Genomic DNA, 576,716 nt, shown 5'->3' with positions numbered 1-576,716 from the left:
CCCCCACCCTCCACTGGAAAGCAACCTGTCCAAAAGAAATGCAGTCCACGACCGGGGGGGGGGAGATTCCCCACATCTGACTTCCTGGAAGGAGGTGAAGGAAGAAGCAGCTGCAGCAGTCAGAGATGAGCAGATGGCTGTTTATTGCCTCTGTGTAGGTAGGTCTGCATATATATATATATATATATATATATATATATATATATATATATATAGTCTTTATTACGGTCCAGAGACCCAACAATTCATTAAAAACAGTTCACAGTTTTGACTGCCCGCCTTCAGGTTATATAAGCATTATGTACAGACTTAGGAAGAGAGATCATTTGTTCTTGCCACCACCGATAAAAACTTCGCCACTGCTAATGTTCTATCATTTATCCGGTCTTCCAGTATATATTTAAAGGGAAATGTATTCAAATCTGAACATTTGTATGATTTGAAATGGTGTGGGCAGGTTTGCTTTGCACAAACTTTTGCATTTTCTTTCTGCACGGTGTACAGAATAAGCATACTGCCATTGAATGTTGTCTGAATGCGCCTGGCATCCCACACGTCTGAATTTGCATGGTGTCCTCAGCGGTGCCAAAGCCTGAAGAATATGCCTCTTTTCCCTATTTCGAAACTTAATGGCCTGTGGACTGTGTTTTCTCCAAAGGAGAGCATCCATCGCAGCGCACTAAATCTCTGCCACACAACTGGAAAGCTGCCTTTTGCTCAAGCCTGGGTCTAGAATGGGAATTATTTAGGTCAAAGTCAAAGTGTATTTTAACTTGCTAACTCTATTTCTTCCTTAATTAGTGGCAAGAGCCATGCTGATCCAAAGCAATAAACTTCTCTCCCATGGTTTATCTATCCCAAATACATCTCCTTCCCATTTTTATGGGTGCTCTGTTGCACGTGTGAAGCTGAAGAGGGAACGGAGTATTCCCTTCCGGCCATTAATGGAAGTCACTAAATATCCTTTTCAGCCTGATTTCAACAGTTTTGCAGTCCATTTACATGGTAAATTTTGCCAGCGTTAAGAACATTTTTGCTTCAAAGAGCTGGGACTGGAGAAAGATACAGTCTATATACTTCATTTGGTGGATGTAATGACACTTCTCCCCCGTTTCCCCACAACTTTGAGAATGCTCAGAGGCATTTTGTGGTTTTCCTTCTGTGACTCAAGAGTAGTTCACACAACCCACTTCTTTTGTTTTGGCTTAAAATCATAGAATTGTAGCGTTGGAAGTGACCCCGAGGGTCATCTAGTCCAACGCCCTGCAATGCAGGAATCTCAGCTCAAGCATCTACAACAGATGGCCATCCAACCTCTGCTTAAAAACCTCCAAAGAAGGAGAGTCCATAACCTCCTGAATGAGTCCGTTCCACTGTCAAACAGCTCTTGCAGTCAGAAAGTTCTTCCTGAGGTTTACTCAGAATCTCCTTTCTTGTAACTTGAAGCCTTCTATTGGTTTCAAAGGTTGAATCATTTTCCCTGCAACTTCGCGCCTTCCATATCTTTTGGACTACAAATCCCATCAGTACCAGCCAGCAAGTACAGTTCATCACATTTGCACATCAGCTTGTGTGTGTGTTTTAAGTCCTCACATTCCGTCTGATTTACCATTTGGCCTTTAAGCTTCTGCCTTTCCTGACCAAGTCCCTCCTTTTTTTGCAAGCGGCTTCCCCTAACATAATGCAGTTCATATGTTATTTTCACTAGCACATGGTATTTTGGCTTTGTCCTAATATATGCATTTTTGCACACATCTCAAAATTCAGAGAAATGAAAATTTTGAAGGGCAGCTTTCTCTCGATTTTGCACATATTGTTCTCAGCATTGTAAAATTAGGCAGTTTGCGAATTGAACTAAATTGCCTCCCCATCAGTGCACAGGAATCCACCCCATGAAGTACAAGAACTGGTCTGCCTGAAGGAAATCAAGGAAAAAAGCACTCCTGTGAAGTTGTTGGGAGATTGGGAAAGCAGGTCACTGATCTCCCCGAATTAAACAGTTGATTATCCACAACAAGGACCAGTGTGGTGTAGTGGTTAGAGTGTCAGACTAGGACCTGTGAGACCTGGCTTCAAATCCCTCCTTGACCATGAATTGCTGGGTAACCTTGGGCCAATCGCTGCCTTTCAGCCTAATCTACCTCACAGGGTTGGTTTGGGGATTAAGCGAGAAGGGAGAGAACCCTGTAAGCTACCTGTAAGGTCCTCGGTTAGTTGCTCATGAGTAACCAGGCAAAACTCCGACTTTTCCTTTAGTAGTTTTATTGTGCATACTAAGTGCAGAGCTAAAAAGTTCATGTTGTGGGAATGTTTAGGAGTGTGGATGAGTATATATTATTTATATATCTCAATCCCAGCTTGTGTGAGCAAGCTCCAAACTTAGCAGAGTTTACATTCCCTTTTAAAACACAGCAGAAAACGTTTGCATAGGCTTGCTTAAGCCAGCTATATTCCTGGTATATTCCCCTTGTTCCCTCTTAAAAGCAAAGATACAAGACAGCACTGATTATTAGATTTAAAAGGAGTTTACTTACAGACATCCAAGAGTCACAGTACATGCTTCAAGGAGGCAGACAAACTTAGATAAATGTATTTACATGCAGTGAAGCTGCTTCCATGTGGGAACAGGCTTCACCTCTGCTTCTCTCAGCTGCAGGCTGAGAGAGAGCATGCTGCTTCTTCAAAGGATGAGGCAAAATGGAGAGTGATCTTTGGGATCTTCCTCCCAGGTAAGACCACACCTACTTCTGGTTCCTGTAACTCAGTCCAGGTAAGCAGGAAGTTAAGCCTGGAGGACTGAGTTACCTTCATGTCCTCTCTAGGAGTGTTGTGTTTGGCTGCTCTGTGTTTACATCCCACAAACCCCTTCTCAGACGAACACAACATACAAAAACATACAACTTTATTCAACCACCCAGAGTCCCAGCTTGACACGTAGATTCTGGAAACTCTCCCTTGGGAGGGGCTTCGTCAGGATGTCCGCAGCCATCTCATTGGTGCAGCAGTACGACAGTTCCACAAGTCCATCCTGGACTGCCTGACGTATATAATGGTACCTCACACCTATATGTTTTGTCCTGGCAAGGAACTTTTCACTCTGAGTCAGTTTTATGCAACTCTGATTGTCCTCCAGCAAACTGACAGCTTGCTTTCTCACCAAACCAAAGTCCTTGATGAGTTCATCGAGCCAGGCAATCTCTCGGCACGCTTCCGATGCAGAAATATATTCAGCTTCTGTGGAAGATAATGCTACACAGTTCTGTTTATAACTGCCCCACACAACAGGTCCATCCCCAAACATAAAAACATGACCACTTGTTGATTTATAATCAGCATTATCCCCAGCCCAATCTGCATCAGTGTACCCCACCAACTTAGGGTCACTGACAGCTGGCAACCTTAATTTACAGTTCACTGTACCCTTCAGATAACGCACCACCCTCTTCACACCAGCCCAATCATGCTCAGTGGGAGAACTCACTTTCCTGCTAAGAATCCCCACTGCATTGGCTATGTCAGGTCTACATGTGGTAACTAAATACAAAAGTTTACCAATTACCGACCTATATTCACTGTTATCTGGCAACGGCTTCGAATCCTGCTGATTCTTCAGGAAGTCTGTGGCCATGGGCGTTGCAACTGTGTTTGCATCTTGCAACTGCATGCATTCAATCAGTTCATTTATTTTCTGTCGCTGGCTGAGAAGAAACGAACCGTCTTCTTCTCTTTCCACTTGGATTCCTAGGTAGTACTTGACATCTCCTAGTTCTTTGACTCCCACCTCTTTGCTGAGGTGTTTCACAATTTGCACATAGTCTCTGTTATTAGATGTTGCGATAATCAAGTCATCAACGAAAGCCAATATATAAGAAAATTGTCCATTATTTGACTTACTGTACAAGCACTTGTCAGCGTTTCCTTGCTTGTATCCAAGTTGCACCAGCATACTGTGCAATTTCTGATTCCAAGCTCTAGGGGCCTGCTTCAGTCCATAAAGTCCTTTTTCTAATTTGCAGACTAGATGAGCCTCATTCGGTTTTATAAAACCCTTAGGCTGTTTCATATAAATCTGTTCTGTAATCTCGCCATGCAAAAACGCAGTCGAAATATCGATGTGACGCACGTCCATTTGCTTAGAGGCTGCTATGCTCAAAAGCATTCTTACGCTACTGTATCTTACAGTTGGTGCAAACGTTTCATCATAATCTTCACCATATTTCTGCGAAAATCCTTGTGCTACTAGCCTTGCTTTGTAGCGTTGCACTTCCCCTTCTGACCCCTTCTTAACCTTGAAAACCCACTTGCAGCCAATGGCTTTCTTACCCGGAGGTAGTTCTGTGAGGGTCCAAGTCTTGTTTTGATGCAGTGCATCCATCTCCTCCTGCGCGGCCTTCTTCCAGAGACTAGCTTCTGCAGTTGGCATCCGCTGAATCTCTTCCCATGTGGAAGGTTCCTGTGGTGACGCCGACCCTGCAAGGTAGGACAACCTTACCGGTGGAACACCTCTGTTGGTTCTGGATGAGCGTCTGACCTCTGGTTCTGGTTCCTGAACCGCATCAGCTTCTTCATCATCCTCCAACGCTGGCATGTCCCCTTCTGGATCCTCTTCGTCTCTGGAGCCGCCAGGATTCTGGTCCTCTGCGTCTTCTGGTGCATCACCTGTAGGGGGCGCTATGACACTAGAAGGCAGATTAGTACTTTGTGGGGTTACAGAAGGAAAGTGTATAAGTTCTTGAGTCCATTCTGACTCCTTGGAACAGTCAATGACAGTCTTCCTTGTGTCAACCTTTGCATGCTCATCAAAATAGATTGCATGTTGTGCGCTGACCTTACCAGTTTGTAAGTCCATCACTCTGTATCCTTTTCCTCCAGAGGCGTACCCAACCAGGATACCTGCCTGTGCTCTGGAGTCTAGCTTGTGTCTGTGTTCCTTGGGCACGTGATAGTAACACAGACTACCAAACACACGTATGTGTGACAAATTAGGCGTTCTTCCATGCCAAAGTTCAAATGGTGTGCGCTCTGCCCCCTTGGTGGGCAATCTATTCTGGAGATAAACGGCTGTATGGGCTGCATTTCCCCATAGCCTTTGGGGCAAGGATGCTTCCTTTAGCATGCATCTTGTCATTTCCATAATGGATCTGAATTTCCTTTCGGCTATCGAATTCTGTTGTGGGGTATATGCGACTGTGGTTACATGTATGATACCTTCCTTGGACATGAGATCTTGCATTTCACGTGAGCAGTACTCACCTCCATTGTCACTCATCAACACACCTGGAGCTCTCTGGAACTTGTTCTTGACCATGGCAATGTAGTCTCTGAACATTTCTACTGTCTCACATTTCTCTCTGATGAAATATGCAACACAATATCTCGAAAAATCATCAAGAAATATCAATATATATTTGTTGTTTCCAAGTGATGGAACATTGATTGGTCCACATAGATCTGAATGCACAATGTCCAAAACTTTAGTACTTCTTTGTTCTGCACAACGTGGAAAAGAAGGTTTTACAGCCTTTTCAGTTATACAACTTATGCATTTTGTTGGAGCCTGGTTGTTGCTCCCTTTTACCTGCAAACCTCTCACAAGATCCTTCTTTTGTAGATCCAGAATGACGTTTCTGTCTCTGTGTCCCAATCTTCGGTGCCACAGCGTTAAATCTGCTTCATCCTTCTGGCTGGAATGGGCAACTTTTGCAGACTGCTTTTCTGAAACATTAAGCTCATAAACCCCATTTGTTAGTCTGGCTTCAGCATACACTTCACCATCTTTGGTCACACTACATTGTCCATTCTCAAATGTGATCTTGAAGCCTTTCTTGTCCAAAGCGGACACACTGAGTAAATTGCAGTTCAATTCTGGCACATACTGAACATCAGACACTCTGGTTCTAAAAGACTCATTATCTACATTGAATTCCAAATGCACAGAACCTGCACCTTCCGACTTCAAAATGCGGCCATCAGCTATTTCGATCTCAGATTCTTGATCATTTAATTCATTAAAATATCCTTTTACAAAACAGTAATGGGAGCTCGCTCCAGAATCTAAAATCCACGTATTATGCACATTTTCATAATTCTGGACAGCTAAACTCCTCTCTTGTAACAGCATGGAGCACTTAAATCTTTCCTTCCTTTCTGCCTTTTGCTGAAAGGTCTGGGAATTCTTTGCTTTAGAAGCATAATTACAGTCACTTCTCCTAGAGTTGCGTTCTTGAGAATCCAAGCTTTCTCTGCATTCCTCTCTTAAGTGGCTGATTAATTCATTAAAAGTCAGATCTTTTGTGTGATCCATTAGGCTTCTAAATGAAGAAAATGCTGGTCCTAGCGATGCTAGCAAGAAAGTCACCTTAGTCACTTCATTAAGAGCTTCAGGAGTGAGAGCAATTCTTTGCACAATCTCTGAAAAACTCTTAACATGCTCTGTGAACTGCTCTCTGGAGTTCATCTTTAACTTGAGCAATTTATCTAGCAAATGCCTGTAGGAGTTCTGTGTAGATGCTCCATAAATCCGCTCAATGTCTTTTAAAATCTGGGATGCATCATCCTCAATGTTTATTAAGGATAGATGCTCATCGCGAAGTGCACTTAAAATTATGTGCTTGGCTTCGCTATTCTTCCTTTCCCAGGCTTCAATTTTGGCTAAATCTTCTTCTTTATCTCCTGTAGGCTTTTCATCTTTTATAGCCTGCAGAACGTTCCTTGCACTCAGATATACCATTAAGCGTTGCTTCCAGTGCACAAAATTATGGTCGTTCAGCAGCATATAGTTTGGCCTTGCTTCACTAACAAAAGCTACACTAGCCATCTTAAAAATCAAAAAGTTGAAAAAATTTCAAAAATCCAAAAATTTGTCAAAAATTCCAAAAATCAAAACCTCAAAAATGCTCAAAAATACAAAAACCTCAAATAAATCTTCACTGCCTCTGAGTACTGTAAACTCTGAGGGAGGGGAGGGGGTTAATCCCTTTTCAGCACAAAGAACAAAGACAAAGAAACATGTGCTCACCAGGAAGTACTTTAAAAAAAAATCCAACTCAACTCAAAAACACAATCCAATGCAATCCTTCAAAAATACACAAAAATATGCAATACTGGGCCCAATAACCCTTTGTGGGAATGTTTAGGAGTGTGGATGAGTATATATTATTTATATATCTCAATCCCAGCTTGTGTGAGCAAGCTCCAAACTTAGCAGAGTTTACATTCCCTTTTAAAACACAGCAGAAAACGTTTGCATAGGCTTGCTTAAGCCAGCTATATTCCTGGTATATTCCCCTTGTTCCCTCTTAAAAGCAAAGATACAAGACAGCACTGATTATTAGATTTAAAAGGAGTTTACTTACAGACATCCAAGAGTCACAGTACATGCTTCAAGGAGGCAGACAAACTTAGATAAATGTATTTACATGCAGTGAAGCTGCTTCCATGTGGGAACAGGCTTCACCTCTGCTTCTCTCAGCTGCAGGCTGAGAGAGAGCATGCTGCTTCTTCAAAGGATGAGGCAAAATGGAGAGTGATCTTTGGGATCTTCCTCCCAGGTAAGACCACACCTACTTCTGGTTCCTGTAACTCAGTCCAGGTAAGCAGGAAGTTAAGCCTGGAGGACTGAGTTACCTTCATGTCCTCTCTAGGAGTGTTGTGTTTGGCTGCTCTGTGTTTACATCCCACACATGTCTGTATCAAAAGTCGGCAGAATCCGGGAATGGCCCCTTCTGGTTCCGACCCCAACAAAAGAGTTTCGGTATACGAAAACCCCGCCTCCCATCCTTTCGTTTCACCCCTCGACGCCTTTGCGGCGACAGAAATTGTGTGCCTCCTTCATCACCCCTTGGGCCAGGGGAGTGCAGGGTCTCTCCAGCATTCTCAGAGCCTTGACCCTCCACCCCCTGAAACCCATGCCCCTCCCCACTGGAAGCCTCGCTGCTCCCTCCACTGCCAGAGGAGGTGCTGCTGGTCAGGTGGGGCCGGGGCTCTCTATAGCATCCCGAGAGCCCTTCCACCACTTTGCGCTGTGCCGGGGACAGTTCCCTGACACCACCTTAAGCTCCTTGGAGGAACGGTGGGATAGAAATGCAGTGAAATGAATAAATGCAGTGAAATGAACCAGAGGACTCATCTCTATGTGGTAGTCAGATAGAGCTATGAGCAGATATCAAAAGAGAATTCTCTGGGGCAGTGGGTGGGGGAGGTAAAACTTTAAAATGTGAAACCAGAACTTGACCTCAGAAGGAAACACGGTAAGGAAACATCACATTATGTGGAAAGAAAACCTCCCCTCTGCTGACGTTAAAGCCAGTCAGTATTTATCACCAAGTTGCAGAGTGTCATAGCAACTTGCAAAAGACAACACATCATGTAGGGTGACTCCCCCCCCCCTTTGAAATAATTAATGAGCGAAGAGCCATCATCTTGGTGTCCTGATTCAAGGAGGAGAGAAGTCATAATTCAGAAGGAGGGCAAACTGTATATATACAATTCCCTTCGCTCACTGCTGACATCCATAAATGACAGCATTAATTGCTCATCAAACATACAGAAGATCTTACTGTATGCATTTTGGACAGCCCTCAGCTGTCAGAAATTGACACCTGCCAGGATTGGTTCCCTTAACTCCATGCTTATTTTTTTCCTGAGGTGACAGGAGTCTGCGAAATTGACTAAGCCAGGCTGATGGTTATACATGAGAATGGAATGCTCTGAACAGAGGATGGTGTGCGATAGGTAACAGGTTGCAATTGCCACATAACTTTGGAACTCCCTTCCTAAAGAAGTTAAGCTGGCCTGCTGGCCTTATGCCGGCAGGTGGTGACATTTCTATTCCAACAGGCCTTTGGGAACTGACGGTTTTTGAGAAAAGGGCTGGTGCTGGGATGCTTTAATTGCTATTGTCTGTGTTTTAAATGGACCTTCTAAATATTATTTTAATTCTATTAGTGTTTAATTACATTTTAATCATGGTCTTTTCTATGTTTTTAGCTTGTTCTATTTTATCTGTGTAAGCCGCCTTGAGTCCTGGACTGGGGAAAGGGCAGCATATAAATATAAATATAAATAAATATAAATACCGTAGAATAGAAGTTTTGGGTGGTCAGCCAGATAAAGTGAGAATTGGTAAAAGGTATAGCTTTTACCATGGACTGCAAAAAGATCAAACTTATCCATCCTTAAAGAAATCAGCCCTGAGTGCTCACTGGAAGGACAGATCCTGAAGTTGAGACTCCAATACTTTGGCCACCTCATGAGAAGAGAAGACTCCCTGGAAAAGACCCTGATGTTGGGAAAGATGGAGGGCACAAGGAGAAGGGGACGAGAGAGGATGAGATGGTTGGACAGTGTTCTCGAAGCGACTGGCATGAGTTTGGCCAAACTGCGTGAGGCAGTGGAGGATAGGCATGCCTGGCGTGCTCTGGTCTATGGGGTCACGAAGAGTCGGACACGACTGAACAACAACAACAACAACAACAGCTTAAAATACAACGTAAGAATAGCCCTGCTGGGTCAGGCCAGTGGCCCATCTAGGCCAGCATGCTGTTCTCACAGTGGCCAACCAGATGCCTGAGCCCAGTTTCTCTACTTGTGATTCGCAGCAACTGGAATTCAGAGACATACTGCTTCTGACAGTGTAGGTACAACATCCTCCATGATTATAAACCTCCTTTAAAGCCATCCAAGCTGATGGCCATCACTACTTATCATGGGAGCAGATTTCCAAAGTTCCCTGTGAAGAGGGATCAAATATCAAACCACTTTGAGAATTGTAGCTCTGAGAGGTGAACAGGAGTCTCTTGACACCCTTAACAAACTACAGCTCCAAGGATTATTTGGGGGGAGCTATGACTGTTAAGTGGTATAATAGTGCTTTAAACATATGGTGTGGAGGGTCTTTAGCTCAGTTGCTCTTGGATTGTTTTACAGCCTTAATTAATGTGCTATAGCAGCTTACTTAACGGTGCTCTGTAGATTGGTTTTGCAAATATCAAAGTGCATCTAGCAAACTCAGGAGACTGTATGGGAGCATTCCCAGGGAAATCAGATTTTGTTCCTTGCTTGGCCTGAATTCACTCTCCTCTTCCCACTCCTAACTCCCAGATTATCACTCACTCTTCTATTTTTCTTTGATAAATGGTGTCCCCTACTGGTTTGATAAAACATATATAAATCACTAGACTCCTGGGGCCTTTCTGCAGGATCCTGAAAGCACACTGCTACTGGCTGCCTAGGGGAAACCTGCTTTGTAGACTCAGAACCCACCTTCAGTCCCAACCTTCAAAAAGGAACATAGTTTTCTTTCCTGCTACTCCTTTTTCTTTCTCCTCATATAGCAGACCTTGGTAGTACATTGTGCAACTGCCTCGCAAGCAGCTACATCCATTTTGGACACACACCCCTTCTTATAATTTCTTCTAGATCTTTATTCTTTTCATTATTTGCATCCCTCACAATCGGCAACAAATGGTGGCAGAAGTATTGGTTACATAAAGTTACCACTTCATGGAATCGTAGAGTCGCAAGGCATGCCAGGAGTCATCTCGTCCAACCCTCTTTAATGCAGGAATCACAGCTAAAGAATCCCTGAGCAATGACCATCCCACCTCTTAAAAAAAAAAAAAAAACTTGCAATGAAGGAGAATCCACCATCTTCCAAGGTCATCTGTTCCATCTCACCCTGTCTCACCCTGCCCAAAAACTGTGCTCCTCAGATGTGACAGTGCTAAGGGTACCACATGCTCCAGTGGTGCACTTACGATGCACTAGAAACTGGGCATTTAAATGTTACAGCTCCAGTGCTCTGGAATTAGTTACCAACTGAATTTAGACAGGCATCTATATTGAATAGTTAGTTAGTTAGTTAGTTAGTTAGTTAGCTAGTTAGTTAGTTATTTTCTATACCGCCTTTCATCCAAGGATCATGGGGCAGTTTACAAGATGAAAACACATAACACAGCAACAAACTAAACCAGGCTTCCTCAACCTCGGCCCTCCAGATGTTTATGGCCTACAACTCCCATGATCCCAGTGATCAGCATAGCTGTCAACCCTCCCTTTTTGCCTTCCCTTCTGGGGAGGCTGTCAACCTTCCCCCTATTCCAGCTATATAGGGAATTTCCCACAAAAAAGGGAAAGGTTGACAGCTATGGCCAGGGATGATGGGAATTGTAGTCTCAAAACATCTGGAGGGCTGAGGTTGAGGAAGCCTGAATTAAACAATACACCCCCCCCCCAAGTTTAAAAGGTCATTGATTGTTGAATTAGCCAAAAGCCTGGGAGAAGAGGAAAGTTTTTGCCTAGTGCCTAAAAATATGTAAGAAAGACTCCAGGTGAGCCTCCCTGGGGAAAGCATTCCACAAGCAGGGAGCCACCACAGAAAAGACCCTCGTCTTCTCATGGAGGAGGCACATGAAGAAATCCCTCCAACGATGGTTGCAGGGTCTGGGTCAGTTCATATGGAGAGAGGTGGCCCTTGAGGAATTGCAGTCCTGAACTGTTTATAGCTACTGAAGCCATTTTTACCTGAAAGACTGTCTTCCTTTCCATTGCCTGGTAACAAGTGGATGATTTTGATGATCAGCTGGCTTTTTCACTGGTAGCACCAATGTTGTGGAATGCTCTCCCTGCTGAAATACAAAAGGCGCCATTGGTATTAGTGTTCTGCCAATTCTTAAAGATGCACTTGTTTAGGCAAGCATTCCCCTGATCTCCTGACCCCACCTCCTGTTTTAATTGCTGTTTTAATTGTGCTGTTTTAATGGCCTTGTTTTATGGCACAGTTTAATTGTGGATGTTTATTTTCATGTTTCAACAGAATTTTGATTTATTGTATATTTTAATTATGTGTTTTTTTCATAATTGGGTTTATACTTGTAAATTGCTCAGATACCACTTTGGAAATTAAGACCCAAATAAATTTAACAATCACCACTGGCATATTTTTTGGTTCAAGAAGAATTTCCCTGAAGTGTAACTCGGTCATGTTATGGAATAACAATTGTACAGTTGTAGAAATTGTTTTCTTGGTTTTAATTTACTGCGTTTGTAACCTTTTAAAATTTAGTTTAATTGTATTGCACTCTGCGTCAGTAACCTTTGGTGGTGAAGTGGTTTATAAATCCGCAACCGAATCAATAAAATAAGTGTGTTCCATCTTAGTTTAGGCTGAGATGCACTGATGGACACCTACCAGCTGAAGGCACATTTTTAAACATTTCACAGTACCACCACCCTACACAAATGAATTTTCAGACAAATAGCACACAGTAAAACAGCTAGGGCAAGTATCCTTGTTCAAGGAGGCAGGAAACATGCTGCTGTTCTCTAGAATGTCACATGATGCTGTGTAGTAGTCAAAACTGCATACAAACAATCTGTATACTGTATTAGGAGAAATTCACACAAAAATGCTGATGAAGATTTTTTTATGTTGTTTTAAAACAAGATTAAAAATTGCAAATTGCTGTGCAAATGTGAAGAACCAACGTTAAGACTGTAAAATGAGAAACTTAAGTTGACAGATTTGTCCATCCGTCATTGCCATATGGAATAAGCTCTAATTGTTAACATTTTCCACACAGTTACGTTTTCAGGTTTGCAATTGTGGAGAGAAAAGGCTGTTTATACGTGTGAACTGTGAGGAAATTCAGGGTTCACTTACTTGTAAACAGAACGTGTAGGGAATGTGTGGATCTCAATCCAAGAGGCAAACGTAGATCTAGTGTTTCTGTTGGAAACTTTCTTCCACCCCATTCAAACACTCAAGGAGGCCCACTTCAGAAACCAGTTTGGCAGGAATGCTGGCAAGGAAAGATCAAGCAGTCCTGCAAACATGTTTGATTTCCTCCAAGTAAATCCATCTGGGATAGAATCTTAGGTGGAGGGTTTTTTGCTTAAGCCATTTTGCTTCTCAGATCATTCTCATTTATCAATTTGCAACAGAATCCCCTCCAAAGAATCCCAGAGAAAGTCCTAGGTGCAGATTCCCAAAGACAATAATAGTTCAAAACTGTAATGTGGATTTTTAAATCTCTCATCAGGCTCAGGGACATTACTCAATGATTGCAACCACTTTCCAGTTGGGAGACATTTTTGTTCCAACCAGCTTCCCCAGATGAATGACTATATCTGTGCCGTGGGTGTCCATTTTCTGTTTTTGAATTAGTACAGTGAATTAATGAATCTGTTCACTCCAAGCGCTGCATTTATTATACAGGTCACATTAAGGAAAGACGTAACAGGAGTCTTTTGAAGAGGTACTACTGGAGTTTATTATTTATCCCGAAAGGGAAGTTGGGAGCAAAAAAGAGAGAAAGAGAGGCAGGAAGCAGCCCAGCATTCAAGCTGGTTCACCCGGCCAAAGTCCTCTGCCTTTTCAGCAACGCCAAAGTCCGCCTCAAAAAGCCATTCACGTTAATTAGAGTTTTGTAAAAGGAGAAATCCCCACCCCCAAAAAAGATGTCAAATTTTATCTGGAGTGTTAGTGATGGATGGATGGAGTGAGGCTTTTGGGCCTCTTAATTGGGTCTGTTTGCTCAAGCGCCACAAACGCTTTTGACACGAAATGTTCTAATAACCCGGCAGCACAGGTGGCCCACGTTCCTGACAGCCCTGGTCTTCATGTCCGTTCCGTTCAGGGTCCGCACGACTGAACAGACGGCTTTGGGCCTTACAGTCATTAACCCTCATGTTCTCAGCCGGTCACCTAGCAACCAATTTAAGTAGCCGGGATCTGTTAACATCCATACCAGAAATCCACACAAATAAAAGAGGTTCTGGGGTAGACTGGGTTTTATCGACATAGATCTCATGAGGGTTTGGTGTGGCTTTTTTCTTCCTGATTAACAATGTGGGCTGAGTGAGAGGCAGTCAGCAAAAACCTCCCACTTTTGACACACATTCAAACATCTCTGCATATGTTTCTAGAAGTTCAGTTTGGTTTAGCTGGTCTAAACATCAAGAATGCAGTGTAAAGGTTATCAGGGCAACCGTTAAAACAAAGATACCCACAATTTGCATGCACACAAGTTGTGGTGCTTTCATTTATTTTATTTATTTCACAAAATTTGTGTGCTGCTTGATTGTATAACACACAAAAAAATCAAAGCAGTTTACGGAAAAGATAAAAGAATAAAAGTATCACTAAGAAAAATCAACAGCAATAATTGAGTCATTTCATATCAAGTGATCCAACTTATTTTACCCCATGTCATCCAGTTTTCTTAATATTTTGTACACTTGTTGAATGATCAAAACTAAGTTTAAATCTGATTTTTTTTTTTATCTCATCCCGTTTGTGAGTTATGAGGATTTGAATTTTTTTTTTAATGGACAATTTTGGCCTTGCCAGAGTACACAAAAACTTTAAAAGCTCAGCCCAATATTGAGATGCGTCAAAACTAAAGACACCAATTTCTTCAGAACTACGTGGGCTTTAATATTATATGCCAAATTTTAAAATTTAAGTTACATAATTTAAAAAGTGATTTTTTAAAATAAAAAAATGTATTGATTATTTAATATTTCTAAGAGCTACCTGCAAAATTCCATCTTGGAATCTCAATGGAATCATGTTTTTAAAATATATTTTGTACATACACGTCCGCCTTATTGGGTTCTATTTAGGATAAATGCGTCTTCTTGGAGTAAAATAGAATAAACAAGACTTCAAACTATAATATCAGTTACTTCAGGCATTTCTTCAAAAAGTCATTCAAAGGTATCTGAAAAGCTAGTCAGGCTTTTCTTTCAAAAATGTGTTCTAAAGCCGAGTGATAGGTTGCTATTGCATGTTAGAATTAACGCTTTGAAATAATTATTGTTAGCACTACCTATTACCTATTACCTCATGAACATTGCAACAAAATACATATCAAGCAAAAAGTATGACACTGCAGGAACTCTTTAACTGGTGCCAATATAAGACCCCTTCTATCCAGTTCTTATTTGCAACAAATGAGGAGTACAAAAAAGAAGAGTGAAAGTGGTGAAGGGAACACAAGGATTTCAATGTTTTGTTCCATCTACATCCATTCTAACAGAAATTGTGACCATTTCCTACCTCCCCACTCCTATAAACCTCAGCCTCTTGAAGACATGGGGTCGACTTGGTAGGGAGCGACAGCTTTGCTGCATGCCTTCCACGTGTAAACCTCTCAGGACCTGCAAGGCTTCCTCTCATTGTCTTTGGCTCTCCTCAAAGCGAGGGAGAGATGATTGATGGTTCGGAGACATTTCCATGTCATGTATTATTGACACTTTTAAACCTTGGCTTTATTGCTAACTCTTAAATTGTAGCTGTTGTTTTTTGTTCCCCGTGCAATAAACTAAAAGGCAAAGCAGCTAGATCGCACCGATTAGGAGCAGATAGCAGCTTGTATTACACATGCAAATAGGGGTGTTAATCGTTCATTAAGCAACCCTAAATTAAATATATATTTATTTTGTTGGGACAAGCTGTACCCTGCATTGCAAAAGAAGCGGGCGAGATAACCATCTTGGAACAGCATCTGGAGGGGGGGAGGGGAGGGAAGAAAGTTGCTGTTTTATCTAATCTGATGTTTTGCAACCTGTTACCTCACTCACTGCCAAAGCTGGCTGCTCATAGAAAGCAGGCAATTAATCATCCAGGGCTGATTGTTTTTGAATAGCAGTCGCTGATGCTTTGGCATATGAGGAAAGCCCGCTTATGAATTTGTCACCTTTGTAACCCAGCTATTTCTTCACCAAGCTCAGGGCATCGTGCATTGGTGATTGTTCTAACAACAATCTTGAGAGGTAGGCTAAGCTTGGAGATGATGATTGGCCAACATCACCGCAGGGCCAGGCCAGGAACACTTAGAACTACAAATGATTAATTGGTATATAAAGGATCGAAATAAAATTAAGAGGCAAATGTCAAGATGACATACCCACTCCCCAGCCTGAGTAGCAGCTGAACCTTCCTTCAACACGGAGGACAGAACAACATCTTCCACTGTACCTGAGAACTACAGGCTAGTTAGAAGGTGCAGGATAGGGTATTTATTGTTATAAATAATAAAGCTGTATAATGAAGCTGTATAATGAAGTCCCCTACCCCTGCTCTAGGGACGCGGGTGGCGCTGTGGGTTAAACCACATAGCCTAGGACTTGCTGATCAGAAGGTCAGTGGTTCGAATCCCCGCGACGGGGTGAGCTCCCGTTGCTCGGTCCCAGCTCCTGCCAACCTCGCAGTTCAAAAGCACATCAAAGTGCAAGTAGATAAATAGGTACCGCTCCGGCGGGAAGGTAAACGGCGTTTTCGTGCGCTGCTCTGGTTCACCAGAAGCGGCTTTGTCATGGTGGCCACATGACCCGGAAGCTGTACGCTGGCTCCTTCGGCCAGTAATGCGAGATGAGCTCCGCGACCCCAGAGTCAGACACGACTGGACCTAATGGTCAGGGGTCCCTTTACCCCTGCTCTACAATGACTATAACTCCTGGGAAAGTGAGGACTTTTAACTGCCTTCTTTTCCCACTAGCATTCAAGGCTGGCCCTATCATTAAGCAGAGTGAAGCAACTGCCTCAGGGGCAGCCCCTGACTATTCCTTCTGAGCCCCTGGTAATTGCCCTCTGATGCCACATGGCCTCTCCTATGTCCCCCCCCCCAAAAAAAAATTCAGCCTGCTGCCTCCAGAGTGTTGGAGGATGCTACCCCATCACAAGCATTAGATTTGACTGCTGGCCCAGGCAGCTTCTGTGTGTAGACTTGGTTAGGAGCACTGAAAGCAGGTCCTTAAATTTTGCTCCATAGAGCCACTGTTGGCAAGTGGAAACAGACCAGAGTTGCATCAGAAGTAAAATGACGTGGAAAAATTTGTTTAAACTGAAACAAAGAAATGGTGAAAATATACCGGTATACCGGTAATCTCTTCCATTACTAAAAAATATAAAAGAATGCATGAATGAAATGTAAGAGTGCATATTATAAATGGAAAACGAGATCAGATTGGCGAATAAAAATAATTAACCCTTAAGTAAGTAATTAATCCAACAGTTAACAAAAAAGCATTCATATTCCTAAGTCCTAAACTGCATCCTCCTAAAACTTCCACCAGTCCAAACTAGTTGAAAGCTTACTAAATTCCAGCCTTATAGCAATTTGACAAAGATCAGGAGTGGGAGTGGATTATAACTGCCAATCCAAGCAGGGATCTGAGGAACTGACTTCTGTGGTCTCAAAGGGAAAGTTGGGAAAGAATCATCCAGGATCCATTGTAAAGGAACCAGAAGGGTTAGAAGGGGAAATAAGTTCAGTTTTAAAAAAAAGGAGAAATGTTTAAAACTGGATGTCTGAACCTCAGAAGGGAATAAACAGAAAGTAAAATGGAAAAAAATGAAAAATGATTTTAGGGTTAAAAAGTAAATAATATTTCAAAAATGAATCAATTCAAAATGGTTCATGAGCCAATATCCAGACCCGAGAAGGCTGGCTTAGAGCAGCTTCAAAAGCTGAAATCTCTCAAAGGGAAGACAAAAAGGCATGTCACATTCAAAAAGCTCCCAAAACAAGCATTAATCTGTTAGCAAAACTTGGAGCTGAACAAAAAATTATTTTAAAAAATTATGCAATGCACAAGTGAGTTCTAGCATTGAGAGCAGTATTTTTTAACACTCCAAATTTCCTGCATTCTGATTTGTCCTTTTCTCTCGCCCCACATTTTTCTCACCAAAATTCAGTTTTGTATTTTTAAACGGTGAACACAAGCAGAAACCATGTAATTCCAAGCTGTATGGGGGTATGAAGAGAACTGCTAGCCACACATGGAAGAACAAAAACTGTATCTTCTTCCTTCACAGAGATGCATGGTCTCGACTTGACAATGGCCTTATCTGCTTCTCACATTCCAGACAGAAAAGCATTTCTGCCCTCAAGACAGGCATTCAGGACTACTACAGCCATGCACCAAAACTTCTTGGCTCAACATTTCTCTTCCATTCCACTCCACAGCTTTGTAGGGTGAATATCTTCACCCTGTGTGCAGATCCGTCCCCCCCCCCAAAAAAAACCTGAGCTCCCTGAAAGGTTCCATCTCTTCCTTTGTCTCAGGTAACAAAATGTCCTTGGCCAGCCCTCCAGACATGGCACCTGGGACAGCATCTCGGTGTCCTTCATTTAGTCCCATCAAGGTGAGTTGAACACACACTTTGCTCTCTTCATCTGAAACTAACAGGACTTAAAAGTGGACAAATTAAACTTTTCTTTTTAATCTCTCTCTCTTATAACCCTAGAACTCATGGACACCCAATGAAGCTGAATGTTGGAAGATTCAGGACAGACAAAAGGAAGTATTTCTTCATTGAACTGTGTAATTGAACTGTGGAACTCATTTCCACAGGAGGCAGTGATGACCACCAACTTAGATGACTTTAAAAGAGGATTGGAGAAATTAATGAAGAAAAGGGCCGTCGATGGCTACCAGCCACGATGGTCACGGTTAGAGGCAGCAGTGCTCCTGAATACCAGCATCTGGAAGCTACAGGAGGGGAGAGGGCTTTTGTGCTCAAATCCTGCTTGCTGGTTTTCCACAGGCATGTGGTCGGCCACTGTGAAAAGAGGGTGCTGGACTAGATGAGCCATTGGCCTGATCCAGCTGCCTCATCATATTGTCTTTTCTTCCTATAATATTGTTCATAGAAGCCAAAAAAACTTTGCAACCCGGAACTAAAGGCAGTTTACTCTCCAACACCCAGAGAAAGCCTTTAGCTGAGACATGGAAGGATTAGCAGAGCGAGTGCCTGCAAAGTCACGCGGTAAATAAAGCTGTTCCTTTTCATTCAAGGTAGCTACTGTCTAGCAGTACATAATTAATATCGACTTGAAAGGCAGACTTCCCAAGGGAACCTAAACAAGTGCTGATGCTACATGCCGATAAAAGGAACAATCTGGGTAGCTGGTGGTCTGTTTATGCCATAACCTAAATGAATATTTGTCAGTTCCAGTTGGAATCTCTTCTGTCTTCTGCATAAACACTTGGCCTTGGAATAAGGGGGAACCTATGGAAGATGGAACAGGAAACTCTGCTGGGTTGGAAAGAATCCAGCCGGCAGGAGAAACAGATGGTACCCGCTATTAAACCTTTGTCTTATTTATTGAAAGTATTTCTATACCATTTTTCATAGGAAAGTTTGCACAATGGTTTACAAGCAAGGTGCGGTGTCAAATCAACAAAATTAACAGTGCAAAATTGCACCAGATAAAAACGTCGTAAAACATCAAAATCCATGCAACAGAATAGCATACAATCTTCCCATAATTCAGAGTAGGGTAACTAGAGGTACCCTAAGCCTGGCTGAGTAAAAATGTAAAGATGTCTTAGCAATGATGCAACTAAGTATCCCAAATGGTATATGTACCAAATTGCCCAATAACAGGGAAGGAGAAAATATGATGGGCAAGTCCGTTGGAGAACATGAGAAAGCAAAGTAATGAAAAACTTTTATTATCAGCCTTGATCATAAAATGAAGGATGTTATTATGTCTTATTGTTTTCATTTTTAGCTTTGTAAAACTATAAAATCCAATAAAAATATTAAATATGAATAAAATTGATAATGGCAACAGAGCAACTTTGAAATGAACTGTTGTAAGGTGCATAAAGTCCCTGTTTGGGCTGACAGAGAAATGGGCAGCGGAACCCCTGCTGCATGGGGCCCCCGGTGGGTAGCCCAGAAACTCTGAACACCAGGACCCCACACCAACCAGGCTCATTCCACCTTCCAGGGAATTCTAAGAAATATACTGGGTGAGGAAAACACAATGGACCTCCAACAGAAATCTCATCACTTCGTCAGTCTCAGAGGTAGTCACAGGAGCTAAAGGGGTATAAAGTAAAGCTATGTTTACAGGGTAAAGAGGGTCTGAAACTCAGCAGGTAACAGCGCTGGAATCCTGTTGACTTCACAAACCTTTGGAACCAGATGACCTGAGCTGATCCTTCCTTCCTTCCTTCCAAGAAATCCAGCCAAATGAGGAAAGAATATATTTTAATTAGCTGTCGGCTGTAACGATAACAATGGAATCAAGTAAATGTTCTTAATTCTTAGCTTTTAATAAATTTAAATACAAAATTTAAATGTTGCATCTCTGGCTAGAAAGCAAACTGGCAGAGCATTAAAGGGTTACAAATTTAGCTGGAATGAGCACAAATCAGATTTTTTTTTATGATTGCAGCTAAGTAATAATCCCACAGGAGACAAAGTTCTTTTCTTCAAACTATGCCAACAAAGTAAGCTGGAGAACACACACACACACACACACACACACACACACACACACACCCCTTAGGAAACTTAAGAATATATTTGAAATTTTAAGTATTCTTTTTAATAATAATAATAATAATAATAATAATAATAATAATAATAATGAATTCACCCCACGACTCAGGAAACAATAATCAGATGACCTCAGCTCCAAAAATATTCCACTGTAGTGGCTATGCCAGGTTGGAGAGTTCATGTGGAAAATAAAAAGCTTTTTAATGTCTCCAAGTATCAGTCATCACTTCCAGATACCTCTAAATACAGCCATTCATTTCACGCTGCAGGATATTGTATCGAAAAGCAAGGCAAGGTACAGCCAATCCAGCACCTTCCATTGCTAACTCCACACAGCACACACATGGACCTCTGGCAAAGTGTGTTTTTCCTATTTGGAACAGGGCTTCTTCAGTGCTGGAGAAAGATTTGTGGAGCGAGTGCTCCTCTTGGATAGGGAAATTATTCACAGCCCTCTGCAATGCAGTCCTAACATTCCATGAGAGCTACATGTCAGAGATGCTCCTAGTGATTCAGCAACCACTTCCTTCTGTGATATGCATCAATCTTGTATGGATCAAAGCAATGCATAGCAATAGAGCTAGCCCTACCATTAGGCAGAGTGAGGAAGATGCTAGGGAGAAGGGAATGGCAGCAAGGTGTTGGGAAACAGAGCTGTGTGTGCCAGCACTCCCTAGGCTAGCGTGCTACCCCCACAGGTGCAGTGGAAAACACTGACCCCCCCCCCACCAGGGTAAAAAACAATTCAGTAGAGAGGGGGGAGGAATTTGATTCAGTTCACATTTAAAGGCAAAACTACCAAATTCGTACATTCTTGAAACAATGCAGTTCTCTAGCTAAGCAACGTGTACAAAAATGCTCAGCTCTCATCTGTGGCTCCTAGAAGTTGTCAGCAGGTGACAGCAGCCACATTCCAGGAACGACTATGACTGGCTGGCTAAACCAGGAGAGGCTAGGCGATGGGTCTCAAACCCTCAGTGAGTTAGGGACTTCCACTGCAGGTGAAGACAGGCTCTGGCAGATTGAGGGAAAGAGACCAATTGTGGGTCCAACGGTCAACGAGACAGTTTCTGCACTTGCTGTAGAGGGAAGTGAGGAAGAAGAAGAAGAAGAAGAAGAAGAAGAAGAGGAGGAGGAGGAGGAGGAGGAGTTTGGATTTGATATCCCGCTTTATCACTACCCGAAGGAGTCTCAAAGCGGCTAACATTCTCCTTTCCCTTCCTCCCCCACAACAAACACTGTGTGAGGTGAGTGGGGCTAAGAGACTTCAGAGAAGTGTGAGAAGCCCAAGGTCACCCAGCAGCTGCATGTGGAGGAGCGGAGACACGAACCTGGTTCCCCAGATTACGAGTCTACCACTCTTAACCACTACACCACATTGACTCACAGATGGAGCTCATCAACCTGGGAAGGTAGCCCATCTAGGAGAAGGAGAACTCTGATCCTAAACCTCTGCTGCGTTGAAGGATATATTCGGGAGAAGAAAAGGCTAAGGAGTAAACCCTAAACAAATCCAGAGTGGAGACCCTAAGATGGTTGGATGGTGCCTTGTGTGCCTCCTTCTGGCAACTTCTGCAGCCAAGCTGGTTCCAAACGTATTGCTCGGCTTTCCTTGGAACCATATCAGCCAGGTTGAGGGTATGGTTTTGTCATCTGGGTAGCCCAGGACCTCCATACACACTCAGACCCTCCAAGTGTCCCTATTTTCCAAGGATGTTCCTGATTTAGAGAAGCCGTCTCAGTTTCTGATTTGATCCCGTAATGTCCCACTTTTCCTTAGGATGTCCCTATTTTCATCGGAGAAATGTTGGAGGGTATGCACACTGCCCAGGCTTTCACCCCAGGGAGGTCACTTCACTGCTGCTAACACCCTGCTGTTTGACTTCACCACAGAGGTGCACTCCATTGTCTTTTGAGACAGACAAATACCAACAACATAAGGAGTGCGGGGCATGACAACGGTTGGGTCATCTTTGCTGCTTCCATTCAGTCCTGCAGCTCTTGTACCTTGGAATCACAACTTCTGGACCCTGTGCTTGTTTGTTGAGCCTGTACCACCATTAGCCTGAATAAATCTCTCTTCTTTTGTGATACGAGAATGGCAGGAACTTCTGGCTGGTGGGCCAATACTGGTCCATCAGGAGTTCTGATTTGGCACATGAAGTTGGTTTTGTTAAACCATGTGCACTTGTCAGTTAGTGGTGTGCGCACCTTGATGGGCAGGTTTGATATGCACAATGGAGCCCTGCACTGAGCAGGATTGAACCCCAGCTCACCACCTGATGGGTAGGAAATTGAGTCTTGCTTTCAGCTGCATGTGCAGCTGATCCCTTCACTGAACAGGACTGAACTCTCCTCACCCATCAGCTGAGCCCAAGGCAGTTCATTCCTGCCTTGGTTTGGCTGCATGTGCCAGTTCTCCATAGGGAACTGGCTCACATAGTCAATCCCTGTGCCAAACAGGGCCAATCAATCCCTGTGCATGCCAGTCAATTTCTGCAGAAAGCACAACTGAACTCCCGCTCAGCTGATGCACAGAGAATTTAATACTGCTCAGTTTAGCTGCGGGCACAGTGAAAAATGTTGGAAGGCATGTTCAGCCCCCCATGTACATTGGGACAAGAACAACTGTGGCCTACTTTACAAGGCTGCTATTAAGGATTGCTGAAAAAAATGTGTGTGAGGCACTTTGAACTTTCCCCCAAACACTATATAAACTACCCCCCTCCCCTAGGTAATAAAATCCAGCCACTGAAATCCAAATCTTTGGGAAAGGTGCTGAGTTGCAGATATTTACTTCCTCCGTGACATAAATGCTCATGTTTTAAAGTCTAGTTTACACAAGATAAGAGAGCAAACTTGGGCTGATGTCGCCGAATTGTTGCCTGAGGCGCTGCGTGGATGTCAGAGCGCTACCAACTAGGCCTGGAAGCATTAGTTGATTACTCAGTGTGATTAACCAATTAATAGCTTGATTACATAGTAAATATACAGCTCTGGCTAATTGGAACTGACAACCCACTGGGGGTCTTCGACTTCCACTGCTGGGGCTGACATGTTGCTTAATGCTCCACTTTCATACAGTGCTGCCTCCCACAGCCCAACTTGCACCCCTAACCTTTCTCCACCCCCTAATGAATAATTGTTTGTCTCCTAACATCTCTGAACATTCTTCACTGCGGCCTGCCTTGCCTCCAATAACGCCACTCTCTGGTTTCCCGAGTTTGTGTGCATGGAAGGGTTGAACGAGAAGCCTCAACAGTCAGGGAAGCATAACGTCAAGACCAAATAGCGCCAGATAATATCGCCCGACCACACTGGCCTAATTTAAGGCCTTGGTTTCCCCTGTCTTTCTTTAAGAAGGACAGCTCAGAGCTTGCACTAGGTGAACAAAAAGAGGAAGGCAAGTGGAAGTGTTATTCTAATGCTGCCATCTTGTGGGAGGAATGGAACATGGGACCGTCTGGCCTCTATGGTTGTCTTGCGAATTTTAGCGCCTGGTTGCTGCGAAAGTATCTCCATCACTATGGTTTTGCCTGAAGGGACTGGTCATCAGAGACAGGGATTTGCAAAAGAACCTTAATGGCATTTTAATGGCTGTGAAAGTGACCTGAGGGCAATTCACCTGTGGTGTGTGTATCAGATGAAGCTATCTGTGCCCTACGGAAGGGCTACTCCAAAGGCCTGTCTGTGTGGCTGCCTTTGCTGCGTTGAGCCCAGGAGGCTGGGCTCTCTCCAAACTCTGTGAATAGATTTCACTTTTGTAAAAGGTGGTGGCTGGCTGGGTAGGTGAGTGAGAGAGCTTCAATTGGTGCAATTTATCCAAAGCTCTAACAACACCAGGCTGATGCTGGCTCTGGTCTTATCAAATGCTGATGGCCTAGCTTAAACTGAGATGCTTTCTGGGTGGATAGTGGATATGATGCCACCATTTGAATTCAATTGTTTAGAGGCCAGTCATCAAGCATTCTAGCAGCAACTATTAATTTTAAGGAGGGAATGCCAATATTTGAAAAGTGAACTGCTCGCTAAAAAACTTCCTTGCCAGTCGTCATACTCCAAGTTGAAAACTCTGTGTTTTGGGATAACCTCATTCCTTGTTGCTTTGATATGTGATCTCCTCATTCTGATCAGTTTCATGGGATTCCCCCTCCCCATTGGGTGCTTCCATATGAGTGTTGACTGAGGAAAGGCAGCTTCTCAAGCATGTACCGGTAATTTTTTTTTGCAGAGCCTGTATTCCCCCTCCCTTTGCAAAATCTCTGCGACCCATTTGCAATTTAAGTCTGCACCTGGAAACACTCATTAGTAGTCAATAAAATTCTTCAGTAGGTGCTCTTGCTCAATTGAGATGAAAAACCGCTTTTGCTGGACAGCTCGTGTCATGTCCTTTGCATTGCACTTGGCAAAACTGCTTTTTGCGGTCCAACAAGTTTCTTGCAGAACCCCACACGAAATGAACAAAGCATTGGCAAAAAGAGCATGAAAGTGACCAAGTCCCATTTGGCTCAAGGAAGATTCCACACTAAAAATTCCCACTGATGGTGACAGGGCTCGTCCTTCATTATGAAGCTGTGCTTACCAAGTCCTTTGCGAAAAAGAAAAAAAAAGGCGGGGAAGGGGGGAAAGGGATTTGTATAGTTAAGCTAAATCCTTTGCTGCACCAAAGGCTGCAGACAAAATAGGATTGTTCTGTATTGTTGTTGGGTGCTTTTTGTTGTCGTTGTCGTTGTTCTTGTTTTAACCAATAGAACATAGATGGGAAGGCGCTCTGCCCAGAAGTTTCTACCATATGTATGAGGCAATCTGTAAAGTAATGTAAAGGTGAGTTTGTTGTGCGTGCTCTGGTAATTTTCCAGCTGCTATGTGGAAGTCTCCCCCCATCAGAGCACCACGCAAGGAAAACTAGCAGGTAAGAGCAAGCAAAGAGAACAGTAATGTTGATCAAAGGTGTTTTTGTTCCATCAGGTGGACCCTTGGGACAGCCTTTTCTTCACAATGTTGGAACAAGGAGCAGTGCAAGTGTGTGTTTTGGGAGCAGCCTTCCTGCTTGGGCTGCCACAGGGTCTAAAGCCTGCAGAGGACTTCTCATGGACAAAGCAGAGCCCATCTTCCTTTCATTACAGAGTTTTCCCAAAAGGCATATTCCATCTATGGCTGGTTTTCTTTTCTTTTTTGCTCGGGGGTGGTGAGAGATTGTGAATTTATCTAACGATCCAGGATTGCCTGCTTTTTTGAAGACAAGTCTTGTGGCACCTTGAAGATGAACAAATTTATTAGGGCTTTCATGGTGCACCTCCAAGCTGTCAGTATTCTGTGGTGGGGATTCAAACATATCCCAGAAACAGAGCTGGCCCATCCATGTGGCAGGAGGTGGTGACCAGCTTGGGCAGCAGTATCCCCAGGGGCAGATCTGGCCTCCAAGGAATGCACCACCTGCTACTGCTGCCGTGATGGCAGTGGTGATTGCAGTGGGCTTCTTGGAGGCCAGATCTGCCAACTCCTTGGCAGCCCCCCTCCCCAAGCAATTCTCTAGAGCAGGGGTCAGCAACCTTTTTCAGCCGTGGGCCCTCAGACCATGTGGTGGGCCAGACTATATTTTGGGGGTGGAAATGAACAAATTCCTATGTCCCACAAATAACCCAGAGATGCATTTTAAATAAAAGGGCACATTCTACTCCTGTAAAAACACGCTGATTCCCAGACCATCCACGGGCCGGATTGAAGTGATTGGGCCGCATCCGGCCCCTGGGCCTTAGGTTGCCTACCGCTGCTCTAGAGCATCCTCTCAGCCCATAGGAGCTGCTGTTGGTCTCCACCTACTCTTGAGAGACAGTGTGGTGTAGTGGTTAAGAGCATTAGACTTGTAATCTGGGGAACTGGGTTCACGTCTCCTCTCCTCCACATGCAGCTGATGGGTGACCTTGAGCTAGTCATACTTCTTTGAAGTCTCTCAGCCCCACTTTTACCTCACAGAGTGTTTGTTGTGGTGGAGGAAGTGAAAGGAGAACGTTAGCTGCTTTGGGACTCCTTCGGGTAGTGATAAAGCGGGATATCAAATCCAAACTACTACTCTTCCTCCTCCTCTTCTTCTTCCTGATGTAGCTCTTCACTCACCCCTTCTTTCCTGACATGCGCAAGGTAAGGGGAGAGCCATTTTGTGGTTTGCCTCAGGTGTGAAAATGTCTTTGGCTGGCCCTGCCCAGGTTTGTGTGATTAAAAGTAAATAGAAGTGCTCTGTCACCCCCGCTTAAATAAAAGAAAAAGAAATGGGCCTTTTTTGGACTGGGAAACGTGGCTAATGTGGCTTTTCGTTTTGGGACTTGTTTCCAAACAGGTAGATTTAGTTTGGGGCTGGAGATAACAACAAATAAACCAATGTTGCCAAAATCCAGTGCCAAAAATGTTTAACGTGCCAACCCTCATAAATGCAAGCTTGACAATACTTTGACATAAACAGCTAAATCTCTTCTTTAAAAAAATCTTTCTCAAATACCTTTTCCCTTTCTCTCTCCTCCCCATTCTGCAGAGAACACCAGAAACTGTAATAACCTAAACCAGATTAAGGAATCAGGCACAATCATGCCAGTGCACGTAAGGGAATTATTGGGCAACTACAATACGCTGCGTAGACAGACAGCAGTTCCCTGGATGTCAATATAAACAGCAGTTTGCTCTGATTGTGGTTTCTGCAACGCTGCATACATGTCATCCATTTAAAGCATGTGACTTCCCCCCAAAGAATCCTGGGAACTGTAGTTTAACACTTGCAAAGCTACAATCCCCAGCACCCTTAGCAAACTACAGTTCCCAGAATTCTTTTGGGGAAGTCATGTACACCATGGGGGAAATATGCTATAAATAGAAATGAAATGGTTTGGTGGGACTCCTGCATGCTGACTTGTTTTTTGCTGTGCTCATTTGTCGATATCTTCAGGATTCCTCTGGGGCGTTGGCAGTTCTGCCTGTCAAACGGAAGGCGCCTGGGACAAGGATGGAAAAGGCCCAAGTATCTGGGACTCTTTCGGGCCCCAGGCAGGGAAAGTCTTTATGAACCACACAGCAGATTTGTCATGCAATGGCTACTATACTGTTAAAGTAAGATTCCTCCCCAACCCTCCAAATTTTCAGGACTGAATTTCAACAAATTCAGTAAGCAGGATGCTGTTGGATGGATCACTAGCCTGACTCAGCCTTGCAGATCTCCAATTTGTAGCAAGACCTGTAGGATGTTTTTAAAGACGTGGGCAAAACTAACTTATTTCACCCTCTTTTCCCCTCTGCTTGTAGGATGACATTCAGCTATTGAAAGAACTGAGGGTTAATCACTACTTGTTCTCAATTTCCTGAAGTTTCAGTTTTGCTTTTAGAACTTATGACATATGTTTAAGAGAGTCTTAAGTCAAGTAGGGAAATGTGATGTAGAATGGTTGTGATTGTGCACTCTTACCTTTAAGGGCTAGTACAGAAAAAGTCATGGGTGCAGCCATCTTAGTGTAACGTTTCTTCCTCACTAGAGACACATCGCACAGCACTATGGAAGCTGCCTCCCAGCACTGAGCAAGCACGGTCTGAGGATCGTTAGTAGTGATGGGGGAGAGGGTGGTCTGCTATGTGTGCACCAGAATGGCAAATGGTGCAGTTGCTCCAAAGACTGACAACTCTTTCTTTCTCTTCCTTTAAAAATTAAGAGGAACAGCAGAATACTGTTGCTAATATACTCTGACTAATTCACAGTAATGGGCACAACCCATTTTTGTTATCATCTGAGCATTCACATGCTTGTAGATTCTGTTAAAGGGGGGGGGGAGACAGGAATCTAGAATTGGGCTTCCTTGTTTCAAAGTTCTTATGGGAGTTGTTGACATTTGTTCATAATTCCAACTTAGTGCAGAATGACAGCAATGCTGCTCAAATGTAGTTTTTGATGAAAATGCACAGCTGTACTTATCTCTTTCCTCAAATTTCAGAGCCTTTGACAACTCATTTGGAAATGGTGACTGAGATTGTTGTGCCAACAGTTTTCACCCTCTGCATTCTCATAAGTGCTGTTCTACTGCTGAATCTACTCAGGAAACATCATTAGCAAGCTTTTCATAAAACATCTTCATTTGAAAAAATGTTCCCACCCATTTGCAACTTTCCCATTAATTTCTCCATCTATTGGCTAACCAAAGTTCATCTTTTTGCTGATATGATCAGTCATCTTTTAAACCAGCACTTCCTTTGGGTCAATCGCGAGGGAAATAGATGTAACCATTAATTCAGTGAGAACACTTTATAACAAAATAGCAAATTTTTATTTTACATTCATAACCTAGCTTTTTTCCAACATGGAACTCAAGGACCTTTGGTAAGGTGGCTGCATCATGTGCCTTGAGACTATGCTGTGGGACTTAACTAGACACAGCAATCTCTGATCTAAATTAGGAGAGAAATTTAACATATTGTTTGTCTGCTTCTGAAGTAAAAAGTGGCCTTCAAAAATTAAGAAAGGCCACATAAAATGGCCCTTCTGGAATATATAAATAATATCCAAGAAGAGTTCAATGTTGAAAATCCCACACTAAACCTCACTTGCTGCTGCCCAAAACTCCTGCTTGTAAAAGAAAGAACTCATCTTGAATTTTAACATCAATTAGACTGATTGGATGACAGTTGTTGGGTTTGTTTTTTACATTTCTTACGAGATCAGGACCATGCTTGTGGTCCAACGCTGGGATATGCTTCTGGAATGGTGTAAAATTTGAAAAGTGTAACAAACACTGAGATCCACCAGTCTAATGTCTTTTCTGATTTAGCAAAACTACAGCCACCTGCTGAGGCTTTCATTAAGAAAACGTTATTTGAATTATAGAGAATTAGGTGCCAACTGGTTTAGGGTTACTCAATAGCTAGGTCAGTAGGTTACCTGTCAATAGAAGTGTCTTGCTTTTCAACAGTCCTCACTACCTCATTTTTCACTGCCACTCTCCCTGACATCCCCACTTTTCCTTTGCTAGCCCACAACCCTCCTCGCTTCCTCTCAGTCCCATCTACCTAACATAAATTCCAAGTATTGTGGACAAATGTGTATATTAACCCCTGGCACACTGTAGACAGCACATAAATGTTTAGCAGGAGCAAAGAATAAGCCTTAAACTTTTAAGGCTGCAGCTCTGCTTCATGTATTGACTTTGATATAAAGCTGGAGTGGATTCCAACAGATTCCAAAAGTCCACTTATTGGGAACATCATCACCATCATTTATTTATTTATTTATTCATTCATTCATTCATTCATTCATTAATTCTACCCTGCCCATCTGGCTGGGTTTCCCCAGCCGCTCTGGGGAACAAAAGATTATAAATACATTTAAACATCAGGCATTAATAACTGTCTTATGTAGATTTCATATTTCGCTATTTTATGTAAAGTACACCTGAGAGCACTCAGTGAAGGTAATAAAACATATTTCTTTACTGCTACCATCTTCAGTATCATCCAGAAGACCTGCAAGACCAAACAAAAGTGGTGACAGGTAGAGAAACCACAAGTGGACTATGAGGTTCTATATGGGATGTTAAGAGCAAAACATTGGACTTATCCACGAAGCTTTGTCTGGTTAAGTAAAAGAGGAGGCTTCTGTATTTTCCATGGGGCAGGGGGGGGGGACTTTCTCAGGTTTGGAAGCTCCCACAGTGAAGGAATAAGCTGAACTATGCAATTCAAGAAACCCGGAAACTCACTGACACGGAACACTTTCTTGCACAGAAAAAGAGGACAGAAGCCCTTCCACAGGATCTTAGTTATTCTAACTAAGACAAAAACACATAGTCCCTAGGTAGAATATGGAGACCTGGTCTATCTAGGATGTTCTTTCCAGGACCAAAATGTCCAATGTTTTTTCAGAGAACAATTTGGGATGAAATCTGGATCTGACACCTACATTCTCTTAACATCTGACCTCCACTACATCAGCTATAGCTGGAAGTGGAAAGATGGTACTTCTCCCTTTCTGAAGACCTCAAAGCAAAGCCATCAAAATGAATCAACCCATCAGCTGCATGGCCCTGACTGTAACCAATAAGGAACTTGTTTCCAAACTCACTGAAAGACGAGTCTACTAACTAGTTTGGGGAGTTATTTGAGCCAGCGCCCTTGTTGTTTACCTTTCCTCAGTATCACACACATACTTCACGGAAGAAAACCATCTTCTTCTCTTTCTAGAGAACGACACTCCTGTAAGCTACACCCCAGAAATTCCCTTCATTTTTGGAGGCCAAGAGGAACTGTAATCAGTGATCTCTCGTACATATAAATAGCCTCTCCCTTGCTGATATGCAAGTCTTCACACATGCCTCAGGTCCATTTAAACCACATGTAAGATGCGTCTGCATTGGCAATCACCAGTCTGCCATCAGCTCCAGTACTGGAAAATAAGATTCCCAATAATGGGACATTTGCAAGGCAGGCTACAGGAAGTGGAATGAGGTGGGGGGGACACACACACAAAGAAGCAAATACAAACACTGAAATTGAGATCAGAGACCCACTCACCTACACTGCTTGAGCTCATGTGTTCAGCTGGCATTGTGGTGCTCAGCTGCCATATTGTTTTCACTTTTTTCTCTCCTTGCCCACTGCTGATTTCCACTCTCCATACTTGAGGATTTGCACTGAAGGACAGTCAAGAAGAAAGCCAATTATAAGACAACCTGGCAGTTAACGCTCTACAGGCATTTAAATTCCAGGGTTCAAATACTGAGGCCTAGCTTACTTTTGGTAGAACTCCTTCACAAAACTTGTCCTGACTGGCAGCTGAAATACATTATTTTCATCCAGGGCATTTTTCTTGTAGTAATTTATACAGGACCTAGGAAGAGAGTTTAAAAAAAAAAAAATCAGCGCTCTGAAGAGATACCCAGGGAATGTTAACTATTGATCCCTACAAAGTTATTCCAAACCAGCCACATCCTTAATCTTTACAGTGATCAGCTGGCAAAAAGGTACGAGATACACTCAGGCAAAGCACAACCTACTTGGAAGGTATTTTCATAAGTGCCAGAATGAACATGAGTTGTGGAAAGAGCACATTCATGCTGAAAAACTTAGGGGCCTTTACAGGAAATAGCAGCAACAGAAATCCCTTCAATTGATTTTTGATTTCTTAAATAGGAGCAGAGAGACACTTTAATTTAGAGCTGTGGTTCTCAAAGTGGCTGGTACTGTCCTCTGGAGGGCGCTGAAAGGCAAGGGGGAAGCAGGGGGAAGTGTAAATGGCCATCAGACTTTGAAAAGCTGGTATCATCAAAATAGTTGAATTAACTGAACTAAATAGTTTTACAGGACTTTGAATAAATGTGCAATTAATTGTTATTGTTTTGAATTTTATTGTGCTATTATCTTCCTTAGTGGGTTGTACAAGCCACTATTCTGAATAATGGCAGGCATGATTTGTCTGGAGGCCAGAGTATGGATGCAGGCGTGTAACCTCTCTGCTATTAAAAGATAACTATCAATCCCTTTGGAGCAAGGCCATAGTAAAGAAGTTGACAAGTATAGGCCTCCATCCATCTAGCCTCATGTCACGTGACTTTAACTCAGCAAAGATCACTGTTAAACACAGGTTAACAGACATAGAAAGACAAAAGGATCTGAGTAAAGTTCCTCACTTTCTAATTCAGGAGGAACGGAGATACCTGTCCCGTCCAGCCAGATATTTATTCCAACTAGAAATACCCTCCCATAGAAGCCCACAATCACATAATGCCTTCAGCAGTTCTCCAAGGGAAGTACAAACGGACCCCATTGTGCGAGAGATACTGCCTGTGCGGATCTGGAGAGGTGGAAACTACTGGCCACATACTCTTGCGATGCTGCTTCTACGAGGAGATGCAAGGCGAGTTTATCCATTCGATGCTGGCTGAGCTACCTGGACGCTCGGACAATTTCTATATAGAGTGGCTTCTCTCAGATGAAAACACTAATGAGACAGCAAAGGTAGCCAGGTTCTGTGCTAGAGCCATAAAAATTCGGTCCGATCCCACACAACTTCAGGACAGAGCTAAAGACGAACCAGTGCTATAACCGGCTGTAGCCTACCTTTTAAAGTAGTGATATCTTCTTTTATCTAAAAATTTTAAAGCTTAAAGTTTACATTTATAGTTCATATTTTAGCATGTATTTTGGATTGTTTTTTATGGATATGTGCGTGCTGGTTGAGAACTGTAACAATCTAATCTATCTATCTGAATAATGGTTTTTAAAGAGTAGGCAGCACTGGGTATGAATTTATGTAACCATGGAGTTAGTGGCATGAAAAAATTTGGGAGCCACTGATTTAGAGCTTAGCTGTTAAGAATTAAACAGTACTCCCCCCCTTTATAAATATATTCTATGGCCAAAAAACTTGACACACAGCAACAGAGTAAGATCTCAATAATCCAATCACTATTAAATATTTGCCCCCAAGTTGTATTTTTGTGAAAGCTGCACTTCTCTTAAAACCACTTACAAATGGAGAAAGGAGTTAGCAGCAGTACACACTATGATACACAGGAAAATAAAAGAAGGGTTAAATAATAATAATTAATAATGCTATTATTATTATTATTATTATTATTATTATTATTATTATTATTATTATTATTATCATTTCTACCCCACCCATATTGGGATTGCAGTCTCCATCCTCAATTAAGATGGCCGTTTTCCCATTCCACATATCAGTATTCCAGAGAATTCACTTGTCCTTGCTATTAAGATTTGCTGGTAAACATTTACTGTGTCAAGAAGAAGAGGTTCTCTTGCTCGAGTTTAAGAAGTTCTACACAATTGTCCATGATCTCTAGCATATGGTGGAGTTTCTGGATGCGATGAACCTGCTCCTGCAGATCGACTGAAGTTGACATGAAGTAGTCCTTCAAGACAAAGAGGTGGCAAAGAACAAAAATCAATAGCCTTTAAGAGACACCAAATATATATAAATTGCTGGATTAAGACAGAATACAACACAAATACTTCAATACATGCAACACAGTGCTCACCCCTACTTTACTCAAGAAAGACTAAGCCAAAAGAATTGCTGCAGTTCCGCTCATAAAAGGTCTAGTTCGTTCATCATAGTAAACCATAATTAATGGTTTACTGTGAAAGCTGCTTTGCTCCCCCTGTTATCATGTGTTGGAAACAAACCATGATTCTTGGCCTAGTGTTCTGTCCAAACCAGGGATCATGGTCTGCCCCATTCCCTTAAACCCCTGAACTGTAACCAACGTTTGTTTTTGGCTCACTGACGATAGTCTGTTGGGAATGAAACAAACTACCATCTCCAGTTTGGAAACAATGCTAATCCGGGGATTATGGTTTGCTGCTTCTCGATAAAGCACAAGGGGAAACAAAGTGGCCAAGATCAGTGAGTTGTATCAAATGCTAGTCCTGCTCAGAGTAGACCCATTGAAATGGATGGGAATGACTAACATAGGTCCATTAATTCCAGTTGGTTTACTCAGAGCAGAACTAGCACTGTGCAGGCTGGGCCAGTCATTCACTACTGTTTTGCAGAGAGGAAAATTTTAAGTCTCTTACCAAGTGAGTACGGATTGCAAATTTCTTGCCTGAAACAAAGATAGTTCTGCTTAGCATAATTTTAAATACAAGGGAAACTAATAACAAAATAGCAGGCTTACCTTTCATTTATATATATATATGAAAAAACACAAATGGGGATATTACACAGAAAGTCACAAGCCTCCCTCCAAGTTTGCTCTGCAAAGAGCCCAAGACCAATGAGAAAACTTGAGATGAAACCCAGATCAGTAAGAGACCTTGCAAGTTGGCCACAGCAGAGTTTTAACTTCTTAACAAATTAAAAACACTTTTTTTCTTTTCTTTTTTGCATCCCAGCCTTTGGTTGACTTCTTATTGGAGAATTCTACTGTCTCTGTGTGTTTTGTTGCTGTTTTAAAGTTCTATTTGCTAATATAATTTATGTTTTATCGTGCTTATTATATTGTACCCCACTCTGGGATTATTTTTTATTGAAGTGTGGTTCAGAAAACTTTTTTAAAAATAGGGCAGTTTTGCAGCCACTAATATTTACAGGCAGCAGAAGGCCCCTCTTTCAGCAGCAATGCTACATACAATGTATTGATATCAATTAGGTCAGCAAAATTAGCCATGAATAAATGGGTCTAGGACAGGGGTCCCCAAACTAAGGCCCGGGGGCTGGATTCGGCCCAATCGCCTTCTAAATGCAGCCTGCAGACGGTCCGGGAATCAGAGTGTTTTTACATGAGTAGAATGTGTCCTTTTATTTAAAATGCATCTCTGGGTTATTTGTGGGGCCTGCCTGGTGTTTTTACATGAGTAGAATGTGTGCGTTTATTTAAAATGCATGTCTGGGTTATTTGTGGGGCATAGGAATTTGTTCATATTTTTTTTCAAAATATAGTCCGGCCCCCCACAAGGTCTGAGGGACAGTGGACCGGCCCCCTGCTGAAAGAGTTTGCTGACCCCTGATCTAGGAGCACGACCAGGAGTCTAGACCACCAAGTGCAATCAGATTCATTAAGGTATGTAAAAAAATGTAGAAGGAAATTGGTACTAGAATTATTGCCTAGTAGCACATATAAAAAGAAAGATGTACAGTGGCAAAAACGTTGGTTCAACCAATAATTTTAGTTGCTAAATACTTGGGAAAAATATTAAGATTCTAGTGCATAAATTGTATATTGTTACAAATATGGGAAGGAACATTATAATTTTTTTGGCAAAGTTACATTTAAACCTTGGCACACATTCATATTTAATTAGTAGTAGTAGTAGTAGTAGTAGTAATAATAATAATAATAATAATAATAATAATAATAATGTATTATTTATATGCCGCCCATCTGACTGCATTACCCCAGCCACTCTGGATGACTTCCAACAAACAAAGACAGTAAGACACAATAGTGTAATAAAACCAAACATTTGGGTCAAGAGCTCTCTATGGGAGGCGATTTAAGAAATGTGCTGAAGGCAATATTGAAAACTTATTAACTTATGCAGAAATTAATTTGTACATAAACGGTACTCATCATTGTACCCTCTTCCGATGGATCCCTAACAATTCTCTCTCTTCTTTCTTTTTTGTACTTATGTTTTAAATGCAAACCTCCTGCTCATTCATTTATTTATATTCCACCATTCCCACTGACGGGGATTTATGAACACTCTCTGCTCCTAAAAAAAATATCTGCAATCCCCCCCCCAAAAAAATAACATTGTCTTTTAAAAAGAGAAATCTTCTAAATATTATGTGAAGATAATGTAGAACAGCAATGTAAGGACAAGGACCATCTGGCAAACTCAGCTGATAGTTTGTTGAGTAAGTCAGTCACTTTTGTTGGTTTATATCCAAAAGTAGCATTCATGGAAACAGTCCTAACATGTAATTAAGTAATTTGCCCAACAGAATTTAAAATCCTTTTTCATGACATGCCCATCTAGATCTTTTTAATTGAAAGAGATTGATTTCAAAAGTGATGGATTGTTTGGATGCAGTCACCCAATATCATGATGGTTGTGCAAAACAGACTTACCTACAAAATAGCTAACATAATCTCTCTTCATCTTATCCACACCAATTTCTAGAAGCATTTGAATTGGAGTATGTCCACTAAGAGAAACTGTTTCTATGCTTCCATTATAAGATTGCTTAATCAGTTTGCTCAGTAAGCTGTTACTTCCTTGATGAACCTACAGAGACATAATCTGTATAAATAAATGTATACATCCTGTCTACTGATAAGATATAGTGAAGCACTATTACAGCACAAAGAGTAGTTTTAAGAGAACCCATTTCTGAAGGCTATACGAGTCAGTTCAGTGCATAACAGTAACATTCTGCCCTAATCGTTCAACCAAATACATTCACTGATACTCATTCCCTCAATTAGCAAAATCAGGTAGCAGAATACCTCTTAGTTTGGAAGTAAAGCAGGGTCACACAAAAGCAATAAGAGTGTGGTTTCATAGTTGGGAGCCTTTATAGTGCCTTCCAGATGTTAGTGGACTACAACTCCCATCAGCCCCAACCAGCACAGCAAATTGTCAGATTTGTTTTAACCCCTGCCCTGGGTACAAAGAAATACAACAGTTTGTAAAAAAAAAAATATTATTATTAAATTCACAGAGAGCACAACATGCAAGTTTCTAAGATGTATGGAATATTGAGGGGTGCCAAATAAAGGGAAATTGTGGGGTAGGGGAGAAAACTGGCTCTGCAAACCCCTAAGATAGTTAGTAACATGACAGAAAGGGGTTAAGGTGGGAGCAGGTCTATGACATGACATTAAAAAGCCCACCTACTGTCTCTGCACTGTATTTCAGGAGCAAGGAAAGGAAAACAGATTTTCTCTTTCCCATTTCTCCAGAACCCTCCCACCATGCTGGCTACTTAGGTTTCAGGTGCTTGGTTTCATAGGTACCAGCCTTAAAACAGGGCCCACCGAGAATATAAAAAGCTGCTTTTTACCACCACAGGCTGTTTGTCCATCTCACCCACTGTTGCCTAATTTTGAATGGCAGTGTTATTCCAGGGAATCGGGCAGAGATCCGCCATATGGATGCATTATCTTATCCTCAGCACAGCTGGGAAAGTTATCATAGGGGTCGGAAAGAAAAAAAAGGTGGTCTACTTATTCTCCCTGAAACTCCCCTGCCTGCCCCTACCCACACTTACAAAGCCTGAATAGGGCTGGCTGAACTAAAGCATTCCTCTTAGGGGCTGGAAGCAGACCTGCCATAAAGAAGTTTCCTGGTCACCACTGGCAACTAGAAATTGCTGCCAGGCAACCAGGCAGTGACTCAAGACTCCTCAATATGCAGCACATTCCCCAGCACGAGCCTAGTCCTTAAAAAAAACCCAAAGTAAATTCACTGGATATGCTCCGTTCAGTGCCAATTATATCAAATTAGATCTTTGTCCCAGAAGCCTCCTGCGTGACTTTGCGGAGAGCACTGTCATTTCATGATCAAGACTCTGTAAACTGAGATGAAGACTCAGGGTGAGCAGATTGTTCATGGTCTTTGGAAGGATCTTTAGCACCTTCTGTTTGCTTTTGCCTTGAGGCTGATTCATTAGGAAGGTGTAAAGTGAGCTCCAATAAGCCATTTACATTTGTAGAAGCTGCAACTGCCTTAAGAGAAAGTAACTTGGAAACTGCTTTGATAGGAATTCTGCAAGGGCTATACAAGACTGCTTACAGTTACTAAGCAAATAAAGAAAAAACATATCACTTAATTTATGGTTTCTAGGCATTAGTTGTTTGTAAGCTGAGTCCTGGCGGTAAAAAACAAACTTTGGTCCAAATTAAAAGGAGGAGAGAAAATGAGATCTGCCAGAGAGGTGCACCTGCAGTTGTGTTGTAAAGAGGTGCCGGTGGAGATTTCTTTTGCTTTGTCTACACAGCAAGGAGAAGCTCCTCTGTAACTCTGCCCAATATTTTAAGAACGATATTCCTCTGTGCTCCTTTGAAGATTCATCAAGGTAAATCCAAAACCAAAACCACCTTCTCTATTTTCCCCTTAAAGTTTTCTTTGTCCTGAGACTTTACTTTTGTAATCCCAGAGCAGCTGGTTTAAAACCAAAGCAAAAAAACCCAAACCTGTTCTCTTAAATCTGAGATGAGAGAATTGACAAGAAGTGCTTTTTAAAAAAAAGACTCGCGTCAATATGGAAGGAATTAAAATACAATGAGCCGAGAGGCAGGGGAAAGAGGAATTCTAATCTATGTACTCAGCATTTAATTAAAAAGGTATTTATTTCCCACCCACTTTAGCAGGTAGCCCCCTGGAGAGTTGGCTAAGGATCAATGAGGCTCTTGGCCTGAAAAAGGTTGGCCACTGCTGACAAGGGAACAATCCTATATTGTAGTTCCTCTGGCTGGGGCTTTACAAGATTTGGTGGAAGCCCAACATGAAAAATGGCTGCAATGTAGGCATCCTTTCCAAAGCAGTCCAACTGGTGGACTGTAGCACCAAGGAATGCCGAGTTAGCTTGTCATCTTTTTTTTTGTTATCTGGTTGTGCTTCTCCCCATCCCAAATACTTCCAGGATACCACAGCTGCTCAGCTAGCATAGTAGCTGTGCATCTTGTCTCCCCGCATACTTCCCAATAACATAATTACGATATAGCAAGGGTGGTCAGAAGGTGGACTGGGATCTACTGCAGTAGATTAACAACTGGGAATGAAATTCTTGGTGAACAATAGAAAAAAAACTTCTTGTGTTCCAAAACGAAACAAAGAAAGTGGTGGACTGGAGGAATGGATTTTTCAGCAGAAAAAAAGTGAGCTCAGGTTCTGGCATTTAAAACAAATTCCTGGGCACCAACGTATGCCCTGTTCCTTAACTCTAAGGCTATACCTGCTCCACTTTCTAAGACAGTACTTTGCACATGGTTCCAGTTTGCAGACAGCAGGATTACAGGGAAAAAGCAGATCCCAAAAGCTTGAAGTCAGACAATCCCTAGATAGGATTGGTTTGCCTAAGATGTAAGCTTTATTAATTACATACCCAGGTCTTCAATTCACCATGCTGGAGAGCTTTCATTACCAATGTGAAGCACTCCACCAATTCTTCATATGACGCAACATCTTGGGGGAGGGGGAGCAGAGCAAAGCATTAAATAAAATCAGTGTTAATTAAAAGTGGCTCAAATGAAAAACAAACAAATACACAGGACAATGCAGAAACCTTCAGCCATTTCTCTTACAGGCTAAAAAAATCTTAAAATAAAAGATACCTAGCATCATCCAGAAGCATACTTACTCTTCCATATTTTACACCAGATCTGCTCAACAAAATCAATGTCTCTTCTCCTGCTAAAATGTGTTTTCATGGTGCCATAAACTACAGCGGTGTCATCCTGGAGATTCTGAAAATAATTTTTAAAATCATCCTTCAAAATAAAGGCATGGATTTAATATTATTTCAGTTATTTATATCTTGCTCTTCAAATAAATCTATCACCGTGCATTTACAATAAAGAAGCAAAAACCACTACACCTTTTTTTAACCAACAGCAGTAACATATAAAAAAGCCAAATAGTTACAGGTACATATGGAAGGGTTCCTTTGGATCACACAATGTTAGGTTGGTAGTGGCACAAGGTTGGAGAAGGCTGAACAAAGGGAATCAACGGGAGCAGACATGCCACCCCAAACCCATCAGACTTTGTGTTAGACTAGTCTAATATGTCCCCATCACTGAAATGAGTTGCACTAGTGCACCCCAGGACCTGAAAAACTGCCCCAATATAGACCTGTAAGGTAACTTTGATCATCTGGAGAAATCCACTCATTGCATCACACCCTATGATATTTTTACCATAGGGTGGACCCCTGAAAACAAGCATTTCTGCTACTGCCCGTTTGGTGGCATGCCTACTTCTGTTTGCCCCATGTGAGAGCAGCAGCCATCATATGCTTCAGATGTCTTGTAGAGATATCTTTTTGCCCAGGCTTTTCTTGACCCTGACAATCAGACTCTTGCTTTATGTGTTAGAATTCCCCAATTCCTATTGTATCTGTTTTATATGATTTTATATTGCTCTTTTATCATATTTAGGCTGCATTTTTAAATGACATTTAAAAAATAATAGAAGAAGAAGAAGAGGTGAGTGTGAGGTGAGTGGGACTGAGAGACTTCAGAGAAGTGTGACTAGCCCAAGGTCACCCAGCAGCTGCTTGTGGAGGAGCGTAGACACGAACCCGGTTCCCCAGATTATGAGTCTAACCACTCTTAACCACTACACCACACTGGCTGTAATTGCACACCGCTTAGTGATTTAAAAATTATTATAAATGCTTTTAAATAAATAAATAGAAGTGGTTGGTACCAATCTGAATTGCAACAGGATATAGCCCAACTGTAACAAGGGACTGCTTCGATATTTTAGAAATGAAAAGGTATTTAAGTTTAAAAAGTAACAAAAAGCACAGTTGCACTGGAAGAGAGTTCTAAGAGCACAGTCCCTCCTATACACACCTATAAGGCTTAACTTCAATTAGCAAACAGATAAATAGTAAAAGTCAAGTTAACGAACAATTAACAGCCAACACATATCCAGCAACTACAGACTGAAACTGCCCTGGCAATGACAAACAATGAAAAATTTCACAGCCCTGAATACCTCAGCATCACTACTGTTTGGCATCTTCAAACCGTCCATTGTGTCCTTTAAATCTAAAGTGGGAGGGAGAGAGGATGACAGTACAAATCTATTGGCAAGGTACACATAGCAGAGTATCAATACATAATGCAAATGCCATTGATGTAATCCAAATACAGTAGTGCTGCTAAAGAACTTTGGCTGCAATGGACATTTACTGAACCCAACAAATTTACCTCTACTTCTATTGGAAGCACAAGAAGTTGCCTTACGACAAGTCTGACAACTGGGTCCATCTAGCTCAGTATTGTCTACACTGACTGGCAGAGGCTCTCTAGAGTTTCAGACAGAGGGCATTCCCAGCTCTACCTGCAAGTGCCATAGTTTGAACATGGGATCTTCTGTATGCAAAACAAATGCTCTACAACTGAGCTATGGTCCATGTCCAGCTTTTCACAGCAAACATTTCCAGAATACTACAAAGTTACCTTTCAAAAGTTTCTGTACTAGTTCAACAGCTGGTTTCCCCCCCACAGGTTTAGGCCAGTCATCCATGCCAGTCTTCAAGCTCTCAGCCAAACTCTTGACAGCACCGTGTAAACAAAACAAAAAGATCACTATTCAAGAGCTTTGTATTGGTTATGGTAGGGTGCACAGGGGTTAAGTTTATGGAACCAAATTGGTGACCCAATTTTTTTTTTTTTGGGGGGGGGGGAACCACTGTTTTAAATGTATAGTGGATCTGCCCCTAGAAAAACCATGTGTAAATTCTGCCAAAAAAAGTGTACTCAGGGTAGGATTTTGGTCCAACTAAGAATCAATTGTGTTTACTCAGACAAGACCCACTGAGATTATTGACCTTACTCCTTGGTAAGTGTGCTTAGGACTGTACTTGGGACTTCATACTTTGTTCCATTTCTTAAGAAAGAAAAGAAAAACCTCTGGAACTACCATGATCTTTACTGAGTGAGCTGACTTCCAAAACATTTATTTTTAAATTTGGAGTATTCTTACAAATATTAATTTGGTTTAAGGCAGCTGTTTAAAACCACACAACCATCCTTGTTACTATATGACCAATAGTTCTCTTCTGAAATGCGATTTTCATAGCTATACTTACCAGAAGGAACTGCAACTCCCTGTTCAGTTCATACACAGAACTCAAGGGGCTCCCAGATGCCATCTGAATCTTCTGAAAGTTAAAAAAAGCATAATTCTTGATCTGGATCCTTGCTAGAGCCCAGGAAGACTAATAATGCACTATCACTAGTTGAACTACCTAACATTAGTTTGTCAAGTTACAGGTGGGTAGCCGTGTTGGTCTGCCATAGTCAAAACAAAATAAAAAATTCTTTCCAGTAGCACCTTAGAGACCAACTAGTTTTGTTCTTGGTATGAGTTTTCGTGTGTATGCACACTTCTTCAGTATCTGAAGAAGTGTGCATGCACACAAAAGCTCATACCAAGAACAAACTTAGTTGGTCTCTAAGGTGCTACTGGAAAGAATTTTTTATTAGTTTGTCAATTTACACTATTCATAGTTAAGTCAGCAAAGTTTTACTCTGCTACTATAATATGTTAAGAGAGGTGATTTCCTTACCAGTGTGGCAGCAGAAGTCAGGGGAGGGAACTCCATCATCTTCTTTACAGAGTTCCAAGAAAAATCAGCGTATATATTTCTCTCCAATGGAATAAGGGTGTCCTCCAGTGAGAGGGAGTCTAACGAAGTGGTTTCAAGGAACTTGTAACGGGCAAAACCCTTTATTGTCAACTATAATAAATAAATAAATATGATGATGATGATGATGATGATGATGATGATGATAATAATAATAATAATAAATTTTTAAAATTTATTTATACCCCACCCATCTGGCTGGGTTTCCCCAGCCATTCTGGGCAGCTCCAAACAGAACACTAAAAACAGAATAAAACATCAGGCATTAAAAACTTCCCTAAACAGGGCTGCCTTCAAAAATCTTCTAAAAGTCAGATAGTTTTTTATTTCCTTGACATCTGATGGGAAGGTGTTCCACAGGGCGGGCGCCACTACCGAGAAGGCCCTCGGCACTGGACCTCAGTGTCTGGGCTGAACAATGAGGTGGAGACGCTGCTTCAGGTATACTGGGCTAAGGCCGTTAAGTAGAATTAACAGTTTACAGTTGCAGAATGCTGTTGCAAAGGTGACCTTCCAGAGCATATTTCTGAGGGAGAAGGGACCTGGGGGGGGGGGAGGCAGGTAAGGAAGGGGAAGTCTGATTATCTAACATTGGATGTCACCCATAGTTTAGAACAAGACAAACACCCAATTAAAAAGTTGTTACCATAAAAATCCCACTAAGGATTAAATCCCAAACCAGAGCTAGACCCAGATTGTTTAGGCTCTAGCCCTACAGAGGCTATGTCCTAAGACTAAATATCAGTATTTTAGGGGCCTAGGCAGTAAGTGACGAGGTTTCGCCAGTTGTGTGCATTTGAAAATTAAAGTAGTTCCAATATTTGTATAGGTGTGAATAATAATAATAATAATAATAATAAACTAGAGAAACTTACATCAGAAGAGTGATTCCTTATTCTGTGAGTATCTTTTAGTTCTTGCAAGTCTGCTGAATAATTTTTATTTGATATTGGACCTGAATAAAAAAAAAACCTGAATTTAGTAGTTTTCTAACTTTGGAAGAACAACATGTCAGTTTCCTCTTGGGATTTGCTTGCACCAGAAGATTCCCCTCATATCAGTATCCTACTGCCTTTCCCAACATTGAGAAGCTATGAAAAGAATCTAGATTATGGGTTTCTCTGAGACAAAAATTATTACTGGCAACCAGTAATACACACCCACTTGTCTACATCTCTTTAAAACAGCAAGTAAAGTACACCCACCAGGCCATCAAGATCAAATAGCTACATTTCCAGGTAATACCATTTGAATTAAGAAAAACCCAACTTGTTTACTGTACTACATGCTGTATTAACCAATATAGCCAACAACCACTTTCTGAAAAATATATTTGGGACTAGAGGTGATGAACTAAGACTTATGGACCAGAAATGCAGACACTGCATTTTAAAGACTAAAAAAAAAGGGGGGGGGGTTTACATTAATAGTCTTAACATCTCTACTTCCTCTCACTCAAATTCAGTGAAGAGGTTGCTGATAAGTAAGGTATCCAAGAGAAAATCTTACCATTGCAGGTAACTGTGTATAGATGGATCCCTGTAATCTTGTTTCCAGTGCAGAAAGGTTCAGCTCCTAGCCAGACAGTTTGTTTGGGGTCGGTGTGATCACATCGCACCCAGAGTGGAGGAAGCGGTGCTGACTCGTTTATGTTGGGGTGGGCCATGTTTGGATTTTGAGACATTGTGTAGAATGAAATCAACTGCCTGGAAACAAACTTAAAGACGTCAGAATTGTTCAATAACTGTCAGGAGTGTATTATGAGGGGATAATGCTTAATTCCTTTCTATGCCACAGTAGCCTGATTTAGAAGATAACCTCTTTGCTTAATAAACCAACAAACGCATGTGCTATCCTAAGAAAACACAATGGTGGTATACAATAAAAGCATTAAAACACCACAGAGTACAGAATAAATTATAAACACTGACTCAAATTAATTCTCTGAAAATGCTTAGAGAAGCAGAACTGTTTTCAGCAGGTGATGAAACATCAAAACTGCAGGTGCCTGACCTGATAGGAAGGAACATCTGCTCTATTCCTGGCTCAACCCTTCTTCCTTTTTGCTGGCATGCTGTGGCACATCTTAAATTAACTGCAGTTTCCTGCAATGTCCAAACTGGGGAGCTATAGTTACTGGTATTACTACCAGATTCAGAATGAGCAAGCATCTTAAACCAACTTCAAACCGTGAAATGTAACTATAGTTACCTAGTTCAGACATCATAGGAAACGATGATTAACTGAAGACTTTCTGGCTTATCACATTGCATTGAGAAAGGGGAGCATAAGGACAGGGGAAGTCTAGTACAAATCTCATCTTAAGAAGCTGAGATATGACAATCCAAACCAAGCCACTAACTTCTCAGCTGGATCGTTTGATCTTACAATAGCAAGCTATCCCAAATTAAAAAAAGCTAATTTATGTCTCACATGTAATAAAAGCTATTATCTTCATGCAAATTTAACATAGGCTCCTCTTAGAGGAGTTACAGGTGGCTGCCTACGAAGGCCAACATGAAACATTTTTCAGCATTTCACAGAAGTTTACACATTCAATTACAGCTTTTGACTTGCATAATAAACAGTCTTCTGTTGGTTGTTAAGAGAGTGCATTCTTTTCAATAAAAATATAAAAATTAGGATTCACACACCTTGCTCTTGGAAGAGGTAAAGCAAGTGCTGAAGAATTCTCTTTGGGGAAAGTCCTAGAAATAGAAGGGTCACCTATCTGCTGCTCTTCCAGTTCTTGCATTTCTTCACAAGGTCTCTATAAGAACAAGCAATTGTGTTAGAATGATTACCGCTCAGACAAAAACAAGCTCAATGTTTGTTTTAAAATAAAGGCACTAAACATACTACTTTCTCCATAATGAACATTGTATCACTCCTGTCCCAGAAGCTCTGCAAGGGATTTATACATCCTTCTTGAATCAAATAGACTTGCACATCAGCCTGGAAGAACAAACAGTTTAATTTCTGCAGCACAGCTTTGGGAAGCATTTAAATGACACTTGAGGAACAGAACATTATCTGCTATAATTAATTTAGAGCATCAATACATGAAGCAAATCTATATGAAGTGAGACTAAGAATGAGTTTTCTTCTGTCCATTTCCTCTCCCCTGACGAAAAGCTAATCTCCAAATCGCAGGCATATTTCCCCCTCCCCTGATCTCAGCGATCTCTTCAGTGGTGATCCAGAGTTGGACTTTTCACATTTAATGAAGGTTATCTCCTATTGAACTACATTGCAGCCTTAATCTACATAGCAACATACACATACTTAAAAAATTAGGCTGATGAATGTCAAGGAAGCAAAAGCACCAAAGCTACATAAAAAATCTTCAGATAAGGGTCTACAATATGGCAAAAATGAGAGAAGATCTATATTTTCCTTACAAGAAACTGTTAAGAGCTCATTCCAACATCTGCAACTTTCAAGGCACAGAATGGAATTTACTCAATAGCTGTTCTTATAGCATGAGTTGACTTGCCATTTCAAATCAATCAGATGAATTTATCAGATTCAGAAATACAATTTTAGGGTTTGTCAATCAGATTAATCCATAGATTTCTTCTCCTCCTTTTCTGAATGTAGATCTGAATTAGCACCCCTACAATTGCAGAACTATACATTTTCATCTACTGTTGTACAACAGAATGGGTGTGTTTTGGGAGAAATTATACATGCCTACCTCAAAGGTAAGTGGTCCTTGGTTGATATTCTTTTTTCCTTCCTCATATACTCTGTAACATAAGTAATTTATAGTATTTGGTTTTCTGAATTAACAAACAGACTTCAACAGAAATATTTTGCAGGCCAACCCTAATAATCTTCTGGTAACGCTGTCAGTATACAAATACTGCTAAAATCACCATCTGTCCTAAGGTTGCTATTCCAATCCCACCTCCAATCATTAAACATTAATTAAGCAGCAGTAGAAAAATGCTCACATCCATTTAATTTTTGCCTGTCAAGCTGTTACTTAAAAGCTCAGGACAAGACTCATTGTCAACACTGTCCCCAAGCGAGTGCAGCATTTTGCAGTTTCCCTTAAGCCCACTGCAGGAGAAAATAAAAAGGAACCTTTGGCACATAGTTAAACTATGGAACTCACTCCCACAGGAAGCAGTGATGGCCAGCAATTTAGATGGCATTAAAACAGGATTAGAATAAATTGTGGAGTACAAGGCTACCAATGGCTACTAGCCACAATGGCTATGTTCTACCTCCATTGAAGGTTCTTCACGGTAGAACCTCCACAGAATACCTCTGAATGCCAGTTGCTGAGAATCGCTGTTGTGTTCATATTCAGCTTGTGGGTTCCCCATAGGCATCTGAGGGGTCACTGTGAAACCAGGATGTTGGACTAGATGGGTTATTGGCCTGATCCAGCAGGTTCTTCTTATGTTCTCATGGCAGCAATGTGTGGGCTCCCACTGACTAAGAATCAAGCCTGTTTTGCACAGCCTTATCCCTTTGTGGGCTTGACCCCATCCTGTGCCTTGTATCTTGGTTAATTAGGGGCAAGCAGGAGGTAGAAAGAGCCAGACGTTAATTTCTAGGGAACCACCTGCAGGTTCCAAAGAACTGTTACAGGTATCCCAGAAGGCCCATTCCACAAAAGGAACTTGCAAAAAAATTAAATTCTGTAAGCTTATTTGATAAGTTGCAGACCTGATAGCAATATATAAATAGATACATTTATATTAAGCAGTGTACTGTATCATCCTTGGTACAGGATTATGATGACAAAGCCTTGACACCTGCCCATGCCTGCCCTTTTTCCACCCTTGTCCTGTTGTTGTTGTTCAGTCGTTCAGTCGTGTCCGACTCTTCGTGACCCCATGGACCAGAGCACGCCAGGCACGCCTATCCTTCACTGCCTCTCGCAGTTTGGCCAAACTCATGTTAGTAGCCTCGAGAACACTGTCCAACCATCTCATCCTCTGTCGTCCCCTTCTCCTTGTGCCCTCCATCTTTCCCAACATCAGGGTCTTTTCTAGGGAGTCTTCTCTTCTCATGAGGTGGCCAAAGTACTGGAGCCTCAACTTCAGGATCTGTCCTTCTAGTGAGCACTCAGGGCTGATTTCTTTGAGAATGGATAGGTTTGATCTTCTTGCAGTCCATGGGACTCTCAAGAGTCTCCTCCAGCACCATAATTCAAAAGCATCAATTCTTCGGCGATCAGCCTTCTTGATGGTCCAGCTCTCACTTCCGTACATTACTACTGGGAAGACCATAGCTTTAACTATACGGACCTTTGTCGGCAAGGTGATGTCTTTGCTTTTTAAGATGCTGTCTAGGTTTGTCATTGCTTTTCTCCCAAGAAGCAGGCGTCTTCTAATTTCGTGACTGCTGTCACCATCTGCAGTGATCATGGAACCCAAGAAAGTGAAATCTCTCACTGCCTCCATTTCTTCCCCTTCTATTTGCCAGGAGGTGATGGGACCAGTGGCCATGATCTTAGTTTTTTTGATGTTGAGCTTCAGACCATATCTTGCGCTTTCCTCTTTCACCCTCATTAAAAGGTTCTTTAATTCCTCCTCACTTTCTGCCATCAAGGTAGTATCATCAGCATATCTGAGGTTGTTGATATTTTTTCCGGCAATCTTAATTCCGGTTTGGGATTCATCCAGTCCAGCCTTTCGCATGATGAATTCTGCATATAAGTTAAATAAGCAGGGAGACAATATACAGCCTTGTCGTACTCCTTTCCCAATTTTGAACCAATCAGTTGTTCCATATCCAGTTCTAACTGTAGCTTCTTGTCCCCCATAGAGATTTCTCAGGAGACAAATGAGGTGATCCGGCACTCCCATTTCTTTAAGAACTTGCCATAGTTTGCTGTGGTCGACACAGTCAAATGCTTTTGCGTAGTCAATGAAGCAGAAGTAGATGCCTTGTCCTAGTGCTAGCCAATTCTCCCTTGTCCTAGCGCTAGCCAATTCTCACTCATTGCTTGGCCCAAAACCACCACTCTGGAGCAGTCACCAATTCCTTACTTAACTTACAAGATGCAACATAACTGCAAGAAGCAATTTTTAAAAACGTAATGTGTTAACAGGGCATTACATTTAATTATTTTTAATTAAATGTAATGCACTCTGGAGCAGTCACCAATTCCTTACTTAACTTACAAGATGCAACATAACTGCAAGAAGCAATTTTTAAAAACGTAATGTGTTAACAGGGCATTACATTTAATTATTTTTAAAACCCAAAGTTTCTGCACCACCCGACATTAAGAAATGCACCACAGTAGCCCCAAAATGGAAAATGAGTGAGGTCCCAACTAAAGAAGAATGGTAACTTAAACTGATGGAATATACGCAGCTTGCGGACATAACATACAGAACGAGAACAAGAAGAACATACGTTTAAAGAAGATTGGAAAAATGTTTATTTAATATATGAGGGGAAACTCTGCATACTTGAAAACGCTGGCAGCATTAAGATAAATTTTTGAACAAGTTTTGATGGATGTATTAATGGAATACTGAATGGTTTAGTTTATGTAAAATATACAGGGATTTATGATATGCAAACTGAACCATGGAGAGAGAAGATTGGAAGTCATTGACATTTTAAGGTTTTTTAATGAATATTTTAAATTGTAAAACAGAAAACTTAATAAAAATTATACACACACAAAAAGAAATGCACCACAGTATGACACAAGAACATTCAATTATTTATTGCACCCCCACCTTTCCTCCAAGGAGAGATATTGGATTCTTGTCTCATTACATATGCTAAAGCTGTTTTTGGTCATCTGCATACTATCCATTTAACTCAGCAGCAGCCCTACCTTACAGGGTTGTTGTGAAGGTAAGAGGCGAAGGCATCCCGCCCTCAAGACACTTGCAGCATATCATGAGGGGCAGGGAGGGAGAGAAGTCAAATGAAAAAGGTGCGAAGAGGAAAACACTCACCGCAGGAGGAGGCTGTGAAACCGAAGGAGCGACTCCTGAATCCGCTGGGAGCCCATCGCCGGTTCTCCCGGGCCACTCCCGCACATGCGCAGCAGCTCCCGCCGCTTCCTTTCGCTCAAGCTACAAACGAACTGCGCGCCAGAACTTCTTCCTTACAAATCGGCCTCGGACAAGTCTCCGGTGGGAATCCCTCCGCCGAAGTGAGGAGGTTTCCTCTCCGCCCCGCTCCCCCACAAAAATAATCCCTAGCATTTCTGAGGCGAACTCATGCAAAGAAAGGGAAGCGAAGACGCTCTTTCTTCAGTTAGTTTTCATCAAAGAAAGAGGCAGCGAGGAGATTTACGTCCAGGGGAGGAAAAAAAGAGGGTGCTGTGCGCGCGCGTCGAGAGTTGAATCCGCTGGAGGGGGAGGGGAGAAGGAGGGCGGAGCTGTGTGCGGAAAGGTGCGCAAGAAGCAAAAGAGGAGCGGCCGCGAGCAGTCCTTCCTTTTCCGGTCGGGGCCGAGTTGGTGAGAGAAGCCAGCGTGAGGGGCTCCTCCGCTAGTCGCCATCATGGTGAGCAGGGAAGGGGCCGGGGGCTCTGCCGGAGGTGAGGCTGGGGAGGCAGAGTTGTCGCGGGGAGGCCGCCATGGTGGGCGGAAAGGAGGAGGAAGAGAAGAAGAATGGGAATAAGCCGGACGGTGCGGAGGGGAGAAGCGGCGTTACAGGCCGGCCGGGCGCCATTTTGGAGCGGAGGAGCCGCCGCGTGGAGGCCTGGCTAGCTCGGGAGGGCAGGCCCAGTGCCCGCTCCGGTGGCTGCCTGGCTCTCTTGTCTTCCTCCCCGCTCCCACCGACCGCGGCCTGAGGGAGGGCCTTTAGCTAGGAAAGAGGGACGCAGCCTAGAGCCAATAATGATGGAGATGCGAAGGCCTGAAAGGGAATTTCCCCCCCACTTTGGCGCCTCGTTTTTCCCTCTCTCCCAACCACTGCTCATTGGATTGAGGGACTTTAATTTTAAGTCACACAAATGGAAGAGTCGGTGGCCGGCCTAGTCCGGGATCCTGTTCCCACAGCGGAAAATTGGCGATCAGCACCCGAGCGCAAGAGACATAGCTTTCATCGCTTAAAGATGCGCGGCAATGCGGATCTACGGCAGCAGAAGAGGGTCGTGCTGGAGTCCGTTCCTGACTATTCACCACATTGGCTGGGATTTGGGGCCCAGCAGCAACTGGAGAAGGGCACATTCCGCCCCCTCCCGTCTGCTGTAGACGTATATACAGTACTGTATTTCTAGTTCCAAATGCTTCTGAGCTCCCCAAAGGTGCTGCCGTCTTCGTGAGAGGACTGTTTCAGTAATACATTTTTTTTTAACACTCAGAAATTTCTGGGTTTTATATCAATTTACAACCACCACCACCCGCCTCTCAGATGACAAATTATCCTATGCTTGTAGGATAGAGTGCAGCACCTTTCATTTAAGACACTGTGTATTTTGCTGGAAATTTGCATTTACCAAGCCAGCATGTTTATACTTGGGCTTTCATTCTACCTGTGAGTAGACACCATTAAATCCAATAAACATGCATTGAATTGCTACATGCTTTTTTAAATACATGTGTCTGACAGCATATAAAATTAATTGCACTGAGTTACATATGACACATTGTAGTTGAAACAGTAAAATAAGTACTGTATTGCCTATGTTCCAGTTTTCCCAAAAACTTTCAATTTTTCTAACTTCGCCATTGGCCGTATAATGTCTAGAAACCATACATATAACTTAAATGATGTAAATATTTATGAAAATTGTTAATAGCAACAATACTATAGAACTTCTAAGTGCAGCTGATGTTGAGAGTGTTGCAGCTTCCCTAAAATTTGCACCAGGACTCTAGTTCAGTCTCTGCTCTTTGCAGTCTCTACACTGGCCCGTATGTTTCATCATTAATATTACCCATTAGAGGTTAAAAGTGTTAGATTAATTCATGCAAAATGGGCTTATCAATGCTGTGTGTTAAATACTATATTCTTGATGGCTAAATTGAACCTCGCATGTTCAGACAGAATATGCCTCTGAATACCAGTTGCATGTGGCAGGGGAGGATAAAAAGTACAGTAGCTGTTTTTTAACCTTGTTTGTCAGACTTTCAGAGGCATGCATTTGGCAAGTGAGGGAAACTGGATGCTGAAATTATAATAGAATACTTTTTTAAAGGATTAAAAACAAGCCACAAATAGTCTAAAACTACAAAATGATTTTAAAAATCAGATGAGAAAACAAGACTATCCATGGCAGCTTGACTTTTGTTTGTTCAAAGTAGTACAGTATATGTATTTGGAATGTGGAGGAAAACTGCCTACATTGTCTTCTGTAACTTGCTTAAGTGGTCAGCAGATCCAACAGTTTCATAGCAGTGCAGTAGAAGACCTGAGTAGTGGACAGGAATTGCATTCTATGGACAATCTAGAGGGCTACAGGTTCTCAATCCCTGACATCTGAGAGTCTAAAAAATAAGCCAAAATACTTTCACTCTATGTTCTTTCTTTATTTAACATAACACATTTTTATGTTAAGGTGCAAGAATGCATTATATTGCATGAGTGCACATATTGCTATGATGTTGTAATTTGCGTCCTATCCGGTCTTCAGGGGCAGTAGCCTGCTGTCCACTTGCTGTTGCCGTTGAGCTGACGACTTTCTGAAACTGAGCAATATTTGTGCTATCGCTGAACTGCAATAACACCAGTTGCTTGTATTTGATATTTTGCTTCTCTTCCCACCCCCAGGCTTGTACCCGTCCTTTAGTTTCGGTATATTCCGAAAAGGGAGAAGCTTCGGGTAAAAATGTCACTATGCCTGCTGTGTTTAAAGCTCCAATTCGTCCAGATATTGTGAACTTTGTTCATACCAACTTGCGGAAAAACAACAGGCAACCCTATGCTGTCAGCGAACTTGCAGGTAAGAGTTGTTCCAATACCACTGGGATTACTTATGGATTGAAAATTGTAAGATACTCATCTTATTTTTTAAAAAAGCTTTTGGGATATAATTTCTGAAAACCTGACTGGCTTGTTAATTCAAGTCAGTTTAAAAACTCATCCGTATAGCATAAAAATAAATATATACCTTGCTGAAATGATGACATTCCACTTCATTGGTCCGTGTTTTTGAGCTTTGTGATATCAGTGGAAGTTCTGATGTTGGCTGTTAACATCTTCAGTAAAATGACATAGAACATGATGATCGGTAATTATTTAATGGCATGCTTCTTTTCTTTTCAGGTCATCAGACCAGTGCTGAATCTTGGGGTACTGGAAGAGCTGTCGCTCGTATCCCAAGGGTTCGTGGAGGTGGAACTCATCGATCTGGCCAGGGTGCTTTTGGCAATGTATCCTTGACTGGCTGCCCTTTCTGATTATGTCCTCAAGAGCTAATCAATTGAAATATAATGATTTATTACCAGCATTGTGATAGGATGTGTTGTGTGTCTAGAAACTGGTTAGAAATAGAGGGATCATACTTGCCATGATGTCGTAATTTGCGCCTTACTCTGTATACAGTGACAGTTGCCTGCTGTCATTAGGCTGTTACAGATGGTTGATGATCAGCTAACTCTGAGCAAGACTGAAAGAGGGGGTGGATCTTCCACAAGAATATACTTTGGTTCCATCCTTTACACTTGACAAATAGATGTGTCGTGGAGGTCGCATGTTTGCCCCAACCAAGACTTGGCGACGCTGGCATCGTAGGGTGAACGTACCTCAGAAGCGCTATGCCATCTGCTCTGCTCTGGCAGCTTCATCCCTTCCGGCACTTGTTCTGTCCAAAGGCAAGTATGTTGTTTTATGTAGTGCCATTAATGTACTTACTAAATGTGACATAGTTGTAATTTTGGGAAGTTTGTATTTATAGCCCACGTTTATAGGAAATAGAGCACCTTTTACAGAGCCTGTAACTCCAGATGTTTTCAGGTTAACAGGCTTAGAGTGCAGGTTTTTTTTTTTTTTTGCTATTCTTGGTGTTCGTTAATGAACCCAGACATTTAATTGTGGTGGTTGTTTATTTGTCAGTGTGCACTAAAATCTAAAATGTCCTATCTTAACAGGCCACCGCATTGAGGAGATTCCAGAACTTCCTCTGGTGGTTGAAGACAAAGTCGAGGGCTACAAGAAAACAAAGGAAGCTGTTCTACTGCTTAAGAAGCTGAAAGCCTGGAATGATATCAAAAAGGTGTGCTGAGTGTTGACTGCAAAAATCAGGGATGGTAGAGGAGTGTGTGTGTTTAATCCAATAACTTTTTTGGGAAGCTTCTTATAGATAAAAGCATTCAGCAGTCTGATTACTGTTGCTTCTGCAAAATGATGAATTTTTCACTGGTCCGTGTTTCAGATGAACAGTGATGATTGTGAAGTTCTGAGTTGCAGAGGCACAGTTGTTACTTGGCTTTTACACAAAATGTTTGTTTCCACCCAGGTCTATGCCTCCCAGCGTATGCGTGCAGGCAAGGGAAAAATGAGGAACCGCCGCCGCATCCAGCGCAGGGGACCCTGCATTATTTACAATGAGGACAATGGCATCATAAAAGCTTTCAGGAACATCCCAGGTAGCTTTTGAATTACTATGCAAGATGCATGAGGGAGGTTGTAGGCTGGAGGGGTGTAAAAAATGATGATATTCCACTTCATTGGTCCGTGTTTATGAAACACATGATTTGGTGGAGGTTCTGACTACCCAGATTGAGGATGAATCTTTAGGTGGGAATATGGTTAAGAGCCGCATCGTGTTCCCTTTTATTTTCTAGGTCTAATGTATTAGGCAGTAAGAAAACAATTCATTAATCAGAATAGTGAACAGGTGTACTTAAAACACATAAACTGTGCTCTTATCTAACAGGGATCACCCTCCTTGATGTCAACAAGTTGAACCTTTTAAGACTTGCTCCTGGTGGCCATGTTGGACGTTTCTGCATTTGGACTGAAAGTGCTTTCCGCAAGTTGGATGACTTGTATGGCACCTGGCGTAAGCCAGCCACACTGAAGAGTGACTACAAGTAAGCTTGTTTTTATGTTCTGGTTGGATTTGTTTTGGCCTCACTAGTGGTTAGAAGTGTTGTTTGCCCTGCAAATAAATTGGGAGTTTCAATTATTGTAGTGGGCTTGGTGACTGTTCAGGATGCTCACTGGAAAATCCCATAATAGTTTCCATTCCTCCTTGATGCCTCCTTTTCAGGCCGAAAAACACCTTATCAAGGAGAGGGTGGCAGACAGTGGATGGCTCCCACTTCCCCAAGGCATTGGCTTGGGTGAGGAAGGGCTGTAGGAAATACAGTAGTGGAGATGGGTTCAAATCCCAGTTGGGGTAGGGGATGGTAGAAGCATGGTTGTGCATGATTGAGGTTGCCCTATTTGAGTGAGAAATTGTCATATTTTGTACTCTGCCATTTGGAATTCTGCCCAGGCCTACTTACAACAAATGGAAGGGCGCTCATGCAAATAATGAGTGCTACTTGTAATATTTACTCATCAGTAACTAAAAGGAGATGAAATGTATTTGTGTGAGAGAGTTCTCAGTGCTAAAACTAACATGCCTGTATTTAAATGCAGCCTGCCAATGCACAAGATGACCAATACAGATCTTGGAAGAATCTTGAAAAGCCAAGAGATCCAGAAGGCCCTCCGTGCACCAAAGTTAGTGTTTGTTTTAAATTTTCTTTTTTTTAAAAAAAAAAAAGATTAAAAGAATTTTCAACTTATATAGTAGTGCTTAAGTACTGCTGCAAGTGAGACACACTGGATGTTTTCTGGAACACAGATAAGGGGAAATGAAGCTTCAAGGGGGAATTTTAGATTTGAATCTTGCATTCTGTCATACTGTGTAGCAGTATTTTTCTAGTTGCTGCACACAGATTCTCTCCCTAGTATCTGTGTTTGGCATCCTAACAGAGCTTAGGAATCCTTTTTGTTAATGTTATGGAGCTGTATATAACCTAACCCATCTGGACTGCATGGTGGTGGTGGTGACTGAGCTATAAATAAAAGTGCTATGTACTCATCCAACCACCTTCTGCAGGAAAAAGATTCACCGCAGAGTTCTTAAGAAGAATCCACTGAAGAATTTGAGAGTTATGATTAAACTGAATCCATATGCGAAGACTATGAGACGCAACACCATTTTGCGCCATGCTAAGAATGTAAGTGGGGTAAAAATTGGATTGAAATTGGATTTCCTGTTTTCAAAACTTGGCGGAGTATAACCATCTTAATTTTTACCTACAGCACAAGCTCAGAGAAGAGAAAGCGGCAAAGGGCAAAGCAAAGGTTGAGGCTGCAGCTGCAGCTAAAAAGACAGAAATTGCAGCTAAAAGGAAGGAGACTGCAGCTAAAAAGAAGGAAACTGCAACTAAAAAGAAGGAAACTGCAGCATAAATAAGACAAGCATTGGCACTTCTCTGCTTCAGTGCTGAAAAGGGCTGTACTGTGGATTACAGTTAATAAAAAACAAATCTATCCAGAGTGCTGTCTTTACTAATCATTTGCACTGATGCCCTTCAGTCCTGAAAGAATGGAATAGAAATTCAGAAGCCAGTGAATACATTTTTATGGAATGGTTGAGCCAGAGGCCTAAGATTATTTGCATGTGTTATAAAGACATATCAAAACATACTTTTTGGATACCATGTTATTTATAGTACACCATAAACTTCTGAAGTGGAGTGATAGGACTTGTGAGTTACTCTTCAGAAGAATTCTGACAGACAAAACCTCAAGTTATAATGGATAGAATTTGGAGTCTGAACAAAATTAGAGGGGAAGGAGAGATGGAAGTTTTGAGGTGATGGATTTAATTAGGATGCAAACTCATTAAAACTTACATCAGTGTGGAATGGGCATTGGAGGGAGTTCTAGGGATAAAATATTGAAAAGGGCTTTTGAATGGGTATAAGTGGAAATACAACTTGCATTTAATGTGATACCACAAACACTTGACTAAAGACTGTTTTAAAGGTTGCTGCTGATTCTGCATCAGATTTCCTTTTATGTACATGATGCAGAGTGGGTTGCAGTTGACATGCAGTTTTGATTGCATGTTCTGGGAATAATTGTAGATGGCCCCTGACCACTGAATATATAGAATGGAAGGATGGGCTATAAATCATTTTTAAACTTAAGTGAGGAGAGTTCATTGCTATAGAAATAGTACCAATAATGCCAATATATTTCACATCTGGCATCAAGGTGTAGTTTGGTCAGAATTGAGTATACACTAAATACATGATATCTGGTAAAAGCCACCATAGCCACTAGAGGGGCATGAAAAATTGTCACGGGATTTTTAGACTACTCATGTACTATCTGAAGCCAAAGGGGCACCAATCGACAGATGTGAAATATATGGCAATATATTAAGCTATTCTACCCCACTAGCTGGCATTTCCGTGTGCTGCTCTGGTTCGCCAGAAGTGGCTTAGTCATGCTGGCCGCATGACCCAGAAGCTGTACACCGGATCCCTCAGCCAATAAAGCGAGATGAGCGCCACAACTCCAGAGTCATCCGCAACTGGACCTAACTGGTCCCTTTACCTTTACCCCACTAGCAGACCCTATGCTACATAAGGGGATCGGGCTACTACAACTGCAGATTTGCTATTTTAAATACAACAAAGAGGATAGCACAATTGGAAACTTTCCAGCTGAATCTGTTCCGTTATGCGCTACCACTCATCCAGATGCAGGAGAGGATCCAGAAAAGAAATTTCTTTCCCTCGCTTCCTTTTGCAATGAGAAATGCCGCTGCAATGGGTAAACCGGTCCGCTAAAGTAGGAGCAGACGTGACTCCCTGCCCGCGCCCACCCCGAAGTGCAGAATGGGAGATCCCGTAGGCGGTCCTCCCCTTTCTGTCGGAAAGCGGAGCGGCCAATAGAAAGGGATTCGGGGAAAAGGATTGCCGCGGTAACCATCCGGTGGAACTTTGAGCACTTCCGCCATCAAGCAAGATGGCGCTGCCTCCTTCCGGGTAGGCGAGCGGCCGCGACGAAGGTAGCGTCATCACTCCACGCGGCCTGAGTTGGTGGCGGCGGCGGCAGCATAAGCAGGATGCTGAGCCGCCTGCAGGAGCTGCGCAAGGAGGAGGAGACGCTGCTGCGGGTCAAGGCGGCACTGCACGATCAGCTCAACCGGCTCAAGGTCGGGGTGGGGGAGCCGGTTTGAAAGAACAGGAGCTGGAGGGGGGAGGGGTGGAGATGCTTTTCTGGGCCTGTCTCTATGGTTGCTGCGGGGGTGGGGTGGGGTGGAGTGGGGAAGGGGGTTCATTTGCATATGCAATTTAGGCCATTGGGTGTGTGCGTCTGCAGGTGCACGTGTGCACGCGTTTCCTCAACCCGTGTTTGGGTTCTTGGTGCAAACGCCTGGCGAGTGCAACCCGTCAGCAGGGGTGGAGGGACGTGCTGTCAGCGAGTTCAGGGCGGTGGGTTTTTTGACCCTCTCCCATGCAAAATGAGGCTTATTTGGTGACCACGACTGTGGGTTTGCTGGCAGAACCCAGGCTTTGGTTGTAACGGGTCAGCGCCGTGGTAGAGGATCTGCCATGCACTGCTTTCCTTTTGAGTGAAAATGTATTAGATTTTATTATGCATCTTATTGGAATTATTTCAGGTCCGGGGTGGGGCATATGTAGTCCTCCTCCCAAATGTTGGATGTCCCCATCAGTCCCAGCCATCGTGGTCAATGGCCAGGGGTGGTGTGAGGTGAAGGCTGATGTCACCTGGAGGGTTGCAGTTCTCCATCCCTAGGATAGACAGTACAGTACTGAGCTGGAGAGGCCCAGCGCCTGGTTCTGTATAAGGCAGCCTCCTATGTCACAGAGGATCCCATGCTTGAGAAAGTTGCAGTCTATGCAACTGGAGGGCACCAGATTGGCATATGCTGGGTTAGGTGGAGGTTCTTGGGCTAACATAGGAGGGCTCTTTATTTGTTTTATATGGGTCCATTTTATGTTTCTGGGTGTTCTCATTTGCCTCTGTAGCATGCATGTGTTTATGCGAAAAAGGGCATATCCACACCATACATTTCAGGTACATGGCTTCCCCCAAGAATCCTGGGAATTTGTTGTTGTTCAGTCGTTCAGTCGTGTCCGACTCTTCGTGACCCCTTGGACCAGAGCACGCCCAGGCACGCCTATCCTCCACTGCCTCCCGCAGTTTGGCCAAACTCATGTTAGTAGCTTCAAGAACACTGTCCAACCATCTCATCCTCTGTCGTCCCCTTCTCCTTGTGCCCTCCATCTTTCCCAACATCAGGGTCTTTTCCAGGGTGTCTTCTCTTCTCAGGGTGTCTTCTCTTCTCAAAGAGAAGAGAAGAATTTACAGAGCTACAATTCCTAGTGCCCTTAAACTATAGTTCCCAAGATTATTTGGGAGAAGTCATGTGCTTGAAATGTACGGTATGGATGTGACTTAAGCATCAAACCTTTCCTTCCTCTTCTCTTTATTCAGCTCTGTTTTCACAATAGTAGGCCTCTGTTTTTTCCTCATTTCAGTAGAGCCCTTAGGTAGGCCTGCCTTCTCCTGAGCTCTTGTGCACTATGCATCCTCTTCCTGCAACAATTCCTTTTTGTCATACTCAATAGTAGACCCATTGAAATGAATGGACTTGAGTTCCTTAAGTTCACTGATTTCTATGGATCCATTTTGTGTACAGCTCACATTGAATATCACTCATTCTCTCCCACCTGAAGCTCACTCTTCAAAGAAAATTCCCGTATTGCTCAATATTACTTACTAGGCAATATTGGCATTTGAATGGGTCCTACCCAACATTATGGCATACATAATAATTTAGACATTTACATATTTATATGCTGTCTTTCAGTCTCTCAAAGATCCCCAAGATGGTGAGGGTGAGGGAAGAGAGAAAACAGTAAGATTCATCTTGAAGCTTCCCCAAAGAAGAAATCCAATAATAATAATTATTATTATTATTATTATTATGCCCATCTGGCTGGATTTCCCCAGCCGCTCTGGGCGGCTTCCAACAAAAATCAAATACATTAAAATATCACACATTAAAAGCTTCCCTAAACAGGGAGTTGCTGTAAATCAGGCAGCCTTGCTCATTACAGTAACCAACCTAACATCAAAACAGCTTCCTTTAAAGCTCTGAACACAGCTTTGTGTGCGTAGCCCAGGAGTAAGAAGCTTTGGCTCTGCAGGTGTTCCGGGGGGGGGGGGAAGGGCCATAGCTTTGTGGTAGAATACTGTACTCAAGATCAATCCCCGGTATCTCCAGGTAGGACTGAGAGAGACTCCTGTCTGAAACCCCGGAGAGCCACTGCCAGTCATGGTAGACGATGCTGAGCAAGATGGACCAATGTTTTGACTCTGTATCAAGCAGTTTCCTGTATTGCAACTCCCAGCATCCCTGGCTATTGGCCATGCTAGCCAGAGCTGATGGGAGTTGTAGTCCAACAGCTGGAGGGCTACAGGTTCCCCGAACCTGGTGAGCTTTTCGTCGGTCTTCTAAACAAAGGAATGCTTATTCAAAGTTGCAATTTCTCCATAGACCAAGCAGTGTGACAGTTTGCTTCCTCTTCTGCATCTTGTAGCTATAAAAGGGCTCAGCCAGTGTTGCACCAGAGCGGTTGTTTGCTGTCTTTTGTTTTAAATGCCACAAGGTTTTGGGAGCATTAGTACAGCTTTCAGCTGAGTGCTAAGGCTCTGGTATGGAGGGACACACACACACACACACGGCAGTGTTATAAATAGAGAGCTAGGGAATGCACTTTCCGGAAGAGATTAGAGCTTAAGCTTCCTGGCATGTGCAGAGTGCTAGATGCTATGCTGATGCTTGCTCGCCATTGTTTTGGCACCGACAGTTACAGCTGGCTTCATTCCATGTGCCTGTTAAGTGTGCATTGCAAGCATGGAATTCAGCTTTCTTTTAAAAGTAATTATTTTTAAAAATCCCTTCCAACACTACAATTCTACGACCCTAAATTTCTAATCCTTGTGATGCAGTAGTTTTGTAAATCTGGGCGATGCTGTCTGCACATCCATCCCTGTGGACTTTTTTTTTTTAATGAAACTCGAATGCTTTGGAAGTGGGAATTTTAATTTTGTTTACAGCTACCAGTCTTCCCGTATCTCTGTTTGTTCCTGTTTGAGCTCTTTCTCCTCCACCTGCTGTAACCCACTACTTCTGTTCTTCATTCTAACTAACATGTCAACATGACTTTATATTCAAAGGAGCAGGACTAACTAACTCCATGCACCTGAATATGTTTGCTGTAAGCTGTTTCTTCTTCCTATGTTTCTTGATAATCCTACCTTCTAGTGAATCCAGCCAAATTGCTTTTTATTAGGGTGGAGAATTGCATAATTTACCTACAGGGAAATGGGCTGTAGCTCACTGGTAGAACATCCGCTTTGCAAGCAGTAGGTTCCAGGTTCAATCGCCAGGTACAGCTGGGAAAGACTCCTTACCTGAAATTCTGGAGAGCCGCTGCCGTTCCGTGTAGGCAATACTGAGTTAGGTGGACAAATGGTCTGACAGTGTAAGACAGCTTTTTACACTCCCAAGAGCTTAGAGAATTTGAATTTTGGTGTTCATAGAATCATAATTTGTAGAGTTGGAAGGGACCAAAAGAGCCGTCTAGTCCGACCTCCTGCAAAGCAGGAATCTTTTGGCTAGTGTGTGGTTTGAACCCACAACCCTGAGATTAGGAGTCTCATGCTCTACCGACTGAGCTATTTCACCAGCATCATGCTCATCTCCCCTGACTTTGGGTGGTGAACGAGAACAGACTTTGTCATCCTGGTGCCATCCAGATGTTTTGGGCTGCCAACTTCTATTGGTGCCAGCTGGAGAGAGCACCAGGTTGCCGAAGGATGAACTTGCAGGGGTTAACATTTTGGCTGTGCTGCTTTAACTGTTCTTTAAAACATTTCTAGGTGGAAGAGTTGGCCCTTCAGTCCATGATCAGCGCCAGGGAAGGGAAAATGACCGTACCTCCCGATACCGAGATGGAGGAGCATCAGAACGTAAGTTCCTGTTCCCCGCTGTTCTGTTTTGGGAGGAAGGCAGTGTCAGGTTGCCAAGAGAGACAACTGTCCCTGATTGAATGCTGGTGAGGAGGTGCAACATACCATCCACTAATCCTTTTAGTGTTTATTTCCCCCTGCCTGGAAAGGAGGCTGCCTCCTGTGCCAAAATGGATTTGAGCCAGCTGAATGGTCCCGGTAGCATTGCTGACATGCTAGGAGTGGGGGGTGGGGAGTAGCATCAGGGGATGGCAGAAACTGAAAAGGAACAGTTGTTTAAACTGTTCCTTTTCGGTTTCTGGCATCCCCTGGTGACCCCAGGGAGTCAAATGTAGTCATTGCTGCCACACAAAACAAGTGTGGAACGAGTATTCTGTGGCACCAGTGTCTGTTCCACAAATCGAAACAGCTAAGCAGGAACCTATGAGCTTTGGCAACCCTGCAAGTAAACTGGAAAGATGCATGTTGTTGCATCTCTCAAATAGGAGGGCGCTTCTGTTTTGCATTCTTTGTCCTGAAGTAACTGGGGTTTTTAATTTTATGCATGCTCACGGGACAGATGGACAACGAAGCTGCTATCAATCAAACTAAATTGCAGTTGCAAATGCATGTCAGCGAAGAGGAAGAGGAGGAGGAAGAGGAGGAGGAGGAATCCGATTCATGAAGAGGAGCATGCAGCAGCCTGACAGCCTTTTTCTCCCAAACTCAGGAACCTCCCTGCCCACCACCATTCAAGCAAATTACTTCATTGGACTTTGCTTGGTGCTACAGAGACCAAACAGTATTCACAAGTGCATCTGGGTTTCCCAAAGGCTTCCAGAGGTGGTGATGAACTGTGGCGGGTGTTGGGAGAATGCAGTGTCGATGCATCACTATGTAGCATGATTCCTTTTAAACACAAACACACTCTTTGAGCCAAGTAGCATTTGGGGAAAGTCCAACACGCAACTCCTCCCAAAGCAATAATCTACCCTTGGCAGCATCTGCTGCTGGTGAAAATAAGATGAAAAAGCATCAAGTCTAAGCCAATGGCACTATCCAACCTCAAATACTACAAACGGAAACAGTACTTTGGGACTTTTCTTGCATGTAGCATTTGCTGTGGCATTCACAAAAAAGCAACAATTTCCTTTGATTCCAACCCATGGTATGAAACTTTGAACATTTTATGTATTGTCTGCAAGTAATAATGGGGAACATTTTGAGACAGAAGCTTTTACTTCTGAAGTGGGCATATGGAACGGGGTTCCTTTCGGCAAAAGTCAGTGGATTGTATTTGTGTACAAAATAGAGAGGAGCCTGTTGATCTTCCTAAAATCAGGGGTTTCTTGCCTTGAATGAGGTGCTCAAGTATTATCCCCCCCCCTCTTACCACTTAGTTTGGCTACCACAGGCTTGATTGCAACAAGCCCATCTTCTGGAGTGTGTCTAAAATACCTTGGGCTTCCACCTAAGGGATTTTAAGATAGGTCCTGCTAGAAACAAGTGCTGTACTTGTGATCAAGGGTACTGAGTGCCTGCAATGGCTGCTGGTCCTCAGAGCTGAAGCGCTTCTCTTCCCAGCCTCCCTTAGCTCTGTGCTGCTATGGCAGAAGAAGCCGATTCTTTCCTACCTGCCAACCCAGCAGTGCTGCTTCCTTTTAGGGAAGGGGAAGTGCAGCCGGGTGTGCTCCTGGATGTTTTTCTTCTATGTCCTTTTCAGCCCCAGGTGCTTTCTCCTGCTTTTCCTCTTTCCCAAGTGCAGGCAAAAAAGTGGGCTTAGGCAAGACCAGAGAGGGGCCTGAGGCGTTTTGGTTCTCTGTTTCATGTGTCTGTGATCCAGTGTCAGGATTTCACACGTGCTGGTTTACGGCGTAATAGATGAACATCACCCAAGGGAGTGGGGCTAAACCCAGATGTACGACCATACAGATGTGTGCAAACAGCTGGGGGGTCTCCTTATCTGTCACAGGCTTTGAGGTGGAGTGAACAACTGCAAGCAGCACATATACTCCCAACTAATAGTCGGGTGGGTGGGTAGCGTTATAAATTGCCCCACTCTCCCCACTTGCAATTGCTAGTCACTGGCGTGCACAGATATTGGGAGTAGTAATATATTACCATTGTGGCTGATAAGACATTGATAGCCTTATCCTACATGAATTTGTCTAATCCTCTTTCCAAGCCACCCAAGTCGATGGCGATTGCTACATCTTGTGGTAGTGAATTCCATCGCTTAGCTACGCGCTGAAGAGGTTAGCTTGATGTGCCACGTCGAAGAATGGAAGGAAATCTACAAATTGAATGGGAGACAATGTGCCCAGGAGGAGGAGGAGGGTGCACAGATCTCAAAGGGCAGCACTGGAGAGGCAAACCTCTCCTTTTTCCCCTCTTTGCCCAAATGCCTTGAATCCGCCTTGATACCAACGAACCACAATTAATAACCCACTCCCTGAAGTAACTTCATGACATTTATTAGTGTAAGATGAAATACCTGAAATAATAAAAATGATTAAAAGAATATTCAAACACTTAAGTATGCACAATTTGTCATATCAAACATCAGCTGACCTAGAAGGGAAACCATTCTGATGTGTTTTACTATTATTATCATTTATTATTCATTCTTCAAAAAGTATTTGATTCATTGAGAGAAATAGTTCTTTCATCACCTGTTCTCAAAATACAGATACAGGCAGCCCCCCATTTACACGGGGGTTATGTTCCGAGGCACCATGCGCATCAGTGAAATTGCGCATAATTGAAACCCATTGAAAAAGCCCACAGATACCGTTCTGCCCTTTTTAATGACGTTTCAGGTCTTTATTGACATTTCCGGGTCACTTCCAGGTTTGGTCTCGCACATATTGAATGTGCATAAACGGGCAGCTGCCTCTACCAAATTAACTGGAAGGGGACAGATGTAGACCACTAAGCAAATCCCAAACATATGCAACAAGACACTTAAAAATAAATAGAAGTGTCAACAGATTTCTATGTGTTGACTGGGGGTGTGTGGCAGCAGTCTACGGCACGGGGTCCTACTCACATTTACCAAGAGTCTATTATACAAACCAAAATATCAGAGCCGTTATTCATAACTTCAATCTCAGATTAGCAGCAGCAAAGACATGCTTCAGGGGAGGCTGGACTTGGGGCATCTCTGAACTGTTCGGCCCGCAACACTGGCTAAGCAAGGCTTGGGGGAAAGTACCACCAAAGTCACAAAAGGCTCACGGTCAAAACAACCCAGCAGAGGTGAGAAGGAAGCAGCTCCAGCAGGATTTCCTACTTGTGAAAGGATATCCCAACATCCAGTGCCAAATTTGCCATATCGCTATCACTTAAAGCGTCACATGTTTGGTCAGTTAACAAATAAGGAATCAAACACAACAGCTGTTAATTTAGAACCCTAATGAGGAAATAAAAGAGACCGGGGAGAGAATTTGGCACATGCTAAAATTAGGGAGACACTTTTAAAGGGGAGGTTATGGGCCGGGGAATTGACACTTTTTTTTTTAAGTAGACAGAAGCTCTGAGAAACGGGACCAAGACAGCTTTAAACAGTTGGAACAGGAAGTAGCTTTGAACACAAATCCACCAGGCGCCATTCCAGTTTGCTTTCAGTGGGTCTTGCAGGGGGAAGTCCTGGTCAGACTCCACTTGGAATGAAGGTGGTGCGGGAAGAGCAGGAGCAGGAGGAATCGGCCGCAGGAGCTCTTGGTGTGTTGCTTGCCCTGGAGACTCCAAATTCAGACTCCTCCCACGTGGGTCGGGGTGCTAGGCTGGTTAAGGCCTATGGTGGCACACAGCCAGCCTGCAAAATCCACTTCCTCGGCTTCTGATCTCTTTATGAATGTGTGGACCTAGAGGATGCAAAAAGGGGGGGGGATTACAACAAAGAAAGCCCAACTTTGAGGCTCCCATGGGAGTTGTTAGATATTTAGCATGGAGCAGATTAAGGCAGCAAAATGTATTTTCCTTGCACAGCTAGAGGCCAGAGGGGACCCTTTTATACCAGCTTCCCTAAGACCGTGACTTCTGTCCAGCCTCTAGATATCAAAAGCTGGCACAAGGAATCTTGGAAAGCCCCAGAATACTGTTAGCAGAGAAAGGAGTTTCCACTCACCACCAGCTGCTTCAGATCTGCCCTCTCTGCTGGATTCTTGACCAAACTGCATAAAAGGAAAGAGTGTCATATTCCTCTTGCCACTTCAATTCTCTCTGCACCACAGGACGGACAATGCCAATCATTGCTCACCATCGGCACCGAATGACTACTCTTGTGTGGCTCCCAAACATTTCAAAGGGGCTTGTGCAAGAGAACTTCACCCTGGCTTGTGCTGTGGGCTGAATCTGGGGTGGGGAACTGGATCCTGACCAGTGGAGCAGATCCTTCACGCGCCCACAGGCCAGGTTTGACAGCTGCGATTCAAATGACCTGTTTTTGCCACGCTGCTGGAAGTCAAACCATGAGGGCAAAGCGGTATGTATAGCATTTCCTTTCTGCTGACAATCAGCTGACTGCTAGCCCTAGGTTCTGTGTGCAGCTCTACCCAAGCAGCAACAATCAGCTGATAGCCAGCGCTTGGGAAACATGGTGCAAAGTGCTTTGCAGCCACAGTTGAATGCAAGGCATCGCCAAAGTCCTTTTTCTCCATGCCCTGCCTTTACCTGTCCCACAGCTGATGTCATATACGGTGGCAGGTGGGTATGGTTTGGCCAAAATGGTCTCATAGGTCAAATGTGGGTGGGGCTTGGGAGGGCCTCATTAGGCCTATAGTCAGAGGTTCCCCACCCATGTTAAATTAAGGGGAAAGAGGACTGGCATTTGGGAGACCCAGAAGCATTTTGACCCCGTCTGCTTAGGATCCTTTCCAAAAAGCAAAACCACACTTTTCATTTACTAGTGTACCCAAAACAGACTTTGAAAAACACACGTAAAAAAACGTTTCCTCTGAAAATAAGCTGCTCAAGAACTGAACTCACCACTTGTTCACGAAGTCCTGGAATTCTGGACTGAAGACTCCACTGGGAAGCTTTGGAGGAGGCTGGGGGGGGGGCGGAATATGGCAAAGAGATGAAAGCAAGAAGAATAAACATTGCAACAGTATAACTCCCGAAACTTGCAGTTTATTTAATGGTTCTTTAGAAAGGCATAAAAAGGATGCAGTTGAGTTGAAGGGGTTTTAAGCACTCTCTTGACAAATAAGGCATTCACATGTGTGACATCAGAGAAAGGTCCAAGAGGCATTTTGCGTGGTGTGAAGGGGCTGACATAATCAGTTTGTTCAAAACTCCACCCACATACAAACATTAGCTGCCTTTTGAGACCGGAAGCACAGATTTAGTGTTGGCAGGCAAACTGGGGTTTTTTTTTTGGGGGGGGGGGAATACACATGCTGACAATGTCAAAGGACATGTTCATGGCATCAAGTGTCTAAAAGGGGTTTTACTTTTAAATTGCACACAAGAGCACATTTGTGAGTCACCAAAAGAAGTGCATAAAAGCTATGGGGTGGGCGGGCGTGCATGCATGTGTGCATCATGTAATGCAGTGTTTTTCAACCTTTTTTGGGCAAAGGCACACTTGTTTCATGAAAAAAATCACGAGGCACACCACCATTAGAAAATGTTAAAAAAAATTAACTCTGTGCCTATATTGACTATATATAAAGTAATTCTCTTGAATTTTTCAATTTTTCCCACGGCACACCAGGCAACATCTCGCGGCACACTAGTGTGCCGCGGAACAGTGGTTGAAAAACACTGATGTAATGCATACAGTGACTCTAAGCCCCAGAGTCTCAGGGCTGGAAATCAGGACTCTGAAAGGGGGAATAAAACACCGATCCTAATGCAGTGGTGCTTTTGCATGACAAGGTATTAAAACAAGCGAAGGCAATGTGCAGCCCTCTCACATTTGCAAACCCTGGGATGGTCTCTCTTGGATGCTGCATCCTGGAAAGGCAGTGTTTCAATATCTTGCAGCCCTTTTGTTTCGGGCTTGCCAAATGATTGTGGGTCCAAAAGTGCAATTTTTTAGGCTCCACATGACTTGAACATATTAGGCTTGGGATTGGCACCCTCCCCTCTTTCCCAGGGGAAATGGAACAGCACCACAACTGGAGGAGGAGAAAGATGGAGGATCAGGCCTTCCTGGAGGGGGTGCTGCAAAGGGTTCCCTCTCAGCCCCAAAACTGGCAGAGATTGTGGGGAAGAAGCCCCCGGAAGCAGCTTGTCTCACTTGAGTTAACTGGATTCTAAAGCAGGGGTGGGGAAACCTGTTCAGCCAGAGGGCCACATTCACTTCTGGGCAATCTCCCGAGGGCCACATTAGACTGAAGGGCAGGGCAAAAGTGGGCAGAGCAACAGATGTGGATTTTGCCCAGGTATGGGCACTGGGCTGGCAAGTGAGAAGCATAATCGGAGTTCAAGGACACATCCGAGCAGGACAAAAACACCCTGCATGTGAAGTAGAGCCCAGGTACGAGTGGGGCCTGTGGCCTGGAGAGTTCCAAGGGCCAGATAGAATGGCTCGGGGACCACATTTGGTCCTTGCAAAACTTGCCAAGATGCAAAATACAGAGTGATAGCAGCTGGCTTACCTCGTTGACAATATAGTCTAGGAGTTCAAATATAGCCATTGGTGGTCTGCTGTCTGAGCCATAAGCTGAAAAGTCACGACAGAGGTTGGAAGTTAATGAGACAACTCATTTCTCTTTCTAACTTTCTGTTGTTGTCCCTACCTTTTCTAGTAAGTTCTATTACCCCCAAAGCCATCGGTGGTTTTCAAATACTCATATGAAGTCCAGATATTCCCATGATTACAAAATGAGCACTGAGGTTTTGTTCTTCATTGCTGCTTTATTTCTTTTTTAAAAAACAAAACAACAACAACAACAACAACAACAATGCTGTCTGAAAGAAACATTTGGCAGTAGCTAGGTACCTCATTTCCTTAGTTCAGCCTTCTCCAACCTGGTGCCTTGCAGCTGTTTTGGAACTACAAGTTCCATCAACCCCAGCCAGCATATGCTGGCTGAGGATGATGGGAGTTGTAGTCCAAAACAAAGGCTGCTTTAGTTACAGTGAGCCCCTTGTGAAACGGGAAGCAGTCAGGAAAGAGGTTCCATTAATCTGAAAATAACCATGTCTGCAGAAGAAGCTCTGAATTAAAAAAAAAAAGTCTTCCAAGCGCCCCATTATGTCATAATTACTCTTGAGGAGAAGTTTGTGCAGTTTTTGCAGCCTCAATTTATTTATGTCTATTTATCTAACAAGGTTTATATACAGCTCGGACAACTAAAACCGGCTTAACATGAAGCAATGCAAAATACTGATTAAAAAAAATACTGATAAAAATCCAGCGTTAAGAACAAGCAGGCATAAAAATTATCTAAGTAAATAGATAGACACCAGCAGTCTTTTTAAAATGAAAAATATACATACATAATAATGGGTAGGTTTGCCTAAAACGGGCAGGTGCTGAAAATAATGAGGCACTGAGCTAGGAAGCTGCATGATGACCGGATTGCTGAAACACCATCCAGCAAAAGAAAATTATTCCCCAAAGTTGTGCTCAATTTGCCATCACACAAATGGCTACCAGTACTTTATAAATGAGTCTCAACTCCTATCCCGAGGAGAGTATAATTACACTTTGGGGAAGGGCCATAGCTCAGTGGCAGAGCATTTGCCTTGCATGCAGAAGGTCCCAGGTTCAATCCCAAATGGCATCTCCAGGCAGGACTGGGAAGTGTCCCCACCTGAAATCCTGGAGGCCCACTGCCAGTCAGTGTAGACTGAGATAACTGGACCCATGGTCTGATGCAGTATAAGCAGCTTCCTTTATTCCTAGGTATAATGTCTTCACCAAACCCAAGAAGGCCTCTATACAGAGACCAGCTCTGGGATGATGCCATGGTCTTCCTCCCTGTGTTCACTGACATGGTCCTCCTCCCTGTGTTAAACTGGACAGCTTACACCAGGGGCATGAAGAGGGAAAGTTTGCTACAGAAAGAGGGATCTTGGGTCTAGAGAGAGAAAGACAGCATAAATGACACCAGCTTGCTGACCACAAGACTGCCGCATTGTGAACTCTCCTGTTGCCTTTGTAGAGCTTTCCCTATAGGCAACAGAACCTTGGAATTTGGGTGGGTTTAGGTGAATTTCCAGATTTCCAGGCCCTGGGCACAGAATGCATCAGCCAATACAGTGGTACCTCTAGTTGCGGACATGATCCGTTCCAGGGTGCCGTTCGCACCCCGAGAAGTCCACAACTAGAGCGGCGCTTCTGCGCAAGCACGGAGCGCTATAGAGCAATTCTGCACCTGTGAAAAGCGTGCGGCAAAACCCGGAAGTATACACTTCGCAACCCGAAAAGCCACAGCATGAAGCAAACGCAACAAGAGGTATGACTGTATTATCTTACCGCTCATCGGCCGGCTGGGTGTTCTTTGCCTTGGGGATGCCTCAGAGACGGGAGAGTCGCCCCCTATGGGGCAGCCGAACATGAGTTCCAGCTCCTTCGAATCAGGTGGGGGGATTGGATACCTGCCGATGGCCATCTCGACCAGGGAGAGCCCCATGCTCCAGATGTCTGACTGGACCGAATAGTGAGTCCCTTGTAGTCTTTCTGGCTACATGCACAAAAAAACCCACAAAAGATAAGAACAGAAATAAATCTAAAAGCCCGAGACAGGGGAAATTTGCAATGTAAAAGAGAGCAAACCCCTGGCATGTGTGGCGAAGAAAACAAAATGAAGGAAGGCGTTTTAATTCTGCTTAGTCAGGCAGGCCCCTTTTCTTTGGCTTTCCTTTCCCCTACAGCAGGAGACTTGGAAGCCTGCAGGACCTTCAGAAGCCTTCAAGAATGCTGCACTGCTGAAGCCTTCATAAATATCAAAGAGAACTGCCAATTTTTAGTTGTAGTTTCTGCTGCTCGGCCTGCCATCTGCTGTTAAGCCTCTATGCCACAGGAAATTACGTGGAGCTCAACTTGAAACGAGCACAGCTCCTCCACTAGCCCTCTCTGAAGCTGATCCTGGGAATAACACCAACCACAAGTAATGGGAGAGGCAAGTCAGGTCCGGCTCTGAGGAAAGGGTCAAGTTTCTCCATCTCCTGCCAACCAACCGCATCTTAAGTTCATGAGCCACGGAATCCTGGCAAGGTTTGATTCTAGCAACGTCTGTCATAACTGCGTCCCTTCCAGCACTGCAAATGGCACACGGGTCATTCTGCGGCACATACACAACTGCAGAGCACAACAATGTGCAACTGTCACACATGGGAAAAAGCACACCACACAAGGACACGGAAGCGCTCTCTGCACATGGCCATTTTGTCCTGAGTAAACTGGACCATCACAGTTTCATCATCATCATCATCGTCGTTGTCTGTACTTACGGACATGTAGGACCTTGTGCCCACAAAGGAGTTAGCCATTGAATCTATCAGTTGTCCACTGACACCAAAATCACAAAGCTTGATCTCCCCTCTAGAGTTTACCAAAATGTTGGATGGCTTAACATCTGGGAGGGGGAAAAAAAGGTGAATGGACGATATTTTAATTACTTGTTTTCCTTCAGGCATTTCTGCCTTGGTTTCTTAATCTCTGGTTCTCAGTATGTATTAAAATGAAATGAGAGGGTGGTTCGAAAACAGATCATGAATGCAACAAACCAAAAAGTGAAAGGGAGAAATGCTTCCTTAATGCAGTCTTTTCCTTTTTATAGCGCAACAGAAAAAATTAATAATAATTCCTTTGGTAATTATTCCATTTACCTCATGACATACAGGAGACAAGATACTTTGACCTCCCACACCAGCCTTGCCCAACCTGGCACCCTCCAGATGTTTTGGACAACAATTCCTGTCAGCCCCAGCTCTCATGACTATGCCAGCTGGGACCGTTGGGAGTTGTACTCCAAGTCTTCTGGAGGGCACTGGGTTGGTGAAACACCAGTTGCAGCTGCAAGTTGTCCAATTCAGAGTTCACTGGCTTGTCCAATTCAGAGTTCAGTCACATTCCATTCTGGGCAACCTTCCAGGGGCCGCATGCCAGTGGTGGGCAGGGCCAGAAGCAACAGTGGGCAAGGCAACCAATGACATTTTACCTTTGTACTGTAGTTTTATTTCTACATGCACTCACAACACCCATCTCATCCTTCATCCAGACAAGCAAGAGGCACCATCACATTTCAAGGGCACTTTCCAGTCAAGCAAAAAGAGGGCCAAGTGTCTCAGGGGCAGTTCCAAGGGCTGCATAGAGAGGCCTGAAGCCCCCATTTGGCTCGCAGGTCTGAGTTTTCCCTTCCCTGCTTTACATGGTCAGGAGTTTTGCTACAGACCAAAAACGTTCCTGGGGTGGTGCAAGCTGATCTGGTCCAAACATATCCCAAACTCAGTCCAATTATGCAATAAAGGCTCCCTGCGGATTGCTCCAAGGATGACTGAACCTAAACAGCTTGTTCATGTAAGGAAGAAACACGACTTTGAAAAGAGCGTCCTGTGCCACTTTGCAGACCAACAGTAAGATCACAAAGGACTTTGCTTCTACAGAATCCAACCCCATCCGTTTATCTAAACTTGTACTGTCCAATCAGAGCTGGAGTGGCAGCAGAGGGGAAGAGGGCTTCCCTGGTCCTGGGACTTGACAGCCTTTGTATGGGAGATCCCAAGGGCTGAGCAGAGGGGGTCTTCTGCAAACAATGCCAAATGTTCCACACAAACACTGCACACACACACAGTCCCAGACTCTCTGCCCATGGCACCCCACTGACATAAGCATTTGCAAGCTACAGCTGCTTAGACAGATGGCACAGTCAGGACACAGAATATGTCCTCTGAAACGCCAGCCTCACTGCCTGTGTGCTGCCTGTCAACAGACTTCCTCCACTCATGAGGCTTCACATGTTTTCATTCCCTCCCAAACAATTTCCCTGGATCGAAAGCAAGAATTCCCAGCTGAATTCCTACAGTCTTTTTATCATGCAGGCATGCACGGGGGGGGGGGGGGGGGGGACAAGGCTTCTTGCCTTTGCTCTTTGATTTCACAACCCCAGAGTGGTGTTATGGGACAAAAGTCACAACCTCAGAATATCACTCAACTGGGGTTCACAATCCTGTCGAGCTACACAGCATCTCTCTTTCTCTCTGTCTAAGCTACCCCACAAAGATGCTGTGAAAGAACTAAGGGAGAGAAATTATGTATGCTTCCCTAAGGTCTTTGGAAGAAAGCTGGAATTAAAAAAACAGGGTTGTATTCAACCAGATGGGCAGGATATAAATAATAAAATTATTGATAATATAAGTCACTAAATGAGCAGAACGACTTCCATGAGTTCAATGTAACTCCTTTCTCTCTTCTTTCTGGATGCTCCCCAAATCTGTTCTGGGGGTTCCTCCAACCCTCTGGGGCAGATTTGGGGTGGCACAAGGAGAGGAAGAAGTTCTGTTGCGCTTTTGGAAGCCGTTCCACACATGCAACGATTCTGCTGCATTCAACGCATAATAAAGTAAGGACTGTTTGCACGCTGTAAGGACGCTCAGTGGTTGCTCATGAGGAATCAGCCAAGTGCAGAACTTCTATAAACTAAGTTCTTTATTGTGCAGATATTTACAACGGAGCAAAAATTCAAACGTCCATCTCATCCCTCCCCAGAGTCCGGGAATGAACCCTTCCGGTTCTTTGTCCAGCAAAAGAGGCGCGGGATCCTGAACCCCCGCCTCCCCCTTCCACATCTTTCCTGTCTGCGAACTCGGGGCGTGGGAAACTGTCCCTGTTCCCTGCTTCCCCCTTGGTGCTCAGGCTCTGCGATCTCTTCACAGTCCCTGCGCCGACTTCCTGCCTCTAACTCCCCCTCCCCACTGGAGGAGTGGTCCCTTCCTGCTGAGGAGGGGGATGACGAACTGGTGAACAAAGGGGGTGGTTCCCTGTACTGCAGGCTCTCCCGGGATGCTACCTGTCATCCCTGTCGTGGGGAGGGGGGTTTCCTGACACACACCAACAGGCAGGTGGCGAGATTATTGTCAACCACCTCCCACTTCAAATTCAGTCTTGATCTACCTTTCAACATACACAAAGCATCAAAAGCAGAGGAAACTACACCCTGATCTACCTGGCATATGGATGGCTGAGTCAACAGCGGTAGTAAATAAATGTCAGGTGGACTCTGGAAAACTTGGGTTCCCCCCCACCGCACAAATAAGTGAAAACCTTTGCAAAACACCAAGTTATGGGATGAAAAACCAAAACTTGATTGTGCAAAGGGATCCAAAGCAAGAAGTTCTTCAAGCCATCATCTTTGGACAAAATTTGGAAAACATGGTGGCTGCTGGAGCCCATTGCTCATCGGACCTCTTCGGCCAACTTTGATCCACCACACTTTCCCAACAAATCTATATGAACCGAAAGCATTCGGTGAGTCTTTTGGCTTTGCAGAAATCAAGGCTCGCTGGAGAAAAACATGGTTGTCTGAACCAAGCCACCACAAGCTTACATATGCAGCCCTGCTTCCTTAAATAAAGGCTGTCTGTAACTAGGCAACTGAAAACTATTTATGAATGCTCAGGCACTGGAAGCGAATCTTTTCATCTTTTCTGCTGTAGGCGGAGGACACCACTGTAGAATAGAGCACTTATCCAGTCATTAGCAATGCATTAAGCCTCATGAAATAAGTAGGCATCTCTGCAATCAATTCTTCTGGTAAGGAGGAAAAATGGAGCCGCTGAAAAGTGGTGGAGGTTCAAGGAAGCAGCAGCAGCAGCAGCAGCCTTTCATGATTTCTACTTGCAGGGCGGGGAAAGTCAAGGGCCCAGAGTTCCTTCCTCACTTCTTCTTTTAAGAAACCTTACAGTGGACAAGAGAAAACATCACTGATGTTTCCAGAGGGTTAGCTGTGCGAAGTCTTTTGCATCTACTGGGCTTCTGTGGTGGATGGGAAAACAGTAAATCTCAAAGCCCATCTCCGTGGTACAGTTGTCACATAGGAACATCTATGTATGTTAAACCTATGTGGATGTTCATACTCGTTGAGTGATGGGAGACTGGGATCATGCCAGTTCACCCTGATCCCTTTGGTGTACCACCAAACCTTTAATCCTCAACTAATTTGCACATTTCAGCACAGAGGACTCCCATCCTCATTGGACATCAACGTCTTGTGCTACCATTATCTAGTGCTGAATAACACACTTCCAGGGCAGTGTAGCTCTGTGTGTTCTTCCGCTATGGCCTCACTCCCTGTGACAGGAGCACAAAGGATGGAAGGAGGAGTTTCCACGTTCCAACAGCACTTCCAACAGCTTCACCTGCCACCTGGAGTTCTGAGTGCCAGAATTTCATTTGCCCAAGGAGCTGCTCAAGAAAGGGTGCAGATGAAAACTGACCAGCATGTTTGGCACACCTTGGGCGATACTCAGAGCAGAAATCAATAGATGCAAGTCCATTCATTTCAGTGGATCTAATCAGAGTACTGACTGCACTGGCTATCACTCCTTGAGTTTACAGGGCACAGGCAGCTGATTTGCTCCCTGAGACATATAGGACTTATATAAACGGTAACTCTAACATGTGAAGCACAGATGAAGCCAGTGGTGGGGTGGGTGCCCGATATGGTTGGGCTGGCTTGGTCCATTCCCTTACTGTACAGGAAGTTGCTGTGTCAGTCTGCTTCATCATAATATTGGGGTTCTCCATGACACCACTGCATGTTCCTGTAGAGCTCTGGCACCAGAAATGGAGACTTCCCACAATGGAGCAGTAGGGCCAAACCATCATGTGGGAAGACTTAAAAATTATGCGACTTCTGAGCCAAGGAGATAAGAGCTATACAACCTTTAGAAGACATCTGAAGGCAGCCCTGTATAAGGAAGTTTTTCAATGTTTAATGTTTCATTACGTTTTTATATATGTTTTAAGCCGCCCAGAGTTGCTGGGGCAACCCAGTCAGATGGGCAAGGTAAAAAATATATTACTACTACTACTACTACTACCAAGGGATGTGGGTGGCGCTGTGGGTTAAACTACAGAGCCTATGGCTTGCTGATCAGAAGGTCGGCAGTTCGAATCCCCGCGATTGGGTGAGCTCCCATTGCTCGGTCCCTGCTCCTGACAAAAGCACGTCAAAGTGCAAGTAGATAAATAGGTACCACTCCGGCGGGAAGGTAAACGGCATTTCTGTGCACTGCTCTGGTTTGCCAGAAGCGGCTTTGTCATGCTGGCCACATGACCCAGAAGCTGTACGCCGGCTCCCTTGGCCAGTAACGCAAGATGAGCGCCGCAACCCCAGAGTCGGACACGACTGGACCTAATGGTCAGGAGTCCCTTTACTTTTACCTTACTACTACTACTACGGAATTTTGTTCAGTCGTTCAGTCGTGTCCGACTCTTTGTAACCCCATGGACCAGAGCATGCCAGGCACGCCTATCTTTCACTGCCTCCCGCAGTTTGGTCAAACTCATGCTAGTCGCTTCGAGAACACTGTCCAACCATCTCATCCTCTGTTGTCCCCTTCTCCTTGTGCCCTCCATCTTTTCCAACATCAGGGTCTTTTCTAGGGAGTCTTCTCTTCTCATGAGGTGGCCAAAATACTGGAGCCTCAACTTCAGGATCTGTCCTTCCAGTGAGCACTCAGGGCTGGTTTCTTTAAGGATGGATAAGTTTGATCTTTTTGCAGTCCTTGGGGTCACGAAGAGTAGAATAGGTCATGGAATAGGCTGTCCCTATTTTCACTCTCTCTCTCTCTCTTTTACATTTCAGAATTTATTATAAAGTAAAACACTAAAAAAAACCAAGGGTTACACGTTTCATGGAAAGGAGTACAATCATAAAACAATAATGTTTTATTTTCACTCTCAGCTTTCAAAGGAATCTCAGGTGGCACCCAGCTGCAATCTCTTATCTCCACTGGTCTGGTATGTGTTGAAGCTTTCACATGAATGGTCATTACAGCCGAGAGAAGGGGCAGCCCTCTTGATCACGGTAGATTTTCACCGGTACAGTTTGCATCTACGCCCTCCCAGATGAAATATTTAGCACCTGCTTCTCCGAACCTCAAGTCCCTGCATCTCGGCTGCCATAACAACCTAGTGCTTTACTGCTGCAGAAGGAGCTGGCTAAGAGCCTAAGTAAATGCAGTCAATTAGACTAATGCAAGGGTACAGTGCTAATTCTTTATACTGTAGCTCCCTTGCCAGCACCAGGGCCCAAAGGCTCTTCAGCATATTTAAGGAACTTAGCAAGAGTCAGGATCTCCAGTCCTCTGCTGTGCCTTTCCCTCTGGGAGGGTAGGTAAGTCATTCCATCTAAGGGAAGGGCCATAGTTCAGTGGCCATAGTTCAGTGGTAGAGAGTCTGCTTTGCATGCAGAAGGTCTCAAGTTTGATCCCCAGCATCTCCAAGTAGGACTGGAAAAGATTCCTGTCTGAAAGTCTAGATCAGGGTTCCCCAAACTTGGGTCTGCAGCTGTTTTTGGACAATAAGTCCCATCATGCAAATTGTAGTCCAAAACCAGCTGGAGACCCAAGTTTGGGAAACCCTCATCTAGAGAGTCACTGTCAGTCAGAGTGGATGATACTGAGCAAAATGGACCAATAGGTAGACTCTGTATTAGGCAGCATCTAATGTTCTAATGTTTGTTTTCATGTTAGGAGGTGACTGAGTGAAACACAACACACTTAAAAAATGTGAACTGTATTATCCCATATTCTAGGATACCGAAATGAGTGTCTTGCCCCTTATAACTGGGCTCTATAGGATACCATCTCACCAGGAGGTCCACACCGTTCCATACAATGCAGGAACTGGACCTTTAATGGGGTGGCACCTCCCTTTTGAAACCCCCTCCCATTAAAAGGTAAAAAAGTAAATGACCCCTAGATGGTTAAGTCCAGTCAATCTGGTTAAGTCCAGTTATTGTCTTTCCAGTGCCTACTAAAGACTTCCAGTGTTGACTGCTTGTAGCCCAACAACATCCGGAGGGCAAAAGGTTGGACAAGGCTGGGTTTCCTGCACCGTCACCCAGTGCTCGTAACAAGGCAAACAGAATAAAACCTACGAATTCCAGTTTCTTTGGGGGAAGAATGCACAGAATCACCCCCTGCCAGCTGGGTGTGTGTCCTGCATGGGCAGCCTAATCCACAGGAAAGGAGATACACAAGTGGAGAGGAATTGCACTTTTCTGCAGTTTGTGAAATGCTCTCCCCAGGGAGGCTCACCTTTAGGTGCCAGGTGAAAGCATTCAACTTCAACCAGGCCTTTGGCTGACTGACACCCGGCATCATTTTAAATGTGTTTGCGGAAAGATGGAAAGAAGAAAGAATCCCTACCAGAGAGAAATGGCAAATCAAGCTCTTGGACTACGCCAAAATGCCAAAACTGACTGGAAAGCTCAGGGACCAAGAAGACAAAAACTTCAAGAAAGAATGGGAAAATTTTTATAATTTACTTAGGAGACCACTGTAAGCAGATGAAAACATTAGCAGGATTTTAATCTCACTTGTAATGTAACAAATACTATGGACAATATAGATAGATATAAAATATAGGTTATGATATAATATGAAATTAAAAACATTGATATTAGGACCCACGGGGGGGGGGGGAAGTCTTGAGATTCAGAGAAATCTCTTTATGTGGATATGTATTTGGTTTATATCTGTGAAATCAAATTTATATCTGTGAAATCAAATAAAACGGTTTACAAAATAATAATGTGTTTGCGGGGGGAAGGGGAGTTATTGATTTGTTTTGGTTTTTGTTCTTGTTTTTATTATGTATTTTGTGTTTTTATCTTGTATTTTTATTCTGTGAAACGCCCTGAGATATTTGGATGATGGGCGTCATACGAATTTAATAAGTAAATAAATGCAATGATCATCTCAGGGTAAAGAGCGGGTGGAATTTAAAAGTTTTTAACATACTTGGCCCTGCTGACTTGAATCACCAGACCAGTCCAAGCAGCCCAACATGACTGTTCTAGCAGTTTCATATAATTCTTTTTTTCCTTAGCCTTTTAATCTCCTCTTTATCTGAGCTCTCCGGTTTTATTGATTTCCATTGTCCGAACGTCCAATAATGGCTGTCAGGAAGAGAATAAGTTGACACAAACACACCTTTGGAATATTGGCTTTTGCAAACAGCCTCCTCCAGGTTTATAAACCCCCCAGGGGTGCTTGGCTGCAGGGGATCTATGGAAGGAGGGGGTATGTTGGGACACGGACACTATTAAGGAGCTGGGGAGCTGACAAAGGAGGCGAAATTCACACCGCATCTAAAGGTGAGAATTGTTTTTTTAAAATGCGTACATTGTAGGTACCTTTTTAACCTTGAAGCAGCAAGAGAAGCGAACAAGTTGGCCTTGGAAATAATAAAATGATGCAAAGCCCCAGTCTCCTCACCCCCTCCACCGACCATGCAAACAACTCTGCAAACAAGTGTCTCTGGTGCAATCCGCACTATGCATTTAAAGCACTATCATACAGACTTCAAACATTCATGTTTCCCCCCCCCCAAAGAATGATGGGAACAGTAGTCTGCTAAGGGTGCTGGAGTAGGTTCAGAGACACCTCAAAGAGCAGCAAATTCCCAGAGTTCCCCGGGAAGAGGGATTGATTGTTGAACCACTCTAAGAACTGTAGCTCTGTGAGGGGAGTTAAAGGTAAAGGGGATCCCTGGCCATTAGGTCCAGTCGTGTCCGACTCTGGGGTTGCGGCGCTCATCTTGCTTTACTGGCCGAGGGAGCCGGCGTACAGCTTCCGGGTCATGTGGCCAGCATGACCAAGCCGCTTCTTGCGAACCAGAGCAGCGCACGGAAACGCTGTTTACCTTCCCGCTGGAGCGGTACCTATTTATCTACTTGCACTTTTGATGTGCTTTCGAACTGCTAGTGCTAGGTGGGCAGGGTCCCCTAATAACTGACCATTCCCCTACAGTTCTCAGGATCTTTTCAGGGAAGCCATGATGGTTTAATAATGTGGTATAATATTGCTCTAAGCATATGATATGGTGCAAATAGGGCCTAAAGTATGTCCTTACAATTTGTAACTGGGATTCAAGAGCAGCCCTGCTGGGGTCAGGCCCAAAGTCCAACATCCTGTTTCAAACTTCAAGCAGCTGGCTGACTCCAGGAACCTCGAAATCAAGTTTAATTTTGCTTTTTTATTATGCTTGTGCCCTGCCTTTTTCTCCAAGGGATCAGGCATGGCTCTCCCTCCCCACCCCAGACCAATTTTATCCTCACAACTCCTCCGTCAGCCAGCCTTCGCCAAAGTGGTGCCCCCACCACATTTCCCAGGACAGCACCCACAGCTCTACCCATGACACACCACACTGGGTTCCCTATCAGTAAGAGAAAACAACAGAGGCCAACCAGAGTATACTGAGAAGTAAAGCAGCTAGTAAACCTGATCTTTATTGAAGGAACTGTTGCAACAGGGTCCCCACTTGCCACACGCAGGAAGGAAGTGAACCCTGAACAATGGTGCACAAGCCCTTATATAGACTTTTAAGTTGCCCACCCTGTAGCCCAAGACCACCTCCCAAAACATCATATATACATCCCAGAAGGAGGCAGTCTACAGCAGAAATCCTGTCTGCCAGGATACCTCATAATGGTCACTGATTGCATTACCTGGTCATTCTTTTACAATAGTTAATACTTTAGTTCCTGAACCCAGGTCACAGGCTCGCCCTATTCATACACAGATACGCCCTTAAGACAGGATTTGTAAGCAAAAAGACAATGGGAAGGCTTTCCATAGTTGCCTCCCTTACTGCAGAGGAATATTTGAGGTCACTGGGAGAGTCAAAATGGCTTCAGGATTGCTCTCCCATACTATTTCAGACACATGGTTCATATGTTTAGATATGTGTGTGTTTATGAATATTTATTCTATATTTGAGACCTTAAAATTCTTTTAACACACCTCCGAATGGGCTGAGCTCAACCCTAGTTGTCCTCAGAGTAGACCCACTGAAAATTAATGGGCCTAACTTAGTCATGTTCATTAATTTCAGTGGGTCTAATATCATCCTATGAGCTGACCTCACAGACACCTACAGGTAAATGAAGCTAAAATGCATAGACAAAGGAATGCAGAATATACCTGATCGTGAAGAAGGAAGATTGCATCCTTACCTCTGTGCATGATCTTATGCTTCTCTCTCAAGTATGTTAGACCTTTTATGACCTGCATCCAAAACCAAAAGTTTCAATTAAAACAAAAAAAGGAACGGAAATGAAAAGTCATATATTGTATAAAATACAAGGGGAAATGACATTATTTCTCCTTGATTGGGGAGCCTGCTCTGCTCTGCTCTTCCTCCATGTACGAATTGTGCTTGAAATGAATTTAGAATTGCAGGACAACTCCTCAAATTTGGCTCCACTTGCTTGTAGAATACAGCAGAATTTAATTTTTTAAAAAACACAATTTGATTTTTAAAAAGCAACACACACGCCCCAAATTAAAAACACACAAGCTAAGAAGCAGTTAAAAACCAGCTGAAAACATTGTAAACAAGTAGGGCAATAAGAACAGCAACAGAACCCCCTAAACAATATCCCAACCCAAAAATCTGTTCAGCTGCCTCAGCTTTCATAGATTGAATCAGTCAGGGCCCTGCCCTCCTAGGCCAGGTGGAAAGGGAGCAGGTCTGTGGTCTTTGGATGAAGGGCAGTATACAAATTTAATTAATAAATAAAAATAAGCAAAATAAACTTTAGGGAGGTTTGGGAAGCTGTTTTCCAAGGTTGAAGTGGAGGAGACAGATGCAGAGACAGCAATGAGCATGGGGAGGGTATCTCCTTGCATCACATACTTCTCTCTCTCTCCCATCCACCTGCCCTCTGACCTCAGGTTGCATCACATGCTGGGGAACAGGAAGGACATATTAGACCACAACAAATGAGTTCTCCGTGAGTGACTGTAGTGGCTGTCCCACCCAAAAGCTGCCGCAGTCAACTAAAGGCTTCTGGTGACAATGGGACTTCTATGTGGGCTATATTTCCTGTGCCAAGTGTGTCTTTCTATAGACAGCCTATTTAAAAGGGGGAAAGCAATACATTTAGAAGCACGAGTCATAGCTGTCCATCTCATTTCAGTTTGCCTCAAGCAGAAACTTTCAACCAGCTGTCTCTGCCTTCTGGACTTGACCTGCTATCACTGACTGCATTTCGATTCCACTTGCCTGAATGCCAAAGCAACATACTTACGGCAATGCTAACTTTGCCCAGAATCTGTTCGGGGATTCTGCCAGCCTTTTTCAGGACTTGATCCAAGGAGCCGCCGTCCTATTAAGAAGGGAAAAAAATGTTTAAACATTCAGAGCGTTAATCATGTTTATCCTCAAAGTGTCAAAGACACTCTGAAAGGCCTGAAGGGGGCCGGAAAAAAGGCAGCTTGACATCTGATAGCAGAAAAGGAACAGCTGGACCATGTTTTTGATGAAATCAAATGGCAAATAGTTCTGCAAAAGGAGAGAACAAAGGAAGGCCACACAGAGCAATTTCTTACCCACAACTTGAGGACGTAAAGGGCACACAACTTCCTGTAACTCATCCCATTAACCCCTGAACTCAGGTGACACATTTAAGGTGCGTAAATAGTGATGGCATGCAGGGAAACCCCTTTCCACCAGCATGTTTCTGTGCCATAAAGCCATTATTTGCCCAAGTGTGGACGTTGGCAGGTGTGTCCCTCTTGTTACCCGCACACCCTCTAGAATTTGCACTGCATAAGATTATAGCTAAATTAACAACACATTATCTTACTTCCACGTTTCGAAACAAATTAATCAACAGGTTACTGGTCATCACACAGCATGAGAATGCAAGAGCCCTGCTGTATCAAAATGGGGCAGGGGCCTAACATCCTCTAACATCCTTTTCCCAACAGCATGTCAGCCTGTTGGGTTTTCCAGAGGCAGGGGTGCCGACTTGCCCCCCCCCCACCTGAGGTGCTGCCATCGCGCTTGCTCTTCTCCTGTGCTGCCAGGTGGAGGCTGGAGCTGCGGCATGCGGAGGGTGCCTGGCGGCAGTGGTTGAGGGGTTGGCCCCCTCAATAGGGGGGGCACGGCCCCCTGCCCCCAAATACTGGGGGACTGGAGCCCCTTGAGCCCCATATACCTGGCACCCCTGTCCAGAGGTCCAAGCAGGTCACAAAAGCAAGAGCCCTTCCCCACGGGTCCTCAGCATTTCCAGGGTATACTGCCTTTGAAAATGGAAGTTCTATACAGCTGTGGGCAGAGCATACCTTCTTCCGCCAGGCAGAATTAATTAGGTAAGGAGTGGGACACCCATGACCTGCCAAAACATGGGGGTTTTTTTGGGGGGGGGATGGAGCAAGGAAGGCAAGCAAGACATAACCAAGCAGCACTATCCTTAGACATCAGTCTTTAAAAGAAAATCTCTTCCCTTGCTTATCGGGGCCTGTTACAGAATGCAAACACACCCTTTCCAAGTTAAATATATACTGCTGTTGCTAAGAGCTGGAGGCAGAAGGGGAGAGGAACGGTGTAAGTCACATTAATGAATTAATTTTTTGCAAAGCACAACCATTTTGAGGAAAGAACAGGCTTTAAAAAGAGCCAACCTCTCTTCCAAAACACAACCCCCTCCCAATCAAAATCTTTATTTTAATTGTTTTCACAAACAGAGCCGGGAAGCGTCTGTTTCCTGGGTGGTGGAGAGGTTCGTGGTGTTCCAGACTTCCTGAAGTGCTTGATTTAACAAGGGACAAACAGTCTCTGCAGTTAATTTATTTACTAACCCTCTAACTTTCCTCTAAGGAAGAGACAGTGTGGGTGAGACGCAGGGATAAAAAAAGCAGCCCAAACAAGGAGCAGGCTGGGTGGTCCGGGACACTTTAAAGCTCCTCATCTGGGTAGTGTCATTGTGAATGGAATAGTAAAGTTATTTCATAGAACAGAATCACAGAATTGTAGAATTGGAAGGGACCCTATTATTATTATTATTATTATTATTATTATTATTATTAAATACTAGATATGCTTTTTATATCATTTTGATTCCATGGCTAGTTTAATTACTTAATAAGCTTTTTATGTTTTTAGCTAACGTTTCTTTCACGTATATTTGTTTTAATTTTTGTGAGCCGACTTAAGCCCTGGCTCTGGAGGGGGAAAGGTAGGATACAGATAAGGGTTTTCGAAACTTGGGTCTCCAGCTGTTTTTGGACTACAATTCCCACCATCCCTGACCACTGCTCCTGCTAGCTAGGGATGATGGGAGTTGTAGTCGAATGACAGCTGGAGACCCACGTTTGGGAAACCCTAAATAGATAGGTAAGCTGTAGGTTACACCTGCAAAAAAAAACAAAAAAACCCCAAACCCCACCAGCCTGGAAGGGTCCTTTTTACCTCCTGCCCTCTCTCTCTCATACACCTTTATTTTAAGTTAATCACTGCTCTTCCTGTAGAGTACATTTTCTGTGAATATAGAATAAAACAACAACTCACGTCCTTCTCATTTCATAAGAAACATTAGCAACAGAAAGGGCAAATAAAACAAAGACTTCTGTTAGAGTAGGACAGAAATAACCAGGAATCGTGGTGCTCAGAATGCCAGCTATTTTTGTAGGCACCATTTCATTTAGCCCCAAAGCTGGGACTTTGTGGTTTTTTGGCGGGGGGGGGGAGGGGGGGTTGCACAACAACATTTGGTCACACATGTGAAATTGTTTGACGCCTCCGCTTGGGTTGAAGATAGGGAGGGTTTTGACTGACCTTTAATGGGTGGGGAGACTAGTGCTCTAAAACTAGGGGTTCCATCTGGCTCGAAAAAGGCTGACAGATGTCGAGAGCAAAGTGTCATTTGTTTTCTCTCTATCAGAGTGAAAATAAATGTTAAAATAATGTTAAACCTGAAACATGGGGCGGGGCGGGGGGGGGGAGAGACAGAGAGAATGGAGGGAGAACTTTCTAGTTTTGTTAAAAAAATGGAAGACGGGAGCAACCCCAGGCAGCCCATGCTCACTGTTTCCTTCCCTGTAGGTGAGAACAGCAAATGCAGCAGTGAATGCCAAATCAAAATGCAAGGTGAAGTGGAGCAGTATGGAAGAGATACTACGTAGATTTGTATTTAGGGTGAAGCTCATAGTTTATATTTCTCGCTTTGGGTAGAGCACACACAAGGAAGAACTTGTCTTAGAAAGAGCAGTAAATCCTACAACTGTCTCTACAGGAGGGGCCATAGCTCAGTGACAGAGCACTTGCGCTGCATGCAGAAGGCCCCATGTTAAATCCCCAGCATCCCCAGGAAGGACAGGAGAAGACTCATGTCTGAAACCCCAGAGAGTAGCTGCCAATCAGAGCTGACAATACTGAGTTAAGATGGACCAGTGGTCTGAGTCAGATTCCTCTTAGTCACAGGTCCTTCCATACACAAGCTGTGCTTCCGTCCAATAGCCACCAAGAGATCTGATGAAGCTCTTGAGCAGGACACACAGTTAAAGCACTCCTTGGATGGCTTTCAGAAGTGATTAGACAAATTCATGGAAGAGGAAGCTTTAGGGATGCACCCAGTGCTAGTCCTACTCCAGAGCAGATCCTGACATTCACACACACACACACACACCCCAAGTTTGTCATGTTAATTCATTTCAATGGGTCTATGCTGAGTAGGTTTAGCAGTGGATATGGCCTTCAAGTCATGATGGCTCTGTTCCGTCTCTACTGTCAGAAGCACAGAACAAATGCTGGCTTTCACAAGTTGGGGAAATTGCTGTTGCACTTGGATCCTGTTTTTCTGCTTCCCTTTGGGGTATCTGGTTGACCACTGCAAGAACTGGATTCTGGGCTAGGTGAGCCTCCTTGGACCTGATCCAGCAGGGCTGTTGTTATCTGCCTCTGATTAACCAAAGCAGGTCAGTGTTTGGTGTAAACGAGCTCTATGTGTTAATCATGCAAAGCACCATGTTTTGTGCCCTAACCCTGCCTTGTGAGGACCCAAAAGTCTGGTACTTTGAGAATGCACAAATAGCTTTTCTGTATCCAACCTCATGGAATTGTAGGGTTGGAAGGGATCATGGGGGTTTTCCAGTTCAATCCCCTGCAATGCAGGAATCTTTTGCCCAACGTGGGGCTCAAACCCATGACCCTGAGCTTAAAGAGTCTCAAGCTTTACCAACTGAGCTATCCACCTCTCCATGCAACTCATGATCTTAGAAGACACACAATGGGAGAAACCGTAATCAGGGAACAAGCCCAAAGGCTGGGAGTGGGGAGAAAAGGCTTACTTACCATGTGCTCCATGCAGATGCTGATCTCGCCGTCACTGTAAAATGCTCCATAAAAACCCACAATATAGGGAGAATTACATTCGTGCAAGACTTGTAGCTCACGGATGATCTGGTTCCGGATTGCCGGCTTGATTTCCAGGTGAATTAACTGCAAAATGATAATTGCCATAAGTTTCCAGGGCATTTAAAAGAAAATAAGTATATCCCAGATGCAGAGTGTGCTCTACGAAGGCAGAAAAGTCATACCAAACACAGATTGACTCTAAGAGCTGCAAAGCTGCGTTTCATGGAGGAATCCCTTGCGAAGTCTGAATGTTAAAAGCCACAGAGGACAACGATCCGAATATCCTCCTCCCAGAATTATGGGCTGTACTGACTGATCTCTGTGGATGCATACCAAAAACATACTAGACTTTTACTCAAGATTTTGCCAGCTGGTAGAAACTGGCTATGGCAACTGTGAAATAAATAACTATGTGGGTATTTGATTGCTTTTTACATGCATTTATTTTATTTTAAGTTTGTACTGAATAAAGTAATAATAATAATAATAATAATAATAATAATAATAATAATAATAATAAATGTTTTGATATGTTGCTGCCCCGGGCTCCTTTGGGATTCCTAGTTTTTATTTCTTTCATTTCCCTGAATTCCCAATTTTATTTGGTTTAAAGTAAATTTGTACTACTATTTAACTGGTTTTATGTTGTCTTTTTGTTTTAGTCATACATTGGTACCTCGGGTTAAGAACTTAATTCGTTCTGGAGGTCCGTTCTTAACCTGAAACTGTTCTTAACCTGAAGCACCACTTTAGCTAATGGGACCTCCCACTGCCGCTGCACCGCCAGAGCACAATTTCTGTTCTTATCCTGAAGCAAAGTTCTTAACCTGAAGCGTTATTTCTTGGTTAGCGGAGCCTGTAACCTGAAGTGTATGTAACCTGAAGCATATGTAACCTGAAGCGTATGTAACCTGAGGTACCACTGTACTGTTTATTGTTTTTATACATTACTTAGAGATTTTTAAATATTAATCAGTTTATACATACGTGCTTTTTAATAAAATAAATTATAAATAAGACTACAGAATGGGTCAACAGGGAGAGACACAGGGCAAATTGTTCAATGGGAAGGTAGCCAAAACAGCTTTCCTCATCTTGTGCTGGTTGTGCTGGGACTGATGGGAGTTGTAGTCCAAAACAGCTGGAGAGCACCAGGTTGGGGAAGGGCTGGTCCATAAGGTCAGTAACAATGCTTACCTTCCTTGCCATAATGAGGCCAGAAGGTTTGTGCGAGACTTTGAAGACCACCCCGCCATTTCCTGCACCCAGCTCGCTTATTTTCTCAAAATCATCGTCCTTCAGCTCCCCAACTTTTTGTTTCTGGGTAAGGAAGGCCTCGAGGCGTTTTCGCTGCTGCTCATCAAGTTCTAACTCTTCCAACTTTTTTTGCAGGGCTTCCAAATTTGTCCTGGGAGGAGAAAGAGAGAGAAAGCAAAGAAATAGCCATTAACTGAACTCTGGAGTCACCTTCACAGCCACTGCTAAATGAGAAAGTGGAGAAGGAGGAGCCAACGCAATTCAGCATGGCCAGCTCTACCATTAGGAAGAGTGAGGCAATTGCCTCTGGTGGCAGTTGCTGTAGAACAGAAGCAGTAGCAGGACCCCCCGATCTGTGGATCCTTAGCACAGTATTGCAACATACCATATACACTGCACCAATCTCAGAATGGCTTGGGGAAATGCTGAGGTTGGGACTTGGATGAATCCCCACCTCTTGGGAAAGACATTCCACAATTGTGGCACAGACACAGAAAAGGCATTCCACGAGCCCATGGAACAAGGTATGCAGGGCTCCAACTGTTTAGGACAGGGGTCAGCAAACTTACCATGCCTCGGGCCAGTGTATCCAGCACTGATCGTGCGGTGGGCCGGACGGTGGTGGAGCACGCGCCCATATGCGTGCGCACACGCTATTTCAGGCACACTTCCGGGTTGGAGGAGCACCAGAAAAACTTGTGCGCATGTGCACAGGCTCCTCTGACCCAGGTATGCACCGGAAATAACGCTTGTGCATGTGCGCAAGCTATTTCCGGTGCTCCTCCGACCCAGAAGTGGGCAGCTGCGCCACACCACATCGGCAAGAGCCGGCGGTGGGGGTCGCCACGGGCCAGATAAATGAGTCCCTCGGGCCGTATTTGGCCCGCAGGCCTTAGTTTGGAGACCTCTGGTTTAGAATTTCTAAGTCAAAATGTGTAGATTCTTGCCAGAAACATGAACATTCTAAACCAGGTCATCTGAATTCTGCACCACAGGAAGGGCAATTCTGTTTCTCTCGTCACGTGTGCCATGGAAATCGGCATAATTACTCTTATTTTTATATTTGTTCCTCAGCTTTACTGTTTTGCAGAATGTATTGTTTTGCTAGTCACAGGGAGGGGCAAATATCTTAGTGGGATACTGAAAACACACACATTCTAGAAATCCTCTATTCACCTCACTCCCTGCAAGTTTCAGAGATTTCGGAAGCTTTTGCCAACGGGCTTCCAAGCATCTATCTGCAACCATAAGACCCGGACACTTTACCTCTCTTTTTAACCGAAAGCTGAAATTGTCAGGAATCTGAAAACCTGCTGAACCCAATACCACATTCTGCTTGCCTCCTTCCCCCTCCCCGGAACTGGACATGCAGAACTTGCATGTTTGGTGGCAGCAGATGCAAGATGAACAGGAAAAAGAAAAGTCTGTGCATAAGAATATCTCTAGCTGGATTCAAGCCAGCCACCCCTTTGGGACAGGAAACCAAGTTAATCTTTGACTCAACTCTTCCATTGTCCATGTGGCCCCGTTGACTCAGCAGTGCTAACTCATGTTCCAGTGAGCAATCACTACAGAAAGGGTTCTCGGATAGAACGTGCAATCATACCCTGTAGAGCTTGTGTAAATATTTCAGATGCGTATCTGTGCCAATTCAAAGGCAATTACATAACCATGGGCACGCTGCATGGAAGCTTCTCGCTTGCGCTTCTCCCTCGCCCACCCTTCCCACATAAATAAAACGTGTCTGCTCACTGAAAGGAAAGGAAAACCAAGGAAACACAAGAGGGCAGCGTCCCTTCCAGAGTCCACACCGATCTCTGACACCTCTGGTTGCTACAAGTCATTTCCTGCCGAATTTGAACTGACTCCCTTTTACCAAGTACAACAGCTGATCTAAAAGCCACTTGATTTGCCAAGCACCCAAGTGAGTCCTGCCAGCGACAAAACAGCGGCCAGCTTGCATTTCCCTTCATCCATGAAGTTTGGAGGATGTATCAACAAAGAACTACGCTCAAATGAAGAGGATGTGGCTAAGCAAGGGCTGAATCTGTCTACACGTGCGGAACAATAATCAGTGTTAGAAATTCAGATATATAAGCTAATTGCCAAAAGGCATTTTAAACCTGGGTTACAGTCACCACAACGGAATGTCTAGGCGCCATTTATTTTTACAATGAAATGTTGTTGTTAATTTCATTTCTATACCGCTTTATATTTTAAAGAAAAAATACCAAAGTGGTTTACAACACATTGAAACATCAAATAAAATAATCCAGAAAAAAACCAAATTCAAGCTTCAAGGAAAATATTTCAGATCCTTCTCTAAGTGACATTTTGCTTTTCCCATATTTTGTTACCTACTTAATTTATATAGTTGCCCCATAGCAGAGGTACTATGGGAAGCCAGTGTGGTGTAGTGGTTAGAGTTTCGGATTAGGACCTGGGAGATCAGGGTTCAAATACCCACTCAGTCAGGAAGCTCACTGTGTGTCACTTAGTCACAGCCTCTTAATCTACCTGCTAGATCAAGCCAAAGCCCGTCTAGTCTAGCATCCTGTTCATGCAGTGGCCAACCAGATGCCCCATTGGGAAACCTGCAGGCAGGACCAGAGTCCAACAGCATTCTCCCTGATTGTGAAACCCAGCAAATGGGCTTTCTTCAGAGGCATATCCCTTATATACCCACTGTGGTCTGCAGGAGAGCTTCTCCTTTTAGTAAGCTGCTTTGAGGTTTTATTACAGGTTGTGAAATAAAATAAATAAATAAAAGTCCCAAAGATCTCAGAAACCCGCTCCACAATAACTCCGAGCAGGGCTTTCAGTGTGGCTGTCCCTGTTCAGTTGTTGTGACTAGTAGCTAGCTAACTTCTGGCCAGAAGTGAACCCTGTAGTGGCAAACCGGTTGTAAGCTACAACTGCCCACATGTGTTTCCCAAGTTTGCAGACTAGTACATTTCACAAACAAAAAGGGAGTAGGGTTCATGCAACATATATGAAATGCCTGTAATAGCCTTGTTCCACCTGCCACATGCCTCTCCTTCTGTTACAACAGAAAGACGGGAAACCGAGCATCTCCTGAAACAGAAAATCTGCATCTGTTTCAGGCCTGGGACACAAAGAATGCAAGAGGATTGTGTTTTCCTAGCCAACCCCCCCCCCCCTTAAAACAAAGAAACAGAGTTCCTCTCTCACAGACCCTGCAAAACAACTGATGCATCAGCTAAAAGCAAGAAGAAGTAGAGGTGGAAACAGCTGCCTTCTTCCCCTTTATCCCAACAGTCAGAAAACAAAATTAGAAGCGGCTCTCATTAAGAGGAGGAGCAGAGCACTTGTCTTATCTCAGGGCAGTAAATATTTGCATGTCAGTGCAATCTGATTATGCACTTCCTGCCCTGTAAGTTTTCTGACAGGGCAGGAGAGCAGAAAAAGCAGCTCACGCTTCTGAAAGAGCATCCGCTGGCAGGGCCCACCTGGTCAGCTGAACTCCTTGGCTCAGAGCCAGCTGAGCTAGGACCCGGGAGCTTCCACAGCAAAAGATCAGGTGGAGCCAGAGACAGAATATCCTGGTCAAATGACAAGAGCCATGCAAGAAAAATCGCCAGCACCATTCGCAGAGATTTGCACAGATACAGTTGACCCATGCTTCACATTTAAAACGCTTCATTCTAAACTGTTTGTTTTGGCCACTGTAGGTTGAAAATGCAATGCAATTCCAGGTCAGAATGTCAATTTATTTACAGATAATATGTGCATTTATGAAATAAAATAAACTTCTCCCGTAAATTGCGGGGTGTAAGTTGCGTTTGTGAAAAACAGCCACGCGGTTCTTGTGCTGAATCTGGTTTTGGGGGATGCACCATTTCCCAGCTTTCTGCTCTGGCATAAGGTAAAGGTAAAGGGACCCCTGCCCATTAGGTCCAGTCGTGTCCGACTCTGGGGTTGCGGTACTCATCTCACTTTACTGGCCGAGGGAGCCGGTGTACAGCTTCTGGGTCATGTGGCTGGCATGACTAAGCCGCTTCTGGTGAACCAGAGCAGCGCACGAAAACACCGTTTACCTTCCCACCGGAGCGGTACCTATTTATCTACTTGCAGTTTGACGTGCTTTCATGCAGGAGCAGGGACTGAGCAATGGGAGCTCACCCCGTCGCAGGGATTCGAACCGCCGACCTTCTGATCAGCAAGCCTGAGGCTCTGTGGTTTAACCCACAGCGCCACCCGCTCTGTGGCTCTGTGCTCTATGCTCTGGCATAGAGAGAAGCAAATAACAACAAAGCCAAATCTGCCACACAGAGTGCAGGGTGGTTGCCTTCAAGCAGGAGTAGGATGGAACACAGGGAAGAAAGGGAGGAACCCACGTTCCACAAATTCCGCAATTTAGCAAGCCATTCTAAGGGCCCAAGGAGATTAATGCCCACCCACTCCAGATAAGAAGCAAAACAGGCCTTTCCCAGTTATGCCTTTGTTATTCAACAGTTAGAACAACATGCTAGGCCATGGGTGGTGACCGTCAGGCTCCGGGATCAAATGGAACCCCCCCCCCAGGTGTCTTGAGCTGGTCCCTAGAACTCTCTTCGGACCACACCTCTCCCTAACCACACCCCCTTTCACCTGGCTTCCATAGACATCCTCCTTGAATGGCCATATAAGCAGGTGACCATCACTGCCTCTTGTGGTCAATTTTACATCATGCCTGCAGTTTGCTCTTTAAAGATACAGTGTATATATATTGTCATGGTTAATTGCATGAATCGTATCATGTCTAGCTGCGTTTCAAATCTACTGACACAGATTTGGGGGTACAGGCGCAAAGGCACGAGTGCTCATCTAAAGCACCTACGCACCTGTCTGTTTTTGAAAAGGTAGGAGGTGTTTGACAGTACCATTTGCATGAACAATTGCAACTGGGAAAATTGCTGGTGAGGGAGAGTGAAAACTCTGAAATTCTGCAGATAGCTCCGTGCATCTTGAAAAGCAATACATGCTCGCTTCCACATGGTGGCTGAAACAAGAGGGCAAGGTAATTTTTAAAATTGCTTTTCAAGAGCAGCATCTCAAGAAATAACAGAAGCCAGCTCAGCCTTGAGGAGCCTGGGAAACATCTCAGACACAGATAGATCTTTCTGATCTTTCGCTTCCTTGTCCTCTTCACTAGCATTCCTGGGCAGAGGCATCCCTAGCACCCTTGACAAGGAGCTGTACTGGCACCACTACCCGAAAAGAAAAAAAACCACTTTACTGCAGTAGCCATCAGCTGAGCAAGTCCCACATAAGTACCAAGGCTCTGCTAGGACCACCGCCTTCTCCTCCTCCTGGGTCCCCTCCCCCCATCCAACTGGGTACACATAGCAGCAACGCAGCTCCTTAGGCCAGGGGTCCCCAAACTAAGGCCCAGGGGCTGGATGCGGCCCAGTCACCTTCTCAATCCAGTCCGGGAATCAGCGTGTTTTTACATGAGTAGAATGTGTGCTTTTATTTAAAATGCATCTCTGGGTTATCTGCGGGGCATAGGAATTTGTTCATTTTTTTCCCTTCAAAATATAGTCTGGCCCCCCACAAGGTCTGAGGGACTGTGGACCGGCCCCCTGCTGGAAAAGTTTGCTGACCCCTGCTCTAGGCTGTGCTCTCACCTAGCAGCAAGCAGGGGTGGGCAGGCAAGCAAGCAGGTCCTACTCAGGCTCCTACCACCTGGGCTCTGACATTTTTGATGCTAGTGCAGTGGGCAAATGTATTGATGAACACACTGAATAAAAGAGTGTGTGAAACGATATTGTTAGGAGAATCTGCTTATTCTATGTGTCAAGAAGGTTTGTGCAGGAAAAAAATCTCAGGCTTGGAGCAGCTTGATAGAAAGCAGACACTGAATTCTTCCTGCTGAATCAGGCACCCAAGCTCTGATAACGCAGGCATGCTTTCCCTTCCAAGAACGTTGCTTAATTTCTACACCTGCGTCAAGCTAAAGCAAGGGAACGCCTCTATATGAGCCTTTATAAATTATAGGCCTGTGGACTCCACTTTTGTTGATTCCCCAGCAACCACTGTTGCGACCAAATAAAAGCTGTCTTGAACATTACCATCTGGATAGCTCGGTTGGTAAGAGCGTGGTGCTGATAACGCCAAGGTTGCAGGTTCGGTCCCGGCTGCGTATTCCTACATTGCAGGGGATTGGACTAGGCAATCCTCAGGGTCCCTTCCAACTCTACAATTCTATCATAACCAGAGTGGTTAACTGCAGGAAATCCACTACACTAGCATGCAGGCATTTAAATCTCTTCTCTGACGATATACAGCTGACTCTTTTAACGTTTTCATTTTGGCTCCTAGGAATTTGAAGCATTTCCCCCCCAGGCCTGCTTTGCAGGAGAATCTCCTCCAGAGATTGAAGATTAAGCTAATCAGCTTCCTGGAGCCCTCCTTGCCCCTGACATTAGTGCATGCGCACACACTCCTGGTGGAATGTCTAAGAAGAGATGAAATCTCTCAGAGAGGCCATAAATTGTGTCAGTCACTGAGGAATGCCAGCCAACAGCGTTCCAAAGGAATTTGCTCTTTTCCTGTTCAGACAGGGCTGTGAGTAGGAGAGAGACCTTCCGTCCATCCGAGAGCAGATGTTTGCTAGGAATTTCTGAGCGGCAAATGGTCCCTTTCCCCCTTCGAACAGCTGCTGCTTTGCTGCAGGGTTACAGCCAGCAAAGACTTCTGGCATGCGGTTCTCAGAGGCACCGTGTCCTGGGATGCAACCCTTTTGCGGTTGGGGTGAGGAAGGAAGGGAAATTTGCCTGCTTGGAAGGCAGGGGGAAAGTTCACCATTCAGTTCCAATAATAACATTAATTGGGGAGCGCTTGCACAAGGAATGCTTCCCTTCCTGACAGACTCAACCAGTGTCTTTGGTGCTGCCTTTTGCCAACCTGGTGCCCCTCCAGATGTTTGGGAAGACAACTCCCATCAGCCCCAGAGTTGTCCTCCCAAACATCTGAGGGGCACCAGGTTGGCAAGGCTGCCTTAGCATATGAATAAAAATGGAACAGAATCTTCTGGAGCTGACAGAAGCCAGCACCGCAGAAGAGGTTTTGCCAAAGGAAAGTGGTTTCTGGCCAGAGAAATTAGCCACAAGAGAAACCACCGCATACCAGATGTCAGGAAAATACCATGGGGAGGTTGCTGCTTTTGGGTCCTGCTGTGGAGTTTCCAGAAACATCTGTCTGTCTGCTGTCAGGTGTGGAAGAGAATGCTGGGCGAAAGCAATCTTTTGCCCACTGCAGAAAGACTTCCCTCACACTTATCAGTCACTTTCCCTGGGCTGGAAGTGAGTAGAGAAGCCTGGACCTACCTGCCTACCCCCCCCCCTCTCTCTCTCTCTCTCTCTCTCTCTCTGTGTGTGTGTGTGTGTGTGTGAGAGAGAGAGAGAGAGAGAGAGATGTGTGAGTAGAAAAATTGACAACAAAGACACACAGTGCAGGATTGCACTTGCAACTTTCTGCAGCTGCCCACACCTGCAACACTCTTTAAAAATTCCAAATGTGCCCTCACATCCCTGGAGGGTCGGTTGACCTCTGCTCTTTGCACTGCCTCATCCTGAGTCAAACTGTTTTGTTACCTGACCCAGCACTGCCTACACTGACTGGCAGTGGCCCTTGAAGAGTTCAGACCTTCCCAGTCCTATCTGGAGATACTGGGGTGAAATCTCAGGAATGCTAAAGCATGTGCTACATCAGGATGCTCTGACCCTTCCTAAAAGGTCCTCTGCAGTGTTCAAAACTCCCATTGTTCTAGGCATATTTTGCGACAGGGAATTTCATTAGCTCAAGCTGTTTCTGAGCTCTGGGTACAGAGGTATCTCAGTCATACCTCATGTTGCATCCGCTTCATGTTGCGTCTTTTTGCATTACGTTCCGCGGCAACCTGGAAGTACCAGAATGGGTTACTTCCGGGTTTCGCCGCTCACGTATGAGCAGAAGCGCCAAATCGCGCTGCGCGCCTGCGCAAACACAGCACTTTGAGTTGTGGGCATTTCACGTTACGGGTGGGCCTCCGGAACGGATCCCATCCATAACACAAGGTACCACTGTACTGCACCTAAGATTTCAGATTAAAACTGCAGAGTGGAAGGAAAGGAGGACCTTTGTCTGCTCCCCATTTCCAGCTACTCTCTGAAGACTGGAGAAGAGACCCTCTTAAGAATATTGGGGAGGTGGGCAGGGGAAGGACTAGACCATGTGAAAAATGAACATAATATTTCAGCTGCAGTTCATTCATTTTCAGCTTTGTATTCTTGTTATAAAAAACTGTGCCTAGACATTCCGTTGTTGCGTCCATAACCTAGGTTTAAGGTGCCATTTAGCTCCTAGCTTTCATATCTCAGTTTCTAACGCTGGTCCTCTGTATCTAAAAAATGTGTACTTATCTCCCAACAGTGGATTTCCTTCCAGTGCAATTTAACAACATGAAAACGCATCAAAATGGTTCGTGTTATCACACAGATATGTATCCAAATATCAAACACAAATCTTTTCTCAGTCTGTACAGCATGAGACTCTTAATCTCAGGGTCATGGGTTCGAGCCCTATGTTGGGCAAAAGATTCTTGCACTGCAGGGGGTTGGACTAGATGACCCTTGTGGTCCCATCCAACTCTACAATTCCATTATTCTATGAATGGCGTTGCCTGCAGGTTGAACCCAGGAGCCCTTGCACCCAAGGGAGGCAACATGCTTCCTGAATCCAGAACTTGTCTTAGAGGTTACCCTGGTGAATGATGCCTGGAGATGATTCCCCCTCCTTTTTTTTTGCATCATCACCAACATACAGTAAATAATTGCTCATAAATTTCAATTTTAAAGAATCTCATGTGGCAACACATATAAGGGTTAAGAAACACTGCCAACACACTTTCCCTTGTACATTTCTACCTAGTTCTTTATAATTAAAATGGACACTGATGAGAATATTTTATTTCTCCTGGGGGTAGATTGGAAAGCTGGCCTGCCAATCTGTGCTTGGAACTGAATAGGGATTTAAGGTGGATTTGAAAAGCGCATTTAATAACACACAGTTCCACCATTAGCTTGGAATTATGCTAAATTCATAATGCCCTGCTTGCAAAGTACACCCTGGCACAACCAGGGTGGACTGGTTAACATATCATCAGTAGGGAATGGAAAAGGAGACTGTTTTAAACAAACTAGATGGGGTTTTTTTCTCTCAAGGCAATAAGCACTTAGAAGACAAAAATGTAAGTGAGGCCATTTTAGAGACAGGAGATGATGAAAAGAGAGACTGTCATTTTACTAAATGGACTCATTTGGCACCTGAAGAATTAACCAATGTGTTATAAGCACAAGCTTTCTGTGAACTAAAGTACACTCTATCAGATGCATGATGTGTTAACCTTAGGGCAGCTCTCTCTCTCTCTCTCTCTCTCTCTCCCCCCCCCCACCCACACACCCCACTAGGGACTAAGTAGACGCATGTTCAGATTCTCACACAGCCACAAAGCAAACTAGGCAGCTATGGGTGGATCACAATCTCTCAGCATGTCCAGCCTCACAGGGGTGTTGTAAGGATAAAAAGCTAAGGGAACCTTATAGCTTCTTCTTCTTCTTTCTTCTTCTTCTTCTTCTTCTTTTAAACAACTGTGTTGGTACTGCTTGGAAGGATTTGTATGCTGACATAAATAATTCTGATAAAATGATTTGTACTTTTTTGGAGAAAAGACACAACATAAATGAAAGATACACATGCATACATAATTTTGTCCATGGACAAAAGGACAGGTCTGTGCCTCAAGGGGATTACAGTCCAGAAATAGACACAATGGACAAAACAGGAAGGAAATGGAGGCAGGGCATAAACAGGGGAAGAATGTGTGGTTGTTGCAGTTACACAGGCTTCGTTACAGTATGAGGGGTGGTGCCCAAGGCTTTGTACACAAATGTGGGTTTTCAGGGAAGATGTGAAGAAAGCGAAATTGGCAGCCTCAGAGAGGCATTACAGAGGAGGAGCTGCATTAATAGATCATTGGAGCAATGCTTTATGCCGAGGTGGCTAAAGCTGTGTCCACTAGATGTTACTCAACCGCAATTCCCATCAGGACCTGTCACCTTCCCAGGGGCAGGGGCAATCCTGCAGGTCAGTGACAAAGCATCTGCTTTGCATGCAAAAGGTCCCAGGTTCAATCCCCACCATTTCCAGATAAAGCTGGGAGTGTCTTCTGCCTGAAACCCTGGAGAGATGCTGCCAGTCAGTGAGTACATTACTGAGCTAGATCAGGTACCGTATCATCAACCTTTTCATACCCAGGACCCACTTTTAACCCGTATCTTAATCTTCCACCATGTACTCACATGGAGGTAGTGTGCTCTTGTTGTGATCCGGCTGGGAACAGGTTGCAACCAGTATTTGAAATTAACCAGGTGCCAGGTGACTAACATGGGTCCAGTTGCAACCATGTGGAGATCTTTGGACGCCAGGTTGGCGACTGACATCTCCATCTAGCTGGCCACTCCAGCCTTCTTAAGCAGGTAAACAGAACAGCTTATTTATTGCATTTATATCCCACCTTTTTCTCCAAGGAGTACATGGTTCACCCCCCCCCTCAGTTAATCCCTACAACAACCCTGTGAGGTAGGTTAAGGGGCTGTGACTAGCCCAAAGTCACCCAGTGAGCTTCCAGACTGAGTGGGGATTTGAACCCTGATCTCCCAGGTCCTAGCCTGTCACTCTAACCACTACACCACACTGGCTTCCTAGAGCAGTGTTTTTCAACCACTGTTCCGCGGCACACTAGTTGCCTGGTGTGCCGTGAGATGTTGCCTGGTGTGCCGTGGGAAAATTACTTTATATATAGTCAATATAGGCACAGAGTTAATTTTTTTAACATTTTCTAATGGTGGTGTGCCTCGTGATTTTTTTCATGAAACAAGTGTGCCTTTGCCCAAAAAAGGTTGAAAAACACTGTCCTAGAATACTTCTGCTGTGGGGCAGCTAAATATATTAAGTAGGTAACAAAATATGGGGAAAGCGAAATGTCATTTAGAGAAGGATCTGAAATATTTTCCTTGAATTTTGATTTTGTTCTGTTCTGGATAGTTTCATTTGATGTTTCAATGTGTTGTAAACCGCTCTGAGGTGTTTTTCTTTAAAGTATAAAGCAATATAGAAATGAAATGAATAAATGTAATAAATTTCATTGTAAAAATAAATGGTTCCATAGACATTCTGCTGTGGCGACTGTAACCCAGGTCTAAGGTGCCTGTTGGCAATTAGCTTATATATCTGAGTTTCTAACACTGATTGCGACCAACTAGTGGGTCCAGAACCACCAGCTGAAGACCAATGAGCTAGACTGACCAGTGATCTGACCTGGCAGAAAACAGCTTCTTATATCCCTATGTACCATGGTTAATGGTCCAGGATGCTTGGAATTGCAGCCCAGTTACATCTGGAAGGCACCAGGTTGGCCACCTTGCTTACACCCAAGTCCCCTGCCCTTCGCCGGAAGCACAAGGCCTCTTCTGAAGCAATAGCTGCCTCTCTGAGAGCTGCTTGCAAGGCACATGCTTCCCACCGAAGACAAAATTATATTTATGGAGGAACAGAAGAACAGACGTGCATAGCAAAAGCATTAAGAACAAAATGATGTTGAGAGCAACAACAAAAATGTTATATAATAGAGCAGTACCAACATAGAAAGGAGACGTTGGGAGCTGGCCTAGTTTTATCTCTGGCGTTACCAACTCTGAGCTGCATAATTAAAGCTCTCCAAATAAAATCAACACATTCCTATCCAACGACTACACTAGGCAGCCTTCCCCAACCTGGTGCCCTTCAGACGTTTTGGACTACAACTCCCAGCAGTCTCAGCAGCCCGCTGCACACCAGATTGGGAAAGGCTGGTCTAAAGAACGAAAAATACTTTCTTTCCCTCCTGAATGAAGCATACCATGAAAATGATTTTTAAAAGGCAGCACCGGTGGGTGGTCATAAATTTGGCAAGTTAAAATGCAGAGCCAGCCCTCTCCAACATCTTTACACCAGAAGCACAAAAGCATTTGCCTACTCTGGTTGTTAACCTGGCACTGGGCTAGGAAAGGTAAGGATCCAACAAGCAAGCATGATGTCTCAACGCTCTAAGCAACTTATCAGCATCCTCAGGCTGTTCAAGCTAAAAATAATTCATAACAGGGCCAGACAGTGTTCTAGCTGTATCTTTCTCAGATTCTGTCAAAACTATGCCAGAGCTGACATGAGTGATCTCATCTGCAGAAGGCACCTATGGGGCCTTTGAGAGTTAAACAGGTTGATCCATTGGACTTCTGCAGCACAGGCCTTTCACCACTGAGAAGAGCTGCATTTGCTGGCCTTGTGCAAAATCAATGGTGGTGGTGAAGTGAGCTTTCTCCACAGCAGTAGTATAAGCTCTAAAATGGGCGCTACTCTGTGCTTGATCATATTCCCTTTGAGTTTTCCACCATCTGCTCTCCAACAGTCAACCTTGCAGTTTCATTGATATGGTGGAGAGCTAAAAACCAAAGAGCTAAATTGACTCTATAGCTTGGCTAATAACATTAGGATGCAGTTGTCTCAATGACCCAGGTCACCTCCTGATCCAGGAGTAGGCTATGGCCTCAGTAAGACTGTTGGCTTCATCTGTGGGAATTTCTGAGGGTCTACCAGTCTTCAGGGTCAAACCATTAAAACTGGTCCTCCACATCTATGGAGCTTAATTGCAGCAGACAGCCCAGACCTGATCAAATAGTGATTTGTCCATTACCACAGACTGCCACAACTGGCAGGGACGAGGAAAAGGGCCTTCTTGGTGGCTGCTCCCAGACTCTGGAACACCCTCCCTACAAAAGCTAGACTGGCTCCCTCCTTGTTGTCCTTCTGCCAGCAGGTGAAAACCTCTGTTCCCACAGGCTTTTGGAATTGACTGCTTTTAATGAAACGGCTGCTGACGAGCTGTTTTTATTGTAACTGTTTGTAAGTTTTCATCACGATTGTATATATGTATATAGTTTTAATTCTATTAATGTTTACGGTAATTGCTTTTTAATGATTGGTTTTCCTATGTTTTTAGTGACTCTAGCTTTTATCTGTAAGCTGCCTTGAATCTCGTCAGAGGGAAAGGTGGGGTATAAATAAATACGTAACAACAATAGGCACAGACACGGAGAACCAAACAATTCCTGAAGTGGGTATCTGACAAAGGAGATGGACCATAGAAACCCCACCTCTTCAACACTCAAGCAAAGGCTTATGCAGCACCCCAATCTGAGAGGCTCAGCCTGAACCCCTTAAGCAAACCAGGTCTCTGTTATACATTCCACACCAGCATTTTCCAGGTAGACATAACGCATTGTATGAAGATCCCCCCCCTCCCAAGATACTATATATCAGCAATGTCCAACCAGTCGGCCACGATCGACAGGTAGATTGCCGGGATGTCCCAGGTCGATCGCGGGATATTTGAAAGTGTTCACCCGGTTGCTCCTGAGCGATCTCCACGCACCCTGCCCCTGGCGCTAATTAACATCGCTGCTGAGACAGCTTGTATTTCCTCCGTCAACAAGTGTGGTATTCCCCTCCTAAAAAAAGCTGAACAACTCTGACCTCTGGTCATCCTCCTAAAAAAAAAAGCAAAAGCTGAACAACTCTGGTCCCCAACCCCCCCAAAAGCTTAAGAACTATTGGCAATGACAATGGGTAGCAATGGGTAGATCACTGCCAGTTTTATTACACTGGGAGTAGATTGCATTCTCTAGAGAGTTGGACGTGCCTGCTATATATCATTTGCACTGGGTGGCTACAAGTTCTAAAGTTCTGAGAAATTGAGAAAAGTGTTTCTCTATCCACTCCATGTATCTACCTATTCTATCCTACGCAATACATCATTTTATAAACCTCTCTTATGACTTCTGTTTAGTCTCCCCCCAAATTAATATGTCCAACATTATTTAGCCCATCTGCATTGGAAAAGTGCTCCAACCTTTTGATGGTGTTTGGTTGCCCTCTTTTCCACCTTTTTCTAGAACTAAGATATCCCTTTTGAGAGCAGGCAACCAGAACTGCACAAAGAATTCCAAACACAAGCTGCGCCATCAAGGCAGAATGACACCGGCTGTGTTTTCATCCAGCTTCCTAATACTTCCCAGCACAGAATTTGTCTCACTCATTTCAGCCGGGTACCAAACTGGCACTCTCACTGAGCTATCCACCATTTCCCCCAATATCTCTATCAAGGTCAGGCACCACCAGAGCCCATCAGTCTATCTGAACGCGCATCACTTTGCAATTTGTTGTTGTTGTTCAGTCGTTCAGTCGTGTCCGACTCTTCGTGACCCCATGGACCAGAGCACGCCAGGCACGCCTATCCTTCACTGCCTCCCGCAGTTTGGCCAAACTCATGTTAGTAGCTTCGAGAACACTGTCCAACCATCTCATCCTCTGTCGTCCCCTTCTCCTTGTGCCCTCCATCTTTCCCAACATCAGGGTCTTTTCTAGGGAGTCTTCTCTTCTCATGAGGTGGCCAAAGTACTGGAGCCTCAACTTCAGGATCTGTCCTTCTAGTGAGCACTCAGGGCTGATTTCTTTGAGAATGGATAGGTTTGATCTTCTTGCAGTCCATGGGACTCTCAAGAGTCTCCTCCAGCACCATAATTCAAAAGCATCAATTCTTCGGCGATCAGCCTTCTTTATGGTCCAGCTCTCACTTCCGTACATTACTACTGGGAAAACCATAGCTTTAACTATACGGACCTTTGTCGGCAAGGTGATGTCTTTGCTTTTTAAGATGTTGTCTAGGTTTGTCATTGCTTTTCTCCCAAGAAGCAGGCGTCTTCTAATTTCGTGACTGCTGTCACCATCTGCAGTGATCATGGAACCCAAGAAAGTGAAATCTCTCACTGCCTCCATTTCTTCCCCTTCTATTTGCCAGGAGGTGATGGGACCAGTGGCCATGATCTTAGTTTTTTTGATGTTGAGCTTCAGACCATATTTTGCGCTCTCTTCTTTCACCCTCATTAAAAGGTTCTTTAATTCTTCCTCACTTTCTGCCATCAGGGTAGTATCATCAGCATATCTGAGGTTGTTGATATTTTTTCCGGCAATCTTAATTCCGGTTTGGGATTCATCCAGTCCAGCCTTTCGCATGATGAATTCTGCATATAAGTTAAATAAGCAGGGAGACAATATACAGCCTTGTCGTACTCCTTTCCCAATTTTGAACCAATCAGTTGTTCCATATCCAGTTCTAACTGTAGCTTCTTGTCCCACATAGAGATTTCTCAGGAGACAAATGAGGTGATCCGGCACTCCCATTTCTTTAAGAACTTGCCATAGTTTGCTGTGGTCGACACAGTCAAATGCTTTTGCGTAGTCAATGAAGCAGAAGTAGATGTTTTTCTGGAACTCTCTAGCTTTCTCCATAATCCAGCGCATGTTTGCAATTTGGTCTCTGGTTCCTCTGCCCCTTCGAAATCCAGCTTGCACTTCTGGGAGTTCTCGGTCCACATACTGCTTAAGCCTGCCTTGTAGAATTTTAAGCATAACCTTGCTAGCGTGTGAAATGAGTGCAATTGTGCGGTAGTTGGAGCATTCTTTGGCACTGCCCTTCTTTGGGATTGGGATGTAGACTGATCTTCTCCAATCCTCTGGCCACTGCTGAGTTTTCCAAATTTGCTGGCATATTGAGTGTAGCACCTTAACAGCATCATCTTTTAAAATTTTAAATAGTTCAGCTGGAATATCATCACTTCCACTGGCCTTGTTGTTAGCGAGGCTTTCTAAGGCCCATTTAACTTCACTCTCCAGGATGTCTGGCTTTGCAATTAACTTACACTTAACCTCATTTGCCATTTTGTTACCCACTCACACAATATAGGCGGATCGTCCTGGAGCTTTCCAGATTCCGCTTGGGTTTTCACCATCCTGAACAATTTGCTGACATTTGCAAACTTGGCCATCCCAAACATCACCCAAATGACTACAGACCATTTAAGAATGTTAAATTAGCACCAGCTTCTTACAGTAGCTCAGCACTTCCTTCCTTCCTTCATTGTGAAACCCACTTTTGCCTTCTACTTCCTCATCCTACCCTAGTAACTAACTGATAAGAGGTCCTACCCTTTTTATCTCAGGTCTGCTAAGCTTACTTAGCAGCCTGAGTTTGCACACGGGTTGAGTCAGAACCTATGTTCAATTCTCAATAGCATTTGACCATTTCCAGAAGACTGATTCATTGTTCCATTGACCTTGGCACAATTTTTGCCACTGTGATTACTTGTGGAAGTATTCTGAAGGGGGAAATGGCACACCAGAAAAGGTCTGGTGTGGATTTTAAAATAAATATTGTTATTTGCAGCTGTTTAATCTTTATTTTGAATAGCAAGTCACCTTGATGTTATCTATCTATCTATCTATCTATCTATATAATTTTAAAATGGTATTGTATGTTTTCACATTGAAAAATGCCCGGATATTTTATGATATGGTGGTAGAGATAGAACTTTACAAATAAATAAGAAAAAAAATCTACCCTGCCTTTCTATAGCACAGCAATTTTTTATTGTTGTTTTCGAGAATAGAATACAGAAAAGAGAAAAGAAAAATAATTTTTAAAATAAAAATAAAAGCTTACAATTGGTGTCACCCTGCCTTTCTGAGGGGAGCCTCTCACTTTGAAGAGCTGTATGGATAAAGGTAAAGGGACCCCTGACCATTAGGTCCAGTCGTGTCCGACTCTGGGGTTGCGGCGCTCATCTTGCTTTACTGGCCGAGGGAGCCAGCGTACAGCTTCCGGGTCATGTGGCCAGCATGACAAAGCCACTTCTGGTGAACCAGAGCAGCACACAGAAATGCCGTTTACCTTCCCGCTGTTTACCTATCTACTTGCACTTTTGACGTGCTTTCGAACTGCTAGGCGGGCAGGAGATGGGACCGAGCAACGGGAGCTCACCCCTTCGCGGGGATTTGAACTGCCAACTTTCTGATCAGCAAAGCCCTAGGCTCTGTGGTTTAACCCACAGCGCCACCCGCAACATTTTTCTACATATACAGGAATAATTTAAAAATGGACTCGTGGATGTAAAGACATAGTGTGGGTGGTTATGACCAACAACAATTCATGTACATGTATGAAAAATGGAAAAGGATTATAGGACCCTGACAAAACAACAACAGAGCTCTCACTTTAGGAAAGGCTGAATCAATCCATGTCTGGACAGTGTCACTTTTGCATGATTCTGTTGTGTACGGTTTCTACATCAATCTGCGATTAAGAAAAACTAAAGGAAAACTGTATTAAAAGTACATACTTTTAAAATTGCATTTTTACTTTTAACCTTGCATTTCTAAATGCAGGTTTATAAGCTTTTTTGACCCTGGGACTATGAGAGAGCATTCCGAAAGTACAAAAGCCAGCTGATAAATTCCAATTAGCACGCCCCCCCCCAAAAATTTTCCTGTCAATCCTGAAAGTGTCAGTTTGTATCAGAGTTTGGAAATACAATATCGGATTCTGTGAATTCCATTGCGTACATCTCAGCACAGCAATGGAGAGGAAATTGGGGACCTGTTGTACTTGTGTTATTCATTCCCCCACCCTTCACTAGGCAGAAGGCTTCAATATAGAACTTTCCAGGCACTCAGAGTTGTCAATTCACAGGTAATCCTGACGATCAAAGGCAGTAGTTTTGATTAATGCAAACATCTTGGCACCATTTCAAATGAGAGGCTAAGGCAATGAGCTGTTTCATCCCACACTCCACCCTTCATCCCCAGCGCCCGGATTGTGATGTGCAAACAGAAGAACATCTTCAGTTCTGTTATCTGGAGATGTCAGAGAACATCCACTTTGTTGGAATAGTCTGTAGTCAGCATAGCAACAGCACAGTATGGCGATTCCGTGGGGTTATGCAAACATATTATTGCAGGTGTCTTACTTGCGCGTTTAAGTAACATCTCCTGCAAACAATTAATGCAGTTTTGGCGGCCACAAAACTGTCACTGCAACCTGGAGGGTGCGGAAAGGCTCTGCCAACTCACAAATAAATTTTTAAAAGTGTCTATTTTTCACAGGCGCTGCTTTTAGCGATGCAGCAGCTACAAAACATTCCGGAAAGTCCGCTACAACGGTCTTCAGCAGAGAAACCTGTAGCTAGGCTGAAATAGCGAGTCCTTGCACTAGGGCAGTTTACAACTTAACCTCCAGCCATAATTTCCTCTTTAGAAAAAAAAGTGGTTTAATAAGAGCAGATTCCGAGTCTCAGTAGTCCATTCACTCATTTCCTCCCTTTCTTTGAAAAGACCCCTACACACGAGCCCTAACCCACAAGAATATTTGTGTGCTCTTCAGCCTACAGTTTCGAACAACCACTTTAAAAGCAACTATTAATGCGAAAGGAAACGAGAGGCTCCTGGATTTCCGCCGGGCGTCTCTCTCTCCCCCCCTCCAAGTTCCCTCCGCGCCTCCATCTTCCACCGAAGTCCGGGGAAAGAAGAAACCCTCCCAAGGGGGCAGCGCGCTCCGAGGGCAGGGAAGCACCAGGGCGGCCCGGCGAAGGCACCCAGCCCGGCCCCGGCTGCCGCCGCCGCTCCGCTTGCCTCCCCCTCCGTCCCCACAGCCTGACTCACTCGGCCGCGCTGGTCCCGTTGATGGCGGAGCCGTCGGGCGCGGGGTGGAGCTGGATGGGCATGGGCTTCTTCTTCGGCATGGTCTCTCTCGTGCGCTCCGAGGAGGCTGCCCGCGAAAGCGCCGCGCTGCCTCCGCCCGCCGAGCCCCGCTCAGCTCCTCTTGCCCTGCGCTGGGCGCGCTCCCCCCTTGCGGCTCGGAAGCCGAGCGGAGGAGCCCGGGGCAAAGCAGGCGCCGGCTCGCTCTGCACCTTCCGGGGTTCTGGGAAGCTGCTTGGGCGCTCCGCCACCTTCTGGGCGGCGTTTACTGCGGCTGCTGCTCCTGTGCCGAGGCGAGCGCTCGCCTCCTGGGCGCTTTAAAGAACTAGGCGGGGAGAGAAGCGGCTCAGCGATGCAAGAGGGCGGAGGGTCCTCCCCCGACGAGCGAAGGGATCCGGCTTAGCGCAGGGCGCATGTGCCCAGAGCCGTGCGCATGGACGTTGTGGAGGGGTGAAGCCTCAGCCAAGCTTTCCTGCCCTTACTTTGCCCGGAATGCGTGGGAAATTGCGGCAGGGAGGGGCCGCGAAAGGCGCGCTCCGGGGCCAGAGCAGCCCGGGAAGAGCCGGTGCAGCAGAGCGGCAGATCTCGCATGCAAAACGGGACACACACACAGGTTCAATTCCCCCCCTTCCAAATCTCCCGGGGTGCTTCCTATCGTTCCCAGGAATCAGCGTTGACAATACTGTACTGACTCGATGAAAAATGAATGAATGAATAGTGAGTTACAACAAGTACCCGAACAAGGCAACTTGTTTCTGGGACAAGAACAGCGGCATAAAGTATCAGGTTCAATCCCCGCCGTGTCCAGGAAGGGTTTGGAAAACCCTCGTGCCTGAAACCCTAGAGCCAGTCTAGACAGTACTGCGCTGTATGGACCACTGATCTGGCTCGTTTCTCAGGTAGATTTTTAAATTCCTATAATTTCCTTTATTTTAGGAGACTTAAAGTAAGGCGCATCAGCTGTGCTTCTTTGCTGTTGCGTCTTCTTCGGTGGCACAAATTGACTTGGCACCAATCACAGCTCCAGAACATTACATGGACTCGAGCTGCTCTGCAGAGGTGCTTTTTTCCTTAGGGTCTAAGGAGGGGATCGGTTGAGGGTGAACAGCTGAATGTCAATGAGCTGTGGGATGGGTTGCACACACTCATAAGGATCTCTGGTGCAGCTTGGGGGTACTGCTCCTGGATCCAGAAGACTCAAGAAGTCTCTGTGCCCAAAGAAATGTCTTTTGTCAACTCAGGCTGATTTGCCCCCTGTGGCCTCTCCTGTACAGACAGAGCTTAGCCTGCATTATCCATGCTTCTGGTTGGACTACTTAAAACACACTTTCTGGGGTTGAGTCCTCCTGTTCCTCCTCTGATGAGGAGTCCAATGCCTGAAGCATAACAGGAATGCCCTTTTCAGGGAGACTTTGCTATTGTTTTGGCCATAGCCAAATATCTTCAGGATTTTAAGAACAAGAAGAGTCTGGCTGCTAGATCAGGCCAAAGGGAGCACATCCAGTCCAGCACTCTGTTCTCAGAGGCTAACCAAAGGGAAGCCCACAAGCAGAACCTGAGTACAACAGCATCCTCCCTACACCCGTTTTAGATCTTTTCTTTAACGAACTGATACTGCAAGCCACAGGTGAGGTAAAAATAGGTGCATTTTGTGATGTTGTGCCAAGGTGGCTGGATGATCCAATATCATGTTGCACCTCCTATTTGTCAACACAACTGACCTGGTATGTTTTCCCTTGCCAGGCTACAACCGCTTTATGCATTTCTTTCAGTGCCATTTCCTAGATGACAGGAAGGATTTTTACAGGGGGCAAATATGCGTTTATTTAGAAATGTCTCATTGCATTTATATGCTACCTTTCCTGCAAGGAGAACAAGGAGATATGCACAGTTTTCTTCCTTCTCGTGTTATCCTCACAGAAACCATGTAAGGTAGATTAGGATGAGAGACAGTGACCAGCCCAAGGCCAGCCAGTGAGCTTCATAACCAAATGGAGATTGAACCCTGGTCTCCCAGGTCCTAGTCCAACACACTTAACCACTATAGTGCTGTAAGCTGCCTTGACCCTATAGGATACACCAATGTGTGTGCACCTGAACCTATAGGACAGAGTTGGTACTCTTACATATACTTCTTTTTACAGTACTTCTTTTTCCAATTTCAGGTAGGTCTCTAAGGTGCTACTGGACAATTTTTACTTTTTTTATTTATTTATTTTTCCAATGTTTTCTAACATGAAATCTTCTGTTTAATATTTGGTATACCTACTTTTTAATTACAAAAAAGCATAACGAACTGCAGAAATTTGATATAAGATTTAGGATGAGCATTGCTTTTCTATTTTCTAGATTAATCTTGTCAATAAATAAAGGTCCCATAAAAGCATCAACCTAATTAAAAGCATTGCACAGATGCTAGAAGAAGCAAATTGTGATTACCGTGGAAGTTTTGCAGTAGTGTCCTAACCAGAGCCAAATGTCATGCCAGAACAATTAAGAAGGAAGAGAAGTAATGAAAGTAGCTGGGAGAACCTCCAAGGAACAAATTCAGACTGCGTGCATATATTTCTGTTTACTCTGCATCCGGTGTGCTCCCACTGCTGGTCTGGAAAGTGGTGCACACATAACATGAGCTACAATCCGTGTCTAAACAAAATAAAATAAAAAATTCCTTCCAGTTGCACCTTAGAGACCAACTAAGTTTGTTCTTGGTATGAGCTTTCGTGTGGTATGAGCTTGGTATGAGCTTGGTATGAGCTTTCGTGCACACTTCCATATTGCATCCTGTTCTCTTGGATACACACACACACTGCATTTTGCTGCATTTCCCCCTCAAGCCAGCTTCAATCCAAATTGAGGAAAAAGAACAACCTAGCTGAGTTTTAAGCTGGTAATGTGTAACAAGCCTCAGTGTAATAAGGCATATAGGCACTTGTCTCTCGTGGTATAATTCACTTTGCACTCTGAAGGCCAAATCATAGCTGTCAACTTTTCCCTTTTTTAAAGGGAAATTCCCTTATTCCGAATAGGATTCCTCGCAAGAAAAGGGAAAAGTTGACAGCTATGGGTCAAATTGGGTGAACAGATTCTTGGAATGATTGCTCCTCTTGAGTCGTGCTGATCCTGAATCTTGTCGTAAATAATTTCTGCTTGCCATGGACTTTTTAAAAGACACAAGCTCCCTGCCAAAACAAAAGGGGGTGGGGAGAGTAGAAACTTTGTGTTGTATTTACTCCAAGTAAAAGAGGTGTGACAGAGCAAAAGTGAGGACTTGTGGGTCAGAAATGGCAGTTCCTAGACTCGCACAGCTTGAGTCCAAAGTGTACAGTCTGACAGCTGCAGTCCTAACTCCACTTACACGGAAGTAAACCCCAACAAAATAAGATTTGCTTCTGAGGAGACACCTGCACTCAGCACTTAGGTAAACTACATTTATGTCCCATACTTCTTTCCACATTATTATTATTATTATTATTATTATTATTATTATTATTATATTTGTATACTGCCCTATACCTGCAGGTCTCAGTTACAACATAAAATCACAATATAAAAACACAAAATACATAATAAAAATAAGAACAACCCGCTAAACCTCCCTCCCCACCCCAACACATTTTAAAAGGGTATTTGAGGTAGGTTGGGCTGAGACGCAGTGGCTGGTCAAAAAACACCTTGTGAGCTTCGTGGCTGAGTTGAGTTTCGAACCCTGGTCTCCCAGGTCCTAGCCCAGCACTCTAACCACTACAGAACACTACCTCCACTGTTATATATGTGCTCTAGGATCTTCTGCAACATTCATGAAGTGCAATAAGGCTATCAATGGCTATTGTACTTCTCTTGTCAAAGGCAGAATCCCTCTGAATGCCAGATGCTGAATAAACACAGATGAGGAGAGGGCTGTTGCATAGGGCTGAGCGATGTCTGGTTTTCAACATCGTGATATATCACGACCTAAAGACCACAATTTATCGATATTTCATGATGTCTGAAATAAGGATGGAATGATGTAGAGTGAATGCCCTGGCAACTGCTCCTACTTAGGGATCTTAAAAGAAAACATTTTTACTTATATTTTTCCATATTGTTATAACTGTTATTTTATAGCACAGAACAACGGGGGTGGCAGGAATCATGACAGAAGTGATGACCAGCTTCACGGTTTTGCCCACGTCACAATTTTTTTACATAGCACACACACACACATATCACAATCTCGATATAGCACCATGTCGAATATTAGGAAACTGTGACCATGATGTGGACTTCAAACTGATTTTGGACGACATATCGCTACATCACCCAGCCCGACTGTTGTACTCATGTGCTGCTTTTGACTAAATGGGCCTTTGCCCTGGTCTAACAGGGCTCTTGTTATGTTCTGGGGATTCTGGGGCACAAATTCAAGACTGCCCAGCACAACCATGCAATGGGAAGTACAGTGGAACCTTGGTTCTCAAACGGCTTAGTTGACGAACAAATCGGCTCCCGAACGCCGAAAACCCAGAAGTAAGTGTTCTGGTTTTCAAACGTTTTTCAGAAGCCCAACATCCAATTTGGCTGTCGGCTATTGTTTCTGGGGCGCCTACACCAATCAGGAGCCATGCTTTGTTTTTTGAACATTTTGGAAGTTGAACAGACTTTCGGAATGGATTACATTCGAGAATCAAGGTACCACTGCATCAAAATACTTAATGTAATCCAGGGCAAAGCCCTCACACTGAAATCTGACCCCCTACCTATGTCATTTATTTAATTACTTGTTACATTCATCATACCTGGGTCTCCATCCACTCCTGTTTTATCCTCACAACAACCCTATGAGGTAGGTTAGACTGGAAGAATGGCTGGTCCAATTCAGCCAGTGAGCTTCATGGCTGTGTGGAAATTTGAAGCCTGGTCTCCTACGGCCTAGTCTCTTAACTAACCACTACACCACACTGGCTTTCATATTGTTCAATTTTCTAATGTTCATCACAAGATATAATGATTCTTTATTAAATTTGCTGGTCACTTAGCACACAAAGGTAAGTGACTTACATATATATGTGTATGTGGTCCGTATAGTTAAAGCTATGGTTTTCCCAGTAGTAATGTACGGAAGTGAGAGCTGGACCATACAGAAGGCTGATCGCCGAAGAATTGATGCTTTTGAATTATGGTGCTGGAGGAGACTCTGGAGAGTCCCATGGACTGCAAGAAGATCAAACCTATCCATTCTCAAAGAAATCAGCCCTGAGTGCTCACTGGAAGGACAGATCCTGAAGTTGAGGCTCCAGTACTTTGTCCACCTCATGAGAAGAGAAGACTCCCTAGAAAAGACCCTGATGTTGGGAAAGATGGAGGGCACAAGGAGAAGGGGACGACAGAGGATGAGATGGTTGGACAGTGTTCTCGAAGCTACTAACATGAGTTTGGCCAAACTGCGAGAGGCAGTGAAGGATAGGTGTGCCTGGCGTGCTCTGGTCCATGGGGTCACAAATTGTCAGACACGACTCAAGGACTGAACAACAACAACAACAATACTTCAATCAACTTATATTGTTTAAATGTAGCTATCCTTTTCAATATATTAAGAATGGAAATTTTATGTATTATATTTACGAACCCTGTCTCCTGTAAAAGATGATCTAAAAGAAAATAGCTATACTTCTAATAATATAATGCATATAAATATCTGGACATCAGATGGCACAATGTATACTGTAGGGGGGAGGGAAACAGAGGAGAAAGGGTTGATGCAACTGTGTTCAGGTTACAATTATTCTTATTTTTTGACTATTAGTTTCCTCTCAGGCACAGTTTAGCATTAGTTGGCCACTGGGGTAAAAGCGTGCATGAAGCAACTGCCTAGCAACAACGGAAAGGGGCCAAAGTAATGGGGAATTAAAGAATGCAAATGAGTCGACCAAGCATGTGTGTGGAGACAAACTGGTAGGTTGGAGCAAAGGAACTACCGGTACTATTACTCAGTACAGGCATACCTTGGAGATATTGCAGGTTCATTTCCAGACCACCGCAATTAAGTGAATATCGCAATAAATTGAGTCACACCATTTTTTTTGTTTCCCAGTGCATATAAAACTTACGTTTACACTATACTGTAGTCTATTGAGTGTGCAATAGTGTTGATGTTGTTGTTGTTTTTTTAAAATCCCAATGTACATGACTTAATTTAAAAATACTTTATTGCTAAAAAATGCTAACCATCACCTGAGCCTTCAGCGTGTCGTAATCTTTTTGCTGGTGGAGGGCCGTGCTTCAATGTTGATGGCTGCTGACGGATCACCTTGGTGATCGCTGAAGCCTGGGGTGGCTGTGGCAATTTCTTAAAATAAGACAACAGTGAAGTTTGCCGCATTGATTGTCTCTTCCTTTCACGAAAGATTTCTCTGTAGCATCCAATGCTGTTTGATAGCATCTTACGCACAGTGGAACTTCTTTCAAAACTGGGGTCAATCCTCTCAAAGCCTGCTGCTGCTTTATCAACTAAGTTTATGTAATATTCTAAATCCTTTGTTGAAATTTCAGCAATAAGGAGCAACTCCTGTCGTTTAGCGTAACCACCTCCATCCATAATCTTAGCTACAACTTCTGGATAGCTTGCTGCAGCCTCTACATCAGCGCTTGCTGTTTCAGCTTGCCCTTTTGTGTTATGGAGGTGGCTTCTTTCCTTAAACCTCATGAACCAACCTCTGCTAGCTTCAAACTTGTCTTCTGCAGCTTCCTCGCCTCTCTCGGCCTTCATGGAATTGAGGAGCGTGAGAGCTTTGCTCTGGATTAGGCTTTGGCTTAATTTAAGCAAACGTTGTGGCGGGTTTGATCTTCTATCCAGACCACTAACACTTTCTCCATATCAGCAATAAGGCTGTTCCTCTTCCTTATCACTCGCGTGTTCACCGGGGCGGCGCTTTGAATTTCCTTCAGGAACTTCTCTTTTGCATTCACAACTTGGCTGACCGTTTGGCGCAAGAGGCCTAGCCTTCGGGCAATCTCAGCTTTCGACATGCCTTCTTCACTGAGCTGAATCATTTCTAGCTTTTGATGCAGAGTGAGAGACGTGCGACTCTTCCTTTCCCTTGAATGCTTGGAGGCCATCGTAGGGCTATTAATTGATTTCAATATAGTTGTGTCTCAGGGAACCCAAACTCCCAAGGAAAGGGTGGAAGAAGGGTCTAGGGGCTTAGTCCATCCTCTGGTCCTCTTGGCTGCAGCAGGGGCAAGAGGGGGAAAACCCGGCTCCAGCCCTAGCCAGCTCCACCAGGGCTGCCAGGCGCTGCACCCACGTCCAGGCTCCTGAAGCCTCGTCTCCAACCCAGCAGCAGCAGCAGCAGCAGCACCTCCTGAAGTTCTTCACATTGTCAATAGGGGGAAAGTAGCGGCGTGGAAAAGAAGGAGGGAAGCGAGAACACAGAGATAAGACCTAAAGAGGCAGCCCATCGCTTCGCTTGTGTTATATAGGCGATTTTCGGGTTCAGATAAAAAAAAAGAAGATATTTTAAAGTGCTGCTTCCGGATAGAAGAAGTAAAACCTAGGCGGAGAAATAAACATGGAAATTCAAGATAACTGGAAGTTGGGCGCAGGCTGCTCCCCCGCATCTCAGAACAGAAGGGCACCAAGAAATCGAGAAGTTCGTATATTTTCTAACTCTTGCTTCTTTTGAAACATTTGATTTTAGAGTGCAATCCTGTACGTGTCTACTCAGAAGGAAGCCTCGTCGAGTTTAATGGGGCTTATTTCTGAGCAGAGGCAGGCCCAGAATTGCATTGCTAATTAGCTGCTGGAGCGTGTGTGTGTTTTAAATTATTATTATTATTATTATTAATAATAATAATAATAATTAGCCTAACCTATGCAAAATGTCAGTGCCGATATGCTCTACTATCTTCCACAATGGAAACTGGAGCAGTTGAAGAGCGAAGAGGGTTGCGTTCTCAGTCAGGGGCGAGCACGATCGAGCCGGGATTTTTATTGGGGGGGGGGAGGTTTTTTTTTCTTTTTTGGGAAATCAAAGGTTTTTTTTTTAAGGAAATTAAAGTTGGGGAGGCTTCTGCTGGGGGCGGGGGGTGGCAGAGCTTCAGATTATTTAGTGCTTTAAATGTTTTTGAAAAGTATTTGTGGATTCTCCCCCCGCCATGCCATCGACTTCCTTCTTCGGAACTGGGTTGCGCTGTAATGTTGCACTTGGAGGCCGCGTCAGGCTCAAGTGGTGGTTTTACAACAACCCTGCAACCCCACGATGCCGATGGGAGTCTCACACAACACCCTCGCTATGGGAGCCACCGCCCATACTTCATGTCAAAGAGCGCTTGGGTCTCCCAGCCCCAAATACCCCAGGTTAGGTAAATCTGTTTTTTTTATTCACACCCAGTAAGCCTTATCATCAATCTCCCCCCCCCCTTTTCTTTCCATTTGGGGTGGGAGGAGTTTCCTTCCCCGCCCCCAGGGAAGAAAACGAAACAAAAAGATGAACCCGGAAACTGCCTCTGCCACCTTCCGCCTGTTAGGTCTACTGTTGTCTGAAATCTATGGGAGAGGAGCGCGTGTCGCTGTTCTCGCGAGAAGATGCGGCTTCCCACCTCCAAACCCCCTCCCGTCGCATTGCTTTGGCGCGTTTTCTGGTCGGCGGGAGCGGAGGGCCAGTTTCTGAGGGAAGTTGTCCCTGAGGTAAGCGAAGCCATTCCGTTGGTATTGTCCGGTAAGGAGGGGGCTTCCTCTCCTCGGAGGGTTTGCGTGGAGGCGGCTCGAGGCCCAGGTTGGCTGGACTAGGAAGAGGAGCGGCGGCGGCGGCGGTGGTTTCCCTTCACCTGCCCTTCACGAGTACCTGGGCGAGGCCCAGAAAAGGGCTCCCAAAATCATGGTCAAGGGGATGAAGGAGCAGCTTCTCCCATCGGTGGGAAGGTTGCAGCATTTGGGGCTTTCAGAAGGAAGGAGGGTAAGAGACGACATGAAATCACGCGAGGTGGGGAGAGGAGCGGAAAGAAAGAGGCTCCCCCCCTCAAAAAAGGAAAATCTCTGAAGCTCGGGGACATCCCATAAAGCTGAGTGTTGGAAGATTCAGGGCAGGTAAAAAATAGGAAATCCCATCACGCAGCGCATCGTGAAGCTGTGGAACTCCCCCACAGGAGGTTTTTTAATGGCCACCAACTTGGGACAGTTTTAAAAAAGGATAGGGTAAATTCATGGAGGAGAGGGGCTATCCATAGCTGTGAGCTAGGAGGGTTATTTTATTTATTGCCTGCATTTTACCCTAAGGTCCCAGTCCCAGGGTGGGTTACAACAGCTTTAAAAGCCGTATTTATAGCAAACTTGGGTGGTTATGCTCTACCTTCACAGTCGGAGGTGATGATGCTTTTGGATACCAGTTGCTGGAAACCCGAGAGGGTGGAGAGTGGTTTTGCACTCGAATACTAAGTGGACACCCTAATGGAGTCGATTCATCCTGCTGGGAAAGATCTCTTCAGAACCGGAAAACAACAAGACGTCTTCAGTTGTTTCTGCAAAGTGAAGATAGTGTGGTATCTCCACAGGAATGCTGTTCCACTGAACAGGGGCGGCCACACTGAAAGCCCTGCTTGGAGTTACTGTGGTGCAGGGTTTCTGAGATCTTTGGGACTTTTTATTTATTTATTTTATTTCACAACGTGTAATAAAAACCTCTGAAGCCCAGTTGCTGGGTTTCCAAATGGGGAGAGTGCTGTTGCACTCTGGTCGTACGTTGGGGCTTCTGGTTGGCCACTGTAGGAACAGGTTGCTGCACTAGATGTGCTTTTCACTTGATCCTGCAGGGCTTTTATTAAGTTTGCCAGAATGATCAAGGGGGCTGGAGCACCTTCCCTATGAGGAAATGTTACAGTGCAGTGTTTTCAGGAATATGAAGTGATAACGCACAGCCTTCTGAATGAAAGCTGTGTTGCTCAATACTTTATTCCGAGACAGGCTTGTCATTTTCTAACATATAAAATTTATAACCTATAACTTTTATAATCTGTCTTTTTTGTTGTTACCTCACATAATGTGCCCTTTGTATGAACGTTATCCATGACTACTTTACTTCTTTATCCTTGTTCATCTTTTAACCAAAATTTTACAATTTTGCATTGCTACTTTTCCAGGATAGAGTGCTTTGGGTTGCAAGATGATAGATCCAATAGATTGCAATTTGTTTGATCTTCCTGATTATGAACAAATCCAGGATGAGACGTTTCTACCTCTACCACCTCCAGACTCTCCAGGAGGAGATCTTGAAGGCAACTTAGTGAATGGAGGTGACTGTTCACTTGAACTAAATGTTCACATTTTGAACCTTAATAGCACAGTCTATGCATGTTTACTTGGATGTAAATCCCATTGTATTCAGGGTTTTACTCTGAAAAGTGTAAACAAAATAAACAATTCTTTCCAGTAGCACCTTAGAGACCAACTAAGTTTGTTCTTGGTATGAGCTTTCGTGTGCATGCACACTTCTTCAGATACGTGTGCATAGCTTTGTGCCCTGAATCCATAAAACTACATTTGCTTCTAATACTAGACTTTATGAGGAGAGAACTTATTTTATGCACATAGGTTTTTTTTAAACAACCACAATAACCCCTATTTAAATTATATCTGGGTTTGTTTTTTTTATAAAAAAAAGACTGATTGAAAGTTACTTTGCACACTTATTCCTTAAGGTGGTTTAGCTTTGACACAACAGGCTGTAACATGTAGCATGTGGACTATAGCCTCAGGGTTCTCTCTAGGCCATGCCCCCCCTCCCAAAGTCATGCCCCTTGCTCGCTTTGCTCCAAAGCACTCATTGGGTGCTTTTACCTCACTGGAATGTGCCCTTGAACTGTAATAGCCACTTATTTGCAAGGATGGGGTCTGGCATGGCTGGAATGTAACCCACCATTCAAAGGTAAGACTTCTAACTGTTGCCCCTCCCAATTTACGTTTTGGATTTGCCACTGCTGTCATGTACCCCTGGAGGTTTGCCCATGAGGGAATGTGGCCTTGAGGCTGAAGGTTTCCTATCCCTGTTTAGCAGCAGGGGGATAAGACACCAAATATAAGACACCATTGCATGAATAAATACCTTTCCTGGAAAATGCCTGTGTGACTGTTACAGCATTCATATATAGAAATATATATAGGAATGTTTATTACTATGAATGTTTCAGTAAATCTAATCACATTCTCAGTGTTAGCATACGTATGTTGTTTTTCATTTGTCAGAACCAGACGAAAACAAATTGTCACAAGCCAAGGATTCTTCTGTGACTACAAGGCGATCTGTTAGACGGCAATTGGCTAAACTAGATGCTAACAGGTATTTAGTAAAAAAATTCTAACCCTATGTGTGCCTCTGTTCACTCTGTTGCATATTATTGCTCTTAATCCTTTTAATTGATGCCAAACTTCTAGAACTTGGACCTTTGAGATGCATCCCAATATAGATAAAGAGTTTTTACCTTTTGTTGACCTGTATGGTGTTCTCCTATGGTTACTAGAGTGGAACTTCCCTAGAGTGGAACTTTGGTTGCTGAGTCCCACCATCCATTGCTATTGTGTTTAGAGATCCTATTTTGCACAGAGGTCCAGTTGGCTACGGCATGGGACAGTGTCTTTTCAGTTACAGTGCCCAGGTCATGGAACTATTTTCAGGACCCCAGGGTGGGTTCCAACCATAAATACGTAGTCCCTTCTTTACCGGCACTTCAACATGCTACCAAAACCTTTTTGTCCCACCATAGCTTTGGTTTGGTTTGGGTTCCTATTGTCTTTTCAGTGATTTTAGTATCTGGCTTCTGGCATTTACCCCCAATTTTAGGAAATTTTTATTATTTTAATCATGTGAGCCATCTTATGATGACTGTTTTGAGGGGCCCAAAGGCAGGACATATGAATATTTAAATAAATGAATAAATTGGTGATCTTTGTAGATTAGCCTAGGCAATGGGTTGTGTATACCTTTGCCATTGTTGTGTTGCAGTGTCACATCATTTGCTTGGCAGTGAGTGAGGATAAAATGGAACTGAGCAGAAAACATTTGGAGACTATTGCTTAGTCAAAGGCCCTCTTCCCAACACAGTACTCAAATGGGTGCCAAAACATATCCAAATAATGGCTTGGCAACTCTATTTGTAAATGGTTTGTTTTAAGGAGGTTCAATTCAGTTTTGTTGGCTTAAGAAATATGTTTATACTATTGTACGTTGTGTGTGAGTGTGTAGCCATATGTATATATTTATTGTAGATTCTGCTGGAAGAAATCATCTACGGCATAGATAGCCAATATCATGTCCTCCAGACTACAGCTCCCATCACCCCTGACTATTGGCCGTACTGACTCGAGCTGAAGGGAATTGTAGTGCAAGAACACTATGTTGGCCATCCCTGGAGAGTTTGATAGCATTTTGATACCTCTTCAGAACCGGAAACATTTTCATACATGAAAATTATGTGCATTATCAAAAGCCATAACAGACCGTATATATACCATGCCTCTTGTACACATTGGCATTGTATTTCAGAGTTTTGGGTGGAATACCTGTTATTGAAAAAGAAAATTTAAAGTAACTGGAGACACTTCTAACATTCACAGGTTAGTTTCAGAGCGAGGACTTCCAGCTTTGCGGAATATGTTTGATAATGTAAAATTCAAAGGTAAAGGTTATGAGGTAAGCAATGCTGAGAAGTCTTATCTTGATTTTTGTGGCCATTGCATGCATATTATGTATTCTGGGAGATAAGCTGTGTGGAACATACAAACATGAAGTTTTTCAACAAAGGATTAGATTAAATGTTAGGGGTTCTAATACTAACATGGTTAGTTTTGTTGAACAGTTGTGAATTGGCACTCTGTCATGATGATGATGGCACAAAATTGACTATTTTAGGTAATTTACGTTTAACATTAGCCTTCCTTAATAGTATAATGGAAGCCAAAGCAAGGAGGAAGATTTGCCTCATTGTTGAAAAGATTGTTGTGTAGGCTCACTTAACTAATACATTCATCAAAATGAACCCTTTCCAGACAAGCTATTGTTTTACAGTATCTTAAAGACTGGAGAGGAGAGGCAATGCAAGTACAATTAAAAACCAGTAGGAGTATTTAATGTGATGGGTGTGCCATCTCCAGTCCAGTCTTCAACCACAAATCTACACCTGAATGGACCATCTCGGTGGAGCTCCTGTTCTTAAACCTCTGGAGACACAAGACTGAGAAACACTGGTCTACACTGGCTCGCAGTGGCTTTCCAGGATTTTAGACAGGGAACAGTCCCTGCCTTACCTGGAGATGTAGGTGTTTGGGATTTTTTTGCATGCAGAGCAATTGCTCTATAACTGAGCCACAGCAAATCCCCAAGAATCTTCAAGAAAGGGCCTTTAATCTGGTTTTTTTTTTTGCGCTAATAACAATTATTTTTGTCAGTTGGATACACTTTTGCATCCCAAATGTTCAACTTCAGTATTTAAGGCTTTGTAAAATAAAGTTTCAAATACTTTCTCAATGTGAGCATGCCCAATGTTTAAACTGTATCTTCTTCTTTATGTTCAGGAAGCAGACCTGAAGGCACTTGTGAGGCATATGGAGCACTGGGCTCACAGGCTATTCCCTAAACTTCCTTTTGAAGATTTTGTTGACAAAGTAGAGAGTTTAGGAAATAAACAACCAGTCCAGGTGAGTGTCAACCGATCTGAGTAAAAGTAATGCTTTACTGAAAGCAATAAATACAACTTGGATCTGTAACATATGGCACATCTTCTCATTCTAGGCATGCTTGAAGCGAATTAGACTTGACCTGCCCATATTGCATGAAGACTTCACAAGTAATGAAGGCATGTATGCATTGAAAATGTTAGCACTGCATCCTTTTCTCTTTTGATGGTCAGACATTTAGGTGCTACTGAGAACTGACAGCAAAATTGATGTCCTTTTAGGATTCAGCTGACCAGTCTTGCATGGTCTCGTTTTAAAAACTGGAATACATGTGTCTGCTGCTAAAATTACACGGCCGTAGTGCATCACAGGAAGTCTTTAACAGTTGAGGGATAACTTGTTGGTATTGAGTGCTCCTGAACTTGCACTTTTGCTTAAAGACATAAGAAGTGCCTTGCTAGATCTAAAGAGCTACCTAATCAAGCACTCTGTGCAGCAGATTCCAGTAGCACTGGAAATTAGCTAGAGAACTACTATGTACTTTCAGCCCCTCCCTAAAACAATGTATTTAATTTTTTTAAAAATAAGGAACATATGTCAGTTCCATAAGTTTGTGTATTTGTTGGGATCCATCTGCAGTCTAAACGCTGGATTGCACATTGTGCTTAAGACACAATAAGTTCTTTCCCAAATACAGGATTTAATCTGAACAGTCTCCTTAAGTGCTGTGCATTTTGCTATACGTTAATTGTAAACTTTTGTGGTGTCCTGGGAAGCTTGGACTCATATAGAGAGGAGCTAGGTAGAAATTTTGGCAATTGCTGCAAAAGTGCTGAAGCTTAATGACAATCTTTCCTAAAAGATTAGCGGAAAGGTCACTACTACCACTGACTTGACTTTAAAAGTGTAAACCATTAATATGCTGTTTTGCCTTCCTCTCCTGGGATATCAGAACAATTAAATAATTAAATAATTGTGGATGCAATGAATATTGGTTGCGTTTGTTAGTAATACAATGCAGCCCTAGGCAGCCACATATATTAACAAAATGGTTCCTGCCGACAGCCTCTGTCCAGTTATCAGATTTCTGTGCGATGGTTCCATACATATATGTTGAGTGACAGATAACACCATTTTGGTTTAAGGAAAGGTGAATGACATTTTGTTTCAGGAATTAGATACCTTTTCAATTCTACTTTTGACTGCTTTCTAATTAATAAGACGCAGGAATTAACACTTCTGCATCATTGGACAAGTAGCTTTCCTTCTATAATTTGCTACACCATTGAATGAGGGAACATTATTGCAGTGCCAGCAATATGATGATAAGTCTGGTATAATTTTTTTAAGCAGCTTAGCCTAGTGTAGTTTTTGCCTGGTAACTTCTGATAGCCTTTTTCCATTCAATATAGGTGAGGATGGGGGAAGCAATGAACCTAATCCAGCCACTGAAGAATTAGATTTATTTTCTGAAATCCAAAATGCAAGAGAAGACTTTGGTTTGCCCCAAAATAGCACACTGACAGAGGAGCAGCTGCAGAGAATTGAAAGGAACAGACAAATAGCCATGGAAAGAAGACAAGCAAAAACACAGTTCAACAGTCAGTCACAAGAAGGTAAATTCTAAAGTATGAATAGAGGCTATTTATGGTGATACTTTTGGATACTTGAATTCAAAAAAACCTGCTAAAAATCAGCATCTGGTTCTGTTTTGACAATTGCAAATATAAAAATTGAGGTTTACTTTAAATTTGTTTGTAAATGATTTCTTCTCTTTCAATACAGTTTCCCTCTCAATAGGTGAGCTGTGGTGTGCACTGTACAAGGGAAACACATCTACAGGGGGTTAGGTTCCAAAGCCGGTGCATTAGGCAAAATTCATGTATAGTCCAATTTACCTTAAATTACCTCCTCAGTCTGGCTTCAAGGCATCACCGCTTATCCCAGGAGTCTCCTTTGGTCCCTGTGCTTTCCCTGAGGAGCTGGATCAGTGGAGGAGGAAGTGGGGCTTTCCAACCTTCTCCATGCTTGTTGCTGGCCAGCAGGAATGCCTTTCCCCAAATGGCAGGAGGGAGGGGGGCAGGCAGGCAGGCAAAGGGAAAGGAAGGCAGAAAGAGAAAAAAGCTAGAACGAATCTTTACAGTTGCAGATGGGGTCCTAGTAACAGCTTTTGCAGGAGCTTGCTGCTGATCATCTATGATTGAATTTGTGTTATTTATGTGTGTGTGATGCGATTCCATTATACTTTCAGATTAGCAGGAAGTTCATGTGATTACTGGTTTATTGCTAGTTCTATATATGCACTGCCCTTTTACACTAAAACCTACCAACTTGACATAAACAGGGAAATTAAATCAAACAGCTGGTCTTTTTCTTCACCTGAACAAGATTCAGGTTACCTTGTTACTAGGTGGATGAGCTACCAAGGATTGCCACAAGAGTGGAATAGTTATTAGCAGGAATTTCTCTTCACCCCCATTGTTCAACTCAGTAGTGAGATTTATTGTGGTGGAGATTCACCAAGTGGCCTAAACCACGTTTCTTCATGAAGGTGTAGCAGACTATGACATATCAAAGAGAAGGAGAGTTTATGTAGGAACAAATGTCACAATTTGTTTTTTCCATACATTTGATGAACATACATTAGTGTCTTCGTCTCTTTTTACAATATTCTGTGGAAAGCTAGCAGCCAGAACATTCCTCTCCTTGCATTTCGAATTCATGTTTTTCAGTTTTAAATTTAACTATTTCCTTCAACTTGACCCCTGCCTTGTGATAATTGCTTCATTTTTCTTCCTAATAAAAGTTTGTTTTAAAGAAATTGATTGCTTCTCTCACGTCATAAAACTTCAAGTTATTGACTGGGTTAAGGGAGTAAGCCCAAGCAATTACGAGGAAAGGAGTTAATGCAAGAATGGTGACAGCCAATTTTTTTTGTTTCTAATAGAGCTGCATGTGACCCAGGCAGATGAAGAATGTAACATCATTGTGGCTCAGGAACAAGATGACCTGTCTGTTGTGGAAGGAGGAAATATACCTTTTCAGACTATTGAGAAGGAAATTGGAAGTATAGAAGATAAATGACCTTTAACTTTTGTATCAAGTGACCAAGGACCCACATCTTGAACTATACGTCACATATTCCTGTTATTTCTTCCTGTTGAAAGTGGTTTTTTTAATGGATTTCCCCCCCACTTGAACAACTGATCATTCTTCCCAGTTCCACTGGTCTCACTTACATGTAAAGATGAGCCAAACCATGGCTAGGCATGAATGAGCAAGTCTGCTGGTACAGGGTGGAAATTGTGGCTGCTTGACTCCTCCCCTGTAGTGCTATCCATGGTTTGTCTTAATGTTCTGTGCAAACCTAGACTTGTGGTATGTTGTCTCCAATCAAACCATGAGCAGTAAGCTAAGAACAAGATTTAGTTAACAGCTTGTGGCTTGTTTCTAGTGAGACATACAAGTCTAGGCTCAAATGAGTTAGTGCTGTAGCAGGACTTAGGGAGGAGTAAAGTGGCTGTGATTTTCACTCTGTACCACTATGCTTGCTTGCTCATGCTAAGCTATAGTTTGGCTTCATGTTGCAGGCTAACTTGGCCTTTCAGTGAGAGTTCTGTAATTCAGATTTTTTTTCCTTTATCCATCACTTTGGAAATGGTGTTTCTCAGTTTAAAGTGAGACAAGTTGAAGCTTGAATTAAAAGTAATGGCTGCTAATCCTTCAATGAGAAAGCACCATTCTCACAGTAGATGTTATTAAATGTTACATATAGAAAGCAGACCAAAGCAATGATAGTTCTGCCATTAAAATCTTTTATAACTTTCACATTGTGAAATACTTGTGCTATAAGTGTCCATATTTTACACTGGAAATGAAGATGTTGGAAATTTGCTGTGAAACGAGATATTGGTCTGCTACCAGAAGCAGCAACTAATATACTGCATAGGTAAATATTGTATAGGTTGGTCTCACAGAACAGAGGTAATGTTCAGTGGCATAGCATGAAAATTAGGGGATATCTATGTGCAAGCTTTTAAACACACTACTTATAAAAGTAGTGCTCATAAAAGGAAGCATGGTTTGGGATATCTGGAAGGTTACTTTGCAGTGTAACAAAATGGCATGATCCAGTGTTAGAATGAAAACTGAGTTGATTCAGATAAGCCTTCCCTCCATCTCATCCCATCCTGAATTCCTGCACATAGCTTGGTTTCCACATGACAGGTATGAAACACTAGTCTGAACTGAGAGGTTGAAGAAAGAAAAATAAAAAATCTCAACTAAACATAGTTCCTATATGCTTCATTGCTAAAGTTGTTACTCAAGAGTTTTGACAATGGTTTTGTAATTCAGAGGTACATTTGAGTACAACTCAATGGTGGAGAAAACAAAAAACAACCCATATGCTAAATACTGGATATAAATTAATGGGAAACGTTTAACATTCTTTTGCTGTATGGTCACTTTAAAGAGCTACTTAGTTGTCATATCAAATTATTATTTATTCCCTGAGGTACTTTGAAATATTTGCCATTTTATGTACTCAATTCACAGAAGGCAAAGGACTATTTCATTGCCATCCATGGCTACAAGTGTGTTTTAATGTATAGCTGCCCATATTATACCATGTTTTACCAAAAGCCGAGCCAACTGAAATAATGTAACACATTTAGAAATATTAGAATTTTTTTTAGGACAGGCCAAAGGAACAACATTTGTACGAGAGCTTTCATGCTCCACTATCTGCAGATACATCCAATAAGGCCAAATCCTTGATTTCCTCCAACAAGTGATACAGGCTCACACCCTGCGTCTGGCGATACTCCTCATATTCTTCCTCTATCATCTTTGTTTTGGCCTTGTCATGAGCAAGCTGGGCCTCCTCCACAGTCTTCGTTACTTCCCGTACCAAGTCTGTTCTAGATATGTGGGGACTTTGAGACAGTTCTAACTCTGGTGTCTTATAAGGCTTGCAGCTTGTTATATGTAACTGAATGCGATCGGTATGGCAACGAGAACTCTGTACGGAAATTTTTACCTGTGGGTGGAAAAAGCATACATTAAGATTCTATTTTGCCTCCTTGTGTTACAGGAGAGTAATTTCAACACAGTTACTTTACATACCGCCACATGGTCAAACAGGTTCAGAGTAACAGAATCCTCAGCTGTGGGAGCAGAGATAATTTTGCTAGGAAAGCGCTGGAGACAACCAGGTTTCCATTTGCAGCTCCCATCGGCTTGACAAGAGAGGACCAACCCTTCCTTATTTTTCAGATAGGCTGCCCCTTTAATTCCATACCTGTGACAGAAAGAGATTAGGTTCCCAAAAAAGTATCCAATTGCCAGTGAACTTTATCGTTAAAAAGCCTGAGGCAATTAATTGATTAACTAAAGTAAGTACCTCTTTTTAGAAAATTCAATAGAACTATTAGTAAAAAACAAAAACAAATGTAAAATAAGTATCAATTAGTATTACAATACGTGCTGTTTTTAACAAACGGGAAGACTAGGCAGTCTAGGAGCTCTGTTCCACCCTATGCCAGAGGCTCAAAGCATTGCCACATGGGGGCTGTATCTAAGTAGAGAACAGGCTCTGAACAGAGAAGGTCCCAGGTTGAATCCAGCATCTCCAACTGGATTTGGGAAAAAACTCCAGTCTGAAATGTTGGAGAGCTGCTACCAACATTTGGTTAGAAAGACAAGTGGTTTGACTGAATAGGGCAGCTTCCTAGATTCCTGAATTCAGCTTCCCCTCCTCCCAACATCATTTGAGAAAAATCTCCCCACAAAATCCCACTAGGTTAAATTATGCTTTCGCTACCTCATGAGAAGAGAAGACTCCCTGGAAAAGACCCTGATGTTGGGAAAGATGGAGGGCACAAGGAGAAGGGGACGACAGAGGATGAGATGGTTGGACAGTTCTCGAAGCAACTAGCATGAGTTTGGCCAAACTGCGGGGGGCAGTGGAGGATAGAGGTGCCTGGCATGCTCTGGTCCATGGGGTCACGAAGAGTCGGACATGACTGAACAACAACAAGATGCTGTAATCCTTCCCATGTGTTCCAGATCGCACAGAAACTTGCCATGTGGACTTTCTTGTCTGGCCTCAAGCTACAGTTGCCTTACCTTGGCACAAACACAAGCACACCATTCGTTCGGATTGAATAGATAATCCCGTCTGCTGTGCACTGCTCATCTCCGTCAAGACTCTTATCTCTGAAGTACATACACTGGAAAAGTTCAGTGGACTGCTTCTGAGCATGCTGGGCGGCCTATCCAAAGAAAGCAACTTAGATTAGAAAGGAGGGATTCCACTGTGTTGGTGCCACTACCAAAAAGGCCCTGCCTATGTTTTGATATCTGGTCAACCAGACAGCATAGCCCAAGACAATGACCTTAAAACCTATGTAGGTTCATATGGGTGGAGGCAGTTCTTAGGTAGCCGGGTCCCAGAACATGGGATGACTTCCTGTCTTGTCCATTCTCTTCCTGTTCTTTAAAGGTAAAGGGACCCCTGACCATTAGGTCCAGTCGCGGATGACTCTGGGGTTGTGGCGCTCATCTTGCTTTATTGGCCGAGGGAGCCGGCGTACAGCTTCCGGGTCATGTGGCCAGCATGACTAAGCTGTTTCTGGCGAACCAGAGCAGTGCACAGAAACGGCGTTTACCTTCCCGCCGGAGCGGTACCTATTTATCTACTTGCACTTTGACATGCTTTTGAACTGCTAGGTTGGCAGGAGCAGGGACCGAGCAACAGGAGCTCACCCCATTGCGGGGATTCGAACCGCCGATCTTCTGATCAGCAAGCCCTAGGCTCTGTGATATTTGCATAAATCATTGTGATTTATTTGCACTGGCCTGCTTCCAAAGCAAGTGGGATGACGAACCTCGCCCAAAATAACTTCCCATCTTCACTGCAGTGAATCAACCTTCACAGTACAGTAATTCCACATTCATACTACACAATTAAAGCACTCATGATTTCCCCAAAGGAGTCCGGGGGCTGTATTTTGTGATGGGTGTTGAGAATTGTTCACAGACCCCTAATCCCCTCCCACTGCTACAATTCCCAGAGTCCCCTGTGAAGAGGGATAGTTTTTAAACTACTCTGAGAGGAAAATAGGGACCTCCGAACAACTCTCTGCACCCTTAACAAATCACAGCTCCCATAATTCTTAGGGGGAAAGCCATGATTTTTTAAAAAGCAGTATCATAGTGCTTTAAGTGTATGGTGGCCTAAGTCAGATGTGCCTCTCTGGGAATCTATTGCATAAACACACCCAAATGCATGCTCACTAATCACATTACCCTGTTTCTGTTGTTGATGTGTCTACATAGCTCTTCAAGTTCTTTGTTGCTAAGCAAGTTCTCTTTGGTGCCTGATTTATCTCCTTTCGAAGTGGCCACCAACAGCAGCCGGTGGGCTATTATATCAGCATATCTTCTAATTGGTGAAGTGAAGTGGGTGTATTTATCCAGAGCAAGACCTGCCGCAAAATAGGATGGGATAATGGACACAAAGGCCATGAAGACAATAGTGGAGGAGTTGGAGCTAGGATTTTAAAAACACACATAAAGAAACAAACGACAGCAGTTACCATAGTGAAAGAACTCTTCTTTGGAGCAAGAGCCAGTTGAAAAATACAAGGCATTAGACATTGCCTGTGTGGCCATAGATCTCAGCAGCCTATTCACCAGGGGATCGGATGGGTCAACTGCCTTATCCAGGGAGTCAGCTAATGCTTTGTTCGACCTATCGAAATGAATAGATTAATGATTACAGAAAATCAATTCATTTGAACTTTTCAGTAATGTAGATGCTGATACAACTTTCACAAATGAACCCACACCACCAACCTGTCCTAAAACTAGTCTTGGACTTACCTGCACAGACAAACTCAGAGCAATTCCAGTTCTACACCAGTTGTTAAGGTGTTTAGCTCTAAGTTTTTAAAGATGCAGTGGATAGTGGATGGAAAAAAAAGTTTCCAAGCCACTCTCCTCCCCTGCCTTTGAAACTGCACTTCAGTCCAAAACTCAAGTTGCTGCAACAGAGCTCTTCTATGGCAAGCTCCAGCTGGCTGCCTTCTAACCCTGCAACCAGACTACTCTGAATACAGAAGGGTAGAGTAGCTGAAGAGATCGTAATAGCCTTTTTCCTAGCCCAAAGTGCCTTATCTGTAAATATACAACAATGAAAATGCTGCCAGAAGATAACTCAGGTTCTGGAGTGGCATATCAATGTCATAATTGTAAAATACGTTCTTAATGTTCTACAGCGCCCTGGGATCTTTTGATAAACGGCGGTATATAAATTAATTAAATAAACAACGCATAAACCCAGCCTGTTTCTGAAAATGCAGATCATTTGGGCACCCAGAGCAGCATTGTACTTTGAGATATTTTGGGGAAAAAACTACTCTGCAGGTTAAAGAAGGCCTGGACTAGTAAGCCCCCATTCTACTTGCCGTGTATCTATGACGAAGCCTTTTGTGCCAGCACATTCTCGGAGCTCTGAAAAAAACTCCTGCCGTGGGGGTGGGTGTTGGCGCAGGAGGGCTTGGTGAGGGAAAGTCTCCCATATCTTCTTGGCCACCCAATGGTTTGCGAGAATCATACATTCGGCAATCGTTTCGTGGACTTCCAGCGGCTGCCGAGGGATGAGGTCATCAATGTTCTTTTTGTCATCCAGCAGCACTCTGACCTCGATCCCTTCCAATTCCAGCGCTCCGCAGCTGTCCCTCTTAGCTCGAATATGCCGGGCTACATCGGTCAGCTTCCCTATGGCCCAGGTCAGCTCGTCTAACTTCTGTTTCCTTGTATCTTCGCCCATATCTTTGAGCTCCAGAATTTCATCGGCCCCTGTCAAGTCTCCATCCAGCAATGCCTGGGCTGCCTCATAACACAGTTTGTAGGAAGAGCGAATGATGGTTCTGTGGTACCAAACCTCCTTTATTTCATAGGAAGTGTTTTCAAGTTCCCAAATGACACTCACAGCATACCTTGAAAATAAAACGTTGCTGATTTAAAAATGACAACACTGACCATCATGTAGCCTCTTTCCATATGAACCTACCCAAACCCTGAGATCATCTTCTGAGGCCCTCCTTCGTATGCCTCCTCCTTGAGAGGTTCAGAGGGTGCCAACACGAGAACGGGTCTTCTCTGCAGTGGCTTCCCGTCTGTGGAATGCTCTCCTTTTTAACCAGGCCTTTGGTTGATCTGATTTACATCCTATGCCCTTTTGAATTTTCTTTTTTTGGGGGGGGGGTATTGGGTTGTTGTTTTTATTTTTATTATGTATTTTGTTGTTTTATATCTTGATTTTATTCTGTGAACCGCCATGAGACACCCCCCCCCCCCCGGTATAGAGCGGTATATAAATTCAATAAATGATAATAATAGTTTCAAGCAAAAGAGAAAGAGAGTTCAGTTGGTTTGACATTCTTAACATGGGTTGCTTTTATGAATCATAAACAGCCGTGTTAGCAAAATCCACTTGTTAGTCATTGGAAAAAAAACATGAAGTTCACCCCTAGTTTCCACCCTTTCAATTTTCAGTACAGGGGAGAAAAGACAATGGCCCAGTGACGGAGAAATTGATTTAATCGTTATATTTTAAGTACGTGCAGTTTAATAGATTCTAATAATGGCCAAACTTCTGTGCTCGCAAAACACGCTAGAACGTTTTATGCATGAAACTTTTCTCATATACTGAGAAAAGATGCAGAATATTAGAATGCAACAAGGGGTTATTTTGGTCCCCCAAAGAGTTGGGGCCAGGAAGAAGCAAAACACCAAGAACTTGTCCTAATACCCGAGATGCTAGGGCAAGTCAGTGCTAAGAGCTCACCTGTCAACATTCCCAAGAAGAGAACATAAGTTGGCACTCAAGACGGCAGGCAGCATGTCGTAACGACGATCTGCTAAGTAGTAAGTAGTAGCCCTGAGAAATTGGAGAAATAATTATTATAATGCTCCTGCGGCACATCTTTAAAGTTTCAGAGCATTTGGACGCATATTGCAACACGGTTGGTTTACCTAATGCGAATGCTAAACAATTTAGGATGGGCCATTTATAATGTAGACAAGAGATATTTGTCTCAGTGACACTAGTATATGCGTAAAATAACCATGCTTTAATCCCTTTTGCTGTGGGGCGACTTATATTGATATCTACTGTTAATTCAGAATAAGAGCAGTTGGCAGCTGTAAGAAACAAACACCCCAAGCAGACATGTTAAGATTAGTTTCAGCCTAAAACAGCAGCAAAAATATTAAAATCAATTTTGGGCAATTGTACATCTAAATAGAGCTTTCACAGTTACAAGAAAAGATTTCCCTCTGATGACACTTGAATGACTGATTCTGCCATCTCCTATGCTGCAGTATTTAGTCACTACTGTTCATTTCAGAAGTATATTACATTCTTGGTATTGGTTGTTGAAAACACTATCAAAAGAACGACCATTCATTTTTCGCCCTTGGAGATAAAACAATACACAGGTTCATACCATACATTTATAGCACTTTAACAGTCATGACTTCCCCTTCCTGGAAAGTAGTTTGTTAAGTCTGCTGGGAACTGCAGCTCAGCAAGGGGTAAACTATAATTCCCAGGACTCTTTGGGGGAAGCCATGACTGCCAAAGTGCTTTAATTCTATGTTGTGGATGTGATCACAATGAAATACTATTATTACGCTTCGCAATCTTGTTTTCAAATTGATTTTATTATGTTCTTTTATATAACCTTGTTAAAGGTACTTTGTTTTAACTGGATTATATATACAGTGGTACCCCTACTTCCGTGCCCCTCTTGTTATGTATCCTTTGGAATACACATGCAGCAAACCTGGAAGTATATTTCTGGGTTTCAGCACGCTTGCATGCGCAGAAGCACTCTATCGCACCGTGCGCACGCGCAGAACAGGCACCTCCAGTTGTGGAAACCTCTGGATCTGACTGGAGCTCTGGAACGGATCCCGTCCGCAACCGGAGGTACCACTATATTGTGACAATAAATATTAAAGCTTCCAGCTTCTACCCCAGAATCAAACCAACCTTGCTCTTGCCTCAATATCTGTGTAAGAATTTGCAGCCACAAAGTGAGTCACGTCTGCAATGTGAACCCCTAGCTCCAGGTTTCCATTAGGCAGGGTTCTAATGGACAGGGCGTCGTCCACATCTTCACAGCCTTTTGGATCAATGCTGAAGACTAAGTGGGTATCCCTCAGATCAACACGCCTGAGCTCTTCTTCTGGAGACACTTTCCACGGCTTCTCTGGGATAACAACTGGCATCTCACACATCTGCAGGAGGAAAGTCCTGCCTGTCAGAGATTTTAGATTGAAAAAGTAACACTTCATTCGTGTCCTCTCTAAGAGTCGGCGAGTAAAATCTGCTGAGGGCAGCTTTGCCCTCAGCTTATACTGAAATCACAGTACATCAGACCCCTACAGTGCAGGGACAGAGTTTGCTTTTCTAACATGACACCTTAAATTCAGCACTGCTCTAACACGACTCTGCAGTGCTTAGTACAGTTGTACCTTGGAAGCCGAATGGAATCCGATTCGAAAGTCCATTCAACTTCCAAAACGTTTGGAAACCAAGGAGCGGCTTCCGATGGGCTGCAGGAAGCTCCTGCAGCCCATCGGAAGCCACAGTGGACGTTTGGGTTCCAAAGAACATTCACAAACCGGAACACTCACTTCTGGTTTACGGCATCCGGGAGCCAAAAGGTACGAGTGCCAAGGCATTCGTCAACCAAGGTACAACTGTACTGTATTATAATAATAATTGTATTATTTGTACCCCACCCATTTGACTGGGTTGCCCCAGTCCCTCTGGGCGGCTATAGCGGTTTTAGTGTCTGACTAGGACCCTGGAGACCAGGCTTCAAATCCCCACTCAGCCAGGAAGGTCACCGTGTGACCTTGGGCCAGTCATCATCTCTCAGCCTAACCTACCTCACAGGGTTGCTGTGAGGATAAAATAGAAAGGAGAACCACGTACGTCACCTTTCCAAGAGGAAAGCCGGGATATAAGTATAATAAACAAACAAATAAAAGCTTCTTTTACCTCAAACCGATAACAGCAAGAGATAAACAGATGAACAGGCCTGCTACGTCAAGCAAATGTGGAACTTGATACTGGGTGCAGAATTCAGCACCCTGAGAGCATAGAGTTTTATTTACTGATTTTAAAAACAGGTTTCTAGCCCTCAGCTGTAGCAACAGGTTTGAAAGGGAGCAGGCAAAACCTGTTGAATGCCAGTTGGTAGTGGTTAGGCAGCATTGGCAAAGGTCTTACAGGCCTTTTTGAGTCTCTCCATGCCAGGTTCAGTTATAGTTTACTTCTATGCCACTTTTCATCACAGGTCAGCTCCCGAAAGTTAAAACACAAAGACATAATTCAAACAAGACAATGAAATGTAATTTACAGCAAATTAATTCGAAACAGACATACATCAATCACATCTATTTAATGGTGTGTGAATTCTTGGGAAGAGGTCTGTCTTTGTTTGGTGGGCAATCCTTAAGCTGCAAAGCCTCTGTCAAGAATCTCCACTTTCACTACGAAATACAATTCGCTGCAGAGCTCTTACAAATTCCATGACTAACAGAAGCAGAACAGTTTCCCTGCCTCAAAATAAGCAAATTTGCGCCATTTACAAAGGTTGCAGAATTCAATTGCTGCTTTTGTCTGAGGTTACCTTTGTATGGAAGGTTTGGAACAGCCTTGACCATAACAACAACAACAACAACAACAACAACAACAACAACAACAACAACAACACATTCACATAGACCATCACCCACAGTATCTATTACCTGAAATAGTATGGCATTTTTCCAGTACACCTAGAATTTGTTTCATGCAATTGAACGGACTACACTGTACCAATTGATGTTATTACCAAACCACTGGGAACAAGTATACAATTAGCATTTACCAGCTGAAGTATTAAAAGCAAATGCAGACCAACCTGCGCTTCGGAGAAAGGGCTCACAGAGATGCTGTTTTCCACCAGAATAGTCTGAATTTCTCCCTCAAGATCTCCTATCCGCCCTAAAACACGCACAAAATGCCCATTTGGATACACCGATGTCGACTCCCAAGAATCGATACGCACGATAACCCGGAAGTCCTGTTGTGAAATACCAAGCCAACAGAAAACCCATGATTAGCAAACGCAGATTAGAACTTGGTTGATATTTATGCACCAAGGAACAGTTTTACCTGTAGAGCCTCAGCTTGCTGCGTGCTAATTCTGATCTTGGGGATTCTGTAATCCCAAGGTGTCACAAGGACTTTCTGTGCATTTTTGCCATGTGACTGGCTCTCTTCTTTGGATGGAAAAGTGACCACATAATCACGCCAGTTCTTCTGTATGATGCCAACAACTTTACCTTTGAAAGTGGAATAATGCTGTGATTATACATCAATCCTTGGAGGCAGAAGCAAAGCGCACGATAAGGAAGATATTATAGATAAACCCATTCACAGGAAGATCTATCATGCCCAAGAGGCAATAAGGGAATTGATAAAATGATACAGTAGGTCTGCGAAGTGTTCTTACAGGACTAGCCTGCCACTTTACAATGCTACAGTGCATTTCAGACAAGATCAATAATTTCTTCTTCTTAAATATGAGTTTGTTTTTACAATGGCCCTTCCTAGCAAGATTGGAATAACAATCTCAGGCCCAAGGGACACCACTACGATTTACAAACTTCAACACACCAAGTAAACCAAATACAACTCAAAAGTTGTCAGCTGAGCAGCTGCTAAAGCTTGAACAGGGTAGCAATGTGTATTAACATGATGTCAGTGACAACTTACTCAGAATTTGTTCTGCAAAGCACAAACCATGGAAATGTAGGGGGAAATGCCTGTTTCCAGGTCACAGCCCTATGATGTTCTGTAGGGTGCGATGCCACAGGTAGAATTTCCCCAGGTAACTGAAGTACTTTGCACGTCTTTACAGAGGCAAACAGTCTTTCAGGTAACTTGCTCTCTACACTTACCCGTGGGCATAGGTTCACCGTAAACCTCCCCAGAAGTCTTATCTTCGGTCTCGTTCTCACAAAGGGCAGCAGTCCGTCCCTTCCACTCGCTCTTGGGGAGCAATTCAACCGCTACCACATCACCATGAATTGCTCTGTTCCGAGCTTTGGTGCCATAAATGAGGACATCATTTTTGAGATCTGGGTGCAAAGAAAGGAGGAATGACTCAGTGGAACCTAGAGCAGACAGCAGATTTCTATTTCTCGAAGTCTGGTTCTTTTTTTGGCATTTTCTTATATAAAAAGGGGGTGGGGGTGGGACTTAGCTGGCCTCACAGATAAATAAATAAATTTTAAGAATGTACACAGCTTTCAAGCCACACTGCCTGTTTCCTAATCATTGGTGTTCATCTATATACAAGATGAACCTCTGAAACTCATAAAGCTACCCTCATAACTAAATGTGAAAAACCACATATAAAGATTTATAGGGCCAAATTCCAGCATGTAAAAAGATGTATACATAAATTCTCCGTCAAGAGAATAACTGGATTGCTATACATAATATTATGGTTGCCAAGTGTCCTTTACTTTTAAAGAACTGTCCCATATTGCAGGACATCCCCTTATTCATTTTGAGCACAATCCAATCCCTTCCTGTTGAAATATTGATCTGATCATTTAAGGGAGAATCATTTGGAGGGGGCTTTCCTGGCAAAAGGAGAACCTTAGGAAATAAATCACATTATTTATTTCCTCTCCCCACTGTTCTGTGGAAAGTGGCAAATAGATCTACCCCTGAGAATCTGTAAAACCTGATTGCAGAGGACAGCTAAAACCCAAGAGAATTCCTGCTCTAAAGCAGAATTGCAGCAGTGTGAGGAATGAAGAAACTACTCAGTATGAAGCAGCTACCACCCTTTAGTCAGCTCCCATTATGAGGCAACCTGTTCAGTCTAGACCAGGCATAGGCAAACCTGGCCCTCCAGATGTTTTGGTACCACAACTCCCATCATCCCTGACCACTGGTCCTGTTAGCTAGGGATGATGGGAGTTGTAGTCCCAAAACATCTGGAGGGCCGAGTTTGCCTATGCCTGGTCTAGACCACTAGGAACCTCAGAGAGAGAGAGAGAGCATCCCAGAAAAGTAAGTGCCTGCATGGCAAAGTAGACCCAGATGACCCAGCAAAGTAAGCCAAGCTATACTTTGCAGAAGAAAAAACCTAGCAAAACCCACTTCACTAGCCAAACTGAAAGCATGGAATCTGTTCTCACCTTTTTCTTTGTTGCTGGCTCCTTGAAGTCTCACAAATGCTTCAACCTGCGCTCTGTGCTTATTCACATTCAGGACCCCCTAGAATAAATTAAAATTCAGAACCATGCACAGCCAATACAAATATACAAGGCTATGTTAAATACAAGGCTATGTTAAATTCGGCTCTGTAGTACTGTAACTTGCTAATAACACCCAGCATAATCAATCAATCAATCTCTCTCTCTCTCTCTCTCTCTCTCTCTCTCTCTCTCTCTCCCCTCCCTGCCTACACTTTCTATATAGTTCCAGGGAGACAGGAGAAAGTTTGAACTGTTGTCTGGAATTAGTGAGCCCAGAATATTGGCCAATAAACTCAAACTTAACCTGGACAAGACAGAGGTGTTCCTGCCCAGAAACAATGCCAGTCATGAGAATTGCTACTGCCTGTTTTGGATGGAGTTGTACTCCATCTAAAAAATCATTTTTAAAGTTTGGGAGTGCTCTTGGAGCCAGCATTGCTGCTTGAGGTTCCAGGTGGTGGATGTAGTTTGGAACGCCTTTGCCCAGTTAAGTTAACCTGCCAAATTATGCCTAGAGAAAGTGGATTTGGTCACAGTGATGGTCACTTTAGTTATCTCTTGTCTGGATTACCTTAACGCACCACCTGTGGAACTGTCCCAAGAAAGCATTCAGAAACCTCCCTGGCTCAAAACGCTGCTACAAAAGTTCTGACGGGGACCATTTTGCTGGGCCATTTGACTGTTCTGTTGTTTTGGCTGCAATGTCTACCACGTTGTCCAGGTTATCAGCTTCAAGGCTCTGTTTGTTTGGGAACCTAGATACTTTTTGAGGGCCACCAATTCATTTAAGATCCTGCCAATCCTGTTAACGCAGTGGAAGAAACTCTCTAGTGTCTTTTTACACCCGAGGACACATTTGGATTTTTGAGCAAGTGCTGTGGGCATTAACCCCTCTGATCACTTCTCTCCCCACACTCCCAGATCAGCAACCAAGAGACAGGAAAAGAGAAAGTGCATATGCACACACTTCGCTTTTTCAGGGCACACAGTTAAAAGTCACATCCAATAGGATTAATCTGAGCCTTGAAAAACACATAGAGATGAAAGAGGAAGTGGGAAGGAGGATCACTCTTCCCACTTCCTTTTTCAGCTCTGTGTACTTTTCAGTGGAGAAGAAAGTCACCATTCTCACCACCTCAGGACGAAGGGGGCAGTGAATGAGGCAGGGCAGGGGGGAGCTCAAAGGTCTGAAGGGAAGGACCTCAAGGGTGCCATTGCACCCATGGGTGCCACACTGGCAACTCCAGCTCTAGTGTATCCTGCCTATGTCTGAGGCACAGCTGGTGGGAAGATGGGGAAGCTGTCTTGGTGGGAGTACCTGGGTTACAGTACTCACCTACCCCAGGAGATCCATTTGGATCCTTGTTAGCAACTTTTTGTCACTTCCTGGACTTGTTTGCTCTAGCAGATATTTGCACAGCCATCTGGGTGGGTTATTATTATCTTCTTCTTCAAAATTTGCAATATTCTGTCCACTGTGCACATTTTATTAATGATGTGATTTTGAGTGTTTTTATATTTTGTCTTGTTAGCTGCTGTGGCATCTTTGACGGGAAGATCAGGCTGGGTTATTACAATTTTTTTTCTTCTTCAAAATTTGCAATATTCTGTCCATTGTGCTCATTTTATTAATGATGTGATTTTAGGTGTTTTTACATTTTGTCTTGTTAGCTGCTCTGGCAGCTTTGATGGGAAGAGCGGGATTCAAATTAACTGAAATAAATACTTTCTGTACACAACGCCAGATCTTGCTTCTTTCCCCATCAACGCTGTAATGAGCTATAAAGGCCACTGCCAACAGTTCAGCAAACGACTCCAGTCTATCTTTCCCCAGAGAGACACTGTCCATTATGGGGCAAAAGGGCAAGGGGGAAAACAAACCAAATGATATCGAAGGGAGCTTATTTGCAGGAACAAAGTTTCCCAAGTGTTGTCTTTTTTATATCCCTACTCTAATCATTACCCTCTGAGCATTTTACAGAAAGGAGGCACAGAAATGTTATGAAAACTGACCTCCTTGCTTGCTGTTTCACTGTTCCAGCGTCAATTTTGGATTTAGTACCTTTTTGTGGCAGAAACAGCCCATAAAACTTTCCATTTCAAAGTCCAGCCTCCAAACTTTAAAAACTTTGTGTTAGAAATCTTGCAAAGTTGCTTATAATTCTTATTACTATTACTGCAGTGTGTACAATTTACTTAATCTACTTTTCTTTTCGTATCCCTAGGTGCTTTCACCCTGCCAAGATCGCACGGGGTAACTTCAAAAAGATGGAAAGTTCTGAGTGTTTGAGCTCACACTATTGGAGGCAATGTTCTGCCACCACACTGGTAAGCAGTACGCTATGATTACCAGTCACTGGAAAAGCACAGGAGGGGAGAGAGCTCTTGTGCTCAGGTTCTGCTTGTGGGCTTCCCAGAGGCATCTGGTTGGTCACTGTGAAAACAGGATGCTGGACTAGATGAGTCACTGGCCTGATCAAGTAGGCTCTTCTTAATGTTCGCTACATGTTGTGTTTGCCGAGTTAACAGCCATGAAACCAACCCTCTATCAGACTGATAGTTATTTAATGTCAGGCTTTCATTTTTCTATGCACATCTGAGAAACTGCCTCTCCCTAGCCTGCTCACTTAGATCTGTGGATGAAGATCTCTTGCTGGTGCCTCTGCAGTAAAGCATGGTGGGACTCAGGCATGTGCTTGGAGCAATTAGGCACCAGTTCTCTTAAATTCTCTTCCATTACAAGTGAAACAAGCCCCAACACTGCTCTGTATTCTATAATTGCTGCTAACTTTTCTTCTCAAATCAGCCTATTTCAAATCTGCAGATTTTAACTCTTGCTGGCTTTTATGCCTTAAAACTGTTTTTTGTTTATGATCTGCATTATATTTGATATTTATACACTCTTCTTTTCATACTGGTTTATTGTTTAGCTGCACCATATTCTGTATTTTCATGTTTTATTGTCATGCGAACTTGTTTTTTTTTATTGGAGATTGTATGCTGCTTTGTGGAGGAAGTTCCTCAAAAAGCAGGGAATAACTTTTTTAAAATGAAACAATGAAATAAAGCAGAACCTGTATGTATCTCCCTGATTTGATCCCTGCTTCCAGCATTTCCACAGGGACATGTTCAGGGTACTCCTTTCCGTGATTCTCTTGACTTTCATTCTCCCGTTCACGCCGTGAGTGGACTATAGACTCAAAAAGCTCGTGAGCAGCTTTTAAGTCAGGCCAAAAGTTGTCCAGATAATTCTGTGCACAGGCAGACAAAGAGGAAGGAGATTATTTCTGTAATTCGTAAACGGGCAATTCATAACAGGACCAGTCCATGTTGGAAGCCCTAATAATTAAGGCAAAAATAGTAAGCCTAAAGTGAAATTAGTGAAATTCCTGGGTCATCCTGCTGCTCCATGTTCAACCTTAACCATGTACCACAATGGATCTCTCAATAAAGACGGCAACTGTACCTGCTAAAATACAGGGATGCAAAGAGCTAAGTCATCCCTCTGAAGAGCCACATAAATAGTATTTGCCAATCACAAGAAATGGAGCAGGAGCAAGATGAAATAATTTGGTCTCTTAAAGGTATGTGACTATATAAGACTTTAGGAAAAACTAAACTGTCTTAAGAGAACATTTAGGTGATCTCCTTTCTCTCTAGCAGGAACATTTACTTTTCCATGCCCTGCCCTGTGTGTTACTGAACAGTTCTGAAGTTTTACTACAAAACAGGTCCATTCCATCCATGTTGCTGTAATGCAAACAAGTGAATAAAAGGCACAGAGGCATTTCTGCAGGCAAACATCAAGGACATCAGAGTACCATTTCATTTGCCATTACAGTACAGAAAGATTACCTTGAATGAAATCACAAAAACACCTTCCGTTTCACTTCCAAGTTGCTGGATGGAATCTTCATCATCTGTTACCATGACGATGGGCATCTGACCCGCGAAGTGATTATAGTACCAAACGGATGCATTGTAAATACTCCTAGGAGAGCAAACATTCACACTTACCACTCCACGTCCTGTTACATTTTTTGCCTTGACAATATAAATGTATAAGACTGAGTCATTATAAGGCCTTTTCATTTTAGTATAATTAACAAGCTTGTTATGGGTCAGTCACCCACTGGCCAGGACTGGACACCAGGGGTGGAGAGTGGCTGGACACAGTTTTCTAATAATTTTACTGATGCTTTTAACTGGTGATGCTACCTCATCTTCAGCACATACCTTGTCTGCCACTTCTCCAAAGATTCTCCTCTCTCTCTTGGCAAGTAAGAAAGCAGCTGGAATTCGTTAAAAAACATAATGCAATCATGGCGGGCATCCCTCACCAAATTTCGCAGTTTATTGTATTGTCTGTGAAAGAAAGAAGTCAAATGTCACTCTGCCAAAGCATTACAGCTGTATTATTTATAAATGGGAACATTCATTGTAACAAAGGATCATTAATCCACAGACCGTCTTGTGCATGTAGTTAGCACCCAGAGGCAGTCCCATTGCTGCCAAACAACTCATTGTTAAGTATCTAAATATTCATCCATATTGTATAGAAATTTAGTACTACTGTAACAGTAACATTATAACTTTCATGTGATCAGAAATTTTTATATCAATTATAGTATAAATTAAGAAAATATCTCTATTTTTATTATTGGTATGTTTTATTAAAGAGTGGGTAAGGAATAAAATAAATACAATTTGCTTTCTTTCTTCATTCCTCCCTGTTCCTTTTCTATTGTGCTTTTTACATTCTGATCCTGCGGGGCAGGGAATGTCTGATATTTTAATCTATGCACCGTGTTTAGAAAGTTATAGGTCCTTTAAAAGCAGTAACTCACAATAACATTGACGATGAATCAAATTTTCAGTCTGATCTAATCTTTAAATGCATCCCTATACAGTACAATTAATATCCACTAAAATGATTTAAACGAAAGTGCAATTTAAGTTTATTAATTTTAAAATTATAATTAATTATGAATTGTTAAAATTTAAATTACATGGCTTGGGCAGCCCACAGTATGATCCTTTAAAAACATTTCCTTTTAAGAGAATGTATAAAAACTGCCATTCCATGCATAACTGAGTCCTTATCATAATGTAATAAAAATGAAATTAATGGATTAAAAAATGGATGGATTTATTTATTTTATTTTTTAAAAATCCTCTTCTTTATGTTTAATGGATTAACCACCATCCCATCTGTGTTAGACTTATTGCTCTACCAAACAGGGCCAATGCAATGATGTGCACAGAGAGATTTACAATTCTGGAGTTGCCTCCTTACCCTGCAAATACTAGAGGCTGCTGATGCAGAGGGGACCAGGAGTCAGATTCCTCTTCACTGGGTGATCAAGTGAGGATTCTGAACCAGAAGAGGAGGTGCAGGCAGGGCCAGCCCTGGAAGTACTGCTATCTGATGAAAATGCATAATGCTTTTTTTGCCGCAGCCCGAGGATGTGGCACTGCTGTCCTCTAACTCAGAGGACTCCATTGCAGAAGACCCAGGAACTCCTGAGACTCACCTTCCTTAGGTCGTAGTAGGAGACTGTTGGAGAAGGCTGGGCCCCTTTTAAGTCAATAATCCTATTGCAGCACAGGTGGTGCTAACCATCAGGCGGCACCGCCTCCTGTTACAGTCTAAAGACTTAATTTCAGCTTTTTCCTTGCTGGAGCAACTTCAAAGCGTTGTGTTCCGAACAGCACTGCCTGAGCTGTGCCTTCTTGTCCAGCCTGATTGCTGCTTTCCCTTATTGCAATACAGAGCAGGATAGAATGGGTTGATCCAGAGACTGAATCATAGAACTGCAGAGCTAGAAGGGATCAGGAGGGTCATTTAGTCCAACCCCCTGCAATGCAGGAATTATTATGATATGTTAAATTTGTATAGCGCCCTATACCTGCAGTTCACAGGAATCACAGCTAAAGAATCCCTGACAGATACGCAACCTCTGCTTAAAAACCTCCAAGGAAGGAGAGTCCACCACCAAGATTCACATGCACAGCAGCAAGCTCTGCTTATGCCCCCATGTTCTATACAAATACAAATACAAATACAAATACAAATACAAATACAAATACAAATACAAATGTGTCCCCTTCCTATCCCTACTGATCATTTCAGGAAGAAACTGCGCCATTCCTGCTATACTTCCCAACATCTGAATTGGGCTGTACAACTCTTATCAGTACAAAATATGATGAATAGAATCACAGATCCTAGCTGCAGATCTATATATCAAGCCTCACAAAAGCGTAATGTTGAAAACAAAGCCGGCAATGTTGGTGTGTGTGTGTGTGTGTGTGTGAAACTTGAATCATTAAACATTGAAAAATATGCATAACCATTGGTATAATAAAGGTGGCAGCTAAGTAATTAATGCACAATGAAGAACTGGCTGGCTGGGATTTCAAAAATGAATAGCCACTGTGCAGTTATGTGAATCGCATCTCGCAGATGCCAAATTAGCTCCATCAAATAAAGTGACTGATGTTGGAACAGCGGCTTTTAGGCTGCAGCTTTCCCATCCACCTAAGACCACCCCCCCTCAAATCCCAGAATAAAAAAGGCCACGCAGAAAGACAAGGGCCAGACCTTGTGTCACAATCAGAAAAAAATGAAATAAAAGGGACCCACATGAAAACTTTATCTCAACCTGGGGAGTGGCTGAAGGTCAAAAAAAGAAACACAAAAAAATGCTGGCGGCAAGAAAGCATTATGTATTTTCATTAAATTGCCTTGTTATGACTGAGGATTAGAATACTGCCATTACCTCTGAAATATATTCATAGATAATAATGCTATAATTAATGTCAGTGAGAGAAATCCCTGATTAACCTTTGGGGCCCCAAGGGCATCTGCAATACAGATGTGCTCACAAAATTGCTGTAGCATAATATTAACCTTTGTAAGTCTAAAAAAAGGAAGGGGAGTAAAAGACATTTCACAGTTTGGTTCTATTATTTCTTGGCATTTACAGTGTCATTGTGAAGCTGAAATAAATCTGCCATATGTATTGTTTATAGAGAGCCATCTAAGGATACGGCGCTTTTAACAAAAAAAAGAGGCATGGCCAATCTCTATCCAAAGGGCTCGCCATCTAAGAAAGACACAGGAGGCTGTATCCAATGTAGCACTAAGTTAAAGTCATTTAGTGGAATGCTTGTTCCACTGGAGAAATGTTTCGTGCCAATGGACGGTTGTTGCACAAGAGAATGCATAAGCAGTTTAGCTTTGTTGTGCAACAGGTTGCACAATGCAGAGTTTGTTAGGTGTTGAGTTTCCATCAGTGCAACAGGACCCTCCAATGGATCTCTACCCCAGCACAGACCACAAAGCGCCATTGGATTCACCCATCTCCAACACAGAACCAGGGGAAACAGAACCAGGGGAAACAATGATCCAGGCAGGAATTTCATGTGCTAGCTGCAAATAAGGCTACTCAGGAAGACAGAGAAATATGTGAGAAGCACCTGCCCAGGTCAGGACCTGGCTGACAGCCAGGAAGGAGAGAAGCCTGCAGTTCCTATAAAACTCACAGTGCTCCTCTAAGATTATCTGCTGAGTCTTCCTGGCCTGGAGTAATGCACAGCAGGACTGAATGCTCAAATATTTATCATTTTATTTTTGGAGGAACTTGAAGCATGCAGGAAGCTCCGTGAAAAATCAAGATACCTGCGCCCTCTCTGATGCTGCATTGCTTGACATGCTGTTTGCATGAAAACAATCCCCCTGAGTTCCAGGAACTCCAGTATCTCCAGATAATCTTGGACCACCTTCCAGTCAGGAACAACATAGTGGGTCAGATCGTCGGACAATAATTTCTCACCTGAAACAGAATTCAAAGTGTTATTGTTTGTTTGTTTACTTATGGCCCCTAAGACTGTGTGGTGCTTTACAGAGCACGAGTCCCCACACTGAGGCATGTACAGTCTTGTAGACTATAGGGGGAAACCTACAATGGAGAGAGGTGGAGTATGGGAAACAAGGGAACAACATGCAGTCATATTTCAGTTACACCTGCGTACTGTGGGTTACAGCTTTAGTTGCAGTAGGCAAGGTGGAGAGGGGGAAGCTGGTGCCCTTCAGATGTTGCCCTCCAATTCCAATGAGCCTCAGCCAGGAAGGACAAGGGTTACATATTATGGGATTTATAGTTCAAAAACATCTAGAGGTAGGTTTTCTGAAAGGATTGGAAATAAGAGAGAAAAAATAGTGCTGGCTCACTAATTTTACTCTGTACCACCCTATGTCCACCTCTTGGCCTCCAGATTTTTGGATTACAACTCCCAGCAGGCTGATGAGGGTTGTAGTTCAAAACATCTGGATGCCAACAGGCTGGCGAAAGCTGCTCTGTACACACTAAAAATTATACGGTCCCAGAGAGCCTGAAATCCATCCTTCTAATGGACAGATAGTCTTAGATGGCATTAAGTCTTTCTCACTTTATGAATGGTGATTGAGGTCAAAAAGAGGGCACATTGCAGTAATAACCTGGCAACAAGAACAGAAACCTTATTTGAATAGTAAAGGCATATGCCACTTCAAAGTAAAGGCTACCAATCAATTTACTTTCAGGGGAAAGGGCAAAAGGGTTTATTCTACTTGGTATAAACCATTTGACCTTAAATTCTGATGGAAAATAAAGTAAGAGAGATGTTGGATCTTCTGCGCATTGCTACACAGAATTTCTGATTTTCTAAAACTCACTTGCTATAACAAAGTTAGCAACAAGCCTTGAAAAATATACGAGAATCCCTTAATTCATACAGGAAGAGTTGCAAATTACAAGTTTTATTCTTGGAACATCCAATGATTCATTCCTATGATAAAAATTACAATGGGCGGATAGGTACAGTCTGATTCAATCAATGGATTGTGTTTGTACAGAAACTTAATCAGACAAGATGGAAATACTGTGGGAGAGAATATCTGTTGATCTGGAGGGAACTGTGTGCCCAGTACTGGATAGGGATGCATTCCCCCAGAAAGACCAAGTCTGAACTTTGTGCTGGGGTGTCCTCCTGGATCTAGTGAGATCACTCGAGACATAGGTGCTATCTGTTACCAGTAGTGCTTTTGATCACCTTTGCCTGATTTGCCAGCTTCAATCCTATCTCAAGAAAGCAAACCTTGCCTCATCCATGCCCTGGTTATGTCTAGATTAGACTACTATAATGCACTCTACATGAGACTGCATTTGAAGATGGTTCAGAAGCTACAACAGCTGCAAAATTCAGCTGCCCAGATGTTTTGATGGCTGAGCAGCTGGAGCACCTAATACTCATTCTGTACCAGCTACACTGGGCGCTTATGCATTTCTGGGCCCAATTTAAAGTGCTAGTGGTTACCCTTTAAAACTCTGGAAGTTTGGAAGCAGTTATTCAAAGGACTGCCTGCAGTTGTGTGAATCTGCCTGGGCCTGAAGTTCATCCGCAGGGGCCCCATTTGGAAGCCCTGCCACTAAGTTCAAATTCCCAGGCACAAAAGACAGAGCCTTTTTTGTGATGCCCCCCTCCCAGTCTTTGTGGTATGTACAATTGGTTTCCTTTTTAGTAGATATTAACAGATCTTATTGCTGTTTTTAAATGCTGGACCAGGCCTGGAGTTTTAAAACAATCATTGCTTTGGGTTTTATCTTTGGTGGTCTGGATTGAGATATTTTTGTTTGTTTGATGTTTGTTTTTATGAGGATTCTTTATGCTGTTGTTTAGTAAATGTAACCAGCTTGGTTATATTTGTGAACTACTTTGCATTGCCCGGAGAAGCAAGATATAAATAAATAAACAAATCCTTCCTCCTGCTTGTTTGGGCCGTGCTTCTTTAGTACCAACATGAAATCCAAAAACCAATCCCACTGAAAGGCACAGGAGCTGCTTAAGAGTGCTACTACAGTTGATGTGAGGAGTCACAATGGCTCCATGGAACATCCATGGACAAGGGGTCCAGTTTGTCTGTGGACTTCCCAAGGACATTTATCCGGTCACTACAGAAAGCAGGATGTTGGAGGAGATAGGCCTTCTGACCCAATCCTGCAGGGTGGTTCTTATGTTCTACTTACTAGGATAGACAATGTGGTGCCCTCCCGATTCTAGAATCTGCCAACATGGCAATAGTCAGAGATCCTGGAAGTTGTAGTTCAAAACATCCAGAGGCCACCACATCAGCTTCCCCTGTTCTATTAGTATAATTTTGTGTGTATATGTTGACAATCATGCTCCTCCCCTATTTTATTCATCCCGAAAAACTATCACATCCCCAGTTATGTACTCACGAGTTCTGTTGGAACTGGCACTCTAAAAAGGTAAAGGTAAAGGGACCCCTGACCATCAGGTCCAGTCGTGTCCAACTCTGGAGTTGCGGCGCTCATCTCGCTCTATAGGCCGAGAGAGCCAGCATTTGTCCGTAGACAGCTTCCGGGTCATGTGGCCAGCATGACAAAACCGCTTCTGGCGAACCAGAGCAGCACACGGAAACGCCGTTTACCTTCCCGCCGGAGCAGTCCCTATTTATCTACTTGCACTTGGACGTGCTTTCGAACTGCTAGGTGGGCAGGAGCTGGGACCGAGCAACGGGAGCTCACCCCGTCGCAGGGATTCGAACTGCCAACCTTCTGATCAGCAAGCCCTAGACTCTGTGGTTTAACCCACAGCGCTATTCCTAAAAGAAATGAAATAAAGCACCACAGACGCTTTCCTCCCACCCTTGCGAATGTTCATAGAGAGGGACAACTAAGCCACGTGCATGGAGCTGAAATATATGAATGCAGGAAAATTATACCAAGTCAGATATTTGGTCAGTCTAGCTCAGTACTGCCCACACTGACTGACTCTTTCAAGTTTCAGACAATAAGCCTTTCCCAAAGCTACTTGGAGATGTCAGGCACTCAACCAGGGAACTCTGGCCATTCATGTATGTGCATGTAGAATAAGCAATTGTGTGTGTCTTACACAGAAGCAGCCCCACTCCTTTTCCCATTCACATCTACTAAAGTTGAACCCTTGCTTAACAACAACAACAACCATTTTATATAATACCCTGCCTATCTGGCTGGGTTGCCCTTAGCCACTCTGGGCGGCTTCCAACACATATAAAAACATACTAAAACGCCAAACATTTTCCTGCTCTGCTCAACAGGGAGCAAGGAAAACACTTTGCATATGCCCAGTGACCTCTTTTCCTGCATTAGCCAGTTTGGTGTAGTTTAGGAGGACAGGGTTCAAATTCCTGCTCAGCCATGAAACTCACTGCCTGACTTTGGGTTTCGCAGCAAAAACCTGCCTCACAGGGTCGCTGTGAGGACAAAATTGGGAGGGAGAGACTCATGCAGACCACCCAGAGATACCTGGAGGAAAAATAATAATTAAATAATAATTAAAAAATACCAAATCAGGCATGAGCCTTGGATAGACATTTCCCCTCCCTGCCCCCTTGAAACACGACACCACGCTCCGCCCCAATGGCCAAGCCCCACCCCCTTTCAGCTTACAGACCGGCAACCCGCCCACCCTCCTTCGCCCCGCCCACCTACCGCGGGGACAGCCCGCTCGGCAGAGGGCGCTGCCGCAAGGCACGTCGGGCCTCAGGTAATGCTCGCGCACCACCCTCACGGAGCGGCCCAGTAGGCCCCGCAGCTGGAGCACCTTCTCCGTCCGCTGCATCTGGAGAGGGAGGAAGGGGCGCACGCGAGAGAGAGAGAGCCAGCGGGGGAGTGGGCGCGAGCTGGAAAGCCACACCTCCAAACGACCGCGTTGCGACGTCCCACCGCCTTGATTCGTCGCCGCCGCCGCCCGTCCTGAGAGGAACGTGGAGGCGGGCTAGGGGCTGGGGCGGGGCCACCCTCGTGAGAAAACGGGGAGGCTGGAAAGAAGAGGCGGGGCCACCCCGGAGAGAAACAGGGAGGCGGGGTCCCGGGCGCGAGATCAGAAAGGGGCGGGGCCGCCTCAAAATGGCGGGTATGTTTTCCTGCGGGGAGGAACTCCCTGAGGGGATGAGGCCGTTTGCTTTGCTAAGGGGGAAGGCGAAGGAACTTCGTGAGGGTGAATCTGCGTCCATTCGCTTTTCCACCCTCACGGTTACAGACATTGGGCAGTTTAGTAAGCCCCATCGTCATAATAGAAATATAATAATAATAATAATAATAATAATAATAATAATAATTGTACCCCGCCCATCTGGCTGGGTTTCCACAGCCACTCTGGTTGGCTCCCAATAGAATAATAATAATAATATGTGATAAAATATCATACATTAAAAACTTCCCTAAACAGGGCTGCCTGTTAATGGGCATGGCTAATTTCGCCACATTCCTCCTAGTGGGTCTGCTTTGAGAATAACTTAGTTAAATCATATTACGTTTCTAGCAAGCCTTTCCCGTAAGGGACTGAAAGTGACCTCAGTTCCCTTCCCTCCACTTAATTTCAACAACAACCCTGTGCGGTGTGTTAGGCTGAAAGACGGTGGTTGGTATTTTGCCAGACTTGCGTTTCTCTGCAAAAATCAAGTCCTCCAAGGTGGCAGGCAATGATAATAAAGCAAGCTATTGAGCCAAAAAAAAAATAAAGGGGGAAGCGGGACTAAAAATTAACGTATAAATCAAGACACACATTCATTCATAAATTTATAAATCCAATGCAGTGCACAAAACCAAAGCAACTAAGAGCCAGAAGCAGCTGTTCTGGTTCATTTAAATAAAAAAGAAATCCATCAACAGGTAATCTCTTTATTAGTAGCATCTGAAAATTAAGTTTTCCAAGTTCATTGGATCCTGTTAGGCAAACAGAGTTTGAAAGGGAAAGAAGTGTAAACTCTGATTTGGTCCCCTGGCTGAGGTAGTTTTAGGAGTGATCTTGTCCCAACTCATCAGGAGTAATTTGAGAATTGGATCTGCTAGTTGCCGAAAAATGGAAGCAGGGGACTGATATTCCAGTTAGCTGTCAGACTCAGAGGAGACGGGAATAGACAAAACTTTTTACTTGATTAGTATCTTGATTTTGGGTGGCATGCCAGAGCCGTTATCAATTATTAAATAAAGAAGAGAAATAAATTGATGGAGATATACACAACACCGCTTTCCCACATAAATACAGCTGTAATGTATCATCTTTTGACATTTTAATGACAACTCTGTTGCACTTTATGTTACCCACGTATTACAGAAGTTCCCCTCCCAACCTCTTTCCATCAGGCAAGACTAATGCCTTTCATCACATGGAAAATTAAAACAACCAAATGCATCTAGTTTCCAGAAACATGTTGCCAACGGCAAAAGGAATTGCTCTGGTTGGTTTCAGGGTTGAAACGAATATCTTAAGAATTGTGCAATGCAATCCAATGAATGTTCACTCAGGAGTAAGCCCCACTGAGTTTAGTGAGGCTTACTCCAAGGTGTTTTAGGATTTCAGCCAAAGAATCACAAAACCCCAATTCTGGAAATCCAAGAACCCTTTGCTCTGAAGATAATTTAGCAGAATGTCCTGGTGCCTGTCTGCAAGTCATCAGGGTGCATTTTCCATTTTTGTCACTGGGAGTCACTGTTTCACAGTAAAGATTAGCTATATGATGGGGAGTTTCCTTTGCCCAGATGCAACAGACACAAATCCACTCAAGTCCGTGATAACAACATAAGCAGATTGTCTTCAAAATAAACAAGAAATTAAGTGTTTCCCTACAAAACAACAACATAAACAAATCCCTCAATTTATTGGAAGGATTCAAGTAGTGGAACATGAAATTACAAGACCAGCTTATGAACATTACTGGTTGTATAGAAATAACTTGCTTGCCATAGCTCTTTGTTTTTGGTGCCATGTGTTTAGGATTCAACTTTACATTTTATCTCTGGATTAAATTGTTTTACTGTCAAACCAAGCTGCATATTACTTTTATTTTAATTGCAGCCTGACCCTGACACATGCTTAAGCCTTTTGAAATCAATGGTCTTGGGCATAGCTAAGTCTGCATAGAATTGCAGCCTTAAGCTCCAGTTCTGTACACATGTGCTAGCTAGAGGATGAACCCCATTGCATTAAATAGGACCTACTTCTGAGTAAAATGTCTGGAACTGAGCTGTTGATTTTTTTAATTTTAGTGTCCCAAACTGCCATTAAGATCAGGAAGCTTGATAGATGGTTTAATATTACTTTCTTCTATTACCAACAGCAAATCAGAATGTCGGAGGCACTGCATGGATGGAGCTTTTATTTTTATTGGAATTTTAAAAAGATCTCTTTCTCCTAAGTAGTCCAGGGTAGTTTACGTGGTTCTAATCCCCTCATTTATTCCATACAACAACCTAGTTTGGTAGATTTGGCTCAGAGAAGGTGCTTGGTCTAAGATTGCCCTGTGAGCATTGGGGCTGAGCAGGAATTCGAACCAGAATCTTTCCTGTTCTAGTCTGGCATTCTAACTACTATGTCCCACTGGCCCTCTCAGTGTTTGTTCATTAGTTGTTCCAAACACAGCAGCCAACAACTCGGGTGGATGGACTGGCTATAATATGGGAAATGAAGCCAGATAGTGTGCCTTAACTTGTGTATCTCCCCCAAAAGGGCCTTTACCTTTTTCCTGGCAATGCCTGACTATTCATGTAAACCGCTTCAGAATCAGGTCCACCTTAGCTAGGAGGAGAAAGTGCTGGTTGATTATTCTCTCCCCCCCCCCCCCGGCCGGGCACCTTTCTCTCTTGAATTTTAATGCACATTCTTGAGGCTCTAAGGAAAACTCTTCTTATCTCATTTGTACCGCAAATGACAACTGGAAAGAGTTCATTGGAGGTCGATTGCCTCCTCATTTAATTTCTCATGATCAGTGGCTAAAAAGGAATCCATCAATTTCACCTCAACACCACAGCTCAAGAATGTGAGGGCAAGGGAGCATTCTTCCATTTGTAGGTGGACTTTTAAATACATACCAAAGCAACCAAACCTATTCGGGAAATAGCCATGGCCCAGCCTGTCAAGAATGGGGGTGCAGACTCTTAAATTTTGGAACTTCTCTATTGTACTATTGGTCAAATATGGGCCTATCTGAACTAGATGTGAAACCCAGATTCTCCCTCTTCTGCTGATGTTTTGGTAATGAGCACAATGAAACACTCCTCAGATTTCAGTACAAGGCTACCCTCTCCTTCCAAGTTACAGCCTTTTTTTAAATGCTGCCCTTAATACCTTAGAAGCTATAACTTGCTTTTATGGGAAACCATAGTGAAATGAGCATTATAAACTACAGGAGCAAATAAAATAAAATCTGAATGACAGGTGATGTTCATGCCTCTTTTTCTAAGACTATAGGAATAGAAAAAAATATTTCATGGGCCCTAGGAAAAAAAGAGAAACCAATGAGCAAGCTTTTAAAATAAAATAATTTATAACAGCTATAACACATAAATCACTCTTGGTTGGCATGGAATAGTTGTTAAATGGTGGTGGCTTGGTGTAAAATGGAGAGTGAATGGGGAATTGCATTTGTGTGAGTTCTTATTTTTTAAAATGCAACACCTGAAGGCTCTTGGCTGACAAAACATGTAACTATGGGTAGGGGTGGGGACAACTCCCATGCACTGTTGGTTATGTGTGTGAACTGCTTTTCCCATGTTGTGGTTAATTCAGTGTGCTTCAGCACCCTGGGTAGTTCATTATCCCTCTGCTAATGCTGGCTGCTGTTCTTCCTTTGCCTCCAAGTTGCATCCAGTGTTAGTCATACTCAGAGTAGACCCATTGAAATTACTTACTTTGGTCCATTAACTTTATTGGGTGTACTTTAAGCAGAGACGGTTGGCTACAACCTTATATCTATCTCATCTCTTTTCTAAGCCTATTCTAAATCATCTCCCAATTCCTTTCAAAACCTGTTTATTGGATAAATAGTAAGTAATGCAAAACAAATGCATGTCAATAAGACTAATTCTACATGTGCATCTCATTTGCAGAATTTGGATTTTCGTGGTGAATATTTTTTTATTTTTTTGCACAGTACATACAGCCTCCATCTGTTCTTTGTGTTTTCTTCCAGAGAGGCATAAAAACATAGTTTATGCTGACAAACCTCTAAGTATGCCGGTGAAAACTATGATGCAGTCACCCATCACGAGGATGAAGCTTACAGAAGCAAGTTGATAGATTTATTTGCTGATCACTCAAGAAAAGGAAGGAATGAACTGTGTCATCCTGCTTGCATTTTTACAGAAGGCATTTGCTCATGCAGAAAGACGATCGGCATTACACCAAGGTGCTCATGAGTTGTTGTTTTTTTTTGGCTTTTTTGCAGAATCCTGGTTGAACTGGCAAAGGCACATGAAGGTCAAATGACTTGCTGGAGGTTATCCACTGATCTGAGTATTTTTGGCAGGATGGCAGCCAAATCTTCATGCTCATCCTGGTGCATTGCCCATCAGCTGCCAGTGCAGGATTCTGTTCTCTTCAGTCTGTATTTCATTTGTAAAACAAAATGGGCTTTACACCATTTGGTAATAATTTAATAGACTGCACATTAAAAATCCAGAGGAGATGTGTATGATTGCTTTACAGCACATCAGCAAAATGCCACTATCATGCACAGGAAATGCAGTGTTTGGAGCAAAGCTGAGATTCAACACATTCATTCAAGCACCAGTCTCAAGCAGAGACAAGGCAGAACAAGCAGAGACAAGGAAGTACCCTGGACAGCTCCATGCAGGGCTCAGGCACCACTCAGATGTTGCTTCGGCACCAGTTATTTAGATTAAGCCTTAGATTACAGCTCCCTATCAGTAGCTAGCTCTGCCTTCACTTCAAGGGGCCTAGATTTCTCTGGCAACCTTTCAATCTGACAAAGTGAGGGAGACTCTGGGACTCATGTGATGGAGTCCTTTGAGTCAGATGAGGGTCTTCGGATCAGAGGGAAACTGGGTCTACATGTTCTACTTGCAGAAGTGCTTTTAGTAGGTTAGGGGCTTCTGGAACTGATCCAGAGGGCAATTCCCTCTCCCACTCTGAATCCCAAGCTCATATCCCAAAGAAGGTGAATCTGACTACGAGGTTATGGTATTTCATTCTCTTGAAAAGCTGTTTCTTCTTTCACTGTCTTCTTCCTTGGCGATCATTCATAGCCGAGTAAGATTGCATAAACTTCCATAAACATGGTTTTAACAGTGGGTCCGTAAATGACTGTGGATGCCAATTTTGGATCCACACTTCCTTTCACAGTGGGGACATAGGTTTCCGGATGGGAGTTGATCATGGTGAGGGTTTGCCAAGTGTGCCTTCCTCTTAGCACGTTTCTCCCTTTCATCCTGAGTTTGTGCTTCTTCAAAGCCCATGACACTTTCCATAAACATGTTGAAAACAGAGGTAAGAGCATCCTTCCTTTTATTACAGTTTAACTATGCTGAGTAAAAACATTGTTTGTGATCATACCCTGTCATTGACCAACAACAAACTGAAAGGGTAGTATATACTGGAGTAATGATATCAAGATGAAACAAATCAACTAAGGAATGATTTAATTCTGAAGAGAACACAAATTATTTTAAACAAAGAAACAGAAGTGTGAAATGCTCAGCTCTCTTTATATCCTGCTGCACAAGTCCTGTTGAAATAAATGGGAGCTGTGCAAGAGTCCTGCTTCCCAAATATATTTTGCTTGCCCTTTTCGCTCTGTGGCTTTTCTTCCAAGGATTTTAAGAACATTCCTCCATCTTTTGTTTCCCTTCATCCTATTGAGATGTCTTTTTCTCCTCCCCACTCACCCTGTTCTCGACTGAGTGGTTCCCCATGTGTCAGATAATTAAAAAAATGGAAATTGCAAAACACAAGGCTGGAGAAGGTAGCAGAAATCCATACTGGTTGAGGTCCTCTTGAATATTAAAATGACTTTACTTTTGAGAGCATAGCAAATTCCAGCCTTGACAATTTCATTTTGAAAACTGTTTATGCTCACAAAAGTCCATAACAACATTTCCATTATGTTCTTGCAGGATTTTCTTGTGGTCTTTACTTTTGTGAGTCAGCTTTTATTATTGTTCAGTACTGATGTTGAGCAATGCAAATGCAAAACAGAAAGAGCTTTGCGGTAAAGATATTGCTGTTTTCTCAAAGTACAAAGGTGTCTGTCGGCCTGCAGCCCTGATGTTTTCTCCTCCGACCTGCCTCAATAATGCAAACTAGCAGCAGTGTAATTTGTTCTCCTGAGACCGTAATCTTCATTTACCTGCTATCAAGGTACTCTACCTGACTATATTTAGATTTCTTTTGAATGTTATCTCAAGAGTCTAGAGCAGATTATAGTACATCATCATCTCTTTTTATGTGCACAAAGGCTGTGGGAGGGAGAGGTAGTGGTTTGCCAAAATCCATGCAAATCAGCTGCATCTCCCGTGTCCAGACTAGCCAGTGCACCACAATGTCTCTGCAGGGCAATTAGTGAATTCCCATCTCTGGTTTCTGTCCCTCTCTTTGGACTTTCTCTGTAGAAGCTGGGTGCATTCAAACAATCTCCCCCTCCATTGATCTTGCATTAGGAACAGCTATTTTCATTTAAACAGCTGCGGGGAGTCTGGAACATTGACCTAAAAGGAAGTCAAATTTATTTGAGGCTGATTTTATTCTCATGCTTTATTGTCCCATAGAATATTAAGTGGAAGGGATACATGCAGGCATGCATGCACACACACACACACACACACACATTCTGCCATTGGGATAGGTAATGCAAATGAATTATATAAACAATTTTTCATACATAGAATAATTTATCATTTCCCCAAGATTTAGGTTTTCAAATAATTTAGGCCGGTTTGGAAGGAAATAAGGTAATCAAAATTACACCACAGGGTCTGAAAACAAGGTGAATGCAGAAAAGGCGAGGACCTATGAGAAGGAGAGGGCTTTTTCTGTGGCAGCTCCTAAACTGCGGAACCTCCACTCCACAAAGAGGCATCTAGCACTTTTGTTACCCACTTCCTGCTGTGTGCTTTCTAACGTGACCTTTGACAGCCAAGGTATTATTGGGTGACCCACCTCTTCTGTTTTGCTTTGCTTATACTGTGCTGCTTTTGCTTGGAATTGCTTTACTTGTTTTTAATTTTATGATTATAAACCCATATTATGGTGAAATAAGAAATCTAATAAATAAATATGAGACCACCAACAGGAAGGTAGGTGCCTTATACTGAAACAGACCATTGTCCCTCTAACTCAGTGTATTGTCTACACTGGCAGTGGCTGTCCAGGCTTTTAGGCGGGGTACTTTCCTTCCTGGAGATGCCTGGGATTGTACCTGGAACTCCCTGCATGCACAGTGAATACTCTGTTATCACTGAGCCACAGCACTTCCCCTTAAACTGCAGCCCTTCCACCGAGCCTCTAGGGCTTGCCCATTGGAAAGTTGGCAGTTCAAAACCCCACGACAAGGTGAGCTTCCATTGCTCTGTCCCAGCTCCTGTCAACCTAGCAGTTCGAAAGCACTCCTGTGCAAGTAGATAAATAGGTACTGCTGTGGTGGGAAGGTAAATGGCATTTCCATGTGCTCTGGTTTCCGTCACGGTGTTCCGTTGCGCCAGAAGTGGTTTAGTCAGGCTGGCCACATGACCCAGAAAGCTGTCTGCAGACAAACACCAGACAAACACCGACTGAAAGCAAGATGAGCGCCACAACCCCATAGTTGCCTTTGACTGGACTTAACCGTCCAGGGGCCTTTACCTTTGTACTTCCAGATCACCTGAAATCCCCTTCACCTCCCTTATTGTAAACTCTGTGATAATTTTGCGTACAGTTAGAACAATCTCTCCCCCCCCCCATGTATATCTTTTTCCCCCAGTGGCATATTCTACAGAGGAAAAGCACCACACTGGAATCCATTGCAGTTCATAATGAAGACAGATGGTTTACCTGGCAGCTCCCCTTCGCGCCTTCTGTCTCAGGGCAAGCAGACTGAAAGGGAGGAGGGGCAGAACCAGGGGGGTCACATGGAACCCACAGTCGGACCGAAGGTCCACAGAGGATGGCACCCTGGAGGAGCAAAAAGAAAATAAAGAGAAGAAAAAAGAACTTACCAAAAATAAAGGTGACCATGAACCATTGTTCTGACACAGGCAGCCTCAGACTATTCTCACATGCTTCTTCTTTTCAAGCAACCTGTCTGCTTTCAAGAGCAGGCAATCTGCTCTTCTCTCTGTGTAGGAGGAGGAAGCATGCTTCGAAACCGTCTAAATGCAGCTGCTTCTTACTCAAAACATGTAGTTTAAAGACTTCGACAAAAGTGACAATGTAAGTGGAGCAGCAGCTGTTCCCGAGAGAGGGGGAAGTGAACCCCAAAATATCCCAATTGACCAATTGCCAGGAGACCCTTGTTCCTTTAGCTGCCACAAAAAATGTGAAATTCTCCTGCCTTTTCCTCCATTTCCCGCTTAGTTTGCATTTGCTGGGCCCTGGGGTCATATGGAAACTTACGCCTAGAAGGTGGAGCTGGAGACAGATGCAGAGCAAACTTTCAAGAAGGTGGAGACCCTCTGAAGCAGAATCAGTTCTGCTCAGTTGATTAGGCATTAGCATCAGGCCTGGCCCACCCACCAATTGCACCCCACTGCATTCCCCTCTGTGCCTGAAGAGGATCCTGAAGCCTGACCAGTTCTGCAAGTTTCCAAGCTCCAGGAATGAATCTTCATGCCAGACAGTGAGTAAAACTACTGTTATTTTCAGGGCATGACTTGAACATCTTCAACTGTCATGGCTTTGCTCAGGGAGCCTGTCAGAGTCTTAATCTGAGGCAGGCTGATTTTTTTTTGGGGGGGGGGTGTTGGCTGAAACACTGAGGTCAGACTCAAAAGGCTAAAAGGTTTCTCAGGAAGTCAGAGTGGAAACACATGGATATCCCTCCCCACAAAAAGTAGAAAGTGCACCCCCAGAAAGAAAGTGTCAGACCTCTGTCCTGTGCATGGGCCTCCCCCATAGGCATCAGGTTGGTCACTGTGAGAAGAGGGTGGTGGACTAGATAGGTATTTAACTGGGTCCTTCTTAGGACACTTTGCGTAAGATTTGCTTATGCTGATTTATAAGAGCAGAAAGGGAACAAAACTGACCAGGGTCTCAGCTAGATTGGTAAAGAAAAAGCGTTTTATATGTGTTGTATGTACAATATAACACTTTGACACCAGATGGCGCTGTGGAGTCCCAACTTTCTCTACCGGATTTCCCTGTATGAGTACACAACGCGTAACTGAATTGCTTCTTTGACATGTCTAGATCCAGCCCTGGTGATCTGTGCGCCTGCTTAGTCTGCTGTCCAGGTGCTAATTAAATGGGAAACTCCTGCTCTCCCTTCTTATGGCTTTTTAATCTTTAAACTGGGCAGCCTTCAAATAGAAGACTCCTTCAAAATAGTATTATGTAGTAGGACCAGGAGGTGGGGGACTGCTGCTACCTTTCTTCACATCACTGAATCTATTATTCAGGTTGAGAACTTCCGAGGTGATATTAGATGCTGAAGCAGGTGTATTCCTAATCCTTTGCTCTGGATAACAACCTTCCACGGGGACTTTCTTCAAGGGCATCTCTCTCTTAGACCTCAGCAGCTGGCCTGCTTTGATTCGCCTCTGGACTTTCAACAGTCATTCTTCACAGCCACCGTTCTCTGTTACCTGTTCTGAGTGCTTCAGAGGGAAGAAAGTCTCACTTACGCTCACACTCAACAAGAGAGCATGAACAGCATCTGGAAGGGCAGCCAGGTAGGTAGAATGTGAACACAAGATGAGCCTGCTGGATCGGGCCAATGACCCATCTAGTCCAGCATCCTGTTTTCACAGTGGCCAACCAGATGCCTGTGGGGATTACTAATAGCTTCCTCTTACATTTCCCCCGTGGTGGCTCATACCTGCGCAACGGGCAGGGTGGAAAGTGGAGATGGGTGGATAGTCAAAGCCAGAGCCAATAATGGGCAGAGCTGCTTGTAAGAAGGCAGGCAGGTGGGGACTAACTGGGAGCTTTTAGAGATGGGTGGCGCAATGCCCAGTTCACCCTAATGAACGAGCCTCCACTGCCATTTCCTATGCTCATTCATGTGCTTAACCTCCACAGCACATGGTCCTGACTGTGCACCTTTGGTCTGAAATATACAGATGAAGATCTTGCTTTTTTGCTTGAGCAAAAACTCTGTGTAAAGTCAGCCACAGTGTGTTTGAAAGGGGGACTGTGTTTTATTTTGTTTCCTTTGGTCTCAGCACCTAAATCTAATATATGTTATTTGATTTGGATCCTTTGGATTAGTAAAAGGGGATTGGCTATAAAGGGGGCCAGCATCATTATTCAGTGTTATTAATGATGTTGTCAACCCTTAGATTTCCCCAAACTAGAAAACTCATAAATTTTACTTATTGGGGGGAGTGGGTGGAATCTCAGAATGATCTAACAAATATATAAATTCTTTAAAGTATTTAATATGTGTTAAGAGGACAGCATGATAAATTCAATATTGAAAACCAATATCAGGTTTACAATTATTTGCCATTTATCATCCCTGATTGCGCAGACAGTATCTTATTGAAAAGAATAAAGTGATTCATAAAGAGAGTTCTATTACAGAAGAAAGGAACCAAAAAGAGAGAGGGGTAGGAACAGTCAAAAATATCTTGTTTTCCTCTCCTACCATTATCGTCAGCTGCTATTTGCTCTTTTGAGAAAGGAACCGTGTGAGCTTAATCGCCTGCACTTTGATATTAGAGATGTGATAAATTTATAAAGGGAGGAACCATCTCATTTTCTGAACAGCATTCTGACAGCACATTTTTCTTTAAATATCTGATTTTCTACTTGCGGAGGAAAACAGACAGCTCTGTGCCATCTTTGTCTTTACAAGCTTGAGTTCTTTGAAGTTTAGTACACTTGAGGGTGCCTTGTTCCCCTTCCCTTCCTGCCCCATGAGATTGTCATTCTGTTACTGGTGGAATACTGGAAGGAACCAAACTCCAGCAGTTAAATCGCACATGATAAGACAGGAGAGGGTACCATTGGGGGAGGGCAGGGCACCCCATCCTTGGGTTTCAGAGACCACATCTGGTAATTTGTGGAGTACAGCTATTGCCTACTGTCTCACTGGTCTACACTTTGGATGAATGTTAACAATGGAATTGGTCTATGCACCAGGTATGTATGCCAAAGGTATAAACCCCTTTGCTTCATATATTAATATTTGCAGAGGGGGCTTTGTGTATGGAATGGTGCCCAGGAGATGACTTTCTCTGTGGCACCCCTTCAATTGTCGAACTTCCTCCCCACAGTGTTGGGTCTAGCAGCTTTCAACACATTGTTTGTTATGTGTTGGGGTGCCAGAGTTTTGTGGGTGCAAGGCACCCATAATCCTTAGAATTCATAAAAGTCAGAATTAATCAAGGCTTGATTAAATGGTTCCAAGCAAAGAAATTCCTGGGTTTAGCTTATGCTAACGAGCCAGACTAGCCTGGGAGGGCTAGCTGAGTGCAAGCCATTCAGAGACAAAGACCAGTGGTGCCCATCAAGGAAACCACCAAGAGAGAGTGAAGACTGCCAGACAAGGAGGGGAGGGGCCCCTCCTCCAGTTGTGTGTTGGTTAGTATTTCAGACAAACAGGAAAAAGTGTCAATTTTGCAAGTGGTTTGGCAAGCAGAGAAGTGGAGAACAGAACATGTTGTAGGCTGGTTGTGACTGGCTGGAACAAAAGAGACACAGAGCATGGCTTTTTGCTGTTCTTTGAATCCAGTCTTATGCTTATAGAGGAGGGCAAACCCCCTTGAAATGTGAATGTTCTGAACTCTCCCCATCTAGGTTCTGGTTATCTACCTGTGTAAATAAACCATGTATCATAAAGATACCACAGTTTATGCTGTCCCTTATTCCCAAAAGGACACACTCGGTACACTTTGACAATAAAACTAAGAAACGACAGCTGATGAATAATAAACGAAACAGGGCCTTGTCCTGGAGTTAAAAATCATTGCAACTGGAATTTGTTTCATACTTTAAACAACAAATAGAGGAAACCACTGTTTATTGCTGTCTTGGCCTGAGTCCTTGTAACCTTTCTATTTGATTTCCTGAACTTTCCAAGGACTCTCATTTTTTTATTTATTCCCAAAAGGAAACACAGGCCCTGGGTAACCACCCAGAACCCCTGAAGTCTCTTGGACTACCCACTGGAGATTGAGGTGGCGTATAACAATATGCTGAACAGTGAAAGGGGGACAACATGGTTCCATCTATTGGCCAGAGAAGGAGCCGCTGCAAAGAGCTTGCTTCTTCCTACCCCACCTGCCTGAATGACCACTCAATTACATCTGGCTGTTGCCCTGGGACTGCAGAAACAATGCACAAATAAATAATGCACCCTGCTATGGTCCCTATTCAAAGGTAGCAGGCTGTTAGGAAGGTCCCCCTGTGAGAGCAGGGCTCAATTCTGTATTCCAGGTGAGAGCAGGCTACAATTTGGGGCATGATTTATTGGTCCTGAAATAAGTGATTCTGCGCAGGTGAGATCTGGGCTCAGAAACCGGATGTGTTTGGGGACAATGAATAATTGCATGTAATTTTTTTTTGCTGCAGTTAATATGTTTTGCTCTTTGGCAGTTTAAATTAGGGTTATCAGCTCTAACATTCCAGGCACTGCAGGCCTTTAAATAGGAAATTGATTTGAAACATTTTGAAACCTTTTCTGTCTTAATTCTGCTATTAGCAAGCATTCTATCATTTGTTAGTTAGTGCATGTCTCTATGGCAATGTGGATGGGGGCAACCCAGTTGCCCGCGTAAGCGACAGGGTATGTTATGGTGATGGGAGGATGATGTTCTGAATAGATACTTAAGAACTGTCCCTCCTCTCATCTAAGGGAACCTCAATTGCCCTGTCAATGGACCACTAAAATTGCTGGTGCTAAATGTCAGGTCTGTGAAAGGGAAATGTAGCTTCCAGGACTTGTTCCTGAATCAGGGGACCAACCTGGTCTACATAATTAAGATATGGTACAGTGAGACTGGCAGGTAGGCTCGTCCCCAGACATTTTGCTGACTGAGGTGAATGACAGGATGGCATCCACTTCCACATTCCACTTAAAGAAGTGGACTGGATTGGCAACTGAAGCTTGCTTCAGTGTGTGCCTCACTCTAGCACACCTGAGAACAGCAAACTCTTTTAGGGAATGCAAGGCAAGTTGTGTGGCACTTGCAGTTCTGTCCCCCAATAGTTGGGAACACCTAGAGACTCAGGAGGAACAACCAGAAGGCTGCCACCGTCTTCAGTATCTGCCACCTGAGGCAGTCGCTTCACTCTGTCTAATGGTAGGGCCAGGCCTGCAGGAAGGGTTGGCCAGTATCGGTCATAGTTTTTCAGCATCCTGTCAGCACAACATCAGCATAGGTAGGGAGTTAAGGAAGCAGAGTTTCTGTCTTTTATCTGAGCTCCATCTTACAGGTTCAGCAGAGATCCAATTTTAAGAGACCGTGTTGTACCTCCTACCCTGCTTCCTAACAGACTTCCCTGCAGGAGGTCTTGAAGATCTTCAAGCCTTCAGTGTTGGGCAATTAAAACATCAGTGGTAGAGCATTTCAGCACGTGTATGCTGGACCATGTGCTTGACATGCTTGAGCATGGGTGAAAATTCCCTTACCAGGAACAGCTAGACTAAAGCTTATACAGGCTTCTCTGCAGCCATAGGGGATCAATTAACCACTAGAGGGTGGAAGTGTCATCAATATATTGATAACACCTATCTCTATTTCTCTTTTCTAACTTAACCAGGAAGTTGACACTCTGAACAGGTGTTTGTGATCAGTAGTGGACTGGGTGAGGAGGCTAGCAAACCAAAGCGAATTCCGGACAATATGGTGCTTTTGATGGTTGGCAGCTCAGTTGATCCTGGAGTTAATGTTTGGCTGCATTTGAAATCAAGTTTGTATTAACCGGTGTACTTTGGTAGTATGGTATGTATTCTGATACGTTGCAACCTGTCCTGTGACCACGTGGTGAAGGGTGGGAAATAAATCACTAAACAAATGAAATTACCACTGCAATCAAATTCCCTCCCTCCACAAGCTTGGACTTCCCTCTGACAGTCCCAAAGTAGTAAAATAGGAAGCTGCATTTTACTAAGCCAGAACAGTGGTCCATGTAGCTCAGTGTTGTTGAAACCCAGGATTGGTCCTTCCCAGATGTTTTGAACTCCCATCAGCCCCAGCCAGAATTTTGAAGGGTCGGGGATGACCTGAGTTGCATTCCAACACATCTGAAGGGCAGCAGATTGGCAAAGGCTGCTGTGCATTGACTGGCAGCGCCTCTCCAGAGTCTTTCCCTGTCCTACTAGGTCTAGGAGATGCTGAGGATTGAACCTGGGACCTGCTGCAAGCAAAGCTGATGTCCTGATGATGGAGCTGGATGAATCACGGCTCTCCTAAGATTGTGTGTAGCTGACTCTTTGATATGCCTTTTAATGAGTGCCATTGTGTGTCTGTTTGATCCTCTGCTTCTTTATTTTTAATGGGTCTTTTATGGTTTGGTTGGGTTTAAAAAAACGATTTCAAGTGTTTTTATTATTTGGAACTGATTTTGTTTACCAAAATCATTGATCTCTTTCTTAGTGGAAAGGCATAATATAAACACTTTAAATAATTAAAAAACAAACAAACAGCAGCCTCCTTGCCTTGGTGGTGGTGATCTTCTAGGGCAGGATGCAAGTAACTTCAAGACGGAAATACACAAATCACAACTTTGTTCTTGCTGTAGGTCTTCATTTGTTTTTAATATTCTTAAGCAAATAATAAAAAAGCAATTAAGTTTATTCTTATTTATTCAATAAAGCCATTGCTAAATTTCAATCAATATTCAATGGCCTTCAATCATCCCCTAATTTAATCAACAATTGCTAATTTATTATTGATGTTGTGAGTTAATAAGAGGTTTGCAAAAAAAAGAGAGAGAAAATAATAAAAAATAGACCAGCGTGCTGAGCATAAAACTGATGTGAGAATGCACCACCCCCGCGCTGAAATGTATGGGGCAGTAGCAGTGTTAAGTAGATACGTGGCAGAGGTTGCTGTAACCTTGCGTGATGAGGAAGGCAGGGAAACAGTTTTCTGTAGTGACAAAGGGATTATGGAAATGGGTTTTCATAGAAAAGTGGACCAGAAGCCAGCGGCAGCTGCAAACGTGCATATAATCCTCTGCTCTTGTCTTGACGCAAGTGGTTGATAGCAAATTCAGGTAATGCTGACTGCTGAATTTGTATCCTATTTATTTAGTAGATTGATATCCTGCCTTTTCGTCTGTCATGGAATTGAAAGTTGGCAGATATGGTGGTTTTCCAGGCAGCCCTCCACCTAGGGTGCTGGTTAGGGCTAGACCTGCCTTGCTGAAGCCATATATATATATGGAATGGCATATTCCCCACACAATTACAGTCCCCTGCACCCCGAACAAACTACAGTTCCCTGGATTATTTAGGATAAAAAAAATGTGCTTACATGCACACAGTCTGGTGGGCTTGTTTGTTTAACAAAATTTATATACTGCTGGATTGCAAGAAAATATCTTGCTAGTTTACAAAAAATATGGAATAAACCGTTAAAATTCTTGATTGAAAAACTGCTAAAAGCAAGTGTTTAAAAACATCCAAAAGATGATAAAAACCAACAGTAGCTAGGAAGAGATGAAATAGGTCTAGCATGTCTGGAAAGACTTGCCTAAACAAAATTGCTTACAGCAGTACCCAAAAAGAATGATCGAAGGTGCCTGCTTAATGTCAATAGGCAGGGAGTTCCAAAGTGTAAGTGCTGCCACCCTAAAATGTTCATTACAAGTGCAGAAAAAGTGCTATGTGTCACCTGTGACAGTATTGGTTCAGACTGAAGAGGCAGGGGTAAAGGCTGCATCCAACATTACTTCTACTCAAAGTAGACCCAGTGAAATGAATGGATGCAAGTGCAATTCTAACCCTACTTACCTGGGTGTAAGCTTCATTGGAGGCAACAGGACTTCCTTTTGAGTAGACTGGTTAGGACTGCATGCCCATTGATTTCAATTGGTCAACTTTGAGTAGGTCAAGTGTTGGCTGCAACCCAATAGTCTTACTGGGGTGAAGGGGGCTGTTTGGATGGGAATGCCTATTGCTTTACTTCCTCCAAAATTCGGTCTCCTAGCCCTGCTGTGTATGGTGTGTGTCCTGCTTGTTCCCATGAATTGGGTCATGGACTTCTGCCTCCAAAGTCCTGCCCTGAGGCACCCCATTCCCCCGTTTCCAACAGAGCTGGCCGGATGCCCCGCTTTCCCTGTCCCCAGCAGTACCTGAAACTGCCCCTTTCCAAAGAGGCTTCATACATATCCAAGTTGCCTTTAGCTACCCCGTGAACCTAGACACGTGCAGGAGAGATGCTGACCCCCCACCCCCCCCAGGAAAAAAACATGGGCCGCGTTTCTGCTCGGTCGGTAGAGTGGACATCTCCTCGGCATTCTGAGGCCCTCCCCGCGAGGTTTACATTCGCACCGCCACCATCATTTGGGTTTTGCTGCAAATTTACTGCCCAGTGGGAACGGAAATGCACTCTGCACATGCTCAGAGGCGCCCCGGTTTCTCTTCTCGACTCCTAACGGAGAAGCAGTCAACAGACGGGGACCCAGCCAACGTCTAAGAATATCCTCCCCCCCCCCCCAATCCCAGAAGGTTTTGCTGTGGGCGTTGCTGGAGATTGGGAGAAAGAGGCGCTCTGCACTTGGCTCAGAGACGCCGGAGCCTCGCTTCCCCTCGCCTCCTGTGGGGGCGGAGCTGAGGGGAGGTCCGGCTCTGAGTCTCCGCCCTCCGGGCCGCCCCGTCTTGCTGGGAGGCGGGCTTAAGGCGCTCGTGCGGCCGCGGCAACTTTCCCAACAGAGCCAAAGAGCCGCCGGTAAGGAGCGCGGAGCCCTGGCCATCCAGCGAAGCAGCGAAACGGTCCCAGCCCGGGGTGCGGCTCCTCTCGCCCGGCCGCTCCAGGCAGACGCTCCCTTCTCCTCAGGTAGGTGCCGCCGAGGCGGGCTTGGCGTCGCTGCTGCTCCGCTCCGGCATCCGGCGAAGGAGGACGCCAACAACAAGCGTGCTCCTGAGCGCATGCAGACTTCCGTTCTTCTCGCCTCCTCTCTGCGTGCGCTGGGCCCATGGCTGCCTCCGGGTGGTCGCTCGGCGTTTGAGGGGCGAGTGGGGCAGTTGCTGGATGTCGACGGCTGTGGGGGTGGCAGTGGGTCCTTTGTTGCGTCCCCCTCCCCTCACCCCACGGACAATAGGGTTATAACGCGAAAGGTGTGGATCCGGGGCGGAGAGCGTGTTCGTGGAGAAATACTAACCCTAACCCGAGTTAGGGAGTCCCGCCCCCAACTGGTTTTCAAGTTCCTAGCCCCTTTGAGGGCTTCTTTTCTTGCAAGCTATTTGTGTGACTGACCGCGAGCAAGAGACCAAAAATATTTCCCCTTGCCTCTCTCTCTCTTTGGACGCTTAAGTGGGCAACCGGATAACCCCTCGGGCGCCTTCTCGACCCGTCCTTTGCCGAGGTCGATGGTGCAGGGCGAGCCCCTCTCACTAGGCAGCACGTTTTCTGCACTAGGGTCTTCGTTTCGTGTGCGGGAATGTAATCCTGTTTACCAGGAATTCTAGGGTGGAGTTGGCTATTTCTCCTGTGGCATACCCCGTAACCCCCCCCCCCCAGCCCTAAGCAAAACACAAGGATGCAACGTGTGTGTGTGGGGGGGGGGAGAAGCCCCTCTTTTCTTCCATCCAGAAGATCGCTCCCCTATTCCATTCATCCCAGTCCTATGTCTGCTCCCAAGACCCACCCCCCACCAAAAAAACAGCCTTGGGGATGTGTGAGATGGGTTTTTGCTTTCCAGAAAATTGTGGCTTTCCCTGTATGCAGAAGAACAGTTTCGAGGACCCCCCCCCCCCCCCAACCCACAAATTTCTTGCTCCTTGTTAAAGATCAACTTCTGATCTCTCACCGTCCCCCCCCCCCTCCTCCACTCCAACATGCTCCAAAGCCCTGCAGTTTTTCCCTGCTCCACATTCACTCCACGCATCAGCCCTAGCGCTTGATGAATGGGGTTTCCCTGGGGGTGACTGAGTGGGAGGGACATTGCGGGCCAGGCCTGTGGTGGGGAGGGGGAATTGGGTGGCAATACTGATGGAAAAGGGGAGGAGGCGGGGGGGTCTTGGCAAATTGGAGCTTGCTGGCTGGAGGCTGTCCAAACCCAGCCTGCTGCTTTTTCAAGCCTGCAGAGCATAGCTCATATCTGGGAGGAACGATAGCCTCTCTCTTTGGGTGGTTTTTTTTCCCTTTCCTTTTGCAGCAGTTGATTGCAATAATCTATTAACATATTACTTGCGAGGTGGCAGCTGAGAGAGCGCGAAGCCGGTTTTGAGGGAGAGGGCGGCTCTTGAGGTAGCAAGAGAGGGGATCCATTTCGAAACTGCCCTTTAAGGAGGCTCTGCTTGCAGTCTCTGGAGCTGTGGTGGAGGATGCAAAAGGATTTCTCGCGGCAGCCAGCCAAAGACGTAAGGAAACTCTTGATTTAACTTCCCCCCCCCCCCCCGCTGCCCCTTCACTTTTCACAGCTGTAGGAAGGCAGCTGTTTGCATCCTGAACTCTTGAAGGGGAAAAAAAAAATCACCAGCCCACTTCCCAAAGCTGGAGGTAGAGTGGGGAGAGTTGCACTCAGAAGTGAACTATGTCAGTGAAATCACTTGAGCCTGCATGTCTGTGCCTTTGGTTTGCTTCCAGCGAGGATATTCCCACAAATGTAGACTTCCCTGGATGTCCCAGGAAGCATGCTAACTTGTGAGGCTTACCGGTAATTTCTTGCAATGGAACCTCTTGGCACAGAGGAGATGGTATGCTTTTGTTGGTTTGCTTTTTGTTTGGGGAAAAAAAAGATAAGAGGTTGGGGTGCCTACTCAAGATCACACAAACCTTTGCCCCCGCCTTCGCACTCCTACGATAGCTGGGCTTGATTTCCCCATCTCTGGATATGGAGCTGTAATTTACTTTTAGTGACTAGAGATGATGCTAGTTAGATGAAGTTTGTGATCTTATGCATGAGGCATGTTCAAGTCTTCTTATGGGACTGTATCGCCATCAAAAGTGTATATTAGCGGAGAAATCAATGGAGCGAATGCACTGACGGAAGCTTCGTCATATTGAATTGGAAGGAATGTGTTGCATGTTGAGTGCTGTTCACCTGCTGTGTAGTTGGATATTAGCATGGATAAGTAATTTATGGAGCAGATGCAACTATTCTGATGGTAGGCAGGTGAAAGTGGGGTCTATTACAGTACAAACCTCTGAGGTTTTTTTTTTTTTTGCTACTTGTACCTGTCCTGGATAGAAGAAGTTGTACTTCAAAATGCAAGTTTCATTTACCCCCTCCCCACCCCAAAAAAGCACTCCCTACTAACTTTTTTTGCAAAGGTGCTTTTCAAAAGTTGTTTGCTCATCTTTCGTTCACATTCAGAGATTAACTTTGCAAATGGATTGGAGGAGGCAATTTTTGTCTCTCTATGTTTCAGAATGGAATGGAATGTGATGGTTTTGATTGCCCCGGGGAAAATCAGATAGCTGAATGCTGTTTTATAAATTTAAATAAGTTTTAAGAGATTTTGCTGATACAAAGGTGGAAAGCAAATAATAGTTCCCCCCCCCCCGAACACCCACCTGCTTCACTTGGGGACATTTTCAGCTGCTTCTAAAACAAAAGCCACACACACACACAATGCCCAAATGGGCTTGTTGTACAAATTTGTCTTCATTATGCTTTAAGCGACCATTATCGTTCTATGTCTTAAAGCAAATGTGCTACTCAGCAAAATTATGATTCCCTGAAACTAGGCAGTTCCTAATGGAATTCTGAATAGAGCTTTTAAAAGCCGTTTTCACAAACTGCCGTTCTCTGTTAGGAGCACAGCTCCTCCTAACCTCTCATCTAAATGTGTGAAATTGTTCCTGTGCCTTTGCTGCTACAAAATGAGTGTCTGGCTGTGGCTTGAGCAGCTGTTTTTAAATATAATATTTAGAGTGCTCATAGGTTGCTTTGGAAAAAAAAGAAGTCAGAATGAGGCAAAAGGATGTGGGAGAAATATATAATTGCTACTTCTGGCTTCAGAGCTCTCGAAATCTCTGGGGCGGCTTCTCAAATGGTAGCAGTCCTGAGTTGGGCTAGTTCGTATGATGAAAGCTGTGAGTTGGGTACACTTTCCCTGTGTGTGTTTGGCCAGAATACCAGAGCTTTAAATAGTATGGAATTATAAAGTGAGCAGGTACCTCCAGGCTTCCTTGTAATGTGGGGAAGCCAGAACTTCACTGCACCATGCCAGCCATGGACTCTGGTGGTTAAGGCATGATGGGCACCCTCCCCCCGGGAAACTTTTCCTCCTGTTGTCTTGTACTGTAGGTCAGAAAACTGATGGACATCTCTGGTTGTTTTGCAGTAGATTTCTGACTCCCAGCTTGTCTAACAATAACATCAGCTAAAAAGTTCCTGGAATTTGCATGGAAGAATGTTTGTTTTTGGTTGCTAGTGCTGATCACCGATTCCTGGGCAGACCATGTGCCTGGATTCTTAGTGTAAGTCTGCCCTGTGTGAGCTGCTATTTTGCACCTGGCTCGGGCTGGTGGACTTTATGGTATAAAAAAAGAGAGAAGTTGGTCCTGCAAGCCTGAAGTCTTCCCTCCCCGCATGCATGCGAGGCATGTGGTGGAACTGACCCCAGGCTTTCGGCAGCCCCTTATGCAAAAGGTACTTTGGAGCCCCACCTTGCAGGCAGCCTTCCCATCAAATCCAGATTAAATTTGAAAGTTACTGCATCCTCGCATGCAGAGCGAGGCGCTAGCTGGGGCCACAGCTAGAGGAACCGGGGTTGCCTCGGAAGTCTCTCCAGCTTCTTCCCAGCATCTCTCTGGTCCTTGCAATTATAGGTGTGGAAGTACAAACTTGTTTCTCAGTTGCTTCCAGTTTCCTGGTTTTCTGGTCAATGTGCTGCAAGAGCTATCTGGCATGGCCAATGAACACTAAGACCTCTGTCACATTTTAAAGCTCTGTCAAATGGAATAAATCAAACTTTCCCATTGTAATTAAATTATTACTATTTAGGCTGCATTGACTTTGCCGAGCCCCCTCCCATGCTTCTTTTTCTTCACCCCCTCCTTCCCAATTTCATACTGCGAGTGCAGAACAGGAAAATGTGTGGCTCTCCACATGTTTGATGTGCTTCATCTCCCCATCAGCCTTGACCGCTGCTCTGAATGCAGAGTCCAGCAACAACTAGAAAGCTACAAGCTCCTCACCTGTGGAGAGGACTCTGCATAAGGTACCGTTTCTGAGTAGCTTCCAGCCATGTGACGGGCAACTTTTCCTGCCAAAGTGTCTGAATTAACCACAGCCTGCAATTTGAACAGTCCTTGGAGCTGTGTCCTTAGTTCAGATTTGCCGTCCGTAAAGCCTCCTTGCCAGTGTTAGAAACTCAGTTATTTAAGCTAGATGCAAAATGGCACCTTAAACCTAGGTTTGTGGTTGACACGAAAGAATGTCTCTTCACCAGGGGGTTGGGCTAGATGATCCTTGGGGTCCCTTCCAATGCTACAATTCTATGATCTCAACTACATTGCTTGACTGTAGCTTGCTCTTAACAATTCACTTGTCCCAGTATGCAAGGAGGAGAAGCACACGCAGTGGAAATGGAATTAACTATGGACTATGGCAGAGGTTTTTAAAGTGTGGTTGCCAGCGTGGCACCCAGAAATCTCCATGTAGTCGCAATTGGACCTGCGCCGATAGCAAAATGTGCCTGGCACCTGGGTAATTTTGAACACTGCTCCTTGCTACCATGTTGTGACCTCTCATTTCAGGGTCCAGGATGGTGTAGGGCTGTACTTGATGGCAGGGCACCTGGTATTTCTAGGCACCGGGGGGGGGGGGAAGACAATGCTCTTGTCTGAAGCCCTGGAGAGCTGCTTTCGGTCAGTGTAGACTGTACTGAGCTAGATTGGCCAATGGTCTGATGGATGTGTGAAGGATGTCCCCCTACATTCCCAATGCTTCTTGACTTGCCAGAGGATTTGGGGTATGTGCGGGAGGGTCTCATGTTCTGCTCAGCTTTGGGCTGGTCAGAAATCTCTCCCAAGTGTAGGGTGGCCTTAAATGTTTTTGTTTGTTTGTTAGTTATCTGCCTTTCCCAGAGAACTCTGCAGCAGAGGACCAGCCTGTGGTCCATTTGCCCCTGATAGCCTGAGGGTGGGCAGATCCATAGTCTTCATGGAGCTTGCAAAAAACGGTGACTGGTCCAATCTCATTCGCAGAGATTAAACATGTTGCTGTATGCTGAGTGCCATAGAGAATGGATGGCGTAGGAATGTAACTGACTGATACAGTGGTACCACGGGTTACAGACGCTTCAGGTTACAGACTCCGCTAACCCAGAAATAGTACCTCGGGTTAAGAACTTTGCTTCAGGATGAGAACAGAAATTGGCAGCGGCGGGAGGCTCCATTAGCTAAAGTGGTACCTCAGGTTAAGAACAGTTTCAGGTTAACAATGGACCTCCAGAATGAATTAAGTTCTTAACCTGAGGTACCACTGTACTTCTAGTGGAAGAAAGGGGTGTCAGGGAGAGAGGAAATGTCCATGTGCTTAATCTTGAATGGAAATCTGGGATGGATTGTGTGTGAAATCCTCTGCTTCCAAAGCAGATAACTCTAAAGGGCACTGACCTTGTCAAGGTCATTGAGGCTGTGGGTGGCCTAGTGGATGTGCCATTTCTTATCAGTATGAATTCAAAAGCCCTCTTTCTGTCAAAAGATGCTTCGGACTGCAGCTTTGGTCAGCCCCATGGGAGTGGCTTTCCAAAATCTTGGGAGGGAACCAGTTTGGTTAAAGTTGCCCTGGTCTCCTTTCCACCTGTGTTCTGCTATCATCACTGCAGTCTCATGCAGAGGCATACCTAGGGTTCCTTACACCCTTGGCAAGGAGCTGTATCAGTTCCTACCCCTGAAGAAAATACATTTTACATGACCCAAGTACTTAATGCATCCAGAGTGAGGTTGAGGCAAGAAGGAAGGGCAAAAGAATAAAATTAAAAATTATTGCATGCCTTGGTGCCATGGTACAAGAAGGATGGGCAGAAGAAGGACGGGCAGCTTCTCCTGTGTTTGATCTCACGACGACAGCAGTTGCATGCACATCATACATTCCATAGTTTGAGAGGTGATTTTTGCACATACACACCCTGGCCTGTGCTCCTGGCGGGGTCTGGTTTTGCCAACCCCTGGGGTACGCCTCTGGTCTCATGCAAGGATAAGAGAGCTTCTTTCCAAAGGATCCTATGCCCATCTTGGTCTGATTGGCATTGGGGCTTCCAACTGAAAGTTGACTTAGCCTCTGCAAAACTGAGTTGGGCCCCTTTTAGGTACCAGAGCAGAACATCTATTTGGATCTGCATCATGGTCTAACCTCCCTCCTTGTTGTTCTCAAATGGAAGTAGAGTCACCCTTTAGTCTTTCGTTAGCTCTGTGTTGGTGGCTTTCCCTTTTGTGCTGCACTTTGAGATCTAGAAACATTCCAGATTTATTTCTAAGATGGTGTAGGGGCACAGCCATTGCTCTATTTCTGTCAGATACATGTGGAATTGCAGTTGACTTTCCATGCTGTGGGTTTTTGACTTTTTTTAAAAGATGTCTATTCATCCCACTGGGTGGTACATGTGGACAGGGAAGGTACAATTCACACTGCAGCCATTTTTAAAACACTTTTTTGTATCAGTTGAAGGTAACTTAAGCCAAGCTTTTTTTTAAAGTATAAAATTACATCATTTCCCACTAAATCACATATTTTATGAACTATTGCTCAATTGCTTTAATTATATTCAAAAAGTCAAACAGTTTTAGGGACAGCTTTGAAAAGAATAATAATAGAAATTTGTTTTGTTTAATCGCTCAGTGTATTAAAATTAAATGATATAACAAAAGTCACATGCAAAAAGTGAATACAGAGTCTTTTAAAAGCAATTAAGAATAGGATAGACTGAAAGGTTTATGGCTGACAAGACTGTCTATAACTGATGACATGTTGATGATTTGCCCTTCCAGGCCACATTTTTGAGCATTCATACTTAACCTGCTTTCACAAAGTTTGTGCAGAGGTTAAACAATGCCGGATGTTTACGGAGCATTCATTCTGAATTGTTTGCGCGAAGGTTATACCATACCATGTCAAGCAATTATTCTCCCATGTTTTCCGGTACATTTCCCCGTTACTTTCCTTACAGAAAGAAGGCTGTTTGGTTTTTTTTGTGTGGAAGTGGGATTGTTTTGCAAGAGGACCACATTCACTTTAATTGTACAACCCAAATGTGGTGGTACATAACTGAATTTAATTTTTTTGGAAGTATTTTTTTATTAAAGATTTTCTTGATTTACAAATGTAGTGCAATGTCTCTCTCGTATTTTTTCCATGTGTAACATTTTTACAAATCAATTTCGTTTGTTGAGACATCAGGAAGAAAAGGGGGAAAGAGGTGGGTGGGATGGGGAGATGGGTGGGGTGGGGTGACGATGTTTCTATTTTACTTAATATATGTAGGGTTTGGTGTCAGCATGGTTTGTGCAGGTTCTCTGTTGTTCGCTTGTGCTCCTTTGGTGGTGAGAGGTACATAACTGAATTTCATCTGTAAAATAGCGGCAGCCTGGAAGTGGCTGAGTTCAATCCTGAATTATTTAAGCCCGGAGAAGAACCATGTTTCTAGGAAAATCTGTAGATTCGATAAAAACAAACAAACATTAATTGCTGCCACCAGAAAGGGTGGTAGCTAGTAGTAAATCATTTTTTAAAAACAGCCTTTGGGGGCTATTATACAAATACAGTATGTTAATAAAAGCATAGCCAAAAAAGCATTCTAGCTTTAATTAAAAGATTGGGGTTTTTTTTTAAATGGTACCAAGCGAAAAGCTAATAGTGATGGCCTGTCAGTGATTCTAGCTTCACCAACCTGACAACTCGCTGCATATATAAAATCCTGCCTTTTGAAAAAAGATGAAGGATAACGCGAAGAGGGTTTTTTTTTTTTACACCTGTGGAGTTTGTGCTACTCTTCCCTAAAATAATAATAATAATGGAGGTTTGAAAAGGAATAATTTTAGGGAAAGTAACAGGACGATGAGGATTTGGGTGACCATGTAGATGCTCTGTAGAAAGCAGGTGAACAAAGTGTGACAGTTATTTCTGTGTTAAATACCTGGTGTTTGGGATTCCCGAAGCTTGTGAAATTCCTGGAAGTAGAATGTTGCTGAAGGTATGTTAGCATAACATGGACACAAAGGCAGCAAGATATACATAGACAAACACACTACACCAGGGATACCCAAACATTTTCCAAAGAGGGCCAGATTTTTAAAGGATTTAACCCCAAAGCTGTTGGGTTTTTTATTTTATTTTAAGGATTTAACCCCAGGACATATACCGCCACTGGGGCTGGATTAAATCCCCGAAACGGACTTTTGACATGCCTGCACTACACACTGGAATTTGTATTTCAAATAGTGTTAGGCTTGTCATTCCCCAGCTGAGCCTCAGTGGGGTTTTTTTTTTCTTAAATGTTCAAATAGTTAAGATCAGGTACAAGAAAAACCCACCCAAACATTAACGAAGAAGAGAAATGAAATGAAAGAAAATGTGTAAAACCCAAATGTATTTGCCTGAGTTTGATTGTTCCAGAGTCCTTCAATAAGTGCCACTCCAATGTAATTTATGCTTTGACGTAAGTGCTGTAGTTGGCTTACCAACTTTAAAAATCCAGCTAAAACAATGATAACTAAACGGCCTCGGTCCTGTGTACCTGTAGGAGCGTCTCCACCCCCATCGTTCAGCCCGGACACTGAGATCCAGCACCGAGGGCCTTCTGGCGGTTCCCTCAGTGCGAGAAGCAAAGCTACAGGGAACCAGACAGAGGGCCTTCTCGGTAGTGGCGCCCGCCCTGTGGAACGCCCTCCCATCAGGGGTCAGAGAGATAAACAACTACCTGTCATTTAGAAAATACCTGAAGGCAGCCCTGTTTAGGGAAGTTTTTAATTTGTGACTTTGTATTGTATTTTAGTATTTGTTGGAGGCCGCCCAGAGTGGCCGCGGAGACCCAGCCAGATGGGCGCGGTATAAATAATAAATAATAATAATAATAATAATAATAATAAGACTATCTCAGGTGATATCCAGCATCCGTCAAATTTAGAGCAGACCCATTGTAGCATAAGCCCAGTGAACCTCCTCTGAATATATGCAATAATTCTGGAAAATCTCCCACTGATAGTGGGAGTCTAGAAAATAGGATTTCACAAGTGATGGTTTGCAAATAACTATCTCGACGGAATTGCTTGCACTGCATGTCAAAGGTAGAAATTTGCCTGAAAGTGAAACTTGCAGCACAAATTTAATCTCTCTTCTCTCTTGCCACCCCCCACCCCAGTAGCCTGTGGGGTCTTGTGAGGAGAGACACAAGATGTCACAGCGTGGAAAGTGAGATGGTTAATGATTTAATAACTTGGGGGTTTCTTCTTAAGTCATTGCAATAAGAAGGTGGGAGGTGAATTATTTAGTAAGGATGAAGACCATTAACTTGATCAGTTTAAGGTGGATTATTCTTTGTTGTTGGAGTGGATTGTTTATACTTTGGGAGTAGCTCTCCTTTGGTGGTGGTGGTGGGGAGAAGGGAGCAGAAATAAATATCAGGTAACCTTCATAAAAATGGATAATGCTGGCAGCCAAGGAGAAAAGCCTATACACAAAAATGGGACGTGCCATGATTTGGCACCCTGGACATCATGTTCAAGAATTATTTATTCCAAAGAGCTCAAGGTAGTGTACATGGTTCCCCCCCCCCCATTATTTAATCCCCACAACAACCCTGTGAGGTAGGTTAGACGGAGAGGCAGTGACTGGCCCAAGTCACCCAGTGAGTGACTGAGTGGGGATTTGAGCTCTGGTCTCCCAGGCCCTAGTCTTACACACTAACCACTACACCACACTGCCTTTTCTGCCGCCTCTCTTCCTTCTGCAAGGTGTGGTGCAGGAGATTGACTCAACTTCTGTCTTGCTGTGAATCCAGAAGAAAGGGGAAAGGCTTTTCATCTCCAGCTCTGCCTTGTCCTGTGAGGAGAGACTGGGGCGGCCCCAAGATTTCTGTAGATTCTGGTGTGTTTTAGAATTTTCTGTATAGTGTGTAGAGCCAAAGACATTTTGCTACCCGAGGCAAGGGACTCACCAGACCCTCAGTTCAACCTACAAAAGCTGGCCGTTGAAGCAGCGCTTCACTTTGCCTATTGGTAGGGCTGGCAACAGTTGTTGTTGTTGTTCAGTCATTCAGTCGTGTCTGAGATTTTACTTTCTTGGGCTCCATGATCACTGCAGATGGTGACAGCAGTCACGAAATTAGAAGACGCCTGCTTCTTGGGAGGAAAGCAATGACAAACCTAGACAGCATCTTAAAAAGCAGAGACATCACCTTGCCCACAAAGGTCCGTATAGTTAAAGCTATGGTTTTCCCAGTAGTAATGTATGGAAGTGAGAACTGGACCATAAAGAAGACTGATTGCCAAAGAATTGATGCTTTTGAATTATGGTGCTGGAGGAGACTCCTGAGAGTCCCATGGACTGCAAAAAGATAAAACTTACCCATCCTTACAGAAATCAGCCCTGAGTGCTCACTAGAAGGACAGATCCTGAAGTTGAGGCTCCAGTACTTTGGCCACCTCATGAGAAGAGAAGACTCCCTAGAAAAGACCCTGATGTTGGGAAAGATGGAGGGCACAAGGAGAAGGGGACGGCAGAGGATGAGATGATTGGACAGTGTTCTCGAAGCGACTGGCATGAGTTTGGCCAAACTGCGGGAGGCAGTGGAAGATAGGCGTGCCTGGCGTGCTCTGGTCCATGGGGTCACAAAGGCAACAGTTGTACCCCTGGGCATTTTGCCAAATGCATTTTAAGCATGCAGCTAGAAGTGAGACAAATGCACATTTCCTAAAATATGTCCAACTGATTGTCTGTAGTTCTGCTGGGCGTAGAGTAAATAATAATAGTAATTATTATTTTTACCCCGCCCATCTTGTTGGGTTTCCCAGCCACTCTGGGCGGCTTCCAACAAAGATTAAAAATACATTAAAATGTCACAGATTAAAAACTTCCTTAAACTGTGTGGGCAGCTTGGGTTTACCTTTGTCATGAAATGGTCTCTGGTTTGGCCTCTGCTGTGGCCAAGGCAGGGTGAGGCAACCTCTTTCCTTTGCATTGTGGCACAGCAAATCCTTTTTGTTTTTTGTTTGCTCAGCATGTCTTGGGTTCAACCCCCCATTTTTGTAGGCAGGGCTGGGGTTACCCTCTGTCTGGAACCCTGAGAGCCATTGCCAGCCAGGGTAGGCTATGACCTATCTGGGCCAAAAGTCTGAATCTGTATAAGTTCGCTTCCTGTGTTCATGGGGTTGACTGGCCAAGACGGGACTCAGTGTCCATCCTAGATGGAAAGGTTAAAAAAAAAAAGATAGCAAACTGTTTTAAAAATAAATCATTGCACCTGCAGTTGGACTTAAATAAAGTACCCAAGACTTTGGTTTGTTGAAATAAAAATATTTGGATTGCTTTGAGGAACTTGGTTTTTGGTGCCTGAAGATGGAAGTCACAGCAAAAGGTGTCAGCATGGAGTACTCCTGTTCAGGCTTCTACTCAGCCAGCCATACCCTCTCCTGAACACTCCATTCCGCTCCTCCTTCCAGCAGCCAGTCAGCTTTCCTTGCTCACTGAACATGCTGACTCGTCTTTGCACTGTTTTTTACATTCTCTCTCTTTGCAGTGTTGTGTGCGAAAATTTGTACACCTTAGAATTCCCCTAAAGATCTCCTTTCGGAGAACTGGGTTCACTGGTATTATATAGAGAATGCCAAAGGATACTGTATTATAGCTCTTGGAGTCTGTGAAAGTCTACAGCTCCCCAGAGAATCTTTCGTTGTACTTTGGGGTGGGGGAGAGGGAGAGGGCATTTCACTTAATCAGTTGCTCCTAAAAACTCTCGGTTGAGGTCTCGGCGTAATTTCCAGTCACGTTAAGGGAGCCGTCCGTGTGCATTAAGAGGAAAATAGACTCATTGACGTCTGGTGTCAAGTAATGGCAAAACTATCAATGCTCTCAGACAAAGACGGCCTGTCAAAACAGGATATGTTTGCATCTTGGGATTGAAAGGACTTTTTTATCTGTTCGCTACAGCTAGCTTACCATGTAGTCAAATTAAGACAATGCTCTATCATTGTAGCAGTAAATGTAGCATTAATTAGTCTTTTGATTGCCTTTATCTTAAAATGCAAGAGATGTAAAATATCTCACTTTTAAGAAATGTGTGGGCGATTAATTTTAAATTGCATGTACCCTCCACTTGTAGAAGATAAGGATGATCAAAAACTGTGATTAGATCTACATTTTCTCTCTTCCCGCCCTCCCCAGATGGGAAGGAAACTAACCAAAGTATTCATGTTCTTTTTCCTCCAATCTGTGTTCTCTTTCTTTCTTCCCCCTCCCAGGTCAGATGGACCTTTGGCGGGGAAGGTTTAAGGGGGATAGGAAAAGGGAATAGCCTGATTCTGCAGGGCATCCAATACAGCTCAGCAACTTCTGAAAATCTGGGCACAGGAGGCATCAGCATTGAAAAGTTTTCTACACTGCTTTTAGTTTTACGAAAAGGCATACCAGGCAGATACGACACCAGGGATGGGGAACCTGTGGCCCTCTGAATGTTGCTGGAATACAGTTCCCATCATCCTTTGCAACTGGTCCTGCTGGCAGGGGCTGATGGGATCTGGAGTCCAACAACACCTGGAGAGCCCCAGGATCTCCATCCTGGCACTATAATAAAACATAGCGATATCCCACTCAAGGTCTCCTCCCTTTTCCTGTGTTTCGGGACCAGGCATTTATTTCCAAAGCCTCCTCCAGCTTCTCACAGCTTCACACCTCACAGAACGTCCGAATCGTAAATATCCCATAAAACCAATCACCAGTAAAATCAGAGAAATCATCACTGCTGTCAAGCACACCAGGAGCTTTTATTAATAATATTACATCCTATAATAATGCTAATAACGTTACCATTAATTAATGTTTATTATTAATAATGAAGCTATTAGTAAAAGGGTCAGGGACAGCTTGGATGAACAGGTAGTACGTCTTGAACTGCAGGGGTTGGGGCTTGCCTGACCTCAGCATGAAAGGTGCCAGCCCAGTCACTCGCAGGATGGTGAAAAGGGTTGTGTTGTGTCTCCTTAATTCTCTAGTGGGGCAATGGTGGTGGTGGTGCAGGATCCGCCCTTACAAAATGAAGTTGACTTTTTTTAAAAAAATTGTCAAACGGTATACAAATTTCATGAAATAATGAAATGAGTACATAAGTGTCTAAAGACTGGCAGAATCCTGGATCGGCTTTCTGCCCTCCAAACTCCATAATGCTGGTCTCGGGGCTTGGAGTGTGAAAATTTGGTTGGGGGGGGGGGAGTCAGTGGGAGGGCTCACCTTTTTTTGTATGTGAATTCCTTGAGTTGTACCTTCATGACAGAGAATCTCCTCTTGCCGGTTCCAGACTGAAAGAAAGCGATTTCTTTTTTTCAGTTTGGATTCTTCACTGAAGATGCCTGGAGAGGGATTTGTTTTTTAACTTGTGGTGGTCCCATAGATGAGAGGGCATAATTTACTGCTTGTGAGCTTAGTCTCTGCCAGCTTGGTGCCCTCCAGATGTTTTGGACAACGTCTGGAGGGCACCAAGTTGGTGAAGGCTGGCTTGGATTTTGTACTGGCATTATGTCCTGTGCAGAACCACCCAAGGCACTCTGGTGATGAAAGTATTTTTAAACAAATGTTGCCTGAACAAAGAACGTTACCCAAGCCTTTTCTCTTTCTTTCTTTCTTTCTTTCTTTCTTTCTTTCTTTCTTTCTTTCTTTCTTTCTTTTTTTTGTAGATGCTTTTCGGAATAATTCTTGCAGAGTGCCTATCCATCAAGGCTGACTTTGCTGCAAGAGGCAGTTAAAACGCTGGCTTGTAAAATGCTCATTCACTTAACCCAGAAACTGATCATCTATAGAACATTGTGACTCCACTTAATCGGAAATGGAGTTTTGAAAATAGCATCGTCCTGGCCCATGGAGCCTTGGGTTCCTCTGTGTTGGAAGAGGAGGAACTTTGTGTTAATTGAGTTTTCCAAATTTCTCTATTTGAGGCTTTCAGAAGATGCAAAATATTATCATTATTATCATTATTATTATCATTATTAATAATAATTGTGCTTATGTGTGGGGGATTTGCTATTATGAAAGCAGGGAGTAGAAACTAATAAAAACCCCAGCACCAAGATGAGGTCCGTTTGTTCAGCTCTTGCTAAAACTTAATGGGGTGTGAAATTCTGCTGTATCTCAGAAGGGTGGGTCTTGGCAAATTTATTTAGGAATATGTATTTTGGGGATTAAAGTTTGTTTCTGTAAGTAGGATGTATAAAGGGACTTTATTGCTAAGTCCCAAGAGAAGGAGCAAGGGATCCCCTCTTATTGAGGTCTCCTGGCCCCTGCATCTTAAATGACCCCAGGGCCAAATCCAAACCCTTGAAGAGCATTGGCTGATCCCCAGGTTACAAATGTGGAAACGAGAAGCAGGTGGAGGGCAGGGGTAGCAGATTTCAGGCCCTGGGGACAAATCCTGTGTTCCAGGCCGCCCCTGTTCAGTGCTTGGTACTCTCAGGAGGAGAAAACCTCCTTTGATGCTCTCTCTGAGTTCCTTTGCCTGACTGGAATGTGCCCCTGAACTCTGATAAGGCCTCTTGCATGGAGAGAGGTGCAACAACATGCCATTTCTTTTCTCATTGTCTGATGGAGATTAGGAAAGTAGCATCAAAACACAGGATCACCTTTTAAGCACAGCATTGGTGAGAGCATTGGGTACCCAGGCCCCAAGCGGTCTTGGGGCTTGAAAGCTACTTGGTCATTCTCTTCCACCAACCTGTCTTGAAGTGTCTTGATGGTCCTCAGTCTTGGGGCACTTGCCTCCTTCCTGCAAGTGGGTGACCCGGAACTGGGTTTTGCTTGAGCTGCTGCTCCCTCTTGCCATGATTCCTCAGCCCACCCAGACAGGCCATCTCCCCCCATGTCATGCCCTCTAGTGTGCCTGTTGATGCCCCCGGTGGGCAGGCAGGTTCTTTGCCTCTGAAGGCATGCAGTGCTGCTGTCTATTGTCTAGTTATACTGAGGAAGCGAGAAGCAGGAAAGAGCTCCAGCTTGCAATGTTTTGGCTGCTGTTTGTGCATCTCCAACCTTCTCTGGGCAGGATTTCAAGGGAGTAAATGAGAGACAGAGTACGAGACCCTGCCAAGGACTTGGCACTGTCTTGCTTTTTTTATGCTGGTGTTCCTGTCTTTCCCTGGGTGGGAACAGACTGAGCTATTTGCTCCAGTTTCCCCTTTCCCCGTTTTGCTTCTGCCTAGGTAGTGACTCCTTAAAACAGGGGTGGGGAACTGGATCTGACCAGTGGGCCTGCCCCCCCCCTGGAGCCAGGTTTGAAAAGTGGGTGGTGCCACCTGACTGCCAATCACCTGATGTCACAATGTTAATAGGTGACTCATTTGCAAATTTGGAAAGGCATTTTCACAGGACTTTGTGTTTTTGGTGTTCCTAAGTGGTCCCCTTTCATGCTGTTTGGGCAGCTCTTGGGAGCTGGAGATCCAGTTGCAGAAGTAGGAACAGTGTTAGAAACTCATATATAAGCTAGGTGCCAAATGGCTCCTTAAACCAAGGTTTCAGTCGCCAAAATGGAATGTCTAGTTGCCATTTTGGGGGGGCAAGACTACTCCAAAGTCTTATTTTTCAAATGATGGACTGACTGTGAATGATTCCCAGTTAAACATCTAGCTAGTTCAGATGACAACCTTGAGCTAGGTTAAATGTTTGGAGAACTTAATAAAAGTCACTTCATCCAGTGACAGTCCACATATATACTGGCCCATTTCAACCTCTTTTTTGTAATGGTGACTGCTGCTGCTCAGGCTGCACAGAAAAAGCATCTTGATTCCTGAAATTCATTCTGATTGTGCCGATAAAGTATAACTGAAATAATTCTACAGGATGGCGTTATTGCTGTGTGAAAGCAGTCCAGACCCAATGATCCCCAGATGGTGGAGATACCAGGTGCCATCCTAGTGCCCAGGCATCTCTAATTGGTCGCAAGGGGTTGAAAGCCAGGTGCAGAATGTGCCTGGCGCCTGGCTAATTTCGAACACTGAATAGGAACGGGTCTTTGACCCCCCCCCCACAACCCTGGAGTACTACTCTGCTTCTCAGCAGAGGATTAACATGTTGCCAGTAACCTGCTCCTGTGAGCTGTCTGGCTATTTGTGGTTAAAAGCAAGTGGGAAGGCACCAGGTTGGCATAGGCTGGCATAGTGTACTGCTGCCAAGAGGCAACAAGAACTGAAGCTGCCTTATAGCCAGGCTTGGTTTTGTTTGAGTGCCCTGTTGCTTATTCCTGACAGGTTGCAGCTTCCTCCAGTCTTTCCCCTGCTCTTTATATTGGAAATGCTGGGGATGAAACCTGGCGATTTTATATATGCTGAGCGTCTGTGCTACCAACCGAGCTGCGTTCCCTTCCCTAGCGAAAGAAGATTGCTGGCCACTCAAAGTGCATCTACAGTGTATCGTCTCAATTATTGTCTTCCACTCTGGCTCTTTCCAGCCCTCTGGTTCCCCCCCACCCCTCGTTGATTCCCCAAGATTGCCGTGGAAGAAATCAAAGCAACCTAATTGCCATTCCCGAATCCATTTTTCAACGATGCCAATTAGGAGTAGTTTATTAGCGACAGGCTTGAAAAGCGTCAGGGAGGCTAATTTACCATAGGAGGCCTTTCATGCACTTTGAAATCCAGGCTCTGTATCCAGGATCCAGATGAGATCAGCAGAGGAATGAACCTGCTATTTAAAAGCTAATTTGTACACAGGAAATTTAAGTTCTTAAATATTCCTAGTGATGAAAAATGCATTATTTGGTCTTGTTAAGGTGCCTGGCTGCTTTTTTTTTTTTTTTGAAAATGAAGCCCTGATCTTAGTCTTTGCACTAAAAATATAAGCAGTGGGCTATTAAGTGGGGAGGAGATCTGGGTCAATGGGGGCATGATTTCTCCCTCCTACACTAGTGGCTATATAAGAAACACCAACATCTCAAGCTGAGAAGTTGAGATCAACACAAGAGGCTTTGTCCAGAGCTCAGTGGCTTGTCTTTGAACCAAGTGCTCTCCTGCTGGGACCTGGGCATTCTGAGGCAGGCTGGGTATAGGATCTCCGCCATATCCTGATACTGCTGACCCCCAACCCCAAATCAAAGTACACTAATTGACAGTCACAATTTCCTTTTTCTTAGTTACAGTATTTCAATTAGAAGAAGTTTCTTAGTGACCAGCCTCAAAAAATAATTGGGGGGGGGGTAATTTATCTTTTTGGGGCTCAAGAACCCCAAATACACATTCATCCATCCATCATATTTCTATGCCACCTTTTCTTCCAAGGACCTCAAGGTGGTGTACATTGTCCTCCTTCTTTCCCATTTCATCCTCACAGCAACCCTGTGAGGTAGGTTAGGATGAGAGGCAGGGACTTGCCCAAGGACACCCAGTGAGCTTCATAACTGAGTGATGATTCAAACCCTGGTCTCCCAGGTCATAGTCCAACACTCTAACTCAGGCATGGCCAAACCTGGCCATCCAGCTGTTTTGGGACTACAACTCCCATCATCCCTAGCCAAAAGGACCAGTAGTCAGGGATGATGGGAATTGTAGTCCCAAAACAGCTGGCGAGCCAAGTTTGGCCATGCTTGCAGTCTAACTGTTATGCCACTCTGCTTCTCATGGTGGTGACCTGCCTATTATCCCCCCCCCCCCATTTTTATTTTGCATGCCGTATTCACATCCAAAACAACAGGCAGCTGCACCCTGTTATTCTCTACAATCCTGCCTCCTGAGACTGAGAGGTGATAGGATAGCCTTCTTCAATTATCCAAAGGGCTGTCCAAGATGGAACATGCTTTTTTTCTCTTGCTGGACTCGAGGCAATGGATTCAAACGACAAGGAAGGAGATTCTGACCCGACATTATGAGGAACTTTCTGACAGTAAGAGCTGTTTGACAGGGGAATGGACTCCCTTGGAAGTTGGTGGACTCTCCTTTATTGGAGGTTTTTAAACAGAGGTTGGGTGGCTGTCTGTCAGGGCTGCTTTAGCTGTGATTCCTGCACTGCAGGGGGTCGAACTAGATGACCCTTGAGGTCCCTTCCAACTCCACAATTCTATGTTTCCTCAAGCCAGGTTCTGATACCAGAAATAAAAAGATGGGTGTGCACGCTTGAGTGTGCATGTGCTGTGAGCAGAACAATAGCGAGTTCTCCTGTCAATGAGTTTCTTTGACAATTGCACGTGAGCCCTGCTTGCGGGCTTCCTAAAGACTTCTGACAGGCTACTCTGCGAACAGCATGCAAGACCATAATGCTCTGATGACGTTGCAATCCACTGCTTTGGGACAGAGTTACAAATGAGGGCATGGGTCTCCAGCTGTTCAGGCCCAGTTCTTCACCTGAAGGTGGCTAATCATGCAACTGGAATGAATCGTGCAAAGTTGTCTCATGACACTAGAACTCGGTGACATTCAGGGAAGCTGAATGTTGGGAGATTCAGGATAAAAATCGAAATAATTGTTTGTGCAGTGCGTGGTTAAACTTTGGAACTCACTGCCACAGGAGGCAGTGATGGTCACCAACTTGGATGGCTTTAAAAGATTAAACAATTCATAAAGGAGGCTAAGGCTATCAATGGCCACGCTCTGCATCTGCTGTCAGAGGCAGTGTGCTTCTGTACACCAGCTGCTGGAAACCACAGGGGCAGAGAGTGTTCTTATGCTTGGGTGCTATTTGCAGGTTTCCCAGAACAGGATGCTTGACCAGTTGGGTCATTGGCCTCATCCAGCAATGCTCTTACATTCTGTAAGTCTGTGGGTTTTGTGCATGTGAATAATTTTGCTTCTGTTAGTTGCTTGCTCTACATATGGCTATGAAGAACCCCTAAAAAACTAGACACCCTCCCTTCCTCTGAGTATTGTCATACATTTTAGAACCCCACAAGGACTAGAAACCTAGATTCCACACCCCTCTTTCTTCATGGGCCCATTCGGGGTCTGCAGTTAGCTATGGCTTCCCCATGAAAATCTTGCAATGTGACAATCCAGTTTCAGGTTCCCTGCTGGAGACTGGAATTTCGTACTGTTTGACACCAGTACTTTAGTTCTATAGATTGTGTTTAATGAGCCATTTTTTCTCTGAAAGGTTCTGGCCCGCTGTTTATTTGCCAGAGTTTTATATGCCTTGTTGTTTAGTTACAGTGCCAAGGCAACAATGCTAAATTAAATCTTTATGTTGACAGCCCGTCATATTCTACAGCAAGGGTACATTAGCAGAAACCGAGTGCCTTAGAACCTCACATTAAAATACTCCTGGTACTTTGGACCATTTCGATACACTTTTAAACATTGGTTTCATTGTAATGCAGAGGGCTTTTTTTTGTTGCTGTCGTTCTGTTTTGCTTTAGGAACCATCACTGCAAGAATGAAAGAAAGCTCTTAGCTTAATTGAACCGGGTGTCTTAATACAGCAACTCATCAGTCAACAGCCAGAGTTCGTTCCTTCTGTTATGGTTAATTGTATTTCTCTCTGGGGGCTTTGCAAGATCAATGGTTCTGATAGAAGATGCTCAGAATTCTGTCTCCCCCCCCACCCCGCCCCAGTAGTTATGCAGATAAACAATTGGTTATAATTAACCACTTAAGAACAGTAAGAATACATATTTTGAGAGCTGTGGAAGAAAATGGGTTTCTGGTGCATGACATCAGCGACTCTGAGATGGTAGGAAGCTGCGCCTTTGAACGTGGAAAGGGCCACACTGGAAGAAAAGGAGGGGCCATTTCATTTGGCCATGAAATTCACAGGGTGGTCTTGGGCCACTCGCTATCCTGCATCATAACCTACCTCACAGGGTTGTTGTGGCGATTAAAGACATATACACTACCTTGAGCTGCTTGGAGAAAAGGGTGGGATATAAATGCAGGTAATAATAACAACTTCATGGCAAGTGGGCTCAATCCAGCAAAAATGAACCACTTTTGTTCCATTTGTTTTCCGTGCATGAACTTGCACTGCCTTCCTTGTAATTGATGGAACTTTGACTTCCCTTTGGACTGCTCTGCTTTTGCTGGAGCGGGTCTAAAGCACTAAAGATATTGACTTTCCTTTTGGGTGGCACAGAATCCTGGATTTCTTCTCCGGGACAGCCTGCCAAGTTGGGCGGGTGGGGGGGGGGAAGAGAGAGACACCACTTGTTCTTCACTGTGCAAATTGAGTCACCAAGGATGTCTATGGCTTGCCAAGCCAAGAGAGCATCACTTGGTGTTTGAAAACAACCTGCGTCATCTTCTGTCAATTTATCCTAAGCAGAACTGTGTTGGGGAAATCTTAGAGGCGGGTTTCGGATGGATACAGTAATGCGAGCCAATTCCACCTGAAGCCTAGCACTGATTCTAGTGATGGGAAAGACCAGGGTGTGACACTTGGTCTTTACAGAATTAAAACCATTTAAGGGAGCAGCCCCTTATCTGAAAGCCCAAGAATCTCTGCCAGTCAGTGCAGACATTGCTGAGCTAGATGGCCTGATGGCCTGACTTGGCATAAGGCAGTGTCTTGTGTTCCTATGTCAGGGAAATCCGGGGTGCGAAAAGTTTATTTAGTTATTTATTGAATGCATTCATATCCCTCCTATTTCTCCAGGCAGCTCAGGGTGGCGTTCATAGTTCTGACCCCTCCATATTTAATCCCCACAACAACCCTGTGAAGTAGGTTAGTCAGAGAGGCAGCGATTGGCCCAAGGTCCTACCCTAGTGGGAATTTGAACCCTGGTCTCCCAGGTCCTAGACTGACACTCTAGCCACTACACCACACTGCCTCTATGCCTTTACTGACGTTTGCTGCTTTGTGTATGGCAGAGGCCATCTGCAGACTTATTTGCCCATGCTCCCTGTGTAGGGTGTGTGTGTGTGTGTCTGGAGAAGGAAGGGCTAGGCCAGGGATCGGCAAGGTTTATCTTGCCTGGGCTGGATCGGTCCCGCGGAGATCCCTCCGTGGGCCTGAGTGCGCCTGCCCACAATTTTCAGCGTCTGCGTCTGCGCAGATGTGATTTTTGGCGCCGTGGAAGCGAGTCCCCGTGCTGCACTGTGCTGGTTTAGCGCAGCGCATGAGTGGGCAGCTCAGTTCGGGAGCTGGTCAAACAACCTCAATGGGCCACTTCCAGCCCATGGGCCTTAGGTTGGTGACCCCTGGGCTAGGCTTATGACTGAATGTAAAATACTCAGCTAGATGATGGGTCCTTGTAGCTCAGTATTGTCTGCCCTGGCTGGCAGCAGCTCTCCAGGGTTCCAGGCAGGGAGTCCTTCCCAACCCTATTTGGAGATGCTATGGCTGAACCTGGGTCCTTCTGCATGCCTTTATGATACAGGGGCAGGTGACTTTTCTGGTAACCAAGTCCTGACTTGTTTCAGGCCTTTATATGTTAACCGCTATGCATTTCATCCAGAGCAATTTGGATGAAGGGCAATGATAAAAGAGAATAAATCTCCTTGGACCTCTTACACTTCTGCCTGTTTCTGCACTTTTTCTGTCTCGTTATGCCTCCCTATTAATCTCTCTCTTGCAATATTTTAGCTCTCATTTAACCTCTTTTAGGATCACTCCAAATCATGACCTTGTGTGGGGATCTGTTACAGATGAGAGAGTATCCATCGCCCAGGCGTTGCGGGGAGCCTTGGTGCTGTCTCTGTTGGAAAAGGAAATTATATTTAAATGGGAATATTAAAGCCCTTGTTAAACTGACTTCAGGTCTTGCAAACGTCACTTTGGGAAAAAAAGAAGAAAAATGACTCCCTTGCTCTGTTGCAAAGATTAAACTGAGTGTAAAGCACAGCTCTGATATATCAGGGCTCTGGGCTCTGGTATGTGAAGTAAGCCTAAATAAGGGCCCTTTTGTGCATGGACAGAATGCTTTTTTATATTAGCACAGAGGAGTCCCACCAGCTGCAAGTTGTCTCTGATGGTGGCAAGGGACTTCTGTGTGTCAATTACAGGTGCTTGAACTGCCACTGACTAGCTTCCTCCATGGGTATACAGGTGAAGGAGCCAGAACTTCTCAAGCAGAGCTCAGTGGAAGATGTTCATGGATCTCTCAAGTTTACATGAAATCCATCCAAAGCTCATACCAAGAACAAACTTAGTTGGTCTCTAAGGTGCTACTGCAGGATTTTTTTATTTTGTTTTCACATTGCTGTAGTCAGTCAGTAGGGACCATGGACAGCTCCTTTTCCTAAGCGATGAGGATTGGACTGATGAATCCTATGGCTGTGTGTGTGAATATATAAACAGAGAAGGGGTTGGAAGGTGGGGAGATGTGGCTGGAGCTAGCATTGCCATACGTCCAGAATTTTGCAGACATCGTTGGTATTTGGTGTTAGTAAACAGCATCTCGGCGGAAAACACTGAAATGTCCGGGAAAATTCAGGTGTCTAACAGTCACAGAACACCCCTTATCCCTCCAAAAAATGCTCAACCATTTTTCTGTTCGGATTTTCATTTTTGGAAATATGCAACTCTACTGGAGCATCACGCCCAGGCCCCTCCCCAAAACCTTACCCCATGCCTGCCATAAAAAAGGATAGATGCAGGTTGATGGTCTAAAGGCAATAAGGGTTGCACACCTCAAATGGCTTCTCCAGCTTTTTTGGGGGGGGGAGTGGGGTTCAAATTTACAGTTCAGGGCTCCCACTTCTGGGCGGCAGTGGGGGGCAGCCTGCTGATCTTGCATTGGTCGCAATTCATGCTTCACAGCAACTTTGCTTCTCTCCAGCCACGGCCCTGAGTGAGAGCTGGCGATGCTTGATGGCTGCACATTAATGCACCAGAGCAGCCGCAGCTCGTGGTGAAAAGGCTGATTTGTCTATTGTGCTCCCTGAAGATGGGAAGCAGGAAGTGGCAGGACAGAGCGATGAATGTTGCCTTCCCAAATGGGCTGCTTTTGATCTCGGGAGCCTTTGCCGATTGGGCTTTTCATTAGCTGCCTTTTTGGCCTCCCCCAACTGCAGTGTCTCCTCTGAGCCTTTTTTGTGCGTTCCGGTGAATGATCCTCTTGTTTGCAGCGGAAAAGCATGGCTGTCTGGGGACTTCTGGAAAAGCTTCAGGAATGCATCTGGGGCAGAGTTCACACCTCTGAAAACGACAGTCACAAGCAGGGGGTTAGCCAAGGGACTTCCTCCGTGTGGCCCCTGTGAGGCTGGTTTTACACGATTCAGGGTTTTCGGCTATGGACCATGTAGCCATCTGTAACAACAGCCCCATTGAGATGGGCAGAGAAGCAGGAGCACAGGAAGCTGCCTTAAGCCCAGTTGGACCAGTAATCTGTCTGGTTTAATATTGTTGACACCAGCCTTCCTTCTGCACAGCCTGATGTTTGGGATTACGACACGGCTGGGCAATATATCAATACGTTGCCCCAAACCGGTTTGAAGTCCATATCGTGATGTCAGTTTCATAATTTTTGACCTGGCAATATATTGCGAATCATGATGTGTGTGCTATGCAAAAATCACAATGTGGGGAGAACCGTAAAGCCAGTCAATGCTTCTCTCGATTCCTGCAGCCCCTGGCTCAACTCTCCCCTGCCTCGTGCAGGGGGCAGAAGATCACAAGAGCAGGCGCCAGCAAAAATCACGATGCAGGAAAAACCGTGAAGCCGGCCAATGCCTCTACATAGCTGCATCCTTATTTCAGATATTGTGATATACTGGTATATCACAATGTTTGGCTGGTGATATATCACAGTGTTGAAAAACCAGATATCGCCCAGCCCTAGACTACAACTGCCCTTGGCAGCACACCCATTCGCCAGGGTGTTGTAATCCAAAACAGCTGGAGGTCACCAGGTAGGGGAGGACTGGTCCGTACTGAATGGCAGTGCCTTTCCAGGGTTTCAAAAAGGGGAGTCTTTCCCAGCCCTTCCTGGAGATGCCAGGGATTGAACCCAGCACCTTCTGCATGCAAAACAGGTGCCCTATCTCTGAGTGCTTTCCAAGCAGTTTGGGACATAGGAAGCTGGGTTATACCCCATCAGCCCATTGGTCCATTGAGCTCAGTACTGTCTACTTGGATAGCCAGTAGTTTTTCTCCTAGCCCTACAGGGAGATGTTGGGATTTGAACCTGGGACCTCATGCATGTGAAGCAGATGCTCTGCCACTGAACCACTGAACCTTTTGACACATGCCAGCTTTCAATCAACAGAAGCTCAACCCCTTTTTAAAGATTTCAACTCCAAAGCAAAGTAGCCTTCTGCCTATTTTGTTTTTCCATCTTTCAGTGGCACCAACAAAGCACCTATTCCCTAAAGCTATTTCAAGGAGGCCGCATTATTTTATGTAATAAAATTGCTGCTCGTGGACCGCGTGTGCTGGTATTCCTGGCCTTGAGAATCAATGAAGTTAATTAGCAGTGATTAATGAGAGAGTGCTGATTGTTGACTGTAGCCATTAGGGTCACAAGCGGTCAAGCCTTTGGCAAGGAGGTGCCGGCAGTCCCGCTGCAAAGCCAATTTAGACTTTTATATTTTCTGCACTGTTTGCAGCTTGGTGTTTAAATATAACCCACTCCAAATGAAAACGGGAGGAAAACACGGGGGGAGGGGGGAAGAAAAGGGGAATTCTCTTTGGTTCCAGATCTCCTGTTCAACAGAAGGTTTGGTGCTGGGGTTGTACAGAAAGCTACATTATCCCATGTCAGACCATAGGTCCATCTAGCCCCATGTTGTTTACACTGACTGGCAGAGGCTCTCCAGGGGTTCAAGCAGGACGCATTCCCCCGGCCCTACCTGCAGGTACTGGAAATTGAACCTGGAACCTTCTGCATTCAAAGCAGATGCTCTACCACTGAGCTACAGCCCTTCCCCAGATAAGTATCCAAGATAGAACCTGACACAGGGATTTAGGAAGCCCCTGTATACGAATTGGTCCATCCATGCAGTGTTGTCTACACTGGCAAGGGGCTCCCTCTCTGCCTGCACTTGCTGAAAAAGCCCCAAGGCAGGAGTGAGAACGTCAGAAGAGCTGGCATCGATTAGGCCAGTGGCCCACCTAGTCTAGCATCCTGTCCTCACAGTGGCCAACCAGAAGCTTGTGGGAAACCAGCAAGCAGGAGTAATCACATGATCTCTTCCCCAGGAAGGCAGACCCCCTGGTGTGGATGAATGAAATAACAGTCACAAAAACACCCCTTGGCCACCTCAAAAGTAAGGTAGGCATGACGAAAACCCTGTGCCCCACCTTGTGCTCCACCAAAATGTTCTCCCCCCCCTGATGCTATTCTAATGCAATTTATTTTCTCATTTGATCATTGATGGAGAATAGGAGGAATCTTTGGCATGACCCTTGCTCCTACTGATACATCTGCCCACATCCTCCTCCAGCTTCCAGGGCTGAATTTTCTTGCAGGAGTTGGTCAGAGGCACAGGAACTCCTGGAGTCATCAACCCTCTCTCCCTTCATTATTTTGTTCCTCCTGAGTCAGCTCTTAATTGCTCTTCAGGTTAACCAGGTCTCCTATATATTCTCCCACCTTAATTATCCTTGCGTTCTCCTCTCTCCGCTGCACATTATTTAAATTCAGCTTCCTAAGTGTGGATGTCGACAATGAACATTGCACTGCTGTCAACAGTTTTTGTGCGTGTGTTGAGGGCTCGGCCACTCAGCCATGTAAGGACTCAAGTCTGCCCAGAGAGTGCCTCGTTGTTCCCTTACTGTTTGGGCCAACACAGCACCTGTGGGCCCTGAGGTACCACCAGAGCTCCTTTTGCACCCAGGGAGGACCCCTGCCAGTGTGGTGTAGAGGTTAGTCTGTCTCATTATGACCTGGGAAAGCAGGGTTTGAATCCCCTGCTTCATGAATAAATGAATAGAGAATGGAATTAATCTTGGGGTGTGATTGAGCCAGTTCAGTTAGGGGTTTTCGTGTGTGTGGCTTTGCATGGTGATGGATGCATTTCTTGGAGCATCGAATATTTTCCTTCTGTGAAATGGGTTGTTTTGTTGTGCATTTTTGGGGTGTGCGTGCACTAATGTGCAGGTCAGTATCTGAGGCTCAGACCCAACATTTACTTACTACATGTATATCCCATCTTTCCTCCAAGAAGCTCATACTTCTCCTCCCCAACAACCCTGTGAGGTAGGTTAGACTGAGAATGAATGATTGGCCCAAGGTCACTCAATGAACTTCATGGCCAGGTGGGTATTTGAGCCCTGATCTCCCTGTGACAAGGTGGGTGATCTTGGCAGCTTTTCTGTGATTTGGCTGGCCCTCTCTGGCAGCCATTTTGTGGTGGTGCCCACAGCAGGGTTCCAACTCTCCCCCTTCCCCAATTTCTAAATGTGCCCCTGGACCAAGAAAAGGTTGTGTCCCCTGTCTTTCTCAAAGGGAGAATTCATATATACAAATCCCACCACCTGAGTATAGCTTGTAAATGGCAACAAGGCATAAATTCAGTGAGATGCAGAGTTGTATGGTGCACCTCAACCTCTCCCAACCTGCTCACCTCCAGATGCTTTGAACTAGATGGTTGTGTTGGTTGTGGGGGATGGGAATTGGAGTCCATAACACCTGGCGGGCATCAGCTTGAGAAAGGTTGGTGCACATACTGTGGAGGGTCTGGCAGAACCCTCGGATCACCTTGCTGTCTGCTGCTGCCGCCCTCCTGCAGCCTTTGCCCACTTGAGTGGCTTGTACAGTCTCCTTGCATTCCCAAGGACTGGAAATCGCACAAGCCCTCCCCCTCCTTTAACGTATGAGTAGGGGGGGAAACCAAAATATGGACCTCCAGGGCACCCCCCCTCTCTCTGGGTCTTAGGAGGCTTCCTCAAACTCGGCCCTCCAGATGTTTTGAGACTACAATTCCCATCATCCCTGACCACTGGTCCTGCTAGCTAGGGATCATGGGAGTTGTAGGTCAAAAACATTTGGAGGGCCAAGTTTGAGGAAGCCTGGTCTTGGGTCTCTTCCTAGGCCACTCCCCTCCTTGACCACACCCACTCTCCTGGCCACACCCCTCAGCAGCTCTAATCCCCGCCCCCTCATTGAGTATGAAATGTGTCTCTTGGACTCTGGTGATGTGGAGAATAGACTGTGTGTGCAGAAACCAGCTCACTGTATGAAGATGAAACGTTAATTTGTTTCTTTTCCCTCGGGGCGGAATGGGGGCCTCAGTTTGAAAAGTGCTACTTGCTTCTGCTTTGAATGCTAAAGCTTTCGGTATGCCACCGGCTTCCACGTGGCGTAAGTGACATTGTGGAAAGTGAACTCTGGTGTGATTTGACACTATGGAATCAGAGAAATTGTAGAGTTGGAAGGGACCTTGAGGGTCATCTAGTCTGACCCCCTGCAATGCAGCAATTTCAGCTAAAGCACCCATGACAGATGGCCATCCAACCTCTGCTTAAAAACCTCCACGGAAGGAGATTCCACAACCTCCCGAGGGAGACAGTTCCATTGTCAAGCAGCTCTTACTGTCAGAAAGTTCTTCCTGATGTTGGAATCTCCTTTCTTGTAACTTGAAGCCATTGGTTTGGGTCCTGCCCTCTGGCGCAGCAGAAGTTTGCCCCGCCATCCATGTGGCAGCCCTTCAGATATTTGAAGATGACTGTTGTGTCGCCTCTTATCTTCCCTTCTGCAGTCTGAACATACACAACTCCCTCAAATGTTCCTCATAAGGCTTGGTTTCCAAAATGATCACTTTTCATTTTGGTTCCCTTCCTCTGCACGCTACAGTGGTACCTTGGTTCTCGAACTTTATCTGTTCTGGGAGTCTGTTCGACTCCCAGAACTGTTCAAAAACCAACGTGTGGCTTCCGATTGGTTGCAGGAGCTTCCTGCACTCCATCGGAAGCTGCGTCGGACGTTCGGGTTCCGAAAAACGTTTTGCAAAAATGAACACTTACTTCTGGGTTTGCAGTGTTTGGCAGCCAAGCCGTTCGAGTACGAAGGTACCACTGTACCTGGATGAAGAAGTTGCGGTGTTAGACGGTCATCATATTGCATTGCTCAGGAATCCCAGTGATAGCTTGGTCGGCTGTTGTATGCACAGCCGCCGGCCTCTGGGCCAGCCATGCGCACCTCGCAAATTTCAAGCGCTCCATTTCTCAGGGAATGTTCTCTTCCAAAGAACCTCATATTCTTTTCAACCTGGCCTTCTCTCTCTCTTTGCAGAGTGTATAATGCCATGGCACGAATTGCAGGCTATTGAATCTCTACTACCAGCACCCGCATTTAGCCTTTGGCTTCCTTTTAAAGTGTGGAGTAGGAACCAGAGAACAAAACCCCGACACAAATGCAAGGAATGTCTCCTCCTGGCAGGGGCGGCTATTAACGGGCTCTGCGTCGGGCCGAGGCTTTTTTTGACTCAACGGCTCGGCAGTTCTTTTATGCACCCAACAGAGGGCTTTTTCTTCTTCGTTTGCTCACCACGCTTTCCTGCATATAAACAAGAAAATGAATAAACTTGCGCTCGCATGATGAGGCTCAATACTCTCCCCCCCCCCTCTTTTTTTCTTTTTAATGGAGAGTCTCGGCACTCCTGGTGGGTCGTGCGCAGTCAAACCTCCCTAATTGAGAGCAGATTGCTGGGCCACATTCAAGCACATGGATGAAGCCAAATGGCTTGTTTTCTGCTCCTGATGCGTCTCCAGGGAGAAGAATATGTGGTGGTGGTGGGGGGATTGACGAAGTTAAAAACCACATGCCTTGAGATCTTGTCTTTTCCAGGAATCTTTGCTTAGACGGAGATCATATGCGTGCCGTACATTTACAGCACATTTAATAAACATCCAAAGAACATGGTGCCTTAAAGAATCCTGGGAACCATAGTTTGTTCCTTGCAGAACTATGGTTCCCAGCATCCTTCACAAACTACAGTTCCCAGGAATCTTTGGGGGAAGCCGTGTGCCTTAAATAGATGGTGTGGATATGTGACCTGAGTGAGTTCTTCTGCCACAGGTCTAAGGAGAACCTGGTACTGTATACACACAGACAGAGCCCCAACCAACTTGGCAAGAACCTCCCCATTTTTTCTGCATTAAGCTCTTGAGTGCACAGGGACTACTTTCCACTGAAATGATTGCAGAACCCCATAATAATTTAGTGAGAATAATAATTAATTTTTAGTACTCCGCCCATCTAACTGGGTTGTCCCAGCCACTCTGGGCGGATTCCAACTGGGTATACAAAACAACAGAACATCACACATTAAAAGCGTCCCATTCTAAGAAAGCTCCACGTTCCCTTGGTATTCCTATGGAGGTCTAGGAGTGTCACATGGTCAAAGGGCAGGTGTTCATAGACTTTACGAACTTCCCTGAGATGAGACATCTGAGGTCCTGCTCACACAAGTTGAGGCCTCTTAGGTTGTGATGCTGATGCTCTGGAGTGTCTTTCTCAAACGGCCCTTATGACTAGGGCTGCCATACTTCCGGATTTTTCTGGACATTACTGGGATTTCGAGGCGGAATTGCCATCCAGGGGGAATTTTTCCAAAAGTCGGCGCGTTGTCCTGGATCTTAGGCAAGCCAATCGAAAAATTGCATTCTTTTGGCGGTTTTCAGGGGGTTTACTTAAAAAAAACCTCAATAAGTTTTGTGGTGTCCTGGTTTTTACTTTTTGAAATATGGCAACCCTACTTATGACCCCATCACTGTATGTGGTGCCACCACAAATAAGGCCCTGTCCCTGGTCAGTTACACGGTTCAATCCCTTATAAACTAACCCAACATATTTAATTCCCCACTCCAACAGGCATCTTGACCACCAGCCTCTTTACATGGTTTGTTAGCATGACTAATTTTTTTTTTTTGGGGGGTTGAGTCATTTGCCCCACCACTACTACCGGTCTATATTGAGTTGGTGGGGCTAACCAACAGAGATTAATTTCTTTCTTCTGAAGTGAATCCTCTGTCCCTGAGTTCAGGTGTCGAAACAATGGTCAAAGGGTATCCCCCCTGCCACGTTCCACCTCTGCACTCTGCGTAAATGTCGTGCATTTTTAGTGGCTTAAAAGGTCACTGGACTCCTATCTGTGCTCCTTCCAGCTCTTCTCCTCCTCCCCCAACTGTCCACAAAGGATGTATACAGTCTGCTTGGAAAATATTATGCAAATTGTGCCCATCTGCATTATCTTTTTATGCTGTTCAATATCATTAGGAATATATAGATATATGTATGTACAATGGTACCTCAGGTTAAGAACTTAATTCGTTCTGGAGGTTAATTCTTAACCTGAGGTACCACTTTAGCTAATGGGGCCTCTCGTTGCCGGCACACGATTTCTGTTCTCATCCTGAAGCAGAGTTCTTACCTGAGGTACTATTTCTGGGTCAGCGGAGTCTGTAACCTGAAGCGTCTGTAACCCAAGGTACTGCTGTATATATATATGAGGTGATTAAGTACGTGTGGAATAGCCGCTTGGATCCTCCTTCAATAGGATTCTGAGCTGGCTGGATTTCTTGGTGGAATTGACTTTTCTTGCCTTCTTCTTTTTTTAAAGGATTGTAAGTAAATGACATTTAATCTTTGGTGCAATAGACCTTGTCTGAAACTGTTCTCTAAGTTTTTATAATAAATTAATTAAAGTGGACATTTTTAAACTAATCAATTTTGATGTAATTATTGTGGTGGGGTTCAATGGTTAGTGAAGAGAACTATGAATCTTAAGCAGTACAGCCCCCACCCCAGCCATCCCATCCCTGCACTTTGTTTGCCAATATCTTATCCGGGGAGGCAGCCAGTCCCAGGGGCTGGGTGGTTCGTCTCTGTCGCAGGAGACCTTTGCAAACTCCCTCTGTGACCTTCATGTCCCCCCCCCTGCCCCCACCCAGCTCCACTTTCTGCTTTATTCCTGGGAGTTTGCTTGCAGGTTATTTGGCTGAATCTTGTTTTGGAACTGGTCTTGAGTCTTAACCTTGAAAAACTGTTATGGCTTTATTTTGCCTTATTATAAGCAGTGGTCTGAAAATATTTTTAAATAAAGAGTTAATCCTTTCTCATGGCTTTGCAAAGGAATCCACAACACTCATTAGTCCATCTGCCCACAAGGGTGTGGGAAAAGCATGAGAAAAAGCCCCCTGGTTTTTTTAAAAAATGCTTCTGGTCAAAATGTTACCCCAACAGGTACGGGCGTATCTGTCAACTTCAAGTGTCTCATTTTCCACACCTTATGTCCTGTTATGCAGACTGCTAGCACATTTGCAAAGCTAAGCAGAGTCTGGTATGGTTTCAGATTGGATGGGGGACCATGTGTTGAGATTCCTGCATTGCAGGGGGTTGGACTGGATGACCCTTGGGGTCCATTCCAATTCTTTGATTCATATTCTGCAGTTTCAGGTTTTTTAAAGTTCCTCATGAAACTTTGTCGGCATTTTAACGTGTATTTCTTCTACTGTACACATTTTGCTATGAAATATTGCCATATACATAGATATACAGAATTTTTATTGTTATTTTCACTAATGCATGAACTCATGCCCACTTTACCCTAGTGTATAGTAGTAGTAAATTTATTACGGCCATTGGCCCATATCAAAACAAAACAGACAAAGCAAACAGAACATACAATTTGAAGCAACTCGACATAAAACAATTAAAAAACGAGGCAGCAACTGCTACAATTTGAACAATATCAATTCAAAACAGCCCTTCAAAAATAACATTTTAACTCAATTTGGTTAATACATATGCAGCATAGGGATTCAGCTAAAACTTTATTTAAGAGTTAATTACTAACTTAATTTCCTCTTAATAATACTGGGTATTAGTTACCGTAAACTATCAAAACTATGCAGTGACCCATTTCTCTTTTTCTGGGATAGGACATTTATCAAAAATCTAGCAACTGTAAGAGATCTACTTGGTTCCTCGTCATTCAATAAATGGATTAATTTAGCCTCCTGGGTTCTGTCTGCCTGTCCTATCAGAAGGGGGGATAGAAATCTAGACCGGGCTGCCGAATAAGCTGGGCAGCAAAAAAGTATATGTTGTAATGTTTCTACAGAACCACTATTACAGTCGCATAGCAATGAAATCTGGCCATTAGAGAGTCTGTTGCCCATGACATTTGATGGGAAGGCATTGAATCTGGCCTTGATAAAGGCATACCTATGCGCCGCAACAGAAATAGAAGATAAGTAAGATGGTAATTTCGTTATTGGTGCTAACCCCAGGTTTGTTGGTGAACAAGTGCCACCTCCTGTCAGAATGTTATGCTGGAGATCAACCTCCTTTAGCCTTCTATTAACAGCTCTCTTGGCAGGGCCTAGATCCATTCCCAGTAATTCAGATGGTGATACCCTAGTGTGTACATTTTTGTACACATTACTTACTTGCTTGGAGAACTGCAGTGCAAATTAAGTGCAACTTTTGAAGGATGGTTGTGCTCAGCTTGGGTATTGTTTCCGAAAGCATGAATTGTGTAGGCTTGCCTTTAAAAGCGAACTGAATCAAATTTCTCCTCCATTCCTAACTTCAACATTGGTTTTTTTTGGGGGGGGGGGGGAAAGCATCCTTCCCTCACACATGAGGATAGCAAACTAAGGCCACATGTGCACTATACCTTTAAGGTGCTATCATACCACTTCAAGCAGTCATGGCTTCCCCCAGAGAACCCTGGGAGTTGTAGTTCGTTACGCGTCCTGAGAGAGGACCTCTGTTCTCCTCACAGTTACGGTTCCCAGAGTGGTTTAACTGTTAGGCCCTCTTCCCAGGGAACTCTGGGAATGGTAGCTGGTAGGGGTCTCCTCCCAGCTCCCAGCGCTTTTAACAAATGACAGTACCCAGGATGCTTTGGGGGAAGCCATCACTGTTTAAAGTGGTAAAATAGTGCTTCAAATGTGTGTTGTAGTTGTCACATGACTTAGGTGGCCCAGGGCAGGCTCTGCCATCTAGCACTTCGCCATTCATCATCTTCAGCTGCCTCACTCTGCCCAATGAGAGGACCGTCCCTGTTCACAGGTGGCTTTTGAAATTAGACCAAGGGCCACAGGTTGTACTACCTGTCCTCTAGGCTTTTGCTTAGTTAATAAGCCACCTCTTTTTTGCTTCACTTGTCCAATAATACTGAAAAAGCTGTGTGCAAGTGAAATAAACAGTGCCCAGTGGCAGAAGTTCACAGAATGTTAGAGACTTTCCCAGCTTTGACTGCTTCTAATCAGATCAGGCAGATCCAAAGCACATTGAATGCACATTTGAAGCCCATGATTTCAATCTGAGTGATTCTGGGGAACTGTAGTTGAGCTCTGCAATGGGGAAACAATAGTCCCCGAAATTCTTCCAGGAAAGTCACATGCTTTAAGTGTGCATTGAATGTGCTTTAATTGTACTGGGTGGGTCTCCCCTTGGGCGTGACGATTGCTTGGAAGAGATTCCGTCCCGTGCCAAAAGCATTTCTTTCCTGTCTGCCTAAAACCACGGAGAAATCGTTTTTCAAGCGCAGATGAAGATTTTTGGTTTTTCTCTGTGAGGGATGCGGATGAGCTCCCCCCCCCCTCTCCCTGCAAAGCTCAAAGCTCAAATGCTGCTTTGACAGAATTATGCATGGCATTCTGAGGTTTCCCGGAACACCTGAATCACCTGTCAGGGAGCCATGATTAGCTGTATTCCCCTCTGACACACACACACACACGCACGCGCGAAACATGCAACATGCATCCTCGGTTTTGCTGATGCGTAATGTGCAAAGCAGCCTTTGGTCTGCCTGCTGTATTCTCTGTGCATGCAGAAGGGCTGACTTCGCTCCTGTGGCAGTGGGCCAGACTTGCTAAAAAAAGAAAAAGGAAAAAGAAAAGAAAAAGACTGTAAGCTGTTGGCTGGCAGCAAATTCTGCTGACCCAGGAAAATGGTGTTGCAGAAACTCTGACTTTCGAGGGAGGGTGCAAAAGAAAAAGTGTCGGGGCTCCCCGTTGTTGTGAATTAATCTAGACATCGCTGAGCTCCGTGGTGTTGCTGGCCTCCAAATCCCTTTTTTTTTTCTGGAGGAAGTTGACATAAGACGGTGTGAATGGAAAGTGCCTTTGAAAAGGGGATTTGGAGAAGAAATTGACTCAGCTGCGATAAAAGGGAAACCTAGTTAGATCTGATAGAGAGCAGTGAGTTGGGAGATTCTGAAGTGCTTTTTGATTTAAAAAGACAGCTTCATTAAAATGGTTTGGGTTTAAAATTTTGGTTTTTGATCTGCAACAAAATGCTGCGGTGTGGTCCTTTCTGTTCTGGATCCCAACTGTTCCATTTCATTCCCCCCTCGGTTTCCTATTCCCCCTCTCCAATAGTTCATCAGCATTCCACACCCACAGGGCCTGCTCAGTCTTCATTGACTTTTGGTTTGTTTCGCCAACTCCAAACACTCCAACACCTGTTTCCACTCTGCCCTAAACTTGCTGCCTCCTCCTTACTCCTGTGTATAGGTGATGCTGTTTGGACTACAGAAGGACTCTTCAGACCTGAGGTAATTACTAGTAAGGTTGGGGGAGTTGGGGATGTTTAGCCCGGAGAAGAGAAGGCTGAGAGGTGACATCTGAAGGAAGATGGAACAAGCTTGTTTTCTGCTGCTCCAGAGGGTAGGACCAGAACCAATGGATTCAAATGACAAGAAAGGGAATTCCAACTAAAAGTTAGGAAGAACTTTCTGATGTTAAGAGCTGTCCAACAGTGGAACAGATTAGCTTGGAGTGCACATTTACAGCACATGACTTCCCCAAAAGAATTCTGGGAACTGTAGGTTACTCCTCGCTGAGCTACAGTTCCCAGCAGCTTTAAGAAACTGCAGCTTCCAGGACTCTTTGGGGCAAGTTGGGTACTTTTAATGTGTCTTGGGTGTGCTTGAAATGTATGTTGCAGACCTGCCCCGGCCTGGTCTCAGTTTGCAGAACAGACCACTCATTGCTCTGTGCCTGATCTGCAGACTTGCAGAAATTGCTTCCCTTAACATGCTGCTGCTGCGTTTGAACCTTGCTCAGCCGCTCAAGCAAGCGCATGGCTTGGCATAAACCTCGGGTGAAAAGGGATCAGAAAGTGAGTGAGGGGTTTGGGTTTTTAACTTGGTAATTTTTTTCAGTCGGAGGCTGCAGAAGCATATCTTGTAAAACTGGTGTCCAGGGTTTTCCCTGTGACTCTGAATCATTTTCTTTTCCTGTCTTCCTTATCACCTCTTGGGAAAAGTACAAAAAGAAATGCCCAGCCTGTTTTTCGAGAGAGTGATTCATGTGTTGCTGGGGTTATAATTTTGCTTCCTTTTATGGGTCAGAAGAGATCTGTTCCTGGAGCGTGGTTTTCTCCCCGCCCCAGCCTACTCTTTCTAATGTTTAGGGAGGCAAAAAAATGTACTTGCAGTCAGTGCAGCTGCTATAACTGTGTTCAGCATTGGTGGTCTGAGGTTTGGGTGGGATGTAATAGCTGTTCCTGTTGTTCATAGAATCATCGAGTTGGAAGAGACCCCAAGGGCCATCCAGTCCAACCCCCTGCCAAGCAGGAAACACCATCAAAGCATTCCTGACAGATGGCTGTCAAGCCTCTGCTTAAAGACCTCCAAAGAAGGAGACTCCACCACACTCCTTGGTAGCAAATTCCACTGCCAAGCAGCTCTCACTGTTGTTACTCTTCCTGCTGTTATCATTACACTTTTGGTGTTGGTGCAGCCCACCACTTGCATGCGACCCCTCAAATTTCCTTCAAGGGAATATAGCTTTTGACCTAAAAAAAAAAAAAGGTTGCCCACCCATGGCCTACACTGGCTGGCAGCAGCTCTTGAGAGTTTCAGCCAGTGGTTTTCCCCAGTCCCACCTGGTGATGTTGATTATTAAATATGGGATCTTCATCATGCAAAGCATGTGTTGTGTTCCCGCCTTTGGAACTGCAACCCTTCCACCCCTCCATCTTAAGGACTAGAAACTTTTTTTAAAAAAATCCGAGATCATCATAAATCTGACCATTTTTAGGTCCCTAGATGAACTGGATGTTGCAAGAACAGCTTCCTCCCCTGCCATTTTGCTCTTTGCCATGCAAAGAGATGTCATGGTGCTGAAAGAGCCAGCCCACATTCTGTCGCTGCCCATCTGCATCTTACCCTTCCTCTCAAGGGCAGTTTTATCCTACGCATCCAAGTGCGAATGGATTTTTGTTCTCCCCTGGGTCCGTTTTGAAAACCAAATTCTGCAAACAGTGTTGAAGGGGGGTTGACAGAATCCTGCCACTGCGTAATCATTTATGGATCTGGTAGCGATTTCCCCCCTGTTCTGTGACTTAATGACATCTCTGTGCTCTGGGGAGCTGAGCTCCCTTTGTCAAATATTGCTGATACACCCACTTACATCTGCCAATGCTGATCAAAGCTAACTGCCTTATTTTATATGTACCCGAGTCGCTCAGTTTGCAAAGGAATTAGGAAGTGTTGCGCAAGGCACTTCTGCTTTCCTCTTTTTTTATCTTGCAAAAGTGAACAAGGAGTGCAGCTGGGCATATGGGGTTGGTAGGTAGTTTGCTGGCTGAATCTTCCCTGGAGCATCAGATAGAAGAGTGAGATGATGGGGACTCATTCCTGCATGTGTCCAAGATCATAGAATCATAGAGTTCGAAGAGACCACAAGGGCCATCCAGTCCAACCCCCTGCCAAGCAGGAAACACCATCAAAGTATTCCTGACAGATGGCTGTCAAGCCTCTGCTTAAAGACCTCCAAAGAAGGAGACTCCACCACACTCCTTGGTAGCAAATTCCACTGCCGAACAGCTCTCACTGTCAGGAAGTTCTTCCTAATGTTTAGGTCTTCTTTCTTGTAGTTTGAATCCATTGCTCCGTGTCCGCTTCTCTGGAGCAGCAGAAAACAACCTTTCACCCTCCTCTAGATGACATCCTTTTATATATTTGAACATGGCTATCATATCACCCCTTAACCTTCTCTTTTCCAGGCTAAACATACCCAGCTCCCTAAGCCGTTCCTCATAAGGCATTGTTTCCAGGCCTTTGCCCATTTTGCTTGCCCTCCTCTGGACATGTTCCAGCTTGTCAGTATCCTTCTTGAACTGTGGTGCCCAGAACTGGACACAGTATTCCAGGTGAGGTCTGACCAGAGCAGAATATAGTGGTACTATTACTTCCCTTGATCTAGATGCTGTACTCCTATTGATGCAGCCCAGAATTGCATTGGCTTTTTTAGTTGCTGCATCACACTGTTGACTCATGTCAAGTTTGTGGTCTACCAAGACTCCTAGATCCTTTTCACATGTACTGCTCTCAAGCCAGGTGTCATGCATCCTGTATTTGTGCCTTTCATTTTTTATTTTTTTTGCCCAAGTGTAGTACTTTACATTTCTCCATGTTAAAATTCATCTTGTTTGCTTTGGCCCAGTTGTCTAATCTGTTAAGGTCATTTTGAAGTGTGATCCTGTCCTCTGGGGTATTAGCCACCCCTCCCAATTTGGTGTCATCTGCAAACTTGATCAGGATGCCCTCAAGCCCATCATCCAAGTCATTGATGAAGATGTTGAATAAGACTGGGCCCAAGACAGAACCCTGTGGCACCCGTGACTGAATGGGCCACTGGTGTGGTCAAGTACTTCATCCAGAGGGTGTTTAATCAACTTGGTCCTACTTTGAGCAGACCCATTAAGAACATATGAGCCTGCTGGATAATGCCAATGCCCCATCTAGTCCAGCATCCTGTTCTCACAGTGGCCACCCAGATGCCTCAATGGGAAGCTCCAGAACAGGACCTGAGCACAACACCACTCTCCCTACTTTTGAATCCCCAGCAACTGGCTCTGACGGTGGGCCAGAGTGGCTTCTGAGCGTGACTCTCATTGGATATTGTGTGTACGTGTGTCTGACGCTTGTTCATTGTCTTAAGCAGTGAAATGTCTTTAGGCCGCTAACCCTTTCATGTAGGTAGAAATAAATAAATTAAAAGAACAGAACAGAACTTTTTATTGAGAGAGCAATGATGGGCAAGAGATTTGTTGGTGTTCTGTCATGCAGTATTCTTCAGTCATCATCTTCAATTGTAGGAAAGAGGTTTATTGGATAATAAGACTGTCCGTATCACGGAGATGTAATTAAAATCCTAAGGAAGCTAATTAATTTCCATAAAAATAAGTTTCTTTGAAACCACATTATAGTTGCTTAAAATAGGTTTCTTTCTTTTTTTTTTTTTTAAAAAAAGCAAGGAGCTATTCCTGGGCACTGACTTTTCCTTCGCATATATAAAATAGCTAAAAAACAGCATTTTGCCTATTATTCATTTTTGCAAGCCCTGGTCTTTATTTTCCTGTTGCCTCCCACTGTCTTGATGCAAAGCTTTAAAAGTTCTTATTCGTCACATCATTGCTCTGGCTTATTGGTTTCTGAATAAACAGAGAATGTGGGAGAGAACCTGTTCTATCCAGCCTTTTCAGTTTTCTGTGGCTGAGGACAAGGGCACGTATGGGCAACTTTTGGTCCCCCCACATGTTGCTGAACTACAACTCCCATAAGCCCCAGCAAGCCAACAGTCGGGGATGATGAGAGTTGTAGTTCACCAGCATCTGGAAGGCCAAAGGTTCTCTGTACCTGGCGGGATGGTGCCCTCTTCCTGTTCCACATTGTCCCTCTTCCTGTTCCATCTTAGAAGGGGCTCAGGGCCGGCCCTAAGATTAGGCAGAGTGAGGCAGCTGCCTCAGCGAGCAGATGCTGGGAGGCAGCAAAAAGTGATGGAGAAGTATAGGGGAACAGAGCTGTGTATGTATGCTATACAGTGTGTCTTGCACCTCCTAAGACAGCCTGATGTTCACAGGTGGGATGCAGGAAGCTGTCTTCTTGCCAGCATTTTAGTAAAACCAGCTGCTAGTCAATGCCCCTGAACTTCTCCATCACTTTTTGCTGCCTCTCGGCCCCGAGCCACTTCTAAGGTTTGGTGGATGCAAGCTTCTAGTAGTGCAAGCTTCTTGGCTCTTTTCTAAATTTCTTTCTAATGCTGATTTTGGGAGAAGAAACCAGCACCTTTTACCTAACTGCAAAAGCCAGGCAGCTCTGAGAACAATCTGACCTCCACGAACGGTGCCTAACCCAATCAATGGACATTGATCTGTCTGAGATGGCTCAGCAGAGCCTCCGCATACAGGAGCAGTATACCTGTGAATGATGAGAACGCAGGCCTATTTTCCCCATACCCAGCTGGTGGGGATCCTTTTCAGCCCAAGATCTGCAGTTCTTCATAGGCAACCATGCCGGGGGTGGGGGCTGCCTGCCAGTTGATGGGGAGGCAGAGGCAAGGATACAATGCTTACCTTTGCACAGGAGACTCCATCACAGCCATGCAGATGCCTGAGGTTTCTACACATACACCCCTCCCTCTCTCCCTCCCTCTCTTTCTCCCATCTGACTATGAAGGCAGAGCATGGCCATGAAGGCCAGCAGCTGTTGATAAGCCTTCTCCGTGAATTTATCCAATCCTCTTTTTAAGCCATCCAAGTTGGTGGCCATCGATGCCTCCGGTGGCATAGAGTTCCATAGTTTAACGACATGTCTGTTTTTACACACACCCAGAACAAGACTTGGCTTTGGGAGCTTGCCCTTAAATATATTTTGGACACACACACACACACACACTTTTCTGCGGTGGGGAATATATAATTGACGGTGTGACGTGGGAGAGAATGCACGCTTACAAAATGTGTGAGAAAAGGCGTATGTTACAGGGGGGACAGCAAATACAGATTTTTGTTGGAAAGTAACTGTTACGCATAAGAGGATATTGCTGGGTTGACAAGCTGTAAATAGTCACTGCTGGTGGAATTTAATATCCTCCTGATTTCTGACAGAGATGTTTCGATGAGTCTCCTGCCATCTCTGCAGCCGCTCAGAGCTGCTCTGTCTCCGACTGCCTTGTCAGATTCCTCCTTTTGCCAAGGCAGGGAACAAGTCCCCCCACAACCCCCTTTTGTTTCCAGGAAGGAGAGGGAGCCTTGCAGAAGAACTCCCTCTTTTCTCCCTTATTTCTCAAGGTTCTTCTCCCTCTGCATAAACCTCTTGGCTGTCATGGTTTATGACATCAGCCCAGCCGCCCGCATGAATTACGGTTGCGTTCAATTCAGTGTTGCTGGATTTACAAGGTGAAGATATTAAGGGGAAAGTCTGCGTTAAATTAACAGACTCCGGGCTTTGTTGAACTTGTTGCTACCACACGGTGCATCTCAAGGACCTTTTCAGACCACAGAACACTGAACGGAACTCTGAGGGTGGGTTGGTTTAAACTTTAAAAGCAATCTAGGGCTCTCCGGAAAGTTTGAGCTATAACTCCCACCAGCGCCTGGCCATCTTGAGATCCGGTGCTGACCAGCATTTCTTTGACACAAAGACATGGATCTGAGCCAGGGATCCTTGTATGTTTTTTTTAAGGGATCCCCTTAAAAGCACCATCAAATCAAAGGTTGCCTTTGTCCACAGATGCATTCTGTGATTTGTTGCTGGTTTAGTTGTCCTTTGTAAAAAACAAAGATCATGAATATCCATGAGGATCTGTGCCTTGGAGCAATGTATTTTGTGATTTCTCTCCACCCCTCCCCCCTTTTTGTGTGCAGTCTACCCGATGTACGCTTGCATTTGATGGTAATATATATAGAGAGAGGGGAAGGCAGTGTAGAATTGTGTAAGTTCAAGAGGGCCAGTTTTTCTTACCCAAAGAAAAGCAAAGTGTGTTGTGTGTGTATGCAGTGCACACACATGCTTTCTCTCTGTCTGTCGGGTGTGTGTGATGAGAAACAACACACGCCCCTTCGCACACGCCCCAAATTCAAAAACCCCCAAATTCCAAATGGGTCCATGGGCTCTGAAAGGTTGATGACCCCTCAAACACAACAGAACTCGGACATGGTATAGGGCAGCTTTTTACACTTGAGGCAGACTATTGGTCCATCTAGCTTAGTGTTGCTCTCCAGTGCTGCAGGCAGGGCTCTTTCCCAACCCAACCAGGAGATGCCAGGGATGGAACCTGCGACTTTCTGCATGCAAAGCAGATTCTTTGCCGCTGCCCAATGAGAAGGTGGAAGTGGCGAAACCTGGGGAAGCTTCTTTCTGTCTCCCAGGATGCTCAGCTGCTGACCTGAAGGTGACCAAGAGGTCAAAGAAAACTTCAGAGTGAGACTCCAGCATGGAATGCATCACCAAATTAGATTCTGTTCAGTATGGACCTAATTGGGATTGTGGGTTTCTTTCCCACTACAGGTATTAAGATACGATGCCTATGACGGCTGTTGGGAATGTGTTAGTTTGTTTTTATTCTGCTTGGAGCATGTTGCGGACAACACCAAGGTTTCAGGTTTGAGCCCCATATGGTACAGCTGCATTGCAGCGGGTTGGCCTAGATGATCCTCAGGCTCCCTTCCAACTCTGCAATTCTATAATTCTATGAAGTTATTTGCTGGTGCGGGGGAGTATGTAAAATATCACAGACTTATTAAAAATGCCTTGCATTTTGTAGAATTCTGCTCCCACTGCAAATTAAGTTTTGTTTTTCTTTGTGCCTGTGTGCGTGTCTATAGATAATACATATTTGCCAACAGAGAATGGCTTTCCCTGCATCTTCTGAAGTGGGCTGTGAAGTCTTCAAGGTGCTGCAAGGCTCTCTCCCTCCCTCCCACTTGCTAATTTGTTCTGGGGCTGTTTTAGCATGGAGATTTGCAGTGTGATCAAACACTATGTAGATTTCCAGCCTCCCTGGATAAAAATCTTGACAGGAGCTGAGATGCATTTGGGAAAAGCTGCTGCAACAGGACAAAAATAGTGAGGGGGGGGGAAGGGAGGGAGGAGAGCTGTGGGTTATTAGAGCAGACTTTGTCACGTCAGTGAACCTGGAAATCTGCATCTCTCGGCTTGTCACTATTACTTTGTGACCTTATGGATCTTAATGTTGCCCATCTGTTATTGGTGAAGCCGCCGATGTGTCATGCCGTTAATAGGGTAGCTTATTCAGCAAGAGCGCTTGACCCGTAATCAATGGTGGAGGCCAGGGGCTGTAAATTAAACAACATCTGACTATTGCCTGATATGCTTTTGGTGCAGTCCTGGGACTGAGAGTTGCAAGCGCCGGTGAAGGGCACCTCCCCGATGAAGGGCCTTCACTCTGTGGCAGAGCACCTGCCTTGCATGCAGAAGGTCGTCCCAGGCTCAGTCCTCAGTTGGCATCTCCAGGTGGGGCTGCGGGGAAAGGGCCCCGGACCTGAAAGCTTGAAGAGATGCTGCCAGCCAGTGTGGGCAGTACAGTGGTACCTCGGTCTACGAGCAGTCCTGCTAATGAACGCTGCGGACAACGACCTCCGCAAAACCGGAAGTAGGTGTTCCGGTTAGCGCACTTTGCCCCGGAAGACGAACAGAAGCCGAAAACCGGCGGCGGGAGGCGTGATTAGGGAAAGCACATGCCTCCGTTTAAGAACGCTTCGGTCTAAGAATGGTCCTCCAGAACGGATTAAGATTCTAACCCGAGGTACCACTGTACTGAGCTAGATGGACCCAGTGGCCTGGCTCAGGAGAAGGCAGCTCCCTACAGGTATGTTCCTATTTCAACTAGCTCTTTCATTCAGAAACATGAGGACCCGAATCTCAGGGAAGGGGCATCGCTAAGTAGTAGAAGCATCTGCTTTGCATGTAGAAGGTCCCAGGTTCAGGTCCCAGCACCATCTCCGGGTAGGGATTGGGAAAAGACCCCTGCCTGAAACCCTGGAGAGATGCTGCCAGCCAGTGTGGGCAATACTGAGCTAGATGGACCCAATGGTCTGACCCAAGAGATGGCAGCTTCCTGCATCTTAGCTTCATCCTCATCTCTACACATGGAGGCACAGGGACTGTGTGCTTATTCCCTTTTCTGGAGTGTATGTGTGTGTGTGTGTGTGGATGCTTTTTACATACCCTCCAACATTTCTGCGATGAAAATAGGGATGTCCTATTTAATAAAAATAAAAACAGCATTATTATTATTATTATTATTATTATTATTTATTAATACCCCACCCATCTGACCGGGTTTCTCCAGCCACTCTCGGCAGCTTTCAACATGTATAAAAACATAATAAAACATCAAACATGAAGAAACTATACAGGGCTACCTTCAAATGTGTTCTAAAACTTGTATCTCCTTAACTTGGGGGGTCACATAACTCCATACCCTCCAATATGTCTCAGATAAAATTAGGGATGTCATCTGTTCTTGTGTTGCAGGGGGTTGGATTGGATGACCCTTGAGGTTCCCTTCCAGCTCTATGATTCTATGTTACCATACCCTCCACCATAAATCTTATGAAAACAGGGACATCCTAAGGAAAATCAGAAAACGAGTGCTTTTGTAAATCTGGGACTGTCCGTGGGAAATAGGGACACTTGGGGGGGGGGTCTGCTTTTAAAGCAGCCTTTGCCAGCTTGGTGCCTCCAGATGTTTTGGACAGCAACTCCTGCCCACTCCAACCACCACAGATGTGGGTGCTGTAGCAGACCAGGCTTGGGCGGGAGGAACCTTCATCCCTCCAAGTGTTCGACTCTCGGCTGCCATCATTCCCCCACCCCACCCCAACCAGGGTGACCAGTTTTCAGGGATGCTGGAAAAGTTGGAGTCCAGCTGTACCTGCAGGGCCACAGGTTTCCCACCCCTGTTACAGAGGCTCAGGTGTTGTGCCAGTCTTGCAGCTTGAAAGTAAGCCCAGGAGTGCATGATTTTTAGCGGGCTTTTTCCTGACACAACTGCACTCCCAGATGGCTCAAAAGCCATCCCGTGGGCATCTCTGCATGGAAATTTCAACTTTTTCTGGAGCTGCATCTGTTACCAGGAGCAGTCAGAACTCTAGGAACTTGCTTGCTTGGGGTTTGCGTAGGAAGTACTAGCACATGGCCCACGTGGGGGTGTGTGTGTGTGATTTAGCTATGTTAGGAACAGAGGAAGCTACCTTATTCCAAGTCAGATCCTTGGGTCCATCTAGCTGAGTATTGTCTATTCAGCTGCAGCAGCAATCCAGGGTCTTCTATCTGGAGATGCTGAGGACTGAACCAGGGACCTTCTGCATGCAAAGCAGATGCTCTGCCACTGAGCCCACAGCCCCATCCTCTTGCAACCTCATGAAGGAATAGAGGAAGCTGCCTTATACAGATATAGACCACTGGTCAATCTAACTCAGTATTTTCTACACCAGCGTTTCCCAAGCTTGTGTCTCCAGCTGTTGTTGGACTACAACTCCCGTGATGCCTAGCTATCAGGACCAGTGGTTGGAGATGATGGGAACTGCAGTCCAAAAACAGCTGGGGGCCCAAGTTTGGGAAACATTGGTTTATACTGTCTGGCAGCAGCTCTCTAGGGTTTCAGATATGGGACAATTCCAGCCGTACCTGGAGATGCCTGGGATCAAAACTTGGACCTTCTGCATGCAAAGCTGATGTTTCTGCTGCTGAGCTACGGCCCTTTGCCTATGTTGAATAATAGAATCAGAGAATCTTAGAGTTGGAAGGGACCCCAAGAGTAATCTAGTCCAACCCCCTGCAATGCAGGAATCTTCTCCCCAACGTGGGATTAGAACCCACGACACTGAGATTAAGCACATTAGTATTTAGGAAGTATGAGAACAATCTGGGAAGGTAGACTGGTATTGCCGTCTCAGTATTCCAGAGAGCGGCTTGCAATTGGAGCTGTGCTCTTAGTCCCAATGCTGCCCCAGCTCAGGACTGATTTAGGGTGGTGCTTATGGGAAGGTGGGCATCCTTCAGCATCCTGCTGATCTGTGCACCTTACCCCACTGCTATCTCGTTGCTTACCTTAATTGCTTTCATTAAGCTGGCAAAATTCATTACAGCACTCCAGATTTCTTGGCTTTCCATGCTTTTGAGTATCGGGGGTGGGGGAGCCATTCAGACTCGTCACTAGTAAATCTTATTAATGTTCTTGTCATCTGTTAGGATGTGCCTTAATGAAAATATAATGTGCATTTGAGAGAGCTAGCAGAAGTCTTTGCATCTGCTATCCCAAACAATTGGTGCAAGAGAGTTTCTTCCCCCACCCATTTCCTGCCAGCCGGTCCTCTTGTGCTTCTGATCATTCCCAGCTTATTAGTTCAAGGAGCTTTAAGCAAACATACTGGGTAGCAGCAGTTCCTGCCTCTGGGACCCTCCAGGCGGCTGCTATTTTGCTGGTGTCTTCTGCAGCCTGTCACGGGCACAATAATAGCGTATTAGTGCTGGATTTATATATGACCTTCTTCACTTCATTCTGCTTTATTAGTTGTTCTGCGATGCTTCTGCAATGTTAACGCCTGATTGCTGTCTACAGGGGCACTTTTATGCTATAGCTCAACAAAAGTGTGTGCGTGGGGGAACACCCGGAATACCTGCGGCCTGGCAAGTTGCAGGATTTCAGCGGGAAGTTCTTATAGTATTGGCTACCAACTTGGATGGCTTTAAAAGATTGGACAATTCATGATGGAAGAGAAAGCTATCAGTGGTTGTTAGCTGTGATGGCCACCAACAGAGGCATTATGCCTCTGAATCACTGTTATAAACTCAGATATACATATAAAAACTGGGTGCCAAATGGCTCCTTAAACCAGGATTACAGTCACCAAAATGGAATGCCTAGTTACCATTTTGGGGCCAGATGGCTCGGAAGTCTTATTTTTCAAAGGAAGGGCTGGCTGTGAACAATTCTCAGCTAAACGTCTGGCTAGTTCAGATGACAACCTTGAGCTAGGTTAAGAACGTTGAGAATCCTTTGGTTCCTGAAATTCATTCTGATTGTGCAGATAAAATTAATGGAGATAATTCCATGGGATATGTTGCTAGTGTGTGAAAACAGGCAAGATCCAAGAACCCCCAAGCATGCACCTCCAGGTGGTAGAGACATCAGGTTGCCCTCCTGGCACCTGGGCATCTTCACTTGGTTGCAAGTGGACAATAGGCACGTGCAAAGTGAATTCTGAATGCTGCTCTGAATACCAGCTGCTGCGAATCACAGGTGGACAGAGTGCAGTTGAGCACTGGTCCTGCTTGTGGGTCTCTTGGACTAGATGGGCCATGGGCCTGATCCTGCAGGCCCTCCTTATATTCTTATTGTCAGGAATAATTTTCATGGTCAGCCACTTGGTTGACTGTATTGGCAGACCTCTGCCTTTCTGCTGCAATGTTTTCCAGCTCTGAGTACCGTGGCTGGATTATCTCAGTCTGCTCTATTTTGGGCTCAAACATTGGGGGAGTTCTTCCCTTCATCCTCGGTCCTGTTCCGCACCCCCCCCCCCCCCGTTAGGTGCCCTGCCTGGCTCCTTGCTTTGGTGAGAGAGGCTCTTTGGCCCGTGCCTGACCGCAGTGATTACTCGGCATGGCTTGTGGTGATGTGCTAATGGCAGTTCAATTAATATGATAAGATCTTAATTGGCTGTGTAGAATATTGTCCTTTCTAATCTATGCAGAAACTCCACGGCTACCAAGAGTGAGGCTCTTGTAATTCTCCCTGAGTCATAATAAAATGGGGACATCAAAGCTCCTGTCTGCCTGGTGATGAGCACCAGGGTGGAGTGAGCAGAAGGTTGATTGCCGGTGTCACTCACTGGGTTCTTAATTCTTCTTGCCTGAGATTGCAGCAGTACTTGCTGCCTAGCAGTAAGGATTGTTGGATGGGAGTGAGTCTCTACACAACTTGAGTCCAGGTTCTGGGGAAAAGATGGGATGTAGATAAATAGCTAAATAATACAACTACGAATGGGTGAGTCTCTCAATTTTGGTTTCTCCCAGTTTTGATTCTCCACATTTGCATATCAGGTTGCATTAAAAAAAAAATCCGCATCATTGAAATTCATCAGCAGTTTAGTGCAAGTTTCTCTGAAAATAATTTTTTTTAATTCAGTTTTGCCTAATAGACCCATTTTTTTTGCAAAGCAGTTTTGCTTAATCTAATGCATTTTTGGATGTTCACTAATATATATAAAATTTGGGTGGTAGTCAACTAAGTTCTTGTCCTTGAAATGAGCAAGCATGACTGAGTTAGGTCTAGCCTTAGACTCTAAATACCTTCAATGAAATGTTGTAGATAGAGGCTACTAGCAAACATAATAGAAAATTCTTTCCAGTAGCACCTCAGAGACCAACTGAGTTTGTTCTTGGTATGAGCTTTCGTGTGCATGCACACTTCTTCAGATACACTGCATGAAGTGTGCATGCACACGAAAGCTCATACCAAGAACAAACTCAGTTGGTCTCTAAGGTGCTACTGGAAAGAATTTTCTATTTTGTTTCGACTATGGCAGACCAACACGGCTACCCACCTGTAACTGGTACTAGCAAACATGTCTGGCTTAGAGGACACTCCAGGCAGGCAGCTGTCCAAAGACTTTAATGTCTCCAGCAGCCAGACTCTGCTCCCTCTGCCCAAGTACAGTCATACCTCGGGTTATGATAGCTGTGGGTTGCCTTTTTTCAGGTTCTGAACGCGGCAAACCCGGAAGTGTTTACTTCCAGGTTTCGCCCCGCGCGCATGCGCAGAAGCGTTCTATGCGGTCTGCACATGTGCAGAAGCACGATATCGCACTTTAGCACATGCGCGATATCGCTGCTCGGGTTGCGGACTTTTTGGGGTGCGAACGGCACCCCGGAACAGATTGTGTCCACAACCCGAGGTACCGCTGTACAACTAAGTCTACTACCACCTAGTGGCTAAATGATATATGACACTATCCACCCAGCTTTCCTTCTCAGCTCAATATATGGTGCATCATTTTTTATACTTAATTGTCATATGAAAGTCATCTGTTTCTAAGAGAACGAAGAGGGGAAGCAGTCCTTTTAATCATCTTCAACATATGTTCCCTCTGTGAGAGAGACATTCTGTCTTCATTCTGCCGTCCTCCTTTCTGCTTTGCTTCCTTTGGAAGAGGGCTGGTAATCTCTTTTCACACCATACTTCGCAGCGATAGTGGAGTTCTGTTTTGGGGGCTGGAATCTGAACAGAACGGAATTTAAGTTTCCTTCTGGGTATTTATTTTAAATTTTTGGTCGATGTACTTCATTTGACAACCTGAAATAAGTTCTAACTGTGATTTATGTCTCTCTTCCCCGCAAAGCTTTGGCTCATCTGATTGAATGGCAACAGAAAGACAACTAATTCTTTAAGAGAAAAAGATTGAGGCAACTCGCCTGGCATATGCAGCTGTTGAATTTTGTGTGGGTGGGTGGGTGGCAGGCAGAGAGCAGGGATAAGGCATTTGCTAGATGCCAAATAAACACTTCAAATGAGGGATGGGGCAAGAAGTCCTTTCAGCTTAGAGTACATAAAAATGCATTCTGTTACTGGAAATCAGCTAGCAGAAATGCATGTTCCATTATTGCTATTTTATTTGATTTATATTCCACTTCCTCCTGAAGGATCCCAGGGTGGCAAAGCTGCAGACAGAAGTGTGTGCATGGGGAGAAATGCACACACAAATTAGTACGAATGCAGAGTTTGTGTAGGCTTGCCATGGACTGAACTGTCCTCCTCGTCAGTGCATAGACTCCTGGTCCCATACCGTTGGAGGAATGATAGTGATGAAACAGGAGTACTGACTGAAGATTGGGTATTTGGTGCCAGTGCTAGAATCACAGAACATTTGGAACTGGGTGCTTGATGAACAACTCTGCTTCCTGCTTTGTCTTTTTGAAAAGCAAGTTGCCAGTCCTTCACATGGGGCAAAGTTAAACGGCAGAACTCCCTGCTGCAGGAGGCAGTGATGGCCACCAACCTAGATAATTTTAAAAGAAGATTAGACAAATTCATGGAGGGGGAGGGCTATTGATGGCTACTAACCATGATCACTGTGCTTTGCCTCCACAGTTGGGGGGCAGTAATGCCTCTAAATACCAGTTGCCAGAAACCAGAGGAGGAGAAAGTGCTTGTGGGTTTCCATGAGAATGGGATGCTGGACTGGATGGGCCTGATCCAGCAGGCTCTTCCTACATTGTTTTACTATTTGTTTTGTGTTTTCTAATTCTTTGTTTCTTTTGCTTCTTAGTTACCTTCATGGTCCTTTTGAACCCAGGGTGCAGATTATAAATTCAAGCAGGGGTGGTGTAAGCAGATGAAATAAATGCAAATATACCCCCAACCTTTTTGCAGACTGGTGTTGCATTGTGCAGAATATAAGGACAATTGTCCAAACCAACCCTGCAGAGAAGAGGGTTGTGTCTAATGTTAGTCCTGCTCCGAAGAGCTGGCATCCGTCTTTCTCAAGAGACAGTGGATTGTGCCTCCAGGGGTAAAGTCAAACCACTGCATCAGAAGCACTGAAGCGACTTCCCAGGAAAGCAAGCCTGGGCAGTGTGTATGGAGGTCCCAGGCTGTCCAGATTACGGGACCCCTCTCGTGGACTTGCTGATGTGGTCCAAAGGAAAGCAGAGCAATACATTTGGCACCAGCTTGGCTGCAGGAGTTGCCAGAAGGAGGCGTATAAGGCATCAACTAACCGTCTTAGGGACTCCACTCAGAGTAGACCTATTGAAATTAATGTATATATGCTAGCCATTTCCAATGACATCAATAGGTGTATTCAGAGTAGATTCAGCATTGAATGCAACTCAAAGCTTCCAGTGAGGGAGGGGTGGTCCCTCTTAGGCAAATAGGAGATTGCCCAATTTTGCGTTTCCTGTTCTATTTTAAGGTGTTGACTCCTGCCCTGCCTGTCACTCACCCCTTGATAGGAAAATGGTTTGGGGGGTGGGGGCAGGGAAGAAAGGTTTGGGCATAAAAATCCTAACCAAGGACATGGCCTCTTTGAAAGCTTTCCCTAAGGGGAAGCTGAAGTGAGCAGAGATGCTGGGATTTGCTTTAGCTATTACTATGAATGAATAATTATGTTCAATTCAGCCAGTGATATGGGTTCACAGCAGGTTAATTGGTAATAATGGCTTTCATTCCAAACAGTGAGGGAAAATGAAATTTCCATGGAAAAATAGGCTGCCCCTAAAATGTCCTTGTACTTGGCGTTACACATTCATAAATATTGGCAGCCGGAGAAATGGGGATCATGTCTTCTGCGGTGGGCTGCACACACACAGAGAGAGACAGAAGAGATATTCAGGGCTCCAGACAGGATGGGGAAGGTGCTGTGAGGAGGCAGGACCAGTTGTGCAAGTGATGCTCCAACTCCTCCTCCTCCTCCTCCAACTTGAGTGTATTAGAAAACATAAGACGATCCTGCTGGATCAGGCCAGGTGCCCAACTTGACCAGTATCCTGTCCTCTCAGTGGCCACCCAGAAGTCCATGGGAGACCCACAGGCAGGACCTGAGCACCAGAGAACTCCCCCCTCCTGTGGTTTCAGCAAGGGAGGGGACAGCTGGCTCCAGTAGGACTAATGCCTCCTTATGAGAGAGGGTGGTCCCTGTGGCTTGACGAAGGTTTAACATCTGATACCTTTTAAAATGTGCTTATAATTTATTAATTAAATTTGAAGCTGAGGCTCCAATACTTTTGGCCACCTCATGAGAAGAGAAGACTCCCTGGAAAAGACCCTGATGTTGGGAAAGATGGAGGGCTCAAGGAGAAGGGGATGAGATGGTTGGACAGTGTTCTTGAAGCGACTGGCATGAGTCTGACCAAACTGCGGGAGGCAGTGGAGGATAGGGGTGCCTGGCGTACTCTGGTCCATGGGGTCATGAAGAGTCGGACACGACTAAATGACTAAACAACAACATACCTGTAGGTCTCAGGACAGTTCACAACATAAAATCACAATAGAAAAAACACAAAACTATTATGTGTGCTGTGTTTTTATGTGAACCACCCTGAGATCTATGGATGAAGGGTAGTATACAGATTAAATCAGGCATAGGCAAACTCTGGCCCTCCAGATGTTTTGAGACTACAATTCCCATCATCCCTGATCACTGGTCCTGTTAGCAAGTGATGGTGGGAATTGTAGTTCCAAAACATCTGGCGGGCCGGAGTTTGCCTATGCCTGGATTAAATGAATGAATGAGAGTAGGTCATGGGGATGTTTGCAGAAGGGGCTAGATGGGGGCGGGGGCAGAAAATCCCTTTGGATCTTGGGGGCTTCAGTTGATGTAGGCTGTGGCTGAATTCTTCTCAAACATTCAATCCGAGACTATGCTGGTATTGACTAGGATAACTTATTCCTGACTCTGAGGAACTATTGATTGCTATCTTGATTGATCATTGCCCACTGATCACTGCCTATTTGTTGCTAGCATGCGGGCAAGTTGGGGGCTGGCGCCATTGGTGCTTTGTTGACACTTGTACAGCGTGAGAGGAGCTAGTGCTGTAAATAAGAATTAATTCATTGCAATGATACTTAAGGGCATATTAGATGTATCCTAAATCTTTTCCTTTGAAAAAGATAGATGCACTTGTCTATAAATGGAAGCCGTCTCTTCATGTATTCTTGAGGGCATCCCCCGCCCCCCCCAAACCCCCTTCATAATGTGTAAATATAATGTGGAGGTTGCTTGCTCCTTGAAATTGGTTTTTCATAAGAAACGGACCCTGTCTCTGGGGTGATGGGGGCTAGGCACTGCTCATACAACTGTTGCCTTTGATTGAACAAGACTTGAGGCTTTTCTCCAGTGTGGTACAGTACAGTGGTACCTTGGTAGTTGAACAGCTTGGCTCCTGAACAAATCGGCTCCGGAACGCCGCAAACCCGGAAGTAAGTGTTCCAGTTCGCAAATGTTTTTTGGAAGCTGAACGTCCAACACAGTTTCCACGGCTTCTGATTGAGTGCAGGAAGCTCCTACAGCCAATCGGAAGCCGCATCTTGGTTTTTCAATGGTTTCGGGATTCCAACGGACTTCCAGAATGGATTAAACTCGAGAACCAAGATACCACTGTACCCTGGATTTTTTTGCATTTCAATAGTTGCACATTTAAATATCAAGTCAGATACAGATAGGATGTACACATTGGTTTTTTTAAACGGCTCTGTTCAGTTTTTCTCTCCTATCACAACATGCTTGCTAATGGCCCATTACTGAATAAATTTATAGATTGTAAGCTCCATGGGGCAGGGTCTTGATCACCTGCCCTCTTTGCTTTTGCTGCTCAGTGCCTTATACACTGATGGTATTAGCATGAAGCAGTGAAAACTTGTCTTTAAAGTGAGGTGATGTAGCACAGCAGTGAGGAAGTCCTTGATCATAATCTAAGTGTTTATTAATATATTTATAGCCTACTCTGTGTCAAATGAGCTCTCAGTGGGGGGCACCAATCATTAAAACAACGAACCCAATTACAAACTGGGAGTAGCTAAAACAATAAGCAGTTCGAAACCACAAGCCACAGTCACTACAAAAATTAAGTTGTGAGAATGAGGGATGGGTGAATATTTCAATTTCTCTCCTTTTCTCTTTTGTTCCATTCTTGAGTTCAGGTCTTCACATTTGCATCTCTCTCTCTCTCTCTCTCTCTCTCTCTTAAAAAAAAAGACCTTATAAGAATTCATTGGTATTTTAGTGACATTTTCTCCTGATACCTGCATGTTTTTATGCAATTTTGCCTAACACATGCATTTTTGCAAAGCAATTTCCCTACTGTAATGAATTTTTGTGTGCTATTTTCACAAACACATACATGTATATGCACACTTTTTACCCAGACTTTCCCTGACCCATAAGATCAGACCCTGTCTATACTACTGTTTTCCAGGAAATTGGTGTTGTATTTTTGTTTTGATTAGTCTACCTTATGTTGCACCACTACTTAGGGATTTTTAAAAAAACAAACGATTAAGCACTTTATAAATGCTTTAAATAAACAAACACATTCTTGAAATAAATGATACATCAGGTCATTTTCAATTCCCTCAGCCTTTGGATCTCCATTTGCAAGGCGAGGGATGGTCAACCTGATCCTACCTTAGAGAGGCATCGTTAGGATTTCCGAGAAGTGCCCAGAGCCAGGGCTGGCCCAATACACCCAGGCACCTGAGGCACACCCCAAAATGGCTCCCCCCTCCCTGCCAGGAAAGAAGGGGTTAGTGAAGATCTACATCGGGAAGAAGCAAGGAAGAAAGTTTGACATCAGAATCTGCTGCCCCTGTGGATTCTGCCGCCTGAGGCAATTGCCTCAGTTTGCCTCATGGGTGGGCCGACTGCGCCCAGAGCACTTAAAGGCCTTCTTCTCTCTAAACACCCAACATCTATTGAAGGAGGGGAGGGGAATCCCTGCTATGTCAGGCTTCTGTTTGCTCCAGCTATAAATTTATCTAAAAGGTCACCATTGCTCCCTCCAATTTCTCGGGCTCAGCCGGGAGTTGATTAAAACTGCCAGCAAAGGCATGTCAAGGGGTTGTCAGAGAGACAACTGTATCAACACTTTTCTTTTCGTCATACACCCTGCTTGCTGGATGGTATAAACATACCGGTAGTTATCTTTTGAGTTGCTGACGGGGTGAGTGCTGAAAGGCTCAGGCGTTCATTATTCGGGCATCATCAGGAGGGCAGTTTTTGCCTTGGAGCTAATCAGCTTTATTTATCTTAGCAAGATCCTGAGTCACGCTGAATATTGTTATTGTGAGAGCTAGTCACTGTGTTTGTGTGATGTGTGCAATTCACTCGCCTCAGAACTGTTGCTGTTGTTATTATTTTTACAGTGGGGTTGGAAACCTCAGGGCTGGTGGGGGTGGGTGGGAGTTCACTGAATCTGGCCCTCCAGCCCTCTTTACCTGGCTCCTCAGGACTATGGAGGGATGAATCTGTCAATTCTGGTGTCTCTCAGTTTTCCATTCTTAAGTTCCATCCTGCACATTTGCACCTCAGAGTCCTCAAGAAAATTCGCTGGCATTTTTGTGAAAATTTCTCCCTAATAAACACATTTTTAATGCAATTTTGCCTAACCCATGCATTTTTTGCAAAGCAACTTCCCCTTGCATAGGATACATTTTTGAAGGCTAGTAATACATGCATTTCTATGCACACTTTACCCCCCGGATGGGCAATTTTGTTACATTATGCAGCTGGAGAGCTGCACTGCAAAGTCAAGAGATGCATGGATTCTGAAGGATAGCTGTGGTTCAGTTTCAAGAATTGTTTCAGAAAGTGCAAATCAGGAAGGTTTGCCTTTAAATGCAAGCTGAATTGAATTTGCTCCCTCCCCATCTCTACTTGGGATTCTCCCTAGGCAAACACATCTCAGGCCATGCCCCTCACCAATTTTAATAAAATATGGGGGGCAGGTAATCACTGCCTTACATAATTGATTACCAGATGTGGAGCATGCACACCATTTGAATGGCAATGTCCATCAACTTTGTGGGGGTGCTTAAGGGATCTCGGCCCCCAGGAGTTGGCTCCTATGCTAACCAGCCTTGCTCCACACCCACCTCGAGGGTTTTTGCCTGGCTGGACTATGTCCTTGAACTCTGATAGGGCCTCCTGGCTGCTTGGATGGAGGATAGGGAGGAATGTGAGTGGAAACTAGCCTACTGGAGAAAGGTAAAATTTGCATTTGACCTTCAGAAGGTTCCCCAGATGAGAACATGGCCCTCGGGCTGAGAAAGCTGCTCTAAAAGTGGTAGCTTAGAAGATGTTCACAAATGGATTCTTCAGTGTGAATCCGCCTCATATTGATGGAGGTCCGGATCTGATCCTTTGAAAATATTGATGAATAGTATTTTGGAAGAGGGTAATATGCCGGAATCCTGGAAGGAAAGCTTTATAACTCTGATCCCTAAGCAAGGCGCAGACCAGTTGATGATAACCAACTATAGACCCATCTCGTTGTTAAACAATGACTATAAATTATACGCACATATTCTAGCGGAGAGAATGAAAAGAGTCCTTCAAGCTATAATTCATGAAGATCAAACAGGTTTTCTCCCAGGCCGCCTTATGCAGAGTAATATCAGAAGAGTAATTAATATCTTGGAATACTTAGAAGGGCATATTGATAAGCCATCGATAATAATGGCGGTGGACGCCGAAAAGGCGTTTGACAACGTGTCATGGGGATTTATGAAGGAGCTGTTGCAAAGAATGGAATTTGGTGAAGCAATCTGTAAAGGAATCCAAGCAATTTATAGCAAGCAGAGGGCTAAAATTATAATTAATGGGAACATCTCGGAGACTTGCGAAATTAATAAAGGGACAAGACAGGGGTGTCCGCTCTCCCCACTGATTTTTATTTTAGTTATGGAGGTTCTAAATAAGAAAATTAGAGAAGAAAAAGAGATTAAGGGTATAACTCTGGGAAAGAATATTTATAAAATACGAGCGTTTGCGGACGACCTCATAATAACATCTGAAAACCCTAAAGAAAGTCTACTCAAAATACTGGAAATAATGGATAAATTTGGAAAGGCTGCGGGCTATAAACTGAATATAAATAAAACCAAACTTATGGTTAAAAACATCTTACCTGAAGAAAAAGAAGAAATTGAGAAAACAACAAAGCTTAAAATATGCCAGAAGTTTAAGTACCTGGGAATATGGATAACCACCAAAAATATAAACCTATACGAGGACAATTATACTAAAACATGGGCGGAGATGAAAAAGAAATTGGCGATATGGAGCAAACTGAAAATATCCTTTTGGGGGCGTATCTCGGTGATTAAGCTTAATATCTTACCCAAACTACTGTTTCTGTTCCAATCAATCCCAATCATAGGGAAAACAGACTGTATTGAAGCCTGGCAGAAAGAGATCTCAAAATTTATTTGGTTAGGAAATAGACCAAGAATTAAACATGTATTGCTTATAGATCACAAAGAAAGAGGTGGATTTGGTCTACCAGACCTGAAACTATATTACGAAGCAGCCTGCCTTTCCTGGGTCAAAGACTGGTGCCAACTTAAAAATACGGACCTGTTGGACTTGGAAGGGCATGACAACCGCTTTGGTTGGCATGCATACCTTCACTACGGGAAAGCAAGAATCCATAAAGGCTTTACGAATCATATTATCAGGAATGCTTTATTCAGAGTCTGGGAAAGGTATAAAGGGCTGCTAGCGCCAAAAACACCTAAGTGGATCTCCCCAGAAGAGGCCAAGGCACTTAAAAAGAGGAATATGAAAGGGAGCTGGTTAACATATAATTCTTTACTGTTAGAAGAGGATAACCAATTGACACTTAGGAAGTATGAAGAGGTTAAAGAGCAATTAACAAGCTGGCTGGACTATCATCAATTGCACGAAACTTTCAAGCAGGATAGGAAAAATGGATTTACAAGGGAACCGTCCAAATTTGAAACAGAGATACTAAATAATAATACTAAGATAATATCAAAATTGTACCAAATCCTCCTTGAATGGAAAGTCAAGGAGGAGGAGGTCAAGGAAGTGATGATCAGATGGGCGCAGGATATCGGCCACCCTATTATGTTAGACCAATGGGAAAAACTTTGGAAGGTTACAATGAGGTTCACAGCATGTTATAACATCAAAGAAAATATGCTCAAAATGCAGTACCGATGGTATCTAACTCCATCAAGGCTCTCCAAAATGTACAAAAACCTAGCTAATAATTGTTGGAGATGTGGAGAAAGCAATGGTAATATGTTTCATATGTGGTGGACCTGTAAAAAAATCAAAGCTTTCTGGAATCTAGTATATGAAGAACTTAAAAAATTTTTGGGCTTGACATTTTGTAAAAAACCAGAGGCCTTCCTACTTAGCATCATAGGTAACGAAATCCCAGAGAAATTAAAAGATATTTTTTTATACGCGTCTGCGGCTGCGCGAAGTTTGATAGCGCAGAACTGGAAGGGAGAGAACGCGCCGGACATAAAAGAGTGGCAAATCAAATTACAGGAATACGCGGAGATGGCCCATCTGACCAACTCCTTAAGAGGACATAACAGACAAGCCTTTGTGTTAAAATGGGAGAAATATAGAAGGTATCTTCAAAGCATCAACAACGGTATAAAGTCTATGGCGGCCTTCGAGTGACCCTGGAGTTGTAATGGGAATGTAATATATGATATGGCTAAAAGTAGAAATTGAAATGTTCTGAAATGGAGGTAAAAGATAATACAGCAATGTTGAGCACATTCATAATGAGGAGAAGACTGTTCATAGGGAAAGGATGGGAAGTTTAACTAAAGAGATTAATTTTTGTATGTTGCTGTTTTGTTTTCTGTTTTGTTTTCCTTGTTTTTTTTGTTTTTTTTGTTTTTTTTTTCTTTCCTTTTTTTTTTTTTTTTTTTTTCCTTTCTTTTTTTTTTTTTCTTTTTTTCTTTTCCTTCTCTCCTCTCCCCCCCTTTTTTCCCCTCCTTTTCCTTTTTCTTCCTTTTTTTTTTTTCTTTCTTTTTCTTTTTTTTTTTTTCTTTTTTTCATTTAGCATGTTTTTGTTTAAGGTTAAAAAAAAGAAAGAAGATAATATGTGTAGTCATATATTTCCATGGTATCTACCATTGGTAGTATTCCCTTTTTATTATGGGGTGTAAGATGAAGTAAGGAGAAAGAGACAACCAAAAAGGAATACTTCTGATTCTTGTATTTTATTAATATATATAGTGGAACCTAACTTGTAAATAGGTACAAATGGAAAGTACAAATGGAAAATATGTACAGAATGTTTGAGATATTGGTGGATGTAAGAGTTGAAATTTAATAAAGTATTTAATTTTCAAAAAAAAAAAAAAAACATATTGATGGAGGTCCGTGTGAAAAAGGAGGATCTGCTTTGCTTAGGCAGATTGTTTTAATCTTTGCTATGGAAAAGGATGTCGCTAGCTTCTGGGTTAAACCCTTGATGCAATAAGACGAATTCTGGCCAATTTACACTTTGTGGAGGTGACGTCGTCCAGACTTTGGTGCAGCGGAAAATTGGAATGGTGCTGGTACGCCTGTGTCTTCCAGGGGAGCCTAGCGTGGAGTGTGCAGTGCACATTACTTTACTGTATGGATTTTTAGCGAAATTAAGATTTCTGCACTACAGCCGCTGATGGAAACGGAAAGCAGAGCTGTCCCTAAACATAATTATTAATCACTTTAATTAATGCAGCGGCACTCTTCGTACCCAGCTCCTCTTGAATGAAATTAGATGCTGCAAAGCTGTATGTTCGGTTTCTTGAACGGGGCCCCCCTAGCTGGGATCGTTCCTCCCCACATCACATGGACGCACAGATCTGGTCCCAGTCTGCAGCACTGACCACAGAAATTCAGCAGGGAAGCTTTCCAGGAGATGCGGTGATGGCAAAACCTCACCTGCTTATTCCCTGCAAATGAGTTTGGCATGTAAGACACACGAGACCCGTCAGAAGAACTGTTGGCCACCTAAAGCTTGTTGTGTCGGTTTTCCCTAGCCCTTCAGTGGCTGCGTTGTCCTTTTAAACTCCACAAAGTATTACACGTGTGGGAAAGGTTTCGCTTGAGATAACGATCCGTTTCAAAGCAGCGGGGTTAACGGAGCAGCTTGCGAGAGGCTGTGGTGGTGTTGCTGCATTTCCCCTCTCCCGGAGCAAGGGGGAGATGCGGCGTTTGGCTCTGCTTGGTCTCGCAGGCAACATGAATTTAACGGTTTTACCAAATTCCCTGCTGCCTGTTCCTTCATGAGCGCAACTGATGTGTACAAGCTTGAACATGCTCTCTTGTACAGTGGAAAGGCAATCTGTTGCACAGAGAAACAAGTGGCAGGCAGAAGAAAGGGGGGGCATTCCTCCCACGGTGCCTTAAGCACTACGACTCCCGCTAGCGCCAGTACGCTTGTAGGAATCTGCCCGGGTTCCCCTTTAAATGCTCAAGTAGTGATTGTAATCGCAAGGGGGAAATAAGCTGGGGAAGGCTTCCCAGTGGGAGGAGAAAGACAAGAACGAGTCCTGACAATGGCTCTTAAGGGATAGCTAAACTACCTCAAATGAAACGTTGGAAGATTCAGATGAAGCGTTGGAAGATTCAGAACAGATAAAAGAAAATATTTCTTCATGCAGCACATAATTAAACGATGCCGCTGCCTCCCACAGGAAGCAGTGATCGCTACCAACTTAGGTGGCTTTCAAAAGAGGATTGGAAAAGTTCGTGGAGGAGAAGGCCATCAATGGATACTAGCCATGAATACTATGGTCTGCTTCCATAGCCAGAGGCAGTCAGTAATCCTTCTGAATACCAGTTGCTGGAAACTGCAGGAGGAGAGAGTGGTGTTGTGCTCAGGTCCACCTTGAGGGTTTCCCATTGGGACATCCGGTTGGCCACTGTGAGAACAGGATGCTGGACTAGATGGGCCTTTCGGTCTCATCCGGCAGGGTTCTTCTGATGTTCTCGTGTCCTTACCCATCCAGATACCCATGTCTGGAAGCGAGGAACAATTCTCATTTGCCTGCACGTAGGAACACACATTCAGACTCTTACTTGCAGGTTTGCCGCTGTGACTGGGTGGTAGGAAAGCTCTCTGGGTGGGTGATTTCATACTTTTTGCAAGCCACAATCTATGGTGCAGCTACAGAGTAAACATTCATCAGGCCTTTTCTTTGAGGGAAGTAGTAATGTACGGAAGTGAGAGCTGGACCATAAAGAAGGCTGATTGCTGAAGAATTGATGCTTTTGAATTATGGTGCTGGAGGAGACTCTTGAGAGTCCCAAGGACTGCAAGAATATCAAACCAATCAATTCTCAAAGAAATTAGCCCTGAGTGCTCACTAGAAGGACAGATCCTGAAGTTGAGGCTCCAGTACTTTGGCCACCTCATGAGAAGAGAAGACTCCCTAGAAAAGACCCTGATGTTGGGAAAGATGGAGGGCACAAGGAGAAGGGGACGACAGAGGATGAGATGGTTGGACAGTGTTCTTGAAGCTACTAACATGAGTTTGGCCAAACTGCGAGAGGCAGTGAAGGATAGGCGTGCCTGGTGTGCTCTGGTCCATGGGGTCACGAAGAGTCGGACACGACTGAACGACTGAACAACAACAACAAAGAGGGAGAGGTGGTGTCCAGGAAAAGGAGGCCTTTTCAGTTGTGGCTTCCTATCAGTGGAATGGTCTCCGCCTCGAGGCCCACCTGGCACCTTCACTGACATCTATTGATGGTGATGACTTTGTTGTTGTATGATTTCCTGTGACTGTTATGGGGTAGGGGTTGTTCTGTATATATTTACGAATGGCGTGTGCTTTTATGTGAATGTGTCTGTACCTATGTAATCAATGTTCATGGTTTTAGACATGTTGCAAATTGCTTGGAGGCTTTTGTGTAACAAGACACTGACAAGTCTACTGTAAATAACAACAACAACAACAAACCAACATGGATTATGGGAATGTTCCACAGAGTGTTCATAGAAGTAAAACATTTGATCTGGAATATCTCTGCTTCTGTGACAGCCTCTGCTACAGACTTGCAGTATTGCCTCAGACAAATTGCCTATGCCCCCTCCTCTTTCCTCCCCCCATTTCCCTGACTTGAAACTTGCCTCACAGGTGGCTGTGAGAGGCAACAGACAACAGTGAAATGACTGTCACAGTTGAAAATTCCCAAAATAACCCTAATCAGGGAGCGTGTTCTCAAACACTGACAGAGCTCTGAGATTTCCATAGGAGGACTTTATTCACGTATTAATTCGCTTGTTAATGAATCTTCTGATATGATATTTATTTACCAGCATGTATGCTTTGGCATTCAAATGAAGATACAACGATTAGGATGGTGGTGTGTTTTTTTGTGTATGCAGGAGCTGCCTTTGATTATCAATACATTGATTATTAGCTTTCAGTATAATTTTTGAAAACCATCTGGAGGTCTCTAGGTTGGGGAAAGGCTGGTTTATAGACTTGTATACTGTCTAAATTGCATCGAAAGGCAAAACTGAGCACTCACATCCTCTTGGAAGTGCTTATGGTGTGAAAATATTATCTTCTGGTTTTTTAACACTGCCGGGTAATGGACGCCTGAGATTTATCCCCTTGTGCAAAAGAGAAATACAGCCTGAGCAAATTAAAGTTAATAACTCCATCTTTATGATGTTGAGTTGGAGGCAGCATTAATGTTAAGTTGGCGGTAAAACTGGCAATGAGTTACAGCCCAGATGTTTACAGAAAATGAAACCAGAATTTTAGCCAATCAGTGTGTGCATGTGTGTTTCTTCGTTCCCTATAGTAGCATCTATTTTATTCCAGCTTTCACCAAATTGGCCAAACATTTGTAAGCCAAACATTTTTTAAAAAATGTGTCTTGGAATAGGTGCTCCCGAGCAGAACAGGTATGCAGCAGGGGGGGAGTTTGCTTGCAAAAATATGCAGCTATTTGAGTATTAGGTTACTGATGTGGAAAATTGCTCTGACAGTTATGATATTGTGCCATTTCTTTTATTAAGGTTTAAAACTGTTGTTAGCTTCCGACATGTCCCCCCCTGCTCATCCTGTTCCAACTGGTGCTTGGCTTAGCCTGGGATTATAATCGGCTGGTTGCATATTTTTTGCATATTTTTAATGTGCTCACACTGGAAGTGGCACATCACACAAAGTTGGCGTAAGAGGGGGACATTCCAAAATCCACAGTAGGCCAACAAATATGTCACAAAATAGTGAGCAGGCTTCAGGGTTCTGCAGAAGTCTTCATTGCCTTGGGCATGAAGCAAAGCAAGCTGGAGGAACAGGGAGTAAAATGGTTTGGCGTTTAAAGTCAGAATGCAGGGATGAGGAACCTGTGGCCTTCCAGATGTTGCTGAACTAAAACTCCTATCAGCTCCAGCCATAGAGATGTGAAGGCCTGGGAAACCCCCTCAAAGAGCTCAAGCTGTTCACTGAAGTGACCTGCATATCTGAACTCTACACTGGAGACCGTTGTCTGTACCCCTTCAGATGGCAGTGCCATTTCTGTGGAGAATGCACATTTTCTGATACTTTCTCTTTTGGGCAATGTTACTACTCAAGAGGGCCGAGGACATGACACCTTGGACCTCATTTCACATTTCACCACTGTCAGTAAAGGACAAAATACAATCTCAACCCCTGTGAGATGTATTAAAAACGTGGAGCTTTTGAGTGGATGGTTGACTATCCATTTATGTAAAACTAAAATCTGAAAAACAAATCTGAAAAGCCTTCCTTTCATTAAAGCAGAGGTAGGCAACCTAAGGCCCGTGGGCCAGATGTGGCCCGATCGCCTTCTCAATCCGGCCCGCAGACGGTCCAGGAATCAGTGTGTTTTTACATGAGTAGAATGTGTCCTTTTATTTAAAATGCACCTCTGGGTTATTTGTGGGGCATAGGAATTCGTTCATTCCTCCACATGGTCTGAGGGACGGTGGACCAGCCCACGGCTGAAAAAGGTTGCTGATCCCTGCATTAAAGGAAGATGTCTTAAGGTAAAGAGTTGCCTTATGCAAAGCTTGGCTAATAAATCCCATTCTCTTTCCACCCTGCTAGAGAGGATACTTTTATCTCAAAAGATACTCCCCATAAATTATATCTGATTCTGTATACCTCCCCGCTGAATAAGAAAAAGAAACAAACTGCAGATCGCATTGCCAAGAGCGATCCTTGAATACCTTTGGCTGCTGCAGTTGTATTCCTAAATAATAATTACTGAAATAATTCCTAAATTACAAATGCTTTAAAAAAAATGAAGCGCAATTAGCTCATTCTCTATGGACCCTTTTACCACGTGCGCTGTCATTAATTAACATTAGGTGTCATTAATGATCAGTCAACTTATGCAGATCAAAGCAAAATGTCTGTTGTAGCAGAAACTGAGAAATAAGCACACGGTTACTAATTATGATGTTGGATCTTTTTTCATAGTTTGGAAACTTTAATTATAAGTGATACGAAGTGGACTTCATAGAGTCTGCTGTGGGTGCTTTGAACATGAACATTTGCTGGCATTTTCTTGCAACTCTTACATAAATCACATCTGAGGCTAATTGAGTATCTCCTTTCAAAAGGTGATGTTTTAACGGACTTTGAAACCTGAAAAGAGTGAGTTCTGTCTGGTGCCAGATGAAAGAGGCAAGAGATTTGGGATTTGCCTCCCCTGTTTGTTTCACTTCTGATTTTTTTTTTAACAGCCCTGTGGGGGGGGGGGGGAAATATGTTTCATATCTCTAGGCGGGATGCATTTGTGCAGCAGAAATGTGTAAGGCAACTCTTCCTTTTAATTAGCAGGCTTTTTTTCTAATACACCTTTTCCCCCAAGCTCCCCTCAGCTCTGAGCTCTGAAATTCCTAAAGTTCACAATACTTTTTCGGTTTCTGAAAGTTCTCAGTGAGGGCTTAGGGAGGAAGAGGGGATTGAGAAGGAAGAAGAATGGGAAAACGGTCACACACACGAAACCCTGAAGCGCTGTAAGAGACATTAATGGTGATTCTTCTTTATCACGTGTGAAGAATGTTTTCATAGCGAAGTAGGAAAGGGTATAAGATCAATAGCATAATTACAAATGCTATTCTCTTTTCCCCACTCCCTGCCTTAATTGCTTTACTTACGAACACAAAAGCTGCATTTTGAAAGTGTGTGTGTCTAATTAACTGTGCCGTTCCGTGACACTGAATTTGTGCCCTCTTCATAGTATTAAGGGAAGGGGGGGGGGAAGCTACCCAAAATATCTATTTAAACTGCAAGGCAAAGGTATTTTGTTCCTCTTTGCCTACCACTTGATCTCCAATTTTCCATCTGTCACTGATTACCCTGCTTTCTGCTTGACTTCGCTTCTTGGAAAGCAGGGGAGAGATTCATCAAGCAAAGTTGAGAGGTAAATGGGCAACAGGGCACTGGCTTCGCAGCCTAAGGATGGCAGAAGGAAGAGCAGTTTTATCTAGCCACTTGGGCTTACAATGGCTGGTTTCCAGTGTTAGCGCTGCTCAGGGTAGGGCCATTGAAATCAATGCCTCTCCAAGCTCTGCCAGGCATTTCAAAGCCAGCACACTTCCCAGTCTCTTTTTGCAGCCAGAGCTTATCATTAAAAATAAAAGCTAAGATCCTAGATTCTGTACCAACATTGGGCTCTGGGTCTTCTGCAGTTCCTTTGCAAATGGAAGCTTTTTGGGGCTTTCCCTCATCACTGTCCAAACTACTACCCAGGGGCATAGTTAGGGGTTGGTGAGATTGGCTCCCACTAAGGGTGCATGCCCAGTGGGGCACAAAAATCATGCCTCTTCACTCTGTTGGCTAAGAGCCCTTCTGTCCATCTGTGCGCTCACTGGGCCACCTGTATGATGCTTTGGGTGGCTGGATGAGGTGCGCAGGCTCCTCTGGGCACCTTGGCAGATGGGCCATTGCACCAGCCCTGCGCAAGGGACAGGGGGCGCAAGTACAACTCCTTGCCAAGGCTGCAAGGTACGCCTCTTCCAATACCTCCTCTGGGAACTGTTGTGGATCAGCAATGCAACATTTGTGGCTGGAGATCCTGCCTCTTGATAAATGTATTCAATGTTTTCTAAGGAAATGAAGGGATTTGTGTTATTTTCCTTTAGAAAAAATTATGTCATGGAGGTTTCCAAGGCACCTAACAAATATATTAAAAAATGGGTATAATATCACAAAAGAGCCACCTAATAACCGAAGAGGAGCCCTGTTCTCACACTGGCCAACTAGATGCCCCAATGGGAAGCCTGCAAGCAGGAAATGAAGGCAATAGCCTCCTGCACTCTTGTGTTTCCAAGTGATAAGTGGTCAGAAGTATGCTGCCTTGTGATACTGGAGATACTTGGAGTACTCTGTTTCACAGTGGCTAACCAGATGCCCGTGGGAAGCCCACAAGCAGAACGTGAGCACAACAGCATCTTTCCCCACCTGCCATTTCCAGGAAGTGGCTTTCAGAGGCATATTGACTCTGATGGTGGAGGTAGAACATAGCTGTTCTGGTGCTTAGCCATTCACAGCCTTATCCTCCATGACTTGGTCTATTCTTTGTTTAAAGCCATCCAAGCTGGCGATTGTCACTGCCTCCGGAGGGAGTGACTCTCATAGTGTAACTATGCACAGACCACACCTGGAATATTGTGTCCAGTTTTGGGTGCGACAGTTTAAGAAGGATGTTGACAAGTTGGAACATGTGCAGAGGAAGGGCGGCCAAGATGGTCAAGGCTCTGGAAACCAAGCCTTATGGGGAATGGTTGAGGGAGGCGGGTATGTTTAGCCTGGGAAAGAGGAGAGTGAGAGGAGATATGATAGCCACCTTCAAATGTTTAAAGGGCTGTCATGTGGAAGATGGAGCAAGCTTGTTTTCTCCTGCTCTGGAGGGCAGGACCCAAATCAGTGGATTCAAGTTACAATCAAGGAGATTCTGACTAAACACCAGGAAGAATTTTCTGACAATACAAGCTGTTTGACAGTGGAACAGTTTCCCTTGGAGGTTGTGGATTTCTCCTTCATTGAAGGTTTTTAAGCAGAGGTTGGATGGTCATCTGCCATGGCTGCTTTAGCTGAGATTCCTGCATTGCAGGGGGTTGGACTACATGACCCTTGGGGTCCCTTCCAACTCTACAATTCTATGATTATATTGTTTTGCTCTGTCCTGAATCTTCCAACATCCAGCTTCATCAGTTGCCTTTGAGTTCTAATGTTATGAGAGAAAGAGAAAAAACTTTTCTCTGTACACTTTCTCTATGCCATGCATCTCTTATTCACCTTTTCTCTAAACCAAAAAGCTCCCAATGTTGTATTGTTTTCTGATAGGGGAGTTGCAGCAAGAATTCAACCAACCAATCAACTTCAGTTCACAAAATAACTTCATCGTTCAGCCTTATTAATACTGGAAGTGAAAAAGGACCATCTTCAGGCTACAGGCCATAATCATTTGGAGAACTATGGAAAAGAAATCTAGCTACTTACTGGGTTTCTGTTGAGGCAGTCTTCAGTTTCTGTCCATTTGAGCCTATCTTCTTTGAACCACCGGTGCTCTTATATAGCTACAGTACATTTGTAGCACCCAGAGAGTATTTTTCAAGAGTGCCTCAGGGCAAAGTTGGCAAATCTGAAATGGACTAATGATCAGTTTGCTTCTGACTGGCATAACCGAGAAAGCCAATTTGCCCCCAGTTTATTTACTTGTGCTTTCCATCCTCCATCCCCACAGGAAACAGTTTTGGAGGAATATTGCAGTCAGATTTCTCTGAATCGTTGCAGAGAACTTTCATGTTTGGAGCCCGCTGAAATGAAGAGGGCGTGAGGTAAACAGGAATGGATTTTTGTGTGAGGAAGCACTAAGAGCTCAGCTCAGTACACACACTCAAAACAAAATCTCTGTGCACAGAAACTGCTCAAAAGCACCAAGTCCTTTCATGTGAAGTGCAAGTCTTTCACACTTGCCTCCAGTTGGTGGACCTCAGCATTCTAAGAAAGCACAAAGTCTGCCGCTTCCAGTTGCAAGATGCTTTGCATAATTCAAGAGGAGTGATGCAAAAACATCCTTAAAAATGGGGACACACCATTTCCTTGTTGGGAGGACTGATATTGTCATGGACATGACTTCCCACAGTCAAGATGAGCAGTCTGAGTGGAGGGATAGTCAGTCAGAAGAGGAAGAAAGAGACTTGCCTCTTTCTCAGCCAGCCAAAGGCAGTGGGCTACAAACCACCCCCCCCCCTTCTCAGAAGGAGGAGAGACTGTACATTATCAGTACAGCAAGAGCGGGCTGGACAGAGGCCAGTTCTCTGAGGAACAGCCATTAGTCACCTCACAGGGGAGGGGGAACTCTTCGTCAAAGGAAGAGGTGGGAGATGGCCCCGAGAGTCCCAGGGCTCGCAGAAGAACAAAGGTCAAGGAAAGGCGTCAATCAAAGAAGAAGAGGGGGGGGCGCTTTCGTGTTCCTGTTGGAGGCGCAATTTGAGCTCAGATGCCTCAACTTCATCTTGATGGACGGTTGCTAGTGTGAGCAGCTCTGAGGTTAATGACTGTATACAATAAATCGTCTTGTAAATACAACTATTTCGTGCTGATTATCTAAGTCAACAGCCTGCCAGATCCTGCCAGGTATCCTTTTGGAATGTGTAGAACAGAGGTGGGCAACCTGTGACTTTCCAGCCTTTTCTGCCATCATCCCTGGCCACTAAACCATGGGCATCTAGAGAGCCACAGGTCCCCCACCCAACAATGTAGAAAGAGATGGAATTTTTTTTAAAAATATTATTTTTCTGGGTCAGACTAAAAGTCCATCCATTCCAGAATCTCTCCCCCCCCCCCACCCCAAGAGTAGATATTTCTGGATAGCTAACGTGGCACCCTCCAGCTGTTGTTTGACTCCATCTCCCATCAGCTCCAGCCAGCGTGGCCAACGGTCAAGGATGATGGGAGTTTGTAGTTGAAAACACCTGGAGGTAAGAGGTAGGCACTTCAAGGTAGTGTTTGGTTTCATGGTAATTTGTTTTAATGTTACATAGTTTGTATGGTTTGTTTCTACGAACAGCATTTAGAAATGTGAATGACTACATGGTATAGATATGCCTTAAATGAAATAAATAAAGCAGACTGGAGGAGGCTGCTTTATGGTCTGAGAACATGACAAAAAGTTAATATGTGTGTGTGTGTTTACGCACACATACACAACTACACACATACACAGGCACACACATGCACAAACCCGGAGCATCCTGCTGTGCTTTCTGGCCCTTGACGTTTTTCAAAGCAATCCTCCTGCCCCCAAACCAACAGAAACCTAGAGAAAATCCGAGCTGCATCTCTTCACAGTTTCATTTCCATTTTCCTTCTTAGGGCCATTATTGATGTGAGAGGCAAACTGAAGGGAAAGTGCCCAGAGGTTGCTTCTTTCCCTTTCCCTTTCCCTTTTTTAACGAATGTTTCTTTCTCTTGAAGGAGGACAGTTAGTCTTTAGTGTGTTTTATGGACGAGAGCTGGGCGGGATGATAAAGCACAGGCTTGGCATATGACCCGGGTTGCTTTTTCAGCTTGGCAGAAGGAACGACCCTTTTCTAAGGCAGTGCAGCAGCGAGGAATTTCTCCGAAGCCCAGACAGAAGAGGGAGGGCTGAGAATGATATTAATTTTTAAAATCTTGTGCTGTCTGCCCCTATGAATGTTTGAATGGAAGTGAAGATGGTTTTTTTCTGCTAGATAAGACTTTGTAGAATTGCAGTCTGATTTACAAGATCTTGCACACTGCCTCCCTGATCAATCATATTTCCTACTGTCACCCTGGTCAAAGTTTTCCACAAAGTGGTTCTTTCATCTGGGCAGTCTGCAGCATTCAGCTATCAGGGCCATGCTGTGATGCCAAAGTAAACCAGGGACAGCCAAAGTGACGGCCGTGGGGTTACAACTCCCATCAGTCCCAGCCAGCATAAGAACATAAGAAGATTCTGATGGATCAGATCAAGGGGGGGGGGCATCTAGTCCAGCATCCTGTTCTCACAGTGTCCAACCAGATGCCAATTAGAGGTACCAAAGCAGAAACTGCATGGCCCAGTAGGCAGGGATGATGGGCGTTGTAGTCTACTCCTGCATTAAACAATGGTTTTTAGCACCGAGTATTCATATTGCACGATGAATGATCCCAACTTTTAAATGTAGCTGGTTCACACATTAAGCTGCCTGCCATCAGGCAATTGGAACACCCATGGAAGGGAAGATTCCCTTTGTGTAGGAAAGCAGCATGTCAAGGGGAAAGCACAGCCCAAGCCTGCAGCTATTGGGTGTGTAGGGAATCTCTTAGGGGAGAAATGAAACTTGGAGGGTGGGGGTGGTGGGAAGGAAGGACCATCCCACTTGCACCTGTAATGGGAGTATAGGAATGACATTCGAGGAAGTCAAATCAAGTTCTACCTTGTTTTGAAGGCTGATAAGCCTGGAGATCTCCTTGCTACTGAGATCTGCTGATATTCCACCTAGCAGGTCTAATGTTAGTGTCTGGTCCAACAGTCTTGATGTGTTTTGCAACAGGGCCATGTTCATCTCCCTCTTCCTCTTTTTTTCTTAAGCGTTTGCTTTTATTTTGCTTACAGAGTGACTTTCCCTCTGAGAGGTCGTAAATTCGCACCTGTATGTATAGGTTAGTTTATACAATTTTAAAAAATCTAAATTTGTGCCATTTTATTGATCTAGGAATGCCCTTGTCACTTATAAACCCTTTCCTAAAAAAATATGGGCAAAAATGCTGTCAAGTCAAGCGGAAGAATCAGTTGTATTTATAAGTTCTTGACCCTCTTTCTGCACAACACAGATGGTGTCCCAGGAGGCCTAGCAGATGCCACGAGTTGTCACTCCAAGCCTGCAGACGGCTCCTGAACACTCCACGGACCACCGTAATTAAATCTGAACACACCCACCGGGAATTGGAAGTCACCTGGAATGAATCCCATGCTGTGCGGCTGTTTGCTTTTGAAAGATATCTGCAGGGCAGTTGTAAATATGGTTTTATGGCAAGGTTTTGCCAGGCAGGGAGGTGCTTTGGGGAGCTGGCGGGGGCACACGCATATGGGGGATTAAAACGTACTGCCTTGGGGGAGAAGGTCTGCTGGCGGTTTGAAAACGCAGCGCAAACGGAAGCACTGAGGTCATAAATCCAGAAATAATAAAACCAGTAGGGTGGCAACCTGTCCTGTTTTAGATTGGACCAGGCTGATTTTTTGTGCCAGCTGACTTGCTGCTAACTGCTCTGGTTTATTTTTAAGGTTAGAACTCCTTGTGAGGCAAACGGGAACATATTTGATTAATATAATTCACATTCAGCAGAATATTGGATGTATTTCTCCTTCAGAAGAGGTCAGGGCCAGCCTGGGACCAGCAGTAGAATTATCACTCTGTGATCTGTGCTTCCCTTTGAAAAGTACCTAGGAGTTCCCTTATGGATTTCCCACAATGCCTCAGAGAGATGCTGCAGCAAGGGGGCTTTGTGGGAAATTGTAAGGGTTATCTCCCCCTGCGCACTTTCCCATTTCACAGAAGAACAATGGACACTTCTAAGACTCCCCCTGCTCCTACAGAAAATAAGCAAAATACTTACATACCCACAAACAAGCAGTTTTTTATATTAAAAAAACAACAGGCAACACATCCTAAAAACAGGCATCACCTCAACAAAATAACCACAGGCACAAAACCACAACCTTCAACCTAAATAAATAGGAGGGACAGGAGCCCTTGACAGGCACCAGAGGGCACAGTGGTATCCATGAACATCACATTAGGGGTGCCAGGTTATATACCACCAGTGCATACAATAAAACAGAGCAGAGTATATACAATAAAATATCAGACCGCATAGGAACACATGAAGCTGCCTTATGCTGAGTCAGAGCATTGGTCCCTCTAGTTCAGTATTGTCTACACTGACTGGCAGTGGCTCTCCAGGGTTTCAGGCAGGGGTCTCTCCTAGCCCTACCTGGAGATGCCGCTGGGGATCGAACTTGGTCTCTTCTGCATGCACAGCATGTGCTCCACCACAGAGCTATGGCCCGTCCTCATAGAAACAGTAGAAAATGATTTAAACTGAGTGTCTGATCCAAAAAATAAAAACCCTAAACAAGTGCATTGTCCTGCCCTTATGAAAAGGTCTCCAAGAGACACCCAAAAGTCAGTAGCTAGCAAGGATTCACTCACTCATTCATTTTATTTGTATGCCACTTACACACACACACACACACACACACACACACACACAGAGAGAGAGAGAGAGAGAAAATGCTCAAAGCGACTTACAACAAAGAAACAAGGATGCATTTCAAACAAACACTACAAAATGATTACATGATAACATAACAGAGCAATGACATAGTAACAATTCCATAATGACATAGCACACCCAAAATCTAACAACACACAAAAATCCACATTTCAATACTATAAATATAGTAAGATTACTTAAGCAGCCTGCAGCATCTGATAGCAGAAATAACAAGGGAGGATGCCTGCTGAATCTCTGCAGCACTAAATGCCCATCTTGTAGGCCCTCTGTAACATGGGGTACAAGTAACAGCACTCCTCTGGATGATCTCAGTGATCCAGCTGCAAAACAAAGGCTCAGGCTTTAGCATTCACTGGGAATGGTTTAGGTCAGTCTGCGTCTCTCACTACTCTGGCTGCTTCTTGCTTCTTGATGTTTTTGACATATTAATTCGAAGGAACTTGCCCACCAATTTTTCTGATGGATTGTTGTCACCCTGCCCTGTTACTGGAAAAATAGGTGCTTTTGCTAATAATTTCCTGGGACAAACAATGGATAATAAATGAGTTAGACGTTACCGGAGATGAAAGATGAGTGAAATTATGCAAAATTAAATAGCAATAGGTGTCGGATCCTGTTGTGTTTCTATCTGTCATTGCATCCCTGGAGTAGCTTATGAAAATTAAAGGCTGGTTCTTGGAAAGGGGAGACCGCCATAAGGTGTTGACAATGAATGTCAAAATTCAAAAGCTTCGGTGTGATCCAGAGGTAACAACTGGAGCCAGTTCAACACCGGAGCTTTCATCAGTGGCTTGCCTAATCAGATATAGGGACCCTCAGGCCATCCAGGACTCTCTGTCTGGCCCTGTCAGGAATGAGCCAGTTCCAAGCGAAGGTTTGCAGCCAAATGCAGAAAGGAACAGAGAGGCTTTGATATTAGGCAGGGGAGAGCCAGCAGCTGCAGAATTCAGCTCTTCCTGACCTTGATGGGCAGGCTGATAAGACAGTAGCTGAGAGCAGGTTAGAACACAGCCAAAGCTCACCAGAAGCTGAAATAGGCATGAATAGACAAGAAGACAGTTTGTCAGAAAAGGAAGAGGCTGGAGCTAATCCAATAAGTCCAAGGAGTCAGTGAATGAGAGGGCTTCTAGATAGGAAGCAAAACAAGAGATGCAAGGGGCGTTGGTTCAATATATTCTGTAGACACTGGAAGGAATCTTCAGAAGGGTCATCTTGAGTAATGATGCTGGAGGCTTTGTTAGAGCCGTCTGGAGCTAACTATTTTTTTTTTTTGCAATAAATCCTCCTTTTTAATTACCTACGCTTACTGTGTTATCAAGCTGGGAACCTGGACTCCTCACAGGCCCTCAGGACTCTCCCTAGGCCACACAGCTCTGGCCACACCACCTGCTCTCCATGGCATGCCCCTCATCAGCCCTGCTTTGCACCCTCCTTGAGAGCTTGTGCTTGGCTGGAATGTGTCCTTGAACTCTGATAATGCTTCCTGCTTGCCTAGGGGTGTGTGTGTGTGTGTAAACAAGCCTACTGTAAAAGGTAAAATTAGCATTAACTGTTAAGCTGCTGATAGCATGTGGCCCGTAGAAGGTTGCACAGAAGGGAATGTGGTCCACCATTTAAATAGTATTATAACTTATCCCACAAACTTAAAAGTAGGTGCAAAAATGTCCGCGCTGGCCCATCCACACTTTCGTTTGTCCCGTGATTTCTAGTATTTTGTATCACTCTGTTATCATGGATCCAAAAAAGGTGGGTTTGTTTTTTTGTTTTTTGTTGCTCTGCTTTCCCTGGGAAAGCCTGCTGAATTGTGACAAATGTCAATCCGCAACAAACCCGAAGAAAAATTTGTCCCTCTTTTGAACTGGTCTTGAAATAGTTCCTGAACTGACTTCTGTGTGTTTTTCCAGGAGTGTCATTGGGGACGGTCTGCTTCCATCTCCTTTCCCATGCTACCACTGCAGAATAATTTTTCCAGCGTTTAGTGCTCGTATAAAAAATTCTGATCAAACACTATATGTGCAGAATGTGTGTGCTCCCACTTGTTTGTTTTGATTGGCATTGATGGTTCTGATCATGACTCACTCATCTTTGGAGTCTCATAATAACAGAATCCAGCTTGTCTCCCTTTTGAAGAGAGCCAGTTCACACTAATGTTGTTTTGAGTAAATGGGGTTAAAGTGAAAGTTCAAAGACAGCCCTGGGTTGCTGTAGGAAACCCTCGCAGCCTCAGGTTGAGGAAAGAGGTCATTAGTGAGCAGTAAGCTGTGCTGTGATTCGGCGGTTCATTATCTCATATACAGAAACCTTGAGAGAGGATGAGTATTTAAGACTCTCTTGCACAACTCTGTGGTTTTCTTGGTCATTAGCCTCCGAGCTTGAGTTTGGTTTTAATGTATTCTTTCCTCCATGGACAACTCGGTGCACCTGTACTCTGTTTCTCCAGCAGCAATTTCTTTGAAATTGGCCAAGGAGGAGGATTATGTCTCCCGCTCCATCCGAAAGAATCTCACATTCCTGATCCATTTTCATAAAATGTCTTTGGGAATTTGGTGCTTAATGTCCAGAAATTTTGATCTGATTTAAATTACGATCTTGGGAGTTCCTCTTGAAGAGTCGAATGAATTAATTAGCATTAAAAGTCAGGGAAGAAAAAATATTAATTTGTACTTCTTTAATGCAGTGTCTACTCGTACGCCCTCCAGACTTACATATTCCCCCAGTATCCTTTGACATTTTTGGGATAAGTAGAAATATGCATCTCCTACTGAATCATGCAAGCATCTGAATGCAGGGACTGCTGTGGATTGGCAGCCAAAAATTGGGTTTTTTAATTCACTGTGTCCTTTTTCTCTACTTGCTTTTCTTGCCTACCTGTGGCTTTCAAACAAGTAACTACTTTTAAATATTTATTTAAATATTTGTTTATCATGTGTATTCCCTGTTCTTTAGCTTCCAAACTTCTTAGTATACTGTACTACATTGGATACAACCCAATGAAACTAAGGGCTTGTCCATACTTTGTTTGCTCCTCTGCTTCCCCCCAGGAAGTTTTCCATATGATTTTCCATATAGGTTTTCCAAGGTTTGCCATTTGTTCTGATTTATTGCCAAATAGCAGGTTTTCCAGGGGAAGGTTTTCATGATGATTTGCGCTTGCAATGGTACTGGGAAGTTCCTACACTATCCCAATTTCAATACTGTTTGTGCCTGCAAAAGTTCTGGGGCAGACATACTGCTTCATTTCAAATTGCTGCATGTCCCATAATTTCTTTGCTGAAATCTTTTAACTTCTTATACCACAAAATGTTCTGGTTTATTTTTTTGTTCTGCTTTTGTTGTGCAGCAGCCTGGAAGTGCCCCTTCAGACAGCAGTAATGTAATAGCACTGGGAAAGCATAGCAAAATATCTAATAAAGCAGAATGATGTGTGGACAGTCCAGTATAAACCATCACTAATGCAGTATTATTACATTAATGACATGTTGCAGAATATCCTCCAACAGCCTCCCCCCAATTTGGAGAGGGCCCTAAATGTCTCTGTCCTGATCTTCCTTATTCTTTTTTCTACCTTTATTCCCCATTCCTTACTCCCCCACTTTTTAAATATTTAACCTGAATGTGATAGGAAATGCTGATTAGCTTCTGCATTTGAAAAATCCTCCTTTTGGTCATTTGGTCGCTGGTACATTCAGCACAATTTCACTCTGGCATTACTTGAGCAAATATTTGCAAGTATGGATTTCCTCCGTCAAGACACCTATGTACATCTGTTTTTTAATTCACTTCTTCTCCTTCCCTTTGTTCAGCTGTGTATTTCTCTCTCTGCAGTTTCTGAAGGACGTCTGAAAAGCCTGCAGAGTGGTTCTTTCTCTTGCCAATGAACTCTGAATACTTGATGGATTCATAGCCACAAGGGATTTACAGCACACTGAGGTGAGACTGTTAAAAACTTGCAAATTCAACTTTCAGTTTGCTTTTTGTTTTGTTTCAGTTAAACACCATAAATAGAGCTCACTTCGGACATATTTGACAGGTGGCCAATCTTTCCATTTCAGGTGGTCATTACATTAACACTATAACAATGAACTAGCACCTGAGTTTGCTGTTTATTGTTGCCCTCATTCTCTGCGAATCCTTTCCCTTTTGTGTCATGTCTTTTAGATTTAAGTCCAACAGCAGGGACTGGGTTTTTCAATGACATTTTCTACTGAATAGCAGAGTAAAAAAGCAACAAAACTTTGAATAAATAAAGCGAAAGAAACTAAGGCACAATCAGGTATCAGCCATGATTCAGGAGAAAACCAGGTCTTGTTTTCACTGAGGTGCTAAACCTTAGGGAGGTGGCTAGGCTGTTGCCCATGAAAAACCCTGACATTCTAGTTTTCTATATCCAAGGAATCTTTTTGTATGAAGTCTTTTTAACCTCAGCCCGCCATCTGAAGTGGCAACAGCCTGACAAGAGGTTGACCACTTCAGGTCAAAACTGGGCCAAAGGATGAGAGAAAAATCTTGTTCTGAGGAAACTTTTTTCACAACATGATGTGTTTTTGTTAATTTTAGCTGATTGGGTTGTGTATTCCCATTATCCATCACGTCACTTCCAAATGGTTAGGCAGCTAGGCCTCCTTTCTCTCTCTTTTAATTTTATTACCTCAGCTTTCCCATTGACACCAAGCCATTCATTACCAGTTTCATCATAATGGGATGAAAATACCTTCCCTCCACTAACCCACTAATCTTAGTGTTCATCTTAACATTAATGCTAAGTTACCCTTCTTTCCTCCCTCCCTTAGGATTTATTTTATTTTATTGCCCATGGCTACCCCTGCTACAAAGTGCTTTGTGTGTGAAATAGCAGCCGCTCTGGATTTTAGCTTTCTGAAGTATCTCGACAAAGAGAGACTTGGTCATTTTTGCCTTACTTTGTTATTGATTTTAATAATATTTCATAACTGATCAATTTAGCTTACCCCAAACAAGGCAGCTCCTATAACGTTATAAGCATGAGGAATAATTACACCTGACATTAACTCAAGACAACCATGTTTCTTGACATCACTCTAGGAGTAATAGTTGCATATCCATATCTGAAACAGAAGAAATAAAATCCCACCAAACAGAATTGAAATGTTCAGGTCCCTCTTTTTCCTTGGAAGTATGTAATTATGTGTTATTTTTTCCTGCAATTGCAGGAGTCCATAGGGGAATATTCAAATTATGTAGTGTTTTCCACTAACATTGCGCTATGGAAATCCTGGCAGCTACCAGTATCCATGTAAGAAGATCTTTGGTGTTTGTTTTTTTAGGCCTATTGTTAGTCCACATGTTCAACAAAGAAAACTGGGGGGAAGCATGAACAGGTGTTTTAATTATTTTAGATATTTCTTGGTGCCATTTTTGCATTGCTGAGAAGGTATTTGACCTGAAAACATAAGTTTGGTGTCTTTTTCGGCTAGTTCCTCCAGCTGCCTTTGTTGACCTGGTGCCCTGCAAATGTTTTGGACTCCAACTTGCATCAACCTCAGCATTATGTTGGCTTTGGCTGATTGGAGTTGTAGGCTAAGCCATCTGGAATGTGGCAAGTTGTGGAAGGCTTGTGGAAGTAATACAATGCTTTTCTATGGTGAACATATTTATTTATTTAAGACTATTTCTATAAAAGGTAAAAAGCGGGTAAAGGACCCCTGGTTGGTTAAGTCCAGTCAAAGGCAACTATGGGGTTGCAGCGCTCATCTCGCTTTCAGGCTGAGGGAGCTGGTGTTTGTCCACAGACAGCTTTCCGGGTCATGTGGCCAGCATGACTAAACCACTTCTGGCACAACAAAACATTGTGACGGAAACCAGAGCGCACAGAAACACTGTTTACTTTCCTGCCACAGTGGTACCTATTTATCTACTTGCACTGGTGTGCTTTCACACTGCTAGGTAGCTGGGACAGAGCCACAGGAACTCACCCCATTGTGCGGATTTGAACCGCCAACCTTCTGATCAGCAAGCCCAAATTCTAAGCAGCGTATAGAAAAGTAAAACAGATGTTACAAAAAAATGCAGCAAAACTCTTAATGCAAGCTACTAATAAATATAGACAATCTCAATTCCTTCTCTATCTGCTTTCTCCATGCCACACGTAATTTTATAGACCTCTGCCATATCACCCATTCCTCGCTTTTTCTCTACACTAAAAATTCCCAAGTGCTACAGTCTTTCCTCATAGGGGAATTGCTCTAAGGACAGTCCTGCCACATTGCATCCTAAACACCAAAGATGTGTAAGGACCCTAAAGGGTTGCATACATCCCCTGCAAAAACCTGTAAGGCTCTGACTGTGGTTTGTCCTCCAGCAGGAGGGAAACTCTATCTCGGGGGGCCACCATCAACCATGCCATTTGGCATTTGTATTTTGTGAATGTAGAACGTTATCAAGATCCCAGGGAGTGAATGACTACAGAAAAGGGAGAAATCCAGTTCTTGTTTTGATATGAACCTACCTAATTCACACTTCCAAAAAAATTAAAAATACCCCAAGCACCACACCATTCTTTAAAACTTGCATTTCTCTGAAATTTTGCAGTGTTGTTCTTCAACCAACAACGTGTATATCAGGGGGAAGTGTTCATAAAGTGCATGTATATATATGAATATAACTTTAACTTGCATACAAAAATGTGTATAATAGGAGGAAAAAATAGTATTTTAATTTTTTTAATTACAAATTAATTTTTTAATTACAAATTTTAAAAAATGAGTATAGGATAGGAATCGCGGAAAGAACACGTTGCTAATGGAGAAGATTAATGCCAACAGATGCTTTTGCCTTCAGTTTTCTGTTTTCTTTTGTTTAAAGCTTTTTGATTTAAAGCTTTGATGTGATGTGTAGCACATCTTTTAGGCCGAGAGATGGTGACTAGCCCAAGGTCTCCCATGTCCAACTCCATCACTCTAACCACTACACCAAATTGGCATAAAATGTGCCAGAAGCTATAACTGGTTAGTTATGATACTAGGAAGCAATTGTTTGTCTTAATGCTTTTCTCTCCTTTGCTTAGAAGCAGCGATGATGTTCTGCCTCCTCCTGTGGTGGAATCTCAAAGTCCTCGCCCTGTCTCTCCTTCTGAAAACCACCATCTCCTTAAATCCAGATGACCCAAATGTTTGCAGCCATTGGGAAAGGTAAAATGTTGCTCCCTCGCAGATTTAAAAACCTCTGTATACCACTTTATTTGTAGAGCAGTTCTCAACATAGTTCGATACAAAACTGGAATAAAAATGCTGTCAAGACACACTGAGCCTTCCTTGGGCAGTTGAGGACCCCTTTCTCAGTCACAATCCACCTCATTTTTGAGGAGGACCTTGAGAGCAGATCTTCCATTGTAGAACAGTGTCCTCTTATGAACATTGCTGCAAGATTGGAGGCATGCCCAGAGGTGTTTACTTTGAGTTCTCTTGTGTGTGCACTATCTGCCTTCAGAGGAGTCTCATTTCCCCTGCTGTGGTTGTGCCATTGTCCCCCTGGTCAAAATGCTCATGGAGATCTTGATATGAGGAATGCAGTTAAGGAATGCAGTCAAGGAACTGTTATCATCATGGGTGACTTCAACTATCCTCCTATAGACTGGCTACATAAGTGTTCCAGTCATGACAAAGAGGTAAAATTTCTGAATACCCTAAATGACTTGTGCCAAACATTACTGACTTGTTAAGCTGAGGTTGCTGCTCTTGTGGTCATAATTTCCAAAAGGGCAGGAATACGAAGCATTCATCTCCTTTTCTTCATCCGAACACGGGTAACCTTTAGATGTTGTAGTGCAAACTATCTGACTGTGATTTGTCTCCTTTGGAATTTCTGCTTCGGGGAAGGCTTTGCGTGAAAGTCCCAGTTTCAGTGCCTAGCATTTCCAGGTAGAGCTGGGAATTGACCTCTGCCTGAAACCATGCATAGTTGCTGCCAGTCAGTGTAGACAGCAACAAGCCAGGCGGGTCATTTGTCTGATTCTCCTACATATGTCCCACTTTTCTGCCGTAAAGCTCTAAGCTAAGCACAGTCTTGCTTGTTTTATCCAAGAACAGGCTCCTTAAAATGTGTCTCACCTTATGCTATAATGAATATGAATCTTCTTTAAGTAACATAAACAGCTCTTAGTGGCATTCTGAAGTTCATTATGCTTAGATTTATTAAGGTGTTGTGTGCGCACATTTATTTTTTTTAAGGATGTTGATCACGCAGCACAACAGGCTTTGAGGGCAAACGTGGGTGGAGATGGAGCCTGTGATTTGGTATTGTTTGCAGTTGCACAGCAAAGTACATTTCAAGCCCAGGAATACAATATTGATTTTGTGTGAAGGGAGTCAGCAACCCAGAGACCCAATCAAGGAGAAACAAAAATTAAATACTAGAATTGATTGGCTGCCCTGGCCAAGATGACTGTGATACTTAGATGGTAATAAATCAGCCCAAAGAGATTGAGTTAGGGTGAGGTCAAGAGGAGCAAACAGGATCATAAAATAATAATCAAGATGACGAGGGGGTTTATGTTAATAAAAGAGTAGTCTAAATATGTTCTGCTTTGGCATATTTTTCTAGCAGGATATCTCATTGCCCCACGCAGACAAAAGAGAGGTCAGCTCTCAAGAGCTGACATTTTGTTGGCTGACAAAACTAGATGCTCAAAGCCCTGTGCCCAAAGCACTGTAGGGTATACCCCTGCACACGCACACACACACACACAGGTTTTCCAGTAGGGGTGGGGGAGAATTACATTTTGGCACGAAACTCTCTAACTTGCACTTCCTGAAACAATGTGCGAACCAATGCACTTACCCTTTGGAATTTGCACTTCTCTGAATTTTGCAGTGCCGTTCTCCAACCAAATAAGGTGTATTAAAATGTGTATATTAGGGGAACCCAGGGCTATTTTTCTAGGGAAAAAGGTGCCGGAGCTCACCATGAACGTATTGCTTGTTCTCTTAGAATGGCAGTGGAACCCACCTGAGAGGTGCCGGAGCTGAGCTCTGGTGAGTTCCAACTGGGGGGGGGGGGGGACCCAGGGCGAAACTATGCATAAGAATGCATATATCATTAAAAAATGCATTGTATTGGGAGAAAGCCCTTGCCAAAAATGGTGTATATCAGGAGAAATTCTCACTAAAACACTGATGGATTTTCTTGAGGACTCCCCCCCCCCCCCAATGTGGAAATGTGGAGAACTGAACTTAAGAATGGGAAAATTGAAATTGACAGATTTCTCCCTGCTTAAAATGTGGCCACAATCATGTCTGGTGTTGCTCTCTCGCTAAGGCCTCTGAGCTTCTGTTCCCAGACAAACGACAGGTTCAGACTAAGCGTCAACCCTTGTATTGTCTTCATTTAGGACCCCCATGTTGCAGAGCTCACAAGTGAGTTTCAAGACCCTGAAGGTAATACTTTTGAACTCTGACAGCAGAGCAATCAATAGAAAGAGACTGACAGGCATTGAAGGTGATCTCTAAACCTACTCTGTCTCAATACAGCATGCTTAACCCCCCTTGTTTTATAAAGCAAGACACTATATTAATAATTAGTAATAGAATTTACTAAATATGGTTTAAAAACAAACAAAACAAAACAAAACTCCAGTGTTTTACATCCTTACAACAACCCTTTAAACCAGGGGTCTGCAACCTGCGGCTCCGGAGCCGCATGCGGCTCTTTTACACCTTTGCCGCGGCTCCGGGGCTCCGGGGCGGATACGCCTGTCCACTTCTCCAGCTGGCCGGCGGCCCGCCCTCCGAAGGCTGAGGGTGCTGCTGCTGTGCTGCTCTGCTCATGCATCGTGCCTCGTTTCTGCCAGCGCAGGCGCAGCAGCAGACAGCAGCAGTTTCCCTCCAGAGGTGTGGCTGCTGCTGCTGGTGTTGAGCTGCTGCTGGCTGCTGCATCGAGGCGGCGACAAGGTAGGCAGCTGTGGGCTGGGCCAGGGGCGGCGGGTGGTGGGCGAGGGCGAGGGGGGAAGCCCTCCTTTTAAAAATGGTCGAGGGAAGCTGCGCCTGTTTCCCTTGCCGCTGCCTCCTTCACCTCCTGGTTCCGCTCGCAGCCTCAGACCGCGCTCTCGCGGGCGTGCGTCTCTCTCCGCCCCGGAGCAAGGCCGGGACTCGCCCTTGCCTGGGACCCGCGTCTCAGGAGCCAATGGGTGCATGTGTCGCGAGGGGGCTTGGAGGCTCCTAGGAGCCCGAGCACGCACAGCAGGGACGTGGCTGCTTCAAAAGGCTGCATGGAGGAAAAGGCAGTTGTGCGTTCTTCCGCAGCAGCGTCGAGCGGAGCCGCCACCGGACCTCACCAGGCAAGGTTAGTCACGTCGCCCCCGCCTTCCAGGGCGCAAAGCTGGGCTGGCTGGGCAGAAACCACCGTTGAGCTCTCTGCTTGCCATGGGCGGGGGGGCTTTGCAACCCCCCAACGAGTCCCTTGGGGTGGGGGACTGGGACTGGGGAGGGGGAGTCCTCTGCCGCTGCTTCCTCAGGTGTGTTGCTTAGGCTGCCGGGCGGAGCGCGGGAGCGCAAGTTGGCCGCCTGCGCCATGCCCTCCGGCTGTGGCCTCTCCAAAGTGGCCTCTCCAAACGCGCGGCGCAAAGAGCGGCGCCTTGGCTTTGCCCCGGTTTGGTTGGGCAGCCTGTGGCTGGAGGAGATCCGGGGGATTCCTCCTCGGCAGCTGAAAGAGGGGCTTGTTCTCTCGCACTTTCTTTTCTCCCAGTTCTAGGTCACTCGACCCACAATAGCACTTCTTTAGTCTCCTTGCCGCACGCGCTCTGGCAACTTTTCAGGCTCCGGCTTGCGTAAAAACTGGGAAAGCTTTCTCTCGCTTCCTTCCCCCCTCCCCCTCTCATTTCCTTCCCCCCTCCCCCTCTGATGCTGCTCTCCAACCACCTACCTGCTTGTCACAAGTTTTGACCCTCCCCCCGCTCCTTGGAAGGGTTTCATTATTGGAGCTGAGCTTGTCCCCTGCTGAGGTAAATGACTTACTGCTCTGCTTCGACCGGGTTGGGTGGGCTGGTAAAGAAAACCAAACCTGAGTAACTTATGCAGAGGCAGAATTTACTAGGTGGGGGAGAAGCCCCTGTCGTGACTTCCAGGTGTTTGGAAGCACGGACAGCCCACCAAAAAGAAAACTTGTGAAAATGCTTCCTTCGCGAGGGCAAGGAGTAATAGGGGTGGAGATGGGCCGAAAGTCCAAAGGAAATGATTTCTTGAAGGGGGAGGATGTACTACGGGAGGCAGAATAAAGGGCTGGTTCTCACAGAGACATGGGTAGGAGAATGACGTCCCAAAAGGTTGCAGTTTTTCCTCTGTCCTGAGTGTGTGTTAGGGGAGCCTTGACAAAGCACTTGTTGGCGTGGAAGAGAGGAGTCCTAACTTGGATCTGTGTTCATGTGCAAAATCTATCGCCGTTGTCATTAAGGGGGCAGGAACTCCCTAAAAAGGTTTGAACACTATGAACTACTACAGCCACCTGTATGCAAGTCAGCACAAACATCACAGGCTTCTCTGGTGCAATTCTGTGCTTTATTTAGCAAAAGAGGAGGTTGGAAGAGGTGAGCATAGCCTCTGGTCTGGAATATTAAGGGTAAAAGACACTAAGATTATTGTAAAAGCCAGCAGTCTTCAATTAGACATGGGACAAACATTAACACAAGTGTGCAGTTGAGGACTCATTTTTTAAAAAAACAACAACAAATCAAATATTTGTATGCTGTTGCAACCCACCTTGGATCAGGCTGTGAACCTGGTAGTGGTCCCCAGGTTGGATAAAAATGAATGATTTAAAAAAATAAATTTAAAAAAATGGATTTTTTTTATTAATCAGATTTTTTTTATTTAAATCGGATTTTTTAAAATAAAATGCAGGTGTTATATTTGTTTTAAAATGTCGCAGTGGTTTTGCGGCTCCCAGTTTCTTTTTTTTTCTTCAGAAACGGGTCCAAGTGGCTCTTTTTGTCTTAAAGGTTGCAGACCCCTGCTTTAAACTAAGGAAAGCCTGTAAAGGAAGCTGCCGTGTAAGGCTACTGGTGAAAAAAAGTGTGAACAAAAATGCAAATTTTGCTTTGAAATGCGTATTTAGGGAGGAGCTGTATTGAAAAGCTTTGGAAAGCTTTGAAAAAATGTGCATTTTATGGTCAAAATGTATAGGAAAATGTGTACAACTTACATGCAGGTTTCTTGCATGTTCTTTAAAAAAACAACAACACAGGATGGAACAGACCCATGGTTGAGTGCTTGCTATACCCACATGCAATGGGCTTAGGTTAGACTAATAGAATCATAGAATTGTAGTGTTGGAAGGGATCCCAATGGTCATCTAGTTCAACCCCCTGCAATGCAGGAATCTCAACTAAAGCATCCATGGCACATGGCCATCCAACCTCATCCGTTCCTCATAAGGCTTGGTTTCCAGACCTTCGATCATCTCGGTTGCCCTCCTTTGCACATGTTCCAGCTTGTCAATATCCTTTTTAAATGGTGGCACCCAGATTTGCACACAGTATTCCAGGTGTGGTCTGACCAAGGCAGAATAGAGCAGGACTTCCTTTGACTGGGACACTGTATTTCTGTTGATGCAGTCTAGAATAGCTTTTTTTTTTGCTGCTGCATCACACTGTTAATTCATGTTAAGCTTGTAGTGTACTAAGATTCCTAGATCTGGCAATCCAGGTGTCCCCCATCTCATATTTGTGCATCTGGTTCTTCCTGCCTAAGTGTAGACACTTACATTTGTTCCTATTGAAAGTTATTTTGTTAGTTTTGGCCTGGTTCTACAGTCTGTTAAGATCATACTGAATCCCGATTTTGTCTTCTGTGGCATTGGCTACCCCTCCCATTTTATTGGTTTATGCAATGCTAAAGTTTTTCAGGGAATAAGCAAACAAACAGAGAACCCGCTGCTTAACTCACAATTTATGGTTCTCAATTACTGGTTAATTTCTGCTACAAATTATCTTGGATTAAAATAGGTTCTGTTTAAAATGAGCAAAAGTGAAAAATCAAGCCCCAGAGACCTCGTTCCTGTTTCTAATATAAAAAAGCCTTGTGTTTGATTGGTGTGCCCATCATTTTGCGGTGCTTGTGCCTTCATCATCAGAATGAAGTGCCGGGAAGCCTCGACAGCATTATGTTAATATGTGCTTTTAATTAGCCTTTTTTGTACACAAGTAAAAGCTGAACAGTCCCAGGAGGAAGAATATCTGATATGGTTTTATGTGAGGGCATAGAACTCCCCCCCCATCACTCTTTCTTTCTTTTTTATTAATGGTGGCAAGCTTCAATCAGTTTACATTTTTCCATTGCTCTTTACAAGATTTTCTTTTTTCTTGGTTCAGAAGCTCCGTGTCAGAGACAAAGCTTTGAAAATCACTTGCCTGTTCTTTCAGCGCTCCACATCGTGAGGGCAGCTTGTGACTTGTCCAGACTTGGAACCTGATGTCTCCCCCAACACAGCCCCCACTTCCACAGTTTGTACCCAGCAGTAAGCCCAGAAATGAATACTGGTTTAACTGGATGGTAGCCAGTTTTACCACGCAGGCCTGCAAATTAAGGACACGCATTGTTTTTGGTGGGATGGGGGCGGCTGTTTCGGTTCTGATGTCTCGGTATTTATTCATTATTCGTTATCATTAATTTATTATTTATTATTCATTAAGAAATAATACCTGAGTGGCATACAATATGATAAACATAATAACAATAAGTTACGTGAAAGCAAATAAAACTTCAAGCAGCAACGAAACACATTGATCCAGTGGGACAGGCATGCCCATATTCACCAAAAGCAAGGTGACTGAAGGCATGGTTGCAAAAAAAAATGTTTTTTGAACTGGTGCTAACAGCCCACCAGGGTCCTTCGTACTTAAAAATGGAGTGATTTCTTTAAATTAAAGATGGCCTTTCTAGCAATCTACTGCAGCTAATATGAGAAGTAATGCATCAGGAGCCAGAGTCAGGCACAGGTCAGCAATAATACACCTGGTGTCAGTGAAGGTAATTCTTTATTCAAAGGAACCAGAACAGCACAGGGCTCGTGATCACAGTAACACTTCCCAGGAGGTCTTGTCCCAATGAGGCAGTTGCGAAGACTGAAAGTCCCTGCTTTCCCACCGCTCCCTAAGGCTGCTCCCCGCCACCCGGTTCCTTCCCCAGCAGCCTAAGGCTCCTTCATGTTGTCTCTCTTTGCTCAGCCCACTTCATTTCTCTGCTTGTTCTGGAAGACCAGAAGGGAGAAGGGCTTGTCGCAGGAGGAGCGGGAGACCCCCTGGCTTCTTCAGTAGCCTACCACATCTCAATCTCCTGGCCTCCCTCCTCTCCAAGCCTCTGATTCTGGACTGCTCTCTGCTGCAGCCTCTTCCTGCTCACTAAACCGTGTTTCCTCTTCAGCTTCCTCCTCCCAGTCTTCTCCCTCTTACCACTCTTCATCGTCCGGCCACCAGTCCCCTGGCTCTGAGCTGTCTTCCCCCAGCAGTTCCCTTGAGGGTTCCCCAGCTGGTGTCTCCTACCACTCCTGTGCACCCAGCCAGTCCATGACATAACGTTTCACTTATTTCATGATCTGAAAAAGCTTTGGTCAATGTGAGCATCTATCTAGCTTTCATCTGCTATTGGACCAATTAGCTCAATATCAACTTTTTAAAAACCCTGGACAGCCTTACATGTGCAGGTGGTTGACCATTGTTTGGTGCATCAGAGAACCTAAAACAATTAAAGTAGGTCATTTGGGATTTGATTTGGGGAAGTCCTATTCTGATGCAGTCCCTCCTCCTTGGAAAATGTGTGATGTGTACACAGTTGTGTTTACACAGTTCTAAAATGTACTTTACAGAGCAACACGAGGAAAATAGAGAGTGCTGTGCCCCACAGAGTACAGTCAAAATTTGAATGAATGTGGGTTGTTGCTGCTCCTTAGCTTTCCAAATTTATTTGACTGTTCCACAGCTGGAGACTGGGTGCAGGGCTATGTGGACCTTTCTTGTTTAATCTAGACAGGCATTGCTTTCTTACACACACGGACAAGCACACACACTCTGCCCCCTGCCCCTTGCCTCTGATGAATTGCACCAAGCACTGTTGCTATCTGCTTGGGACCTCAGTATCTGAAGGTGAGCCTCCTTTCAACCTGCCTGTAATTCTAAGGCCAACTATCAATGCACCTCCTCTATCAGAAACAAGGCAAGAGTCAGCCAGAGATGAGGCTTTTCTACTTGTGTCCTCCCAGTTAAGGAATGCCTTCCCCAAGGAGTCTTGCTTGCTCCCAACTTTGATCTCTTTTACACAACAGGCAAACTGTTTTTCTTTTTTTTTTTGTCCAGAGAGACATTGTTCTCTTGGTTCTTTTTTTAATTGCTGTTTTATTGCTGATTTCTTTTGCTGTGTTTTGAATATTAACTGTGTGCTCATTCTTTTAGATTGTTTTAAACCACCCTGAAATTGATTTTGGTGAAGGGCAGTGGATAAATGTGTTGTTCCTATAAAGTAATTAAGGAATTTTGGGAAACTCTATATAATGAATTTAAAAAGATATTTTTTTTTAAAAAAAATCCCCAAACACCTGAGATTTTCCTCTTGGAGATGGCAACAACGGAGGTCCCCCCCCCAACCAAAAGAGTTTATGACTATACACGCCACTGCTGCAGCTAGAACCTTATTGGTACAAAGGTGGAGAATAACTATAGTACCCACTAAGGAAGAATGGCAGTGTAGAATGTTCGAATATGTTGAACTGGCTGGTCTAACGAACTGTATAAGAGAAAACAGAGATAAGGAATACAAGGAGGAACGGATCGTGTTTATGGAATATTTTAAGAGCCAGTATAAACAAATACATAGCCTAGCAGGTCTCAAGTAAATCCAGCAGAGTTGAAAGAGATAGAGGTTTTTAACAGATAACAAATTGGATGATTAAAAAGATGTGGATTATGCAGAGCAGTAGAAAAGCAAAGGAACCAGCAAAAGGGTGGAAGGAAAGTCTTATATGGTATATGTATACATGCTGTATTTGGTACGAAGTTGTAAGTGGGACAGGGGGAGTGGACAGGGGGAGTGGGTTTAAGTATGCTCTCTGTTCCTGTTTTTGAAAATGCAAATTAAAAAAAGGATAAATACTCCAAACAAATACATGCTGGGTCTGTGGGAGACCTTGGAGGGCCAGAGTGATTTGCTGTGACTTGTAACCTTCACATGTTGTAGAGAGCAGGAGCTTTAATATATGAGTGAGAGAGAGGGATAGGGGGGAGCTTTTACAGGCTAATGACCCACCTTTTCTCCCCCTTTCATTGTCTGCTTCCAGCTACGCCGTGACTGTTCAGGAATCGTACTCACATCCCTTTGATCAGATCTATTACACGAGATGCACGGATATCCTGAACTGGTTCAAGTGCACTCGACACAGGTAAGTGGCGATCGGAAGATATTTCAATCTCCCTCTACCGTTTCATCTTCTCCACATTGCCTTCTTTTTATCTAAGTCTCGGTGATGCTCTCAAGATGCTGAGGATAAATATAGACCTCTCTTTGCCAGAATCCTCCTGCAAAATTAAAGAGGCTGAAATGGAATCCCCCCCCCCAAGAGAACCTGCTCTTTCTTTTTCTTTTTCTTTCTTTTTGTTGAAAACACGATCAGTTTGGTATTGTAAATCTGCAATTTATTTGGGTTTATTATTATTATTATTTACCTTTTTTTGGAACAAAACAAAAAGTTTTGATTTAAACTTAAGTGACCCAATTCAGAAGGAATGAAATGTGAACATCCTGGGAGGAAAGTGCAGAGAAGAAGAACTCAAAAGAGCACCTCCCCCTGTGAGGAAAGGTTACATTTAAGGGTTTTTAGTTTAGGAAAAAAAGGCGAGTAAGGAAGGGGGTGTGGGGAGAGAAATGATAGTTGTTTAAAATGATGCGTGGTGATTAAGAAAGTGGACAGGGGAGGTTTTCTCCTAGAACCAAGGGCCATCTAGTGACGCTGAATGTTGTGAGATTTAGGGTAGACAAATGAAGCAATACTTCACACACCATGAGTTAAACTTTGGGAGTTGCTACAATATGATGTGGTGACATTTGCTGGCATGGATGTGATGATTTCCCCAGAGGCATCTGATTGGTCACTGGGAGAACAGGATGCTAGACTGGATGAGCCATTGGCCTGATACACTGAGGCTCTTCCTGTGTTCTTAACTGAGACCTGAATAACACATGTGCATACATAACTTAGGGTTTGTTTGTTTTTTACTACTAATGAAGTATACGTGTTGGACGACTGCAGCTGTGAATCATTGACTCCAGTGAAAAACTTGGTGCTTTGAGATGCTACAGCAAGAATGTCTGTTCAAATGGAAGCCATCACTTGATAATTGCAGCCATCAAACGATGAGCATACATTCACGGATTATCTGTGATATAAAACAGACTAGTTTTCTGCATTGTAGCAGCAATATATTTAATTTGAAGTTCAAATATGAGTTGCACTTCTGTTCACAGATGGGTTCAGGAAGTGCAAAGCAGGCAAGTTCACATTAAAATGTGGACAGAACAAAATTTCACTCCTGTTCCTTTTTAGAGACAGGCAATGGATTTTGACATTCTTATTTCCACAGAGAGAAAATTGTTTTAGAGTATGAACTGAACTGTAGAGTTTGAAAACTATTGAACACACACACACACAAATATATATATATATATATATATATATATATATATATATACATATATATATATACATATACATACATATATATATATATATATATATATATATATATATATATATATATATATATATATATATATATCTACTATATAAACATTTGAAAGTAATTATTGAACATACCCTCCAGGCAGTAACACAGTGCAAATAGTATTCTGAGTGTGAGCATTGATTTCCAATGTGTTCTTTCTATCTCACAATTTAGAATAAGTTATAAGACAGCGTATCGGAGGGGACTGAGGACTATGTATCGGCGACGATCACAGTGCTGCCCAGGATATTACGAGAGCGGAGACTTCTGCATCCGTATGTACATGAGTTTTGCTGGGTTGGTAGGGATGTGGTACTGGCACTGGACCATTAGATACAGTTGCTGCCAAACTTTCCAGATGTGTGAATTGAAATTTTAATTGCAGCTTGCATTCCTACGCAGGCAGTAAGTTTGCGCTGGTACCAGCAGGCCAGCAGTACTAGGCGGTGGGGAAGGGAGACTGGTATTGTGCACCATCTCTTCTTTCTGCAGTGCAAGGTCTGGGGTAACCCACCTGGAGTAGTGGAAGGAAGCAGGAAACTGAACTTGTCAGCCGAGGGTATTTTCAGGACTCTGGACAGCTCCCTAGGATGCTGCCCTGCCCAAACCCAACTGTCAGGATATCCATCTCACCTACTTATTTTATTTATTTCAGCAATATATATATACTGCTTAATTACAAAAATCTTTAAGTGATGTACAAGTAATTCAATGCAGTAAAGATGAAAAAAATCAGTTAAAACTATATAAAATCAGAGTTTAGTCAAAATAGCTGCTGAAATAATATTTTTTTAAAAAATGTCCTCAGTTCAAGTTCAAAAGGAAGAGAGGCCTTTCTGTTCAACTGGAAGGGAGTTCCATAAAAGCGAGCTCATAATCCTGAACACATGGTCCCTGGTAGATATGAATGAGTCATGCATCTGAACCATGGGGGGACCACTGACAGTGACTCCCCCCAAAGACCACAGTGGTCAGGGAGGGAAAGAAGGGAGTGATGTTGTCCTTAAGGTATCCTGGATCCAAGTTGTTGAGGGCCATGTAAATTAATACAAGAACCTTGAACCTGGCTTGGTAGTGTATGGTCAGCCAGTGCAAGGTTTTAAGCACAGGAGTGATGTGCTGGTGCCAGTCTTTCCCCACCAGCCGTCTAACCGCAGCATTTTGCACCAGTTGAAGCCACTGGATCAGGCCCAAGGGTAGCTTCACATATATTGAGCTTAAAGACTCTTGGCATGACAATAAAGAATTGCAAGGGATCTTCAGAGAGTTGTGCCTGCAGTTCTAGACCTGGTGGTGGCTTTGAAGGCAGGCATCCCAGTAGATGACCCTGCCATTGGCGTGGTCTGGGATCTATGTGGGTCACCTCTGAAGCATGAATGGCAAACGTGCATGTGTGCATTGGCCCTTGCAGATTGGGGGAAGAGATGGAAATGGGGAGTCTTTATTCCCCGGATGGGCTGGTGAGTGGTGAGTGGTTCCTTGGAGCTCCAGGTTCCTTGGAGTCTCCACGTTGGTGCTGCCTGTAGGTACAATTTGTGTGGGTTCTTTGGTGATAAATCCTCTCTGACAACAAGTCACACAGTTCTAGCCAGGGCTGATGGGAATTTGAAGTCCGAAATATCTGGAGGGCACCCGAATGGGAAAGGCTGAGCTGCCTGGTTATTTCACTGTGTTACCTCAGAAGATACTGATTTCATTTTAATATTTTTGGGCCCTGCTTGAAATAACAAGTGTGAAATTTGCATCCCAGGGAATTGCAAGTATTACAGAGAGAGCCTCCTGTAAATAGCACATTAAAATGTAGTTTGAAAATTGCTTTTCATAGAATTAATAGTTGGTTATGCTGCCACAATTCCCAGGCCTGTTTTCCTGATAAGGAATGATGGATGTTTCATGCCGGAAACGGTTCGCTTAAATGTAGCAAAGTCAGTCGGACAGCGGTTGCACGCTTGAGTTATGTGGCTAATTATATCGCTAACTACATGCACACAGTAATTTTAAATTCTCTGGGTTGCCAACTCCTGTGACTTTGTCTTGTTGCTTTTTTAAAGTCGCGTTCTTAAAGTGTCAGTATTATTTTTTACGGGAAAGATTCTAGCCCTCATGGTTTATGGATGCAGAGTCTCTAAAATCTCATTGTCATCCAGGTTGGAATTCTGAAAGGCCAACTGCTTCGCTCCTCATCTCTGATGTGTAAACACAATGTTGATTCCTGCAATAAAATGAGATAAACAAAACCCTTTCTTCTGGATGGAGCAAAGTCTGTTCTCTGCCAGTAGATGTTCAGTTGCAAGTTCATACCCAGAAAGGTCCTTTTAATCTCTTCTGTCCTCACCCCACCAAGTACCAGTCATTTCCTGTATATCTGAAAGCAGATTTTGCTGCCAATGTTTCTTCTTATGGGTGGTGGTGGCAGCTTTCTGGGATCTCAGCTGAAGGCCTCCCCAGTTCTGAGGCCCTCTTTAATTTGGAGAAGACAGGGATTGAGCCTACAGGCTTACCTAGGCTCCCCTGTACCCTTGGCAAGGAGTTGTATCAGCACCTCCAAAGCTGGGAGAGAACATGGACCAGAAACTTAAAAAGTTTGCTTTTCATCGCCAGTGACTTCCTCTGATGCCATTGGAGTCGGATCTGCTCTCCTGCTCCTCCGTCATTGGTCTGTCTGTTTACCTCCCTCCCTCCCTCCGCCACTAAATGTGGCAGTTTGTTTCCAAGAATTCAGTGTATACATGAAAACGCATATATCCAAACTGCCCCTGCACGAGCTTCCCTAGCCTTCCAGATCTGGTGCATTCAGCAGGCCTTGTCATCCTAGCAATACACAGACTTTAAAAACCAGTCTTTCCCCACCTGGAAAGAGCCTTTCAGCTTTCTTCCTTGCTTGCAGAATTTCAACCAACTGGCTTTCGACTGTGTATGGTTGAAATCACGCAAATTAAATGCACATCTGAAGTCCGGCAGAGGCGTTCTATCGTAAGGTGGCCATTCGTCGGATTGGGCGTTCTTCCTTCACTTGACCTTGTAAAGCCACTTTTTGTTGGCACTAACTGGAGTTAATAGTGTGTGACGAGGGGAGACCAAATCTCATGGAGCATAAAATGATCAAAAGCGCTTAAAAAAAAAGTTTCCATTTTTTTTGAAGTTTTAGATTAAAGGCTAATTGGTTCTTCTTTCATTAACAGTAGCCTTGCTTTCTTGTAAAAGTTTTTTTATATATATAAGATGGCTTTCTAATTAAGTGCAACACATTTGGATGAGTGAGGACCAAGCTGCTGTTTCTTTATAATAAAAAAAAATCTCTATTCATAGTTTTCTTTCTGGTAGCACAAAGTCAGGATTCCTTGCTGCGGTCTCCAAATCTTACTCCTTTTTTCATTTGTGCTCTACAAATGGCAGGCTTCTGTGTCTGTTCTTTATAGTGAAGGCTGTATATTCTGGCCAGGGTGTGTGTGTGGGGGGGGAAAGAGATTATTATTCAATGCTTATAAAATGCCTAATATTTCCTAAGGGCTGCACATATAAGACAGTCCCTGTCGGCAGGCTCATTATCTAATAGACATGATACGAAAGGAAAAACGAATGGGGAGGGGAAAGGAAAGCAAGCACTGGAGCAGCTAAGAAGAGCCTGCTGGACCAGGAGAATGGTCCACCTCGTTCAGGTTCCTGTTCTCACAATGGCCAACCAGATGCCCCAGTGGGAAATCCATAAGCACAACTGGAGTGCAATAGCATTCTTCTCACCTGTGGTTCCCAGTGACTGGCATTCAGGGGCATGCTATCTCTGACAGCTGACCTCCTCTGGTTGATGGAAGAGGCCAGGTTGTTGCCTTCCCCACTTGCCCTGGCGTTCTTTCTGAGAGATAGAGAGTGCAACCTTCTCTCACTGTCTGCAAACCTACATAATATTTCTTTAAAATACAATTAATTCTGGATTTTGGAAGTAACTGGGTGGGCGGGGCGAGTGTTTTGCAGGTGATTGAAGCCCTACTGTTCGGACTACTGGAAATTCTTGGATAACCCTCTGGCTTTTAGAATTTTACCAGTCATTGCTCACATGTTTTAAATTCTGTCTTCCTTCACGGCATGGTACTGTGATGGTGGGAAGGTCTAAGTTTTTATTTCACTTTAAGCACATCCTGCATCCGGTTGCTCTTGGCTACTGCGTGTATTTTTTCCTGTATTGCTTTTGAGCTTTTCGTTCTTGTCGATTAGGTTCCATCCCCACTGGCAGACATAGACACACACAAACACACACACACACACACCCCGCCGCCGCCTCTTACCTGACTGAGCTGGAAGACATGCTGCCTGGTGTGAAGCCCTGAAAGATTTAAAAGCAAAGCTTTTGAGATCATAGCCGAATGCTACAAGCTCATTGCAACCACCCCACATTGCTCCTGTTGGGCTTGGCTGTATTTCTGCTGTGTCTGTGGCCGTGCTGGAAGTTCACTTCCTGGGACAGGCCTCTTCCATTATGGATGAGTGCTCCCCCCGCCCCATTACAGGGAGACCATCAATCTCATTTTACTACGACATGATGGATGGAAGTTGGTGGCTAGAGGTGAAAGGAGTTCAGTGAATGAAAGTCCTTTGGTAGCTTGGACACAAGAGATGTGAAACTAGGAACTAAAGAAGTTTGATACCCCCCCCCCCTTTTTGTCTCTTGAATGGGAGATCTCAAGTAATCACCAAGCATGAAATCGCAGCTTTGTCACTCACACTATCGGCCAAATAGTCGAAGTGTGTTGGGGGGTGGGGATGAATTATTTTGGCTGACTTTTCGCTCTTTAACAATTCCAGTCTGCATGTCAGAGAATATCCGAAATTAAGGATTCATGTTTTGGACGAATGCTTGAGTTGATCGTTGCTGCCATGCATTTGATAATTGGGCACTTAGGTATTTGGATGTCTGTGAAGACTGATGCTGTTTGGCAGGACAATCTATCCTTTGGAGGAAGGCGCTGAATAATTTGGTGAGCAGCTAGTCCTTATGATTTCACTGGGAAGACGAGGGCTGCAGGGGAATATTGCTTGCTGGCCGTTGAGCCTCTGAGTTGGGTATGCAACAGAGGTGGGTATTAGACAACCTCTCCCTCCAGGGGACCTTAGGGACCATAGTTCTGTGAGAGATGCTTATTGATTATCCCTCTAGAAAGTATTGATTATTGTGCTTCTTGGATACAGTAAGATAAAAGGGTCCTGGATTCATCTCTGCTCATGGATGTCTGTAATAACCAATTAAATGTGACATAGTGGGCTGCATGGTAGGCTCTGCTAACACCTGTATTGGCTTAGCTGTAGCTATTGGGGCTGAGCAGGGGCAGAGGTGAATTTAGGGCAGCACGACCGGTTCCACCGCACTGGGCGCTGAACCCAAGGGGTGCAGGGCAGTTCAACTATGACCTAGTGAATTGAGCAGAACAGAAGGCCAGAGACGTGTGTGTGTGTGTGTGTGTGTGTGTGTGTGTGTCAAATTTTGCGCTTGCACAGGGCACCATTGAAATTTGAAAGACCGAAATCTGTCACTGGCAGGAGTTGAATTAGGCTGTACAGTGGTACCTCAGGTTACAGACGCTTCAGGTTACATACGCTTCAGGTTACAGACTCTGCTAACCCAGAAATAACGCTTCGGGTTAAGAATTTTGCTTCAGGATAAGAACAGAAATCGTGCTCTGGTGGCGCAGCAGCAGCGGGAGGTCCCATTAGCTAAAGTGGTGCTTCAGGTTAAGAACAGTTTCAGGTTAAGAACGGACCTCCAGAATGAATTAAGTACATAACCAGAGGTAGCCCTGTAGTGGCTAAGTGAGATGGAAACTTAAGCTTTCCGTATCGCTTCCACCCCATATGAGTGGTGCAGCAATAAAGCTGCCGGCACATTTGCAAACTAAGCAGGGTCCAGTATGGTTTCAAATAGGATGGGGGACAGTGCAGGAAGTAGGGCTAGAGCAGGCATCCCCAACCTGCGACCCTCCAGATGTTTTGGCCTACAACTCCCATGATCCCTAGCTAACAGGACCAGATGGGAGTTCTAGTCCCAAAACATCTGGAGGGCCGAAGGTTGGGGATGCCTGGGCTAGAGGATCCTTGCGGTTCCTTCTACAATTCCATGATGATATGATTTTAATGGCCTCTTGAAACTACTGTTGGTGGTGCTGGGGAGGCAGGCAACCACACTGCACCTGCCTCTCCTGCACGTTAATAGCAATTCAGAGATGGGCAGCGGAATTTATTGATAACAAAGCAATAGCTTAAATATATATATATATATGATGTGTGTAGTGAGTTTTCAGAAACAGCATACAAAGACTAAAGAAACAAAACCGCCACAACTGTGTGGAGCAGATTATGGCAGTTAGAATAAAATAAACATCAGGCTCGGTACAGTTTTGCAGACAGCATAATAAAATAGTTTCCGTGAAGGGACATTTCGGAAGTAAGAGTTACATATCGATAATGCAGCCTTGCCACATAGAGGCATGTGTCTTTGGGGAGCCTATGCAGTGCAGTATTTTTATTTATAAAGCTTATTCTAGAGGCTTTTGAGATCTGACTGCTTTTAATGAAAGGGCTGGTGCTGTGCTGTATTTATTGTAATTATTTGTATGTTTTAAAAGATCTGAGAGGGATCTTTAATTGTTTTTCTTAATGATTACTTTCTTCTTCTTCTTCTTCAACAACAACAACAACAACAACAACAACACCACTGGGTGGCTCCCAGCAGAACACTAAAAACAGAATAAAGCTTCAAATATTAAAAACTTCCCTAAACAAAGCTGCCTTCAGATGCCTTCTAAAAGTCAGATAGTTGTTTATTTCCTTGACATCTGATGGGAGGGTGTTCCACAGGGCGGGCATCACTACCAAGAAGGCCCTCTGCCTGGTTCTTCTTCTTCTTCTTCTTCTTCTTCTTCTTCTTCTTCTTCTTCTTCTTCTTCTTCTTCTTCCTTCAGTATCTGAAGAAGTGTGCATGCACACAAAAGCTCATACCAAGAACAAACTCTAAGGTGCTACTGGAAGGATTTTTTTTTTTTGCCTTATACTGGTGCATCTATCTCAGCACTGTCCACACACTGGCTGGCAGCTGCTCTCCAGAGCTTCAAACTGGGGTATTTACCAGCCCCACCTGGAGATGACAGGGATTGAACCTCCTGCGTGCTATGCCACTAAGCAGCAGTCCTTCGCTGTGAAGTTGTCCAGAGTTGTATTTGTAAACAAACCACACACAACAGGCCATTGATTTGCACACAAACATGATTTAGTGTATTCAGTTTGCAAAGGTAAGCCTTTTGGCAAAGCAAATGCATAAATTGCAGAAAAATCTCCCCCAACCCATTCCCCGCCTCCAGTACATAACAATTGTCCTCTTTTTAAAGGCTTTAAAAATTATTTAGACTAGATTAGAGCTCAGGGTAGCTTTTTGATTTCTTCCTTGATGCTTAAAAAAACCCACATCCTGGATCTCTTTTGTCCTGTGTTGCCCTCTGAGCAGAGACACTAATTGAAGATCTCCTTCTTCTTTTTTGTAAAGAAGAAAGGAAGAAAAGGGGAGGAAAGAGCCTCCAATTTACTAAATGGATCTCTTTTTGTCCTGAGGGCCAAGCCTTTGTTAATCCTGTCCTTTTCAATCTTTGCACCTTATCAGGTTTATATAAAGCGTCTGCAGAGAACTGGTAGCTGAGTTTGTGTTGGACAACAGGAGTGGCAATGCTCTAGGCACCAAAGGAGGAGGGGATGGCTTGTTAGGAAACACTTCTGCAAAATTAAAGGAGGTAGTGGGCTAATAATAATAATAATAATAATAATAATATTTATTATACTTATTAGTCATGTGTTAGACAAAGGTCTCCAAGCGACTTATGACATATTTTAAAACATCAGCATAAGTAAGTAAAAATGCACTGTAATATCAACACATTCACACAAAAGCACACAGAATTCATTAAAAAGCACACACAAAGAGAGAAGTGGCATGGAGGGGAGACACCTTCATTATTCTGCTTTTGGCAAATACTGAAGACACACCTGTTCCCTCTGACTTTTGACGCTCAAGATATATATATTTTAGGATCCACTTTATTTTTATTGTTTTAAACTGTTTTTAATAATGCATAATATTGTGTTTTAATTGTTGTAACCCACCCTGGGACCTTAGGATGAGGGGATGGTAATAAAGTGTAATAAATAAATTATTAATAATAATAATAATAATAATTAATAATAATAATAATAGATGTTGGTAGGGATAGGCTCAGTCAGCAGAGCATGAGACTCGTAATCTTAGGGTTGTGGGTTCAAGCCCCACGTTTGGGCAACAAGATTCCTGCATTGCAAGGAGTTGGGCTAGATAACCCCTGTGGTCCCTTCCAGCTCTACAATTCTATGATTCTATTATTCTAAGTAACAAATTTAAAATGTAGAAAACCAAGGTGGTGCTTGGAACATGGCACGAGTGACTGTCTGGAACCCTGAACAGAGAGGAGTATTTTACATTGCAATGTTTTGGAGATTCTGCTTTTGTTGTTGAATTTCCTAAGCACCTCCCCCCCTCCCCGTGTTTCTGGTCTGGGGACCTGTCAGATACCATCCATGGTCCTCTGCATTGCCAGTCAGCATTGCTGTAGTGCATTTACATCTCACTCTTCGCTACCTGAAGTAGACAAGGTGGCGTAAGTAATGCATTATTTGGGTTTTAAAAAATCCCAACGGGAGGCTCTCTCAGTGAAGCCATATGGCCTAATTGTTAAACAGCTGGACTGTCGAAATAACCATTCCACAAGCCTCCCACCATCTGCACAAATTTAATTTTCTGGCTGTTTGGGGAATAGGTTGGTATAATACAGCAACAGGACGGTCAAGCGATCTTCTTATTTGGAAAGCGAAATAAGACTGAACCTTCCTTGATCAGTGTAAAAACTGCCTAGACGTGAGAAATGCCAGCTCAGCGTTTTCTGAATTATCTGTATCTTATTTCCACCCCACAATCCTGTTAGAAAACATTTGGGAAAGGGGCAAAAAACATCTTTGATCATAAGGAGAACGTTAAAAACTTCCAGCATTTTAGCAATTTAAACACGTTTCACTGTGTAATGTCTTTTTTTAAACCTCCCGGAGAAGTGCCCATTAAAAGTTTGCATCAGTTGCCTTTCTGCAGAAAGCGTCTGGGTGTGTCAATCAGCACTTGTGTCTTACCAGCAATGCTATTTAAATTAACAGAAACGAGACATTTCATTATTTGGAAGCATTCCCCACATGCAAAATAAAATAAATAAAAACAAAAATTCCTGGACTGCTTAGGCAGGTGCACAAAACGATTTCAAGGCTGAAGCAGACTGAAGACTCACAGATCTAAGAACTTGGGGATGTGGGAGACTGCCGCACACCCAATCTGAAATTGGTCAGGATTGTGTGTGCTTGCTTTATTCAACTTGGTGTCCTTCAGATGTTCTGAACTACAATTCCCATCAGGCTTAGTCAGTGGAATGGAACTATCTACTCTGGTTGAGCCATACTGTTTGTTTAAAACAATTCTTTATTGCTTAATTATTTACATTTCTAAGTAAGCAGTCCACAGCAAATGGGGCAATAAAAAAATACAATTAAACCAAACACTACCTGAGCCATGTACCTGAAGTTCAGCAAAGAGTGTGCCTGTCTAGTCTCAATTCACAGGCTTGTGACCACTGCACTGAATGCATGGCTTCTGGTAGTTATGAGCAGTGCATCTGAGCCATGAGGGACTGCCAACAGAGACTCCCGTTAATTGGGCATTTATATGAGGGATCAAGTGGTCCTTAAGATATCCTGGACTCTCCTTCCTAGAAAGAACTCTTTGTAACTGAGAACAGATAGCTGGGGTTTGCTCTCCCCTCAGGGGCGGGGCGAGGGGGGTGGGGGGCGATGTGCCCCGGGTACCACCCTGGGGGGTGACACTTGGGGCGGGGACCCCGCACCCGTGATTGGCCTGCCGCCGGCGCCTGCTTTCCTGCTGGCTCGGCGGAGGTGAGGGACGGGCGGGGCGAGGGAGGAGGGGTGACACCCCTTCCTTTCTGGCCTGCCCCTCGCTCTGCCCAGTGCCCAGCCGAGCGCTGAAAAAAGCCCTTAAAAAAAAGAAGGAAAGGAAAGCAGGCTGCTTTCCTTTCCTTCTCCTTTTTTGAAAGGGCTTTTTTCAGCGCTGGCTCAGCAGGGAGGTGAGGGGCGGGCCAGTGAGGAGGGGTGACACCCCTCCCTCTCTGGCCCGCCCCTCGCTCTGCCCAGCACCCAGCCAAGTGCTGAAAAAAGCCCTTAAAAAAAAGAAAGCTGCTTTCCTTTCCTTTTTTAAGGGCTTTTTTCAGCGCTCAGCGGAGGGGAGGGAGGGGAGGGGTGGGGCCAGCGAGGAGGGGTAACACCCCTCCCTCTCTGGCCCACCCCTCACCTCCGCACTGCGGCTCTGCCCAGCCCGCCGTGACGCATGCGTTGTGACATCACGGCACATGCGTCAAGGCGCCCCGCCCCCAGGGGGGTGCCTCCGCGCATGCCGCCCCGGGTGGCAAAGAGGCTTGCTACGCCCCTGTCTCCCCTCTCCCCTTTTCCCCAATCTCTCTTGCTTTTGTGTTGTCTTTTAAATTGTAATCCTAAGGGCAGGCGCTGTCATTGTAAGCTGCTATGGGAGCCTTTTGGGAGAGGGAGTGTTGACCTGCTGGTGTCGGCATTTTTAAAACTCTAAAAGGCAGGGAATCTTTGTCCTTCCAAATGTTGATACAGCTGTCACCACCCCTAACCATTGGTCACCCCAGGTTGGCCTGATTGGAGCTGGAGTCCAACTGAACCAGGGAGAGGGGGTCTCAGGTTCCCCATCCCTGTTACATCGGAGTCAAGCTCTTGTAACTTTAAGGATGCTACTGATCCTGCAGTTTGGCGCTAAAGGTGGACCAAAAAAGGCTCTGTGTCTCTGCTCTGTATAGGTTCTGCTTTCTTCCATTCTGTGTGCTCAGGGTCTGTTCCCGCCCCCCTCGTTTCCCCAAAAGATCCTGCAGGCTTCATTGCTAGTCTGCACAGGTGTGGGCAACCATGTTGACATCGCGGAGATCAATAAGGTCACGTGAAGCAGAAATGACACTGTGAGAAATAAAACACACGCTTACAATTAAAGGTGGGGGTTCTTTTCACCACCCACCACCCCTTTGCCTCTGTCCATCTCTCTCAACCGCAATAGATTTATTTCTGCTTTTTTTGTTCCGGCAAACTTCTTTGTCATCCTCTCTTAACAAAAAAGAAGAAAAAAAGAAAACACAGGAGCTGCCTAAATCAAGATGACCTTTAAAAAAAAAAAAAGGCTCGATGTGCACGGTCAAATTCTGAGATACCATCTTTCCCACTTTGTCCTTTTGTATTCTCGACCAGCTGTGCCCCTCTTTAAACCTGTCCCCTTGTTCTCCACCCGCTTTCACCAGCCATACAATAGCCCTGAACTTCAGGGAGGCTAAAAAAGAACAAATCTCCCCCAAACATTCCCTCATTGATTCCAAAGGGGCAGCTGCTCAGAGCTGTTCCCCTCCTGTCCCCACCATCCAGTTTTTTACAGAAATGAAAATGAATCAATATCGCAACAAGAGGGCTGGAAGTGCCTTTGAAGAATCCTGATAAATAAAAGCCTACGACGGCAAAGCTTGCTCATTGGTCACAACCTAATTAAACTCCCTGATGTTAATTAAGTCTTTTGGAGCTTGTCTGGAGCTTCAGCAGTTGCAGAGAACTGAGTGGAGGATTGTTTTTGCGATTTAAACTTCTGGAGAGTAAATGGGGCCGTTTCCCAGCTAAATAATCTGTTGTGGAACAAAGTCTGGTCACAAGGCATGCATGTTGCAGGCTTTCCAAAGCTGGGGCCCTCCAGATGTTTGGGTGTCTAGGGCTATGTCAACAAATTCTCTTCTGTTTTTTCCAGGCATTTATTGATCAAAGGGGAGATGAAATTTTGGTGAGATTCCCATGCATCCCATGTATGGTGCAGGGTTTTGCTTTGCTTTTGAGGTGGCCAAGTGGCCTTTTTCTTTATCCTGCAAAACATCTCGCTGGCCGGTGCAAAGGTCTCAGGACCACATGTCTTCCTAGGGTTGAAAGAGAAGACTCTTTCAGAAGTGGTCTGTGTTTAAATCTCTCATTTGGTTAATAGCCCACTTTATTTTGGCAAGGCCCCACTTCATTCCACTTATCGCCTTTTTAAATCAAGCCAGCTCTGAGCTGCTAAACAGTCTATGTGTTGTCCCAGTGATGCATTATGGCCAAGAGAAAACGCATTGGCACCTTCTTGGGAGCCAAAACTAAGGATGTGCATTTAAAAATAGCTCCTGTTAAAATTTGCTAGCAACAGCTGCCCACACCAGGTGAAGGGTTCCGTATGGCCCTCTCCGTACTTGATAAGAGCAATGCCTCTTTCGTCTCCCATCTGGAACATAACTGTGTGTTCTGAGAGCATTGCTATGTGTTAAATATGCCTGCTTTTTTTGGATATCTTCCATATGACTGGCACCAGCTCTCCAGGTTTTCCAACAGGAGTCTTTTCCCAGCCCTACCTGGAGATGCTCAGGGTTGACCCTTCTGCATGCCAAGTAGGTGCTCTGCCCCTGAGCTATGGCCCTTCTGTTCAAGAGGGAGGTGCAGAATGGTGGGCACCAACATGTTGTGTGATATGAGAGACTCCTTTATCATTTACAGAAACCCAACATCATGCTGATCTGTGCTCTGCTCAGCCAGAGGAGTGACACAGGCCATGTCCAGAGTGCTTATATTTCATTGTGGATAGACAGTGGGGAAGCACCAGAGCTCAGAGGTAACTGACCACCCTTGAGGTCCTCCAATAGTCTACTTGATGTGGTTATGTGTAGGGAAGCTGTGCTGGCTGGGGCTGATTTATAGTGGTTCAGGGTTGTGAGGCCTCTCCCTAGCATCCCTAGTGCCACCCAATGAGCATGAAAGGGGAGCTTTTTAGCCACTGAGAATAAGTCTTCTCACCCTTTGTTCTGAGTGGAACCAGTCAGAGTGAGAGGAGGTGAGTCAGTCATTGAGGGTTAGCTCCTAGGGTCAATCTGGAGAAGGCACATAGGAAGAACATTAAGGGTGAATTGTTCTGTATGCCCCAAAGCTAAGCATTTTGGAATAATGAAAATGTAAGGAGCTTCCGTTTCAAGAGAATGGTGTGCAAGTTTTGTTACGCACAATGGAACTTCAAGCAAAAGGCAAATTAAGTCACTTCAAAGGGAAGGTACTGGAGCACCCCAATCATTTGCCTACATATGTTCCCAAATAAGAGTACTTCTAGCTGAAAGGCAGCACATGGAGATCTTCATTGACCATTGCAATATATCCCTAATTATTATCATTGTTTAATGATAGCATGATTGTGTAATATTAGAAGGGGCCGTGGCTGTGAGTATTGTTCTGAATTTTCCACTACGCTACTAGTTGTAGTCTAAAGCATATAGAGGACACCAGGATGGGGTAGGGAGAGGGACGTGTATGTCAATATTGTTTTCTTTTTTTTTTTTAAAGAATTTATTGGCATTTTTATAACAAAACATACACCCACACCCACACCTACAATTATACAATTATAAAACAAATACAATTATAGAACAAATACAAATATTGCCAGGATTCTTCTTCTTGTTTATATGCATAAAAAAAAATCCTATTTCCGAATCTTGACGGTTGACTTCCCCTGCCTTTTCACCTTCAGTTTTATATCCATAATCTACTTTTTTAACAACTTCCCTCTAAAGATTAAACTCAGTTAAAAAGAAAACAATCATCTTAATCATCTTAGTCTATATTGACTAATAATACACCATAATCATAACAAATTATTCTTATCAAATCTATACTAATTTCTTCTGTCCTTTATCCTGCTGCTAATAATATAAAATTTCAAATATCTCCTTTCTTATAAAAAAAACCAGATATAACTAACAATCTTCACCCTCCGATTTCAGAATACCATAGCAGACCATTTAAATTTTACACTTAATACTTCACCCTACTCCCCCTCTGTCCATTGTCCTTCTCCGTCTATCACCGGAACCAATCTTCCAATTGTCCTCTTTTCCCATATGTCCACAGATCCAGGCACAGTTCGCAACAAACCTTGCATCGAGCTTCAGGGTACACATCTCATCTTCTTTCGGCTGCTCCTCTTCTTTGTACCATTCTTCTTCTTTTTGTAGATATCTTAATTCTTTGTCCCTTACCCCCGAGCTCACACCTCGGGGTCTGGATATAGCACATCTTACCGTCCCGGGGCTGCCACCCCCAAAGAACGGATCTTTTTCCCGGAGTCGCCCTGTCATTTCTCTCCATCCTTCAAACATCCCTTTCAGCTCTTTGCCAAGGTTTCCTTCCATAGTGTCAAAAATTTGAAAAGCCTCCTCTGTGGGAAGTAAATTTTTTTTCATATCCCCACTCAAGACTTTCACTTTCCGATTAAGCAGTTCCAGCTTCAAAACAATAAGCCTTTGTTCATCCGTTAGTCCAGAGTTCAAAACAAATTCAAACACAAAGTCCAGCAAATTGAGAGAGGGGGTGGATATCAAATTTCAGTTCCTGTCTCTATGTTCTTCCTTTTATAGCAGTTATTTTCCACGTCGATTCGAACTTTTCATCGCCATTTTTCCTGAAGCCAGAGCGCAAAGACCAAAACTTTAAACGGAGATATTTTCCGCAAACTTACTCCCCGAAGGGAGATTTTGACAGCCTCATTTATCAAAGTTCGAATACTTTGTAGCCAATTTTGTAGCAGCAGTCACTTAAGCTGGTTAATTTCTTTCCCCCGAAGGGAGGGAGGCAGGCTTCCTTTCCACTTCCCCCCGGATCGTCCGAAAAGCATAAAATCTAATCCAATCGGATACTCACGACCACCGGGTTTCTTTAATTCCAAAAATCACAGGTAGAACTTTGACGCTCGTCGCGGGGGTGACCGCCGCATTTACATCCCGGTTGGGGCATGTCCCCTATAGCCCGGCTCCGTTGTCCCTTCACCCCCACTCCCCCTTTACAGGGGGAGCGAGGGAAGGGTTCGGAGCACTAATGGGCACAGCCGGGGAGCCCAGGGTGCGGGACGCTCTTCCCGCACCCCACCGGAGCCCCGCTTTGCGGTAGCGGGGCTCCAACCCCCGGGACGGACTGGGTCGCCTCGCAGCCGAGGCAACCCACGACCGCTCCGCGATGGCGTCGTCGCCGGAAGCCGTATGTCAATATTGTTTTCTGCTAGTTTCATCTTTTTGAATTTTTAAGTTTAGTTTGTGCCATCTTTGCAAATACTTGCAATTCTTTTTAAAGTCTGCATTTAAATTTGTACTCATTTTCACCCACATTTCATCCATAATAATTTCTGTGCATATTTCTTGCAATATATACACAACTTTGTCTAGTATATGCACTTTTGCAAGCAATTTCCCCTGACAGAATGCATTTTTGCATGCTAATATACACTTCTTTTTTGGTGCACTTTTCAACAAGGTGCACATTCATTAGTTGGAGAACTGTGAATTTCAGAGAAATTTTATGTTTTGGTTCAGAAAGTACAGATTTGGTATCAAAATGCAAACTTGGGCCAAATGCCTTACCCACTACTTCCTAAACCAGCACCAGTTCCATATGTGGATGAATCCTTTGAAAAATAATAATTTCCTGTTCTGTTCTCATGGCTTGGAGGAGAGTAAAGTTAGGTGAGTTGTTGCAAAGGAGTCTGCCAAAAGTTTATGGTCTCTTGGCACACGCATGCACACACAGGATATGGAATGAGGCTTTGCTTCCAAAAGGAAGTGAAATGACTGAAAAACTTTATAAATGATAATATTGGTGAACTGCAGGGGAAGAATAGAACAGAGGAAAAAGTTTAAGCACATGGATTCTTGAGTCACGTGCTGTGCTGATTCAGCAGGTATGTTAACTACATTATCCCATTGAAGACGTTCGTAATTCATCGCTAAGTGTACTAATGGCAGTTTAGGGCCGTGTGGCCAGTAAGTTGGCCATCTCTTGGCGGATATTAAAGGCTGGGAATAATAAAGGGGAATGTTATTGTATTAACTTTATTGATTTAGCAGGATTGATTGAGCCTGTCTCCCTGCGGAAGAGGGAGGAGATTTGCTTTTTTGCTGGAATGGCATCATTTTCCCCCCTTTCTTTGCTTCTTTAAGCCAGTGGCTTAGAACCCTGGCTGTGCTCACATCCAAAAGTTGCGCTATTTGCACATCTCATTTACTGTGTCATTAGCAAGGCGTTGTAGCTATGCACATGAGGGAGTTGGAGTGTGTGGTTCCTTCACTCTTTATGCCTGTATTCGATTCCCCACTCTGTCCTTTCATAATTTGGAACTGTGTGTCCTTTTGACAGCCCAGTCATAGACTCAAAGAATTGTACCGTTGGAAGAGACTGCAAGGGTCATGTAGTTGAACCCCCTGCAATGCAGGAGTCTTTTCCCCAACATGTACTTTCACATTTAAAAGTTCTGCACCTGTGCTAAGTATTATTACTACGATTATATTATGCAGCTGTATGTGTATGTACATACATACATACATACATAGAGTTGTTTTAAACTGCTTTTAATATTGTGCCTTAATGCTGTAACCCAGGCATCCCCAAATTCAGCCATCCAGCTGTTTTGGGACTACAATTCCCATCATCCCTAGCTAACAGGACCAGTGGTCAGGGATGATGGGAATTGTAGTCCCAAAACAGCTGGAGGGCCGAGTTTGGGGATGCCTGCATCCATCCCGGGACCTTTGGGTGAATGGTTGTGTAATAGATAAATAATAATCATATTTGAAGCACTTTAAAGCTCTATATAAATGCTTAATAATGATGCCACCACTGTGGCTCCCCCCCCCTGTTTAAAGAGATTGCCTTAAAGCAAGTCCATCTAGCTCTCTGGGGTATTGGGCAGGGAGCCTCTCCAAGCCCTACCCGGAGAACCTGGGAATTGAACCTGGGACCTTCTGCATACAAATCAGGTGCTCTTAGCTATAACAACAACAACAACAACAACAACAACAACATATACCCTGCCCATCTGGCTGAGTTTCCCCAACCACTTTGGGGGGCGGCTTCCACAGGAGATTAAAAATACATTAAAACATCAGTCATTAAAAGGACAAACCGCCTTGACCCAACGGCAACCAGAGGTGCTAGCGGCAGAGAGAAGAAGCACCTGTCTTGGCAATGGCGTGCAAAAAAAGGGCAACCTGCTTTTTCTTTAATTGGGAAGCACAAAAAGATCTGGCACTTTCAAATGAATTGGGAAGGACCGGGGTTCGCAGTCAGGAGATGCCCACACCCATGCCAAATCTACCCCCAGCCCTGAAGTTCTCTGGTTCCGTGGCGCTGCTGGAAGAGGGAGACAAGGCCTCGGCTGGGATATTTCTCATGAACACTGGAAGCTGCTTTCCACCAAATCGTATCAAGCACCCAGCATTGTCTGTATTGTCTAGCAGTGGCTTCCCATAATTCCAGACACCCCTACCTCAAATTGCTGGGGATCGGACCTGTGACCTTCTATATGCAAAGCGTTTAGCTAATGCATGCCTGCAGAAAACCCTATTCCTGAGCAGTTGCTTTAGCAATCTCTGGATTTTAAAATTGGCACCAGGGTTTGGAAGGTTGGAGATTAAGATGTGTTAAGAGTTGGATTAAGTCCGTCGGTATGTTTCACTGTGGCTTGAGCTGGAGCCAAACTGGCGACTGCAATTAAAAAAGGCAAGAGGTGATAAACATCGAGTGGATCTGTTTTCCCAGCTCCCATCTGTAGGCTTCCTCTCCCCCCCACCCTCGTTTCTTTTTAAATTCCACGCTGAGGAACGATTGCCGGATGACCTTGAATGCGGCCCAATATCTCATGCTAAACGCATTTGCAACCAAGTTGGCTGTTTTGGCAGGGCTTTGATGTAGGTCGTTTTATTACCAGGCTGAATCCAACTCCATACTGATCTTCTACTCATGCCAAGAATGCTAATAATAAACTAATCAATGAGGTGCTGGATTGTTCTTGTGAAACGGTCCGTCATGATGGGGCAGGGTGGGGGGAGAGATGCAAAACTGGTGGAACAGTCTGCTCACAAGAAGGAGTGGCTGTTGCCCTGGGTGGTGAAAATGATGTTACCTCTGCTTGCTTGCTTGCTTGCAAGAGAGAGTTTTCTTTACCCCTGGGGTCTTTGGCAGTATGCAGAATAGGGCAGTGCCTAAGAGCGCAGGCTCATCTTTATTTTAGCTTGACCTTTTGGTACAAGTAATTTTTATAGTTCCATTAAATGGCGAGATCGTTTGCAAAAGTACATTAGGAAGAGTGCCGTGGGGACCACTATCCTATTATGTGGAATGTTAATAGAATGAAAAATTAATTAAATGCTAAAGATTACAGCAGGACACATTCTTTTCTCTCTTTCTCTCTCCCCCCCCCAAAAAAATACTAATTCATGGGACAGATATAGAAACTTGCACTAACTGCAACTCCATTTTCAAGTGGGAGGGTAGATTTGATGTATTGAACCCAAAGCTGCCATTTTCAGTGTAGGCAGTTAATCAAAACTTCTTCTCTTCAGAGGTGCAAAGCATCTTTCAAAAACTCTAGCTCATTTGTCTTCCGAACTCTGCCTAGTAAGTCTTTCTATTTCCATTTTGCAGCGAGAATAATTGAGGCCACTCAAGATTATCGGGTAAAGTCAGGACTTCTCAGAATTCAGATTCCTCTTCATAATTGCTTGGGTCCAACTCTTGTCTACCACTGGCTTGTGCTGTAGGAAGGGATGGGACTCAATGGTAGAACATCTACTCTGCATGCAGAATGTTTGGGTTGGACTGATAGACTGGTTATAGAGCTGCTGCCAGTCAGTGCAGACAATACTGAGCTACATGGACCAATGGCCTGAGTCTGTATAAGGCAGCTTCCCGTAGTCTTATGTTTATTTTTTTATGCCCAGGTTTCCGTGCAAGAGATATTTTAAGGATTATTGAGATAAAGTCTGCAAAGCTCTTTAAATGCTAAGGAAAAGCACAATGTAAGACTTAGATTTTTAAGTGCTCAGTAGAGTTGTGGCAACAGGGTGTCTGGCTGCTAATTACAGTCTGATACTGCACTGTAAAATCCAGCCATTAAAACTGACTATTGGATAACATTGTGTGTGTGTACACTTTTTTGCATGAATCTGTATAGCTCACCAGTCAGGAGGAGGTGGGAATGACACTGTAACAAATGTCTTATTTTCTGATTTTTTACAAATTTGGTTGGATACAATACTCCACTGTTTTGCTGTTTTTGTTGCACCAAAGTAACATAATATTGTTCACACATTTAGCAATTTTGTGAATTACTTTCTTTTTCAAATGGCAGACGTGGGCCCCCAGATTCAGACTGGGATCATGGTAGTGATGGTGGGGGTGTTTGTGGCTTTAACCCTTAAATTCACCCCCAGACTGCAATTCTGATTCATCTCAATCTCCTTGCACCCACAATTGTATTAGGAGGGAAAAGCTTCCAGTGGCACAAAGATACCCCTCTAATGTCAATAGTAGTTTGGAACTTCCAGCCTGGATTGGTACGGTGGGGGGGGGAGGGTTAATGCCCTCTAAATCTGCATCAGGATCCTCACAGAGATCAGGTCTTCTGATTGTGTGAATGCCACATCATCTGGTTAACTCTGAGCTTAGATCTCTCCCTGCTGAATCTGAATCCAATGAATAGTCTAGTTCGGACATAACAGTAAACCGTTGTTTTATATTGCTGGAACAAGCTGTAGGGAGCCTCAGACTTACGCACCACCCCCTTCCAGCACAGCTATAAGGAGGGGCTAAGGCTCATTCTGGTAGCACTAAACCATGGTTTAGCATTACATCCAAACAAATCATTATGCCTTAATAGCTTGAGCAGAGCCAAGCGAGATGGTGAAGTCTTCATTCAAGGCATGTTCAATGCCCTGTGGAGGCTCAGCCCAGATGATTTGGGTTCGTTGTTGTTTTTTGTGTGTGTGAAAAATATATTGCCATACGTTATAAAACCCTTAAGGATGAAGACAAGTAAGAAAATCTCTGCTGGTAATTTACACAAATCATACCTCTGCTCCCCTTACATTGCAACATAACAAATATATGATTTTCTTCTCTGTTTCCAGCTCTCTGCACTGAAGAATGTGTCCACGGAAGGTGTGTTTCTCCCGACACGTGTCACTGTGAACCTGGATGGGGAGGCCCAGATTGTTCCAGCGGTGAGTAGAAAAACAGCATTGATTCTCCATACCCTCCCTACATAGACGTCCTAAGAGGACAGTACCTTGTGGTAAATCTTTTGGTTTCATCTGTCTATACTGAGATGAGAACAATGCCAACGAAGCAGCAAATCTGTTACTGTTTTTATCCTGTTATTTATTTATTTTGGTCAGTTTGTTTTGATAATGTCATAAATGCACTATGACTCATTTGTTGCTCGCTGTCCAAGCATATAAGCATCTTCCGTTGAGGTTGAGCTTCTGTAGGGAAGTTATTCCATTTCCCCATTACTGGGTTCTTTCTGCTATATGGGGGAAAATGTGATTCTTCTCTCCACCCACCCGCCTTGGCACCCAGATATAAAAGCTGTGGTGGTTGCTGAACGGAACGTGGTTATGCAAATGTTGAAGACCCTTTCTGGTTTGATGTCTATGTCATCGTTACTGGTAAGCTTTGCAGAACTTCTCTCTCCTCCTGGCTTCATGCTACCTTGCTCTTTCCTTCTTCTTTTTAACCATTGCAAACAAAGCCATACCTTGCACTGGGGCTGGTTCCAGGGCACAGGTGGCCCATGGCAAACTGCTGTCCTATGGGAGTGCCTCCCACTTCTGATGCCTACTCGGAGTTTTTAATTAACATTATCTTCCCCACCCTGTCCCCTAGCACTATAGCGTCTAATGGCTTCTGGATATCATATTGGATTTGCCCCACACCCCAAAGCCTTGAAAGTTGAGTCATTCCAGAGTGGTGTGTGTATGTGTATGTGTATGTAGGAATATGAATGCCACTGATGCTTTCATCCTCAAGGACAATTTCTAAGACCTTAGAGGCAAACCCAAAGTTAATTTAAAAAAAGAAAAGAAATAAATATTATTATTATTTAGTAATGTTAGCAGGAGTTAGTAGTGGGATCTCTCAGGGCACTTGTTCCCCAGTATCTATTTGAATTTGCCTCATTTTGGTGCTGGGCCTCCTGAATATACAGGCAGACTCTTCTCTCTTCCCACCCCAGTTTAGCCTTTGACCTGCCTGGTGCTCTCTGGATATCTGGGGTCACAGTGTCCCCATCAGCTCCAGCCATTATGGCCTTTGTGGGAAGGTTGACCTAGTCCATTGTCATTTACTACCAGAGACTTCAACATTACAGAGCCTAATATTTTTTTAATCCTAGCATATCTGAACTTCTGTGGTCCCCTGGTGTACATTAAGTTTTATGAAACAGCTGAGTATACTTGTTTTATGATTTGTGCGTTTAATTTTTTGGGTTAGGGCATCATTTTGTTCAGGAAGAACATGGTATTTAATTATTTGATTACTGATAAGATGCCCTTATAATGAGGATGATTAACGTTGAGGGATAACTAATGTCTTAAGGCATTAATTTCTTTAAAGAGGGTATGCTCTGAATAACATAATAAGCTAAGGAATTCCTTGCTGGGTCAGATGAAGAACCACCTAGCACAGCATGGATAGACAGATAGATAGACAGATAGATACATAGATACATAGATAGATAGATATGTCTACCAGAATTCTAATAACCGGTAGTGTTGAGAATAGGTCCTATCCTACGTATGGACCACTGGCCATCTTCTTCTCCATTTCTAGACTAGCAGTGGCTCCCCAAGGTCTCCCTCTGTCTCTGCTGTTTGAAGTCTCTTTAAGTGGTGACTCCAGGGACTGAAATTGGGACTTCCTGCATACAAAACTAGTGCTGAGTCACCACTGAGCTCCATCATCGTGCAGCTCACGTACTGGTTATTGTGTTTTACATAAGAAACTCAAGTCACAGCAAGGTTACACTCTCCCCTTGTTCTGCTCTACCACTTTAGAAGCCCACTTTCTTAAAACAACAACAACCCACAACATTGTTCTCAGGAAGTTTGTGTATGAAACAAGAGTAAAAGATGCTTTAGAACCATTCTTTCCTCTTTAAAGGAACAGTCAAATGGGGCATATATTTAAGCTTTTTCAAATATATTTTTGGTGCTACTGTATAGCTTTGGACGTTTACCCGTTTTGCTCAGGGGAACTGGGGCAGTTAATATCAGCAAAACTCGCTATGGCTATATCCTCTCGGAAGGATAACTTCTGTGCACCTGCATCCCAACTGACAAAAGAAGGCCAAATTTTTCTGATCTTCTGCTAATTTGGCAAATCACCCCATTTGCTGGCTTGGCAGACTCATTCTAGAACGTGTACTTGAAAGTAAACATCAGAGTTACGCAATATAAAGTGACACATCTATTCCTCCTAATAATGGTAATAATCTTGTTAACTCTGCTGGAACAGATGGGTAAATAATACAGCTCTGTCCAATAAACATATCGTAGTTAACTGAGTGGGCGGCCTCCCTTCTATTCTTGGTATCGATTGGAAATTTCAACAAACATCTGTGGAGATGAAGATGATGATGGAATGGTATTTTGGTTCTTTCTGTTGGAAGGCTGGAACACTCCCTCTTCTGCACCACAGATTTGGGTTTGAAGGATTATAGAAGCACATTGACTAACAAGAAGCATTTTCTCTCCCCTCCCAAGTCTGTACAGCTATGCAGGTAGCTGAAAGTGTTGGTTAAGGAGGTTGGGATTACAGTAGTTGAAGAGTGAGGGTGTGGTTTATGGCTACATCCAGGGAATTCATAAAGGGTTACACCGGTCCCGAGGAAAGAAAGGGATGTGTTTGGAGGAACTCAAAGAGCAGGTGGGAGGCCTTGTTTGAACAGGAAGCAAAAGAGGGTGTGCATGAGGAATGGGTTGCCTAATTGCCCAGGCAAGGGATTTCCTAGCACAGGCTACCAGTGAGTGACCAGAACTGAGTGTGGATCACACCCAATAGAGACTGCTCCAGAGTGGACAAAAACTAGTTGAACTGGAGGTGCCAGGTATTGAACCTGGGACCTCCTGCATGCAAAGCAGGTGCTTTACCCCTGAGCCATGCCATACCCACTCTAGACATGGGCACTCACAGCTGCCAATAAGTGGTGTACGGTTCCACTTAAGGATGTTAAATTCCCTTGTCTTAAGACAGGGGATCTTTTCCTCAGAAGGCAGGCTGATAAGAGCTAGCAAGTCTGGATGAAATACTGAGTGGCTATTAATAGAAAAGCTTTTTAAAAGCCCTTGGTAAAGATGATTGTGAAATATTGCCCAGAAGTCATATTATTCTGGATTAGTCTTTTTATCATCTTCTTTTCTTTTCTTGTCCTTTTTTTTTGCCCACAGACACAATGCATACTTCTGTAATATGTATGGTTTGGGGGCAAATGGCAGGGTAGGGGAATGGCAGAGCCATAAAAACTCCAGTTGGTGTAACAAAGACAAGGCATGGATAAGATTCCAGCCTCTATATAGGTATTTGCACCCTTGTGCAGACATTCTGCATTGTTCCTCTTTACGCTTGTTGTTTATGGTTTTATTATTTCTTGAATCTCTACCCCACCCCTCCTTCCCCTTGAAAGAGCTCAGGGGGGTGGTGATGAATTGTGATGGTGGCAGCAGTCCCCGTTCCCTCCATGAACCCACAAAGATGTATGTCCACATTTGCATAATCTGCATACTGAAAAATGCAGTCCACACTGAATATCCGTACAGGGCTTTGGACAAATATCATTATGAGAATCACAAAAGGCCACTAATTTGGGAAGGGGATTTCTCTCTTTAAAGTGGAACCCTCTTTACATTAAATATTCCAGCTTTTAAAAGTAATTAGGAATATTAAAGCACTGACAATGATGGAGAAGGAAGCATTATTCATAACTTTTATTTCCGCTCACTGGGCAAGGATCCAGCATATTTCATTTGCAAGAGGTTTTTTTTGGAGGCTGTAGGGAGAGGGATGTTAGCCAACTCCTAAATTAACTATTCTCTGGTAGCCTTTGCAAACGTTACCCCGGGATTAGCCTTGATATCTCAGTGTACTCTTTTCATTAAATATAATTACTGCATTTGTTAGTCTTGGAGATTTGGATGTCTTCATATCCCACTGGTGAATTCTGGAGAACTTGGGTTGTGAGCCTTAGAACAGTTTCCTCCTCCCCAATCTGGTACCAGGTGTTTTGGACGATAGCAGGCATTCCCCCCACCCCACTCCCTAGCACCATCTGCCTACTGCAGATTCTGGCTTCCACAATCTAGGAATGGTGTTAGCTCAGTGGTAGAGCATCTGCTTTGCATCCAGAAGGTTTTGGGTTAAATTCCTGGCATCTTCAGATAGGGCTGGGAATGCCTCCTGCCTGAAACCCTGAAGAGCTGCTGCCCGTCAGAGCAGTGGCCTGTTCTGCCTCGATACTTCCTGGCAGCTTCCTATGTTTCTGTGCCACTCTTCTGAGCTCTTTCCCCATCTGCATCAGAGTTTTTATCCATTTTTATCTGCCCCCCCTTTCCTTTCTGACTTTTTCCTCTAAACATGGCAACATGGAAAACTGCCTTGTTCTGAACCAGACCATTGGTCTATTGAGCTCAGTATCATTTACCCTGACTGGCAGCAGCTCTCCAGGGTTTCAGGCAGGGGTATCTCCCAGCCCCACCTGGAGATGCCATTGGGGATTGCACCTGGCACCTTCTGCATACAAGCCACTGGGACATTGGCCACCCCTCATAAATTGGTGGTGGTGCCCTCATACCACTAATGTTTGGGGCATGCCCCACTTGCTGAAGATGAACGATCCACAATCCCATCCTCCAAACTGCTGGTCTCTCGTAGACCTTATGATGGACCATAAATCTCATTAAAGAGTTTGGTGCTTGTCAAGGTTAAAGTGACTTTTAGAGACAGTTTATCAATAGGGAAAGGGAGTCTGTGCCATATTTGACTCGGCATGGCGTCTTGCCTACACTGTATGCTGGCTGGCAGGCAGCTGCCTGTGCCTCCAGGCCTTGCTTTGATTTGATATCAGAAATCAGTAATATATAGAGGCTTGATTACCATACCAATGAAAAACAGAAATGGCGACGTTCATCTTTTTTATATATAACAAAGACAACTGTTGAAATGAATTGTTTCCAAGGTCTTAATAATGTTAAAGGGGAATCATATCTAGCCAGTAAGAAGTTTCCAGCCAACTCCAGACCTCCCTCCCTCTGTCTCTCTTTTTAATGGCTTTTAAGTTTCACCCCCCTCTACCCTGTTGACATTTTAATTCATTCAACCTGAGCTTTGGTTGTTCAGATGCAGAAGAAAAAGTGGCAAATGCTCAGTGCAAATGTTTCCTGCTCACCTGCTCGATGATTTCAAAGCAATTAACTTCAAACAGCAGCAGCAGGCTGGTTTGGGGCTTCCTGTAGAGCAGCGCAAAGCCGTTGGGGATATACCAGGCTTTAAGCAGAGGCTCTCATGGTTATGAGTGGCGGACATCCAGATTGATCAGTGTTCAGCACGACAAGTACATAAGCATGGCATTAGAGTACTCTTCAGCAAATGTCCTTCATACACAAGAGTGGCCTTTGGTATGTGGAAAGCTGTGCTGTCACATTTGAAATGAACCACATGTTATAGCAGAGGGAGGGACATCAGACCTGGGAACAAAATACAGCCCTCTGAGACTTTCCCTAGCTAGCCTACAACCCACACCGGCTCTGTTTCACCTTAGTGCTTAAAGCCCTAAAATGATTTAGACCCCAAATATCTGAGAGAGCACTTCCTTCCCTACAGATCCTCCCAAGTGTTAAGATCAGTTGAGGGGGCCCTTTTGATAGTTCCACCCGCCTCAGAAGTTTGGGAGTGGTGAAGGCCCTGGAAAGGGTATTCACTGTGGCAGCCCCAACGGTGTGAAATTCCCTCCCCACAGACATCTATCTGCCACCTTCATTATATAGTTCTGTCATGTGCTGAAGATGCTCCTAATAATAATAATAATAATAATAATAATAATAATAATAATTTATTTATACCCCATGCATCTGGCTGAGTTGCCCCAGCCACTCTGGGCGGCTTACAGCACATAAAAAAACATAATAAAACATGAAACATTAAAAACTTCCTGATAAAGGGCTGCCTTCAGATGTCTTCTAAAAGTTGTGTACCGGTAGTTATTTATCTCCTTGACATCTGATGGGAGGCTGTTCCACAGGGTGGGCATTGCTACCGAAAAGGCCTTCTGCCTGGTTCCCTGTAACTTCACTTCTTGCAGTGAGGGAATAGTCCCTCAGAGGTGGACCTCAGTGTCCAGGCTGAACAATGGGGGTGGAGACACTCCTTCAGGTCCCTTCAGATATATACTTTTAGGGCTCATCCTATTATTGTGACTGTTACTTCTTTTGAACTGCGTTTAATTCTGTATTTTGAAATTGCTGTCACCTGCCCTGAGGCCTTCTAGTGAAGGGTGGGTCATAAATCAACTAAATAACAAAAATAAATACAAGGGGAAATTTACATTATTTAAGCTACCCTGAAAAACTGCATGAAAGGCTGTTGTTTGTTTGTTTGTTGTTTCAAAATTGGTCTCTTCAGAGTGTTTGTGTGGCTCTGTGCTATATTCCAGATCAGATTCCGCACCTTAAAGGAACATTTCCAAAAAGCCATTGGTAGTGCTTAAGGACCACAACTCTGACCTATACCTAATTTCCTTTTTCATATGTAACGTTTTCATGGAATTTTTGAAGAAACAGTCCATTGTCAAAGCACTGTAATTACCTAGACTTAATTTTGAGATTGCTGGCAACACTTGACATCGGGGGCACTTCACAGTAGTAAGATATAGTATCCCTGATATCTGCAGCCTTTTGCAAAAAGGGCCAGGGTGATTAAAAAACAACAACACTAAACTCTGAAGGCAATACATGAAAAGCAAAGTAGATTTTCCAGCTGGTTGACCTGTATTCACAGGAAACCACAGGAGGGGAGAGTGCTCTTGTGCCCGAATCCTGCTTGCTGGTTTCCCAGAGGCAACTGTCCAGCCGCTGTGAGAACAGGATGCTGGACTAGATGGGCCATTGACCTGGTTCAGCAACCTCTTTTTTATGTTATTATGTTCTTATCCCCCTTGGGCTGCGAACCTAGTTTTCGTACCATGATCTTTAATTTAGCGATTCTTTGATTGTTGTTGCTGTGGGGGGAGGAGGAGGAGGAAAGCACCCGCGAGAATTTTTCAACTGAGAGAGGGGGAAGCTAGAAAGTGTGTACAAAGAATTATAGTACCAGCCACGGTGACAGGTTGGTCAGTAATCTGCACAGATAGTGTAGTTTTCATCACACTTCTCAGGACAAACTGTCATTAGAAGAGGAACCTATTTCATCTTTATCTCTGTCAAGAAAGAAAATAGCCAAGGTCATAACAGGCAAGTGTAATGTCTCAGCAAGATTCCTTTGAAGGTATATTCCTTGAGCAGCTGGGTGCTTGAACTCTTGGAGATTTTCATGAATGAGAAGCACAGCTGGAAGATGGTTTTACAGAAGGCCACATGTGGCTTGCTCCTACACACATGTATTTTCCATGCCGGGTGTGTGTGTGTGTGTGGAGTTAACATATGGCACAGATTTTGGTCACTTAGAACCAACCTGAAAGAAACATTTACTCGATCAATAACTCTATAACCTTATCCCAGGCATAGACAAACTTAACCCTCCAGACTACAACTCCCATCATCCCTAGCTAACAGGACTAGTGGTCAGGGATGATGGGAGTTGTAGTCCCAAAACATCTGGAGGGTCGAGTTTACCTATACCTGCCTTATCCAGTCTGGAAATTATAGGCTAGTAGAACATTTGAATGGGAGGTTTTTATATACCTCTAATTAAGGGCTCAGTATATTTTAGAGTAGTGGGACCGGGTGGCGCTGTGGGTTAAACCACAGAGCCTAGGGCTTGCTGATCAGAAGGTCGGCGGTTCAAATCCCCGCAATGGGGTGAGCTCCCGTTGCTCAGTCCCAGCTCCTGCCCACCTAGCAGTTCGAAAGCACGTCAAAGTGCAAGTAGATAAATAGGTACCGCTCCGGCGGGAAGGGAAACGGCGTTTCCGTGTGCTGCTCTGGTTTGCCAGAAGCGGCTAGGTCATGCTGGCCACATGAAGCTGTACACCCACTCCCTCGGCCATTAATGCAAGATGAGTGACGCAACCCCAGAGTCGGACATGACTGGACCTAATGGTCAGGGGTCCCTTTACCTTTACCTATATTTTAGAGTATGGGGGCATAATTTGGAGTCATGTGCAGCTATTCTTACTCCTCATTGAATAAAGTTTTATCTTCATTGATTAGAAGCATTTGCTTGAGGTTGTGCTGTTTACTCCCCCAGAAGCTATGATCTGAGTCAAAGATGATTTGACCCATCAAACTTTTGAAAGGTAACAGAGGCCTTTGGAATGGGTTTGAGGAACACAGCAAGCCAGATCCATCAAGTTCTGGTCCATCAAGTTCTGTATTCTCTGCACTGACTGGTAGCAACTTTCCAGGGTTTCTAACAAGAGTCTTATTTGGAGGTGTCAGGGATTGAACTTGTAGTTAGTGTATGCTTGAAAAACAGTCTTCCCCAACCTGGATACCTCCAGATCTTTAGGACTGCAGCTCTCGAGAAACTTTTTGGTGTAGAAAAATGGCGAGAAAGAGGTTAACACTTCTGAATATCAGTTTCTGGAAATGGTGGGAAGTGCCCAGGTCCTGCTTGCAGGTTTCCTCACATGTTTGGTGACTGTGAGAACAAGATGTTAGACAAGAAGAAGAAGAAGAAGAAGAAGAGTTTGGATTTGATATCCCGCTTTTCACTACCCGAAGGCGTCTCAAAGCGGCTCACATTCTCCTTTCCCTTCCTCCCCCACAACAAACACTCTGTGAGGTGAGTGGGGCTGAGAGACTTCAGAGAAGTGTGACTAGCCCAAGGTCACCCAGCAGCTGCATGTGGAGGAGTGGAGACACGAACCCGGTTCCCCAGATTACCAGTCTACCGCTCTTAACCACTACACCACACTGGCTCTAGATGGGCCATTGGCTTGATCCAGCAAGCTTTTCTTGTGTTCTTATCTCCTCTGCCACACTGCAGTGATCTGTCCACTGCCAAGATAGTGAAAAAGAGAAAGAGAGCAGGAGGCAAGCAGCAGGCCAGATAGAAAGTCAACATTAATTGTTGTTGACAACAACAACAACAACAACAACAACAGTTGTTGTTGTTGTTGTTGTTGTTGTTGTTGTTAATTAGTTTTCTTACCCATCCTTCACCATAAGGTCTCAGAGTTATAACAAAACAAACAAACAAAAAACAAACAAACAAACCAAACAAACCCACAAGCAGTTGTAATTTAAAACAAAGTAAAACCATCAATATTCCAATCCTACGTCTGAACCTGGGGCCGTGGTTTGTTTCACTCAAACCATGGTGAGTAAGCCAAGAACAAACCTTGGCTATCAGGTTTGGGCACAATGCCAAGCCAGGGATTGTGGTTTGTTTCTCCCACGCATTGGCAAGGAGGAGCAAAGCAGCCCAGATGAGCATGTTGATGGTAAACCAAGTATGGGGAACCTTTAGCTCTCTGGTTGTTGATGCACTTCATTTTCCATCTTTCCCAGCCATGCTTGCTGGGACTGTTGGGAGTTGCAGTTCAGCAACATCTGGAAGGTCAGAGGTTCCTCACACCTGTAGCAAACCTTTAACTTTAGTTTACTATGGCAGTATTTTTGCAGTGAAAGATTGGTTACATCTTCGTTGTTGTCAAATGCAGCATCATTATTATTTTTTGAATGCTGCAAGTGGTTTTAAGATATAAATATGTGTGTAAAGCAGGGAGTGGGTGAGACTTGCATGCAAACAGCATTAAAAGCAATCTGTCAGAAAACTGCCGGGTTTTACTGGTTTGATTGTGATGTCTTGTTTTCCAGCAGAGAAATCTGCTCCTCACCTGGTCCAATCATGTCCGTTTATGGGTGAGCACCTTTTATCTCCTCTGTGTGAGAAGGGGCACACACAGAAATAAAGATGATTAGGTTTGTGGCATTTATGAGGCAGGCAGAGCAGCTGAAAGGAAGAGAAGAGCAATTTGGAGGCAGGTCGGGGGATTTTCAGAGTGACTTTCATTAACAGCAGGCAACATGTGAAATCCTGTGTGATGACCAGGCCAGTAACCTTTTTCAGCCGTGGGCTGGTCCACCGTCCCTCAGACCATGTGGTGGGCTGGACTATATTTTGGAAAAAATAATGAGCAAATTCCTATGCCCGGAGATGCATTTAAATAAAAGGACACATTCTACTCATGTAAAAACATGCTGATTCCCGGACAATCCGCAGGCCAGATTGAGAAGGCGATTGGGCCAGATCCGTACCCTGGGCCTTAGGTTGCCTACCCCTGTCTTAGACTAAGGCAGCACTTCCCCAGCTAGCTGTTCTCCAGATGCTTTGAACTACAGCCCCCATCAACACGACCAAATTCTTGCTGAGCCAAGAAGCTTGCCTTTCTCACTCACTCAGTCTTCATCTGCATTTGATACTGAGAAATACAGTTAATTTATTAATCACTACCTAATTTATTTATTTATAAATTTATAAATTTATTAATCACTACCTAAACCACAGACTGAAGACAATTCTTACGTACGTAAGATAATTGAAAACAATGAATATGTTTAAAACAAGACAGGAAAAAAATCTTATTTACAGCAAGCCTGCAACTTAATAAAATAAATAAATAAATAAATAAATAAATAAATAAATAAATAATCGATCGTTATTGTCACTACATCACCTGTGTGCATTGAAATTAAACGAGCCCCCCTTACCAGAGGGTTCGGTTCCCAGGAACTGCATGCAAACAAAGAAAGAAATGTGTAAGCTAAGAAGGTAGCTTAAAAAAGGTGTGAAGAAGTCATTGTAAAAAAACAAGCAGTTAACAGCAAATTGTGGCTGCATTGCTTAGTCTTCTACTTCTGAGTTTGATGTTGCTTCAGGAAATGAAATCACAAGAAATCACAAGTTGACCAGTAGCCAGATGAAGATGATGAGCTTGGTCATGGTCAGCTTCAGAGCTGTTGCTGCTGTTTTTATATATATATATATATATATAGAAACATGGTGATTGGCAACTGCCACTGTTGCCTCTTGAGCTCATCACACATTTCTTTGTAGGGTCTCAAAGTGTCTGTAATCCCATGGGTGATTTTTCAGGCTGCGTTCCATGGAGGGATCATATCATTCACATGTTTAATTGCACAGAAGATTTTTGCAGGTTCCAGCTTGCTGCCTCATGCTCAGCGTCAAAAACATCATCTTCACCCTTGGTGTCTGTGCATGATTTCACCGGTTTTTCAAACTCTTCATCAGTCAGTGTTTGTGCATAGCCCTCGATGCACTATTCCACTTCTTCCTGGAGAAGCTAAACAAAGCCATCACCACCCACTGAACTTGCCATTTGCACAATGTCTCCCACTTCATTGTCCACGCTGGGAAATCCAGTGAAATTGCGCACACGTTCCTTCCATAAGTTCTGCCTGCGTACATTCAGTGTTGCAGATTTGATTAGATCCATTGCTTGCTTGATGTAAGTGATACAATGGGCAATGTTGAAGGACTTCCAACATGCCATGAGATATAGACCAGCAGTCATTATATTAAGGATCTATGAGAAGGTGGGCTTTGTGTGATTTGCCTTGAAGCAGTGAGTCCAGAGGGAGGTTGTGGTGGGGAGGGGCTCACTGTAGTTGTTTTCAGAAAGTGCAAGAAACGGGCACCTGTCATATCTCGACAGGAATGTTATTCAGCAGAACAGGGCCAGCCACACTAAAAGCCCTGCTCTGAGTTACTGCGGAGTGGGCTTCTGATATCTACCGGTACTTTTGCATGCACACACTCCCAGAGCCTAATCTCCTACAGAGATTTGCAGGGATAAAAACGAATGCATTCTTCCATAGAGGTATTGGTATCTCATACTTACTTGTTTCATTAATTGCATTATAAACAGGTACAAAAAAAAACCTTCCACTGAACTTGCCTAGGATACACCCCCTCCCTTTGGGGGGGGGGCTGCACCTTATTTAGCTTGAGCCATTCCTGTCCTATTTAATCACATTCCTGAGTACCCTTTAGAAAACTAGAACCGAGAGCTGCACCATCTTGAAAATGGATGGCTAGCTTCGTGGCAGAGAGAGGGGGGCGGGGTGCTGACTCTGCAGTTATCAATGAAATTCAGAGCATTGTGATGGTTCAGCTTTTCACTTGCAAGTTTTGTGCAGGGCACAACCAGGTTAAACCTGTTTGACTTCAAATATGGCTGAGATTGCACCCAACTTTGGAAATGAAGACCAATCAATTAAGAAAAGTTTGCTGGTGCTGGAGCCCCTTAAATCCAGAAAATGGAGAGGCTTTCTCCAGCAGGTAGGCAAATAGATTCCTTTCCTTTTCCCTCCCATCCTGCCACTCTCACCTACCTTTTAAAAAGTTTTTTTTAAAAAAAAAATCACAAATGATCTCCAGCTGCTTCCAAGCTGCCTATTAATCACAAAAAACCCAGCAGATTGTGTTTATCTTTCATTCTCCAAGGGGTGTTGAGGACATGCGTGTTGGCCGTGTGAGTCCAACCATGTTTTTTAAAGGTCCCAGGGTGTCCAAGACAGCCTGAGCAAGGGCAGTCTGTGTCTAGCAGCAGGAAAACATAAGAGGAAAACATACACAAACACTTACATAAATAAACAAAGAGGAATCCCATCGTAAAATATTGTATGCCTTTTCAAAGCAAATTATGAATTTTGTCAGACTAGATGAATTCATATATCAATGTCTGAGACTTTATCTGGGTTAATGAAAATGTGGTTTATGTATTTATTACTGTTCCACAATTCATTTCATGATCATTGGCTGGATTCTGCCCCACATTCTAATTTTTCAGGGTGATCTCTTCTCTTCCACCCTTGTCCCGAATGGATAGGGTGACAGTACATCCTACTTTATAGGGGATGTCTCCCTGTCAAAGCTCAGAAAAGCTAATGTTTTTTTTTATTCAGAATTCATTTTTTCACATGCAAGGCCCTTCATTTAGAGCTATCAGGATTGCCCCGAAAGTTTTATTTTAGATAATGGAGTTTCTAAAGGGAAAGGGGGGCTAGGGTGGAGGAAAATCTACTATATAGCACTTCTGAATGTCCAACTTTTCAGACGATGACTCCTCACAGTATTCTTCTAAGACTGCAAGAATGCCTAAGAGCAAGCTCCATTGACCTCAGCGGGACTCAGAATTAAGTGTGCATAGGTATAAACTGTAAACCAGAGGTGTCTAACCTTTTTGGCCCAAGTACCACATTCACCCTTGACCATCTATCTGAAGGCTACATGGCAGCAGTTGGTGTGGCTGTCCCACACTCCTTCATGCAAGCACACACACACGGAGGCCCCCTTCTCAGCAAATCTATACAATCTGAGAGGTGGGGTTATTGCTTCCTCTCCACTCATCAAACGATTAATCCCATGTCCAGGTTTACCTTAGTGCTGTGCCTACTTTAATTTTCTTCTCTTTTCATATTGTCATCGCCACCCAAACTGGTAGGGTCTTGGGCCTTGATTGAAAAGTTTACTGGGCAGTCAGATTTGGTTCCCAAGCTTGGAGGTAAGCCTCCCTTGGTGTAGATCACTGTGAGCATTTGCTCAGGATAGACCCTCCTGCCAGCAGTAATGCAACCACTGCATTTCTTAGCAGGCTAAATGATGCTGCAAACAACTCTCAACCATCTCAGAATGCTTGCTCTCTTCCTCTAAAGTGCTTAAATTGCTAGCCTGAGCTGGGAGCTCCATCAAAGAGAAATATCCAGCCCCAACCTGCACAATTCTTTTCTTCACTCCTCCAGATTTTTTGGGGTCTGCAAACCATCAGTCATGGTTCCAACTGAGCGAACGCTTTCAATTCTAACACTGCACATTGCTAGCCTGAGCTGTGGGGGAGCTGAATCCCCCAAACAACAAAACTCCCCTTCTCCAAGCCAGACTCAGCCTGGCGCGCATCCCTCTGGTCTGGAATTCCTGCTAGCTTCAGTGAGAAAAGATGAGATGACTTGACCCTATGATCCCTACATGCCTAATCCCCTTAAGAGTGGAAACTGCCCCAAAAACCATGCCTCTCTATTGCCCACATGATCCCTCGCTTGGATGATTGTGGGGGTGAAGCCCCCAATTTACCAGCAGTAGCTACTTCTATTCCACGAGTAAGCCTTTTTTAAAAAAGGTTTTGATTTAATTTTGCAGATGTGCAGAGATTTTATTTGCTTAATTTAGTTTACGGAATTTGGGTTGTTGTTTTTTTACCCAGCTGTGCCTTGTTTTGGACTGTGATTTTAAAGGTTACACTTGAAAGTGAATAATTAATTGAAAGGGTTCATTTAAAGGAAAGCTTCTGAAGTTCCTACACTGATCATCCTCCCCCCCCCCCCGCGTTTACTGAATTTTACCTGCTGGAGGCTTACTCATTCATCACCCAGCATTAGGCATTTTGAACAGATGGCTTCTTGGAAAATGTGAAGGCTGATGGGGGGCTCTTTTGAGTTCATCCACATCTGGGCCTCTAAATCCAGCAGTTAGCAATGTTCATTTCTAGTGCAACAAGGTCGTCACCAAGTAGGTTTGTGTCACCTTGCTATATGGTTGAAGGTGTACATTTTTGCGTTAGTGACTGGTACCCTTTGGGACTGGTGGGGCACAAGACAGGGAGCCCAACAGTAGGTGGAGACAAAGCCAATGGCAAGTAGAACCATCTCATTCTAGTTCTGTCTTCATGCTCCTCCCTGCCGTGTTCTGCAAGTGCAACACTGAGACCGAGGAAAAGAAGGAAGCTGACAGCCCGTGCCACTCCCAAAACTGATTGTAAGACAGGAGAACATAAGAATAGCCTGCTGGATCAGGCCAATGCCCATCTAGTCCAACACTGTGTTCCCACGGTGGTAAACCAGATGCCTGTGTGAAGCCAGCAAGCAGGATCTGACCGCAAGAACGCTCTCACCTCTGTGGTTTCTAGTGACTGGTTTTCATAGAACCATAGAATTGTAGAGTCGGAAAGGACCCCGAGAGTCATCTAGTCCAACCCCCTGCAATGCAGGGATCCTGCCCACAGTCTGGGTGGGCTCGAACCACCAACCTTCTGGTTAATAGTCAATATTCAGAAGCATTTCTCCCTCTGATTGTGGAGGCAGAGCACCACCATCATGGCTAGTAGCCATCAACAGCTCTCTCCTCCATGAATTTGTCCAATCCTGCTTTAGAGCCATCTGGGTTGGTAGCCATTAATATTTCCTGTGGGAGAGAATTCCATAGTTTAACTATAAGCTGCATGAAGAAGTCACTTCTTTTATCTGTCCTGAATCTGCACACATTCTGCTTCATTGGATATCCATGAGTTCTGGAGTTATGAGAGATGATTTTATAAACTTCCATCTCCTCACCTCTTATTTGCCTTTTCGCTAAACTAAGGAAGTCCCAAATGATGCAGCCTTAGTCTTTCAAGCCCCAGAGTCTTGGAAACAGATGATCAGGGGAACAGCTACAGAGGTCAGAGAGACGAGCAGGGAGGCCTTCATGAACACAGTGCATCACTTCTGGGAGAGCAAGGGGGGATTGGGCAGATGCTTGAGCTATCAGCAGGAAGCAGATGTTGCAGTTTTCTCTTGGAATGGGCAGAAAAAGTAGAAAGAGGCAGCGAGGCAAGAGTAGAAAGGAGAAACGACAGAGCTATCAGTGGTTGGCAAGAGGACAGGTTGTGTCCCCCGCCTTTTTAAAAGACTTCAAAAGAGAGAGAGAGAGAAATCCCTTATGTGCAAGACAAAACACCTCAGACCTCACACGGGGGAAAGGAACTGGAATGCCTTTTTATCATCCAAACCATTTAACGTTGAAGTGAGGAACAGGCCTCATGATTGTAAACTGGTGGTAATAATCTGACAGTGGAAGGGAGATAGAGATGAGTGTTACCTCTCAAGAGGCATTCATCTGCACGCCCCCCCCCTCCAACCAGCCTGCAAAGGTATCCGCTAAAGTGTTTATGAAGGGTGTAAAGATCTATTTTATCGGCATTGTCGGTGCTAGAGGCTCAATAAACATTGTTTAATGTTTAAACACAATCTACTGGAAGCGATTTTTGTGTTAGCTGCCGAAACGGCTGCTTTCTGCTGTGGAAAATGTATGAAGGTGGGTGGGAGGAGAAGAAAGGGCGGGAGAGTAATGCCACCTTTCTGCATTGCACCTTTTTCCGGTTCGTTTCAGATGAAGTATCAGAAACTGAGCCCTCCAAGGAAATTGGTCCCGGCCTTGTGAAACCAAGGACCCCGTTCTTGTATTGGGATGGATGACTCTTGTCAATTTCAGTTTCTCTCAGTTTCCCATTTCCCCAGCCTGAAATTCAGTTCATCCCATTTTCCCTTCAGTTCGTAATTAAAAAAAAAAAAGTTATCACAAGCGTTCACCAGTATTTTATTGTGCCTTTCTCCTAATATCCACAGTTCGCATGTAATGCTTCCCAATATACACTCCTCTGCAAGGAACTTTCCCCTAACAGAATGCATTATTACGTGTTATTTTTACAAATACAAATGCACTTTTATGTGCACTCTCCCTGCCTCGCGCAATGCATTATATTTTTTGACACATATTTTGGGTTGATAACTACATCACAGAATTTGGGGAAACGTGAATGTCAAAAGATACCTTCACTTCAGTTTGTGTGTTTGTGTTAGGCATAGGCAAATTAGGCGGCTTCTCATTCAGATGCGAGCCAAGTTAAATCACTCCTCCGTCCCTCTTCTAGTGTTACCGCTTCCTGGATGTTTTTGGGTAGTTGCATGTCTTTTTCTGCAGTGCCTGAGTGGGAGCGCTTTCATGCTACTTCCCCGCAGAGTCTGATTGCTTGCTTTGTAGACAAGAAATTGATGGTTTGCTAGGCGCAGCAAAATATCAAAAACTTTGGAGGTGGTGGAACGGAAAACAGCTGGAAGAGTGGTGAGGGAAATGTTAAAGAGCATGTGGAAAGTCTCTGTCTGAGTGTAGTGCAGCCCTCATGGGAATTCAGAAACAAAGTCTGATCCTGTTGAGCTATATCATGCACATGCCCTCGTGAGCAGGGAATGAGGGAGAGATTCATTCGGTTCCCTTTAAATGCAAACTTAACAAATTTGCACTTCCCCAAGCAAAGCATAAACCAAAATACAAAACTCCTTTCTCTCTTGCAGCTCTCTGATCGAAGAAGGCATACAAAGATGCCTGTGCTAGTGGAAAGAACACACAAAAATGTATATGTTAATAAATGTAATGTGCAAAAGTTCATTTTATTAGGGAAAAAATGCTTGCAAAATGAATATATTAGGCAAACCTTTCTGCCAAAAAAAATCATATATGGGAAGTAATGGATGTGAAAATATTTATGAACTTTCATGCCACCTTAAAAACACACACCTCACTAATGTATATGAAATTGGAGTTAACTGAACTTACAGAAATATATCCATCCTTCATGCCCCAGGAGTCTTCTAATATTTTCTGGTGTGACACAATCATGTATGTAATTTCTGCAATGGTGTAAATTAGATTTATGTCAGTACAAGATGCTAAGGGGGGAAGAGCAAGAAAGAAAAGCACCCTTTTGTAGAAAGACAGGGTGTAAATTTAAATAATAAACAGTGCTTTTCTGCAAGAGGGGTGGGCAACTAGCCAATTTCAGCCCTTTGCTACATATCCGCATCCCCGGTTGTAGGAACTGCATCCATTGGAGCAGAGAGGGGTAGGGAGACAGCATGTGCGAGTCTTGCATAAAAATGAGAACCCGGTATATACCCACAAAACCATTCAGTGTAGTGCCAAACCACAAATGCTGGTGAGCCTTCCTGGCAACTGATTGTGGATGTCCCATTGTCAGGTACCTGTTCCATTTGCATTAGAAAATTGCTATACACAGTAGGGGTTGTGCCTCTGCAGTGGAAGATAGAACTTGCACAGAGCACGTCCTTCAGGTTTTGCTTTGATGTCACCCTAATAGTTGTCCAGTGGAGTTTGTTTTGTCTGCCTCCCTCCTGCTGTAACGGGCAACTACATTCACGAACTTCTTAATCTGGGGAAGTGAAAATTGAAAGTCAACAGAAGCTTTGATGTCTCTCAAGATACAGGCTTTGAAAGCAATTGCACATGGAGCAAAAGGAACCTTTTAGCGTGTTATCTGCGTGCCCATCCTGAATTTTGTGATGAGCGAGCATGTGCAGTGGTAGAACGTAATTGCTTTTAAAGCAGGGGAGCAGGCTTGGCCTTAGTCACTGCAATTGTTTGTTTTTGCCGTAATTAGGTAAATTCATCACTGTTAGCTTTTTAATTCGGAGCATAGGACACTTACTGCCTCTTGTAGCTTTACGGCTGTGCTCTGGTCTGATTCCAGATCCTACAGGGAAAGCAGCAAGCCGAGAGGCAAGTCTCATGACCATGGACAGCTCCAAGTGAGCAACTTGCTCCATGAAAGGATGGGAGCAGACTGGGACCTTTTATGCCACTGTCTCCCACCTACCTCCTCCAGGCTCCATCCAGTTGTAGAGATTGTCAGCTCCTTGAAGGGCCAACCCCCTGACCTGAAGACAAACACTCCTCTTTTCCACAGCCTCCCTCCAGGTGTGCTTCCAACATAGCTGAACCGATTATGTTTTGCTGGGAGCCATCTGCTTCTTCAGGTCCAGGGGATGGTGTCCATGAGGGTCCAGGCTCTGATCCTATAGGTCCCTGGTAGTCTTGGAAGTTCCTCTACGAGTTGTTGTCCAACTGCCTCAGGTGTGGTGGTCTTTGTATTTGCATCAGTCAGCTTTTAGCCCTGACTCAGATCCAGCTTTCTTTCTGGTGCCCCTGCAGCCTCTGATTCCCAGCCCTACTTGAAGATACCTTTGGGGATTGAACCAGGAATCTTCTGCTTGTGCTGCTATGGCCTTCCCCCAGGATGTGAAGATATCCATGCCAGAAAGAGGTGGAGCCAATCACACAACATGCATTTGGATGTGACTCTGTGATCCCTGATGTTTCCTTTCCATGGCCCTTGTATGGATTCATTAGACTGTCAGTTTTTGAAAGCCAACTTGGAGGCTCTTTGGTCCTGAGAACAGGCAGAGAGGATAAAGGCTGCTTGGATTCACTTTGTGTGCTGGAGTGACTGTCCTGGCAACCATGCCTGCACCGATTAACCAGACGCCTTTTCTTTAATTGAAATCATTAAAATGCCATTAGTGGAATTAGTGTTTTCTCTTTTGGCTTTACAATACTGAACACTTGAAAGTAGCTTCTGCTGGTGAAGCAGTTTGCAGGAAAACTTAAGTTGTACATAGAAGGGAAAGTGTGGGGTGGAGTTCAAAGTCCTCCAAATCCCCCGTCTTTCAACATTTGGAGTTTACCTGGGATTTGGGGTGTGGTGTAGCTTTCCAGGTTTCACCAAGTTGTTGCAAGAACTGGAACATACCAGCATGAAAATGGCGGGTCTCTTCACATGCTAGCTTTTCCTAACAGTGAACTTACGGGATTCCTCTATGAGGAAAGGGTGCACCTTTTGGGATTTTCTAGTTTAGAGAAAAGGTGAGTTAGGGACAGCATGACAGAAGTTTTTAAAGTTATGCACAGCATGAAGAAAGTAGGTAGAGAAAAGTTTTATCCTCAAATAACACTAGAACTAATGGAGAGTCCATGAAGCTGAATGTTGGAAGATTCTGGACACCTCGAAGAAATGTACTTTTTCACACAGTGTATAGTTAAACTATGGAACTTGTTCCCACAGGAGGCAGTGGTGGCTTAAAAAAAAATAGACAGATTCACAGAAAATGCAACCCATGGCTGGTAGCCATGATGGCTATTCTCTGCCTCCATGGTGGCAGGCAGTAATGCTTCTGAATGCTAGTAGCTGGAAACCATGGGGGTGGAGAGTGCTGCTGTGCTTGCATCCTTCTTGTGCATTTCCCCTTGGGGCAGCTGGTTGGCGACTGTGAAAACAGGATGCTGGACTAGATGGGCCCCCTTTGGCCTGATCCAAGCCAGGTGTCTTCTGTTCTTAACTAAGGGTGGTGCATTGTGCCTTTGCAACATGGAATGGGTAGCTGGGTACCTTGAGCTGAATAAGGGGGACTCAGTCAGTGCCTGTAGTAATTGATGAGCTTGGTTTTGTTGGGAGCTCCTTCCTGCCAAGTGAGATGATTGGTCCACCTACCTCAGCATTGTTTGCACTGACTGGCAGTGGCTCTCTGGGGTTTCAGGCAGAGATCTTTCGCATCTGTTACTGGAGCTGCCATGGATCAAAGCTGGGGCCTTGCGCATGAGAATCATGCGCTGCACCCCTTTCTCAATTCTGCCACAATTACTTGTGTGTTTCACAGCTGAGAACTATTTGCATATCTGAGAAACTAATACAAATTTTCTGCAAAAAGGAGAGAACATAATAATCCCTAAACAGCCAATGGCCCCCTGGATTATACACATGCAGGATGGGTCTGCTTGGGGTTCTTGCTGTGGCCACCATGTTTTAAGGCAATAGGAAAGAAGTCCAAAATCACAGTATAAACAGAACTGGCATAATTTAACATGGTTGGCCTTCACATGCAGTGGGTGTTGGATTGAGGGTGGAATCTGACGTTCTGCTTGGACAGCTTTCTGTTAGTACAAGTATCTCAACTTGCCTAGTGGAATGATCTCCCCTTTTCTCCTCCCATAGGCTGTTCTGGGGGTTCCCCTTACCCTCTAGAATCAATGTGGGGAGGGGGGAGCCCCATTGTTCTAGCAGGAGAACTTGTTTTGGCTTCTCCCAACGGAATGGGTTAGTTGAGCCCGGTCCTGAGTTTCAAAAAGTAGACAGAGAATCTTTGCTGTTAGGTGTATTTAAAATCTGCTAGGATTCTTGACCAGGGATTAATATTGTTATTAAGCTGGGATGGTCTTGACAACTTCCTGAATCCCCCTTGATCAGGGTTTCTTGATCAGGGATAGTTTAAGAAGCATTACTATTGTTATTAAGCTGGGTTGGTGGGTTGGTCTGGCACCTTGACAACCTTCTGAATCCCCCCTGAGGCTCTCGTCCTCCTGATGGTTAAGAAAGCAAATGGCAACTGGAATGGGAGCCCTTTGAAGTCTTACTGTACGCCTTTGCTCACATACTCTTAAGTACTGCCTGGGAAAAAAAATCAGCCCAAAGGGTTGTCTTTCAATTAAGCTCATTAAATGTAGCTTGAGCAAAGGGAATTATGCAAATATCCTTTTAAGCTTGTGGAAAATTGAATTATTTTGGGTTCTGGCATTATTTTTATTCCCCCTCCTTTTGTCGAGCAATTAATATTTAACTCCTTTGAAATAAAACTGACACACAATATGGCCTTTACAATATAGGCTTAAAATACCTACCTATTCTTTTATAAACTGTGGTAGTAAAGCATCGACATGGTGATATTGAGTGGCAGTTTAATTTTGCTTTTTATTAATTCAGATCCCGAGTTGGGTTTAATAACTTCTCTTTATTTCATTCCATTTAATTTTCTTTCTATTTGTGCAAGCGAACTTTAAAAAGCGGGGGCATAAAAAAGGGGGGGTGGCGGCTTTTTAAATAGGCCTCATTCTCCGTCCCTCATAAACATTTTGTGGGCTACCTAGAAATGTACCTCAACTTTAATTCTCTTAGTTACAAGCAATTTGCAACTTGAGTCATAATCTTCCTAACCTTTGCGATGCTGCCATGTCCTTCAGGTAATGGAGAAGGTTAGAGTAACACATTAGTAGTCTCTCACTGAGCTCCGGCTGTACCTGTGATCTAATGATATTTAACTCTCCACCTAATATGAGCTTACGAGTGATTACAAGCTGTCCTTTGGGATGTGGCTGTGGGAGAATTTCCAAATAAGTTGCAAAACAGCGATGAATTAACTTGTAGGCCTGTCAAAACCAATTATCTCCCTTGACAACTCAACTCTGCTTCTCCCCCCCCCCACTGGGTGTTTTTGCTGCAATGAAACTTAACAACAAAGAAACACACCGTGCATGGAGGCTCCATAAGCTTCCCCCCCCTCCATTTTGGTTTTTGTAGAGGATGGACATTTCACATCTACGAGGTTCCCATCCATCGTCAAGTCTAATCAAATGGTGTGCTTCTGACAGACCTCTGGGTCATATATTCCGTATTGATTTATGGGTGCTGCATCTAGCTCTTATAATTAAAGGCCGCTTTTAATTAAGCCTTTGGGGCTAGAGGATGAGCAATGGCAGAACAATCACCCACACCCCTTTATGTTTTATCAGAGAGTGTATTTTGGATCAGTGGAGCCCGTTTGATACTTCCAGGCCAACTTTTTTAAAGTGTTGTTCAGAAACCAGTCTGGTTCGTTGAGTATGATGTACAGTCTATCTGTTCTTTTGGAAGATAGGAATCTATCACTTGGACCACTGTTGTCCACACTGACTCACAGTAACTCTCAGGGGTTGTCAAAGGAGGGTCATTCCCTACCAGGGGTTGAACCAGGGGCCATATGCAATGCATGCAAAGCAAATGTTCTGGCACTGAGCTATGGCTTCCACCCCACCCCACCCATCTATTCTTCCCTCTGTTCCTTCCTCAAGACTAGTTTGTGCCTTTTAGCAATGTCATTATGCTCATTCTATAGCCTTCAACCTCCTCTTAAAACCCGGGAGCAACCTATCGCCCAAGCTTAACATGGGACACACTTCTAATTTTGCCGCATTATATGCCAGTCAGGGTGAGTGAGCTCGCATCTACCTCAGCATCATATGGGCTGTGCTTGCTGGTTTCTGATGAGCCTTGCAGTCCAAAATATCTGGAGGGCACCAGGTTGGGGAAAGGTTGGTTAAGAATCATGAGAGCTGTTCAAGCATTGTCCTCCATGGCGTTGGCTGACCTAAATTGTCTCTAGGTCAGGAAGGCCACATTCACACCATGTATTTAAAGCACTGTGATACAACTGCCATGGCTTCCACCTGAAGAATCCTGGGAGTTGTAGTTTGTTAAGGGTGCGGAAATGAGTTTAGGAGACCCCCCCATTTCAGCCCTCCAGAGCTACAATTCCCAGAGTTCCTTGAGAAGAGGGCTCGATTGTCAAACTGCTCTGGGAATTTTAGCTGAGCACAAGTGGTGTTGTGAAAATGAGCCAGTGGTAATGCCTCAGTCTGTTTGCTGAAACTCTGTGCTTTGCAGAGAAGATGGAACACTTTCCTCCTCTCTTCAAAATGCAAACAAGATTTGTTTCTCTCCCTCACCCTCCTCTACTTTCCTTCTTTCTCAAGATAGACAAACATAAATACAGCCAGCACAAAGTTACCTGGCAGCAATTTTTCTGTGCCTTATATTCTAAATATCTACTTGCGCATGACATTTACTGAGGAAAAACATTTGCAAATTACCTGTTTGATTAACACCCCCGTCTTCTACAGTTTTGAAAGGGTAAGGTAATTGAATGCTGAGTTGAGTTTAAAAACATGAACTTTTATGTGAGCGGCAGTCCCAGACTGCAAATTGCCCTGCCTTTTCTGTTTTGAGTGCCCCATATGTCAGGGTGCTGAATGTATTTGCACTTTGCAGCAGGATCACTCTGCCTTTAGATGGATTGATACGAATGGGGTCTTGGTTGCCACTGCTGGAGCACAGCAGTGAGTAGAATCACGAGAACTGAAATGCTGAAACAGAATCCTAATATTTGTAATGCGAAGCAGGACACGAGGCCACAAGGCCTGGCCAGAACTTTCATCTAAACCCTGCATGCGTTTCGGAAGATAGACAGTATCCGATGTAGCACCAAGTTAAACTCACTTGGCAGTATACTTCTTCTGCTGGCAAAATGCTTTGCACCAGTGGAACATTGATGCTCAAGAAAATGCATAAGCAGGTTGCTGGTGACTTCGTTGCACAATAGATTTTGCAGTCTGATGTGCATTGAGAGCCAGTGTGGTATAGTGGTTAAGAGCGGTAGACTCGTAATCTGGTGAACTGGGTTCACATCTCCGCTCCTCCACATGCAGCTGCTGGGGGACCTTGGGCTAGTCACACTTCTTTGAAGTCTCTCAGTCCCACTCACCTCACAGAGTGTTTGTTGTGGGAAGGGGGAGGGAAAGGAGACTCCTTCAGGTAGTGAGAAAGCGGGATATCAAATCCAAACTCTTCTTCTTCTTCTGTTAGTGCAGCTGGTGTGTTGGATTCCTCTGTTGTGCAACATTAAAACTCACCTGTCCACTAGTGTAAGAGCCCTTGCACTAGCAGACAGAGAATGCTGGGTATACAGCTCTCTGTTCAGAATCCACTTTAGTATAACAGGGCTTCTATGGCAGACATTATTATTGGTAGTAATATATTAATTTTCTATCCTATCTTTCCTTCCCAAGGAGCCTAGGACAGCAAACAACCTAGTATTTATATTAACCACATTTGACTCTTCTGCCCCGACTTGGGGATTATGCATTTGCTACCAAGCCACAGTTGCCTGCCTGACTGGGTAGAGTTCGTTCGCCCTTCTTCCCTTTAGATTTGGTGCCTGCTGTCGTCTCCTCAGAGGCAGAATGGCTGTGAGGTCCAGAACTTGCAGGTAGTGTTGCCTTTTCTGCTTGGGAGGACTTGGGGGGGGGCTGTTGCACTGAGCTGGGGGTCTGGCCTGAAGTTTTTGCTCCTTCTCTAGGGGGCATCTGCTTCTCCAGCAATGCCTCAGGTTGCTCTGATGACAACTTGTAGTTGGGGTTGGGTTGCTGAGGAAACGCTTGGTGAGGCCACAGTTGAGACAACGCACAACGGTCCACCACTGGTTATGGCACTTTCTCTGGTGCACAGTGGAGCTGAATCCAGGGACGAGAGGGGAGAAGCAAGATTTGCAGATGGATCCTGTCTTAACATGAGCTGCCGGCTGATGCTGTTTCTGCATGTGGCAATAAAAGCGAGCCAGTTCCTGGTTCTCTGGGTTCTGCCAAAGGATGCAATGCACTGCCTGGTAGAGGAAACTGAGCCTCTGAAATGATTCTTTGTCCTTTATCATGGCTGACCTAGTATTTAGTTATTGACATGTAAACAGTAATAATAATAATAATAGTAAATGTTATAAGATGTATTCACTGCTATCCACCATCAGGTCTCAAGGCAAGGTAGCAACAAATAGAAAATGCAGCTTTTAAACAGATAGGGAATGCTGCATTTTTAAAACATGCAAAGCCATTGCAAAGTTGAACGGTGTAATATAGTAATAATACAAATAGTAAAAACAATGAAAAATGAAACATATTTAAAACATTTAAAGCAAATAAGAGCATCTAAAAACATTTACAGTGGATGCTTGGGTCGCAAATGTGATCATTGCAGGAGGCACGTTTGCAACTCGCAGCGCTGCGTCTATGCATGCGCGGGTCGCGATTCGTCACTTTTGCGCATGTGCAAAGCGCAATTTAGTGTTCCAGCACATGCGCGAGCGCCAAAACCCGGAAGTAACCCGTTCTGGTACTTCTGGGTTCGGTGTGTCCGTAACCCGAAAACGCGCAACCCGCAGCGAGCGCAACCCGAGGTATGACTGTACAGATTTTCATGCCAGTACTAACACTCTGACTTGGGCCTGGGAGCTGACAGTCAGCATGCTTTCAGGACTGGTGGGTATGGTCCCATCGGACTGCTCCACTCACCAGTCTACTTTCTGCATTTTGCACCAGCTACAAATAACAGACTGTCTTCATGGCCAGCCCTGAGTAGAGTGCACTGCAGTAGTCCAGGCAGGAGGTCACTCAACAACTTTGGCCAAAAAAGTTTGGCGAACAGATTTTCACTGTTTGAAATATGGCAGTCATAGCAGTGACAGGTTGGAACCCAGGAGTTCTTTGGCAGAGGAAGGTTTCCCTCAGGGTAGGAAGTCTGAAAATGCTTACAATTTTTTAAATATAAAATAAATGGAGGACAGGATGATATGCAAGAGGGCATTAAAAACATAGTTACATGGCTGAAAAAGAGAAGGCACATTTAATATTGAAAAGAAAGTTTTAAGAGGTAAGGAAATTGTGCATTGTTTACACCAGGTCTGTCAACAATTTAGCTGTGATGAGTGAGAGTATCTATCAGTTAATCAGGTTGGGAATGGTGAAAAGAAGAAGAAGGAAGATTTCATTCTTTCTTTCTGGCAATTGGTATTCTAGAAATGACTAACATAGATACATGCAAGCCAGATTTATGTCCACAGTAAGGGTAACAGTAATCTTAAATATTAGAATAAACTTTTCTAGTTGGAATTGCAGGTAGGGCCCAGATATCAAAAAGGGAGCATGCAGATCTTCTTTACTCAGTTTTCAGAGCAAGATTGGATTAAAATGTCAGATGCATTTTAGGTGTAATGAATGTCTGTTCAGACTAGAAGATGTTTGGAGTTAACTTCAGGTTCTACGACTTTCTAGCTTTAAAGGAGAGCCATAGAGCATGTCGCTGCAAATGATTAATGTGGCCCAGGTCTTAATATTCACTTCTAGATCCAGTCGCCACACTCTCTTTGAATTAATACATGTCCCACATGTCCCAGCAGAACCCTGGTTTCACCTCAGTATAAGGTAGCCTTTTTGAACCTGTTGCACTCCAGGTATTTTGAACTGCATGTCTCATGAGGCCCAGACAGCACAGCCTGATGGGAATTGTAGTCCAAAACTCTACCCAGCAGCAGCAGCAGAGATCCTTAGGACAAGCTTGGATGAAAGAGACAAGTTGCTCAGGAAGAGGGGATAAGAACATACAAAGAGCCTACATGATCAGACTAATTGCTCATGTAGTTCAACATCCTCTTCTCACAGTAGCCAGCCGAGATGCCTTAACAGTAAGGCCACAAGCAGGAAGGACCCAAGCTTTCTAACTTGGTGGCTATCAGTGTCCTGAATCTTTCAACAGTGCCATCCTTGTGACTGTTGCTACCAAACTATATCCTTTTTAGTTTAGACAAAAGGCAACCAAGAGGTGGCATGATAGAGGTGTGTAAAATTAGGCATGGATGGGAAGGAAGTGGGAAGGGAGAAGTTTTTCTCTCATAACACTAGAATTTGGCAGCATCCAGTGAAGCTGAATGTTGGAAGAACATCTTCCAATAGCTCAAGGGCTATCACATGGAAGACGGAGCAAGCTTGTTTTCTCCTGTTCTGGAGGGCAGGACTCGAACCAATGACTTCAAATTACAAGGAAGGAGATTCCTTCCGACTAAACATCAGGAAGAACTTTTTGACAGTAAGGTCTGTTTGACAGTGGAATGTTCTTCCTTGAGAGATTGTGGACTCTCCTTCCTTGGGGGCTTTTAAGCAGAGATTGGATGGCCATCTGTCATGGATGCTTTAGTTGAGATTTCTGCATTGCAGGGTAGTTGGGCTAGATGACCCTTGGGGTCCTTTCCAACTCTTAAATTCTATGATTCAGGGCAGGCAGAAGAAAGAACTACTTCATACAGTGCATGGTGGAATTCATTCCCACAAGAGGCAAGGTCACCCACTTGCATGGCTTCTGACTGCCCCCTGTGAGACAGAGGATGGTGTACTACATTGGCAATTAGCCTGATCATGCATGTTCTTCTGTATGTTGGTATCCTCTCTTCTTGAGAATTTCTTCAAAAATGGCTCATTTCTGGATCTTCCTCCACTCACACTTCTCTTCTAAGGCTTGCTGCTGCTGCTGCTGCTGCTGCTGCAATTGTAGTGTGGGGAGTATGGCTCACACAAAGTGTGTTCATACATACATTCAAGATGCACGGATCCATTCACTTCTCAAAGGTGGAAGGGGCTGGCCCCTGCAATGAAATGCGAGTTGTAAATGAAGGCATTTTTGAATTCAGCCTGTAAATGGATTGAGCAAAACCCACATTTTCTCTAAGACTGCTTGTAAGTATGGAACTTTTTTATTTCAACTGCATTGAGCTTCTTTAAAACCTCCATTTTGCAAATTTAATTTGGTTCTGCATCAGCTGTGCAATGTTGGAAAGGAGTAAATTAGAAGTCCCTTATGAACTGTAGGATGCAATTTTTAAAATAGATTTATGAACTACAGGATGGGCATGTTTTGGGGGGTTTTTTATTCCCCCCATAAACAATGCCATTATATCTGCTATTATTCTTGTTTACTTGACTTACAGGCTGCTGGCAATAGCGCAGGAATAGATTTAGAGAATTTATACATTATATGCATCATGAGAAGGCAACACGGGAGCAGCTGCAAGATTGATTTGGGTAAGAGCTAGCATTGATCATATTGTCTTCCTGCCTCCCCAAAAGCAGGGAGGGGGTAGAATAATTTTGTAGTTCACAGTTTCTCTGAGTACCAGCTGCATCCCTTAGGTTGATGGGGGGGGGAGGCACGAATGAACCACCCACCCCCACCTTAAGTGAATGTATTTGGTCCACTAATGGGATATTCCCCCTCCCCCCGCAATACACACACAGCTCCCTTCAGACATACAAGGACAAGAGTGTGTAGAAATCTAGGAACATTTCTGCACTAGCAATTTTCCTGCACAAGCTGGCTCCACCCCTTCCACTCCCAGACATCATATGTTTAGCAAAGAATCTGCAAGGCGCTTCTAAGCCTGTTTGATTGAATGTGATCTACCGAAGACTCCTGAGTAAGCTTAACAGTAATGAGCAAAGAAGATAGGTCCTCATATGGCTAAAGGGTAGGAATAAATGGACATGTGATTTTTAGCTTGCTTATAAATGAGCTGGAGTTAGGAGTGAGCAGTAAGGTGACCAAGTTTGCTGATGACACCCAATTGTCCAGGATGGTTGAAACAAACAAACAAACAAACAAACAAACAAACAAACAAACAAACGGATTGCAAGGAACTCCAACAAGGATCTCTCCAAAAATGGGAGAATGAGCATTAAAACTGCAAATGTGGTGGGCATAAAATGATGCCCATGGGGGGGGGGACCCAGCTTCATATATACACTTAAAGGGTTTTAATTGGTCCTGCCTGAGCGGGAATGAGATGTTGAGGTTATGGTGGATAGCTTGATGGAAAAGGTTAGTCCAGTGTGCAAGAGCTTTTTATCCTCATGTGCTTTGGTTGAATGCTTAGAAAAGGGTTGCTTTTATGTGCACATGTTCCAAGATAAAATAGCTTTGCTGGCATGATTAAAGTAATCTTAGGGAGCAACGCAAACCCAAGATCCACCAGGATGAGCAGAATTTGGAGCAGGCTTACCCCCAGCTGGGCTGGCTGTTCTGTGGGAGTGGTGAGCATGTGACAGGGGTAGAGCAAGGGGAGACTTACTCCCATTTAGCTTGGTCATGTGACCTAGCAACCCAGCAGATGTTACACTGGCAAAAAGTGTGGTGTAAGTCAAACTCTGCTTTCAAGGCTTGTTTTCCTACTGGCAGGCTCAAAACAGCTCAGCTGGCAGCAGCTCCTGAAGGTAGTAGGGGTAAATTACCCCAGCATAATTTACCCCAGTACAATTTATACTGGCTTCAAATATCTTGGATTGCTCTGTTCGTCCATCAGTTGTAGGAGTTCTAGCTCAAGTTGATTTGCTCATGAGTAAAAACAATTCAGGGGGAATGCGTCTTCTAAAATGGTGCTTCCCCCTTGCCATTTCCCTAAGCACTTATGTTAAAAACAATAACTTCAAAATCTGCTGGCTGTTTAATCCCGGGTACCTTCTTCAACCATCAAAATGACATTTTAATCTATTAATCTAATTTCTCAGCTTGAATGTAGCAGAACAAGCTGCCTTTGCTGAATCAAGGAAGGCCCTTCATCTGCGTTTGGGAGGAAGACAACAAACTGTCTGCATTTTTAGAAATCATCCCCAGGCGCCACCCTTCCAATTTATCTCTATTGCAGTTCAGGAAAAACTGCCATATCATTTTTACTTTTGATTTGGTCTGTTACAGGGGAGACAAATTGCCCACAAATAGCATGATATTGCTGCATCCCTGGCTTATACACTCCTTAGTGATTTCCATGGGAAATCTACAATGCGTTTATTATTTTGACACAAGTCAGATACGCTGATAGCTTTAACAATTGCAAACTGAGTCAAATGGTGGTACCCTACTGTGTTTTTCCAAAACATTGAAGTTTTGCAGAGAAGTGGACAAGAGGATGGGCGAAACAGGCTGTATAGTTGGGAATGTTCTCAACTTGTGATCTCTCCTGTCTTTCTAATATGGGATGCCATATTTTATAATTGGAACCAGGAGTGTGGTTCCCTGCTATGCATTTGTGTGGCGTACTTTGGAACACATCGGTATCTCTCTGTTTGCATAAGGATACTCAGAATAATGGCAGTCTACTCACTAAGCAAATTATTGTATGGAATAAGGTTATGGTTATGGTTTAATTCCTCTAGAGCTTCCAGAGAGACATCTCTGCTGAGCTTGCTCCCTTGTGGGATGACTCCAACTACCCTTCAGCTGGAGAATCTTCCCCAACACGAATTCTGCATCCATTATGGATGTCTGCACCTGGAGAACATTAACTTACATGAGCTTAGAGTGTGCATAAGGTATGAAGTTTAGGGTCTAGGCCTGCTTTGAGAATGAACCAATCACAAGTGCCGAACCTGTTCTGGATCGGCGCTCACTGCTTTTTGTCTGGACAAAGAGATTTCCCAAAAGAAATCCATGTTTGTAGCAACTAGTCCTTCCTGTTTTCCATAGAAGCTGTCTGTGCAGAGTGTTGATGGGCAAACTCTTGATCTGATTGTGATGCTATCTCCCTCTCCAAGGGCAAGTTAACAACAACAAGGAATTGCTTGGCTGAAATATGGCAGGTAAACATTTGGCCAGTTCAATATGCTAAGTGCCAAAAGACTTTTTTTAAAAAAATAAGTAGGAAACCCTTCACTGATTTGGAGCCAGTTTCATGTGTCAGAAGAGGAGCAAAAGTCAAGGGAAGCATTGCTTGTCATACAGCAGGGGAAAAAATCTACATTTTCTCCTGGGTGTATGGTTGTTGGTATGGATCCAAAGACCTCTTTGTTAAAATTAGGAAACGGAAGGGGACTCTGTTCAGAGTTAGCTCAGCAGTTCTATCAGCCCAGACGTGATAGAAGCTTATAAAACTACACATGCCACAGAGAAAGTGGGTGGAAAACGTTTTCTCCCTCTCACATAACACTAGAACTCATGGACATGCAACGAAGCTTGAATGTTGGAAGATTCAGGGCAGATGGAAGAAAGGACTTCTTCATGCAGCACATAGTTGCACTATGAATCTCACTCTCACAGGAGACAATGAGGCCACCAACTTGGACGGACGGATGGATGGACGGATAGATGGATGGATGGATGGGTGGATTGATTGATTGGATGGCTTTAAAAGAGGATTAGTCAGATTCACCAAAGACAAGGTTACCAGCGATGGTGGCTATGCTCTGCAACCACAGCTGGAGGCAGCAATGTTTCTGGATACCAGTTGCTGGAAACTACAGGAGGGGAGAGAGCTCTTGTGCTCTGGTTGGCTGCAGTGATAACAGCATGCTGGACTGGATGGGCCATTCGCCTGTTCCAGCAGGCTCTTCTTACATTCTTACATTCCTTTTCCTTCCTATGGAGCATCTGGCTGAAGATTGTGCGCTGTATCTAATGCTAATCATAACCAGAATAGACCCGCTGAAATTAATGGACATGCCTAATTCAGGTCCGTTAATGTCAATGGTTTTACCCTGAGTAGAACTTAGGTACAGCCCTGTGTACTTTGCTTTTAGCAACAGTGCTAATGTTTGTTGAATCCAAAGGTAACTTTTTGGCTACTCTACCCAACATCTCGTCTTTCAACAGAATTAAAGTTATCCTCATTGCATTTTTTATTTCCGTTCTGTGGGTGGGGGAAAAAATGCAATAAAGAAATCCTGACTTCTCTTAGCATAAAAATGCATTTGATTCTTGGCAAAGCCCATTGTATCCAGCAAACCTCTCATCCATTGTTCATTTAAAGTGTCATTTCTTTGCTCCTGTTAACCTTTTTTCTTTTAATACCTCCACTTTAATACTTATGGTTTATCACCAATATCCATTTGTTACTGCTGCACTTCCAGACAAGAACAGAAAACATCAGTAAGTGATGATTCTTCCTACAGACTTGGGATCATTTCAAGCATCTATTAATAAACTGTTGTAGTGGCTGGGGTGCAGGGGGGGGGGGAGAGATATCTTTGTGACTAATGCAGTACCTCCTTAGGAACATGACTTAATTTCTGGCAAGGATGGAACAGCAACACAAAGCAGGAGACTGTTTATTCGGGATACCATGGCAAAGCTTTAGAATTGCAGGGTCCTTGTGCTTCTTTGAAGATTAAAGGAAGGGTCAGTGCATGCTTCCTAATTTGCTGGTGGTGATTAACTTTTGAAACCTGCTAACCTTTCAGCAGTGAAAGGAATTTTCATTTGTCGCAATTGTTATATATTATGCTTTATTTTTATTGGGGTCTCTTGGGAAGGGAAATGAGCTGCTGGCACAGCCTAGATGAGTTGGAATTAGGAATAGGGGAGAAACTAGATTCAGTCTACCTACCTAATGCATACTTTCCAAAGCAATATATGTAGCTAAACACAGCTGGGGAATTGCTTTGCAAAAATGTGTATATTAGGAATCATTTCTACTAAGATGCTGCTGAAATTTCATGAGAAAAAAGAAAAACCAGAAATGTGGAGAAATAAATTTACCATTGGGAAACTGAGAGAAACTGACAGATTTGCCTATGCCTAACTGAAAGAGATTTGCAGAATGACAGTCTCATTTGGGGAGACAATCAATGCACACAGATTTCTTGGCCCGCTGCGCCATTTGTCTGTATTACCTGCAGCATGGCTGAGCATAGGTGCTCTCCCTGGAATTTCCCAATCCTCACTATGTAATTCTAATGGTGCTGGTTGATTTCACACCAATGCGTATCTTAACTGTTGCCGTTTAGTGGTCTAATTCAATTTAGATATACCACTAAGTGCTGCTTCTTCACAGTCTCACACCCAGACAGCTAATCAAGCTAAGGTGAGGCAGTAGGAACTCTCTTATCCTGTGAGGCAATGCCACAGCTGGCTAGCATATCAAACACCCACCTGTGCTAAGCCTAAACAGAGTGATGGGGGATCCAAGATATCCCTTGTGTTTTCCTTCATCCATTGGCATCCTACCAGGTGGTGGCATGAGCTCCCATTGGATCAGCAATTTGTTAGAGATCTTGAGGTTTCTCCCTCTCTCTCTTTATGCCCTTCTGTGAGTCTCTTTACTGCTTCCTTTAGAAAGCAAAAATTAGGATGTGGTGAGTGTGTATTAGATTATCTTACGCTGAAGGCTTAATTTGTCCCTGGTGGCATCTTTGCAGTCATTAGCCCAGAACTCCTGGGAGTTTGTGTCACCTCTGCTCTCCCACCTCCACCTCTTCACATGGAGGCAAGACTGATTAGCTCTGAAGCAATCTCTGACACTTAAGTGCTTATGCAGCCTATCTTTAAAATCCTCCCATGACTGGGGCTCCCCTTGCAGCAATTAATGAGCACCTTCAGGGGCACCCCTGACCTATGGCTCTGCTTTAGGGGTTCACACCCTCCCCTTGGAGATATCAGGATGCAGAGACACTAGAGAAGGGATTGGGAAGCGGCATGATGGTGATGCTTGGATTGCTTTGCACTTCCTCTGTGCTGGTTTGAAAGAACACAGTGTTGTCCACATGGGGTTCCTGAATGGTAGGGAGACTTTTTATTTAATTGGTTGCGGGTTGCAATGATTGCATTGTTTCCTGTTGGTCTACAACAGGCTTCCTCAAACTCGGCCCTCCAGGTGTTTTTGGCCTACAACTCCCATGATCCCTAGCTAGCAGTACCAGTGGTCAGGGATGGTGGGAATTGTAGTCTCAAAACATCTGGAGGGCCGAGTTTGAGGAAGCCTAGTCTACAATGTTGGCTGGCCTTTTTAGGGAAGGAACGGATACTAGGATGGGGCCCGTACTGTTGTGGGAGGATTCCAGGTATAATTGGTAGCAAGGAAGAATGGGCAGAGTAGTTTGGGAGCAGGAAGCATTCAATCCCCCATGGCTTCTCCATCTTCTTGCTTAAATCAAGGGGTGTGTGTGTGTGCATAGGTATGCTCATCCCCATGCACACTGCGTGGGATCCAGGATGTAACTGCTGGGCTGGCAGCCCTCGCCAGCCCAGCTACAGTCTCTGACTTCTGGGGAAGGATGTGTGTGGAAGTCCGGGAGTGCTGTGTCTTCCTATTGTAACCTGCCTTAACAATGAATAAATGCTTCCTCCGCATTCTTCCCTCTGCCCTGACGGCCCTTATGCAGGCACGCAGCAGAAGGCAATGGGAGTCTGTGAGAGTTTAGTCTCGCCCGTTGCCTCCCAGCATGAAAACTACGGTTGGCTGCCATTAGGTGGCCACTGAACTGAAACCCATTTTCGGGGAAAGATGTGGCCAGAGGGGGAATTTCCTTTGCCATTGGCTCCCTGGTTGTTTATTTTCACACACAAAGAGGCATGGCTGCTCTCTCCAAGTCATTAGCTCTTGTCCTCCAGCCTGCATTCAGGCTTGGGTTGTCTGACCTTGGTGTGCCTGGATGGGAAAAAAACAAACTAAAACAACACTGAAATCCACTTTAGGCAACAGACTTTATTTATTTATTTATTTATTTATTACAAATATTTTCATAACACCCCCCCTCACGAAACATCAGGGTGGTGTTTAGCAACATATAAACAAACATTTAAAAGCAGTACAGAACAATCATGAAATTACTGGTTAGTCAAGAAAAAAAAATGTAAACAACTGCATAGGCCTGTCAGCATAAAAATAAGTTTTCAAAAGATGCCTTAAAGCCAAAAAGCAAGGATGCCTGTCGAATCTCTGCTGGAAAAGTGTTCCACAGCATGAAAAAGGCAATACTAAAATTTATTTTATGCTGATTTTTTTGTATTCCATTTACTATATGTAATTTTATACATTCCCCAAGATACATTATAACAACAACAACAACAAAAATTGTTGAACAAACCATTGTTCAAGCAAACCATTGCATGTATGATTCAGCTGCTGTCGTTTTCTCCCAGTTTTTTGTGGGTTTTGAAATCCTACAAAATCTATTTTTCCAGGTTTAAAACCTAAAGCCTTCACTGTTTGATGATCGTAACTTGGTAGAACCCGTGTTTGTGTCTTGAAAGCTAGTACAGTTTGCCAATAATGTTAAAGATCACTTGTGGGTGAATAAAAGATGGAACACCACTTGCTGATGGTGATACCACAAAGAGGGCCTTGTCTGCAGATCTCAGTGAGCAGCTGCGTCTACAGGGGAGCAAGTGCTCTTTCAGATAGACAGATCCCAAGTTGTTTAGGGTTGTAAATGTGTACTGCAAAACTCTAAACCTGCACTGAAAGCAAATTGGCAGCAAAGTATTACATTTTCTCTTTATGTCACACCAGTGATCACATTCTAATCCATAATAGCTGTAAAACAGCCTGGTGGCTCCAAACAGAGCACATTGCAGTACTCCAGTCTTGAGGTTATTAGTGCATGGGTTACTGTGGCCAAGCTGTCCATCTTGTGTGATAGAGACACCCAGGAAGTCACAGGGGACCCAACAAATTCAAGTGAGATGTGAATTAGTTGACAGTACAGCAGGAACGTGTTGTCTGGTTAGAATCTCATTTCGGTGGTTCCAGCAGCAATAATTAGTGTGTACTTTTGAACAACTGAACCCCTGAGGAGGGTGAAACCTTGCTAATAGGAAAGGAGGAGGGGCGCTGGATCAGATTTGCATGATTAATGAACCATAAATCCATGTTTAATCAAAGGTGAAGCAACAAACTAATTTGACATAATTTTTCAGCCCCATAAAAGGGCTGTGCAGAGTCTAAGTAAGCATGTGATCTTGCCCGAACTGATTCCTTGTCTCCTGTCTGGGGCTAAACTCTCCAAGCCCACCAACGCATCAGGCGCTGGGTTTATGCTGCTTTCATGAAAGGTTACCTGGAGAGAGCATCTCCCATTCATTGCAAAATTTATTTCCTGATGAATCCAATTTACATTAATGTGGGCTCATTAAAAGATAATTATTGTGCCACGGAGAGGGCCGCAGCATCCATCAATGGAATGTCTCTAATTGTTTTAGTCATATGATAAAGAGATAATCTTGCACCAAGCTTTTTCATTAATGCCACTCATATAAATGTCAAAACTGAATTTTAAAAAAACCCTTAACTGCCTGCCAAAACATAATTGTCTCATTATTCTTGTAGCTATTGTTATCAAAATCTGGACACCTGGTACCTGGTTCCCTTTTGCACAGTCTTGCACACCGCTGGCATTTTGCATCTGACGGATTTCTTAGAGCATCTATAAAAAATGCAAATGTGACTGAAAATGTTTACCTTTTTGAATCAAGATCAGAGTGGAACGTGCCCAGCACAATCCTATGCATGCTTGCTTGACAATAAAGCCAGTTGAACACAGTGGCTTGGGTCCAAAGAGCTGTGAGTGAAAGGAGAAAATGCATTTGTGCTGTTTTGTAAACTCTTGTATAAGTGAAAAACTTATTGCTGTGCAGCACCAACAGTCCGCCAGAGGTGCTACAGTCAGAACACACTGGCTTTCTATGGAGTGAAACTAATGCTGTCTGTCCTGGCTCCAACTCATGGACTTAGTAGTTGGGCTCTTGACCTGGTTGTTATTATTATTATTGAATGCTTTATTTCAGAATTTACTACCATGCCAAAACATTGATCCAGGAACAAATTAGGTATTTTATTGTATGGCTTCCATGGCAGAGGGCAACTTAGCTTACTTTCGCAAGGCCTCTAGTGCTCTTCCGCCAATTGCTGCTGTCTGTTTCTGGCACATCTTTTTGGTCTGGATTGTGTGCATTGAAATACATGGGTGGTGTCTAGTGTGCTCCTGCCACCTTTGGGGAGCACAGGTCAGACAGTGTCACCTTTTGGGGCCCTGCAACTGTGATTCTGCTAGTAACATCTAAGGTGCTCAGTGAATCAATGTTGATTATCTGTTTCTTCCTTTTTACTGATTAAATTTATTTAGATGCACTTGCACGTTACCAAAATGTGGAAAGAGAGATTTTGGTTTAGTAAGTTATCAATTATTAGAAGGAAAGTTTATATTTCAATAGTTTAATTCCTATGCACAGCAACCTACCAGACTATACGGAGAAGCATTGTGGGGCGGTGAATTGGATTGCCTCTTGTGTTTGGTCTTGGAGGTCTGGATTCAAATCCCTGCTTAGCCATGGGCCTCACTTGGATGACCATGGGCTAGTGTCTTGGCTTAACCTATTGTCATGATCTATGACCCAGGGATTTTGCAGTGTGCAGCAGAGGATACTGAGGTAGTCAAGGTTCAGGCCATTTCCTTGGAATGGGAATCATTAAAATAATGCTTCAGGGCCCTTCTGGCCAAAGGACACACCTCTGCCACTATCCTCTGATTCAAGAGATTGAGTTCCCTGCAGCATCTGTTTCCCCAAGCCTTTCAGGCATCAAAGCCTACAAAGCAAGATGAGGGCTCTTTAACCAGCCAGCCTAGCACACTCTAGATCTGATGAGCCTGCATAAGGTTTCAGCTGGCTGAAGCACCCAGCAGATACAACAACATCAAGGCCTCTTGGAACTGTCCAGGGTCCTGTTCATTTCTGCTTCCCAATTTCTCATGTTGGCATCAAATTCCCATGAATCAATACATGTATCTCACATGGTTATTGAGAAGATAAAACAGGATAGTCTCCTTATATAAGTGCCACCATAACTTTTATTTGTGCCCAGCCCTTCAATCAAGTTATCAGTGCAGCTGACAATAAAATTCCAAAAGTACAATAAAGCTAACTAATACATAAAATACATAAAATAACTAATAAAATAACAATAAAGCTAACTAATACATATAATACATAAAAATAAGCTACACATGCAAATCTATAAAAGCAGTGCTCCCCCCCCCCTTCTCCTCCCTGGGATAGTATAAATAATAAAGTGTGCTCTTAACTCACAGCCTGGTAGATGTTCAGTTGGGTCCCATTTTAAATCAATTGGCTAAATCTTATAGCACTCATAACTTCCAGCGTTTTCTCATGCAGTTCTGCCAGGAAAGAAAAGGAGAGCTTTTAGGGTTATATCAATAGATCAGCTGAACTAAACAGCCATTATCTGGCTTAGACCTTATAGGGCTACAAATGTATTATCAGTGCCGGGTTTTGTCAGCTGACTCCCATTGCTTGTCAGGCATTGCATAAGAACGTCTGAATGAAGATGTTCAACGCCCTTTTGCATTCACTGTTCTCCTGCAAACACTGGGGAACAAAGCATTTCACATGGCTAGCTAGGGTAAAAATCATGGCAGGGCAGGTCACACTGCCTGAGCTTGTAATTGTAGGACAAAAGAATAACAACTTATTCACTGTTGATGCTGACAGGTACCTTATTGCATGAAAGAGTAAATAAAGAGGACGAAGTGTGTTGGCTTGAGTTTGCTGACATCTTATTCAGTGTTGGGAAGAGGAGGATGAGCCTGGTTGAAATCATCTAGAATGCAAAACTGAAGTTCCACTGATTATTAGAGAAGTTAGAAAGATGCAGATTCCACGTTGAACCCTTCTCTTGATCCCACCACCCTCTCAGGCACATTTGGTGGAAACACCAGAAAGGGCCTTACTTGGTGGCTGCTGCCAGACTTTGGAATTCCCTCCTTAGAGAAATTAAACTGGCCCTCTCCTAGTTGTCCTTCCGCCAGCTGGTGAGGATCTCCTTATTCCAACAGGCTCTTGGGAACTGACTGCTTTTAATGAAATGCCTGGTGCTGTGCTGTTTTTTATTGTAATTATCTGTTTGTTTTTAATTGTGTGTGTGTGTATATATAATCTTTAATTGTTTTTTAATGATTGTTTTCTTCCTATGTTTTTAGCTGTTCTTATTTTATCTGTAAGCTGCCTTGAGTCCCTGTCAGGGGAAAAAGTGGGGAATAAGTAAATATAATAACAACAATATCAATAACCCCTCTACTCTACCCCTTTTTCTTTCTTTCTTTTTTAGTCAAGAATGATGGGAATTAAAGTCTAATGGAACCTATCAACTCATAGGTGCACTCTAAATTTTGAGAAGTCTTGGGCAATAAGGAGGGGGAGAAGGCGTCCCAGAAATAGGTTTTTTTATTTCATGCAAGTTAATCACATTCCCCCATCCCCACTCTCAGCATCTGGATCACTGAGCATGCTTGTATTTACGCATTCCAAGGAAACTTAAGATGTTATAAGCGATCGATAAAGAGGTTTTCATTTGCAGACTGCACATTTTGAAATATCATCATCCCATCCCATTGATTTTTGAAGTAAAACTTAACCAGGGATCCTCACAGGAATTGTGGAGATTGATTTGTTCACGAAGATACCCTCTGGAAAGAAAACTGATGTTAAAAGTCAAAACAGTTTTGAAGATGTGGGTCTGAATTCAAAAGTTCTCATCTCCTTTTCAATAAATATGCATGTGGCATATTCACAATGCTTGGTCCCTTTTGGCTTTCTGAGCTAGGCATTGGGCGGTCACCTCGTGAACAAAGCAAGGTTGTCTCACAAACTCCAAGCCATGAAAGGTCCAAGAAGCATGAGACAAGTTTTTGTCAGGCTGGCTTTTTTTTTTTTTAAAAAAATTGATATTATAAATAGCCAGGAATCTTGTAGATCAGTTCCAATGATATGTACAATGGTTTGGTCTTGTTGAAGAGAAAATAAGCTTAACTGAAGAAGGATTAGATGAATTAAGGAAAAATGAAATGTGGATCTAATTAATGGAGTAATTTGTGTTGATTGTAGGTTAAAGAACTTCCCCCATGTGAAACCCTGAGTAGCTTTTGCCAGTCAATGGGTGGGGTTCATACTGAGCTAGATGGACCAATGATCTGAATGGATATAAAGCAGTTTCCTATTTGTGCATGTGTGTTCCGGAGTAGGCAACCTGCATAAGAGTGAAGTCTAAAGGGGCTTGTTCCTCGTGATGTAAATGTGGGATGTCAGGGCTTTTCCCCACAGTAGCTGCATAGGACAGCACCACATGGCCATTTACATGACCTCTAATGAGGCAATTTGTATCACCAAAGGAAGAGGGCAAATGACAGGGCTGACCCAATATATTTTACTGCCTGAACACAGAAAGTTACCCCAAAGTCTTTAATATCCAGAGCTAGTCTATTTATTTAGTCACCTGAGGCAGAAAATACCAGAAGTGCTTCCCCTCAAGCAGTAAAAATGCAATAGCAGGAGCATAGCAAGGGGCCCCAATGTTCCGTAATGGAGGGGGTGACAAATTATCAAGGAACAATTACTGCCCCACTAGGGCAGTTCATAAAAAAAAATGCCTGCTCTAAAGGTCTTATCTTACTATACTAGGGATTATATAGCTATACAGTGGTACCCCGCAAGACGAATGCCTCGCACAACGAAAAACTCGCAAAACGAAAGGGTTTTGCGAGTTTTTAGTTGACTCGCGAGACGAATTCGTCTATGGCTGTTTTTCGCAAGACGAATTCGTCTGGCAAGGTACCACTGTAAGCCGGCACTGGACCACGCAGCATCGCGTTTTAAGGCTGCTGTTCGCTCGCTGCAGCCTTAAAACGTGGCGCCGCGCGGCTCCGGTGCCGGTCGGAAGGGGCCCCCGGACTTTCCCCCCCATAGGAACGCATTAATTAAATTTTAATGCGTTGGGAAAGATGGAGGGCAAAAGGAGAAGGGGACGACAGAGGATGAGATGGTTGGACAGTGTTCTCGAAGCTACTAACATGAGTTTGGCCAAACTGCGAGAGGCAGTGAAGGATAGGCGTGCCTGGCGTGCTCTGGTCCATGGGGTCACGAAGAGTCGGACACGACTGAACGACTGAACAACAACAACAACAAAATGCGTTCCTATGGGAAACGGTGCCTCGCAAGATGAAATTTCCGCAAGACGAAAAGTCTTGCGGAACGAATTAATTTCGTCTTGCGAGGCACCACTGTATATGAAATTTCATGCATATCGGTTAATGTCTTGACCCTCCTCCACCAAAATAGCTATTTACTTGGCTGTTTTCCTATGTCGTGAAGGCTGAAATTTCAGTTCAGTGGAGCACTTACTGTTCCCAACCCTAACCCTGTGGAAAGCCATCTAATTAGACTTTAATTTGCCAGTTTGGTGTAGTGGTTAGGAGCGGCAGACTCATAATCTGGGGAACCGGGTTTGCGTCTGCACTCCTCCACATGCAGCTGCTGGGTGACCTTGGGCTAGTCACACTTCTCTGAAGTCTCTCAGCCCCACTCACCTCACAGAGTGTTTGTTGTGGGGGAGGAAGGGAAAGGAGATTGTTAGCCGCTTTGAGACTCCTTCGGGTAGTGAAAAGCGGGATATCAAATCCAAACTCTTCTTCTTCTTAATTTGATTTTGAGATGTTTTTAGGAGGTAATTTAATTATTGTTTGATTTTATACCAATGTTATGTATCTGATGTTAGCCACCCTGAGCCCGACTTCAGTCGGGGAGGGTGGGATATAAATAAAAGTTTATTATTATTATTATTATTATTATTATTATTATTATTATTATTTGTTATTATTCCTTTGAAAGAAAATATGAAATAATGTAAAGCCATTTTTGCGGGGGGGGGGGATCAATGGGGGGTGACAAGAAATTTTCCGCACCGGGTACCACCTGACCTTCCTACGCCTCTGTGCAGTACTAATAACACCCCAACAACACCCCAAATCTGCTGCCTGAGTCAGCCACCTTGTTCTGCCTAATGGTAGGACCAGCCCTAATGAAAGAGAACACTGATTTGCATTCAGTTTGCATGTGTTAATTCATAGGCATTTGGAAATAATTACTATAATTGAAATAGAGCCTAAGCACATCTCACTGTAGAGGGGGAAACTATGATCAGGTGACCTGTATGTGCCTGTGTAAGGTTTTTTGTTTTTTTTTACAAATCTACAAATAGCAGGTGCCTTCAAACAGAGGAGTTTGTAAACTTGGGCACTTGACCATCCTAAGGCAGCATCTTACTGAGAGCAGCATTTTTGCATTGGTAATGCGTGGAAAGGAAACCCCCCCCCCCCCAGTATTCTGCTTCCGCAGATACACTTTATTCTTCTTCCAGCTGCCCTCGTCTTTTATTTTTGCACTTCTTCCTTTTTAATTGATTTTTGTCCTGAATACTTTGCACTCTGTAGAATCTCTCTCTCAGTCTTTCCCCTATTGATTCTGTCTTGTGGATATGAAAAGATGGAAAGAGATGTGCAGAGCCTTTTGTAGTAATTACTCACCACTGCTTATAAGAAAGAGCTTGTGAACTTGAAGCGCATAACCTGCTGGGCTGCAATGAGTGCCAAGGGATTCGGAAGCCACCCAGGTGCCGTCACCTTTAACTGTGATAATGTTCTCACTGCCTCCCTTTGCCTGTCCATTCTCTCGCTGCCTACACTGCTTACAACTCAACTGCCAGATAGTCCAAAGTCAATTTAGTCCATTGGATAATCCATCTTGCTTCTGTTGCACGTGCAAGAAGAGCCGGCAAGTTCTGGCACACTTTTATTATGCTGATTCATCACACTCTGCTTGGGGTTGCCTGAGAGGTCTGGCAGACCTTGAATCAGCAACAGGCACTCTTGAGGGTTATTTTTCATTAATAATAAAGGATGCGACCTTCTGCTGTTCCTCGTCATTGATTTGTGATTGGGGAAGAAGTGATTGGCAGCGTTTCAATGGCAGCCTGTGGCCCAAGAGACACCCTCCTCATTATGTGTTAACATTGCCAATAAAGCTCGTTGCGAGGATCTCTGAAGCAGCTTGGAGTGCAAGAAGTTTAACTTCTCCCCTGCTAGGGATGGGGTGGGGGAGAAATACAGTTACCTGCCTAATTCTCACCTTCCCCAAATCAATACGCAAAATGCAACTGTACTTTGAAGTGTACATGTCTCTTAACTTTGCTGTGCAGTTCCCCAACCAAAAGTGGAGAACAAAATATGTTTATTGGAGAGCCAGTGTTGGTGTAGTGGTTAAGAGCGGTAGATTCGTAATCTGGTGAACCGGGTTCGCGTCTCCACTCCTCCACATGCAGCTGCTGGGTGACCTTGGGCTAGTCACACTTCTCTGAAGTCTCTCAGCCCCACTCACCTCACAGAGTGTTTGTTGTGGGGGAGGAAGGGAAAGGAGAATGTTAGCTGCTTTGAGACTCCTTTGGGTAGTGATAAAGCGGGATATCAAATCCAAACGCTGCTGCTTCTTCTTCTTCTTCTTCTTCTTCTTCTTCTTCTTCTTCTTCTTCTTCTTCTTCTTCTTCTTAAAATGTGCATATCAGTGAAAACAGCACAAAACACCTTGTATTAAGGAACATTGCTTGCAAATTATATATTGAAAAAAATGTAAACTTAACAGGTGCTGAGAAGTATCCCTCCAACTAGGGATGTGGGAGAAATTTGGTTCACTTTGAACTTTAATGCAGATTTACATAATCTGCAGTTCCAAAAACAATACACAAACTGAAATGCAACTGTGCTTCAAAATTTGCTCTTTTCTGAATTTTGCAATGCAGTCCTACAACTTTTTTTAAAAAAATGTGCAAAAATCTGTATATTACAGGAAAAGGTACGTAAATACACATTATATTAGAGAAACTTGCTTGCAGAATTGTGCACAAAAATGAGTTTATTAGGAGAAGGAAAATGCTGCTGAATTTTTGTAAGCATTTTTTAAAAGTGCAAACTGATACAGAAATAATTGGAAAAATGAGAGAAACTAAAATTGCCAATTCATCCATCTCTTGCATCCCTGAAACTGTTGTTGGAGTGCAAAGCTTCATCCTGTGGAATCCTTTGCAAGGCATATCTCCTCGTAACTACCACAATCAGCTCCTGCCCACCACCACCTGGTGCAGGAAGACAGGATCTAGAAATGATGTAGAAACCGCTTTGTCAGTTTCTAAGCAAGGTGAGAGTTCAGTTCCATCTCCTTCAATATCAGATCTAGAGGGGGCAAAAGTAGGAGAGTAGGGGGTTCCTCTGCTCCTGCTCTCTTTCTTCCTGAGCACAACTGGAAACCAACGGTTTCATGTCTCAATTAGTGATCTTAACATTTACTTACTTGCTTACTTACTTATTTGATTGGTTGATTTATAGCCCCAACTTTCCTCTAAGGAGTTAAAGGTGGCGTACATTGCTTTCCTCTCCCCATTTTATCTTCACAACAACCCTGTGAGGTAAGTTAGAGTAAGAGACAATAAATGGTCCAAGGTCACTCAGTGAGCTTCATGGATCGGTGGGGATATGAACTATGGTCTTCCAGGTCCAAGTCTAACACTCTAACCATTACATCATACCAGGACCAAGCCCAAGACATCTTGCTGCCTGAGGCAAAGGACAAGATATTCCCTCTCACCTTATTCCATGTGCAGAAGCCAACCTTACTTCAGCACTGTAAAGGGGGTAGCATCCTCCACTAAACCCGAGAGGCGCTGGCTAGATTAGGGCAGGCCGTGTGACATATACTCAGACGCTTCCCCATTGCTGCCTGCCCTGCAGCACCTGCCACCTGAAGTGGCTGCCTTAGCTCTGGCTAATGGTAGGGCCAGCCCTGCGCCATACTAGTTCTCACATTCTGCCTCTTCCTTATTTACTCTAGGTATGAGGTTCAGGACACATTAATGGCTCAGGACACTCAGAATAGTGTGAGCCACAGAAGAGCCCACATTCCTTGCACAAGCGTTCAGTGTAAAGAAGAGCTGCTGTGATGTCTCAATTATACTTTCACAAAGGCCCAAATTTGCAAGGTCGTTCACACACTTTGTGTAAAGAAGAGGCAACCATATGTTTCTCATCTTAATTGCCCTTCCTTATCCTCCCTCTCTCTCTCTTGCCTTCTCCCTGAAAAAAAGAAGATAGTAGTAAAGAAGGTTTATTACACATTAAATTAGTTTCAGTAAGTGTGATCATTAACTACGTCGTAAAAAGCGGTATTGGAATGTTGCAAAAGAGTACTTTAAAAGCAAACAAAAAAGAAAACCTCACCCTGAGATATATTCATTAAAGTCCACTTCCTCTGCTAATACGTTTCCAAGGGGCTTGCAATGCAGTTGCCCACCTCAGCCTAGACTCCCACTTGATGGGACCTTTTATGTAGGGTGACAGCCATTTCCGACCTGCTGCCCTCTGGACTACAACTACCTACAGCTCCAGACAGGGGGAGTTGTAGTCCAAAACATCTGGAGGGGTCCAGACATCGTCTCTCCTCCCCAGTTTCCACAATTCACTTGGAATTGGTTTAATTATGGTGGCGCTTCTTGAGGAATGACTGCTAGCCATGATGGCTATGCTCTGTCTCCACAGTTGAAGGCAGTAACGCTTCTGGAAACCACGGGGGGGGGGTGCTCTTGTGCTCAAGTCCTGCTTTATGGGTTTCCCACAGGCATCTGGTTCACCACTGTGAGAACAGGGTGCTGTACTTGATGGACCATTGGTCTGATCCAGCAGAGCTCTTCTTATGAGGGCTTGGCTCCTGGGCTTCTAAGCAGACCCAACTACCTCTAGCAGTTATTTGCCCTCTGCTGCTTTGAGTTACCCTCCTGCTTCCCAAAAGTCTCACATTAGGATCTAAGGAACTACTTTTGGAGCAGACTAATGGGATCCTCCCCTCCCCTTCCTCCCCCCTTCCTGTTTTCTGTGTACAGCAGTACCAATCATTACATTGATGCCATTGCACCATAGGATGCAAGTTCTTCCTTGCAGCAGAAACCATTTGTGTGGTCCTTTGGACTCAGGCCCCCACTATGGCTGTGTGTGTGTGTGTGTGTGTGTGTGTGTACTTGGCAGCAATTCCTGTTGGCCCAGAGGTCGAACTTTGAAGGACTTGTGGGAAACTGAATGTTTTGTTTACTATTTACATGCCTCTTTCTGTCTTTGTATTGCTGATCCCTAAATTCAGAGCCATTCTGGAGAGCAGGAGCAAAGCCCCATCTAAGTGAGAATATTTTAAATGAAACAGCCCAAATAAACTTCATTTTCTCCCAAAATCGGATGCTGGTAATGAAGTTTTATGATCTGTTAGCTTAATGTTCAGACTTATTACAGCCAGATGCTTTCCAGACTGCTGTGATATCTTAACTCCATTCCCATTAGCAAGAGCAGAGATTCTGTTTTAGCAAATCATACACCAAGGCCACTCTTAAAAGCATGTTAAGAGTAAACGATGGAGCAGATCAGAGGTCTATCTAGAGCAGGGATGGGGAATCTTTTTCAGCCTGAGGGCCACATTCTCTTCTGGGGAATCTTCCAGGGGCCACATGCATGTACATTTTACCTTAATACAATAGGCTAGTTTCTACAAACACACAAACACACACCCCTCTACCTCCCTCCCATCCATGCAAGTAAGAGGCATTATCAGAGTTCAACAATGCACTCCACCCCAGCAACAGTTGTAGCCTGCAAAGAGTTCTGAGGGCCAGGTGGAAAGTCCCGAAGGGCTACATTTGGCTCACAGGCCAGAGGTACCTTATACAGAGCAGGATTCGTTTCCCATAGTAGCCATCCCATTGCTTCTCAGAAACTCACAAGATGTAGTGATGGCCACCAACTGGACAGCTTTAAAAGGGGATTAGGCAAATCCATGGAGGATAAAGCTACCATTGGTCATGACACTAGTCATGATGGTCACATAATACCTTGTGTGTGTGTGTGTGTGTGTGTGTGTGTGTGTGTGTGTGTGTGTGTATTGCCCCCAGTTTCTAGGAGGTAACAAGGGAAAGGGTTATCATGCCCATAGTCTGATGGGCAGGATTTTAATCTGGAACAGTGTTTGATTCCCTCTGCCTACTGATGGGAGGAATAATGCTCCCCCAGGGTCGGGGGGGAAGATAGCATATCCACTCCTCACTTTGTTTTTTGATTAACACTGAGTGGTTTCACACAGAGTCTCCCCTCTGAGGACAGAGGCTTTGCACATTTCCATTCCAGGTCCTATATGCTGTGTTTCTGGGCATGGGATTTCAAAATGCTTGCAACCCTTGCCCTGACGTCTGAGTGGGCCTTAAAACAGCTTGAAACATTATCAACCAACATTTTTATTAATTTGCTTCATGAACTGTGATGGAGGAAATGTGTGCTCCTTCTGTCCAAGTCTCGCTGTGCCCAAAGTAATACTGTCCCAGGCCATCAGCAATATTCTTTGCGTGACTCTGTTTACAAATGCTACTGTGGTTCTTAAAAAATGATTTATGTGATTGTGTACTCCTCTACCTGGGGAACCTCCTGCATTACCCTGAGAGTTCTCTGCGTTACAGGATTTAGATGAGGCATGAAAACACCCCAAAGGATAAAACAAGCTCTCTATTTATGCTAATTTTTTTCTTTCCAGACAAGAAATAGGCCAAATTCTGCCTCTGGATATCAGCAGCCAATTCCCAATTTAGTCTGACTCAACAGCGTCTGATTGCGGGGGTGGTGTTAGGAGATTCATCTGCCCCAAGTCTTGTGGGGTTGGATGGAATCCCGCCTGAACTGATACTAAGAGTGGGAATGGTTGGCTGCTTGCCGCACAACTTCAAACGATGAGAGTCTTTGTGATCGCTGCAACCACACTTCAGTGAGTGAGTGGTTGTCATGCTCCTGTAAAGCACTTGTAAAACCCCAAGAAGTGGGTCCGTAATCATAGGTTACTTCCCTTTGTTCCTCCATTGTCCTGTTGTTTTATTAGCTCTCTGTCCCAGTAGTGACTGCTTAGGAAAGAGATATTGGGTTTGAGGTGGATAATGCAATGGGAATGTTTACCCATCACACGGCAGCTGGTGAAAAAGGCAAATTCCAGGCTACAGATAATTGGGAAAGGGATCAAAAATAAAACCAGCCTTGTAGTATGTTTAAACAAGGGATGAGAAGCTTTCTTTGCAGCCCAAGGGCTATGTCCTGTTTTTGGCCACATGTCAATGTTGGGCGGGGCCTGATGGAAAAGTGGGTGAAGCAACAGGTGTGACTCTTAACTTTGTACAGTAGGCTGCATTCCAGCCATGCAGAAGTCAGTGGTTTCTACATATGCACTACGCTTCTCTGCACCCTGGCCATCAAGAGGCATTGGACACTTCCCAGCCAGCCATATCCATCTCTCAGCCCTGAGGTTCCTCACTCCAGCTTTATGCACATCTCTGGTACTACTACACTTGGAATACTGCATCTCAAAAAGGATATTGTAGCACTTGAAAACATGTAATAAAGGGCAAACAGAACGAACAAGTGGCTAGAGCTTTTTCTTCCCCCATGAGAAAAGGTTACAACATTGGGGGCATATTTGGGTTGGGAAAAGAGCAAGAGAGAGGGGACAGGGTTGAGGTTTGTGAAATCATGCATGGTACTGAGAAAAACAGACAGGGGTTTTTGTCCATGTCTCCTAATACCCTAATACCCAGAGGTATCATCTAATGAAATTGAATGTTTTGAGATACAAGACAGGCAAAAAGAGGTGCTTTGTCACAACACATAATTAAACTGTGGAATTTGCTTCCATAAGAGGTAGTGAAAGGCACTGACGGGCGGCATTATAAAAGGATTAATGTTCAGCAGCCATGATGGTGATGTTCTTTCTTTCCTCTTGGAGGAACTATGCCTCTGAATTCCAGTTGCTGGGGATCATAAGTGAAGAGAGGGCTGTTGTTTTGCATGCTTTTGGGCTTCCATAGAAGCATCTGGCTGGCCAAACAAGTTGCTGGACTAGGTAATCTCAAAAGGCTGTTTTTACTTTACTCTGTCCATTCTCAAAGTCTCCTGCTGTCTCTCACACACCATGAAGCATTTGTGGACTCCCTCCCCCTTCAGCCGTTGTGCATGTTGGGCATTTCCTGACTCTTGACATCAAATTCTGGATGCTATAGTTCTTGAACTTATATGAGTAGCTGGATGTTTTAACTGTTGTGTTAGATATTGATTTGTCTTGTATATGGATTGTGAAAAGCTTTGAGATTTATAAATGAAATGTGGTATCTAAGTTTATAAAACAAATAAATAATATTCATGTATAGGGAAGTAGGTTTGGTCTGTAATGTTTCGTTTTGCTTCCCCCACCTATTTTCTGATACAGTATTTAAATAGGGAGCATCTGTTTTCTCTGTTTTGCTCCAGAAGGCAAATGATGCTTGGAGGATCTCCAGCTGTTGAGGAGGAGGAAGAGGAGGTTTATGACTCGTCCTCCAATCACACACAGCTGTACTCTTAAGTGTCGGACTAACATTTCAGAAGTCCTTGGAAGCCATGAAACCTAGTGCTTGGGTTTAATTCAGCTACTTTTCAGGGCTTCCTTCCAGCCATACAATTATGTAAACTTATAAGACAGTCAAGTGTTCATTGCACATATAGTGAACATGCTCCTCTGTTGCATTTGACACAACCTCTCCAGAGGTCTAGTTGAAAACAAAATATCTTAAGTTGTTCTTGATGTATTTAACTTTGGAACATGGAGTATCCAGGGGAGGGGAAAGTGGTGGGGGGGGGAGAGAAACAAATGGCCACTGATTTTCAAAGCAATGCAAATAACTTTGTGGCGTGCCATATGCAAGTCTTCAATCATTTCTCGTGCCTAAGAAATGAAATATGTGTTTGGAAAAATCAGACTGGCAAATAGAGAAATGCTTTGCATATTAATTTGATGTACTTGTTGAGCATTGGCTGTTCCTTAAGACATTGCAAAGGGAGAGGTTAGAGCTATTCCATCTAGAACCAGTTATTCACTAGTGTAAACGTGGGGTGTTTAAAACCAGGCTTTTATTGATGCTTGCAGCAAGGAGATAATAAACGCTTAACAGAAATCTCATCAGCATCCTTTAGCAGCCTCCAGTAGGGTCATGGCTCTTCCCAGTGCTTCCTTATTTCTCTCTCAAGCTATGAGAAACCGGCAAGTATCACTCACTGCTCTCTCTCTCTTGGAGCTGTTTAGCTCTCCCTGGGAATTGGAACCGGCTTGGGACGAGCTGTGGCTCTAATTAGAAGACATTGGACATTTATGATTCTGGAGGCATCAAATGGGGGTCAAGAATAATCTTTTGATCAACTAATAGAGGCATCTGCAGATGGAAGTCACCCAGTCAAAAGTCCTGCTTTGAAAGCAGGTTCTGAAATTAGAAGCAAGAGCTTTGAGGAGCTGAGATTAAGAGAGGAATTGTTTGAGTGGGTGTTTTTCGATCAACGAGCGGCAGTTGTTGTTCTCAGGCTCTTGAATTCTCTTTGGCAAATTTGGGTAGCAATGGTGACAGTGGATGACATGTGAGGCTATTTGGTGCTGCTATTAACAAGTTAGTTATGGCGCATGTGTGGTAGCCTGATTCTAGAGGCAGAGCTCGGAGCGAACTCTGCAGCAAGAAAAGTCAGTTTATATGTACGATGCAAAGTGAAGCACTAATTGGCTTGTATTGCACCATTATTTTCTGCCTCTGCTAGCCATTGGGAGGCCAAAGGAAACCACCCAGAGATCCCATAATGGCCTCGAGGGACCTGATCAGGGAATGGAATAGAAATGGTAGCAGCTACTAGCGATGGATGCATCTGTCAGTGTTGGTTTCTCTGTTTCTCTTTTTCCATTCTTAAATTTCGATTTTTATTTTTTTTACATCCCACACTTCTACTCATTTCTCCTAATATACATATTATTTGACTCAATTTTGTCTTGTATGTGAGCTTTTGCAAACGCTTTCCCCCCAACAGATTGCATTTTTGTATTTCATGTTCACTTAAGTGCATTTTGGGTGCACTTTTAATTAATATATTCATTTTTGTAATTCAATAATAATAATAATAATAATAATAATAAGAGGAAGAAGAAGAAGAAGAAGAAGAAGAAGAAGAAGAAGAAGAAGAAGAAGCAGTAACAGCAGCCTGGCTTTGGCTGGCAAGAGCGGGATATAAATAAAATAATAATAATAATAATAATAATAATAATAATAATAATAATAATAATAAATTCTTTGACGGGGCAACTGCATTGCAAAGTTTGGAGAAATGCAAATTCCAAAGGAGATCCGTGTTTCAGTTTGCATATTGGTTTGGGAGGTGTGAATTTAGCAGGGTCTTTAAAAACTGTGGCAAGTTCCAGGAATCACAGACATTGCACTCATGGGAAGGAAAGTGAGGCTCAACTGGAGTCCTTTAAATTTGGGTGCTAGGGATGTAGGATGGCCTTTTTTCCGTTCTGCCCTGTTTTCATCAAATGCAGCATTGTTCCTGGTCTACTACAGTTCATCTTCTGCCAAAAATGGCATTATTCGTCTTGCTGTCCGGTGTGGCAAAATTACATAAAAAATTAGTTACATAAATTAATGTGCCATAACATTATTCCACCCCATTCATTCCAGTGCAAAAAAAACCAGTATGCAAATAGGGGTGGGACATAATCAGTCACACATCGTTTGCGGACTGAAAGCAGAAACAACCGTGAATACCGATAGCTTTCAGTAAATTGATTTCCATTCTGGATATAGGGTGAATAAGCAAATACAAGCAGTTTCTGGTCTTGTTTCTCTTTCCTTTGGAATTCTCTGACTTCTCTAGCAGAAGCAGGCCAGGTAACTGCTTAACCCAGCTGTTATTAGAAGGACTTTTAAAGGGGCAGCACCTTGTTTCCTGCTTCAGGTGTGTCTGGTGTTGTCTCAGGTTGAGGTTTAAAGAGCTAGCTTTGAAGATAAAAGTAGCAGTTCATTAGCTTAATAACAATAGTTCTGGAATCCAGTTACCTTTGCTACAAGTGAAGTCCTGCTAAAAATCACAAATGGAATTAGATTCCACCACCTTCCTTCTTCTGTCCTGGAAGTCTGTCTAGTCTGAGCGGGCGGACATTTTTCCTTCTGGATGTTGTTGAACTAGGCTGGCTGAGGCTGATGAGGGTTGAACAACATCTGGAGGGCATTACATTGGCTACTCCTGACCTAGAGTAAAATCACAAGTGGAATTGTGACCAATACAGAGTAGACTCCCCCTCCCACTTCACCTATCTTGGATATCTGTCCAGACTTGGGTAGCCAATGATGGGTCCTTTGGATGTTGTTGGAACTTCAACTCCCGGCATCAACTCATGAACATTGACTGTTGCAAGTTGTATTCCAACATCAACTGGAAGGCATTACATTGACTACCCCAGCCTAGATTTGCTATTTCAAAGGTGGAGAAGCAGAATCTGAACCAGCAGTTGAATGCACATATTCTGCAACTGCTCAACGGACCTTTTTGATTCTGAGGACAGTCTCTCTTTGCCACTGGAATTTCATTTGTCTTTATTAGGCAGTGATTGGAGCCCCCTGAACAGTGGGTTTTGATCTTGCCTCATGTATCCCATTTGCCCTTCCAAGCCAAGAGTGATGAAATGGAACATGCTATCCTATAGCCCAGAGGTGCAAAGAGGTGATGTCATTCCCCTCCTTTAGGAGCATAAAAAGATGCTTATCGTTGCTGCTAAAAAGAGATCTATGAGGAATAATTGCAAATGAGAAATTGGCTCAACGACAAGACAATTTCAGAGAAACAGCAGGTAGCTTTTAAAAAGCTATATCATGTAATAAACATCTTGCTGTGTTAGGCTTTTGTTTTAAGTTTTTTTTAAAAGGATATCTATATCTATCATCTAGCTATCATCTATCTATCACAGTGTACAGAAGCTGCTGTTTTGAAAAAGTGCCTTGTTTGGTCCATTGGGTTACGGCTGGAATTCCACCCAAGGTCTTCCTGGCTTGAGGCCATTTGGCTGCTGAGATGTTGCAAGGAATGAAAAGCTTTGGGGCTAAAGGAGCTCCCTGATCTCTACATGCAGTTCTGTGCCAAATAATGTGAGTGATCTGGCACTGAACTTAAATTCCTGAGAATCACTGTCTCCTTCACTTGCTTTATGGATGTGGAGGTCAAGTCTTTGTAAGAAGAATCCTTCATGATTTGATCAAAGGTCCATCTGATGCACTTGCACTCCCAAACATTTGAAGGATGCTGAGTTGGGAAAGGTTGTCCATGGCTTTTATATTCCAGAGGTGGAAGAAGAATCTGACTTGGCAGTTGTATTTGTTTAAAGCTGTGTTTTTTATTTCAATTATTTGTTTAGGTGTTTAAAATGTATTTTCATTTCTTATGTTCTCTCCTGCCTTTTAATCTCACAACAACCCTGTGAGGTAGATGAGGCTGAGAGATAAAGCCTGACCCAATGAGCATTGTGGCTCAATGGGAATTTGAACACAAGTCCTAGTGCAATACCCTGGCCACATTGGCTTTACCCTCCATTTCCCCTCAGTGGCCAGCTAGGTGCTTCTGGGATGCTTACAAGCATAGTACGAAAGTTATGGCTCCCCCCTGTTGCTTGCTCTTATCAGATATACTACCAATGGACTTGGGTGTTCCATCGTACTGTAGATGTACAGGGTTACATCTTTCAAAAGTATCCTGAAGGGTGAGGAGCTTCTGTGACCTGCTTGTATGGCTACATGATTCCTCAGCTGCCTCTACCTTCCTCAGTACCTTCCTCAGTCTTACGTCTTGTGTTAAAAGGTATAATAATATCTACACAGGCTAGAGACACATTGGATAATTCACGAGGCAGGTCCCAATGTCAAATAACTCACGGTGATCTTCCTCTTCTATGCAGCTCCTTTGTTAAAACGGGAAGGTGAATTAACCCTGACCCCGGGGATAGCCGGCATGGTCAACCAGCAGCTTTTTGAGGGCACAACTCCCATCAGCGTTGACTATTGGCCTTTCTGGCTGGAATTGTTGGGAGTTGAAGTCCAGTCGCGTTTGTCTGCTTTGCCTTACACTCATGCAACAAAAGCTCCTTTAAGGAAATGATGCAAACTTGCTTCATTTGCCTACAGAATTTAGAGTGGCTGGATGCCGAGGATGATGAAGAGGAAGAATATTGTATAGCATAAACATAGCCTGGACCATCTTCTTCAAAGGATGACATGTGGTGCATCCTGACTGTTCAGGCATTTAATATATATTATTATTTTGCTGTCTCCAGCTTTTTATAGTCAACCTCTATCATTTCCCCCCCAGAATAAAGACTTGTGAGATACTTCTAGTTTTGAATACAAACAGGGTAGGGAAATACTGTGGCGAAACCTAGGAAGTTAACCATTATGAATTAACCCAAACTGTTCATTTTAGTAAAGGTGCTTTGAAGCATCTCAATACGTCCTGCAGCATAAGCTGCCTGGCAGATATTCTTGCACCCAGCTTGCTATTAATTTGTATTTCAACGGGGCCTGTGTATGCACACAGCTGAAGGCACCATAGATGCAGCTGGTCTTCTGTGAATGGGGATCCTTCTTTATACTGCTGGCTGGCCTGAAATTATTCCCTTTGAGGTGGCCTTGTCACACTGGCACATCTATTGTCCTTTTCTGGGCATTGGATCTTGGAAAAGATTGCAGGCAGTTTGTCATTTCCATCTCTCCATGAAAATCCAGACACAATGATCTCTCGTGGGGGATTTTAGCCACACGCAGAAGCCTTTCCAGTGCCTTTCCATGTGTGTGTGTTTGTGTGTTTATACCACCTTCATCTGAAGATTTCATGGCAGTTCACTGCATATATATTTTCTTTATGACAACCTTACCCAAACCTGATACTCTCCAAATGTTTTGTTGTTCCGTTCCTATCAGTCTCAAAAAGGGATGGGGAAGATACTTAATATCGTTTGTGTTTAAAGGCAAATCTACCTAATTCACACTTTCCAAAACACTATATGAATCAGAACACAGCAATCCTTCAAAACGTGCATTTCTCCGAATTTTGCAATGCCATTTCCCAGCTAAGTAACAGGGACTAAAATGCATATACTAAGGTAAAGTGTGCATATAAATTTGCGTATTGGTGAGAAATGACATATGAAAATGTGTTATACTATGGAGAATATAAAAATCAGAGAATGAACGCTTTGCAAAAATTCATGGATTGGGTAGAATGGCAAAGAAAAAAGTGTGCAGTAGGAGAAATTTCCACTAAAATGCTGATTAATTTTCATGAGGTTTTTTTTTTTTTTAAATGAACTGATATGGAAATGTGGAAAACTGAATTTAAGACTGGAAAAATGAGGAAACTGGCTGACTAGAGCTGATGGAATTAGGGAAGTCCAAAATTCCCACAGGGCACCAGGTTGGGGAAGACTTCTTTATAAAACTGGTTTATTGGGGGGGGGGTTGCAATAATTTTGGCTTAGGTGTCTCATTTTGCCCCAGTCTTCACCTCCCTGTGTGGTTCTTATATTGCAAAACAAAACCATGATACTGGCATTTATCCACAGCCCATTTTTATTGTGTTGGTCTCATTGTCCATATAACCAGCAAACCTACAGCTGATGGGGAGGTTGAACTATGTTCCATTCATTCGTGTAGATATAGATATTTGTTAGATTAATTTGATTCAGTGAATAACCCATTAGCAGCCTATTTTCTTCATCATGCTTAATAAGGATTGCTTTGGCTTAGTATTTGGGGTTTCTGTTTAACATTGTTGTTTTTCTTCTTAAATATTTCTGTAAAGTTCCCTCCCCCCACCTTAGGGCTGTATCCAACATTATCTGTCCTCTAGTATGAGAGCAGATGGGCGAGCTTTAATATGACACAACAGAGGCCACAACACCAGTTGCACAACACAATAGTTCTGCTAGTGGAAACTCATTGTGCAACATACAGGTATGGTTGCACAATAGACTGCAAAGTTACCAGCAACTTGCCTTTATACATTCTCTTGTGTAACAACGTTCCACCGGTGCAAAAACCAGTGGGACAAATATAAATCTAAGTGACTTTAACTTAATGCCCTATTGGATACAAACCTTCATTGTTGGGGTTTTTTTTAAGTATCTGTTTTTGGATTTTGTTTTGTTTTTTAATGGTTACCCATTGTGGGCCTTCAGGGGAGGGCAAACTGAGATTGAAACAATCAGAATAATGAAACAGAAGCAACTGATTGTATGAACATCCAACAGATGCCAAAAAGAAATCCATCCAGACAGGCACCTAGACTAGAGTACATTGCAAAATATAAACCATTGGATGTTTATGCTCTATGTAAGTCATTGCAGGGGCTTCTTTGTAGATTTATCTTAATGCATTATATATAAATCAGTAGGATGGCTGTCTCTTTCTGACACCTGACCTGTGCCATGGGGGTCACTGGAGTCTTTCTCTGAAAGCCCTGCTGCCTATGTTTTCGCCTGCGGCAGGAGGACAGGCCTCCAATAATGAGAGAGGGTTCCAAGGCAGATGGGCGCCTAACAATAGAACCAATTGCTGTCTCATTTTGCCCCAAGTTCAGTATTTATTGTGGTTTTGGTTGCATCATTTTCTCTTCACTGCCCTTCTTAACTTTAGAAGAATAAAAGAGGTTTAAAAAAAAGAAAAAAAAGAATGATGGGCACCCGTCAAGTGACTGTCTATGTTCCTGTCAGCAATATTTCCCCCATCTTGTCTTTTGCTGCCTAAGGAAGCTTTTAAGTTCTAAAAATGTTCTGGCCTTAATTTGTCTAGAGGTTGACTGAAGTGATGTGTACTCTCCCCCCTCCCCCCCCCTTTCTCCCTGCTAAACCCGTCCCTCCACCATCAGCAGCCTGCATTGGTTCTGGCATTACAAGCCACCTTCTTTTCTGACTACAACCCAATCCGAATTGGTTAGTTCAAGATTGTTAAGGCAGATCATCCCCCTCCCTGGCTGCAGTCCTAGGTCACATCCACACCAGACCATACGCTCTTATACTATGTGAGCAGCCACGGCATACCCAAAGAATCCTGGGAACTTGTTAAATGTGCAAAGAGCTACAGATCTGAGGAGGAGTCCTGGGTCAAACAAAAAGGCAGCAAGGCAGCTTACTGAGTTTACCAGAATGGTTCTTCGGGTTCCTTTGTTAAGCAAAACAGGGAATGGGAGGGAGAAAATACCCAAGTTAATGCTCTTTTTTCTAAATGGACAGGGTGTGTGGGTGGGTGTAACTCTTTCTTCTGCCCTAGCAGCCTCTGCATCCTGAAATCATTTTGCACCTAGGAAAGACTAATGCAGTTAGGTTTGCCCAACTAACACCACCTGCATCCCATCTCAAGACTTTACAGTCTCCAGACTTTGCAGCGGCTCCATTGTGCCTTGTTCTCTCTCCGCCATCCCTATTTTGCTCAACATCCATCCTAAAGAAGAGTTCTGACTGGAACCATAGCTCACTGTTCTGCAGTATTGCAGGTGTCCTAAAGGAATTAGAATTACCTAACTGTGACATTTGTTTTTGTCCCCCACCCACATCCCGCAAATGGATCAACACATCTCCCTACATCTTTCGAGTGCTACCATTGTTGCTATGGAAATTGCATAGCTTGATCTTAGCTATAGGAGGCCAAGCAGCTTAACTGGCTATTCGAATGTGGAAGATAATTAAGATAAATATTTAAATAAATCACTGGGGCTCTCAAATTCGTGTGCATTAAAAAAAAGGCACAAAGCCCCCCACAATTCCAACCGTGTGGAAAGATGTTAATTGAGGCTTCTTTGGTCTTTGTGTTTTAAATGGCCTGTCTTGGTGTAACTATTTATGAATTGAATTGCAAGGCAGAAATTGGAAATCCAAAGGGCATAACAAATAATGCATTGGCCCCAAAGTTTAATCACTGCTAGTCAAGGAAGACGGAAAAGCCAGCTTTGCTTGGCCTGCAGACACGGCTTGTAATATAGGGCATTGGAATGTCACTGTTCCCTGCGAGTCGAGGGGTGCCCTTGCATTTTAAAAAGGCCGCTTTGAAAGCACCGAGGAGGACTTGAAAGAGCATCTGCCCTCGGCGGTCTGTGCAGGTTGTGTGTAAATGGGGCTCTGCGGTGTTAATGGAGCTAAGCCTGGATTACTGCCTCCATATCGAGATCAAGGCAGCACTGTATGGAGATATTTACAATAAAATATGGATTTATATAGTGCCTGTCTGATGCGGCACTGCAGCCCGTTGCTCAGGTGACAGAAAGATGTTCCAACTGCTGGTGTTATATGGTCCCAAAATGAGGAGGTCTGTGGCAAGAGCAAAGAGAGAGATGGCTCTGGTGGCACACAGAACAGTGCCCCCCAAAGCAGGGCATAGTTCCCTAACCAGAATTTAATGATTTATAACAATCAATGTAAAAGTCTGTAGAGCTGCCGGTTGGCAACCCTGCAACCGTCACCTTAGCTCATTAGAGAATGTTTGTTGCTGAGATTGTTTCACGTTCTGCCCTTCCAGAGCCACATCACAGAAGCATATGTGCAGATTACCCACTTTACAGGTATACTTAGTGACTTCCTCACCAACATGCTTACATTTAGGGAAACTTTCCTGTCTGAAGTGTTGAAGCTCTATTGTCTGTCGGCTACACTTAAGCCTTCCTCCCCGGGAGTTATGATACTCATGGACTTTCTGTGACATCACAGATGCTCATTCAGTGGCCAGATTGTGTTTCCGTGCAAGCAGGAGTAACAGCAATAGGCTTACTGCTTCCCCCAATCATGCCAAGAATTAGCTGTGTGGAGCTGAAATAAATATAAAAATGCACGTTTCAAGAGGTTGCCTTTCCTCTGATACTCCCAGCTCACTTTGTGGCTTGCTAAATTTCTGTGCCATTACCTCAGCGCTTGGGGAACCTGTGTCAATTAGGCACAACCAAGCCTCTGGATTTGGCCTGCGATGCTGAACCCTGTCCAGCATGTAATGTCAGGGCTGGGGAAATTCAAGCCTCCAAGGCCAAGGAAGAATTGGGGCATCTGCAAACATGGCTTCAATTCAGTGCTTTTTTGAACTTGGTGCCTTTGTCACCCTGCATTGCAGGGGATTGAACCGGATGACCCTTGGGGTCGTCTGCAACTCTCCAACTCTGCAATTCGATGATTCTTGTATTCAAGCCGCAGCTGCAAAGGAAGATGGCAATTTGTTTTTTAAAAAGAAAAATACTGGATTATGTGAAACCTTTCATTGGACTAGCATAAGACTGATGTCCATAAATATTCTGTGTCTTCTTCCAATGACAGGGAAAAGGGGAGGTTATTTCTTAACAATCAAATGTAGTTTAGTTTCAGTTTGTTCTGTTTTGGGATCTCAGGCCCTTCTGTATTCTTAACTGTGTGTTCTTGTTATGCTGTTAGTGTTCAGTTAAAGATGCTCCCTTTCCTTTCTCTTGCCATCTTTTGCTCTCGCCCTCCCCTCCACCACGCCTCCCCCCTTCTTTTCTCTGCATCCTTCCTTTTCGTTTTCCCATTCAATGTCAGGAAGGGCCACCTCTGAAGGGGCACCCGAGCACACGGCAGCAGCAGCGGGGAGTAGCAGGAACCACACCGCCAACAGTGAGTGGGTCCAAAACGCAATCTCTAGTGGTGGTGATGGTCTGTCTTTTCTTGTTCTTTGCAAGAGTGTGTTGGCTGGGCTGGGGTGGTGCTGTTCACTGTGCATGCTTTTTCTTTCCTTTCTCAGCTCTTCTGTGCCATGCATGTCACGCGGCATTCTGTGCTGCGTTCTGTGTGTTTATGTCAGGCTGTGTGTGTGTGTGTGTTTCTCTTATTTATTCAGTCATTTGTAAACTGCACTTTTGGTATGCAACGATTAAAAAAAAAACCACAATACCACAGTGACAGCAGGAAAGACCTTGATAACATATCAGTAAAAACAGGTTGGGTTGGGGGTTTTTTAAGTGCCAAAGACCTCTCTGAACAATGCAGCTTGAAAGAAAGTAGGCATGACTCTTGCTGAAATTGTATTGGCATGGAGTTCCACAGGGCAGGGCCTGCCACAGTAATGTGGCTGTATGTTGCCAACTGAACTGCTGGGGAATAGGGGACCACCAGAAGTGCTCCATCAGAAAGTCTCTATGATTGAGATGGGCTTAAGGAATGAAGCAGTCCTCAAGGCCTTACTTTGGGCCCAAGTTGTCTAGGGCTTTGTGAATTAACAAAATAAACTTGATTCTGACCTGGTAGCAAATTGGCAACCAATGCAGCTCTCTTGGTAAAGAAGTAACTTGCTGCCGGTAACCTGCTCCTGTGAGGAATCTGGCTGCTACATTCTGCAGTAGTTGCAGCTTTTGGACCGGATGGAAGGACAGCCCCACATAAGGAATGTTGCAGTAATCAAGTCTTCAGGTTACCGAAGCACATGGCAGCACCAGCTGTAGGCTAGCCTAGTCTAGGAATGTTTGCAGCTGGTGTGTACCAGTTGAAGCTGGTGGAAAGTATGTCATTCATATATACGATCTGAAATGTGAACCGTAACTCTCTGTGTATAAATAATGGAACTTTACTCATGTGGGGAAGTTGTCACAGTGTTCATTTGGCTTAGACTGGTGAATATGGTGATATTCTTCCAGTAGCTTTCCTCGTTTTTTTTGTTTTGCCTGGAAAACTCTAGGAAGCAATTCAGAAATGGAATCAAGTGAATAAATAGATGGGGAGGCTGCTCAATATGTTTTGCTGGCTGAAGATGCAGAGCAAGAAGTCACCCATCCCTAGTTTGCCTTCAGAAGCCTGTTGATTGGATTGCATCCTCCCCCACCACTCCTGTGGCATCAGGATAGTTGAGGGGCCCAATTGAGCATGCACAATCCTGTCATTTAATATAGGGAAATGACTCAGGAGAAGCAGCTGAGGGGGGTTGCCACCAAGACCTCCCTGCTGACATTTCCCACTTCAGCTTGCTTAATGGTAGGGTTGGCCTACAAAGACTGTGCTAGTCTGCCAGAAATCCCTTGAGATGTCAGATTGCAGGCTGTCTCAGGCTTCTTCACAGTTGTAGAGTAATGCTTGAAAAGTTGTGGACCAATCAAGCCCTCTGTCCTTAAGGGTTTCTGGGGTGGGTGGATCTTCTCCTCCCTATTACTCAGGCCTTCCCTACCACTCTCTCTCTCCTGGCTCTCATCTTCCTTCCCTCCTTCCTTCAATACTGGGATGAGGGAACCTCTGGCCCCTGAGCCAAATCTGGCCCAGCAGGGCGCTTTCCCATAAACCACACCCACCTGCTCTGCATTTGATAGAATTTTTAACATCTGATGTGAGGTAGGTATTGATGTGGCTACAAAGTTACACTCGGGGCCTTAAAGAGAGCTCCCCATTGTTCCTTCGCTAGCTCAAGGCACCCTCCCAATCAGCTGAGGGGCAGGGGGTTTGTGCCTTGTTCCCAATAGCACCAAGCAGTTTACACTGAACCAGAGAAAGCTCCATTTTAGCAGTGGTTTCAGTTCACACTGCTTGGTGACACTGGAGCAGCAAAGTTCTTGTGTTGTGGTTCCCAAGCACCTGCTGGCTGCCAGGTGTTTGGTAAGCTCTGCCCAATACAGTTTGACAGGTGAGCGGAACAGCCCTCCTGTCTGTCAGTCATCTGATGTCCTAGTGATGCTGGGTGATTGAGAGGTGGAATGTCCCACCTTACCTGTCAAAGTTGACCCACGGATAGAGGGCCTTATAAGGAACTGACCCACTGAGTCAGAATCAACCCCGCACCCCACCTTGGCTTTAACGCTACTGTCCATCAAATTAGTCTAGTCTATGTATACAAAACTTTAAGAAAAAATGCTAGTAAACCATAGTATAAATTTAAATAATTTATCTTATTCAAAATGTTTGGAATTTATTTTTGTTGGTGTAACCTGCGATTGCCTGGCAGGGTCTTGGCTGATCCGCTCAGGCAGAGTCAAGCAACAGTTCCCTCCATTTACAGTCTCCCTGGGTTTGAATTTGCAGGGAACTGTTTGTTAAAAATCCTCATTAGAAGAAAACGCGGAAGCTTTTTTTTATAAAGAAAAATAGAATGTGCATTTGGCATTTTATTGCTTGTTGCCCCCCAAATAATTTCCTCGTTAGGCAAAAGCGGGCGACATCACACTTGCTAACTACTAGTGAGAACTTCCCAAATCTTTATTATTGTTGGGACAAATCCATTTATGCATAAAAGCTTCTGGGCATTGCCAAAATAACATGATCTGATTGGAATCAGGCACGCGTTCTGCACTGCAGTCTTGGGCTGGTGCCAACAGCTATACAAAGTGAGGAGGAGGATAAGCTGGAGAGCCAGTAATTCTTTCTCTCCTGGTCTTGCACACGCACAAGATGACACCCTATTTCTCTCTCTCTCTCTCTCTCTCTCTCTCTCTCTCTCTCTCTGATTAATTAATCTCTTCTCAAATAGTCAGAAACTCAGTTTAGAGTCCATGCACACCTTATTTTTGAAACCTGGATGCAAAAAAAAAAAAAAAAGGTTTTGGGTTTAAATTATAAAGTACATGCATCATCCCGAAAGCTGCATGTGCATTTAAATATCCGGGCTACTCTGCAGTAAACACTGAAGCCAGTTCCTTTCCCAGCCACAAGTTTGATGCTTAATGGAGGGAAACCCCAGTCACTTAAATACTGGCATGCTATGCACCATTGACAATACTGCTTGCTTTTTTTGCTACTTAAACACCGGTATATTGTATATGTGGATATAAAACATAATGTAGGAATTTCATCCTTAACTCTGCACTGTGCTCATAAGTGGAGGAGGACTGTAGCTCCGTGGTAGAGCACCTGCTTGACATGCTCTTCAGAAGGTTCCATGTTTAGTCCCCAGCATCTCCTGGCAGGGCTGTGATAGACTTCTGCCTGAAACCCAGGAAAGCCTCTGCCAGTGAATGCTGACCAGGGGTGGTGAACCTACGACTCTCCAGATGTTGTTGGACTCCAACTCCCATCACCTCTGGCTGGTGTGGATTGGAGGCTGCCAGTGGATGGCTATAAAAGAAGAGTGGACCAATTAATGGAGAAGGCTCCAATGTCTACTAACCTCAATGACTATGGTCTGCCTCCACAGTCAGAGGAAATAATGCTTCCGAGTACCAGATGTTGGAAATCACAAGTGAGAAGAGTACTCTTGTGCTCAGGTCCTGCTTGCAATGCTTCCCACAGGCTTCTGGTTGACCAGTGTAAGAACAGAATGCTGGACTAAATAGACCATTGGCCTGATCCAGCAGGCTCTTCTTATATTCTTATAAGAGTGGTTAGCCCATGCCTTGTGCAATAGATACTACTAGATAATACTGATTTAGGAGGACTGATGTTCTAATGCCTTTTAATAAGACAGATTCTCATGTGTGCCTTGAAATAAACACACTTTAACCATCCTGGATGTGCAGAAAATCCATGGAAAAAGTAGGGAGGAACAGATAAGTGTAGAGTGGGGGAAAGCAGTGCAGATTTTTGGCAAAAGATTTGCTTTGTGTTCCATTGCTAAGTTCCAGGCAGCATGGGACTCGAGTCAGAATATTGGTTCATCTAGTTCAGTGTTTTGATTGGGTGAGGCTGTGCAAGGTCTGAGGCTGAGGCCTTAGCCTTGATCAAGACCCAAAATGAATCAGAAATGCTGGGGATTGAACATTCACAGCCACACACCCTCCTGAGCAAAACTGCCAAGTCCTGTGAGGGATAGCTCCATTGTCACCACTTTTGTACTTCTGCAGTCACAGCAGACAAGCAAAGAATCAAGTACAGCCTAGAACAGCTGGAACATCTTTCGCTCCTGAGAAGGATCTTGGGATTCTATGGGCAACAGAATTTAAAAAGGGGGTACTGCAAAAAAATAAACAACCCTATAAATTCAATTTGTGGGGTGTTCTTGTGTTCCTGTTGATGCCATTTTGGATGCAAGTGTGTGAGAGGCTAGACTCCTCCTGGGTGCTTTAATTTCAGCAAATAACCATGTGAAGCATTTCCACTGCCAGAGCCGCTTAATAGGGATGATTAAAGGGCTTCTTCTTTCAAGTGCTGTCTGTCGTTGTGCTTGCTTCCTTGCAAATCTTAAATTCACTTTTTAAAAGAATGAAAGAAGTTCAACAAAAAATGGGGGGAGGGGGGGAGGTACAAGTCTGCCCATAAAAGAATGTGAATTTTTAGTAGGAAAGTAGCTATAAATGGCTCTTGGTTTATGGACTTTTCACATTGTAAAAAGCCATCTGCTATAACCATAGCCAGCTTAATTGGAATACGCTGTTCTATTAACGGGTACATGAGAGGTCTGTCAGGAAGAACTGCAAATCACCCCGCTCTTATATCTTTCCCCTTCTCCTAAGGTTTTTGGGGAAAGAAACTCTCTTTGCAAGTGTTACATTCAGAGATGCGTTTGCATCGGTGATTTCTTGAAGGAGAAGGAAGGATCTGTTCTAAAGACAGCCAAGGTGCAGTCTGTGCAAGCCCCTGGTGTCAAGCTCACTCTTTTAAAACCAAGGAAAGTTATCCTCGCCCACTGCTGCCTTTCTTTTGCTCTGGGTGCTTAGTTTTTCTAAGGTACACCAACTCCTAGGCGTGGACGTGTCATGTCTTTGGCCCCCTAAATATTTGCAGGCAGGGGGCTGGGCCCCCTCGGTGTTGAGGGGATGGAGGAGGCTGAAGACAGTTCAGTTCAGTACATGTAGTTGGCTTCTCCTGAGCATGAGAGAGGAAGCTGCACTGTGCTGAACTCTGCGCTCAGCCTCCTCCCGATGATGCGATGTGCGTGTCATGCATGTTGTGCATGACATCACGCATGTATGACACACACTGGGCACATGACATCACATACTGTGTGCCAGGCCCCTCCAGTCTTGCTCACAAGACAGTGCCTCTGGTTTTGCTGGAGTTAAATCTGTCAGTTTTGATTTCTCTCAGTTTCTTGCTTTTCTAACCTTAAATTCAGTTTTTCCTGATGCAGTGCATTTTTGTGCATTAACTAATATATGCATTTTTATGCACGTTTCCCACCAATGCATACATTTTTATAAACACTGCTGGTTAGAGAACTGCATTGCAGAACTGGATGAAGTATGGAATTTGAAGGCTATTGCTACATTTTGTTTCACGTGTTGTATTAGAAAGCACAGATCATGCAAGTTCATGTTAAAATACAAACCAAACCAAATTTCTTCCCCATCCCTGGCTGGAGGTAGCACTTCTCAGTTGCTGAATGATGCATTCTCCCATGTTTAAAATTGCACAGAGCGGTTTAATGTGCTCAAGACTTAGAAAGTTCCCTTCCCCACCCCCCAAAGACTCACTGAAGGGCGAGCCTTTGGAGAGAACACTTTTGGCCATGTCTCTGCAGCTGGCTAGACTGGGGGGTGGCAAAACAGATGCTACAATGATTTGTATTTTAAGGGAAATTAGTAGGTTAAGACAACCTTCCATCACCCAGTGCCCTCCACAGGTTTTGGGCTATAACTCCTACCATCCCTGACCATCAGGCCTGCATACTGGGGTTGATGGGAGTTGAAGTCTTCAACATCTGTAAGGTCCCAGGTTGGAGAAGGATGGCCTAGCCCTAGGCCATGGAAAAGAATCTTCCTTTACTGGAGCGTTTGGGTTTTTGTATGCTAGTTTATCTGGCTGATTACATTGGTTGTTCTCAGAAAGCCCATCTCTGTTTAACTCTCACTGTTACACATGTATTTATATAAATCAATTTCTTAACATCTCTATAAATAATGTACTACTAAACCCTTTAGCTAGGTGATTTTAGGATAGGAATGTCATTTGTCTGGAATTTCCTGGACATAGCAGGAATACTGCAGGTGGAAGGAGTGTCTGGGTGGAAATTGCAGAAATGTCCGGGGAAATATGGATGTATGGCAACCCATATCTGCAGTGTCATTTTTGGCAATTTCCCTTAAAAATAGCTTTAAAACTTCATTTTTTCCATCTTCAGTTTTGCTCAACAAGTTTTGTGTGCAGATTTTCACTTTTTGAAATATGACATCCCTATTATAGAAGTATGGAGGGTGGATGAAATCTGACTTGAAGTAGATCAAATATTCCTGCTAATAAATCAAAACAACACCCTCCTTCCTTTGCCCTTTGATTTTTATGTCACAATTTTTCTCCTGAATTTTGGTTTTGTGATGGGCTGGCTGTAGCTTATCCCTTTTCCACTATCAAGTTAAACGAACCTTAGAAAGTATACTATAGAATTTGAGAGGGAATGTATTTATTTGGAATAATTATATCCTGCCTTTTGATTGAATGATACTCAAGGTGGCTTGCAGCAGATTGTAGTAATATATGCAGACCAACAGAACCATCAATCTTTAGTCCCCTGGCTGATAGGTGGGGCCCAGAGTGTCCTTTCTGTCTGAAATTCAACAGCAGGGATCATCCAGTGTCCAACTTAAGGGGTTAATTCTGTTTGTGTTAAAAGTCGACTAGCCAAGACGCATTGCTTAGCAACCGGTCACAGTGGCATGATCTTTCCAGAGGTAGCACATACTCTGATTGGTGGTACCATTCTGAGGGAGGTTCCCTTTTTAAGTTTGAGTGTCTTCTTCACTGGTAGTCCATTCCACACAGTCAAACAGCCCTTGTTGTCAGAAAGTTCTTCCTGATGTTTACTTGGAATCTCTTTTCTTGCCATTTGGATCCATTGGTTTTGGTCCTACCCAGTGGAGCAGCAGGAAACAATATTGCTCCATCTTTCATGTGACAGCCCATGTGACAGATATTTGAAGATGACAATCACCCACCTCTCAATCTCTCCTTCTCCAGGCTAAACATCCCAAACTCCCTCAACCGTTTTCCCCATTTTAATTTGGGACAGGTTGAGTTTTTCGCTCTTCATGCCAGATTTTTCTGAAATGGGATTTAAGCAGAATTCCTCTAATCAGAGGAACACCTAATTTGTGTATATGTTTTTTGTTCCTTTTGCCTTTTGGTAAACATCTGTGATAAAATTTAATTTTGTTGTATTTACAGCAAGATCAATTGCCTGATTAAAAAGCAATGGTTCCCACTAACTGACCTTGTGGAATGTCAGCTCTGGAACTCTGGGTGTCTGTTGGAAGATTGTTATGGCATAACTCTCTTTGCTGGTGTATGACGGTCTATTGATTGAAATAACCTTATGTACAAATGAGTCTATAACTGGAGTTCTCGTTGATTTTTTTTCTGCTGGATTTTTATTTGATACCCTTCAATGTCAGAGGCAAGGAGCGCTTTGGCGTGGAGAGTTGCATATAGCGAAAGCTTGTCTTGTGTGAAAAATTCCAACGTCAATGCCTGTGGTGAATGGACCATTTCTGAAAAATCCCCTTGCCCTACAGTAGAGATTCAACGATAAGAGAGTCATTGTCATCAGTTATGGTCCACCCCTGAGATCTCACATCCCCATAATAGCTTCTTCAAGCCTTATTGGCTGATCAGTTTTTCGGAAACTGCATTAGTTGAGGAGAGAGAAGGCATGTTTTCCCTTTCCGGCAGTGCATCATCCTTTATCTGGGGAAGGAGATAAAGGATGGTGTTAAGCACTGAGGTTTTATTCTAACTAAATGAGCAAGATAGCTCTGCTTCCCCCCTTAGGTATAGCAATTAAGAATTTATATAGCTATTCATTCTAGATAATAATGTACAGAAACTGTTTTGTGCACTCTCGCCCTTTGCTGTTAGATGGGAATAAAAGAGCAGCATTGTCTGTTGCCAGATAGCTCTTTTTTGCATGGTTGATGCCAGCAGTGGCAAGTCACTCACACATTGACCTTGGCACCTTCCTCTCACATGTGCTCTGTGACAGCCTAAGGACATGAGAACAAGCTGCTGGGTCAGGGACAAAGGCCCATCTAGTCCAGCATCCTGTTCTCATGATGGCCAACCAGATGCCTGTTGGAAAACACTCTGCCCACCTGCTATTTGCAACAACTGGTATTCAGAGGCATACTGCCTCTGACCATGGGAGTAGAACATAGCCATTGTGGTTAGTATCCAATGGGAGGATTTATCATTTATCTAACCCTCTTTTTAATACCATCCAAGTTGATGGCCATTCCTCTGTCTTGCAGCGGGAGACAATTCCATGGTTTAGACATTGTGCAGGTGTGTTCTGTATTCCTGGCATCATAAAAGAGCATTAGCGGTGGATTTGTTCTGCTTTATCAGTTGTTCTCCAATGCTTCCCCAGTGTTACCACTTTATGGCCATCTGGAGGGGCAACTCTTGAACTAGAGTGGAAGGGAAGAGAAGAACCTCAAAACATTTGTGGGTATGAAAAATAATGGGATTTCACCAGGAAGTTACAGGAGGCGCACTGCTTGGAAATGGAGCAGTATGACCACCCTGAAATCTTTGCAGGTGTAAATAGTATAGAAAGCGGGATTGCATCTAGCATTCTGAGCACAAATCATCCTCAGTGAAGAAGAAAGGACATCTGGGGGGGCCTAGAGAGTCTTGTGGAATCTTAAAGACTAACACACTTATTATGGTGCAAATCTTTGCAGACTACGGTTGGCTTCAGCGGATGAGTCCTGTGAACAGACTGCAATCCACTCTGCTGCTTCTCTGCATATAATCTACAGATCAATTTGCACATTTCTTGTATATGTGGCAGTTAATTTTCCAGTGTCAGCCCTGATAAGGATGTGTGACACAGATACCAAGAAATTTCACCAGACTGGTGTTACTTTGGATACCCAAGACACAATTATTTTTAATAGGAATACTAAAATGAGAGGCATGTTGTTTTTTTCTTTCTTTAGCATTGGTTGAAGGCTATTTTGATTGGATCCCAAGTGAGCAATAAGCAGGCATCCTGTTTGCAATTGTAGGGTAGATAAGTTCATATTGACTGGAATTCCAGCCCTCCGCCTTGCCAAGTCAAAGGGGTTTTATTCATTCATTCAGATCCCACCTTTCCTCCAAGGAGCTCAAGGCGGCATATATAGTTCTCCTCTTCCCCCATTTTATCCTCACAGCAACCATGTCAGGTAGGCTAGGCTAAAAGACAGTGACTGGTCCAAGGTCACCCAACAAGCTTCATAGTTGAGTGGGGATTCGAACCCTGGTCTCCCAGGTCCAACACTCTAACCACTACACCACACTGGCTCTTTTAGCCAGTTCACTAGGGAGCCCCGGGGCCAGCCCACAAAGCCGCCAACCCTAGAAGGCAAACGGACCTGCCTCTAAAAGTGAAGGTAGAAAATTAGGCATCATGGCTAATTTAGGAACTGAGCCCTCAGACTCACTATGGTTTTACTAACTGAAGTGTGATTAACAAGTATATTATATGAAGGTGTATGGTAACTATTACCTGGTTTGCTTCTATTATTTTTTCATTTATCAGCAGGATAAGTAACTCCAGTTAGTCTCATTTTGCTTAAACAGATATAGTCTACTATCCAATTGCAGTCTACTTTGCCCTTCAGAAAATACCTCTGCTGCTAGAAATGTTTCTCATTAGAATAAAAAATGGATGCTTGGTGGGTGGTTTATATTTTTTGCTATTACAATGATATAATTCCCAGGCTGTAATGTTTTGTAGCAAGTTTTGTAAAGGAAAAAAAAGCAGTTGTTGTTGTTGTTGTTGTTGTTGTTTGTTAGTCACTTCATCTTGCCCAAAATGACTTAACAACCAAACTTACAACAGTTACTTTCATTATCTGTTGGCCGTCTGCACCGAGATTTTCATTAACTAAGCAGCATAAATAGACCTAAGTCACACACTCCTGCGTCCTTTATTGTTACCAGCATGGTTACAGTTAGCAAATGTAGGGTTATGTTTAATAAGTGTTCAAGAAATTTAAATAGATGTTTAACAGCCACCTGAATAATTCCTTGCATCTACTGTTGTATTACTGGTTCAGTTGCAATGTGTGGGCAAGCTAGGCACATTATAATGAGATACAGGGAATCCTGAGTAGCTCTGTAAGTTTCTGCTTGCAGAAAAATGCACATGTGTGCAAGGGACAGCAAGGAGATGGTAGCTGGGATCCTTTCACCCCTTGGCGCAGCTTCAGATGGGCTAACTCCAGGGCCAAGTGCTTAAGGACATAAGAAGAGCCTGCTGGGCCAGGCCACTGGCCCATCTAGTCCAGCATCTTGCTTTCACAGTGGCTGAGCAGATGCAATGGGACCTGAATGCAAGAGTACTCTTCCCTTCTGTGGTTTCCAGCAACCAATATTCAGAAGCACTGCTGCCTTCGACCGTGTAAGCAGAGCATAGCTGTTACATGGCTAGTAGTCATATATTGCCTTGTCACCCATGAAACTAAGGTGGCCCAAAACAGGTGAAAGCTCCAAATGGGTCTTGTTCTGGGTCTTGTTCTGTGTGATATATATGTGTGTTGATTACCAGACTCATCCCATGTGTTCTGGGCAGGTTGCGCCAATGTCGTTAAAAAAAATGGCCAGGCCCATCATTGTTTCCAGCGGGTCAAAATCTAAGCAGGTAACAGAAACCGGTTTGGGGAATGAATGACAACTGGACCAACTCAGAAGTTTCTTGCTGTCTTTGGTGGGGCAGAGCTAGAGTCGATTATGGGCAACCAAATGTGTGTGGTGATTCTGAAAGACATCCATCAGCTCATGAGAGCATCAACACCATCATTTCTTTGAGCAAGACATTCCCCATGGAATGTTGCAGATTGGTTTTGAAACTTCCCTCGGTTCCAAAAGCGGTTATACAGCTGTTCAAGAAACAAAAGCAAGACGCATTTTCCTTTGGATCTTGGCCCTAATCTGTTTTGTAACCCTTACTTCTGAAAATTAGATCTGACAAGTCCCCTGCGCTCATTCATGCTGGCCTGCCTTTGCTCCCTCTGAGGCTAGTCTCATTGGTAGGGCTCGCTAATTTGTATCATAACAAGTCTGCGGAATTCAATTTGGGAAGCGCCAAAGCCGCAGATAATGCTCTGGCTTTTTATTTGTTAAGGTCGGATGCATCAGTTCGTAGCATTGAGTTTTGCCGGTGCGCAAACGACTGCCGAGGGTGTCAGTCCCGTTATTGTTTTCTTCTCCTTCCCAACAGGAAATCGATGGTGTCAGGAATGTGCGGATCAGTCTGCAGTTTGCAATCAATGAGCTCTGATTAAAGTGGTTGTGTCTGTTGGGTAAATTTGCTGCATCATAATTAGAATTATTAATTAAAAATAGGAAATCAATTGACACAAATTAAACCACAAAGAAATTTTGTTTTATTGCTTTGACATTGTCATCTCCAGAGGCCCCAATAACTGTGGCAACCAGAGACATAACTGCAGCCAAATGTCATTTAAAAAAAGAAAAAGAAAAAGACAACCTTAAACAATGCTAAAGTTTTTTCTTTTCTTTTTAATAGCTTGGCACGGAGCCACTGTTCCAACATATGAAAAGCTTGCTGCTGATTAAGTGCCACATCTCCCAAAAGTACAAGAATTAGGTCTGGAAGCTTTAGTTAATTTAATTATGATATTTAGTTTAGTTCGGGATAGGGAAGCTGTGGCCCTCCAGGTGCTTTTGAACTACATCTCCCATCATCCCTTACCATTGGTCGTGCTTGCTGAGGTAGATGGGAGTTGGAGTCCAACAAAAATCTGGAGCTTCCCCATCCCTGCTTTGGTTGACTGAACAATACTGTGAGTCAATTTTAACAGAGTGCAAACTTTAAATAATGGTACTTCAAGGAACTCCTTCTTTGATTTTGAAGGCTGTTTTGTTTTTGGTGAAAAAGAATATGTGGAAGGTGACCTCCTAGGCGTGAATGGTAGCTAAATCACAGAGGATTTTACAGTTTCTTTACCATGAGTCTTTGGAAACGGGGTTTTGTCATTTGTCATTTGTTGTTTAGTCGTGTCCGACTCTTCGTGACCCCATGGACCAGAGCACGCCAGGCACTCCTGTCTTCCACTGCCTCCCACAGTTTGGTCAGACTCATGTTGGTAGCTTCGAAAACACTGTCCAATCCTCTCGCCCTCTGTCATTCCCTGCTCCTTGTGCCCTCCATCTTTCCCAACATCAGGGTGTTTTCCAGGGAGTCCTCTCTTCTCATGAGGTGGCCAAAGTATTGGAGCCTCAGCTTCAGGATCTGTCCTTCCAGTGAGCACTCAGGGCTGATTTCCTTAAGAATGGACAGGTTTGATCTTCTTGCAGTCCATGGGACTCTCAAGAGTCTCCTCCAGCACCATAATTCAAAAGCATCAATTTTTCAGCGATCAGCCTTCTTTATGGTCCAGCTCTCATTTCCATACATCACTACTGGGAAAACTGAAAAAAAAGCCCTGAAAAAAGCCCTGTCATTTAGTATGGTTTTAGTCAGGGCTTTTTTTCAGTCGGAGCTTGGCTCCAGCACCTCTCAGGTGGGTACCATTGCCATTCTAAGAGAACAAGGGAGAAGTTCATGGTGAGCTCCGGCACCTCTTTTTCTTTAAAAAAAAAAAAGCACTTGTTTTAGGCATGTTTTAAAAGTATTTCCTGTTTTTTGTGTTTTTAACTGTTTGAAATAATCTATTGGACATTAGCTTAACATGGTTGTATAGAAGGTAATGAATGCATCTATAGTGATGATAGTGTTGTTGTTGATAATAATAATAATAATAATAATAACAACAACAATAACAATTTCTAAAGTATCTCAAAATGGTATGGGCTGTATTCAATGTAGCACTAAGTTAAAATCACATAGTAATATACTTCATCCTCTGGTGAAATATTTTGTGCCCACAGAACATTGATGCTCAAGGTTGCTGGCTACTTCGTTGCACGATCTGTTGTGCAATGATTTTCTGCTCATTGTGCATTGGATTCCTCTGCTGGAGAACATTAAAACTCACCTACCCAGTAGAACAAAAGCCCTTGCACCAGTGAATAGCAAATGTTGGACTGAAATTGCTAAGATGGGAAATAAATTCATTTCAACTGAATACTACCATCTCCTGAAAAATGACCATTCCCCTTCTAAATGATGCAGTCACTGTAATTTGTATTTCAAATGTTCAGGGCCACATGTGTGAATTGAATGGTCATGGCAAGATTTGAAGGAGCAAGTGTGCAAGTATTCCACAAAGAACAGCTTTATGACTCTTTTGCTATATTAATGACTCTTTTGCTATATTGCTGTTTTTAATGCCATTTAGTGCTTTCCAGCCTTCTGCTGTGGAGTTTCATTAGCCTGTGTTGTAATGGACAGAGTTTCTTGAACAATTTTCCTTTGTGTATTTGTCCCCACCTCCTGCAACAGATCTGTGTCGGTATTAGAAACTCTCAATTTCAGTCTCATTCTTTCTCATTTTTTAGTCTTCAGTTCGGTTCACGCCCTTTCTGCACCTGTTGTTGTTGGTGGTGGTGGTGTGTGTGTGTGTGTGTGTGTGTGTGTGTGTGTGTGTCTGAAAGTTTCTTCTAATATACATATTTCTCTTAGCAATTTCCCCTAATAAATCATTCAAGCGATTTTGCTGTGTACCTGGTATTCTGGGGTATACTACCTCTGATAGCAGAGGTAGCATAGAATACATAAAGAGCTCCCTTATAGGTCATTGGCCCATCTATCCCAGCATCCTGTTCTCCCAGATGCCCCAATGGGAAGCTCACAAGCAGGACCTGAGCTCAACAGCACTCTGTCCATTTAGTATGCACCAAAACAATACAATGAGGGTGCTGCTAATGTCAGTGGGTTGGGGTAGGTGCTGCCACACTAAAAGTGTGGAGGTACATGTTATGTGGCACTTGATGCTTATTCCACTGTAACATGTGTGGTCTCCAGAAAATATGTATATGTTTGTCCAGCCATCCTTTCTCCCATATACCTGTTTTATAAAGTTCTGTATTATTTGGGGATGAAATGTTAAAGATGTCTGATGATGTTTATTGTTTTCATTTCCCACGAAAGAGAAGTGGGATTCAAACCTACAGCCTCCGTAACACATTCCAGTTGTGTAAACTTTGCTTAACCCACTGAGCCACAGCGTTCTGGATGCAGTCTTTTCAAGCTCATGGAGGTTGATCTTGGCTCTTGCGTCTTGTCTGGGTAGCTGGTTGTTTGCTGTGTACATTTATTCAATTAAAAGGAAATCATAGAAATATAGAACTGGAAGGGGCCCCAAGGGCCATCTAGTCCAACCCCCTGCAACGCAGGAATCACAATTATAGCATTCTTGACAAGTGGCCATCCAGTCTCTGCTTTTAAAAGCTCCAAGGAAGGAGAGTCCAGCACCTTCTGAGGGTGTCCATTCCATTGTCAAACAGCTCTTACTGTTAGAAAGTTTTTCCTTAAAAAAGGAACAGCGAAGACATCTTCAGTTTAAACACTGAAAGGTGCCAAGCTGCTGGCATGCAAATGAGGAAGTGGAAATATTTCAAATTCTGCATTCTGACAGGTTTAAATGGCTATATCATGGGGTGGTTGAGCAGGGCTGTCTGCTAAGACCTCAGTGGCAATTGAGAACATATTGAGACCAAAGGAGAGCTCTTTCAGACATGTTTGATCGCAACTGTTGAGTGCCTCAGAATTAATCTGCAAAGCTTTGGCGCTGTGTGAGAAATTTATACTGAGCCCAATGTAAATAGCGTGAAATGTGGCAGATCAGCTGCAGTTGACTGAGGGATGGAGGCAGCGGCAGCAATAGCCTGAGCAAAACAAGCCCCGCAAGAGACATAATTTGGAGTGCTCCCACAAGGAGGAAGGCTCCAAAAAATTCATTAAGCCTTGAGAAAATAAGGACTTTTGCTGTGCCAAATGTTTCATGCTTAGTAAAAGAATTGGCCTGTCATCCCTATTTCAGGGAAGGGACATAGCTCATTGGCAGAGTGTCTGCTTTGCAAGCAGAAGGTTCCAGGTTCAATCTTTGACAGATTTGGGAGAGGCTCCTACTGGAAACCCTGGAGAACTGCTGCCAGTCCGTGTTGACAATACTGAGATAGAGGGACCAAAGCCCTAACTCAGTATAAGGCAGCTTCCCATGTTCCTACAGTGGTTGTGCTCCTAGCACAGTCGACAGGCAATGACCTGCAAGGAAAACCTCAAGAGAAGCACCACTTTCTCTTCTTGGAGTGGAAAGTTCAGGGAAGTTTTTGTAGGACACATTTTCTATTGGGGAGACTTGGGGGAGGGATTCTGTTTCTGGGGAAATAAACTAGCATTCTCGATATTCATTGGGCTGTTTTGGAGCTCCATGCCCTTAGAGTGTTCCTCCCAGAGATATATGTTTGTTTCTGTAAACCTGGAGCTCCCCCAGGCCTGCTGATACTTCCCCTCTTGTGTAGATGATGTCATTTGGGGCTACATAAGGACCCACCATTGTAGAATGAGTGGGTCCTTATAAGTAGAGCATGCTGATTCCTTCATGAACTATACCACAGCTCAGGGGTAGCCAACATGGTGTAATGCAGATATTGTTAGATTCAAACTCTTGTCAATCCTGGTCAGTGGTTGGGGATGATGGGAATGGTAATGCCAATAGCATCTCATGTACGCTCCCTCTGCTGTAGCTGAAGGTGGGGCTGTAAGCTGCATCTCTTGAGTGCCTGCCTTAGCATTAAGTAGGCATTAGTGGTGGTCCTAGTTTTCCTTCAGGCAGCAGCTTCAGGATTCATGACAGATCAACACATGCATTTTTCTGAGAAGATTTGTTATCTCTGTTTCTGGGCTGCTTCTGATTCAGGTTGAGGAGTCAGTTCCTGTGTTCATTTGCTTGCTAATTAGATATGGTAGCGTCTGCTGGGGTGACTGGCTTATTAGGTTTAACAAACTACTCCATTATGGGCAGGGATCAGCGCTGTTTCCTTTCCACTGCAGTTTGGTTTCTGCCAGAAACACACCAATCGCCTCATCCACCCTTACGTAGTCATCTGCATGACTCGCATGCAATTTAATGTGAAGGAAATGTCAAAACAGTCATTCGTTACAATTCTTTTGCACACTGTAGAAAACAACCACAATGTCAAGGATTACTGATCCTATTCATTTAACTGATTTCCATTCTCGCTTCTTTTCTTTGCAATTTTTGTTACCATATTGGCCCGAATATAAGCCACACCTTTAAAATTCAAAGGGGGGGGGGAGAAAAAAAGACAGTACCCAAATATGAGCTGCTCCCTTAAAATTCCACAGGCACTCACACCTGTTTGGTTTTACCGTATGTCTGGTTTAGCAGTGATATCGTTTTTGTAAGGTTGCAAGTTTAAGCTGCACTTTAACTTTGGGGTCATAATTTGGGGGGGGAAAGGGAGGCTTATATTCAGGCTAATACGGTATTTTCATTGAATAGTACAAACAGAACATGCAAACACACAAAGTTCTATTGGTTACAAGCTTGTACAAGGCAAAGCACAGAACAGAAGCAAGGAAACATCCATCAATATACTGCTGAGTTCCATTCCTGGCTGCAGACGATCACACGGATTGCAGCAATTTCTACTTCCTTTTCCATTTTCCCTGGAATTCTCCAATATCTTTAGTTCTGGGGGCCACCTCAGACAATGGGTTGTTGTCTTTACTCTCAGGCCTCAGGGTGGAGTTTCCTCCCTTTTTCTATTGGCTTAATGCCGAAATAAAAGATATATAAATGAAATGAAGGTTGCTTAGCCGTTCCTGGACTGTTATAACTTTTAAGCTTATAATGAACACCGTCCTCTTACATCTTTTACATCCATCCAGGCTCTGTGGTTTCCACCACATTCGTGGGAGCTCTGAAAAGCAGTTTTCTGTACATCATTAAAGCGGAACAGAATGAGTCTTGGGCTCACAAGGCTGGCTTTCAAATCTTCTTTATTTGAGGCCTGTGGGGGGTGATTAATTTTTTTAAAGGCGGTAGTTAAAACGTTGGCAAAGCATCCACGGGCTTGACAAGTAGGAATTCAACAGTCCCTTTCAGAAAACCCATGGAAATCATTCTAGAAAATTATTCTAGAAGGGCAGTGTTGGTGCACCTGCGGGTTGCTTTTATTTGGTTAGTTGAAGAACAACAAAGCAATATGGTTCTAACAAAGCCAGAACAAAACAGTGTAAATAACACATTCCATTTTATGTTAAATCTAAACCACTGAGCCTCTTGGGCTTGCTAATCAGAAGGTTGGCGGTTCGAATCCCTGTGACAGGGTGAGCTCTCATCGCTCTGTCCCAGCTCCTGCCAACCTAGCCGTTCAAAAGCATGCCAGTGCAAGTAGATAAATAGGTACCACTGTGGTGGGAAGGTAAACAGCATTTCTGTGCGCTCTGGTTTCCGCCACGGTGTTCCATTGCGCCAGAAGTGGTTTAGTCCTGCTGGCCACATGACCTGGAAAGCTGTCTGCGGACAAATGCCGGCTTCCTCGGCCTGAAGGCAAGATGAGTGCCACAACCCCATAGTTGCCTTTGACTGGACTTTGTCATCCAGGGGTCTTTGCCTTTTATACCTTACAAAATAAAATTAAAGTGTGCACCTGTGGATTCCAGCAGGAGAATTCAAACCAGAGCTGTGGGATCTTTTGCATCCTGAAGGCTACATTCCATTCTGGGTAAGCTTCTGAGGGGTAGTTGGCAGTTAGTGGTCAGGGCCAGAGGCAAAAGTGGGTGGAGCAAGAAAAGATTTACCTTTGTACAGTTGGCAACTTTCTACATCCACTCTCATGCACTTCTTTATCCTCCATCCATATAAGCAAGAGGTATGGTCAAAGTTCAAGGACACATTCCAGCCAGCTGAAAACACCCCAGGAGTGAAGCAAGGCCAGTGAGGGATGTGGTCTGAGAAGAGGGAGAGTTCTGAGGGCCCGACAGAGAGAGATGGAGGGTCACATTCTCCCCTTGGGCCAAAGGCTACCCACCCTGGCTCAAACTTTCATTTACAAGATGTTTGTCAGTGAGGAATTAATTAAGGAAAACCATTCCTTAATGCAGTGCTTCACAGACTGAGTGCTGAGAGAGAACTGCTGCAAGAAATATTTGTTTGTGACAGATTCATATATAGGAAATTGGGGAAATGATCCAGCAAAGCCTAGATACTCTTTCCCTTTTCTTTGATGAGGTCCATACGTTATGCCAGCAGTTTAAATAGAGGGATATTTATTTGCATCAGCCACCAACCATTGTGGTTTCTGCTCCAAGTTCAGGAATATATAAACACAACTAAACAGATAAAATTGCCAATCTAAATAGAAAATTAGATAGTTTAAAGTATCTAAGCATCATCGTGGCCCTTATTTTGATGGCAGACACTAGCATCATTGTGGACTTTCCAATCACCAACTTACCTTAAGCCTGTAAGATGAATCTATGCAGTCAGAAGTAAGTGCCACTGACTTCAGTGGAGCTGACTCCTAGGAAACTGTGCATAGGTCTGCATTCATACTGACCCTAATAAGCTGGGTATTATGCTGTGTAGTGCTGTTCTCTGTGTGTGCATGCATAAGAATGGATCAGCACAATTGCCAGCATTTTTTTAAACTTTCCTTGGTGGCCTGGTTTCAGGGCCTGTTATGAAGAGCTCCTTCATTTCAGAGTTTACTACTATGCCACCACTGATCAGGAGAACCAGGCAGCACAGTGACTCATAAAGAAACACAAGCTCCAGGTATTCTGAGGGTAATCCTTACTCTTACATGCTGAAAATAAAACTTTATTTTTTTTGGGGGGGGGGAGGGAAGGGAGATTACAGTGTGCCCCTAATGTTAATTCAGGAAGAAAAACTGTGTTTGCATCTATTGAATATTGCTTTAAAAGCATTGCAGCTCTCCCTGAATGTGAATTAAAAACATTTTGGAAATGATCTGCTATAGAGTAGCAATGTATTTTTGAAATATTTCCCTTGTTTGCCAGCTGTAATGCCAATTAGATGGGTCAAGGTCCCCGGAAATCAGATTTCAAGAGAGCTGACCCAGGCAGTGGACGTTCCTTGGTGATACTTTTCAATTTCCTTCTGTTTTGTGTGAATATCATTCCAGTGTTCCCAGAACCCCCGCAGCTCCCCTGCCAGAGTGCATCTTCTTTAAAAAAATTATTTGAAAAGAATTGAACAAGTCAATTATCTGATAATTAAGTACCTTTGAAGCAATTCAGCAAATTAGAAGTGGCGGCTGAGCTTGATAGAACGTATCAGAGAAAACTGCTGGAGTCGGTACATAAAATAATGAAGATAAGAAGCCGCCACAAAGCTTGGCTGTCATTGAGATGGCCGATGCTCAAGACTTCTTTTCATTATTGTTTTCTAAATGAATCAAGATAGAGACAGACAGCAGTGCCCTCCCCTTTATATAAAACCAACTGTTTACATCAGAGGTCAGGAACATTTTTCAACTACGGGCCGCATACCCTTCTGGGCAGCCTCCCAGGGGCCACATGCCAGTGGTGGGTGGGGCCAGCGGAAAAAGTGGGTGGAGCAACTAATGTAAATGTTACCTTTGTACAGTAGGCTAGGTTCTACACAAACATGCACAATCCCCTCTGTCCTCCACCTCTCCAGGAAAGCAAGAAGCATTATTCCAGGACACTTTTCACCCAGCTTGAGTGTGTCCTTGAACTCTAATGATGCTTCTCAAGGAGGGTGCAAATCAGGGCTGGTGAAGGGTGTGATTTGGGAAGGTTATGGCCCCTTGACAGTCGTGAAGGCCAGATGGAGCAGACTGGCAGGGTGCATTTGACCCCCAGGACTGAGGTTTATTGGTTTGTTTACTGCATTTATATCTTACCTTCCAACTGTTTCTCCAATGAGCTCAAGCTGGATCTCCCCACTCCTCATTTAATCCCCACAACAATCCTCATCCCTGGTTTACATTGATATTTTTGTCATTGTCTTCTTTTAAATTTATTTATACATACATACATACATACATACATACATACATATACATACATACCCTGCCCATCTGGCTGTGTTTCCCTAGCCACTCTGGGCAGCTCTCAACAGAATTAAAAGCACAATAATACACCAGGCATTAAAAACCTCCTGAAACAGAGCTGCCTTCAGATGTCTTCTAAAAGTCAGATAGTTGTTTATTTCCTTGACATCTGATGTGAGGGCGTTCTACAGGGCGGGCGCCACTACCAAGAAGGCCCTTTAGCGGTTCCAGAGCAGGGCGGTACAATAACTAAAGGCAGTTTTACAGCATTTCCAATAATTGGGTTTTTGTCCCTAATAGCAGCCGGTTGTTTTAGTCTTCTACTGCTCTGACAGCTGCTGAACTTCACTGTGGGATGTCCCAGAGGGGTGTGTTTTTTTGGTCTTGCTGGGCTCTTGGCAAATGCCTTGCAGGTGGTGCTGGTGGTGAGTCTCTGGCATGTTTTCTATTCATTTAGCTAGCCACTTGATGTATATCCCACCCTTTCTCTTAAAGGAACTCAGAGCAGCAAATACAGAGCAGTAATAAACACCATATCTAATAAACGTTGCAGAATATTCAACCTCATCCAGTCAGTCTTTAAGGTGAACCTAGGCATCTAATTCACTGGTAATTGACAGGAAACAAATTTGGTTTGGAAATGGAATAGCTTCAGTTAAAAGGTAAAGGGACCCCTGACCGTTAGGTCCAGTTGCAGATGACTCTGGGGTTGAGGCGCTCATCTCGCATTACTGGCCAAGGGAGCCGGCGTACAGCTTCCGGGTCATGTGGCCAGCATGACCTAGCCACTTCTGGCGAACCAGAGCAGCGCACGGAAACGCCGTTTACCTTCCCACCGGAGCGGTACCTATTTATCTGCTTGCACTTTGATGTGCTTTCGAACTGCTAGGTTGGCAGGAGCTGGGACCGAGCAACAGGAGCTCACCCCGTCGTGGGGATTTGAACCGCCAACCTTCTGATCAGCAAGCCCAAGAGGCTCAGTGGTTTAGACCACAGCGCCACCTGAATCCCTTCAGGTTCAGTTAGAACTGATCAAAATCCTGGGCAAGCCCAGTATGTTTTTCTATCTGAGGCAAAGGAAGGAAAAGGTGGCAGCTTCCCTTCCCTTTCCATATACAGAAGCTGACCAGAGTGCCGTGGAGTCTGGTCATTTAGGGCTAATGGGGCACTGCTCCACCAACCTGATCCTGCCTTCAGCCTGCCATCTTACATACATCTGGTCCAAAGGCTGTCACCTTCCTCTTCCTCCCCCCTCTCAACATTGCCCCTTATAAAACTCTGTAGGGAGGAGGAGGAGGATAAAACTAGAATTAGTTGGCACTGTTAATCATTGGCTCTGTCTCCCCCTACTGTTGGCCTCCTGCCTTACACTCATCTTGTCCCAATGGACACCAGTTACCAGTGCCATACCTGAACTCTGGTGTCCTCCACTGCACCTGTGGCAGCGGACATTGCAGACAGAGCTGGGTAACATGCCCAGCTCTGTCCTCCAGCAGATGGGAGTGTCCAGCTAAGGAGCTATGACTGCTGCCTGAGGCAGCTGCCTCACTTTTCCCAGTGGTAGAGCTGTCCCTGCCTAAATGCTCCTCCACCTGATCTTGCAAGCAGTTCTATCCTACGTGGGCAGAATCAAGCAGTAGAAAGAAATGGATGCACTATTATTATTATTATTATTATTATTATTATTATTATTATTATTATTATTACCTCCCTTCTAGCCTGTTAACTAGCCACATGGTTTGGTCCTGTGGCTTTTTGAAAAGAAGTCGTCCCGTTTTTCTTACATGTGTGAGGTTTTTCTCTTTTTTTACAAAAAGGGGGTGTGGATACTAATGGTGCATTGGCTGAGAAAAGGAACAGAGCATTTAAAGCATCCTGCACTCCTTTTCCAAATATTAAAAGGACATCAGAAGGTTTAAATGCACCAAGAAGAAAAGAGAGCAGCAAGGAGATACATGTAGATATCTGGAAACAAGTCTTTGAAGTGTTTTGAGAAAATGAAAGGGAGCTACCTTTCAAAGACGAAAATGGGACTGTTCCTTCATTCATCCGCTTCTGAAATTTTTAGAGAACCTAATTGTTTTATATTTCCAATCTGGGGTGGTAGCGGGTAGAGAGTGGGGGTGGGAGGATAATTTAGCCTTAGGATCCATGAAATAAAGACCCAGTGTTCTTCCTCCACCAGCTCCAGCTGTTTCTTAGCCAAGGTTGTGGCTCCCTAGGGATAGGTGCCTCTGCCAATTTTGGTTTCTCTCTGTTTCTCATCCTCCTCCCAATCTTGATTTCATTTCTCCATACTTTCACATCAGTTTCTGATTTCTCAAAAGTCATCCAAACAATTCTTCAACCTTTTAGAGCGAATTTATATACTCATTTTTGTGCGCAATTTTGCTTCATATAGTCATTTCTGCAAAGCAGCTTCCCCTAAAATACTGTGTTTTTGTATGCTGCCTGATTGAAGAGAAATGTTTTTGTCTGGCATCTAAAGGTAGGCCTATGTAATGAAGGCCCCAGGTGAGTCTCCCTGGGGAGAGCATTCCACAAACAGGGAGCCACCACTGAAAAGCCCTGCTCTTGTGTTTCCACCTTCTGGACCTCTCATGGAGAAGGCACACAAAGAAAGGCCTGTGATGATGGAGTGCAAGGGCTTCAGATGGCATGCAACTCCATCCTGAACAGGTAACTTGCAAGTTTCCCAAACATGAGAAGCATCTATGTTTGCAAGTTTCCCAAACATGAGAGCCTTCATCTTCCTAGGATGAAGCACAGTTTATTGTCCCTTATCCAGTCCATGTAGTTCCATGGTAGAGCAGCACCCATGCAGAAAGCCCTGCGTTCAGCTCTGACTGCACCAGTTGAATTTCTTAAGTTGAAGAGATGGCAAGGACCCTTGACTGAGAATCCAGAAATCCGTTGATAATATTAGTCTATACAACGAGTCAGTGATCTGATTCATGGAAATTGTAGAATTGTAGCGTTGAAGGGACCCCAAGAGTCATCTAGTCTAATCTCCTGCAATGCAAGAATCTCAACATGCAGGCCCCCATCCAGTTTGAAACAATACCAGACTCTGCTTAGCTTTGCAAATGTGCGAGCAGTTTTATTGCTTCACTACTAAGACAATGCTCAAAAAAGCACCAAGAAGCATTCATGAAACAGACCAGCAAAAGAGGGGCTCCTCTTGATAATGATGATGATAATGATGATGATATTATTTTATGAGCCCAACCCCCTTCAGGTGCCACTACATTTTCCGCTGATGATGGGCATGCCCGTTGGTGGCCTGATGTCAGGGACTGGGCAGAGAAGGAATGGTGGAGACGGCCTCCCCAGCCTGACCCTTCCACAGAAGAGGAAGACAGCTCAGAATTACAACAGGGATTTGAGGGAGATCACAGCACAGAGGCAGATGAGGGGGGAAGTTGCGAAATAATGGGAGAGGAGGAGGAAGAGGAAGCACCAGAGGGTTGACAGTTGACAGACACAGTGTCTTTAGAAAGCATTCCAGGCCCCGGCCCCTCTCCCAGAACCTGGCAAGCCTTGAAAGTAGGAGAGCAAAGAGCTCAAAGGCAGAGGGCGCTTGTCAGCATCCATAGGGATGATGCAAGAGGGAGTGGGAGAGACAGAGGGGGTGGAGATTCACTCGGGACAATGCCATTATCCAAGAGGTTGTGTTCCAAAGCCTCTCCCTATAAACACTGAATAAAAAGCTGACGGTAAGAAACTTTCCCGTGTCTTTGTATGTTCCTGGGCAACCAGCCATGGGAGTTGGTTACAGCTACCTGACACCTCATTCTGGGTTTTTTGTTTTTTGCTTTTTTATAAAAAAAGATTTTCACAATCTATTAGGAACATTAGAGTTAGACTAGTGGTCCATGTAGCCAAGTACTCCCAGTACTGGGAGTGGCTCTTTCAGACAGGGGACATTCTCAGCCTGACCTGGAGATTTGTGGAGTTGAACCTGTGTCCTTCTGCATGCTAAGCATGTATTCTGCCGCTGGGTTATGAGGCAAAGGCTTCTGTTCTCACAGTAGCCAACCAGGTACATATGAGAAGCTCGCAAGCAGGACGAGCATGCTCCCCACTTGTGATTGTCAGCAACTGATATTCAGAGACACATGGCCTCTAGCTCTGGGGATGTGTGGTCCTGTTTTAAAGCCATGGAAATGTGTGACAGCTACCCCCTGCACTCAAGTAGATTTTGCAGTTGTAGAAAAGCATCTCCTTCAAATAGGGCCTTAAGAATTGCTCGGCAGAATCAGATCAAAGGCCCCATTAATCCAGCAGCCAACCAGATGTTTTTAGGAGCCCTGCAGGAAGGACCTGAGTACGAAAGCGCTCTCTCTCTCCCTCTCCACTTGTGATTCCCGGCAACAGGTATTTGGAGACTTACTGCCTCCAGTACTGGAAAGCAATACAGTATTGGAAATTCACAATACAATTATCCTCCATGTTTCCTGTTCTTCGTGTGAGTTTGTTCACCTCAGCTGACCTCGAGGATCCATTTGAAATTAACAACCCCCTTGATCCTCAGCAGGACACATCCCTCTCCACAGCCCAGAACAAAGCTCACCCTGCAAGTCATTTTGTGGAGGCTGGATGTGGGGCAATTGCCTTTTGAATTGGGGTTGGGAATAGATACCCTGCATGAGCCGCAGTATGAGATGGGAGGGGGGCAGCCTTTGAAGTAATCTGCTGGATAAGCAACTGGAAATTCGTTCAGCGGGGCAGTAATGTCCACAAAAGTCATAGAAAGCTTTTAAAAGAGAGGTAGGGATTTCAGATATTCCTTTCCCCACCATAATGCTCAAAGTGGCCATTGATTAAAAAATATCTTTTTAAAAAACCTGTTTGATGTGTTTCGGGCGTTTTCTTTCCATCACTGGTTTGTTTTTTTTTGTTTTTTTTGCTCATCTTTTATGTGTCTCCTATGACAAGTTCTTTTCGAGAATTGGCCAGCGGGATCTGCATGCATTCCCAAACTTTGTTTCTATCAATTAGAGGCAAAAAAAAAACCTTCAAATTTTTTAAATTTTTTTTTTTGCCATTTGCATTATTAGACCAAGAACAAAAATTAATACCGCTGAGGGGAATTGGCTAGAACATTATTTTAACTGGAACGCTGCAGGACAGACCTTTGTCAGAGAGAAGATAAATAAAAGAAAATAAAAGGAACTGTGAGGTTTTGGATGTTTCACAATTGAATTAAGCAACTGCATGGTGGCTAATGAGATGGCTCTTCAAGATTAAATCGTGACTGTATTAGCCATGTGTGTTATCAGATAGAGACTGCCTGGCTGTGATACAATCAGTGGGATCGTTCCCTCAAGGATCCAAGGACATCCTTGTGTCTCTTTAGAAAAATGAAGATGGCATTAACTTCCTCTGCTGTGTGATCATCTATCTTTTTGCAGGGAACTGGCAAATGCTGATGATTTCCTCCCCCTCCCCCCCAATTGCCTTGTTTACTTCTTATGAGCTCAAGGAAAGAACTCCAAAAGAGAGGACAGATAATCCCAACATACTCTCAGAGGAGTATGGTGGTTCTGCTTACTTTCATTATATAGAGAAGAACAGTTTGGGTCTCCAGCACCCAAGGAGAGGGGCAAAGTTAGAATTGGGAGGTAATAAGCTAGAATCATAGAGATGTAGAATTGAATGGTACCCCAAGGGTCATCTAGTCCAACCCTCTGCAGTGCAAGAATTACAGCTAAAAAATCCCTGACAGATGGTCACCCAACCTCTGCTTAAAAACCTCCAATGAAGGAGAGTCCACCACCGTCCAAGGGAGTCTGTTCCACTGTCAAACAGCTCTTACCATCATAAAGTTCTTCCTAATGTTTAGTCAGAATCTCCTTTCTTGTAACTTGAAGCCGTTGGATTGGGTCCTCCCCTCTGGAGCAGCAGAAAACAAGCTTGCACCATCTTCCATGTGAATCACTTTCATAAAGACATAGCTCAGCTGAAGAGTATCTGCTTTGCATACGGAAGGTCCCAGGTTCAGTCCCTGGCATCTCAAGGTATGTCTGGATGTCCCAAATTGGAAACACACTGCCAGTCAGTGTCAGCAATATAGTGCTAGATGGACCAATTGTCTACTCTGTGAAGGGCAGATTCCTATGTTGTAACCTGGTGCTCTACAGTTTTTTGGGATTGCAACTCCCTACAGGATAAATATTTGAAAGTACCTGGTAGACATTCATTGGATGGATGGATGGATGGATGGATGGATGGTGTGTGCAAATATGATTCAGAGAGTGTGGTTGGGTGATGATGACCTTAAGAGAGAAAGAGAATGTGGGGCGGTGATGACCTCAAGAGAGAGATGGAGGTGGCTCTGGCCCTGCCCATCTCTGACATCTGGCTCCAACGGATTATCCCCAGGGGCACGTGGGCCTCAACAGAAAAAGTTCATCACCCATAATTTGTACATTTTGCCATAACTCTGGGCTTGAAGACCATTTGGGTCCCTTCCAACTCTACAAGTCTATGATGCATGTGGAAAGCTTGTTTGAATAAGCAGTTGTGTTGTTGCTGTTTTATCAGGATAAGCTTTGGGAACTGAGTTTCAGCTGCATGAAGATAACCAGTGCATCGCTGGCATGCTCCAACCAAAAACAGTAACTTGTGTGAGTTTGATGCATCTTATGAAGGGAACAAGTCGTTTAATAGACTTGGCTGGAGCCTACAGCAGAGTGGGAGGAACAGCCTGCATGGAAGTGGGTTTCTCAGCCTCTTGTTATTGCAACTTGTTTAAGCAGTCCCCTGTCCTGTGTTTCTCTTGCCAACGGTGTTCAATGGAGCCAAGCTGAACTGTGGCTGTGAAGTGGACCGCAGCCAACATCGCCCTGTGATGCAGCTGAAGCTGCTATGCTGTCTTGCTCTAACGTGGGAGTTGAAATGTTGACAGATGCTTCCCACGTGCGATAGGGGTGGTGGGAGCAAGCTTCTCATTCCCCGCGTTGCGTTTTGCAGGTTCAGTGCTAGCCATGCATGCTTTGTGCAAATGCTGTTCTCACGGGTGTGAACTCCCAACAGGGGAGCTAGGCATTACAGAAAGCAAATGTGGAAAAGCACCATCGGAATAATTGTTTCAAGTTTTGAAATGCCTCTCTTACGACCCCATTTCAGCATTGCTTGTGGTGGTGGTGGGGGGACCCTCCTGCAATGTTTTTCCTCTGCACTCAGCAAGGGGGTGGCCCAGGGAGTAATCATGGCCTTGTGAGATAAGGAAGGGCTATTGCTGAGTGGCAGATTGCATACAGAAATGCCCAGCAGCTCTAAGTAGGGCTGTGAGAGACTGGCTGAAACCCTGGGCAGCTTCTGCCAGCTAGTGCAGGCAATACTTAGCTGGCCGGACCAGTGGCCTGACTCAGTGTAAGGCACATTCCTGTGTTCCTAGAAGAGTTGGAAGACATACCCATGGCTCATTCAGGGAAATCTGGAATGAAAGCATCTTTTACAAATTTGTTCAATGTGTTTCCTGTTTGTTTGGGGGTAAGAGCCATAGCTCAGGGATAAGAGTATATGCTCTGAGTGCAGAAGGTCACAGTTCAATTCCCAGCAACTCCAGGTAGAACTGGGAGAGACCATTTATCGGGACAGCCACTGCCAGTCAGTGTAGACAACACTGAGCTAAATGGACCGACAGTCTGGATTGTTATAGAGTAGCTTTCTTTGTTCCTATGCTAAGAGTGAAATTTTGAATAGGAAGAAAGAGTAGGCCTGGTTTTCATAGTTGGACAGGACTTCAGCATCTTTTACACTGTAACTTTATTGGGTGTTTGCTTTTAATACAGAGGGTGGGGAGCGGCCTTATACAGAGTCAAAACCACTCAGTAGTGTCTGCACTGACTGACAACAGCTCCTCAGGGTTTCCAGGAGGTGGTCTCTCCAGTTGTACCTGGAAATGCTTTCTGGGATTGAACCCAGGACTTTCTGCATACAAAGTGGGTGTTCTTCCACCGAGCTGCAGCTCTTCCTCAAAGAGAGAGGTATTGATGGCTGTCCCCAAGTGCTCTGCTCCTGGGATCTCCTCTTCTCCCATTCAACTTCCTCCATTCAATTCATTATCTACCTTCCTTACAAGATTAGTATTTTATTTAAATGATAAAAAATGCATGTTCCAAATGTTCTGGAATGGTTTATTATTCTGGCCGAATCCTCTCCTTTCTACCTCCTGCTCATCTGGATGTAAATTGGAAATAAATCGGGCAGCTCCAGGGTGCCTTGTGGTGCAAAAGCAGGAGAGGATTTGGCTCTCTTGGCTTTCAGGTTGAGCCAAGAATTCTCCCTTCCTTCTCTTTACCTTTGATGGAATATTTATAATGCTCCCCTGACACATCATATAAAGAGTATGGATTTTGTCACGTGCAGAGAGGGAGAGGGAGAGAGAGAGAGAGACCCTGAAATAAGGTCAAATTAAGCCAGAGCCTTTAAAGATGCTCAGATTTGGTTTTGCTGTAGTGAATGTTGCTTCCTTATTTACATGGTCTCTGGAGGAAGAATTCTGGTGATGTGTGTTTTTTTCTTTTTCTTTTAAGAGTGCTAATGATGCTATCTCACTGGGTTAACTCGACTGAAAGATTTGCCCAGATGTCTGATAAGGAGTCCGACATCAATGTTTAGTTTCTAAATGCAGAGGTGTTGAGACTCAATATTTCCTGGGATCCTCTGGCTGCTTGTGGTCATTCCCTGGCAAGTCACTTTGTTTATGCTCATATGCATCACCTCCCTTACTGCTGTTTCCTGTGCCCAGGCTTAACATAAGAAGAGCCTGCTGGATCAGGCCAATGACCCATTTAGTCCAGAATCCTGTTCTCACAGTGGTCAACCTAATGCCCCAATGGGAAACCTTCTAGCAGGATCTAAGCACAAGAGCACTCTCTCCTCCTGTGATTTCCATAAATTCAGAAGCATTTCTGCCTCCAGTTGTGGAGGCAGAGCATAGCCCTTGTGGCTAGTAACCATTGATTACTTTCTCCATTAATTTGGCTAATCCCCTTTTAAAGCCATCCAAATCGGTGGCCATCGCTGACTCCTGGGGGAAGTGAGTTGTATGGTTTGACAATGCACTGTGTGAAGAAATACTTGATTTTGTCTTTCCTAAATCTTCCAGCATTCAGCTTCATTGGATATCCATGGGTTCTAACATTATGAGAGGGGGAAACAGACTTTTTCCTGGCAAAAACAGGCCTAGGGGACAAGAGTCCTGGTCAACCTGGCTGCATGCCAAGCCCTATTCAAGAGACAAGTCTATTTTTGAGAGAGAGCGTCTGAAATTGGCAGAGACAACAGCTCTTCTCTCTCTCATCCCTGTATCCCCATCCATAGGGAAAAGAGATAAATCCATCCTTGTTTACTATGCAGTAAAAACAATGCATGATGTAGTGGTTGTATTGCCAGGACTTGTTCCTTTTTTTCTGTTGCTGTAAATCCAGGGGACACGATCGCCCTGAGAGCCAGTCAGAGATTGGAGTGTCCTATCCTCTCTGCTAACACAGCCCCAGTCTATGATCTAAAGGCTGGTATGACTTTAGACATACCCAAGTGCCTATCGTTCTCTGTGAGCTTTTCAATATATTTTCTCCCTTTGAGGGGTGTGTGTGTGTGTGTGATGACCCCTTCAATCCTGATTGGCACAGTGCTGGGGTGACAGCTGCTCTCAGATGATGAGGAAGAAGAGGAGGGGGCAAAAAGGATGCCTTTGGTGGGGAATAGCCTGCGAGAGGAGGGCCCTCACTCCCTTGCCTTTAGAGACTGGGGAAGGGAGATGGACAGGGCCACTGACTCCATGTCCAGCCCCATCCATGGAGTGGAGATATTCCCCAGGAACAGGGAAGGACATTGACCATATAGAGGGGGGGGGGCTGGATAACTGAAGAGGAGGAGGAGGAGGAGGAGGAGGAGCCGCCACGGCGCATGACCCCCATCCCATCACCAAGAACTCAGCACTACCTCTGCTGTTTGCAACAGACGCATGCCATTTAAGAGAAGCTAGTGTCTCCAAGTGCACCAATCTCATAGGGAGAGTCTCGCAAGGGAGCATACCATGTCTTGCTTTTAAAGGATACTCCAGACCTGCCATCATTCGAAGGCGTTTGTGTGGGTTGGGGCACTGGGGGGGGAGGAATAGTGGAGAAAATGAAGATGAAATTCTGCAAAGGGGCATTCCTTTGGAGAGGAAAGTTGAGAGAGAGAGAGAGAGAGAGAGAGAGAGAGAGAGAGAGAGAGAGAGAGAGAGAATATATGTTATTTATTAAATGTATGCAGATACCCATCTTCTAAAGTATTTCCTTGGTAATTTGCAACATAACAATTTTTTTAAAAAATACAGTTAATAATAGTGAAAAACAACAACAACAACAACAACAACAACAACAACAACAACAATTTATTATTATTTGTACCCCGCCCATCTGGCTGAGCTTCCCCAGCCACTCTGGCCGGCTCCCAAATGAATGTTAAAACAATACAGCGTTAGATATTAAAAATGTCCCTAAACAGGGCTGCCTTCAGAGCCAAAAAACCTTTTCTTACAACAGCTAAAAAGCTCAGGAAATACCTTCTGAATAATTTCAGCTATAATTTCCACCTATGTGTATGTGTGTGTTTGATGTGGGGAGTGATGTATTCTTCTGCTAAATGAGTGTGTGTTTCTCCTTCTCCTTCTGCTTCCAGGCTGTGATAGTGACCACTGGGGTCCTCACTGCAGCAACCGCTGCCAGTGCCAGAACGAAGCGCTTTGCAACCCCATCACTGGCGCCTGCGTCTGTGCGACTGGATACAAAGGGTGGCGCTGTGAGGATTTGTGTGACCCAGGAAGTTACGGCAAAGGCTGCCAGCTGAAGTGCCAGTGTCACAATGGGGCCACCTGTGACCATAAGACTGGGGAGTGCCACTGTGCTCCTGGATACACAGGTGTCTTGTAAGTTGAGTGCTGGTACCTTTTACATGCAGGATTTGCAACAGTTGCTTTCTCTTAGGACCACATTCACACTGTACATTTGAAGCACTATGATGCCACTTTAAGCAGCCATGGCTTGCCCCAAGGAATTCTGGGAGCTGTAGCTTGAGAGTTGTTAGGAGGCCTCTGTTCCCACAGCTACAGTTCGGAGAGTAGTCAAACCATCGATCCCTCTTTGCAGGGAACTTTGGGAATTGTAGTTCTGTGAGGAGAAGAGGGGCCTCCTAGCAACTCTCTGCACCCTTGGCAAACTACAGCTCCCAGAATTGTTTGTGGAAAGCTATGACTGTTTGAAGGGGCATCATAGTGCTTTAAATATTAGTGCCACAGTTGTCTGAAATGTGCCCGGTTAGGATTCCTTCCTTTGGAGAGAAGCCCCGTGCAACTTGTGACCCACCAAGGAAGCAAAGCTCACCATCACATAGTGAACACGTTTCCCTCGCAGACCATATGTGTGGCGTGCACGATTTTCATGTGTACATGGGAACCCTTTGAACCAAACCTTGCGTAAGGGCCGATCATGCTGTATTGCAAATGTTTGTTGAGTTTGGGGAGTTCAGCACATAACTTCCACCCAGCTTGCCATACCGCTTGCCCAGTGTACAACTGAATCTTCCCCTTGTGGAAATACTTTTAGCTCCCATGAACCAGAAGTTTATCTTTCTGAGTGAAGGGCTCTTAAAACGAACAAAGGATCTGAAACAAAAGCAATGTTGTTTAGAGCAATAAATATTGGATAGCTACATTTTACCGTTGATGCCGTCGATCAGAATTTGCTGAGTGTTTGATTATTTGTGTAGGCGCTCCTGCAACAATGCTGTAGTGGGCTGCCCTCTTGTAGCTTCCTGATGTAAATTATTTCCATGTCTGTTTTATGTTTCATTTTGGTGTCCGTCCCTCCTCGCTTCCGACAACACCTGCGAAGCTGCGAAGAGCATTGTCCTCCTGGCAGCCATGGAGCGCAGTGTGAGCAGCGGTGCCCGTGCCAGAATGGGGGGACCTGCCACCACGTCACTGGAGAGTGTGCCTGTCCCCCAGGATGGATGGTATGTAACATTGGACTACAGCTGCAGTCATGCACCCCTTGGAACATACATTAGTGCACATAAATGTCGGTGGGGTTAAGCCTTGCATAACACCTCTCCAAGCCATTTGCACAAGACAGATTCAGTAAGTGCCTTTTAAAATATGGCATCCAATCTCATATTCTAATAGGCAGCGCTCCCCAGGGATCTGTTGGACTGTTTTCCAGGATGAGCACCAGACTCACCGAACTGACAGTGAGGCTCAAGAGATGTGCTAAGTGGCTAGCATGAGCTGAGGCTGAATCCACACCATACATTTAAAGCAGCATGATGCCACTTTAATGGTCATGGCTTCCCCCAAAGAATCCTGGGAGCTGTAGTTTGTTAAGGGTGCTGAGAGTTGTTAGGAGGCCCTTGTTCCCCTCATAGAACTGCAATTCCCTGAGTGGCTTAAAAGACTGTATTTCCCAGAGTATGCTGGGAAATGTAGCTCTCTGAAGGGAAAAGGGGCCTTCTAACAACTATTATTATTATTATTATTATTATTATTATTATTATTATTATTATTATTAATTATAGCTGGGGCTGAGTTCTATGTCATTGCAGGGGTTTGGAGTAGATGACCCTTTGGATCCCTTCCAACTCTACAATTTTGTTGTTCTGTGACTAACGAGAAAGATAAACTAATCGCCTCTTTTGCTTCTACCTGAGCATAACAATGAGATGAAGCATGTGGCTCTTTATCAGGGAGATCTGGCTTCCATTTGCCCGCAGCCATGAAGCTCCCCAGGTGATCCTGCCACAGCCCATAATCTCTTAGCCTAACTATAAAACATGGTCTGCTCATAAAACGTGGTCAGTGTGGGGTGGAGGCTCTTAGGCCACCGATGATCTCCTGGGAGGAAGAGCAAGATTCAAATGAGATGGATGAGAACAAGAGGCGTCCAAAGTCACAGAAAGGGAAGGCGTGAATGCTGCATCTCAGAGACTCTGGGGAGTGTTTGCACTGTGTCAGAGGGAGGTCTGCTACAGAGGTCAATGCAATTCTTTCCCTCCTGCTCGCATAATCTTGCTCATTTCTGGCATAATTTTACTTGTGTTAAGAGGGGCTGCCGGGGATTGGCTTCGAGGCAGCGCATTATTACTCGCACCTTTAATTCTGTGTGTCAAGGGAGAGGGGGGGAAAGGCTGCGCTCTTTTTTTCTCCCCCCCCCTTCTAAATCTAAATCTGTATCAATAATGTGATAATTAACTCCCTCTGGATTTGCCAAGGCTTCATTCAGCTGTGCTCCATTCCCTGGCATCATTCCATCATTTGACAATTAGCCTGTTGGCAAGTTCCCGCTGCTGGAATCGGGCAGAGAAAGGGAGAGGCAGGGGAAGGGGTGTCAGACAGACTCTGGGGGTCCTTCTTGGTTAATACCATGAAAGGCTATGAAGATGGCTGGAAGCTGTGGATTGCACGAGGGGGTGGGGAAGAGGAGCCACCAGGTCTGTGCTGGAACAATCGTGACAGGCTCTGGGCTATGGCAGGAATGTGCTGAACTGTGCACTCTTCTTCTCCCCATGGATCTCCTGGTGAATCGTGACAGGGTGGAGAGAGTGCCGAATGGCAGGACTACCACCCTTACAATTAGGGTTGCTCCTCAGGATGCAAGGCTAATAGAGAAGTATTGGATTGTTTTTAGTATTAGCCATAGAATCATAGACTCATAGATTCATAGAATTTTAGAGTTGGAAGGAGCCTCAAGGGTTATTCAGTCCAATCCCCTGCAGTGCAGGAATCTTTTGCCCAATATGGAGCTCAAACCCATGGCCCTGAGATTAAGTGTCTCATGCTTTACTGACTGAGCTATCCAGAATCCTATTCACAGTAGATCCACTGAAATGAATGGTCTAATTTAGCCCCCTTAATGTCAGTGGGTCTACTCTAAGCAGAACTTTGCTGGACCCAACCCGTTGGTTATGTTCTGTTGTGTTTTGCCACCGTCACAAAGTTGGTTTCATAATAAGCTCCCAGCTGTGTTCAGTCGGGTCTATATCACCATTGTCATCATTGTAGAATCACAGAATGAAAGAGTTGGAACAGACCCAAAATGTCATCTAGCCCAACCCTCTGCAATGCTGGCATCACCACCTCCATCATCAGTTTGTTTGTCTGACACCCTCCCACAACATGGTGCCCAAAGTGAACAATTAAGTATAGCCACTCAAAAAAAAATACAGATGAGAAACAATTGGAAATAAATGCAAAAAAACACCAATCTGAACACATTTGTGTAAAACAATAGAAATAAACCATTCCAACTTGAACACCTTAAAACTGAACAGGAGATAGAATAATGCCTAATACAGATATCAAAAAACTAGTATGAAAAACATCTGCCTGCTCCAGATAATTCATTTATTTTCAGTAGTTTGGATCAAAATCCCCATCTCCAGGCGCCCCCTTGGTATAAGGCAGATTCCTATGTTTCTGTGTTCACAATCAAGTTTTGGATAGCAATTGTTTTCTTTTGTACCGACACTGCGTAACAGCACCTCATTGCCAGAGGGCAAATTGCTAGGACAGCTTAGGTTATTTGGGTTGGAAGATGGACTGGAGCAGGGGTGGATTTTAAATGTCTGACCCTTCCTGTTCCCTCACCTGACACCATCACACTTTCCCATGCCTGTAACTGCTGTAACCCCAGGGAAACTACAATAATCCCCAGGCAAATTTCTTGCAATATTTTTAAATGATGTTAAACAACAGAATAATACAAATGACAGAGTTGCAATTAATAAAGTGCAGGAAGAAGGTGCGTAACAACTGGAGGCAATGTTTATTTTATTTTATTTATTTAGTAAATTCATATATGTATATCCCACACTTCCTCACAAAGGAGCATAGGGGGGCAATATAGCTTACAGAAGTGCATCGTTGAGGCTGTGCCATAAACTGCTAAATACAGAAAGCAAGTCGGTACTGAATAATTGAATCCAGCACAACTGATGATGGCAGCCTGTGGTCCGGATTCTGTGGCTTGCCTGAGCATGGATGTTAAGCCGTGTGTAGTGGACCTATGGTGCCGCACCATCAAGCAGATAAGTTGCACATCACCCTGAAGCTGGTGGTGCAATATGACCTGCAGGTGTGTGGCTGCACAAGTACAGCCAGAGAGACTGTTTGTTTCAGGGTTAAAAGTGCACTACCTTGTGTGTGGGTGTGTAAGCTGTAGAAATTCTATTCTACTCAGTTGGTGGGTGGACCGTAAATGCGCCTGTCTGCACTGATGCTGCCTGGAAGAAACAGAGAGATGCATTCCAAGGGCCAGGGGGACTTCTTTCGAAAACCCTATCCTTGGTTGTTCTGTTCCCTGGGGACAAACCTGCAGTTAACAGCGGCTGCTTTTGAACTGAGCTGAGTTTAAAACACACATACACAGACTTGCACACACACTGAAAGAGGCAGAGCAGGAGCTCTGGGGGAAGCAGAGGCAGTTAGAAGCAAAAGCACTCCACTTGCAAATGTTGGGATTTTAAGTTTAAAGGGCCTCTCCAGGGCTTTCATGAAAGAGGAAAAAGATTCTGCACAGCCACTGTGTATGTCTGGGGGGGGGGAGGGGGAGAGAGAAACTTTTTCCTTATTCTTTTCTTGCTTTGTGTTTTTAACTCTTGATGTTTGGAGGACATTTCTGGCTGCAGCAAGCCAGGAATGGAGAAACAGAAAGGAGGTGCTACTGTCCTAGTGGCCTTGTGTTCCGCAGAAGGCCTGTCTTTGGCTATAGACATTTTGAATGCACGTTTAGTGTGCTTTGGGCATATGTATAATATACGCTATGCGTGCGCCAGTATTCCTTGAAGACATTTGCAACTTCAGGTTTATTAATATACATCGACTCCAACTTGATTTCACCTGGGACCAGAAACCGTCGCAAGAGAACAGCAGTTTCTACGCTCCCCTGGGGTGCATATGATGAAATGCAGCTCTGCCAAGAGATTTGCTCCCTGAGGAATCAGGTTTCCAGTTGAAGCAGGAGATTGAAAGGGAAGATCAGCGTGCGCTCTCTGTCTCTTTCCTCCTCCCTACCCTTCAGTTCCCTCCTTTTAAAGATAGCATTGCTCCTGTTCTCAGATAGTGTGCCTGCTCGGTAGGACGAAGAATCTAGCGGGAAATCCAGCTTTGCAGCAATAGCAGGCAGTGCGGTGGAAACCAGAGCCACTCTGTCTGGCACAGGGATCACTGCAGCTTCCCTGGATGTGGCTGAGCAGGACTCGGATCAGATGCACCAACAGAGCCAATCTGACACTGATGCTGGTGTGTCTGCACAGCCACAATATCGCCTCCCCACCAAGCCCCATACATGAAAGATGCAACAGTGCCCCACTAAGCTGGCCACTACTGCTTTACAATAATATCTGAAGAAGTGTGCATGCACACGAAAGTTCGTACCAATAACAAACTTAGTTGGTCTCTAAGGTGCTGCTGGAAGGATTTTTATTTTTATTTTGTTTCAATTACAATAATATGTTACTGTTAACTGTAATTATCTATTGCAATGGCATGCAAAGAAAAGGCTACCAGTGGCTACCAGCCACAATGGCTATGCTCTGCCTTACGGTCAAAGGCAGTGATGCTTCTGAATACCAGTTGCTGGAAACTACAGGAGGAAAGAGCCCCATTGCACATACGGTAGGTCCTGCTTGTTTGCTTCCCAGAGGCATCTGGTTGGCCATTGTGAGAACAGGATGCTGGACTAGATGGGCCAGCAGGCTCTTCTAATGTTCTTAGAGCCTGGGGCATGGTCTCAGTCAGCCTTTGCCAACCTGGAATCCTGTGGTATAGCTCAGTTGGTGGAGCACAAGACTCTTAATCTCAGGGTCATAGGTTCAAGCCCCAGGCCAGACAACATGACTCCTGGATTGCCAGGGGTTGGACTAGGTGACCCTTCCAACTCTACAATTCTATGATTCTATGTGATTTGGAGGATCAGCCACCATCAGCTTCAACCAGCATGAACTGTGCTGGCTGTGGCTGATGGTGGTATGCTCCAAAACATCTAAAGCAGTGTTTTTCAACCACTGTTCCGCGGCACACTAGTGTGCCGCGAGGTGTTGCCTGGTGTGCCGTGGGAAAAATTGAAAAATTCAAGAGAATTACTTTATATATAGTCAATATAGGCACAGAGTTATTTTTTTTTAACATTTTCTAATGGTGGTGTGCCTCGTGATTTTTTTCATGAAACAAGTGTGCCTTTGCCCAAAAAAGGTTGAAAAACACTGATCTAAAGCACAGCTGGTTGACAAAGGCTGCTCTAAGTTGAGGCATGTTCTGGCTAGGGTGGACTCTGCCTAGAGTGCAAACATCCCCTTTGTAAAGTCCCTCTGTTCATGTCCATTGTCAGGCAGCTCTGTCTCCAACCCTCTGTAGAACAGTTATGGGGCTCTCTCTGGCTGCATTGCTTGGCGCTACCCTCAAAAACGGAATCCCTGCTGACTCTCCTTGTCTGTGACAGCATTATTAGGCTTATCTCAAAGGGAGCACAAGAAAAAGGGGGAAGGCATCTCAAATGAACAAAACAAGGCTCACCGAGGCAAAACTTTGTCGTAGTTCGATGCATTTCAACAAAAGATACTCCTCCTTCAGGACCTTGAAACCCCCCACCCCCCACCCCGCTCTCTTCACATCTTATTTGCAGAGGTTCAACACGGATGAATGAGGGAGCAGAATTGCTTTATTTTTCAAGCTGATTCCTGAGTTGTTCAGGTTTTGAAAAGCACTTCTGAATTTTAAGAAATCACAAGCTCCTAAAGAAAGATTGTTCCACTCTAAAACACACTGAACTACAGTAAGGAGCCTTATATCAGCGAGCACAAGAGCCTGTTCTCCTTTAGGTTTTGCAATCTCAAAAGGAGCCAAGATTTCATGCCAAACATATGAATGCTACCCCTGCCCGTTTTCACACTTTTTGTGTTTGGCATCTACCCCAGAGGAAGGTCTTTCAGTTCCACTTTCACAGTCACTCGTGTGAAGTGGAATCCTTGGACATCTCGAGAGTGTTGCTATTTTGGGGTGGGATTCAATCACATACTAGCAAGTTCAGGTGGCGCAACCGCAGTTGATTGGGAGCTCTTGCACAACACCTGCCTCCCTCAAAGATAAGACTTTTGCAATAAGAAATGTGATGGGAAGATGCACAGGAAAATGTGGAATAATGTTTGGTGCAGCACTGTCCAACCTCCCGACAAACACATGAGATGAATGCTAAATAAACACGTTGTCTGGGAGCGCCCCTCCCCTCCACTGCCCCCCCTGCACCTTCGTGGTGCATTGAAAGGTCTGAAAAGAGCCAATGGCTCATCTAGTCCAGCATCCTGTTCTCACAGAGGCTGCCTGTGGTATTTCCACCAGCAGGACCCAAGCACAGGAGTACTCTCCCCTCCTGCAGTCTCCAGCAACTGGTATTTAGAAGTATTACTGCCTCTAGTTGCAGCTACTAAGCATTGATAGGCTTATCCTCCATATATTTGTCCAATTCTAGTTTAAAGCCATCCAAGTTGGTGGCCATCACTTCCTTCTGTGGGAGCAAGTTCTGTAGTTTAATTGTACACTGCATGATGGAAGTGCTTATCTGATACACTGGTTATGAATAGAAGAGAGTGGCTGAAAGTTGGAAGTTTTACCTAATCACAAGACAGAGAAACCAGTAGGAGAACACTTCAATCTCCCAGGACATTCTATAAAAGATCTCAAAGTAGCTGTCTTAATACAAAGAAATTTCAGAAATAGACTGGAAAGAGAAGTGGCTGAATTGCAACTAATCACCAAACTTAAAACCATGGAGAAACCTGGTCTGAACAAAGACATTGGATTCTTATCTCATTATACATGACAAAGCTATCTTTAGCCATCTCACCCCTTGCCTTTCCCTGCAAGACTAATTGCAGCCGTTAAGAGTCGTCAACAGGTTTTCCACACCTGTCAGCTGATCACCCATTCCCACCACCCTCTGAGTAATACCCCTCCCCACTCCCTCACTATATTTAAGGATCTGGTGACTTCTGTTTCAGTGTATCTGAAGAAGTGTGCATGCACACGAAAGCTCATACCAAGAACAAACTTAGTTGGTCTCTAAGGTGCTACTGGAAAGAAATTTTTATTTTGTTTTGACTATGGCAGACCAACACGGCTACCCACCTGTAACTTACCTAATCCTTATTCAGGCTCTTCTGTGTATTCAAGATCATGTCTGATTGCCCCAAAGTCCTTGCAGCACATGTTCCGTTGGAGAGGAGAATTCCTTTTAATTCTTGTTCTGACTTAAATGAAGTGTTGGGAGAGGGGGTGGTGCTGGGACCATCTTTTGCTTTCCTTGGCAGCAGTTGATGACATTGGGGAAGGGCGCTGAAGAGCGCACAAGCCTTAAGTCTTTGCAAAGTTGCTGATGGAACAAACTGTGTTGATGAGATGCATAAAATTGCTTGCAACTTTGCTCTGACATTTGATCCTCCGGAGATGGGCATTTTGTATTCCCTAAATGCACGTTTGTGCTGAAAGATTCACACCTCTCTTGAGGGGATGCATCTCGGAGCACTGCTTCCTCATCATTTGCTGATAGAAATCCTCTCCTCTTTGAAACATGATGAGAAAAGGCATTTATTATCATGATCAGTGGGCAACTTGCCTTCCTGGAGAGAGATTCAAAATATCACTCTTTGCTCAAGCCTTGAGACACAAATGGTTATGGCAGGGCCTGGATGCTCTTGAATTGAGGCCAAGCTATCCCTTCCACAGCTGAAGAGCCACAATCATACAGGTTAGGATAGGCTTTCAGAGTCCTGCTTCATGATTAGTGAGATCCACTGTATTCTGGGGTTGTTGGTATTACCAAATCTTCCTGGCCTGTGAGTGAAGAAGCTGTCAGAGGAAGGCAACTATGAAGCCGTTCCCATTCTTGTTTTGAGATGTGCTGTGACATCACCTTGGCGACAAAGGTCCGTATAGTTAAAGCTATGGTTTTCCCAGTAGTAATGTATGGAAGTGAGAGCTGGACCATAAAGAAGACTGATCGCCGAAGAATTGATGCTTTTGAATTATGGTGCTGGAGGAGACTCTTGAGAGTCCCATGGACTGCAAAAAGATCAAACTTATCCATCCTTAAAGAAATCAGCCCTGAGTGTTCACTGGAAGGACAGATCCTGAAGTTGAGGCTCCAGTACTTTGACCACCTCATGAGAAGAGAAGACTTCCTGGAAAAGACCCTGGTGTTGGGAAAGATGGAGGGCACAAGGAGAAGGGGACGACAGAGGATGAGATGGTTGGACAGTGTTCTCGAAGCAACTAGCATGAGTTTGGCCAAACTGTGGGAGGCAGTGGAGGATAGGGGTGTCTGGCGTGCTCTGGTCCATGGGGTCACAAAGAGTCGGACACCACTGAATGACTCAACAACAACAACAACAACAACAACAGTGTTTTTTATTTGCCCTGAGAACTGTTCGTTGTTTCCTCTTCCACCACCACCCTCTCCTTCCTAAAATGCTTTAAGGTGCTTGACTGAGAGGCAGGGCCGGTCCTACTGTTAAGCCGAGTGAGGCAACTGCCTCAGGTGACAGATACTGTACTATGAGAGGGGAAATGGCAGTAAGTTGTGGGAGGACAAAGTTTTGAATGTGCCACACAATGTGCCCTAGACCCCCTATGCTGGCCCCTTTCCATAAGGTATGGTGGAAGACACTGTTCTATTACAAATATTGAACTGAGATTAATCTGCTATTATTATTATTATTATTATTATTATTATTATTATTATTATTATTATTTATTCAATTTGTATACTGCCCTTCATCCATAAATCCATATCTTACAATGTAAAAATACAAAATGAGAATACACAATACATGGTGCCTAAAGGTTAATAATGAAGGCACCAAATGAGCCTCCCTGGGGAGAGCTTTCCACAAATGGGGAGTCACCACAGAAAAGGCCTGTTCTCATGTTGCCACCCTCTGGATCTCTCATGGAGAAGGCACATGAAGAAGGGCCTCGGATTATGATCGCAGGGTTCTGGTTGGTTCATGTGGGGAGAGGCAGTTCTTGAGGTATTGCAGTCCTGAGCCATTTAAGACTTTATAAGTGAAACCAGCACTATGAATTGGGCCAGGAAACGAATGGACAGCCAGAATCAGTGCAATATGCTCAAACCGTCCTGCCCCAGTGAGCAACCTGGCCACTTAATTTTGCACTAGCTGAAGTTTCCAACCATCTTCAGAGGCAGCCCCACTTATAATGTGTTGCAGTAATCTAACCTAGAGGTTACCAGAGCATAGACAACAGAAGTTAGGTTATCTTTGTCTAGATAGCAGTGTCAATGTGTCACCAGCTGTGGCTGATGGAAGGCAGTGTGCATCAGTGTGCCTTCTGAGTGGTTGTGTATGCCTAGGGTGATTCCTTCTCCCACTCAGAACCCCTGGCCCCATCCAGTGAATAAGGGGAACCTGACCCGAGGGTTGTGGCAGTGACAACATGGCTTGGCAAGGTTTCCAAGCAGGATTGAACCCCATAGCTTCTCAATGGTAGCAACTACTGGTAGAAATTGGATGGATTGTGTGGCATATGAATGGAAGGCTCAGTATGTTTCCATGTCCTCTTACATTCATTTATAAGTCCCATTCATGCAATTTTTAAAGTGCACATTACTTTGTATTACTTTGCATTAAAATTCACATTACTTTCTATGTATTCCCTGGCAAACAGACATTTATGAACACAGTTTACCCTGACGTGGTCATTTCATACACATTTTATCCTAAAGTCCACGTTCTCATATGACTTCCAACCTAAAATATGCATTTAATATACAGTACATACTGGTAAAGTGGCAAGCACTTAATTAGATGGCATGAAATGCAAAGCACATCCTTTAATGCACATATAAATGCAATGTGTTTCTTTCTTTGTTTGTTTTGCTGCATGTTAACCTGAAATGACTGTTTTTTCTCTCTGTCTCCTCCTACGTAGGGCTTTGTATGTGCCCAGCCGTGTCCATCAGGAACATATGGGGTTAATTGCAGCCAGGATTGCCCATGTCATAATGGAGGGCAATGTGATCATGTGACGGGGGTTTGCCTATGCACTGCAGGCTATATGGGAGACAGGTAGGTATGAAGGTAGCAGGTGGAAAACTTCATTCTCCTGTGTGTGGATTGCCAGTTAAAACTCTTTCAACCCAATGAAACATCAATTAGCAAAGTCCCATTGTCAGAGATGGTGAACCTCAGGACTGGGGGGATGGTAAATGTGGCCCTCAAGGCCTTTCTATCTGGCCCTCGGGCTCCTCCCCAGGTTACACCACTCCTTGGCCCTGCTTGCAGTTTCCTTTATGCCTGGCTGGAATGCATCCTTGCATCCTGCTAATGCTTCTTACTTACCTGGATGGAGGATGCAGAGAGGTATGTGAATGTGAGCCTACTGCTCACAGGTAAAATTGGCATTAATTGCTGCAACTACTTTTGCTCCTGCCAAGATGTACGAACCCTTCCAAAAAAAAAAAAAAAAGTCTAATGAATACCGAGAGATGCACTATTTAAATTAATTTTAAAAAGCAAACATTTAGCAGTATTTGAGTGTTATTTTAAACATTTACATTTGTTTCGTCCAAGGATCTCAGGGTGGCATACACACCTTCACCACCTCTCCACTTTATCCTCACAACAACCCTGTGAGGTTGGTTAAGTTGAGAGAGTGTGACTGGCCCAAGGTCACACAGCAAGCTTCATGGCCGAGTGAGGATTTGAACCCTGGTCTCCCAGGTTCTAGTCTGACACTCTATTTTTTTTTTAAAGAATTTTATTTGATTTTCCTAGTCTGACACTCTAACCTCTAAACCTCACACCACACACATATTTTAAGCATACGCCATACATAACTTGATAAGAAAACAATGCAGAAAGAAAACCTGCAAATCCTCCCAGATGTTAAGAGCACAAAGGCTCCTGGGCCTTGTTCAAGCCTTATTCGTTTTGACAGAAGGAGCTTCAGATCCCATACAGAAGTAAAAAGTCCTAGCTGGAGACATTTACATATATCTCTTGAAGTCCTTGCAAACACATGAATCAGGTTGGCCCAATAGGTGTCAAATATAATTCTTCACACTAAAGCTATTTCAAGAAAACTATTTTAAAAGGGGATTGAGAAGATTTTCCTTTGAAAGTGTCAGTAATGGAATCCGATAATAAAGAGCTCCTTTTCCTCGGAGGATAAGGCTTTGATCCTGTGTACGTTTACCTGGGAGTAAGTCCCACTGAACTGAACAAGGATTACTTTTTAGCAGACACACATATTTATGTATTTATTTATTCTTTTATTTATTAACAGGAAACTGTTAGGTGGATTTGTAGCTGGTTGACTAGCTGAACCCAAAGAGTACTCATTAATGGTTCCTCAGCATCCTTAGGGAAAGTGGCAGATGGGGAGCTATTTTTTCTAGAAAAAGTGGTGCTGGAACTCACCATGAATGCCCCCCTTGTTCTCTTATAATGGCAATGGCGCTCACCTGAGAGGTGCCAGAACTGAGTTTATATTTCTGTTTTGGGTGAGTAGGCCTATTTAAATTAAAGGACATGATCAATTTATCACCCTTAATTTCAATGGGGCTACTCAGAGTAGAATTTAGTCAACTACAACCCATTGTTTTTATATGGGGGCCCCCCAGTGCTCCTCCTCACTCGACTCACCACCCTACCCATATCAACCCCACATTAACCCCTAGATCCTCCCCTTCCTAGGATTCTGATGTGACACTACAAATCCTCCAATGGGGATTATAAGACGGCAGCCTTACCGTTTTATGTATATAGGAAGACTGTATACACTGTAGATTGAGATTTTTTGAAATATTAAGCTGTTTAGAAATGCTTTTAATTAAATAAATAAATAGCCATGCACCCCATTGCTTTTGCTGAAATGAGACACATTCTTTTTTATAGCTAGATCTTATCACTTCTATAATTTTTCTTTTGGCAAAGCCCCTCCATTTTTATTATAAGCTAGGATGCTGTGGTTTTCCTTTTTTTTAATGTCCCTTATAAAACATAATGGATTAAATTTAATTTAATTTAGATATTTGCAGCAATAAACTTTAACAGGGAGATCTCTCCGTGTTTACAAGATATGCAAATGAAACATATTTATACCAATTAATCCCCTCAAGAGTAAGCACTGCATTTCTCCGTTTCCTATACCCCACTCCAGCATTTCTAGATGGGAGAGTGGAAAGACTGTTCAAAGCACCTGAGAGTCCCAAATGATATATTTCTGTAGACCAGCAATCCCTGAGTTTGTGTCTTCCAGGTGATTAGTGGACTGCAGCTCCCATCATCCCTGTCTATTGGCCATGCTGACTGGGGCTGATGGAAGTTGTAGTCCCACAACATCTGAAGGGTACCAGGCTGGGGACAGCTGTTGCAGACTGACATCAACCTTTCATGGATGTATGAGTGAAGGTCCCCAATAGGACCACTATAACTATCAAGGGCAATGGCAAAACTCTTATCAAGGGCAATGGTGAAACTCTTATCTTTTCCCCAAAGAGAAACATAAGCTCTATTCATGCTTTCAAAATGATACTTGAAGGCATAAACTTTATACACTGAGCAAGCCAATGTCTTCAGGCTGGTCTGATCCACTTATGTAAAGATGGTCATCCATTGGCCTAGGAAAGGATTGACTGACCAGGTGTTCTGTGGTGATTTCAGCCAGTGTAGAGCTTTCAACCAGTCTAGGAGGTGAAAGACCAGGATTCAAATCCCAACTCAGCTGGGATGCTTACTGGGTGAGCAGTCATTGCCTCTCGGGAGAAGAATTTAGGGGCTCAGAAGTTTGCTTCTTCTTTGAGATGGGGTTTTACAAGCTACTGAAGATTGTATTTGTCCTTGGATAACTCTTGTCTGGCCCCTAGAACTCTTCCCAAGCCAAACATCTTGCTGGCTCTGCTTTACACCCCAAGTGTTAAATTCCTGGCTAGAATGTGTCTCCAGGCTCAATTAATGTTTCCTGCTTGACTGAATGGCAGCATAGAGAGGGGCATGTCAAGCATGTGTAGAAACTAGCCAACTGTACAAAGGTCTAACAATTGCTCGTAGGACTGGAAGGTTGTTCAGAAAGGAATGAAAAAATTATCTATCCCTGAGTTCACCCTGGATCCCAAAACTGGGTGCTGAAGCCAAGCCCATTGTAATTGCAGCTTTCAATCCTGGTTCAGCTCATGGTGGGCTGCTGGTTCACTTTTAGGACCAAAAAAATAAATAAATCCTTTTTTTGTTCCTAAAATTGCGACTAAACCGTTCTCAATTAATTTGAACAATGGGACCAACCAGCCAATTTCATTTCTGTCCCTATTGCTCCCTGGGCTTGATGGGCTGCAATAAGATTCCTTTCCCCCATCCCCCATTCTGGGTGAAATAACGTGTGGGTGACCTTTTAAATAAATCAAGGAAATGTTCCTGTTAATGGGTGCTCTTTTACAACAATCCCTTCCGGATCCCCTTTCTAATACTCTTCAAAGGTAATCTGTATTAGCCTACAGCATACAGTCCTGCAGAAGAGATAATAAAACATGTATTTTTCGATAAATATTTGTGGGGAAATAGCTCGGTCACAAAAGCCTGTGGGAGCTGAATAGCTCCCTTTTCTTTCTCACTTTTTTCTGGTTTGTGGAGCATGCCTGTGCATTCTGAATAACTCAACAAACGCCAAGTTGATAGTGCCAGATAACTTCCCTGCTGCACTGAAATTTACGTGAGCTGAGCATCCAATGCAAATGCTTTCATTGTGGACCCCAATTATTGGAAGCCACAGTTCTGGTAGAAATACAGCATGGGAAATCAGTTCTCAAGTCTTGCAGCCAGCAAGAAACTGTATTTGAGCTGCGGAATTGCAAGATTAGAATCTTTTATGGAGGGAGGACAATTCCCCCAAATCTCACCAATTACAGCAAACAAGTTTATTTTCCTTGCTGTTTTGTTACCCGTGAGTACTCCATAATGATATTTATGAAAACATGATCACCCGAGTTTTTAAATGCTTGCGATTTTTTGGGTGCCATTTCAATTCTTTCCATTGGACAAAGAGAACGGGTTGGCAGCACAATATAGCTCTTCTTGTGACATCCTTAGAGCAGGGAGTTGGGAAAGTGTGGCCCTCCATCTGGGTTCCACTGCCACCTTGGCCATTGCTTAGGGGATATGAAAGCTGTCCTTCCCCCACAGGGTATCTGAAGGGCCACAGATTCCTCACTCTGGCTTCAGAATAGGCCTGGGGAACTTTCAGCCTGCAAGCCAATCTTGGCCCTCCAGGAGATCCAGTGTGGCCCACAAAGCCATTCACCCCCTCCAACCATGTCTACCTGACAATCAGCAGATGACACTTATGCCATCAGCTGGTGGGAGAGGAGAAAAAAGCACTTTGCCAGACCCAAGTGCTGTGTTTCCCAAAGTGGCTGTTGGCCAGTTGGGAACTCTGCTTAAGGGATTTTGACAGGTGGGTGGGGGCAAACCACGTGTCCAGGTTTGCCCATGTGGCACCACCAGGTAAAGATATCAACTCCCCCCCCCCCCAGTCAGAAAGTTCCCCCACCCTGGTTGTGGGAGAAACAAATATTGTTCTGTGCATGTAACGTGTTTAACAGGGCATCATAATGTTTAATACGTTGTGAAATTGTAGCCATTAATTCTACAGCTGGCACATATATTAACCCAGCCCCAAATAATTGTACACTTATTAAACTTCAATGGCACTTATAATAATGCGGCTCTTCCCAGATAAGAAGGAAGCCATGTAAAATTGAACAAGAAACATGACGAGGGTCTAGTCGCTTGTTGAGTAATTTAATTGAGCAATGCATCTGGCTGCTAATGGTGTTGCAGACCCATTAGATTGATACGTTGCAAAGTGATGACATTTTCTGCAGTAAGTTAATTCCTACAGCGATGATCCTTACATTCCAAAGGAGCCATTATTGGTTTCTTGTTGCATAAAATTCATTTGCAGGGGGTTGCTTGATCTCCAGATAAATAAGTTGGTTAAACAGTTAGGAGAGCGGTTGGGTTGGGGGCAAGAGGGTAGCTAATTATGTAAATAGATTAGGCCATTGATGTTTCATTTCTAGATGCTCTTTCCCATTTGGTTTCATCTATAAATATAGGATGATATAGTACGGTATTGACTACTCTATTCATCTTGCGAAGTATTTTACATTTCTGCTCAAATCGGCAGGCTGCGCTAGGAAAGCGAGCTCTCCAGACATCTCACCATGCTTTCAGGCCTGCCAAGAAGATATGCAAACTGAAAGCAGGCATCTGTGCTTTTAAATACCAGTGTGGCAGGGGAAATAGTTCTTTGCCTGCCTTTAGTGTCATAAAGCTGTATATGCTTTCTAGACTACTCAGGTAGGGAAGCTCCGTCCTGCCTCAGCGCTAGCTGAAGCAGCACACGGCAAACTTTGCAGCAAGGAAAGTCTCACTGGTAAACAGAAGGGATGCAAATCAACCAGCATCAAGTGGTAACCCAGGGGGTTGCCAAGCTTTGGGGGCACATGGGCACATTTGCAAACCAGAGAAATTGTGCTGGTCACCTCACACATACAGACTGCTATCAAGCACTCTCAGCAAACGGTTCCTTTCAGCAATAAAATGCTTCTTTCAAACTTAACTTCAGGTCTTATCCACAATATACATTTAAAGTACTATGATAAAACTATAAACAGTCATGGCTTACCCACAAAGAACCCTGGGGGGCTGCAGTTTGTTAAGGGTGCTGAGAGTTGTTAGGAGACCTCTATTCCCCTCCCAGAGTTACAATTCCCAACATGGTTTAGCAATCCTTCTCAGGAAACTCCATGGATTGTACTTTGGTAAAGGGGTGTCCTAGCAACTCTCAGCATGTGTAAGAAACTGCAGCTCCCAGGATTCTGTGGCGGAAGCCATGACAGCTGATGTGGCATAGTAGTAGTATGTTATATTAAGAGAACTTCCTTGCAAAACTGTGTGCACGAAAGTGTACCGGTAAATATTAGGAGAAAGGCACTCTAAAGTGCTGGTGAACTTTCAGCAAGCTGATGCTGAAATGTGGCAAACTGAACTTGAGCCTGGAAAAACAAGGCACCAAGAGAAACTGAAATGGGCAGTTTTGCACGTCCCTAACTACGGATATGTTGCAATAGCTGTTGCACTGAAAATACCTGAGAATCATTGCCTTGTAAAATCTGATGTAAGAATATACAGCAATGGGACATGTTGTTTGTTTGGGGGGGGCATATTCAGTGGAGCCAGCAGCTGCAATAGCACTTTTCCTTTTGTATCAACCAATTTCATTGCCATTCCCCTCCTGCTTTCCCAGGCAAGCATTGCGTGTTTAAATCCTTTCTCCCTGATCATCATATTTTAACTCTCTCCGGTGCCGTCTGCGAAATGACCCACAAAAGGCATTTAACAAACTCCTCTCTGCGTGGAGGTTACAGTAAACATTTTAATCAATGGCAGGATTAAATGAATGCTGATTGGGCAATTTCCAGTCCCTGCTGCCCATGCGATAAGACTTTATTAATAATACGACATAGTGGTCCTTCATGGCAGATCATTTCAGACGAAGATGTAAGCTTCTTGCAGGGTAGGGCAAGTTTCAGAACTCAGGAGGTGGCTTAGACACCAATCCTTTGCGTGGCTCCGTGTTGCGGCTTTTTGAGCAGGAGCCTGGGTTTACTGCTGGAGGAACCAGGAAATTTGCACTGCCCTTTATCAAGATCATGGCTATTGGTGGCAAAATAAGGGGGGCGGGGGAGCTACAGAAAAATGCTTTCGCATGTAATGTTACTATTCAATGTTCCATGCTGCCAACTAGACAATTTCTACATTAATCTATGGCATTTTCTTTTCATCCTCTCAAAATAAGTATTTAAAAAGTGTATTTTTATAAATTCAAATGCCAAGACCCACAATGCAGTATTTAGAGAAGTGTGAACTCCAGTACGTTGCTGTGTTTTAATCTGCATGTTTGTCTGAATAGGTCATTTTGTATGGGAATTTGAAAAGATAACAGTCCTCCAGCTTTCTTAGCTTCAGTTTGGACAGAGGGGAGCTCTCAGAGGAGAGCATTGGCATATGACTTTAGGGCATGGGCAGGATGATGCAGGAGCTACTAGCCATGGTGGCTATGTTCTGCCTCCACTGGTAAAAACCACCAAAAGCCAGTTGCTGGGAATCACAAGTGGGGAGAGTGCTGTCTGCTGTTGTACGCAGCACCTTCTTGTGGGCTTCCCATGGACATCTCATTGGCATAGGACAATAGGCATCCGATTGGCCACAGTGAGAACAGGACACTGGGCTAGATAATCCTTTGGCCTGATCCAGCAAGGCTCTTCATATGTTCACATGTACAGGTTTTCCTCCAGCCATTTTTATGTCCTTCTTATGAGCTTCCAGGTGCATCAGGTTGGTGCATCAAGCTAAGCTTGATGGCTACCAAAAATATAGCAGGACCTTCTTGCCTGATCCAGCAAGCCAATTCTCATGTTCTAGTTCTGTGCAGGTGGGGAAGTTGACAAGGAACAGACTGGATGTAGAGCAACAGGCCAGCAAGGAACAGCAATCTTTCTTAAGCCGCCTTGTACCATTGGCCCATCTAACTCAAAACTGCACACTTTGACCAGTGTTGGCTCTCTAGTTTCAGGCAGGGCTCATTGCTGGTCCTATATGGAGATGCTGGGACATTTTGCTTGCAAACTGCCACTGAGCTACAGATTTTTATTGGGCCAGGTGCTGTTTAAACTTAACTGGTTTGCTAGAAGCTCTCCCACGTCTCCAGTTTACATTGAGCCTCTACCTGCCACTGCTTCTTCTCCTTTGCAGATGCCAAGAGGAGTGCCCTGTTGGGACGTTTGGCTTTCAGTGCATGCAGAAATGCAATTGCGAGAACCGAGCCAAGTGCTACCACATCAACGGGGCCTGCCTGTGCGACCCAGGCTTCAAAGGGATCCATTGCCAGGAGCGGATGTGCCCTGAGGGATACTATGGGCTGAAATGCAACAAGCGGTGTCCTTGCCACGTTCCAAACACAGTCAGGTATGTGCATCATGTCTCTTGCTAGCTGTGGGAGTGATAGCTAAGAAGCAAGAAAGCTTCTTTTGGGAAGAGAGTGGGAAGGAAAAGCTGGAAGAGTGATTTTTTTCTGGGCAAGTCCAGTGACTCCATCTCCAGCACGGAGCAACTCCTGAACTTGGTACAAGCAGTGAAGCATGTTTGTTGAATGTGGGCAGTGGAAGAGCCCATTGCTGGGCTGAGGAACAAAATGAGGAATTGGCAGTATGTACCGCCCACCTGAATGGGACGCAGGTGGCGCTGTGGTCTAAACCACAGAGCCTAGGGCTTGCCAATTGGAAGGTCGGCAGTTCGAATCCCCGCGATGGGGTGAGCTCCTGTTGCTCAGTCCCTGCTCCTGCCAACCTAGCAGTTCGAAAACACGTCAAAGTGCAAGTAGATAAATAGGTACCACTCCAGTGGGAAGGCAAACAGTGTTTCCGTGCGCTGCTCTGGTTCGCCAGAAGCACCTTAGTCATGCTGGCCACATGACCTGGAAGCTGTCTGCGGACAAACACCGACTCCCTCGGCCAGTAAAGCGAGATGAGCGCCGCAACCCCAGAGACATCCGTGACTAGACCTAATGGTCAGCTTTACCTTACCGCCCACATGTGGTGTCCAGATCCTGAACATCAGAAAAGATAACGGGTGAAAGTGTTTTAAAAGTTGATTTGTAAGCTGTCTCATGACACAGAGTTCTTTGTATGGCTTTCAATATTATTATTATTATTATTATTATTATTATTATTATTATTACCTGCCCATCTGACTGGGTTTCCCTAGCCACTCTGGGAGGCTTCCAGCACATATAAAAATATAATAAAACATCAAACATCAAAACCTTCCCCATACAGGGAAGCTAACCAAAACATACATTAAAAGCATAACTTCCAAATTAAATAAATGCTACGAAAACAGAGCACACAGATTAAAGCCACAGGTTTGAAAACTGAGAAGTAGACTGCACAAGTGTTGTTGGTTTTTTTAAAAAAAAAACTTGGCTGAACAGAGGTGTATTCGCTTAGGGATGAAAGGACTACAAGAATGGTGCCAAGCGAGCTTCCTTGGGAAGGCTGTTCCATAACCCTCTCCTTGCTGGCTACTCTGTAACTTGGTAGTCTTAACTCTGTTGTTCTCTTCTTTTGCTATGGCTCCTAGTAGTGCTATTTTCTAGAAAAACAGGTGCCGGAACTCACAATGAACGCCCCCTGCCCCATTCTCTTAGAATGGCAAGGACACCCACCTAAGAAGTGCCGGAACTGAGTTCCCCCGAGTTCCTGTTGAAAAACAGTCCTGGCTCCGGGTCATCATCTGCCTTTCTGGGGAAATATTAAGGTTTTTGCATAGTGCAAAAGAACCCACGTGGCAGGCTTTAAGTCTTCTAAACAAACAAACAAACAAACAAATGGTAGTGTTGTATGCACCAGAGCTTGGATTTCAGAGCTCATTCCATCACAAACTCTGTATCAGCTCTCACATGAGGCTAATATTGTCTTCCTTGAATACTTAGCATTTATATAAAAGTATTAATATTGGTGCCAAACCTCTATAGAATAGATACTGTGTCTTTGGCCTTTCTTCCCATTTAAAGTCATTGGTTAAGACTGCCATCTAGATGGATGGAGAATGAGCTTGTCGAAGCAAGACTTTAAATTTAATGGGGGAAATGTCCCTCTGAACATGTACTCTCCTAGGAGAATATTTGCACCTTGCACTGCTTCTGATCTGGCCAGTTTGCTTCTTTGCCTTAGTTTTCTTTTTCCCCATCCCATCTGTTTGTACTGTCTTCAAGCATTCTTGTCTCCAGATGGTATCTGCTTCTCTTAATAAATGAGTCTAGTCTCTCCCCGTTGATAAAAATCTGTCATTCTACTTGGTCTTATCTCAACCACGGTGGAACAAAAGAGATAGCGGCAGGCAGAGATCCGTAGATGTTATTTTCATTCATCCCATTGGCATTCCAGCTTTTGACTTTCCAAGCAACTCTTCAGCAGCTTGTCAAAGTTTCAAGACAAAGGGGGCACCTAAGCTGAGAAAGGGGAGCTCACCTTCCCTGAAAACAGCATTGTGGCTATTAAAATGCAGGGATTTAATCAATCAATCAATCAATTATACCGCCCTTCATCTGAAGATCTCAGGGCGATTTACAGCATGAAAATGCAAAATAAAAACACAAAATGCATAATAAAAACAAGAACAAAACAAACCCATAAGTCCCCCAATACCCACATGCGTTTAGTTCCATCCATGAAGTTGTACTAGCATTCCCACCTAAGTTCTCTTCCTTAAATTATGTACAACCAGTTCCCAGGGTTCTGACGCATTCTACCCATCTTGGCACTCTCCAATTGCTCTTGTACAACAACTTCCATCGGGGATCTTGAGAGCTGTAGTCCAAGAATACGATTCCTGGATCAGGATAGCTTGAGCACAATTGATCATGCATTGGTAACTTCACAGCTGGGTTAATACTGCAATGCACTCTGTGTGGGGATAGCTTTGGGGTTGGTCCAGAGACTGCAGCTGGTGCAGAGCGTGGCAGCTAGGTTGTTTTTTGGGGCAAACTACCACCAGGGTACTGTATATCATTTTGCTTGCAGGAGTTGCATTGGCTGCCAATCTGCTACTGGACAAAGTTCAATGTGTTGATGCTAACATAGAAGTCCTTATATAGCTTGGGACTGGGTTGCTTGAGAGACTGCCTTACCCCTTCCACGCCCAATAGATTGCTGCAGTCTGTGGGAGACTTTCTCCTGTAAGTTCCAAAGATTTCAGAAGCCCTTTCCACAGTAAGGTGAAAGAGCAGGGTTTTTAGTGTGTCTCTCACCCTGTTCTGGGGAATAGCATTCCTGTCGAGATATGACAGAAACTCACTATCTGCACTTTCCAGAAACAGTTGAAGACATTTTTGTTCTGAGAGGCTTTCCTAGCAGATAAATGGGTCTTTGCCAGGAGTGTCTTATTTGCTGTTTTTGTGTTTTTAGCTGTTTTTAATTATCTTATGTGCAAATCACCTTGAGACAGTGGTTTAGAAGATGATAAATAAAAACAACAACAGCAAAAACAGCAGCAGCAGCAGCAGCAGCAGCAGCAGCAGCAGCAACAACAACTGTTTCATTGCTTTCAGATGGTGGTTTAGAATGTGATTAATAAACCAATAATAATAGTAATAATAATAACAGTAATAGTAATCATAATAATAAACAGCTGGACACTACATCAGCTGTCCCTGCGGTGGTGTGGCCAAACAATATAGGATCAAGATCCACAGACAGGAGCAAACATAGCTTTCATTAGCTCTCCTGCTATATCAGTGATAGGTAGGTGTTGGAATAAAGGCAAAGCAAAGGGAAGGTTAAAATAAGTAAAAGGCACATGAACTCACAAACAAAAATCTTCCTGGGAAGCGAGTTTGTGCAGAGGAGAGTGAGAAACAAAAGACATGGGGATATCACTGGACGTATAGTGGACTTGAAATGGGAGACGGACCCTCGGCCTGTTTCTAAATGTAGTCAGTTTGCTTTAACTCTATTTTCCTTGCATTTTGCATTCTGCATCTCATGCAGCCCTTGTTTTGGTTGGGACATATCTTTTACCATTCATGAAGTGTTCATATTTCATGAGGAGATTGGGGGGGGACCGACCTACCCCATATATATATATATATATATATATATATATATATATATGAGACTCCGCCTTGCGGTTGAAATGCTTACTGGATGCCGTATTTTTCAATTGAATTGTAACAGGCCAATTCAGATTGCTGGGAACATATATTAGTTTTGAAAGATTTAATTTAGCTTTCCAATGCAAAGCTGGCTGGAAATGTACAGTTCTGCGCGCCAGGAGGAAAAACGCAAAACGAGGGAAACTAAACTATTTCTGTGCTGTTTAGTTTTCTGTTCCCATTACCTGAAGATTAATAGATGCGGAGATGGGGGGTGTTGCAGTTCCAGCTTTTTTATTACTTTTTCATCTAAATGTTAAGAGGTGTGAACCGAGCAGCGTATAATTCCGAGGAGTGCTTTGTCAAGCGGAAACCTAGTGATTTTTTTTTATTAAGCTGATGAATTGTTTTAATTAGTTACCAGAATCCTCTGAAGAAGCACATGACAGCTACAGAACTTGGCAATTTTTAGTCACAACATTATGCACTAATCGCTTCTGCTGATAACAAAACAAAGGCGGTGAGGGAGGGAGGGGAAATTAGGAAAGCCAAATAAATGTTGTTTTTTGTGAGGATTCCACATTGTACTTCTGTCCCAGATTGTCAAGGAGGGTCTCTTCCAATAGAGAGGGTGTGGGTGAGACTGTCTGTGTGCATAAAGCAAGGGTGGAGAATATCAGACTCAGGGAAGGGATGCGGCCCTTCAGGCTTGTATATCAGGCCCTCAGGAAGCTTACTTAGGCTGAAGCCTGCCACCAGCCCTGCTCTGCACCCTCCTTCAGTACTTTTGCCTGACTGAAATGTGTATTTGAACTTAATTGTGCCTCTTGCTTGTCTCGATGGAGATATGGGCAGGATACAGAAACCTCTGGATTCTTCATGACTGTAATATAGCCTGCAGTCCAAAGCTAAAAGCCACACCCATTGCCCAGCCATCCTTTTCCCATGGAATGTGGCCTCTAGAAGTCTGCCTGAGATTGAATGTGGCCCTCAGGCTGAAAAGGTTCCTTACTGCTGATATAAAGGATGTGCACATAGCATACCCTCCGATGAAAATAGGGACATCCTTTTCCAATAATGATAATTTGACTATTTATACCTCTGAGTGGGTTGCCCCAGCCATTCTGGGCTGATTCCAACATATATACAAAACATAATAAAACATTAAACATTTTTTAAAAAACCACCGCTATACAGGGCTGCCTTCAGATGGCTTGGGGGTTGGATAACTCCATACTCTCCAATGGAAAATAGGGACGTCCTAAGGAAAAACGGGACAATGAGTGATCAAATCAGAAACTGGGACAGCTTTTGTAAATCCGGGACTGTTCCTGGAAAATAGGGACACTTGGAGGGTCTGATATAAGGATTACCTGGTAGAGCCACTATCTCCTACCCATCTTCTGCCCAGGCCCCTACTTCTTTGACCGCTTTATCTATGCTGCTTTTGTAGTCACTGCTTGTGTGTCTGCCCAGCCCTCAGCTTTCCTGTGTGCCAAGCACAATGGTCTCTTGCCCTCCATTTCCAGCCAATACCCCTCCCCTCACTCCCTCAACAGTGTCTGAGGTTTTGTACGGCCAAAGTGGCCTTTCACTTCCACTGTGGAAAGAGTCAGCACTCTGTTGTGGGCAGATATCCCCTCATCTCCCACATAGCGGAAATGTTTGCGAGCATTCTGTGGCATCAGACAAGCTCAACTACTGGCTGTAGGGGATTTGGTGTTGGGAATGCAGATAAGAGGCGTCTCGAGAGTGTGTGTGTTTCACTCAGTTATCCGTGCCCTGAAATGATGCGGTTTAATAATCAGATGCCTTCTCTTTCCCCTTCCCACTGGTGCTTCTCATTAATACCTGTCTCTCCTCTTGTCAGCTGTCACCCTCTGTCTGGAGAATGCAACTGCAAAGCCGGCTGGGCAGGACTCTACTGCAATGACACCTGTCCTCCAGGATACTACGGCGAAAGCTGCCAGCTTGCCTGCCGCTGCCAGAATGGAGCAGATTGTGATAGTATTACAGGGAAGTGCTCCTGTGGCCCGGGATATATGGTAAGCCCTGTGGGTGCACATTTCGATTAAGTGATCAGAACACTGGAGATTTTCCCACTGATATTGTCAATATTTTTTATTCCAGCTCAGAGTTCTATCTGAGCCCCTTTGGAAGGAGAGGGCGATAAATACGGAAAGCTAGTAATAGCATGCACACGAAAGATCATACCAAGAGCAAACTTAGTTGATCTCTAAGGTGCTACTGGAAGGATTTATTTTAATTTTTTTAGTGAAAGCATTCAAGCCACCCTATATGCCACCGAATATGTGCAAGAGTACCCCTCCATATATATGTCTCTCCCTCTTGAGATACCAGTTCTAGGGGGTTCCGCTACCCACTTTTCAGCAACATCAGGTGGCGATCCCATAATGCCGGTTGCTTAGCAACTCAGACTACACATCAAATCCAAGCCACGTGCATCACTGGGCTGGAACATAACCAAGCACCAACTGAACAAATGAGAATGATGTCTGCTGCTTAAGATCTTTCCCAGAGCCACAAATTACCTTTCAGCTCCAATACACCAGGTGTAAGAGAAGCTTCTAACTCTCCACATCTCCAGGAAGGAGAGCTGTCAGAAGAGTCTGACTACCAAGGAGCGGGACCAATGTTTACTTTTATTGTGTCTGTCCCATTTCTTTACTGTTCATATTTTAAGCGGGGACATGGCCCACAGGGTGGTGACATGCTGCAGGACATTCTCAGTGGTGGTCCCTCAGCTGCAGAACTCCTTCTTGATGGAGATCCAGTTGTCCCCCATGCATGTTACTTTAGGTGGCTGCTTTACAACATTTGGTTCAGGCCTTTGGCACATGTCTAGATGGGAGATCCGTCTATCTGCTGCCCATCATATTGCATTTTATTGTTCTTCTGTATTGTTGCTTTTATGCTATTTTTTTCCGGATTAGCTGCCTTGGGCTCTGTTTGGGAGGTGGGATATGAGAATCAAATATCAGCAACAATAACAACTTGTTATATAAAAAGTGGAGGGGCATGGATGTTAGAAGCTGACACACACATACCCTGCCACCTAAGCTGCCCATGCTCCACCACTTCAGGCATATGTCTGTATTACCAGGATCACTTCTGGTATCTAGATGGCATGCGGGAAAGGAGATGGGGTGAACAGCTGCTAGGAGGGGAGGTATGGTGGAACCATCTCCCTTCTGGTGTTAAATGTAAGTGTTGCTCATAGGACCTCCCTCTTTGGTTCTTTTTGCATATGTTTATCAGATAGTAAGAAATAATAATAACAACACGTTTGTTTCAAAGCAACATTCTTGAAAAGGTTGATTAGGCTCTTCTGGCCCATTTTGAAAATAACATTTCATCTCCCACTAAAGAGCTTTCTCCGCACTGACATTTAAACAGCTTGGTTATTGAAGATAGCACCATAATCACTGGAGCATATTTAGGCATTAGTATCATTGCGCTCTCATAATATACAATAATCTCTGGCAATTAGTCCAGGAGGGGTTGTTAAGCCTGGGAATTGCTAATTTATTGTGGTGGAAGTGTGTTTGTCATGCATAGGATGAGTTGGAACACGAGACATCATCTTACACAGAGTTACTGAGCTGTCAGGAACTGTTAACTCTCAGAGCTAGAATTAGCCATGGCCTCTTAATCAGAGGGGGGGGCCCAACATTTCCCATGACCAGGGGGAGACAGAGGGAAACCTTGAGATTATTCCCCAGGACAGTGTGCCATGCAGGGAACTGGTGGAATTGGGGAACATTAAGGGCCCTTAGTGCATTCATCTGACAACTCTGCATCTCCCCACAGCCACCACCATGTCTTCAAGAACAGTGATGGCAACGAGCCCCAAAATGAAGTTCAGTCTCAAGGGCAGCACAAGGCATCCCATCCCAGAGATGGGCCACAAGCATGGTTGGGATTAGGGCTCCATAACTACACTAGGAAGGATAGGGCAGCCAAGCTGAGTTCTTGAAACCTAGGTTGTTGCCTGAAATTCACTGTTGCAGCAGCTTTCATAGGCCTGCTCCTAGCCTAACAGTCTTGGTCCATCACTGCTCCTTCCATCACCACTAAAAGGCAACAACCCAAACAAGATAATGGAAGCAGGCTCAAGACTGCCCAAGCTAGCTTTGTGCTGGATCAGTCAGGACTTAGATGGAGCCTGGAAAGCTGCATCAGAGCACAAAAGCAATAGTTCAGGACCACGGACAACAATCTTGTAGCTGGGAGCAAGTTGTCTTGGCACTGGCCTTGTGCAACTGCCAGAGCTTTATATACTGGACTTGGACGAGCCAGACTGAATTACCACCTTTGGGTTGATGCAGACCTGCTAGTTAAAGTGGCAGTGTCCTTTGCAGCTGTTGGCTTCTCCTAGATGGTATGTATGCTTTTGGCAGGGAAGACTTGATCTTTGGATGCTCTGCAGGGCTTTCTTGATCCTCTGAAATACCCAAGTCCATAGGCCAAGGGACAGGGAGCTATGTGCAGGATCTGGTGCTGGTAGGTTTACACAGGATAGAGAGGGGAAGGTGATTCACCTCCTCTTCTGAGGTACTACTGATTGGAGACTCTGAGACTGATGACTCAGAGCTCAGGACCACGGTACCAACAATCTGCTGGACAGCTTCCCTGCCTAAGGTGATTGGAACAAGACATGATTGCTGCAAAAAAAAAAAAAAATCAAGAAAAATATGTAAATGTTACAGAAGGCTCAAAGTGTTGGCTCCCAAAAATGGTTGCTTTTCATTACCATTTTTGAAAGTCATCCCACTGCTAAACTTGTAATAATCCCCATTGATTGCATTGGGTTTGCAATCCAAATGCCCATGTGTCAATTTCCAGCATCCTGGACAAGGGCATGGGTGAGTGGCCAGCTGGAATCCTGAACAGGAGCACTCTGTGCCGCAACATTTTGTTGCAGGTCCCACTTGTGAGAGCTTACCAGCCCAGTCCTTATATATCCCACCAGCAGGATGAAATGGTGCAATCCACTCCATCACCTCGTTCTGTTTCACCTTTCAGCTGAAATCAACACACCTCTCAGCCCAAATCCTCAAGGTATTTATTGCCTTCCCATCAGCTTTCCCAGTTAGATTCTTGCTCTTCATCTACTGTGTGTCTAGTACTTGAAAATAGCTGCCCAGCCCCACTGAGCTGTCCCCCCCCCCAGTAGCAGTTGGCTTGGGGCAGCAACATGCACTAGACCTCCCAACAGTTGTAACCCTGCTACTTACTGGGAAGGAGAAGGGGAGGGATGAGGCTGTGGGGAGGTTGGCACAGTTCAACACAATGCATTTGCATCATGCCAACCTCCCTGGCACCTCCACTCTCCCCTTTTCCTTCCTGGTAAGTATCCGTAACTTGTTTATCCCAAGCTCAGATGAGCATCACTGCTCCACCGCGCAGTCTGCTCTTGCTTTTTCCATAGAAATAGTGTGTTTGCTTTCTTCCTTCTCTAATCGTGGTGTGTTATCCAAGAGGCTGCCAACATTTCAGTGGCCATGACATGGAACTGTCAAAAAAATAAAATAATGAGAGAGAAATAAAATAATCAGGTGCCGTGCAGCAGGCTGACCTGAAAGAGGATCTTGTTTGACCATTTCTTTCAGGAGTGTGACACCAAACTCACAAAGCACATCTTGGAGTGTGTGGGAGTTTATAAAAGGGGATAACACAGAGGGGTAGCCTTGAGCATTTCATATCCTGGGTAACTATCTACAAAAGGGTCATCACCCCAACGTATGACCAGCAGAGTTGGATTCTGCTGTCAGCAAAGCCAAGACGACTGTGAATGGCACCAAGAGAAATGGGGGGTGGGAGGGCAATGCTGCCTTTATTTTTCAACAGAGCAGCATCTATTTTAAAATAGAAGAAGGTGAAGAAGATGCAGCTGTGAAGAGGAGAAAGTTATTACAAGCAGATTTGCACCTTTATTAAACACACACAGCCTTCTGTGAAGATCCTTCCTTAGTTTCCTGACCAAAGCATTTAGGGTGAAATGGGGTTCTTAATAGGCACAAATATGCCTTCAGAAGAGGCATTTGGAGAGTAAGAGAAAAACATCCCTGGTCTCCAGATGGCTCTGCATTCCTAAGTGTGCCTGAGCTGAGTTTAGCAATGAGAGGTCAAGAAGTTCAAATGCTTCTTTTCTTTAATTTTGCCCTTGCCAGGTAAAGTTCAGGTTTATGCTGAAATGAGGTCAGAATCTGCCTTCCTGCTAGAATAAATTCCAATTATTTTCCTATTGTACTTTTTAAACAGGGAGGGTGCAGCATCTTTTGACTGCCATAATTGAGGGGGGGGAGAGAGTGAGAGAGCAGCCTCTGCATGACAATGGGGTCACTTGTAATTCAATTCAGAAGTTCAGATTTTAAAAACAACAGTCCCTGATAAACATTCTGGAAGACTTGGGGAAGGGCCATAGCTCAGGGGTAGAGACTTGACCTTGCAAGCAGAAGGTCCCAGGTTCAATCACCAGCAAATCCAGGTAGGGTTGGGGGAGAATGCTGCCTGAAACCCTGGTTTCCTGCTGCCAGTCAGTGCAGACAAAACTGAGCTCAGTTGACTGGTAGGCTGGCTAAGTATAAGGCAGCTTCCTCTATTAATGATGTTACTTGGGTTTCAGTCCCACAGAACTATCATATAGCTTTGGGAAAGTCTTTAGTCTGGTTATACATGGCACAAACCTTGGCTCATGGTTACGGAGGAGAAAGCATAACCACAAGCCCTGGTTTGGACAACATGCGAAGCCAAACTGTTGACATAAGTAGCTGACCTAAGTTTTCAAATTTTGGAAGCAGGAGTTTCCAAGTATACCAAGCAGATCGGCATTAACTGAGATGCTGAAGAACAAGTTGGATGCTGTGTAACTTTAAGGAGCATCTCAGTCTTTCACTATTTATTTATTTATTTTAAAACATTTATATAAATTGCTTAATGAGAGCCAGCGTGGTGTAGTGGTTAAGAGTGGTAGTCCCGTAATCTGGTGACCTGGGTTCGTGTCTCTGCTCCTCCACATGCAGCTGCTGGGTGACCTTGGGCTAGTCACACTTCTCTGAAGTCTCTCAGCCCCACTCACCTCACAGAGTGTTTGTTGTGGGGGAGGAAGGGAAATGAGAATGTTGGCCGCTTTGAGACTGCTTCGGGTAGTGATAAAGCGGGATATCAAATCCAAACTCTTTTAATGATAGTTAGCCTGGTAGATGATTGACAGCCAGTGCATCCTGGTACTGGCTGTAACATTCTGCACCAGCTGCAGCTTCCAGACCAATCCCAAGGGAGGTCCCACATATCCTATGTTACAGTAGTTCAGCCATGAGGTTACCATAGCACAAATCACCATGGCCAAGCTATAGATGCTATTAGACAGACTTGAACCAAAGTCTAAGAGCCAGGAGCAGAGCTGCTGCAGAAACCTACTTTATTGTCTTTTCCAGGATGATAATGTCTTTCCATCAGAGCAGGGAAAACCCTCCAAACCTATTAATACTGGCGTTATATGCTCATTTATGCTACTACAAAGCAACAGAAAAATATCGTTCGAAGATTTTCAGAATCACCAGCAAGACCTTAGGTCTGGGATTTTCTGTTTGCTTTTGATTTTCATTCCTGTAATTCTGTAAAATGTCAAAAGGGGGGGTCTGGTTCATTAATTAGGCATGGCATGAGACTGTGGGATTCTTGACCTGCCTTGCAGGGAAGTCTTGCAAAGAACCTCCAGCGCTCACTTGTTAGCTCAGATCATCATTAGATGTGCCCTTGAAACATGGCTGGTATGTTTTCACTGCTCAGCCCACAACTAATTGCAACTTTCTCAGAGAGGATCATTAGTAAGATGCTGAGTCAACATTCACTGGTGGCTCTTTGTTCCTTTTTCAGGACATTTAAGGCTCATTGTGTTTTTCTTTTGCAGAATAACGTACCTGGGTTTGGATTCCTTGGTTCTGCTAGGTGTTAAGGAAAGATAGAAGCAGAGACTAATTCATCCCATGATGGTCTCAGCCTATTCAGGATTTAGCTCTTGGTAGCCTTGATAAATTGGGTCTTTGTACCTTCCCAATTATTTTGAAAGTCAGTGTGGTGTGTTGGTTAGAGATGAGAGCAGCCAATATGGTGCCCTTCTGTTGCTGTTGTTGGGCTACAACTCCCATCAGTCCCTCACATCATGGTGATGATGATGATTTAATTTCTATACTGCTCAATATGTTAAAAGTATCTTTAAGCGGTGTACAGAAAACTGAAGTAACAACAAGAAATATTACCAAAATATAGTTACATATAAAAACATGGTATTAATGCAAAGTTACTAATATCATCAACCCCAGCCAGCAAAGCCAGTGTTCAGGAATCATGGAGATTAGTCTAGCAGAGTTCATGGCTGAGGTGAGGCTTGAACCAGAAACTTCCCATACCACATCTAGTTCTTAAGCCACCCTGCTACCTAAGCACTTCCAGATGAGATGCCTCCTCTCAGTTCCAGAATTACAACGTTGATTCTCTCCCTCTCTCACAAGGGGGAAATAAACCTTGGTGATTCAGATGTACCATGCATACTTTTAAGCTGGCTGTAAAACGAGGTGCCAACATGAATAAAATATGGGGGGGGGGCAGGTAAGCCCTGCCCCATGTGCCCATCAACTGGGGGGGGGGCTCAAATATTTTGTTGTGGAGGCCAAAGGGATCTTGGCCCCTAGGATTTGGCTCCTATGTTGTCTTGCCTTAGTTAATGCTGATTGGCTTGGGTGGTTTCACCTGTATTTGCAAGTAACTCTAACCCCATGATAGCTAACATGGTGCCCTCCAGGTATTTTGGACTGCAACTTCCATCCACTCCTGCCAGCATGTCAATGGGAAGGAATGATGGAAGCTGTATTCCAGAACATCTGGACAGCCCCTGGTTGACTACCTCTGCCCTAACCCATTGGAATAGCCTTCACTAACCTGGTGTCCTTCAGCTGATTTGGACTGCAAGCCCCATCAGCCCTGGCCTGCATGAGGGCACAACTGGAGAGCACAGAGTTGGCAAAGACTGTGTTAGAACAACCTGCACCACCAACTATACCTAGTTAAACCACCTTAGCTGTGGGAAGCTTGTAATGCAGTTGAGTTCTTGGTTGACGTGATGTCCTTCCAGCGATTACCACCTCGGTGAGCCCTCATGTCGATACATCATAGCGAGGTGACAGAACTTCTATTGCTTTAACGAGTTCATCTCTTTAAGCTCCAATTTGTTGAAGACCTGTCCACTTTTATCGAACCCAGAGTGGTGTCGAGCAAAACTAGCACTTCATCACCAATATGAAAGGATTTGATATGAAAGGAGTCAACCTGACTTTCTCTCCCTTCCTTCCACAAACACACACATACACACACACACACCTGTTTTGACAGTTTGGGGGAGATTGCTCTTGTACAATATGAGGATAAAAATGTATTTTCCAGGACAGAATAATTCCATTCCCATCCCCCTGCCATGTTCAGACAGCAAAGCCATATGTCACAGATGTCCAATAATAAGATTATCTATGATCCAGAGGGGATTTGAAAGGAGAAAGGTTTTCAAGAGAGGAGTGAACTTCTGCTTTGGGACGGCCCCCTGAGAGGAGGAGGAGAAGCTGCCACCCAAAGTGGCGATACGAGCAAGAGATTAGTTGGGAGGCTGCACCTCCCACCACCTTGCCAGCAGCAGCACTGCCACCACTCCCCATACCATCATGCCTCCCTCACTCAGATTGAGGCAGTGCCCATGCCACCACCTCCTGCTCTTCACCCCTGCCAGGTGCCTGGCACTCAGCACTCAGCACTCAGCACTCAGCACTGCCTGGTGCTTGCTGCCTCCTGGTCCCTAACCCTGAATGCCCTATTGCATACTTTTGTTCTCCCAGAGTCACCCTCTTTGACTAGAGTTTACATAGCTTATAGAATCATAGAACCATACAATTGTAGAGTTGGAAAGGGACCCCGTGGGTCATCTGATCCAACCTCATGCAATGCAGGAATCTCAACTAAAGCATCCATGAATTAAACTTTAGCTTAAGTGGATGGTGCATATTCTGCTTTTTTATATAAATAAATATGGTGAACTACATATTCTGCAGCCTGTTTACATTTTGCAGATTGAAGATATGTGCATGTCTTTCCTTAGGTTTCATCATTCTGTACATGCCAGTTACTCAGGGGGCCAATGAACTGTGTCATCAACCACCATTGTATCATTCTGGTCACCTTGCAGGAATGGTCCAATGGCGTTACTATGCTCCAGTTGGCTCTGGCCATTCCTAAAAGACAAGTCTCAGAAGGTGGTGCTGGGAGACCATTGCTTTTAAGTAAGGATCAGCTATGCTCCAGAGTGCCTGACCTCAATGAGGCTTGAAGTCATCCGTCAAATCAGCTGGTCATTAGTGATGACTTCAAGCTTTGCTTCCAGCATGGATCAGTTGTGCTCTGGACTTCTTAATCATAAACTCTGGAGTGCAACCTATCTGTGTTTGTCTTGCATTTGAAAGCTGAATGCAAGGTCCACTTGCTGAGGAACAATCGGGAATGCACCTTAAGGCTCCAATTTTTTTATTTTGCAGCCATATATTTATCTACCCAGATGCCATTTTTTACATCAGATGTAGGGCAGGTGGATGCAGCTTGGGGAAAACAGCATTTTGGAGCAAATTAGGATTCCTGGAGGGTCTAATCTGGCACATAGGCCAGAGGTTATGAAGTTGCCTTTTACTGAATCAGTCCATTGGTCTGTCTAGCTCACTATTGTCTACACTGACTGGCAGTGGATCTCCAGGATTTCAGATGTGGAGTTTCTCCCAGCCAAGGCTGAAGATTCCCAGTATTGACACTGGTACTTTCTGCATGTAAAGCAGCCGCTCTACTATCGAGCTACAAAACTATAACCAAAACTATAACCTTCCAAAACTATAACCCACACCTGCTTTGATCACTACACCACACTGCCTCTCACATCTCAACCTTCCAGGGGACCATATTCAGCATATTTTTATCATCCATATTACAATTGCACAATGAATCCATGTTCTTCACATAATGAACAAAACTTTCCTTGGCCTTAAGCTATTGATTAGAGAATGTGGGGAAAGGGAGTTTATAAAATTTGCAAAAAGCCTTCTCCTTTTAATGTCGGAAAAGAACCTGGAGCTGAGACTGTCGGATCCATTGAGGGGCTATGATGGCAATTTAACTCATTTAAATGATCGGTTTCCCTTTGATATGATTCCAGATATACTTTTAGTGGGGGGGAAACCATTCTCATCTGAAGTTTCTGGAAGAAGAATAAAACTCGGGAGGGGGTGGCGTTCAATGGAGCTCCTGTCCTTTTATCCTTGATTTAGTGAGCATATCAGATGCTCCGCTTTGTTAACAGCCCTTTTCATTTGTAAAATAAATCCAGCTATTTTATTGGGCTGTTTTTGTTAGCGATCACTAGCATAAATTTTGCGCTATGTGAGATTGGGGTAGGTATTACGGCACAGCAGTTGTCCAATTAAGTGGAGCATCGCTGGCACAAAAAAAAGCCAGCTTTTCATTTTGCAAGTTATCTATGGGCGCAAGAGGACTTTGTATGTGTGATTCCCCCCCCCCCCAATTGTACTAGGAACATCTTCTATCCTGTGCTATTTAACCAGCTGTGGATCTCTTACTGCTGGCAACACAGAAGATAAAAGGCACCCGTTTTCTCCTAAATAAAGGTGCCTTTTCCTCCCCAACATTCCAGAAAGCCAAACATTCATACAGGGTGTTTTTTTTAAAAAAAAAAATAAAGTAAAAAAGAGTTAGAAGATACCAGTAGCAGAGAGCTACTTTTGTAGAATCTGTTTTCACACCCATCAGAGAGGATTCAAACCGGATTTCCGATAGATCATTGAAAAAGATCCCAGGGAAGTTGACAATAAATATACAATATGCGTTAAAAACACACACACACACACACACACGAAGCCAGCACAGAAGTTCAAAAGAGTAGGATGAGAGCTAAAATGCTTCAAGGGTGTGGGAGGATGAAACATTGTTTGCCTAGTGCCCATTAGATGACAAGGTCAAGTGTGCACTTGGCCCTGTTTAGAAAATAGAAGCGATGGGGTGTCAGGACTGGTGAGGGGGGAAATATTCACTGGAAACAATCTGCAATTAGGAAGGGTTTGATCCTCCCACATTTAAATCATTTATCTGGTAGACCAATGGGTGTTAGAATTCTATATGAAGGGAGAGGGTGAGTATATTCCTAGGAGGATAACCTTTTCTTATGTCTGGTAATCAAGATACTCTCAGTTCACCTGAGCTTGAGCTTAGGATGGAAAGAGATCTTTGCATGTATTGCTTGTGCCCTGTTTCTTTCTGCATGTAACATTCCGAGTTGTTCAGGGTTTGTTGCTCCAGTTTCATTTTGCAGTGATTCAGGACCTGCCCTGGGACTTTAGGGTGAAGGCTGGATAATAAATTTTAGCCATAGTAATCATCATCATCATCATCCTCATGCTTCACCCTGCGCATGGAACTTGCTCCCGCAGCTTTCCGACAGGTATCTGGGTGGCCACTGTGAGAACAGGATGCTGGTGCTAATGATGTATTAGATAGGTCATTGGCTCCTCTTATGTTCTTTAATTTGAGGTTCCTTCCTCAGCCTGAATAATTCTGGTGCAGAGGGGGAAGCATCTGAATCTCACTGCTGATGGCCGTGCTTGAGAACACATTTGACACATGCTTAGAGGATTGCTTCCAAGCAACTCAAAATTACTTTGTCACATTTTTGTTAGTTTTCTTTTTTAAAAAGCTCCTATCTCCCTTTTAACAATGTCTGCATACTTCCCCTGGTACATTCTTCAAGTCTTAAATCCAGTTCCCCACATTTCTGCAGCAATTTGTGAATTTCTTTTTAACCCCCGTGAAAACTTGTCAGCATTTCAGTGACGATTTCTCCTAATAAACACATGCCGTCTTGATTAGTGTACACATTTCTCCTAATATAATGCATTTTTGTAAACATTGCTTAGAGTTCTTCCTTGAGGAAGGTTGCATTTCAGAGGGCGGCAGCAGTGTTTGGGTTCTCACATTGTTTCAGAAAGTGAGAGGTAGACAAGGTCACCTTTGAATGTGAACAGAACTGAATTTCTCCCCCATTCCTACACATGTCAAACTATCTATATTTTTAGACGCAGACCCTGACTGTATCCTCCTGCTGCTTCTTGACCTCCCAGATCTCATTCAGTTGCACAGAATGTTTAAAAGTCACCAGAGGGAGAGGACACCTTCAGCCCTTTGCTTCTCTTCCTCCTTGTCCTTCCTCTGCGTCTCCCCTGTGTTCATATTTGTGGCAGTCTCATGGGATTTTGCAGTGACGTCCCTGGGTTTCGGCTTTGTGCCAGGGCCTCTTTGCAACTTGTTGACATGTCTCTTCCATTTGGCTCCCTTAATTGGCAATGTGGGCATGTCGCATTGCATTTCCGTTGCCGCTGCCTTTCGGTACCACAGGGGCCCGGTACCTTAACTTTAGACTTCAGACTGAGTTTATTTCATCTCCATTTCACAGGGCAATCTAGCCTTCACCAATCTCCTTCCTTCCTTTTCATCCACTTTTAACACTTAGGAATTTTTATATTGCTTTGTCAAAGGCACCTGCTTAGAGACCCGTCTGGCTCTTTGCATATCAAGAGCAGGGAGCTGCTTTCCGTTGTGGTTCAGATTCCAAATTGGGAGTGGGAGGGGGGTAACGACCTGAGAAATGATTGAAAACCTCTACAATAGAATTAAAGCCTTTTATTTCACTTTCTATTTAACTGCATTCCTCAGGGGCTCTTTGAAAGAAATGTATGCAAATCTTAGAACTTAATTCCATGCCTCACAAATAGCCTCCAAGCAGCCTTCTGACCACTACAGGGGGGGGGGAGAGAGAGAGAGAGAGAGAGAGAGAGAGAGAGAGAGAGAGAGAGAGAGGTGTAACATGTGAACAGGGCTTGCATGGATGCTATCCTGCTGTAGGTACAGACAAATCTGCCACTCTCACTTTCTCAATCTCCCAGTCTTAAATTCAGCTCTCCCAACTTCCACCTCCACTTCGCCTAAACGCTGATAATAGTCTATTAGATCGTTAAAAGCAACAACAACAAATGCTCTTAGAGTATAATCCAATTGGAATGAGGTTTTGTTTGTTTGTCCTGCAACTTAATCTTGAATGCTTCCAGGAGCAGATCTTTAAACTTTGCTGAGATGCGCTTGGGCTTCTATGGAGCTCCTTAGGTTATCTCCATGGCCTCTGAAAGGACTCTAGAAACTTGTATTAATAGTAAGTTGCAGAAATGTTTTCCTTCCTCTTTCATAATGCTAGAATTGGGGGGCATCCAATGAGACTGAATGTTGGAAGATTCGAGACAGGCAATAGAAAGTACTTTCTACACACAGCACATACCGGTAGTTAGAATATGGAACTCATCCCCACCAGAGGTAGTGTTGACCACCAAGTTGGATTACTTTACAAGATGGTGGCTACCAGCCACAATGGCTAGGTTTTACCTCCACTGTCGGGCCTCCCCTTGGAGCATCGAGTTAGCCACTGTGTGAGCAGGATGCTAGGCTAGATGGACCTTTGGCTTGATCAAGCAGAACTCTTCTTATGTTCATAGCAGTGGAAAGTGGATGGTGATTCTTATCCAGCCCTTGAAGTTCACTACGCCCTGGGAATACTTTACAACAGGGCATTCAGCAATTCAGTAATTTAGGGCAGCCACAAAGCACCTACACCTGCATGCAAAACAGGGCCCCTTTTGCCCATACTTGGTACCTGGATAGTTGCAGTCCTTCCTTTTCCTACTAAATATTCATGGCATAAACAAAGTCGCCGGTTTTCTGTTTGAACAACTCAATGAGTTTGTTTTACCGCTTTGACCTTAAATAACAAACTGATCTTACATGGCAAGGAGTCTGAATAACAATGCGGTTCAGTCAAACGCTTGACTGCACTCTCGCTCCTCCTCACCCTTTCCTTTATGAATGTTTTCATGGCTGAAATGGTTGGGTCCACCCAGGCCCTCCTGCCAGGGCACACTAAAAGAGAGTTTCAATCAGAGGAGGTATTTCCAGCTAAACCCATTTCTCTGGAAATAGGAAGCTGCCTTATACTGAGCCAGATCATTGAATCCATCTAGTTCCACACAGACTGGCAGCAGCTCTCCTGGGTTACAGACAAGGAGTCTCTCCCAAACCTAGCTGGAGATTCCTGGGATCGAACCTGGAACCTTCTGCATGCAGGGCGGATTCTGTAACCTCTGAGCTATGGCCATTCCCTGCTTTTGCCCTGAGAAAAAAATAACCCTCCAGGGAGGAAAAACTGTTTTGCATTGCTCAAGTGTCTGTGCTCATGTTGATCTCCATGGGCTCTGTGGCTTTTTATCTGCCAGACTACCAAACATTTCCTTGAGTGGCCTATTGAGTGGCCAGCCCTATCAACAGGCAGGGTGAGACAGCCGGTTCAGTTGAGAGATTCCAAGTGGCAGGCAACAGCAGCTAGTCTGCTGCCCCATCTCAGTTTCTGGACACACAATGTGAGACAGGTAGGCAACAACACAGTTCTTTGCACTGTGCAAATGTTTGCCAGGGAGTGACATTTGCAGGGGAGTATTGCTAGCCAGGATGGGGGTGCTTACCCCTTCGCCTCCCAGCTCTCACCCATGGAGTCTCCCCTGCAAATGCCCCTCTGACTGTGCTTAACTTGTTTTCTGCCACTAAGCTTTGAGGGAAAAGGCTGGGGGGGGTGGGCATTTGCAAGGGGAAATCAGCAAGTAAAGAAAGGATGAATCCTTCCTCCTCTTGCCTGACTACCTTCTTCTACAAATGGGCCCATTCTCTCTTCCCACCTCCCACCCCGCCAAATGTTCCCACATTTGCATTATCTCAGCACGCTCAGGTTTGCTGAGATCTCACGTAGTTCCTCCCTCAGCAGACCTGCAAGTTCTCATCCATGCAACAGGATCCCTGGGGCTGTTTATCTCACATCATGACCTGTCCTCCCTGCCCAGTATTTTATCATTAGCACTAATAACAGCACCTGCAGAGAGCTATTAGCAGCGCTCCAAGAGGAAACTCATCCTTCCAGAGATCATAGTACTCTTTGGAAGGCTAAAGACATGACTGTCTTGCCTGGGGCTGATGGGCGCTGCAGTCCAAAAACATCTGGAGGGAAGGCTGATTCAGAGTTTTAGATCTGCTGTGTATGTACCTGAGAAACACCCCTCTTAATTTCCACAGGAACCCAATTAGGGAACTCAGTCTGTTCTCCCCACTTTGATATGGAAAGCCATATGTTCCCCTTGCGGGGGATTGCTTGTCAGGAGCTGAGGTGGGTTAATTGTAAATGTTGCCCTTAAGTTAGCAAATACACACATCCATATCTAGGATCTGCATCAGTGCACTGGAATGTTTGAGGAGGACATTCCGCAGCATTTAAATACATCCACGGTTTATGAAATAAATCTGCTTATCTGGCATAGCAGATTCTGGGATCAAGCAGCCCCCTGTATTCTGTCACTCAGACCTGCAGAGATAAAGGTGTCTATTGGTACCTTTCACCTACTCTCTGGATTTTATAAACCTCTGTGGCCCCTGCAAATTGTACATTTTCTACAGCACCCTCCCTTGATGGGGAGCAATGGGTTTTATTTCACCAAATTCCCTCTGTGTCTCTTTTAATGTACTCCTCTTCATACCCTTGCCTTCTTTAATGTACTCCACTTCATACCCTTGCTGGGGGAAAAACACATGTTGAGGGCCACATTCCCTTGGGAGTTATCTGTTGGGAGCCACATCATGGGCAGTGGGTGGGGCCTGAGCCAAAGGTGGGAGATGCACCCCCATTTTCTCTTTTTTGCAACCCTTTTGAGACCCTAGGAGCCCATCCTCCATAGCTAACTCACCTTCTTTTACTCTTCTTGGCACCAGTCAGCACAAGGGATAAGAAGACAGCTTCTCTGTGACTAAAAAGTTCGCCTTTCATGCTGATTGGGCATTTCTAGGATGTTGGAGACTGGGAATCTGCTGTACAAACACATACAGGTCTTCATCCTCCCCCTACTCTCTGTGACACTTGACCACAACACCTCTGCAGGGGACCCCTCAAATGTGCAGCTGTCTCACCTGAAGCCTGATGCAGTCAATGCAAGCTGCCATTCACCATGAAGAGTGGAAAGAGTCAGGTATCCGTATTGTGTCTGCCCTCGTCCCGCTAATATGACAATTTCCATTATATAATTTCAATGAGAAAATACATGGATTAAACCACAGCAAAAAAAAAAAAATCAATAAGAGAGAGAGAGAGAGGGCAGTGGTTCATTCTGGGATTGATCAAAGTATCATTCTTTGGCTAAAATCAGCCAGTGGAGTGGGAGCGAGAATTAGATCCAGAATCCAGCTTTCGGAGGGAGACTAACCTTTTTGTCTTATGATATCATTCTCATGGAAATTATATTATGGAAATCTCCATAACAGCCAGGGGAGGAGAGACAGATACAATACAGATACCTGTCCTCATCCCCCCCCCCAAACATTGTGGCGAAGAGCAGCTTGCATGGGGGGAGGGTTAACGTCGGGAGGAAGGAGGAAGCAAGCATTTCCATTGAGCTCAGGAACGGAGAACAGCCCTTTCAAATCAGCCCTTTAAGCTGAAATCCCACAGCAAACAATTAACTGCCGATGAATCTTCACGTGGTCCATATGGAATCCTCAGCTGTGGGAAAAAGAGGCATTAAATATCAGTCTATTTATGGCGAGATTCCTTAATATAGCCATAACACCTTTCCCCCGCTTCCCATGGGGGTGGGGGTGGGTTATACATTTTGAATTTAATTCACCATCCTTTCTCATTTCATGCTGCCTCCAGTGGTACCCTTTTCGCTGGAATGTTCCGTACTGATTAAGTTGCCAAACTGCCCAGAAGGAAAGGGGTGGGAGAGAAGGATGGAGAGAACGGTCACCATATGGAGCCCAGATGTTGATTAATTTCGGTAAATGGGATAGGAACCTGAAACACCATATTGCAAGAGAAAAGATCCGCTAACACTTGATCCCCAGCCTAATAGAATATATACTCATTAATGACTGGCAAGGAAGAGAGCCTGTTGCAATCATCATCAGAGGTGGGGAGGTTGCGGGTGCGTCAATTGGATAGGAGTGCCCACGTGCATCTCATTCCGTAAGTCAGGCTCCCCAAATTGAGGTGAAAATGTTAATGATTTTTGCATTTAGAAAAATTCCCTTCTTGGAGCGGCTGCAGCTGATTTGAGTCATAGGTTTCCTGGTACAGAAGCTAACAGGGCAATCCTGTGTCCATCTACTTAGAAGTAAGCCCCACTGTGTTCAGTAGGCCTTGCAGTCTGGCAGCTGTGCATAGAATTGAAGCCCTCTTGCAGAGCTGTCAACCTTCCCTTTTTTTGCATTGGGAAACGACCATAGCTGTCAACTTTCCTTTTTTTGCAATGGGAAATGGTGCTGGAATAAGGGAATTTCCCACAAAAAAAGGGAAAGTTGATAGCTATGCATAGTAGTCCCACCACTCTCAAAAGCTCTGTGTGATGGTGGCCTGAGAGGGCATTCTCTGTGGCCACCTCTAAGGAGATGTGCCTGGCACCTTCATTGTGCAGTTTTCAGCAGATGTAGAAGACACATGTCTTCATCCTGGCCTTCCACCATACCTGAGGGCAGCAGACTAGCTTAGAGGAAGCAGCACAAGCTGCTGCTGCTTGCTTCACACAATCCCTCACCTCACGCTGCCTAATGGTAGGGTCGGCCCTTTCAGAGGAAATGCTTGGCAGTCTGCCTGATAAAAAGCCATAGTGGCCATGGAATATCACCACATTTTGAACTGCTTCATCTTAATGCTAAACAGTTGGGACAAATAGCAGTTGTGGCGGGTGGCAGGAAACCAGGGAGGGACCCTGATCAGATCAAGAGCACACTCCAGAATGTTCGGGACATGACTGTTTTCTTTCTTCAAAACAAAAGTGACCAGTTTAAGCACACTTTTTAAAAATGTGTGTTTATCACAAAGCCATGTAGTGTTGGCCTTAGAGGGGGAGTTCCCTCATCCCTCATTTCTTGCTCAGTGAATGGCAAGCTCTTCTGTCTCTGAATTAAAGGAGTGGCATTGAGGATTATTATCACGCGAAGGTTGATGGAACCTTTTTTCTTCTGCATTTTTTTTCACACACCCCTGACTTTAACAGCTCCTATCACACATTCCTTTGGGCACCACCCTTCTCAACGAAAAAGGTCCACCTATGTACAAGTTTTCCCTGGCCACTGTGAGAAAAGAATGCTGGGCTAGATGGGCCCCTGGCCTGATCCAGTAGGCCCTTCTTATGTTCGCTGATTTCCATTGTTAGCTCAGTGCTTCAGTCCAGGTTCAGTAGATGAATGCAATAATGTGACTGTCTGACTTAATGTTTTGAGATTCCATAAAGCATATATATTCCGGCCTTTCCATTGCACAGATGAACTTAAGTTTTGCAACTTTCTTGGGGCACAGATAGTTCCCCTCCCTTTTATTTGTGCTAATTTGCAGAGCATCTCATACATTGATTTTGCAATATAAATAATACATCATTATGTATGCTCAGCAGTTTCTCTGGGATTTGAAAATATCACTTCTTTGGGGCCTTGTTTGTTTGTTTGCTTGCTTATTTTGCCTCTGCGACGAGACCAAGCTTCGCACGACATTAAGCCCTTGTCGTCTTTTGTGATTAGCGCTTTGTCCGTGATGTTTTTCTTAATGAGCAAACAGCTGTTCAGAGAGATTTGCCATTCTACCTTTCCCACCTCCCGCTGTACGGCTGCCAATAATTTGTCCCTGTTCTCCTTTTGAACCAATCCAAAAGAAACCATTGTAATGCTGTCATTTCTTGGGAAACAATGGACATTGTGTAGAAGGACTTTGTCTAAGCTGGAGATGGCAATGGCTGGATAGCCCAGGCTGCTTTTCAGACCTGAAGATGCTTCCTTAGAATATTGAGAATCTCGGCTTTGCTGCTATTATGTTCCAACCTTTCAAGGATAACTTTAAATGTGATGCAAAATCTGAAAGGGGTTTCAACAAGTCAAGAGGCACAGACTCATAGCAGTTTCCCACTTCTGCAGTATTTCAGGGTCACTTAAGAACACCATAAGAGCCTGCTGGGTCAAACCAACAGGCTATTCAGTCTAGCATCCTATTCTCACATTTGCCACCCAGATGCCTGTGGGAAGCTCACAAACATAATTCAAGCACAATAACACTCTCCATTCTCCTGCATTCTCCTGAAACCAGTATTCAGAAAAATTGACTGTGGAGGCAGAGCAACAGCCATCATGACTAGTAGCCATTGGCAACCTTCTTCTCCATGAATTGGTCCAATCCTCTTTTAAAATCATCCAAGTTGGTGGCTATCCCAGTTTCATGTGGGAGTGAGTTCCATGGATTAACTGTGCACTTTTTTAACTTCTGGTGTGATTTGTTTCCTACACAGGATGCTGGAAGCAACATGCAGATTGTTCTGTGCATCTTTTCCTCTGTGTCCATTTACATGTTTTGAGATGCTGCAGGCCACTGTGTTGTTCCGTTATACCTTAGGGACAGCCTGAACCAAGCTTATGCCCTCTAGTTGCTTTGAACTACAACTCTCATCAGCCCCAGCATTACCGTATATGGCCATGCTGCCTGGGGCTAATGCAAGTGGTGGTCAAAACATCTGGAAGTTACCAAGCTGGAGAAGTCTGCCTTAGGAAATTACTCTTTCTGAGCATTCCTCCAGATGCCCTCAGGGATTCAGCTGTATCATCCTTGAGGGAAGTGCAAGGAGTCTGGGCCTTCTCAGTAGAGATGGGCAAGTTCTACGATCCTCTTATTAACTTCTGAACTGGCCACGATTACCTGGACCCCATACTTCTCCTTCTTCCTCAGCTTGGTTTCATTTTGGTTTGCAGGGAGAAGACTGCTCTGTTGTTTGTGCAGCCGGAACATACGGAGGCAACTGCTCATTGGTTTGCAACTGCAGAAATGATGGCGGGTGCTCCCCAGTGGACGGTTCGTGCTTTTGCAGAGAAGGTAAAGGTTGTCCTGCTTCAAGGGCTACCATGAGGTAGCATAAATCATACTGTCCTGTGCTAAAATGTTCAGCAAATGGCTCCAGGCTGTGAAGCAGGTCAGGATTTCTCAAGTTGGTAGTAAATCATAACATGGAGGGTTATGCTGCCCTTCGGGGTCAATGTTTGTGTTTTTCCAGGAATCAGGTAACAATAGTGTACTCCTGCTACTATGATATGGTTGACACATGCATGTCTGTCAACTGACAATAAGTGATGGCATTCGCATGTTGATGGGCTGTCATAGAGCAAATGCCTGAGTCACATTGTGCTTTTTCTTCTAAAAACTTTCGTGTGTGTGTGTGCACTGTATACCTAAAATGTTAACAATATTTCATTTTGTATTATTAGTAGCAGTATTTATTATTTAACATTGTGACCTCTGATCACACAGTAAATTGTGTATTATTCTGCATATCATGCAGGGATGGCTGCAGTTCTCTGAGTGAACGCTCAGCAGCACACAGGAACACCAGAAGCTGCCTTACACTAAGTCAGATCATTGGTCCATCAAGATTGGCATTGTCTACACTGACTCTGCACAAATATATAGCACTTAGGTAGAAATTTCACGTTCCCTCAGACCATGAAGATTTTCAATTGAATGTTCTCACATACTTCACTTGTGAAAGTTGAATTCCGATGGCTTGATTCCCATGCTTGCTTTCAGCTTGGCCACTCCTGTGTGGTTAACACAGCCTTCCCCCCAAACACCAGCCCTCACCATACATTCCAAAGCACATTCTGCCCTACTGATTGGAAACATGACAAGAAATCTAGATGGCACAGTTGCTGTGGGTGCGTGACACGCACAACTGCTATCATCTCTAAAATAGGTGCCTTCTCCAATAAAGATCTGCAGGGCAGGGTAGCCAAGATGACCCAGTTTTCTAGGGCAAAGGACAAGATGGTGCCGCCTATTCCATGCACTGAATAACTGGCAATTGATTCCTATTTCAGCACTGGTGACTGGACAGCGCACTGTACTTCACTTGAACCACATACACACCCGTCTGCTCCACACCCCTCAGCTTCTGCCACCTGAGGCAGCTGCCTTGTCCTTCCTAATAGCAGGGTCTGCTCTAACGGGGGTAATGGTTGGCACATCTGACTTGTGCTCTGTCTTGTTCCAGGATGGCAGGGAGCAGATTGTTCCATTCCGTGTCCGAGTGGCACTTGGGGTCTCAACTGCAACCAGTCATGTTACTGTGCCAATGGAGCCGCCTGCAACCCTGTGGATGGATTATGCCTTTGCTCTCCTGGCTGGCAAGGGGATTTCTGTGACCAGCCCTGTCTTGTAAGTCTACTTTTGATCCTTATCCAGATCAGTAATTAGGGTGCCATTGACCTAAGAGCAGCATCCAAACGAAGGGAACAAAATGTGTTTTCAGTGTTGTGCATGGAAATGCCCAGATCAGTGGTTAACATCTATGCTAGGACATCCACCCCACCCCGCCTCATGAAGGCTACAAGGTCCCTCCAACTTTTGCAGGAGACATCTGTACACAGAACAACTCTGTTTTTGCTTTGCTTATCAGATCTACATCCTAAAACAGTTAAAATGTTTGAAAAGCAATTACAGTTAAAGACATCTAAAAACTATTACAGTTAAAACATTCTAAAAGCAATGCTATCATTAAAAACATTATTCCATCCAATGATCTTGTGGTTGCCAAGAACATTTTTCTTCAGCCACCAATTTCCTGGGCAAACAGGAAAGGTTTAAAATTCCTCCTGAAAGTTAATAATGATGGAGAAGCACTTTACTAGGGAGGGCATTCCACAATCATGGAGCCACCCCTGAAAAGGCCCTGCCATGAGTGAGTGCCAACCAGGCAGGCCCTGGTGGCAGAACCACCAACAAGGCCTCACCTGCTGATTGTAGGGTCTGAGATGGTTGGTACTTGGAAAAGGCAGTTGTTTAGGTCTAATTACAATCACAACTACCAGAGTGGCTGGGTAGAAAAATGTAGATACATATATAAATAACTAAGAACCTTTCCCATTCTCTGTTTCTTTTTCTGGAAGGACGGGACATACGGCCTGAACTGCAGTGAACACTGTGATTGTAGCCATGCAGATGGATGTGACCCGGTTACAGGTTATTGTTGCTGTCTTGCTGGTTGGACAGGTAAAAATGGCAAGCTGACAAGTATGTTATCCTGCAGCACCAGTTCAAGTGCCACACTTTGCCTTTAAACCTTTTTTAAAAAATCCCATTGAGGCAGTGAGATTTTCATTGATGCCTTAAAGACCCCTCCAGAATGCTGGTGGGTTGTGTGTGTATGTTTTGTTTTGTTTTGTTTTGTTTTTTGCAAGAGTCTTCTGGAACATGTCATTGATGCAGTAATAGCGTATTAGTGATGGATTTGTACGGGATCAACCACAGATCATTCTGCTTTATCAGATGCTCTGTGGTGCTTCGCGAATGATACAGCATCGTATTTGTCACACACATCCTGGACCACTTGTGGCATAAAGGGTTACAGGACTTTAGCAGCAACTGATGGCACATGAACTCATTAGAAATGTCCTGAAACATTTGCAAGCACAAACAATATTGAAAGCACGTCACCCCACAGAGACCTGGGCAGAGGATGCTCCCAACGGAGACTGGCCAAATGTGAATGTGAGGCCAGGATCTTACCTTGAGAGGCAGCAGTGGCAGCAGCAGGGTTGCCACAACAAACAGCTGTGCAAGCCTTTGGAAGGCAGAGGTGCGAGAGGGCATCAGAGGAGGGAGGGAAGGAAAAACAGACAGAGGCCAGTGTTACCCATGGCACCCCTGACCATCATCCAAGGCACCCCAGGGTGCCACGAGACACTGGTTGAAAAGCACTGGTCTAGAGTAAAGCCCAGAATTCTCCCAGATGCTGCCCTCCAGTTTTGATTGTCAGTGTTACACATGGTCAAATATTGCAGCACACTTTATTATTCACATTTTACTGAGACTGAAGCTGAGAGGGAGAGTAAGGTTGCCCATTTAAGACTGTGTCTGAGGTGGGAATCACCTGCCAACAATGGCTCTGTTTAATTCAACCAGCCAGTGGTTTCTGCCGCTAATGGCATTATTTTTAGAAATGCTGGTTCAATGTTGCCGCTGTGACTGCAGAGTCACACTGAGCAACAGCTGTGGCTCTGAAGATACATTAGTGATAGGATATCTTGGGGAATTTGGCTGCTCCCCTCATGAGGAGAGATCCAGACCAGCATTAAAACCAGCTACCAAGTTTTGGGTTCTGGAGCGGCGAGCCTTAATTACTGGCGATGGACAACTTTTTCCGCCTTCTCTCTGTCGAGCGGTGTCATCATCACAGCAGCAAGCCCTCCCAAGAAAACAATGGGGTTGCAGAGGAAGCGATGTGAAGGGCTCCCAAATCAAAAGGCAACTTTTTATAATTAAACAGCATGGAAGGAAGGAAGCAAGGAGGGAAGGAAAGGAGAGTGAGAGATGGGAGTTGCGTTGCTTAGGAACCATTTGTAGTGGGGCCTTGGCGGTGCACAGTTCCATCCGCCGGCCAAGCTCCCCCACTGCCCTTTTGATTGACGGCCCTTGCAGTCATCCCTCTGAGGTGCCAGGTGCTCACTGGCCTCTTGTTGTCCGGGGTGAACTCCATTAGGGCAACTGCACAAGGTTGTTGTCACTAAAACAACAAAGAGCCTTGCTGCACTATTACCAATTTTGCTGTGACATAAACAGGGACTGTCAGCAAAATAGGGTCAGAAGATCTAGACCCATAAGAGGAGTCTGCTGCATCAGGCCAGTGGCCCTTCTAGTCCAGATTCCTGTTCTCACATTGGCCAGTCAGATGCCTGTGGGAAATGGAGGAGGGGTCATGCTTGAGACCACCTATTTCTTAAACTGGCAAAGTTCTTGCGGATGCCTCTTTGATTACTTAGAGAAGAGACCATGTGGCTCCCGATTAAAGAGGATCATTCATGTGACCAGTCCAACAAGCATTGCTGTCTAGACCTCATTTGCCTTCTGTGACATCATTCCAATCTCTCTATGGAGTCTGTGGTTGGCTGGGATCACTCCAGAGGAGCGAGATCAGTGAAGGGGAAATGGCGTCCACCCTGAGAAACAAATGACAATAAATAGCAGTGAATGTGGCCTTTAAAAAAGACCAAAGTGAGGGTGTTTGGGTGATCATTTTGAACTCCTTAAAGCTGGCTTAGTCAGCCTGGTGCATCCAGATCTTTTTGACTACATTTCAAGTTGACCCCAGATGGTATAACCATGTGTATTGGGGCTGATGGGAGCTGTAGTTCAGCACATTAGGTTGGCGAAGGCTACCTTAAAAGTATAATGTTCATCCTGAAACTATTTGTAGATGAACACTGGTTAAAAAAATAAGCAAGCAAGCAAACTTTCTGTATGTAAAAAAATCAGCATCTATAGGGGAATGCTAGCCTAGCCTTTCACTTGCTGGGATTTATTTATTTTTAATTGTGAAACATTATTTTAAACCTATGCTTTCCAGTCCTTGCACTCTGAAGTGGTGTGTTGCTAGTAGCACATAATATTTGTGAATTGCAATATTTCTGGCTTTGAAGTTTGTGTATTAGTTTGCGTGGAGAAACATCTTAACACATTTAAAATCCTGTTAGGAACATAGGAAGCTGCATTATATTGAATCAGACCATGGGTCCATCTAGGTCAGTATTGTCTGCACTGACTGGCAGCAGCTCTCCAGGTTTTACATTTCCCATCCCTGCTTGGAGAATCTGGGGCTTGAACCTGGGACTGTCTACGTGCAAAGCAGATGCTTTGCCACTGAACAACTCTTGATGGTTTACTGTTTGGCGCGATGCTTTTGGCGTGCTGTGAAATTTCCCCTTCGTATTTACAAAGTTTGAAACTGAGCAAGCCCCTTGTAAGAAATTATACTTGCAGTTTCAAGTCACAGGGATCAGACATCAGATTCTTATGGCTTTCATATTGTTGTTTGAAGTTGTGGACTGTATCATGTTGTCCGTTTTGCAAACATGGCATTATCAATAATAGAGTGCCAAACGATGGGGGTGGGGAGGGGGGAAATTGCTGTCCTGGTTTTTTTTTTTTTTTTTTTTTACTAATTAGAGATGGCCTAGAAAAGATCAGAAAAGTTCAGGAATTTCTGAAGATTTTGCTCTCTGCAGCTCATGAGGGTAAGCCAATTCAAATGACTCTCTGATGCTAATGACCAACGAAAGTCTGATCTAAAAAAGTTATTCTGTATGTTCACCCCCCCCCCCATAAAAGGAATTTGCATTGATGTCAGGAGCTGAGTGCAAGAGATCAATGGGAGGGGAAATAACTGGGTTTTCTTTCCTCTTTAAAGTAGGTTCTCAAGATACTACTCATTAAAAAAAAAACCTCCCAGAAACTAATATGAGTGAGGCAGACAGGAAGCACAGGGGAGAGAACTTGGATAAAAGTCTTCAAGGGGTTCGTACAGGACTTCTGTGTCTTAATTTTTTCCTTAGCATTTGTCATCCATCTTATCAAGTCAGGTAACAGCAACATACAGTACTGAACAACCCCACCCTGTGATAAATAACCAACATCCATACTGGTAGCAACCACAGAACAAGCAGGCACAGACAGATACGGTAGCAGATAGCGAACAAACATCAACATCACGCCTGTGGGGACACCAAAAGGCCACCATGACCTCTGGGAAGCCCACAAGTAGAAAGTGAGCACAACAGCATTCTCCCCACTTGTGATTCCCAGAAAGTATTCAGAGGCACCCCTGTGGGTGTGTTGGACGTATCGCTATCTCACATTTGCCCTTACTTCCAGTGTGGAGAGCCAGTGTGGTGTAGTGGTTAAGAGCGGTAGACTCGTAATCTGGGGAACCGGGTTTGCGTCTCCACTCCTCCACATGCAGCTGCTGGGTGACCTTGGGCTAGTCACACTTCTTTGAAGTCTCTCAGCCCCATTCACCTCACAGAGTGTTTGTTGTGGGGGAGGAAGGGAAAGGAGAATGTTAGCCGCTTTGAGACTCCAAATCCAAACTCCTCTTCTTCTTCTTCTTCTTCTTCTTCTTCTTCTTCTTCTTCTTCTTCTTCTTCCTTCCTTCCTAAAACTTTGTGCGACCTCCTGCCTCACTGTTCACTTAACATAAGAGCATACTAAGAGCAGCATCCTGTTCTCACAGTGGTCACTGACATCCCTGTGGAAAGTCTTCAAGCTGGACATGCTCTCCCCTACTGTGGCCTCCAGCAACTGGTATTCAGAAGCATTATTGCCTTCAACATTACTGCACAGCCATCGTTACTGGTAGCCTTTGATAGCCTTGATCTTCATGAATTTGTCTGATCCTCTTTTGAAGTCATCCAAGTTGGTGGCCACCCAAAGGTTCTGTGGTGCACAGTGAACAAGGAGAGCACCAGGCGAGACTCAAGCTATTTATAACAGGGCTGGTTAACCCAGAAACTTCATACTGCCTATCACAGGAGCTGGAACCTGCCGGGGGAGTTCAGGGGACAAGCAGATCAAGCCAAGTCAGACAGTGTCCAGGCAGGTCTCTCTAAGGAATTCTGGGCTCTGGTCAGCTTCCAGTGGATCCTGATGGCTGGAAGATGTTGTCTCAGCCAAAACCTGGAGCCAACTGAGGCCTTATGGAGGCTGGCAAGGCTAGTATTACAGTTGTTCCCACCACCACCAGGAGCCAGCATTGCTGACTTCAAGGGTCCTTGTCTAACTCTGCAGTCACTGACATCTACACTGTGAAAGTGGTGTTAATCCCCTGAGTAAGGTGAGAAGACCAGAAGGATCCAGGGAGCTGTTGAGGGGCCCCTTCCAAGTGGAGCAGCTTATTATTGCCTCCTCATAATATTACCTTCTTCAAGGTAGAGTGAATGGCTTGATTTGGGACTCATAAAACAATGTTGCTCACCCCTGTTCCCTTCTGCGTTGAGTTTACATTTTGCATGGTAGCCTTGGATCCTCAGGTATTCTGTAGTTCTTGATTTATGGGCTACTACTAAAATGAGGGGACGACAGAGGACAAGATGGTTGGACAGTGTTCTCGAAGCTACCAACATGAGTCTGACCAAACTGTGGGAGGCAGCGGAAGACATGAGTGCCTGGCGTGCTCTGGCCCATGGGGTCACGAAGAGTCGGACACGACTAAATGACTAAACAACAACAACTAAAATGCGACTGCATTTTAAGCTGTATTTTAATTAACTTTGTTTGTTTGTTTGTTGTTTCTATTACGTTTTATTGTAATTCATGTTTGGTGTTAGCCGCCCTGAGCCCAGCCCTGGCCAGGGAGGGTGGGGTATAAATAAAAATTTATTGTTATTATTAGCAGTGTGGACTTCCCTCTGCCTTTGCTAAGACAGTGTTCAGAGATGCTACCCCAGAGTTGCAGCTGCCTCTTCTCCTGCCCTCTTTCTGCCTCCTGCCTGATGCACCAGGTGATGGAGAAATAGTGCTAGCAGCAAGCATCACTAAAAATGTCATAAATGTAAACATGCCCATAAATCTTCAGTGGGGCTAAGCTGGGGCTACGACTTTCCGGTGTCCAAAACAGAGCAGTCGTGGTAGATTTGAACTTTTTGTGAGAGCCTCTGTGCCCCTGGTGAAGGGAGTTAATGGTGTAGAGAAACAAGTAACTGGCTGGCCACAGATAAGGTTGGATTTGAGAAAGGGAAATTCGATTGCGGGGAGGCACTTTGGGAAGCAGAGAGCAACATCCTTTACTGTCACTCAAACAGCGAATCCTGTTTCTTCTCTCCTGTGGAAACATTAATTCAGGAGAACTGATAAGGTGCATGCATACACACACACACACACACACACACACACACACTCACACTCAGGGGAAGGCCTTTTTTAATTCTGAGAGAAGCAGCCCCTTTGACTGTGAGCTAGGAGGTATTTTTAACTTTGGATTTGTGAACATTTGATAGAGGAGAGAAAGCCAAAGAGAGTCATTTTGACCGGCTTTGTGAGAAACAAAGTTATTCTACAACATCATTGTTTTACTAATTTGAATCTGTCCCCCTCAGCTGTTGTAGTGCTTAGCTTGAGGTAGTTAGCATTGTGTTCAGAGCTGGCATATGGTTGGCACTTAATTAATGTTAAATAGTTGGGGATGTGTTTTATTCTGGGATTATTGTGTAGCGCAGAAGTTAGTATGAGGCATGGAGTTCAGCCTCCTAACAATTGCAGCTTTCATTGTACGATTTGTTTTGTGTGTGTGTGTGTGTGTGTGTGTGTGCAAAATGCAAGTTTCTAACCCTTATGGTGAAGGCAGCATGTGGACAGTGCCTTGTGAAGACACATGTGTGGGGACTATGTTATTGCTTCTGTGGTCAGCCACTGCAAATCAAACAACTTGTAGGGGATTAGCATGATCACCTCCCTGTGCTTGAAACTCAATGCATTTTGGTGGAACCACCTGCCATGTTCCATTGTGAATTGCCAAGTGTTGGTTCCCATTCCATCATTTGATGGGTCGGCAACATGAAGTGGTGGCTTTCTCATGGACCCATCACAGATTTAGCATAGCAACAGAGGAAGTTGTTTACTGCCAAGTCAGATCATTGGTCCATCTAACCCAGCTAACCTCTGCTACTTTGCTTTTCAAGGGCTTTGACATGAACTGAAAGCAGAGCCCCGTCCTCATTGCTCTGATGGACAGAGAAGAGCTCCATGATTAAGAGGCTCCTCCTGCATTTTGTTGACTGCCCTGGTCAGAGGGCAGGAGGACTTGGTGGAAGAAGGCAGCAAAGAACGTGGGGAAGGACTGTAGCTTGGTGGCAGAGCATCTGCTTCGCATGCAGAAGGTCCCAGATTCAGTCCTCAACGGCATACCCAGATGCCTGGGATAGATTCCATGCCTGAAACCCTGGAGAGCTGCTGCCAGTCAGTATAGACAAGATAGACCAGTGGTCTGACTCAGTATAAGGCAGCTGCCTATGTTGCTATGTGTGCGCCTAGCTACAAATAGAACGCTCAGGTCACATTGGGCTGTTCAGTGGAACTAGTTTTGCTCATTTGCATGGCATTCCACAGAGGTAGAGAACTCAGGTAATGTCCATTCATGTGTAAACCGACCTATGGAATTCGTGTGTATGCATGCACATGAGTCGAGCGTAATTTCCAGGGGCAGGGTTTCAATCCCTTTTACTTAGTTAGTGAATTTATTTATTTATTAGAACATTTGTTAACAAAGATATTCCCCCACCAAGAATATATTATTGGAATATAATTAAGAAATATTGATTTAGAAATGTCCTGGTGGATTTATGAGCTGTCCTTTGGTATAAATTTCTTAAGGCAGCGTGTGTATAAGAGCGCTTGCCTTCCTGTGACTAGCTAAATAAATATCGCAAAACATAAGCAAGTGTATGCAAATGTTCTGAATATGTGGCACTCGTGGAGAAGGTTGGGTTCTGCTGCTCCTGCTGCAAACTTTAGACTATCTTGGCACAGAACTTTTTTTTTAAGGGCAGAGTATAAACAGCTACATTTCTTTGGGATATAGCAAGCCCTTTCCAGCAAGCGGTATCTTTCCTGAACATTAAGCAAAGGGCACTTCCAACCTGTCTCTATTTACAGGTGGGATTCAATCACATAATGGCTAATTTAGGTTGTTCCTTTGGGAGGTCTTGTGTGACAAATCCCCTTCCCCCCAAATATTGTACTATTTGTGATCAGGAAAGTGATGGGGGGGGACGTACTAGAAAGTGTGAGATAACAGTTGCTTTGACATAACATCATCTAACCTGACTGCAAACAAATCAGGTTAAATGTTCAGTAAACAGACTGCCAGGCAGCATGCTGAGAGTTTCACAGTGCATCTTAGTGCATTGTTGCGTGCATGTTTAAAAGGACCTTTATCCCTTGCCGATTCCTTTTTGTCCTCTGCTGCTATGCTACGTAGAAAACATTAGATAGAAACATTACTGTGTTCACATTAGCTTGCCATTTTCTGGCAGGCTATCCCCATTATCTCTGCCATATTTTCCGTTTAATCACTTTTAGTTACTGTATCCTAGCTCTTGAAGTTAATAATTTATTTGTGTGATATTCCTGCATCCTTACATTGTCTTTAAAGGAAGGGTGGAACTGGGACATTTCAGCAGGATGGGTAAGTTATCACTCTCCCCTTTTACCTGCCTCCACTGGGCGTTTTTGAAAAGGGAAATGTCTTTTCCCATCTGAAAAGGGAGCACTTAGCTTTCTGGCTTCTATCAGTGCCCTCTAAGCCTTTAAAAATGTACCATAAGCCTATTAGAAATCAGCTTTAATTTTTCATTGGCTTAATTTCAAGTGAGATGATAAGATTTTAATGTCCTCCTTTTGCTTAAAAATTCTCTCTTTTGATGGGGAACCTTTCAGGATGGCTCCTGCTGATAGCAGGCTATTTTTTTTAAAGAAAAAATTAATCTGCATTTGCTAAGTTATCAAAGGCTCCACTGATGTCCTCATGTTAATTGAGCCTCTGGAACTTATTGATGAGGTGCCCAACTCAGTAGAAGTAGATCAGTATCTTAGTCAAGTTTATTTTTTGTTTACCCAAAAGATAGTCCAATAAGATGTCTTTAGGGCACGAACCAGAATTATAAAAAAAGGAGAAGGGAGATTTAAAATAGAATATACCATATCTTCTCAAATAAATGGAGAAAAATGGGAGTGGGGTGAAGGTGGAAGTGTTATACTTTATAAGTCTAGTTACACCTTAACATAGTGATGAGGCACCTGTGGTCCTGCAGTTATATCTAGACTCCAGTTCTTATCAGCCCCTGCCAGCTTGAGCTGTGATGGTGAGCACCGCAGCCCAACAACATCTGGAGGGCCACAGATGCCCCAACCCTGCCTTAGCCATAGAGCACAGCCCTTCCCTATGCTTGAGTCCCTCCAGATGTTATGGATTGCAGCCACCATCACCCCTAGCTGACACAACCTTCTTTCCATATTGGGGAAGGCTGGCACTACAAACTGGTAAGCAAGGGATGGAAGATCAAAGTTCCCAGTTCAAATCACACCTCTGCCATGAAGTCATTTGGCCAGTAACATATTCAGAAGTGCTAGGTACCTTTATGAAGCTCACAGCCATGCCCCTTGTAAGGTCATGCAACTTTCTAAGATCACACAGTAACCTTAGAATTATACAGTAATAATGATAATTAGGGATGCTTGCAACAATAAATGCAGATCTGGCCTTTCAGCTAGATCTACTCTTTTCTGTGCATATACATGGGCAAATGATTTCGAGTGCTCCAGTTCCTTCTATCAGAGTGGCTTAAGTTGTGTTTTTTCCTTGAAGTTCCATTGTATGTAGCAAAACTTGCACATCATTCTCCTGAAATGGAAGCACCTTGTGTTTTCAGTGTTGCTAAATGCTCTGCTTTGAAGCATACAGCGGCTAAAAAGGTCCCCTTTCATACTGATGGCCTGTTGTCTTTGTCCATGGAGTTTTCTTGGCAGGGATACTGGAGTGGCTTGCCTGTTCCTACTCCATTGCTTGGGAGAAAAGCATTGACAAACCTAGACAGCATCTTAAAAAGCAGAGACATCACCTTGCTGACAAAGGTCCGTATAGTCAAAGCTATGGTTTTCCCAGCAGTGATGTGTGGAAGTGAGAGCTGGACCATAAAGAAGGCTGATCGCCGAAGAATTGATGCTTTTGAATTATGGTGATGGAGGAGACTCTTGAGAGTCCCATGGACTGCAAGAAGATCAAACCTGTCCATTCTGAAGGAAATCAGCCCTGAGTACTCACTGGAAGGACAGATCCTGAAGCTGAGGCTTCAGTACTTTGTCCACCTCACGAGAAGAGAAGACTCCCTGGAAAAGACCCTGATGTTGGGAAAGATGGAGGAGGGGACGACAGAGGACGAGGTGGTTGGACAGTGTTCTTGAAGCTACCAACATGAGGCAGTGGAAGACAGGAGTGCCTGGCGTGCTCTGGTCCATAGGGTCACGAAGAGTCGGACATGACTAAACGACTAAACAACAACATACTGATTGGGTGGCTGTAGGTTACTGGAGACAGGGACCGTGCTGCAGAAATAGTAATGGGTCTTCAATCCCACACAGCCCCAGACTGTTACAGCACTGCATTTGGTGATGAAGATAATATGTGAGTGTGTTTGGTGTCTACACTGACACAAGACACAAGACATAGGCAGAGCGCAGCATGCAGTACATTAGAGGGCACACAAACCTGCTCCACCTTATGGGGAAGACACCAATGGCTTGAGATAGTTGCACCAGGGCACCACTAACAAGGGGCACATGAGCCTTTCTCCTGAATCTCACCCAACTCCAAAACACATAATGCAAGTAAGGGCCCAGGCTAGCATTTCACACACTCACACAGGGCTGCCAACAGTAAACCACCCCATAGGAAGCCCAATGCTAATCTGTGCATGACTCCTAATTAGACAGAGGCCAGAACTGTGATGCAAACAAAGCCTCAGTAGGCAGACTCCTCTGCCATCTGCTCTCGTGTCTGCTTCACAGGTGATCTAATGATCCAACAGCACCCAGTGCTGAGATGTGGCAGAATTAAGCTTCCGCCGCCACCGAACAACAGCTGATGACATGAAAGTCCAGTGGCTTGTTCTGAGAAAACAGCAAGCCCCCTCATCTGTGGGTGGGTTCTTTGGGGCCTTTTAATTATTTTCTTGCACCACCCTAATGTGCCCCAGGAATGACAGCCTCAGTATGCCTCCACTCCCATCTGTTCCTCCTGGGCAGCTGAGATGGAGCTAATCAGATGCGATTCCTTCAAACGGCCCTGTTGAGTTCCCCTTTATCCAGCCTGGAATGCATGCAGTAGCATGCTAGGTACACACACAACCGAGCGTGCCTATGTAATTGCTAATGAGTAGATTAAGGTACAAGCTGTTAGGCACTAAGAGGACAGTGCGACAGTAGAGATAAAACAGCAGAGTCATTGGGAAGGACAAACAGATCACCAGGATTATAAGATATAAGTAAGCCCCCATGCCATCTTGCATTGGCATCTCTGCAAAATAATCTCTTCTAGGCACTTAGGAAGCTGCCTTATGGTGAGTTAGATCACTCATCCAGCTCAGCGCTTCCACACTAGCTGGCAGTGGCCAGGGGCATAGGAAGGGGTGTGTGATGGGGGCGGGTCACCCCGGGTGTCATCTCGGAGGGGGTGACAAAATCCCCCCTGGGCAGATCACGTGCAGTGCCACATCCAGCCCCCCCCCCCCCGGGTGCCACTGCACTGCGATCAGATCCCTGCTGGGAGAATCACATGGCCACACCACAATTGTCCCCCCCCCCCCGGAGGATTGCATGACCATGCCATGATCGGACTCCCGCCGGGAGGATCATGCAGCTGCACCAATCGCCCCATCCCCGTGGGCAGATGGCCCCACCCCCGTCGGCGGATCCTCGCTCTGGGTGCCCAGGCGGCTAGTTCTGCCGCTGGCAGTGGCTCCCCAAGGTTTCAGGCAGGGGTCTCTCCCATTACTACCTAGAGATGCCATAGATGATTGAATCTTAGCTCTTACGAATGCAAAGCAGATGGCCCCTTCCCCATCAAGGCAGGTAAAGGTAAAGGACGCCAGGACAGTTAGGTAGGTAGGTAGGTTTATTTCGGCCATGTGGCCCATATCACATCGTAAAACACATTCATCATAATACACACAGAGTAAAACAATTTAACAAATTTAAACAATACAGTATGAAAACAATTTTAAAACAACCCATTTACACCCTTCCATCTAAGTCACACTGAGATCTGAGTAGTCCAACTGAACTAGTTTTTTTTTAAATTAAAATAAAAATCTGTTAAAATTAATTTATCAGCTATTTTAGCGCTCCAATAATAGGTCTTAATTATTTTCTGCATTGTCATAAATGGGAAGAGAACCATTCCTCTTCTTTGTAAATAGCACATTAGTCAAAAACCTAGCAACCATATGGGTTCTATTTGGTTCCTCATCATTTAATAAGAAAATTAATTTAGCATCCTGAGTTCCATCTTGGGTTTTCTTCAAAAGTGGAACCAAAAATTTGGACCGAGCTGCCGAATGAATTGGACAGCAAAAAAATATATGCTGTAAGGATTCTATGGAACCACTATTACAGTTGCAAAGGAGGGAGATTTGACCATTGGAAAGTCTATTGCCCAAAACATTTGATGGGAAAACATTAAATCTAGCTTTTATGAAGGCATACCTATACCTCACAACAGAGAGATTGGTTAAATAGTGTGGTAGTTTCTTTGGTGGTAATAGGCCTAAGTTAGATGGTGAGCAAGTTCCGTGACTTGTCAGAGCAACAGTTAAGTCCAGCCAAATTTGACTATGGGGTTCAGTGCTCATCTACGATTTCAGGCCAAGGCCACTGGCGTTTGTCCATAGACAGCTTTTCCGGGTCATGTGGCCTGCATGACTAAACTGCTTTTGGCGCACAGAATACCGTGACGGAAGTCAGAGCACATGGAAATGCCGTTTATCTTCCCGTCGCAGTGGTACCTATTTAGAGTACCTATTTATCTACTTGTGCTGGTATGCTTTCAAACTGCCAGGTTGGCAGGAGCTGGAACAAAGCAACAGGAACTCACCCCATTTCATGGATTCGAACTGCTGACCTTACGAGGAGGTGAATGCAATCTGGGAAGAAATTTGGGCTGTTTCAGTTGCACATCCTTCAGCTTGGGAGTTCCAGTTTGAGACTTGCCATGGTGAAGATGGAAGCAGGGTGGTGGTTATTCTGGACAAATCAGTCTGGAACACTTTCGTCTCTGCCTGGTTCTGCCCAGAGCTGGCACACAAAACATGATGGATTTTCCCCAAGGGGGGAAAGATTGTCTACCCCTGCATGCAAAACAAATGTTCTACCACTGAGCTTATAGTCTTTTCCCAGTAGCAGTGGTACACTCATTGTTCTGTTGGGCTGGTTCCTGGCTCTGGCTCTGGCTCTGGCTCTGGTCCTGGCTCTGGCCCTGTAGGCCCAGGTGCTGTGGCATCTGGTTCAGTGAGTTCCTGCCTCAAGTTCAATGGTCCCCTGATCACCAACACCTGACTCAGAGCCAGCACCCAGTCCAGCTCCTTAGCTGGCAATAAGAGCATAAGAAGAGCCTGCTGGAACTCAGAAGCGTTACTGGAATCATAGAATTGTAGAGTGGGAAGGGACCCCAAGGTCATCAAGTCCAACCCCCTGCAGAGCATGAATCACTGCTAAAGAATCCCTGACTGATGGCCATCCAACCTCTGCTTTCAAAACTCACATGAAGGAGACTCCCCCACCTTCCAGGATAGTTCATTCCACTACCCTCTTACCCTCCAACAGCTCTTGCACCAGAAAATTCTTCCTCATGTTTATTCGGAATCTCCTTTCTTGTGATTTGACTCCATTGGTTTGAGTCCTACCATCTGGAGCAGCAGAAAACAAGCTTGCTCCATCTTCCACGTGACAGCCCTTCAGATATGTAAAGATGGCTATCATATCACCTCTCAGTCTTCTCTTTCCCAGGCAAAACATACACAACTCCCTCAGCCGTTCCTCAAAAGGCTTGGTTTCCAGAGCCTATACCATCTTGGCCACACTCTTCTGTACACATTCCAGTTTGTCAATATCCTTCTTACTACCTTTGACAATGGAGGTAGAGCTTAGCCATCATGACTAGTAGCCACTGGCAATGTTCTCCATGAATTTATCCAGTCCTCTTTTAAAGCTACCCAAATTAGTGGCCATCACTGCCTCCTGTGGGAGCAAGTTCCATAGTTTAACTCTGCAACATGAAGAAGCCCTTTTAAAAAATTATCCTGAATCTTCCAACATTCGGCTCCACTGGAGGCCCACCAGTTCTAGTATTACAAGAGAAGAAGAAAAACTTTTCTTCTCTCCATTTTACTCTCTGTTGTTCCTGACTCAGTGTCCTGGCCGCTGCTGGATTTTCAGGATCATAGCAGACAGAAGGACTGCCTTCCCTTTTGTCTGAGTCCTGGTCAGGCTGAGCTAGGGAGCTCCCAGGTGCCTTAAAATCTCCTTGATACCCAGCACCAATTCTGCAGCTTTGACAGGCTCACATGGCCTGCAGTGAATAAGACCTAATCTCTCTCTGCACTCCAGGAACTGCTATCCAAATGTCAGAGACAAGTGGCTGTTATGACTTTGTGCCATGCTGAGAAGACAGAAGAGAGTAGCAGGGTGTTTAGCGTCTGATCCACTATGTCTATTGAAGTCCTGTCAAAACTAATTTCTGTGGAACCAACTTTAAGATGGTGATTAATGTGTGGGTTTTTTTAATGTGGAGAGAGAGAGAGAGAGAGAGAGAGAGAGAGAGAGAGAGAGAGAGAAAGAGCTCCAATAATAACATAATTACAGTGTATACATTGATCTATCCATCTCCCCATAGATCCTTCTCTCCTTTCCTCCACTTTGAAACAAGAGGAAAGGAAGCTACATCCTGTAATTTCTCCAGGTCTTACATCCCTGAGAAAATAATTAGATTCAGTTCAGTAGCAAGACACCCCCCCTTCCAAAGACTCTGCCACAGTCAAGGGGATAGGAGGAGCAGAGCCAGGCCGAAGCCTCCAGCTCTCATTTATTCCAATCCACCTCCTTCCTTCTTTCCTTCCTTTCTTCCTGCATTTGGAGAAGTGTGGTTGTGTTGTCTAGAGGCATGAACAACCGGTTTCATTAGGAGCAGGAGCTGCAGTTCAGCCAAGTTGGATGGAAACACAGCAAGGGCAGAAGCCAGGGGGAGTTTCCAGGGAGAGCCAGTGTGGTGTAGTGGTTAAGAGCGGTAGACTCGTTATCTGGGGAACTGGGTTCGCGTCTCCGCTCCTCCACATGCAGCTGCTGGGTGACCTTGGGCTAGTCACACTTCTCTGAAGTCTCTCAGCCCCACTCACCTCACAGAGTGTTTGTTGTGGGGGAGGAAGGGAAAGGAGAATGTTAGCCGCTTTGAGACTCCTTCGGGTAGTGAAAAGCGGGATATCAAATCCAAAACTCTTCAAATCCAAAAAACTCTTCTCCTCAACAAGAGAAATTTCGTGCCGTAGGCAGAGTGGAGAAATGGCAGAGTACAAAAATGTTAACATCCTTTGTGATGATTGTTATTTATCAATTAGTATTATACTGCTCGATTATATCATCATTATACCAAAATAGGTGTCTGTGTGGCTTACAAAATATAATAATAATAATAATAATAATAATAATAATAATAATAATAATACACGACATTACTAAAATACACCATAATTAAAACACACCCTAAAACAATCCCATTGCACATAGGACCAGGACTTTTTTTCCAGTTCTGGCACCTCTCAGGTGGGCGCCATTGCCATTATAAGAGAACAAGGGTGGCATTCATGGTGAGTTCCGGCACCACTTTTTCTAGAAAAATACAGCACTGCACAGGACTCTCGGTTTCTCTCTTGGGACTTTGTTGGCTTCTGTGAGTTGCAACTATGGTGGTCCCAGGAAGAGATCTTCCTTGTTTTCTAAGAGGCACACTTTTGACATGTTCACTGTAGAATAAGGTGAAAATATTGCCCCTGTATACCTTCCTGGTTGGTGTAATTTTATCAGCATTTTTGTTTTTTCTCTATCCATCTATCCAGCCATCTGTCTCTAAGCACTGTAACTGTTCTTTGCCTACATTTTTAAAAGAAGATATTAAATTTTCGTTTGAAAGCACTTAAGTGAAAGAGTGTTGTAAAGCTAATTAAAAATTGATCTAATGTAACAGAGCAAAAGACCCCACTGCATTTTTTGTTGCTGTCATTTCTTTGTTTCAGATTTCAGGTAAAACAGTTTGTTTAAAATAAATGTGTGTATGTGTAAGAGAGAGAGAGAGAGAGAGAGAGGTGTGTGTAATGTCATGTCAAATAGATACAAATGAGTTCTGCCTTTATCATATTGCAAGTAAACATGGAGAGTTGTGCAATTGAAAAGCTTCTAATAAGGGCCACTCCATGTATTTGCTATCTATCTCTCTTTGCTAACCTTTGGAATCTAAACATGCTTAAAAGGTGTGATCCTGCTCTCATCTGTTAGATGCGATTAAAGCTTCCCTTCCACCACCTCTGCGTTGTGCTAAGTCAGTATCCCCATCAGGAATCATCTTGCCTTTATTTAGTCCTGGGAAGATACTGCCTCATTAGTCTTCAGCTAGAGGTGACTTCTCTGCCGCGGGAAACTGAGATGCATTTTAATGCTCCTGCCTTTTTAAAAAGGAAGGAGCTGGTGTCATTCTCTGAAAAACTCAAGACAAGAAATAATGTTCCTTAATTGTCTCCATTTATAAATAGCCCAGTTTACAATGAAAGAATTCTAGTCCAAATATTGCTGTCAAAATGGAGGAAGCAACGTGACAACTCTTCCCTTAATCTCCATTTGCACTTAATTCCAGGAGTCTGGGCTGGCAGTATTTAAAATGGTGGGAGGCAATCCATCATTAGGTTATACATTATAATTGCGCAAGTAGGTGGACCCCCCCCCCCAGTCATTTTTGCCTGCTGGGTTTTTAAGAGTGCTGCCAAACAGCTTCTCCCAAGGGATCAGGACCCCTAACACAACTGAAATGTAGCAAGCATGGTTAGCAAAAGTCTCCCAGTTCATATTGTTGCACACACACCCCCAATCTCCAAGTGGCAGGAAACTCCAGAGGTTATTGCGCTTTGCCCAGAGTTTGGTTTCCTTAGAATTAAGGTCAATGGTGAATGTGGTGTCTTTAGGATATATGATTTGATTTACACATATATACAACCTGAGTATAGCTTGGAGGGCCTCAGTCACAGCATTAACACTCAGTGGATCTTGTCTCTCCACTAAATTCCCAGGGAGTTCTCCAAACTGTATCTATGGGCCTTGCACAGAACAAGACCAGCTTCTGTGTCTCTAGCTTGCAGCATCAGCCAAACTCTCCCTCCAGCACTAACTCTCCTGGCCTATTGTTCTCCATCTTGGTGATCTGGCATCCAGCCAGGTGAGGTAGGAAAAGGCCCACCCATTTGTCTCTATGGCAACAAATGGACCTTTCCACCTGCCCCAGTAGAGCAATTCTGATATTCTGTTATTGTTACTTATTTTTTTTTCTTTCCTATTTTATTTTACTCACCTTTTATTTATTTTTAGGTTTGTGTTTGAATTGAAAGGGAATTGATTTGTGGTGCCTTGTTTCCTTATAGTGTACGTTTATATCAGTAATAATTTCCAGGGAGAGTAGCTGTGTTGCGCTAATACAGCCGAAAGAAAGAGAGTTTTGTTGCACCTTAAAGACTAATAATTTTATTGGGGCAGTAAGCTTTCATGAACCAACATCCACTTCATCAGGTGCTTATCAGTAATATAGTCAGTCCATAATATAGTCAGTCCATGGGTATAATGCAATATAAAGCTGTGCTTTACTTTCAACATGCTTCTGAACCTCATGTTAAAATGCCTCTGGCTTTGGTACAACATCCCTTCTGAAATGTGTAATTATTCCTGAACTTGAATAGAGGTGGGTGGAGGGATGAGTCCTGCTATGCTCCTTGCAGTGCACTATCCACAGATATTTTTGAAAACTGCCCTGTATGTATGCTCGACAGTGATCGTTCTGTCAGTTTTAATAATCCTCCAAGCAGGATGTCCGAGCGGGTGGCAAGTCCACCAACATGGCATGTTCCTCATGGCAGCCTAATGAAGCCATCAAAAAGCAGGAAATGAGCTGAGATGAGGCTTATCCATGGCAGCACATATAATCCAACCTCTGGCTGAGTTCAGGTATTTTGGAGTCGTCGCCCGCGCTTATCCTTTTATCCAGGAGAAACATGCGCTTGGCTGATAAAGAACTTCCGGATGGTGTAGGGATTGCTGGCTTAAATGAGGTCTGTATCAGATCTCAAGGCACACTGAGGCAGCAAACTCCTGAGCTCTCAGTCTGATGCTCATGTGCTTTAACAGGACCTGCACAGCATGTGACCTGTGGAGCCAAATGTAGCCCCCGCCTCCTGGCATGTAGTGTGTGGCCTGTCAGTGCAATGACAATCCTTCTAGTTTTGCAGGGCCAGGCAGACATTAAAAACCGGAAGTTTATCAGCCCCTGGCTGGGTTGCCATATGCGACGAACCCCACCTCTCAATTACTAAAATCGTGTCCACAAGGGTACAGGGGTGAAACCAACACCCCTCCACTTGGTTCGCCTCAAAACAAACCTCTCTTACTTCCAGGGCTTAATAGTAATGAGAGTCTTTTTCCAGCTTTTGTGGCCTGGTATCCTCACTACTCTGGGTTACTTAAATGAACAACCTCTTGCCTACAGTAAAGGGCCTCCCTCAGCTCGGATCCCCACTGTCTCGATTTGCCTCAACACTCTGGCAACTTTGTGGCACTCTAGGTTTTCACCATCTAACCCTTTTCTGTGTGACTCTAGGACACAAAACTATCACCTCCCTTTCCTCGTGTAAGTTTTGCCCTTCCTTGAGTCCACACCTCTGTGAGATTTGATACCCTGCTGGACCAATAATGACAATTCCTCCTTGGCACCAAAAAGAACTGAACTTTATTTTCTTGAGATCATAGTTGTTTTAAAGATTCATGCATTCACCGTCTTAGTTGCGGTAATACAGAAACACCTTTCAGTCTATAGTTTCATGTTAAACTAAACCTAACCTAAACCACCACTATCCTGGCCCCACACCCTTCTTCTTCCCTGTCTCCACACACACCCTCCCTCTTCTCCACTGTCAAAATGGCTGTTCCCTCCTTTTAAACCGGGGACCATCCCGCCCCCAAAGGATGAGCTGTCAGTTAAATTGAAGGTGGATTAACTCCTGAGCCGGGAGGTAATAACTCCTCCACCCTAGGGTCAATCCGTCACACCATACATAGCTGGTGGGGTGCATTCTGCTTTGTGGGTACTGAACTAAAATATGCAGAAGGCAGTGGAGGAGAGGTTTTGCAAAATATATGATTATTTATTCGCTTGCACAATATACATCTCCAAACCCTTTTTCTTCCTTTTCTTTCCCATGCATTTAGCCACAGGGAATGCACTAAGTAGTCGTTAGTGTTTATCAAAAGTGGAGACTCAGAACATAAACTTGCTACTTCTTCAAAGAACAGCCAGTGGCGGAGCTGGCTGCATGGGTGCCCGGAGCAGTGGCCATGCCGTGCACCTGGGTGGGTGGGTGGGAATCCGCCATGCGGTGGCGGCGCAATCCTCCGCATGCGGCTACAGCTGGGGCAACACGATCCTCCACGCACGGCTGCAGCAGTGGCAGTGCGATCCTCCACGTGCGGCTGCAGCGGTGTGATTCTCCGTGTGGCAGCAGCTTGTGCCGTCACGCCCTGGGGTGGCAGGCCTAGCCCCCACGGTGTGCCTTTTTGTCACCCCCCTCAGAGATGGCACATGGGGCAAACCGCCCCCACCGCACCCCCTTTCCTATGCCCCTGAGAACAGCAATCCCAAACTACAGGTCTGATTTTCTTTCCAAATGTCAAGGTCCCAGTGCATCCATCAATAAAGTGTTGTGGTGTTTTCGGTCATGTTTAAACCCAACCGTTTGAAAAATACTATTCCTTCCATTCTGGTCTGGGCAAGGTCAAGCCCACGGACATTCACACGTAGCAGATTCAGTGATTAAACTGCAGACGTAATTCAGCTGGCTGCAGCCCCATGGTGCAGTTCAGAGAGTATCAAGAGCACTTGCACAGTCTGAAAGACCAAAATCCTACCATGCATCACAACTGTGATTTAAAACTATTCCACAAAACAAACTTTATGGAGTTGAATTAGTTCATATGCATACCCTCTACCATTCCTCAGATGAAAATAGGGACATTTTATTCTACATCAGTATCGCTGCTTAAGCATTTCCTCCTGGTCAAGTAAAAAAGTTATTAGAAGAAACACACAAAATGGCAGTATTTTAAGCATAGAAATCTTTGAATGTACGGTATGTATTGCCTGGGGAGGAAAGAAAACCCCCAAATCAATAAATACAACTAACTTATAGGGGTGTGTGTGAAAAATATGCAATATCATCATGCATTTACAAGTATTTTGGAAGCATGATAGCTTTGAATAACTATTATTGTTGCAATTGTGCAGGTGTGCCCTATGGGGTATTCTAATGTCTATTTTGGGGTCTAGGGACATACAACTGTTTGATTTGGGGGATACATAAACTTCCTTTTTTAGTGTTTCAAACTTCTAAACAAATTGTGAATGTGTTAGCAACTGCAGCACCCTGGAACTGTGGTGGATCCTGGGTGGCTCAGCTGCACCCCCCCCACCCCAGGCATCCCTCCTGCAGCTGCCCTGGGACTCAGGACCAGTGCTAGGGTTTCTTGCGCCCTAGGCGAGACCACCTTCTGGTGCCGCCCGCCAAAGCCTGCTTTAGCGGGAGGTGGGGGTGGTGGAGAGGCAAGCAGCAGTTTCTCCGCTGTAGCGGAGAAGCTGCTGCTCGCCCGTCCCACCGCCCGTCCCCCGCCAAAGCCTGCTTTAGCGGGAGGTGGGGGGTGGTGGAGAGGTAAGCAGCAGTTTCTCCGCTGTAGCGGAGAAGCTGCTGCTCGCCTGGCCCGCCACCCACCCCCCGCCAAAGCCTGCTTTAGCAGGAGGTGGGGGTGGTGGAGAGGCAAGCAGCAGTTTCTCCGCTGTAGCGGAGAAGCTGCTGCTCGCCCGTCCCGCCGCCTGCCGCCTGCCAAAGCCTGCTTTAGCGGGAGCCGGGGGGTGGTGTCGGGGGCAAGCAGCACCTCTCTGCTACAGCGGAGAAGCTGCTGCTAGCCCATCCCCCCCCCCCCGCCCAAGCCTGGCCAGCGCCCCCTCGATTTTGGCGCCCTAGGCAATTGCCTAGTTCGCCTGAATGGATGTGCCGGCCCTGCTGGGACTCCCCTTCACTCAAATGCAAAAAATGGGGAGACTCATCAGATTTCAGAAGGTGCCACCAATTCAGCTCATGGGAGAGATCAATGCCTTTTTCCTGTCTACGTGAGAATCCCCCTCTTTTGCAACTGATAAAGGCACAGGCACCCTTGCTCCAGCTCAAATCTGATCAGGTTATATGATTCTCAGGAGTACTCCCATTAATTTGAGTAAAACAAAGTCTTGCCCTCGTGAGTCTTACACAGATGAGTGACAGCTCCTTAGAGACCCCCGTGGGCTTGCAGGATTGGGCCCTGGTTTATTTTAATTCATTTGTTGACAAGTGAAAGAGCAGGAGCCCTTATTTAAATGTCACTAATTAGAATACTGGAGGACAGAGCCTTTAAATCACCTGCTAAGAGTCTCTGCACACACAGAGTGCACTTTGGTAGATTTGAGCGTCATAATAAATGCCAAACTATTGTCCTGGGAGCCATTTGGTGCCTGGATTTGCATGCAAATTTATGCGAATAAAAGAGAGTCCAGGGTGGGATCTACCCGCTATGCTAAGTGCTCCGCAGAGCAGGGACACAACCTGTGTCCTAATAATCAGAGAACATTTATTTTTTCCATTTTGTTCATGTATGAAGGATGGTATACAATTTAAGCACCAAAATCACAGATTTAAGCTCCTCACCACAGATGAGCATGCAGACTACAACAATTCCCACTTCCTTTTCTATCTCTATTGCAATTCTTTTGACATTCCTACCTGGAAGCTTATTTCCTGAATGCCCACACTGAACCTGCAAATTCAGGGGAAGGGTTGCTGCCTTTCTCCACACCCCACCCTCTTGCAGCTTTCGACATATGTCTCCCAAAGTTCATGAAGCAGCCTGGGTGCCAAGACAAAGGGTGCAACCATCACAGCGGCCATGCCCATCACCCTATTAGAATCTAGAGTGGACGCTTGGGTTGCGGACGTAATCCGTGACGGGGGCACGTCTGCAACCCACAGCGTTCGTATTATGCAGCGGTGCATTTGCGCGCACACACGACGTAATTTGGCACTTATGCACGATTTAGTGCTTCTGCACATGCGCGAGCACCGAAACCCGGAAGTAACCTGTTCTGGTCCTTCCGGGTTCGCGCGGAGTGCAACCTGAAAAGACGTAACCTGCAGCGATCGTAACATGAGGTATGACTGTCCTCTGTATGACTTAACATAAATAATATCAGGCATTTTATTATTTTGCCAGTTTTATTGTGAATTTAAAATGTAATGCTCGCCTTAAAATGAATTGCTATATTATGTTTCAAAATTAACTGGTATGAGACAACTTATTGCCTTGATGTCCTTCTGCTGGTATTATTATTATTATGTTATGCAGTGCTTTTTCCTGGGGGGACGCAGGGGTACACATACCCTTAAACATTTTGTGAATCTAAGTTTGGCCTCATTGAGGAGCAGTATTTCAATACGAGTAGGAAAACGAGAGTACCCCTAAACATTTTTTTTAGGGGGGAAAGAACTGCTGTTATGTGTTCAGTGGTCTGTGTTTGCCTAAGCTTGAGTCTGGACTAAGGATTCTGAGCCCCTGTGTTCTGATTCGATACATGATATCCAATTACAGAACATTTCAGGATTTGGACCTCTGCCATTGGCCCTTAAATTCAGAGTCATGATTCGCAGCTGGGAAGTTTAGACAGCCAATCACATTGGGAGTGGGAGTGGCCCAGGCCTTCAGAAATGTATATAAGCAGTTGCCCAATGCTGTTACTTCAATAAAGGTTCTTGCTGTTATCACTGCGTCTTGCCTCTTGGGAACTCACCTGCACTTCAATGCCTTCACCCTAAGGCCCCAGGCAGTTAACAACAATTAAGGCACAATATGAAAAACAGTTTAAAACAATTTACAGTCACAAAAAGATGTCAATTGTGAAGCATTTTGGATTTGCATCTCTGCTCTTCTCCAGGCATCCACTGTGACAGTGTCTGTCCAGAAGGGCGATGGGGACCCAACTGCTCCATCACCTGCAACTGTGAAAATGGGGGGTCCTGCTCCCCAGAGGATGGGACCTGTGAGTGTGCACCAGGCTACCGAGGACCCCTGTGCCAAAGAAGTAAGTTCTCCCCCCCCCCCCGACCTATGTACTTTCCTCTGCAGATCCCATTGGCCAAATACCTGCCTCATCCCATCCCTAATTCCTCCTCAGCCATTATGTGGAGAGGAGATCACAGGGAAGCAGGTGGGCATAGGAGCCAACTCATAGGGGCTGAGGGGTCTCAGACACCCCATAAAATATTTGAGGGGGCTGGAGGGGCAAAGTTGATGGGCATTGCCATTCAAATGGTGTTGGCACACCAATTATTCAGGGCAGGGCTTATCTGCCCCCAACCAATATTTTATTTTAAGTTAGCCCCTTGCTCTGCAAAAAAGGCCTGGATGAGGGATCCACAACAGAGGTTGTGGAACTGAGCTTGACCCAGTTATCGCATCCTCAGGTTTGCAGTTTGTATGGCGGGAACACCCAAACACAATTACTGTACCGAGTCTACCCTGGAATTGTGCGGTAAAACTCAAAATGGCTCTTTTACAGAACCACTGTCTTTAACTCTGCATATAACTTTTGCACACAAAAAAATCCCAGTTCAGTTCTCATTCCCCAGCCCCAAATTTCACAGGCACAAGCTCCTTTTACCCCAAATAACTTGCAGCTGCTGTTTTTCTTTTTTATTTAAAGCCATTACGGCTCTGACCTGGGCCAGGGCTGCCATCCACGGCCTTTGTGCATCTCAATTACAAACCCCTCATTCCCTGTGAGTTCACAGCATTTCTCTCTCTGGCTGTAAAACTGCTCTCCAGACCTGCGAAAGAGGCCCTCAAAGAGTCAGGGAACCAAGGGGGGGGGATTTCTTCTGCTCTCTTTTTTGCAAACTTTATATCCCCAGGGTTTAGAATGTGACAAGAGGAAATTGAAACTTTTCCAGAGAGAGGAGAGAAATAACAGGTTAGCTCTATCAGTCGGTGCTGTACAGGCCAGGAGGGCATCTGAGTGCCTTCATCTTATCCATGTAATCAGGCTGTATGGCCCAAGGTGGTCTGCTTGGAGCTGTGGCAAGAAGAGAGCTTGGCTTCCTTCCTCCATTATTGGTGGCCTCATTATGCTGGGAGTTGCACCTGCCCCCTAAGTATCCCTCATTATCAGATCCGTCCCTGAACTGAACTTGCATACCGTATTTCAAGTTGCTGCTTCTCCTCACTATTGCTGACAGGTATGGAGGGTCTTGCTGCTTTTGTTCCTTTCTTTGCTTCTGATAGTTCATTTGTGTCTTGAATATAGAGATGGAGGAGAAATTCGATTCTGTTTCCTGTTGTTGTTGTTGTTTATTTGAATTTATATAAAGCCCTATACCTGCAGGTCACAGGATGGTTCACAGAATAAAACCAGAATATAAAAACCGCAAAATACTTAATCAGAATAAAAGCAACAACAAACTAATACCCACACACATTAAGGGCATAGGATTTAAATGCAATGCCTCTCCTAATTTGTGCTTTCCGAAACTATACACAAACTGAAACACAGCCATCCTTCAGAATCCAAATTTTGCATTGCGGTTCTCCAGCCAAATAAGGGTGCAAAAATATATAGGCTTAGGAAGGTATGCATTAAAAAGATATATTCATGAAAACAACATATAAAAATGCATTCAATTAAGGAAAAAAATGTAGTCAAGTGGTTAAACTGTATGGTGCTTTCTTTGTAAACTGCATGCATTGTTGCAAATAACTGTAGTAACGATGAGGACTAGTGTCTTGTTTCTGCCTTCTTTACAGTTGTAGTACAGCTTTTGTTATTTATTTTAGTTTGTCCACCTGGTTTCTACGGGCATCAATGCAGCCAGCCGTGTCCCCAGTGCATTCACAGCACTGTCCCCTGTCATCACGTTACAGGACATTGTGACTGCCTCCCAGGATTTTTTGGGCCACTCTGCAATCAAGGTATGAAGACTCTTGGTGGTTCTCACTGGTTGCATTTGTTTAGGAGCAATTGATAGAAGCCAATGGAAAGGTTTCTGGTCAAAGCTCGCCTTTTTGTATTATTATTATTCTTATTATTCTTGTAAGCCTTTGAGGTTCTAGATAGCAGCAGGGGAAAGAAAACCTGTTTTCCTTTGTAGGCAGAAATGCAAATAAGCATTTACTCTCCCCTTTGTAAATAAGCTGTATGCTAACATGCTTAAGTAAGGCAATTCCTTTGTTTTGGACAGAAGTGCAAATAAAATGTGGCAGATGTTGCAAATGCAGCCGGCTACTCAAGGCTCACATCTCTTTACTGTCAGACCTAAAGCATCTCAGGCACACAATGGCACTTGTAAGTTGTGCTGTTAATTAAATGTAAAAGGTACTTGTCAGTTAGTACAGACTGCACACACAGGCAAGTACATATTGTCGGCAGGAACTTTTCAAAATGAAATTCTGAAATCTGCTTGTTTGAATCGGCCCATAGCTGAGGGATGAGCATCGTGGATGAGCTCTTGCTGTCCATACTGAAAGTCCCAGGTTTTACCCCCGGCTAGGAAAGACCTCAGGGGTGGGGCTGGGAGTGGGGTGGGGGCAGTGCTCCTTGGAATAGTCAACATTGGACAAGATGGACCAAGGGCCTTTCTCAGCAAAAAAAGCAACTTCATGTGGTCGTATATTTAAGGGCTGGGGCCGTAGCTTAGTGGTAGAACTCCTGCTGCCTGAAACCCTGGAGAATGGCTGCCAGCCAGTGCGGACCGGCACTGTTGAGCTACAAGTCCCACCATTGTTGTCGATCATGCTGCTATAAATGTTAGGCCCAATCGCCTTCTAAATCTGGCCAGCGGACGGTCTGGGAATCAGCGTGTTTTTACATGAGTAGAATGTGTCCTTTTATTTAAAATGCATCTCTGGGTTATTTGTGAGGCCTGCCTGGTGTTTTATATGAGTAGAATGTGTGCTTTTATTTAAAATGCATCTCTGGGTTATTTGTGGGGCATAGGAAATCGTTCATTCCCCTCCCCCCAAAAAAATATAGTCTGGCCCACCACAAGGTCTGAGGGACAGTGGACCGGCCCCCTGCTGTAAGAGTTTGCTGATCCCTGTGTTAGGGCTTATCAATGCATCGTCCAAAACTGGTTTGAAGTCAATATCATATTATCGGTTTCATAATTTATGACCTGGCAATATATGGCGAATTTGTGTGTGTGTTAGTGTTATACAAAAATCACAATGTGGGGAAAACCATGAAGCCAGCCATGCTTCACTGTTAACTCTGCCAGCTCAGCTCTCACCTGCCTCCTGCAGAAAGCAGTGAATCACAAGAGCAGGTGCCTGCAAAAGTCAGGATGCGGGGGAAATCATGAAGCCAGCCAGTGCCTCGACATAGCTCCATCATTATTTCAGACATCATGATACAGTGGAACCTCGGTTGTTGAACGCTTCAGAAGCCGAACAATTCGGAACCCAAACACCGACAACCCAGAAGTGAATGCTTCCATTTTTGAACGTGCCTCAGAAGTCGAACGGCTTCCAAGGCGCGTCTCTCCATTTTTTCAATGTATTTTGCCGACCAGCAATTGCACCTCGGTTGTTGAACATTTCGGAACTCAGACAGTCTTCCGGAACGGATTACGTTCAACAACCGAGGTTCCACTGTATATTGCAATGTTTAGCTGGTGATATATCACAGCGCTGAAAACCAGATACTGCCCAGCCCTAGTAAATGTATATTTCATATTTGGGTGTAATCTTCAATGTTTTATTTTAATATTTTGTAATGATTCCTTTGATGTTTTCAGTTAGGCTGCAAATTGCTGTGGGATTTGTTTGTTTATTCTCAAAATGCGAAGTGGCATGGACAAATGGGAGACCAAGGCCACCCTGGACCACAATTCCCATCAGCCCTCAGGCAGCATGCTGGCTGAAGGGGGTTGTAGCCTAAAACATCTGGAGGACACCAGGTTGTTGTGTAGATTTAACAGATAATATGCTGCATGGCATTTGCCTTTTCAGTCGTCATCTTTTGTTTCTTTGGGGGGGGGGTTTAAAGGAAAAAATAGAACTCACTCTTTTTTAATGCTGTGCTGTTCCACAAGGTACACATTATAGGCAGTGCTTAGGCAAAAATAATTAAACATAGATTAAGTAGAAACATATGTTTTCTTTTCTCCTTGCCACTTTCACCACCAAGATGTAGACCAATTAATATGAGAGCAAGCACTTTACTTTTCCCTTTTCTGCGAATGTGTCTGTCTCAATGCAAAAACCCCAGCTTAGTTTTCACAGTCTGAAGCGGGCCTAATTATCTCATTAAGCAAAACCCTGTTTTCTTGATTTCAATCTGTTGAGCGTCCCTGCCTTCCCTTTGAAATGTTGATCCACCCAGCAGAATTGCCATAAAATATTCATGTTCTAATTAAAGGCAGTCGGTGTTGCAATTTGTCATAATGTTGCAAGCATATGATATGATATGATATATATGCTTTTCTTCAATATAAAAAATGAGAAAGAAGAAGAAGAAGGATGTATTTTAATAATTTATTTTAGGCTAACTCGGTGCAAATATTGCTGTTTTCAAAATGCAGCTATTATTGCAGGTGCTTTACTTTTTCGCTAAGTAGAAAGATTATCTAGAGCTAAGCAGAGAGAAAGAAAACTCTTCTCTGTGCTAGTAGCCCTGGAGAGAGAGCATTCACCGAGGGTTGTCCTATGGCCCATACCTGTGTCTTGGGCCACACCTCCTCAGTCTATTTTCTTGGGGAGGAAGAAAACAAGAGGAAAGAGGAAAGGACCCATCTAAATGGTGTATGTGAGTAAAGGGGGGGGGACAATACCTTGGTTTGGAAGATGGGCTCTGCATTGTAGTTCGGGGTCAAATGGTTTCTGGGCTCTTGAAAAATTGATGGCCACAGGGTGGTCCAAAGGGATATTGTGGTTCGCCAGCCATCTTCCAGTGGACCACCTAATTCCTGCTGCTGGCTGATAGGATTCTAGAAGGGATTTCATCTCCTCTTCTTTTATTTATTGATTTTAAAATATTTATTTCCTAAGGCAGCTCAGAGTATGAAATTTGAAACAAGTTATTGCAACAGTAGCAAAACAAAGTAAACAAGTAAAACTACAGGAATCAGGGCTGCAATTTTTAATTCATTAACCGGTGGGATCAGTCAGCCTTAAAACGTTTTTAATCAGCTGAATAGGCACCCCCGAGATACATGCGGAAATAATGTTTGAAAGCGCTTATAAAAGCTGTCAGCGGCAAGCAACATCTTCAGTGGGTCTTTCTCCTTTCTCTCTCTTGTGTGTAGGACAAATCCCTTTTCTACAATGATGCCTTACAACAAGAGTGCATCATCTTAGAAACAAAGGAAATGGGTATTTCTAGCTTTAGAAATACGCTGTTTACCTGTATTTATGCGAGTATAGGGTTGCATCCAATGCTAGCCTTAGAGCAGACCCATTCAACTTAACAGGCATGACTAACTTCGATTGATTCGTTTCAGTCTACTCTGAGTAGCACTTAGCTGGATGCAACCCTGCAGTGGAAGATTCATCAGCCAGAAAGTACAGTATATGATTAATTGATCTACAGTGGTACCTTGGGTTACGAACTTAATTCGTTCTGGAGGTCCGTTCGTAACCTGAAACCCGTTCTTAACCTGAGGTGTGCTTTTGCTAATGGGGCCTCCTGCTGCCGCCACCGCGCAATTTCTGTTCTCATCCTGGGGCAAAGTTCTCAACCTGAGGTACTACTACTTCCGGGTTAGCTGAGTCTGCAACCCGAAGTTTTTGTAACCCGAGGTACCACTATATTAGGATTTGCAGCACTGAAAAAAAAAACCTGTCCTAAGTAAACTTAAGACTGGCCAGCAGTAACACCAGCAGCATCCAGAGCAGTATCTTGCAGGGTCCAAGCTAGCAGAGTTCACAAGAAGAGCCAGGTGAGAATCAAGAGCAGTCAGTGGTCCCTTTTGGCACAGGCAGGAAGGAAATCCATTAGCAGACAGGGCACAGGGCTGGTTCATAGACATTGTTCCAGCAGAGTTTCCCAGAGCGGTCAATATTGACTCCTGTTAATTGATGGGGCTGTGAATAAAGACCTAGGAGCCGAAGGAGGGGTTGAAGAAGGCCTGGGGGTGGGGGGTGGAAACGAAATTTGCAAGGTATAGTGCAAAAAGAATTAATTAGGAAATGCGAGTATCAGAAATAAAGGGTGTGGGCATGTAGAATGCACCTCCCTTGCCAGTGAAGAACCTCTTTATTGAAGAAGATGATTCCACAATACAGCAGGATACTCAGACTGTGTTGCTTTACCACTAAAATAGTGTATTCAGTGGCACTTTCACTTTTCACTTTTACTTTTAAATCTATTTTACTTGTTTTTGCTTTTGCTTCCTTATTATTATTTACATTTTATGATTCCTAGCAATGGCGAAGGATGGTTAATGTTTGTTTGTTTGTTTGTTTGTTTAAACAAGTTACGTGGTGCTTAACTACAGTAGTCTCTAAGTGGTTTACAAAGCTACAATACGAAGAAACGCAATCGGTTAAAATTATAAAATCAAACTTCAATTAAAGTGGCTGCAGGAATGAAAATTAAATGTTATTGAGTAGGAGCCAGAAATTCAGCCGGGGGTGGGGTGGGGTGGGGTGGGAGAGAGAGACCTGTGAACACAGCCAGAGGTCCTTCCTGGTGGGTACAATCCATGCACCTGATCCGTCCAGGAACCCTGATGGCGACTCCCCCGAAGACTTGGGTGACTGGGCATAGATATAAGCAATTATGCAGTCCTTTTTTAAGTATGCTGGACCCAAAATTGTTAAAGGCCTTGTAAAGGTACCCCTGACTGTTAGGTCCAGTCATGGACAACTCTGGGGTTGTACGCTCATCTCACTCTATAGGCCGAGGGAGCCGGCGTTTGTCCGCAGACAGCTTCTGGGTCATGGGGCCAGCATGACTAAGCCGCTTCTGGCGAACCAGAGCAGCACACAGAAACGCTGTTTACCTTCCTGCCGGAGCGGTACCTATTGATCTACTTGCACTTGACATGCTTTCGAACTGCTACCGGTAGGTTGGCAGGAGCAGGGACCGAGCAACGGAAGCTCACATGGTCGCGGGGATTCAAACTGCCGACCTTCCGATCAGCAAGCCCTAGGCTCTGTGGTTTAGACCACAGCGCCACCCGCGTCCCACTAAGGCCTTGTACACTAATACAAAAACCTTGAACCTGGCCCAGTAGTGTATAGGCAGCCAGTGCAGATTTTGAACACTGGAGTTGATTATATATTGATTTCCCTTAATAGAGAGCTCGCCCACACTTCCGCTTCTCCCATGCCTAGAAAGCACATGTCTGAGCAGTTTCCTGCTTTTCCTGTGCTTTCTAGGCATGGGTCCGAGCAATTTTATGTTTGCCCCACCACTTTCCCTAGGAAAACTTGCTGAATCAGTGCAAACATCAATTGAGGTTTGTTCCGATTCAGCTATAAAGATTGAGATTTCCCAGCGGAAAGCAGCAGGAAGAGAGGAAGTCTGGATGCACCCTCAGTTCTGTTTACATTACTAAGAATTTGGGTTGTGGTCAATGACAACTCAACAAGGGGGGTCATTGAACCCTAATCTGGATTTTTGCAATGGGAGGCCAAAGCCAAGCTAAGGTTCCCCTCTTTTCCCAAATACCATTAATAGGAATACAAGCAGCTTGGATTGATAATGAATTATAGCTGCCAGAAAACAGCTGATATCTCAGCAGGGGTTTGGAGTAGTCCCCCTCCAGAGCTCTAATAACTAATTAACATGGCAATTACATCCTTGTATTCCTAGTACAGAAAGCATTATTACCCTTTTCTGTATTCAAAATGTCTCAGATCCATTTAACTATTGTTTGTGCGTTATTCATGCAGCTTCAGTGAAGATCTTAATAGGCTCTAAGAAGTGTAAACAATTCACTTTTGAAAACGGTTCTAGTGGGTTGTTTCCCCCCTTCGTGGTTCCGAGAATCTTGGAGAATGAAGATATATAGTAAACATTTTACAGGCAAATATACCCCGCAATACCATATATATCCCATTATATGATTGAGTTGACTTGTTTTCCAAATTGGTCAGCCTTTGGCTTCATAGGTAATGAAATGTGGAACAGTGTTTTATTCATCTGAGGCCGACTTGCATCAGAACCAGACCAACCAAACTACCAGGTTCTGGACTACCAGGTTCCCAATGCACTCTGGGTTGCTGTTTTTTTACCAGCCAGAAGGGCATTGCAGTTCATGTCAGTCCAATGACAGCATTTCCATGTCGTGTTCAACAATATTTATTTATCCCATGTATGAATCATAACCTATGAAACGTCTCAAAGTGATTGACAATTATAACATCAACAATTTAAATAATTTAATATGTCAAAACTATTCAAATCCAATGCAGATAACAGACTGGGATTATTATTATTTTTAATCCACTTAGAAGGCTTGTTGAAGGAAAACTATAGGTCATGGTTTAGTGTGAACTCAGAAAAGATCCATGCTTTCCCAGCAGGAGCAACAAAGCCACATTCTCTAGTTTAGTGTTACATCCAAACTGAGGACTGTGGTCTGTTTTGCTCCAAACAGGGGAGAAATTTGACTCAGTTCACGTTTAAAGCTGAATTTCTCAAATTTGCACTTTCTGAAAGGAGCCTGCGAATGGAAACGCTTCCATCCTCCAGAATTTGCATGTATTTGAATCTGCAGGTAAATGCTAAAGAATTTTCATGTAGTTTGTTTTTTTAATGCAAATTGCTGCAGCATTGTGGAGAACTGAATTTAAGGTATGAAAAATGAGAAACTGAGAGAAACCAAAATTGGCAGCTCCTCCTATCCCCAGCTCCAAAAAAAACAAAACATAACAAAATCCACACTTAAACAAAGTTGGCTTTCCCATAGTTGTGTTTTGTCTTTTTTGACTGAAACAAACTATGACCACTGGTTTGGACATTACACTAAGGCAGAGAACATACAGTAGTTTGTTTCAGCCACTGGCTTATGAGGAAGAGCAAAGCAAAAGTCATCTGTGTTCCATGGTTTACCATGAGGTGCAAACTGGGCCATTGTCATGTCAGCAGCAAGTCAGTTTGCTATCATAAAATGATGTGTGGATATTGAGTACAGATCCATATGAAACAGATCGTCCACTCTCGGTTAACCCATCAAAAGGGGGTGTAGCCGCTTGTAACTCTGTTTTTAAAAAGAAAGAGAGAAAGTTAATGTTTATTATTAAGAATAATCAACAAATGAATTGGGAATAGAAAGGAAGGAGATAAGAGAAGAAAGCTGTTATAGCAGGAAGAAGTAAATGTAAAATGACCAGAGAGGACAGATGAAAGAAACTGGCACTTAAGGAGGTTGGGATGGGAATAAGGTCCATGCTAAGTATGAAAGGAGAATGAGAGAAATGAGAGGAGATGGCTAACAAAAAAATACTTTGAGAGGCTTGTGAAGATGGGAAGCAGGAAACGTCAGAGGAAAAATCTTCCTCACTTAACAGCCTCTGGGTCAACAAATTCAGCCTGAAATGGGGAGGCTGTATCACAGTACCACCAGAGCAAACACCTTGTCGAATGCTGACCTATGGAACTCTTTGCCACAAGGAAGCTACTGGGGTGGGTGGGTGGAGAAACAGCCGTTTCTGAATATGTATTAGATATTCATAGAAAGAGATGCCAGTAAATGTCAGCTGACCATGCCAAACTTAGTCTTTCGGTAGCACCATTTTGTGACTGGGGATGGGGTGGGCTTTTTAATTTTCAGCTGCCTTAAGTGGGCCCTGGCAGTAGAAAGATTGAGAAGCCCTGTCTGAGAGTATATGTGATTTCCCAGCAACCCAACTTCTGTGACTCTGTCGCAGTCCGATAAGAGCCGTATAACATCATCGCCTTCTTTTTATTTTATGTAAATTGGCTTTCTAAAACCAGGCTGTTGGGAACGTCCTCTTGATGGGATTATGTTTCTGCCAAGGATGCCTGTCACTGAATCCATCTCCCCCCCCCCCTCGATAACAAAATTGTGTTATAATATTGCTGAGATCTGTTAGAACAATGGGCCCGTGCATGAGGGAAGACAGGTGGACAGATTGTTTCGGTGTTTCGTCCTTTCTCTCTAGTGTGAATATTTCTCCCTTCTCTTCCCGCCTGCTACGTTTTCTCTCATTTCAGTGAGAAAACTGTTCCATTTAGCATTTAACTTCAAAGTCAACTTTATCTACTCTGGGAGGGAGATAAGTGTGTTTTGAGACTGTATGTGATTGTCTTCCGGCCTATTCTTACCGTCCCTGTCATGGCGGGAGTTGGAACTGGCAGATGATTCCCAGCTCCAGATTTTAATCTCGGGCTGAAGCGCTTTGGGAATAGATTGAGGTCATCTCCTGTGAATGTGAATCAGGAAGCATGAATTGTCGAAATGCTAAAGTAGGGAAATAATGCCAAAACAAAAACAAAATACCTGTACCTATTTGCAAGGATATGAGTCCAGTTATGTTTGTGTGCCTTTCATTGCACTGATGGACTGGGTGAGCTGGTTTTATCTGTTTAGTGAGCCTGGTTATAAGATGCCTGCTTTTGTCGGGGAGAGAATCCAGCAGCCAATAAGAACAATTTGACAATGCTTCCATTGTCATGCTAGAAAACAGGGACTACGTACTGGTTTTCCATCAGTATTCTGTAGTTATGTTGGAACCTAAGGATATAACTGTCTATAGAAGAGTTTAATTCAATACCCTCAAGACCTGCTACGGTTACAGTGTTCCTTCACCAACCTGGGGCACACTGTATGTTTTAGACTAGTCAAGGCTGCGATGGCTGGTGCTAATTGGAGATGAATTCCAAAACATCTGCAGGGCACCAGATTGGCTTTAGAATAAATTTAAAGGGTTTTTTCCTCCCCTGTTTTATGGACTAAGCAGTGCTAGGTGAAAAACTTAATACTGATGTGCGCTCTCTCTCTCTCTCTTCTTTTGAAATGACATGTGTCCTAATCAATGGATGGATTTATTTCATCCATCTGTAGATGGATGGATTTCTATGGACATATACTTATTGAAAGCCATGCATAGCAACCTGTGGCCACAGAGGGGAATAGACATCCTTTTTGTCACCAGAAAACTCATTCAATGGGTCTCAGTTTAGCATTGTGATTTGTGTTTCACGATGCGTTTCCAGAATCTCAGTAGCCACCTGGCCATGTGCCTCCTTGGCTTCAGCAGCTGAACCACATCTTTTACCTTCAGGGCATTCTCTCTACACACATACACATGCACACACCACAGTCCAGTGACCAATGATGAAGCTCATTGAGACTCAAGAAAAGTGCGTCTGGCTGTTAACTAGAAAGTTGGTGGTACAAGTCCACCCTGGGGCGGCTGTGGGCAGGATTCTTGCATTGCATCGGGTTGGACTAGATGAGCCTTGGGATCCCTTCCAACTCTACAATCCTATGATTCTGTGTGCATTTCTGTTTCTATACAGTGTGTCCAAGCGGAAGATATGGGAAGGATTGTGCCGAAGTGTGCCTGTGCACGAACAACGGGACATGTAACCCCCTGGATGGGTCTTGCCAGTGCTACCCTGGTTGGATAGGCAAAGACTGTTCCCAGAGTAAGGCGCAATTTCTTTTTCTGTCTTTCATAGCAATAGGTCTGCCTGATTTTCATGTGAAAAACACATTTGCTTGTCTTTCAACCTGATTTGCGGTGTAGCCATCATGAGACGGAGCAGAGCTAGAAAAGATCTATCTGCACAGTTTGCAATCCTGCGGGAGAAACCCCCTTTTCACAGTCTCACCTCCACGGATAGCAAAGAGGGTGGGGTCATCCCAAGGGCTTGATCTGTGGCAGTACCCCATCTCTGGAATGCCCTCCTGGGGAAAACCAGATGACCCCCTTCCTTGAGCATTTGAATACATTTTTTTTGTCATCCAGGCTTTTGGAACTGTCATTTTTTAAAGGTATATTTAACATAGTTTTTATCAGATTTTATGTTGTGAGCCATCCTAGGCACTCTTACGGGAAGGAAAGGTGAGATAATAAAATATTTGAATGGGGCAAAAAGCGGAAGGGGAAGAATCCAGAAGCATAAAGAAGCACCAAGTCTTGTGTAATCAGTGATATATAAAAAAAACATTGTTGAAGAAAGGCAAATTGGAACAAATGAGTCTAAAAGAAATGCCTGTATTGAAGGGGCCTCTCGTAGGTGTGAGAAGGGAGGTCCACAAATGTGGAGCCACCATCAAGAAGGCCCTATTCCTTGTGTTCACTAATCGAATATACCATATTTGTGGGCAGTCTATATCTGATCTTATAAGTAGACCAGGTTTGTACAGGCAAAGTTGAGTGTCCTTTAGATAAGCCAGCACCATTTAGGGCTAACAACAGTTCTCAGCTGTCACAGTGAAACCCTTTATCCGTGTCTCTTTGCATCTCTGTCATTGGTTTGGGAAAACATGTTTCATTCTGTGTAAAGTCTCATATAGTAAAGGATGTTCTTTGTCCAGTTAATAGCTATTAATCAAATCAAAATGACTCCTCCAGGATAGCCCAGGTAAGGAAGCAGCCCTAGTTCAGAATAGTAAATTCAACAACAAAGATTTAAAAAACATTTATGCACAAACCTATCTACAGTACTAGGAACTCTGTCCCTGAACCAACCTTGCTACAAGGTTTCCTACTTAGTATTATTATTCGTTTGCATAGGTGAATTTGTATTGAATTGCGAAGCAAATGCACCCATTTGTATTGCTAGAGCTGGCTTTGCCAACCTGGCACCCTCCAGATGTTTTGATCTGGAGGGCACCGAGTTGGCAAAGGCTGTGCTAAAGGAAGGTCTGTTCATTCTTTTCAACGCTTTCCTTAAGAAATCATTAAGTGATCAACAATTCTGTGTTGCAAGGTCCATATGGCTGAGAAAATTAGAGAGATGAGATATTCCTATTACACATAATTTAGTTGTTAAAATCAGTGCTTTCTGGAGGGACGTGTGGTGACTTCTCTGAAATTGCCTAGGTAGAAGATTGACATTTGAGGATCCAAAAACTGGCATTTCCCTAATGAATCCTTAATTGGAGGCGGATCATCTCTGGGAAGACCCAGCCTGTCGTTCAGAAATGTTACTTCATATTCGCAGTGCAATGAAGGTATTAGACAGCACTTGCAGTAAAACATATTAAACCTCCAGTGATAAAGGAGGGATCGGATAAAAACAGACAGCTGTAATTTTGCTTTTATTGTGCTTCTTCCTCAGGCCAAATATTTCTGTCACTCAAAACAGAAATTAGGAAGCCTGTCAATTTCAAATATAGTTCATTATATTTAGAAAGTAATTGGGAAACTGCTGTTCACTTCTGCTTGACTTCAGGTGATGGCGCACATTTTCTTTTTCTCTCCCCCCCCCTTAAAAAGTGATTGCGGCTACACATGACAACTGCCTTCAACAAAAGCCACAATTCTTGCTGGATTCCTTGCATATTTACTGAAATTTCCAGAAGAGCGCAGCGGTGAACATTTCTCCTGCCTCTTTCCTTTTTTGTAAACATCCTCCATTAATTAATGAGAAAAGAAATTCAATTCAAGAATAAGGATAAAAGGCGAAAGAAAATCTGGTTTATTCTCACGGGTGGGGTGCAGGGTCTGTGATGTGCCTACCCGTACTTTTGGGGAGACTGAGGGTGTTTGTGAACAGGGAAGTAAGGAAGCACCGTTCTCCATTCTGCCCTCTCACAAGCAGCGCTGTTTCTAGTCCACTGCAGTTCATCTTCTACCAGAAATGGCATTATTTGTGTCGCCTTCCGCTATGGCGAATTGCAAAACTTACTGTGTAATTTACATTGCCATTATGTCTTTCCACTCCATTCATTTCAGTGTAAAGGAAACCCAATGTGAATGGGGTGGGTTGAGGGAACGTAATCAGCTACCTATCATTTGCAGCCTGAAAGCAGAAGCAAGAGTGTATAGAGATTGTATGCACTGAATTGGTTTCTGTTTTAGACCTGGGGCGAATATGTGGGTGCAACGAACCTCCCTGTCACACTCCCCTCCCCTGTTACTAAGTTTATTTATTTTTATTTTTTTATTGCTCAGGTGTTCCGGGTCAGACTAATTAGCCCCCCCCCCCACCTGTCTCTCGGAGGTCCGTCAATGAAGTTAACTCCCTGGTAGTTACAAAACGGGAATATCTTAGTAACCGGAGTGTCTTTGTCCAGCTGCCGCGGCCGTTTATAATCCTTGCTCTGGGCTTCAGGGGTTAAACACCTTATTGCCTCCAGCCCCAGGGTCTCTCTCTCTAGATCCCTCACTGTAGCAGTCTGCTAAACCCTATTAGCAACTCAGTGGCATTCACAATGTTTCAGCCCACTAGCCCCTCCTGAGTGAAACCCCTAAGACACAAACTAACACCCCGCAGGACAGTTTGGACTCTTCCCTGGGTTCACCTCTTCATGAGCAGTTTATAACCCGCTGGACCCACAAATTGACGACGACTGACTTATAGCAACAAAACTAGTCTTTATTTTTCTTTATAGAGCATAATGGTTTCAGAGCATCAAATGTTTAAACGTAGTTTCATAACAGCATAAAAGGCTTTCTGTTCAGTATAATATACTAAACCTTCGACCTAGCCTAACCTACCCACCACTATCCTGGTCTCTAACCCTCTCTCCCTCAGTCACCACTCACTCCCACTTTCTCCCTCATGACCAACTGCCGCTCCCTCCTTTTAAAGGGTGAAAAGTCCCGCCTCCTGCGAGTGAGCTGCCAGTCACATAGAGTGAATGTTAACTCCTAACACGCTGCGGCTCCTGTCCATACCCTGCCTAAGGGCAGATCCGTTACAGTGGGCATCGTCATTTTCTGCTTCCCTTTCAGCTGGACTTCTCTGTCATCCCTGTTTGTGAGGGCTCTTTCTTACATGGCACAACTGTCCTCACCAGTGTTCTGCACTCTGCAACCTTCTTGACGTCCCAGGCTCTAACTAAAGCCCAAGAAAGATGCCATGCGGAGGAGAAGGTTGTTAAACAGAGCTTGGATAGCCATCTCTCAGGGATTCTTTAGTTGTGATTCCTGCATTGCAGCGGATTGGACTTGGTGCCTCTTTTTGTCCCTTCCCACTACGATTGTATAATTCTATGAACCCGTCTCATGGGGGCTTTTCAGATCAGGAAAGACGGGAGGCTGCAAAGAGATAGATAGATACCGGTAAATAAATACTTTATTCAGCTATAAGCCAACAAGGTAAAACAAATCAATAAATAAAAACCATTTTACATTCTAAAATATCAACTAAAATATTTCAACGCATAATCTCCTTCGCATTACGTAGAAGCTATAGATGTACCGTATTATGGCCTTAAAGAGCTGCAAAGAGAGTGGATAAACGTTGTTTTTTTGGGGGGGGGAGTGGGAGAACACATTCCCCTTGGCCACCTCACAACAGTAAGGGAAGCTCAACACACCCTGTTCTCACCAATATGCTAAAACGCCCTGAGAATGAAACAGAAAAACGCTGAATCTTTTTTGGGGGGGGGGGACTTTTTAGAAATTTAAGGAGAAATGTTGGCAAACCACTAGGCATCATGCCCCCATCATCCCCCGATTCTATGCGGACATGAGTGCACACTCAGAGCTCCCCATTCACTTTTGTGCAATATGCAATTCCATTTTAGATATCTGGTGACAGGTGTATTCGGATGTGTGAAATGTTGCATCAGTTTTCCCAGTTATGATGCTAGCACTTCTACTCTGCTTTTCTAATGTTCCTTTCACCCCGCGGTACCTGTTGCATTATGAAACTGTGACCTTTTGGGCCAATATACTGGCGTGTCCTGCTAAATTTCACTCACACCCTTCCCTTTCTGCACAGCCCACTTCTCTTCCCCCGTGATTCCTTCCTGAAAACAGCAGGAAAGAACTGTGTGCCAGTATGCCTCCCCAAATTTTGTCACTTTACTCCTGCGATTTTCCAGGTAAAGGGAAGGCTGCAAACTGGATTTTTTTCTAGAATCAAATAACATGGAAAGCAGCACTAAGCATTTACTATATTCCATTCATTTTCTGGAAATGGTTTTTATATTGTGTGAAAGCTTAAATATAAAACAGAAATTAACAGTTAGGGAAACATTGAGGGGAATGGAGTAAACTACCATGTGAATGCAGCCAAAGTGGCCGGCCTTTCAAAAACATAGATATATGGAAATATTGTGTAATTGTTTTATCTCTTTCTTTCTCTCCAGCATGCCCTGTTGGCTTTTGGGGTGCAGATTGTTTTCATTCTTGCAGTTGTCATAATGGTGCAGTATGCAGCCCTCACGATGGAGAATGCAGGTGCACCCCTGGCTGGACGGGTCCCTACTGTACACAACGTAAGATTTACAGCTTAAAACGATGGTGGTGGTGGTGTTTAGTGGGAATGTGTTTTTTTAAAAAAGCATGCACTGCCCCCTTGCGGTAGCTTCCTGCATTGCATCCTTTATCTATTTGTGTACATAACATCTTAATTCCCCAGCACTTACTTCCAAGGCAGACACGTCAACGTTTCTGCAGTGCACTAAATTTGTTTTGAGACAAAGCCAAATAAGACCACCAGATTTTTTGGAAACTAGGAGATCACTTTCCTGTGTCCTTCCAGGGGAGTTGCAGTTTTTAAAACCTGAACATTTGGAATTAGGAGACTTTTTAAATGCAAGCTTCTGCATCATTACCAGCCAAGCTTTCTTAATTAAATAGTTGAAATTGGGGTAGGGCTGTTGATCAGTGGTGAAGCATCTGCTTTGCATGTAGAAGGTCCCAGTGGAATCTCAAGGTAAAGCTGGGAATGTCCCCTGCCTGAAGCCCTGGAGAACCACTGCTGCCTGTCAGTGCGGGCAATACTGAGCTAGATAGACCAATTGTCTGGTTCAGTACAAGGCAGCCTCCTATGTCGTTGCGTAAGAGTCACACTTCAACATGTTTACAAGGCTGACTCACACATTTAAAGAAAACATACTGATTTCCTTCTGGGTCCCTCTCCACCCATGCTGTCCCTACAAGTCATAGGAACATAGGAAGTAGCCTTATACTGGGACTATTGGTCCATCCAGCTCAATATTGTCTACACTGACTGGCAGCGGTTTTCTAGAGTTTCAGACTGGGGTCTTTCCCAGCCCTACCTGGAGATGCCAGGATTTGATCCTGAGACCCTCTGCATGCCATGGCAGATGCTCTACCACTGAGCTACCGTTCCCTTGTACATGCAACGAGATTGCAGTCTGTGTGCCTGTGTACACAGTAGTTTGTACAAATTGACACTTGCACACAAACAAGGGGCAGCTTGTACCTGTGTTCTCTGTAACCTTTGAACAAGCCTCCTGTGATTTGATCGTGGGAATGGCATGCACAAACCAAAACAGAGCTTCAGTCACCTGAGCAATTTTGAAACTGATTTTTTTTTTAGCTGTTGTTGTTTTACTTCCAAGCAGCTTAAGGCAGCGCATAGGTTCTCCCTGCCACACCCAACCTTTTTATCCTCAGAACAAGCCTGCAAAGTAGGTTAGACTGAAATAAGGTGACTGACCCAAGGTCGCCCAGTCAGCTCCATAGCTAGGTGGGGACTTGACTCTTAGGCTTTGCAGGCCCCCTGGTTTATTTTCTACTTATTTACCTCTTTTTTTCTTTCCCAATTTCTTTCCCATTCTTTCCACCCCAGGATGTCCAGCTGCTTTCTATGGGAAAAGCTGTGCCAACGTCTGCCAGTGTCAGAATGGAGCGGATTGTGACCACATTACTGGGCAGTGCACATGCAGGACGGGGTTTACGGGGAAACAATGTGAGCAAAGTAAGTTGCTGTTGCTGACCTTCTCCCCTTCATCCTAGGAGGGTCTTTCCCTTCAATTGAAAATGAGTATGTGTGCGTGTCCCCAGATCCCATGCTCTGTTTCAAGCTGTGGGACGCAGCTGTTGCAGCTAATTGCAAGCCACCCTTCCACCTTCTGTTACAGCAGCGGTGAGGAACCTGTTTAAGATCATAAGAAGAGCCAGTGGCTCATTTAGTCAAGCATCTTGATCTCACATTGGCCGTTCTTCTATCAAACAGCTCTTACCACCAGAAAGTTCTTCCTGGTGTTTAGTTGGAATCTCCTTTCTTTTAACTTGAATCCATTGGTTTGGTTCCTACGCTCTGGAGCATGAGGAAACAAGCTTGCTCCATCTTCCAGCACTCCTCTTCTCCAGGCTAAACATACCCAACTCCCTCAACAGTTCCTCATAAGGCTTTCTTTCCAGACCTTTGATCATCTTGGTCGCCCTCCTCTGCACATGTTCCAGCTTGTCAATATCCTCCTTAAATTGTGGTGTCCAGAACTGGACACAGAACTCCACAGAGTAGTCCAGGCATGGCAGAATAGAGGGGGACTATTCTATTTCTCTTGATCTTGACACTATACTTGTGTTGATGCAGCCTAGGATAGCATTAGCTTTTTTGCTGCTTCATCCCACTGTGGACTCATGTTCAGCTTGTGGTCTGCTAAGACCCCCTCAATCCTTCTCCCATGTGTTACTGGCAAGCAAGGTGTCCCCCATCTTATAAATGTGCTGGTGGTTCTTCCTGCCAAAGTGTAGAACTACTGAAATTCATTTCATTAGTTTGGGCCCAGTTCTCCAACCCGTTTAGTGCTCTCAGACCAACTGTTTAATTATCTGTTCTAGGAACTTTCCTTGTATCGATGTCAAGCTCACCGGTTGGTAGTTACCTGGGTCTTCTCCCCCCTTCCCCTTTTGAAGGTGGTGACAATATTACTGCCTCCGAATGTGGAGACAGAGCATAGCCATTTTGGCTAGCCTGCATTTGATAGCTTTTTCCTCACTCCCACAGGAGTCAATCTGAATGGCGTTAAAAGAGGATTGGACAAAATCATGGAGGCAGAGGCTATCGATGTTTACTAGCCACAGTGGCTAAGCCTTCATCCATGGTCAAAAGCAGCAAAGCTTCTGAATACCAGTTGCTGGAAACCACAAGAGGAGAGGATGGTTTTGCACATGGGTCCTCCTTGCAGACTTCTCCTGGGTGGCGACTGTGAAAACAAGAGAGTAGACTAGATGGGCCACTGGCCTAATCCAGCAGGCTGTTCTTATGTTCTCGTGTTCCTATCTCCTAGCAGAGGCTAATCCAATTAAGGCAGCACACAGCAACTCCTAGAATCCACCTTCAGACGCTTACAAAGTACAGGTGGTGTGTCTTTAATATCATGTCAGCTTTTGCTGCGTCCTGTTGTGCTTATTTATTTTTTCAGGATCGGGAGACCAAAGAAAGTCCTTCTTCAACATAGTGCATAGTTCGGCGACGGCATCTGCTCCCACAAACATGCAGTGATGGCCGCCAACTTGGATGGCTTTCAGATGATGGAGGAGAAGGCTATCAATGATGATGGCCGTGTTCTGCCTCCAGCTCTGGAAACAGTGTGCCTGTCGCTGGGGATCACAGATGGGGAGAAGGCTGTTCAGCTCCAATCCTGCTTGCAGCTTTCCCAGTGGGGCATCTGGTTGGCCACTGTGAGAACAGGCGGCTGGACTAGATGGGCCCCCGTTTGCCTGATGCAGCTGCAGGGTTCTTCCTATATTCTTATGTATCTATCTCTTTTATTTGGGGCATTTTTATTCTGCTCAATTAACCATGCTCTCTCTGGACAGTTCACAAATTTTAAAAATCAATGCATGGCAAATATAGTCAAAGGTGAAAACAAGCAATACAGAAGCAAAAAAAAAAAAAAAACTGGCACAATGATCAGCATCAATGCCACATAAAACCATCAAGAAACCACAGCGCAAGATCAATAAAAACTATTCAAAAACCACTAAATCCAACAAAGGAGGAAATGAAATAGTCCTAAGTTCTAAAATGCACAAAACCTCAGTGATAAAAGAGAAGTGCTTACTTATCCATTCTGATGAAGAGCTCTAGAGAACTCCAAAGCTTTGCTCACTTTTTGTGGCAGGTAGGTTGCCCTATCATGGATTTTAGGCTCCCCACTCCACCCATGGATCAGCAAATTATAAAAAGGGCCAGCTAGATCAGGCCACAGGGGGCCCCTCTACTCCAGCATCTCCTGGGTCTCCTACCAACTCTCAGCACCCTTAACAAACTACAGCTCCCAGAATTCTTTGGAGGAAGCTGTGGCTGTTTAAAGTGGTATCATAGTGCTTGAAATGTGTGGTGTGAATATGACTATGGCCTTACATGATTAAAAAAAAAAAAAAGCTCTCCCTACAATTTAAGGCAGAAAACAATGTTGAGAGCTTAGAATGGGTCATTTGGAGCCAGCTTCCTTGTCCCATGTTCACATTCAGGGCTTTAATGCTGGTTTTTGGAAGGGAGAGAGTTGCCCTTCCTCCAGTGGACTTTATGAAAGTGTTGCTGCTGGGCTGAGCAGCCTGTTTCTGATGGGACCAAGGAGGTGGTCACCTTGAAGGGGCTTTGCTGGTTTAGGGCGAATAAAGAGTACAGTTGACTGGCGCTTCCTGTAGAACTCCCCCTTCTTCTCTCTTTCTCCAAAGTCTCAGGAGTTTCCAGGCCGCTTTGCAGCCTTCCTTTCTATTTCTTACAGAAAGTTGCCCAACGGTACATTATAGGCAGCCTCTGGATTTATTGTCCGAGACCATCATGGTAATTGCTTGAATAAATTATGTCACTGGACATTCAATCATTTTGTCTCTGATAGAAATACAGGGCAACCAAACTTTCAGCATCCAGGAGGAGAAAAAAAGGGTGGAAGAATGCAGAGCTAAATCATGGATACTTTTGTTGTCAGGACTGGCTTGGGGCCCCTACCCCTTCCAGGAAAAGCGTCCTTTCATGGACTCCTTCCATTGCTTGTGGACCTTAGCCAAATTATTTAGCTGTGGTGGAAGCAGTCCAGGCGGTCCTCAGCCATCCACAATTGCCCAGTGGTAACCCTAGGTGAGGGGCATTGTGGGAAATCTTAAGGGTGTCTACACCCAGACACCTGGTGCTCCTTGGGAGTGTTAGGCCAGAAAAATTATTTTTGGGAGGGGGCATACACAGGGCAGGCATCAGCAGCAGACCCCTGTAGCTGCCCAATGATGCCAAGCGCTGGCGCCATCCCAGGATATTGTTGCTGCAGCAATGAGAGCAGCAAGGAACACCCATACAATTTAATGAAGTATAAACTTGCTTTATTTTAGTGGTCCCTGCAGATTTATGAAATTGTGTTTTATGGTTGCTGTTGTTTTTACCGTTTATAAATATTCATAAACAAATTAAATAAATGCAGAAGAATAGATGGCAAGAGCTCTGCTGTCTTCCTGCCCAAGTCATAGGTGGGCAAACCTATGGGCTGTGTTCAACCTGCAGCCCTTTGGCCTTACTATCTCCCACCCCACCCCCACCTTCCCAGCCTCTCCTGCTCCTTCCCTGCTGGAAGAGATTCCCTGCCTTAAACACTGGAGAGCTACTGCCAGCCAGTGTAGGCAATACTGAACTGGATGGACCAGTGGTCTGGCTTGGTATAAGGAAATTTCCTCTGTTCTTGTCATTACTGTTAGCTGCCTTGAGTAATAGATACATGTTAGAAGAGCAGGATATATGAATCATTATACTGTACTAACAAATCCTCCATTTAAAAATATACCATAATTTCCCGTGTATAAGACTATATTTTTTCCTCAATTTTTGAAGTTTAAAATAAGGGGTCGTCTTATACACAGATAAGTGCATAGTGCATTTTCTTAATTTGGATTAAAAAAAATTAGGGATCATCTTATACATGGGGACGTCTTATACGCAGAAAAATGCGGTATATCTAAAAATGGTCTCTTCTGGTCAAAGTTCTCACCGACCATTTCACCCTTTTTACACATGCACACACAGAGCTTTCTTGCGGTCCATGGACCCATAAATTTTCGCCCTTTTTGAATTTGCAGAATGCCCCCCAGGAACATTTGGTTACGGTTGCCAGCAGCTGTGCGAATGCATGAACAATGCGACCTGCGACTACGTTACGGGCACCTGCTACTGCAGCCCTGGCTTCAAAGGAATCAGGTGTGACCAAGGTGAGACAAAATCCCTTTGCCTTTTCTTTCAGACTGAGTGCCCAAGTGCATATGTATTTCGGCAGCCTCTCAGATAGCGATGGGTGAGCCCAAGCATGGGACTGGCAAGATGAGAAACTAAAATTGATATTTTTGCCCATCCTTTTGCCTTGGGGTGTGTGGGGGGGGGGGGAACCCTTGGATAGGGGCAGTGAGTTACAAAATATTTTGCTGGTATTGCAAATGTTTCCATCCAGTATTTGTAGCCCAGAGATTCCAAAGAGCTGGGAGGGAGGGAGGGAGGGAGGGAAGGAAGGAGAGATAAACGCCTCTCCTTGCAAAATGGGTTTCTGCCACTCAATTTAACAGCGCATTGGGAATTATTTTTAACAGCGGCTCTCATGATGGAAGAATTAAACCCCTATACTAAAATTAGTCCCGCTCTTGGATCGGAGAGGCATTCAGTGGGAGCCATCATTGGGATTATTATCCTCCTGCTAATTATTATGGTTCTGCTGGCACTCTTCGTGTGGTATCGACGGAAGCAGAAGAAAGGCCACGACATGCCAAGCGTCTCGTACACGCCAGCCATGCGGATGACAAACACCGATTACTCACTCTCTGGTAAGGGACACTTCCTTTCCTTATGGTGATGCAATGCGGGCTCTGACGCTTTTACGAGGGAAAGGAAATAAATGTCAGTTTCTTTTTGGCACAAAGGACTTCTTCATTTTCCTCTTGGACATTGCCCATTCCACGAAGTCTTAACCTGGATATGTAGGGAGGCCAGGACAGGCACAGGCTGGTGGGTGGAGCAGAGAAAATAGCCTCTTCCCCCGCACTCCTGCCCACCAAAAAGCAGCAGTGAGAGAAGGGCCATAGCTCAGTGGTGGAGCATCTGGCTTCCATGCAGAAGGACCCAAGTTCAGTCCTCGATGGAATATCCAGATAGGACTGGGAGGTAACCCTGCCTGAAACTGTGCTGCTGCCAGTCTGTGTAGACAACACTTGGGTTAGATGGGCTGGCGGTCTGCCTATGCCCTGTGTTCCAATGAGAGTCAGAGAGGCTGAGTTTCTCTAACAGCCTTTGCCGACAGCTGTGCTAGCTGGGAGCTGGAGTTCCAAACATCTGGAAGGTGCTAGGTTGGTAAAGGCTGAACTGCAACATTCCAAGGCTTGGTTCTCTAGAGGGAAATTCCCATAAGAAGTCAGTGGAAGTTCAATAGCAGAACTATACACACACACATACACAAAATGCACAGATTATTTGTGTTCTGGAAGGAGTTGCACTCCCCCTAAAAGAAACAAAACCAAGTTTGAGATTTCACGGTGCTTTAGGGACCAACTCTGTCATCTAAGGGGCGCGAGTGGCCTTGATGGCACGGACCGCTCTTTGCCATCCTGGGCTGCTGCATCATCACCCATGACCTCTTTCCGGACAGAGATGCCCTAACTTCAGTCATCCATGCTGGGGTAGCCTCTCAGTTGGGCTACTGCAATGCATTGTACTCGGAGCTGCCCTTGGAGACACTTCAAAAACTGTGGAGAGGGAAGAATGTTAGAGTGCTACCTAGGAACACCCAACTTGCCGGTGAAGAAAAGGCTGGGGTGGGTCCTGGTCCATTTCTGGGACCAATTCAAAGTGTTTGCGCTCCCTGCTATAGCCCAGGATAACTGGCAGGTCCGTCCGCCAGCCCATCTCTACAGGGGTCTGCCCCAAGCTGTGGGGTCATCTTCAGAAGCCTCTCCCTGGGAATGGGCAGCAATCGGAGAAAGATGCTTCTGGGTGCTGGTGGTGGGGGTGCCTCTATTGCAGAATGCCCTCCCTAGAGTGGCTTGCCTGGCACCAGCCGGGTTGTCGTTTCTTTGACATCAGCTGCTTTGGTGTCATTTTAGCACCAGATGGAAACCTTTATTATATTGTTTGTTTATTGGTTTGTTTGTTTGTTTGGAAGAGTGATAGACAGTTTGATCAAAGAGCTGTCTTAAAGTGGGGTAAAATCCACAAAACTTTTTTTTTAAAGTATACACATAAAATAATCACTAAGACACAGATAAAAGCACTAAAACTTTTAATAGTGAATAAAGATAGCTGCGTTTATATTTTCTTCTCTCCCAGTTTCATCTTCAGTGTTTGGTTCTCATGCTGCTCTTTTATTTACTAATTCAGATTTGCACTGTTATTTTATCGCTTTTGTTTTAATATGCTTTTTTCATGGTGCATGGTTGTATTTTTATCTTTATTGTGAGCTTTCCCAGGAAAGTTTCTTTAAGGGGGGGAGTGTGTGTGTGTGGAACTACCAACCAATTTCAACAACCCTGACAACAACCTTGTAAGGTTGGCCAGTAAATAGTATGACCCTCAGGTTGCAGATGGATGACTGAAACTGGGATTCCTTTGCCTCAGGTCACTTAGTGTGTCCATGTAACATTTGAACTTGGTGCTTCTGGCTCATAGCTCAGGGCCCCTCTAGACTGGTGAATGGTAGGGTTTGCAAATACCTTCTTCAGCATGTCATTGATTTAATAATAATTCACTAGTGGTGCATTTACACTGCACATCAATCTGCTTTATTAATTGGTTTGCAGTGCTTCCTCGCTGTTACCAGATTATTGCCATCCCCAAGGGGCTCTTGAGCTGTAGCACAATGAAAGTGGGACCCCAAAAAGCACATTGGGGGTATTTAAAGATACAGGATTTCAGCAGGAAGTTGTGGGGTATGCACTATTTGGAAACGAAGCGGTGTTCCCACCTCAAAATGTTTGCGAGTGAAAATGGAGTTGAAAGCAAGGCTCATGGATAACTGCCCTAATACCATCGCGAGCGCAGATTATCATGAATGCACAATAAAAACACGAAGTCTGGAAGGGCTCTCGGGTGCAGCCCAACATTCTATGCCACCACCCACAGGCACCGTTACAGATACTGTTTTATGCCCCAAAGCATAAATTGGTTTTGAAGAGCTCCAGTTGCTGTAGCTCCCTCAATTTTATGATTTTGTGAGATTGTCAGGGAGTCCACAGAGCTCTAGTCCTTGGGATTACTTGGAACAAAACTCTGATGGATAAGCCACCCAGCTTGCAAGGTGGAGAGGCAAAGAGGGGGCTATATATCCTCTTCTTCCGAATTGCCCAGACAGTCTTTTGCCAGCGTCCCTGGGGGAAACAGCCATAAACTTCCTCCAGCAGTAATGCTGCAGAAAACTCCTTTTTGATGAAATGCATCCTCCTTGCAGAGAGGGTCGTATCCATCCGTAATTCCAGTGGTAAATTGCTTGCTGTCTGTGGAGAGTACATCTAAATTCCTGGAAGCCACAAGGTTCTCTGGAGAGACCTATTGAGAGTGAAATCAGGGTTTGGAGAGGGGGGGGGAGGGTCCCAACGCCATTCTCCCAAATTATCCCTTCCCACCCTGTGGCAAAGCCCTCTTGGCATGGTGTCCAACCTCACTCCACAGTCACCTTTCAACCATGCAGTGTACTGAGTATGACCGTTGTGTCACTGCCAGCCTTTCTCCTGCTAGTGCATGCAGCAACCTGCTTAGGTGAGTCAAAGTAGGGGCAGTGGCGAAAGAAGGCTCTCCAGCACCCGGTGTGGGGTGTCAAGGGGCAGGGCGAACCGGCCACAGGGGCAGGGCAAGCCTCACAGCGGCGCATGCACAGCACCAATACGGATGGCACTCGCGTGGCGCCGATACGGGCAGCACTCAAGCAGCACCCATACAGACGGCGCCCGAGTGTAGCCCTCAGCCACCTGCCATTTTGGCACCCTTCTCAGGGTGACACCTGGGGTGGACCGCCCCCCATCCTACGCCCCTAAGTAGGGGGTGGGGATAGATTTGGTTTGCATTTAAAGGCAATTTGTACTTTCTGACACACCTTTCAAAATCCACATGAGTCCAAATCTTGCAACCAAGTTTTCCGGCAAAGCAGTATGTACAAAAATATATATATTAGGGTAAAGTGTGCAATAAAAGGCATATATTAGTGAAAATAGCATGCCAATATGTGTATCTTATGAAAAATTGACGCTAAAATACTGGTGTATTTTCACAAGGAAGTTTTTTTTTTTAATGCAAACTGATTTTGAAGAGTGGATAACTGGACTAAAAGGAGACTGAGAGTTTCTGTGACTTTGCCCCAGCCTATCTGATGAACCTAACTTGGGATGGGATGGGATCCCATGTCAAAGGCCAACTCACTTTCTGCTGAACTACATTTTTATTTTATTTCATAAAATTTATGCCCCACTTGATTGTAAAAAAAATCTCAAAGCACTTTACAAAAAGGTAACACAATAAACTGAGAAAAATCGCAACCATACTTTAAAACTTAAAAAATTAAAATAATAAAAACAGATTATAATTATGTACACTTTCAAAGCATTTGGGTAGGCTTGTTTGAACAAGGATGTTTTTATCGGGCAATGAAAAGACTATGGGGAAGGTGCCTGCTTGATCTCAATACACAGGGAATGCCAAAGTGCAGGTGCTGCTGCTTTAACAGTTCTGGGAGACCTGGGTTCAAATCCTACCCTCTGGTGGAACCACCCATGTAAAAAAAAAAAAAAAGGCCACAAACTACCTTAAAGTTGAAGAGCTATTTATTTGCACTCAGTGCTGTCTGGACTGCCAAACACAGATAAGGCAGAACCAGGCTCTGGGCAATAGGTCTCAGGGAAGTTGATCTGGGCCACCTGTACCTAAAGTGGCCTCCTTCAATTTGACAAATGCTTTCTCATCTGACACTTCTGCAGTGAAGTTGGCGGCATCAGGAACTCCACAAGGTGTCAGAAGAGCCAAGTGTATCTTTAAAAAAAAAAAAAAAAACCTCCCAAGTGGCTTGGATTTAAAATGAATTTACTTAGTGCTGTGCCAGAATTTATTCTGTGTTTTGTTGTTGTTTTGCCCCTGACCATTTTCCCTCAGTTAATGAGAGAAGAAATTGCATTTGAAAATTATCAGAGAGGAGAGAGAATGTCAGGAAAATCCTCATGGGTGATGGGCAGAATTTTTGTTGTGCTTACCTTCCTTATGAGGAGGAGGAGGAGAAGAAGAAGAGGAGGAGGAGGAGTTTGGATTTGATATCCCGCTTTTCACTACCCGAAGGAGTCTCAAAGCGGCTAACATTCTCCTTTCCCTTCCTCCCCCACAACAAACACTCTGTGAGGTGAGTGGGGCTGAGAGACTTCAAAGAAGTGTGACTAGCCCAAGGTCACCCAGCAGCTGCATGTGGGGGAGTGGAGACGCGAACCCGGTTCCCCAGATTACGAGTCTACCGCTCTTAACCACTACACCACACTGGCTCTCCTTCCTTTTGAGGTAACCCAGGGGCTGTTTGCGAGTGTCTTGTCTTTCATCCTACAAGTTGTATTGTGCATTCTGCTTGTCTGCAGTTCCTGGAAATGCTATTACATCCTTGGGTGGGCTTAGCTCTAATCGCAGGAAGGGTTGAGTAGGCTGCCCACTTTACTCCTGTCGGCTGTTCATTAAAAAGGAAAGTGGATAGGCGGGGTACCTTTTTCACAGCAAGGGCCACATTCCCTTCTGGGCAGCATTCTGAGGGCCACATCATGCAATTGATGGAAGGGCCTAGAGGCACAAGAGGGTTGAGCAAGGAATGCAGTGTGCCTTTGTGCACTAGGCTACTTTCTATAAATGCTCTCATACACACCCTCTGTTGCCATCCAGGCAAGCAAGAGGCATTACGAGAGTTCAAGGACACTTTCCAGTAAGGCAAAAACCCTCAAGGAGGATGGAGAACAGGGCCTAGACTAGGGTGTGTGGCCTTGGGAAAGTGCTGGGCTCCAGATAGAGAGGCTTGGGGCCACATGCTTCCTCCAGGCTTGATGTCCCCCACCCCTGGTTTAAATGAAGTGAAGTCACTTCAGCAGTTGAGGGAACTGGGTAGCCTGGAGAAGTGAAGACAGGGGATGTGATAGCCTTCTTCAAATAACTGAAAGGCTCACACACAGAAGGTGGAGCAAGCTTGGTTGCTGCTGCTCCAGAAGGCAGGACCTGAACCAATGGATTCAAATGACAAGAGACAAGATTCCGCCTAGGCATTAGGAAGAACTTTCTGGCAGCAAAAGCTGTTCAGTAGTGGAATGGCCTGCCTCATAGAATCATAGAGTTGGAAGAGACCACAAGGGCCATCCAGTCCAACCCCCTGCCAAGCAGGAAACACCATCAAAGCATTCCTGACAGATGGCTGTCAAGCCTCTGCTTAAAGACCTCCAAAGAAGGAGACTCCACCACACTCCTTGGTAGCAAATTCCACTGCCGAACAGCTCTCACTGTCAAGAAGTTCTTCCTAATGTTTAGGTGGAATCTTCATTCTTGTAGTTTGAATCCATTGCTCCGTGTCCGCTTCTCTGGAGCAGCAGAAAACAACCTTTCACCCTCCTCTATATGACATCCTTTTATATATTTGAACATGGCTATCATATCACCCCATAACCTTCTCTTCTCCAGGCTAAACATACCCAGCTCCCTAAGCCGTGCCTCAGAAGGTAGTAGACTCTGTTTCCATGGAGGTTTTCCTACAGATGTTGGCTGGCCATCTGTCAGGGATTCTTTAGCTGTGATTTCTGCATTGCAGGGGGTTGGATTAAGATGGCACTTGGGACCGCTTTCCAACTCTACAGTTCTATGATTTTATGACTTTTTAAGAAAACAGTGCAGTGAGCTTTGTTGTGAGGAAAAAGGAAGGACTTCACCTAAAAACAAAATCTCAAGGGCAAAATCTCAAATCCCCCTGTCTCATGCCCCAATTTAGGCCCATCACGGGGTCATCTCCATGGGGCAAGTCAGGAAACAAAAGGCAGATACCGACACACCATCCTTGTCCACTGCACAATGAGATGACAACCCCAGTTGCACATCCACCGAAATCAAAAGACCTTCTTAAGCAGAATTTTTAATTGGAGGGTGGATTTTGGCACAGCGCTAATTTATTCATTCCAAGTCTGCTCTTCTCTATCTGACAATTAAAGTTTGATACCAGCCTTGAATTAACCAGAGGGATCCTGCAGAGGTACTGGTGGTCCCAGCAGGGTGCTGCACTCCCGCCCCCAAACCTATATATCATTCGTATCCTTGAATAATGAAGTTTTCGCTTAACAAAGGAAGCACCCAAGTGTGCCGGTGAATTTTCCAGTTCAGTTACCAATGTTTTTGTTTCATCGGTAGAGGTCTCCCTCAAATTAAGATTTTTAATTAATACAAGGTAAATGAGAGCCTGCCTGCTTGTTTTTCTTGTTCTTGCTTTCCAAAGCTGCTTGCTGTTCCTTGCATCCTTATCGGTCTTTTAATTCATCTGGGAGTGGTTTAATTGCTAAATTGAGATTGTTTCACTCTTCTGAAGGAAGTGTTGCTATTTTGATCTTTATGGGGTGGCGGTTTTTGTTCAATGGCAAGGCAAATGGATTGCCAACAGATGGTCGTTAAAGTAGGCAGCTCTGCATCCCTTAAATAGTTGGCATTCCTCTCTGGGTCGTCATAGACTTTGGCCGAGGAGAAGGTAAAGAACTGTCACTGATTCATGGATGTTGTTAACCTCAGGGATGTGTCTGTGCAGAATGAGGGCCCAGGAGAGCTGCTGCTCTGTTCCCTCCTATGTGCCTGTCACAATTTTTGCTGGCTCTCTCTCAGGAAGGCGCTGCCTTTTCCATGTTGCACCAAGGGATCAGGCTCTCTCCGAGCCCTGTTGTGAATAGCTTTCACTTTTGTACTTAAAAAAAAAAAGTGTCAATAAAAAACTCAGACATCCTGCATGCATTGCACAGGTTTGCATGGTTATTATTTATATTATTTTTTGCATACTTTACTCTGGTTCTGAGGGGGAAGGAGGGGCTATTAAGAACATAAAGGGAGCCCAGTTGGATCAGGCCAAGGAGGTGGAACATGCCAATTGTGGCTAGTAGCCATTGAGAGCCTAATTCCTCATGAATCTGCCTTAAACCCCTTTTAAAGCCACCGTAGTTGATGGCCATCACTGTCTCCTGTGGAAGCGAGTTCCATAGTTCATGCGTGTCATGAAGAAGTACATTATTTTATCTGTCCTGAACCCTGAGTTCTGGTATTACTTTTCTCTATTCAGTTGCACTCCTCCCCCATCTGTTTCCCCATTGCTGCTGCTGCTGTTACTGACAACAAAATAGCAGCGGTGGTGGGCCCAGGCTTAGCCACAGCGGTTCCCCTTGAGAGCCATGTCCTGGCTTAAACCACGCCTCGCCAGAGCAGTTTCTCCTCCACCTACCCGCCTGAGAATATTGTAGTAGACAAGCCCAATGATCAGTCTTGGCAGTGGTCTTCTGAAAGCAACTACCCTCCCCAGTACCTGATCTTGAAACTTGAAAGACCAGCCATAGTCCAGAGCATCACATTTGGGAAGTATGAAAAGACCTATGTCTGTAATTTAAAGAAGTTTAAAGTTTTTCGGTGGGACCAATGAAGACAGCATGACAGATCTGTTCCATGGCTCCACATGATGCATGTCTCGAGAGACAATAGAGTGCACCTCTGGGGGTGAAGACAAGCCACTGCGCCAGCAGAACCAAAGTGACCTCCCTGAGGTGCAAGCCTGGCCATTGTGTATGGAGGTCCTGAGCAGCCTAGATGACACGACCCCCCTCTCAGCCTCACTGATGTGGTCCAAAGGAAAGCAGAGCAATACATTTGGCACCAGTTGGGCTGCAGGAGTTGCTGGAAGGAGGCATGCATGCAAAGCGCCATCCAAAGGTCTCAGAGACTCCACTCCAGATTTGTGTAGGATTTACTCATTAGCTTTTTCTTCTCCCAAATATATCCTGCAAGGCAGCCAGCAGAGGTTGAAGAGCAGAGCTTTTCTTCTCCTAGATGGGTTACCTTCCCAGATTGATGAGCCCCATCTGCCCCTCACATCCCTCTACAGCACATGTAGAAGCACAAAATAAAATCCTTCTTTAAACAAATTTAAGGTGCAACCCACACTGGTCAGTTGGGCAGGGGGAATGGGAAATGGAGGAGAGGAGATGGAATGGCTTTCTGGGAAGAGGGTTGGGCTGGCTGGAACCCTGAACAGGAGTACTTCTGCTAGGAGGTGCAAATGCCCTGCAACTGTTTGTTGTAGGTCCCACTTGCATACATCTTAATTACGAGGTGGGGTATAAACATACTATACATGGTCTCTAGGTTTGGATGGTCTTGCACATAGAGCTTCATATTTATATGCATCCTCCGGGCTTCATTCAAAGCTTATTCTTTGCACCGTACCAGAGACTGAGTCTTCCATGGTCCCTGTCTTCCACAATGTGGGCTGTGGCTGAAGGGAGGGGGGCTTCGCAAGCAAGGCAAAAATATTCCTGGCTTGACTGATCAGAAGTGGTGGTGTGGTTTTGTAACCTAACCTGCCTGTGTGTGTGTGTGTGTGTGTGTTTTAGCACATAGGAGTGTTCACATAACACTCTCTCCCTCTCTCCCCCTCCTTCCTCCCGTGCAGCTCCAAAAGAGTGTTGTGATGACTTGTTTTCTCCCCAGATATATCTCAAGGTAACAACAATGCACACTGTTTTTCCAACCCAAGCTACCACACCCTGCCATGTGGTGTGACTTCACGGTTCTTTCCCAGTAATCTGGATGGAAACCTCTCCAGTAAGGTAGATATGACCCTTGTCTTGCCCTCCATTCCTGGCACCGTTCTCCCCGGTTCAAGGAAATATGCCGTAATGGTTCTGTTTAGTTGTCATGGCTGAATAAGCCTGGGGTAGGCAAAGTGGCACCCTCCAGATGGAATACAACTCCCATCATCCCTGGTCATTGGCCATCTTGGTTGGGGCTGGTGGGAGCTGGAGGTCAACAACATCTGGAGGGCACCATGTTGGCTGTCTCTGGAATAAGCTACCCAGCTCATGGACAACCAGTGAGGTGCTTTCTAGATGCTGTTGGACTATAGTTCCCATCAGTCCCCAGCTAGCACAGCCAATGATAAGGGATAATGGTAGTTAAGAGACTGCTGGATCAGTTAAATGGTCCATGTAGTCCAGCATCCTCTTCTCACAGTGGCCACCCAGATGCTCCAGTTGGAAGCTCACAAGCAGGACCTGAGTAGCGCAGCAACTCTGGTCACCTGTGTTTCCCAGTAACTGGAATTCAGAAGCATTACTGCCTCCAACCATGGAGGCTAGAAACCATTGATAGCCTCTATGAATTTATCCATTCATCTTGTAGTCCAACAACATCTGGACAGTGCCACATTGGCTAACCTTGACTTCAGTTGGTGAAACTGATCATGCTGTTGCAGTCCTCAGCTTACAGAGGTGGATCAAAAGAAGAGTCAAATCAGGTGAAAAACGACAAGGGGTCTTCCTTATTGTGGCTTGAGGCAACAGCTTTCTCCAACCTGGTGCCCCCCAGATCTTCAGGGCAGCAAATCTTATCAGCCCCATACTAGGGCTGTTGGTAGGTGTAGTTCCAAAACATCTGGAAGGCATCAGGTTGGGGAAGGTTGGGGTACCTCCTTTATGATGCACAACTTTTGTCAGGCATTGCAGCAACCCAACATGGCTGCCTTTCTGGAATTTGTCTCTTTCAAAAGTAACTCCTCTGTTGTGCATCTAACGAAGTAGACCAAGACTCTAAGAGAGCTCTCATGACAACAAAGCTCATTAGCTTTTAAGGTGCTGTAAGACGTGGTCCGATCTGCTGCAACAGATTGAGATGCTCACTCTTTATAGAAGATTTGGGTTCTTCCTGGTCACAGGTGGATCCATTCTTTCTCCCTTCTAATTGCATAGTTAACTTATTGTCTCTGTCAAGGACTGGTCTTGCAATGGTGTTCTCTGACAAGGGTGCAGTGCCCTGTTGCAGGACTGGCTGTAGCTCAGTGGCAGAGCATCTGTTTGGCATGCAGAAGGTTACATGTTTAACCCCCCAGCATCTCCAGGTAGGGCTGGGAATATCCCCTGTACAAAATCTGCTGCCAGTCAGTGTAGACAATATTGAGCTAGATGGACCAATGGCCTGGCAGATTCCTATTCCTATTTCCTTGTGTCTTAAGGGAAGGACCATAGCTCAGCAGTAGAGCATCTGCTTTGCATGCAGAAGGTCTCAGATTCAACCCACATCATCTTCAGGTAGGACAGGGAATGTCTCCCAAATGAGGACAGCCACTGCCAGTTACTGCATAGGCAATACTGAGCAAGATGGAGCAACGGTCTGATTTGGTGTAAGGCAGCATCCTATATATAGGAACAATGCTTCCACCCTAGGATTGGCTGGCTGGAAAGTCACATGCTAGAGCACTTCTTCATTGAACTCCCTCCCAATATACTTTGACTTGGCACCACCCACAACCAGGTTCTTTGTAACTTCAGTTCCCTGTTCTAACCCAGCAGCACCTTAGCCTCCATTCATGATGGTGGGAAGAGGAGCTCAGAACAGCTTGCCATAGCTCCTTAAGGGAAATTTGCCAGGTGCATCGTGACTGATGTGTCTGTCAGATGCCACTCACAATAGAGAGCCTTTCCCCCCTCCTTATCATGAGACTAGGAACATGGGAAAATTTGCCCTTTCCAAACAATATGCAAACAAACACAGCTATCCTCCAAAATTCAAAATGCAGCCCGAAAAATGTATAGAAGTGCACATATTAGCGGAACTTATTCATAAGAAGGCATGTATTAGTAAATAAAAATTAAAAAATACAGAAATGCATTATATTAAGAGGAGACACTTGGGGGGGAGTGTATATTGATGAGAAAATTTGCATACAAATAATGGGGGGGAGGCACACTATAATGCTGATGAATTTTTGCAAGGACTTTTTTGTTATAATTGCAAACTGATAAGAAAATGTGTTGAATTGAAGATGAGGAATTGAGGGTAACCAAAATTTACAGATTTCCCATCCCTACTTGAGATGCTGAGCGAATCCCAGTTGCAACAGACTGAATTGTTTCTGCAACTACCTCCTGAAACTGTTTGGATTTTGCTGATGAATCTGTTTTGAGCATAGTGATCTCCTCCAAGGTTGCTGATTTTTTTCCTTGAATTGGAAGAATTCCTCTCCATTGTGTTGATTAAGTGAACCTCCCTCTTTTCCTATTAGTTTTGTGACTGCATGCTAGTATCATTTTGTGGTGGTGGTTTTTTATATATATATAAAAGGTCCTTCCCCCTTCACTGTTTTCTCTGGGTTGTGTCTTAATTTGTAAGTCATTTGCACAAGCACCTGAATATTCTCTTGGGGGTGGGGGAGGCAGTTGTGGCTCCCCTGTCCTCCTCAGCATGCTCTGGTGTAGCCAAGCTCATCTCCTTCTCATCGCATCTTCTCTGTCCTGCCAGTTTCCAAAGTTCCCAGTGAGTCTAACTAGCTTGTTCCAAGGAAAGACTCTCAGCTTCACTTCCCCACCTGCCTATTTCAATTTCATTTTTTCAACCCCCCTTGGCTTTGTTGGTGGGGCTCTTTAATTGCTTCTGCATTAACTCCTTGCTGTCGTGACTCTTTGAACAGCTCAGTAATAAAATCCTTGACAGACGCACTGCCGACTGGAGAGCTTACGGCTATCTGAGTGATCTAGGTCAGTAATTTTCATCCATTAAGTCATTTGAAGTTCCAGGTCCATTTAAAATATGAGTTTATGCAATCAAAAGACCCTTGCACAGTTGATTCCTTTAAACAGTCCATTGTAGATTTTCTAAAAACCTACCCAGGTGGGTTTTGTCCTACCACAAAGTCTGTTGGAAGTCCAAGTCTTTTGTTTTGTTTAATGCTGAATTTCACAGGCGAAGACAGTTTTGTCCAGGCTCGGGAGAGTGCCTGTTTGGTCAGTTCTCTTTATTTAGTGGATGCGGGTGGTGCTGTGGTCTAAACCACAGAGCCTAGGGCTTGCCGATCAGAAGGTTGGCGGTTCGAATCCCCATGACGGGTGAGCTCCCGTTGCCTGGTCCCAGCTCCTGCCAACCTAGCAGTTTGAAAGCATGTCAAAGTGCAAGTAGATAAATAGGTACCGCTCCGGTGGGAAGGTAAACGGCGTTTCCGTGCGCTGCTCTGGTTTGCCAGAAGCGGCTTAGTCATGCTGGCCACATGACCCGGAAGCTGTCTGCGGACAAACGCCGGCTCCCTCAGCCAATAAAGCAAGATGAGTGCCGCAACCCCAGAGTCATTCGCAACTGGACTTAACTGTCAGGGGTCCCTTTACCTTTACTAATTCTATGAAGACTTTGGGCTTCTCCACACTTGCTCATGTCTTGCTGCTTTCCCCTGGGGAAGACCACTCTTCAGTGCTCAATCAGAGCAAATGGAAACAGGGCGGTTTGTGGATTGCTGTTTGTTCCAGTTTAAAGCTAGAGTGACTTTTCCCTGGGAAAGGAGCAGGGCAAAGGGGAAAACTGCTTTGGCCCATGCTTTCTAGGCATGAGACAAGAGGAAGTGTAGACAAGCCCTTTGTTTCAGTGCTGCTTTCTGTCATAGAGGTGGCACTATAGCACTGCTTGTTATATGGAGTCTGATGGTGAAAATCTCATACAGAGATAGCCAACAGTACTGTAGTGGCAGAACACGTGCAGTGCAGTGCAGTGCAGTGCAGTGCAGTGCAGTGCAGTGCAGTGCAATGCAGTGCAATGCAATGCAATGCAATGCAATGCAATATTAGAACATCAAAGGAAGAAAAAGCACTTTGATTCCAATCTAACCACAGAAATACTCTTCTTCTTCTTCTTCTTCTTCTTCTTCTTCTTCTCCTCCTCCTCTCTCTCTCTCTATCTATCTATATATATAAACATTTTCCAAGTTGTCTAGCAAGGCATAAGCAGTGTATCCAACTGATATTGTCAGGCTGCATTTATATTTATATATTCTCTGTTCCTGATTCCTGGCTTTATTTACATAAAATCGTTATTAATTGACATTCTTAGTGAATCACTTTCAGGTTTCATGACCATGAAACGGTATATAAATTTTGTGAAATAAAACAATTGTTTTATTAATTTTTAATTGTTTTATTAGATACTTTTTATTTCTGTTCATTATTTATTCACTCACAAGGCACCTAAAGTTTACTAAGCACTGTGTAGAGATTTATTCAGTGCTGTGCAAGCTCACAGTCTACTAGACATGATACAAAAGGGGGGGAAAGTGAGAAAGGAAGAGGAAAATCAAGCAAATTCAGATGCCAGTTCTTTAAGTTGCGTAATTGATCTACTAGCTTGAATGGCCAGTGAGAAGGAGGTGGTACTGTGAGAAAAGGATCAAATGGCAGCTGGTCCCAGATAACCAGATGGAATGGGCTTGGCTACCATGTCCTCTTCCACAGATGCAGCCAGATGGAAGTGGGAGATGTGGAGCCAACACCAGCATTAACAGTTTCAAGACTAACTACTTTCTGCATACCCTTTTGCTCCTGGTTTTCCTCTAAATTCTCCCACCCTGATGCAGTTCATACTGAGAAGTTCATACTGGCCATGATCACTGAGCATTCAGGAAACATTAGGGCCAAACAGAGACCAACTCTTGTTTCCTGGGTGCTGAAAGTTCAGAATGAAACTCCCTCATCCACATATATACACAGAGTGGCGAACGCCACCACTGATAAATTTCATTGTGGGATGGTTGATCATTGGAAAAGACTTAACAGGCCAGATCAGGCCAACAGTTTATTACCTCTAGACTAAGTTCTTGCTCATCACAATGCACTTTTCTTTTTCTTTCTTCTTTTCTTTTCTTTCCATTCTAATGACCCATTCAGCTAGATTGTCCATCTTTAATTGCTTTGGGGTGGATATAGCGCTGGCACAGGTTTGCAAACAGCAAAGAAACAGGGAAGATTCAGGTGTCTGTATATGTGCATTTCTCCCTCCCACAGAGAGTTCTAGCAAAGTTAGTTGGGTTGCAAGGACGTACGACTTTCCTGCATTTTTAAAAATACCGCTTTTTTCAATTCAGAGACTATAACAGGAGTGCAGAACTTGTGGCCCTCCAAATGTTGTTAGATTCCAGATCTTGCTATTCCTCAGTTCCCATCATTCCTGGCCATAGGCCATGCTGTCTGGAGTTGAAGGGCATTAGAATCCAACAGCTGGAAGCCTGCACTACAGGCTTGTCCAGTTAGTGATTTCCCAATATCTTTGTTTGATGGCTTGATCTGTGTGTGTGTGTGTGTGTGTGTGTGTGTGTGTGTGTCTGTAGAGAGTCTGGATACTTTTCTTTTTGGCTGCCCATTGCAGCCATGTCACCTTTCTTCTTTGGCGATCACTCGTAGCCGAGTAAGATTGTCTTCCATGAAAACGGTCTTAACAGTGAGTCTGTAAGTGACTTTGGCGTTCCAATTCTGGATCCACACGTCCTTCCACAGGTTTCCGGGCTGGAGTTGATCACAGTGAGGGCTTGTCAAACATGCCCTCCCCTTAGTTCATTTCTCCCTTTTGTCCTGAGTTCGTGCTTCTTCAAAGTCCATGACACCTTTGGTAACGACGGTTCTCCAGTTGGAGCACTCACAGGCCAGTATTCATATATGAATAACAGCATATCATTTTCCACACACACAAAAAGCACTGGCTTTGATGCAGGCCGTAGCTGAAAGACGGGCGCCTTCAGGGTGGCTGATCTAGGGAATGAACGCAGCCAAAACCACAGCAGCATGAGCATAAAAATCCATACAAAACTGAACTGGACCTCCTGGCAAGCTGTGCCAAGTAGATGATAAAGGGTCTGGAAACCAAGCCTTATGAGGAATGGTTGAGGGAGTTGGGTATGTTTAGCCTGGAGAAGAGAAGGCTGAGAGGCGGTATGATAGCCATCTTCAGATATCTGAAGGGATGTCACACAAAAGATGTTTTCTGCCATTCTGAAGGGTAGGCCCCAAACCAGTGGATTTAAAGGACAAGGACAGAGATTCTGACTAAACATTAGGAAGAAAGTTCTGATGGTAAGAGCTGTTCCTCAGTGGGATGGACCACCACAGAAGATGGTGAACTGGGGAGTTTTGTCCCCATCCTGCTTCCCCCCTCATTGACTTCTATAGGGGCAAAATTGACAAGGACAAGCAAACAGCTGAGGGCAGACTGAGGTTGGTGGGGCAGCCTCTGTTGATAGTGGCCTTTGTGTGAGAGAGGGGCCAGGAGGAAACCCTGAACAAGCCTTATCCTACTCCACATGCACCATCTCCCTTGGGCCTCTGCAAGTGATCCTATTCCGTGCCAGGGGGGTTCAGCATGGTGCATGTGCACCAGCCATAGAGCTACTACAAAACCAGCACACCTCTGTGTGCAGCCAGTCCCCTTAATAGCAAACGTGGGAGCTGAGCACCAACAGAATTGGAGCCAAAGTGAAGTCACTGGGGGAAAGATGTGGGCTTCAGCATGCTCAGGAAAACCCTAAGTTGAGATGATGATGATGATGATGATGATGATGATGATGATGATGATGATTTTAATGGTCCTCTGAGGGCTGGGCACTTTTAATAGTAATGGAGTGTTGAATCAGGAGGAAAAGGAAAAAAGTGGGAGAGGAGAGTGGAGTAGAGTAAAAATTCTTTTTTGTTGTTACTACCCCAGATTTTGCAAGGGAAACATTTTGAAGTTGAATGTCAGCTGCAGACGGGTGTCCTCAAAGCCAGGCCGGGGGGGGGGGGGGGGAATTTCCCATCCGCCTCGTTGAATCTGTGCAAATTTTAAGTGGCTTGCAAAATGCCCCCACATCATATGCATCATATAATAAGGCATCCCATTTTGAAGGGACTAACCTTCAAATCCACCAGCGACAGAGGGCTTCAAAGTAAGTGCTGCAGATGCATATTTATACCTCCATTGTGTTAGATCGCTCCCTAATTTAGCTGAGTCCCCAGCAGGAGATTTTCCCACTTTCCTCCTGATGAGGAGATTTCCTTGCCAAGGATGTTCAGCTGTAAGAGAGTGCATTGAAAATAGAAACCCATCCATGCTATCTCTGTCTGCAAACAGGTGCAGGGGGTAGCAGGATTATGGAACAGAGGCATCCCAGCTCCTTTGAAATCAGAATAAGTTTTGCCATTGAATGTGAACATCCTCCATTTCCCCCTTTGCTTGGAAGAATTTAATGGACCAGATTTTTCATATGAATGTTTGCACCACAAAGAGTGGCCTGAACAAATTTTGCATGCCAGGCAATTTTTGCATATACTTAAAAAAAAAAGTTTATCCAGCTAATGATATCAATAAGGGAGGGATCCATAGCTCTGCAGAGCACTGAAGCCACCCTTCTTGACCACTGCACATCTCTCTAGAATGGCTTTGACCGCTCCGCACAGATGTAGCGACTGCAGGAAGAACAAACCTCTGTTCTCCCTGTCTCATACGAAATAAATCTTTTGCAGCGTCTCTAATGGGGAAGATGCTCATACCAGGGACACATTTAAAGCTCTTTTAGTACCACTTCTTCACCCCAGGTTTCTGAAATTTCACCAGAGGGTTCAAGTGTTCTCAAGAATGTCTTTGGTTACCACGAGGCCCAGAAACTTGCCTTTTTCAAAATGCACCCAAATTGGATTAAGTCCTTGCGTATTGTCTCAAACTGGGTCTGCTTTCAGTAGTGGGAGTTAGTGGCATGCCAAATGAAAATCCTCCTCCCCAAATGCCCTGAGACTTGGGATGGGGGGGGGGAATTCTGCTCACTTCACATATAAAACTTACCTAATTTGCACTTTGGGAAGCAAGATGGGAAACTGTCATTCACCCACGCTTCGAAATCTGCAGTCCTCCAGCCAAGTCATGCGTACGTAAATGCACATGCTAGGATAAAGTGTGCATATGCATGCATATATTAGGGGGAATTGCTTTGCAAAAAAAAAAGTGCATTTTTGCACACACAAAAATCAGTGAACTGCAAGATTTTGAAGGATGGTTGTGGGCCAGTCAACGGATTGTTTCAGAAAGTGAAAATTAAGTAGATCTGCCTTCAAATGCAAAGAGAACCCCGTTTCTCTGCTAAAGCGACTTCTGGAGAGAGATCCAGACATCCTCCCATCCGCATGCCACTTGCTCTTTGCTGAAAAGCAGCAAGATGATTCAACACACTTCTCCCTCCCTCTCCTTATCCACCCCCCCCTGCCTCAAAAAATAATAATCCCTTGTGTCAGCCAGCAGAGAGCATTGGGCTCCCCCCCCCCATAGTCAAGCACCCACTTTTCCCTGACTCTGCATCACAATGAGCCAAAGGAGACACATCTTTCTGCTGCACAAGTCTAGTTTGCATAAAGTTATTTATGCATTTTCCGTTGTATATTATTTTTGTGCAGGTGCTTATGGGATGAATAGACGTCAGAACACATACATTATGGAAAAAGGCTTCAAAGGTATAGTATCTGATGCTGGCAGGTGACCCCATAGTGGCCAGTTTGGGTAAGGCAGGAGAGGTGAGCTCACCAGCCCCAAACGCCTGCTAAGTGGTTGTTAGTCGGTCGGCAAGCAGGCAGGCAACCTGGCACCATTTTTGAGACCTCTGGCAACAGCCCAGCTTTGACTTGGAGCTTTGCCATGCCTGTTGATCTCTGCCCCACATTCCTGCCATTGTTGCCTTCCTCTTCCATTGACAACCGAATTACAACTGAGCTCTCTGTTTAGGAAAGCCAGTGGAAGTAGCACTTGGTAGATGTGGGTCCACAGCCCACCTCTGATGTGGACTTGCCATGTGGTTTTGAGGCAACTCGTCCCCTGTGCTTCAGTTTCCCTACTCCCAAGGGTGGCGGGCCTTCTTCAGCCTGAGGGCCGCATTCCTTCTCAGCAACATTCCGGGGGCCACGTACCAGTGGTGGGCGGAGCCAGAAGCAAAGCTGGGCAGAAGAACGAATGTGTATGTTGCCTTTGTACAGTAGGATAGTATCTGCATATGCTCAACACACTCATCCTCTGGAAAGCACCTGGTTTCAAGGACACATTCCTGCCAGGCCAAAGCACTCGAGGAGTGTGTGTCCTGGGGAGAGCTCCAAGGGCCAGATGTAGAGGCCTGAGTGGCCATATTTGGCCCCTAGGCCTGAGGTTCCCCATCCCCAACCTACCCTGAAAATGGAAAGAATGGTGGCTTACTTGGAGGGTTGCTGTTAAAATATCTGCTCGGGAAATAAATGTTTTCCCTGAGCCTTAGAAAGACTAGATTATAAGAGCACTGAACTGAACTTTCGTGCCTTTAAGCAGGGATGAAAAATGGTGGCATGAAGAGGGTTTTCCTTCTCTTAAGAAATGTTTTCTTTTCTTTGCTGCTTATTTACTTGCTGCATTTATATCTCATATTCCATCATGGTGCTCAAGGCGACTTAGAACTGGGCTCCAGGCACTAGCCAGGCTCTGACACTAGCAGAAGCAAAATCCCCATTTTGAAATATTTTTAATTTCTCTCTGCAAGCTGCCCAGATAATCTCTGGTTATAGGGTGGCAGATATACACTGAAAATAAACAAGGTCCCTGTATCATACGCTTTCAGACCCAAGCACCAAAATCAGGACCAGCGCCAGAAATAGTCACGGCATGGATCTACACAAAGCGAGGGACGGGACGGGACGGGACACACAACTAAATTTATGTCAGGAATTAGATCATTATAACAAAATAAAATAAAACCTTTGGGGAAAGGCATATAAAAATTTTCTGCTCTCTAGCACCATCTGGTGTTGCATGTTTATAGCACCTTCAAATTGATGTTTCTTTACTGGTGTAGCTGAGTCCATGATTGGTCATATTAGCAAGGCCCCTTGGCCCAGTGACAAGGGTCCCCTTGACCTGTTCCTCCTCTCAACAAAAGAGCATAAGAAGAGCCCTCATGGATCAGGCCAATGGCCAATCTGATTCAGCATCCTCTCCTCACAGTGCCCCACCAGATGCCTGTAGGAAACCAAGGAGCAGAACATGAGCACAAGAACCCTCTCCTCTCCTCTGGTTTCCAGCAACTGGTATTCAGAAGCATTGCTGCCTCCAGCTGTGGAGGCAGAGCATAGCCATCCTGGCTAGCGGCCTCCAATAGCCCTCTCCTCCGTGGATTTTTCCAATCCTCTTTTAAAGCTTTACAAGTTGGTGGCCATCGCATTCCATAGTTCAACTATCCCACCCCCCAACCCTTTGTCCTGAATCTTGCAACACTTAGACCATTGCAACCTGGTTGCTGGTTTTGTTATTGTTGTTGTTTAGTCATTAAGTCGTGTCCGACTCTTCGTGACCCCATGGACCAGAGCACGCCAGGCACTCCTGTCTTCCACTGCTTCCCACAGTTTGGTCAGACTCATGTTGGTAGCTTCGAGAACACTGTCCAACCATCTCGTCCTCTGTCGTCCCCTTTAATCTGGCTCAAGAGAAAGCTAAGGAGGAGCAGGAGTGGCTGTGGTTAAAATTTCTGCACTGGGTCATTAGGAAAACAACCATAGTTGTGGGGGACTGTGAAGTCTGATTGTATGATGTCAGGTGATTGATGGGTAGAGGCCAGTTCTGGAAGGTGGGTCACACCTGGATCCAGCTCCAGATCTGAGTAAATTAAAGGTCTCAATTTAGCACCCAAACTGATAATGATGGAAATAGATGTGTTTCCATGGTAGAGCATCCCACAGAGTTTGCGGGGGAGCACCACTGAAAAGGCCCGTTCGCACGTCGCCACCCCACCCCCCCTTGGGTGAAACCTCTGAAGGAGACCACAGGGTTGGGCTGGTTCATATTGAGGGAGAGGCAGGCCTTGTAGCATTGTGGTCCTGAACAATTTAAGCTTTTATGGGCCCAAACTGGAGCTTTGAAGTGACCCCAGAAACTAATCCGTAGCCAATGCAGTCAGGCCGCAATTGGGCTAATATGCTCAGGTCTTTTGGTCTCAGTCCATAATTCGGCTGCTGAATTCTCCACTAGGTCCAGCATCTGAATTATCTTCAAAGGCAGACCCATGTATAATGCATTATAGTAATCTGAGAGATGCTAAAGTGTGTCTAACTCCCCTCCCCCCCCCAAAAAAAAAAGAAAAGGGAAAGAACTTCTGAGATGGGATTGTGAAGTTTGGAGCCAAAACTGCAACAGGACCTGGAAAATCTGATTTCCCTGTGTGTGTCCTTTTTCTCGTTTAAAACCCACGTATAAGAGCTCCCTTGTTTATGGACAATTGAAGCCGTGCCGCATCAGTAGTCAAGGAGAAGTGGGAGAAGGAGTGTCGGTTAACTCCAGGCACACAGTAATATCAGTTGCTGGAAACCTCGGGAGAAGAGAGTGTGCCTTTGCTCTCCAGTCCTGCTTACAGACTTGCCACTGGGGCATCTGGTTGGCCACTGTGAGAACAGGATGTTGTAAGTAAGAAAGAAAGCTCAGTCGGTAGAGCATGAGACTTTAAATCTCAGGGTCTTGGGTTCAAGCCCCACATTGGTCAAAAGATTCCTACATTGCAGGGGGGTTGACTCAATGAGCCTCAGGGTCCCTTCCATCTCAACAATCCTACGATTCGTATGCTTGCAAGGCCCGTTGTACAATTTGCATGAAATTTGCACACAACAATTTCTATGTATAGATATTTCAGGGCAAAGTAAGATGGTGGGTGGGGAGATGTCACTACATTTCACAGTGCACCCCCCCTTTTTTGCCCACACAGCCCAGAATTTGCACTGTGGGGCTCTGTTAACAGTAAGAAATAAATGGGCCTCTCTTATGAATAAATAGGGAAGAAATAATACATTCAGTTTACATCATGCCCTTCCTCCTGAAGGAACCGAGGGCAGCAGACGCAGCAATGATAAAGCACTAACAAAAATTAAATCCAATAGCAATCAGTTTTAAAGTGTCCTAAGGTAGTTAGGAACATTCTAAAAAAAATGTGTATCGGTTAGTTATTGGTAAAACAGAGTATTTTTGTTCTTATTATGACCAGCCCTTCACCAGCGGTTCCCAGGGCAGGTTACAACAATTTAGAATTCAGAACTAAAAACAGTTAAAATAGATTACAGTCACAGGATAAGCACTGAAAATACACGTCTCAGGTGTCAAAGGCCAGGGTGGAAGTGCATCTTCAGCATTCGCTGAAAGATGTATAGAGAAGAAGCCAGATGCACTTGAACCAATCAAGACGAGAGGCTCCCGCCCGCTCTCAGAAGGGCAAATGCAAATAGAAGTTATGACTCTGTATGCAAATATGTGGCCTCACCTGTGAATTCCTATGTGAGGAAGGAAATGCAAACATTCATCGCTCAGCAAGCAGTGAATAGTGGAGTCGGAAAGAGACCCTGGAGGCATTTTGTAAGTTCCAAAGGCCATGGCAAGCACAGCCTGGCCAAAATGGCGGCCAGTGTTGTGTAGCAGTTGAACTAGGACATTTCCCCCCCCCCCCCAATCCCTACTTAGTCATAAAGCTCACTGGAGCTGTTGGGCCTTCGCTGCCTCTCAGGGTTTTTCTGAGCAAAGAACATGCCAACATTTGCTCCTCACAGGAAACGTGTGATATAAACGTAACAGTCATTTAAAAAAAACCAGCCTGTTCCCAAAAGAGAACATAAGCATCCAATATGGAGCTAGCTCACCAACCTTGTTAAAACTCCGGTACTTTCCATCATGAGAGGTTTTTAATCCTCGCTCACTGTCCAAACCAGTTCCCTGATGAATTGTCTCTCACCCTCCTTTACACCTTGAAGCTGATCTTAGCTGGAAGCAGGGAGATGGGTGCCAATATCATGCCTTTCCCCACCTTCACAGCCCATTGCTGCTTCAGAGCGAGGCGAGTTGTGTCACCCTAGTGCCACCTTCCCCAGCCTGGTGTCCTCCAGTTGTTGTGAACTACAGCTGTCAGCTGGGGCTGATGGGAATTGTAGTCCAAAACATCTGGAGTGTGGCAGGTTGGGGAAGGCTGTGTGTGTTGCGTGATGGGTGCAGTAGCTAACTAGGATCGGAAAGAGCCAGGTTCAAATCCCAACTCGTCCACAAAGCTCGCTGCGCGACCTTCAGACGGTCATTTCTCCCAGGTCAAAATAACTTCTGGTATTAAATGCATGCAGATGGTTAAGAAATGCAGATAGCATCAGAAGCAGTGAGAAAGAGAGAGAGCTATCAAGATGGCAGCAAGTATGGCAGTGGAATGCCTGTATTTTCAGCAAGAAAACCCAGAGATCACAAGAACGTAAGGGTAGAACTGCTCTCAGAGTGACCAGCCAGATGCCTCAATGGGAAACCTGCATGCAGGACCTGAGCACAAGAGCCCTCTCCCCTCCTCCTGTGGCTTCTAGCAGCTTGCACTCAGTAGCATCACTGCCTCTGACCACAGAGGCAGAGTTACAGCCATCCAGGGTGGGGTGGACTTTGGGTCACATGACATAATTCCTCTGGATGCTCCTTAAGAAATCTGAGAGGTGGGGACTAGGGAACCCCAGCTAATATCCTTAAAGTGACAGGTAAGTGACTACCATCTGATTCCCTTTGTATCCACGATAGAGGCAACCAAGCTTTTTTTTCTACCTGGTGGTCTGAGGCTGTTTGCAAGATCGCAGAGCTGGCATTCTCCTTCGCACCTGAGATGAATGTTTCCTATATTACGATGCGATGGTGGTGTCAGCCTTATAAATGATGTTGCCTTGTCAATGGTGATTTGCAGGACCGCACAAGCAAAACAGAAATGTCAGGTCCCTGCCCCACAGAGCTTCCAACATTCCCAGTCGGGAAGTCAATGAGGGGAGGGAGAGGCAGAGATAACAATGGTTTTATGTCACATTTTTGGGAAGAAATGCTGTTTGTCTGAAAACAGGCAGAGGAGGGAGGGGAGAGAAAAGGGAGCAATGTAAAAAAAAACTGGATTTTACCTTCCCGTAGAGATCACAGAATTTCTCTGCTAGCAAGCAATCTTCCTTCTAAACCTATTTTAACATGAAAATCTAATCATGCCATTCTAGACTTTTCCCTGTAAAGCAATTAAAAAAACCCCCAAAACCTATGTTGCATTAAATGTGTGGTACTTCTGGGTGCCACCCCTGAAACAGGTGGTATACCCAGTATGCCAAAAGACTTTGCTTGCTAGCATGGTTCTCTCTGGCAGGGATGAGGGTGGGACTTGTGCATGATCTCTTGGTATGGAAAGGGGGGGCAGTGTTATCCTTTAAGGCAGGGGTCGCTGGTTCATGGCCCTCCAAGCATTATTGGACTACAGTTCCCATCAGCCCCAGCCAGCATCGCCAATGGCCAGAGATTTATGGGAGCTGTACCCCACAGCATCTAGAGGGCCACGGATTGTGCCAGCCCTGCTTTGAGGGGTGAGGGGAATGGTGGCATGGGGTGGTTGTGTGTGTACAAACTGATGTTCTTAATGTAGCAAATGAGACCCTTTTGACCGCAGAGTCCGTGGCACTGAAGGGCTGTTTTCTTTCCTACTGAATGTTCAGGAAATGACTTGCGAATGAGTTTGGATGAGCAGATGGTTTGGAGAGACAGTGGTTCGGAGATCCCTGAGGCGTAACTGGTGGGTCCCTGTGCTGTGCGCTCTGAGGACTAGAAACCCCCTCCTCCCCTCCCCCTTCTCCTCGAGGTCCGGTCGCATGTGTGCTAAGAGGCCGGCCCGGCTCTTGTCTTGCAGACTATATGAAGGGATCTGCCTGCAGCTCCAGCACCTGTTCCCTCAACAGCAGCGAAAACCCCTACGCCACCATCAAAGACCCCCCCATCATGGCATGCAAACATTCCGAGAGCAGCTATGTGGAAATGAAATCTCCCGTTCACCGGGACGCATCCTATTCTGACACACCAGCCTTGTCAGCAGCTAATAAAAACATATACGATGTTGGTAAGTATCTCCGGTGATCCAGCTGCAAGCAGGGAGATCCAGCTGGTGCTGGGTCATCAACGGTGGTGCAGTCCAAGCGTTGCTGCGTTAAAACTCCCCTTGGCCCCCTGCCCATTCATTGGCCACACTGGCTGAGGCCGATGGGAGCTCAGCAACATCTAGCAGGGGAACCACACTGATGACCCCTGGCAAATGGGCAGGCAAAAAAATATACACCGACTGCTCATTGCCCACTGAGTTGGTGCGAAGTTACTACTGTTTCCTTTGCAAACTGGCAAAGGGCTTTCCCAAAGTGTGGTTAACTAGCAGTGGCGCAGTGTGGGGGGGAGTGGGCCATGGCCCTGGGCACAAATTTCTGAGGGGGTGCAATGAGACACCCCTATGACAGGCTCCTTCATCAAGGCTGGGGTTGCAGGGGGGTAAGCGGTGCCAGGGCAGGACCTTTGGGGCTGGGGTGGCAGCGCTTTCACCTCACGGCTGGCGAAGGGACACCTGCTTTCGCCCCGCCCCTGGACCAGCCAAGAGGGAGCGAGTGGGAGGGTGCTGCCACCGCCACCCACCAAGGAGGGAGGGAGGAAGAGGAAGGCAGGAGAGCACTGCCAGAGCCATGTGCATTGCCCAGAGCACCTCAGAGCAACAAAGCAGCGCTCCTGCTTTTGTGTTTCGTTGCCTTATCCATGCTCCCAGGTTGGGGCAGGTTTGCAAGGAGAGGCTCCCTTGATTACATGCTGGCCAGTGAAGGGACTGACTGCTACCCAGTCCACCAGGGGGGCTAACACTTAGCACCGGTAACCCATGCTATGCCCCTATTAACTAGGGCTACATGGCTTCTCTGTCCAAGAATAATTATTTAAAGTTCTACACCCAAGCAATCCAAATTGCATGACGTGCCAAATTTTGCACCAGTATGCTTTATTTGTTTATACAGTATGCACATGTGTGTGTTTTTTTTTCTAATGTTCTGCATAATTTATTTGGGGCTTCCTTAGCCATGGGAGGGACCAGTGTGGGGCTGCTGAAGCCTCTCTCCCTAGATTGCTGGCAGGGGTGGATGGAGCAGCCCAGTTCTGGCCTGTGTCATTTTCACCTGTGTTCATTTCTAAGTCTGTTTGGTTCTGATTCCAAATTAATCTGCAATTAAAAAATAATAATGATTCACCTGGGAATTGGTATAGGAAGAGCATGTTTCATCTCGCTGTATGCATTTTTAAACAGATTTGAGGCTAATGCATTTCGTACTTTGAGCTGAGAACTACAGTATATTGCAAACTCTGGAAAAGTTTTGAAGCCAAAGGATAGTTAAGTTCCAATTCACACATCAGTTGTGTCAGTTTATACCAGAATTCACTAAAAGAGAATTCTTCCAGCTTCCATAAATATTGGTAATCACCTAGCAGCTTGTGTGTGGCTTTTGCTCACGAACGTTTGGCTGGAGGCACTAGAAACATGGTATATTGGGGTTTTCAGAGACAGGGGAGGGGGAGAAAATTTGGGGTTCTGAGTAACCTGAGCTTTACATGCATTACCACATTTGCTGTGTGTACGTTTTTCTTAGAGATGGGTGTTTCTGTCAATTTTGGTTTTATTTTTCTAGACTTAAGTACATTTTGCCACACTTCTACGTCAGTTTGAAATCTTTTTAAAGTCTTCAATTTTTCCAGCATTTTTGTGTGCATTTCTCCTAACATTTCTGTGATAAATTTCTTCCAAGATAATGCATTTGATATATTATTTTCTCTTTAACATTATTATTAATTTTCTTGCTTCAGGATTTTATTTTAGTATTTGCCCTAATCTGAGGAGACCCATTGAAAGTAATGGACCTTGCTTACTAGGTCCACTAATTTCAGTGGATATATTCTAATTCAGTTGGCTACAACCCAAAGCTTTAATACTAATGATCTGCGTTATGCTTTTATATTCTGTTTTTGTACGCCACTCTTGGGTATTCTCTGATTTTGGAGCAGTTAAATAAATGTAAACATATTTATGCTCACTTTCATCTACTAGTTTATTGGAGAAGTAAAACAAATAGAACCATTAACAACAGTATCAGAGAAATGACAAATTAACAACAGTATCAGAGAAATGACAAACATCCACTTCCAATACTGGGTAAATCAGAGGTACAGAATGAAATGTAAACAGTCAAAAAGAGGTAGCAAAAAAGAGATGTACAAAAAAAAAAGGTCAGAAATAAGTGTTGTTTTTTTAACGTGATACAGAATGTATGGGAGCCCTCAGAAAGTAACATATAAGCCCAATAGTGTGTAACTATCTCCAAATAAAGTCATACACAGTAGACACTAAATCTCTTAAACACAAAAATGCTGCAGGATATATATAAAACATGTTTAAACCATTCATAGTGGTATTTTTCCATCTCTGTGATGGTAAAGTTCAACAGGAGTCTGTGTAGTGTAGTCTGTGTAGTGCTGGATGGTGCTGGATTCCATCTCAGCAGTCCTAGGAAGCATGGCTGGCCAATGCACAGGGGGTGGTAAGAGTTAAACATCTAGGCAACACCAGCTACCTATGGGGGAGAGAACAGACATTGATACGCTTTTACTGACAAAGTTAATGTAGAAAGAAGCTTTTGCTAAGGGAATAATTGTCTGAAGCAGTTCATGTTAGAGGTAGCCAATGCGTTGCCCTGCAGATGATGTTGGACTACAGCTCCCATCGCTCTTGTCTGTAGGCCATAATGTCTGAAGCTGATGGGAGATGGAGTCCGATAACATCTGCAAGGCACCACATTAGCTACCCCAAAGCTTGGTAGCAGAGCTAAGGAGCCTCTGCTCATTACTAGAACAACCCACCCCAGAATTCCTTGTTTAGAGCTAACAATAATAATAATAATAATTTATTATTTGTACCCCGCCCATCTGGCTGGGTCTCCCCAGCCACTCTGGGCAGCTTCCACCAAACATTAAAATACATTTAAAAGCTTTGGAATGGATCATACTCACGGTGTTTGCAGAGACATCTTTTGTCTTTAGCGTCTTTCCCAGAGTCTCTTGTTTCTGAAGAGGTGGCTGCTTAGAGGAGGCTATTCAACGAGTCCTTGTTTGTCTTTGCAGAGCCCACCATCAGTGTCATCCAAGAGGCTCGTCTCCGCAATGCTGTCTACATCCAAAACCCATACGACATGCCCAGGAACAGTCACATCCCCTGTCACTATGACGTTCTCCCTGTAAGACACAGCCCAACGCATGGGACACTTTGGGACAAGCAGTCTTAGAGGGCTGTGGCTGCTGCTGCTGCTGCTGCACTCATAAACTTCGTTCCCTGATGCAATGACTGAAGAGAAGACAATCCTTTTTGTTTTGTTCTGCTACATGCTGGATAAACAACAACAACAACACAACACAAGGAACCCGAAGACGAGACTTGTATTGGGCCAACTTCCTTCTGCATGAAACACTTTCTTTTTACAAGACAGTTTTATACCGATCACAGGAGAAACCAAGAAAAACTGCTCTGTGTACAAACTGGGAGGCGGGGAAGGCTCCCAGAAGCAGTTTCTCATGCAAGTCTAGTGTTGGACAAAGTGTATCTTACTGACTTGACTTTGCTTTTTAAATTGGAGGGGTGGGGGTGGAGGGGAGAAAGAGACAAAGATCCCTTGCTGTAATTTCTTGGAGCTGTATGTACTATACTATCACTTGCTTAAAAAGAGGGGTTTAAAAAAAGAACTTTTAAAGACAAGACGGTAGGGGAGAAATAAGCTCTGCATCGAAGAACAACAGGAGGGAGCAGGGCTCAGGTTGCTCCTGCCATCCTGGCTAGACAAAGTGCTTGAGCTCCGCTTAGTTCCTCAGCGTTCGTTTGAGTGTGCACCTGCTATTCTGCAACTGTGCACAGAAGGGGGCAGACAGAAGAACAAAACTATCTGGTGCTTCCACTACTGCTTCAGAAACGCTACTTGCTCGCAGCGGTGGAGTGTGCCAAAGAGGTGAATTTCAAGTAGAGAAGAAACGAGGGTACTCCCTTGAGGTGCTTCTGTTCTCCTTTCCCACACTTCAGCATTCCACTATAAACAAGGTTCAGAGACAAAAGGGGCAGAGAGATACTCAACCCCATAAAGAAATGCCAGAGTTGGCAGGATAGATGCAAACGTAGGAAACTGTTCTATATTGTGTCAGAACATCTAGCTTGGTACAGCTGATGGTGACTGACTGCAGCTCTCTCCAGGATTTCAGGAAAGGGTTTCCTGGGGATGCTGCTGGGGATTGAACCTGGGACCTTCTACATGCCAAGCAGCTGCACTTAACACTGATCTACGCCCTCCCTTCAAGCCATGCCACCTATTACAGTCAAATCAACAACGTACAATTTCCAGAATATTTTTTTTATAGGCTGTCTCCCCATCAGGCAACTGCTCATTCTATATATTTTGCTGTGGTGTTTCCTTTTGCACGTAAGCTGCCATGGCAGCAGACATAGAAATTGTCATGGTTCAAAACTTCCATTCCCCCCCCCCTGTAGATTGTTTTCAGCGTGACCTAATGTTGGGACTCAATGTATTTTTATTTTTTTTAGGGCATGTGCAGTGGCATTCCTAGCCCCTTGGCTGTCCAGGGCGGGAAGCCAAGAGGCACCCCTGGGGGGCGGGGCATCGCGGCGCGTGCGTACGTCATGACGCACGCACGCGCGGCGACGGCCCGGCATCCCCGGGGGCGGGGCATCGCTGCGTGTGCGTCATGACGCACGCACGCGCGGCGACGCCCCGCCCCCGGGGTATGCCGGGCGGGGGCTTGGGGGCCTCGGTGGGCTGCAAAGAGCCCCGAAGCCGCTGCCGTAGCGCAAAGGGGTGCCAGGCTGCGGCTTCGGGGCTCTTTGCAGCCCACCGAGGCTCCCGAAGCGGCGGCCCCGCCATCCCCAGGGGCGGGGCATCGCTGCGTTGCATCATGACGCACGCACACGCGGCGACGCCCCGCCCCCGGGGATGCCGGGCCACCGCTTCGGGAACCTCGTCCGTGCAGCGCTGCTGCTCCCGGGGTGACGGAGGGAGCGGCGGCGCATGGGAGTGGTGGGAGGGGCCGCCGCTCCCTCCGTCACCCCGGGAGCAGCAGCACCGCACACACCCGCCTAGGGGCGGCACGAGGGGCGGCCCGCCCCCACCGCCCCCACCCTACGACGCCCCTGGGCATGTGCAAAGAGGAGGCTGCTTCACCAGGAAATACCAATTTAACAGTATCACAGTTCAGTAGGAACCCGATATGTGGGGAAAACGAAAAGAGTTTCTAGAAGAGAATTGGGTAAAACGACAGGCCCCATTCTGGGTCTGCAAGAATTCCCACACTCCAACTAGCTGTATTTTCCCAAAGAGAGTGGTGCAGTAAGCCAACAGTGCTTAATAAGGAACATGTGCATGCCAGGAGTGCAGTTACATTATAAAACATGGCCATTGATGCTATTCATTTCTAACACTGTTCCTAGGAACACAGTGTGGAAAGGCTGCAGCTCAGTGGTAAGAGTACTTGCTTTGCATGCAGGAAGTCCCAGGTTCAGTCCCCGGCATCTCCTGGTATGGCTGGAAATGTCCTGTGTCTGAAACTCTGGAGACCTGCTGCCTGTAAGTGTAGGCAATACTGAACTAGGTGACCAATCATCTGACTCAGAACATGGCAGCTTCTCACACCCTCATTCTGAGAGCTTCAAGCGAGTCCCCAGCTGGAGTGGTAATTTGATAACATATACTGGTAGTTCTTGTTGTAGAAAGACAATTAGTGACCCACCACACTCATTTAGGATGCCTACCTGTAATAGCTAACAGGCTCCCCTTACAAAGACAATTGCTTCTGATTTTTGGAGATGGGCAGTGTTGACGAGATCCCTCTGTTTCCTTCAATGTGTGAGCAAACTGTGTTACCTGTCCGTGGCTGTAGGTATGTGGTGGCATGGAAACTGGGCGAATGGCTGCCACTCGGTGGCAGAGCATCCGCTTTGGTTGCAAAAGATTCTAGGTTCAAACAACAGCATCTCAGTCACCAACAACTAGGAAATACCTCTCTGAAACCCTGCAAAACCAGGGACTTCAGTAAAAGGCAAATCCCTGTGTTCCTAGTGCAAAAATGCAGCACATTACTCTTGAAGAATGCACGTCCTGTTTGGTGAACGCAGATGTACTGATCTTCTATGGCAAGATGGAATGCCAAACTCTTTCTAAGCCAGGCCCAAACGCATTTGAGGATTTGTTTTCAGTGTTCCTGAATGCTTATCTTTGGAGCACAGTGGCCAAAAAGTCCCCTTTCATGCTGATTGGGCGGCTCGAGGATGCTGGAGACAGTGACCCTGCTGCAGAAATAGTAAGGAGTCTTTGACCCTCTGTGACCTCAGACCACTACACCACAGAGGTACAGGATCAGTTTCAGCCAAGTAGCAGACTTGGGTAGACTATTGAGTAGACTTGTTGCTGGGTGTAAAGCTCAGCTGAATCAGTGCCACACTTTAGCCCAAGAGTGGGGGACCTTATTAAGGCTGAAAAGTTTTCTGAGGGCCACAGGGCAGTAGCAGACATGGCCAGAGGCAAAAGTGTGCAGAGCAATGAATGTCAATTTTGCCTTTGTGCCATTGGCTAGATTCCGCTCTATCATTCATCTGGACAAGCAAGAGGCATTACTCAAGTTCAAGGACACATTCTAGCCAAGCAATAATAATCTAGGTGCAAAGCAGGGGCACTGAGGGTTCTGAGAGCCAGTGTGGTGTAGTGGTTAAGAGCGGTAGACTCATAATCTGGGGAACCGGGTTTGCGTCTCCGCTCCTCCACATGCAGCTGCTGGGTGACCTTGGGCTAGTCACACTTCTCTGAAGTCTCTCAGCCCCACTCACCTCACAGTGCTTGTTGTGGGGGAGGAAGGGAAAGGAGATTGTTAGCCGCTTTGAGACTCCTTCGGGTAGTGATAAAGCGGGATATCAAATCCAAACTCTTCAAACTCTTCTTCTGGACCTCGGGGAGGATTTGGCCTGAGGTTCCCGACCCATTCAGCCCATTGCACTATTCAACATCCCCCGGTAAGTTGAGATAACTAATGGCAGCTTAATCCCTCTCTAGAAGCAGCAATGAAGTACTGAAGGCCTCTTTCCTAAAGCAGGGAGGGGGCTATCTTATGAAACAGAGCAAGAATGTTCCCCATGAAGGATGACAAGATTTATCCACAGCACAGGAGGAAATGTAGTTATTTACCCGAATGCTGCATGTGTGCATGAGGGGTGGGGTGGGGTGGGGGAGGCAAATGAGCCATTTTACTTTCCAGGAAAGCCTTATGCAGATGACGAAAAGTAGCAGAACCTTATTTTGTAGGGCCAGTGGGGATATATATTTTAATTACATGTATAGAAAGAAAAAAGTCTTACCTCAGAGTTTAGTGATGGGAAAAGTCCTCCATGAAGGCTTTTTTTCAGACAGGGTAACTTCCCAACTGTGTTCACGTCTCACTCAGAAGTTAACACATTCAACCCAGATGGAGCAAGGAAACCGCTGCACAAATTTGGAGTGACGTCATCCTGCCTCTGCGCCGCATCCTGGACTGTAGCAACGTGCGTTGACTGGTGAAATTGTCCCCACCGGTGGTTTGGGCACAATGGAGGCATAGATGGGGGTAGGGGGAAGGTAACCTAGTGCTACCCCATCAGAGGGTGCAAGCTTTCAGATCACACAACTCTCCCTCTAGTAGCCACAGGCGTCATGTTGCTGCACAGTTGAGACTGCACCAGGTAGCTGAACATCCTTTGGCTTTTAAAAAACTGGATGGTTAAACCAAATTGAGGGTTGGGGGGAGGGAGAAGAATAATACTAAATCCAGCAGGAGACAGTGAAAAGCAAATCCAGTTCCACACAAACACACACACACACACATATATATACATATAAATATTATATATATATATATATATACATATATATAGCATTCCTTTAAAAAGGAATCTAGACACTGTAATGGCAATACTTTTTTTAAAGCAAGACAGATTTGTAATATTTGTTGACCGTATGACGGTGGTCTACCTTGTAAAAAATAAACTGAATTTCTCTCAGCTGTGTACTTCTGTAATACAATCCTTTGTGAACCTTGCAATGTCGCTAAAGCTATTGTCATTCATGAAAACCTTAGTGTGTCAACTGGGAAAAACCAATCTGAGCCTCCCTCCTTCCTAGTGTTCTGGAACTGAGAACAGTTATGTTTAAAAGCAAGTGAGAAGTATTTTGTTGGCAGTCATCAACCCAACAGATCTCACTCCTGGGAGGAAAGGAGAACTAAGACCAGTGGCTAAGCTTTCACTCCACTCTCAAAACAAAATAATAATAATTCTGTGCATGCACACTCAATCTCTGGAGAGATCCTGGCTTATGTACTGGGCCCCCAACAAGCCTGGCCAGTTGAATTTTCCCAGCCAACCTTTTCTCGCTAGTGACTGTCAAAAACTTTCAGCACCTGCAAGAGTTTCAAAAAGGAGCTTTTTGTTCAGCACCTGACTTTCACCCCCCTTTGTGCTCTTACATACAGACCCATAATGCAAGATGATCCAAAATGCACATTTTCACACACACACACAAAATGTAGCATGCAAACTGAAATAGCAAACAGATTCAGATTTGCATCTCAAATTGATTTGCATAATTTATTCCGAGTAATATCTGCACTGCATATAACGTTCAAGTTAATCAACTTCATATACTTAAGTGCCATGTTTAAATACCAGAATGCCCACAGCAGCATATTTCCAAAGAAGTCCACTCAACAACAGCTGAACAGTCCCCCTGCGATTCTTTTATTAGAATTCCAATAATGAATAATTTCAAATCAATCATAAAAAAATATTTGAGGTACAGAATGTACATACAGTACAAAGCAAATTTACAAAAAGATTGGGGGGGGGGAGTTTGTGGGGAAAAAGATCAACAACTACGGGAAAGACACAAACATGAAGGGACTACAGCAATGCCTTCTGTGCTCCTCACACGTCATGAGCACCGCAAAACCGACAGGTTGGCTGAGAGATTCAGCACTCTGTACGTGCCCTCGTGGGGGGTGGGAGCAGCAGGAAGGAAAGGACACCATATGGGCCCATGGCATCTTTGTGATAAGCCTCTTTCCTTCCTCTCCACTCCCCCCAAACTATTTCCTGGAGCCATTTCCTCTTCTGGTTGCAAATGGGCTTTCCAAATTCCACAGAATTCCATGTGTGCTTGTATGTGTAGATATAGAAAACACTGTTTGTTTGAACAGTGCTTTAGAAGTAGGGACATCCAAAGTTGGCTTGAAAACTGCAAGAATCCAAGAACAAATCTTCTGGGGTGTATTTCTGGATCTCTTCAGCAGGGCTCATGCGCATGGCCTGAGCTTCTTTAAATAAAATGAGGAAGGACGAGAAGGGGGCCAAGCACACTCCCTGGCCAGTAACGGGGAGGTGCAACAGAGGCCTCTTGCCAAAACTGCAGACTAGATTTAATCCCATCCTGTGCCTTGAGTGGTTGCTGGAATCAAACCGTGCTTTCACAAGGACTCGGGACTTAAAGAGAAGGAGGTGCAATGATGACCCCACCCTGCAAATATTCTCCATGTCTTTTTGAGAATGACAGCAAGCATCGCTGCACAGACCAAGGTGCAAAATGGACCAGAGGCCCAGGGGTGCATGAAACGAAGTACTGCAAGCCATAGGTACTTGCAAGAAAAGCAGATGGGCTACTGAGCTACGATTTACTGCTTCTTCTACAGAAGGCACCCATCACCAACTCTTTGGGCCTTAAGACAAATGGTACTGCATTGGCTCAGTATAAAACTACACCCACCTTCCCCAACATGCAAAGCAACTAATCCCCCACTTGCTTGCACAAAGATGATTATTTGAATGCTGTGACTGGATAAACATTTACCTCGCTCCAACTAGCCATCTTCATGAAGTGGCACTATTGGCTATTTGAGGACACAATAGGTAGGAGGAGTGAGCAGTTTATTCTGGGAACGTTACGTATGTACAACTCTAATTCATTATATCAGCCTCCGGTGATCCAGATGTTTTGAACTACAACCCCCATCAGCATTAGTTTTGGCTGGGGCTCATGGGAGATGTAGCCACCAAAACATCTGGAGGGCACCAGGTTGCTCAGAATGGGTGCGCCCAACGATATAACTATAAGGAACTGAGAAAACTCAGCCTCCTGGGCCAGGATCCCTCCTCTTAGCAATAAATTAGTGTAGTTCCTGCGTACTGTTAAGTGTGGGATACTGCTGGGAGCCACAGGATAAGCCACACAAGATGCTCATTCCATGAGATGCAACATCTAATATTGAGGCTGAAAGGATGTTTAAAAGGCTCGGTCAGGCTCTCAGGAGTATCAGAATTGCAAAGACTTAAGCTGCAGCAATCTAGTTCTTTGCTGAATGCGCCAACCTGTTTGGAAAAGAGATCCGTCATGATTTTTTTAAAACTTCCCCGCCGGGACTAGCATTCCGATAATGCTGCAGCCACATGCAAACAAACTTGATGATTTGTAATACTGAAATAAAGGGGAAGGGGAAGAGTTAAGACATGGAGAAATCCAAAGAGAATAAAAATAAGGTTTCATGGGACAGGAAGGAGAGAGAGAGAGAGAGAGAGAGAGAGAGAGAGAACCAAAAAGAGGACAATGTGAACTCAGAATCTATTTCCATCTCAGACCTGGGGAAATATACACAGCTTTCGAGGAATGGAACCTGCTATATATTTTGACAACACTGCATCTTTGGTTTATTTTCCGTGGTCGGGGGGACGTGGATAGGGACCACATTGTTGCTTGGTGACATGTCGTTTTCGCGTCTGTCAGACATTTGCTTCTGAGACACGATGCGATAGATTTCTGAAAGAGGAGGAAAGGTGTCACTACAGAGGCGGCACCTGCCCTACGGCTGAAGCCCCTCCATCCCTCCCATGGCAAGCTGGGCAGTCCTGGATTGCAACATGCTGCCACCTCCCCTCACTCCCAACTCTGACCATTTTCGAGGGCAAGCAACCCAACATTCCCACTTGCAGAATTTGGGCATAATGTATGCAAGTTGTCACCAATTCAACTCGTGCAGTAATGAGTTTTCTCTTTTGCAGAATTTGGAATGTATTTTAAGGTGTGCTTTAAAAGCAAAAAACAGAAAGGGTTGGTAAAACCAAGTACTATAACAGTGAAGGGGAACTTGCAGCCCTCCAGATATGACTGGACTTCCATCAGCCCCTGCAGTCAACTTGGCCAATGGTCAGGGATGATGGGCACTGGAGTCCAGCAACAGCTGAGGGGCTGCAGGTTTCGCACCTTGCACATCCGCTACCGATAAGACTGCCTCCACTGGGCTTGCCTCCCTCAACGTTCACCTGGGATGGCACTCCTATTCAGGACCACTCTGTTGGCTGTGCCAAGACCCTCAGCTCAACAGGGATCCTACTTTCCCTGTACGGTCACTTGGCAGTTGCCATGCCACCAACTGACAACAGAAGGAGAGAAGAGAAGCAGGACAGCTCCATCGGCTCTGCTGAGAGACGAGCTGCCACTGGTACCCTGTTGCCACCTATCAGCAGCCGTTCTATGAGGCTGCAGAACAGAGAAATAGATGGAGAAAGCAGGGACAGTCCACTGCCCTCACGGAGGGACCAGCTGCCTTCAACTACTTGCATCCCAGCTGGTAATTATGAGAACTTTGTAACCTAAAGGAAGGGTGCCTGAGCCTGCTCGTTTTCCTCTTCCCTCCCCATCTCTTTCGTTTTGTGTTGAGTCTTTTAAGATCGTAAGCCTGAGGCTGAAGACTGCTTTTATTGTTGTTGTTGATCCGTAAACTGCTCTGGGAGACTTTTCAGCTGAAGGGGATAAAATGCATTAACCAGAGTCATTAGCCTATCATTTATTCCCTGGCCTGTCTGCCAAAACATGCCTGCATTGAGGACTCGGGGAACAAATTGTACACGGCAGCTTCTGTACAATCCGGCACTAGCTACAGTGGGTAGGATAAGCGGACAGAGAAACACTTCCCTGCTTAATTATTAGGTTTTGTAGTTTTCTGGATATGCCCAGGTGTGAGGACATGGCTGGATAACTCGCTTTAGAAACATACTTCAATAATTTGGTCAGTGGAGTCTCTTCCCACCATAAACTTGCAAACACCATAATAAATGCTCATTTCTAATAAGCTGTACTTGTCCACAGCTTTTTTCAATTAAAGTGGACACATAATTGGATTTGATCCGCTGAAGGGTCACTTTCTAACATTCCACTGAGGATACTTTGCTGGTAGCTGAATAGTTTGTGCAGGAAAGACCCACTTGGCACTGTTATTCAGTGCCTTAGGCAAAATGAAGAGGAGTCATAGCTCAGTGGCAGAACTTTGTATGCAGAAGGAAGGTTCCAGCTTCAATCCCTGGCTGCTCTCATTGAAAAGAGATCTTAGGATAACTGCTGGTGTTAACTTTCACTGCAATGAATGTAGACACCACTTGGCTCGAAAGGCCAGGGGTCTAATATCAGGCAACTTCCTATGACTGCTCATTTCCACACAGTGGAATTGAGCAAATCTACAGTGATGGCAGGAAGCAGAGGATGTGCTGTTCCACACAGAGAACAAGTGCCTCCGCAGTGATCTCAGCACCGAGGGGGCCAGGGAAATGTTGCTGCCGACAGAGATGAGCAGCCTCCCTTGTTCCTCCGCCTCTCAGCGAAAGGAGACGAAAGGTGGCCAGTTAAGAGTTGACTGCCAGGGGCCCAAGAAGACATCAATAGCTGTCTATCACCAGGGATGCTATGTACTCCGTGTGCTTGAAGAAAATTCTGTGCCCAGGAAACCCCAGATGCTGTAAACGAACTGGATTCTGCAACTAGTTTCAATTATGTTTATTTTCAGGTGCTTGCTTACTCTGCATAATTTATCCTGCTTTTCTAGATATGGGACAGGCAAGGAGCTGTTAACAGTGATAGAGCACCTGCTTTGCATGCAGAAGGTCCCAGGTTCAATCCCTGGCACCTAAAGATAGGGCTGGGAACGCCTCCTGCCTGAAACCCAAGGGAGCCTCTGCCAGTCAGTGCAGACAACAACACTGAGCTAGTTGGACCAAGGGTCAGACTCCGTATAAGGCAGCTTCATCTGTTCCAAAGAAGTATCGCTCCTTAACTGCTGGAAATCAGTTTATGGCTTCCACTATTTTGGCAGGCATTGCCCACCCCAGCCTTCTCCAAGCTGGTGCCCTCCGGGTGCTGTTGAGATGACAGGTTCCATTCTACTTGATCACTGGGCCACAGGACTGATGGGAGCTGGAACCCTAAACATCTGAAGGACAGCAGATTGGGCAAGACCAGCCTGCACACTTCCAGACAAGCCTATCAAGGGACAGAAAGCAAATTCTGGTGACAGGGCGGGGAAGGGGCGTGCTCAGAACAAAGTAAGATCTAGGGAAGGAGTGGCAGATTTGCTTCAAAACGCAAGATTATCAAAAATGTTGCCACAGCAATCTTTCCCACCAAGTAGGTGCATAGCCAATCTTGCAAAGACTCAGTCCTGGGGTAGGACTTTCCTGGAAGAGCCTCTCTAATTTACACACATATTATGTGCCCCAACAGGGAGGATCAATGAAGGCATGGAAGAAGATCCCAAAATCCTCCTCTGTTCCCTAGAGAGAAAAACAACCGTGAGGTACCGCCTCTCTGTTTGCCTCCAGCATCAAAGACTCTTGGGTTTCCCAATTCCCAGCTTAGAGGCTCCGTATTTCGTTCTCATGGCCCACACAGCTCTCCCACATCCGTGCCAAGTCACCTGTCAGAATGGTCTGGAAAGCAGCTTCCACATTCGTCGAGTCCAAAGCCGAAGTCTCAATAAAGGAAAGGCCGTTCTTTTCTGTGAGAAAGAGCAGGAAGTTGATTAGATCTGCCTGTCTAGTGAAGAGGCTTGAATAAAAGGCTGCCTTGCTTCAAGCTCAAGAGCTTCACAGCTTCCCTTTGCAGCCACAGAAACCAGGAGCCCAACTTCATACCCATTTCTGTGCCTTTGGCTGTGCTGCCTGTGGCCTCCCTAACACTATGTCTCCCTCTTCCTCCAAAATGCTCCCCAAGCTGCCCTGCCAGCTGCCATTTTCAAAACTTTGCACAAACTCAAAAACCTCAAATTACGGAAATATACCATTGTCACAGAGCAAGCTGGTCAGTAAATCACACAGTTCAAAGCTGGAGTTAACTCTTTATTAGTGAAACATGATCTTCCCAACAAAATAAAAAAAATTCCTTCCAGTAGCACCTTAGAAACCAACTAAGTTTGTTCTTGGTATGAGCTTTCGTGTGCATGCACACTTCTTCAGATGATCTTCCCAGGCTTGGATGAGTTTCAGACCTAATGAGCATAGCAGCTCAAGCCCTGTGGGTCATGACATCAGTTGCTGAGACTAAAACTCCTTGCCTCCTCACACCAGCCTATGTCTCCGCCTCTCCAGGGCTTCTGGCAAGCAATCAGTGTGCAGCTTGTTTTTGCTCCTCCTGTTTCATACCTCTCCTAGTTCTGGAGTTAGGGGGGTGGGGAGCCTGTTGCAGCAGGAGGGGGAGACCCCCTGGCTTCTACACCAGCCTGACTCATCTCTGCCTCTTGACCTCCCTCCTCCCACTCGCCTGCTTCAGCTTGCTCCTCTGATTCTGGACTTCTCTCTGCCACAGGCTCTCCCAACTCACTAAGCCCTGTTACCCCTACAGTTTCCGACACCTCCTCTTCTGAGTCTCCTCCCTGTGAGTACTCATCGTTGTTCCAGCACCACTCCCCGGGTTCTGAACCTTCTTCCTTTGGTGGTTCCCGAGCTGGTTCATCCCATCATTCCTCTGTTCCCAACCAGACCATGATAACTATATTGTACTCAAAAAACATATACAAAACGAAATACACAAATAGGATACTAAGTAATGCACAATGGAAAACGGGTTGTGAACCTGTTTCGACTGTTAAGTCTTTTCCCATCCTGTCACAATGATCTTAACTCCTTGGGAACAGCAGCATGAAATGTTTGGCTGTCTCCCTCTCACACAGCACAGATTTTTTTCGTCATATGCTAGAGGTCAGGGTCAGCCTCTGTTTAGTGGGTTTACGAAAAACTTAGATGAGGGTGCTGTATAAAATAGTATTGAACACCATGAATTTTGAGCGTATTTTTAAAAGCTTCTTCCATCACATGGATGAGAGGGCTTTCAAACACTCCTCAGAGAGAAGAAAGAATAAAGCTGGCTCAGGTTCAAGGTTTCTCTGTAGATCCTCTCGCTTCCTTAAGTGATTAGCAAATTGTCACATGACCAAAGAGGAGGAAGTCTTGCAACCATCAGAAAATTGCACCTTAGCTGCAAGATATTTAATGACTCCCGGGGAAGAGGAGGGGAGCCGTTTCTCTGGGACTGAGGCCATGAAAACCAGCTGCCAACTTTCCCCTCCTCCTGCAAAATTCCTCTCTGAACTGCATGTGGCATAAATCAAGCATTTTTAATCATGATTAGTGCAGAGGACTCAAAGCCACATTCCAGAGTGGAATGAACTTATCCTGAAACCAACCAGATTTATGAACAAGTCAATGTCTTGAGGTCACAGCAGATGCCTCCACATTGTTAATTGCTCCTAGCCTTGGGGGAGTGAGGGTGAAGGGAGAGAAGAGGGGGCACTCTCATTTAATTAAAGAGGAGGCCGAGACGCTGCTTAGACTGCTCGCTGCCCCTGCCTCACATTCCTACAAGTTACACACACACATAAAAACCCACAGATGGCATCTATCAAAGGAAAACTGATGCCAGGAACCCACAAATTAAGGAGGAGGGGGAAAACTATGTATGCAATCTAGAGCTTGTTGGAAAAAAGATGGGATATAAATGCAATAAATACAGGAGATTATCCTGTAAAAGATACGCATGGAAATAAATTCTGGGGTATGCTTGAAAGGTGCATAAGGAAACCTCCTTGCAGGTCTCAACCTGGCCAAATAACCTTGGATTCAATGATGGGGGGAAAGGCAGGAAATAAATGAAAGAGCCATCCAGCTTCCCTATAGACTTCTAACATACCACGGAGACTGCATCATCTTCCTCTTCCCACACTGATGCCTAGGAGCTGATGACCCAACAATTAGCAAGCGGCAGGTGGAAGAAGCAACAAAATCTCTGGAACCTCAATAACTAACTGCTTCCCATCACTCAGTTACAGAGACGTGCCTCTTGAGTCACCTGTTTGAGTACTTCCAGTGGAGAGGTGGCCATGATGCAGGACAGGGCCTTTTCAGTTGTGGCACCCGACTCTGGAATGCCCTCCCCAAGGAGGCTTGTCTAGTGCAGAGGCTGGTGCATCTTGGGCTCCAGGTGACAAGCTCCGTTTCTACATTTCCAAAAACTTGGGAAGTTTTACAAAGTTTCAAACCGGCTCTGCTGCTGCTGCTGCTGCTGCTGCTGCTGCTGCTGCTGTATTAGTACAGTAGTACCTCCGTTTACGTAACTCCCTGGTTACGTAAACTTCCGGATGCGCGCACAGCAAACCTGGAAGTATTTTACTGGGTTTCACTGCACGTGCATGCGCAGAAGCGGTCCTTAGGTTGCGGAACCTCGTGATCCAACCAGAACTCCGGAATGGATCCCGAACGCAACCGGAGGTACCACTGTATTGCTTTTCATTTATTGTTAGCTTTAAATTTTCAGCAGCTGCTCTAGGAGGTTTTGCAAGAAAAACAGAAACTGAACAAAGCAAAACAAAGAAGTATTCCAGCGGCAACACGCTGGGCCCCCCAACGCACTCACCTGCAAAGGCTCGGGCCTCATCCGTTGGAACAGCCCTCAGGTGGCGCAAGTCGCTCTTGTTGCCCACCAGCATGATGACGATGTTGCTGTCGGCATGGTCTCGCAGCTCCTTCAGCCACCGCTCCACGTTTTCATAGGTGAGGTGCTTGGCGATGTCATAAACCAGCAAGGCTCCCACGGCGCCTCGGTAGTAGCTGCAGGCAGAAGCGCACAACCCACGTGAGCCCACGGCAAGCAGCCAGCAAGTACAGAAGGGGGGCAGGGGAAGGAAAGCCCAAACCTCGCCAGGCTGCCCAGTGGGGCATCACAACACTCTCCAGAGAGCCAGTGTGCTGTGGTGGTTAAGAGGGCTGGGCTCAAATCCAGGGTTCAAATCCTTACTCAGCCAGGAAGCTCACAGGGTGACCTGGACCTGTCACTCACTCTCAGCTTACCCAACCTCACAGCGTTGATGTGAGGATAGGGAGAACTATGCAGGCCACCTTGAGGTCCTTAGAGGAAAGATGGGATATAAATCAATGCATACTTTTTAAAAATTGGCTCCGCTTCGTACAGACTGCTTGTGTGTTACAACTGCCCCAGGACCACCCCAACCCTCCCCTAACCTGGGGGCTTCCAGATGTTCTGGGCTACCAACTCCCATCATCCTTGACCAGATGTCAGGCTGGCCAGGACTGCTTTATGATGTGAAGTTGTTGGGATATTTTAATTTTACCAATTGGTGAGGATTATTTGCCTTTAAACGTTGATGCATATTAGTGTTGTGTTACCATTGTTGGTGTTACTGTTGCATTATAATAATATAATACTTTCAATGGGTATCATGGTTATCGGACTACAAGAGAATCCCCACTTGCACGGGGCTTCCATTTTGGACTGCTGCACGTGACACCGGGATGTGCGTGAGCAGGGATTCCGCTGTTCTGCCCCCTCCCCTCCCCCTTTCAGTACAGTCTTTTGTGCGTGTGTCAGGTGTAGGCCTGGGCAATGTATCAATCTATCACCCAGGACCGGTATGAGGAGTGGACCGCAATGTTGGTTTCATTCGGCGGCATATCGCAGGTGAAATTGCCACGCTCCTGAGTCCCTCTGCTAGCAGCACCAGCGGTCTGCCCTCATATGGCACAGAGGAAGAAAGAAGCTGCATCGGTGAGGCACCAATACAGCTTGTTCCTCCCTCTGCATCTTTAAGCTGCTCGGCTGAGAAGCCTGAGGCTGCCCTTGCCTCAGCCGAGCAGTTAAGGGACTTTTAGAAGACATCTCAAGGCAGCCCTGTTTAGGGAAGTTTTTAATGTTTGGAGTTTTATTCTGTTCTTAGTGTTTTGTTGGGAGCCGCCCAGAGTGGCTGAGGAAACACAGCCAGATAGGCAGGGTATAAATATTATCATCATCATCATTCTCATTATTATCATTATTGTTGTTGTTATGAGAGATGGTGGCAGGGTGGGGGCTCCATGAAACTACCCCGCTCCCCAGCTGAGCGAAGCCCAATGCTGCTGAGGCATCAGGGCTCACTCAGGTGGGGGGGGGGGGCGGGACAGTGAAGTGCTGGGATGAAAGGGTCTCAGCTCCCACATGAGAGCTGCAGCAGTTTCACTCTGCATCTCACTGGCTGGGGGCAATGCCAGTGGCAAAGCTGCATGCTCCGCTACTGGGGGCGGAGAGCAGGTAGGGGCATGGCGCACGTTCTAGGGGCGTGATGCGCTGCCTGTGGGGGCGTGGCACCCAGCACATGTCCGGGGGGGGGGGCTGCCACGATGGCACCCTACCGGAATAGTGGTGCCGGGGCAGTCCGCTCCCTCCGCCAGTGGCCAATGAAGCTTGTTTCAACATCGCAGTATATCGCCAAAGCGCAATGTTTGGCTGGTGATACATTGCCAGCCCTAGTCAGGGGGAAAGTACGCGCTGCCTTCACCCAAGTGGTAAGTTGCTTGTGCTGAATTTACACTTGTTTCTTACATGAACTGCTCTGAGAATGAGCACATCTGTGGAAAATGCAGCAGATAAATAAACTGACTATGGTGAAATTGATTAGGACTGGAGTTGGTGTCCAAAACATCTGGAGGACACCAGGGCAGGAGGGGCTGGCACAGCCTCTTGCCCAATGCATAATTTGGCCTTCCGATAACCCCAAGTTATTTCCTGTCGTGACTTGGTTTTTTAAGTTGCCCTGTTACGGTCATTTAGAGAGAGGGAAGTAAATGTGATTATATGCATCATCACTACAAAGCTGACCTAAAATAAAAAAGTGGTTAAAACTCTTCCGACAGCAGTTGCTGGAAAAAACACATCCCCAGCTGGCCTGATTTTGGAGCCAGTTTTGGACTCAGTTATCCTCAGTTTGGACTCAGTTTTGGACTCAGTTATCCTACAGTAGGGATGGAGAACCTCCAGCCCATGGGCCTACTCGGGCCTGCCAAGTCTCTCCCCATTTTGGCCAAGCCATGCTCACCTGCTTCCATCATATATGAAGCCACGTACAGGGCAGATAAGGGAGGGAATTGGCTAAAAGGACCCTCTCATAGGGCGGTTTTGGGCAGCACTTTCAGAGAGGCCGATTTTTCAGATCCTCAGAAGATCCTCAAAGTGCTGTGCAAAACAGCAGGCAGAAAAGGTCACCTGATGTCATCATAAAGTCAGGTGATTTGACAGGTGGATGGTGGCTCTGCCTGCCAGGTGGAGGCAGATATCAATCTGGCCTGTCAAGCTAGAAGGCTATTGGTTTTCAACTGGTAGGTCACATGATTCCTGTATTGCAAAGGGTTGGGCTAGCTGGTTATTTGAGTCCTTCCAACGCTACAATTCTATGAACATTGAAGACTAGCAAATTAAAGAATACAATGGGATTCTTGAATGCTGCTCAATCTGAAAAGCAGTCTTTTTTTGCTGCAAACACAATGTTTGCAAGGAACATCACATAGAAGAGACACACACACACACTTGCAGTGCTCCTGCATCCTGTTCCCATAACCCCCCCCCCCAATCCCCAGGAAGGCTCTGGCGCTGGTCTACTTACGCCGACGTGATCGCCCTGTATCGCTCCTGCCCTGCCGTGTCCCAGATCTGAGCCTTTATTGTCTTTCCGTCCACTTGGATGCTCCGTGTGGCAAACTCCACGCCAATGGTGCTTTTGCTTTCCAGGTTGAACTCGTTGCGAGTGAAGCGGGAGAGGAGGTTGCTCTTGCCGACTCCGGAGTCTCCAATGAGAACAACTGGGAAGGGAAGAAAGAGAGGAGATTCAGAGAGGAACCCAACACACTCTCTGCTCTGACACTCTGAACCTCCTTTGAGGATTCACCTGGCCCTCTATGTACAGAAACTGCCCAGGTAAACATTTAAGGGAACCAGGCGAAGGGGGGGGGGTTGTTACCAGAAGGAAATTAAATTTTAAAGCTACATATACTCGTAAACACACACATACAATCAAAACACAGGCTCTTGAACTAAATGGCTGAAGAAAGAAGAGGAGGTGGAATGTGATCCTGAAATGTATCATTCCTAATTAATCAAACATCCTCATCTCTACGTAGTGAGTCTCCTACATCAGCAGAAGGTTAGACTGGATGTCCTTTGAGGCCTCCTTTCACCTCTATTCTTTTTCCACATCCACCATGCCACCTTCTCAAGTCTATATATATCTTGTTGATTTTGACAGCCACAAGATCCCCAACTGCATAACGCCACTCTGACACAGAATGTTAGCTTTCTTTCAGAAATACGACATTTTAGCTGCTGTTAACATTGCTATAATAAAGTTCTTGTTCCTCAATAAAATTAACTGTTAGATCTGGCTCCACCCGAGCAGCAACTGCAGAGAGCTCGCTTCTTTTCTCCCTGCCAGAAAGGCTACTCTGCTCCAGCTGCTCTGCAGCTGGGACTGCAGAGCTGAAGCGAAGGGCGTAGTTCAGTGGCACCTGCTCTACTTGCAGAAGGTCACAGGTTCGATCCCCAGCAGCATCCCCAAGTAGCGCTGGGAGAGACGCCTTGCCTGAAATTCTGGAGAGCTACTGACAGTCAGTGTAGACAATACTGAGCTAGATGGACTTGGAAAAAGGCAGCTTCCCATCTTCCTATGCTCTGGCCTTTGCCAGCAGCCCAGAGAAAAAGGGGGCTGTGGGGGTGTGGGGGGGTGTGAGTGTGTGTGTGTGTGTACATGCCAGCCAGTTTTTATATTACCACAAGCTGTTAAACAGCTACCTTGAGAGCCATACGATTGCAAGCCAGGATATAAATCTTCAAATTTTTCTGGCTCCCTCTCGCATCCCATTTTATCTGAAAATATACACCTATGTTTACATGGTTACCATCTGAATGCTCATTTTGGTCTATGCATGCCAGAAAAGAATCCAAAGCAGAGTCTCATTCTTTTATAGGTCAAACCAAAGACTCTCCATCTGCATCACTTGAGAAAGGGGGGAGGCAGCTTGATCCAGAAAACTAACATGACCCGGGTATTTATCCTGCAGAAATCAATGGCTTCATCCTTCCAAGACTGGCATATTTGCTTCTCAATCCTTTCCTCCACTATGAAATTACGATAAAACAATCACATATGGGATTTCATCTTAATTAATTACTGCACAAATCTCACTGTGCGGACAAAACAACCAGCCCTTTTTGTCGTCTCTCCCCTTTCAGCTGATTCAGCAAAGCAGGAGCCAAAACTACACACCAACAACAGGAAGAGGCTTGTTAACTATTCATGCCCATCAGGAGTTTCATGCCAGATTCAAAGGCATCAAACCTTTCCCAACCTGGTGCCCTCCTGATATTTTGTTTGAACTACAGCTGGCTGGGGCTGATAGTTGTAGTCTAAAACATCTGGAAGGCACCATTTTGGGAAGGCTCCGCTTCAGGGGTTTCTCTGTTGATTCAGAGTAAGCCCATCAGAGCTAGCACTCTCTGACACACACACCAAAAATTAAATCCTATCACAAGGTGTTGTTAGCCAACCAAAGTCAGGCAAAAGAGAAACTGTGAAGTCCAGGAAAGAATTCAGAAAAGCTGTCTGAGACACATTTTTTCCCTTTTCGGTGTTTGTTAATATTATGAAATTCATTTTAAAAAAAAAGTTAGAGAAGAGCTGTCTTGAGTATTTTAATTAAAAAAATATGTCTTTTCTTTGATCTCATGGAGCTTCCAACTTGAGTTTCACTGTTAAGTTGAATGTATGATTTAACTTCCTCGAGCAGGTGACAGGAATTTCCAGGGTGCTGTTTGCTTCCAGGGGTGGGAAATTAGGCCCCTTGCAGCAGCCAAGGGACAGGAAGGGCGGAGATTTGGTTGGGCATCCTCTCACTGGTAAAGAGAGGGAAGACTCTACAGAAGGCTTTGGAATGCAAAGATGCCAGCAAGGAAAAATAAAAAACCTAAACCAATGGTATGGCTAGAACTTATCCAAGGACACTGATAAGACAAGCCACATGTGAAAACTCCTGTTCATAAAAGGAAAGGAAACCAGCTTCCCCAAAGGAGAGTGGCTCTTTAAAAAACATATGAGAAGGTTTACAGCATTTCTAGGTGCACAACTCATGGGACTTGCAGGAGGCCTGAAAGCCAGACTAACCAGATTGCCCAGTCCTTGTGGTTTTTATTTGTTAGCAATGAAGCTGGGGAGAGCAAAGAGTCCAGGGTACACTGGTAATCAGCTTGTCTCAGCAACACCCAAGGACAAGCAGGAAGAGACAAACTGAATTACCTCACCTCAGCGCAGTCAGGTGGCTCATAGCTCTGCAAATACAAGCAGCTACATCAGCCCCAATGTGTGCAGCACCTCTCCTCTTCAACTCAAACTTTCTCCAACTCCAAAACATCTGCAGGACACAACTCTCCAATCAGCAAAGCCATGCTGGCTGGAGCTGCTGGGAGTTGTAGCACAAAACATCAGGATGGCTGATGTTGGCCATTCTGAATAGGCCAGGGTTATACAATGACCCACAAGGGAAAGGGTGGAAACTCGAGCAACCCTGAATCAGTATGAAAGCAGGGACATAACGGAGGAGCTGTAGCCAATCAGATTTTAAAATACTCAGTGTAAACTGAGGGTGGGAAACCTTTGTCCCTCCAGATGTGCTGAACTACAGCTTCTATAAGCCCTAGAGATCATGGCCAATGGTCATGGAGGAAGCTACAGTTCAGCAACATCTGGAGGGTCAAAGGTTATTTGCACTTGCCATAAATGAACTGACAAATGGTGGGGAAGATTGCCAGGCTCAGCTGCCAGTGTAGACTCGCATCTGTAGTTATTGCAACTTAAAACTCTTGGGGCTTGGCTTTTGTTCTTGCTGAAAGGGGTTAAAACAAGATGGGGAAATGAGAGCCTGCAACAGCAAAGCTATTCTCCAGAACACAGAAGAGAACTCTTGGACTTCAATGACCACAAGTCACGCACAGAGAGATAAGTATGCTGAGATCACTTTCCATACATTCTTTCATTTCCCCCCTATGACCTCACTATTTACAATCCCCTCCCTCCAACCATGTGTTTGTGTGTGTATACACATGCCTTGAGTCACAGAGGTGTGGACATACACACACACCCCTACCTCAGGATAGCACTTCCATGTATTGAAGAAGTGAGCTCTAGTCCACAAAAGCTTACACCACAGCAAATATGTTAGTCTTCAAGGTGCCACAGAACAAAGACCATCCTGCAGCTATCCAAGTCATGGGCCAATTAGGGTTTTAAAGATCAAACCCAGAACCATGGTTCAGAACCAAATTGGTAGAACGGTATAACAGGGGGAAGTGCCATTGGTTTATTTATTTATTTGCTTACATTACTGTTCCACCTTTCCTCAAAGGAGCTCAAGGTGGAATACATGGTTCTCCTCCTCCACAGTTTTATCCTGACAACAACCGTATGTGGCAGGTTAGGCTGAGAGGCACCATGACTGGTCCAGGGTCACCCTGTAAGCTTGATTGCTGTGTGAGGATTTGAATTCTGTTCTCCTGGGCCCCTGTCCAGCACTCTAACCACTACACTACACTGTAAGAGCAATTTACTGGCTCTCACGGTAAATCAGGTGCTACGGAAGAGATTTGTCATCATCCCTCTCACAGAACTACAATTCCCAGAATTCCTTGGAAGAAAGTTAAACCATGTTTGCAACACAGGCTGCGCCATGCTGACATCATAAGGAGGAGTGCAACTCAGATGTGGAAGAGGGCTATAGAAGCTACTGCTAGGATGAAATTAACCAGATTGTTGCAGATGTTGCATATCAACATAATGCATGTGAAATGCACTGGAAAGTACAGTACTGAATGCTTCTATGCAATTACCACGCAAGTGTTTAAACCTAAAAAATGCAGATACTTTCAATACATGCCACAGGTCGTGGACTACAGAGGGTCATTATTGGGACTAGTCTGCAGAGAAGTGAGCAAGGAGGGCAGGAAGCTGGGCTGCCACATTAGCTGCTTCACTGGCCTTTCCTGCTGTCTGAAGATGGCAGGAGAAGGTACACATGGTCAAGTATGTGACATGTCTAGCTGCTGCCTCAGCAGAAACTGCTGTTCACAATGAAAACCTGGCACACTTAAGCATTTACAGGCTGGACAGTTAAGGAAAGCTGGCCTAAAAAAGCAAGGAAACGGTTCAATGTGTGTTCCCTGTCATGTAGCCTTTGTCTCTAAAACCCAGATTTATAACCTCTGCAACATTCCCTCTCTGCCCTGTTATCTGTGCAGCCAAGCATGTTATTTCCCAACACATCCTGCTCACTATCAGGGGGGGAAACTCTGCTGGGAAGAATGCCTGCACATCCAGGAGGAGGAGTAATGCCCTAATGGGCTGGTGATTGTTATGTAGTAATAGCAAGACCGAAAGTGAGGTCAGTGGAGGGATGCAAGTTGCCTGTTGCCTAGAAGGAGCCACTCAAGGAGGGTACAGCTGCAAGCAGCAAGGAACAGCCAGTCCTGTTTATGACCTGATCAGGAGTTTCACACAGCAACAAGGCTAGTTCTTGCTGCTGCCAACTAATCTCTGTTGAAAAACCTGTTAATAAGTCCCTTAACTCTTCACATTCAGCAGATTCTAGGCAATTAACCACCATCACCCTGCAAGCTCAGCCTAGCTAAAGCATGCCAGGGCTTACATTCTTTTGTGTGATAAGAACCAGACAACCCACAGCACCAGCACCACCACCGCCCCAGAAAGACAGATAAACATTCCACATTGAAACAGTTGGCTGTTATTTTGCCTGGTTTATCCCTGCAGGAAAATGCACTGCATTAAAAAACAAACAAGCTCAATCTATAATACATTATTTAAAATCCCACGCTTACAACATTCACCAGTTAACCCTCTCCGTTTGCCACCCCTGCCCCCGCAAGCTGGAAGTTGAGGTTTCAACATTAAATCACTTGCTCTCTGGTTGTGGAGTTCCGTGCCTTCCCCAGTCACTTCCTTTATCTCAAAGTAAAAAGGGGGAGGGAGGGAAAGCAAAATTCCAGAGGAAAACCACACCAAGACCACAAAGCAGTAGATCAGGGTGATACTTTTACGAAGATTTCACACAAAAGCAGCAAAACACATAGAGTAAACCAAGTTATCAAAGGGAAAGTTCATCTCGAGACAGTAGACATTCTTTCGGAAAGGGAAGCGGCTCTCCCTGTACTGTATTAAGTAAAAAGCCCACAAAGTTACTAACTAGCATTATTCATCACCACAGTGACTGGAGGCCACCCCTCACCCCCACCCCCCACACAGAAGAGCTAAGTGCTGATCAAAAGTCCAGCCTCACCCCTGAAGAGCTCTTTCCTAAGCGACTGCAGCAGCCAAGTAGGGCAGAAATGCTGAACACACACAGCAAGGAGGATGACAAATTCTTAACAGAACCTGGGAGACCAGACATGCAAAGGCGAACTCCAGGGGAGGCACCAGAAGGGCCTGGCCATTGGTTTCTATGAGAAAAGTCTCAAGAAAGGGATAGGGAATAGGACTATCATTACAAAACAATAGGGGGGGGTTAGGGCGGGGAATATAATAAAAAAGGAATGCAGGGAAAACAATCTGTTCAGTTATTTGGCTTCACAACAATAAAAGGGCAAGATTCTACAGTAGCCAACAGATGTTGCCACCAGTCCCCTTTTTCCTTTGTGTCACCTTTTCACTTTCTGGGGGAATCTGATATAGTATCCCCAAGTTATGCCTTTCCCACTTTTATTTTTTTTTAAAGGTTTTCCAGCTGCGCTGCCCTCTTTTTTAGTGGATGGGTGTGTTCTGGGGTATGCAAAGAGAGAGGGGAGGAAAGAAGTAAACACAGGCACACACAATACGAAGAGCCTATTATAGCACTGGTCTTTATCGGATAAGTCGGAACACATCACTGGTGCACCTAGCTCTCTACTGTCTACAACGACAGGCAGTGGCTCTCCAGTGTTTCAGGCAGGGAGTCTTGCCCAGCCCTACCTGGAGATGCTAGGGGGTTGAACCTGGGAGGTTCTGCATGCCAAGCAGGTGCTCTGCTGCTCAATTACAGGAAGAGAGGTTGTGGAACTGGATCTCCCGTTTAGACTGGTGTTCTTCTCTATATTTCTGCTCCAATCAGCTGCTGTGCTTATTTTGTGTTGAGTCTGATATGCCCCCTTTTAGCCTCTTGTTGGCCATCACAACTAAATAGAGCCTCCATGTCCAGATGCATTATCTCTCTTGAAGCATTCCAAGGGGGCTTTACAGAGACCTCTGGCCAGCAGCTAGAGCAAACTGGAGGATGGGGACTAGCGGGATCCTTATGGTTTGATCTAACCAGGGTCTTTCTTATGTTTAACACATAGCTGCCCATGTCTCTTACTGGATGTTGAACAACCCACTGATTTAGCACACATACGGACATGTATTTTAATTTCACTTCTGGGAAGATGCCATTTTCCAAACTTTCTCTTTAGTTGTACTCCGGATGAAAGAAGGGATGAAGGAAAACTGGTTCAGGATTCTCTTTGTAGCCCAGCCCAGTAACCCCACTGTGCTGACTAAGCCTGATGTTTTGTAGCCCAAACCTCTGAAGAGCACAAGGTTGAGGAAGGCTGTTTTAGTCAATCATACACTGTGTCCTGCAAGATGTCCAACCTCTCCCACTCACCCTCCATGTTGTTGCTGCCCTCACTAGGCAACACAGTGTGTCAGTCTCATTAAGCAACTGCTGGTGTTGAAAGGCACTTGGGATAATCTTAAGCAAGAGTGCAAATTCAGGATCACACAGAGTAATTACACTGTGACAGTTAGGATTTCTTAAATCTACATTCTTATTTTATATTCCGCTCCCTCACCCAAGGAGGTCAAAGTAGCACCCATGGTCCTTCTCCACATCCTCTCCTTTTATTCTCACAACAGCCCTCTGTGGTAGGTTAGACTGAGAAATCGTAACTGGGTCAAGGTCACCCAGCAAGCTTCATGGCCAAGTGGAGACTTCAGCCTGGTCCTTTTCAGCCATGTCTGACACTTTAAACTTGAGCATATATAAAAGAGAACAGGATCACATGTGCTGCCCTGACCTCCTTGGGGTAAAAATGGGATATAATAATGCAAACTGAATAAATCCTAACAGTTACCCTGTGTGTAGTAAAAATAATCTGGTAGCTTTTAACCCAAGTGTCAAGACTGTCTTCACCCCACTTTACAAACATCCCAGATTTCAAAGCCCAAACACAATTCAGCCAACAAAACACAACAGACATTTCACAACACTCCACCGCAAAGTCCCAATACAAAGCCAGTCCACTAGTCTGGTGAAACGAGCATTAAGTATGAAAATCATTAAACGAGTAAAAAAAAAACCCTGTCTAGCACCTAGCAAAGGGTGGGTAGGCTTTCTGGTGTGCCAACAAGGCCTGAGATACTTTATTGAGAAGGACGGAGGGAACGGGAGCCAAGGCCGTGGACTGCATCCAACCACATTAGACTCGGAGTAGGCCCACTGCATATAATGGGCCTATGCTAAGCGGGTTCATTAATGGGTCTACCCTTGAGTAGGACTAGCATTAGACACCACCCAGAGGGCTAGGGCGAGGGAGAGGCTTCACCCAACTGCATTTCACTCATAGAGGAGGCCCCTGGGAATTAATGGACCTTAGTTAGTGGTGCTCCTTAATTTTCAATCGGCCTCATCTCGAGTAGGGCGGGAAACCATCCAAGGAATCCTGATCGAGAACCGGGGAGTGGGGTGGGGGGATGGGGTGGTCTGAAGCCCCCAGGGAGCGGGGAGAAGAGGCGCGGCGGGGGACAAGGGATGCAGGCCCACCTTTGAAAAGATAGTCGTACTCGTCGTCGCGGGAGCCCCCCATAATGACGGCGGCAGCGGCGCCTCCTCCGGCTTCTCAGTTAACAAGGAAGCGACAGCCAGAGAGCCCCTCCCTGCGCCTCCTCCTGCTACTGCTGCTGCTGCTGCTTCCTCAGGATCAGCCGCACTCCGGTTCCGCCCACTAGCCGGCCCTTCCTTCCTTCCTTCCTCTTCGCTCGCTCGCTCGCCCACCAGATACAGCTTCCGGGGGCACCGGCTTCCGGCTCGCATGGGAGGGAGGCCATTCTCCGCGGACGGGACCACTCCGTAGACATGTATGACGACACTTCCGGACACTCAGGGAACCAACGGAGGGACCGGGACAACCACTTGAAAAATGGACGGAGCGCCAATTATGTTTAGGGGGGCAGGAAATCGGAGACTGGCGGGTTTCTAAATACACTTCCTGTTTTAAACTCGGGCTTGTTTTCTGAGGCAAAGCCTGTTTTAGGCTTGCAATCACAGAGTTTGCAGATTCCTAGAGCGACGCCACACACTTTCCAGAGAGAATGCGGGCTTTCATTTCTGTACCGGAAGTTATCTGTAGCCTTCCGCCCCCGCCACCACTTTTCGCCTCTGTATTCTTTCCCCGCATATGGCGGCGACCGAATGGAAACCGGAATCGATACCTGAGTGCAGCAGCTCTTTACGTTTTCATCTCTATTGTTGTGGAGGGCAGAGCGAAGCGGCCCGTAGATCAGCCTTCGCCCGCCTGGACCCCCTAGAAATTTCGCACTACAACTCCCATCAGCTCCAGCGAGCGCGACAGGCTGATGCTGGGGCTGCTGGGAGTTGTAGTCCAGGCCGGACCGCAGAGGCATCTGGGAAGGGTGGTGTGTAGATCCCCATCGGGAAAAGCTTGTCTCTGAGCATGTGCAGACTGTTTCTCCCTCCACCTCCTTTTTCTGCTTCTCCGTGGCGTTTTCCTCCTCTGCCTGCCTCAGTGCATTGACTTGGATTTCAACTCACGCCTAGGATGTGGGAAGGGGAGTCTTTCTCAGCCTTGGGCCCCCAGATGTTCTTGAGCTACTCCTATCATTCCTGACTACTGACCATGCTGGCTAGGAATGATGAGAGTTTTAGTCCAACAGCATCTAACGACCCAAGGTTGATGCAGTATTAAAAGAGGATGCCTAGAGGCATGTACAGAGTGCCATTCGCTCAGTGCCTCCTTTCTTCCTGGACTGCAGCGCGCGAACAGAGAGCGGGCCCCGGATCCTACTTTCTGAGGAATGCAGCTCCGCCTGCACGTCTGCATGCCTCCCCCTAACTGAATGCCTTGTCAAGCGTCCTTGGTATATACACATAATATACACATAATATAACCAGCAGTTTGTTGCTCAGACATTCAAGAGGCAGAGACATTCCAGGTTTAGGGCGGTATATAAATTTAGTAAATAACAACAACAACAACAACCGTATTTCTTGGAACTTTCCACCCACATCTCTCTGGCACCTTTATTGCAGACAGGCAAGTTCACTTTAAAAACGATTCCCCTGCCTGCCCCCCACCTGTTCTGAGCTGCCGCCTTAGTGTGTGTGAGAAACACGGAGCATGTGCAGAACAGTTAGTTGTCAAATGAAATGCACTCTGTATATGCTCACGGGCACTCTTGCGCCCGTCGCAGGAGAAGCTGCCTGCAAATAGGTTCCGGGGCTAAACTTTAGGCTCAGGTCCAAACCCTCGACACCCGCCCGCCCTCGCCCCACCCCAAATGCACGTGCAGTGGCAACGCGTACGCGTCCTCTAGCGCCGTCGTCCTGCTTTCGCATGCCAGGCTTTGCCAGACCCCTAAGTGCGCACGTGCAAACGCAGTCGCGCCCCGAACCTATTGCTGCTCCAAGCCGGAGAAACAGAAGCTGGAGGGGAACATCCGATCCAGGCTTGCAAGAACAAAAGGCGTCGCTTGGGAGCGCCGCGCTGGAAGTCAGCGCACAAGAACTGCAAGGCTTTAGTGGGAGCTTCCGCAGTATTGTGTCAGGGCGGTTCCATGGTGTAATGGTTAGCACTCTGGACTCTGAATCCAGCGATCCGAGTTCAAATCTCGGTGGAACCTGCAACGATCCTTCCTTGTTTTTCTCTTGAAGGCTATTTTTATTTTATTTCTCAAAAGCAAAGGTCACGTGAACGCAAGTTATTTTCAAGTGCTCAAAAGAATTCCAAGCGGAACTCCCATCGGCTCCGAGATCTTTGAAATGCTTTTAGAAGTACAGCGACTGGACGGCTGAGTTTCAAGGAACCGCCTCTTCACACATAGGAAAGTATGGCCCGCCAACCTGAATAATCCCTGAGACGCACTGAGATGGGCTGGATCCTGTACCCTGGGCTGCAATAAATGCTCTGGGCGAAAATGAAATGAAATCAAATAGGAAACATATGAATAAGTATTTCTGAAATACACTGGGTTAGGATGGTGCAGCCTCTTGAGTCATGCACCAAGACAGGTCGTATCCTGCACTCTGCTCTGCAAATAACCATCGGAAATGAATGCAGATCCTGCTCTCTAATAAAAAGCATACCGACAAGCCAGAGTGCTTATTAGAAGCTCAAGTGCAAAGTGGTATGTTGTTATTATTATTACATGGCATTCAAATCTCACCTTTTCTCCAAGGAGTTCAAGGTGGTGTAGAGAGTCCTCATTTAATCCCCCACAACAACCCTGTGAGGTAGGTTAGGCTGCAAGGAAGTGACTGGTCCAACTCACCCCAGCTTCGATTTAGGGTGGGGCAAGCAATTTCCCCGACAAGGTGCCTAGCCAAAGGGGTGCAAAATAATAATGAATTATTGTGAAAATTATAAATATTTAGGGGGGATGCCAAATTTTGTCCTCGCTCAGGCCTCCCCTCCTTACTATGCAATCACTGTGGAGAGCCATGATGGTCCTTAATTCAAGAGTACCTTCGACCACCAATGGTCAATCACCAGTTTCATTCAGGTGGTCCACAGCATGTTTGTGGATTTGTGGTTGAAGATGGGAAACAGCACATCCATTCAAAGTGGGTTTCTTTGTGTTATTACAACGACGTGGAACCAAAACTGACGGAGTAGCACATTCCTTAACACTGCAGCATGATGTTGTGGGTATTACTCATGTGTTCACAGTGGTGAACTGTATACCTTGCGAGATCCTACAGCTAGCAGATGAAGTTAAAGAGGAGTTCAGGGAGGGAAAGTTAGATGTCAAGAGGCCTATAGGAGCCAACTCCTAGGGGCCAAGGTCCCTTTGCACCCCCCCCCCAAAGGGGCCAGCCGCCCCAAAGTTGATGGGCATTGTCATTCAAATTGTGTGTGTGTGTATGTGTGTGTCTTGTGATTGATTATGCAGGGCTAGGTGAGGCAGGGCTTACCCACTCTCCCTGCCCCCCATATTTTATTCAAATTGACACCCCTGCAAGCAAGATCAGATCACAGGCATGATTGCTTAAACATAGTCACACACAAAAGGGGAGCTCACTGACATCACCAAAAACAAACCACATTTATCAGATGAACAATGAAATGGCTCAGATTGTTAGTGGCGCAATATCATTATCTCTAGCAGATCACAATGATCTCACACACAGTGAATCAACCACTTGAAGGACAGGCAGATCCGTCCTGCAAAGAACTAGACAGAGTTACTAGCTGTTTTACTCTGTCCATGGAAATGAGCTAGAGTTTTCTAATAATAAAAAGAGGGGTTGGCAAAGCTCTGCTTGACACAGGGAACTATATTTTTAAAATTCCCATTATTTATTGCAGGGGGGGGGGGGAGGTTGGAAGCCATGAGACTGCTACAGGTACTACCGTAGTACAAGCTTCCTCAAACTTGGCCCTCCAGATGTTTTTGGCCTACAACTCCCATGATCCCTAGCTAGCAGGACCAGTGGGTCAGGGATGATGGGAATTGTAGTCTCAAAGCATCTGGAGGGCAGAGTTTGAGGTAAGGAGCAGATGTTGCCCCTGTGCCACACAAGACTCTTCTAATGTTTTCTTGGCAACTAACAGCTACCTCTGGTAATGGATATTTGACCTTTCATCTGCCACTGGGCTCCAGCTTTTCTACAGAATGTTAAAACAAACGAACCAGGACTTAGCTGCAAAAGTTTGTCAAAATTGATCGGGCTATGGCAACCTCAAATTTCACAACTCAGCGAGGAAAAACAGTGACTTGGCCTTCAGTTCATTGTATGCTGTCAGTGTGACATTCAGATATTGGAAATAGATCATTGGCAAGATATATATATATTTAACTCATTAGGCTTTCTGAGGAAAAGGAAAATGGGATTGATAGGGCACAGCTCCACCAGCCTTCTTACTTGCAACCAGCCCCAAAGATAGATCACATGCCTGGCATGCAAAAGGAGAAAGATTTCTGGAGATCCACTGCTGGTCAGTCAGCTAGATGGACCAACGATTTGACTTGGTATAAGGCTGCTTCCTCTGTTACACAAGAACAATTACACATACCCAGAATACAACATTTGATTTGATTTTGATTCATTAATATTGCTGTGCTGTTTTTCATTCAAATGAATCACAAAGCGGCTTACAAACAGTAAGTAACAATTACATAAGAGAACATCACAAATACAGCATAAATCATATAGAATAATTAACAAATAATAAACAAAACAATTACAATCTATTAAAAACAACTAAAACAAATAAGCTAAACAGCACAATTACAACAAAAGTCATATTATAGGATTCACAAAGTCCTACAGCATTCATAATCTATAAAATATCATAATGCCATCATTATAAATTGTACAGATTTCGTGTTTGTTTTTCCTTTTCTTCCAGGGGAATGCTTTGAAGCTTCACAACCAATCTGCAGCAAGCAACACGTCTGATTGTTGATGATAGCGATGGTTTGTCAGCATGGTAACAGCATGTGGCTGGAAGGGATTTGGGATGGTGCAAAGTCTCACCTAAGACAGGTACACATCTGCTCCCCCAGAAAACGAATTAATGAGGTTGCAGGGAACCAGCGGCAGTTTCATTGTTCCATGGTGACAATTCTGATGACAGATTGTTTCAGAAGCCTGGCTCTCTTCCTAGGCATGTTGATGAGATATACACAGGCTAAGATGGGTCAAGTATTGAGAATGATGCAGGCTCTTAGCAGATGTTTCATTGTGAAGTTTTTTGGGGGGGGAGCATTTCTCTGGACACGTTTGCTAAGTTGCCCTCCACTTCCCCCTTGTGGGCTGGATTGAAAGAGAAAGAGATCAGTCCTAAGGAATCCAGCTCCTTAGGAAAGGTGTGCTGTTCTTGTTGTCTCAGCAAAGCTTCATAAAAATGCTCTCTTTGCTGCAGTTTGGTTTCCCAGGCCAGTTGACAAAACAACTATTGTTTACCATTCCTTTGCATGGGAGAAATGCAGTTCATTTCAGATGGCTTTCAACCACCCGTCGCCAACCTTGCACCCTCCAGATGTTTTGGACTTCAACTCCCCATCAGCTCCAGCCCTGAATGGCTGGGACTGATGGGAGTTATAGTCCAACATCTAGAAGGTGCTAGGACCAGGTTGGCAAAGGCTGGTTGAAAGCCATTTGAAATGAAGTGCATTTCTCCCATATCAGTGGTTTAAAGCTTAATAGCTTTAGGTGCAGATAGAAGACCAAAGCATACTCCCTTATATAGGTGTTAGGCTTTTACTGTATAGTTTATGTGTTGAACCAGTTTAACAGCTTTCTGCATAGTGTACTTGACTAAACCAAGTATATGGTTAGTTCTCGGCTGGCATAATTGTGTGAATGCCAACTAACATGCATGTTTTTGTTATGTAAATAGCAATTATTGGGAAACCTGACTAGATTTAGGATTATGGGATGGAGAGAGTTTGATTCTTGCTATCCCTGCCAGGTTCCCAGGGCAGGGAGGGGAGATTACCTCGCTATTGTCAACATCATCCTCAACACTGAGGAAACCTGTTATGGATTCTTCTTATTCTTATTATAATTACTACTACTATTGCTTTATTGTCTTCTAAACCACCGTCTCGATGTGATTCGCACGAAAGATAATTTTAAAAAGTTAGAACACACAAAAAAGTAAATTTAAAACAAGACTAAAACTCAAAAAATGGACACTCGTGGTAAAGACCCATTTATCCATCTGGGAAAGCCTGCAGGGGCAACAATGCCTTTGGTTGCTTCTGAAAAGCGCAGGTAGTAGATGCCCGTCATACACAAAGAAAAAAGAAAAAGTATGGTCCAAGTCATCCTGGAATTCACTGTTCCAAAACACTGCAAACAAATTCTATATTCCAGTAAACTTGTTTTTCTATTAATTTCCGCAGCAGGTTAATTTGGATAAAATTGCCCTGTTCCATGTTCCCTGATGCCATTCAGACATCAACAGAACAAGTGCTTTCCTTCCTATTTGCTGCTGTAAACATGTTGGCAGCCGTAAAGTAGGTTTACAACCACTTCAAGATTAACATCATTAATCAAATCCTTAAGATAACTCAGAAACTATTTTGGGATTTCGTGGTATGAAACAACCAGCCATTTTATTAATCACATTCGGAATCAGTGCCCAAAAGGGTTGTATCATTGAACAGGGCCACAAAACTTGCATAAAATGTAATATATTAATTGTGTGAATGCAAATTTACCAAGCATGTTGTTGTTGTTGTTGTTATGCAAATAGTGGCCCTGGAGAAGCCTGATCAACACTGGAACTGCTGGGGAGTAGAAGTTCAATTATTTCTACCGCTGTCACAATCCTTCCCACACACTTCTCTGAAGCTGTTATTTGGTCTGACTCAGTGTAAGTCTGCTTCCTATATTCCTGTGTCTTAAGGGAAGGACCAAAGCTCAGTGGCGGAGTGTTTGCCCAACACTTTCTTAGGTGCAAGGAACTTCTCACCTCTCCGGGAAGGGGTGGTACGCCCGTAACTGGATTTACACATGCAATCTGAATTATCTGTGACAATTAATATTACAAAAGCACATGGAAATGTAATGTCCAAAAATTCGGTGCTATCACCTTGCACAAATATCCTCTGATGGTGTGCCTCTTGAGGGCCCCCCATGCCCTTGAGGTTCAATTGTCCTTCAGCAGAGATTTGGCAGGAGTCTCCACACTCTTCTTTTGAACATCCTTTGGAAGATACATGCTTTGTTGATATTTTTCACGGTTTTATGGATGCCTTTGCTGATTTTATTATAACATTGTATGTTGTATACCACCTTGATATAAATTTATGAAAGTGTGGGTTATGAATACTTTAATAATAAATAAATAAATAAATAAATAAATAAATATTTTTTTTAAAAAAATGATATTTTAATTTAGATGTTCTACTAGTACTTGTCTCCGCTTTGCCTTGCAATTATGAATCCTCATGCTGGTAGCGCATGCTGGAAATCTGGTGCAAGGAAAGCAGCCTTTATACTTTATACATGTACGATGGATTTGTACAAAAATCAGTAGTTTGTGGGGCATTGTTAACATTATACAAAATATGCTAGGCTATAATTTACTGCCACCAAGGCCATTACAATTCCTTTTAGAGTATCTTAAAAATGATATACATCTGGAATGCCATAATTTGGTGGGAAATATGTTAACTAAAGCAAAAAATTTTTTTAACAACAATCAAATAGCATACGCCAGCGATTCCAACGGAACAAAAGTGGATTAATAAAACATGGGACGTTGCCATGAGATCTAAGCTGACTGAGATGGCACAATTACAAGTAGGATGACAGAATGAAGAACAGTTTGAGAGAGGTTTATGCCTCTTCAGTGATTATAACCTGGAGCTATTCAAAACACGGGTGGGAAACCTCTAAGCTAGGTCTCCCCTTCAAATGTGCCCCTTCACCTGGCCTCACTTGCTGACCCTCAGGACAGTGGTGTTGCATCCTTTGCTGGTGTCCGGGGTGTGTGTGTGCACACCAGGTGGGACCAAGGGCTGGGTGCGGAAGGTGAACAATTCAGGAGATGGCAAAGAGTGATCAGGAGCCAGTCTTCTTACATAGAACCAGGCGCCATCTCTGCAGATAGAAGCAGACACTCCCCCTGGAGAGCACATTTGCAGTCCTGACATTTCCACATAACAAGCGAGTATGTGGTGCTTTATCTTTAAAAGTTTGGCATGTGTGGAAGCTGTTGGGACATCTTTGTTGCTTCTGTCCAGTTCTGAATATCTCACCCGTTTACTGAATCCCTGAATCATGACTCCTGAACTCTGTCTGCTGCCAAGCCTGTGCTGTTACTTTCCTGAATTAAGATATCTTTCTTACTTAAGATCCTCTGTCTGCATTTGCTGGGCCTGAAGCAGGACACTTACTCACGGGAATCCCATTAATAGGGGTAATTAAACACACATGTAATCCAATTGCAGTAAATAAAGAGTTGGCAATTTGTCAGACTAGTTTTCACTTAAGAAACAGTTTACGACTTTGCAGTTATTCCACAGGGCTGTTGTGAATCAAAATAAGAATAGCAAAGCATTTAGCTTTCTGAAAGTGTGCTATTATAATCAATTGCAAGAACACATTTCTAATATCCAGTGATCAGAAACAGGGGAACCTTTCCCCAGCCTTTCTCATTGAACAGTAAGGGTGGGGGAAATGCAATATTGAAAACTTGCCTGGCATTTAAAGCTTAAAAATAAGAATATTTGCGTGTACAGGAGGTGTTAACACCCAACGGTCTGGAAAGCAAGATATGAAGAACAGTCACCACGAAGTAAGATCCTCTTTTTTTAACGTCACGCTTGCTAACTTCTTCCTGTACGTTTATTGGCCCCTTGCAAAGATGTTTTTCTGTGTTGCAGTAACACAGGACATCACCATGGAGACCCAACACAAATCTACGCAACACGGAGAGAACGTGAACATTTTAACATATCTGTGAGATGCTACTTATAATAAACCATCTCCGTTCTACTGCCTCTGCTTCTCTGGACATTTTGAGGAAATGCATGTCTTTATTCTATTTATCTGTCTATTTAGTTAACAAAATTTATATACTGCTCAATGGCACAAGGTCACACAACAAGTTTCACAGCTGAGTATCTGAACCCTGATCTCCCAGTTCCTAATCCAACACACTATCTGCTACTACCGGTACACCATACTGCTGCAGTCCACCCAGCTGGCCCCATACATTTTGCTGCCTGAGCTGCAGGACTAGATGTTGCCCCCTCACAATTCCAAGTTCAGAAGCTGACTGCACTGGCAATTGAATCTTACTTCAACACTTCTGATCGGATAACATCCTGCACCATACCTGGAGCAGCAGTCCAAAAAGGACCATGTGGCAGCAGAAGGGGAGTCAATAGGAAATTAGAGGTTGATACTGCTGTCCCTGAACAGCTGCTACCTAAGGCAATTACCTCACTCTGTTTAACTTAGGGTTGGCCCTGCAACCCTACAATGCTGAAGGTATTAGAATCATATGCTAATAGTCTAATCAAGAATGCTGGATGAAATGGATCTTGGTCTGACTGGTCTAGCCAGGGCAGTTCCTGCCAAATGAGTAAAACACAGAAGTTGGCAATTTTGTTCTTGTCATGATGCAAGAACTACTTTAATTTTACAGGTTTTACTAGATTCTCATGGGGGGGGGGGTAAAAGTTTGAGGGGCAGATTGCAACCTGGAACATGTGTCCATATGGTGGGGTACAAGTGAACAAATCAAGTGGAGTGACCCCCACTCCCCAGATTCAATGGGATTTTCCTTAAAAGGGCTAGACTTGTTATTTATTCCCCTTTTCACATTCTTTCCTCTGTATGCCACACATTTCTGAAAAGTTGCTACTCCCTAGGGACCCGGTTTTGTGTTTTAGCAGCTGTTTCCTATTGTTTTCTCAAACTGGGGCCAGCGGCCACATGGAACACATTACTTGTGCCCAGGAGTGTTTCCTAAACTATTATTTAGTCAAAGATGCAAGGCAAACTGTGATTTTGAAGAGCCTGACAACTTGCAGAGCTACTTTGCCTCTATCCAGGGTTGGATTAACTGTTAGCTAGGTACACTTTAGTGTAGCACTCCAGGCAAATTTGGACCCTTGCTATGGTCTATAGCTATTTAGAAATTTCCTCTGCAATCAACCAAATACCATCTTTTCCATGTTGAGTTCTCATAAATTCCTGGGGCTGTTTCTATATGGAAAGAGTGGGTATTATTCCAGACGTATTAACACTTTAAACACCTGCACACCCTTGTGCAGACGGAAGGTCTTTCATTTTTTTAGCAGCTGCACAACAGGCAGGGACCGAGAGGTGATATTTCCTTATGTTTGGAAGAGCAGGCACAATTTATTGGAAAATACTAGGACTTCAGTTTGAGATGGGATTAAGTTCAAAATCAAGGAAGGGGCCAGTGAATGCCACACAACTCCTTTCCTATTACATAACTTATCAATAGCCCTTAATTTTACGCAGAAATGAAAGAGAAATTGAACCTTCCAAAATTCTCTCCTTTGCTACACTTGTAGTCACGGGAAATCTGTATTGTGAATGCTATCTGTGGTTTTATCTGATGCCCATTACTTTGATTCTATAATACGTCACAAATGCAGAAGTGTTCATTTGTGACCATTAGAATAATTATAGGGAAAGCATGTATTTACCCAATAGTGACCAAGTGAAATTTGTGGATCTGAGGTTGAACGTGCCAGAAGAGACGCAGCTTTGAAAACCTTCCCAAATGATTAGTCAGAGTACCTGGTGTTTTCTCCAATATACAAAGCTAGTTCTGAGATGTCACTTGGATCAAGTACTGTTTGTCTTTACAGTGGGGTGTCCTGATTGAACTGGGGGGGGGGTGTCCTGATTGAACCCTCTGGGAACAGCTGCAGTTAACCCACATCAGCTTCTACTGCTTCAGAACTCTTGGTTGAGTCCTGACAACTCTGTCTATAGGTCTTGCGTGTTTCATTTTGTGTGTAGCCTAAGATTTTAATTTCCTTTGTTTCTCCCCCGTACCTCCACCCAACTAATGGATGTGAAAAGAAATCAGATGGTTTCCCCAGATAAATAAGGGTCTTGGTCCTACAGAGTATTCATTAGAGGCTTTGTAGAAAGAAAAGTGGATTAATCAAGAGCAGCTGGTGATGTGGGTGGCCTCATTGGTGCTGCATATGTAGCTCAATTTCAAGTTCTGAATTATCTTAATGGATGTTCCATTCCTGGAGAATATTAGAATAATTCAAGGGAAAATATGCTTTTAGTAATTGAGACCAAACACAAGCATCACATAAAACTGGTTAATGGTAACAGTAAGGCAGACACTGATTCACTTGTTGCCCTTTTCGAGATGGTAAAAACCACATTGCAAGAGTATTTGAATATTTATATCAAGTGTTTATAGTCAACCCTTTCTTAGATAGTCACAGAGCAGGAAATACATATATATTAAATACTGTGGCCAGTTCTCTCTGTCCAGGAAAGACCATATTTGGTGAAGCAGCTAGAGCTGGGAAGATATTCCTAGCCACTGAATCTACCTGGACTTAATGTGACAAATGTGGCCTCAGGAACACCCCAAAGGTGATCTTTCAAGGAAAGTGCAATCCCATCTAGAGCAGCACATCTCTCCAAATCCTGGACCAAGAATCCATCAAGTCACATTACATCAGTGTTGTCTGGATTCAGTTTCAATTTACTGGCCTACATGCAACCTATTATCACCACCAGACCTCAGTTCAGCAGCTGCACCTGGGCATCTTCAGTATATTGATGACACCTCACTCCAATTCCCCTGATGGCTATATGCATAAACTAGGGTCACAGTTCTACATCTGCACACAAGATTTGTTGTAACTGCTTAGAGAAAAGCGATTAAGAGTTCTAGTTTAAGGGCTTGGTTGCACTGCACCTCCACTCCCAAATGCAAATATATGCTGGACTTGCTGGTCTGTGCTATTCACTTGCTAGCCCACAGGGTTGATAGTAGGCATGGATGAATCTGTCAATTTCATTTACTCATTTTTGGCATTTTTCAATTTTTGCATCTTTAAATGCACTTGATAATTTGCAAAAAGTAAGGATTGCTGTGGAGTTTGGATATCTTCAAATAAGGTGCTCATTTATGCAGAGATTGGACTTCCCAATCCTTTAAAGTGAGGGACGGTTTCTCACTACCTCAAATATTAGTGAAAACACTTTGAGCACTTATTCCCATTTGAGCACATTTCCACGTTTACATAAGCCCACAACTAAAAACAGATTAGAAGCACAGTGAGAACACACTTAACAATGCACAGATCTGGTCTAACTATAGAAGCAAACTAGGCAACTGCCTGGAATGCCAAAATCCCAGTGGCACCTGCATCTGCTGTGCAAATGGCTTAGCAAAAGAACAGCTGTTTGCATGGTTCAGTTTATCTGGGTTTTTTTAATGGATGCCTATCTGTGAAATAGAGAAACTAATTCATTAATGAGCTGCGCTGAACCACTTTTTATTTTTTAATTTATAAAATAGGGTTTCCAAGTGCCCAACAGCCAGCTGGCTGTTGAGCACTTGGGAATCTGCAACAGCTTCAAAGGCAAACCCCACACTCCCACATGAGCTCCCAGGAGCAGGGGGGTGTCAGCATCTGAAAGCCCTTTGCAAAAGTTACTTCAAGCATCCCCTCCTACTTATAACATCACTATGTTAAAGGCAGTAGGAAGAGTGCTTAAAGTGCTTTGCAAAATCTATTTTAAGCCGTCTCTCTCCTTTAAATATTTCTCAAGTGATGTTTGAAGGAAGAGCGGGAAGCTGCTTCAAAGAGCAAATTTGCAAAGCACTTGAGGACAGTCCTGCTTCCATCCTAGAGTCAGATGGGAGAACAGGGACTGTATTAAGTGCTTTGCAGAAGTGCTTTTTGAAGCAGTGCTCAAGCAATGTTGGGATAGGGAGGCTACTTTAAAGAGCACTTTTGCTATATGATTCTCTGTACATTTTACAAGCTCCTTTACCCTCTTGTCTGCCCAACTATTTAAAGGAGGAGGTCAGCTGGGAGTGTGTGGGCATGGTTTTGGGAAAATTGCCTAGAATGTCAAATTGGACCCCCTGGCAGACCAAGATTGACCTATAGGCTGGATGTTCCCTACCTCTGATCTAAGATAAGACATGTGAACAACAGCTTCTCATAATGCAAATAGCAGTTTTGGGAGGGCAGGTGTGACACACAGCTCAGAGCTTAATAAATCTCCTTCTCCCCTCACTTGTCCTGACTCTTATTGAGCTCTCCTGCTGCTGCTATTTAGAGATTTTAAAAGAATCATGCATCATCAAAATATGTGTTTATAACATACAGCTTTGCTCTGAACTTTTATCCATTGTCCTCTAAAATCAGAACATTCTCACTTGGTTTCTTTGGTCTGTTGTATGAAAATATTTTGGTGGGAGACCAGGATTTTTATTTTTATTTTGCAATTTTTGTCGCTTTAGTAAGTGCCTTCTGCAGAGAATTCATCACCATCACCATGCATGATATTCAGTTTCCTCTTTTATAATTTACAGACAGCATGGGTCCCTGGAGTAAGAAATTCCTTTCCAAGACCTGCTTTGAAAGCAAAGGAAAGAAAGGCAAACACAATGTTCTACCGCTCCCTTACCATCATTGTTGCATTTAAATATGCTGCTTCTTAAGTTTAATCAATCCCTATCAGACATCATTCCTCTAAGCACAATGGGATAAATGCTAAATTTCCTAATGAACAAATCAAAAGCTTCTTCTGGCTTCGTTGCCTAACTTTTAATAAGAACATACCATGCCAAAAGCACCATTTTGTTGTATAACATTTAAGATGTAGAGACATTACTGCATCATAAGTAAGCTGGATGAAATGATGGGGTGATTTGTCTTTTGGAATGAGAACTATTTTGTGGCCTATTAGTTTCAGTACCTGTTTCTGTTATTCCCAGACAGGATAAACAGATGCCATACTTGAAAGAAAGAAATCAAAACTGCAAGGGTTAAAAATGAAATTTTGGATGGAGGAAAGTAGTACTGTAGTATGTTAAACCTAATCAAACAGAGTTTTAAGGCAAGGTTCAACTGCATCTCTCCCCACTCCCTACTAAAACAGAACTAGCTTGCCTCAAGTCAGGTACGCTGTACACTACACTATGTTTATGAGCTGGTGGTAGCAATGGGAGAGATATGCCAACTGAAAACACAGCTATCTCTCAAAATATGCATTACTCTGAATTTTGCAACGCAGTTCTTCATTAATATGTACAAAACGCATACAATGTGACAAAAGTGTGCATAAAAACAAGTTTGTTATCAACAATAAAATACAAAAAATGCATTGCATTAGGGGAAGCTGCTCTAGAAAAAGGCAAAACTACAAACATATATTACAAAAAATTCACACGAAACTCATGACTTTTTATGACTCCCTCCCTTAAATCACAAACAGAAATGTGGGAAACCGAATATAGGTTTTGAAAAATGAGGAACTGAAGAAAACCTAGGACAGAATTGCTCATCTGTAGCTGGCAGTAATTTGGGTGAGTAAAGCAACAAAAACATTTTACAAAACAGTAAAATTGGTATGTCTATCCCAACCCCAAGAATCACAGAACTGTAGAGTTGGCCTTTCCTTCCCTCAGCAGCAAAGCCCCCTCATGAGTTTGGGGCCCTGGGCCAAGAGACCCCAAACCACTTGGGACCCCCCTCAGAAATTAGGGGTGCTGGACAGACAAGGGACCCCACTTGGGACCCCCTCAGAAGTCAGGGGTGCTGGACGGACAAGAGACCCCACTTGGGACCCCCCTCACGGGATGGGGGCGCTGGCTTTCTACACAGCCAAGAGGTATACTGTATAAACCTTGTGAAATAAAAGGAACATAAATAAACTAAAACAACACACCCACCCCCTCATCCCACACTGGAAATCCCGCTAAAAAAACAACCCTCGAGGGAGTCCTGAGAGCTGGCCACCAGTCCGTCGAGAGACCCCCGCTTGGCTCCCTTCCCCGCGCGCGCGCCCCTCGGCCTCCCTCCTCCTCCTCCGTCCGTCCCCCGCCAGAGAGCCAAGATGGCGGCGGCTGAGGGGAGGCGGGGAGGGAATCCCGCCTGAGGCGCCCACACGGCGAGGGAGGAGGCGGCGCTGTTGCTGCTGCCTCTGCCGCGCGCGAGGGGAAGGAGGATGCCACAAGAGGCGATGCTGTCTTCGTGATCGGCCGCGCGTCGGCGAGGAAAAAGCGCTTCGACGGGACCTCGAGGGGACACCCCTCTCTCTGTGTCTCCCCTCCATTCATGCTGGCGCTGGGGAGCAGCGCCCCCGCCTGAGGTGAGGTCGCTGGGGCGAGAGATGGCGGGCTGCCTCTGTCTTTCGGGGGCGCTGCTACTGCTGCCGCCGTTGTTATGGATGCGCGCCTCCCCCCCCCCCCCAACAAATAACGGAGCCGAGGGAAGAAGGCGGCCGTTGCTGCTCTTCAACTGGGATATTTGGGGCAGCGGGTTGGCGATGGCGAGGCGGGGGGTGGGGGGAGAGAGAGAGAATAATACGCAATTTCGGGGCATCTCTCTGGCGTGTTGTGCGCGTGTGGTTTTAGGATGTGGGGGGACGGACGGACGGACGGACGGGACGAAATGATGCAACTGGCGCGTGTGAGACATGACGGCGGGTGATGCCATATGCTGGAGTATATAATATTCAAAAGAAAGGAAAGAAATGGGTTAGCAGCCCTACTCGGAGTAGACCTTTTGGAGTGAATGGGCTCAGGCCCATTAGTTCCCGTGGGTCTCTTCCCGAGCACGACGTGGCTGGGGACAACCCGCTGTCATCGGTGGTTTTAATCTGTTTGGGAATGAAGCTGAAGTATTTTAAAAGAGGGGGGGGTGTCATGTGTGCAAACACCTCCCCAAACCGTCTATGAAGTATTTAAAAGAAAGGGACAATCCATTCAATTATTTCTGGCTAGTCTTATTTATGTTCAAAATTTGGCGAATGTTGGTGTTACGTGTGAATGTTGAGTGTGCCTCAGGAATGTATGAAATGTATGTTTCCTTATGTGGTTTTGGGTTTTTTGGGGGGGACCTCGGTATATTCTGATGCTCTCTGCCCCATGGTAAGCTGACCCGCCAATGTTCACCTGCCTGTCCCTTGAGTTTGGGGGACTTGGGAAGCGTCTGCTTGGGAATGCCGAAGTACACCAGAATTTGAACATTCGTTTGCATGTAAACATTCATTTCCCTGGGGTCTGGTCACGCTCTAGTGTGACCAAGCAGCTGATGCTGAGATGTGATGAGGCAGATGGGGTTGGTTTGACCCCATGGCTGGGCTCATCAAGAGCAAAGGTGATAGTTTAGTTTCCTAGCGCCAAAGGGGTCTCTCAAGATCATGTCTTTGCCTTTCCCCATATGAGCGAGTAGCTGACATTCACTCCTATGGAGAAATGTAAAATGAACACAGTAAACTGACTCACTGCAAGTCAGACCATTGGTTCATCTAACTTAGAATTGTCAACACTGACTGACAGCAGCTCTCCAGGGCTTCAGGCAGGCGTCTTTCTCAGCCTTAGGAGATGCTGGGATTGAAGCTGGGACCTGCTTCATGCAAAGCATAAGCTATACTGTACCACAGAGCTATGGCCATTTAAACTTAAGTAAGTACTGTGCTCACAGACCAAACACACCTCAGTAAAAAGGGAGGAAAGGGATCAGGCAGTCAGGGACCTAATACAAATTCAGGTTCAGATTTCCTGCACCACCCCATAACAACAGCCCTGAAAGGCAGGTCAGCAGTTATTACTCCACTGTGAAAGCAGCTTGACTCAAAGGAGATAAAGAAAAAACAGAGGTTAGGACTGGGTATTTCCTCTTCTTTTGGATTTCTTCTGTAGAAATGATACCTTGACGTGGGATTATGCTACTGGGAATGATTTCAAAGTTAACTTGTGAGTGTTGTTGTGAATGTGCTTGAGGCTCCTCTGTTTATAGTTTGGTCCATTACTACAAAATCCATAGGGCCAATGAGATTCTACCTTTATGGGACTAAACAATTTCAGTGAACAGCCCCTGAACTTTAAAGGTAAACAGAGCTCTTCTTCAGCAGGGATAAGTTTATTTTTTTCTTGTTTAATTTGGGGAAATGTGTATAGATACATGCTATTATACAGAAGCATACAGTGGTACCTCTGGTTACGTACTTAATTCATTCTGGAGGTCCGTTCTTAACCTGAAACTGTTCTTAACCTGAAGCACCACTTTAGCTAATGGGACCTCCCACTGCTGCTGCACCGCCAGAGCACGATTTCTGTTCTTATCCTGAAGCAAAGTTCTTAACCTGAAGCGTTATTTCTGGGTTAGCGGAGTATGTAACCTGAAGCGTATGTAACCTGAAGTGTATGTGACCCAAGGTACCACTGTATTTTGGATTGAAATTGTTTTTAAATATTCAGTTGTTTTTATAAATGCAGTTGTTTGTGTTGTGTTGTGAAATTGCTTTGAGGTGCTTCATAGGAAGTGATTCATAAATGAATTATAATGATGAGGATGATGAGGATGTATGTGGGGCTGACTACTATTAGTGTGTGTGTGTGTATGTGAAGAGGAAGAGATGGGTGCTATTTGACAAAGATGACACTGGTACATTGGAAGGCAGGTTAATGGTAGAAGCCAGGCTGATCTTTGAGAGGGGGGAAAGAGGGAAAATACTGGGGTGTTGGAAAAGGTGGTTTTATAATTGATTGGAATGTTTGGGGAACCAGGTTACCAAGTACCGGTAAGCTTCATTTGTGCACTTCTTGAAAAATCACTTTTGAGTACATATTAGTGAAGGAATTGGGGTATGGCAAAGGAAATGCTAGGGTAAATTTCACAAAGCATTGCAGCAATTCTGGTGTTTCCAGGTAGCCACCTGCTAAAATGTTAGGTAGTCTTTATAACTAACTTTCATCATACACCAGCGATATGGAACTTTTGGAAACTTTTGAATTGGAAAAACTTTCTGGAAAGTTTTCATTTGCAAGTTAGGGTAATTTATATGAGGAAGTTTTCTGTTGCCCTAGAGAGTGGTTTAATTTAGCATGTTTATTTTATTTGCATTTTGTAAACAAAGCTAAAAACTTTCAAACTGCTAAACCTTCCTAATATTAATTTGCAGTTGGCATCCATTGAGTGTTTCTAATGAACTTATGAATTGGAACATTTTCTATGGGAAAAAGAAGGCACTGCAATTTTTTCTGTGCCACATCATAGTCACACATTTGAATTACTCTTCACTCTGTGTGTTGGGTAGTTTGTGCATCCATTATTTTCTATGAGTTGGATTCTTTGGAGGAGGCATTATGCCCCCATCTTTGTTTAGATGCCTGGGATTTGTTTTATTTAGGAAAAAGTGGTTAGGTAATTTTGCCCCGCCACCTTTCCTGTTTCTAATTGAAATGATAGCTTTGGTTTATAATAACAGAGTACTTGATATGAGAGGGAACTCTTTTGATTAAAAAAAAATATATACTGCTGGCAGTAATGGTTAGGTGTTTCTGGTGTTTAATGCATTTCCCCAATTTTGGATGACTAATAATGTTTTCTTGCATGACAGTAGTAATATACCTCTGTAGTGGTGGAGACAGAACCTTGGGGTTCTATTACCATTTCTTTATGCTAAAGTTTTCATATCTACCCATCTGTCTGTCTCCGTCTAGCAAGCCTCTTTTTAAAGGCTTCTGGTGCCTTGAACTGACATGAAGATGAAGCAAGGCAGTGACTTGCCTACAGGTATAAATCTTTTGCAGACACTAATTTTGAACAAGATTCTAATGATCCTGCCATGTTACAAACATGGTAAAGAGCTGGCCTGACCACTCTGAATGAAGGAATAAATTGAGGTTTGTGCCCAGAAAACATGCACATTCAGTTGATCTCAAACACTACATAAACTGCCATCCAGGATGGATTGGAGATGTCCATTCTGGGTTAGCCCAACACAGCATGATGCTGCAGATGGAAAATCCAAATGTCACCCAACTTTCTGCTAAGTAATAAGTATCACAATCCACCTGGAAATTCTCTTGCACCTAATTGAAATGAGCAGGAGCTATAGAAAGATGTGGTAGGGCAGGCACGTCCAACTCACAAGAGACTGCGATCTACTCCCAGTAAAAAATTCTGAAAGTGATCTACCCATGAAAGGTGGGTGGTAAGCCAAGGTTGTTGACCTTTCTTTAGGGTGGGCAGCAAGTTGCTGGCCCTTTTTTTTAGGGAGGGGGAAAGCCAAAGTTGTAGAGCTTTTTTTAGGGGGTAGTAGCAGCGGTAACGACTATTTTAGTTTCATAACTAGTTGGAAAAGTACGATTAAAGAACACCCATTTGACGCAATGGAGGAACACAGTGATGGAGGAGGGGAGAGGGGACTTTCACTGCATTGTTTTTCACTACCAATGATCGGGAGGGGTCCCAATCAACAGTGATCAACAGCGAACATCCGGGAATCGACCTGTCAATCGCGGTCGACCGGTTGGACATCCCTGTGGTAGAGGAAGGGCTGTAAGCTCCGTGGTAGAGCATCTGGCATGTAGACCCATGCAGAAGGTCCCAGGTTCAAGCCCTGGCATCTCCAGGTAGGGCTGGGAGAGATTCCTGTCTGAAACCCTGAAGAGCTGCTGCCAGTCAGTGTAAAGTTAAAGGGACCCTTGACCGTTAGGTCCAGTCGCGGACGACTCTGGGGTTGTGGCACTCATCTCGCTTTATTGGCTGAGGGAGCCGGCGAACAGCTTCCGTAAGCCACTTCTGGTGAACCAGAGCAGCGTAGGGAAACGCCGTTTCCCTTCCCGCCAGAGCGGTACCTATTTTTCTACTTGCACTTTGACGTGCTTTCGAACTGCTAGGTTGGCAGGAGCAGGGACCGAGCAACAGGAGCTCACCCCATCGTGGGGATTCGAACCAGGGACCTTCTGATCGGAAAGCCCTAGGCTCTGTGGTTTAGACCACAGCGCCACCCGCGTCCCACTGCCAGTCAGTGTAGATAATACTATACTAAACTAGACGGATCAGTGGCCCTACTCTGTATAAGGCAGCTTCTTATAATAGTGCTCCGTGCTGCAGACCCACTCGCCTCTCACTCTGCTGCCTTTAACAGCACTCAGGTTGTGCCAGTTTATGTTGATCTCTCCTTGCTTCATGGCAGGTCCGTCTTGGCCCACCCTCTTGTGTGTTTTGTTTTTTTGTTATGCATTTCTCTTGGCTACATACAGCAGGTGACCTTAAAAATGGATGGATTAGTGTAAACTAACATAGCAACAGTGTATGCTCTGGAGGCTGAGACTTTTTGTTGCTGTCCTGTCTCTAATACTGTAACTAGAAAAGTCAGCAGGCTAGATACTAATAACACATAACAGCTTGTTAATTATGTTGGTGGCCTTGGGCCTCTGCTAATCTCATGTTCTATTTAAAGAATGCACAAATGTGTCTCTGACCCACTCTCAACCAAGATACCAGTACATGTTGATGTGTAAGTTGGAAAGTGAGTTTTTGTATGTGGCTATTGAAACTGAACATTTGAAGAAAGCACAATTTGCTTTTTAGTAAGTTTCACATTTCCCCTACACACTCTGTCAGTCTGCACTTAAATATTTCACTTTCTAGATGATTAAATGCAGAACTAATCTGTATAATCCTAGTGCTTACTACCTAACTGCAATCCTGTCTACTCAGAAGTAAGTACTATTGAATTCAATCATGGGGGTTACTCTCAGGTAAGGGGGGGGGTTAGAGTTGCAGCCTCTGGCAAATATTGAAAGGGCAAGATTCCAAGTGAGAGGTGGAAAAATGATTTCAGTATTGGGCAGATAACTGTAATTTATAATTTTATATTTTTAATTTACATGAAGATTCAGAACTGTAGTGCTAAATTTAATCATTAATCATAGGAATTATTTTCATCATCTCTCTAAAGTAGGTGTCAGCTACTGGCAGTTCTTGAGTCAAATCTAGCTCCCTTAGGAGGAATTTTAGGCCTCCAGTTACAAATTCAAAGCCAGCAGAGGGGTGTGTGTTATGGAAAGAATAATGGTTGTGGTTGCAGGGTTTTATAAATGTGGGGAATCAGTTGAGGCTTTTACATGGTACTGTCAATAAGTCACCTTCTGGCAAAGCTAGTTGCAGACTGGAGCCCTAAATAATGAGAGGTTTCCTTGGGATCTCTGTAATTTTTTATCAAGTCAGTTTTATTTATAGGAAATAGAGCAAAAAATCTTTGTATCAAAGTAAAACTAAGGGCAACGAAGATTGACTGCCCTGTCCCACTTCTGTGCACAAATCATTTGTTTTGCTGGTTCCCCCCCCCCCCAAATTGTTATACTGGGCTCTTGTGCTTTATAAAATCTAAATATCCTGAACTAGGACTAGCTGGGTCCTATGTATGCTTGCTGACAAGTTTGATCCACACAGTACATTTAAAGCACAACCAATGCCCATTTAAAACACATAACTTCCTCAAAAGATTATTTGGAGCTATAGTTTCCCTTATAGAGCCATAGTTCCCAGCAACCTTAACAAACTGCAGTTCCCCTAACTCTTTGAGGGAAACAAAATAAATAAAATTCCTTCCAGTAGCACCTTAGAGACCAACTAAGTTTGTTACTGTTATGAGCTTTAGTGTGCATGCACACTTCTTCAGATACCTTTGAGGGAAGTTATGTTGTTGTTTAGTGCTCTGGTCCATGGGGTCACGAAGAGTCAGACACGACTAAACAACAACAACATGTGCTTTAAATGTAAGGTGTAGAACTGCCCTGAGTCCTACAGGCAGAACAATTTTATGAAGGTCCGTTGGGTGAATGGGGGGTGGGGAGTGTCCGTGACGGAGGCAACACCACTCCCTCAGTTTTGCTAGGCTTGTGGCAGCCTGGATGGAAGCTGGGGGACAGCTTTATTCCTTCTGTCCTCCCCTTTTTAAAAGAGTTTTACTTTCTTAAAAATGTTTATCCCATTGGTTTTTATGGGAGGGAAAATAACTATATGGTTGGAATGCTATTCTTTCTGAAGACCCCAAGGCCTTCTCAGAGTTCATGACATACTCCCTTTCAAACCATGCCACCATATGAGCACTGATGATGGTGGAATAACAGTGGTAGACTTTGCTGCCACCATGACAAGCCCTCTGGCATCGGACCTGCCTCTTCACTGGCAGAAGGGCAAGTCTGCAACATCCAACAGCCCTTCAGAGGTTAGGACCTAAACCAGTGGATTCAGGTTACAAGAACATTCTGGCTGGAAGAACTTTCTGATGGCAAGAGCTGTTTGACAGTGGAATGGACTACTTTGGGAGGTGGTGGACTCTCCTTCATTAGAGGTTTTAAAGCAGAGGTTGGATGGCCAACTCTCAGGGATTATTTAAGCTGTGATTCCTGCATTGCAGGGGGTTGGGCTAAATTACTTTTTGGGTCCATTCCAACTTGGAAATCCTGTGATTTGGGCCCCCTGTCTGGGAGTTTAGGCTTGCTCCCTAAATTCAACAGGACTTATCTTCAAAGAAGGGTTTGTTCACATAGCTAAATGCGACTCCAACTCTACCATTCCATGATTCTATGAAAAGAGGGCATTGATGTAATATTTGATTTAAACACATTGCTTCAGTTTTCCAGAAATGAAACCAGAGGTTCTTGAGCAACAATCATATGACATAGTAGAAGGCTGAAATGACCCAATCTTAAGTAGTTTTTGGAACATTGAGTCTTGTAGCTGGAAATGGGACTGGTTGGATGTTTTGACATTCCACAGGAGAGGAAAGAAAAACATTTATTTTTATCTTTAAAAGTGTAAAAGTGCTAAGATTAGGCAAAACTATAATTTTTCAGAAATGGACTCTATAATAATTGCGAGTTTAGTCAGTAAGAAACTAGCTTAAGTGGGAGACCTCATTAAATTCTGTTTTCAAAACCTGCAATTCGCTAATATCATAGCCTGCCTCATCTTTGAGAATTAAAAATTTAGAAGGAGGATTAGCTTGTTTTATAGAGATTGGATGGAGAGGACTGCACTTTTCGGCTTGGGGATGAGTCATCTCTGTTTTCTTTTCTCTGTTCTGCCAGAGTGTCTGGTTGGCTTTATACAACTGGGCAACCTCCATGCATCTGCTTAAAATGGTGAGTGGGAGGGGGAGACTACTTTTCAGAGGAGTGATTAAATTTTGAGGGAAAGCATTTGAAATTGTATTGATTTATTTCAATTAAAAATAAATCTCTTTACCCTTTTTATACATAAGCTAACACCCACGATTAAGGGTTTGTGTGCGTCTGTGGAAACAGGAAAAATATATCCCTGAGCAGATGCAGGAAGAATTTGTACAAGCTCATCTGCCCTGTTTCAGGCCAGTCTCTCTGTATTGTTTTGTCCAGAGCCCAAGTATTCTGTTATTTTTCTCCACCTAATCAATATAGTATTGACATTGATGGATGTGGCATGTGCTCTTATGTTGACAGAAAGTATCTCTTCTTATCATTCCACATGATCTTTCCTTTAGTGGCCACGAATCTGTGTTGACTTTCTCAATTTCAGTATACTGTACTACAGACTTAAAAAATAGTCATTCCGTCTCCCAAGGGGACCTTGTGAATCGTAGTTCTGTGCAATGGCTAGGGATCTCTTAAGATAAATCTGTTAGCCAAAGGAAAAATAAGAGCCATAATGTCAATATAAACTGCTGCTGAATTCTGCTGTCAGTAACAAATTTTATGCTTGCACAGAATCTGTATCAAAGTAACACAAGCTGTCTGTTGGGAAATTGACCATATTGTTAGTAGCATGTGGCTTCCTGTTTTAACCTGTAGGATTTCTTAGATTATTGCATGGTAGAAACACATGTTCTCAGCTGGGTTTGAACTAGAAGGACAATAGAGAATAGATAACCCTGATCTAAATGCTACAATAAGCCAAAATGAGTTGCTGCTCTTTGTGGTTAGTGACGTTTCGGAAGTCCAAAAAGGGAAGGAAGTTTCCTGTGATGAGGCAGGATGGATATCTGAGAGACTTTGGCATTGCTCAACTGATAACGTGATGAGATGTCTTTTTTAAGGGTTTGGATCAGGCCATCTGTCTTCTATTGTTGGCTTTCAAAAACTTCACCCTCGGGTTTTGCATGCACCCACAGAATGAATCTGAGTGGCCTGCCATACGTCAGAGCAGGGGGGGGGGGAAGAGAAGTTTATACTGGTACTTGAATAATTTATTGATTCAAGTATGCTTGCCAACAGGTTAAAAAAACCGAGGTCTTCTCCAATGTAATACCTATCAGTAAATGCAGAACAAAATCAATCAGACAATAACAATGCCATCACTGAATGGCTGGGATAACAGCTATTAGGCCATTAGAGTACAAAGTGGATAAAATGATGAGTGACTGTTATGCAATATATGCCAGTAATATACAGTTGTACCTTGGGTTACGTACTTTTTAGGTTATGTACTCCCGTAACCCAGAAGTGTAACCCGCATGGCGCGCGATCCGCGCATGCGCAGAAGCGTTCTGCACACTTCGCGCATGCGCAAAACGCGTTGTTCAGGTTATGTACATTTTGGGTTATGTACAGCAACCTGGAACCAATTAAGTACGTAATCCAAGGTACGACTGTAAATAAAACATCAAGGCTGCCCTGATAGAGCCATCATAGCCTATCCTGTATACACACATTTTCTTGTTCTATTTTAGTCACTGTTCACACAGTGTTGCACGGTTTTGAAGTACCACAAAAGTCTGGCAAACTGTTTAATCAGATCAGATAGCGAGACAAGGATGTGTACCATGAGTGATAGTGCCTTTCTCATGCTACTTTCAGCTCTGAAAAATCTACTGCCTGTTTCCAGCTCCAGTCTGTCTCAAAGCTGTCTTCACACACTGGTAATTCGTAGTCTAACCCAGTTCTTTCTCCCTTGGTTCTTCAGAACAGCCTGTTTACCATTTAAAGAATGCTTTGTGTTTGTCAGTTATACACTCTGATATTGCCATGAGGAAGATGTTTGTGTTGTTCGCTCTGCTTTTACCCAATGCTCTAAAAAAAGGGGGGGACACTGGGCAAGTGACTAAGCTCTGTTGCATCATTTAAGCTGTTAAGAGCAGATGCTTATATAATGCCCTGTAGCTTTAGGAGTGTTTCGTTTCATTGGCCCATGCCACTTGTGTGTGTTGAGGATAGGTTTTCATTTGAATTAACATTTAATATACAGAAGGTGTGCTCCCGAAGATGTTGGTGCTGGAAAATATTCCATTCCTTTATTTTGATAAGTAATGCAGTTTATTACAAAGATAACGCATTACCGTGGCAAGTGTGTGAGCTTGTGGGCCTCACATCTGTGCAAGCACATTAAACTCAACAAGCTGTTCAGAAGCTAGCACATTTGTGCTGACATTATTGAAACTGGATCTTGGGTATGAAAGCCATGTGCTTATTTCATTATAAAGGAGAGAGAAAAGTCTGTTTTACGTAGAACAAAACTTGGCAACGGCATCAGAGAAAAATGTAATGCTTTTCAGTGTACTCTTAAGGTTGGTGGTTTTCAGAGACCTTCTTGTTCTTTCAGTTTTACTATATCCCCTATTTCTTTCATCCCTTGCTAGCCAGATCTTTCTGTGATGGAAGATGGAAGACAGAGGGGCCCGTGTTGCTGACTACTTTGTTGTGGCAGGATTGACTGATATTTCAAAACCACTAGAGGAGGAAATCCACTTCAACGATGCTTGTCACAAGCTTGCAAAGCCAAAAGAGCCAATCACAGATGTGGCGGTGATAATTAAATCTCTGGGGGAGGAAGTGCCTCATGGATACAAATGCATAGATGTTACTCCATCAGGACTGTCAGCAGATCTCAACAATGGCAGCCTTGTGGGACCACAAATATATCTGTGCTACAGGAGAGGGAGAAACAAGCCCCCACTTACTGACTTGGGGTGAGTAAATTTTATTAACGCTGAGATATATCTATGTTGCACTACTAAGGAATAGAGCTGCTAACTTTTTATTTAAAAAACATTGGTCCGTTAGGTTTTGTTTGGAGGCAAAATTGGGGAAGAACCTGATGGATATAGAATCATAGAAATGTAGAGCTGGCAGTTCAGGGGAGAAACTGGAGTGGGGTATGCTCTGAGGTGGGGTGCAGGTGGGACTGTTTTGCTGACCTTCCTTCCCAGTGCCATGTGTCACTGCCACTTACCGAGATGGGGAAGTGAAAGAGCAAGGCAGCAGGAGCTTGGTGCACTGTCGGTTTAGTACAGACACAGTGTCAGAAGTCTTGGATTTGTTGCACCTTTGTTGAGCATAGCGGACTGTGGTATATTATGGGCAGAGCCTAGCAGGATTCCTCCCCACTCCCTGCAATACTCCTTACCTGTTGTTTCTAAAAACTTGTCCTTGTGCTTTTGGGTTTGTCTTCTGTCTAGGGTTTTATATGATGGGAAAGAGAGATTAAAACAGGGTTGTGAAATCATCCAAGCAACTCCGCATGGCCGCCCTGCAAATATCAGTGGTGGTGCTTCATCGCAAAAAGTATACATCACATTCCGAAGAGCCTTGGAGAACATGACTCAGAATACCTTGGCTGTCACAGACATATGCATAATTATACCAAGTAAAGGAGAAACCCCACCACACACATTCTGCAAGGTTGACAAGAATCTGAACAGCAGTATGGTAAGATGTACTTCTGGATTTGTAGAAAATACTGTTTAATTGATTTATAATGCTTACAATGTAGTTATTATTATTTACGGTAATTTATATACACAGAACACTGGGATAGCACTTCTTGCAGGCCTTCTATATGAATTGTCAATTGCACAAAAAGTATATAAGATGCCATTACTTGGTTTTCAGTAGAATATTTTAAATGCAAGTTAAATTGAATGGATTTCTGGTGATAGCGTTTTTCAATAGAAATAGTATGATTCAGGTGCCCTGTGGCATGAAAGCCTGTGGTTAATGCACTGCTGTTTTCCATCATTTTTGCTTTTGTGGGATCAAATCATTGTCAAGTTATTTGATATTTTAAAGTCCTTTTTATTTATTTTTTAGCAATAAATGTGTATTTAAACTGAAAATTTCTTGTGTATTTAAACTGAAAATTCTTATTTATCTCATTGGGCCATAGTGCGATTTTTCAATGATAAAATGTGGTTGCACCACTTTCTAGGATAAAAGAAAAGGCAGAGAATCATGGGTGTGTTGGAGGGGTAGGATATACCCTGATATACACAGGGTAGCTTAGAAGACAGTTCTTAAAATGCTTCAAATTATGGACTCATTTACAACATTCCAGAATTCAAGGGTGTTTGAAGTAGGAATGTATGCTGTTTTCTGAGCAGGTTAACCAAGCCTCTGGAATAGGGCTTTTACATCTTTCATGATTTTCACTTATGGCACATAATCATTTGTTTTGCAATAAGTGAGAGCTGCACAAGGTTTTTTATAAACTGAAGTTATTAAAATGCTACTGAAATCAGTGGGAATGAATATTTGCTCCTCATTTCTCTGTTACGAATGCTGTCTGAGCTACTCTAAAACATATACAAAACCTGAGCAAACTACAAAATCAAGTGTATTTCATTTGTAGTACCCATTATGGCTTATGTAGTGCATGAAAGTACTCATTTTACATTCCAAAAGTGTTTATGTGCTGCAGACATTTGTTGGTAGCCCTCTCTTTTTTATTCTTGTCTTCCTTTGGGTTTACCAATTGTGACAAAATTTATCAGAATACTGTACTGTAAATTTCTGTTTACCTTGACACGTTGCCAGCAGCAGAGAGAAGTTGATACTGTTCAAAAATTATGAAATTGTATGAGATTTTGTGCTAACAATGAGTCATAGAGTGAAAAATTACAGGTTAAGGGACTCAAGCATGGTTATAGAATACTTAAACTTCAGCATGAATCAAGCTTGCCCAGGAAAATAGTTTTTTGTTTTTACCTTGAGTCGGGTTCTTTCATCTGACACACAAGAGTGCTTCCATTATTCATTACAATCATTAAATCCATTTTAAAGGAGTATAATTTGACCTTTTACAAGTTGTCTGATCAGGCTTGTTTACCCTTCCCACTTGTGGCATTGTACTCTTGTCTTTCTACATTGCCTAGTCAACTAATTCACCCTGTTCTGCACTTCTCTTGCAGTGGGGCTCAGCAGTGTACTTGTGCTATAAGAAGTCTGTGGCAAAAACAAACACCATATCATACAAAGCTGGTAAGTCATCTGTAGGTTTTATTTATTTATAATAATGCTTATTGGCTGCATATAGTAGACCAATTTTATTTATGGATTAATTATTTTATGTAAGCTTAGACTGGATTTACACTAACGCGGGAAAATTCTGAAATATCAAGAAGACCAAGAATGTTATGTCACTTTGAGAGGCAGGCTGCCTATGCACTATGCATTTAAAGCACCCCACCCCCCACTGAATCCTGGGAATTGTAGTTTACCTGAAACAGACCTACAATTTCCATCACCCTTAACAAACTACAGTTCCTAGGATTTAGGGTGTGTGTGTTGTGGAGCGTGAGGAAGAAGACATGCTTTAAATGTGTGGTGTGTACACATTCTCATTTATGACAATCAGGATAAAGACTTGGTTCAGTGGGCCTGGAGGGACTTTGGAGGTTGTTTATTATATTTTTATTCCATTTTCCAGACCATTCTTGACTTCTAAAGTAGCTCATATTAATGACATTTTTTAAAAAAATGAGAGACAGGCCCTGTCACCAAGCTTACAAACTAAACAGATGAGATGCAAACAAAGAGAAGGGAAGGGGAGCAGAAGTAAAAGGCAGAAGAGGGAGGTCCAATTTTCAAGGCCAAAATGGTGAGCTGTGCGCAGGCCTTCATATTCCATGCTGCCCACATTCTTCTTCCCTTGTCAGGGAATTTGACTTGCGGTTGCTTTTCGTGAAAAGCTTTCTCTTCCCCCACTTCTCTTCCCCCACTTTTGAAATTAATGGGAGGTCCAGTAATGGTTTTTGATACGGCATAATGGGTGGTCTGTTGTTGCTATGCTTTTGTAAAACAAAATGAGGGGGAATGCACAACCCTGAGTCACTTTAATTGGGATATTTTGGAGGCACACAGGTACATCTGCCAAGTACAGAAGCTCATCCTCTCCCTGGAGCTTGCCTGGGCAAGCCCAGTTGAAATGAACGCAGCATTGCTTAGGAGGCTTTTATCCAGTATGCCTTCTATTGAATAAGCAGAATGAAATGTTGAGTTATTTTGATTTCATTGCTGGGAAATTGGATTGATTGCATTGACTGGAGGAGCTGTGAAACCAGTTCAAGTGGCAATGCCGTCTGTAATAGGATCGATGTGGTTCAGCGGATAGGGGTTGTCAGTGTGGTTCCCATGGCACAAGTCCTTCTCAGACCATGGTTTTGTTTTGCTTTGTTTTTGTTTTTAATTTTCTTTTTCGTTAACTTACCAACTCATGTTCTTCTGCATATCTGCAGACAGAGTTCACCTAGTATGCAGAGGCTCCAGATTTCTTTCTGAGAGGCCCTGTGTTGCTGCCAAACTTGTAGGAACCCGAGTTCATTATTAGTAGGAGCAAGTGGGGACTTGCAACAGTCCTCAACCCTAAAAGGAATGCTCCTATTCAGGACTTTTAGCGTTCTGGAAAAGGATCCTCAACGGTCCCTTCAGGGCTTTCAGAAAGGTAGAAGGAAGGATTCAGGAGCAGAAAGGGAGAAAGGACACCTTTTAATTTCTTCCCACTTGAAAATGTCTCCTCGTGGCTGGTCCTGCCATAGGGCAGAGTTCGACAGCCACCTCAGGTGGCAGATGTTGTTAGGGGCAAGGAATGTGGTAACACGTTGGAGGATTGAGCTTTGGATACCCCACAGCCAGCCCCATACTCCCTAAGCTAGCTTGCTGGAAGATGCTTTGTTTTGGAAGTAATATTCAGCTGCTGGCCTGGTTGGTACATAGAATGGGGGAGGGGGCATCATTTTGTTTTTTTGCCTCGGGCAGCAAAAATTATTGGGTAAACCCTGCTTCTCCTATTGTGTTATGTAGTGCTAAAGGACATAGTCTTGGGACTGACAGCCAGACCCAAACATAAGAGTATTAATGCTATATACCAAAATAAAATGTTTCCTTTCTTTCTTGCCTCCTTGTAACCTTGTGATACGCACTTGCCACCCCACCCCCTTTACTTCAAGCCAAGGATACTATAAGCCAGGGGTCAGCAAACTTTTTCAGTAGGGGCCCCCAGACCTTGTGGGGGGCTGGACTATATTTTGAAAAATAATAATGAACGAATTCCTATGCCCCACAAATAACCCAGAGATGCATTTTAAATAAAAGGACACATTCTACTCATGTAAAAACACACTGATTCCCGGACTGCCCGCTGGCCGGATTTAGAAGGAGATTGGGCCGGATCTGGCCTCTGGGCCTTAGTTTGCCTACCCATGCTATATAAGCTATTTGGCAAATTCCCTCTATTTATATTCCTTTCCCTCCCCACCCACTTAACAGACTTGCAACCTTCTGTGTCTCAACTATCCTTTACGTTTTATAAGTCTTGGAAGCCACTGTGTGTTGGTCCCCATGCAGCTGTTTGTTACTGTTTTTAAAGTATTTTTCCTTTACAAACTAATATTCCTGGGAGCATGAAGAAGCTATTATCTTCATTTATTTGGTTATTGTTTTCCTTGTTTTCCTTCCAAACGGATAGGCATTGGACCACCCAAGTTTGGTATTAGACGGGATGGTGATGATGCAGAAATTATACATGTCAAAACAAGAAACAGTGAAACTGTAGTCCTAAAAGACACAAAAAAATTCCAAATACGAATCAAGCAACATCATTAAAAACTGGATTGCAGTCCACAGCCCAAAGCTTTCCTGAATAAAGTGTTTATTTTACACTCTCACTGGATCGTTTGATTATGGCTAAGGAAGATATTCCTTAATTTGTCAACAAGGTCAGAAATAAATGAGGTATATTGAAATTACCTCAAGCAAAATTTTGTATTGAAAGATATCAACAGTGGATAGATGGCAGTTTGACAATATAAGTATCTTGAGATTTGAATTTTCCTTATTTGCTCTAATTGCGGCAATTTAAATTTCTGCTGTGCTGCTTGATTTAAAAGAGGAAGGGTTTCTAATAATTTGTTGTATATTTTTGGAATGCTCAATATGGTGCTAATGTTCAATTGAGAGTTTGATATGTGTAGTTTTTCTTTAATTTTGTGGTGTTGGCCGTCATAATTTTTCAGGAGTATGGTTAAACTGGATCTCATGTGACTTGGAAGTAAATCCCATTGAATTAAATGGTCTTATTCCCAAGTAAATGCGTGTAGGATTGTACCCTTAGCTGGAAGTAAAACTTATTTAATTCAGACTTGCTTGTGAGTAGGCATGCAAAGGATTGCATTGTTGTGCAGGGAAGCACAGAAGTTGGGAAAATAAACTCTTAGCATGCCCCTTAATAGTTCCGTGTGTTACATAAGGAATGGTTTTTCAAGTATGCTCAGTGGAGTTCAGGTCTTTCAGTAATATAAAGAATTGTTTCTCCAGGTCTAATATGCAGATATCCAGAAGACGACTACGATTCATTTCCCTTACCAGAATCAGTACCTCTTTTTTGCCTCCCAATGGGGGCAACAATTGAATGTTGGCCATCTAATAGCAAGTATCCCCTCCCAGTGTTTTCTACGTTTGTACTAACTGGAGCTTCAGCTGAAAAGGTAAGGATAAGTTTGTCAACAAGTATAATTTTCAAGTACAGCTTGTTCTTATTTATTTTATTTTATTTTATTTTGTTGTTGTTCTTTCATTTTTCTGAGTCTGAGGAATTCATCAGAAAAAGTTTGAAAGCTTGAAAATTCTTCCTGTAATGACTTCACATGATGATTAATGCTACTTAAACTGATTTGGTCATCATTCCTTCTCCACGAGGAGCACTGGAAGCTGTAGTTCTGTGATGGGGAGTTAGGGTTTTAACAGAGCAGGGTCAGCTCCAGGACTGAGAGGCCCCAGGCGAAGAGACCTTGGGAGGCCTCCTCCTCTCTTGGTAGAACAGGATGGGCTTACCTGGCAACACTGCTGTGTTGGGTGGATGGAGGCAAGATTTACATTTCCCATAATGCCCCTCAGAAAAACTACTTTGGAGGCATTTGGAGAAATTATAATGGCCACTAGAACTTAAGTGCCATATCTGATGTGGCATTAATGGCCCCTCATTATGCCACCTGCCGAGGAACTCATTGCAACCCAGCTATTGAAACAAACATTTTAAGAAGTCATGCATTAACCTTAAGCTGCTTGTAGTGCTGCATGCATGTACAAAACAACTTTTTATTGTACCTTTACTTACATATTTTAGTTCTCTGAGTTGCTTAAATTGTTTTCATAATATTTCAAGAAGTGCAGTACATTAAAGTAAAGCTATTTGAGAAATATACATATTTTGAGTCCTTTGCCTTGGGTCTGAAGCAAATACATGGAGAACAAGCATGTTCATTAAATCACATATTTTGTTGTTTGCAGGTCTATGGCGCTGCGATACAGTTCTATGAAACCTATTCTGAAGAGAATCTCACAGAAAAGCAGAAATCTCAGTTGGGTTTAGTAGCTACTCCTGATGGGAAGTCTGCTAGCTCCAAAACAGTCCAGACGAATAAATGCATCTGCCTTCTTTCTCACTGGCCATTCTTTGATGCTTTCAAGAAATTTCTTACTTTTCTATATCGTTATTCCATCTCTGGTCCACATGTCCTGCCCATTGAGAAGTAAGTTCTGTAGGATATTTTGTCCATTTCACATCAGTGCTATTGTAGAACAATTTTAATTGAGGCTGGTCACTGGTCACAGCTGAGAGTGCATTCTGCCTAGCCAGTAGCCACCTGGGCTCCCTGCCTCTCATTGCTAGCTTGAATCAGACATTGCACCAAACCTGTTTTAAGTAATCTTAACTATGGGTTGATTTAGATATAATGCCAAATCATGGTTTGATGATATTGGAACAAACCTGGAATAAGGACATACTCCAAACAAGAAGCTTCCTGAGTGTTTCTCAGCAGATGGGTCATTGTTGCTTACCAGGAAGGGGGTGAGCAAGGCAGTGGTGCAGTGCAGATGCACCAGCAGATCCAATCTGGTGCTGCCTGGTGGTGCGTTGCACCCCGCCAACATCTCTGCCACCTCTTCTCTCCTGGTAATCAGTAGTGACCCACCTGCTGGAAAGCTAGCAGAGCCACTTCTGTTCCCAGCAGGTTGCTAAGTTGTTCCCCATAGCTTGCCCCTACTCTTTGTGCCTCCATGGAACACACAGGTCATTATGGAAAACTCTGCACTGATTTAAACAAACACAATTGAATAGAGCCTATCTGCTAAAAATGTTTTAATGCTTTTTGTATGCTGGATGTACTGGCATCCTGTATTCTATAAATGGGTTCAATTTATTAAGCTGAAATAATTATTTCTTCTTTCACAGGCATATTTCCCACTTTATGCACAAAGTTCCTTTTCCATCCCCTCAGAGGCCAAGAATTTTAGTCCAGGCAAGTGTAAATTTTCCCTTTACTGTCTCCACATATTATTCTGGTTTGAGCAGGTTCATGCATGTATATGCATCACTAGATTACATGAAGGTTTTGTAGGTGAATGTGTGAACTCATTCAGTTGAAAAGCAGTGTGCCTAAGGAGCCCCCAGTGACACAATGGGTCAGTGCATCTTGCTGTTAAGGTGGTTCGAGCTCATCCAGGGCTGGCTGTGGGCAGGATTCCTGCATTGCAGGGAGTTGGACTAGATGACCCTTGGGTTCCCTTCCAACTCCACAATTCTATGATTCTCTGAGATGAAAGCTGCATTTTTTGTGTTTGGTCTGTGATGGCTCATTCATATATCCAATTCATTGTTGGTTGTTGCTGCCTTTAATGTTTAAGAGATATGCGTGACCCATATATATGTATTTTGATATTTGCTTTTTTGTATTTGTATATAATTCTTATTGATGATAATATTGCACATTCATATATTATCATTGCTAGCCACCCTAGATTTCTTGTGCGGAAAGGCAGAGTATAAATTTAAATAATAATAAAAATAGATAAGCCAGCACATAGCACTGGCATCTTTTTATTACATAGTAGTTGTGGGGAACCTGTGGCGACCCCAACTGTTGTTGGACTCCAGCTCCCATCAGTGGCTGGGGAAACCCAGCCAGATAGGTGGGGTATAAATAATAAATTATTGTTGTTGTTATTATCTCTGACCACTGACTGTGCTGGCTGGGTCTGATGGGGTTTGGAGTTCCACAATGGTTGGAGGCTTCCCCATCCTTGCTGTCGAGGTAAAGTTGAAGTGGTAAAGTTGAGAAAATTCTAAACTCAAGCACCCACCTGCTTGCAGCTGTGATGTCACTGCCCTTTCCGTACCAAATAACCTAAACTTCTGAGGGCTGTTTATTGTGTGTTAAGATCTGGAGAAGGTCCTGCATCCTTTTCTTCAATGCCAGTCAAAATCCTGGTTAAGGGACACAGTGTTGCATTTTCATGTGTAGAGATCTTTTTCAAAGTGCCAGCCCTGTGATATATAGCCACAAGAGCAGCTGTATATTTAAGGCAGCAGACTTTTACCTTGTTTTACCATTATAAAGCATGAACATTCTATTTGTCATTTAAATCAAGACAATTTTGTCCTTTTGGCATGGAATTTGACATAGTGAATCTACCTGGTGAGAGGGTATCCTCTGGACAATTGGTGGGGAGGCAGCAACAGTGAATAGTTGCTGAGCTACAGCTTTTTCAACCATATTCTTTGAATGCATATTATTTGGCAGTAATTTTTCTTCCCCGCTCAAAAGTTACGTATCGCTTTGCCAGCTTAATCATGTCAAGGGTTCAAGGCTATTGCAGGGGTCTGCCCTTACTGGGTTCATTAAAATCCATTATACAGATCTGCCACCACAGTATCTTTGGTCTTGATCCTGATATTTTATTTGGGGTCAGGTGGAACAAATGTGAGGTTTCTATATAGATTGAATTTTGTTGGACATGTGCCAAGTTGTATGTTTATTTATTTTTGTTGTTGGTTTAAGAGATCTACTCTTACTGTATTTGTATGTATGTCTTGGAATACTCAGTAAACGATACAGTATTCACAATTTTTAAAAAACCTATTGTGTGCTCCAAAATTTAAGAGGTTTCAGTAGCCCATATTTGATGCAATGTAGGAGGTTGGTGTGGTCTGCAGTTTTTCGAAGTGTTCATGCCAGCCAGGGTGGGGGCAGTTAAAAACTGCAGCATTGTGGGATGAAGGTAAATCTTCTCCACTGCCACCACCAACTAAAGCTGCTGTTTGATTCTATGCTATTTTATACCTGACAAGAGAAAGTGGCTTTACACAGAAGCAAACTTGCAAGCGAGCACAATATGTAAGACTATAGAATGCTTTTATTGTTTACAGAGCCTGAAAGTTAATTTGCTATTTGTATACCACTCAGTGCATGAGTATACAGTATATGTGATGCATGTGGTGCTGTGGGTTAAACCACAGATCCTAGGGCTTGCCGATCAGAAGGTCGGCGGTTCGAATCCCCATGACGGGGTGAGCTCCCGTTGCTCGGTCCCTGGTCCTGCCAACCTAGCAGTTCGAAAGCACGTCAAAGTGCAAGTAGAAGCGGCTTAGTCATGCTGGCCACATGACCTGGAAGCTGTACTCCAGCTCCCTCGGCCAGTAAAGCGAGATGAGCGCTGCAACCCCAGAGTCGTCTGCGACTGGACCTAATGGTCAGGGGTCCCTTTACAGTGCATGAGTATATATGTGAACTCTTAACCCTTCTCTTAAAAGGAGAAGTTTTTCTGTCTTAGAATTCTGATACTTTTGTGGGCTTCCTCAAGCGTGTTTCTGAAGAAATCTTTGGGAAGATGATACCTATATTAAATAATTTATCTAGTTTGCAAGTAAACAGACCAATGCTAGGTAAAACTGCTGAGACTTTGGAGTTGTGCCATAACCTCTTTTTCAATTGAAGATTTCTTAAAAATATTAACAATAAGGGTATGCATACTTTAAAACCAGCTTGCTATGGATGGGACAATAGTATTAATTCTGCGAGGGGAATTGATGTTTACTAAAATAGTAGTAAAGACTGTTAGAACTGTTTTCCAAATATATGGTGAAGTCTTTAATTTTTGTCTAAATGAAATAAATAGTAGGGATCCCTTCTATGAACTAATGACTATTTCCTGTGTATACTGTTATTTTTTCATGTATGGTTTGAACTCCAATACCAGACAGTGATCTGAAATTGCTTCTTTTCTTAAACTTTTCTTTAGTAATGTATTATCTGATGTCTAAAATATCGTGTAAATATAAAAATCTACTTTTATGTTATGTTTTTATAGCTGTCGCCTCATGACAGTCTGATTCTTAGTCAGCCCATATCATCACCTCTACCACTGAGGCAAGTAAAAATAACATTTAAATAGTGATATGTTCGTTATCTGAAGGATGGGAAGAGGGGTTGATTGAAAAATTACTGATGGTGACGCAAGAAGAAAATAGAAATATTTGGAGTAATAGAAATGAGTTTCTTCCCTTGTTTCTTTAACATTTTCTGGAAAAACACTGGAACTTTTTGAAAAAAAAATATCAATAATTTAGTTAGAACTAATTCACTAGGAACTATAAACAGCTTGCCTCATCTTGTTTCTGCTGCCCTTCAGTTCATCACAATAACCTTCTTCTGTTGTGTTCTACAATGCATGTATTTACTTAAGAAAGAGAAGAGGGGAAGAGTTGTGGCAGTGCCATATCCAAAACGGCTGCTTTTCTGTATTTTCAGTGCTGTGATATTCTTACATTACTTGCAATAGTTATTTAATAGCCACTGTGGTTTTGTGATTAGGGCCAAAGTAACCAACCTTCCTGGTGTTTTGAACTACAGCTCCATCCAACATGGTTAATGGACAGAGGGGTGGGAGCTGTAATCTACAGCTGTAATCCACAGCATTTGGAAAGGCGCCATGTTGACCGTCCTTAGGTTAGGCTGTTGGACTTAAAACACAGGGTCTTGGATTCAAATCCTTGCTGAGCTGCAGGACTGAATAGTGGAGGACCTTGAGCTAGTAAAATGGTGCTGGCGTATCATGTTGTTGTAAAGACAAAATAGCACCTAGGAGGAAGGGTAGCATTGTAATCAATAAATAGTATTTATCTGTCAATTTTATTGTCTTCTTTGTCTGATAGTGGTGGAAAGTTTTCTGCTCTTCTGCAGAACCTTGGACCAGAGAATGCAGTAACACTCCTTGTATTTGCGGTGACGGAGCATAAAATCCTTATCCATTCTTTACGACCGTCAGTCCTTACCAGTGTAACAGAAGCCCTTGTCTCTGTAAGTAGCATTTGTTTTTATCCAGTTAAATGGCTATAATAGGGTGTCTTGGTTCTAGGAACTTAATACTTTCATCGATATTTATTAGTAACATTCCTTATTTGCTCAAGTGTAAAATGGACTAGTATGTATCTTTTATCTTTGCCACAATGACCAGGATCCACAGCTGCACAAAAAATGGTTCTGTGGACCCAGGGGCTTTAGACTGTTTTTGCTTGAACACCAGCTGCATGTCAAACCGAGGGGGTGTTTCAAACGCTGTTTATCACACAGCATGAAGGTCAATTGTTCAAAGAAATAAAGTCAAAAATTCCTCTGAGCTAGCACAAACCCCATGCATAAGGATTTGTCATCCTTTGGGTCCTGGCCTCTGCTCCGTGCTGGGGGTCATGTGTTAAATATTTAGCTTTTTGTTGTTTTGGTGGTGGGTTTTTTTTTTTTTTTTTTTACCTTCCAATGATGTTTATGCATATGGGCTGCTGCGAGTGTTTGCCATCTTCATCTCCGTGTCCTGTTGCTTGCTTCTCACCCAGTTTCAGATTGTTGTAACAATCCTTGGGCACAGTCCTTCAGGAAGTTATTCTGTACAAGCTCCATTGAAGTAAATCAGAGTACTCTCCCATTCATTTCAACAGGGCTTGCACAGGAAAGCGCCCTGAAGGCAGTGGTCCATTAGGGCGAATGGGGCACTGCCCTTCTAACCTCAGTGTGCAGTGATTTGTGTCACATCTGTAAATGTTTTGTACACTGCAGTGGGGGAAGGGCCCTGGGGAGCTGCTGCCTGTCAGTTTAGACAGTGCAGAGCTAGGTAGACCCATTGGTCTGATTCAGTTTAAGACCGCTTCCTCTATTCCTTTGCCCCCCTCCCCTTCTTATGCTTATGAAAGTAAGTAAGAGGGTGACACTGACTGTCAGCATTCCTCCTACTTGTCTCAGTGTTGCCTTTGTACAACTCTTCAGTGAAGAGGTTGGGGATGACGCTAGAGTTAGTTGGCTGCCAGTCATTGGCTCTGGCTCCACCTACTGTTTGGGCTCCCTGCTTTCCACCCTACCAATCCCAGTGTGCCCCAGCCTTCACTGCCTGGAGGATTGTCCCTTTGTCTGTCTCCTAGTAGTGAGCATTTTAAAGTACAGGAGTTGCTGCATTTTCCCTACAATATTGCACTGACATTAATTGAAATCTGCAGGGAATGTTCATTGTGAAAGTGCCTCATATGTGGAAAATGGTCTGTGATCATTATCTTAACTTGAAGCACAATTGTTTGCTTATATACAATGCATACATTCTTCTCTCTTTTTTAAAGATGATATTTCCTTTCCACTGGCCCTGCCCGTACATTCCTCTCTGCCCTCTAGCCTTGGCAGATGTTTTGAGTGCGCCGTGTCCATTCATAGTAGGAATTGACTCAAGATACTTTGATCTCTATGACCCTCCACCAGATGTTAGCTGCGTTGACCTAGATACAAACACCATTTCACAGTAAGCATTGAGAACTTTTATGTATGATTTTGTAATAGTTCAGCGGAAGGCACTGTGGTGAATTCTTGTTTCCTACCTCATCTGGTTCTGCTTACCAAAAACTGCAAGTCCGTTCACATTTGCATCACTTGATTACACAGCACCGGATGACTTGCAGCAGAACTTGTGATCTGATTCCTCTGAAAATCGTTGTGTCTGAGGTGATGAGTGTTCGATCTATGGCATTAAATTTATGATGGCTCATTGAGGCATACAAGTCACACTTAATGGTTATGGTTACCTAGCATGTATATAGTGCATTTCAAGTGTCTACATGTATTTTATCTCAGGGACTCTTACAATAGCCCAGTAATGTAAACTAGTAATACCTTCATATGGGACTGAGGCTGGGAGTATAAAGCCATGTATTGAACTCCACACCTTCCAGCTGTTGATTCACCTGTTTTACCACTATACCAGCTACAGTGGTGCTACAGTTATGAAGGAATAAACCTGCAAATGTAGATTAACCTTGTCACCTTAAGTTTTTCTTCTCGCACTTCCTTGCTGTAGAAATCATGCATTAGTAGATTGCACAAATTGGCTACCTCAACTCTTTGCCTTTGCCAGTACATGAAACACATTCTAAGTAATTTGCAAATAGTCTCTCACTAATCCTCATAGTACTATGGAGAGCAGTTAGCTTTCTTAAAAACAATACTTAAAGCTCATGTGAACAAAGGGTGCTTCTTAAGACCACACAGCCTGAAAGCAGAACTGAGATTAGTTTTCTGCAGTTCTTGGTGGTCTAGGCTTTGCAGTATTCCTTAGCGGGGAAGAGTACAGAGGAAATAGGTTTGTAAAATAAAGGAAACAGATTTCATGGGCAAGTTCCAGTGTTGTTACTAATATAACTGCTCTCAACTTCAAATTCTCTTGGAGTATATGAACATGGTTAATCTTCGTAATCTTACTGATGACTTGGGAAGGGGGAACTTTTGCCATCTTTAATCAAGGACATGGAATTAAGCAAACATTTCTGCATCATTTGTCAAAAGTGAAGGTCATATACAGTATAAGCCTTATACTGTATAACTGATTTCCCGTAGAGTATGGGTGAGGAATTAGCGGGCTTCCAAATGTTGTTGGACTCACAATGTTGGCCAAATGTTGTTGGTCACAATGCCTTTGACAGTTGACCATGTTGACTGGGGCTTATGGGAGCTGGAGTCCAACAAAAATTGGAGGGCCACTGGCTCCCCTGGCTGATGCCTTAAAGGATTTTGAGAACTTTTGTTGGGTAAAGAATCACTGAAATGCATACCAAGAGTTGGGTATAGAGCAGGCCATAATTTTCCCATTATTTAGCAGAGAAGATATGGACAAGACAGTTGTTGCTGACAGTCCATCTTCTCCACCCACCTTACTGCTGGGTAACCCTGAGGGAAAAGAGTGGACACTTTGAGAACAGAATGCTGGACTCACCGCCTGGTCCTACAAGCAAATTTTTTAGGTTCTCATGTTAACTGCAGATGATGACCTGGATCAAGTCCAAAGTCCCCACAATGTGGGGATATGACTGGCAACTGGTAATTGCAATGGATTGGTTGTTGTGCAGTTTCTTGAGTCCCTTTTATGGGCTCCCCAGAATGGTTTGTGGGGAGCCTCCCCTTCCTTATCGCTGTACCAGTTGTGACATTAATCCACCGTCAGTGCCAAAAGCAGCTGCTTGCAGACCTTTGCTATGAGAAAAGTGAACTCTTGCCCCCTGCCTGATCAGTCTGGGAAGGAAGTTCAGTTACTTTCTGGCCCTGTCATCTTAAGTTCGTGGCAAAATTTATGTAGCTGTATTGCAAGAAACCCTAATGCGACCAGGCAGAGCATTACTATAAACCAACTACGGCTAGATAGCCACAGCAGTTGCATAGAGAAGGAAAGTAACAAACTAAGCTGCTTTTTGCACTCCTCCCGCCTATATTAGGCAGGAGCAGGGCTGTTCCTTCTCCAGCTCACCACTCACATGAGCTGCCCTCTTTCCAGCCACTGTGATTGGCCAAATTGTGGAGCTAGGTGGATAAAGGCAACCCAGCTCATTCGCAGCCAGCCATTCTGTTCACCACCAAAGCTCCAATGCCCCTGCCTGAGGCACACCCTAGTCATTATGCTGTAGAACAATTGCAGTTGTAAAAAGGAGAGCAGGAGTGGTTGTTTAACTTTACTCATGTCCAAACCAAAATATTAGTAAACTGTTATGAGTGTGCCATACAGGTGTCAGGGTATCAGATATTTAGGACTCTCACATGCTTCAAGGAAATACTGAAATGAAACCATCAGCCAAGGCAATGAGGCTGGGAATTGAGAGATGAGAAGCTGAATCAATTATTATGGAAGCAGAGGACCAGATAAGATTTAAAATATTAATAGAAACAAACAGCATGTAGGGTGCTTCCCACAGAAAGAAGTGAGGGGGAGGAAAATCATTGCTCATGCTTGCAAGGTTTCCAACAGCAACAGAGGAGAGCAGAAGCTTGAATAATCTGAGAGCAGTGAAGGACACTTTGCCAGATGTCATCTTTTCACAAGCATATTTATAAACACACTGCCATCTATAAATAAAGATTTCCATACCTAGATAACCGTTTCTGATTATGTGTACACTTTTTAGCTGTTGCTTTGTATTTTCAAAAGACCATGTTCTGCATAATACCTCTGTTTTTATTCCAGACCAGGAGATAAGAGAAATATTGCATGGAAGATCTTGCCAAAGAAACCCTGTAAAAACCTGATGAACACTCTAAATAACTTGTATCAGCAGCTAGCAGAATGTAAGTGGGGGAAATGACACAGAGATTGGCATATGCGGTGGCTTGTTGTAGTCGTTCATGATTTAAGATGGTTAAGCTGTTGTGCTACTTAGCAGGAGTGGACTTCAGGGAATCCAGTGAAAAAGATGTCTTTGAAGAGGGGGGGAAACATATGGTGTGCCTTATTCTATGCAGATGGAACAGATAGTGATTTGGGAACGGGCTGTAGCTCAGTTTAGTGCTCAGCCAGCCATCCTTGCCTAGAGGAACCCAGACAAAACCACAATAGGTTTTTCATTATTTTTAAATTTTGCAATGATTTTTGACAAAATTAGACTAAGAGACTTGTGGCATCTTAAATGCTAAACAGATCATTGTGCCATAATAAATCTATTAGCCTTTAAATCCCACAAAAGTCTATTACAGCACAAACAACAAACACGGCTACTTCTCAGGAACTTTTGTGAATTATTGTTTAATAGGTTGCATAAATGTTATGTATTTGAAAAGTTGGGCTTGTTAAAATGTCCAGCTTTGAAAATCAAATTAAAATTATTTACAAAAATTAAAAATGTCATGTGTCTGACACTCCCTGTATCAGACTTCTCTATCAAGTGAACTTAGGACTGGAGCAAGGACCTTCTCAGTAAAATGTTATCTCAGCTGTGGAAAAGGCTCCCCAGAGAGGCTCACCTGGTGCCTTCTCTATGGTCTTTTAGGCACCTTTTTATTCACCCAGGCATTTAAATTGTGCTTTAAATACATTCTGCTTTATGCTACCTCTGCTACAATGAATATTTTTGCTGCTTTATATTTTATTTTTGTTTCATATTTATTGATAAACATGAATAAATGCATTTAGAAAGCCTGTATGGTGTACTGGTCAAAGTGCTGGACTAGTACCAGAGGGACGACATTTGAAATCCCTATTCAGCCATGAAGCTCCCTGGGTGACCTTGGGCCAGCTGATATCTGTCAGCCTGACCTACCTCACAGGGACAATGTGGTGATAGAATTGGAGGAGGGGAGAACCATGTACTGTACCCAGCTTCTGATGTTTTGGAGGAACTATAACATATTGATGTAATAGATAAGTTCATATGATTTGTTAGACTCTTGCTCAGAGCAGCAGGTATCTGCAGTGGTTTCCTTTATTAAATTTATTATTTCTCTTGAGCCCTTTATTATTCCACTGAGGCCATGTAAGTGTGCATCAAGAGCCACATGCAAATTCCACTGAAATAACCAGGAGTCACACAGGAGCAGTGCTTGGCAGATTTCACCCTGGGGCTTAAGCTATATCACTAACTGATGTATGCATTTCAAAAGCTTACATAAATTGTCTTTTTCTGTGTGCATGTCACTGTGTTTTCACCCAGATTAATTCTGTCATAGTTTCCATAGCGACGCCTTTTCTGCAAAAAGTAAATGTACTTGCCTGAGTCTTTTGTCTATCTTGGAGACTAGTGATTTGCATCCTTCTCTGCCATAGCTAATAGCTGTATCCCACTATTTAAACCAGATCTAGGGAACTAGTGATGAGGCCACCATTAAGATGGGATATTAGTATTGCCAAACATCCCTCCTGGTTGCTCTGCATTCCCTACCTCATGCTTGCTTCCTCTGTGTCTCTCCCTTCTGCTTTACCAGTCTCTCTTAGTACCATTGGTTGATGTGCTCTGATGTCAGGGTGGGCCATGTTAGCCTGGCAGCTGTTCTGATGTCACAGAGAGGCTGGCCAGACAGCTAGTATAAGCGTTTCATAGTCATTGGGGATGGTAGGATATGCATTCTTTGGTGTGTCAGTGCTTGAAGCAAAATTAAAATTGCCTCCATTTGTGACAGTATGCTACGCGTGTCTGAATAACACATTGAGGATGCAAATAAGTTTACTGGTCTGGAAACATCTTGACAGAAAGAAAAAGGCAATGCTTGCCACTTATAAGTAGCATAAGTGACTTAGCAAGGTGAGATAATGAAGTAAGCCCTGTGGAGCAGAAAGGAAATGCTAACTCAATACTGGGAACCTTTTCATATTTCGTCCTTTTATTCACAGTGCAGCAAAGACCAAGAGATGACGCACTGATGGAGCTGGCTATGAATGACTATGATTTCCATTCAGGGGAGAAGCTGCATCTGTTAGATATGGAAATCCAGGAGGCATTTCTCTGTTTCATGGCCTCTATCCTAAAAGGTTACAGGTCATATCTAAGACCCATTACCCAAGCACCTTCTGAAACAGCAACAGATGCAAGTTCCCTATTTGAGCTGCAAGGTAAAGGAGCAGACTGTTATACCTTCCTCCAGTTTGTTGCTTTGTTAAAATGACTGGCAAGGGGGAAGCTGTAAAGGGATTGCATCCAACTAAGTTTTACTCAGAGTAGACCCATTGGAAGTAACACTTAGTTGAATTGCAGGTGTTTAAACAGGTTGGATGGCCTTCTGTCACAGATTCTTTAGCTGTGATTCCTGCATTGTAGAGGGTTGGACTAGATGCTGCTTCCAGCCCCATAATTCTATGACACTGTGAATGCATACCTGTCTGTTTTAGGCCCAGGCAGTATTTCAGTATCTTCCTGCAGTTCATTTAACATCCCTTGGAATTTCTACCATGGTTTCACCTTGGCTTAAGTACTTAAGCTTTAGGCTAAATTCAGTGTCTAGTTTTTGGAGGTTTTTCAACATGACATTCAGACTTTGAGTTTCTTGCACTTTTGTGGCTACTTGATGATGGTAGCGGGGACCCCATATGGAATGTTGATTTGATTTCCTTTTCTTAGTGGAGTATATGTTCTTTGCTTTCCTTGCCAACCATGTTTATAACATCAAATGTTGGGCTTTTGTTTTAACTTTATAGGGTTCTTAAAAAGCCGTGACCGTTCACATCAGAAGTTTTACACTATGATGACCAAGACACAAATGTTCATTCGCTTCATTGAAGAATGCTCCTTTGTCAGTGATAAAGATGCAAGTCTTGCATTTTTTGATGACTGTGTAAATAAAGTAAGTGTGGCTGACATACTACTCTGTTGAACCATGTCTGACAACACACACTCTGCTAACATAGGTTTTGGTAACTCTAGGTAATTTAGAGTGGCTCTCATGGCCCCACACTGCCCACTGTTGCTGATGGGAGTTGTTGATCACCAACATTTGGAGTCATGCTGGCCACATGACCCGGAAGCTGTCTGCGGACAAACGCCGGCTCCCTCAGCCTATAGAGTGAGATGAGCGCCGCAACCCCAGAGTCGTCTGCGACTGGACCTTATGGTCAGGGGTACCTTTACCTTTACCTAACATTTGGAGAGCACGATATTGGCAAAGACTGATCTAATTGGTTCTGATACCAAATATTTTATTAAATCCATCAGTGTCCACATAGTTGATATCTTCACAGCTGACACTCAGTCTAGCACTAATGTGCCCTTAAAATTTCTGAAAACTACAGAACGTTCTGAAGATGGTGGCTTTTGTTTTTTTGCAAGTGTACCCTTGACTTAATTGTTGCAACATAAAGTGCATGTCACACACCTGAGAGAAATTCAGCAACTATGGAAATTGGCCATCTCTTTCCTGCCATATGCTAGAAAGATGGCCAGCTCAAGTGCCATTTTATTGATTACAGACAATTCTGCTGCAAGAAGGGGGGGGGAGTTTCTCGGCAGTAGGCAGTCTTCCCTGACATAGGATCCTGTGAGGAAATTGGCTTTTTACAAAGGGAGCAGTGGTTTGTTCAGCAGTAGGTTTTGCTATGCAGAGCAAGGAAACAGGACTAGCTTGGTTAAGTATGTTCATTGTGTGTCATGCCAATGTATTTATTACATAAACACACACTCACACCGAAACATGCTTAACGAAGCTAGTCCTGTTTCCTTGCTCTACATATAGCATAAAATGAGTGGCTGAAAAATATCACTTTTGTGAGAAGCTGACTGTTGGAATCACTTTCAAGATAAACCAGGCATGATAATATTCTATGAAAGGGATATGACTTGAAACCGACAAAGCCTTTGAAAGCAGTATGCTGAAAACAACTCTCATATTTATACTGAATTGCTAAATTTCTTCAAAGGAAGTCCAAGATGCAGCCTTTTTTCTTTTCTTTCTCTTTTTTTTAAGAGATTAGAGACTGAAGGTGGGGGAATTGCAAACAATGACAGTAAATCGTGGAAAACAATATCTAAATGTTTCATAAAATTTATATGCCACTTGATTGTAAAAACCCTAATGTTACTGTATCATTGGCAACTGCTTTTTCTACACACCATTGTATGAACAATACTCTGTTTCCAAAACGTGAACATATGTTCTACTTCAAATAAAATACATTTTAAAACTATTTTATGCAGGTAGATATGGATAGGACAGGTGACACGCGGCTTATAGAACTGGATGAATCATACAGGAGTGAGCACACGGTTTTCATAACTCCCCCAGAGATCCCCCACCTTCCCAATGGAGAAGAGGTTCCATCACAGTACAGGTAACCCTTTGGAATGTGGCAAGAATCCTGACAAAATGCTGGTCCCTAAGTTGTTCTGGCTGCAAAGTATTTTATGTGTCAAACCTGCTGTACCAGTAGAGGGTAATAGCTGTACCTGGCCCAATTTGTTTATTTTGGTCTTCCTGAAAGTCCTTTTTTTTAAATCCACCAATCTAATTTTCTCTTTCAAATGAGTTTGCAGGTTGATATTGATTTTTATGGGTTTCTGCTCTTTCTTTGTTCGTTACAAAACTAAATAAGCTTTTCAGACGTTCATTACATAAATGCAGTCAATACTAATGAAGTTGTCACTCTAATTGAATAGCACACTAAAAAAAATAAATCCTTAGTTAAATACTCAGCCTGAAGTAAGTATATAGATCTCTGCTCAGGAAAGAGTTTTCCTGAAGGGTCATACAGAGAAGAGGGGGTCCAGGTTAACCTGCCATTTAGCCCATTTGTCACAAACGGCAATATCATAGTTTGGTGGCAGAGCACATGCTTTGTGTGCAGAAGGTTCTCTCTCCAAGGACCAGGCAACACATGACTGGAAAGATGCTTCTCTGCCTAAGACACACACACCCCAGAGACCCACAGCCAGTAAGAGTAATGACCATAGCCCAGATTCAGTACCAGGCAACTTTGTAAGTCTCTCCATTCATCTCTCCCCATCTCTTTGTTGTCTCAATTATGAAGATGGGCAGCAATTTTCAGAAGGCCAAATTTGGTCAGTTACTGAACCATTATATGCTCATTCTGCTCTGTAAATAAATGCTTGAAGGGTGTCTTTCTCTTTCTGTCCACCCCACCCCCCCGGTCAGGGTTTTTACTTGAAAAAACAAAGGAAGTACAGCAAGCTTGTGTGTTCTCTATTCAATTTCTTACTCCTATAATAGAACCATAGCCCATGAAAATATCAGTTGTAGTCAGAAGGAACCCAAAGCAGTATCATTGCCTAGAGCCCTCTTTATAGTGTGGGGCATAAGTACCGGTAAATAAAATAAGATGGTGTCTCCCTTCTTTTTCAGTTATAGTGGATTTCCTGTGCTGCAGCAAGATCTGTTTGAGCGGCCTAAGGCACTCCTGACAATACAGAACAGCAGATTGTCTTCAAAAGCCAGCAGTCCCAACAGCCCATTGCCAATGTTCAGGAGAACAAAACAGGTACTTAGTAAGCATGCGGCACCCTTCGGTGTTCTGTGTAACCTGGTTTCACTGTTTCTCCCAAGGAGCTTACTGCAGTGCTTTTTACAGTCTCTTCAAACTCTGGGTGAGTTACAGCGAATCGCTACTGGCTGCCATGGACAGTTGAGGGAGTGCGGTTAATTCATTCATTTCCATTTATTAAATTTGTATACTGCCCTTAATCCATAGATCTCAGGGCGGTTCACAACATAAAATTACAAAATAAAACACATAATGAAAGTAAGAACAAAAACAAGCCAATAAAAAGATATCATTTCCACTGTTGTTTGAAACAGGCTGCAGCAGGAGTTATTGAATGCCCACACAGAGTTCAGTGTATAATTTACCAAAAATAAATGCTTTCCAGTATAGTTTTAAATGTGAAAGAACAAGGTATTTTGTTTTTACAGTAATGTTACTTTACTTTTTAGATCAGCCTTGGGAGGCAGGGACAGTGTCCCCAGATGCTGCCGGAACACAACTCCCATCATCCCCAACTGCTGGTCCTGCTGGCTAGGGATGATGGCAGCTGTAGTCAAACATCATATGGGGACACCCACCCACTCTAACGTTGGGCTGAGGTTCGGCTTGTGGGCTTCCCAGGGGTATCTGGTTGACCATTGTGAGAACAGGACAAGATGGGCTTTTGGCCTGATCCATCCGGGCTCTTCTTACATTATTATGCACAACCTCTTCCTCTCTCCCAACCCAACAAGCTGGATGCCCAGTCAAATATGTAACAAGCTTCTGCCCTTTGGGACTTTGAACTAGATTATCTCTTAAACAGCAGCTTCCCCACACTTCCTCGTAAGCTGCTTTTGAGAAAAACTCGGGAAATTTAAAGAGCAGGTTAAAGTGCTTTGTAAATTGTTTGCATTGAAGAGTTAAAGAGGCAGACATCCCAGCAACACCACTATAATGAAAATAAGTGCAATCATTGTGTAAAATTGGGTATGTTATGGGATGTATTCTCATAGCAATGGGCTTTTGAAAAGAAAAAGAAGTGAAATGAGTGGCAGCCTTGTGGCAATCCAGAAATGTACATTTGTGTGTTATATGGGAATAATTTATTCCAGCTTTTGGGTGCTCTATAAACCTCTGCTTGTAAATGATATGAATTTAGTTTGAGTGCCGCCCTATACTGAATTGTAACGAGGATCTCAGCCTCCCTAGGGACTCCATGCTATAATTTAATCTCACATTTCCTTTTTCTTTCCCTCTGCTATCCACAGCAGCTGTTGCACAGAAATGCTTGTGGGTAGAATTAGGCATAATAAACCACTTTTTAAAACATTTCCTTCACAGTTTGTATCTTTTTTTCATAGTATGTTTTATCAGATATCCTTCCTCTGTCCTTCTGAACAATGCTTTTCCATTTTCTTCTGCTCCCCACCTTCCTTGCTGGTTTTATTTAGTCACTATTACTAGCAACGAACCACAATAAAAATAGCAAAATTCATACAATGCTTATATTAGATTTAGATTTCCAATCTTTCCAATCTTATATTAGATTTAGATTTCCAATCTTTCTGCATTCGTAATCTTCAAGGCTGCTTTCTAAAAAGAGTTTCTTTTCCCATCTCACGGGATTCATCCAATAAGACACCCTCTCATACCGTTTTCAAGTCCAACTATTGAGCAGACGTGGGCTTTCAGAATGGTGGGAAGGACAAGGCTGGCCTCAGTTAGAAATTGGGCATTTAGTGTCCCCAGTCCCATGCTGCAGAATACTCTTCCAACAGAGATTCGGCAGGCATCTCCCCTTTTCAGTTTCAGGCATCTGAAACTAGCCTATGAACCTGGCCTTTAAAAAAGTTTTGATTAGCCTTTCATTTTAATGATTATTTTGTACTGTTTGTAGGTTGTTGTACTGTTTGTAAAGTTTGCAATATTTTATGAGATGGCAGCATATAAATAAATAAGAACTGCAGAGTTAGACATGAAGCAGATAACGGGCTTCTTACTTGTATGGGAGGCATATCCTTTGTTATTGGTGTCTGCAGCCTGCTGGAAACAGGTTTAATATCTAATTTGGGTAGTTAAGTCACTTAACCTTATTTGCCTCTTGTTCTTGTGAGCGCTGTTTGGCACGTAAAAATACTGTGATATGCCCAACTCATGTTTTAACTAATGAAAATTCTTTTGAGCACCTGCTGGTTGTACAGCAAGGGTAATGACCGAGTTATCCCAGTAATTATTTTTCTACTGTGCTGCTCTTGTTCAACATTCAGATAATGACACCTTGACTTTTATTATCTATCTCTCTATCTATCTTGTGGTTTGAGCAACCATTTAAGGAGCTTATTTTCCCCTCTGATGCACTCCATGTTCTGTTGCATCTCAGATGAATATGTATGTTCTATTGCGGTGATGCTGGCATGCTGTCACCCTCAAATGATTTCACCAGATAATAGTTTGCATTTCAAACAAATTAAGTGTATTAGTCATCCTTGTGTCTTCTCAGTTATGAACTAGAAACACCAGTTTTCTGATTTTAGAAATGAAGCAACAGTGGGATTAATGAGGGTGTCAGAGCTCACCAACCAGGCATAGCCTTTGCTGAATTAGGCCACCAAATCCTGCACATCAGGAGATAAGCAGGCTGCAGAAGCCAAAGTAAAACATAGTACTGAACACCTCCTTCCAGGAAACCTACAAGTTTGGTGAGCGATTGAGCCGGCATAGGCCAATAATAGCTTGTCTTCAGTCTGAAAACTAAGATGTAGAGGAACCAGACCAGAGTTGAGGGCCAGGCTTCATGAGACACAGAAGATCCGTGGCTTGATTATCTGACATAGTTAAAAAACTATGTCAGATAATTAGCCACAACAGACTGATGATTTGGTTGGCATATCAGTGGTGGCTCCACTTTTTGGGAATGCTCTCCCCAGGTAGGCACACCTGGCACCATCGTTGTCTGTTTTTAGGTGCCAGGCCAAAATGTTCTTGTTCTTCTAGGCTTTTGGATCTAAATTTTCTGCTTATCATTTAGTCGAGTGGGGCTGAGTTGGATTTGCTCTTTTAAATACATTAATGATGGTTTTCTTTTTATGCTTGTTTTTGATATTTTTTGTAAGTGGCTTTAAGTTCCCTTTTCTGAAGAAAGTGAGTAATAAATATAAACCCCCTTTCCTAGCACTATAGTCCTGGTCCAATTTGCACTCACCTCCCCCAGGAGCCGTATTTAAGCTTAGAAGAAAACATTGGGAGACCTGATCACAGATCCCTTGTGTATCATCTAATTTGGTTTTGAGGCTCTCTGTGACCACGTGAAAAGCTGCTAGTTATTTGCATTGCCAGACAACCACTGAGTCTCGCAGACCAACTGAATTTGTTCCACAATTCAGTGGCCTCCAGCGAAGAGTGTGCAGCAGTCGATAGTTGCAAAGCTGTCACTGAAATAATTCAAGTGAGGATCTGCCTCCTGCTTATCTCCCTTCTGTGGATGCGAAGAGGATTTAAAAAGTGCAACATACCTAAAACACAATATTTTCAATGTGTCTTTGCAGGAAATCAAGTCAGCCCACAAGATAGCCAAGAGGTATTCCTCCATCCCTCAGATGTGGTCTAGGTGCTTGCTGCGCCACTGCTATGGCCTCTGGTTTATCTGCCTTCCTGCCTATGTCAAGGTGTGCCATTCCAAAGTGAGGGCTTTGAGGACGGCCTATGATGTGCTGCGGAAAATGCACTCGAAAAAGATTGATCCACCTGACGAGGTAAATTCCCTGCGTCCAGTACCTGGTATGGAAACTGGAGCTTCGATTCAGGAGCTGTGCCAGGGAGTTCTGGAGCTGGTGACTTAATGAGTTCAAAAGGGACAGAAAGATGATTTATAGTCACTGCCAGTATTTCCTCTCCCTGGACCTCTGCTGGGTTATTGCTTGCAGCTTGCCTCCCAAGTAGATTCTTCACAATACAGCTGTCTGGCAGTGAAACAGGTGCTTCACTAGCAACTCTGGACTTTCTCTTGAATCTGGTGCCACCTTTGCTTCCAAGGCCCGTGGGATGGTGGGGGAGAGTTGGGGATGAAAGAAAGGCTCAGAATGGGGTTGGAGTTGGAATGGTTCTTGTGCGAGCCGAGGAATCCCTAATATGGGTCTCTTCAGGCCACCTCTGCACTGCTGCAAGTTCCTCTAGGTTTTTAGGGTTCTCTATGAGGCCCCAAGCCTTTTCCTTTGAAGAGGTCTCTCCAGTGTCTAGGTTAGATGGGATCCTGACATAAATGGATGTCCTTTCTGAAATATGATGATCGCCCTAAGTTGGCAAGTTTCTTGAGAATGAATTTGTATTGTGTTTTTTAATTATTTTTTGTTGGCAGCTGCCCAGAGTGGCTGGGGCAACCCAGTCAGATGGATGACGTATAAATAATGCATTATTATTATTATTATTATTATTATTATTATTATTATTATTATATCTGACAAGGAGAATCTTGGCTTTTTTCAGGTATGCTATCGCGTGTTGATGCAATTATGCGGACAATATGGCCAGCCTGTGCTAGCAGTGAGAGTCCTTTTTGAAATGAAAAAAGCTGGAGTTGACCCCAATGCCATTACATATGGTTATTATAATAAGGTAAATATTTGTTAATTATTTGAAAGCCTTGCATTTTAGTGCTGGAAAAATAATTCTTTGTAAAGATAGTTAATGATCAATTGGCCAATGTCTGATCTCAGCAAACTATAGTATATGCAGTGCTTTTTTCTAGGGGGACGCATACCCCTAAACATTTTGTGAATCTAAGTTTGGCCTCATTGAGGGGCAGTATTTCAATATGAGTAGGAAAATGAGAGTACCCCTAAACATTTTTTAAGAAAAAATGCACTGAGTATATGTATGCATGACTACATACACGGTTTGGATTTTTATCCACCTGTTCTCTGTTTTTAACACAGTTCTCAGAGTGGTTTAACAGTCAATGTCTCTTCCCAGGAAACTTTGAAAATGGTAGATCAGTGAGGGAAATGGAGGTCACCTAATAATTCTCAGCACTCTTAATGAACTACAGTTTCCAGAATTCTTAGAAGGAAGCTGTGACTATTTAAAGTGACACAATACTGATTTAAATGTATAGTGCAGGTGGTCTTGCCCAGAATGAGACTAGGGAAACCTAGGTCTCTAAATCCTTTTTAGCCATGACATTTTTGGAACAAGTTGATCGTTGGATTGTTTTAATATAGAATGGGATAACTGAAAGTGCACTACTCCAAGATCCTTAGGCTGTGTGATTTAAATAATTTCCTTTACTGTTATTACAGGCTGTTTTGGAAAGTACTTGGCCGTCAAGCAATCGAAGTGGCTATTTTCTGTGGACGAAGATAAGAAACGTCGTCTTAGGAATAGCTCAGTTTAAAAGAGTTCTAAGGAAGCAACCTGCAAATGGCATCCACAAAGTTCTTTCTGGTAGGAGTTTTTATGCATCTTTTGGTTTGTAGCTCTGCAAATGTAACTGCTCTCAATAGGTAGAAATGCCCAGTTTTCAAAATCAGTCTTAATTTATGCAGCATATTCTATTCAGTATTGTAATTGCTGTAATGGATGACACAAAGATCAGGGGTGTCTTATCCCGACTAACATGAATGATAGGGCCTCAGCTATGTAGCACATTCTGCTGCGTGTATCTCTTGAAAATACGATGAGCTATATGACACAATGAGGAAGAGACGCTGATGGAGGAGGAATGGTCAGAATCCTGGGTCTCTCTGGAAAAACTGGGGGGAACAAATATTTAAAGATTTATCGCATTGCTATCTTACTCCTCAAAATATTAGACATATAGGAAGCTGCATTGGTCCATCGAGGTCAGCACTAATCACACAGACCAGCAGCAACTCTCCATGGTTTCAGACAGGGAACATTCTCAGCTCTGCTTGGAGATGGCGCAGGGGACCAAACCCAGGACCTTCAGCGTGCAAAGTAGATCCTCAACCACTGAACCATGCCTCCTCCCTGTACAAGTCACAGTGGTCCATAATACATAAATTCTAGACTGACATTTTGGCAGAGATTAAGTTACTGGCTGTCGTCTAGATTTATCTGGAAAGTTAGTCTTACTCAGTGCTTGAGTCCGCACCCCCCCCCCAAAAGCACTGGTCTTACTGAATTTCATAATACAGAGGAGTAAAAATCCCTTTTCTCACAAACAGCTTTTTACATCCTTCATAACTGCAGCCAGACAGGCACTGGAACCAAGGGTCTTTCTAATAATCAGTGTCATGCAAAAAATACAGGCAGTCTCTAAAAGCAGAACAGCCCTATTAACTGAGGACAGTCTTTAGTCACCAAAAAGTCCCCCAAGTTTCTGGAAATGTTCTACTGCTGAGTTTCCTCATTCAAACAAATGGTCACTTTTACAAACAATATCACCTCTATATTTCATCGCAACAGCATCCAATTATTCCCTTTCTGCTTTTTAAAGTAAAAAATGTATTGTTATTTTTTTATCCTTTTTATTATGATAGGGGAACATTCAGATCTGTTATACAGGCTATCGAAAGCAGCAGCTAAACAAGGGGAAGCCACTGCTCAGAGGAATGGTGAGCAAAAGGAAGAGAAGAAAGAGAGTGACTCTAGTTCTTGTAAGTATCAAATATTGATACTTGTCATGTTGACTGAATTCTGTTCCTTTGTTCCTTTGGGGTTGTTTTGATTCCAACTTTTCTGCACTGCCTCTCTTTTGAATATCTCTTTACTGTTGTATTTCTGTGTCATGATGCATCATAGACCACCAGCAGCTTGGGAGAACTATTGGGGCAGCCCCACCTTTTGGTGTCAGTATTTTTAATTGTTAGCCCCTTTGGGTGCCTTGGTTTATCAACACACTATAATGCAATACCTGTACATAAAATTAAAATGAATACCTTCTACAAGCACTGCTAGGCAAATGCAAAGACAAGGAAGAGAGTCAATAAGGCAAATGGCTTTCTTCTTTCTTCACCATTATTCTCTCAGCCCTTTTTATTATTGGCTGAATGTTCACTGGAGCAAATGCATATGATGTAGAACTATTAACAACCTCTGTGGTTTCATAGAGTGAATTTCTGCACATTTGAATATAGGAGGTTTGAAAAGATGGTTATGCCTACAGGGGATTTTAATCTATTATGAGTCTTAAAACAGACATGAAAAACTTGGATTCTTGCCTCTGGTGAAAAGTACAGATTTTGTGTGCTTCTGGGAAGAGCATGAAGACTTTGTAACTCAGTTGCATAACGGATCAAAGAACCTAGATTTTAACAGGGATTTGTGTGTGTGCACATTTCTAAATCAATGTTAAATTGCCTGGTGGTGGTGCTATTATTCTTATTCTTATTATTATTATTAAAGTTTGTATCCAGCACTTTCCTCCAAAGGAGCCCAGGGCAGCAAACATAAGTGCAAAAGCAATACAATTAAAACTTCTAAATCCAGTTAAGAGCAACCTCTAACAACAGTTCAAAACTCCTAAAAGCTATCACCTCCTCTCTGACTAATAATTTCAGGGTTGCCACAGACCAGGATTTTCAGCCATCCAATGCCTGGGTAAATAGGAATGTTTTTAAATTTCTCCTAAAAGTTAATAGTAAGGAAGATTGAAGCACCTCTCTAGGGAGAGCCTTCCACAGATGGGAAACCCACACCGAGACGACACGGTCACACATCACTGCCAGCTGGGAAATCCCCTTGGCGCTATTTTGGTACTTGAGTTCCATGCCATTTAGGGCCTTGGGTGTTAATACTAATACCTTGATTTGGGCCAAATAGCTCATTGGCAGCCAGTGTTGTGTCTTAAGTACCTGTGACACCTAGTCCCATTAGGTCGCCCCACTTATTAACCTAGCAGCTGCGTTCTGTATTTGCTGCAGTCTCAGGACTATCTTCAAGAGCAGCCTCACATAGATCACATTACAGTAGTCCAAGTGGGAGGCCACCAGAGTATGGGTAACTGAGGTTATCTCAATCCAGGAATAGTTGGAGAACCTGTCTAAGCTGGGAATAAGAGCATAAGCAATATCGCCTCCTGCCACTGCCCTCCTCCCTGCCACTATAGGGCAATCACTTGTCATGTGTACTTACTGCTAAGAGATTCTGCTGCTCAGGTTTCAGCTGCCATGTTCCCTTGTTGATAATGCACCATGCTAGCACCTGCATACATGCACAGTATCATATGGAAACATGTAATATATGTAAACCAGCCTGCCCTGTGAGCAGTAAAGAAGTGTGAGGGGGTCTACATGGTATGCTAGTTTGACTTTTGAATACCTAACAATATGGGGAAATGACTTATGGTCAATGCATGTATTTTTCTAGCATTTACTAAGAGCAAGCTCAACTCTTAATAAGTGATATATGTATATTGTTTGTGTATACAGTATCTGAAGTAGAAAGTGGAAAGGGAAGTGGTGACTGCCTTCCTTCATTAAATTATCAAAATTCGCATAGAGCTAAGCCTGCATCAAGGATTGTTCGCCTGAATGATAAAATTGGCAAAGTAGCAGATACAGCAGGAGAGATCGGCAGAGGTAAGCTGGTGCAGTTGATTCTTACGAATTGATGATTTTGACTCATTTATTTTCTGTGAGACAACAATCCCATTGCACGCATTCATTCATTCATTCATAAGAGGGCCAGATATTTTTTTCAGGACTGTTAACAGAATTCTGTATTAATATGGTAGTACATAACAGTCCACATCCTATCATAAAACACCTTCACATGTTAGAGATATCTAGGCTTTATGGCAATCTGTTCACTGCTTTGCTTTGTGATTAAAGTAACCCAACTTCCCTGGATTTGTGTGTGTTTCCCCCTCTCACAGAAAGCTCTGCAGGATTGTTATTCTCTTGCTTTGAGGATATCAACAAAACAAGAGTTACTAAAGTTGAAAGCTTAAGAAACAGGCACTTAAATGCAGCTGAATTGGATCAGAAACGGATAGTTTGGAGAAACAGGAACCGTAATCTGAGTGGAGATGCTCTGATACAACTCATGAAAAACCATATTAACCAAGAGGCAAGTCCAGAACAGATCATTGAAAAACTAGGAGTGGATGCAAAAATTATTTCCAAAGTGTTTGAGAAGAGAAAAAGGCCCAACACTCTCAACATCAGGCAGTCTTCCTTGGGACCCAGTAAGAGAGGGAACTTGGAGAAAGAATCCAGTGACGAGGATGCTCCCTATGAGGACAGTTTTGTGGACAAAACAGAGTCTCCTGTCATATTTGATTTGGAAGATTTGGATAATGAACCATTCTCAGTGAAGACTGTGAAGCTGTTACATAAAAAGCCAAAGAGGATTCAGCGAGCCATCAGCTTTCCAGTGAAGCTTGTTGAGAAAACTGGTGTTGAGATGGGATTTGATCCACTTTCCTTGCTGGCTGCTGAGACAGAACAACAGAAAGAGGAAGAGGATGACGATGAGGACAGAAGTGCCTCAACCCCGTCTGCAAGGCGAGATTTAGCTGAAGAAATAGAAATGTATATGAACAATATGAGCAGCCCCTTAACAAGCCGTACGCCAAGCATAGATTTGCAAAAAGCCTACAGTGACAAGAACACCAACAAAAAGAGCCCAACGTTGGCTCAGCCGTGCCGGAGATCTAGCCTTCCTCCAAACTCACCCAGACCGGCGAGCCTTACCAAATCCAAAAGCTACCACATAAAAAATGAAGAAAGGGGAAGGGACAGACTTTGGTCCTCTCCAGTATTTTCTCCTCATAGTCTGTCCAGGGGACATTCTCAGGATACAGCTGGCGCAGTAGCTCTTGCCTCTCCAACTGCGTTCAACTTGGATACATTGCTAACACCTACCTTTGACGTTCTAAAGACCAGCATGTTTTCTGCAGGGAAAGGGGTTGCTGAGAAGGCCAGCAAGTGGTACTCAAAGTTTACTACGTATGCAGCATCAGCAAAGGTAAGCTTCTTAAAACATTGCTGGGTGCGAGGGGAACCAAAATGGCTCCTGCAGTTCTCAAACTGTAGTGTACAGCTCTTTTGTGCAGTGCAGGTGTGTGAGAAACTTTCCCTGTCACTGAAGATGATAAAAATGTTTTCAGCAAAGATTTGGGTATGCATACAAATCCGGTGATTTGAGAGCCAGGTGCATGTAAATCACACTGAGACTGACAGACCTGACTTTCCTCTGGGAGACTCCAAGAGGAAAGAAAATAATAGTTATGTCAAACACAGAGAAGGAAAATTGTTGCAAAATAAATAGATAGGGCCCTCTGTCTTCTTGCACGGTAGGGACAAATAAATTGTTGTTGTTGCATTGATCAAATTTTTCATCCTGAAAAAGGAAAAGATTTTTGCTCTCCACCGGCCAATAAATTTTGGAATGTGATGAGACATTGAAAGTGGCATGTATATGATAACTATTGCAGGAGATATTCAATCTTCATTTGTTAACTATATACATGAGTCGGGTTGCTTGGCACTCAGCTTTTCACTCCCAGTTAATAGAAGTCAACTTGGATGTTCAAAGCAGTTATTCTAGAAGAAGATCCAGCTTGGTTCTGTTGGCCTTTAAGCACAGAAAATATTCCTATTCTTGTTTTCAGGATCAAAACTCAGACCGAGCAAGCATTTCATCCCTTGGGGCCCTTGATTCAGAAACTGCCTCCCTGACTGATGAGGAAGTCTGCAATGATCTTGAAAGTAACTCCTCTCCCCAAGAGAACACCTCCTCTGTGTTAAAGGGAATTGGCTTGAGTAGGACAAGTCTTGAAAGTTCAGCCTCTAATAGTGCCACATCAAAGCGTTTTTCTCAGTCTGGTAAGAGTTCTCCTAAAATTTCTCAAATTTCCTTTCTTACCCTGTTTATTTTATTTTAGTTATTTAGTAACAGGTGTATGGGGTGTTAGGGGAGGGGTAATACTTCTGGTGAGGGACACGTCGTGCTCTTTCTGGGGTAGTTTGTCCACCTTTAGTCTCCACCCTGCACTCAGCTGTCACCTGCGGCTCCTAGAAGCTGGCAGCATGTGACAGTGGCTACACGCTAGGAATGGCTTCAACTTAAACCAGGTGAGGGTTGCCGATGGGTCTCGAACCCTCAGTGGGTTAGGGACTTCCCCTGCATACAAAGACAGGTTCTGCCAGGTTGAGCGGATGAGACCAATAGTGTGTCCAACGGTCAAGAAGGTTGTTTCTGCACATGCTGTGGAGGAAAGTGAGGGAAAGATGGGGCTCGTTAACCTGGAAAGGTAGCCCTTCTAGGAGAAGGAAAAATCTGATCCTAAACCTCTGCTTCTTTATGGGATATCTTCAGGAGAAGAAAACGCTAAGGAGTAAACCCTACACAGATCTGGAGTGGAGTCCCTAAGATGGTTGGGTGGCGCCTTGCACGCCTCCTTCTGGCAACTTGTTCAGCCAAGCTGGTGCCAGACATATTGCTCTGCTTTCCTTTGGACTACATCAGTGAGGCTGAGAGTGGGGTCTTGCCAGCTGGGCAGTCCAGGACCTTCCTACACGCTGCCCAGGGTTGCGCCATGAGGAGCTCACTTCGGTGCTGCTAATGCAGTGGTTTGATTTCGTCCCTGGAGGTGCACTCCATTGTCTCTTGAGAGAGACGGATGTAAACAACAGTTATTTAGAATTATTGTATACTGCTTTATGTCATGCAGGCCTCAAAGCATTTCCCATTAAAAATATACATCGCATAAAACAAAATAAGTAAAATGTCGTAAAATTCAAAACATAATAACAGTTTAATTCTATTTAACAACAGCACAAGACAGTGATAGGGAGAGAGAAAATTAAACTTATCCACAATAAGCTACTCAAGATTTCCCCTGGCTATTACTTGCACAGCAACAACAGTGTACTCGTGCAACTATTGTCACATCATGTCTAATTTGCAATAACTTTTAGTGTCCCCCTGGGGATGACCACCTCTTCTGTAATTCTCTTCTCTTCTGCTTTTTGTTAGTAATATTCCAAGTTCTAAGAGTGTGTTTCTGTTTTTATTATTTATTTTTAATTATAAAATTACTTATATACCTCGATTAATAAAACATAACAGCTGTTTACAACAATTGTACTTTCCATGACAATGTTGGACCATCGTGGGTAAGTCTAACATTTCCTTCAACAGTAACAAGTATCTGTTTGCCTTTTAGGCTCTCTTTCAAAGTTTCCTTTGCCTGGCAGATCAGAGCTTGTATCATCTTGCAGTACGAGCAGCACCAGCGTGTTCCAGAATTACGCACTGGAGGTACAGCATTTCCCCTTTTTAAACAGCTTGTGTTATAAACTAGCAAAAAGGATAGGTTACTCGCTTTCTCAGTTTGGTGTGGAGGAGGTATCCAGATAACAGGTTGTCACCTCCTTCTGGCTAGAAATAGACCAGGGACCATGGGACCCAGATCTTTTGTGCTACATCTGATTTCCTGAGACTCCTGCCTCATCAAAGAGCTCTCTGCTCCATCCCCACTCATCTCTACTTTACATTTCCCACTTAAGCTAGTGTTAGTTCTAATGAAAAGGATGGTTCATATATTTTCTAGTTGCCCTGTGGAATGGCCATCACTTTAGGGCAGTTTATAAAATCTAGGTGACCCTTCAGTTCAGAAATGTAGCTTTCTAATATTAATGGAAGATTTTCTGCCGCTTACTGCTAAAAGGACCTTCATTACTCTTTCAAATGAACCTTCAAAAGCCTCATTACTATCCAAATGAGCAATCATTGATACCCACTGATAAGCTGTTGATAGAAGAAGCCAGCAAATCAATCTAAAATGTATTTGTCAGCTCTAAAAATAGAGTGATTCAGCTGCTAATTTGTTGACACTGCAGTGCAGCAAAATCCTCATAGCTGCTTTTTCTTCCGTTGAGGCAACTAATTAAATTTTAGTGACAGGGAGGTGTGTCCTCAAGGCTAAATGTTGGAGAACTCCGTATTACGCTCTGGTAAGGTCAAGACTAGATAATTAAATATGAAAGGGTTTAAAACAGGTGGGGAACCTACAGCCCACTGGCCAGATCTGGCGTTCTGCTTGGTTTCATCTGGCCCATGGGCAAGTATTTAGGAGATTTTAAAACCCTACAGTATTCTCGAAGCTACTAACATGAGTTTGGCCAAACTGCGGGAGGCAGTGAATGATAGGCGTGCCTGGCGTGCTCTGGTCCATGGGGTCACGAAGAGTCGGACACGACTGAACGACTGAACAACAACAAAACCCTACATACAAACTGGTTCTTCCTCTTTTTCCTTCCATATCTTGGTTTGGTATCTATTATTTAGCACTGATAAGGATGAGGGAGGGGGAATGAGAGTGAGCACCGGGTGTTTTATTGACTGATGTGACATCACATACACAACGCTTGCACAGAGCCCAGCCGTTCCTCATCTCCCACCCTCACTTTGACCTACTTCCTTCCTTTGTGCTGGTAGAGACACAACACTCTATCTGGGTATACATGTGCCTGTGTGTGCCTGTGTGTGTGTGTGTGTGTGTGTGTGTGTGTGTGTGTGTGAAATGGTACATGCAAGTGAATGGTTGGTGTTACTCTTCCTTTCAAGAATGAACCAAACCAATAGAGAAGGGAAGTTCCACACTCCTTTTCACCTTCCACACTTCACTGTCTGCAGTGATAGTGGTTCCTGGAGAATATTCCTGAGCCTGGCATATGACCTGCCTAAGAGGCTGCCTGAGCAGCAGCAGTCCCTACGCTACCATCAGCACCTTGTTCAGATATTTGCAGCACCTCACCTTGTCAAACAAGTCTTGTGTACCTGGCTGAATTGTTAGCATCCTTTACAGGAAATGTGGTGATGATGGTAGTGTTCAGGGGCAGCCAAACATGGTGTAAAATGGTGTGAGGCTCAGTTAGCAGCCATACATTGTGGAGATGGGCCTTTGGCTCTTGTGGGGTGTAGAATTCCAACATCTCTCCCCCCCCTCCCGTGAACATTTTCTTGGGGTCTCTTATGGAGTTTCTCCCCAGGAGCCCCCAGACTGAAAGACTCCCCAAAAAGTATCTGTATGCTGAGAGGTCAAACATGGTCGGTTTTGTTTTGTTTTTTAATTAACAGAGAAGCAGGCTGTGTCGCTGCTTCTGGTTCTATTATGCAGCCGGCCGAAGAGAATGCAGCCCAACATTCTTTGCTTTGAATTAACAAGCCATGAGAGAGAGAGAAAAACATCCTGCCTGTCCAAATGAAGTCCCCAGAGGCAAACTGAATTTGGCTCACAGCATGCAAAGAGGTGTCTTTGCCCTCACTTCTCTGCTCATTCCTTTCCCCCGCCCTTGGGCCAAAGGCCCTTGGAAGGCAGAAGCTTCCACATCCCTGGCTTAAAACAAGGTCACTAACAGAAAGAGGATATGCTGATGGTGGATTAGGTTGCTGATCTCCGAGTACCTTGAATTGAACATCTTCATGCCTTGGTGGATTCATGTGTTGAAACTGAACGGCTGGTTCTTGTTTTTTAGGCCTGCAATCTTTAATTAGCTTAATTAGTAGATTAGACAACTGACGTTTTAATTGGTTTAATTGGTATGAGGGCAGTTTTTGCTCAGGAAGGCTGGGAGTTAAGAGCACATTTACTTATTTGCTCAGCCCCTTTTAGTTCCAGCATGTAAATGTAAAAGCAAATGACAAAGAAATGGTTGAAGTTGCCTTGCAAACAAGTCCACAAGCAAGCATTTTTGTTAGCCAGCCTGTCAGTTCAGCTATAAGACTGCAATTCTGTGCACGCTTAACTTAGAAGTCAGCCACACTGAATTCAGATTTGCTTTCCAAAAAAACACATCTGGAATTGGGCTGTTTTCATCTCCAAAACCTGAAAAACAGTGAAAATTTTACTCAATGTTTCACTGTAACCTATCAGAATGCAACATATTCAAACCCTGTGTACATCTGCATACAAGATACAGTACATTATTTACTTTCAACTTCAATGAATGAATCTAAAATACCAAAACAAGTTTAATATTTACAAACATTTCCTCCTGTATTTTAAGATTTCATTTGGTGGTCAATTTGAAATGGGAATCTCCAGCCCCCCTGAAGTTTTCAGCCAGAGAATAGGATGCAGAGCCGAGAGGCGCTTTTAGCCCAGCTCTAGGTTTTATGAATTCAGTTGGGTTTCTATTGCAGTTTGGTATGACTTGGGATTTATCTTGCTATTGGGGGCAAAAGCTGCACTGAGGCCTTTAATGAAATGCTTTCCACAGGTCCTCATCTCAAGCTGTTCACGATGCCACACCTGTGACTGTCTTGTACATGATGAAGAAATCATGGCAGGCTGGACAGCAGATGATTCCAACCTTAACACCACATGCCCTTTCTGTGGAAACCAATTCCTGCCTTCCCTGAACATCGAAATCAGAGATCTACGGGGTCCTGGAAGGTAACTGATTATTTGCCATTGGAGTCTTGCTTGCAGTATTTCAAAATGTGTGTTGTTTAAAAATCCTCTAATTGCAACATATATATTTTTTGGTACTTTTCATAGATATTTCCTGAAGTCCAGTCCATCTTCAGAGAACATGCAGCTTCCATCATCTTTTTTCAACCAGGCAGCAAAGTCCTGCATCTCTGATCCCACATCAGGATTTTCAGCATCTCTAATACCTGCTCAGGATGACTTGCATTCAAATAGGTAAAATCATCACATTTTAACTCAGTCAAAGAAAAAAACTTGACATGCCTGTGCGCATTTAATAATACTTTAATAAATGCCCACAGGCAAGTCACTGTTGCCCACTCCATCCTGACTGCTCAAAGTGGGTAAGAGGATGCTGACTTTGGTGGTCCTTGGCCTGATCAGCGATAAAAGTAAAAACCATAAAGCAACATCAGAAAAGCAACAGTCTACCCAAAATACTCATTAGAAAACCACAGTAAAATAAGCATGAATCATTATACTAATTTTTATTAATAATCAACAGTGGCATGGTAATAATCTATGCCCATCAGTTAGATAAATTTTAGAAGATGCAGGGAAATGGGGAGGAGGTTGTCATGAAATAGCTCAGATACATGAATAAGAAAAACAGTGTGTTCTGGCTTAGTGGTTAGGCTGAAATCCATTTTCTGCCCACCTAAGAACCGGTTAGCAGTATGGCACATTTATCAGACAGCAGGCAACCAAGTTTATTGAAGGATGGATTCTATGTGCAGTGTGTTAGAACAGCAAATAACAGGGCAGTGTTTGACCTTATTTTTTTATTGTAGAGTTGTGTGTGTGTGTGTGTGTGAGAGAGAGAGAGAGAGAGGGAGGTAGATTTTTAAAAAATTAAAAATTAAAAATACTCTTTTGTTGGTAACAGATCCAAAGAGCCTGATAGCACCTGTGCCAGAAGCATTCAGATCCCTCCAAGAAGGCAAAATACTGCTGGGACTGAGCACACCAGCCACACCTTGTCTCGAAGCATGAGTACCTTCAGTCCCCTGGAGGTGGAGGAAACAGAGCATCACAAGCACAGTCACATTGTTCCCACTGGGAGCTTGCCTACCACATTGCAGGGGACAGCTGTGAGTACTTAGGCTTCTTTCTTGCCTTCCTAACTGGGATATTCAGAGCAGTCAAAGATTCTGCAAAGCACAATTGCTTTTACCATGTTGGTGCTGGTTGTCCTGCTTAAAAATTACCAAAGGGGGGATAATTGACCAATTGTATAATCCCAGAAGTGTCACACAGAGTTAAACATATGAAGCTTGGTCCCACAAGAGGCAGTGATATTCACCAATTTGAAGGGTTTAGACAAATTCTTGGAGGATAAGCTTATCCAATGGCTACTAGCCACCACTATTGGAGGCAGTGTGTCTTTGAATACCAGTTGCTGAGAATCACAAGTGGAATGAGCACTGTTGCACTTGGGTCCTGTTTGTGATCTTCCCTTTGGGACTTTTGGTTGACCACTGGGAGAACATGATATTAGACTTAAAAGGGCATTTGGTCTGATCTGGCAGCCAGGCTCTTGTGTTTTAATGATAAACAATAGTCAAAACAACAGTGGATATTAGGAGCCTAGGAAGCTTTCTTTTACTAAATCAGGACATTGATCCATCTAGCTCAATATTGTCTGCACTGACCAGCATTAGCTCTCCAGAGTTTCATATTGGGATCTTTGCCCAGCCCCACCAGAAGATGCTAGGGATTTAACCTGGGAACTTTCTGCATGTAAAGCAGTTGCTCTTAACACTGAGCCATGGCCCTTCCCCAAATTAAACCCCATTGGAGAATAATAGGCTAGGAAAATGAAAATGTCTTTTCCTGGCACCTAAAGGACATCACTGTAAGCGCTAGGATAGGTTCTCAAGAGTGTTGCAACTGAGAAGGCTGCCTCTTCTTACCCACTTTAGTAGCTCCTGAAGAAGAACCTCTAAAGTAGAGCTTAGCTAACATTGAGACCCAATGTGGGGTAGTGGTTAGAGTGTCAGCCTCGAACCTGAAAGACCAGGGTTCAAATCCCCACACAGCCATGAAGCTCATTGGGTGACCTTGGGCCAGCCACAGTCTCTCAGCCTAACCTACCTCACAGGGTTGCTGTGAGGGTAAAATGGGTGGGGTGGGGGTGGAGAAGACCATGTATGTCACTTTGAGCTCCTCAGAGAAAAGATGGAATGTAAATGTAATAATAAATACAAAAAATGTTTCTTTTTATTTATATATGCAATAGGATCCTTTGGGGTTGGAGTGGCATTTGCAGAGTCCAGAGCCCATAACTGTCCCATACCTGAGTCCTCTTGTTGTATGGAAGGAGCTTGAAAGTTTATTAGAAAATGAAGGGGATCATGTGATAACAGTGCCAGATTTTGTGGACCACCATCCCATTGTGTTCTGGAATCTAGTGTGGTATTTTCGACGCCTGGACTTACCTAGTAACTTACCAGGATTAATACTGTCCTCTGAGCATTGTAATAAGAATTCAAAGGTATGAAAAATGGTTGTACAGCATCTTATTTGTTTTAAGGGCTTGGCAAATTATTATAAACCTTGTGCCTTCCAATTGCAGCTCTTCTCTGCTCCTGCAGCTTCCCACCCCAGAGATTTTGGGACTGTGCATACGTGTGTTTTGGGGCGGGGAGAGAGAGAGAACTACCAATCTGTTTTAGACCTGTATTGAACAAGTTCTGGTATTACTTCTGATTCTAGAGAGCCTGTTGATATCCTCAAAATGAGTACCAAAAGCATGCTGGCTAGATCTCTGAAACTGAAGACTGAGCAGTATTCTGCTCACCCTTGCAGAATGCTTCAAGAATGGAAAATAAGTGCATGTCTAGTTTCTGGACCAGACTAGAGGAGATGCCAATAGTCAGTGCAGGGGACTGGCAGAGATGTAAATAGTAGGGTACTGTGCATAGTTTGTTTTTGTTTTACCCCTCCTCCACTGTGTTTCTAATCTGGATCAAAGAGTCTGCTCCTTGTACTGGGGGAGAAAGTTCAATTTGTGACAATGGCACAGGAACAGGAGGCCAATCCAAATCCATGCCACTGCAGGGAACAAAGAGCTAAAAACCCCATTACACCTTCCCTCGCAGGCTATGGTCTCAGTCCTGTTTACTTTTTTGCCTTTAGCCACACCCACTTTCATCTCTGGCCAGGGTATTCATAACTCTTCAATGGGGCCCTAGCAGAGAAGAAGCTCACAGTGCGATAGCCGAAAGTCAGAATTGTTATCCTTCTTTCCCACTGTGTGTGTGTGACATCAAGGAAGTTTGATGCTGTTCTGTAATTTCCTACTATTATGTTCACTCTTGTCTTTTGTGTTATTATTGCTCAGATTCCCAGGAATTGCATCTTAGAGGACAGCAAGTATGTTCTAATTCAGATGCTGTGGGACAACATGAAATTGCATAAGGATCCAGGGCAGCCTCTCTATATTCTGTGGAATGCACAGAGTAAGTGATGACCGGCATGCAGCCTGGAAGCTGTTGTGTGCTGTTTTTAGAACAAATTCCTCACTACGACCACCAATAACTTAAGCTGATAAGCAATGGGGATTTTGATTGTGCTAATCTGTTTGTCTTGCAGGTCAAAACCAAACTCTTGTGTTTGAGAGTGAGTGTTACATTCTGTACCGTTCAGGCTGATTTATTATTATTATTATTATTGGTGATTTGCCTTGTAGGCAGAGGTGGCTGGTCCATTAAGACAAATGGAGACAGTGCCCCATCACCCTCTGCCAGACCCAGCTGGCCTTCCCACCTACCTGCCTTATATCCAGTCCAGGAGTTGGCTCTGGCTGCCAGCTTCCTCCTCCACCTTAGTCTCAGTGCTGCCATTGTGGAACTCTGCAGGGAGGAAGATGCAGGCTAAACTAGCATTTGTTGGCTCCACCTGTCATTGGTTCTGCCTCTCCTGCTTTTCTGCCTTCCTCCCCACCCGTCTCAATGGACACCAGCCACCACTACTTGCAGGGGTCACCTGAGTAAAACCTTGCATTGGTCTCAATGCTTGTTTTTGAATTGGCTTTAATACCCATTTGGTTGCAACTCTTATATACTATTGGCCAGAACTTCCCTTTTATGGCTTGCTTTTTGTTGTTGTGCTTTAATTTTGTACTCCCTTTATCCTGATTCTGTCTTTATATGACAAGTGGTTTTTGTTTTTTTGCAGAACCAACTTAAAAGGTATCCTTGTTTTTTACCTTTCAGCTGTTATTCCCCCTACCCCCTGTCACTGCTGTTTTTCATTTCCTTCTTAAATATTCCTTTTTATTCCTTCTTCCCAGCACAAAATTACCCAATGGTTCGCTTACTGCAGAACGATGACAGCTCATTTAACCAGGAGCTCTTAAGAAGCATGGTAAAGAGTATTAAGATGAATGATGTCTATGGGCCAATGAGCCAGATCCTAGAGAGACTGAACAAATGGCCACAGATGAAAAGGCAAAGGTAAATGAGCACAGTTAAAAAGAAGCCTATAGTATCATGTTGTAAGAGGAGGAAGTCATTCATCCCCATTGAGAGTATCAATGCTTTGATGTTCTGAATCTTGAAAAAGGATGCCTCTTGATAGGATGCCTTATGGGCTGTAACATCATTTCGTGCTATGTGTTTGATACCTGAATGCTTCTTTAGAACAAACACTCTGCACTCTTTCTTGTAGAGGTGGTGGCAGTTATTATTTCACAGTGCTCACTAGAACGTAATCACCCACCCACCCACAAAAAAGGCTTGCAGTGTTTTAAAAAAAATGTTTTAAATGCATATCCAGTACTGTGGGCTTTTCAGTGGTCTCCCACCCAAATCATGCCCACATCTGATAAGCTTCAACAATGCTGCAGTTCCAGGTGATCCCAAACCAATTCACAGGACGCCTTGAACCTATGCCCTCAGTCCAAGCAGCCACAGTGCTGTGTGCTTGTGTGTATCCTATTTGGCAAAGCAGCAGTGAGGATCACAAATGCACTATTAAACATCAAGGCTTTCTCACTCAGTGGAGGGTGGCAGCCAGAGTGGTTCATTCCTCCCATTTGTTATGGGGGAAGGGCCATGAAAATTATTCAGGCAGGGACTCTCCCCCTCACATTCTGGCTGCTTCAAAGAGACAAGGTGTGTCAGAGCTTCTGCTCCACTTTCTTTGGATGTAGGTAGCTGGAGTGGGAAGCAAGTTGGACCAGCTTTGCATTTTGATTGTGCCTACTGCACTGTGCTTTCCTAAGTGGGTCACAATGCAAAAGCACACAAAAAATGTTGAAATGTAGCGAAGTGGCGCCCTGATCAACCCCAGAGGCAAAAACAGAACAAAGAGAAGAAATGTCAGGCATTACAAAACAGTGTTTATGTAGAGCCCAAGCAATTTTTTTTGGGGGGGGGGATCTCTTTATCAAGCTCTGGGAGTCTTCTCAAGAGCCTCCCAGAGTCTGTTAAGGCAGAGGGCTTAAAAATTCTTTCCATGCCACAAAAACCCTTAACAGAAAGAGCTTTTAAACCCTCCACCCTGCTTACCAGCTGTGGGAGACTCCCATGAAATCTCAGGCAGTCCCATTCTCAAAATCTTGGATGGCAGGGATAGTTACAGGGCTTGTTCTGCCTTTGTGTGATTCTGCCTTTGCAACATAGTCCCTGGGAATGTAAACCTCGTGTCAATTGCAGTCCCACTATGTGGTATAAATAAGAAAAAGGGTAATTGGTACAAAATAAAAGTAGAACAGCCTTCTGCAGCTTGGTGCCTCCCCAACCCCAGATGTTTTGGAGTAGAGCTTTCATCAGGACCTAACCTCCGTGCCCAGGTTTGCACGGAGAGTAGGGTGCAATCCAGCCTTCCAGTCTCTTCTAACAGTGAGAACTCCCCTTCACCTCATGGTGTGTTTTCTAGACCTGGCAGGGCTATCATCATGGCCCAGCTACAATAATAATAACAATGCAAAAATCACTACTTTTTAATATATGTTGGAGAAGAATGTCCGGATTATATGAAGTATAGTAGGTTCATATAAGATTGTGGTTTTTAAAATAACACTTTCCAATGTATCTTTTTTAGGAGTCTTTATAGAGAAATACTATTTCTCTCGCTTGTTGCGCTTGGAAGGGATAACATTGATATAGGTAAGCCATCAGTTATGTTGTGTTGTGCTAAGTGCGCATAAAAGTAGCCATTGTAAACTGTTGCTTCAAGAGTTAAAAGGATACTTTTTATTTTAAAGTGGCTACTACAATCCTGTTGAGATGAAGTATAATAATTTAAACCTAGTTGTTTCTGTTCTCTAATGCCACTCTCGTAAATAGCTATTTGCCTGTGTGTGGTGAAGATCACCTTCAGGCAAACAGGGTGGGGAAGACTTTATAAATGGAATAAGAATGGGTTTATTCCTCTGATTCAGACTATTGATGGTCACTAAAAAGTGACCAAGCCATTTTCAAACCATGGATTATGAAGAGGGCTTGTTTAACTAACTAGGGTTTGTTTTAAAACAATAATCTCTTATTCATATGCAGCAATAACTCAGGATTAATGGAAACTCAGAGTAAATGCTGCAGAAATTTTTATTCTGGCTGTGTGGGAGGAGAAGGAGGAGAGGGGAGTGGATGAGCTGAAGGTTTTGCTCTAGCTTAATTCTAATGCATGCACCCATTGTTTAGCATTAAATGCAAACCAGCCCAATTTGCTAGCAGCTACTACTTATCTGTTGCTGCCACTAGTTGGAACACCGTTAAGTTGGAAGCACAAGCCATTTGGGGCCCAACCATCAGCCCCCAATTGAGGTTATTGGTTCCTCTTGCTAATGTGGATATAACACATTTTTAAAAGAAATTGTGTAATGAAGTGTTTCACGCAGGCTCTTTTGTGAAACATGAATGCAAAACTGTTGTCTAAAATGGCATCAGTCTCTTGAGAAGCATTATAGAAAAGAACCAGACACTAATATTAATAATAATAATAATTTATATATCACAAAATCGTATAAAATATATCTGTGTTGTGTACAACCATATAACATATAAAATCAAACATTAAAGAAACAGAAATACAGGAATGGGTCATCTGACAAGAAGGTTATAAAAAGAGTAAATCATTTTTATCAGGTTTGCTTCCTGAGTTGGTGCCTAAAGTCAGCCATGGACAGAGTGCCTTTTTCAGAATCCCCTATCTGAGCAGAGTCCACTGGGAAATCCCCCTGCTCAAAGAAATGAATGGGAGTTGTGCAGAAAACACTTCTAGTTCATAGCCATCCCCAAGCTAAAGCATTTCTGGCACCTGCTCCATTGTTGTTCTGGTATAACCTCCCCCTCCCTGTTGTTACAGATGCTTTTGACAGAGAATACAAAATGGCTTATGACCGCCTTACAGTAAATCAGGTGAAGAGCACCCACAACTGCGATAGGCCTCCAAGTACAGGAGTGATGGAATGTCGGAAGATTTTTGGTGAGCCGTACCTTTAAAAAAAGAAATACTGCATCTAATGAATTGCAGCAGGGTTCGTGTGAAGAAACAGAAAAGACTTCAGAAAGACTCTCACCCTTCTCCATTCAAAAAAGCATCTTCAGCTTTGTTTTAAAATTAGGATTTCCGGTGGGGGTGGGGGTGGGGAATGTTGCTGGAATGACTTATGAGCCGTGGGCCATAGTAGGCTCTCTTCACTGTGGACAATGTCTGCAAAACATGTAGAGAAGAAAACGGAATGGTCCATTGCAGAAAGCTTAAGCAGAGATGGACCAAAATCATGTACTGAAATTTTGCATGAATGAAATAAGCTTTTTCAGAACTGTTTACATAGAAAGTTAAAAATGTCACAGAGCTCATACCAGAGTTGTATAATAACAGATTTTAAATTATTTATAGCAAGTTCATATTTTTTTAACTTTTTAAATTACTATAGTGAATCAAGTGATCCTGTTGCAGAAGCAATACTTTTGTCCTCCCTCAGAATATTGCTGTTTATAGCAACTGGTCTTTTTTGCAGATAAAGCCCTTCTCTCTTTCATTTTTAAAAAAGTAGTATGGAAATGTCAATGCTGTTCTCAATCACAGTGCAGGTTGTAGTATTTCCTGTTCCTCCCCATAAGTGCACACTTAAAAGATTGCAAACTTTAGCTGACAAGTATTTCAAACTTGTATGAAGCTTTCATAAGTTACGTGCATTTGTCACTTTTAAGAATCTGACATGGTTGGCTGTTGGGGAGCCACTGCTACACTGCTATACAGATAATCCATTTAAGGAGCTACTTTAGGCATTCCAATGGGTCAAGATTTGCCCT

At 44.1% G+C, this 576,716-nt stretch overlaps 10 protein-coding genes, 1 long non-coding RNA gene and 7 other non-coding genes across 20 annotated transcripts; 13 read left to right on the top strand and 5 right to left on the bottom strand.

Moving 5' to 3' along the window:
• Positions 1–29,647: 29,647 nt before the first annotated feature.
• On the bottom strand, positions 29,648–49,260 carry ZWILCH (zwilch kinetochore protein). Its single transcript, XM_033166440.1, has 18 exons — positions 49,064–49,260; positions 45,823–45,874; positions 44,985–45,080; positions 44,780–44,895; positions 43,635–43,831; positions 43,001–43,080; positions 42,048–42,218; positions 41,568–41,639; positions 40,936–41,029; positions 40,469–40,521; positions 39,105–39,210; positions 38,850–38,929; positions 35,872–36,028; positions 33,872–33,900; positions 33,068–33,204; positions 31,062–31,157; positions 30,842–30,960; positions 29,648–29,794 (listed from the first exon to the last, which is right to left on the bottom strand). Exons 1-18 carry the CDS (start codon positions 49,147–49,149, stop codon positions 29,709–29,711), a joined length of 1,827 nt encoding a protein of 608 aa, XP_033022331.1. The 5' UTR covers positions 49,150–49,260; the 3' UTR covers positions 29,648–29,708.
• Positions 49,261–49,495: 235 nt separating this feature from the next.
• RPL4 (ribosomal protein L4) lies at positions 49,496–55,553 on the top strand. The gene is made up of 10 exons (XM_033166439.1): positions 49,496–49,616; positions 51,828–51,999; positions 52,323–52,429; positions 52,732–52,870; positions 53,147–53,271; positions 53,515–53,644; positions 53,935–54,091; positions 54,645–54,728; positions 55,111–55,231; positions 55,317–55,553. Exons 1-10 carry the CDS (start codon positions 49,614–49,616, stop codon positions 55,464–55,466), a joined length of 1,188 nt encoding a protein of 395 aa, XP_033022330.1. The 5' UTR covers positions 49,496–49,613; the 3' UTR covers positions 55,467–55,553.
• LOC117057231 lies at positions 51,652–51,752 on the top strand. The gene has a single exon (XR_004427816.1). It is a non-coding gene; the product is annotated as a small nucleolar RNA SNORD16 (small nucleolar RNA).
• Positions 52,172–52,243, top strand: LOC117057227. Its single transcript, XR_004427812.1, has one exon. It is a non-coding gene; the product is annotated as a small nucleolar RNA SNORD18 (small nucleolar RNA).
• Positions 52,563–52,662, top strand: LOC117057230. Its single transcript, XR_004427815.1, has one exon. It is a non-coding gene; the product is annotated as a small nucleolar RNA SNORD16 (small nucleolar RNA).
• LOC117057229 lies at positions 53,395–53,462 on the top strand. Its single transcript, XR_004427814.1, has one exon. It is a non-coding gene; the product is annotated as a small nucleolar RNA SNORD18 (small nucleolar RNA).
• On the top strand, positions 53,702–53,772 carry LOC117057228. Its single transcript, XR_004427813.1, has one exon. It is a non-coding gene; the product is annotated as a small nucleolar RNA SNORD18 (small nucleolar RNA).
• Positions 55,554–57,079: 1,526 nt separating the features above from the next.
• Positions 57,080–62,283, top strand: SNAPC5 (small nuclear RNA activating complex polypeptide 5). Its single transcript, XM_033167994.1, has 3 exons — positions 57,080–57,225; positions 60,987–61,076; positions 61,636–62,283. Exons 1-3 carry the CDS (start codon positions 57,136–57,138, stop codon positions 61,738–61,740), a joined length of 285 nt encoding a protein of 94 aa, XP_033023885.1. The 5' UTR covers positions 57,080–57,135; the 3' UTR covers positions 61,741–62,283.
• A 2,283-nt stretch (positions 62,284–64,566) lies between these two features.
• MAP2K1 (mitogen-activated protein kinase kinase 1) lies at positions 64,567–105,433 on the bottom strand. Its single transcript, XM_033167991.1, has 11 exons — positions 105,274–105,433; positions 86,584–86,794; positions 85,324–85,470; positions 81,278–81,355; positions 80,201–80,252; positions 70,467–70,591; positions 69,490–69,697; positions 67,664–67,728; positions 66,045–66,106; positions 65,185–65,230; positions 64,567–64,921 (listed from the first exon to the last, which is right to left on the bottom strand). The coding sequence occupies exons 1-11, from the start codon at positions 105,351–105,353 to the stop codon at positions 64,808–64,810; spliced, it is 1,188 nt and encodes a 395-aa protein (XP_033023882.1). The 5' UTR covers positions 105,354–105,433; the 3' UTR covers positions 64,567–64,807.
• Positions 105,434–113,892: 8,459 nt separating this feature from the next.
• TIPIN (TIMELESS interacting protein) lies at positions 113,893–122,792 on the top strand. The gene is made up of 8 exons (XM_033167899.1): positions 113,893–113,977; positions 115,426–115,578; positions 116,528–116,621; positions 117,896–117,971; positions 118,853–118,975; positions 119,070–119,133; positions 120,367–120,570; positions 121,902–122,792. The coding sequence occupies exons 2-8, from the start codon at positions 115,449–115,451 to the stop codon at positions 122,036–122,038; spliced, it is 828 nt and encodes a 275-aa protein (XP_033023790.1). The 5' UTR covers positions 113,893–113,977; positions 115,426–115,448; the 3' UTR covers positions 122,039–122,792.
• Positions 119,930–120,063, top strand: LOC117057235. The gene has a single exon (XR_004427819.1).
• A 646-nt stretch (positions 122,793–123,438) lies between the features above and the next one.
• Positions 123,439–146,010, bottom strand: DIS3L (DIS3 like exosome 3'-5' exoribonuclease). 3 transcript variants are annotated; one of them, XM_033167895.1, is made up of 17 exons: positions 145,840–146,010; positions 141,984–142,137; positions 138,536–138,664; positions 138,155–138,290; positions 137,374–137,550; positions 134,240–134,318; positions 132,986–133,165; positions 132,198–132,367; positions 131,944–132,105; positions 130,020–130,267; positions 128,811–128,903; positions 127,426–127,959; positions 126,556–126,710; positions 126,266–126,444; positions 125,084–125,229; positions 124,082–124,256; positions 123,439–123,995 (listed from the first exon to the last, which is right to left on the bottom strand). In XM_033167895.1, the coding sequence occupies exons 1-17, from the start codon at positions 145,967–145,969 to the stop codon at positions 123,687–123,689; spliced, it is 3,156 nt and encodes a 1,051-aa protein (XP_033023786.1). In that variant the 5' UTR covers positions 145,970–146,010; the 3' UTR covers positions 123,439–123,686. The 3 variants fall into 3 exon arrangements, with proteins under 3 accessions (XP_033023786.1, XP_033023787.1, XP_033023788.1); XM_033167896.1 differs by lacking the exon at positions 145,840–146,010 and adding an exon at positions 142,329–142,433; XM_033167897.1 differs by lacking the exon at positions 141,984–142,137 and having other exon boundaries at positions 145,840–145,941.
• LOC117057106 lies at positions 145,810–152,957 on the top strand. Its single transcript, XR_004427786.1, has 3 exons — positions 145,810–145,894; positions 150,321–150,536; positions 152,263–152,957. It is a non-coding gene; the product is annotated as an uncharacterized LOC117057106 (long non-coding RNA).
• A 10,299-nt stretch (positions 152,958–163,256) lies between these two features.
• On the top strand, positions 163,257–481,697 carry MEGF11 (multiple EGF like domains 11). The gene is made up of 26 exons (XM_033167284.1): positions 163,257–163,287; positions 237,824–237,928; positions 241,041–241,164; positions 250,292–250,393; positions 251,907–252,007; positions 271,868–271,960; positions 362,017–362,263; positions 363,228–363,348; positions 373,328–373,464; positions 381,211–381,423; positions 386,979–387,153; positions 406,097–406,217; positions 407,389–407,552; positions 408,284–408,386; positions 431,029–431,175; positions 432,924–433,058; positions 442,579–442,707; positions 447,332–447,460; positions 448,783–448,911; positions 453,012–453,140; positions 453,513–453,743; positions 462,637–462,755; positions 465,611–465,677; positions 471,369–471,425; positions 477,638–477,844; positions 480,925–481,697. The coding sequence occupies exons 3-26, from the start codon at positions 241,049–241,051 to the stop codon at positions 481,083–481,085; spliced, it is 3,333 nt and encodes a 1,110-aa protein (XP_033023175.1). The 5' UTR covers positions 163,257–163,287; positions 237,824–237,928; positions 241,041–241,048; the 3' UTR covers positions 481,086–481,697.
• LOC117056693 (ribonuclease P protein subunit p21-like) lies at positions 296,269–296,872 on the bottom strand. Its single transcript, XM_033167282.1, is given in 4 exon segments — positions 296,269–296,585; positions 296,588–296,715; positions 296,718–296,754; positions 296,756–296,872. Coding segments are annotated over 4 exon segments (567 nt in total). The 3' UTR covers positions 296,269–296,300.
• Positions 481,698–486,593: 4,896 nt separating the features above from the next.
• On the bottom strand, positions 486,594–506,043 carry RAB11A (RAB11A, member RAS oncogene family). Its single transcript, XM_033166625.1, has 5 exons — positions 505,844–506,043; positions 497,617–497,812; positions 494,601–494,794; positions 491,611–491,691; positions 486,594–488,684 (listed from the first exon to the last, which is right to left on the bottom strand). The coding sequence occupies exons 1-5, from the start codon at positions 505,884–505,886 to the stop codon at positions 488,545–488,547; spliced, it is 654 nt and encodes a 217-aa protein (XP_033022516.1). The 5' UTR covers positions 505,887–506,043; the 3' UTR covers positions 486,594–488,544.
• Positions 506,044–507,867: 1,824 nt separating this feature from the next.
• On the top strand, positions 507,868–507,939 carry TRNAQ-CUG. The gene has a single exon. It is a non-coding gene; the product is annotated as a tRNA-Gln (tRNA).
• Positions 507,940–520,860: 12,921 nt separating this feature from the next.
• On the top strand, positions 520,861–576,036 carry DENND4A (DENN domain containing 4A). Its single transcript, XM_033167969.1, has 31 exons — positions 520,861–521,119; positions 531,386–531,715; positions 532,205–532,454; positions 533,933–534,002; positions 537,336–537,505; positions 538,308–538,549; positions 539,254–539,320; positions 542,169–542,227; positions 543,013–543,157; positions 544,462–544,637; positions 547,341–547,441; positions 549,477–549,695; positions 550,278–550,423; positions 551,770–551,903; positions 552,932–553,067; positions 556,598–556,804; positions 557,535–557,663; positions 558,347–558,491; positions 559,550–559,666; positions 561,440–561,589; positions 561,886–562,979; positions 563,626–563,839; positions 565,183–565,277; positions 568,241–568,416; positions 568,522–568,668; positions 569,339–569,543; positions 570,692–570,946; positions 571,796–571,913; positions 572,747–572,909; positions 574,501–574,565; positions 575,764–576,036. The coding sequence occupies exons 2-31, from the start codon at positions 531,408–531,410 to the stop codon at positions 575,898–575,900; spliced, it is 5,640 nt and encodes a 1,879-aa protein (XP_033023860.1). The 5' UTR covers positions 520,861–521,119; positions 531,386–531,407; the 3' UTR covers positions 575,901–576,036.
• Positions 576,037–576,716: the final 680 nt, after the last annotated feature.

This window comes from Lacerta agilis, chromosome 13 (assembly GCF_009819535.1).
Source record: "Lacerta agilis isolate rLacAgi1 chromosome 13, rLacAgi1.pri, whole genome shotgun sequence".
Taxonomy (NCBI): domain Eukaryota; kingdom Metazoa; phylum Chordata; class Lepidosauria; order Squamata; family Lacertidae; genus Lacerta; species Lacerta agilis.
This window is presented reverse-complemented; position numbering and strand designations above follow the sequence as displayed.

Coding starts and splice junctions, on each gene's coding strand:
- ZWILCH (XM_033166440.1), bottom strand. CDS start 49,149: ATGTGCGGGAGTGGCCCGGGAGAACCGGCGATGGGCTCCCAGCGGATT. Junction 41,030..41,567: donor GGGAGTTGCAGTTCCTTCTG/GTAAGTATAGCT, acceptor GGTGCTGTCAAG/AGTTTGGCTGAGAGCTTGAA. Junction 36,029..38,849: donor ATGGTGAATTGAAGACCTGG/GTATGTAATTAA, acceptor ATGTCTCTGTAG/GTTCATCAAGGAAGTAACAG.
- RPL4 (XM_033166439.1), top strand. Junction 52,871..53,146: donor GGCACTTGTTCTGTCCAAAG/GCAAGTATGTTG, acceptor CTATCTTAACAG/GCCACCGCATTGAGGAGATT. Junction 53,645..53,934: donor AGCTTTCAGGAACATCCCAG/GTAGCTTTTGAA, acceptor CTTATCTAACAG/GGATCACCCTCCTTGATGTC.
- SNAPC5 (XM_033167994.1), top strand. CDS start 57,136: ATGCTGAGCCGCCTGCAGGAGCTGCGCAAGGAGGAGGAGACGCTGCTG. Junction 57,226..60,986: donor ATCAGCTCAACCGGCTCAAG/GTCGGGGTGGGG, acceptor AAACATTTCTAG/GTGGAAGAGTTGGCCCTTCA. Junction 61,077..61,635: donor AGATGGAGGAGCATCAGAAC/GTAAGTTCCTGT, acceptor CTCACGGGACAG/ATGGACAACGAAGCTGCTAT.
- MAP2K1 (XM_033167991.1), bottom strand. CDS start 105,353: ATGCCGAAGAAGAAGCCCATGCCCATCCAGCTCCACCCCGCGCCCGAC. Junction 81,356..85,323: donor GCATCTGCATGGAGCACATG/GTAAGTAAGCCT, acceptor CCTTCTTAATAG/GACGGCGGCTCCTTGGATCA. Junction 65,231..66,044: donor CAGGACTTCGTGAACAAGTG/GTGAGTTCAGTT, acceptor CCTTTTATGCAG/TTTGGTCAAGAATCCAGCAG.
- TIPIN (XM_033167899.1), top strand. CDS start 115,449: ATGATAGATCCAATAGATTGCAATTTGTTTGATCTTCCTGATTATGAA. Junction 118,976..119,069: donor GAAATAAACAACCAGTCCAG/GTGAGTGTCAAC, acceptor TTCTCATTCTAG/GCATGCTTGAAGCGAATTAG. Junction 120,571..121,901: donor CAACAGTCAGTCACAAGAAG/GTAAATTCTAAA, acceptor TGTTTCTAATAG/AGCTGCATGTGACCCAGGCA.
- DIS3L (XM_033167895.1), bottom strand. CDS start 145,969: ATGCAGCGGACGGAGAAGGTGCTCCAGCTGCGGGGCCTACTGGGCCGC. Junction 132,106..132,197: donor AGCAAGCTGAGGCTCTACAG/GTAAAACTGTTC, acceptor ATTTCACAACAG/GACTTCCGGGTTATCGTGCG. Junction 126,445..126,555: donor AGAAGAGTTCTTTCACTATG/GTAACTGCTGTC, acceptor ATTTTGCGGCAG/GTCTTGCTCTGGATAAATAC.
- MEGF11 (XM_033167284.1), top strand. CDS start 241,049: ATGATGTTCTGCCTCCTCCTGTGGTGGAATCTCAAAGTCCTCGCCCTG. Junction 363,349..373,327: donor CCTGTCCCCCAGGATGGATG/GTATGTAACATT, acceptor CCTCCTACGTAG/GGCTTTGTATGTGCCCAGCC. Junction 447,461..448,782: donor GGGTCCCTACTGTACACAAC/GTAAGATTTACA, acceptor TTTCCACCCCAG/GATGTCCAGCTGCTTTCTAT.
- RAB11A (XM_033166625.1), bottom strand. CDS start 505,886: ATGGGGGGCTCCCGCGACGACGAGTACGACTATCTTTTCAAAG. Junction 497,813..505,843: donor GTACGACTATCTTTTCAAAG/GTGGGCCTGCAT, acceptor TTCCCTTCCCAG/TTGTTCTCATTGGAGACTCC. Junction 488,685..491,610: donor TTTCCAGACCATTCTGACAG/GTGACTTGGCAC, acceptor CTCCTCTTTCAG/AAATCTATCGCATCGTGTCT.
- DENND4A (XM_033167969.1), top strand. CDS start 531,408: ATGGAAGACAGAGGGGCCCGTGTTGCTGACTACTTTGTTGTGGCAGGA. Junction 532,455..533,932: donor AGAATCTGAACAGCAGTATG/GTAAGATGTACT, acceptor CTTCTCTTGCAG/TGGGGCTCAGCAGTGTACTT. Junction 538,550..539,253: donor CATGTCCTGCCCATTGAGAA/GTAAGTTCTGTA, acceptor CTTCTTTCACAG/GCATATTTCCCACTTTATGC.